Below are 576,716 nucleotides of genomic sequence, written 5' to 3'. Positions count from 1 at the left end.
CAGAGCTGAACACGTTTCAGGAGAGAATGGAATTCTCACCCTCAGGCAATAAGCTTTCAAGGACTTACTGTGTTGACAAGTTAAAGCCAGACATAAAATACTTACTCCATGAGACACAGCACCTGGTAAGCCCTCAGTGAGGAAGTTCCTCCTCTGGGCTTCATTTTCTGTGTGTGATAATCTGGCGGGGCTCTAATATACAGAGTATGCTGTAATACTGCTATGCTTTATAGTAGTAAATACTACTGTAGACTTAGAGTGTCATGGTTCTTTCTAGTCCTTAAACTTTTCTTTTATTGCCTGTCATGCCAGCGTCGGCCATCTGCACGTACACCACATGCACTGATAAAGGCAGCTGGAGACCAGGCATTTCTCAGACGGCAGTAAGAAGGCATCAACACAGCCTCACGCGCAGGAAGACAGCGACCACAGCACCCCCTTGTGGTTGGCATGGAGCACTGCATGTATCAGAACCCAGATAAGCACAAGCATCTGCACATCAACACACTTGAGCACAAGCATCTGCAATTCATCAGTTTCCCCTCCGTGCGCTTTCCCTTCCTTCTGCAGCGCTATCCAGGGGTATAAGAGTCAGAACATGCTGAGGAACAAGCACGTGAATCATTCTACCTCTCTTGGGACTTGCCTGCCTGAGAAGAGTAACTAACAGGTAAAGGACCCAGCCCCCCAACAGATAGTGACCATTCAGGTTCACATAGGTCCAAAAGGCCCTGTTCCACTGAATCTGAAGGACTACACAGAGCAGGGTCATTTGTACATGTCCCCAGACTGCTGGGTCTAGCAGGCTTTTTGAGGCCATATAAAATTACAAAGGCAAGCGTGCTGCACCCACACAAAGGCTCAGCTGACAGCTGGAAGATGACTCTCAAAGGCACTTTCTCTGCAGCTAGCGCCCTAAGTACACACATCCTTTTGGCTTTGACTTTCTGAGAATAAAAGGATGTCACTGGGACTGTCCAAGCAGCTTTACCTTCTGGAAAGGCATTGTAGTCGTTCAGTTCCAGGGGGCAGTACACACTGGGAAACTGGCCTTCACACGTGGCGTTCCAATCAATGAAACTGCTACAGAAAACAAGGGGTCTAGTTTCAGAAACAGGATGTCGACAGATCAAGGAAAGAAAGAGAAAAAGCATCTTACTGTCCAGCATCCTCATCACTGCGAGTTCTTCCGTTTGGGAAAATAAAAGAAGTACTTTATCGTCACAGAATCAAAGACCAACTCCAGGCTCACCACCAACAATACAGTGCGGCAGGAGGGACGGCTGGGACCGGACAGCCCCTCCCTTCCTTCTCTTATTGGATTACAGCTGCTTTACGTCATGTGAGTTTCTGCTGTGCGATGACCTGAACCTCCGTGCACATACACGTACCCCCTCCCTCGGGGGCCTCCCCTGACACCCCAGCCCACCCTCTAGGTCACCACAGAGCACCGAGCTGAGCTACCACGGCTACACAACAGGGTCTTTCTACCTATTTTTTCATGGTAGTGTATATGCATCAGGGCTACGCTCTTACCTTGTCCCCCCCTCCTTCCCTTGCTGAGTCCACAGGTCTGTTCTCTACATCTGTGTCTCGAGTCCTGCCCCGCAAATAGATTCATCTGTACTATTTTTCTAGATTCTATATATATGCGTTAATATATATGTTTTTCTCTGACCTACTTCATTCTGTATGACAGACTCTAGGTCCACCCCCACTTCCTTCAAAGGGGACGTAATTAATGTACAGCATAGCAAACATAGTCAGTAACGCTGTAACACTCTGGTGACAGAGACGGAGGTAAGTCTCTATGTGATGACCATTTTGTAACTATAAAAATATCAAATCACCATGCTGTACACGTTGATCTTAATTCCAAAGAAAGTCAGAGGTGGAGTTTGATCTCTTGAGTCCAGTGAGTATTTGGGTGAAAGGGGGGCAGGGGAGCTCTTTTTAAATGAAGCAAAACAAATAAATTCTGCATGGATAGGGGAATGGATCAAAACCTGGCTTTCAGTTTGCCAGAGAAGTACTTCCACTCAGACTGCAAAAACTTCTCACCCCTGGTTAGGTGTACAGCCATGTAAGCAGGACTAATATTTGACAGAAAACTGCTCTCCCTTCTAATAGCTATCATATTCTAAAAAAAAAAAAACAACCCCAGCCAGGTTTGTGAGGTGAAACCAGAGGCAGGATCCACGGCTGTGGCTCTGTCTGCAGCAGGAGAGCTGGATGCCGCTGGGGGTTCGGGCACCCGCTCTGGGACTCTCTCACACCCGCGCTAACGACCACCTCTGCTGGCCAGGCTGGCACTCAGCTCACGTGAACCGCGCCATACAGAATGGGATTCTCGGTAGATGCTTTGATCCCGATTGCAATCTGGATCTTCATTACAGAAACAAGAAAGCAACAACTTTGTAATAAGCTGGAGCCCCTAAAAAACCTCAAATGGATTCTGATAAAACACAGATATTAACATTTTCTCAAGTGTTCATCATTAAATGATAAATCCAATGGCAAGTCTAAGACGCGGCCATTGTGTAACTATTTTTCAATACACAAACTATTCGATCTTTAAAAGCTTTAAATGTGTTCAAGATTAATGCTGTGGAAAACAGAAATTCCTGTTCTGTTAGCGAGGAGGAATTATGACGGGCTGTTTTTGTTTTTTTCAGTTGTTCCTTTCATCTTTTCCATTTAAAAAGGAAAGCACTGATGTGGTCACTGGCTTCCTTCCGGGCTTCCCTCAATTTCTGGCTTATAATTTCTCAGACATCACAACTCAAGTCCGAAAGGCAGATGGCAACACCCCGCCGAGGGGCTGCGGAGGAAGCCGGGTTGGACTGCGGTTAGGACAGGCTCCCAGCCCCGCGTGCGGGGCCCCCAGGCCACGGCAGCACGTACCTGCTGGGCACCGCAGCGCGTGAGGGCAGCGTGGCTGGCCGGCCGCTCTCCAGGGCGCACCCAGGCTGCCGTGAGGACCGGCTCCCAGCCCCGCGTGCGGGGCCCCCAGGCCACGGCAGCACGTACCTGCTGGGCACGGCGGCGGGCGGGGGCAGCGTGGCCGGCCCGCCGTTCTCCAGGGCGCAGCCGAAGCCGCCGGTCACACACACGGGCTGCGCGGGCCACAGGTCCCCCGGAGCACAGAGACCTGTGGGAGAGAGCAGCCCTCTCAGGCCCCCTTCCTGCAGGGCAGCGCACCTCCTCGCCCCCAGACAGCACCCCCACGTCCCCCACGGGCCTGCCACGCCCAGCACCGCGGATAACGAGGTCACGGGAGTGACTCCTCAGCATGGAGGGCCTGCTTCCTGCAAAGCTCCGTCAGGGTTCCAGGACACGGCCATGAACAGGCTGACGTTCAGGTGAGCAGAGGCACAACAAGCAGGAAGAAGAAGCTGGGGCAAGGGCGCCGTGACAAGAAACACATAATTCCGTGGCAGAGGAGGGGCAGCGGCCTCGGCCCCAGGAGGCTCAGGGCGCGGGGGCGGACATGAGTGAGCCCCGCTTTCCAGAGCCGCCCCCACGCCTTCCTGGGAGGTACCTATCCCGGCTCCCCCTGCTGTGGAAGGCCTGCCTGCGGGGTCAGCTGACACCCGCCACGCGGTTCTGAACCGACTCCTAAAGCTGCCCCGGGGACCCGGGCCTCTGCTCCTCCCAGCCAGCACCTGCCAGGACTTACACGGGCCTCCACCTTCACCACCACAGGGGCTGCCCAGCCATCTGTGGGATGCACGGAGAGCTGGACGGACAGACACACGCCACTGGTTGGTGGCAGAGATTAGAGACAAGCTGGCCATCTGCACACAGGCCAGGCGTCCACAAGGAAAGACTAGACTCAGCTGTTGGAAATGCACTCGGGACCGAAAGATTCACCAGCCAGCCAGCCACATGGGGACACTGCCTGCCTGTACTCCTAGAGGAGGCAGGTCCACCGTAGGGGCCCAAAATGTGGACACAGCACTCACTTTCCAGGCAGCCTATGAGCCCTCGGGCAGCTGGTGGTAATCACCTGCCTGCAGACCTGGAGACGTGCAGCTCAAGATGGTCACAGTGACCCTCCAGCATTTAAAGAAACACCACCGGAGACCACGTAGCTACCACAGCAGTGGGGGGGTCCCTCAAAGATGAGGCCTGCCTCCTAGGACCACCCTGGTGCTTTAGGGCTGGCTCAGCGGCTGGGCCCAGACCCTGTGCTCAGTCCTGAAGGGCAATGCATCCTGTCCTGAGTCCTGGTGAGAGCCGCTGGTACCAGAGGCTGGATGAGCTGATGAAGAGATCTGGTTCCCGTTCTGTCAGTCAAATCCACCAAGAATTGCTTCTAGAGTCACGTGCTCACGAGCAAACGGACCAGAGGCCAGGACCACACAGAGACGAGGGGCGTGCGTGCTGCTGTGAGACTGTCTCTGGGGGTCTCAGGCGTCTCCACGCCCCCGAGAGGGTACTCTGGCTGCCCACATTCTGACCTGTCTTTCCAAGGACAGCCACTGAACAAGGTCTCAGGAGATGTGGGGAAGGTCTCAGTGTACAGCAAGGGGCAAGTCTGCTTTGTCCAACGTGATAAAGATGTCATCTCCTACCTATTATTAAAAACCAAAACACGTAGGTTTCCTAAGCGTGGGGCTCCCTTCCTGTAACGCAACCACAGAGCACTGCAGGCGCAGGGGGGCCCTGGGCGCCCCACATCACCCCTCAAAGTCTGGGACCTGCAGAAGTGTGCTTATGAGGCTCTCAGGCCGCTCGTTGTGCTAAGCATCCTGTGCCTCTGACCCAAGCCTCCTGTCCTCTGGTAGCATCCACAGAATCACGGCAGGCAGACCTGAGCTCAGGTGAGCACAGCAGACCCCTCACCGGTCTCCACAGTGACGCGATCCGATTCAGACCCAACACCACCCTCTGGCTGCAGTACTCAAAACAGATGGTGAGGTGGCAATGCATGTTAACTAGGCTCACTGTGGTGACTGTTTTGTAAAATGTACGTATATTGAAACCTGGAGGTGGGCACGGCAACCCACTCCACTATTCTTGCCTGGAGAATCCCATGGACATGACTGAAGTGACTTAGCATGCGTGCACACACATACATTGAATCACTGTATTACTTATATGCCAGAAACTAATAAAATGCATGTATCAATTGTACCTCAAAAGAAAAAACAAAAGATGAGACAGTGAGGGGAGGTGAGAGCAGAAGCAGAGACTTGTCAGGAGATTGTGGTGATTACCTACATGAGAAATAACGGTGGCTGAGAGGAGATGTGCTCAGACACTGGGTCTATGTGAAAGGCAGAGGCTGAGAGGTCAAGGATGAGCCCCAGACCTCTGCCTGAGCAACAAGCGCGAGCGGGAGGCTGTGTGAGGAGCAGGCTGAGGAGGGAAGTGTTCAATCTGGGACGCCCACACAGCCCCAAGAACAGACGGCAGTTGGTGGTGCGGAGTCCAGGCCAACAGAGCAGAGGTGGGGGCCGTCAGGGGGCTAGAGGGGGACAGCCCCCCAGGGTAGCGTGACCCAGACGAACAGGAGAGCTGGGGGAGTGGAGGGGGACTGCACCAGGACCCCCAGGTCACAGCCCAAGCAGAAGGGGCAGGGTGGGTGTGGAGACTGAGGACAGAGCGGGGCTCACAAACACAGAGGCGGCGGGGCCCCAGACACACAGGCATCACCGCACAGCCAGCCCCGCAGCCTCAAGGCGGACGGGAGGCTTGTCAACAGGCAGATGCTGCTCTGAGCGGCTCCGCAGAGACTGCCAGGCCCAGGAGGCCAAGGGAGAGAGGCTGCTGCTGCACTCAGGCCAGGCCGGCGGGGAGGCTCCCAGCGCTTCTGCTGTGCAGAGGGCGCTGCCCGCTTGGAGAGAGCCCGGCAGCAGCACTGTGACACATGGGCTGCAGCAGAGGGTGGAGGACAGGGCGGGCGGAGCTTCTGCAGGCCTCCACCAGCTCCTCTCTGCCCCAGGCCATCAGGAGGCCTCGGCAGAGAAGACGGGGCAGAGGTGCTGAGTGTGGGAGTGGGGAGGGTGGGGTCCACAGTGGGCCGGCCAGTCGTGTGCGCTGCTCTCCACTCTCTCAGCCACAGGCAAAGGAGCCGGAAAACTTGGGCAAAAGCACGCCTGTGGCTGTGGAGGTGCGTGCAGTACAGGAGAGAAGGCTCAGCAGGGATGTGATAGCGGGGCAGAGGGCAGAGGCTGGCATGGGGGCTGAGGGGTGGGGCGGAAGAAGAGGCTTGAGATAGGCCCTGTGGACAAGGACTGTGAATAAGGACAGTTTCTGCAGGAACTAAAGGGCCTACATAGGGATTTTAACAGGTCACCAAAAAGTAAAGTAAGCAAACTTAATTCAACATTCAAAAAACTAAGATCATGGCACCTGGTCCCATCACTTCACGGCAAACAGATGGGGAAAAATGGAAACAGTGACAGGTTTTATTTTTTGGGGCTCCAAAGTCACTGAAGATGATGACTACAGCCATGAAATTAAAAGATGCTTGCTCCTTGGAAGAAAAGTTATGAGAAACCTAGACAGCATATTAAAAAGCAGACACGTTACTTTGCCAACAAAGGTCTGTGTAGTCAAAGCTGTGGTTTTTCCAGTAGTCGTGTATGAATGTGAGAGTTGGACCACAAAGAAGGCTGGGTTGAAGAACTGATGCTTTCAAACTGTGCTGGAGAAGACTCTTGAGAGTAGCAAGAGACTCTTGAGAGAAAGGAGATCAAACCAGTCAATCCTAAAGGAAATCAACCCTAAATATTCACTGGAAGGACTGATGCTGAAGCTGAAGCTCCAATACTTTGGCCACCTGATGCAAAGAACTGACTCATTGGAAAAGACCCTGATATGGGGAAAGATTGAAGGCAGGAGGAGAAGGGGACGACAGAGGATGAGATGGTTGGGTGGCATCACCGACTCAATGGACATAAGTTTGAGCAAGTTCCAGGAGATGGTGATGGACAGGGAGGCCTGGCATACTGCAGTCCATGGGGTCACAAAGAGTCAGACACGACTGAGCAACTAAACAACAAAAGTAAACTGCAGACTGTTAACAAAAGACAAGGCAAAAACGCACTTGAAACACATACACACAACAGGCAGATGAGAAAAGATTCTCCAACTGACAGAAACACACAGGAGAAAGTGGTAGGCGTGCCTGCTTTGACGCAGGCTTTCTTTTTCCTCATCATGAGCTAAGTCCTCTCTCCCCTCTATCACCTCAAAGAAAAAAGGGGTACCTCCTAAACCTTTCCAAATCTTGTCTCAGCGAACTACTGAATTTAACAGTATTTTTTTCATAGAAAACACTTATTTTTATTGGACTCACAAATAACTTATTTCTGGTGATAATCGGACAGCACTCCAAAACCTAAGCATAAAGCCTCACGGAGCCTCCTCTTGTGTTCAAAGTTGACGCGCTCCACTGTGCCGAGCAGCCTTTAACTTGCACCGGGGACGTGAGCAAAAGCAAGAGCCAGACGATGCCCCTGAGGGTGACCAGCAGGCGTAGCCTGCGCCTGGCAAGGCAGGACGGAGGCCCAAGGAGAAAACAGGAGACGTGAGACAAGGGCACGAGAAGGGATGGGAAGGAGAGGGGAGGAGGAAGAGAGGGGAGGCCTCTGGGACAGACCCTGGGCGGAGCGGCTTTCCTTCCCACCAGCCCCAGGTCCACGCCCCGGCCACTGTCCCCACCCGTCCCCACTGTCCCTGCTCAGAGGGACCGCGGAGCTCAGCACGTGGCCTCGGCTCATGCAGGGAAAGACGTGGGTATGGTCGACGTGGCTAATGGAGGCACTGGACCCTAGGTCTGCTCCCTGCTTTTCCGCCCTCTCAGATGAGAAGGGGAACCAAAGGCAGCGGCAGACCCCGTCGAGGGGCCCCCACCCCCGCTCTGGGGCCACAGGCCGCCTGCGCCTTCCCTCTCAGGAAGGAGGTCAGGGTCCTAGCAGAAGGGGCCCCAGGAATGCCAGGGTGGAGGGCAGGGATGCTCAGGAGCCCGAGGCGGGGGCCTTGCCCCACCCTCACCCTCAGGCCGACTCCGTTCCCCCTCAAGCTCCCTGGCCAGCAGGGTGGCGTGGACACCTGAGCAGGAGCAGGAGCCACGGGCCTCACCTTGATCTTCAGCAGCAGCAGGCCCAGCGGGGAGGCTGGGGCAGGGAGCGTCCACAGGCACGGGGAGGCCGCTCACATCACTGGGGGAGAGCAAAGAGAAGAGGAGCCGCTGAGTGTCTGCAAACAAGTCTGACTGGGGCTCGACATAAATCGTTCCCCCCACCAAAACAGATAGATACTACAGACGTGAAGGCATACACCCAAAAAAGGGCTGAAGAATATTAGATTCCTAAGACCCAGCCAAGTCTTGTTTTAATAAACAGCAACTGCACAACTTTAACTAAAGTAGCTCAGATGCTCTGCAGTTTCCAGTCGGCCTCCCTGCAGCCGGCAGCAACCTTCCACCCCGTGTTCATTCTCTATCCCGAACAGAAAGAGCTGGCGCAGAGCTTTCCTCATCCAATTTCATTTTTGTGACATCCCCCTGTCCCATGGCACCTAAAACCTAACTGCCCCCTCACTCTAAAGCTCAATGCACCTTACATACCCCACCCCCTCAGCACGCTCAGTAAGTGGGCTTGTTCATGCTGTCTGAGGCTGTGGAAGCCACCACGCAGTGACGCTGTAAACATGTGGCGGTCTATAAACATGTGGTGGCCTACTAGGCCCTCTCACATTTCTAGGAGCCATCAGCGCTGTTCTATTTCAAGCCCCAGCAGAGTGCCCGGCGCCCACTCTTGTCATAACTACTGCTCTTCCTACTTTCAGGACACAGGAGTTTTCTAACACAGCCGTATCACTGAAAGGACCGGGGATACCAGGGATGCTCCTGCATGAATGTGTTATCTTGGAAGGAATATATGTTTTAAATTATTAATAAGATCAATTCTACTCTCTCATATCATTAAAAGGTTTTCCTATTTTTATCCTGCAGAACTGAAAACAAAGAAGAAACACACAAAATAAAAAAAAACAAAAAAGCGGTACTTGAAACATATTTATAAAAGCTGGAAAACCAAACACTTACGTGAGATTGCAGATGTTACGAGAAAGATTCAAGGAGATGGGAGCTTCAGAAGAAAAGTCATTTTGTGAAACACTGTCTCCTGCATAAAAACAAAAAGATGATCAGAACTTTTTAAAAGCATAATTTAACTGTATCTATTCTGCATTTAAGATGCAGATTGCTAACATTATTAGCCTCCTTGAGTGACTTGTTTTTCACTATTCACACATTCAGTAATTTTTAAATTAAAAAACCTTTAATGTATAAGTATATATAAAATTGGGATCATACTTTAAAAACACTTTCTGCTTTTGGTCTTTTACATGATTATTATATTGGGGACATTTTCCTGATATTTATTATGCAACCTCCAAACACAACGAGACTGCATCTAATGCCCTGTGTCACAGTAAGGCATCAATCAATCACCATTCTCTTTCTTACTGTTGGCCGCATCCCACAGGCAAGAGCTGCTCTTCTGTTCTTGTTCATGTTAAGCACCAATTTAAAAACACCCCCACTAACATCAACAGCCAAACTGCCTTCAATGGCCAAGAACACCAAGCCCACCACCAAACAACATGCTGCAATCCGCCCTGCACCCAAGGCTGCACGCACTCCCCACGCGGGGGGTGTCATGCCTGCTCAGGAGCGGGCTGGAGAACAGCTGATGACTTATGTGTAAGGCACGGGACAGTCACAGAGAGATGTCTGCTGTATGCAGGTGGCACTGAAATTTTATGGGGGTCACTAGGCAAGCAGTGTCTAAAAAGATGCCTGCAGAAGGAGCCAAAACAAGAAAAAGGCTGAGAAGAAAGACGGAAATCACAAGTGGGTGGCCGTCTCGGTTTTTATGGGATCAGGGTCCTGGTCCCCAGGACAAGAGCTTCTGTTTAGGTATCACTGTTGGCAGGAGAGAGCACAGAGGTCACTGTGAGGAGCAGAAGGCTGGGAAAGGGGCTGGGCTCTGGGGAAGCCATGAGTTTCTGGGTGTCCAACAAGCCACGTGACCTCTCGGGGCCAGACACTTCGGGGCCAGGGAGCCAGCCCCCACTCGTGACCATGCACACACACAGTGAGTGCCCCCAGGATGAACCCGTCTCCCCGCCTGTCCTGGTAAGAGCTCAACCTGTGCCATGCTGACTGTAACAATGGAAAGAAGTGGATTAAATCTTCACACAGACACAGAGCTAGAGCTAACCACGCCAAGTGAGAAGGTAACAACGCAGCATGCTCCCTGAAGCACGGTCTCCTTTACGTACGTTAAAGACCATTCTCTACTTTGTTGATGGATGTATGAATGTAAAATAAAACACAGCGGACAGTGAGTCTCTCAAGGAGGGGGAAGCGGAACAGACTATGACATATTACTTTAAAAAAATGAGGGTAAATATGACAAAATTAAGAGTTATTCATTCTAGGTGATAAAAATATAGGTGCTTCGTTGACATTTCCTGTATCTGTAAATTTTTCAAAAATAAGGGAGGACCACTGTTCATGGCAACATTAGTAGAGTACTCAAACGATAGAAAAATCCAGGTGTCCATCAAGAGAGGAACAGCCAGATAAACTGTGCTATGAAAACACAATGAATAGTAACTCAGCCTTAAAACGAAGGAAACCCTGGTCCATCACAATGGGGATGAATCCTGAAGACATCACACTAGATGAAATAAGCCAGTTACAGAATGCCAGGTATGGTATGACTTGACTTACCAGATACTAGAGTATTCAAATTCACAGACAGAAAGCAGAGAAGAAGTTCACAGGGTTGCAGGGCATGGGGAAGGGAGAGCTGTGGATTTATAGGTACCGAGCCTCTGCTTGGGAAGGGGAAAAGGTCTGGAAACGGCTGGTGGCAATGACTGTACAATAATGCGAATGTACTTAATGCCCCTGAACCGCACACGTACAAATGGTTAAAATGGTAAATTTGGGGTTGCATGTATTTTACCACAATAAAAACACGTACAAGTGAAAAAATAAACATGGAAGTTCTCTGAGCTGTTTTCAAGATACAGACTTAAAATAATGATAATAGAGGGAGGGAGGGAGGAAGAAAGCACAGGGCTTCCCTGGTGGTTCAGGGGTCAAGAATCCGCCTGCCAGTGCAGGAGACACAGGTTCCATCCCGCCTCTGGGAAGACCCCACCTACTACAAGGCAATTAAGCCCGCGGGCCACAACTTCTGAGCCTGTGGTCTGGAGCCCAGCAGCCGCATCTACTGAAGCCCCGGCACCCTAGAGCCTGTGCTCTGCAGGGAGAGAAGACGCCAGGAAGAGGAGCCCGTGCACCGCAGTTAGGGAGCACCCCCCACCGGCCCGACTACAGAAAAGCTTGTGCAGCGAGGAAGACACAGCACAGCCAAAATAGGTGAAATGGATAACAAACATTAAAGCAAAAGCAGAGCAAAGCAAACACTGGACGCACAGCCTTCTGTGCCTGGGCGGGCCCTGCGCGGGGCGGGTGGGGCCCCTGGCGCGGCCACAGACTTACCGGGCAGCAGGCAGCGTGGAGGGCCCACGGCCGGCTTCCTGTCCCCATCCGAGCTGCTGGCACTGCTCCAGCTGCCCCAACTGCCCCGGCTGGCACGCACGCTGCCCGAGGAGCTGCCACAGTCTGAGCCGGAGTCTGAGCAGGACTTCTCTGCGCCCTTCTTCCCCGGTTTCTGAAAGTAACCCTCTGCGGGAAGCGAGAGAGGAGCTGGGCCACTTCCAGGAAGAGGAGAGTGCCCGGGTGGGGAGGAAGGCGGGGCTCGGCTTCAGGCCGTGCTCCCTCTGCCCCTCCGGCGGGAAGAAGACACTCCCTGAGCCTGAGCACTGGCCTGAGCCAGCCGCTGCTGACCACGTGCCCCCACACTCCACGGGTGATGCACGCCATCGGGGTGAGGCCGCCAGCAGCCGGGGTGACGTCAGCCTAACAATGGTTCTGGAACAGCAAGGATTTGTCTCCAGAAAATCAAGACTACTCTCCTTGGACTGGAGACATGGAGGTCATTTCTTCTATTCAAATGTCTAAATAAAACTGAATCATGTTGCTGTACATCTGAAACTTGACACAACACTGCAAATTGACTATACTCTAATAAAAATATTTTAAAAAATGTTCACCTCACATTTCAGAATATGAAATAACTTCAGGGTGGGAAGAACCTCCAGGAAGACCAGAAAGACCCAGGTCTGGGCAGACCCAGGTGTGCAGGGCAGGAAGGAGAAGCCCATCAGGTCTGTGTCCTGGGTGCAGCCCGGTGGGCACATGGCTGGGAACGCAGGTGTTGGTAGGATGATCGTGACTGCCCGCTCTACATCCCACCCTGGTGCTGCCACATCCACAGCCATTCCTCTCCCGCTCTCTGCCCTCCCTAGACGGGCCCTGGCACCTCCACCGCCCACTCCTGGGGGCACTGCCCGCTCCTCTGCAGACGGCAGCCGGCTCTGCAGGAGGTGCCTGCCCCCTGGGGCAGGGGCAGGGGCAGGAGAACAGCCACTGTTCCCCCCTGGCTCTCCCCGGCTCCCCTCTATCCAAGGGGGTCCTGTCTCTAGCAAGCACCCACTCTTCCTCCGGCCGTCTACATGACACCATCGAAAATGGCCAGATTTCAGGGGCGTGGAGGTCAGAGGGGCAATGCGAGGCCTCAGGAGAGCCTCAGCCTCCTGTCCCATCCAACAGCTCTCCATTCAGGCGTGACGACACTCTGCCTGGGAAGTGATAACCTCTCACCCCGGTACTTCCCTGCGGAAACAAGCCCAGCAGAAGTGTGGTTCGTAGCTCAATGCGGTTCCGTACCTGCCTCTCCCTGCGTGGCAGGTAAGCTGCTTCCAGAGCTGGCACCTGCTTTGCATGCTTCCCCAGGGTTTTCCTGGATACGCCAGTTCCTTACGTTGATGTCACTGCTCAGCTCAGACCTTTCAAACTCACTGCACACCAGCTTTAACTCGCTCTGGTCGGAAGGCCTGGAAGAGCCACAGAAAATCCCGTCTGCACAGTATCCTGCACACACACATACCTGCTCTCCTTGAGACTGAGCAGAGGTGAGAGTGTGAATCTGTGACAACTCAAGCCCTCTTCTCTCTAGGGGTGATGATGAGTAGGGCACAGAGATCAGGAAAGACAAGACTTTGCCATTTTAGAACCAGAACTAAGGTGGAGTTCATTTACTCGCTTTGCATTTTACAGTGAGCGGAGGGGAACGGCACAGGTTAAATGAGTCACCCAAGGCCAATAGCTAAGTGGCAGGTGCAGGTCTAAAACCCACAATTCTCGGCGTTTCTTCCTTGGATTTGGTGTAAAATGACTCTGGGTGGATGACCCTGCTTCTTGGTGTCTGGGGGAAGGTCTCTGTGTTAACTGTTATCTTTTCTCATTCATTCATTTAGCAAACGTTTATGCAGTGACCACTACGAATCATGTATTGTTAGGAAAGGTGCAGTATCTACAAAGAAGAATGTTTTTTCCCCAAGGAATTCACTGTCCAACACTTACATCTCTCTAACTAGACCATGAACTTGAGGGAAGACCTGAAATACAAGTCTTATAAATGGAGACACAGAACTGTGCTGAGAACACTACAGGAAGGCCTAGGTGCCTGTTTCACACAGTCCGACTTCTGCACCTCATGTCAGGTACGACTGCAGGATCTGAGTGTGAGACAGAGTCGGTGGTCTCCCTGGTTTCTGAGCACTCAGGGCAAAGAGTACAGAGAAAGAAGCAGGAGCCACGGGGGCAGAACGGCCAAGAACCGTCAGCTACATAAGCATCACGTGCTCATGTGATCATCTATAAGATACTTCACAGTTATTCTGTAATAACTTAAATTTCTTTCGCATGTCAGAAATCTTCTTTCAAAAATATATCTTAACATTCAATTGATGAAACTCCACCCTAACGTTTTATCTTTCTGTGTGTCCATATCAAGCAAATACACCACTTTAAAGGAACCACATAAGTCCATCAACTTTTTATGAGAATATAAGGGATGACTTTCCTTTCTATAGGAGACCACATTGCAGCTTTCATATAATGTAGCCTAAGAATAATTACCCATGAAAATAGTATTTAACAATTTAATAGATCAATAATTACCCATCAATAATCTAACAGTGGGTACCTGCCTTTTTTTTCCTATTTGCATGCTGCTGATTGCAGGGCACAGAACCAGAGTTTAAAGGCCCCCTTGGGGATGGGGAGGGGACTACCCTTAGTGGTCCAGGGGCTAAGACTCCAAGCTCCCAAGGCAGGGGGTCCAGGTTCGGCCCCTAGTCAGGGAGCTAGGTCTCACATACCTCAACTAAAGATCTCGTGTGCTGTAGCTAAGACCCAGTGCAGCCAAATAAATAAGTAGCTTAAAAAAAAAAAAGGCCCCCTGGGATCATTTGGCCCTCCTCTCCGTAAAGCATGACACACAGGGGCGGTGAGGGGCGGGGGGCATGTCACAGGGCTGCATCCCAAGGGTCCAAACAAAGGATAGATGCTGTGAGCAACATCTAGGTGCCCCCACCCAGGGGTCCTGGCCACCAAAGGGGCTGTTTTGCCAGATTTCCCTTCCAACTGTGAGAGCAACCACCACAGCGACACGGACTCTTCTCCACACAAACGTGGAGCTGCCAGAGAACAATGGGACAGACACGCATGTAACCACCTAGCTGAGCTCACAAGAAAGAGGAACCTCAGAAGCCACTGCCCAACAGAAGACAAGCCAGAGGGCAGAGGGCCAGCACGGGAAAGCAGGCTCTGAGGCCCACCCGGACAGGGGTCGGGGAGCCCGTCAGCAAAGGGCAGCTCAGCAGGCGCCCTGGGGACCGGTGGAAGGCGGGGTCCACAGGAGGGCCAGCGCGGGAGAGCAGGCTCTGAGCCTGGACAGGAGTCGGGGAGCCTGTCAGCACGGGGCCGCTCAGCAGGTGCCCCGGGGACAGGTGGAGGGCGGGGTCTGCGGGAGGGCCAGCAAGGGACAGCAGGCTCTGAGGCCCACCTGGACAAGGGTCAGGGAGCCCGTCAGCGAAGGGCAGCTCAGTAGGCACCCCGGGGACTGGTGGAGGGCGGGGTCCACGGGAGGGCCAGCTCGGGAGAGCAGGCTGAGGCCCACCCAGACAGGGGTCGGGGAGCCCGTCAGCGCAGGGTGGCTCAGCAGGCGCCCCGGGGACCAGGCAGAGGGCAGGAGGCGCTCCACACGCAGAGTCACGATGGACACACTATTGATCTAGTGGGAAAAACCCTCGAGCTGTGGAACTGATGCAAAATTAGGTTTAGAGAGCCACTTGTGGAAACTCAGACAAACGGGATTCCCACAAATCCTGGCGGAACCTGCATTTGGCAGATAAGCAAGGTTTACCAACAAAAGTGTCTGACTGCCTGGGGTCACATCTGGCTCTGGGTGCAGCCCAACCTCGTAGTATCTGTACCTCACTTCCTGCAATGGAAGAACAGTGCCCAAGATCCAGTGCCTGGGGCTGTTCCGTTTCATTATCAGGACCCCAGGCAGCCCAGGCAGCTCAGGGTCAGGCTGGGAAGATGAGCCCAGGGCTTTCTCTACCACCTGCTCCCTGTCACTTCACAGGCAGAAGAACAAAGGCCCTGGCGAGGTGGAATGGCGAGGCTTTTCCCCTAAAACTTTCCATGGCTTTTTGCATTTTACCAAATAAATTTTAAAAATTTGTTCATTTTAAGGGGCTTCAACAAAAGTAACCAGAAGATATGTTAATTTTAAGAATATTAATTTTAACAATATATTTTCCTCTCAAAACACAAATATCTACATTCTCACATTATTGTATCCAACTCAACAAAAATAAGACTGAAAGGTAACAGCTAAATGTAAAATTACAAAGTAAATGATAGTTGAAAATTTAAAGGGACTGTAAAAATTACACACCTCAAGACCTGGGCAGCACCCCTTTTTTTGTTTTTTCTGCACATTCGATTTTTATTCCAATTTAAATTTTGTACATTTCCTTCTTTCTTCTCCTGAAGCGCCTTCTTCCTATAAGGATCTTCTTGCTAAAGAGGAAAAAAAGAAAATGTTAGTAAAGGCTTCACCTTTCTAACACACAGAAAAACCTCTGTGTGATTTTAACTTTTGAAGATTAACCCCATCTGAATTCAGAACATTCCAGAACTAGTGAACACCGAGGACATATATTTCTAAATCTCTAGTCTGTTTTCATTTCCTTTCTTTTTCTACCTCCTTCAACCTCTGCAAAAAGAAGGAAAAAAAAAACAAAAAACAAAACACAAACTGTTGCCTATAAAATTTCTCAGGGGCTAAAAAGGAAAAACATCTGTTAGCAATTTATGGTCAGCTTGCTGTTAACCTCAACAGCAATAAATCCTCCGACCTTCACCTGTTTATTTGGTATGTGCAATTCACATGAATTACTACTGAAGAAAAGTGATGTAAAAACTCAACTTAGAGGAGTAATTTGTGTATTTATGTTTTTATTTGTTTATAAATGAACTTTAGGAGAACAGCCAAAACTCCAGAGAATACTCCAAACTAGTTTAAGCTTTTCAAGTAAATAAAACCAAGAGTATGTTTGATGTTTTTAAATGTGGTTCTGAAAAACTTAAATTTAGCATGAGACATACATTTATTATATAATATGTATCAATTTTTAAATTTTGGGTTTTTTTCCTCTTTCAAATGTTGAAGGGCATGCGTGCTCAGTCGTGTCCGACTCTGTGACCCCGTGGGCTGCAGCCCACCAGGCTCCTCTGTCCGTGGGATTCTCCAGGAAGGAGTACTGGAGTGAGCTGTCATTTCCTCCTCCAGGGGATCTTCTCCACCCAGGGACCAAACCCATGTTTCCTGAGGCTCCTGCACTGGCAGGCAGATTCTTTACCACTGAGCCACCTGAGAAGTCCTTTAAACGTGAGGCATGGTCATATTTTTCTAACAGGCCCAAGGGGAGGAGAGGTCCACTTGCCCTTTAAATAAGTAGCTCATCTCTTTAATGTCCTCTAAAACTTTTTCCTTTCTTCTACCATGCTGCCCCTTTAAAGCAGAAGAAAAATAAAAGGTTTCAGATGCCTGAGTGTTACATGTCTGGGGCAGTGAAAGCCTCATGTATCTATCAAAGAAATATGATAGATATCACTACCATAAAGGAACACTAGAAATAAAACGATACTTTTAAACTGTATATGTGGTGGGATTACGGTATTTTTGCTATCTTTAACCTTTATTTTCCCCCCCAAATAAGTATTAACTTTTTCCTGATTCTGAGGAATCAGGAAATATGGTTAATTATTAACCATATTGCCATTAAATTACGGCAAGCCAAACAAAGTCCTATCCTATAGGACTTCGTGCTGAAAAGTTTGAAACTAAATAGACACACTAAAGATGTGTGGTCAGAGAAGATGAGATTTTAAACATCAAATACAAACCACTTTTATTTGAGTATTGCTCTCTTTCTAACTTGTGGTGGGGTAGGGGAAAAGCCGGCTCCTCCCCACCTCACTCTCCCCCTACCCCACCACAAGTTGGAAATACACAACACAGCGGGGATCTGAGCCTTTCTGTCCCAGGGTCACCCACAAGTGAAGGGCCAGCTTCTAATGGAGCCAGAAGGGCAGGCTGGGCCGGAGCCACTCTGCTCCATGGCTGCCTTCTCCATGCAACCTGGGGAGCGGCGTCGTGGCTCACAAGAGGGGAGCGCCGGAGGACTACCCCAGAGGGAGGGCTGCCTGTGGGCTTCAGGAGAGTGAGCCTCAGGAGAGTGGGGGACATGCTGGCCAAGGCGTCCCCAGCACACACAGGAGCGGCAGGGGAAAGGGTGCGTGTGTGTCTGTCTGTGTGTATGGTGTCAAAGAGAAGCATCAGGTGGTGCAGAGACAGGTGGCCAGGGTTAGCTAGGGGAGGACAGGCCAGCAGTTGAGGCCGCAGGTGGAGCTGAGGGGAACCAAAGCTACAGACTGTCGGGAAGCGGGAGGAAGACAGGGTCAGTGGGTCTTTGGTTTTTGGTGGTGAGGAGGCAGGGCTAAGCAGGGTCTGAAGGGTCCATGCAGATCTAAGGCTGAACCGCCTGACCTGAACCCCACTCTGTGTGACACGCTCAGTCATCTTGGGCAAGTAGCTTCACCTCCCTCTGCCTCAGATGGCCAAGTCTTCCAAAAGGCTGTTGTGAGGCTTCAAGTACGTGACACAAAGTAAGTAGCGTCCATAAGACTGAGCTACTATCATCATCATTGTTGAATTACCTGATCTTCCTGAATGAGGGACAACTTAACTGACCACAGGGTGGGGAAATAAGATTTCCTAAGCTTTAATAATAAAAGCAAGGGAAGAAATAAAAAAGAAATCACAGACTGCACAAAGGCCTTCTTAAAGCTACTGTACATAAGTCAAATAAAAGGAGGGAAGGGCAAACTAAGGGAAAAAATTGTTTTACTATTTGACCAAGAGTTAACACCTTCACCTGTGTTCTCAAAGAAAACAAGGGGGTGGGGGGGAAACACATTCAACAGAGAAGTGGACAAAGGACATGAAATGCAAGTGCACAAAACAGAGAAGGCCAAAAACACGAAGGGTTCCTCCAAAATATTTAATAATAAAGCATGTCTTTAGAAAAGACAAATTATAGACCAACTTGTATCTCATCTTTCCATTTTGGCTTTAAAAACACAAGTTTACACTGCGTGTTTATGCCTGCAAAGACAGGGACAGGCCAGGGGTGGGGCAGAGCGCGTGTCTCTCAGCAGGGCGAGCAAAACTGGCTTGGACATTCACATCTTAACTTAGAAAAAATACAAATTTTAAAAAACATCAGTGGTAGGATCTTGGATAATGATATCTTGTGTTTTTCAGAATTTTACAAAAAGAATGAAGGAAAATCCTTACTTTTCTCTAGTAAGAGATGCAAACTGAAATGAAAAAACGCAATTGTTTACCTATCCCACTGACCAAGATTTTGCCAAAGAACCGTGCTGCTGAGACCAGACTAATATGACCATTGTCATGCACCCTGCATGAAGGGAGACAGGCACCACCTTTCTGAGAGCAAGTTGGAGGTACACGCGAGGGACCCTGACAGCTGATACTCTTTAATTCTATTTCTAGAAATCTATAGCAAGGATATACCAGGTATACAGGCCAGACTTAGTTCACCATCCTGTTATTTATGAAAATAAAAAGCTGCAAACAACTCTAATGTTCAACTGCAGGGAAGTGGTTTGGATTACAGCACAATTAAGTGATGGAATGTTATATAACCATTGAAAACCAAGTTCCTCATTAATTTCTAACACGAGAAAATTCAAAATTATGACATTATAACAAAGCTCTGTATACACAATAATATAATTATCCCGAGTTTTTCAATACTTGCACAGAGAGGCAAGAGAATACAGAAAAATGCAAAAAGTGATCCATGCTGGACACATCTTTTCCTCCCTTCTTTATGCTTCTATAATAGTCATGAATTTCTTTTCTAAGCGGGGGGCGGGTGGAGATCTGCTTACAAGAAAATAAACAGCCAGGGCTGGGACTAAAATTTGGTTTGTGGCTCCCAAATCTGGGCTTCAACCTCCTTCGCCAATAAATCTGGAGGAATGCTCCCCATGTGCTACAGACAGATTTATACAGTCTTCTAAGCTGCAAAGTTAGGCCCCAAGAATGCACAGGAAAAACAAACGCTGAGCACTGCACTTGGGAATGTGTTTATTGAGAATGATTTTCTCCAAATGAAAAATGAAATGGAAAGTACACTCAAGGGGTTGTAAAGAAGAGGCTACGAAACGGAGAGCAGGCCCCAGAGCCAGCAGAGAGGACCGCCCACAGCCCACCCCAACCTGGCTGCTCCGGAAAGCCACTCAGGGACTGTGAGGAGCCTCGGACGCCCGAGCACAGCCTGAGCCCCCAGACTCTTGGCCCCAGCGCGGCCCCCGCAGAGCCCGCTGCCTGCACGGAGCAAGGAGGGGAGGAGGAGCTGACACGAGCCCTGGACCAGAGTCCAGCGAGCGTCCGGGCTCCGTGCACGCAGGCACCGATGCAGAGGGCGAGTCTGGACAGGAGCCGGGGAAGCTCTGTGGCTGGGGGCATGGGGGGGTGGGCACGGCGCCCCCCACGCGCAGACAGGGCCACACCTCCAGCCTGGCGGCCCTGCCCTGAGGACCCTGCCAGTATCGACTCCCCACTCCCCTCCCAGGACGCATGGCCAGGGGGCAGCGGGGTCGGCAGCCCTTGGAGTCAGCCTCCACTTCGCCGCAGGGCAGCACGGCATCCTGTTCCCAGCTGCATTCAGTCCCTTCTCCCCCAGGTCCACGGACTTGACTTCTGCTCTTGACGGCGCGTCCTGTCCCTGCGGCCCGGCCGGCTCGCCTGCTGTCTGTCCCACTCGCCCCGTCAAGCAGACTCAGGCCGCTGGCCTCGGTGTCCGCGTCAGAGAGCTGACATCACCCTTCAATGCTAACCTCCATAGGGACGCTCCCGGGTCCCGGGCCCTGGGCCTGCCTCGCAACAGCAGCTCCAGTTCCGCATCTCCCACCCACTGGGCGCTCCCGTGCCCGTCTGGCCTCCCCTCTGTTGGCAGTGATCACGGTCACACCTGTCACCTCCTTGCTTCTAACTACTGGGCAGTGCGTCCCAAGGGCTGCCGTCCCAAGCACTTATCACAGTCACTCCTCCAATCCTCGAGACCCTAAGAGGTAGGAACACCATCACTACTCTCATGTTTCACATGAGGAGACCCATGTTGAGTAACTCACCCAACACTAAGGAGTAAGAGGGGCTGGATTCACACCAGCTGCAAAAAAACAAAAACAAAAAACCATGCCGCTGACCACTAGGCAACACTGCCCTGAAATGAACAGGAACGCATCACTGGGGAAGTCCCGATTCCCCAGACTCTAGTTCCCCAGACTTCAAACCCTGGGGCTGTTTTTGCAAATGGCTCCTCTCCTTCAAGCACTGAGGTCCTCACAAGTCCTGAGGTCTCTCTTCTACACTGTCCCATCCTGTACCCCCGGCTCCTGCCAAGCCCGGCCTTGATTACATCACACCGCCCAGCAGAGGAACACCGTCCTGGTGAGAAGACAGCTGGTACCCATCCCTGCCGCCCCCAACCCAGCCTTCAAAACACCCAGACTGGTCCTGCTGAAATGCCCTATTCACACATTCATTCGAGCACGTGCTAAACCGCCACACTGGCTCTTCATCACAGGCACTTCGCCAACTTTATGAAACTGAATTTAAAGATCCTCAATCACGACCTTCATGAAGACGGCAACCTGCAGGTTGTTTTCCATTTGTCATCCTGCCTCACCAGCCCCCGACCCTGCCCAGGGCAGAACCCTTCAACACCAGGGCAGAACTCTTCAACAGCTCTCATGATTCGCAGCAGGGTCCCCAAACAGGCCACCCTCAGGCCAAATCCTCCAAAGAGACTTTTTGTTTGGGCCAGAGTGCTTTTAACAATTTGATCCTGGAATTCCTGAGCAGGCAAGCATCCCTTCCTAGGGCCTGTGCTCACTTACTTCATTGTCTCCAACTGAGATTCAGGGACTAAAATCTACACTTTGAGTCGGCCTGAAAGGCCTTGGCAAGCTGGCTGGACTCTGACTCTGCCTCCCCCACTTCCTCTCCTGATTGAGCTGCTTCTCGGTCAGACGATTCCCTCGCTGTGGCTCCGACCACGCTTCAGGGTCCCGTGTGCCGGGTGCCCATCTGCCCTCCCCAGGCTCTCCAAACACCCCCTGCACAAGCTCCTTACTGCTCAGGGCTTCCACGGCCCTGCAGGCTAAGCCGACGTTCCCACCTCTGCAACCCCTGCGACAACACGCTGACCTGAGCACTTGACTACATGGAAATATCTTGTCTTTCTTGACAGACCACAAATTCCTGGTTTGGAATGTCTGTGATTTTCTTATTTGGTATCACACTCATTTACTTCAGTGAAAAATTCATGGTTTTTATAAACAAAAACAGAATAGTATAAAGGAAAAAAAGAAATCATGCAAAATCCCACCACTGAGAAATAACCCAGTTCTCCCATTGATTATTTAGCAAACCTTATTTTTTAACATGACTTTTCAAAACCTATACGTACATAAGGGTGGCAGGACAGATGATGGGAATAATTTAGAAAACTAACACCATGCATTGTTTTTTTTTTCCTTCGGTGATTTTATTTTATTTTTTAATTTATTTTAATTGGAGGCTAATTACTTTACCATATTGTATTGGTTTTAAATAAAAACTTAAGGCTCAATTTTATTTGAACCTAACAGAAGAAAATCAAGTAGAACCAAAGGAATGCAACTTTCAATACGTTTCTTTTCCACGTGAGGCATTAATTCCCCAAGGATGTCTCTAAGGTTAAGAGGAAGATGGTGAAGCACATTTTGTAGGTTCTCACCCTTTCAAACTACATGCTTCAGTTTTGTACAAAACTGGCTCACTACCAAGAAAGAGAAAATTAAAACTTACTTTACACTCATCTTTCAATCCCACCTCCTGTTTTTGCTGATTTTAATTCTATTTCTGCTTCATTAAAGTTTTAATATTTGAATTCTGTTCTGCAACCATAATTGACAACTGTTCAGCCTTAGTTCTGGATATAAAATGGAAAGAAACCTCAAAAGATCTTTAACACTGCTTCCTCGATCCTGAGTCTATCTTTATTTTTATCTTGGGTGCCTAAATTTCACTAACCTTGTTTTTCAAGCAAGGCTGCCAAGTTCATTTGCGTTTACAGATGTGTGTTTACTGCCTTTGAGCCTGAGTGCAATCTTCCCTGGACATAACGTTCCTGTTCACATTTTCACTGTCTCAAGGAGAGAGCTCTTCTGCTCTCAGATGTTAGATGCTTCTACAAAGTCGGAGGCAAACCTTGGTGTGTGTTTGATTTTTCCTGCCTTTTCTTTAAAATTTTTTATTTTTAATCGGAGAATGATTGCTTTACAATATTGTATTGGTTTCTGCCATATATCAACATGAATCGGCCATAGACATACGTATATTTATTTCCTGTCTTCTCTGCACAATTCTTTAAGTTCAACACCTTAACCAGGATGTGCCTACGTTTATTATCACGGATCAGCATTTCTGGTGTACAGACACAGTGTGTCTCTGAATCTTTAAATTCAGTTTTACCGTCACATTAGGAAATTTTTCTTCTATTACATCACTGAATACTTTTCTGATCCATTGTTGGGCCACTTACTGAGACAATCATTCTTTTACATTGGACTATTTTTGTCTTTGTCCCCCTGGTGGCTCAGCAGTTAAAGCGTCTGCCTGGAATGCAGGAGACCCAGGTTCAATCCCTGAGTCAGGAAGATCCCCTGGAGAAGGAAATGGCACCCCACTCTAGTATTCTTGCCTGGAGAATCCCATGGAGGGAGGAGCCTGGTAGGCTACAGTTCATGGGGCCGCAAAGAGTCGGACACGATTGAGCGACTTCACTACACTTCACTCCCCCCTATCTATTATCATCTTTTCCCTAAAATCTTCAATCTCTTAAAATTTTTCCTCCATATTCACTCTGGTTATCTCTAAGCCTTTCCTTTGGCTCAATAAGTAATTTTCAGCCACTGCCATACACCTCTTCCAACTACATCCTCACCTATTAATTTGCCTTTAAGAGCTTGTGTTTTACTGAATTCAGTCTACTGTGTGAGGTGTTCTCAAAGTTCCCTTCATGTCTCTGGATAGGTTTTCTGGATTGGAACCTTGGTCTGTTTCTGGTACATTCTGTTCCTTTTCTTCATTTTTCCTACAGTATATCTGCATAGTTGCAATTCTATTTTTTCCACTGTGCCTGTGCTAATACATAGCTCTGTTCTGAGGTAAAGCAGATAAATCCTCCTAAATCCCTTTCCCACCTTTATCTGGGAACTTTGGTTCCTATCAGATCCAAGGCTGGGTTCTGCTTTTTAGATGCTTTGCAGTGGTCTACACTGTGGGACAGTACCCAAGCTTTGCTCTCTCTCCTGGGAGTCTATCCTGCCAGGGCCCACATACTGAAGCTAGATGGACATCCCTCTCCTGTGGGACACTGGCTTATGCTTCTAATCAGCAAGACTCTGCCCTTAAAAAGGATGTTGGGTAACAATTAGAGAGAAGATATGTGTGACCTGGTTCTACTCTACCAATTTTACCCAGGAGTTAACCCATTTTGCTTAAGAACAGCTTCTCTCGCAAATAAAAGCTATCTGATGTCATCAAAAATTATTTTAGTATCTCCTATAGAATTCGAAGATAAATTTTCTGAACACATCAACCTCACCAATTATCCATGTGAAGTCAAAATATATAACAATCCTCTTTGAAAAGTATGAAAAAGTATGAAATACAAATGTAGAGTTATTACACAGATACTTGCAACTTAAAGCCCTAAAACTGGGTTTTGTTCTAAAAGGCAAGAAAAAAACGGATACAGACCTCGATTGCAGGTATGTCCTGTTTCTCAGAACATCCGTCTTCTTTAGCTGCTTTGTGAATCTTCTTCTCTGAAGAAGACTTTGTGTCAACCTTTTTCAAAGTTTCACAATTGTCTACTTCATTCTTGACAGGCACTTGCTGGTTATTCCCTTGAATAAATAAAAATGATTCAATTTCTAGCTAATTATTTCCATTCACATTCCCCAAAGTTAAATTTCATTCCAACACCACGCAATCTCATTTGATTTAATGAGGCTTAGACTTAAGGGCTGTTTCTGACATCCACAATGAACGCTCTAAAAATTTATCTTGTTTACAGGTGAAAATGCACTTATATCGAGTTCTCCAAACAGTCATTGAGAGAGGTCATGGGAAGAAAGAGGAGGGACATACCACTATTCACTGCAGCATTATTCATAAAAGCGCAAAGGTAGAAACAACACAAATTTGAGCACAGACAAATGGATGGATAAAGATAATGTGGTAAATAGCATGGAACACCATTAGCTTTAAACAGGAATGATTCATCACACTACAATACGAATATAATTAGCACTGCTAAACATACAAACAAAAACGGTTAAGGAAGGGGAAAAAGGAATGAAGTTCCAACATATGACACAACATGGGAACACTGAAGACATTATCAAGTCAAAGTGTTGGTCGCTCAGCCGTGGCTGACTCTTTGCAATCCCATGGACTGTAGCCCACGAGGCTCCTCTGTCCATGGAATTTTCCAGGCAAGAATACTAGAGTGGGTTGCCATTTCCTTCTTCAGGGGATCTTCCTGACCCAGGGATCAAACTTGGGTCTCCTGCATTGCAGGCAGATTCTTCACCATCTGAGCCACCAAGGAAGCCACACACTGTACTGAGTGAAATAAGCCAGTCACAGGACAAATACTGTGTGATCCTACTTGTCTGAGGGACCTAGAGATGTCAAATTCATGAGATAAGGAGGAGAATGGTGGCTGCGGGACTGGAGGGGACAAAGCTCGGTGGTCACTGCTTGATGGCTTTATTGGGAGGAAAAAAAGGCCCTGGAAACGAATGGTTTCCAGTGACAGCTGTACAATGATGTGAATGGACTTCACGTCACTGGGCTTCATAATTTAAAATGGTAACTTTCAGCTTATTTATTTTACCAAAGCTTTTGTCTGGCTGCATCATGTGGCTTGTGGGATCTTAGTTCCTCAACCAGGATCTAACATGCAATTTTTTTTTAAGTTGGAGGAGGAGGTAAACTCCTGGGTTATGAACGTGATTCAGACACTGATCAGTTTTATGACGGAGAAGGCAATGGCACCCCACTCCAGTACTCTTGCCTGGAAAATCCCATGGATGGAGGAGCCTGGTGGGCTGCAGTCCATAGGGTCGCTAGGAGTCGGACACGACTGAGCGACTTCACTTTCACTTTTCAGTTTCATGCATTGCAGAAGGAGATGGCGACCCACTCCAGTGTTCTTGCCTGGAGAATCCCAGGGACGGGGGAGCCTGGTGGGCTGCTGTCTATGGGGTCGCACAGAGTCGGACACGACTGAAGTGACTTGGCAGCAGCAGCAGCAGTTTTATGATCAGAAGTAAGTCTCTTAAACTGTCTAAGCTACAGTTTTCTTAAATATGAAATGAAACACACCTTATCCACCTGCCCTGAGTGACTGTTATAAAGGTGCAACCAGAAAAGACAAAAATATTAAGGGTCACACGGACAGACACACGAACGACGGGAGGACAGGGTGTCTTCCTGCAGGAGGTGCCCTTCTGCCAGGGGAATAGCACCCTCGGGTGAGAACTGGGCTCGAGCCACTCACGAGGCAAGGTCGGCATCAGCAGGAAAGTGAAGTTACTCAGTCATGTCCGACTCTTTGCGACCCCATGGACTATAGCCTACGAGGCTCCTCCGCCCATGGGATTTTCCAGGCAAGAATACTGGAGTGGGTTGCCATTTCCTTCTCCAGGAGATCTTCCCGACTCAGGGATCAAACCCGCCATCTGAAAATGTGACCTCTCCGTTGTTCTTCCAAGTAACTTCATTCCTAAGTGTGTTTCTTCTTCTATCCTTGACTTCAAACTAAGGTAAATCAACCTCAGCCCCATGATAACTGGCCTCAAGACCCTAATATGAGTCCAAAAGGATTTCATACCTTCCCCTTTCTTCTTTAAGGAAGAGTCCCTCATAACACCTTGGCCACCTGGGGAAGTGTAGATGCCTGCCTGCAAACACATTGCAGCAGAGCAGGCTACAGGCTGTCATCTGCTCGCTGAGGGGCCCAGGGCAGCGCGGGGCCCTCAACACAGACACAGAGAGCAGTCAAATGCCCTCCAGATTCTGCGACCTTGAAGCTGCACGTCAAGCCCACTCAAGGCAAGAGGCACCCACTGTATCAGTAACACTTACAAGGTAAGTGCTCTTTTATCTTGTTAATGGAAAATTACGTAAATATTATGTGGCTATAAACATGCGGGGAACACGAAATCCTCTGCAACACAGATCAGGTGTGAGACCCCCACCGGTGAAATATCCAGCACCTCTGGGACAACCCAGAGGGATGGGGTGGGGAGGCAGGTGGGAGGCAGGGTTCAGGATCGGGGGACACATGTATACCCGTGGCTGATTCACGTCCATGTGTGGAAAAAACCACCACAATACTGTAAAGTAATTAGCCTCCAATTAAAATTAATTAAAAAAAAAATATCTAGCACCACGAAGGAGTTGAGAAAGAGCCTAGAGCAAGGGAGACAGGGTTGAAACAGAAAATAATGTCACAAAGACATCACTTTGGGTTCCTGAAGCCATCCATGTGACCAGATACAGTTATTCTCTAAAAATGTGCCGTGAATTTCCTAGAACCTTAATTCACGAGAAAATTATTTTCCTCAAGTTTTCTTCAGGCCAAGAACAGTACTAAAAGTATCAGACATCAAAGTTTCTTAGAAAGGACCCAAACTTAATATCTAACACTAAACTACCCCTTAAAAGGGATAAAGCACAGACTCAGAAAATTGCTAATACCTACTGTGGGGGTTAAGAATCAGGCAGCTTAAGTCACTTCAGTTGTGTCTGACTCTTTGTGACCCTTTGGAGAGTATCAGGACCAACAATAAAACGAATTCAAATTTGGTCTTCCAGAAACTCTAACATGGCAATACTCAAGAATTCAGAAATAACCGTGAGCATATACTTGGCTCTAAAAATGGAGCCACCCCCGGGCAGGCTACTGAGCGTGCAGGCCCACAGGGTCACACGCTCTTCTGCCACAGCAGGAGTGTCTGAGCCACAGAGATAAAAAACAAAAGAAGATAAAAAGCAAGATAAAAAATAAAAAACAATCGAAGAATAGAAACAAGGAATGGGCCAGAATCCTGCTCAGAGTTTTGAAGCTATGAAGAACATAGCTTCAGTCTTGTGAGCTGAACTCAGCCCCCCAGGAGCCTCTTGGGAACGGAGGTACCACTCTGCTGAAACCAGTCAGCATCTGGGCCGTGTTCTCGCCGTTCCTCCCAAAGCACCTAGACGTTCTTAGAAACACGCCTAGTGACAAGACAGCCTTTGGGAAGAGGGTCTGGGGAGGTGGCCTGTTTGCCGAGAGCACCGAAAGTGGGGTCCTGAGCCCGGTGGGACTCCGGAGCGCCTGAGCGCCGTGCCTTCTCACTCTGAGGCAGTGCTTTTTCTGAGCTGTATCAAATCTAATTGTATGCTGTATTTTGAGTAAACCACTAGATTTTCATTTCTAGTTCTTGGTATCTGTAAGTATTAAATAAATGAAATTATTTTTTTAATTTCTGAAAATACTGGTATTGCACAAATTTTGTAAGTATCTGTCCAATTCATTAAAGACTTCCGAGCACTGTTAATTTCAAGGCTTTAGGGTATTAAATTTAAAAGTTCATTATCCCTTACATTATTACAAGCAGAGACAACAAAAAATTTGCCAAATATTCCTCTTTCATCACGCTGAGGCCAGGAGCAATTGGTCTCCAGCTTTATATCTACATTATTTTGATCATATAATGAAAAAATAATAGTTATAAACATTTGAAAAGAGATATATTTCAAAAGATCACTTATTTACACTACACATAAAGCCCTGCTCCTGTCAGACTGTCAAGAGACTCTGGACCACATAACACACACTTCGAGGGTGTCACTGTTTCACAGCTGTTTGACAGGCTGATGGCCGTAGACAAGTGTGTCAAACACAGCCCTGAGGAATCTGTTGGCAGACTGCAGGTCTATCACGAATTTTAATTTATTATTTACTACGGGCCTCTCACAAGGAAGCAGAAGAAAGAGCATGAAAGGGATGACACATTTTCTGTTACTCAGAAAACACTGTTTCTCCAGAATAATGGTGAGCACGTAGCCATTCACACACAGCTCAGAAGACTGTTCTCATACAGCAGGCTACGCTCAGAAAAAGCACTGCCTCAGAGTGAGAAGGCACGGCGCTCAGGCGCTCCGGAGTCCCACCGGGCTGAGGACCCCACTTTCGGCGCTCTCGGCAAACAGGCCACCTCCCCAGACCCTCTTCCCAAAGGCTGTCTTGTCACTAGGCGTGTTTCTAAGAACGTCTAGGTGCTTTGGGAGGAACGGCGAGAACACGGGCCAGATGCTGACTGGTTTCAGCAGAGTGGTACCTCCATTCCCAAGAGGCTCCTGGGGGGCTGAGTTCAGCTCACAAGACTGAAGCTATGTTCTTCAGATTCTAGAAAGGATCTTAAGATGGAAACACAAAGTGAAATCCTTTTCAAGATAGAAAAAAAACTGATGCTCCCAAGTTGGAAGTGAAAACTCAGAAGGGTTTAACACTTTTGGTTTTCTCATTCTTGAGTGTTCTTTATACATGACGACTCCCCGCCTGTCACCATCTGCCAGCTTATCACAATGGCATCCTTTAATATCTGACAAGAGAACCCTGAATCCTCAGTATTACCATACACCCCAATCCTATTTTTAAACTACAATTTTCTTGCCCTTGATTTCTCAGTCCTTTCTTACTTTTAAAATTCTCAATTCTTTAAAATGCTTAAATCACAAATTAATGGTAGGCCATTTGTTTCTTTATTAACCTCTTTGATATTTTCCTACAATGGTGATGTAAAGAGAAGACAGAACCAAATACATGTCAGTGAATGGGTTTCCCTGTGAGGAGCCTCTTGCTGACAGATTAATTCTGGGGAGAAATACAGGCCTGTGAATTAGCACCTTTGAATCTGCTGGTACAAACATGGTGAAAAGCCATAGATCTTTCATCAACCCTGATCTGATCTGACCCACAATCACCCTGACACTGCTTAACAGGCTGACAAGTCAGCCAAAGAGCAGTTTCTAAAAAATTCTTGAAGTGAGAGATTTGTTTCCATTTAAAGCATCCTAAACATACCAGTCATTTGCACAGGGCAGGAAGGTTTGGGGACGGCGGGGAGTAGCCATCTACAATCTATAAGGATACAAAAGCAAATTCTATATTTGTGGGCTCCTCTATTTAATTTATTCACTCTTCCTGAGTGCTATTAGATATTACATGGTCATCTAGGCTCTATTACAGGAACTGAACAGCAAGAAGTAGACAAGGATCCAGGAGCATGGATCTGAATCCTCTGACCCTCCTGGCACTTCCTCATTTGAAAGTCCACACCCTTCAAAGTGCTCTGACGCAGCAGAAGGTCCATCCATCCACCTGCAAGACCAAGCCCTTGCACGCAGCAGGCACATTTACACAGACGTCTGACAGATGCAACGGACCACAGAAGACACACTTGTGGAGCGACAATTCCCTCAAACAAGTCTGATTTAAGTTTGTGTAAAGTCAGTCTATGTCAAATACTGTTCTCAGGCCTATGTAATGCATGAAATGAGAAATACTCAGCTAGACTCACCCCAAAATTTCACCCTTTTCACAAGAGTTTTGTAGTCTGAGCTGCAGAGAACATCTGGGACAGAAATGGAAGAACAGGCACCCACAGCCCCACCATCGGCATCCTCAGACAAGCAACACTGTGCCTTGATGAAGATGTGGTTGAGCGCGTCATTCGAGGGCGCCCTCGCATGCAGGGAGAGGCCACGGGGACAGGAGTCCTCAAGCAGACACTGCTGCACGGAGCCAATGCCAGCAGGGCGGACAAGGGGCACCAGGAATGACGCAAAGTGGCCCAAACCATGTCCTCCTCAGAGCACCCCGGCTTCCTTTCAAATTAGAAATGTCCTTTGAGGGAACATTTAAAATTCAGCTTGGTGTTTTTGTCCCCCTGTTAAATGCATAAAGCTCGTTAGCATCACCCAATATATGACTTCCTCTATAATATCAAGGAGTGAAAAATATGAAGTTATTTATATTCTGCTGTTTCAAGTAAGATCAGAGGTAACGAATTCTTCAAGATTAAAAAGTGTCAAAAATCCGACTGCTGAATGGAACAGAAATGTGATTATTAAAATGGTCAAGATGGATACACAAAAACAAGCACACAAGTAGAGAAGAACCAAGGATGAGCGGCATGCTGTGGGGGCAGCTATTAAGCCCAGCAAGTTAGCAAGTTTCATTCTATCAGAAGCACAGGTTGATTGATCTTTGCAAACAGTCTGAAAGGCCAAGATAAAAGATACTTAGGAATAGGTGTCCAGCAATAAAACATGATATCTGCATCATCCCAACGAATGTACTAAAAAAGTAAACTTAACCGCAAAGCTCTAAAAACTTGGTGTCCCACCCTACACTTTCCATCGAGCAGACAGCATTTCAATGTTTACACCTGTGCCAATAAAACTTAGGGCATGAACTAAAAATTCAACAGCCACAATTCAAACTAAAGTCACAGGGGGAAACGAATTCCACCAAGAACGCACTGGAGACAGACAGAGAGAAGAATCACCAAGGAGGAGGAGGAAAAGATTACCATTATTTTTCCTGGAAATGTCTGGCAAGTCTGACTGGCACTGAGGTGAACTTCTCGGTAAATGATTTTCAGGTAGTTTCTTAGGGGTCTTCATCGGACAGACCTCTCGCTCCTTGAGCTCAGCTACGCTTTCTGAAATCTGAAAGTCCGTTTCCTTAGGAAACATACACGTCTGTGCTCCCTCCTTCACGTGGCACTCGGAAGAAGGGCTACTGGCAGCAACTGCGCTTTTCAGGGTGTTTTCGTCTTTACCCAGGAAGCTCCTGGGGAGCGCTAAGCTCTTCTGCAGGTTGGCACTCAGGCCCCCGGCACACCTGAGGCCCACCCAGGCCTCGCCCGCCCCTGCAGGGCACCCGCCCCCCTTGGCCGGGGCTGGCCTGTCCTCCGAGGGGGCGCCGGCGCTGCTTGCCACGGCCGCGCCGCCTCTGTGCCGCCCGTAGTAGACCGAGCACTTGTGCTTCTTCTGGGAATGGCCGCAGGTGGCCGGGCTCCTCTTCGTCGCATTCTGGGTCCTGCTCTGCGGGCTGCTGACCGGAAGGCAGCTTTTCCCTCGGCCTTTGTCAGAGGGGGCGTAGGTATCGAGAAAGTTCTTGCAGTTGCTTCTGAATTTAAGAAGAAAAACATTTAACATGAGGCAAGCTGAATAAACCTCTCCTCTAACTGCAGGAGAAAGACGGCGCAGTCAGTATGGTGGGGGCGGGGGTGTACTAAGGGCTTCTCACCTTTCATTCAAGCTCCACGAGGTATAAACTGAGCCCTTACATGAAGCCTAGCATATACTAGAAGGGATGGCTTAGCTGCCACACAGTGACTTGAGGAAAACTGTACAGATTCTAAAGGTGTATCACCTTAGCATAAAATCAGAAGTAAAATCAAAGGCGAGACCTGCCACCGTCTCCCCCACCCACGACAAGAGCGCTTACTTGTGAGAGTGAGGGCTGATCGCGTCCACCGGGCCAGCGCTTTGCTGCGAAGCGGAGCTGGCATTTTGTCTCTGTCTCGTTTTCACGAACTCCATCAGAATGTACTGTGCTTGCTGGAAGGCGATCAAAATCACACCCAGCAGGGACAGACTGAGGACAAAAACAACACGTTCATTCCTGCCTGGTCTGAGTAGCAATAAAAAGACAAGCTCTACAAGAAGGGAATGAGTGGTGGGAGACGTCTAAAGAGACACTACTCAGATTCTATAAGACGTACGACATTAAAATTTCCGATGTCTCAAAATTTCTAAACAGGTGAATAGTTATCATTCTGACATTTCAATTCAATTTTTATAGATTTTTCCAGGATAAAAATCACATCTGAAAGAGTCATTCTAGTCTTGTAATCTCAAACTGCCATGGCCCTAAGCTAATAACACCATATACAATAGGTGATGTTCATATATCTTAAATGTTATACACGACATCTATATCTTCCCCTGGGACTGCCAATGAACATACTTGGACTGCAACTGTCTGTTACACTCTCAGATCCTCGAGCTCTCCTACACTTAGTTCTCTGTTCTCTTAAAGCTCACCAGGAACCACTTCGCCTACTTCATGACTGCCAGGGTTCTCAAAGCAACGTAATCCACTCAATCCCTATGCTTTGATTCTGCCAGGCAACGTGCGTTCCCGTGCAGCCCGGCCGGATGGCGTCTCCCTTGGTGAGGAGGCACAGCGGAGCAGGGGTGGCCTACCTAACGAAGAAGACGGTGAGCCTCCAAAACGACTCCTCCCAGCTGGGTCCCGGGACCACGTCTGCACACAGCGGCAGTAGGTGATGAGGCAGGGTCACGTTGAGAGTGAAGCGGAACTCCAGGTCTGCCGCCGTGACCAGAGTCAGCTCGCGGATGACCCAGGAAGACGTGAAGTCCGGAGTAAACCTGACGACAAGAGGCATCGTTATGAACTTCTGATGGTTTTCACTTTAGGCACAAAACGAAATAATCCTAATGACGGCGGAATTTTTACCTCTACAAGACAATTGTTTACATGAAAACAACTTAAGACAATCTTACCAGTGACAGAGGTTTTTCCCCACAATATAGTGAATGCACCCCCGAACTGAAGTCGAAACCCAGTGCTTACACGATGCTGATGTCGCGGGACGTGTTGGGACCCAAGGAAAACTCATGACAGTCCAGCACTTCGAACCCATAACCTTGGCAGTTATAGCCATTAATTTTCAGAGATGCCACAGTTATAGGCAGTGCTCCAATATTCTCAACCTTAAAGTTCTTCGTAATTGATAAAATTTGCTTGCTGTCTTTCAGTTCTAGGGAGGATGAAAATGGAGATTTTAGTACAGATGAACTGCAAAATTTAGTTAAAATAATTTACTGAATCAACATTTACAGAATTAACAAAGCATGATCTACATGACTAAAATGCAGAAAAATTCAATATAACCTCAAAGCATGATTCCTAACTAATTTCTAGAACAGTTCTGCTGCTGCTGCTGCTAAGTCACGTCAGTCGTGTCCGACTCTGTGCGAACAGTTCTAGATGCTGCTATATTACCAAGATATGATAAAAATACTTAACTCCTTAAGATTTTTCTTAAGTGACCTGCCTAGGTACCAAAAGTAACCAAAACCTCTTCTTTGTTCTTTTACTTATTAAAGGTGAAGGTGGAAGATTTCATTCTTCTCAGAAGCCTCCTAGTTTGCATTTACCAAGAGCTACCAGGCACCAAGGATCCTTTCAAACCCAACAGGGCCAGTCAGGAGGGTGTGTGCTCTTCTGCGTAAACACACCACAGACATGAGAAATATGGTTCAAACTCTCATTACATGAAGGGAGGAAGCAGCAAAATCTTTGCAAATAAATGAGAGCACATTTTATACTGGGCATTTAAAAAGGGAGGAAGTATCAATTTGTAAAATATTCCTATATATTCATAATTCACAATCTATTCCATATTAGGACTAACATTTTATCTGGTTCCACAGTTTTTATATTCCTCCATAATTCTAGCTTTTAAGGTCAACTCTAAACTATTCAATGAGTAAGTGAAGGAATGATTTAAAGAACACTGATGAAGATTTTGAATGCAAAATGGCTAATCTTTTCAGACAGTGCTCATTTGGCACAGTTTTCTTATAAAAAAAAATTCAATCAGGCATTAAAATAGTTCTACAAGTTATCCAAAGGTTTCACCAGTTTTCTCCATGGGAAATATACTGTTACTCTAAAATACTTTCAGTGTGTCCTGAAATTAAAAATAGTAGTAGGAAAACAAGACAGAATTTACCAAAAACATTTTATATATACAGTTTGACTTTTGTCTCAGTTCCTGAGGAAGTTCTTAAAACTAATGTAAGCACTTTGGAAGCATTTAATTTAAATTCATGCAAAATTTAGAAATTTCTAATGGAACACTTAAATAAATTTCTAAATCTGCATAGCCTGATATAGTTGCCACTGGACACATAGGGCCACTTTAAATAGACTTGAACACTGAGTTTCTCAGTCACACGAGCTCTGTTTTAAGCACCCATCATCCATGTGTGGCACGTGGTTGCCGCACTAGATGACATACATAAACGTAGAGCATCTCCATCACTGCAAAACGTGCGCGGTGCTGCTGGGCAGCTCTCCCCTAAGCCCCTCTCCACCGACATTTGGTGTGAGTTTCCATGATTAGGTAACAGATAACCAAATTAACAGTTTCATACGACTGGTCTTATATTTTAACACTATTGGGAACTTAACATTATACTCCCCCCCACTACCATCTATTATTTTAGTTGGGTTACACACCTAAACTGTTGTTTCCTAACCAAGTGGTACCAGACTACATACGCTCAAATGCCTGCCTGATCGAATTACTTGCATCCGTACAATGAATTACTGTAAACTGTTAAAGACTTTGATAACCGCCTTTTGCCCTTGGCTTCAGCTCCCAGCCCCTGGCCCGACCGCCCTTGGCTTCAGCACCCAGTCCCCCGCCTGAGCTCCCTTGGCTTCAGTACCTAGCCCCCTGCCTGAGGGCTCTTGGCTTCAGCACCCAGCCCCTGGCCCGACCACCCTTGGCTTCAGCACCCAGCCCCCTGCCCGAGCTCCCTTGGCTTCAGCACCCAGCCCCCCGCCTGAGCGCCGTGCACAGACAACGCGCAGACTCACGTCGCCGGCAGTCCATCAGCGTGGACTCGGGCACCTTAAACCGCAGTGAGCCCCCGGTGCCAGGCAGTCTTCCACCCACTTTCAGTAGCTCTCTCGCCCCAAATCCTTCCACACCAATCATGTCGATCACAGTCAAGTTATTCCTAGAGAGAGAGCAGATGCAAACAAAAAGCAATGCAACAGAGTTACAGCATACAATGCCCTTGAATTTAAATATTCCCAATTAGCCAAAAAGCATTTCTAAAGTTTTGGGGAAAAATCAACTTAAATAGTATGGCATCTTCTGCCATCTCGGAGCAGGGAAGCTGCTAAACGCACCAGAGTCAAGGCAAGCCAATTGGGCAAAAACGAGCAAATGACCGTGATCACTCTCCAATTTCCACCCAAGAATGGAAACCCGCGTTTTTCTAACCAGGCACCAGGACGGTGATCAGACATTCAAGTTGACAAAGGTGAGTAAACTAGGAGCCACAGAAAAATACTAATAAATGTAGACAAATTGATAAAACTGTTTACAGGGTGAATTAAGGAGTTTCCACAGTAATTGTTGACTATAAGCAATTCTTCCTTAGGGGTATTTCTAGAAATGAAATCCTACCCTATATTTTGAACCAAAGATTTAAAATAGCGGCCCTCAAATAGCAAGTATGTACTCAAGTTCTTATTAATCAAACAGTAATGCAGATTAGCTTTTGCCTTTTCATTAACTGAAATCATAATTCTGAGGATGGAGAAGTGGTAATGATGTTTAAATGATGCACTGAAAGGCAGTTATCATTAATGTAAACGGAAGAAGCAGACAGAGAATTCATTCCTAGTTACACAGAACAGAGATAGCTTTCCATCTGCATCTAAAGGACTAAAGCCTTTACTGAACCATTTAAAAGCCTTTAAGTGATGTTAGATGATTGATATTATTTACAGAAAAATACTGTGTCTCTCAATACAGAAACTACCAAGAATAAATTAGCAACTATAAAAAGCCGAGACTTTCAAGTCTGGGATAGTTGAAGCTGGGATAAGGTAAAGTTTAACTCTAGACTTCCCATGACCTTAGTTCATCAACAGAGAGTGAGTTTAAAGTGAAGCACCTGTCAGCAGAGCACTAACATGTTTATTAGAACATTAGTTACCGGTTCTACTCAGCTTTAGTTGAGTGAAAGTGAAAGTCGCTCAGTCGTGTCCAACTCTTTGCAACCCCATGGACTGTACGGTCCATGGAATTCTCCAGGCCAGAATACTGGAGTGGGTAGCCTTTCCCTTCTCCAGGGGATCTTCCCAACCCAGAGATCAACCCATATCTTCTGCATTGCAGGCAGATTCTTTACCAGCTGAGCCACAAGGGAAGCCCAAGAACACCAGAGTGGGTAGCCTATCCCTTCTTCAGCGGATCTTTCCATCCCAAGAATCGAACTGGGGACTTGCGTTGCAGGTGAATTCTTTACCAACTGAGCTATCAGGGGAGCCCTAAGCATCAGTTAAAATGCTTAACAAAACAGACTCTTTTAAGAACTTTATTTTAGTGTACTTTCTTTTTAGTAGCATTCACTTGCAGAAGAATAAACTCATATAGTATATCAAAGGAAGTCAAGAATAAGAAAGTTTTTGCCAGCTGTTCTGAAACTAGAGATTAAAAAAAAACAAAAAAACAACTAAGGTTGGGACTCCACGCTTCCACTGCAGGGGCGGGGCACAGGCTGAACCCCTGATCAGGGAACTAAGATCCCCCATGCTGCATGGTGTAGCCAAAATAAAACATAAAATCAAAAAATATCTAAAACATCATTAATGAAAAATTAAATTTGTGTTAGACATCTCACCAATGCAGAGAGAGGTAAATTTTTGAAACAAGACTCTCAATAAATTTAAGAATGAAAAACATTTAGCTGCTTAAATCAGTTGGCAAGTAAAAAGAGCCAGTGGGCTCAACTAAGCACTTTTTTCATTATCCTCTGGTGCTACCAAGAAGTACAGAAGCAAGACAGACAAGTATGAGACTGGTATAAACCCAAACACTGAGGAATGAAAATGTATACAGCAGTGCTCCAATTATTCTTCTGAGCTAAGGACAGAAAAGTGCGGACGTGTGTGTGTTCATGTGTTCGTATGTGTTCATGTGTGTTCGTGTGTGTGTGTATGTGTTTGTGTGTGTTCGTGTTTGTGTTTGTGTGTGTGTTCGTGTTCGTGTGTGTGTGTGTTCGTGTATGTGTGTTCATGTTCGTGTGTGTTCGTGTGTTTGCATGTGTTCGTGTTCATGTTCGTGTGTGTGTTCATGTGTGTTCATGTGTGTTCGTGTTCATGTGTGTGTGTTCGTTTGTGTGTTGTGTGTTCATGTGTTCGATCATATGTGTGTTCCTGTGTGTGTGTTCGTGTGTGTCCATGTGTGTGTTTGCGTGTGTGCTCGTGTGTATGTTCGCATGTGTGTTCATGTGTGTGTGTGTGTGTGTATGTGTTTGTGTTCGTGTGTGTGTGTGTGTGTGTGTGTGTTCGTGTATGTGTGTTCATGTTCGTGTGTGTGTGTTTGCATGTGTTCGTGTTCGTGTGTGTGTTCATGTGTGTGTTCGTGTTCATGTGTGTTCGTGTGTGTGTGTGTTCGTGTGTGTTCATGTGTGTGTGTTCGTGTTTGTGTGTTCGTGTGTGTATTCATGTTCGTGTGTGTGTGTTCATGTGTTTGTGTGTTCGTGTTCATGTGTGTTCGTTTGTGTGTTGTGTGTTCATGTGTTCGATCATATGTGTGTTCCTGTGTGTGTGTTCGTGTGTGTGTCCATGTGTGTGTGTCCGTGTGTGTGTGTGTGTGTGTGCTCGTGTGTATGTTCGCATGTGTGTTCGTGTGTATGTGTGTGTGTGTGTTCTGCCCTCTGTGATGGTGGATGAGGCACCGCGTGAAGGGAGCACACACGTTCTGCCTGTACCAGGGAGGAGCCTGACACCCAGGGAGATTAAATGTGGAGCTTCGGGAAGCTGCTCTCCTCAGCCACTGCCTTTCCAGTCCTGCGACATAGCTCATCACTGGGGGCTGAGGAAATCTCTTTTAGCTAAAGAGATTATGTCTTCTTGAGACAAAGAGTCAGTCAACAAGAAAGCAAGAGAGACACACCTACCGGATTAGGATGAGGGAGCTGACTTTTCCGTAGTCAGCTGGAGTGAACACTACACCAACCCTTTTCCTTTCCAAAGGCTGCAAATGTAAGTGGAGGATGCCAAACCTGGATTCCTCAGACTGCACGCCCTGCAAGTTACCAATAAACGCAATTAACTTCTGGAGAGCAAGACTCCATCCTCATTAAATGCATAAATGTGACTGCTGTTCCTTTAACATGGGGATCTGACCATCCAAATCAACCCGTGGAACTTGTTCATCACGACAGTTCACGCCCATTGACAGTTGCTGAGCCCAGCTGAGAAGCAGAGGCAGAGGCTGCAGGACAGTCCAGTGTGGACACTGGAAAGGGGCTGGGCCTCCTGGATCGGCTGGGAGCTGGGCTACAGGCCTTATCAGCAAGCTCACCTGAATGAAAAACGTCATCGAGAAAACAGACCACCAGCCTCTGCCTGAATGCTACAGGGATCTGACCAAAGCACTTTCCACTGCTGGACAGCCCTAAATTCTCTGCATTATTGTTTAAAAAGAAGCCATCTTTATTACATTTAGTCTCTCCGTTCAGGAGAACGACCTATTTATTCACACCCTCCTTTTATTCTCCCCAAGATTTCTAACTTTCTCTGAATAAATTGCATTCTAACTTTAACATTCAAGATTTAGCTCTTCATTATTGTGATAGACTTCCCCTCTTTCCATTGTTTTTTCCTAGCTCTTTCTCACTAAAAGTAATTTATTAATTTTCAGAGCTATAACCATGTAATCTGCCTAATATCTCTCTTCTGTATTTTCAGTTTTTGCATTTGTTTTATCCCTCAGTTATTACTAGCATTTCCCGTACTATCTGAAAGAAGAAACAGTAGTGGCGTTTGATTCATTTTCATTAAAATTATAAACTTCATGAAGGAATTCTGCTTTAATACACATATGAATACTGAAAAAAGCTTCCAATTTAAGTACTAAAAGTATAAGAACAATGCACTAATTATTAAGTAATTCTTATATGCCAGGCACTGGACTATAATTAGGTATATAAAATACTAAGCATTCTATAAAACCATGAAATTTTCAAACATCATTATAAGTAAGAAAGAGGAGACTTGGAGAGGCTAAATTATTTACCCAGGACCACATGGAGGAACCTGGATCTGGAACTTTGAATGTCCAATTCCACATGCTCTTAACCAAAGGAGCTACATTTCTAAAAGCAAACCAACAAAAGAAAAATGCAGGCCTTTCTTAAACGACAAGTGATTATATTAAATATTTTAAGTTAAACTTGTGTGTCAAAAGCACTGATATTGCTAAGGAGGGAGGGGATATATGTATACTTATCACTGAGTCACACTGTTGTATGGCAGAAACCAACACAACATTGTAAAACAATTATCCTCCAATTAAAATTTTTTAAAGAAAGGAACATTGATACTATCGCTTTTTGTAAATGTAATAAATTAACAATGGGGATAACCTCCTTTGTCATAAAAAATGTAATAATCTATGGAAAATCCTCAATCACAGATTAAAGACCTTTTCCAAGTGAGTTGCACCATTTGCTCAAGCCTGAATAGAATACTAACGTGCAAAAGAAACAGGCATCATTTTTGGAATTTCAAATTACATATGATTAAATGGTCATGGGGTGAAATTATCTGTTAGCATAGAGGACTTGCTATACCTCCCAGCACTCCTGGGAAGCTGCCTGGCTGGAGGGGCCAAAAGCAGGACCAGCCCAATAGCACAGGACTCTGCTGCCTGGACCACTGACAAAGGGAAGGAGCACTACTGCTTGTGTCTCTTACTGCAGTAAGTCTCTGCTAAAAATCCATTAAAAACTTTGTTTTGATTCATTCTGTTTGAACTCAAACTGGAGGTTATCTGTGGCCTCCCTTTTTCAAGTTTCTAGAGCCAACAGTGTATCTTTGGAGGGTTATGAGCAGAGAAAGAAGAAAACATCTATGACATTTAAATATGTGTGTGCATTAAAAATACAGTGATATGCATAAGTATGTCCACATGTGTTTGTATTTCTTTAGGAGATGCTTCATCTTTTAATTAATCTCAAGCACAGAATGCTGTGCTGTGCTGCTTAGTTGCTCAGTCATGTCCGACTCTTTGCGACCCCAAGGACTGTAGCCCGCCAGGCTCCTTTGTCCATGGGGATTCTCCAGGCAGGAATACTGGAGTGGGTTGTTTTGCCCTTCCCCAGGGGATCTTCCAGACCCGGGATCGAACCAGGGTCTCCTGCATTGCAGGTGGATTCTTTACCAGCTGAGCTAGCAGGGAAACCCCAAGCACAGAATACCCGTAAGTAAAATACTCAGCTACACCAGGGACCCACAGAAGGAATGAGTGAAAACTCAGTTTCTAGTCAAGTGACGTCCTCGCCACATGACATGCTTATTACTCCCTCTCCAGAGTACTTATGCGAGACTTCATCAGGGCCCAGAGGTGCAAGAATTTCAGAGAAATCCTTTTATATAGGTAAGGTCAGTATCACAGAAATTGGGTAATCTGCTAAAAACATGAAGCCAGCTTAGTAAGACTTAAAAAAAAAAAAGTGTTTGCTTTCACTTTATCTTACCCCAAAAAGAATTTGATGGGGCTGAGTAATTTTAACAGAATTATAAATTCTGGGGTCTCAAGTTTTACAGTTTTCTACAGAGGTCTGATTCAATTGTTATTTCTTCACTCACATGAACCTAAATAATTAAAATGATTTACAGGCTCACATGAACCCCAGGCTCCTGCTGCATTAGTTAACTGGAAAAAGCTGCTATGTATACTTAACTGCTAGAATAGAAAAATAGAGAGCCACATATATATGAAAAGACACTGGAAACATAAATCAGTGAGGCCCATATGCTATAAGTCTAATTTGTCAGCATTCTTTTTTCTGTTTAAAGATGACATCCTACCAGGTAAGGGCAAGCTTTGGTAAGCTGGAATTCACTGGTTGTGAAATTAATCATTTGCATATCGGTGCCAAACCTATAAAGAAAAAAAAAAAATTTAAAATAGCATTCAGATCACCAAGAAAGAACATATGTGTGCATATATACACACAAATAAACATATGTGTGTGTTTTCACACATGTCCAGTTCACCCTGACCTCTCATTCCTGTGCCCAGCTCCCCACACAGCACCTGGCACGCTGCAAGAGCACAGTGAATACTATGGGATGAGTAGTGTTGGCAGCGCAGGATGTAAAGACTCCTTTGGTGACAAAAGCTCCAAATCTGAAGCAATTCTTTTCTCCAAACGGTTCAAAGCTGTGGAAGCTGACAGGAGGTGACTCTCAACCAAGGACAATGCTATCTCCCAGCGGCCCTCTGGCCACATCTGGAGACACTTTTATTGCCCGGCTGGTGAAGTCCTACCAGAATCTACTGGGTGGAAGCTAGGGATGCTGCCAAACAACCTCCAAAGCACTGAGCACATCTCCTCTCTCATCAGAGTCAGGGTCCAAAACACCAGCAGCGCTGAAGCTGAGACATGGGGGGTGAGGTGTCACTAAGCCAGAAGAGGAAATGTTCTAAGTGAAACCATGACTGTTGTACAAAGATAAGATTAACAGATACAAATTCTGATCTTACCTTGTATCACAACACTAGGCTAAAATATACTAAACCGCCACTAAACTCACTGCTTGCATTGCCCAGCGCTCACTGGTTTCAATTCTAAATTTTAGGAGTATATGCGAAAAATCATGGCAGGAAAGCTTCCCTGATAAGAATGCTGTTGGGCCCTGAACTTGACACAGTACCACTGAAGAGCCACACGATGCACGGGACTGGCACGTGCCATGGGGTCTGCACATAGGGGCGGGGTGGATGTCACAGGCTGAGCCCATGTACATCCATGCACAGAACCGGGGGAAATGCAAAGGACGCTGAACAGTTGCGGGTCTTAACAGGACAGGCCCTCAACTCCTCCTAGCAACCGCCCCCGCCCCGTGAGAGGTCTTCACGCGCTGGGCGTTACCATTTGTGCAGCAGGCGCGCAGCGGCCTCAGGCTTCGGGTACAAAGAGACGGGCAGGAGCTGCAGGGAGACTGGCCACGAGGAGGGGTTCTTCACCACGAAGTACTTCACCTAGACGTGAGGGAAGGAGAGTCAGTTCCGGAGACAGCACCACCCCTGAGAGGCAGCTGCAGAGACTCATCACCTGCATCTCACCAGGAACCGTCACCTAGGCAATTCCAGGAACGGTCTAGAGAATCAACGGTCTGCGTGTATCACAACAGCCGCACAACGTGAGGTGGAGGAGCTGCGGAAGACGGAAGGAGACGCAGGCCACCGGGCCAGGCAAGGACAGGCCCTGGGCTGGATGCTGTAAAGTACGCACGTGAGTGGGATAAGTGGAAACCCTTGTACGGAGACTGCAGATCAGGCATAACTGTTGTGCTTAATGCTTACATTTTCTGATTTTGATAGTTAGACTCTGATATGCAAGATGATGTCTAGTTCTTAAGAAATTCACATGGAAGTGGAGTCGGGGCATCATGTCCAACCCTCTCACACGGCTCATAAAAACACGTGTGTGGAAAGAGAGGGGAAACATCAAGCCAAGTACGGCAAATGTTAAAAATAGATGAATCTGCATGAAGGGCAACTGGGAGTTCTTGGTACTGCTCTTGAAACTCTTCAAGTTGAACTTTTTCAAAATAGAATGCTTTAAAAAAGCAGTCTTGGGATGTCTTCCCTAAGCAGCTCAATGAGTACCTGAGGACATATAAATTATTACAAGGACCACAGTGACCTGGGTCTCAAGTAAGGAGACTTTCCAGATAAAACCTCAAGGCTGCTGTCACTGCCTTCGCTCTGCCCTCCTCCGCCATCAGCTCAGGAGAAGCTTGCACACAGGAAGGGAGCCGAGGATGCAAGCAAGTGACAGAGGATGCTCCCTTCTGAGCTGCAAACTCACCCGCTTCTGCTGAGCCTGTGTCAGCCACGACCTCCTCCGTGGCTACAGCTGAGTACTGTCTTAGCTGGTGGATTCTGAGCTGAATACAGACTTCATAACATGTATCCGCTTAAGGCATTTCAGTCTATTCCTGAGTTTATTGCTTATTTTGTTCTTCCGACACCTCCCTCCTAAAAGCGCTGAATAGCATACATGTGTCACTTAAATGTGAACTAACTTTGATTCTGGAACAGTACCTCAAGGTGGAAATACTTGGTTAATGTAACAACTCAAGAGCCGAGGTGTCGCAGATGAAGAAATGAGAAGGCGTGGGAGCCTCACCGTGCTGTCCCTCAGGGCAGTGGCACTGAAGTGCAACACGAGGCCGGGCTCAGGCACCAAGCGAGGCAGGGAGGCAGCAAAAGGCTCCGGCTCCTTGGACTTCTCTGAATGGGCAAACCGAGTCACTCCTAAAACAGTCCTTCTGTGAAATTCGTAAAGAACGAAATTACAGGAAATAATTTTGACATATAAAAAAGAAATCACTAAATATCACTCCAACTAAAAGGAACAAGAGTCTCTTGGGAAAAAATGGGTATTATTCAGGGTATGCGTGTGCTCAGTCACTTCAGTTGTGTCCAACTCTTTGTGACCCCATGGACTGTAGCCTGCCAGGGTTCTCTGTCCATGGGTTTTCCCAGGCAAGAATATTGGAGTGGGTTGCCATGCCCTCCTCCAGAGGATCTTCCAGACCCAGGGATCAAAACTGCCTCTCCTGTATTGCAGGTAGATTCTTTACCACCGAGCCACCTGGGAAGTCTATTCAGGGTATGGGGAAGACAAAGTACAAGATGATCTTGGAACATCCCGTCTTACTAGAAAGCAAGGAAGTGCTCAAAGAATGACGGGTACACACCAAAGACCCAAAAGCTCGCCTCAACGGGCTCCCATCAGCCTAATCTGGGACAAATCAACATCAAAAATGATAATGATGCTAATGATGGTAATGACCAAAGAATTCATAGTGATGCTCAAGAGTGTAGAATGAATAAAATAATTAGCAATATCACCATTTTTGCAGCCATCAATTCAATAACTGATCTCAGGCAATGATTATCAATGGGTGCCAAAATGCTACAGCGAAACATTCTCAGGGAACAGGAAATGTGTACAGACTCCAACTATCATAGCACATATTATTTATTAATTGCAAAAGGAAAAACATAGTCTACAATGGAGAGAGTCAAATGATTCAACCAAACAATGTCAATAATGGGACAAATTGATATTTATATCCCTCCTCAGGTGACGCAATGATAAGCACACAAGAGCAACCAAGTAATTAGTACTCTTCCCCAAAATGTTTAACAGGAATGTAAACCTGAAGAAGCAATCCCAAAAAATCCAGAGTGTTGAATGCTCCCTAAGACAGCTGGCTATGACGCTTTAAAACATCACACTATGAAAGATGAGGAAAGGTGGGGGCACTAAAGAAAATTAAGGAACCATGATGACTAAATACAATGCACGCTCCTTGAATGCATCCTGGATTTTAAAAAAAGAAAAAGACAGCTATAATGGATATTTTGGGGTCAACTAGGGGCTTTCCTGGGTTCAGATGGTAAACACATGCAATGTGGGAGACCTGGGTTCAATCCCTGGGTTGGGAAGATCGCTTGGAGAAAGGAAGAGCTGTCCACTCCAGTATTCTTGTGGAGAATTCCATGGACCGAGGAACTTGGCAAGCTACAGTCCACGGGGTCGCAGCGTCGGACCCGACTAAGCGACTGCACTTTCACTTTCACACTAGGGAAAGGTGAATCCGGACTGTTTATCAGTTCATAGAACCGCATCAGTGTTAAGTTTCTTGGGTATGTAATGACAGTGAAGTTATATGCAGGAGAATGTTCCTTAGGAAAGAGTCTTTCCTAATAAAGTACTAAGGGCTGAAGTGTCATGGTATCTACAGCTTACTTTCAAATGACTCAGCAGAAACGAAGTGTGTGTGTACGTGTGCATATAGACACAGGTGGAGAGAGAGAAAAAAACAGCAGAAGTGGTAAGATGTAAACATCTGGTTGAGTCCAAATTAGGAATATTTGAGTACTCATCATATTATACTTTTCAACTCTTCTGAGGTTTGAAATTTGTCAAAATAAAGGCTGGATATTAAAAATTCACCATTGAAATGTCAACAAAGATTATGTTAAAGTGTCCCCCCAGTGCTGAATAAAAGAAACAAAGAGAGGTGAAAACATACTTGCAGACATCACCATGTTTTAACTTCTTCCATCTTTCATATAATGTATTTGCAAGTTCGGAATCCACATCCCAGGTAGACCGATCCAGAGAAAGGCTCCCTTCCCAGTTAGGATTTTCTACAAGTTAGATCAGACTTACTGTTTAGATGCACAGCAAACATAATTCACTTAGTCAATAATGCCAAGGGTTGAGGGCTAAAACTTCTCAAACCCAGAGGACAGTAAAGTGATCAGTGACTCCTGTCCGCTGATTGCTTTACTACAAGTCCCTCTAACTCAATGGCAAATGAGATATCAAATCAAAGGAACATGTATAAAACAAAACTAAATCGAATTATGGGAAGGTAATAACATAAAAGACACATGGCTCATGAATACAGCCTGAAACAAGGTAAAAATCATACTCAGACCATGTTCAACAGCTTTAAATCTAAAAGGCTAAAAACTGCGTCATGTACGTGCTAGTCGTCTCTGCACTGGGTTACCGGGAAGAAGGCCAACGCGCCAACAGGCGGCAATCCTCAGAAACGAGGGCTGCGAGCAGGACTCAGCCTAAAGACGCGTGTTTACACTCATAAACGGGTCCCTGTCTGCTGGTCTGCCCTGCCTTGTCTGTGCTAGAAGACAAGGGTGGGAAAGTGGGAGTCATGCAAAGGAAACCCCTGTGCTAGAACTCTCTCCTTAGGCTATATATTTTAATAAGTCAACAGGCAGGAAGGAAACTCGGAACAGCTTTCTCTATCGACACCTTGGCCTCCAGTCTCACACAACAACGAGTGCTCCCTATAAGATGCTTATACTCTCTTCAAAGACAATTCCAAATTATTATTATTATTTTTTTTTTTTTTACTAACTTCTAGTCAGCCCTTTTATAAAAGAATCAGAGTCCAACTGTTCCTGGCGACAAGGTTGCTATTATGATCAAACATCGTGTTTGAAAAAGTCCCTTACAGAAGTGCAGGTTAAGACGTAAGGAGGTGTTAATTACACAGGCACCTCAGATGGTTCTGGAGGATTCTTAATAATTTCAAGTCATTCGGTTAATGATCATGCTCTTAAAGAATAGAATATGATGCAATGATGTTAAAGGACTAATCATTCCATCTACTAATGTGAATCTTCCTCACTACTTCCCACCCCACCCAACACTAGAGGTCTACAGAAAGCCTAAGGGCAGAATACTTACCTGCTTTTGATTTTCCCATGAAATAATGCATGCCACAATGTGCTATCACTTCAAAACCCAGACTCCCTTCCTAGATTGAAAAGTAATATATGAATAACTTAAAACACAACACTAAACACAAAAATCCTAATGCACTCAAACGCACAGCACACATGGGCCTCCACCTCTGCGAACGTCCCTTTAACCAGAAGCCAAACAACTAGGAAGTGATTTCTTGGTCTTCTTTCTCCTTGATTGAGAGCTCTGACTGTCTCTCACAGCAGGGTCACTACAGTGGATTCTGGGCAATAATCAACACCCACAGTGACACCCCCAGGGCCCTACAGACACCAAGCTGCCTTCTAAATTAAAGATTAAATTAGTCTCAGGATATTCTCAGTAGGGTTTCTAAAACACTGCATTCTAATCCATCGTAACTCCTAAACTATTCAGGACATTTAAATGAATGTCCCACTTCCTAAATTGGGAAAGCATAGATCGCCTCTTCCACACATTTCCTGCAGCCTGCCTGCTCCCTCCCAGTCACTCTTCTCATATGCAGCCCTTGATGGAAAAAGGAAATATCTAAGAAACCTCCCCTGCTCAAAATATGGATTAATAAAATTAACCTTACATTTTGTTTAGCATACTTTTAGAAGCCCTATCTTTAAGTTTTTAGCAAAACCTGAGGCACTTCTATCTATGAAACACCAACGCTAATAAGTGAGAAAAATCATAAAGATGGTTGTATGAATGTCTCATAGTGAAAAATCAGAACCCAGCATTATACAGAAGAGCTTGGATCAAAAGAAGCAATAACAGTAACTAAATGAAAAGAAATAAACATTAAGAAAAAATGAGACATGTTCAAGGTAAGATCTAAATTAAATACAATATACAAAGACTTTAGAAAGTATTTGCTTAATCGCGAATCCTTTCAGGCTTTAGATTATGGCCCACTAGGAAATTCAAGGATTATGAGCAGCTGAGAGTCACTTACCAGAGGTCTAAATAAAGCATTTAACAATTTAGTTTATTTGAAATCGCTGCAAATATGTACTAACGGCACAAATGTGTTTACTATAGCAAGCACATATTCCTTGCTCATTTTGGAAGTAAGTGAAAATGAGATCTATCGGTTTGTAATGCCTTATTTCACTTGAAAATTACTTCATGTATTACTTTACGAAAAAGAGAAGCTGTTTTCAAATAGATTTCCATACTAAACAATTTATCATCTAAGACTGGCCTGGTAATATCCATTAATTTCTTTAAGACAGCCTTAGAAAATATAAGGTCAAGTCCATCAACAAAATCCAAGCACCATAAGGTAAGCTAATAAGAAGAAAGAGTAATTATTACAAAAGTTATAACACACATGCAGTGTGTAAACAATACCTTGGTGGGCGCTGAGTAAATCTGAAGAGGTATTGCAAAAAGAGCACCTATGTTTGTAGTCAAAAATACATGGGTGAATACATTTATGGCAATGTCTCTAACAGCAAGTTTCAAAGAAAATATTTTCCAACAGCCTGGAGGTAGAAATAAAGGGCCAGTGAAATTCAGAATCTAAAAAGAAAAGAAGTAAGAGAAATTACTTTCCTAACTAATGCTAATTATGATTAAAATCATCGTACTGTGCGATACTAAAGTTCTTCTATACTTTGAGAAATAAAATGTTACTTAATTATTTCCAGGTCAAATACCGACATATTTTTCTATAAATAATAGGTTTCATTTAATATTTAACATGCACTTGTTTTTAAATTTCACAAAATAATCTTGACATGTTCGTAGCCGGTATTTTACCAAAACCTACTATTTTATCATGAACGAGGCTTATTTTTACTAAATGTAATCTTCTTAGGATAAATTGTAATTTACAATATTTTTAAATAATGGTAGTAACAAATATCTCTAATGGGATATATCCTGGTCCCTTTGAGCTCTTTGAACAATAGTTTGAAAAAATAAAGAGAGCCTAAAAGTAATTCTGAAAATGTTAAAAGAAACATACTTGCTTTAAAATTTGTAAGTGAAAGATTTTATAAATAATTAATTTCATAGTATTTGACCTTAAACAAAGCTTAAAATAGGCTAAAACTTAAATAAAAATACCATATGTACCTTTAAAATGTGCTTGGTCTCCTTGGAAACAAACACATCATTTAATACAACACCATGGTCAAAATGGTTGAGGTACCACATTGACCAAAGCCCTGAAGTATTCTCGTGATTCTCTATGTGAAACTGGGTTGCAGAAGGGTCCATTCGAAAATACCTGTGAACACAGGACAGTCATGACATCAGTCCCGTGTATACAGACGGGCGAGAATGAGCCTCTAACCGCAACAGAAGGGTCACATATAACCCTAACCTAACCTAAAAAAAAATACATCGTTGCATAAAAGCATCACAGAATGAATGTCAGCACCTTCTTCAGCCTTCCTGCCCACAAGCGGAGCATCCAAAGGCCCAAGGGTGTAGTGTGGCCAGCCCCAGACAGCCCACAGAGGCCAAGGCAGAAACCAGGCCCCGAATGTAGCTCAAAAATGTGGCGGGAGTATGCTTTCCTCCTGCCACACACAGCTGCCTGGCCCGCATCCCTCCATCTCCCTCCCACCTCCATCATTCAGCTTCCCCTTTCCCATCCTGCAGACCACCCTTGCACAGCCTGCTAGCATTGCTAACTCTGGAAGGCGGACTCCAGAGAGAGAATCACACAAGTTATCACTGCCTTGATAAATCACCTCCGGGCTACGGCGGGGTGGGGAACCGAACAATTTCAGGGAAAGAGGAGTGAAACCCACCCTTGAACCACAGGGGAGGAGAGGCATGCTTTTAGTGTCGGGGTATCTCTTTTCTTTCCGTCTTCTCTCGCCCCACTCTCACAGGACGGAGCTGTTGGGAGGCAGAAGGAAATAAATGTGAAGAATCAGTATCTTTTCTTTTGTTTGCCCAAATGAAAATAACTGTTTTATTTATAACATTTTAATTACTTCACATTTTTGTCTCCATTAAAATCACGCATGAGATATAAATGGTAAAATCCTTTCTTGAACACTATCTTTCCTCCTTACTGGCTGGTTGTCAGTTACCCAGAACATGGTACTACCCTCCTCTTTGCTAAACCAACCTCTCATTTCTTCTTTTGGAGGAAAAGAGAGAGTCAACGCTTTGTGGCTCTCCTTTTGTAAAGATCTTAAGAGGCAAAACTGAAGGCAGGAGGAGAAGGGGACAACAGAGGATGAGCTGGCTGGATGGCATCACCAACTCAATGGACATGAGTCTGAGTAAACTCCAGGAGTTGGTGATGGACAGGGAGGCCTGGCGTGCTGCAGTCCATGGGGTCGCAAAGAGTCGGACACAACTGAGCGACTGAACTGAACTAATAGGTAAGTCCTTGGGTCTGCAGAGACGACAAAAGTGAACAGTCAAGCCCACTAGGGTGGGTGAAGAGGTGCGTGTGGAGGTGTAAGCCAGAAATGAACAGGTGAACCCAAGATCACGGAGGAGCCTCACAGCCAAAGTGAGACCTCGCTGCCAAAACACTGCTGAATCATCAATCACTCATATGTGTTCCTTGAGCCAGGTCAGGACACCATCACACTGGGACTAAATTCTTAACTCTGATACTAATACCTGACTTTTTTTTAGCTGTATGTTAATATATGTTCCCCTCCTAAAATTCAAACACTAACAAAAAGATGTGAAAATAAACGTCTACCTTTTCCTAGACAAGAGAAACAACTGGCAGCAGACTCCCGAGCATCCTTCCAGTGCTCTAACACATGCAAACACACAGGGACCCTTAGAGAACCACCCTGCCGACACTGCAGACTCCCGAGCATCCTTCCAGTGCTCTAACACATGCAACACACAGGGACCCTTAGAGAACCACCCTGCCGACACTGCAGACTCCTGAGCATCCTTCCAGTGCTCTAACACATGCAACACACAGGGAGCCTTAGAGAACCACCCTGCCGACACTGCACGTCTGTGTATGACTCTTATACCTAAAAAGGCCTAGGCCCCACCCCCATGCAGATGAATTACAATTTAACCAATCTCCTGTTCTGTTGCCACAAACAATGCATATTTCTGTTATTACAATTCTGAATATATACAAGTGTATCTCTCATAAAGATACACTCCCAGGATAAGCTCGGAGAAGTAGAATTCAGGATCAGAGAGCATATATGCACATCTTAAGTTTTCAGAGAAATTGCCAATTTTCCTTCCTAAATAGCATGTATCAATTCATACTCATGTCAAAAAAATCCGTGTTGTTTTCTTTCTAGTCATTACTAACACAGAATACTAACAATCTTTTTAATCTTCACAGACCTAAGTCCCAAGTTATATCTCACTCACTGCTTTAAATTAACATTTCTTTCAATGTAAGTGAGTCGGGTCTTGTTTTCATATATTTAAAATGCATTTCATTCCTTTGTAGAAACCTTCTGAACTATAAATAAGACCGAGGAGAGGACTGGGTTGACACTCACTAGATATCCTGCACTGCATTCCACACAAAGAAACCAAACTGGGGATGCACAACCCTACCTGTAAAAGCAGTACATCCATCACACATGTACAACCTGGTGTTTCAAACCACCAACTGAGTTACGATCTATAAACTCAAAATCCTGCTCACGTGGCGTACTGCAGCGGCACACCACTAGCTCTTCCCTCAGGTTACCTCTCAGAACTGTCAAGGCTGCGGAACTGAAAGGAAGCCCACCCGCCTCAAGAGCCTCGCCTAGGCGGCAGCTGAGTCATCACAGAAAGAACTAGTGTCATAGCGACTGAACGACGAACACAAAAAGACAGCCTCCAGCATTTAAAAGTCTGTACCTTTGCAAGTAAAAGAAGCAATTTTTGTAAAGTTCGTTGTGGAAGTAGGTAGGAGTACCGGTTCAAACTGCAGAGACAGGACATCTCTCTGGGAGAAATGACGTACATCCTGTAACAAAAACAATCCACAATGCTGCTCTTAGTGGGGTGGAGGCTGATCCAGGTTGAATCAACCCTGTTAAAACGGCTGAGTAGCTCAGACTGGCATAGAGAGCAACTGTTCAGTAGAGGGGTAATGACACGTGCTATTCTGTAATAGCACGAAGGGGTGCTGACAACCTTCATCCAAATATGGGCTCAAGCAAGGGAAAACGGGTTTCAATGGAAGCAAAAGATAACAGAGACAAGTGTTCTCTCAAAAATCCTCATGTTCTGTAATGAAATATACACTTGTAAGTTTAAACTATACTTTACACAAGTATTTAAAATTACCTGTATCCATATAAGGCTGTTTCCTGAATGTAATATATACATATTCACTGCTGAATCGTCTGTTCAAAAGAATCAAAGTAATGAGATTAAAACAAAGGGCCATCTCATTCTCACATTTTCATACTGAAGTTAAAGCATCACATAACACATTTCTATTAAAAAATGCAATTCATCTTCCAACACTAAAATTGAAATGAGGAGCTGTTTTCTGGTGGGTATTCTTCGAAGTCACAAGACAAAGGACTCTGGCAAAAAGACAGACCTGTCAACACAGCCTCTCTAATGATGAACTGCTAGTAGAAAAAGTCTGAGTGTAGGGTCACACTCCTGCTCCCTAGATGAAACTAACCAACTGGACAGCTTCCAATAAAGCTGAGGTCTCCTACTGATCAGACAGCCCCTCGCTTCCTTACTTGACAACCACACTTGGAAAAAATAAAACCCTGGATCTCAGGATGCAGGCTTCCCTTTAATCCTCACCAGCAGAAACGCTGCCATGCTGTAGGAGTGATGCCCACCTGGCCACCCTGGGAACTGACAGAAACTCAGAACCCCAGGATAAGAAAGCTCTCCTGCTGACCCATGACTGCTGTAATCAATTCTGAAGAGGGGAAAGTAAACCATGTTTGACCAACAATTAAGACGGCCAATGTAAAACTGTATTTCGGTACCAGAACAGTATTGATAACCAATGGCAAAGCTGACATGGTAAAATTCATGGATCCTATGTCCTCTACAAAATCTCTTAGAAACTTAAACTGATAAACAAGGTTATTCTTGGCAAGTAGGACGCACAATTTCAAAGGTAAAATTCATAGACAGGAACACTGAAATTCACACTACTCTAACTTGTCAGGCATCTAGGATCAAGCCATACCAGGAACACACCATCAACTATGAAAAATACAAACACCGTGACTTGGTCAACTGAGCTTCTGCAAATCATAAAACAGAACCAAGACACAAGACGTAAAATACTGTGTAAATATTCATATTAGACTGTAGTGCCCATTTAATTTGTTCACCATTTTCAAAATGTCAAGAAAATTATTCCTCGGGAAAACACAGAATAATACATGCTTACTAGCAGATGCAGACTTAAAACTAGTTACTACTGCAGTGTATTAATAATGAAAGCAAAATCTCTTTGTCTTGGATTGCAACAATGCAACCTGCAATCTCTAAGTAAATGATACAGAAAGATGATGCAGGTGAACCAAAATATATTTTAACAGAAAAGTTTAAAGATTCTGCCATACCTGAGCTCTCAGATTTATCTGTAGCTACATAAATAATAGAGAGATGATCTAACAAATCTTGTGTGTTTTCTTCAAATTCTTTTGAGGTGTTTTCCATTGTTACAATTATGCTCATCTGTAGCCGTAAAACGTCATCCGATTCCACATAACAACTCTGAGATCGGAGGGATGGAAAAAAAGGAAAAACTCGAAAAATCAACTGAATTTTTTTATTTCAAATTTTAGGGGTGAAAAGCACTTAGGGGAAAAGCATATGCAATTCTGCAAATAAACATGCTGTTTTATTTTTTATTTCTAAACAAAGAGGCAGGAAGGCAGGCAGGAAGAAAACACTAAATTTTTAATTTTACCTTTAGTCGCTGACACACTTTATTATGTAAACTGCATTCCAGTTGCACCTGCAAGAGGCTAGAATTAGTGGTTTCCGCCTAAAAGAAGAAAAAGGAGGGAAAGAAATTACAAGGAAGCAAAAGTCTCAATCTACTATCAATAGTAAACAATCTATCACTTAATCAGAAATTAGATTTCTTCATTCATTTTATTCATTCAACATGTATTTGAGCCTCTGCTAAATGTTAGGCAAAATTCTATTTGCTGGGAATACAATAATGAATAAAACAGAAAAATCTCTTCTGTCACTGAGCTTACATCTAATGGAAATCACAAGCTCTTCCATGGGCAACATGAAAATTCCTGTTATGGCAATAAGCAGGTAAGTATGTTCTAAATATACACAGGAACACTGTCGCTTGGCATTTCTTATATTTTTTGAACATTCTGCTCCAACACAGGAGCCTGCCCTTATTTGAAAGTAGGTTCACTCAGCTCAGTCGCTTAGTCGTGTCCGACTCTTTGCAACCCCAGGGACTGCAGCATGCCAGGCTTCCCTGTCCATCACCAACTCCCAGAGCCTACTCAAACTCATGTCCATCAAGTCGGTGATGCCATCCAATCATCTCATCTTCTGTTGTCCCCTTCTCCTCCCACCTTCAATCTTTCCCAGCATCACGGTCTTTTCAAATGAGTCAGTTCTTCGCATCAGGTGGCCAAAGTATTGGAGCTTCAGCATCAGTCCTTCCAATGTACATGCAGGACTGATTTCTTTTAGGATTGACTGGCTGGATCTCCTTGCAGTCCAAGAGAGTCTTTTCCAACACCACAGTTCAAAAGCATCAATTCTTTGGTGCTCAGCTTTCTTTATAGTCCAACTCTCACATCCATACTACTGGGAAAACCACAGCTTTGACTAGACAGATCTTTGTTGGTAAAGTAATGTTTCTGCTTTTTAATATGCTGTCTAGGTTGGTCATAGCTTTTCTTTCAAGGGGCAAGCATCTTTTAATTTCATGGCTGCAGTCACCATCTGCAGAGCCAATTAATGGTTCTGATGCCTGGCTCTCATCAGTAGAGTGAACTTAGATGCCGCGACAAAACCATAGGAGAAGCTCCACCATTCAACTGGCTGTCATTTTTAATAGGTGGAAGAGAGGTGGATGGAAGAAACAAAAGTATGTGAAAAGATTGCAGAATGTCATAAAGTTCAAAGATCTTAACACATGGGATGATACCGAGGAAATGCAAAGTCAATCCAGGCACATGGCCATTCGGGTGGGAGGGAGGGGAAAGCAACAGCGAGCACATAGCAACATCAGGCAGTGCAGCACGTCCATCTCAAGGACTCCCTCTTTTGTTGAGTCTGACACGTCTGGCATAGTAATCATAAAGGTGGCACGTGGCTTGGCAGTCTCAGTCAGAACACTAGAAAATCTCAGCAAGGCATGAAGGTATTCCCCACATCCTTGGCTGACTCACCTGTGGGTACATGTCAATTCACTCCAGGAGGATTTCATTTTAAGCAGAATCACCACAATTATGTTTAATTTGTTAGATTTATAAGAATATCTAAGTATATTATATAAAAATACATCTTTAACTACCTCAACTGTCATTCAGCAATTAATGTACAGAACAAGAATAAAATACAGCTAGCTGATCCTCAGTTCCGTGGAAGCAGACTGGAAGGAACTTCAGCATTCTTGGGAGTGTGGTCCCTGGGGGGTTCCTGGATCCCACCCCCTGCAGACGCTGAGGAACCACGGCATATTACACTTTAAAGTGTGGTAAAAATAGTTAAGGGGTTTAACCAAGCTGGGCTTCCCTTGTGGCTCAGCTGGTAAAGAATCCACCTGCAATGCAGAAGACCTGGGTTCAATCCCTGGGTTGGGAAGATCCCCTGGAGAAGGGAAAGGCTACCCACTCCAGTATTCTGGCCTGGAGAATTCCATAGACTGTATCTACGGGGTCCACTGTAGTCCACGGGGTCGCAAAGACTTGGACACGACTGAGCGGCTTTCACTTTCACTTAACCAAGGTTGTAAATCGGACCAAACGTTTAGCCAAGGCTCTTTTAAAAAGTAATTGCTCAAGAGAAACACCAATACAGTATGTTAACACATATATATGGAATTTAGAAAGATGGTAACAATGACCCTATATAAAGAGACACAGATGTAAAGAACAGACTTTTGGATTATGTGGGAGAAGGCGAGGGTGGGATGATCTGAGAGAATAGCACTGAAACATGTATATTACCGTATGGGAAACAGATGACCAGTGCAAGTTCCATGCATGAAACTGGGCACTCAAAGCCGGTGCTCTGGGACAACCCAGAGGGATGGGGTGGGGAGGGAGGTGGGAGGGGGTTCAGGATGGGGGACACATGTGCACCTGTGGCTGATTCATGTCGGTGTACGGCGAAAACCACAATATTGTAAAGTAATTAGCCCCCGATTAAAATAAATTAATTTTTAAAAAGTACCTGCTCATATTAGTTAGATTTAAACAGTAATATCATCTGTAAACTGAACCTCAAATCTCAAGGAAGAGCTAGATTTTTAATTCTGTGAGCCAAGTCTCACATCAAAAACATAAACAAAGAAAGCCCACCTACTCCTTGAACTGTTAGTCAAGCTACAAGTGACCCCGTGTATCCCAACCCAATAGAAACCCCTCTCCTGCCCGACTCTGCTCCCCAGCTGGCCGTCTCCTGGTGTCTCTCATCCTCTCTGGCGCGTCCGCTGGCTCTGCTGCCTCCAGCACAGACGTTACAGTCACTGCAGACTCCATCTGTCCCCTGCTCTCTCGCCCGACAAGAGGGGTGACCCTGCCCTCTCGCCCGACACGCCAAAGCCACCCACGCTTATCTCATTGGTGCAGGCGTCCCTGCTCACACACAGTGCAGCCAGTGTCTGGGTGCCCCCTGCACCTCACACACAGCCCCTGCCGGGGGCCGCGTCTGCACACCACTCCTCATAGCACTGTTTAAGCCAGAAACCTGGAAAGCAACCTCCCCGTGCCTTCTCACTCAGCCTCCCCCAACAACCCAGACCCAGGCGTACTGAGCGGCTGTCTTCTGCAGCCCCTGGATGTGTTCACTTCCCTTCATTCCTAACAAACACCCTAAGGATCAGGTCAGCACACTGTGCTCATGGGCCAAAGCCAGCCTGTGTGCAGATAAAGTCCTGCTGGAATATGGCCATGCTGTCTCTTTTGCAAACTGCCTATGGCTGCCTTCAGGCAAAGACGGCACAGTAGAGTCAACAGCCTACAAAACCAAAACGAACACCTCTCTGGGCCTTTACAGAAAAAGCTGACGGACCTCTGCCCTGGTGGGAGGAAGAAGGAGGGGGCAGCAGGCTGGCATAGCAACTCCCTCCCCGTCTCCGCGTGTCTACCCGTTCTCTCCTCTGCACTGTCCACAATGCATCAGGAATGAGTTTACTAACACACAAACAGGTCACATCACTACCTGCTCAGAACCCAGCCAGGACTGCCTGCTCAGCCAAAGCCCCAAGTCCTTTACTGCACCACAAACCCGGGCGTCTGCCTCTTCTCTACCTCCGTGTTTATGCTTCAGCTTCATCTACCTTCTGCTCCATTTTGCCGTCAACCTCTGAACGTGCTGTTTCTCTGCCTTGAACTCTCATTCCCAATCCATCCTCCGCTCCACCTAACTGAATCCGATTCATCCTTCACGTCCCAGCAGAAACACTACTCTTAGGGAGGTGGTCCTTGACAGCACCACGGGGGTAAACGCCAGCACTCATACTCAGGCCATAGGTCATGAGGCCACAGCAACCTGTTCAAGGTCTGCCTTCCCCAGCAGACCGCAAGCACCCCGTCTGATGCTTTTACCACAGCATCTACCACTTAATCAGCACTCAGTAGAGAGCTGATGTTGGAAGAGAAGTGTCACAGATGCTTGCTTGAAAGGTGCAAGCCTGCTAGAGGTAAGAAACTAAAGATAAACAATGGCTCTAAAATAGAAGTGTGCATCAGAACCTGACATTTGGCACGTGCTTCTGATCTGAAACTTTCCCCAAAAAAAGTTTAAAGAGAAACCCATATCAACACATTTACGACTAGGTTGGGTTTTGTTTAATTAACCTACAACGTTTTAACTACAGGTCTTAATCTGACAAGGCAATTTTCTTGCCTAAAATATTTCTTCACAGGTTGAAATAAAGTTAAAAGTCCAAAATTATGACTTTGAACATGATTAAAAATCCTACCTGCACAGTGATTTGATGTGATTTTAGAGCCCACTATTTTGTCATTCTTGGTACATTTTTGGATGAATGAATTTATAATTTACCGTGTTAAATAAGATTCTTCTATCAGTTGGAAACAACAAAAATAAATTATGTCGTTTTATTTGCTGCACAACATATTCCAGAACTCCACAAGGGGGAGTGCCAGCACCTCCAATCTGCCCTTGAAGATGCAGACTTTTCTCAAAGAGAAATTTAAATATTCGCGTCTCTTTCCCAAAAGAACAAAAGTACTGCACTCTTGACTTAAAAAGGGAAAGTACAACCAAAACATGCGCCACGTGAGGCAGCCACTGGCACACTGGGATAATAAATTCTCCCTGAAAGAACCCCAGCTGAGCACATTTGTTTGGACCGCTTACGCAGAAGTGTGCCTGGGCAGGTTATAAAAGAAAAACAAAAGCCTACTTTTCTTTTGAAACCTCCCACATTACTTTAACAAATTAGTTCATAAATTTGACAGCTAAAAGAAACAATAACTCCTCAGCAGTTTTCACATAAGTGTATGGTGGGAAAAGATGCAGTCTGCAGGGCTTAAATGACTTATCAAAGGTCCCCATAGGTTAGCTAGTGGAAAAACGGGGGGGAAAATAAAAGCAGTTCTTTTATTAAGTCATCAGTATTTTTTCCACGTAAATCTGAACAGGTCATGTTTATTTCTCAGGTACTTGCAAGCCTAAAAATTCTTCAACATGAAAACATGTCTTAGAAAACCATACCAAGAAAGAATGTAACTGTCAAGAAAACAGCCCAGAAAGATGCCTTTTGTATGGCATGTATTTCTAAGGTTTTGTGGAGGAGAAGTCTAAACTTATGTAATGAGATGAAAGAGAAAAAAATTACCTCCCTCTACTTGCTTAAAAAACTGGTCTTTGTGTACCAGGCCAGGGGCACAGGGTGATTCTGGGGGGCTGTGTGCAATCAAACAGGAAAGAAAACGATGGGCTGAAAGTTCTAAGTCATTTGAGATGATTTTCACTGACAAGAACAAACCATATCCTGACAAAAGTATAGGAGAGTCTATAATGCATTAACTCAGAATGAACAAGAGACTTGAAATTATGATGTTTCCATTAATGATCACACATGAAAACTTCTCATTTAAAGAATATAATGCATGAAATATAAAAGAATTACTTAGATGAACCCCAATTACTTGGATAGATTCCCTTTCACGGTTTTTCTCACACGTGCTGACTCTCTTTAAACACGTTTACTTTGGTTGCGCCCTGTCTCAGTGGCACCACGCAGGATCTTCATTTGCAGCGCATGAACACTTGGTTGCGGCATGTGGGACCTAGCTCCCTGATCGGGGATCAAACCTGGGTGCCCTGCACTGAGGGCCCACAGCTTTAGCCACTGGACGACCAGGGAAGTCCCCCTTTCACAATTCTGAATGCTAAACCCTAGAGGTCTTATCCAGGTAAATCTCTTCTGCCCACATGTGTCTTTGGAACACAGAGCCCACGTAAGTCATGTGACTGACCGTTCCAGCCAGTGGCCCACCCATACGGTGCTACGTGAAACACATTCCATACAGGAAATGATTTTGTATAAAATGAGTACTTTCCTGGTCCCTTCTACACAGCACTCACACTCTTTAACCGAAGTCCTAAGTTAGTGTCTCCTATGCAGCAGACAGGCTCAGCTCACCAACAGGTGCTGAGGGTTAACTTACCCTGATATTAACCAGCCCTCACCACTACCACTAACCTGGTTTTCACATATGTAACCACTGAGACAGAATTTACTTATGTTGCCAGGCCCACTCACTAAAATATCTGTAAAATCCTAAGAACTGGCTAAAATGAGTTTGTTTATTTATTTTAAGGGAAAAGGGTTCAGCACACGTATCATATTTTCCCTTACCCACATTGTTTTAGAAAAGGCAGTGCGGCCAAGTGACTTTGCAGTCAACACAGATTCAGGATGAAACCCCAGACATGAAACCTTGGGGATGTTCTCTACAAGCCTTTTCCAGGACTCAGCTTTCTCTTGCATAAAGCAGAGGTAATGGGCTCATGGCCGTGTCAGCAGCGTTAAATGAGACACATGTCAGTCACAGCACACCAAACAGACCCTCAAAAGGGAGCATTTGCTTGTTTATTCACAATTAATGCATTCAATTAATGAAATCCCACAAGTAACTTAAATGCTTCTAGAAAGTATTTTCTGCACATCCAAGTTGTTAGAAGCGGGGACTTCCCTGGTGGTCCAGTGGTTAAGAACCCACCTTACAACGCAGGGGACGCATGCTCGATTCCACAAGCCTCAGGGCATCTAAGCCTGTCAGCTGCAACCAAGACCCAGTGAAGCCAAATAAATGATTTTTTTTTTTTAAGTTGTTAGAAAAGAAACTCCTCTCCCCCAAACCTTTGGTTTCCAAGAGAAGGGACTTTTTTTTCCCCCCTTAAACGCTTCAAATTCTTCTTGTCTTACGTCACAATTGGTTCAGAACTCAAGAAAAGAGAGAGAAGTTATTCACTGCACTCCACCTCCCACTCCCCCGACCCCTGAAATGTGCCAGGAATCATGAAAGACTAAACACAGTGTGGAGAGCAAGCTAACACTGACTATGAACACGTCCAGTGGGACCAAGTGGCAGCAGCCTGCCCTGTGCAACGTTGCTGGCCTCTAGAGCCGGCAGCTGGCACAAGCTACCACAGCCGGGCTGGCAGCTTCAGGGCCGCACTGGGCTTCCACTGCAGTGGGTCATGGTGGCGCAACCCGACGTGAAGCAGCTACTTTATACAACTGGCTGATGCCGGGCCTTAAGCAAAGGCAGGTGAAGGTGAAGGTGAAATCGCTCAGTCGTGTCCAACTCTTTGTGACCCCGTGGACTGTAGCCTACCAGGCTTCTCCGTCCATGGGATTCTCCAGGCAAGAATACTGGAGTGGGTTACCATTTCCTTCTCCAGTGGATCTTCCCGACCCAGGGATCAAACCTGGGTCTCCCGCATTGGAGACAGACGCTTTAACCTTAAGTAAAGGCAAGGGAGCCCTGAAGGCCTGGCCCATCCTTGAGCGGGGGCCCCGGCCCTGCACGAGTTCAGGAGCAACACCACATGGGTCTGACCCAAGTAGGCACGGCACAGAGGGGCTGTGAACGAAAGGGCATCTCCGTGGGAGACGGTACAGTGGTTCCTCAAAAAAGTAAACGCGGAACCACAGCATGGTCCAGCGGATCCACTCCTGGGTTCACGCCCAGAAGTGATGGCAGGCGCCCCAACAGGTATTTCTACACCTAGACTCACAGCAGCATTATCCACAGTAGCCAGATGGAGACAGCCCAAAGCCCACAGACAGCTGAAAGAATAAACACGGAATATGCACAGAAGGGAGTACTATTCAGTCAACAGGGGAGGGAATTCTGACACCTGCTACCACATGGCTAATCCTTGAAGACACCTGTACTAAATGAAAAAGGCCAGTCACAAAAGGACAACCTTTTAAAACAACTCTTACGTATATTTTATTACAATTTAAAATCCTTTTTTGGGGGGGCTGCACCACACGACATTAAGGATCACAGCTGCCTGAACAGGGATCGAACCTGCACCCCCGTGCAATGGAGTGCAGAGTTCAACCACTAACCTCCAGGGAAATCCCCGAAAGGACAAATGCTGTACGAGTCCACGTATGCAGGGACACAGGACAGTCAAATTCGGGACAGAAAGTAGAATAATGTTTACAAGGACTAAGGAGGAATGGCTGCTTAATGGGGGCAGGGTTTCAGTTTGGGTGGACAAAGAAGTTCTGGGTGTGGATGGGGGTGATAGCCACACAGCAATGTGAGTGTAATTCATGCCACTGAACTGTACACTTAAAAACGGCTAAAATGGTAAACAAATCGGGGGTTACCACAGGAAAAGAGGCGGGGGAAACAAAACAAAAAGGTATCCCAGAGTCAGGGCTCTCGTCAAGATAGAAAGAGCTTCCAGAACATGAAGGGAGCTGCGCTGAGTCCAACGCCAGGCAGGCAGTATGGACAGGCCGCTCCAAATTCTGTTCCTTTTTATGCATTATCTTCAGGCCAGGAGTCAGAACTGTGAAAGGGTCTGTTTACTTTCATGCGGTTGGTCCGCAGACTCAAGAATGCCTCTCTAACTCACTGGCCCCACAGCTGACAACCGTCTAAATGCCAACTGCCACTTCCGATTTTCAAGATCCAAAGATGTAGATTTATCCAGGGGTAGCAGCACTTATACCTAGAGAAGCAATAAGGGTATTCTTATTAAAGAGACATGCTGTCATCTGGGCTGAGGCAGAGAAGCAACGTAATAAAAGCACTGCATGCGTGAAGAAGGCAACCACTAAAGGCTGTCCTTGGAACGATCAGACTCACTCCAGAAATCAGAGCGGTTAGAGAAACATTCTCATTTTCCCATCAGGACAAGAGCAACTAAAACAAAACAATAAAAAAGGGAAGGCAGACTGATGAAGCAGGAGGAAGAGAGGGCTGCCCTCTGGAGAAAGGCTGACACCTTTGGGAATAACTAGACAAAGGTACAACAGAAAAGGAGATCACGCTGCCCGGACGGGCAGCCGGAGACAGCCTGGAGTCGAACTCAAGTGACAGAGCTGCATCTTTGCGCTTGCTTGAGCTTTAAAAAAAACCACCAAAACTCTCCTACTAAAGGAAGACAAGCAAGATGTCAGAGGACTGGAACTGCTCCTTCAAAAGGCAACAGACTCACTTCTAGGAGCTATGGGGAAACATACTTCTAAAGCCAGGTACAGATCTGCAGTGAGACAACTGAGGACCCACGTGCATCTCTAAAGACGGAGACAGCTTGGCCGAGGACTACTCAAACCGGGAAGGCAGCAAGGCAGGGAGTGGCCTGTGCCCTGAGGGAACACGCTTCCAAAGTTTATGGAATCAGGGCTCAGTCTGAGAGAAGGCACAGCATCGAGCAGACCCATTCAAGGGGAGCCAGGGAGAACCAGGCAGACTGACCCCAGCCCTGTCTGTAATCGACATTGGTCTCCTACTGGGAGAGCATCACCAACAGACGAGCACCCAGTGTGGGGAAGAGACACAAACTCAGCAGACCCAGAACCCAGCAACTGTACCTCTCATGCTTTGGGAGAACTCACAAGAAAATATCTAGAGGAACATCTCGAGGAAAAACTACTTCTAGACCAAACAAGAAGGAAAAGTTTAAAAGGGGGCAGTGGGGTTGCACCAATTATGGCACCTTACAAGGGGTAGGGACAAGGCACCAGCAAAAGCAGCTGGTTAAACAGAAACTCATCCGAGCCTCCCTGACGGAAGAGGGGACAGGAATAAACCAGCACAGCCTGAGGGCAAAGAACGGCAGGCGCACAAGCCAGAGGAGGCGGCATGGGACTGGGGCCCAGGTGCCAACCCCCCACTGGGCCCCCAGCCCCCAGAATGTCAACCACAGTTCCCCGTCAGGAGTCTGCTGCAAAGAAGCTCCACCCGAAACCAGCAGGATGAAAAGCAAACACCTTCCCACAGAGCAGATTCCAGGACTCTCTGTGAGAGGCGGGGAAACCACATCCCACATAAGGCACAGGTCTCAAAGTACTCCCCACCCGCCACTCCATCCCGAAACAGAGCAGGGGCTCCACTCTGCAGAGGAATGCCTGCAACACGGGCTCCCTGCAGGAGGGAGGGGACAGACGCACGGCCACTGCAAGCCTCTCGGAGTCGCTTCCCAAGAGAGGAGGTGGCAGGCGCAGGCGGCTCCACCTCTGATTCCCCTCTGGACAGGCAACCTCTGCCCGTGGAGCTTAGGTCCAGTGGTGAGGGCACCACCTTTTAATGCAGGGGGTGCAGGTTCAATCCCTGGTCAGAGTTTTTTGCCTCATGGCCAAAAAACCAAAACATAAAAAAGACAGAAGCATTACTGTAACATATTCAATCAAGACTTTATTTTTTAAAAAAAGGGCACAGGTCTTAGGCTCAGAACAACTGGCACACACCGAAACTGAAACCACAGGTGCTCTCTCTCGGCCCTCCACCCCTCTCTCTGGCAAGTGATGAAATACTGGGGCCAGCTCTGCTCAGAATGCATGCTCTGAGGGCTGGGGGACATGCTTTCCAAGTTTGGTGGATGTAAGGTTGATAATGTAATACTCCTACGTGTCAGAATTCTAGATCAAGAGAGATTTGGTGTTGAACTATATGCCTCCTGAAGCCCCGGGGAAGCACGCACATCCTCGCGGGGAGGGCTGGGGGCCAGGCTGGGGCTGCTGGAGCTCCCCTGCTGCACACAGGCACGGAGCACCTCTCTAAGACAAAAGACAAAATAAGGAATCAGGGAGGACTTCAAATTCTCTGCATGTTAACTCACAGCCCAACAAAATCTGATATGGGACTAGAGCCTCCAACTTTCATGTTGTGTGAATCTCTGAATTTTAAATTTCTCCCTGAGAGTTTTCATAGTAGGAGAGAGTTGATACACAAAAACTTTTTAAAGTGATACATACATTTCAGCTATGTGCCAGAAACTAGGTTCTAAGCTTTTTACATGTATCAATTTATTCAACAGCTACAGCACTCCTAAGAGGTAGCACTATTATCTGTATTATAAACTGAGACATAAAAAGATTAGGTAATCTGGCCAAGATTACTCAGAACCAAGACTTTAATCCAAGTGGGTTTTAGAATCCACTGTATTTACTACACTATACAGCTCCAGGATGGGGCATTTGTACAAGGCTGGAGTTTTTTTAATTGGAATTTCTTAATTCTGCTCTTTGAGCCTCTTTCAAAGCTCTGGGGAGCTATATTGGATACTCAGAAAGAACCTGGGATGGGAACCATGAGGACATGCACTTCAGGCTCAGAGCACAGAGCGGCTTTGGAGCAGACCACTGATGGGTTACTATGGTGCAACTGAGAGCTTCCCAGGGCAAACCCAACGGCGCACCCCCGTAGTCCCCCAAACGAGGGCTGGTAAACCAAAAGGAGAAGGAACAGGCTCGGAAAGGAAGGTGTATGGCCACAAGCAGTCAGCTCACCTCCGTGTCAGGGGTGGGGGGCAGGGGGGAGGCTTAACCACAGGTAAGTCCAATATGTCAGAGGTACAAAACCAAGGAGCCAATGGAATAAGGAAATTAAACAGGGATACTCCGGCCCCTCTGCCCCAGCCTGCCTTCCCCTCAAGGCAGAGGCAGTCACCTATGAATGGGCCAGACAATGAGCCTGTACTGCAAGCAGGGTGACAGGGTGGGGACTATCGGAGGAGCTGGTTTCTTTCCTCCTCCTCTCTACACCCTGGGGAAGGGTGCTTGTCCTGGATTCAAACATCCCTTCCACAAGAGGAAATGCGGATGGCCAACAGGTACATGAACGGATCACTGCTAGTCATCAGGGGAAAGCAAATCAAAACCACATGAGGTATCACCTCACACCTGTCAGAACAGCTGTCCTCAAAAAGACCACAAGTTACAAGTGCTGGTGAGGATGCAGAGAAGAGGGAACCCTTGTACACTCTAGGTGGGAATGTAAATTGGTGCAGCCACTCTGGAAAACCAGGGCTTCCCTGGTGGTTGAGACGGTAAAAAAATCCACCTGCAGTGTTCGATCCCTGGGTTGGGAAGATCCCCTGAAGGAGGGCACAGGAAACCACTCCAGTATTCTAGCCTGGAGAATCTCCACGGACAAAAAAGCCTTGTAGGCCACAGTCCATGGGGTTGCAAAGCATCAGACACAACTGAGTGACTATCACACACAGCATGGAAAACAGTCTGGAGGTTTCTCAAAGAACGAAAAATAGAATTACCATACGATCCAGCAATTCCACACCTGGGTATACATCTAAAGAATACAAAAACACTCATTTAAAAAGATACATGCATCCCAATGTTCCTAGCAGCATTATTTACAACTGTCAAGATATGGAAGCAACGACAGATAAATGGATAAAGGTGGAATATATATATACAATGGAATACTACTCAGCCATGGAAAAGAATGAGATTTTGCCATTTGCAACAACGTGGATGGACTTAGAGATTATTATGCTAAGTGGAGTAAGTCAGACAAATATGGTATGGCATCACGTACATGTAGAATCTAAAAACTACAACTAAGTTGTGAATCAGACAAAAAAGCAGCAGACTCACAGACATAAAGATCAAACCAGTGGTTACCAGTGGGGAGACGGAAGGAGGGTGGGGTAAGACAGAGGGAGGAGATTGAGAGAGATAAACCATTCTGTCACATAAACTAAGGCACAAGGGTACACTGTACAACGCAGCAAATATAGGCACTATTTTACAACTAGAAATGAAGTGTAATCTTTAAAACTGTGAATCCCTATGTTTAGTGTACACTTGTAACTTACATAACACTACACATCAACCTTTCCTCAACTTTTAAAAAAAGTCCCTTCCAATGGGCCACACCAAGGTCTACCCTTGGGGACAGGGAGTTAGCACCTCTGACTCAAAATTGTCAGCGGACACAGGAGAACGCAGCTTATCAGTAATATAAAGGAGGCATTTTAGTATTCCAGCTTCTGATTCTTATCCACCAGTCAGAACTCAAGGGGAAAAGTGCTGTTTATTAGACATGTTCAAATCTTCTCTAACAAAAGCTTCTAGAATATTCGAACACAGTTAATGCTGGCAGGACAACAAAAAAGATTCATGAATCTCCCTGGTGACGCAGTACTAAAGCGTCTGCCTGCCAACGCAGGGACACAGGCTCAATCCGTGGTCCAGGAAGACCCTGCGTGCCTCAGGGCAGCTAAGCCTGCGTACCACAACTACCGAGCCAGTGCTCTGGAGTACACGCTCGGCAACAAGAGAAGCCAGCACCACAAGCAGCCCACTGGCCGCAACCGAAGAGCAGCCTGCGCGCAGCGACGAAGACCCAGCACAGCCCAAAGGAAAGTAGCTAACTAATTAAAAAAAGACTCCTTTCATAACTTTGTCAATAGCTGAAATTGTACCTTCTTGCTTTTTAAGGTGATTTATTCAGTCCTTAGGGAGGCCTGGCACACTGCAGTTCACGACTGAACAAAAACAATTCAATCCTCAAGCATTTATTTACTACACGTTATCTGATGAGGCTGAGGCTCTGTGCCAGGTGATAGAACACGAGTGCTGCTCCTACAGTGCTCATAATCTTGGTGAAGGAAAACACACGCCAAAAACCTTCCAGCACATTATTCTTGCTACGACCGGGGTCTCGCACGTTTTTCAGTAAGGAGCTAATCAATTTTCCCAGGAGGCAAAAAAGGGACCAAGCAAATGCTGAGTTAATAGAGGGACCAGGAAACTGTTCTAGAATGCTGTTGTGCTCTGCCGAGACAACAGAGACTTCAGAGCTGCAGGGGCTGACGGGTGGGGCTGGGGGGAAGAACGCCCCTGGCTGGGGTCGGGGTTATACCACACCCACACCTCTGGAGATCTTCCTGGGCTCCACCAGGATCCCTCCTGGCTGCTACTTGCCAATCCTCTATCTCTTCCAAACTCCCATCCCACTGAATCATTTTCACTGGAGGCTCCAATGAAAAAAAAATTTTTTTTAATAAAGCAGTTTCTTTGCTTTAAAAGCTGTATTCTGAGATAGGTAGGTAATGCAATATATTTTCCTAACATACAGTAATAACTCTCCAGACTTGGACAGCCTAATGTTCTTATGTTAAAAAAAAAAGATAACTTTTATCAGGCAAATTAGTGTCATTAAAAACATTATGATTCTACCCAGACTGTTAGGAATTCTTAACTATCACACACAGAAAAGCTGTGTATTTCATTTAATTATGTAAGATCTCAGGAAAACACGGCAGCTACTGAGCCCTTTAACCTTTCCCTGTTTTTATTTTCCAGCTCCAGATCCTCGTTCAGACCTTTGCAACTGGTGAGTGACAAACCCGCCCCTTTCCACTTCTCCGTCAAACTAAGGCTGGAGCCTTCCTCCCAGCAGAGTTTACAGCTTCCCTTGCGCACGGCCACCCTCACTTGACAGGGATCAGCACCTCGGGGCGGCGGCGGCGGCGAGGCGCAGGACAGCACTTGGGGCGCCCCCCCAGCCTGGCCCCGCGGCCCAGCCCACACCTGTCCTGCCGGGGGGGCGGGGGGGTGGGCCAGGCCCGGGCCTGGCAGCGCGCCCAAGCCAGCCTGCGCCAGGCTTAAACGGGCAGGAACGCCAGGGCCGAGGTACATTAGATACCACCCAGAAGCTCCAGAAATAATCTCCGCTTTACACAATCTAGTAACAGGACGCTGTGCCAGGGAGGACGGCTCCCACCACTCACACAGGAGAGCTCAGCAAGGAGGTGAGGACACGTGCCCCTTGCTCCCTGTGCTGAGGCCCTGGTGCCCAGCTCTAAGGTTTCACTCCTCTGGTTTCCTGCGCTTTCTTAAAATTACGTTGTAATTTATCATCATCACAATCTCCCTTTGAGAGAATTCAATACTATGATACCATCTTAGGACACACATATAAAGAAAAAGCACTTTTACTCGGTGGGAACTGTGTGTCATTGGTTTCCCTTTGAAGCCTCTCTGTTTCCCATACTGCCTAATAATTCCATCTTTAACAATAAGTATTATTTTACAGTGATTCCAATAATAATTATTTAACTCTGAGACAACGTCATTGTTATAGGGGCCTTATATGCCAGATTCTAAGAGAATGCTAATTTTAAATTCTTTTTTGCCCAAATAAATCACTGAAATGTTTCTCAAATCTCAATGGCTTGGATCCAAAACAACACTAAAGAAAAATGGTAAAAAAAACAGAACTTCTTGGGACTCTCCTGGTGGTCCAGTGGTTCAGACTCTGTGCTTTGACTGCAGGGGCACAAGTGTAATCCGTGGTCCGGGAACCAAGATCCCACACGCCGCATGGCACAGCCAAAAACTAAATGAATAAAAACAGAACTTCCTGCTTTTTCGTGAGCCTAACACAACTCTATTTACATGTTACATCCCACTATATACTTTCTAGTTATAATCACAGAATGCAGTCTAGCTTATAGTCTACCATTTGCTGGCAGACATCTCTACACAGCATTATAACTGTAATTTGGAACAACGACAATATTGCACTATGCTGACACACGTAAATTTATCACACCCTTTCCCCACGTTTGAGCCTTTAAGCTGTTTCTACTGTTTTTGCCATTATACAAATGCTGCAAAAAAAATTTTATCCGCATTTATCTTTCCTGGAATATCAATTACGAAGTCAACAATATGAAAATCATTACCTGGGGAAAAATTGAAAGCGAACTCAGCCGGGACTGCCAATCCTAGCTGTGTCCTCAACCTCCACCAAGTAACCTAAACTCTAAGACCATTCTACAGTTTCTAAAATAAGAATTTTAATACCACCTGCCCTGGTAGTAAATCTGTAGAAGGTCATCTGGTTGATGTGGTGAAAAGGTGAACTTAACAAATCTTAGATATTATGTCGAGGTGATGTGCTATTTGGGGCTCTTAACTCGGATGCCCACTGACTCATCTACCTATTAAAAACTCTGGGGGCTGCCTTCAATGTACTAACCGCTGAGCTGATGCTGAGATTACAAAAACGAAGGAGAGACAGGCCTGGGCCCAGAGAGCCTCGTGGTAGAGCAGGGGAAGGAGGCAGCCCAGGAACCTCAATGTTGAAGCAGGCTTGAACCACATGTCGAGGGACCAGAGCAGACATTAGCCCGGGGATCTGACAAGGAAGGGGTGGCTGAACTGGGTCTCAAAGGATGGAAATAGAAGGATAACTGGAGTCAGAATGGGAAAAAAGCTTGTGAATGGGGAGACTGCCTGGAGAGAGGGATGACAAGGCCTGCAAGCAAGAGCGGTTTGTGAGGCCAAAGCTGAGAAAAGCAGGGGTATCTCTGAGGATGGAGAAGACGCTGGACCTGGGGGATGAAGGGCCCCAGATGCCAAGCCAGGATGCTTGTGCTGGGTCCTGCAAACAACGGGGACCCAGCGATGCAGTGAGCAGGGAGAAGAGCTCTGTTTAAGGAGGCATCACCAGCCTGTGTGGTGGGTGCACTGGAGGCAGGAAAGCCTGACCGCGGAATGATCCAGGTGCCAAACGCGGACAAGACTGCAATGAAGCGGAGCGGCCTGGGAATCTCACTTAAACCCACTCACAGTGACACCTTGTCCACCAGGAATGCTCGCTCAATAAAGGTCAAAACAAATAAAAGAGGAGGACCAAAGGAAAAGGAAACTCAGCTCCCTGTGTCGGCCGCCTTTCTTCCCCCAGAGAGCTGCAATGTGCACCCTCCTGTGCCCTGAACTCAGCCACTGCTAGAGAACTCCCGGCCAGCACCAATTTAGACAGAAGACCGATCACACAAACACTCTTGGCTTCAGCATTAGAGAGTGAGCAATTTAATCCAATTTGACTGAGCAGGAAAAATGCAAAAGTCAGATATGAATGGACACACACAAAAAGGGCCAGAATGAGCTCAATACTACAAGAAAAAATTAGATAACCTAACAATTTTTCATGGGCACCCTAGTTTATTCCACAGGATGAACACATTTTTTTTTGTTATTCCAGAAAATAAACAGATCTTAAACTCAGGATTCATATTAACAGGGCAGAACCAATTATAATCTACATGACATTATACATATTCACACTATTTTCCCCCCATTCAAAGAAATAAGATCATCAGTTCAGTTGCTCAGTTGTTGTGTCCAAGTGTTTGCCACTCCATGGACTGCAGCATGCCAGGCCTCTCCGTCTATCACCAACTCCTGGAGCTTGATCAAACTCACGTCCCTCAAGTGGGTGATGCCATCCAACCATCTCATCCTCTGTCATCCCCTTCTCCTCCTGCCTTCAATCTGTCCCAGCATCAGGGTCTTTTTCAATGAGTCAGCTCTTCGCATCAGGTGGCCAAAGTATTGGAGTTTCAGCTTCAGCATCAGTCCTTCCAATGAATATTCAGGACTGATTTCCTTTAGGATGGACTGGTTGTATCTCCTTGCAGTCCAAAGGACTCTCAAAAGAGTCTTCTCCAACACCTTTTTTGAACACCACAGTTCAAAAGCATCAATTCTTTGGCGCTCAGCTTCCTTTATGGTCCAACTCTCACATCCATACATGACTACTGGAAAAACTATAGCTTTGACTAGACAGACCTTTGTTGGCAAAGTAATGTCTCTGCTTCTTAATATGCTGTCTAGGTTGGTCTAGCTTTTCTTCCAAAGGGCAAGCATCTTTTAATTTCATGATTGCAGTCACCATCTGCAGTGATTTTGGAGTCCAAGAAAATAAAGTCAATCACTGTTTCCACTGTTTCCCCATCTATTTGCCGTGAAGTGATGGGACCAGACCACCTTACCTGCCTCCTGAGAAATCTGTACGCACCTCAAGAGGTAACAGTTAGAACTAGGCATGGAACAACAGAGTAGCTCCAAATTGCGACAGAAGTACGTCAACTGTATACTGTCACCCTGCTTATTTAACTTATATACAGAGGACATCATGCAAAATGCTGGGCTGCATGAAGCACAAGCTGGAATCGAGATTGCTGAGAAAAATATCAATAACCTTAGATATGCAGATGACACCACCTTTATGGCAGAAAGCAAAGAACTAAAGAGCCTCTTGATGAAAGAGGATGGAAAAGCTGGCTTAAAGCCCAACATTCAAATAAGATCATATGGACGTATTTTATTTGACCATTTTCCCTAAATGCACGCTCTTTTAAGAAAGGAGGACGGAATATGAAACAAAACCCTTTTCAGGGTACTTAATTATACTCTGTGAGCTGAGGTTGGGCTCTGTCCTGGGGTTTTACAAATGCTCATTTTACAATCCAGCAAGATAAAGTGGACTCAGTGGAAAGCTCACTGGAAAGCTCAGCTTTCAGGCCTGGAAGCAGACTGAGGAAGATCAGCTTCTGCTTTCAAGGATGTAGTTAATTTTTCCTCCAGTTTTAATCTGTAAAATAAATCCTTTTTTTTTTTTTTTTAAATTTCCCTGGTTGTCCAGTGTATAAGAATCGGCCTGGGGACACGAGTTTGTCACGAGTTTGATCCCTGATCCGGGAAGATTCCACATGCCTTGGGGCGACTAAGCCTGCTCACCACAACGGCTGGGCCCAGGTGATGAGACTCCTGAAGCCCATGCACCTAGCGCCCACGTTCCCCAAGCAGAGAGGCCACAAAAATGAGACGCCCGCGTGCCAAACAGACAGCATCCCCTCCTCACTGCAACCAGAGAAAGCCCGAGTGAGGCAGCAAAGACCCAGCACAGACGGAAAGTAATGTTCATTTTAAAAGTCAAATGAATCCATGATTTTTAAAGTAGCATGATGTAAACTTGATTTTGCAATAGCTGACCACATCTTTTAGAAGCTTGGCAGATACGACCAAGTACCGCCAGTCCCTCCAAGTGAGGCAGCGAGCGGTAAGCTACGAGGAAAAGCGAGCCGACGTGTTCTGACTGCAGAAACTTCTAGCTGCTGCCTTAGGAAGCAAGTTTAAGTGTGAGCAAAGACCCTATCTAAAAGATCCAGGACATATTCCTTTCTGCCTAAACCTTGCTCTTTAGCTTCTTTCCACCAGATACGCTTTCCCACTCCATGCTGAAGAAGATGCAATCGTGAGCAATCCCTCCCACAAGTCCTAGCCCTCTGAGAGAAATGACTTCCCCAACTAGGCACCCACCCCAGATGATGGGTTCTGGACAACAGGAAGGAAGGAGACAAGAACAGGGGACAGAAACAACATCAAAATAAAGACACTCCTTTCTGAGAACGGACAGCTGGCAACCATCCATTCATTTAAAACAATACAAAGACATTTTATGTCTGTGGTTCAAATGCAAAAATATTGTAATCAGGACTTTTTCTGAGGAATGCCATAATTATTTAAGTCTAAATTTTGTAGGCCTTTTTGTTTCCAGGTGTACGTAGTAAGCCTTAAAAAAAGACTAAAATTTCTTTTTCTGAACCACCATAAAAATGAAAGAAGTTTAGTAACTGATTTTTAAGAGAATTTTTTTTATATTTAGATCTCTGAATACTGGGCTCTAACAGAAGATCAGAACAAAAAAACTGAGCTTTATCTACAAACTCTTGAAATGTATTCTACATTGTCACATCACAAGAGCAGGGTCACTGTGCTGTGTTCACTGCTCTAACATTTCCTGGAACGTTCGAGAGTGGTATCTAACAACTGTCTGCTGACTGATGGAGCAGCCTCAGAAAGTGACTTGACTAAACTCACAGATCCCAGTACAGATGAAAAGGAAGGAGAGACTCTACTGCTGAGAATGGAGTCGAAGCTGACAGATGCAAGGAGGAACCCAGACAACCCAAGGCGGGCAGAACGGTCTGTTCACCAGAGGTACTGGACCACTGGAAATGCACGTGAAGAGAATGAACTCGGAACCCAAGCTCACGGTCCACACTAAAACGAAGTCAAAACGGGCCACAGACCTAACTGGAAGAGATGAACTTTAAACTCTCCGAAGAAAACATAGGAGTAAATCTTCAAAACCCTGAGCCTCCCTAGATATGACACTAAAAGCATAAACAACTAAATAAAAAATAAGTAAACTGGAGTTCATAAAAATTAAAAATAAAAAGACAACCTACAGAATAGAAGAAAATATTTACAAATTGTGTCCCCGATGGAAGTCCAATATCTAGAATATATGAAGAACACTTACAACTCAACAATAAAAACAAAAACCCAATTTAAAACCGGGCAAAGGATTTGAATACACATGTCTCCAAAGAAGATATACACATCACCAAAAAGCACATGAAAAGATGCTCAACATCATTAGTCATTGAGGAAATGCAAATAAAAACCACATGAGATACCACTTCACGCCCACTAGGATAGCTATAAAAAAAAACAAAACAAAAAACAGTAAAAAAAAAAAAAAAAAAAACCAAGCCTTGGCAAAGCTGCAGAGAAACTGGAATCCTCGTATATTGTGGTGACATTATAAAACAACGGAACCACTCTGAAAACAGTCTGATGATTCCTCAAAATGTTAGACACGGAATTATCATGTAAGCCAGCAAAGGTTTACGTCTACATATACACCAAGGGAGTAGAAGACATACGTCCACACAAACTTGTCTGTGAATGTTCACCGAAACATTATTCAAAATAGCCAAAATAATGAAAACGAATTAAATGTCCACCAATTGATAATGTTTAAACAAACTGTCTATACAATAATATAGTATTTGGCAATAAAAAGGAAGGAAAGATTGATGCCATGAATGAAAGTTGAAAACATTTTGCTAAATGAAAGAAGCTGGTCACAAAAGACCACACAATCACTTGCACGACATGTCCAATACAGACAAATCTATACAGACAGAAAGCACAGCAGTGGTTGCCAGGGACTAAGGCAGCGAAAACGTTCTAAAATTGGATTGTGACATCGGGGTGATGGTTGCACAATTCCGTGAGGAATTGGGGGGCACTTTAAGTGGCTGAATTTTGTGGGATGTGAATTATATCTTAATATGAGCTACTAAATATAAACAAAAAGGGAAAAAAGAAACAAAGAAAAGTTTCACACCAGCTAGAGCAGAAACACAAACCAAGAAAGGCCACTGCTGTGCTGGGCCGCAGGGCAGGGAGCAACAGCCACTGCTCCTGATCGTGAGGTGCGGAACCTGCAGCGCCTTCCTGGGCCCCTCTGAGAGCAGGCTCAGGCTGGGCCGGGGACAGGCAGAAAGCCAAGTCAGGGGGCCCCGTCTTCATGGGGCTTCAATTCCACAGAGGGAAGGAGGGACTGGGTATGGAATCATCTCATGGGATATGAGTCCTAACGGGAAAGAACACAGCTGTCCTGGAGTCTGACCAAGGTCCAAACAGAATGGGAGGCAGCAAGGTCCCTGGAGCGTTCAGGTAAGAAAGGAGGGGGCACGCCGGGGAGGGATGTCTAGGCACGCGGCAGGACCAGCGGCGGGAGAGGCCGTGAGAGCAGAGGCGGGGGGAGGCCCACGCGGGCGGGGAGGACAGCACCAGGCTTCCCAGACACAGCCCCTGCCGCTCGGGAAGGGGACTGGAAAGGCCCAAGCAGGCACTGGGGACCAGGGAAGGGGCGGCTGTGATGCCCAGATGAGGAAGGCCCGGATGTGGGGAAGGGCAGAGGGCGTCAAAGCAAGGACGGGCTCTGCCAGGCACAGCGGATGACAGGCAAGCTCTCACTGAACCAAGGCCTCTCTCCGAGGTCCCTAATACCATGTATCCTTAAATCAACTCCATTAACTGAGGAAATCTGAACACCCGCCTTGCTTTTAATGCTTTTATCAGCACTAGCACGGCACCAGGCATTCAGAGCTCTCACTCGCAGTCAGCAGAGAAACCTGGCCCGTCTCAGCTCCCCCGTCTCCCGCCACCAAAGGACGGCCCCAAGATGAGGCCGAAAGTGCTCACAGGAAAAGCCCTCGCTGTCAGCACATGCAAACTGAACTTTCTCTAGGCCTCCCAAGCCCTTAACAGAACGCAGGTCAGATCAGCGCAGTTTCTGGCCTAAAACTTTTCAGTACAGTCCACTGGTTTGGGGACTTCCAGCAAATCCAAATTTGCAAATTAAATCTTCCTTACAGTTCTGAGGAAGGGCTATTTCATTTTCTAAAAAATGAAAATAGTAGTAATATTTTAAATCCCTAAGAATAACATATTTGGTGGCAAACTGCCCAGACATTACAAGTAAATTTTTTTTGTTTTTTTGTCTCCCCACTGGAACGAGAACTCCATTGAGACAGAAGTGCCAGACCATTACCTGGCCGAGAGCAGAGGCTCGGTGAGGCAGATGGTGAAGGAAAGCCTGGATACAGAGACCTACACAAGTGCAGGCAGTGGGCTGTATTTACTCACCAGAAGAGAGGGCAGTGTAGTAGCAAGCAGTAGTAGCAGTAAGAGAGTAGTAGTAAGTAGTATATAAGGAGTAACTTATATTCATAATATGTTGAGTCAAGAGCTTTTGGAATGTCAACAGTTGTCCACACAAAGAAATATAAATAATCAAAGGGAAAAATGGACAACCCTATAAGCTATTCATGAAATGTACATTAAAAGAATTTTAAGGTACCATTACATATACCTACTAAGACATGGGAAACCTTTCTTTCTGGTGAGCTACACCCAGGCAGGACTGGAGGCAGGTGGGGAGGGAAGATATCTGCAGGAATGTCATTAGTGGGGACCAGGGAGGGTCTGGTTTCCTGAAGAGCACTCTGGCAAGATTAACAAGCTGTAGAGAACAGTGCATGGTCTTTTAACTACAGAATCCTTTTTACAAAATACACCCCAACAAAACAGGTAGGCCAAAAGAAAAACAAAGAAAGCTGTAAAATATGTACATCTGCTAATGACCATAATGAAAACCGGGACCCACTGCAGATGACCAACAGGACTGAGTAAACTATGAAACATCAGCACCATGAACTACACAGCCATTACAAAGGAGTACACGGACTCCTCTGACACTTTACACACGTATGTTATTTCCCTCTGTACCAGGATTTTTCCCAAAAGCAAAACACGTTAAAAATCCCAATTCTGACTATGTAAAAAGGGCTGTTTGTCCTCTTCATCAGACACCAAAATGTAGAGGCTACAAAGTTGGGTGTTTACCAGCATTCAAAATAAAGGTACTATGAAAATCACCTGTGTTTGAGAAAGCTGAACAGTCTGGACCTGTGGAAGCAGAAAGTAAGCATTCGGAAGCTGCTCTGCAGACCCTTTTGCAGAAATTATGCGAGTACCAAATCCAGATACCTGCAGAAAAAGAAAAAAAAAAAAAAAAAATACTGAGTTTCAAAACACATTTGACACAACACTGAAATACTTTTCCAAAGGAAATTTGTGTTCCTCAACTTGGCCTTCAAGACTATTTATCCAATTATTACACTTATCTTTGTCTACTTAAAAAATTGCAACAAAAGTTGCTGTATTTAAGCTGAGTCTTTCTCACTGTAGCAAATCTTTACAGAAATAGACAGCTTTTCTGATATGGGACAAAAGTTTAATGGAATTTAGTTAGACTTAGCCACAAAAATGCTAGATCTTGGCACTTAAATGAAAGATGTCACAGATACCACTTAAGATAAAGATTTCTGACTGTTATACTGAACAAAAAGGCTCCTGTCCCTCGCCCCGCGCCCCCGCCACCTCCCCTACCCGGGCTTTGCTAGAACAGGGAGCCCCTGAGGACCGGCCTCCAAGCCCACAACCCTTGCCCAACAAGCAGAAACAATCCTGAGCCCAGCAGAGGAGGGGGCAAAATTTCCAGAAGCACTCACAGCCCCCAGCCCTGGACTGCTTGAGGTGGAGGGCGTGAGCTTTGAAACCCCACTATATTTCACACTAGAAAACTGTGCAGCGCATTTCTCTGTTTTGTTCCATCACCTCTCAAGATCCAAGGTGCGTTCCAGCCCTGCACTCTGCAGGATGGACGGCGGCCCGTGCCAGTGGAAGGAGGCAGGCTGCTGAGCTGAACACCAACTAAGCAGCCTTACATTCGAATGACACAAACCAGGGGGCAACATTTCCAAAAGGCTTTTTTTCCTTTAATATCCAAACACCCTCATTAAATCAGCAGCCAAATTATGTGACCAAAAGAAAAAGCTACTTACATGATAAGAGAGGACTCCGTGTGAGGAGGTATTAATAAATAAAGAACTTTCAATGCTTCCTTCTTCAGTGGGTAAGAAAATAATTCTGAAGGAAGTTTTCCCCATTGCTGGAATTACCTGAAAGAAAGGCACTTCATTAGCCACTTGGAATGGCCCTTCTTTGACAAATTATCTTTCACAGATTTTTTTTTTTTTTTTACAATTCCAGATATTGGCATATTCTTGCACCCTTGATTTATACATATCATGGATCCTTGAGAACATCCAAACAGATCAACAAAAATCTAACAGAAAATATCAGAAACACCCTGAACTTAGGGCAAGACCACTCTCAACCAGCTGGAGTCACGTGTCCCACATCTTTCCTCTTCCCTCCTCTTCCTCATCCTCATGTTCAAGGGCCAGTATCTACACGGTTCTTTTTCTACTTAAGTAAACAGGACCACCAGTGTACAAACACGCTGCTGCTTAATAAAAGCCAGGGACGGCACTCATCTGGACAGAGTGCGATGAACAAGATACCAGGCTCCCCCTTACACCACTTCCTGAGTCCCAGTATTGTTTTTAAGAAGCGGGTATCACATAGACATAGTAAGGAAAATAAACTCTACTAGTAACCTGGATTTTCATTAAAAATTAAAGGTAAATTGAATTACTAAAATTAAAACTACTGGAAGACTAGGGTTTGGAGCTCTGTGTTGATGCAAATGGGCTTCACAAGGAACCACACACCCTCTCTTAGTCCTGTACTAAGAAAACAGTCTAGTAGGCTGGCCGGGTAAAAAGATCACCACTATACACTTGATAGTTACTACATGCTTCAGCATGTGTAGCCATCATGAGACAAGCAATATTAAGTTTCTTTAACTACGCAAAAGTCATACTGAATATACATGCTTTTCCTTCCACATGAGTATCAACAGCCACAAAATTATGAAGTCTGAACAACTGAAAAAATAAATGCTAAAGCAAACACACAGAAGGAAAGAGCTTGGGTAGCAGAAAACGGAGAGACAGGCAGCAGAAAGTAAAAAAAACTGCAGGCCAAAGAAAGCAAGAAAAGCTGGCAGCCTGCCACAGCGCAGCTTCCAGGAGCTGGTCCACACTCACCCTGCAGTGAACAGGGGGCACATGGAAGTGTCTCGCGGCCGTGAACACGGAATTCACTACAACCTCACTCTCCCTGCTTGGGTTATAAGCATAGAGAATCTTTGCTGCAGGCTGTCCCAGGAACCTAGGAGGGGGGGGAGAAGAAAATGCAAGGGATTGTATGGTTATACACAAAATATCTATCCATTCACCCACCCATCAATACACATATACATACATATACACACTCTAACACAGAAAGCTGTTGATCTTCATTACAAAGTTAAAAACAATCCTATTGCTAATAGAATAATCCTATTGCTAATTCTATCCACAAAGAGCCCAAAAAACTTTTTAAATTCTTTCTTTTGTAAGAGCTTTATATGCCAACCCACAGCAGCACCCCACTGATTTTTGTTTTGGAAGAATTCAACCCTCTAGGCCATTAAACAGCCTTCCCAGGTGGCGCTAGTGGTAAAAAACCTGCCTTCCAATGCAGGAGACTTAAGAGACTGGGGTTCGATCCCTGGGTCAGGAAGTTCCCCTGGAGGCGAGCAGAGCAACCCACTCCAGTATGCTTGCTTGGAAAATCCCACAGAGAAGCCTGGCCGGCTACAGTCCAAAGTCGCAGAGAGTCAGACACAACTGAAGCGACTTAGCACGCACAGGCTGTTAAATGCTTGCAAAAACCACCTAGAGGGATCTAGGTACCTGTCTGACATGGGTCTCTAATTTGAATGAAAATGCATTTAGAAAAGAAACTGTACTCATAGAAAAATCCAATCTTCTTAGGGTTCATTTACTGAGTAATAAATTTAAATAGACTTTTGCAGGGAATGGATTTTAACTAGCAAAGAGACTTTATTAAGTCTTATAAAAGGAAACTTAATCATTAAACACCATTCTTCTGAGAAAAATGAAAACTCTGCAGCACTTTCTAGCTTTGGCTCTTATCCATTTAAATCATGAGTCTTTCAAAAAACTCTAATGAAAGCTTTGGCTCCTCCATCCAAAATATGCACACAAAAGTTTTATATATACTTTCAAAACTTTCCATTACCCTCACAGTAAGAGTTTCTGTTCTTCAGCAAATACCCTAATCAGGAGACCCTGATGCCAAATCTTTTCAGCAAGGATCTCTGTCTACAAGGCGGGCTCTCACAAAGAACTGCAAGAGGAAAGGGACTGGTTTCTGGCCCACCTACCTGGAGCTACCTCCAACGTTTCCTGGAATAATTTACTCTGATCCCTACCACCCAATACCAAATTCACTCTAGTTAAGTGTTGTGATAAACAGATAGCCAGAAAAAACTTCACTGAAGTCATCTCTCTAGTTTTAACACCCTCAGTGGCAGAGACCCAAATAGACAGTTCTCATCAGTATGGCCCAGAAATAAAACTATATTTCTAAATTCAGCAAAAAATCATCTCCACTATATTTGTGTTTCTCTGATTTCGTTCCAATTTCTCTGACATTAAAAATGTATGCTTTAGGAAAAATTAAATGCATACTCTTTCTCTTACAAACAATGGGGTTTTCAAAATACTGTATTTGCCATCAATTCCTTGAAGTTTTTCTTTCAACTTTTCCTCCTACTTTTCATCACAAGTCTTAACAGAAGGCTTAATATGTCCAATATGTATTTTAAAAGTCCTTAACAACCAGTAACAAATAAAATACATATCAGTGTGATTAAAACTTTGATTTTTTTAGAGTGTTCTTAAATAATACAACTAAAAATTTTCTATACTATCATATATAGCAGGTCACCTCAGAAAGCCCTAGCTCAGGAGTACTGGGCTCATAGCTGCCTTTTTTTCCTCAAATAAATTAAGTAAAAACTTCCATGATTTTAGGTTTTTCAGTCAATAATATGAATCAATCAGCAAAGTTACTAATACTTATCTCATTCACATTGTTGCAATACAAGATTTTTAGTTTCAAAAGACACAAATGTCTCCCAGAGCAACACAAAACTGCCACGTTGCAGAGTCCAGTAGCTATGTCCCCCAGAAGCCTCACCAGACCTAAAAGAAAATGCTGGCCAAATCCTAGTTACCACTGTGCTATTTTTATCCTATTTTTTTTTAAACTCTATTTTTAAAAGTGTCATGAGGATAAGAATTTCCTTCACAAGTGACAACTGGAAGATACTCTATTAATTTAATACTACAAAAGAATGATTAAAATTTCTTATGAATGATTAGCACTTTTAATTTCAGGACCAGAAGAATATTAACCCTTAAAATAAACCCTAAGAAGCAGGCAGAGGGTAACAGAATAACATGATCCTGATTCTGTATCCTAGAGAGAAGAGAAACTAGAGCTGTGAGAAGGGATGAGGTTTGCTCAAGGTCAATGTCAAAATAAACAATAGCAAAACTTGACCTAGGGCAGAGAAGAAATGAGGAGAACGTGCTGGTTAAAGTGTGTCTAATGCCTATAATTGGAGAAGGCAATGGCACCCCACTCCAGTACTCTTGCCCGGAAAATCCCATGGACGGAGGAGCCCGGTAGGCTGCGGTCCATGGGGTCGCTAAGAGTCAGACCCGACTGAGCGACTTCACTTTCACTTTTCACTTTCATGCATTGGAGGAGGAAATGGCAACCCACTCCAGTGTTCTTGCCTGGACAGTCCCATGGACAGAGGAGCCTGGTGGGCTGCCGTCTATGGGGTTGCACAGAGTCAGACACGACTGAAGCAACTTAGCAGCAGCAGCAGCAATGCCTATAAACTGGGCCATTTATTAGAAGTAAGATAAAACCTGACTAATTTTGGGGGCTGTATTTTGTTATCACTGAATGACTGTTTTAAACTTTAGCAAAAAATAATGTTCCCATAACCATATCCTAGATCTCAGTTATGAGAAAAATAGCAGAGAGCATACTGGCTTAGAAATCAAGGTTTACTGCCACTTCTAGGGAAATAACCAACAACCTTGGGGAAAAATGCATTATTTCTCAGCCCAAATATATGAGCATCTATAGTACATGCTCAAATATAGAGATATTTGGAAATAATTCTCTCTCTTTCAGATAACACCTATCTCCACTATCCTCAGTTCAGTTCAGTTCAGTTCAGTCGTTCAGTCGTGTCCGACTCTTTGCGACCCCATGAATCGCAGCACGCCAGGCCTCCCTGTCCATCACCAACTCCTGGAGTTCACTCAGACTCACGTCCATCAAGTCAGTGATGCCATCCAGCCATCTCATCCTCTGTCGTCCCCTTCTCCTCCTGCCCCCAATCCCTCCCAGCATCAGAGTCTTTTCCAATGAGTCAACTCTTCGCATGAGGTGGCCAAAGTACTGGAGTTTCAGCTTCAGCATCATTCCCTCCAAAGAAATCCCAGGGCTGATCTCCTTCAGAATGGACTGGTTGGATCTCCTTGCAGTCCAAGGGACTCTCAAGAGTCTTCTCCAACACCACAGTTCAAAAGCATCAATTCTTCTCCACTACCTACCAGGATTGACATAAGACCCAACTCACAAGAGATAAGATTGCCTTTTAGAACTGTAAACTACTACATAAACAAAACTGAATCATCCAAAGGTGATTCAAGTCTAAAACTTATTAACCTTTTCACACCAAAAACTTTAAACATTTCTTTTCAACATGACTTACAGCTATCAGAACCAGAAACTGATGTGCAGCGCTAAGTAACACATGCAGACAATGCATACACCCATCCATGGGCACCGACTGCAGGATTTTTATATTGACAGAGTAAATATACTACAGACAGCCAGTGTCCCATGAACTGGAATTGCTATCACAGTCTAACTGTATTTACTGCTATCCCTCTTATGATATCTACCAATGTATAATACGCAAGTAGGTCCTGCATTAAGCGTTCTCTTAACCTTACTTTTGACAGAAGTACAATAATCTCTTGGAAATTGAAACTGATGAGGTTTTATTATAAAAACCTCATTCTTTACTTAAGAGTAAAAATATAAAAATTCAAAAACAAAAAAGCAGATGCCTAGAATCTTGTAAATACAGCAAGTTCCCTTTGCACTTTTATCGTGTCTTCCTTTTATACACTCTCCTTAAAAAGTTCAACAATGTACTTCTAAATTTAAAATTCAGTAATCTTCACTGCAGCTTTGATCTTCTGACGATCAGAAGGAAACCGGACGAAAGAAGGAGGACAGGCCAGGTGAGCGCCACTAACTCACCCCAGATGCTCTCCAGCACCACGGTTATTTCATTCACATAACTTTTTTTGCAACTCAAAAAAGTTCTTCATAAAACTGATGTTGCAGGATGCTAAAACAAGCAGAGTTTTTAATCCTGAAACACTCTTTTACTTCCACCTTGAAACTCTATTAACATGAAACTGAATCTATTCAGTACAGCAAAATTCTACATCCAGTGAGTCGAACACTTCACATCTTAAACTTCACTACAACCAGCACGAGTCCTGAAGTTCCCTCCTGAGAACAACTTCATCCTCCTCTTCCTTAATTTCTGAGTTTCCAAATCAGTCCCTCACCTGACACTCAGATCACCCCCTTCATCTCATGGCTCTCAACAAGAGGTACTGTAAGGAATTACAGCTTCCACTCTGCTTTCCCCACCTGTTCCCAAAACCCCAATCACAATAACTAACGCATGTAGTTTTGAATCCCAAAGCACAAGGAGTAGTAAAAACAAGTGAATAAGTGAACCTAATTTTAAAAATTCAGAAACCATTGATATGTAGAGTTTTTTATTAAAAAACAGCCTGCTTTGTTTCAGAAAAACAAAGATATAATACCACAGACTTAAATTATAACACATATTTATTAAAAACTAAAGAAAGGACTAAAACAACGCTCATACTCTCCTTTTCACAGAAAAGTTCCTTTCAACAAGTTCTAGGAACGGTATCTCTTGATATTATCTATTTAAAATATATTTAGTATCATACATATATAAAAAATATCCTAAGCAAACAGTGTAAGTAATAAATTGCTAAAAATTATAAGGAGAAAATACTTACTGAACCCCAAAATCTAGAACTGATGGCTGAAAATGTAGGCCTTTTCCACTAAATAGCTTGTCTGAGAAGCTAAAAAGAAAAGAAAACACAGATTAACTTTGGTTTGTTGTATGCTTTTGTTGAATGCCAAGTTAAGAGGCTATATACTTAGGCTGATAGCTCTCATGAGATATAATTTTACTCCCTAAAACATGAGTTTGAGCTAGATCTTAAATGGTAAAATGTTAATAGTTAAATTATTTGAAGTCTAATATAATTCTACAGCTGGAAAAATTTAAGTCGCCAACGTGTGTCTGACTCTCTTGCTACTCCATAGACTATAGCCCACCAGGCTCCTCTGTCCATGGAATTTTCCAGCAAGAATACTGAAGTGGGTTGCCATTTCCTTCTCCAGGGGATCTTCCCAATCAACCAGTCTCCTGCTGCATTGGCAGGCGGATGCTACTGATACTACTGAGCCACCAGGGAAGCCCAAGATACTCTTAGATTATGGTTAATACACAGCTTTTATAAGCATTCAGATAAAAAATGGAGATAGATTTAATTCTGAATGGGCTTCATGTCTGGATGAACTCAAGACACATATCTATTTTCACAAGCCCCAAATCAACAAAAAAACACAGGGATGGGAGTTGAGGGTAGGGGGCTGGAGAGGGAAGGAGCTCTGCCCTCTACTTTCATTATACAAGTTATAACAGGAAAAGGACTGGGAGAAAGGGTTGCCCCTTCAGACTGAAACCATCACCAAGTCTGTATCTTTAAGATTAACAAATCAAATAAAATATCACACAACATGTCATATTTTCAGGAGTTGTCAATCATTATTATGATTTCATTTTCCTTCAGAATCAAAAACCAGAAATTAATATACCCCAAAAGACACACTAAAAATAAGCCATAACGATATATATGAATAAATACATAAAATATAAAAACTACATATGAATATATAGCATATATAATATAAAATATATGTGTATCAAGAAACTATTAACTGTCATGTAACTTTTTAAGTAATTTTTTAATCCATTTTAAATCTAGCAGTGTGTACATGTTAATCCCAAACTCCCAATCTATCCCTGCCCACAACCTTCCCCTCTGGTATCCATAACTGTGCTCTGTGAGTCTGCTTCTGTTTCATAAATATTATAAGTCCGTTTGTATCATTTTTTTAAGATACCCCATATATCATATATTTGTGTTTCTCTAACTTACTTCAGAGTCATACAAGATCTTAAAATCCATGTATTCCAAAAATACTCAGAGAAGCTCCTAAATGTAGCATACATAGCTGTTTTCAAAGAGACAAGTTTTCCCAAATAACAATCTTTCCATTTTCTCCTCCCACAAGTAGCCCTGCACCGAGCACGATCCAGAGGCTGGAGGAGTGGACATTTGAGCTCCACACCTGCCGGCCCACGGAACTGCCGTGACCCGCAGCAGCCCGGCTCCCGACTGTCCCGAAGGCGCAACAGCGCAGAGCCCGGAGACCCCGTCCAAACCCTCACCTCACATGAAGAATCCCGACTGCAGCCTCTCCTCCCTCCGCTTTTCTGACTGCAAGTAAGCTTCCCTTCCTCCATCCTCTCTCCTTAGAATCCCATCTCTGTTCTCTTATGTGTATCTCCTTTATTCTACATCCAGCATCATCTTTATTAATAATAAAGATGACACTTCAGTCTCCCATCTGCCAACTTCTTTCCTTGTGTCCATGTCGGGCAGGTAAGAGGTATGCTATTTACTGGGCGTTCTCAAACCCTAAAAGGCCAGGACTAACTCCACGATGTGCTTGCAAAAACAGGCCACAAACACACCCAGCTGCCTCCAGAAATGTTTTGAAAAGCCACAGGAGGCCAATGGCCACAAAGAGCTGCCAACGTCAGAGGCACCAGTCACCCCTACAGACCGAGCGGCCAGGGCTCAGCGTTCCAGAAAGAAAGGAGAACAGGCCACTTCACACGCCAAAAATTACCTTAGAAAAGTCAGGCTAATGTATTAGTAAAAAGTAAAAGAGTCAATGACAGTCTACATCATGCCTTGTACACTGAAGGCGAATTTATCGTCAAGATTTCACACACAACTTCTGAATGAAGACGAGCTTTGGAGGATTTAAGTAATTCACCCAAGATCACATAGCTACTAAGAGGAAGAGCCAAAACTCCAATGCAGATCTGTCTGGGTCAGAAACATGAACCCTGTACAGAGTTCAAGTCTATCCAAGTTCTTGTGACCTACCCAAGGAGCCACGGTAGTCTCGCCTGCCAGGAGAGGCAGAGGCTCTGGAGCCGTCACTGTTTAGTACTGAACGAACTGGTCACTTAGTACCTGCAATACGCAAACGACGACAGGATCTGCTTACAGCTTTCAGGAGGTTAAAATGAAAGGATGATGTCTTTGCGTCATGCCTGGCACAGAACGCAATACCTATGAGATCGTGTTACCAAGAGGATGACTCTCGTCTAACAGAAAAAGCAATGGCGACAGATGCAGAGGCCAGCTGAGCTTGGGGCAGAGCTGACCCTGGGATTTAGAAGTCCCAAATGGAGCAGCAGTGATTACCTGTGAATAGAACAAGCGAAACAGAAACCTGGGCTGTCTTACATCACAACAGAGTTCACTAAAGCGCACAATCAGGAAGTTCTTCATACCCAGTGAAAGTAAGACATTTAAGGGCCAACCTAAAGCAAAAGGGTGGAAATAGCCATACTTTCTCTAGCTTCAAAGAAGTAAGAGATCTTAGAATGGAGAAATAAAACCATGTCAGTATTTCTTCTAAAAGTCACAGAACAGATACATCTTTCTCCTTTGGTCAGTTTTAGCTCAACTGACTTTTACAATCTGGAAACTGGATTAAGTTACACAAGCCGAGTGTGTAGCAGGAGAGCCAACTTTGCACCTACAGCAGGGACAGGCATGGGGCCAAAACAGGACAGTGACAGCAACCCGAGGCAAGGCTTGGGGTGTAGGGACCCCTTTGTCCACCCCCACTTTTTCTGCAGATGTCCACCTGCAAACAGCCATGCCTTCCTCAGCTGCAGGACATGTGGACAACGAATTCCACACATGCTTTTTTGAAAGAGTATCTTTGCCTAAGAGTATCTGACTTTATCATCTCTTTTTTTTTTTTTTTTAAACTTTGGCCATCATTTATCTCTGTATATAAAATAAACACAGTTCCAAAAAGTGGCTATGAGAAGAAAAAATTTCCCTGGAAATGAGAAGTGAAATAAGAAGGTCCCAGCCAAGAACTCCTATGTGAAACAAGCCTTGGTCTCCTCTTCAAGGGGGGATGGGATGGATGTGCCAAGATCCTTAGAAAAGGGCTCAGATGTAAATTACATCGAGGAAAATTATATCCATCTGCCAATATCAGGCACACCCTTTAAAAAATTCAGCCCAGTAACAGGTATAAAAATGAATTAACTCTAAGCAACTGTTCTGGCCATTCACAGGTGTTATCTAACCAAGGCGCCCATCTTGGGAATAAGCGTCAGGGCTCAGGGGCTGGTTCCAGTCTAGCAGACCCCTGAGTTCAGAGCACAGGGCTGCAAGGGGTGGGGGGCGCAGCCAGCTCAGGGAAGCTTCCCCTCCAGATCATGATGCAGAAGGCCAGGCTCACTTGACAACAGGCAAAACTCACAGATCAAGCAGTGCAAAGAGAGGGAAGGAGAAACTTCCTGCAAGAGTCACAAAGAGCTTCCGGGCTGGGGCTCCACAGACAGCTACCCTGGTGGTGCCCCCAGCCAGGCCAACAACTTGAAGAAGCACAGATCACTCTGAAGAACGCCATCTGAGCATCTAGTGGCGCCAAGCAAGCGGCAGAGTGCAGAGACAGGAGGGTGTGTGAGCAGGGAGGAAGGGGCGGGCGGATGGGGGCAGCCCTGAGACAGCTCCTGGACCCCGAGCGTGGGCGCAGCACGTGAGGTCTGCAGGGCCTGCGCCGGACCTTCTCCTCCAGGTCTCACTGGTCTCTGGGAAAATTGCAGCAGTCCACAAGCCTGTGGGGGCTGCCATCCTCCCCAACCAGGGAGGAAGGAACCTCACGTTCCAGCAGGGATCTTAGAAACAGCAGTGACTACCGAAGGGAGGGTGGGACTGCCTGGTGGTCCACATTCCTAAATGGACCGGTTTTCATCTGCCTCTCGAAGTCCCGCCTACAGCCAGCTGCCTTCTATAGCCAAACTGTTTCAATGGAGGGGCGGAGAGAAAGAGCACATTTTTTTTCAAGGTCAACCACGACAATGGCTTTGGTGTGCTGCGATTCATGGGGTCGCAAAGAGTCGGACACGACCGAGCGACTGAACTGAACTGAACTGACAACAACGGCTTTAGGCACTGGAGAAGGATGAAAAGGTTGCAGCGGTCCAGATGCTGAGGTGTTGAGGAAAAACAGGTTATGCTAATGAGCTCCTTAATGAGCCACTTACTGGGCTGTTTTCTTCTTAAGAAGCTGAGCACCTATTCAGATCCCAGAGCTGGGAAACCTCTCGGAAGGTAGGGATTCCTGCACTATTAATCCCCCTGGGCCCTGAGCAGGAAATAGGGATTTCTGAGAGTCAGCTGCCATTCCCAGGGGTCCTAGAGGAATTCAGTTCTGGCCTTCTATGCAGCGGCCTGGCACCCACCCTGTAGGGATATAGGAAGCCCCAGCCTTCTGCAGCCCCCAGTCAGATGGGCAGCCTCAGGGCAAGACCTGCAGCCCCCACCAGCAGCAATGCCCGCCGTGAGGACTCCTGGGACCCACCCGTACCTGTCTGAGGGCCTTCCGTGGAAACACAAATGCCCAGGCAGCATGACTGATGAAATGAGTTCTGTAACTACATGAGTTATACCATTATAATCATGGTGCTACCAGTTGCTTTCTGCTTTAAATTAAAAAAATACTTCTCCCCAGAAGTTTACTGAAAGGAAAAAATATGAAATACACAGGCATGTCTACTTAAGTTAGAAATGTCATTCTTCCTGGTAAATTAACTTGCAAGCAACCACTTAAAAATAGAGGCAGAAATCCACATTCTTCCCCATTAAGTTCCCACGGAGAAAAAGTCATTTGGTAGGACACAATTTTCCTAGCTTCTTCTTTTTTAAAATATTATTTATTTGGCCACGCCAGGTCTGAGTTGCGGTATGTGGGATCTAGTTCCCTGACCAGGGATCGAACCGGGCCCCTGCAGCGGGAGCACAAAGTCTTAGCCATTGCACCACCAAGGAAGTCCCCTAGTTTCTTCCACTAAAAGAAGGCCTGGGCTTCAAGGTCAAAGCCAAGGGAAGTTCTTGGAGCAGCACCAATAGTGGTGTATGGGAGGCGCCCTCAGTGACAAGGCTTCCCTGGTGGCTCAGACAGTTAAGAATCTGCCTGCCATGAGGGGGACCTAGATTCAATCCCCAGGTCAGGAAGATCCCCTGGAGAAAGGAATGGCAACCCACTCAAGGATTCTCGTCTGGAGAATTCCAAGGACAGAGCAGACTGGTGGGCTACATACAGTCCACGGGGTTGCAAAGAGTCGAACATGACTGGGCAACTAACACTTTCCCTGACAAGAGATCTGGGGTTTTAAGCCACCTGGCTGGTTGGTGGTCAAGCCCTCCAAGGCCAGGACCAAAGTCCTCCACGTCATTCTGTACCGTGAGTTGCTGATGACCTTTTCCAGCCACAGAGGAGGTGCTCCTCTCTCAAGGACGACCCCCCACCTCCCAGCCCCATCCTGCCCTGCCCGCCCCAGGGCTTTCACCATCTCCTTACCCGCACCTCCTCCTCCACTTACACATGAAACTCATGCCCCCTCACCTGAGCAGACACCCTGATGCTGTACACCTGCTCCAATCCCTCTTCTGCCCTTTGCAGTCAAACTGCCAGTGAACGTACCACTGGCAGCACGCACATTTATTGAACACTTAGAGCATACAGGATGCTGTGCCAAGCACCTGATTATCCCATGGATACTGGAGCACCGGTGGACATTTTCATGCATACGGACACAGATGTGCTGAGTGTTTAAACAACCTGCCAAGGCCCACTCGGTGGCTGAAGGGGCCTGTGAGCATGTGCCCAGAGCCCGCCCCCATCTGCCCCCCACCCCACTTCTCTCCCACAGCCCAGCCCTCCCTAACTGAGGCTGCTCATGCCGAGGTCGCCAAGAGTAACAACCTGGGACCTGAGTGCTGAGCTGGCTTACCCCCTCCGCCAGCTCCTCCTTCCTGAACTGCCCTTCCGTGGTTCCCAGAAATCTCACCCAGCCTTCCTCCCACCCCTGTGGCTGCTCCCGCTCGGCTCCCCTCCAGGCCCTCTTCCCCTGCTCACCTCTCCCAGGCCACCCTTTCCTCGGCCCTCACCCCCAGGCTCACCCATCACCAACAGTGTGATGCTTCCCACAGAGTCATCTGGGTTCTTCTGACTGTTCAGCATCATCAAGCTTCCTTACCCCATTCCCAGATTTCACCCCTTCTGGGCTGTTGGCGAAAGGGCCAGTCATGGGTGACCCTGGCACAACAGTGGGATACACAGTCACAAGTCTGCGTGTAACTTTACAGCTGGTCCTGGGGATCTGCTCCATATTCTTGGTTCTGCACCAGAGTCAACCAAGCGTGGCTCATCGAGTCCACATTTATAGAAAGCAAGCACGTTTAAGTGGACTTGCGCAGCTCAAACTCGAGTTGTTCAAGGGCCAGGCGTCCTAGTTTCAGTGGCCCTGCTTGCAGCCAGTGGGCCAGCATACAACCCAGACTTGGGCAGATTCACCTGCGGGGCAGCGGGCGGTGGGAGGAAGGCGGTCCCGGGGGAATGAGCACCACGGCCACGGGGCAGGCCGGGGGTCCTGGGAGAAGGAGCACCACGGCCACGCGGTGGGCCTAGGGTCCCAGGGGAACGAGCACCACGGCTACGGGGCAGGCCGGGGGTCCCGGGGGAACAAGCACCATGGCCAGCGGTGGGCCAGGGGTCCTGGGGGAACAAGCACCACAGCTACGGGGCAGGCCGGCGGTCCCAGGGGAACAAGCACCACGGCCACGGGGCGGGCCGGGGGTCCCGGAGGAACGAGCACCACGGCCAGCGGTGGCCCAGGGGTCCCGGGGGAACAAGCACCACGGCCACGGGGCAGGCCAGGGGTCCCGGGGGAGCGAGCACCACGGCCAGCGGTGGGCCGGGGTCCCGGAGGAACGAGCACCACGGCCAGCGGTGGTCCGGGGGTCCCGGGGGAACAAGCACCACGGCCACGGGGCAGGCCAGGGGTCCCGGGGGAGCGAGCACCATGGCCAGCGGTGGGCTGGGGTCCCGGAGGAACGAGCACCATGGCCAGCGGTGGTCCGGGGGTCCCGGGGGAACAAGCACCACGGCCACGGGGCAGGCCAGGGGTCCCGGGGGAGCAAGCACCATGGCCAGTGGTGGGCCAGGGAGTGCCGGGCAGTCTCCCTCCAGGACACACTCTGGCTGTGGTTCGAGCTACTAAGTCCCCTTTCTGCTTGTTTGTTTTCTGAGCCAGGTTCTTAAGCCTTCCTCGAGATTCTGTCAGCTGCCCAACATCTCTTCAATAAATTCCTTTTCTGCTTAAATCAGCCAGAGTCGGTTTCTGTGGTCTGACTGATTCATTTCCCAAGCCTGTGCATCTGTGGCCTGGACTCCTCTGCTGAGCTTCTGACTCTTGTTTCCATCTGAGGCAATGCTATCCTGCAGATGCCCCCACCCCTGGCACCCCCAACTGCAACTCAGGACGGAGCTCAGCATCTGCCTTGGTCTCCCCAGCGGTTCACAGCACGGTCTGCCCCTCCTGGTGAGCAACAGCCAACCCGCCCAGCCCGGAACCCCGCAGCAACTGCGACATGTCCCAGCTTTCTAACTCCACACATAGCCAACACTGACAGGTACCCTGGGACCCACACGCTGACACCATGCAAAGCGGTTCCCTCCTTCTAGTCTCACTAGCAGGACCTTACATTCAAAAGTCATTTCATTTGCACATTAAAGAATTTTAAAATCCATAACTGGATTTACACGTTTAATCATATCACAGTCCACATGCTATAAAGAACTTTAGTCAAGTGTTTAAATAGCCTTGCAAAAACCTATAAAAGAAAAGGCTGGTAATTAAGCTCATGTTTCCTATCCCTGGTCCAACTTTTTCTTTACAGCAAAGCATGGCTTCTCATCTATGAGTTGAAGATTTCACATCTTTTCCCAGGCTACTATATGTTAAAATACTTAAACATGATTTTTAAACCTGTAAAATACAAAATACATTTTGCACTCTCTTTCAGCTCTAAGACAAGTTAGCATGAAAAAGTAATTCAGTCCTAGACGTCTCCAGCAATAAGAGTCTTGACCAAATGCTACACATGAGCCAAAGCAGAAATTCACACAGACAATAAGTGAACTGGAGACTGGGAATGAAGGTCTTATTCTTGACCACAGGTGGACCAAGCACGTTTATGCAACACAGTAGCTATTCTCCAAAAAACAACTGTGACTTCTCAAAGTGCCCAGATGAATTTAGATATTAGTAATCTGAACAAGAAAAAGCTGTTTTTTTTTTAATTGAACTATTCTTGACTTACAATATTGTTAGCTTTAGATGTAGAGCAAGGTTATTCTCATATATATATATACATATATATATATACACACACACACACATATATACACACACACACACACATTCTTTTTCAGATTCTTTTCCATTATAGATTACTACAAGATACTGAGTATAGTTTCCTGTGCTATTCTATAAATTTTTGTTGTTCATCTCTTTTATATATAGCAGTGTGTATCTGTTAATTTCATACTCCTGATTTATTCCCTGCCCTTTCCCCTTTGGTAACCCTAACAGAAACAGACACATAGACATACGGAACAAGCTGTTTTCTAAAGCTTTTCTGTGAACTAAAATGGACAGGAATGGGCAAATTTAATTCAGGTGACCATCATATCTGCTATTGTGGGCAGGAATCCCTTGGAAGGAATGCAGCAGCCTTCACAGTCAACTCAAGGGTCAGAATGCAGTGCTTGAGTAGGACCTCAAAAACGACAGGATGATCTCAGTTCATTCCCAAGGCAAACCATTCAACATCATAGTAACCCAGGTCTATGCCCCAACCTACAAGACCTTCTAGAACTAACACACACACACACACACACACACACAAAGTCCTTTTCATCACAGGGAATTGGAATGCAAAAGCAGGAAGTCAAAGGATAGCCAGAATAACAGCCAAGTTCGGCCTTCGAGTACAGAATGAAGCAGAGCAAAGGCTACACAGTTTTGTGAAGAGAACACACTGGTCATAGCAAACAGCCTCCTCCAACAACACAAGAGACAACACATGGACGCTGCCGGACAGTCAATACTGAAATCAGACTGATTATATTCTTTGCAGCCAAAGATGGAGAAGCTCTACATAGTCAGTAAAATAGGACCTGGAACTGACTGTGGCTCAGACCATGAACTCCTTATTGCAAAAATTCAGGCTTAAAGTGAAGAAAGGGAAAACCACTAGACCATTCAGGTATGACCTAAATCAACTGCCTTATAATTATACAGTGGAAGTGACAAATAGATCCAAGGGGTTAGATCTGGTGGACAGAGTGCCTGAAGTGCTATGGATAGAGGTTACTAACACTGTACAGGAGGCAGTGATCAAGACCATCCTCAAGAAAAAGGCAAAGTAGTTCTCTGAGGAGACTTTACAAATAGCTGAAGAATGAAGAGATGTGAAATCAAGAGAGAAAGGGAAAGATATACCCAACTGAATGCAGAGTTACAGAGAATAGCAAGGAGAGATTAGAAGGCCTTCTTAACTGAACAATGCAAAGAAATAGAGGAAAATTGAATGAGAAAGACTAGAGATCTCTTCAAGAAAACTAGATATCAAGGGGGCATTTCATGCAAGGATGGGCACGATAAAGGACAGAAAGGCCAGAACCTAACAGAAGCAGAAGAGATTAAGAAGAGATGAACACATAGAAGAACTCTACAAAAAAGGTCTTAATAAACTGGATGACCATCATGGTATGCTCACTCACCTACACCAGACATCCTGGAGTATGAGGGCAAGTGGGTCTTAGGAAGCATTACTACTAACAAAGCTAATGGAGGTGACAGAATTCCAGCTGAGCTATTTCAAATCCTAAAGGATGATGCTGTTGAAGTGCTGCACTCAATGTGTCAGCAAATTTGGAAAACTCAGCAGTGGCCAGAAGACTGGAAAATGTCAGTCCTCATTCCAATCCTAAAGAAGGGCAACGCCAAAGAATGTTCAAACTACCATACAATTGCGCTCATTTCACATGCAAGCAAGGTTTTGCTCAAAATCCCTCAAGCTAGACTTTGGCAGTACATTGAACTGAGAACTTCCAGATGTACAAGTTGGGTTTCAAAGAGGCAGAGGAATCAGAGCTTAAATTTCCAACATTCACTGGATCATGCAGCAAGCAAGGGAATTAAAAAAAAAATCTACTTTATTTCACTGACTGCATTAAAGTCTTTGTGTGGACCACAACAAACTGGAAAGTTCTTAAAAAAGACAGGAATATCAGACCACCTTACCTGTCTCCTAAGAAGTCTGTATGCGGGTCAAGAAATAACAGAACAGAACATGGAACAATGGGTTCAAAATTGGGAAAGCAGTACAACAAGGCTGTATATTGTCACCCTGCTTATTTAACTTATATGCAGAGTACATCATGAGAAATGCTGGGCTGGAGGAAGCACAAGCGGGAATCAAGTCTGCTGGGAGAAATATCAACAACCTCAAATATGCAGATGATGCCACCCTTATGGCAGAAAGTGAAGAACTAAAGAGCCTCTTGATGAAACTCAAAGAGGAGAGTGAAAAAGTTGGCTTAAAGCTCAACATTCAAAAAACAAAGATCATGGCATCCAGTCCCATCACTTTATGGTCAATAGAAGTGGAAGAAGTGGAAGCAGTGACAGATTTTCTTTTCTTGGGCTCCAAAATCACTGCAGACGGTTACTGCATGAAATTAAAAGACACCTGCTCGTTGGAAGGAAAGCTATGACAAACCTAGACAGTGTATGTATTAAAAAGCAGAGACATCACTTTGGTGACAAAGGTCTACATAGTCCATGCTACGGTTTTCCAGTAGTCATGTACAGATGTGAGGCCATAAAGAAGGCTGAGCGCCAAAGAACTGATGCATTCTAACTGTGGTGCTGGAGAAGACTCTTAAGGGTTCCCTGGACACCAGGAGATCAGAACAGTCACTCCTAAAGGAAATCAGCCCTGAATATTCATTGGACAGACTGATCCTGAGGCTGAAGCTCCAATACTTTGGCCACCTGATGCAAAGAGCTGATTCACTGGAAAAGACCCTGATGCTGGCAATTAACGAATAAAGGGAAAAGGAGGAGAGAGAGGCAGATAATGAGATGGTTAGACACCATCACCGACTCAATGGACATTAATTTGAACAAACTCCGCACGACAGTGGAGGACAGAGGAGCCTGGTGTGCTGCAGTCCACGGGGTCACAAAGAGTCAGACATGACTGAGCGACTGAACAACCATAAGGACCTTGGTATATAAACATCATTGTTTTAAACAGAATAATTTTCTTTCCTAACACATGGTGAAACACGGATGTTCAATGTACATGTATCTTACATATTTATTCACAGATGACTTCCAAAATACAACCGCCTTGATATTTAAGCGGAATTAAATGTTACCTTAGTTGACGTGGAAATGCTTTTGGACAGAGAGCAGTGTGAACATACTGGATTGGTCACAGCAAAATTTGATTAATTAGATTGGTTCTATAAATTTAAAGCTTAAAAAGCTACTACTTTCACATATAACGCTTTCAGGCAAACAGGATGTAGCACTTTCAGCTTGTATTCCAGAGGAACTTCCTTAGTTTTTCTGGTGATGGAACCACCATCACCAGAAAAAAAGCAGCGGGGTCAAATCCCACCCCACCAATTCCTTCACTTGAGCTGCACTAGCTGTTACACCTCAGCCAAGGCAGTTTGACCCAAGAAGTCAAACAAGAATAAAAGGCCTCCTAACTCCCATGGCTTACAGTCTCACATCTCACACAGGGGAACACAGCCCATACGCGGGAAAGATGCTGCAAAGCAAGTTCAGAAAAGCTTTCTGGAAGAGGCGACATTTCAGTGGGGCTGAGAAGGCTGGATATGTTGTGTTCAGTTGAACAGGGAGGAAGGAGTTTTTGACTAAGGGAAAAGCAAAGATGAAGGCAACGCAGACTTCAGGGAGGCTGGTAACACAAAAACAGATGTACCTAAGGCGATCTTTCAGAGTTTCTTTGTACAATGAAAGAATAATCCTATGTAACTTCATGATCCAAAATTTTAATTCAAACACAATAAACTGATTTTTTTTTTTTTTAATCCCCATGGGAGCAAGTATACCAAAACAATCTTCAGGCAACTACAAGGATATGAGCAATATATGGGGGAAATCTACGAGAAAAGCTTCACCTTTCTGACTGTCCTGTGCAGGGCCCGCCCCCCGGCCACAGCACGAGCACACCAGGGAGAGCAAGGGCGCAAGTGCCGGGCGTTCCAGCCCCTCCGACCAGCTGGACAACGTGCACTAGCCGACAATCTCAGGGCTCTCCCTTGCAAAGAAAAGAACAAAACAAAATCCAACCTCGGAATGCAAACCTTTTTTGAAAACAGGAACAGAGAAAAAACTCTTTTAATTGGTCTGTCACAGTGTCCCTGTAACACACTGGCACAGACCCCATGCTTGCCTGCAGAGTGTAACTCACCACCACCAAGCTCCTGGCTTGCTGCTGCTGCCGTTTAGACACTAAGCCATGTCTGACTCTTGGCGACCACACGGACTGCAGCCCGCCAGGCTCCTCTGTCCATGGGATTTCCCAGAATCCCATTGGAGTGGGTTGCCATTTCCTTCTTCACAGTTCATGGCTTATATGATATAATCGCACCACCAGAATGGCTTCAACGCTGAGCTTTCTCATGCGAAGCCCAAGGCTTACTGACACCGGAGAAACCGTCTGAATGTGCCCAGAAAAAGGACTCCTGAACACAAGCCACAGGGGCTAGGGTTTTCTCTTAGGGGGTGGAGCAGTGGTCATTTTGGGATGTGCTACATCAAAAGCATTTGCTCTTGGGAAATAATGGTCCTGGTTTCACAGCTTCTTCCCCAGAGCTGTCAGGCTCTCCTGCAGCTGGGTACGGCCATGGAACCAGGCTCCAGCAAATGGGGAGCAAGTTTCTGACACGAACCCTCTGGCCCTTCCTCCACCCTTTCTTCCACCGGCTGCCATGCACAGACGCCACCACCTCACATCCTGAGTACCAGGCTGGTACATCCTGGGGAGGGGGGATCTGGAGGGGCAGGGCTCCCTGAAGATTGTCTGGAACCAGATGTGGCGCAAAGCACGAGAGAGGAAAAACTATCTTGTTTTAAATTGCTGGTGTTTTGTAACTGAGTTACCTTAAAGCTTAAGTCTAATTGAAACAGCTCTGACCAGAACGGCCAGTGGTCACTGCTCAACAGAACTCACACTGTCCAACAGCCCTACCCTCCAAGCTGCTGCTTGCCCTGGGGAGGCAGGTTCCCACAGTGCCAGCCTTTCATGTGGCCCAGAACCAGAGCTTCCTGACAGATGAGAAGGTGAAATGGCTACAGCAGTAAAAGGAACCCAAACCTGACAGCAAAACAAAGACAATTCTCAGACAGTCCCTGCTGCCCCACGCTGAGAAAAGCCACCGATGATGGTGGGGGCCCGTGGTGGCTTTGGCCACACGCTGGTGCCAACTGACAAACGCCTGCACAAGAGCTGCGCCGAGGACAAGGGGCCCAGAAACTGCCTTCTAGTTCGGAACCTACTGTTCTGCCTCGTAACTGCACGTGCAGGGACAGGTCCCATCCCGTGCAGGGACTGCCAGGACCTCTGTCAGACACTGCAGGGAACCCAGAGCTCAGTCCAACACCAAATACACTGCAGGGAGGAAAAGGAGCAAAATTACCCTCCTCTTGCAAGACTGCTTGGAAGTTCCTCAGTTACGGATACATGGCTCCTTCCCAGGATTGACTGAAGGAACCCTACAATGGGACACAGCCATCTTCCTGCCCTGCTCAGAGCCCTTCAACACGGTGCCCGAGTGCAGAGCTCTTGCAGAACCAGAAGAGGGGTATTTTCTCTCCGTCATGCTTTGCGCTGCCTCTAGTTTCAGACCGTGTCCTGCTTCCTAGTCGGTGCAAAAAGGTTACAGCAGTGGAAGAAAGAAATCTGCGAAATTCCCAGGGCCTAGAGTCACTGGGACCCCAGCTGAGATCAACCCTCAAAAGGTGGAAGTGACTAGCTAGATGAGCACACGAGATCATCTTAACAGTCACGTGACCAGAATTTACGTTTCTACTACTATAAACTTAAGATAACACTCCGAAGTCCACTGTGAGGATTAAAACACAGCTACAGAGCTGTGCAAAGTGCCTGGGGAGGTAGGGAGAGGATGGGGGTGTCAGCTCTAAAGTCAGCAGAAATGGCCAAGATTCATGTTCTGATTTCCATGGACTCTCCAGAAGCAAATCAGGGCAAGACCAAACAAGCTCCAGAATTGTGTGTATTGAGGAGGGGGGTGGCAGCGGAGGCTGAGCTGCTTCCAACCATCCCAGGGAGCTGACAGCTCCAGGCTGTTAGCAGCAGTCGCCTCCCTTTCAGTTCAGCCCAGGGAACTTAATTGTTCTTAATTATACAGATGCCACTCATATGCAAATAGTGCATGAAGGGCTTTCCTTTTAAATTGTAATTTTTCTTTCTTTTCTTGAGGCACTGAAGTGTTACTGCTGAAGACATTACAGAAGAAAGAATGGCCCAGAAGGGCCGGGCCCAGAAGGCAGGCCCTGGGCACAGGCCGCCCTCCCTTTGTGCGGCCCTTGGGCTGGGTCCCCTCTCACGGGCCGGCCTGCCAGGGTCTTGTCTCTTCTCTAACTCTTTCCCCTCTCCTCGCAGCATTCTCCAGCCCAGACCAAGCACCAAGTGAAGCCCACAGAGGTCCCAGAGTCCAGTGGAGAGGAGGGGAAGTCAAGATCAGCAGGCCACAAGGTACCTTCAGCCAGTCAATCCTCCTATCAATGACTACCGACTGCAAAAGGAGATCGCGCCAGTAAAAACTGTTCTTAAGATAATAATAGCAACATGGGGGGGCGGGGAGGGGGAGGAAGCTGACAACAAGTAAATAAAAGGAAACACAACTGTCCTGTGCAATATGATTACAATGAAAGACTTACAAAGGAAAATGAGCAGGCAATTACTCAAATACTAACCGGGCACGTTAGGATGGGGGAAGGTCAGCAACGTTTCCCTCACCCCACCCCATATTCCAAATTTGTTACATGGAGCAATGTCTTTGAGAATATTAACAATTTTCAGTTATGTGCTTTTAGAAAACTCAAGAGCAACAGGAAGGTACATTCTTATTAAAAACAATTTGAAATTACTTTTCTATCAAGTAACATATTTTCATGTTCACAAGCTACTGAAAAGCTAACAAAAGCTTCAACTCCCAGTGTCCTGTTACTCTGCTCCACTTCCCTGTCTCTCAAGGCTCTGCCTCCTCCACCACCTCTTTCAGAGCCCCCCAAGCTTCAGCTACCAGCTTTCTTCGCCATCTCCAGCCACCCACTGGCTGATCTGATGCAGTCCCCAAGCTGTGTCACCTGGAAGTCCCATCTCCAGCGCAGCCCTCCTCCCTCCAATCCCAGCTTTCCAGCTGCCCCACACACAGGTCTACCACTAGCAGCACAGTTCAGCAACTAAGTCAAGTCACCCTCTTGCAACCCCATGCCAGGCTCCTCTGTCCACAGGATGTCCCAGGCAAGAACACTGGAGCGGGTTGCCATTTCCTTCTGTAGGGGATCTCCCTGACCCGGGGATCGAACCTGGGTCTCCTGCACTACGGGGCGATTCTTTACCACCTGAGCCACCAGGGAAGCCCAACGGTCTTCTGAGAATTCTCAAAGACATTAAAAAACAAAACCCTCCACTGCTGCATCGACAGCCATCCCGGCTCAGCTATTCCAGCCAAGAATCTTGAAATGATCTTTGACTGCTCTCTCTGCCCTACACTCCACATCGATCTATTGGAAATCCTGTGAGCTCTGGTGCAGAACAAATCCAGAACCACACCACCTTCCCACCTCCACCAGGCCTGGACACTTGACCACCGACTGCAACCAAGTGACCTCAAGTGGCCTCCCCACAGTGCAGCTCAACGCCAGCCAGGACGGCCGTTCAGAACCGAACTCAGAGTCTCACGGCTCTGCTCAAAGGCCCAGTGACTCCGCATTCACTGCTTTCGTGAAGTAAGTCCACAGAGCCATCACCCTGTGCTGCTGCTGCTGCTAAGTCACGTCAGTCGTGTCCGACTCTGTGAGACCTCAGAGACGGCAGCCCACCAGGCTCCCCCGTCCCTGGGATTCTCCAGGCAAGAACACTGGAGTGGGTTGCCATTTCCTTCTCCAACACGTGAAAGTGAAGTCGCTCAGTCGTGTCCGACTCTTCGCGACCCCGTGGACTGCAGCGACTCACCTTCAATCCGCTCCCTCTTTGGTACGCTCTGCTATAGCCCACGGTCTTCTGTCTGCCCTGGGACCACTCCAGGCGCAAATGCCCATCTTAAAAGGCCTGTACGCTGGCCATTCTGTCTGGAACATTCTTTTCCCAAGTAGCCTCATGGGAATCTCCTTCACCTCCTCCAAATCTTTGGAAAATCTCACCTGTTTAATAAGCCCAGACACTCTGTTTATAATGACAGCCCCCACCCTTCCTCTTTTTTTTTTTGCCCCATTTTTTCCACTTTCTCCACACTACGTATCACCTTCCAAAAGCCACACAATTCAGCTGTTCCTTGCATCCAGGTTCTCTGCCTCTTTCCCACACCCAGACTGCAAGCACCACCAGGACAGGGCTTTTGGTCTGTTTTGTGCGGAATTGAACGTTCTTAGGCATTGCCTTTGAGATTGGAATGAAAACTGACCAAAAAATGCTTAAACTACAGCATAATTGCACTCATCTCACATGCTAGCAAAGTAATGATCAAAATTCTCCAAGTCAGGCTTCGATAGTACGTGAACCAATAACTTCCAGATGTTCAAGATGGATTTAGAAAAGACAGAGGAACCAGAGATCAAATTGCCAACATCTGTTGGATCATAGAAAAAGCAAGAGTTCCAGAAAAACATCTAGTTCTGCTTCACTGACTACACTAAAGGCTTTGACTGTGTGAATCACAAGAAACTGTGGCAAATTCTTCAAAAGATGGGAATACCAGACCACATTACCTGCCTCCTGAGAAATCTGTATGCAGGTCAAGAAGCAACAATTAGAACTGGACATGGAACAATGGACCGGTTCCATATTGGGAAAGGAGTATGCCAAGGCTGTATACTGTCACCCTGCTTATTTAACTTACATGGAGAGTACATTATGCAAAATGCCAGGCTGGATGAAGCACAAGATGGAATCAAGATTGCCAGGAGAAATATCAACAACTTCATACATGCAGATAACACCACCTTTATGGCAGAAAGCAAAGAGGAACTAAAGAGCATCTTGACGAAAAGTTAAAGACGAGAGTGAGAAAGCTGGCTTAAAACTCAACATTCAAAAAACAAAGATCATGGCATCCAGTCCCATCACTTCATGGCAAATAAATGGAGAAACAATGGAAACAGTAACAGACTTTATTTTCCTGGACTCCAAAATCACTGCAGATGGTGACTGCAGCCATGAAATTAAAAGACGTTTGCTCCTTGGAAGAAAAGCTATGACCAACCTAGACAGCATATTAAAAACCAGAGATATCAGTTTGCTGACAAAGGTCCATCTAGTCAAAGCTATGGTTTTTCCGTAGTCATGTACAGTATAGTCCAGAGAGTTGGACCATAAAGAAAGTTGAGTGCCGAAGAATCGATGCTTTTGAACTGTGGTGTTGGAGAAGACTCTTGAGAGTCCCTTGCACTGCAAGATCAAACCAGTCAATCCTAAAGGAAATCAGTCCTGAATATTATTTGAAAGGACTGATGTTAAAGCTGAAACTCCAATACTTTGGCCACCTGATGTGAAGAACTGATTCATTAGAAAAGACCCTGATGCTGGGAAACATTGAAGGCAGGAGGAGAAGGGGACGACAGAGGATGAGATGGTTCGACAGCATCACCAACTCAATAGACATGAATTTGAGCAAGCTCCAGGAGTTGGTAATGAACAGGGAAGCCTATGCTGCAGTCCATAGGGTCGCAGAGTCGGACACAACTGAGCAACTGAACTGAACTTGTACAGAACTGTGTCTCAAGAATTTACAGAAGAGTTGGTCCATAGCATTTATTACACAGGTGAAATGTGTAATGGATCTTTAAAACCACAATCCAAGCCTCAGAATATCTGTTTAATTATCCAGTTAAAGTTAGCCTCACCAAAATATACCAGAGACCACAGGAAATGTCAGAAAAAAGGTTTCTCAAATTTCAATGTAAGGCTTGACCATATCAAATTTTAAATGTGTCAAAGAGAGGGGGAGAAAAACTATGTATAGAACAGTTTTAAAAACCAATGTCAGGTAAGTTATTTTTTTATTCACCTTAGAAAAAAAATTCAGATCTAATCAAGCCAAGGGTATACAAATTACAGTGACTTACTAAATTACAAATGCTATACTTGTTAATAAAACGCTGAGACAACTAAGACATTTTTTTAAAAAGAAAGGATCTTGAGTCTATTGAGAAAAATAAGGCGCTGCAATGTGGAGAGATTAAGTCAGGACTGTACGAGATCCCATCTGTTAACCCCTGGTTGGGAAGGATCTCTGGGAAGCAGCATCCCAGGCCTGGGCCTGTTAAAATTGTCTGACTAAGGCCCCAAAGCAGCAAGAGGCCTGAGACGGCAATTCTGGTTCCACTGTTTGAATGAGTGGATTCAGAATCCCAGAATGAAGATATAAACCAAAACCTACAGTGTTTAGGGACTTCCCTGGTAGTCCAATGGCTACGACTCCACACTCCTAATGCAGGGGGCCTGGGTTCGATCCCTGGTCAGGGAAGTAGATTCCGCAAGCCCCAACTAAAGAGCTCGCGTGCCCCAACTAAAAGTAACAAACCAAACAAAAAAGGCATTCCCCAAATGCAGCAACTAAGACCTGGCACAGCCAAATTAAAACAAAAAACCTACGTACTTATAGACAGCAGGTGCGCAAGCACACAGGCATGCTGACGTGAGCTCAGCACCATGTTCTCGGCCGCGCGTCTGCTACCTCAGGTGCAGCCCACGTTCAGGCCGAGTGCAGAGACGTGTCCCCCACAGCCACACCCAGTCCCCCAGCTACCATGGGGCAACGTGGCCAACATGGGGATTAAAGACCTGAAGGATGGAGAGAAAGTCCCTGACTCTGCTTATCCCAGAAGCCATCATCTGTCCTTCTTTAGGCTATGAGAACTAACAAATTCTTTTTAGTTGGAATCTGTCACTTGAGACTAAAAAGACCCCCCAGCTAATCATTAGATAAGCCCAGGAACTAAAATCTAATTTATGAGACTGGGTCCAAAAATAAGGACTGCAGGTAACCTCTGAAACATTAAAATACATTTTATTGCTATTTATGAAAACAAATGCTTCTTGAGAAACAAGGTGACTGTGCAAAAGGTCTAAAAAAAACTGCATTTCGGCCCAAAAAAAGTGTCCCTTAAACATTTTCTTTATAAAAGCACCACAGCTTCTTTTGAGAGAGAAAGACTGCAAAATTAGATTGTGGTGGTGGCTACCTAACCCTGTGGATGTACTAGAATAGCTGCACATTCTAGGTGGGTGAATTGTAGGCTGTGTGTATTGTATCTCAATAAAGCGGTTTCAGGGGGGAAAAAGGCAAGTACACACATTAGGAGGCAAGGCCAGCCTCCTAATTCCACCTTTCTGTCAGGATTCAACGTAGGAAGGGAGGGAGGCCATTTCTGCAGACGCATCTTCTCAAACACGGAAGCCCCACAACACAAGTTCATTTCCTCTCTGTGCACACAGATGCCTCCTATACAAAATGAAAATGCCATATGCAGATGCCTTTGATTAGCACGTCCACGTTTCCCATTGTTATGCAGCACTCTGTAACAAGCTGCAGTTAATGCCTGCCTATTATCCAAGTGCAAAATCATTCTGCCTAATTTCAAGCAGTCTGACAGCTGCAGGGGAAGAACAGCCTTGCCCTTCTGTGGAGGCCATCTGACATACAACCCCTGCCGCTGCAAGGACCCCAATTATCTAGGGCTCATCAACTGCAATCAAGCAGGCACTCTCAGACTTCATTTGTTGTCACGGGCCTTCCAAATGCCAGCATGAGAAGATGAAGAGAAAGGCAGAAATTAGGACTGGAGCAGTTTGGGGGCGGAGGGGTTGTTTTTGGTGGCCCTTTTTTTTTTTTTTTTTTTTTGGCACGGGGGCGGGTAGGATGCACAGGTGGTGATGAAATCTAACAAGAGCAGAACAAGCGCTTCCACAGAGAAACGACGTCCCCTGCTGTGTCCACCCCCATTCTCATCTTCACAGGCCTGGGAGCCGGGACCTTCCGCGGCCTGGCCTCCAGGGCCCAGTGAACTCCAGTGCTACTCAATGACTCTCAATTTGCCAGTTTTCCAAATAATCCTATGACCTCTCCTCTGAGGAGGCATTTCCGTATTGCAAATAGTGTCCATTGTGGTTTTCCTCTAACTATAAACAGAGATAAGAAAGCACACTAGCAGCGCTCGACACAAGGAAGCGGGGGCTTATGCTGCGCCACGCCACAGCCGCTGCGATGACCACGCTGCACATCAAGGAGCGCACGCTAACTCTCGCGACAACTCCATCTCCATTCTGTGTCCAGGAACGCTCTTTTCCAAAATCCCTATTTCCTTACTTTCCTAGTAACAAAAGAAGGAAATCCTGGATATTCCACACTAGAAATACTGCCACATTCTGGCATTAGTTACAGAATTAATCCCTTTGAATCCAAGAAAAGGTAAATCCCCTGCAGTGGAATTTTAAAATGTGTAGCTCCTGAACACGTCCTCCCTTTTAAAAAGAATCATCGTGAGCACCAGATCATGGAGTCAAGAAATTATTTAGTCCACTGGAATTCAACCTGGCCACCTCTCAGGATAACCAGGAACAGCTCTTTAAAATATGGATTCCAGAAACTTCCCGAATGGACCAGCTGTTAGCTAGCTGCCTGATCCGGAAGCTAAGATCCCACATACCTCGTGGCCAAAAAGCCAGAACTTTAACAACTGAAACCATATTGTACAAATTCAATAAAGACTTTAAGAATGGTCCAAATTCAAAAAAAAAAAATTTTTTTTTTTTTTTTTTTAATAAAATAAAATACAAATTCCAGGAATCCACTACTTCCTCCTGAATCAGAATCTCTGGGGAAAGAGCCTGGCAATCTGTTTTGGGAATAACACCCCCAAGCAATCCACTGCCCTTGCACCAAGTAGGAGAGCAAGAGTCACGCATCTGGAAACCACAAATCCACTCATCCATCTGTCTGTGGCTTATTCCAGAATCCACTCAGTGTACTTCTGTTTCCAATGCAGTTTATTCCCGTTATGTTGATAAAATATTTCCATCTCAGCAAAAGTCAGGTTGCAGGAAACAAGCTAGCTGTTTTATGCAGAAAGGGATTTTAACGTAGGGAATTAAGTGCTCATGAGATCACTTAAAGGTTCAAGAGGGAAGGCTCGAGGCTGGGCTTCCAGAAAGGAGCCCCAGAGTAACAGGGAACCGCCCTGCCATGGGCACTGGCCTCTGTCCCACAGGGAAGGTGGAGCCCCCCTCTAGGGAGGCCGTCCTGGAACCACTGAGTCAGGAGCACCCCAGGACTTGACCACCACAAGCTGTCCTACAGCTGACGGCCACTGAGTCGGAATGTGGGAAGAAGCACTCACTCGAATGCTCCAGAGGTTGGACTCACATGAGTTGGACACAATTGCACTCTGGGGTCCCCAGAATTGCAGCCAGCAAGCCAGCCCACTCTGAGCAGAGGCCCTCACCTCTAACACACAGCACTCACCACCAAGCAGTCTCCCTCCCCTTTGCAACCTCCGCAGGCCTCTCTCCTTTCCATTTCTCCCTCCTGTGGGGCCAATCCTCACTCCACTACTGTACCTAATGATACCTTTTGAATTTCTTCTATGATTCAGCTCATAATGCAGTCAGTCTAGATCTTTGAGGGTTCTGATTTTTATCATTCAATAAGCTGACTCTTTGTCGCCAAATTCTGTCATGCAACAAATTAATGATATAACATCGAAGAGATAGAATTAATTTTTAAAACATACTAACTTCTACTAAACATACATACTAATTTCACTGGGAAATTGTAATAATCGCATTATCAATATCTGCCCAAATTCAACCAGCCTTTTGTACACGGTATTTTCTGGACCATATGTCCAAAAGAGTATGAGATGCTACAAATGCATAAAAGCCCCCGACCACAAACAAGGAGTTGCTATTCTTACAGGAGTGGCAGAGACTTGAGAAAAAAGAAGAGCAGAAACAGCAAGAATTTTAAGTGCTGCAAACAGAACATCTGACTCCAATGTGAACCATGAACTACTGGGACTTGAAATGATGATGGTGGTTCTCTTTGTAAAGCGTGGTTTCCTGAAATGAACATATGGTAACATCCTGTGTAACAGCCCACAGAGTCCATTTCTGCAATCGGATCTTACTTAATTCAATACACCATGTGGATTCAAAACGTGGGCATATGTCAAATTTGAAAACTCTCCCCCAGTTACCTGGATGGGGTGAGGAGGCAAGGGAGGTCTCCTGAGCAAATGAAATCATTCCTAACTCGGGCAGCAAGCGTGAGTCATGTGTGTGTTAAATTCTAATCTGTCTTCTCTAATGAGTAAGATTAATTTGGTACCTTATTTTGACCCACATGAAGACTTCCCCCCCGAGGATTCAGCCTTCTCTTCTCACTGGTTTTTCACTTCTTTCAACCCACTCCCTTCCAAAGCAGCAGCCTGTTTCTAAATGAGTCCACACAGATCTCTTACTTTACATACTTATTTCCGTTAAGTGGAAACACTCACACCGAGTGAGTTCTCTTCAAGGTGTGACTGAAGAGGAGGAAGGCCCACACCCACAAACGTTTGCTAATTTAAGTGGAAATTTTACTTTCATTTCTTTTGTAAATGGATTCCATCCCACCTACCACAGTTTAGAAGTACGCTGTATGCAATGTCCTTAAATAGAAAATTCAAAGTAATCAATCATTTCTTTTACTACTGGCAAGTAGCACCAACTCTATGTGGAACATTTCCATTTTATATAGATGAAAGTCAAAGTTCACAGATGCTAAATTCAGTGTAATTTCTCAGAAGCAGCAAGATAAAATTAATCACAAAATATCCCGGAAATCGGGATTCCCAGGTGTCGCAGTGGTAAAGAACTCATCCACCAATGCAGGAGATGGAAGAGACACAGCTTCAATCCCTGGGTTGCAAAGATCCCCTGGAGTAGGAAATGGCAAGCCACTCCAGGATTCTTGCCTGGAGAATCCCATGGACAGAGGAGCCTGGCGGGCTACAGTCCACGGCACCAGAAAGGGTCAGACACGAGTGAGCAACTGAGCACACACACATCCCAGAAATCACGAATGATCACGTAAGAGGCCACAGTGGTGTCCGAGCCCTCTGGACAGTCGGGGCAAGGGCACGCCTCCTCACCTCCCAGGCCACACTGAACAGTCTGCCCGCAGAAAGAGCAAAAGTGCAGCACCTCCCGTGACCCACACCACACACTTCAGATAAGAAAGCGTGCTGCGCTTCTACAGGATCCAGCCCGTCTCGGCCGCACTCTCCCAGGAGGGCTGGCTCCCCCCACCCCCACATCCCTCCCCCTCAGTCCCCTCCACCCCCAGCCCAGCAAGCCCTCTCCTCCCTGCGCTCTACTGGGCTCAGAAACTCTAGACCTGAGGCCTATGCTGTAATCGAACTTTGATACCAACACACTATGAGACAGGCCTAGGAAGGGAGCCAAGAGACAAGACCAGTGTTTTCAAAGAAGAAAGAGGGGGACCACAGGAGAAAATGGGCACGAGAAAGCTATTTCCTCGCGCTCTGAAGTCAGTCTTCCCCTCCGCTACCTGCTTTTAAGCTGATACTTGCTCTCACTGGTGATGGCCCTGTTGTTTCTCCACCCAGAGGCTTCCCCTACCCCTCCACAGGTGGATGGTGGATCAGCAACCAGTCTGCACGCTGTTTTTAAAACCAGTCCTCTTTTCTCAATATTTTAAAACAGCTTCATGGTTTTCTCCAATCCCTGGAAAAGGATACACTAAATATAAAACTTAGGGTTTTCAACCCACGCAAATCTACCAAAGCCAAGTGCTAGGAGCCCAAGTCCTGACTTACTCTCAGTTCTGTTTTCACAGCCTAGGTTCTTTCAATAAATTTTCATATTTACAACTAAATAATATACTCTTTGAAGAGGCAAGCTCCAACCTGTTTTACATTATCTAAGGCCAAAATCTGAAAGTGAGCGAGGCTTACTTACTTCACCCCCAGTTCTAAAAACCCACAGGCACCACACTGCTGTCCCTCTCACAGACAGAGCTCGTGGGAAGGGCCGTCCCGGGCACGCAGGCGGCGGCCACGAGGACCAAGGACATCCAGGACAGACCCCAGGGCAGACCAGGGACACCCAGCACAGACCCCAGGGCAGACCAGGGACACCCAGCACAGACCCCAGGGCAGACCAGGGACACCCAGGACAGACCGCAGCGCAGACCAGGGACACCCAGGACAGACCCCAGGGCAGACCAGGGACACCCAGGACAGACCGCAGGGCAGACCAGGGACACCCAGGACAGACCACAGGGCAGACCAAGGACACCCAGCACAGACCCCAGGGCAGACCAGGGACACCCAGGACAGACTGCAAGGCAGACCAGGGACACCCAGGACAGACTCAGGACAGACCAGGGACACCCAGGACAGACCCCAGGGCAGACCAGGGACACCCAGGACAGACCGCAGGGCAGACCAGGGACACCCAGGACAGACCCCAGGGCAGACCAGGGACACCCAGGACAGACCGCAGGGCAGACCAGGGACACCCAGGACAGACCGCAGGGCAGACCAGGGACACCCAGGACAGACCCCAGGGCAGACCAGGGACACCCAGGACAGACCGCAGGGCAGACCAGGGACACCCAGGACAGACCCCAGGGCAGACCAGGGACACCCAGGACAGACCGCAGGGCAGACCAGGGACACCCAGGACAGACCCCAGGGCAGACCAGGGACACCCAGGACAGACCCCAGGGCAGACCAGGGACACCCAGGACAGACTGCAGGGCAGACCAAGGACACTCAGGACAGACCGCAGGGCAGACCAGCCGCTCACGCAGCGGTTCAGCAAACGCTTGAAACACATGGGACCAAAATTCAAAGAAGCCTCTCAAGTTGCAAAAACATGGTGCCAAAGAGATGAAGCTAAAGAGCAATAACTGCAGGATGTCCGTGAAGGCAGGAAAAGCTAATGCAGGGAGAGCGGTGGGTGCCGTCCATGCAGGGACCCTGTGCCAGTCCCCCAGGCAGCCCACGGAGGGCGGGCACATCCCGGTCAGCGGGTCTTAACAAGGGCCACCCTCCACGGGGACAGTCCCTGCCTCCCCTATGGCACAAGCCCAGAAACCCAGAGGAACACAAAGCCAATCACATCTCCCCACAGGAAACGGCACAAAGAGTCACAGCCTGGCAAAGGCACCGAATACACACGCACGGCAGGGCTGCACAAAATCTTCAACACAGCCACAAAGCCTCTACACAACACGCAGCGATGAAAATCAAGCCCCTGAAATTCTGTGTCAGAGTGACTTGACACACCCCAGGGTCTGAATCTCTCCTTTGCCAGGCCAGGAAATGGACACCCAGAGGGTCACTTGCCCACAGTCAGGAATCCAGTCAAAAGCCAACCTGGAAACAAACCCTATGCCTCTTGCACGCCCGTCATGCGCGACCAGACAAGCTTCTCTTTACAAAAGTCCCTGGAGACAGGCAACACACACACACACACACACACACACACACACACACACACACCGTGATTACTTATGCTAGGACACACATAAATAAAAACATAATTCCTGCATAACACATTTTCCCTGCCAACCGTGTCAGCCATTACAAATTACGTATCTGTGCGCTTGTTATTAGCTACCGCTTCTTCTTTGGCAGTTTTTTTAAAGTTACAGAGTATTGGGAGAAGGCACATGTGGAGCAGCCCTGGCTTCTGGCCATTTCTCCTGCCGGGGAGAGGTGTGTCCTCCCCAGGACCTGCATGTGACCCGAGGCAGGTCCAGCAGAGCCCTCTGTGGGACCACGAGCACTGGGAGGGAATTCTCGGGATGTGAAGCTTTACCTGGCACAGCCAGCGGCCAAGCTCCCCACCAGACTTTCTGAGGGAGAGCCTGAAAAAGTCAAGCAGAGGTGAAGCATATGGAGAGAAAAACAGTTCCACACCTGGAGTAAGGTGTGCAGTTAAGGTAGCGCTAGTGAGGAGAGTGAAGAGGACAATTTCTATCCCTGTGGTTCTCTTCTGAATTACCTATTCCTGTTACAACAGACATGACTTCTGTAATGAGAAATGCAGGGAGAACGCTCCGTCATGAAGTAAGGGCAGGGCTGACACTTGACGGGGCTGGCCTCTCCTTCCTGATTGCCTAAGACCTCCTCTGATTGGCTGGAACCCAGGGTCTCTCAAGGGGTAAAAAATGAAACTTTCCGCATAATGTTGGCTGCAGGACCCGGGCGACAGCTTCTTTGCCGGGTGTGGCGCCCATTCAGACATAAATTTTAATGTTAACACTAGCTGACTGCAGACCTCTTGCCACAGCACTATTGGTAATAGTATGTTAACTAATGATCACCTGGAAATTCAACTATAAAACTTGAGGGTAATTACAAGCATGCAACCAACCTCCTTTCTGACTGCTCTTCCCACAGCACCCTTCAGAGCAGGGAGCCAACTGACTCTGCAAAGGTCGGACTTCGCATTTCTAAACCTCAGTTCCTCTTCCTCAATGACTTCCCCTTCTTTTTACACCAAATCTTACCTTTGGACTTGCATCAGACCTGGTTTCCTCCTACACAAGGAAGGGATGCTTTCCCTTCAAATTTTGAATTTTTTGCTTACTATCACGCCTCTCTCCCAGCTCATTCCTGAGGTTACTGTGCCCTTCTCCAGCCTTAGGCAAACCGCCTAACCTCACGCCTTACAGAAGGAGTCCCATTCAACACACAGCCATGGAGACAAACGGAGGAAATCCCCAAATTCCACCAATATGTCTACTCAGGCAGCAACATTGTGCTGGCGGCTTTAACCAAAGTAGTTTGCCAACAATTGACATAGTATTTGGGAATCACATTCGCAGGAAACTACTTCAGGTCTTACTTTGACATGAAACGCTAAAGAGAACAAATGTCCAAGGCAAAAAACACAGGTAATGCCACAGTCACACAGTCTTCATTTTTTTTTTTTAAGACCAAAGAAAACACAGTACCTCAGAAATATTACACAATGGTTAAGTCAACAGACAAAGCCACAAAAACCTACTCAATCCTTCAGTCCTGTAAAGTGTAACCACCAAGTACCAGAGGGGGCTAAGGGGAAACCCAGAGCCCAGAGCCCTGGCAGAGGCCTCGGGGCTTTCCTCTGATTTTTCTAAACCACCAAAAGGTAACTAGATGCAGGGCCTCAGGCAAACACAGGGCAGAAAGGGGTCCATGGGAAGCAGGAGTGACAGGACCGGGGAGGCCCCTTGGCGGGGGAGTAGGGAACACGCTGATGAGAAAGGGGAAGCTGCTCACCACACACCGGGCCTTCAACCCACATGCGGGGCCCCAAGCCAGCCAAAGCCCTGCCTGGGACTCGGACCCAGTTAAAACCCACAGTACCTGGTGTCAGGACCCAACGAAGCCATCACAGAAAGAATTCAGGGGGAGACAAAATGATAGGTAAGAAGCAAATATATTCAGATTCAGAGAGAAGCACACTCCACAGACAGAGTGTGAGCGATCGCAGAAGGCGAGTGCAGCACCTGCGAAACGTGGCAGTGGTTAGTTTTTATAGGCTGGGTGATTTCATACTCTAATGAGTGGGAAAGTTCCAAAAAAGAGAGTTCCAGAAAAACATCTATTTCTGCTTTATTGACTATGCCAAAGCCTTTGATCTGTGTGGATCACAATAAACTGTAGAGAATTCTGAAAGAGATGGGAATACCAGACCATCTGACCTGCCCCTTGAGAAACCTATATGCAGGTCAGGAAGCAACAGTTCGAACTGGACGTGGAACAACAGACTGGTTCCAAATAGGAAAAGGAGTACGTCAAGGCTGTATATTGTCACCCTGCCTATTTAACTTCTATGCAGAATACATCATGAGAAACGCTGGACTAGAAGAAGCACAAGCTGGAATCAAGATTTCCGGGAGAAATATCAATAACCTCAGATATGCAGATGACAGCACCCTTATGGCAGAAAGTGAAGAGGAACTCAAAAGCCTCTTGATGAAAGTGAAAGAGGAGAGTGAAAAAGTTGGCTTAAAGCTCAACATTCAGAAAACAAAGATCATGGCATCAAGTCCCATCACTTCATGGGAAATAGATGGAGAAACAGTGGAAACAGTGGCTGACCTTATTTTGGGGGGGCTCCAAAATCACTGCAGATGGTGACTGCGGCCATGAAATTAAAAGATGCATACTCCTTGGAAGGAAAGTTATGACCAACCTAGACAGCATATTAAAAAACAGAGACATTATTTTGCCAACAAAGGTCCATCTAGTCAAGGCTATGGTTTTTCCAGTGGTCATGTATGGATGTGAGAGTTGGACTGTGAAGAAAGCTGAGCGCCGAAGAATTGATGTTCTTGAACTGTGGTGTTGGAGAAGACTCTTGAGAGACCCTTGGACTGCAAGGAGATCAACCAGTCCATCCGAAAGGAGATCAGTCCTGGGTGTTCATTGCAAGGACTGATGTTGAAGCTGAAACTCCAATACTTTGGCCACCTGATGCGAAGAGCTGACTCATTTGAAAAGACCCTGATGCTGGGAAAGATTGAGGGCAGGAGGAGAAGGGGATGACAGAGGATGAGATGGTTGGATGGCATCACTGACTCTATGGACATGGGTTTGGGTGGACTCTGGGAGTTGGTGATGGACAGAGAGGCCTGGTGTGCTGCGGTTCATGGGGTCACAAAGAGTTGGACAAGACTGAGCAACCTAACTGAACTAATGAGTGGGAGGACTATTCTATTTTAGGGAAGGGATGGAGATTTCCAGGATCTGGGCCACCACTCACTCCTTGGTCTTTTAACAGTGCCTTGGAACTGCCATGGCACCTCTGGGTGGGTCATTTTACTTGCTGATTGAGGATCAAGGTCTAATCTTGCCTGCCATTGGTCCCATTTGATTCTAACTGGTTTATGCTGTGTCCTTGGGCTATGTCATTCTTTCAGAAGTTGTGCCCTGCCCCTTTCTCTCCTGTTACAAAGGGTGGAGGAACAGAAGTGGGCGTGGTGTTAACCAGGAAACCTGGGACCAACCATCTGGGGAGGCTCTCCTATCACTGAAAAAACATCTGTTAAAGGCACTCAGAGAGGGGCTGAGGATACAAAAATTTTAAAGTAACAGAAGGATCTTGCTGTGAAAAGACCTTCATCGAGTGGGTGGAGACAAGCCAGAGACTGAGACTGGGGCAGGCGGAAGGCAGAATGTTCTAGCAGGAGTCAGGGGCTGGGGGAGGCCACCCCCAGGCCCCAGGGAGTAGCCTTCTTGGCACCGCATCCCCTCGTCATCCCGGGCCCCTTCCTCACCCTGGGGTCCAGCACAAGGTCTCCCTCCCAGCCCGCCCCCACTTCTGAGGCCTCCTAAGACTCACACACAGTGAAAGCCGGTGCATCTCTTTACTACAAACTCAGGAACTTCGGAAGTTGAAATTAAAGGGCACAAAACAGGAACTCAAAAGCCACAAGCTGAAGCTTCAAAGGTGAGAATGTCCCACTTCATACAAGGCGGTTGAGGGTTCCCACTCCTCGGCTCCATGTTCTCCCCCGCCGCCGACAGACACTCGACTCCCCCTGTCCCCACGACTGGAGAGCCCCCGTTCCCTCACGGCCCCCCATCTGACAGGGAGCAGGGCCCCCGGGACGTGCACGAGGCGACTCAGCCGCTCCGCTCTGAGACAGCCTCAGCGGAAGCGCACACGCCGACAGTCAGGCTGGGAGGACAGTTATGGTATTGTTGAAAAACTGAAGTAAACCTGCGTTTCTTCTGTAATAAAAGTAAGAAAGAACAAAAGGAGACCAAGACCAAAACAAAGCACACAGGCCTCAACGCGGATGAACCCTGAGGAGAGAAACCAGGCCCGAACGGATAAACACTGCCAACTCCATGTAACCCGCGGCGCTTGGCGTGGTCACACTCATCGCGATGCACAGCACAGGGGTGGCCGTCAGGGCTGGGGTCGGGGAATGGGGAGCCAGTGTGTATAAAGCAGAGCTGCAGGTCTGCAAGAAGCAACGAGTCCCGTGGATGGGTGGTGGTGACGGCCGCTCAACAGTGGGAACGGGCTTAATGCCACTGAATGATCACAATGGCGAACTTTATAGGACATATTAAATATATTGTACCACTACTAAATAAATTTTGTAAAGGAACAAGCTTCAGGAATTTATTGTATCTGAAGTAGAGTCCATCTGAATTTAATATATTTTTCGAGTAATGCACAATGCTTCTAGCAGTTATCAAGGAGACTACCTAATTCCTAACCAGAATGTCAAGGGTGGACGTGTGTACTGAGAGAGACCTGCCTGAAAGGCCAGGACCCAGACTCTTCCCTGAAGCAGCAGCCAGCCCCTTCCCCGCAAGGACACCGGGACCATCACCCTCAACTCGGCCGCCACCACCATCTGCTGAATCCCCAGTACACAGGAGCCTGATCCACCTTCTCGCCACACCCAAGATCAGCGAGAAGAGCGGACACGACCCCCAGACTGCACATGAAGAAACGAGGCCTGAGGCGACACGGCCAAGAGAGCCTGCAGCCTGGGTACTGCCCACCTGGGGCCAGCGGCTTCCCAGCGTGGACCCCCCATCACCCCCGTCACCCCTGAGTCACATACACAGAACTGGCTTCCCAGGGTGGACTGCAAGGCTCTCCACCCCTTCCTCCCACTGAAACTGCTCTACACCTGCAGGAAGCTGTGGACATGCTGGATCTAAAGACTTCAAGAGAAAAAGCAGAAGCCACAACCAGCCCCAGAAGGTTCCGCAGGGCTTCCCATTAACTAATTCCAGGGCAAAGGGAAGGGAGAGGTCTGCGCAGGGTTGAGCCCTTCTCCGCTCCCACCAGTGCTCCTTCCACCTGCCCTCAGCTTCCAACAGAGAACACTCAACTCCAGGAGCCTGAGGCCTCCAAGGTCTCCTGCCTTAAATGTGAGAACTAATTAAAGGCTAGTTGTCTATTTTTAAAATGGGTGAAAACTAAGCATTCCATCTTTAGGGTTCATTTTAAGATTAAAAAAAAAAAAAACTCCCTTCCAAATCTTAAGTAAAATCAGCAGCTAGAAAGACGGACCAAGGATGATGCCTAAAGCCTCCAGAGAGCCCCCACCCCCAAGTCAGCCCAGAGAGGAGGAAGCTGATCCGGCTGTCCAGCAAAGGGGGCGCCCCTGCCTGGCCTGACAGGAGCCCTGGGCCGGTGCTGCTGCCGGCCTCATCCGTGTGACCTACGCGCACCGGGCTTTTTACCCCACTGGTTCTGTTTTCACATGCATCAGTGTAAACTCCCCGTGGTCAAGGGCTGTCAAACCTCCCTATTCACCCCCGGCCTTGAATCCTGTGTCCTACCCAGAAGAGGCATTTGGCAGTGCCAGTTCTTCAGAAGGCCTTGTATGAAAGGCCAGTGTGGTAGGAACCAACAGGCTGCCTTCCTGGAGACTCAGGGAGTGTCTGTCTCTAAGCCTGATGAGCCGCTCGGCTCTGATGGGGACCAAGGAAGATGCACCCCCACCAGAGAGGAGGGCCCTTCTCCCTGCATCCCTGCTGCTAAACTGGCCAGATCACATACGCACTGCATTCATGTATCTGATTTTTTTTGAGATTCAGTTCAGTCGCTCAGTCGCGTCTGACTCTTTGCAACCCATGGACTGCAGCACACCAGGCCTCCCTGTCCATCACCAACTCCCGGACTTGCTCAAACTCAAGTCCATCGAGTCAGTGATGCCATCCAACCATCTCATCTTCTGTTGTCCCCTTCTCCTCCAAGCTTCAGTCTTTCCCAACATCGGGGTCTTTTCCAATGAGGGAGTTCTTCACATCAGGTGGCCAAAGTATTGGAGTTTCAACTTGAGCATCAGTCCTTCCAATGAATATTCAGGACTGATTTCCTTTAGGATTGACTGGTTTGATTTTTTTTTTTTTTTTTTTTGAGATATTATTTACTTTTGGCTGCGCTGGGTCTTTCTCCAGTTGTGGTCACGGGCCTCTCCCATTGTGGAGTGTGGGCTCTAGGGCTAGAGGACTCAGAAGGTGTGGTACATGGGCCCTGTGGCTCCTTGGCACGTGGCATCCTCCTGGAGCAGGGATGGAACCAGCAGGTGAACACTCAAACACCGGACCACCAGGGAAGTCCACGTATCTGCTTTAAAATTACATTTGCCTGTCGTTTCCCTCCTATGCACACCCAAGAATTAAAGTTTCAAATTTCTCATTTTCCATACTATAAATGTGTTCACTAGTAGGTAAAGATGGCCAATTTAAAGTGTCTACTCCCAGCTTTTCTCCTTCTATGGTGTCAATGTCACCTGAAGTTTAAGTAAAACTTCAAATTTCTGTGGCATGAGTAAGAAGTGATTGGATTTGGGTACAAAGTCTTCAGATTCAAAAATCTGTATACGAGGCCACCAACATTAATTTTCTATCACAGCTTTGTCACTTCAGCAACTTTCACTGAAAGCTCGGCCCCAAGCAAGCGACTCAGAAAGACAATATTTACACAAGACCTCAGAACAAGTGTTGATGTAATCCCAGAGAACTTTCTCTACCAAATCTCTAAGCAAAGAGCAGCAGCACCGTACACCTCTCCCCTATCTCTCCAGCAGGCCAGCACACCCAGGATGCCCCCTGCGGCTGCTGGCTCACACCACCGCTGCAAAAGGCTCCTCACACACACACCCATGCCGCCCCACCCTCCCCCGCCGCAGCAGGGCCAGGAGAAAAGCTCTGCACGTGAAGACTACACGCTGAGCACAGGGCATGTAAGTGGTTGGTGATCAAGAGTTGAAAACATAGCAAATAAACCACTGGCTCAAGTCTCTCAAAGTCTGTAAGGCCCCAACAAGTAGGATGTCCAAGACAGTCCCTGTCCTGACGGTGGGCAGAGACAGAAGAGGAGGCCCCGCTGGCAAACAGCTAAATGACAGCATGTGTGTCACATCAAAAAGCCGAAAACTAGGTCTGATCCATCTTCGGGGGGTGATGGGGAGACTTCAGAGAGAGCCTGGGCATGAAGTTAGGACATCGGGTTTTAGAGTAAACGTGCTTAGTCGTTCAATCATATCCAACTCTTTGCAGCCCCATGGACTGTAGCCCACCAGGTTCCTCTGTCCATGGGGATTCTCCAGGCAAGAATACTGGAGTACATTGCCATGACCTCCTCCAGGGATCTGCCTGACTCAGGGATCGAACCCAGGTCTTCTACATTGCAGGTGGACTCCTTACCGACTGAGCCCATAGTAAACACATACTAACATATACCAAAGCCTGTCATTCTTTTCTGAAACTGTCACACATGATTTAATCAATGGGACATTTCTCAATGCCTTACCAAATTATCCCTTTGCATACTAGACTCATACTAGAGTCTCACCAGTCTTTCCCCTTTCCCTGAAACAGCACACGCACACACACAGACCTTCTCTCCAGGGTGAGTTAATGCTGAGACAAAAACTCAGTTATTCACTGTTTTCAGCTTTTCTATTCCATTAACAGTTTCTCAGCTAATTATGCCTGCTTCTTATTTTCAGAGACCTTGACATTGGGCTCAGTCCCTTCTGATTCTGTTTTCTCTTTGGGTCTGCTCTGGGGTATCCTGCCTCAGCCCTGGCCGACACAGCTTTCTCTTAGACCAAAAACACCGCCTTCTGAACTACCCAGCAGCATCCAGCAGTGCTCACCGGAGATGAAGCTGCTCAGGAGACGAGGAGGCATGTTTGCGGTGAGGGCTCAATCCAACAACCACAGTGCAGACACGTCCGGAGGAACTGGCAAGAAGCCAAACCCCCACTGACCTGCCTCAGCTCCAAACCCGGACCTGGTGGGGGTCAAATTACCGCCCTCCATGTGCACCCCTTTCTCCACGCAGGTCTTGGCGCCCACTGTTTGTTGGGTTCTTCTCACGCGGTTAGAAACCCACACAAAGTAAGTTTAGGAAAATATGGAAAACTAGTGATAAACAAATCACCTTGGAACACCACCACTCAAGTTGGGCAAATTCCCAAGATAAAAATAGGGTTCCACAAGACTCCTACTCCATGCAAAAGGCAAAAGAGGTGACTCACAGAGAGAGTTTAAAAAGAGGCTAGAAGGGCAGTGAGTAATGCGACCCGGTTATCACAGGAAATCAGCAATGGGCCGAAATAGATTTTCAGCTTCTGGCTAAGAGAGTCTGGGAACACACGACTGCATAAATACACACACTGCACACAGAATTATCTTAACCGCTGAAAACCTTCGGAGAGTGCTTCTTTCACTGCTACCACGAACCTACCAGGAACCAAGCCTCGGACAAACAAAAGGTTCCTTACCTAAATGCTAAAAAAGCAAACGGGTTCAATTCAATTCAGCTCTGTGTTGAACATCAGATGGGTCTCAGGCAAGGGCAGAACTGCTTTCATGGGGCCTGAACTTACTGCTTGGAAGGTGGGAAGGGTGTTGTTTAATGGGAAAAAATACAGAATGTATTTTACTTTTGAAAATTTAATAAAAAAGCGTAACCATGTGAACACATTCCTAGGCTCCTCCCACGGTCTTAGAAAGGACTCTTGAATGGAGAATGAGTGTGTGTGTGTGTGCACGCGCGCGAGTGCAGGTGGGGGGAGGGGCAGGAAAGGCTTCCTAGACGAGGGGGTGTCCAGGGAGAAATCAACCTGGAGGAGGTACAGGAGACCTCCAGGCTCAGGGAACAAGTCCAATGGTGGGAATGAAAAAAAAAAAAAAAAAAAAACTTCAACTACTCTCATTAACAAATGAATGCAAATGAGAAGTATATAATACCAATTAGGGGTTCTTAGATTAAAATTAAAATGTGCTTCCATGGTGGCTCAGTTGGTAAAGAATCCACCTGCAATGTAGGAGACCCCATTGGATCCCTGGGTCTGGAAGACCCTCAGGAGAAGGAAATGGCAGTCCACTCCAGGATTCTTGCCTGGAAAATCCCAGAGAAGCCTAGTGGGCTACAGTCCATGGCGTTGCAAGAGTTGGACACAACTTAGCGACTAAACCACAACCACAGATTAAAATTACAAAGATTAAGAAAATATTGGTGGGCTTTCCCTGGTGGTTCCATGGCTAAGACTCCACAGATGCAAGGGGCCCAAGTTTGATACTCGGTCAGGGAACTAGATCCCACATGCCGCAATTAAAGAGTTCATATGGGGCAACTAAAAAACCCATGTCACACAACTAAGACCTATGGAGCCATACAAATAAATATGCATTTTAAAAAAATAAAGGGTTGTTCAAAGACGCAGATGCAGTGTGGCAGATACAGTGTGGTTGAGTTTTTTTTTTTTTTCCCCTCTTAAATAAATCTCTTATACAAAGTATTAGATTTTAAATTATGGAACATTCATACAATGTACTACAAAGCAGTCATTAGAAACAATATCAAGCTGAAAAATCAAGCTGCTGCTGCTGCTGCTGCTAAGTCGCATCAGCTGTGTCCAACTCTGTGCGACCCCAGAGACAGCAGCCCACCAGGCTCCCCCGTCCCTGGGATTCTCCAGGCAAGAACACTGGAGTGGGTTGTCATTGCCTTCTCCAATGCATGAAAGTGAAAAGTGAAAGTGAAGTCGCTCAGTTGTGTCCGACTCTTTAGGACCCCATGGACGGCAGCCTACCAGGCTCCTCCATCCATGGGATTTTCCAGGCAAGATAACTGGAGCAGGGTGCCAGTGCCGTCTCCAAGAAATCAAGCTACATTAACTCAAAAGATATCTGTACCCTATGTTCACAGCAGCATTATTCAATAGCCAAAAACTGAAACAGCCTAAGTGTCCACCAATGAATGAATAAAGAAGTCATGGTGCATATAAACAATGGAATATTACTCACCCATAAAAAATAAGGAAATCCTGCCATTTGCATCAGCATGGACAGACCCTGAGGGCATCATGCTAAGTGAAATAAGTCAGACAGAGAAAGGCAAATACTGTATCATCTCACTTGTATGTGGAATCTTTAAAAAAAAAAAAAAACTCATAGGAAAAAAGATCAGACAGGTGGTTACCAGAAGGAGGGGCTTAGGGAAGGGGGACCTGAAGGAAGGTGGTCAAAAGGTACGAGCTTCCAGGGACCTCCCTAGTGGTCCGGGGGTTAGGAATCCACCTTCCAATTAGGGAGCTAAGACCTCACATGCCACAGGGCAACTACTGAGCCCAACTACCGTGCCACAACCAGAGAGAAGCCTGCGAGCCACAGTGACGATCCCACATGCTGCAACTAAGACCCAACCCAGCCAAATAAATAAAATCTTTTTAAAGAGGCACAAGCTTCCAGTTATGAGACATGTAAATACTCTGCATATATGTACAACGTGATGACCACTGTTAACACTGCTGTAGGATACATAGGAAAGCTGTTAGGAGAATAAACCCTGAGTTCTCATCACAAAGAAAAGAATTTTTTTCATTTTTTGCTTTTTCTCTTTATAGCATGTAAATGAGATGATGGATGCTAACTAAATTTACTGTGGTAAGCATTTCACAGTAAGTCAAATCGCTACGTTGCACATCTTAAACTTACACAGTGATATCTCAGTAAAACTAGCAAAAAGGGGAAAAGTCAGGTTACAAAATTGTGTGTCAAATAATCCCATTAAAAAAATATGTAATAAAAATATACAACAAAAAAACTCAAAAAAGTGCTTTATTAATAGAAAAGCGTTCTGGCAGGATACATTAAAACATTAAAATACACAATTCAACAACAGAGACACGAAGAATCCAATTAAAAAATGGGCACAGGATTTGAGCAGGCATTTCTCCAAAGAATATAAACAAATGGCCAATAAGGGCGTGAAAAGATGCTCAATATGATTCGTCTTTACTGAATACAAATCCCAACCGCAAGATGCCAGTCCACAGCCACCAGCACAGCTCTAATCAGAAAGTCAGCTCAGAAGCGCCGGTGAAGATGCAGAGAAATCAGAACCCTTGTTCACTACTGGAAGGAATGTAAAACGAGGCAGACGCTTTGGAAAACAGCAGCTCAGCAGCTCCTCAAGATGTTACACATAGAGTTACCATAGGAACTAGCAAATCCACTCTTATATACTTAACAGAATTAAAAACATATGTCCACACAAAAACCTGTACACCAATGTTCACAGCAGCACTATTCATAAGAGTCAAGAGCTTGAAATATCCGAATGTACGCCGACTGATGAATGAACGGACAAAAGACGGTGCCTCCACATAAAGGCTCATTATTTGGTACCACAAAGGAGAGAAGTCCTGACAGATGCCACAACCTGGGAAAGCTGGAGAACATCGCGCTGAACGGAGGAAGCCGCTCACAAGACTGACCGGATAGGACACGATTCCATTCATGTGAAATATTCAGAACACAAGTCTACAGAGACAGAAAGCAGACCAGTGAGCGGTCGTCAGGAGCTGGAGTGGAAGGATGGGAAGTGACGGGAAATGGGTGTGAGGTTTCTTTTCAGGGTGATGAGGATGTTCTAAAATTAGATAGTGGCGCGAACTGCACACTGTTAATAGTCTAAAAACCACTGAACTGTACACCTTAACAGGCGGCATTTACCAGGCATTGTGTGAACCATGTCTCAATAAAGCCACTTTTTAAAACATGTTACTTCAAATTTATTTTTTTATTGAAGTATAGCTGAATTATGTGTTAATTACTGCTATACAGCAAAGTGACTCAGTTACACGCATACGTGTATTTACATATATATATATATATTCTTTTTCATATCCTTTCCCATTCTGGCTTATCACAGGAAATTGAATATAGTTCCCTGTGCTATACAGTAGGACCTTGTTATTTATCTGTATCTACATACGCCACTTAGTATCTGCTAATCCCAGCTCCCAACCATTATAAAATTGATTTTCAGTGTTGTGTTAGTTTCTGGTGTACAGCAAAGTCATTCAGTACATATATATTTTATATATGTACATACATATATTCAGATATCTCTCTCTATATATATATATATATAGTTGCTATTTTTAAAAATACAGTAGTTATTTCCATACTTTACATAGCTGTAATTTTCTTTATATTTCATAATATTTTCTAAGAAAAAATTAACACCAGCTGGGCAAACTTGAGTTAGTAAATAGTACTAACTTTAACTTTGGTTTCCTGTTATTAAATGAGGATAGCAGCAGAACCCATTTTAACAGCATCTAACTTATAGCTTTTTCAAAGCAGTAAATGAGATTCCAAATGTAACGGGGTTGCTTCCCAGGTGGCACAGTTGTAAAGAATCTGCCTGCCAATGCAGGAGACACAGGTTCAATTCCTGGGGAGGGAAGATCTCCTGGAGAAGGAAATGGTAACCCACTCCAGTCTTCTTGCCTGGAGAATTCCATGGACAGAAGAGCCTGGACAGCTACAGTCCATGGGGTCACAAAGAGTTGGACACGACTGAGCGACTAAGAACGGGCGCTTGCACAAACACACCATGAAGTAAGCACTTAAAAATTAGCTATTGACTCAATGGACATGGGTCTGGGTAGACTCTGGGAGCTGGTCATGGACAGGGAGGCCTGGCGTGCTGCAGGCCATGGGGTCGCAAAGAGTCGGACACGACTGAGCGACTGAACTGAACTGAACTGAACTGAATGAAGTGAAGTGAAAGTCACTCAGCTGTGTCTGACTCTTTGTGACCCCCATGGACTATACAGTCCATGGAATTCTCCAGGCCAGAAAACTGGAATGGGTAGCCTTTCCGTTCTCTAGGGGCTCTTCCCAACCCAGGGACTGAACCCAGGTCTCCCGCATTGCAGGTGGATTTTTTACCAGCTGAGCCACCAGGGAAGCCCAGCTATTATTATAACCTTTAAAATTAAAAATGATTTCTATTTTGAAAACAGAAACATGGCCTCCTACTGACGTCATGATTGCCGGGAGAAATATCAATAACCTCAGACACGCAGATAACACCACCCTTATAGCAGAAAGTGAAGCGCTAAAGAGTCTCTTGATGAGAGTGAAAGAGGAGAGTGAAGAAGTTGGCTTAAAGTTCAACATTCAGAAAACTAAGATCATGGCATCTGGTCCCATCACCTCATGGCAAATAGAAGGAGAAACAATGGAAACAGTGAGAGACTTCATTTTCCAGGGCTCCAAGATCACTGCAGATGGTGACTGCAGCCATGAAATTAAAAGACGCTTGCTCCTTGGAAGAAAAGCTATGACCAACCTAGACAGCATATTAAAAAGCAAAACATTACTTTACCAACAAAGGTCCATCTAGTCAAAGCTATGGTTTTTCCAGGAGTCATGTGTGGATGTGAGAGTTGGACTATAAAGAAAGCCGAGCGCCGAAGAATTAACGCTTTTAAACTGTGATGTTGGAGAAGACTCTTGAGAGTCCCTTGGACTGCAAGGAGATCCAGTCAATCCTACAGGAAATCAGTCCTGAATATTCCTTGAATATTCACTGATGCTAAAGCTGAAACGCCAGTACTCTGGCCACCTGATGTGAAGAACCAACTCAATGGAAAGGACCCTGATGCTGGGAAAGACTGAAAGCAAGAGAAGTGGACGACAGAGGATGAGATGGTTGGATGGCATCACCGACTCGGTGGATGTGAGTCTGAGTAGGCTCCAGGAGTTGGTGATGGACAGGGAAGGCTGGCATGCTGCAGTCCACATGTGTGGACACGACTGAGCGACTGAACTGAACTGACATCACTACATGTTCTTGACTCGTTTCTCATCATTTAAGAAACAGGGATCGCGTCAGCTGAGACAAATGCCAAGCGCAAAGTAAACCAGGTGCAGGAGTACCAGAGCCCCTTCCTGACGACAGCCTCCAGCTGAGTGCCCTGTATGCAGTCTGCATTCCCAGCACGCTCTGGGAAAGGTTTCAGTAGGCCCTTTTAAAAGAAGGAAATCAAAGCTTGCAGGGGTTTATTTGACCAAGGTTGCCCAAGGTAAGGCGCTAAACCAGGATTCAAACCTAGGTTTACACTTCCAAAGCTTATACTTTGCCATATCCAAGGGGCAACTGGTACCTGGAAAAAAAAAAAAAAACTCAAAGGAATCTATTTCAAGTCCACAAAAGTGAGAGAGAGAGAAAAAAAAAAAAAAAAAACAGACTTATCTGGGACTTTAACCTTCAAAACACTAAGCTATAAAAATAAATGTTTTATATTTAATAAATTCTGTTATAATTCTAACCATGCCCTAAATCTCAGTAGAAACAAAGTCAGAAGTTGAGAATTTTTAGTGTAATTCCTGACAAATACTAGCACAATATGACAGAAGTAATTTTTGCTAAAACATTTAAGGGCTGTATTAATTTTCATTAAACATTAAATATTATTTTCACTAAACATAATTTTAATTAAATATTAAGGGCATGTCTTAATGCTCTGACATTTAAACCACCCTCTTCTGAAGCATCAAACATATCATCTATGTCAATTTTCTCTTCTTCAGTTGTGAACTCAAAGACACTGGCTACCAGTCAGAAGGGAACTTGATGGAACAGAAGCTAGTATTAAGCAGGAAGGCATGTTTGAATGCAGACCAACTTTACAAGTGTTACATTTATCATTAAATATTTTACATTATGACAGCTTCCGCAATACTATGCAAACTCAGTACTGAAAGTCAGAGAATAAGCAAGAAAACGGGCTTCCCTGGTGGCTTAGACGGTAAAGCGTCTGCCTGCAATGCGCGAGACCCGGATTCAATCCCTGGGTCGGGAAGATCCCCTGGAGAAGGAAACAGCAACCCACTCCAGTACTCTTGCCTGGAGAATCCCATGGACACAGGAGCCTGGTGGGCTACAGTCCATGGGGTCACAAAGAGTCGGACACGACTGAGCGACTTCCCATGGTCATGGTCAAGAATACCTATGCTGTTTTCCCAATACCGGATCTGCTCACATAATGTAACCAAATGCGTTCTGTCCTTTTTCAATCTTCAATTTACTTTTTCATTAAGTATATTTTGATTATAGTACCTTTTCAAATTATCAAACAACTCAAAAAAGATAGAGATCCAATCCTACCTACTCTAGACCTAGAACCAAAAGAATTAGCATCTGGTAGTCAAATCTCTCTCTAATGAGCACACAAATGTGCTCAGGTAATGGTGTCAGGAAAAGGCACACACCGATTCCCCCTCACGTTACCATGACACAGAATATCTGTACACGCAAACAGCTTGCAGCAGGAGGTCCCAGAGTACCCTGACTTTCTCCAGGGCCACATCTGCTGTTTCAGGCATTCCCAAGCTGTCTTGATAATCAGAACCAGCAGATAAAAATGAAAATTAGCAAAAGATAAAGGCATACCTGAGCGTGACAAACTGGTGAGTTAAAACCGCAGCAATATCTGCTGATAAATGCAAAGCGCCTGCATATCTAAACTGGAAGACATTCTCTGAGCAGGAAGGCAGATGACAGGGAGATATCAGGAATGTTATCGACAGAGGCTCAGAGAAGACTGGGCCTGGAAAAGTTAAGCGATCTTTAAAAACAAAGAAGAGCGAGCATTTTTGGATACCATATTAATATTTGGCAACTATCCTTTTTTGTTAAAATACTCCTGACACACTTAAAAATACAGGATTGTGTCATCTTTCCAGGTATTTTACCTAAAGAAAAAGTAAGTAAATAAATGACATCTGTCTTCCTCCTCATCCTCGCCCCTGTGATGGGCCTTCATGTTTTTGTTTGCATAATCCCAAAAAGGATTTGGAAAAGCTGTGTACTCCACACATTTTGAAGTTAACATTTAAAATTTCACATTGTCATTTTAAGTGGATGCAGAGAAGATAATTTCTTACTTATTGTGAATATTGTTTTAAATAAAACCATTATATCACTTTTAAATATATCTCTTCCAGTCTAAATTCTATCGTCTTCTACTAAGATATATCTAAAAAGTAAACAATCAACTAAGAATTGGCAACTGTACATAATTTTCCTTTCTCCTTGAGTTCATCTTCCCATTCCACTCTCCCCAGACTACTGAATCTCAATACCCTTTTATGCGTTAAAGTCCCTCACACTTCAAAAACCTGTAAATAATTTGAGATTTACATATCTAACCATAAAAATCAGTCTTAAAAGTTTCTTCTAAACTGAGGTAAATACAATTAACATTGTAAGGACAAAACTGACCAAAGAAATATCACAAATTATTCTAAGTAAAATTTTATTGGAAATGTACATCTGAACGACATGGATGGTATTCCCCTCCCGTTAGTTTATTCCATGTAGAAGATTATTACTTATTACTGGAATAAGACAAGATACTGCATGCAATTTAAGATTGTTTAGTTCTTACAGATGCACGCACTGAGAAAATGAGTGCACACAAACGGGCAGATGGAAATGGAAAAAATTTTTTCTAGCAAAGCAAAATACTACGCATCCATGGCAGTGGTACTCAAAGTTTCTCAGCTGACCACTCAGTCAGCCTCCTTTCAATTTTACTGAAAGTAAAGAAAGGGGAATTTGTTTGCAGAGGACCTTCCACCCAGTGCTTAGAGTCATTCACTTTCAGCAGTCACACCAGTTTTTTAATCATCCCTTTGCTGGGCATCAGATGGTGAGAGGTAGGTGAGAGGTGGTAATTCTGTAAGGAGCAGGCCACCTGGGCCACAGGCATTTTCTCAGGCAGGTCAATTTTAAGGCTGGTCACACTCAAGCCTGAAGAATCTGAAATGGATTCCCTTTAAATGACAGGTGCCAGTATATCCGGGGGAAAAGGCTTCACCAGGCGTGTATCCTCCTGGCTCTGAAGGCCGCAGCTCTAAGAAGCACAGGATGGAGATTAAGAAAAAATTACCCCAAATCTGATTCTAATCTGGGCTGTTTCATACACATATTCTTTGATAAAGGAGAGTCGGGTATCAAAATTACAATGTAAGGCTGAGTGTTTTCATATCCTCTCACATCATCAGACATGCCGCCAACTTTAAATGAAAATGTAGACTTCTACAACATCAACATGTGGCCCTTTCCTGACAGATCATATTCCAGTGAGCAAGAGGAGAGCAAGGGCACCATGAAGGCAGCCGCCGGTCTGCTACAAAAGCGATCCTGGGCAGCAGTTTCGACTCTGGCTGCCCACATCCTGGTTCAGGTAATGTACCGTGTGGCCAGGAGCATCAGTAGTTTTTTTCTTTAAACTCCGCAGGTGATTCTAAAGTGTGGTCAGGATTGAGAACCACTAAACTAGTTAATACCTAAATATCAAAATTTGTTTATTGTGGAAGTGTGATGTGTATTCTTGATTTATAGATGAACCCAAAAATTAACTTGTAGATTAATTCAAACATTCATACATCATAAATTTTAATTGTTATGATGTATTATTAATAATTTTAAAAGCATGATAGAGTTCTATACAAAGTTTTTAAGTTATTTAAAAGAGGCCATTTAAAGTAAACATTAAATCAAATCTTTAATTCAAGGAAACCTATAGGAGACATCTTTAATCAGTGTGTGCTGGGAATGTATTTAGTGAATAATATTATCTTCAATATAGAGGTGAGAAGAAAGTATTAAATGAGAAGACATTTACAAAACTTAGCACATCGTTTGATGCACAGGGGAAACTCAGTAACTGTGCTTCACAAGTTCTGAATCTAAGATTCAAATGGGAGGCACATCGATATAATTTTCTAACTATACAATTCAGTCTTCATTGCCTTCTTTCATTTGACTTCTCAGATTAAAAAACATGTTAACATAACATGCTCAAAGAGAGGTATAATACACAGATCAAAATTTGATACTTTCACACCCCAACTTCTCTAATCCTTCCAGCTCAAACCTCAGAGCTCTCTTTGTTAAAATTATGAAAATACTGTAAGCAAACAGTCAACACAACCCATGGCGGGGTAAAAGCTGAAAACTGTGTCTGCCTCCCTGTTACTTCCATACACCCAAACATCCCCATCACACCCAAATCCAATCCAGAGAGGCGATGCTGAATGCTATCTGATTTTTTCCCATCAATTTCTTATCTAACCATCATTAAATGTGACTCACTGCTTCTTTTTATACTCTCTCAAACCCACTCAGTTTCTACCAAGTCCCTCCTAGGCCAGGCCTTTACCAGTTTCCCTGGACTGCGCTCAGTGTCTTTTGGCTGACCCCCTGCCCCACGCCGGCTTCCCCACAATCCACTGTGTGTGTGTGTCAGGTTCTTAGCCGTCAATCACAGAATCCATTCTACATGTTTAAAGGCATTTCTGCAGCGGAGGACGAAGCTGTCACCCCAGGCCTAGGATCCAGGCTGAACCACATTACAGGCTCGGTCCTGTAAGGGAGCCAGAAACACCCAGCTCTACTGAGATCAGAAGCCACCTCTGAAGCCACACCAGCATCAAATGGGCATTTCCAGCCCCACCAGCATTTTTCACACTTCAGTTTCAAATCCAAGTCTTGCCAGGGGCTCACACTCTAGCTGGCAGCACTCAGGTCAAATGTCTGCAGCCTAACAGCAAGAGAGGTTGGTAATACAGTGCGAGGGGCTCTTCGGTTTGGGGGTTTTGTTGTGCATCCTCTGGGGAAAGTCAGAATTCACAATACAGAGAGATACCCAGATATGAAGAGGATATTCAAAAGATGCAGGGAAACCACGAAAGAACAGGGGTCGATGGCAAAGAAAGGAAATTCATCTTTCTAAATGATCACTTTGACCACAGTTTTCTACGAAAGAAAAGGATGGTGGGCATGGAGATGCTCAACCAGAGGGCGGTGGGCAGACAGTCTCCAGGGCCTACAGGGTCTGCCTGGACCACCCATCAAAAACACGCCATTCAAAGGGCAGGCCATACCCACTGACTGATGGAGATGGGGGACAAGGGCCCAATTATTTCAGCCCAAGCCTGGACCACTCTGATGGGCCATAAACACTCTGAAGCTCCCTGGAGTGCTGGCCAAGACTCTGAAGACCCACTGGGCAGCTGGCTCCTCCCTCTGTCCCACCCTGCTTCTGCCCCCTCCCTTCCACAGGCGTTAATCCTTCATAAATATCCCTCACACCAAACTGAGCTCAGCATCTGCTCCTGGGAACCCACAGGGAGACAGAAACCATGGCCAAGAGCTTCCAGTTACAGTTATGGGGATGGCTTTTACTCTCCCATCCTGTCTCCTCCTCCATTTCAGTCTTAAATCTGCAAATACAATACAAAACACTCACCCTCAATCATCTTACTAAAGCTTCCCCAGACACTTCTTGGTTAAATGAAGTTCATTCTCTCACAAACTCCTCCACAAGGGCATAAAGATGCAGAACTTCCTGAGGTTGTGTATGTTTAAAACTGGTTTTCTAGCTTTGATACTTGAAGGACAGCCTGTCTGGATATAAATCCATGATTATCATTTTAAGATCTTTTGCAAATGCTGCTCCACCGTGGCCTTGCTCTTGATGTGTCATTTTGAGGAATGAGATGATGAGCAAATCCTTATTGCCCTTGTGCCTTATTCAATCTTTTTGCAAGGAGTCCTTGAGAATTTTTTTTTTCTCTTTTCTTTGAAGTCTAATACTTTTTCTTTAGAATATATCTCCAATTTGATCTTTTTGGGTTAATTTCCCCAGGTACTTGACAGGCTCTTCCAATTCACAAATTCAAGTCTTGTTTTATTTTTTAAAGTTTTCCTGGATTTTAAATATTAGCACCACCAAACAACTTTGTTTTTCTCCTTCACGGTCCAATCATACATGTTTCTTCGCTATCATCTTCTACTTCACTTTTTCTCTGATCCTTTTTGCTTCATGAAAAAGTTTTAATTCCTCACACAAGAATTCAACCTGCCCTGGTGGCTCAGTGGTAAAGAATCTGCCTGCCAAGACAGGAGACATAGGTTCGATCCCTGATCCATGAAGATCCTGCAGGTCTCGAAGCAACTAAGCCTGTGCGCCATTAACTACCGAGCCTGCGCTCCAGAGCCCTGAAGCCACAGCTTCCGAGGCTGCAAGCACTGAAGCCCGGGCAGCCGAGCCCATGCTCCACAACAGAAGTCACCACGACGAGAAGCCTGCACGCCGCGGCTAGAGAAGAGCTGCCACAGCCAGGGAAAAGCCCGCAGCAACGAAGACCCCAGCACAGCCAAAATAAGTAAGGGCTTAAGCCATCAAAACCTGGTATAACACACCCACGTGACTTACGTTTGCCACACGAATAAAACCCCTCTGCTCTGGCCGGAGGTGCCCTGGCAGAATTCTGGGTCTTGCTTCCAATTTGATGCCCAAATTGATTTGATTCCTCTCAAGTCCTCTCCTGCTCACTGATGAGTCTCTCTCTTACCTCCATTTTTCTGAATCCTTATTATTTTATTGTTCACTTCATTTTAGTGGCATGAGATATATTAGTGGGAAATAAACATATCAGATCAGATCAGCCGCTCAGTCGTGTCCGACTCTTTGCGACCCCGTGAATCGCAGCACGCCAGGCCTCCCTGTCCATCACCGACTCCCAGAGTTCACTCAGACTCACGTCCATCGAGTCAGTGATGCCATCCAGCCATCTCATCCTCTGTCGTCCCCTTCTCCTCTTGCCCCCAATCCCTCCCAGCATCAGAGTCTTTTCCAATGAGTCAACTCTTCGCATGAGGTGGTCAAAGTACTGGAGTGTCAGCTTTAGCATCATTCCTTCCAAAGAAATCCCAGGGCTGATCTCCTTCAGAATGGACTGGTTGGAGCTCCTTGCAGTCCAAGGGACTCTCAAGAGTCTTCTCCAACACCACAGTTCAAAAGCATCAATTCTTCGGTGCTCAGCCTTCTTCACAGCACTCTCTATACCACTGATGTGTCATGAGGCTTACAACTCATTTTTACAAACAGAATGAGAGCCTGAATACAGAGAATCATGACTTAACATTTTTCTTTTCCTTTTCAGTACATGCTTTCAAATTCTAATTCAAGTGATACACAAATGTGTGTACACTCACATTTTCTGAATCCTTATTATTTTATTGTTCACTTCATTTTAGTGGCATGAGATATATTAGTGGGAAATAAACTTATAGTACTCTTATACCACTGATGTGTCATGAGGCTTACAACTCATTTTTCCAAACAGAATGAATTATAAAGAATTTAATTCTTTATAATTAAAGACTGAGTTTAGAGTTTGGCAGTTGAATACAGACAGGTATTGCTACTGCTGCTGCTGTTGCTTCAGTCGTGTCCGATTCTGTGAGACCCAATGGACAGCAGCCCACCAGGCTCCCCGTTCCCTGAGATTCTCCAGGCAAGAACACTGGAGTGGGTTGCCATTTCCTTCTCCAATGCATGAAAGTGAAAAGTGAAAGGGAAGTCGCTCAGTCGTGTCCGACCCTCAGTGACCCCATGGACTGCAGGCTTCCGGGCTCCTCCATCCATGGGATATTCCAGGCAAGAGTACTGGAGTGGGGTGCCATTGCCTTCTCCGATAGACAGGTATTACTTGCAACTATTTATGGACAAAAATACACGTAGGTTGTGCCGATCCCCTCTCCAAGGTCTCTGGACACCTGCTCTCACACTACAATGCACTCCTGGTCAGCCCCAGCTCCCCTCTCACAGGCCCCCTGGAACCCCAAGCTCTGCCACTGCTCAGCAACGCTGCTCACTCTGGAAAACAAGCTAAGATTTAAGTGAGCACATCTATCCTTGACAAAGGCATCTTGTCGGGCTGAAGTGATGAAGAGGCTCAGAGTCAACAATTCTGTTTTTCATATACCCTAAATTTCATTCATTTGTAGGAAAAAGCCTTTTGACAGGAGAAAATCTGGTAACTTTGTTTAAAGAATTTTTTGCTAGTTCATGGAATGAATGAAAACACAAAAAAATCATCACTTATAAGCTAGTATTACAACTCAGATTAACCAAGCCACAAAATAATTATTCTAAAAAGTCAATATTTTCCTTGCTTAGGATAAAATACAACCAACCAATGCATTTAGCTTTCATTATTCACTTAAAAGCAAAGACTTGATATATATATATATATATCACTGAAAAGCAGTGAGTTTTCTGTTTCCTCTTCCTTATTAAAGATTTGCTTCTAGTCTCAGCTGTGATTCTTCCATTAACATAACCTGATACTCATGACCCTCAATCATTTTCAAAGCACGTCCATAACCAGCGCAGTATTAAATTCTTACAGTGAGGCTGCCAAGGTACACAATTAGCCTTATTTTGCTTGTGGTGAAGTAAACTCATCAGTCAAATGACTTGCCCCAAGTCACATCACTAGCAAGGGGCAGGACCCAGGTTCCCTTGATCCTTGTCCTGGCTCTGGCCACGAAACTGAATTAAAGCATGAATTTAATACACACCTAACGCTTTTTCTTAACTATTTAGTATTTAGGTTTATCCCATATATATCCTAACAATTCTTTCAAAGCTATATCCTAGTACTTGCTTTAAATAGAACTTAGAATAAATAATGACTGAATTTGAAAACAACAGTCACTGAGACAGAATCTACTCATATCGCCGTGTTTTAAATAGCCATCCATTTGCGCCACTTAGCCTAGTCCATCGGAGAAGGCAATGGCACCCCACTCCAGTATTTTTGCCTGGAAAATCCCATGGGTGGAGGAGCCTGGTAGGCTGCAATCCATGGGGTCACTAAGAGCCGGACATGACTGAGCGACTTTGCTTTCACTTTTCACTTTCATGCATTGGAGAAGGCAATGGCAACCCACTCCAGTGTTCTTGCCTGGAGAATCCCAGGGACGGGGGAGCCTGGTGGCTGCCGTCTATGGGGTCACACAGAGTCAGACACGACTGAAGTGACTTAGCATAGCATAGCATAGACTAGTCCATTCTACCCTACTTAATATGGTTAGTCCTGTCCCGGCTTATGTTTAAAAGCTATGTTTTGCTCCAAGGGCAAGAAGGAATAATAACCAAAATCCCTGAAATGTGAAAATTCTCTTGCATTCTAAAAAGCTGTAAGGGAAAAAGTGAACTGAACAAGAAAGTTATAGCAATGGAAAACATCACATGAACATTTGCTAAGTGTTAACAGTTCTTGAGAAATTTCCTAAGTGCAAGTACTCTTCGAGTTAAAGTGTAAGAAAATGAAATTAGGTCTTTAGCTTCAATTTACAGTGTTTACAGTGTATATAGTTTAAGATTAACCTTGAGGCATCTCTGAGTTTTTCCAACTAAAAATAAATCTCAAGCATTTGGGTCAAGAGAAATAAACATAGCCAGGAAGGCTGGGGGGTGGGGGGCGGGGGGAGACCATCCTACAAGATGAGACTTTATAGTAACTGGCTTTCTAGAAATTTCATCTCTAGGAACAGGGTCATGGACCCCATGCTCATCCTCCTAACACATGGGAACAATGTGAAAAATCTAAGATGCGGATTTCCCAGGAGTGATGATGGAGACTCAAAGCACTCCCAGGGCAGAGGGATCAAATCACAAGAAGTTAACAGTGACCACTGTAAGCAGTCAGTCCAAGCAATCTGTACAAACTGTCTCCATACCAGGACAGCATAATTGATATCCGCTTCACAAGACCATCTCAGTCATTTCCAATGTGCTCCTTATCAGCAGCTCCCTTCAAAAGCAATGCTCAAATGAACTTTTTCAGTGGAGCTCTTATTAAATGAATTTCAGCCATATTAAAAGCTTCTGTGGTTTAATGCCTGGTTTAACACGTAACTCATAAATCAACCAACTTATAAGTTAATATGTCAATGAACCTTTGTGTGACATCCCAAAGAGGTGAAACCAATCTTATACTCCAGAAATTTGGGATCTGGTTCAGTTCAGTCGCTCAGTCGTGTCCGACTCTTTGCGACCCCATGAATCACAGCACACCAGTCCATCACCAACTCCCGGAGTTCACTCAAACTCATGTCTATTGAGTCAGTGATGCCATCCAGCCATCTCATCCTCTGTCGTCCCCTTCTCCTCCTGCCCCCAATCCCTCCCAGCATCAGAGTCTTTTCCAATGAGTCAACTCTTCGCATGAGGTGGCCAAAGTACTGGAGTTTCAGCTTCAGCATCAGTCCTTCCAATGAACACCTAGGACTGATCTCCTTTAGGATGGACTGGTTGGATCTCCTTCAGTCCAAGGGACTCTCAAGAGTCTTCTCCAGCACCACAGTTCAAAGGCATCAATTCTTCGGCGCTCAGCTTTCTTCACAGTCCAACTCTCACATCCATACATGAGCACTGGAAAAACCATAGCCTTGACTAGACAGACCTTTGTTGGCAAAGTAATATCTGTGCTTTTCAATATGCTATCTAGGTTGGTCATAACTTTCCTTCCAAGGAGTAAGCGTCTTTTAATTTCATGGCTGCAATCACCATCTGCAGTGATTTTGGAGCCCAAAAAATAAAGTCTGACACTGTTTCCACTGTTTACCCATCTACTTCCCATGAAGTGATGGGACCAGATGCCATGATCTTAGTTTTCTGAATGTTGACCTTTAAGCCAACTTTTTCACTCTCCTCTTTCACTTTCATCAAGAGGCTTTTTAGTTCCTCTTCACTTTCTGCCATAAGGGTGGGGTCATTTGCATATCTGAGGTGATTGATTATTTCTCTCGGCAATCTTGATTCCAGCTTGTGCCTCTTCCAGCCCCAGCATTTCTCATGATGCATATACTTTAAATAAGCAGGGTGACAATATACAACCTTGATGTACTCCTTTTCCTATTTGGAACCAGTCTGTTGTTCCATGTCCAGTTCTAACTGTTGCTTCCTGACCTGCATATAGGTTTCTCAGGAGGCAGGTCAGGTGGTCTGGTATTCCCATCTCTTTCAGAATTTTCCACAGTTTATTGTGATTCACACAGTCAAAGGCTTTGGCATAGTCAATAAGGCAGAAATAGACGTTTTTCTGGAACTCTCTTGCTTTTACTAACAAGTAAAATTTGACAACAAGGAAGATGCTGGCTACCAACAGCTGTTTTTTCCTTCCTCCTTAAAAGAAATGCTTAACTAGGCATATGGCTGTAGAAGACTCCTTTCCCCAGCCTGTCCTGCAACCGAGAGGCAGTCATGTGACTAAGTTCTGGAAATGAGATGTGTGTTGAAATTTGGGGACTACCTCCAGGAAGTGACCTGGGTGGGGGCGGGGTAGCCAAAAGCTACTGCAGCGCCTTCCTCCTCCATGGGGCAGACACAAACGGGGCCCCCAACACGGAACCATCACATCAGCCCTGACCTGCCCGCTGGGCTCTCAGATAAACAGCCTCAAGGGGAACGTCTGTCCTGTTTACCCCACTGCTACGCTGTTTATAGCACTGAGTTTGTCTCATGAAGCTGATCCTGGCCCTAATACGCTACTTCCCTAGGGAGCAAAGCAGACGCAGCAATAGTAAGAACAGCAGTGACATCTGCACATACCTGGACAGCACTCACCACGCCCCAGGAAAATACAGTGGGCATTCTGCACACACTACTGAACACTTTCCACAGCCTTGTGAGGTGGGCGTTCTAAGTCCCACGCCCTCATTAGCCATCCTGCACGGGTTGACCAGGAGTCCCCCCGTGGTGTCTTCACTAGTGACCCAACCTGTTCCCCACCAGTCTCAATGCCTCCCAAGAGAAGCCTTCAAGAACCATTCTTTTCTCCTTACTGGTCTGAAGACCCACAGTATACTTTGCGGATCCCTTCAGAGCCAGGTTGTAGGCTTTCCTTGGTCTCCTTCATCAGTCACCATCTTCATCTATTTTCAATCTTCCAGGATTTTTTAGAAATTCCTTATCAACTGGTAACTCCTCCCCCAAACACTTGTATACTGTGGGCTTTTTCTACCTTTTAAATTTCTATCCTGTCATACTAAATGAGGTCTGGGGAGAGAGAGGAGACTAAGTCACATGGTCATTTGGGACTCAATTTTCACAACTAGGGGGAAAAAGTGCCTCATGTGTGTGTGTGTGTAATTTTCTTTTGGCTCAAAAGGCTAGTGAGTGAAGTAAAGTTGCTCCATTGTGTCCAACTCTTTGGGACCCCATGGACTGTAGCCCACCAGGCTTCTCCATCCATGGGATTCTCCAGGCAAGGATACTGGAGTGGGTTGCCATTTCCTTCTCCAGGGGATCTTCCCGACCCAGGGATCAAACTCGGGTCTCCCACATTGGAGGCAGACGCTTTAATCTCTGCGCCACCAGGCTAATACAGGTCTAAATCAACAGAATGAAACCTTATAAGACCCAATGTAAATACTTACATTTAAAGTGTTATTTTTTTAAAGAGGGCAGTTGACTACCTGAGTATATATTAAGAAAGAGAACTGGCAAAAAGAAGAAAAAGGATACAAGAAAAAGAAAGGCTTAAAGGCTTTTGTTTTGTTTTGCATTTGTTCCTGTTTTCATCTGGCCATAAGATCAACACAGTCTAAGCAGGAAGGGACTGTGCAGATGTCCTCATGGAATTCTTAGGCTTCATTAAAACAAAGAGAGTCCAGACAGAAATGAGTTCTCTCCATGTGGCACCGTTCAGATCTCAACTGAATTCTTTATCCCGGACTGGCCAAACTCTCAAAAAAGTTCTGATCAAGTTAACATCAGAGCTGAAAAACAATGAGGAATAATTTAGCCTGGAGATGTTCAATCAAGAGATGAGATTTGACAACTATCTCTCAAACCTGTGAAGAACTCTGTCCTCCAGTAGACAGGGCTGCCTCGTTCTGCGTGGCTTCAGGCTGCGTGGACGCAGCTGGTGGAGGCCAAGCCAGTGGACGGGAACCCAGCTCAGGACAGCCCAGCAACGAGACCATCAACCACGGGAAGCCAGCCTCGGAGGAGGCACGCTCCTCATCACCAGGAGAGGTCAAGCCGAGGCTGAATAACCAATCAAGCATAGAGGACGCTATAGCAGGACTGACTTCTTCACTGGCAGGCGGTCAGACGACTCCCAGCAGGCCTGAGGCTCCAGAGGACATGCCTGGGCCTGGTAGTAGGACCTGAGGGGACGGCAGGCGTTGGTGGCTGCCACACCTCCAGGGGCCTGCAGGGACTCCAGCGTCTGCATCTCTGCATCACCAACCCTGGGAAAGGGACCAGCGCTCACAAGGCATAAGGCGTAGTCTCAGAGCCATAAAACAGTGCATTTAGGCCTGGCCCAGCCCTCAATATCAATACTCACAGAAGAAAAAAAATGCCTAAGATAAGCCAGATAAAGGTTTTGGAAAGTCAGAGGCAGCCCAAGTTCTCTACTAAAACTGCATTCCACGAGAAAGACAACAGGAACAGGCTGCCACACTACAAGGCAGACCCGGCCGGGCTGTGCGGGACTGGGACATTTCTCTCAACTCCAGAGAGCTTTTTTTTTTTCCAAGAAGGGCTGGCAAAAGCTCCAAGCTGATACAACTGCAAAGTTTGGAAAGACCCTCTCGCATATGCTGTGTAAACTTCCAAATGGCAACTTCTTGATTTCCAGCTTCTAACTATTAGTTTCCAAAATGATTGAAAGAGGAAAGCATGAGGGCAAGTGGCAGCCCCAGCCTCCCCCAGAAGGACTGAGTGAGAAGATCCTAGGGTCCCAGCGGACCACGGAATTTCAACTCTTCCTTGTTTGCACTCTGCATACATACTAAGGCAGGAAATAATTTGCATCTTGTGAAGAGAGAGTTTAAAAGAACTGTATTCACCCTCTACCTCCTCACCCACCCCAAAAATACACACACGCTTCTCTCTCACACATAGTGCAATCCCCATGTATGCTGTGCAATACCCGTACTAAAGAATGGGCAGCCTCTCTTCCAGAATCCTGCAAAAAACATTTTTATGAACCAATTCACTCACACACATGTTCCAAGATTTCAAATGAACCAGCGAGCCGGAAACGAGAGAGAGGGGCGGGAGAGCTGGCCTGGGCCCGGCTCTGCGGCTGCAACCTTGCTTCTCTGTCTAGAGTGGACTTTGAGGAACAGTTTCTAGCAGGGCAGGGCCCCTCACCATCTCCCTCACCCTCTTTGGGCAAAAGATGATAAAGGGCTGGAGGGAAAGGGCTTCCTGCACAGGCGCCTGGGGACCCCGTCTCTGCCCAGAACCCACTGGGCAGGGCGTGTGGAGAAAGCAAAATGCTCTCCCTCCGGCCTCCACTCTCCTCTCCGAGCCACCCCCTCAAACTTACACAGACTCAGAGAACGGCAGGCAGACAGAAAAGGAGCTTTGCCTTAAATCTGAAAATGTGAAAAGGCAGGGAAGGCAACACAGTGTTTTTCTTAATTTAGCCAGCAACTTCGAAATGCTTAAACACTGGCCTCTGCTACCAATAGCTTTAAGGATGACAACAGAAGCTGCATCTTGGAAAAATGGCGTTCAGTGTCCATTCTACAATGTTTACACGTTTCCTTTACGTTTGAAAAGTGTCAAGAGAAGAAATTTCTGCATTTTGAGAGGCATCTCTGGGAACACAGATGAACTGGTAAAAAGTGGGAAAGAGCAGTCTTTGATAGCGATCCAGGCGCTGATGTTTGCCAGCACTTTCTAATTTCAGGGCTTCCCTGGTGGCTCAGAGGATAAAGCATCTGCCTACAACGTGGGAGACCCGGGTTTGATCCTTGGGTCGGGAAGATCCCCTGGAGAAGGCAATGGCAACCCACTCCAGTACTCTTGCCTGGAAAATCCCATGGACTGAGAAGCTTGGTAGGCTGCAGTCCATGGGGTCGCAAAGAGTCAGACACGACTGAACAACTTCACTTTCAGGACTTCCCTGGTGGCTCAGATGGTAAAGCGTCTGTCTATCAATGCAGGAGACCTGGGTTTGATCCCTGGGTCGGGAAGATTCCCTGGAGAAGGAAATGGCAACCCACTCCACTCTTACCTAGAAAATCCCATGGACGGAGGAGTCTGGTGCAGGCTACTGTCCATGGGGTCGCAAAGAGTCGGACACAAAGGCTGTGAGTTCAAAGCCCAAGTTAACTTTCTTTTATAGAACAGGATACAGTGGCACCAGTAGACATGTTTCAACTATGGCGTGGAAAATGCTCTGAGATGCAGACTTCATAAATACATCTTTAAATATACAGATAACAAAATATAAGGCCTAATTTAATCAAATTAACTCTCTAGGCAGACGATTCTACTGAGCAAAAAGTTTCAAACTGGGAGAGAGTCTCGGGTTTGTGATCTGTTTATCTCAGGGGCTGGAGACGAGACGCCTAGAACACAGGTGTAACAGGATGTTTTCAGCTTCAAGCAGCACGAAGCTGAACTTGAAACAAGGTAAACAGGAGCGTTTCTCTCACATGACTCATAAGACCCACCGTCCCGGAGCACACAGTCCCTGGCAGTCTGTCCGGTTCAGCAGCTCGGGGACATCGCGGGACTCGTGCAATCTTTCTGCCCAGCATCACAGCCTCAGCAGTGCTCCAGGGACATGGGGAGGATGCTCCTCCTAGTCCCCAAAAGTGTTCCCTTCAAAACCGTCCTCATAACGTCCAGTCTTAAATCAGTCCCGGGCAAAAGTGAGGGCCAACTGTGACACGGCCGTGGTCCCTGCACACACATCCTTGCAGATGGGACTGACTCAGGCTGACTGCACGCTGCCTCGGGGGCTAGGGGAGGGGTGGCCGTGAGAGGCGCCCCAGCTAAATGATGACATGGGGGGGGGTCTTGAAAGAAAAATACCCCTCTGTCTCCGGGAACCTCCCCAACCCCGGGGGAACAAGGCAGCCTGTGTCTATCATTTGTCTACCTGACTTCTACAGAAAATTCTGCTTAGGTAAAGCATTCAGTGATTTAAATGTTTTCTAAGTGATTTACAGTTTTTTAAAACTGTTCTTTAGGCTCAGCTTCTAGCCAAGGATTATTTGGTACCATTCTAAAGAATTCCTGTCCATTAAAGCCAAAGCCCGATCTATGTTGACACCCTGACTCCAAATGGTCTTCTCTCCAACCCACACTTTCTGACCCCAGCTACCCCACCCCAGAGCCCCGGGCCCCACTGGTCCTCAAGGGAAGGGATTCAGCTTCAAGCTTCTTCTCTGGCCAGGGCGGGCCACTCCCTAACCTAAGGCACAGCCACATCCTTTAACAGGCCGAAGCATGTCACACTTGTCTGATAAAGAGCTACTATGCCTACCCTGGTGCCCCTCACACCTCCCCAGGATGGAGCAAGGAAAGGGTAGACAGCTGGCAGAGCCCTGTCAGACCAGAGCCAGGGTTCAGAACACTGCCCTCCCTTGAGGCCACGAGCTCTCTCCCACCCCTCTGAAATCCAGCTCCAGGTAACCAAACAGCTCTGCAGGTGACCGGCCTCAAGCAAGGTCTACTACTGGAGGGAATCACCTTCGGGGAGGGATTAGGGAACGTGGTTAGCTACTCTCAGTCTATTTCCTCTCTTCACTGTGAGTTTCCCTAAGCCAAGGTGCCTTATTTTTTAATGTACCTTACGGTATAATATGCAAAACCAGAAATAACATTTCACCACCAAATGAAAACACTATAACAACTCCAGACTACACAAGTGCTTCTGTGCAGCGTCACACAGGTAGTTCCGCCTTTGGGGCAGCAGGCCCGGGAGCTGTCAGAAGAACAAAACAGAGTAACACACAAGGAAGCTTATCACAGTACCTGGCACAGACCCACCGAGCCAAGAGCACCCTCTAAGACAAATGACTCCATTATTGAAGTACAACTGACATACGACATTATTATTAGTCTCATGTGTACAAACATACTGACTTGATATTTGTATAGGCTGCAAAATAAGCAGCACAATAAGTCTAGTTAACATCCATCTGTAATTTTTTTCTATTAAAAATTCACTATCATGAGCCTCTTTCTCTTGCAAACATTTCACTGCCACCTATATGAATGTACTGTGGGACACATGCACTGTTCCTAATTCTTTCCCCATAGAAATTAGGTTGTTTCTAATTTTTTCTCACCATAGAAAGATGAATATCACTTTAAGTAAGTCTTTGTAAAACAGTCTGCTGTTTATTAAGACACAGAGTAAAATGTCTTTAAAGCATGTACACACTCTGATACGTGCTGCATATTCCATGCTGAAGAGGTTCTTTTACACATAACCCCTTTAACCCTCACTTGATCCCGTGACTGTCCCAGTTTCACAGATGAGAAAACTGAGGCTCTAGATCTCACAGCTGGTAAAGCCACACAAACAGGGTTCAAACTCTGAGCCTGGGGCCTTGGCTGCTCTAGGGCTGACTTCTCAAATGCAACCATTCGTTTAAAAAGCATGCTCCCCTGGAGAAGGGGCGGGTGCAGCCAGAGCAGGGCCCCTTGATACCAGAGGCAGCCACAGCTGAGACAAGGACGACCTTCTCCACCTCGGAGCAGGTGAGACTGGAGCTCCTACATGTGCGGGACTATTCCAAATACCACACAGTACTTATTTCTTACAACAAACTCCGCAGGAGGTATTATTCATAACACCTATTTGAGAGAAGAGGAAAGGCCCCTCCACTCCCATCCACAACTCCTCAACCTCCCCACGTCACACTTTCTCTGTTCCTCCCCCACCAGCCCCAATTCAACGTCATAGGAAGCCCAGGGAAGATGTAAATAAAAAGAACTAAGCTGACAACCCAGGGCATAAACACACATTAATCCAGGTGTCGTCAAAGTCACGCATTCCTTCCCTTAAAATGATGCACAATCCTTGAGAGCAGATCCTGCGTTCATAATGTCCTAGTTTAACCAGCACACTTCAGGGCTTTCCAGAAATATGAAATACCAGCTTCCTATTACTGGTATGTTATCTTTTAACCACTGAGTACAGCAGAAGTCATTTTCCCCAGGTAAAATGTAGGAAATTTGAGCTATTTTATGGGTAACCTTAAAACTCAAACAATGATTTAAGCAAAGTTTGAGCACATCTATTAATGTCTAACCTTAAAACTCAAACAATGATTTAAGCAAAGTTTGAGCATATCTATTAATGTCTATTCAGTTCAGTCGCTCAGTCGAGTCCGACTCTCTGCGACCTCATGAATCGCAGCACGCCAGGCCTCCCTGTCCATCACCAACTCCCGGAGTTCACTCAGACTCATGTCCATCGAGTAGGTGATGCCATCCACCCATCTCATCCTCTAATCCTCTGTCGTCCCCTTCTCTTCCTGCCCCCAATCCCTCCCAGCATCAGGGTCTTTTCCAGTGAGTCAACTCTTCGCATCAGGTGGCCAAAGTACTGGAGTTTCAGCTTCAGCATCAGTCCTTCCAATGAACACCCAGAACTGATCTCCTTTAGGATGGACTGGCTGGTCATTTATTAAGTATTATTAATCTTGTTAATAGTCATTTATTAATGACTATTCAAAATAGTCGTTGAAAACATCTCCAGCTGAAACATCATTAAAATTTGTAACATGTAAAGACCTGAATAAGGGTGGATGAAAACACAGATCTTCAGCAAGCTCCCTCTATTTTTAATCCAGGGTGAACTCAAGAGAAAAATAATACTACACATTTAATTATTAAGAATTACCTACAATCCAACCAACAGGCTAATTTGTAAGTCACCATCACAGTGGATATTAGATCATTTCCCTTGGGCTAAATTATGTATTTTTTCACTGTTCTTTTAATCTTTAGGTCAAAGATCCCATAACTCAATGCTACATTTTCCAGCTTACATGGATTAACAACATTTCAATACATGTAAACAAATGGCACTATTCCATCTTGTTTTTCTTGTTCTACTCATCTTAGAATAAAAGGAAACTATAGCAGGAAGACAGAAATGAGAGCAAGTGAGAATTTTCTAATTCTTCTATTAATCATTGACATCACACCTATAGATGGGAGAAACCCAAAGTCTGGTGGTTTGACAGCTGGACTCCCATCTCAGCTCCACTCCCCTCGGCTGTGGGAGAACTCAGGCCTCTAGAGACACAGCCTCCGAGTCACAGCAGAATGGAGAAGATCTTGAAAATACTTCCTCTTCAGATACTTCAGATACTTCCTCTTGGCCTATGAATTAAACAAGCTGATACTATGAAAACCACTAGAAATGTTCAATGTTCAACAAATGTCAGTTCTCTACACACAGAATCTTGGTGTCCTTACCCCATTTTCCAGATGGGATCTCCTTTACAAGGTCATATGGATCAAATGAGAACACAAAGCTATGTGCTTTACACTGAAAAGTGCAACAGGTTAGCAAGTGCACAGGAAAACCAGTATGCTAAAGCATGCTTAAAGAATTAACGTTTTAATTAATATCTAAGTGGATTTTTAAGGCTACAAAAGGAATAATGCTCAGTATAATAAAAACTGTAGCAAGCAGAGCCAAGTTCAGGACGTGCCCATGTGGTGCTTTTGTACAAACTTGAATGAGACACCCCCTCTGGAGGACACAGCTCCAAGGGCAGCGGGCCAATCTGACAACCCCATGTGCGGTGGCATACACAACGTCAAATGGTCATGTCAACCTCCCCTCCTAGCCCTCCTCCCTGAAGACCAGAACTGACTTGACTTTTCAGGTCTTTTCATAAGAAATAAAAGCTAAATATTTACTTACTATAGTAAGCATGCTAAAGTCTCACTCAGGTTTCTATTTTACAGTAGAAGTAACATGCACTGAGTGTCACCAAACACATCCAGAACTAGACATTACAGGAAAAATACTCCAAAAGCTATATACGTTTAGAAAACTTACATACTGTAATAGCCTAGGTAAGTTTCAGATACTGAGAATCTTTATTTGGGAAACCAAAAAGAAACCTTAAAAAAAAAAAAAAAAAAAACTACTCTATAGAAGTACAGAAGTTCAATTCACCATGAGGTTACATCCAGACAAACTCACCGTAAGTTAAAAATGCATTTAATACACCTAACCCACCAAACACCAGAGATTGCTTAGCCCAGCCTACTTTAAAGGTGCTCAGAACACTTACGTTAGCCCACAGTTAAGCAAAGTCATGTAACAACAAAGCCTGTTTGATAATAAAGTACTGAGTATCTCATATAATTGATGGAACACTGTACTAAAAGTGGGGAGCAGAATGGCTGTCAGTGTATCAGCTACTTCCCCTCGTGATGGCGGAGCTGATGGGAGCTATGGCCACCCCACCCAGCATCATGAGATCGGATCCCACCTCCTATCACTAGCCTAGGAAAAGACAAAAACTCAAAACTCCAAATACAACTCCTACTAAATGTGTATCACTTTCGCGACACTATAAAGTGGAAAAATTGTAAACTGAACTATCCTAAGTCAGAGACCATCTGTCCTACTAAAAAGCAACACAGAGATAAACTATATTAAATGTGTATGGAGAGCTTTTACTATGTTTAAAAAAAAATGCAAACCATACAAATTGGAAGAAAATGACTAGTGTGACAACATATTTAAAGTTGTTGCTAAACAGGAATAAAGTGATTTTTACCAACCACCTGAAGGATTTTACATATAGAGGGACAGAAAACTGACATAGGTCACTAAGAAAACAATACAAAAGACTGGAGATTTAATTAACACCTTAACCACCAACACCTATAACCACCATCTACCTGATCAAAATTCCAAGTTGCAAGGAAGGCACAGACCCCCAAATGCACACAATCCAGACCCTCTATCTAGCTGGGTTTTTTTTTTTCTTGTCCCAGTTTCTTATTCCATTTACTTCCCCCTTCCCTCCTTTTATTAGTCAGTATTACAGGTGTGCAGGTCTCCTGAAGCATCTCTCTCCTTCTCCAGTTTCCCCTTTAACCCCCAATTCAAAAGCAGAAATAAAAAGAAAAGGTAAATAGTGTGCATTTAAGTGAGAGATGCTCCTTAAACTCAGCAAGAGACCAGGTTACTTCATAGGTGTGTGTCCATGAACTCTACACCACATGCCACAAACATACTTCCAAACTGGGTTCTGTTTTTGTCATGCCTGTTTCCTTTGGTTGTCAGCTCACTTTAACCTGGAATTTCGGTTTCCAACAGGGAGCAACACATTTTTAATGGATTCTTGCTGTACCCACGGTAACTTTAAGGAGTTTAGGCAATTAGGAATAACCTCCGTCCCTTAATTATGGTCTAAATGTGGTGAATTAATGAAACCTCTTCAAGCTACCTAAATATATTTCAAATTAACACGAAGTCTGAATTTACAAACCAGGTTAAATGGATTAAAAGATTAAGGGATAGAGCACAAGAGCTTTCTCCACCTCATTCTCACATTTCAACCTCAAATTACCCCGGCCCTCTAATGACTAGAGGAGTCACTGCGAAGGCACCTAATTACCCATGAATTATGCCAACCGTAACCAATTTCAAGATCACAGATCAGATGTTCCCAAAGCATTAATCTACTAATTAAAGTTACATGAAAGTCAAACCAACAGGCAATTTGAATGGAACATCCATCCACCTGAAAGGAGACTGCTAGATGAAGTATTAAAATCTACGGTACCAGCACCAATGCCTCACTGTTGGCACTCTCAGACACCCGGGTAACCGCAGTCCAAGTACATGAAGCAGAAAAAGACTCATACTGATTCAAGCATTTCCAGGGAACAACAAAAGGATTCTCCCTTCAAACTGATGAATGGCTCACAAGGATCTACTTCAGCATGTGGGTCAACCCACACAGATTCACTTGCTGGGTTTAAACTGGGAATGAAACCTGTTTAAGATACGTCCACACACCCCAACACAGCACACACCGCCCGGCAGCAGTTTCAGTAATTGTGTTTTTCTGAATTCTAACCTAAGGACTGTGGTTTGATTGCAAGGCTTTGCCTATGTGCTAAGCTTCGGTGTATACTGAAATATTCTTCCACCTTCCCACTTTTTCCACCGAGTTAAAAAAAAATCATAAAAAAATACTTGTACCTGGTGTCCACAATTTGGTGTAAAAAAAAAAAAAAGAATTCCCATGGATGTGCTCTTACAGATACAGCTGCATAACTATAAGTGCAGCTCTCAGAATGCAAACGCCCAGCCCAACACCAGTTACTTCCTAGAAGCCCCAGAGTCAGGGGAGGGCACGGGAAGTGGGTGAGGAGACCCTCGAAAGGCTCACAAATGAGCCTCTGTACATAACAGGTTGAACTGTGTCCCCCTAAGATGACACGCTGACGTCCTAGCCGCCAGGACCTCAGAATGAGACCTTAGGGGAAACAGGGTGGCTGAAATGACTAGTTAAGATCAGGTCATCCTGGGGTAGGGTGGCCTCCTGACTCAGTATGCTGCTGTTCTGAGAGCCATGTGCAGATACCGAGACAGCACAGGGAGCCGGAGGAATGCAGCTGCAAGCCGGAGTGGCGAAGGTCATGGCCCAAGAAGCAGAAGCTAAGAGGGGGAAGGAGGGAGTCCCTGCGGGTTCCGGAGGCAGAGGGGCTCTGCTCTGACTCCTGGTCTCCAGGACTGAGAATAAACTTCTGTTGTTTCAAGCTACTGGTAAGTCCTTTGCTATGGCCGCCCTAGGAAACGAACACAGCATGCTTCAGCTTGGGCTTCCGCCTCCTGCCCCTTCCGGGGGCAAACGCCCCCACTGCGCCACGAGAGCCCCGGGAAATCCCTGTCTGGTCTGGCTGGCGGAGGCCTCCCCCTTCCCAAGGCTCCGCCGCCCCAGGCCCCGGCCCCAACCATCGCCCTTCTCTCCAGCTCCCCCCACCCGAGGGTCCCATCCCGGCTCCTGCACCCAGGCCAGCCCCATGACGGGGCTGGGGTGTGAGGCGGGATGGCCAGGTGCCCCCCAGAGTGGGCGGCGCCCCTGCCGCTCCCCCCGACCCCAGGTCCTCACAGAGTATTTAGAACATTTCTCTCAGTTTTTACTTAATATCCTCCTGCCCCAACAAACCCCCTACAGACTCGTGCTCGCTCGCTCGCTCTCTCTCTCTCCTTCTCTCTCTCTCTCTCACACACACACACACACACACACACACACACACACACACAGAGCCACGTGCCTAGAGGGAGCTGGGCCAGGGACAGATCCGCGCTCACACACACCCTGTACCGCCCGTGGCCACTCCCCTCCCATAACTGAGACTTTCTGTTACTGGGCCAAGGTTTTCTGCCAGACTCACTTCCCTTATAATGAATGAATTATCCCCGAGAAAGTTCCTCCCTCCTCCCAGGAAGCCGACCTCGACGGCCTGCGGGGACACGGTGGGCCCGGGTGGGGGACCCGCCCGGCCCATCACCAGGACAGAGCTCGTTGAGGAGAAACGCACCCGCGCGCGCGCATGAAGGGCGTGCAGGTACCCGAGGTTTGCGCCCAGCCCGGGGCGGCCCGTGCGCGCGCTGAGCGCAGGCGGCCTCCCGGCTTCACCTCCGAGACCGCCTCCCCCGCCCATCATTGCACCTTCGACCCAAGGTGTGTCTTGAAATGTGCCGTCTCGGAGGCCTCGGCTGGACCTCCCGCGCCAGAATCACCCGGAGGGCTGTGAAAACAGCTCGCAGATCCCGCCCCGGAGCTTCTGATTCAGAAGCCGGGCTGGGTGGGGCCTGGGAGCCGGCCTAACAGGTTCCCAGGTGGTGCTGATTCTGCTGGTTCCAGGACTGCACGTCCAGAAACGCTGCCCGGGCCTCTCACTCTGCATTGGGCGCAAGTGACGAGCTGCTGGCACCCCTGCAGCCAGCCTGCCCTCCCTCCCCTTTCACCCACCCACCTCAAAGACAAAGCCTGCGCCAGGCAGGGAGCACCTCTTCCAGGCCTAGCAGCCCCACCATGACCGAGGCCCGGGAGGGGTTCAGGCTGAGATGGACCTATTTTGAAGTGTGAGGCGTAAGGGGAAGTCGCTGAGGAGTGCTCCTGAGAAAGGGGCCCAGGAGGAAGGTTCTTCACCTGCCCACGGATGCTCACCCAGGCAGTGAGCACCACCCGGGCGCGGTGGGACGCAGCAGCGAGGACAAGTGGTAAGGGCTGCCGCGGCCAACGCCCACTGCTCAGCAAATCCAACCAGCACCACCCTGCCTCCTGGTTTCTTTTTAGGTGACATAACTCCTTCATTGTTTGAGCTTGTTGAGTCAGGACTTTCTGTTACTTGAAGCTGAAAATCGCAAAGCAAGCTAACAGGATAACACGTCCATCCAGGACAGAGGGCAACCTCTGAGCATGTATTACACAGGCATGTGTTCCACCAAGTACTAAAATTCCAGATGTGCACTTTCCAGACTATTCCAAAAGCTACGGAGCTGACAGTCAGTGGGTGAGCAGCACCTAGAAACAATGTAAACTGACGAAGCTATCTGCTGCTGCTGCTGCTAAGTTGCTTCAGTCGTGTCCGACTCTGTGCGACCCCAGAAGACAGCAGCCCACCAGGCTGCCCCGTCCCTAGGATTCCCCAGGCAAGAACACTGGAGTGGGTTGCCATTGCCTTCTCCAGTGCATGAAAATGAAAAGTGAAAGTGAAGTCACTCAGTCGTGTCCAACTCTTAGTGACCCCATGGACTGCAGCCTACCAGGCTCCTCCGCCCATGGGATTTTCCAGGCAAGAGTACTGGAGTGGGGTGCCACTGCCTTCTCCGGAAGAAGCTATCTAGCAGCCCGTGAAGGCTGACTGAAGACCCAGCTCTGGGTCTGTCTTACAAGTGCCATGCTCCTTTGTTTCAGGGGGTTTGCCAGGTACGCTACACTACCAAAGCTTGCTAGAGAGTTGGACTGCTTTCACCCATCAATCCCGGGCACCAGTACATCTAACTGGGAGAAGAGTCATCTAACCGATTCCTCTCTAGAGACGAGAGAGACAGGTATATCTACAAAGAGGACACTTCCACTTTTGGGCCTGCCACCACACAGCTCTGTGATCTTCAACTGCTGGGCTTTATGAACTCGTTCCTCAGCTATAATATGGGAAAACCAGCACACATCCACCTGGTTTTCTAAGAACAATGCATGAGAAAGGGCTCTGCAAACTGCAAGTACAAGGGCAATGACTTAAATCTGATTTTGAACGGATTAACTGGATTGACATGATTTTAAGAGAGAAAGATGAATCATGTTCCCAGAAGAATTACTCCACCAAAAATTCACAGCATGTACACACACACCTGCTGTAACTTATCACTTGGAACACTGCTGCATTGTTATTCAAACTGGACTTCACCTATTATCAACAATTTAGTGGCAGCTAAATAAAGGCATGAACATTCACAGGGTAGCACAATCCTGAAAGTCACTGTTGTACCAGGCATGACATCAACATGAATTAATGTGCACATTTTCACAAAGGTCAACTTGGGAGGTCACACACTGTGCCTTTGCTGTTCCCTAAGAACTACTTCAAGCACAGCAGTGGGCACTTCCGGACATTCCACAAATGGCAAATCATCTTTCCTACTGGAGAAGTGTAGTTTTAGCCCAACAGCCACATGCTCTGAAGGCAGAGCTGTGTTTACTTGAACAAACGGGTAGAAACAACAGGACTTGGAGTAAGGGGTAAAAGCAGGAATGGCACTAAACCCACGCTTCTCAGACTGGGGTAAGCATCTGTGTAGCAGAGAAGAGATAATGCCAGAAAGTACACAGGCTATCTGTGTTCCTGAAACATGGATTTTATTAAAAGATTTCGGAAGGAAAAAAAAAAAGGAATAATCAGTGAGTAATTTTTAAATGACTGAAAATTCTCAATAAGTTGTTTAATTTTAAAGAATTTTCATACCCACAGAAGACTTTTCAAAACTACATCCCCACTACTTTGGGGGAAAACATTGGGAAGGACTACAGTTCACAAATGAGACTTTTTCTCACATCATTTACAAAGTAGATGCAACGGTAAATCCTAAAGCAATGGTTCCAAAAACATCTTTATTGAGCACCTCTATGAAACACTGTCCAGACTACTGCAGTAATTATTTGTAAAGTGGCAATGTTCTTTTGTCACATTTACTGGGGAGGAGGGATCACTATTACTCTGGAGTCCTATTTCCTATGTGCAAGACTCTAACAACAAACTAATAATTTGATGACAATTCATTTAAAAGTAACAAGCTCCCAGGAGACCCCATTATCTCATTACTGGTGTTCCCAGACAGAGAATACTGCCTTGGGAAATTATATTTCTTTGAAGCTTGAAACCCCAGGCTCTGCCACCTTAAGCAGTAAGAGGCTTGGTGTCACAGCACGTCTCCAACATCTTTACAGAACTTTACAGAAACGTAGTAAGTAACCAGGCAGGCCACGCGACGGCCTAGGGAAGGACGCTGGTGAGGCTGGGCCTTCAGTACCGAGTTAAACCACTTCTCCTAAAGGCGACCCGATCAAGTCTAAGTTAATGGACACAGAGGTTCTTATGAAACACACCCAACCTCTCCAATTCCCCTTTTCTGTTTTGGGATCTCCACGTCCCCTTTTTTATTTCGGGAATATCAACATTAAGGACACGTTTTGTCTGTTCTAAACTAACCCTTCAAAATACACCTGGAACCATTAAAGCTGACTCAAATATCCTGTTTAATTAAAGATACAAATTAGCACAAGTCTAATCACGCCAGTGTCATATCTTTTTGCCTTTTCATACTGTTCATGGGGTGCAAGAAGATACAACCAGTCCATCCTAAAGGAAATCAGTCCTGAATATTCATTGGAAGGACTGATGCTGAAGCTGAAGCTCCAATACTTTGGCCACCTGATGTGAAGAGCTGACTCACTGGAAAAGACCCTGATGCTGGGAAAGATTGGAGGCAGGAGGAGAAGGGGATGACAGAGGATGAGATGGTTGGATGGCATCACTGACTCAATGGACATGAGTTTGAGCAAGCTCTGGGAGACAGTGAAGGACAGGAAAGCCTGGTGTGCTGCAGTCCACGGGGTTGCAAAGAGTCAGACACGACTGAGGGACTGAACCGAACTGAATCACACCAGAGTGTATGAAAAATATATATTCAAGAAAAGCAAAACTTTCCGTGAAAATCAGTTTAAGATTCTGATCTTATTATACCATTTTCCTAAGTGATTTCAGTTGAGGCCTAAAAATTATATAAGTGTCAAAAAAGCTTTGCTAGAAATTTCACCACCTAAAACAGCTGAAAAGGATTTTGTGGCTTAACAAATTTAATGTGTACAAAGAACCCTGTTTAAAAGCTTGTAATCCTAAGGCCAACACCCAAATTATGAGCCCTATTCCAGTCTAAGGAAATTCACTTCACACTGTCACGGCCACGAAAACCATGACTGGACACGTTCACTCCGCACCCCTCAGGCCCCACAACCCTGCAGAAGGCACCGCAGGGCACAGGGACAGAGCTAACAACCCATTCTCACTAAAAACACACCAACTGCAACAATCCAATTTAAAAACCACAACCCCTAGTAGGAATACCAGTACCGTGGTTTCGGCGACAAATATGGTTTGTGTGCTTGGATAGGAAAGGCACATGAAGTATGACAAGCGATCAATTTCAGAGACTTAAAGATAGGAGGGTTTGTCCCTTCATTTAGCAGATCCTCTCCTAGGTGTTAGCCAGTGGTTAGGTGCTGGGGGATCCACTGACTGAGACTCAAGACAGATAGGTGACTTTAAACACAGGCGTAAGCACCGGAGCCGGCAGAAGTGCCCTGGTCCCTGCAGAGCAGGACCGACAGAGTTGGGTTAGGGCCTTGCCGGGGAAGAGACAAGTGTTCCTGCAAAGGGAAAGGGGCCACGTGCATGAGAGGAAGCAAGAAGGGTAGGGGGGTAAAGTGTGCAGAGGAAAGCGGAATCACAAAAGGCCTCTGGGCCAGGCTCAGAAGGCAAGGGGTCCCCGAAAGGCCGCTTGTAAGAGGAAAGGCAGGCAAGGACGCGCCCAAGTTTTAGATACATGACTTGGGTAGGGACGTGGAGAACAGGCTAGGGTAGCTGTAAAACCCAGGCAGCAGACCGTGTGAAAAAGATGCAGCCAGACGTAGCGACCCCCTGGGGACAAGGAGCAGACAGGAGGCGAGGGAAACGCTGTTTCTGGCTTATAGATGACCACGGGGCGCCGGTCAGCGGAGGGGGCGGCTCCCGGGGGCGGAGGCGTGCTCCTCCAGGACTGCGTGGTGCCACCCGGGGCAGGAGGTACCACCGGGTTCAAGTCCCTCCTCCATGAAAACCCGGGAGAGGAGGCAGAGGCAAGCTCAGGTTAAAAATGCACGACCCTATCAACAGACAAGGAACTCCAGGGCTGAAAACAAATAAGACTGCAAAGTTGTTCCGTTCCCCGTGGGGGCTCTGAGACCGAGTCATTGCCAAAAGGAAGCTTCCCTGAAGATTAAGCCATTACTGTCTGCAATTACATCTTTCAGAATGTTGCTGAAAGGTTAACGAGATTTTCTTCATGTTCTGACTCTTAGGATCGGCCTCTAAGTGATGGAGACGGTTTCAGGAGAACACATGTTGCCGCTGCTACCAGACAAAAGTACATTAAAAACAACAACCACCTTCCCCCGACACCCCAGAGCCAGTCAGTATGGATAAGTTTTACATAACCATTTAAAAGAGGAAATAACATACTATTTATACTTTGCCAACGCTTAAATTTTTCACATTCTAACAAACTGACCCCAAAAAGGCTTTTCAGAGATGCATCCAGAGAGCAGCCAGTTCTAAGAAGGGCTGAAGCCAGCCAGCTCCCCTTTGCTCCCGCCACTGAATCCCCAACAGCAATCCTTCTCAGCAGAGCAGCAGATTACTGCTGATATCTGAGAACACCCAGGAGAAAAATGGGGATGGAGAAGAGCGAGGGGAGAAAGTTTTTCAAATATTGCTTTTCTGGCTTTCAACCAAGTACAATTACATAGCATTCACAGAAGATGAAGTCAAGATAATATAAACAAAATCTTCAATGAGGCCAATTACCCTAAAAGCTTTCCCAAACTCTGTCTGAGATCACAGGCAAGCTGCTCTAGAAACCCCACACCCCAGAATCTACAGTCGTCAGCGAGGACCCCGCCCTGGCTAGTCTGGAGGGAGACACAGAGCCCCCTTCTCTGTCTGCACTCTCTCCAGTGCCAGAGGTCAGGGCCACTGCCACTTTTCCGAGAACGTACTGAGGCTGTTTTGTGGTCAAATCTATTGCCCAAGTTAGCAGCTGTTCCTCTACACAGGTTCTCTGAGAGCCAGAGCCTTCACTCTGGGGAATGCATATGTGCCGCCTGCACTGACTTCCAGTTCACCTCGATGTCATTAACACTGGCACAGCAGGGTAGTAATTAAAATGAAAATCACAAAAATGTTTGAAAAATGTGTAAGGACATACTAATGACTTTATAAATAAGATTAAGAATAAAGGGTGTTAAAATAGCAGGGCAGGGCTTCCCTGGTGGCTCAGTGGTAAAGAATCTGCCTACCGATGCAGAAGACACAGGTTCGATCCCTGATATGGAAAGATCCCACACGCCACAGAGCAACTAAGCCCATGCACCACAATTACTAAGCCTGTGCTCTAGAGCCCAGGAGCCAAATACTGAGCTCGCGTGCCGCAACTATTGAAGCCTGAGCACACTAGGGCCCTTGCTCTACAGCAAGAGCAGCGGCCACAGCACACCGAGAGGGTGGCCCCCAGTCACTGCGGCTAGAGAAATGCCCGAGCGGCAATGAAGACTCGGCACAGCCAAAAATAAATAAAATAAAAAGTCAAAATAGCAGCACAACCCTACTACCGGACTATCATCCAAAGTATAAAATAAACATCCATGACATAAATAAATGACTGAATAAATCAATAAGAGAGAACAGACAAATCTCCCATATGGAGGAATTCTAAACAATTTATGTAAGTGGAGCTTATTCTACTTAATGACTTGCCTCCAAAGAGGGCAGTGTGGAAAGAGGTAAGCAAAGAAGTTTCCAGTCGACAGAGCTGACAAACAGTACCTCTGCCAGGTGGTCAAGGTCACAAACTGAAGGGGTATCCCGTTGACAGCCAACACCTTTGCTGTATGACAAGAACGGCAGTTTGTAACTGAGGTCTTCCTCCCCCATAACCTCAATCTAACCACGAGGAAAAACCTCAGACAACCCCAAATTGAAGGATGAACTCCTCAAAACTGCCATGGTTTCGAAAACAAGGGAACTCTGACCGACTGTCACAACGAAAAGGACCTTAAGACACGACAGCTAAAAGTCATGTGGGTTCCTGGATAGGATCCTAGGACACAGAACGTTAGGGGAAAACCAGGGAAATCCGAATCAAGCGTGGAGCTGAGTTCACAGTCACATACCCACACTGGTTTCTGAGTTGTGATCAATGGACCACGGTAACATAAGGGATTACCACTGGGGTAAACTGCGCCAAGGGCAGATAGGAACTCTGTACCATCTTTACAGCTTGCCCATAAACCTGCATCTATTCTAAAGCAAAAGGCTTAATTTAAAAGTAGCAAGAGGGACTTCTCTGGTAGTCCAGTGGTTAAGACTCTGTGCTTCCATGGCATGGGGACACAGGTTCCATCCCTGGTTGGGGAACTAAGATCCCTCATACTGCATGATGCAGCCAAAACAAACTTGTTTAATTTAAAAAAAAAAAAAAGGAGCAAGAGAATCTACAAGCTTTGAAAGTACTAAAAATCTTCATTTAAAAAAAAGTTCCAACTGCACAGTAGAAGGTAAACGAACAGTAAGTTACTTAGGTAACTGACCCATCCCAGGATGTAAGACTTACAGAGAATTCATGGTGAAAACTCCAGAAGCAACATTTTCAGAAAATGGACACAGAGAAGGTTTTCTGGTTGCAGCATCCAACCTTCATCATGATCTTGCCTTTACACAAAAGGAAAAAAAGTCAACAACAACAACAGAAAAACCCAAGAGGCTTGGAAGTCCAGCTAAAAGGAAAGCAATGAGGGATAAAGTAACAGCAAAACGCTGGAATCCTGGTCCTTGAGAAGATTAAAACATCCAAATCAGGGTTGAGCCAACAGTGAGTCATGAGGAAGGAGTTCTGCAGTCAGTTCGGCAGTGGCAGCCGGTGTTTTTTCAATGAAAGAGAATGAAACAAGCTCTGTGGTGCTGAGAGCTGCACGACAGTGTGAATGTACTCAACACCACAGAAGTGCACACTTCAGACTGGCTAAAGTGGTGGGGTTCCACGGATTTTGCCACAATTTTTTAAAATGGAGAAGAAAACAGAGTACACCACAGGTAGCACAGGTTAAGTGCTATTTTACAAATAAATAAGCAGGAGTACAGAGTCATACACCCCCATTAACTGCCTGTGGGTAGTAAGTAATCACAGTGTAAAAGGTCTCCCGCTGAGCTGCTGTCCGTCTGAAAGCCACTGACTCAACGCCCCCCACACCCGCAAGCCAATTATCCACGTCAAAAGAGGAAGAAGGGCAAAATCGACTCCATATCTTTACGTGTGGTGGGAAACTGGTGAGAATAAACTAGTTCTTAGTAATAAGAAGGAAGCATCTGTGAAAGCAGAAATCCAGGGCAAAGGTACAAAGGACAAGGCCCCTGAAGACGCAGGCTGGCCTCCCTAGCCCACACCCTAGCTCACACTCACCCCCCAGCTCCCAGCAGCTCACACTCACTCCCGAGCCCACACTGCCTCCTGTCTCATCAAGTCTGAGATTCCTAGGAGGCAGCCAAGCAGAGTTCCCGCCTGCCCTGCGCCAGACCTTTCCCATCACATCATCGCTGCTCCAGGCTTCTCTCCATCTCCACAACTGAGTCAACCAAAGCTCACCACAGAACTGCCCATGTCTTCCGTCCCCACCACTGCCAGCCAAGCTGGAACCACCATCGGCACGCAGCTGTTCTTGCTCCAAGACCCTCAAACTGGACCATGACAAACTTCAAGCTTTGACCCATATATTTAAGTAATCTCAAACAGCTAAAATGTTATATATACTGTGAATCTCAATGTTTGCAAAAAATGTAATTTCTGACATATTGTAAATACTGGCAATTTTAATCAGACTCACACTTTTAAAATTATATTCAAAGAAATCTAAATACCACTGCAATAACTTTCATCATCAAAATATACAGATGGACTTTCCTGTATTGCTGGATATTCTCTCAAAAGGATTTTAACCTAAAATAGCTTTATGTTCAAAACCTCTTTCAACAAAACTATGGGCTCGCATTGAGATTTCAGGATTTTTTAAAATATCTTATGACCACAGGATCTAAGTGTTCATTTTTTTCTTCTGAATTATCATTATAATTTTATTAGCACACAACTGATCAAACCAAGAAATTTTACAAATTTTCATAGGTAATTGAACATAATTTTATTGAAACTGCATCCTTTAATGAGATGAATAAACTGTCTTTTCCCTCCTAATTGATTTATGTGAATATTACTGTTAGAATGAGACAAGTGTAATTAGCATCAATTTGTTCTTATTTTCCTTGTCCTTTTTTTTTTAATGTAAGCACTGAGAAAGTTTGTTCATATAGGTGTGAATGGAAGAACAACCTTTGTTACAGCACTGTCCCTACATGCTCTAATCTCCCTCAGGATTTTAGCCAAAAGTCTATCATTAAAAATAACTTTTAGGAGAAAATATTTGCAAACAAAACACCTGACAAGGGATTAATCTCCAAAATATACAAACAGTTCATGCAGCTCAATATTGAAAAAACAAAAACCCCAATCAAAATATGGGTGAAAGATCTAAACAGACAGTTCTCCAAAGCACACATACAGACGGCCAACGAACATGTGAAAATATGCTCAACATCACTAATTATTAGAGAAATGCAAATCAAAGTTATAAGGAGGCATCACCTCAAATCGGTCAGAATGGCCATTATCAAAAAAATCTACAAACAATAAATGCTAGAGAGGGTGTGGAGAAAATGAAACTCACACTGTTGGTGGGAATGTAAAATAGTACAGTCATTGTGGAGAACAGTAACAGTTTTAGTTTTAAAAAACTAAAAATAGAACTACCATATGACCCAGCAATCCCACTCCTGGGCATACATCCAGAGAAAACCATAATTCAGAAAGATACATGCACCCCAATATCCACTGCAGTGCTGTTTACAATAGACAGGACATGGAAGCAACCCAAATGTCCATCAACAGAAGAATGGATAAAGAAGATGTGGTATACACACATACCATGGAATATTACTCAGCCACAAAAAGACATGACACTGTGCAATTTGCAGACAGGTGGATGGACACAGAGACTGGCATACAGAGCAAAGGAGTTAGAAAGAGAAAAGCATTGTATAGTATGGTTAATGTGGAAGCTAGAAAAATGCTACAGATGAGCTTATCCGCAAAGCAGACACAGAGACACAGACACACAGATCGTATGGATACCAGGGAAAGAAGGGGGAACAGGAAGAACCGAGAGATTGGGGTTGACATATATATACTACTGTGCATACAAATCTGGAGGAGGGCACGGCAACCCACTCCAGTATTCCTGCCTAGAGAATCCCATGGACAGAGGAGCCCAGCGGGCTACAGTCCACAGTGCAGCACAGAGTTGGATACGACTGAAGGGACTTAGCATGCATGCGTGCATGTATCAAACCGGTAACTAATGAGGACCAAACTCAGAGCACAGGCAACCCTACTCAATGCTCTGTGGTGACCTACATGGGAAGGAAACCCAAAAAAGGGGGCATGTATGTATATGCTTAGCTGATTCACTTTGCTATACATTGTACAGCAATGTTCTGTACAGTGTTCTAACACAACATTATAAAGCAACTATACACCAGCAAAAATTAAGAAAAAGAAAAAGAACTTTTGATAGTCTAAACAACTGCCCATTTGATTGGGTCCTCCTTCAATTTTATAGAAAGTAAAGACGGGAAAACCACTAGAGTTACCAATGACCCTGTGATCCAATCAGAGTTCAATCATTTTCTCCTAACCAGTAACAGTATTTTAAACTGTCTCTTTGCCCAAGGTGAAGCACAAAGGAAGATGAGGCTCCGGTCAAAGGCATGCCTTTCTTCGGCAAAGCAGAGGAGTGAGGTTGTGAGAGAAGAGGTGGGAAACGATGACTTGCGATCTCAGATCAGTTTCAGGACAGTACATGGATGCTGGGAATCCAGAAGCTGATTCTCTGAAACATATCCCCTTGCCCAGGCACCACTTAGAGAGTACTGAGGTCCTTCCAAGGCACCAGATATCCCAGATTGACAACAGTGAACCAAGGGAGCCCTGGGACCAAAGCATTCTCTTAAAAAATGGAATTTACGTCTTTTGATTTGCCAGCCACTTTTAACCACTCACCTCAAGCTTACAAAAATAAAGCTGCATCTCGTCACTGTGGTCTCCTCTCAGGTCCCGCCTCACCCGTTATCCTACAGAACCCTACTGGCCGTCTCCAGGCCCCTGCACCGCCTCCAGTGCCTCCCACCACGGGCCCTGGCACCCTCCCTTCCTTCCGCCTGGCACGTGGCTGCCCCCACGCATTCCCACACTTCAGCTCCAGCGTCACCTCTGACCACGTGTCCACGTGACCCACCGCACTCATCTCTCCCACAGCAGTTGAATTACTGATAGTTCTTATTATAAACATAACTATTTTGCTTTATTTACAGTAATGTCTGGCTTCCCTACTGCACACAAGCAGGTCTCAGTCAAAGTGTTGTGTTCGGCTCCCAGCACCGTGATGACCAACAGGTGTGTGTAGACAGAACCGAGCGTGTACAGCACGGAGCGTGCAAGGACATCACAGGAGCGTGAAGCTGGGACGGGGGATGTCTCCAGAGCTTTCCGTGCAACTTCATTTTAAAACAAAACCGTATTATTAGAGAGTCCAGATACCCCAAATGTCAAACAGAAACGTTTCTCACAGGTATTATTAAATGCATAAACACATATTCCAAGACGTGAGACAGCATCCAAAGTGGGCAGGGAGCTTTACCCGGACTCACTCCCATCCTTTCCTTACCTCTGTTCTTGAGACTGCTCCTCTGTGTCGTCTTCAGAATCACCCTATTGAGAAAGAACATGCTTTAGCAGCTGTTTCAGAGAAACACACCATCTCCCAAAAAACAAAAATAAAACCTTCTTCAAATCCCGCATGGGTGATGAACTGCCTGCCTCACAGCACACACTCAGTAAACACTTACTGGGAAGAACGACACTGCAACGGGGCACAGGCAGCGGAGCCCGCCAGGCGCTCCCTCAGATGCGCCCTGCAAGCAGGCGGCCCACCTGTTTAAGACTGCCAGCAAAGCACCGTCTCAAACCACTCTCCTTTCCAAGAGCCTTTTTCTGACGTTCAAGTTTAATCACACAAGACAAAGTTTAATGATAATTAAAATCCCCAAATACAAAAACTGTACTGAATAGCTCAGAATCCCCTATACGAACACCCGATATATGTCGACTCCAACATAAAAAAGCTGACCATGCTATGAATGGCTCCAATCCACTTCCAAAATCTCCGCGACCTACCATGCCACGCTGTGGCCAGGAGACACACACCAAGAGGGTGAAAAGACAAGGCACTTGCAACAGGAGCAAAAGGGCAGGTCCAGTTCAGCGCTGCGTGGGTGCGTGTGGGCACTCACGCCCTTGGCTTCTGTCCTCTCCCGAAGCCACACTGTGGGCGGCTTTCTACCCAGCCCTCCTCCTCCTCCGCACCCCAGCCCCAGCGCCCCGCCCTCCCGGCCGCCCTGCCTCCTGAGCCCAGACCTCCATGCACTAACTCCCTCTGACTGTTAACCTGTGCCTGGAGCCACAGGGCCCAAATCCCTTTCTGTAGCCCCAACCTCTCACTCAAACACGTTTAGATCAATGCCCACCTTCCTATGAAAGCTGAGGCTCAAACAAGCTAGGTCAGATCCCACAGGACAGGCAGGACCAATTAACTTAGCTGCAGCCCCACCACCAAACAGCTCCAGGGTCTGCACACCATCTCCCCAGAAACAGCCACACCAGACTCGCAATGTCAGGGGTCCCTGCCAAGGGCCCACTCATGTCCAGGAGGCCATCACACCCCCTGACCCCTGGGAAAACCTGTCACCCCCAAGCAGAGGATCTGTCCCCTCAGCAGACCTGTCCTTCTCCACCCCTTCTACCTGCAAATGAGCCCGAGCCATCAGCGCCCAGGCCTACACGACCACTGCGACAGGCTTTCCAGGCTATGGAAGGCTGCTGCCTTTCCTGGACGTGGAGAAAAGGAAACCCCCTCTACTGCTGGTGGGAATGGGGGTTACAGAGAGTATTACAGAGGTTTCTCAAAAAACTAAAAACAGAACTACCATATACCCAGCAGTTCCACTCGAGTATATATGTGAGAAAAACAAAAACACTGATTCGAAAAAGATACATGCACCCCAGTGTTCACAGCACCTCTATTCCCAAGAGCTAAGATATGGACACAGCCCAGATGCCCATCAAGAGATGAACGGATGAAGATGTCACACACACACACACACACACACACACACACACACACACACACAAACGGAATACTACTCAGCCATAAAAAATGAAAATAAGACAGAGAAAGACAAATACTGTATGACATCACTTGCATGTAAAATCTAAAAAAATTACAACTAGGGAATACAAAAAAAACACACTGATACAGAGAAGAAACTAGGAGTCGGCGTGGGAGAGGGACAAGATGGGGGCAGAAGAATCACTTCAATTTATCTAACACTGACATCAGTTATACCTCAACAAAAAAAAATGTAAAGATTGCCACTGAGTCTGCATACAAAATCAGACAGAAGGAGAAAAGATATCTATGTTAACACATATACGTGGGATCTAAAACAATGGTTTAGATGAACCAAGTAAGCAGAGAAGGAACAGAGATGCAGAAATAGAAAACAGACATGTGGCCACGTGGGGTGGGGAGGAGAGGAGGTGGGAGGAATCGGGAAATTAGGGCTGACAAATCTGTATACTACCACGAGTAAATCCGATTGCTAGTGGGAAGCTGCTATATACGCAGGAAGCTCAGCTCGGTGCTCTGAGATGACCTAGAGAGGTGGGAGGCTGGGAGGCTCAAGAGGGAAGGGATGCGTGAATACGTATAGCTGACTCTTCACCACTGGAGACATGGGTTCAATCCCTGGATCAAGAAGATCCCCTGGAATAGGAAATGGCAACTGGCTCCAGAGGAGGCTGGAGGGCTACAGTCCATGGGGTTGCAGAGAGTCAGACATGACTGAGCAACTGAGTACACACACACACACACACACACAGCTGATTCACTTCATTGTACAGTAGAAACTAATGCAGTATTGTAAAGCAATTATACTCCAATAAAAAAATAATAATAAAATTTTAACAAATAAAAAGACTGCTGCATTCAACCCATCCTGTGTGTCAGTCCCTGTGTGGCCCATCTTCCTCAACATCAGTCATTACTTACAGACCCAGCAGTCAAGGTCACCATGTTAATCTCTGCTCAAGAACCTGGCTCCAAGCTCCTGAACTGGGAATTGAGCAACCGACACTTGACTTTGACACACTCACCCCAATCTCTACAGCCACACTTCAGCAGGGATCTGGCTCCCATTCAAAACACAAGCATAAAACATGCCCCCCTGTGACAGCGTGTTAATGCAGGACTCTAAGTGGACCACAGCAAAGAAATAGAGGAAAACAACAGAATGGGAAAGACCAGAGATCTCAAGAAAATTACAGATACCAATGGAACATTTCACACAAAGATGGGCACAATAAAGGGCAGAAACAGCAGAAGAGATTAAGAAGAGGTGATAAGAATACACAGAACTATACAAAAAAGGTCTTATGATCTAGATAATCAAAATGGTGTGGTCACTCACCTAGAGCCAGACATACCAGAGTATGAAGTCAAGTGGGCCTTAGGAAGCATCACTACAAAGTTACTGGAGGTGATGGAATTCCAGCTGAGCTATTTCAAATCCTAAAAGATGATGCTGTGAAAGTGCTGCCCTCAATATGCCAGCAAATTTGGAAAACTCAGCAGTGGCCACAGGACTGGGAAAGGTCAGTTTTCACTTCAATATCAAAGAAAGGCAACGCCAAAGAATGCTCAAACTACAGCATAATTGCATTCATCTCACACGCTAGCACAGAGAAGGCAATGGCACCCCACTCCAGTACTCTTGCCTGGAAACTCCCATGGATGGAGGAGCCTGGTAGGCTGTAGGCCATGGGGTCGCTAAGAGTCGGACATGACTGAGTGACTTCACTTTCACTTTTCACTTGCATGCATTGGAGAAGGAAATGGCAACCCACTCCAGTGTTCTTGCCTAGAGAATCCAAGGGACAGGGGAGCCTGGTGTGGTGCCGTCTATGGGGTCGCACAGAGTCGGACACAACTGAAGCAACTTAGCAATAGCAGCACACGCTACCAAAGTAATGCTCAAAATTCTCCAAGCCAAGCTTCAACAGTACGTCAACAGTGAACTTCCAGATGTTCACGCTGGATTCAGAAAAGGCAGAGGAACCAGAGATCAAATTGCCAACATCTACTGGATCACAGAAAAAGACAGACAGTTCTTGCTTTTTGTTAGTCTCCTGCTTTATTGACTACACCAAAGCCTTTAACTGTGTGGATCATAACAGACTATGGAAAATTCTTCAAGAGATGGGAATACCAGACCACCTGACCTGCCTCCTGAGAAATGTGTATGCAGGTTAAGTAGCAACAGTTAGAACTGGACATGGAACAGACTGGTTCCAAATCAGGAAAGAAGTACCTCAAGGCTGCACACTATCACCCTGCTTATTTAACTTATACGCAGAGTACATCACGCAAGATATGGACTGGATGAAGCATAAGCCGGAATCAAGATTGCCAGGAGAAATATCAATAACCTCAGATATGCAGATGACACCACCCTTATGGCAGGAAGTGAAGAACTAAAGAGCATCTTGATTTCTGAAAGTAAAAAGAGGAAAGTGAAAAAGTTGGCTTAAAACCCAACATTCAGAAAATTAAGATCATGGCATCCAGTCCCATCACTGCATGGCAAACAGATAAGGAAACAATGACAGACTTTATTTTTTGGGGCTCCAAAATCATAGCAGATGGTGACAGCAGCCATGAAATTAAAGGACGCTGCTCCTTGGAAGAAAAGCTATGATCAACCTAGACAGCATATTAAAAAGCAGAGACATCACTTTGCCAACAAAGGTCCATCTAGTCGCAAAGCTATGGTTTTTCCAGTAGTCATGTATGGATGTGAGAGTTGGACTATAAAGAAAGCTGAGTGCCGAAGAATAGATGCATTTGAACTGTTATGTTGGAGAAGACTCTTGAGAGTCCTTTGGACTGTAAGGAGATCCAACCAGTCCATTCTAAAGGAGGTCAGTCCTGATTATTTATTAGAAGGACTGACGCTGAAGATGAAACTCCAGTAATTTGGCCACCTAATGCGAAGAACTGACTCACTAGAAAAGACCCTGATGTTGAGAAAGATTGAAGGTGGGAGGAGAAAGGGACAACAGAGGATGAGATGGTTGGATGGCTCACCAACGTGGTGGACATGAGTTTGAGTAAGCTCCAGGAGTTGGTGATGGACAGGGAAGCCTGGCATGCTGCAGTCCATGGGGTCACAAAGAGCATGACTGAGCAAGTGAACTGAAATGACATGTCCATCCCAAGCTCCCTAACTATCCCTTCCCCTCATCCTCCCCCCTGGCAACCCTAAGTTCATTCTCTGAGTCTGTAAATCCCTGTTTTGTAAAGAACTTAATTTTATCATTTCTTTCTAGATGCTACATATAAAGGATATCATACGATGTATCTTCTCTAACTTCACTCAATGACAATTTCCAGGTCCATGCATGTTGCTGCACATGGCACTGTTTCATTCTTTTTAATGCTGAGAAACAGTACATTGCATACATGTAGCACATCTTCCTGATTCGTTCCTCGGCTGATGGACATTGAGGCTGCGTCCATGTGTTGGCTATTGTAAACAGTGCTGCAAGGAACACTGGGGCACACGTATCCTTTTAGATCACGTTTTTCTCTTGATACTCGCCCAGGCGTGGGACTGCAGAGTCATATGCCTACCTTGACCTCTTAAATTAAAACTGTAATTCCTACTGTCCAAATCTTCCTCCAGTCTGCCACCACATTATCACTGATGCCCTTCTAACAGAGTACATAACTTACAATTTTGTCTACTTCTCATTTATCACCCATATGCCTCCATTAAACAGGCAGCTCAGTGCGGGCAGTGGTTTTCTTTCCTTGTTCCCCGTGACAGCCCCAGCACGTCAAACAGTGCTCAGCCCACAGTATGTGTGCCATAAATGTCTGCAGGGCTAAGCACAGTCTGTTTCCTAAATACTAGTGAGTACTGCCCCATACCTGTCAGAAAGCTATTATCAAAAAGACAGAAGATCACAAAGGTTGGAGAAGATGTGGAAAAAAGGGAACCCTCGGGCACTGCCGGTGGGATGTACTGTGGCGCAGCCGCTATGGAAACAGTATGGAGGTTTCGCAAAAAATTAAAACCAGAACTACCATACGATCCAGCAATTCCATGTCTGAGTATTCATCCAGAGAAACTAAAACACTAACTTGAAAATATATATAGTAGATAGATATATATACATATCTAAGCTCACTGCAGCATTATTTACAGTACCAACACAAAGATGCAACCTAAGTTGTAATCTAAGTGTCCACTGATGGATGGATGGATAAAGAACATGTGGTATGAAAACACACTGGAATATTACTCAGCCATATTAAAAAAATGAAATCTTGCCATTTGTAACAACATGAACAGACTATGAGGGCATCATGCAAGGTGAAATAAGTCGAAGACCAAATTCCATATGATCTCGCCTATTTGTGGAATCTTTAACAAAACAAAACAAAAAAACAGAACACCAAGTTCACAGATCCAAGGAACAGATTGGTGGTTCCCAGGGGCAGGGGGACGGGGGTTGGGCAAAATGAATGAAGGATGTCAAAAGGTGCGGACTTCATTTATAAAATGAGTAATTTGTCACAAGGATATAATGTAGAGCCTGGTGACCACAGTAAATAATATTGTACAGCATATGTGAAATTGGCTGAGAGAGTAAATCTTAAAAGTTCTCATCACAAGAAAAAAATGTTTGTTACTAGGTATGGTAATAGATCTTAACTAGACTTATTGAGACTTCCCTGGTGGGCCAGGCTTCCAATACAGGGGGTGCGGGTTCAATCCCTAGTTGGTGAAGTAAGATTCATATGGCATGGCCAAAAACTAAAAAATAAATAAAAGTTAACTAGACTGACTGTGGTGATCATTTTTCAGCAGCTCCAAGTATAGAATCATTATGGTGTAAACCTAAAACTCATGGAACATTTTATGTCAATTATAGCTCAATAAAAATTTTTTCCAATTAAAAATGTTAATAGCAGTAGATATAACTATTTTTTAAAACTCAATTAAGCAAGTTTTTAAAATTTGAAACTGAACATCCATTTATTTCTCTCAGACGTGGGCACTTTATCAGCACCACGGTATTTTTCTGGTCAGACGGCATTAAAACTCACACAGGAGCAAGGGGGCCAAAAGCCCGATCTCATGCTGAACATCTCCAGGGTTCAAATTCCATGACTGCTGCGTGCTTATCACCTTGGACAAGTTACTTACCCACTGTGGGGTCTCAATTTCCTCATCTGAAATCAGCTCTCAACACTTCATAGCTTCTGGAGTCTTAGCATGAGTTAACATCCGAGGGTGTTATAGAATGGGAAAGACTAGAGATCTCTTCAAGAAAATTACAGAGACACCAAGGGAACATTTCATGCAAAGATGGGCACAATAAAAGACAGAAATGGTATGGACCTAACAGAAGCAGAAGATATTAAGAAGAGGTGGCAAGAATACACAGAAGAACTGTACAAAAAAGATCTTCATGAGCCAGATAATCACGATGGTGTGATCACTCTCCTGGAGCCAAACATCCTGGAATGTGAAGTCAAGTGGGCCTTAGGAAGCATCACTACGAACAAAGCTAGTGGAGGTGATGGAATTCCAGTTGAGCTATTTCAAATCCTAAAAGATGATGCTGTGAAAGTGCTGCACTCAATATGCCAGCAAATTTGGAAAACTCAGCAGTGGCCACAGGACTGGAAAAGGTCAGTTTTCACTTCAATCCCAAAGAAAGGCAATGCCAAAGAATGCTCAAACTACCACACAATTGCACTCATCTCACATGCTAGCAAAGTAATGCTCAAAATTCTCTAAGCCAAGCTTCAACAGTACGTCAACTGTGAACTTCCAGATGTTCAAGCTGGATTTAGAAAAGGCAGAGGAACCAGAGATCAGATTGCCAACATCCACTGGATCACAGAAAAATTCAGACAGTTCTTTTTGTTAGTCTCCTGCTTTATTGACTACACCAAAGCCTTTGACAGTGTGAATCACAACAAACTATGGAAAATTCTTAAGAGAGATGGGAATACCAGACCACCTGACCTGCCTCCTGAGAAATCTGCATGCAGGTCAAGAAGCAACGTTAGAAACAGACATGGAACAACGGACGGGTTCCAAATAGGGAAAGGAGTACATCAAGGCTGTATATTGTCACCCTGCTTATTTAATTTATATGCAGAGTACATCGTGTGAAATGCCGGGCTGGATGAAGCACAAACTAGAACCAAGAAGGCTGGGAAAAATATCAATAACCTCAGATATTCAGATGATACCACCCTTATGGCAGAAAGTGAAGAAGAACTAAAAAGATTCTTAATGAAAGTAAAAGAGGAGAGTAAAAAAGCTGGCTTAAAACTCAACATTCAAAAACCTAAGACCATGGCATCCAGTTTCATCATGGCAAACAGATGGGGAAACAATGACAGACTTTATTTTCCTAGACTCCAAAATCACTGCAGATGGTGACTGCAGCCATAAAATTGAAAGACGCTTGCCCCTTTGAAGAAAAGCTATGACAAACCTAGTCAGTATATTAAAAAGCAGAGACATTACTTTGCCTACAATGATCTGTCTAATCAAAGCTATGGTTTTTCCAGTGGTCATGTATGGATGTGAGAGTTGGACCATAAAGAAAGCTGAGCACAAAAGAACTGATGCTTTTGAACTGTGGTGTTGGAGAAGACTCCTGAGAGTCCCTTGGACTGCCAAGAGATCCAACCAGTCCATCCTAAAGGATATCAGTCCTGAATGTTCATTGGAAGGACTGATGCTGAAGCTGAAACTCCCGTACTTGGGCCACCTGATGCAAAGAGCTGACTCATATGAAAAGACCCTGATGCAGGGAAAGAGTGAAGGTGGGAAGAGAAGGGGACAACAGAGGATGAGATGGTTGGATGGCATCACCAACTCAATGGACATGAGTTTGAGCAAGCTCCGGGAGTTGGTGATGGACAAGGAGGCCTGGCGTGCTGCGGTCCATGGGGTCACAAAGAGTCAGACACGACGGAGTGACTGAACTGAACAACTCGAGGGCTTTTAAACAATGCCAGCAGTATTCATCCCATGTTAGTATTTTTTTACGTTAACAGTGGAATCTGATGCAACCAAAAATAAACCTCTATGACAAAAAGCTTTCCAAATAGGAGGCGGTGCTTCCTGGCCTGGAGCAAGAGGCTATTTCCTTAGTACCTGAGATACTCTGCCATTTCCTGTTTCACTTTCCACTGATTTCCGTTATCTACATGCTCAGGCTTGAGAGGGTAAAATAAACAAGCTGTGGGATTTTTAAAGGCAAAAACATTTCTTATTCAACACTGTACTATCTGAACCCAGGTCAGCTCTTTGCTAGATGGACCAACCAGGCCAGAAGAGCGTGGCCTCCGCATCCCATCCCACGCCATCCCAGACCAACACGCTTCTGGACCAGGTAACAGCTGCTCCTCCTCAGCAGCCATGTTCACGGCTCAGACCCTTAGGGGTGAGGCTTCTCACCCCAGCAAAGGCTGAAGAGACTAAATTAATAAATTCTAGATTGCCCTTCTTGCGCCTAGAACTAATAGAAATGTGATTATTAATAATAAGAACTCAATGTCTAAGATAGTCCATCGGCCATCTTTGAGAAAGACTAACCTCCTAAACAGGGAACTAGACAAGACACTGACCACTGCTCCTCTTTCAGCAGGAAGAACCCCTGAATGCCCCACAATGGGGCCACCAAGCGTAGATGCCCAAACTCTCTTAAGGGAAACCCAATTAGGGCAACAAGGCATACACAAGAGAAAGAAAACAAATCCATACACTCAAAGAACTCAAAGAGGTAAGAGAAATGTAGACAGTGCCAATGCCAAGATAGGGGTCAGGAAGGACTGGTCTTGGATAAACGGCAAGGCAATAGAATTCATGCTTCCATTCAACAGACCCGTGTTGGGCCTGGCTAGCCAAGGGGCAGACGAGTGTCCTGGAGGAATGAGCAAGGCCATGGACAAGGTCAGATCACAAAAGGCCTCAGGCCCAGAGTAGGTCAAACGGTTCACAGGGAATCCCAGAAGTTTCTGATCTTGGAGGAAGAGTAAGAAGGGGCACACAGCAGTGTCTTGCACACACGCAACTACTTCTTGACAATAAAATATTTGACAAAAGCATTTGCTTGGGAGTTGGCATGGTGAAAGCCTGGATGAAGCACAATCAGAGGAGAGGGAAAATTCTGTAAATCTAACTGTAAAATAACATGTTTTCTTCTCCCTTCTTGTTATCAACACAGATCAAGTTTTAATGTCCTTAGACCAAAATATTTTACAAAACAAGAGTATATAACAAAAAGATATGAATAATATAACTTATCTATGCAATTGCTGGGCACATAATAAGTGTGAGTTGCTCAGTTGTGTCTGCCTCTTCAACCTCATGGACTGTAACCTGCCAGGCTCCTCCATCCATGGGATTCTCCAGGCAAGAATACTGGAGTGGGTTGCCATTCCCTTCTCCAGGGGATCTTCCTGACCCAGGGATCGAAGCCGGGTCTCCTGCATTGCAGGCAGACTCTTGCAACAGTCTGAGCCACTATGCAATTGCTAGGCACATACTACTGCTCAGTTATCTGCACGGGCTCAGCCCCTTCAAAGCAGGAAAGCTGTTCCACACTCTCCAGTGACCAAATATAGGGGTCAGATGAGAATACTGCCACAATAATAGGAAACCTGCATTAAGCACTCACTAAGTTCAAGGCACTTAATCGGCACAAAATCCTGAGATCAGTACCACTATTAACCCCATTTTGCAGATGAAGAAACAGAGAGGACAGAGAGGCGGGAAGAATGGAGCTCCGAGTCAAACCCTGGAGGTCTGGCAGCTTATAACAACTCAGTTATATCTGGTTTTACTAATGATGCATTATTCAAGTTCTTGGTCCGTTAAGAGAGCCATTAGAAAAAGAAAAAAAGCCCAATCGACAAAAAAACATTTCCAAAAGAGAGAACTGTGCAAATAACAAGTGTCGGCCAGTGTTAGTATTCAATTTTGTAACACCACATCTTCGGACACTCCTATTTTACCAACCACTGACAAATCTTAGCTTCCGAAGCCATCTTTAAGTCTTCCTGAAAGCAACCCAACTTACAAATTCATTAAACAGAAAACCTTCAAATTTAAATAACACCTATAAATAGTCTACTTTGAATTGACTCCATAACACATATGAGAGAACTTTTTCTGAAAAAATTCAAACTACTTTGAAAAGAATTCCCTAAAAATAACTCTCTTCAGAATTCTCTGCAGTTTACACCACACTCACACACACACACACACACACACACACACACACACGCCATTTAGACAGACATGCAGCTTAGATAGATAAATACAAATAGACCCACATCTATCCCTACCCCTACCCAGGTACATGCACAGTAAAACAATTTCAAAAAAATACACATACACACAGAGATGAAATATTTAGAAAATGATTTTGAACATCAGTTTCACTTTCATTACAGCTTTGATTAAAATAGCCTAGGTATAAACGCTTCTATAGTGAACATGCCAGAGGGACAGCTTCTAAAATTCTAACACTATTTTACCAAAACAAACTATATTATACATATAAACAAAACCAGAAATTAAGAATTAAATAAAATCACTTTTGAGCCTATAAATAAAATCCTTCATCATATCAGAGACTGACATTTCCACCTCTGAGGACAGTGACTGGGCCTTCAACTACTGCTATAACAAATGAAAGTCTATAATTTACTTTCCTTTCAGTCTGGGTTGGCTTTCAACACTAACCAGTTAAGAAGAGGTAGAGGGTACGATTGAGTAAAAATGCAAATATGTATAGATATACACCAGTGCTTCTCAACCCAGGCAATTCTGCTCCCGAGAGACATTTGGCGACGTCTGGAGACATTTTTAGCTGTCACAAATTGGGGGGGGGGGGAGGGACAAGGGGGAGAGAGAAGTAGGAGCCACTGGCATCCAGTGGGTAGGGGCAGATGCTCTAACGGCGCGACAGCACGCCAGCCCCCACAATAAAGAATTCTCCAGCCCCAAATGTTACTAACACCTCTGTGGAAAACTCTGATATACACAAATATGACCATACTTTATTTGTTAAAAGTAAATATGTCAAATGTTAAGTATGGTTCTCTCATCAGGAACTGAATGATTTCTATTTTGTTCTTTTTATCTTATTGCATTTTTTAACACTACACATTTGCCATTTACAATGGGGGTGGGGGGTGGGGGGAGGGATCCATTTAGGAATAAACTTTTAAGAGAAGGACAAACTGTTTGATCCCTATCCCGACAGGAGTTTTTCTCCAAGGACTGGTCTTATGCAGCACCCTGGCCTTCAGCGAAGGGTCAGGAAATTTTTCCTCTAAAAAAATTACCTCTCCACCTTGAAGTTGTTATTCATTAGCCCTGTATTAAAACGAATATTCCAAATATCTAGCAGCACTCCGAAATGTAAAACTGCACAGCATCACCAATTTCCAGCTACACATCCTGTTTTCTAAACAGCCACAAGAGACAACATAGAATTAAGTGCTACCACCAATGGAGAAAGTAATGAACATCCTCAAAACTACAGCACACAAACTGACTATTCCCTGAGGAGTCAAAGCACTCCCCCACCTACCCAAAACATGCATCTCCCATGCTGTGCATGCATACTGTCGCTGCTCAAAGACACTCAACAATATTATATTTAAATATGTACATCTGCAGTCAATGAAAATTTCTCCTAAAGTTAAAAAACCTTAAACACAAAGGTTTTGCTGTACTCTATGGCAGTGGTAAACCCTGGATGATGCCAAATGTCCAACCAATCTTGACCAACGATTTTTCCACATGCCATCATTATATCGCATGGGGTGGGAGTGGGGGCCTTAAATCCGAGTTTTTAGCAAGAGGCTGTATTTTAACACAAATTAAAGGCACTTGGAAAAGATCCAAGATCACCATCCTTTAAAGTCCCATCTTCATCCAAACAAAGCTACTTAAGGCCAATGGCAAGGACCGCTCGCTAACATTTCTGCAATCAACACTGCATCTTCCGGTGGTCCTCAGGCACACAGCACGGCTCACCGAGAGATCAGGGCATGGGCCCCTCGCCCACCCTGGACCACAGCCGGCCGAGGGGCCCGCCCTGTCCCTGGGCACCAGCGCCGCGGGCCGCGGCCCTGCTGAGGTGGCCTCGGCTCCCACCTCCTGAACTTGGGGCCGGCGTGACTCACGCCCTGTCACATGGCGCGGGAGGAGGCCGCGCAGGCCACCGTGGCCAGGTGTTCAGGCTCGGCCCGACCGTTTATTTGTCTTGCAAAGTGGCCCGAGCGCCCGCGCCGCGGGGGGGCCGCGGCCTCGGAGCCTCTCCCCCTCCCCCCGCCCCGCTCCCCGGCAGCCGCCCTGTCACCTCGGCCGTCCTCACCTGAGTGGGCAGCAGGAGTTCCCCTTCCTCCGCCTGCCACAGCTCCACCACGTTCGGCATGGGCTCGATCGCTGCACCAACACCAAAAAACATAACGCGGTTTTAATGCACGGAAAAGAAACGCTTCCTGTTTCCCGATCGTCTCCTCCGTGCACCCGCCTCACCAAAACAAGCCTCCCTTCCCTTCCAGAAGCGGAGGCCACCCGAGGAACCAGCCGCAGATCGGAACACAATGCACCCGGTGCGAGCCGGCAGCCCCTCGGACTGTGAGGCGACTGCGTGCGGACTCGCGAGTTCTCGCGCTTGGGGGGAAGGCAGGCCACCCCGCGGGACCCCGCGCTCCGCATCCCGCAGCAGCTGCAGCGGGCGAGTGCGGGACGCGGCCCTGGCGGCCGGGCTCCGGGAACAAAGCTGCAGGAAACCGGGCCGCGGCGGGGCCCCAGCGCGCGCCACACAAAGCGGGGGCTGCGCCCGGGGCGCCCGGGGCCCGCGCACAAAGGCTCCGGGGCGCGCGCGGCTAGCGGTCCGCGCCGCGGTCCCCGAGCCCCGCGACTGCCCAGCTTTCGGGTGGCCGGGGGCGCTGGAGCGGACGCCGCGGGGAGCGGAGGGCACCAGCCCGGAATTGCAGCCGCTCTCCTTCCCCCTTTCCCGTTCCTCCCCTCGCCCTCTTACAGATCTCAGCGGTTCCCCCAAAAGAAAGAGAGGGGGGGCGGGGTGGAGAGAGGAGCCCGCGGAGCGGCGCCAGGCTGACCTTGTCCCTGAGCCCCTCCCGGGCGGCCGCAGGGCAGAAGAACGTGGAAGACGCCCAGCAGGAGGTTCACGGCCGCGGCGGTGCGGCGGTAGCAGCCGGGCTGCGGGCGTCGGGGCCCCGCCATGCTGCTGCTCGCGCTCCTCTCGGCTGGTCGCCGCGCTCACCGCCCGCTCGCTGGCGCCCCGGCCGCCTCGCCCGGGCCCGCCCCCGCGCCGCCCGCTCGCCTAGCTCCGCCCCGCCCCGCGCCGCCGCGCCGCCCCCGCCCCGCCGCCGCCGCCGCCGCCGCCGCCGCAGCTGCTGCCGGCCCGCCTCGGGCGCGCCGCTCGCTTCGCGCGTGTGCGCCACAGATAGGGAGGGACAGAACGCCGAGGGGCGCGGGGAACGTGGACAATGCGAACGCCGCGGCCGCCGCCCCGCCCCGCGCGGAATGCACGGCCGCGGGCCCGGCTCGAGGCCCCTTGGCGGCCGCCTTCCCCGAGGCGGGGGCTCCAGGCATTTTCCGCGACCGTGACAGGGGCTCTGAGAGCCGGCGGGAGGGATCCCGGGCCACTGTCGCCAGGAACTTTGAGGTGGTTTCCGCTTGGTTTGGGCACGCGGGCCACGATCGCGTTATGACCCACGGGGACGCCGGGTGGTGGTGGGTGGTGGGATGAGGAGTCGCCCAGCGGGAGGCCCTGGGCAGGCTATTAGTGGAAATAATGCACTGGTTGTCCGGAAAGGCGAGTGCAGCCACATGGCTACTGCCAGTCTGCAGCGAGGGTATCCGGTGGCTGCGAAGTCTGTAATTTAACATAAAAAGAGCTCCCCCCAAGACCCGAGAGGCTGACCTCAGCGCCGCGTGGCGGTGGCGCGCCCGGCACCCTCGGTGGAGACCGTCCAGTTGTAACAGGTGGGGAAGCCTCTTCGGAGAGGATTTACAGTTTCAAAGACCCTGCACACACTCCTTTTCGGATTCCTATTGCAAAATTTAGCCAGCCTCTTCTGAAATCTGGCTGCGGTCTGGGACGTGGTCAGTTGCCTGTCTCTAACATTCCCGCGGAAATATAAGTGATCCTCGGAAATGTGTTTTCTGGCTCCATTTTTTGATGCCTAGAACCAAAAAGTACACATAAGATCGGAGATTTCTTTTAAGTTAATGCCGTGCCAACGGGATCAACAGCAAGGGTTTATTCAGGAAGCCATTTACACAAGCTGGAAATATTGGCAGTCTTAAGATATTTTTAGTTAATTTGCTGCTTCCAGAGTAGCTTGTATGAAATTCAGAAAATAAGAGCAATATAAAGAAGGGAAGTGACCGGGGCACACCTGTCTGCTTACATTGATCCTCTGTTTAATTGCTTCTGGTGCCTTAGAGTCTAGACAATGGCAAAGCAGTGGTCGAATAGCAGGACAGATGCAGAGGGAACTAAGTCAATTATGGATCCTCTCTTTCCCAAGGACATAATACAGTACTATGAACCCAGCCTCACACTGTCTGGGCATAACTCTAAACAAGGTTAAATAGCCTAATTGCTTGGCCAGAACTTAACATTTAAGAAGATTAGCATAAATATAAAACCTCCATGTTAAAAATAAAAAGCATGTTGCATTATCTATACTCTGGTATCCTCCCATCCCTTGCCTTTTTCCCACTTGCCTGCCAGCATCTACCTTTCCCTAGCAATAATCTCCAGTCCCAAACCAGCATGTCCCTTTTTTCTCTTCATTTCACTTCTCTAGGTTTGCTTTTGCCCCTTTGGCTCTGAAGGTCTATCTTCTCCTGTGTTAAGGAGGCCTCTTTAGACAAGAATACTTGCCTAGTCCACTTAGGTAGTAACTGCACCTTCGAAGTATGTTTTTACATGAAAGTTCCCTCATTGACCTGTTTATTTACAATATGTATTTTTTCTAAGATTTTTTTTGAAGTAAATCATTTTTAAAGCCTTTTTTGAATTTGTTACAGTATTGCTTCTGTTTTATGTTTTTTTGGGTTTTGGCCAAGAAGCATGTGGGATCTACCTGACCAGGGATCAAACTTCCACCCTCTACATTGGAAAATGATATCTTAACCACTGGACTGCCAGGCAAGTCCCTACAATGTGTATTTATATGTCTTCTGGCCATACGACTTAGGAAGAAAAGCAAGCAAACATCGGTAACCTAACAGGTTTTATTAAATAGTTTAATAAACAGTCACAGGCAAAAACTTTTTTTTTTTACTAATTTTTAAACTGTTTTACTTTTTGCTGAAACTTTTCCACACCAGCCAATACCATAGAATCAATGAAAATGGCTTAACAGATAGAAGAAAATGGCTATAGACAGTATATAAATACAGCTCTATTTTATATTTCTACTGAAGCTTTTTAAAGGTCAGCTTAATTTTTCAAGTTGTGGTCTTGTGGACTTTACAGAGTTGGTAATGCTATTTGACTGTTGTTCAAAAGCCAGAAGTATGTCTGCAGTGCCATGGGGTTGGAGAGGGATACAGGATTACACAGCTGTCTTCTTAGATAAATCTGACCTACTTAGCCTTCTCTGGAGGTATTTTTCATGCTGACTCATGAACAACAGGAAAGTTATGGCCCATTAAGTAGCATCCCTGTTTTGAAGTAAACTTCTTCTCCAGAAAAGACTCCTGTGTCATTCATGCTATATTTCTATTATTCCCCTGTGATAATAGGTATTCTATTAGAGCTAGAAAAACTTTGCTATTAAATAATAGCCTAACTGCCTCATTTTACAGAAGAAACTGAAGCCCAGAAAAGATGAGAAATATCCACGTTACAGTGGCAGAGTTATGGAGAAGTATGTATGAAATAATGTTAGCTGAAAAAAATTAATGTAAACATGATTTAACTTGATATGCAAATTATATACAGAAGATTAAAGCATGGAAGAGACATAGAAGGTAAAAAAAGAGACATTTTACCAGAGTATATCAGTTTTAAATTAGATCTATACGTTTTTTTTTTAAACCACGTCTAAGAGCAACTAAATCTACCTTTACTTTAAACATGCAAGATACTGACCATGCTTTTGACTTACTTTACCCTTGTTCTTTTTTTTTACCAAGTACAGATGAAAACCAAGCAAGTTTATAAATATGAGTTATATCTCATCATATCCTACAGAAAATTGACAGGGAAGGGTCAAGCCCAAATCATTTATCTCTAATCCAGAGAAGATTCAACACACCAGGTTACAAGGTGGTTGTGAAGATTAAATGAGAGACTGTAGGGTAAGCATCCAGTAGGTGGGCTCACTAAATGCTTGTACTGGTATTACCATATGCCCACCCTGTGGGGATGTGCCAGACTTTCATGTATATGGTAAGTTTGATACTGACGTTCAGTTACTTGTATTACCTATTCATTGCCATTCACTGTCATCTCTTATCACTCAGACATGCTGGAAATGGGAATGATTAATGAAAATGTACACGTAACAGCTGTTTTCTAGTTCATTTATTCATTTACATTCATAGCCTCACCCCAGTGGAGACAACAAAACTAAGTCTCCTATCAGATCATCACGGCAGTCACTGCTGGGACACAAGCCTCTTCCTTGCCTGGGAAGAAAAGCACAGAAGGGATGGGATGGTTCTTGAGCTTAGCAGAAACCTAGGGATTATGGTCAAGAACTCTTGAGATGCAGCCTGCCCCCATGACTCAGGAGGACCCTTCTCACTCTTTATTCCACTTGATCTCATTGCTGGAATTCTCCAGGCCAGAATACGGGAGTGGATAGCCTTTAGCTTCTCCAGGAGATCTTCCCAACCCAGAGATTGAACCCAGGTCTCCCGCATTGCAGGCAGATTCTTTACCAGCTGAGCCTCAAAGGAAGACCTTATCTCATCTCAGGAAGCATCAATTAAGTATTCACACCTTTTTCCAACTACACATTTTGTTGAATAACTGTCCTTTCCCACTGTTGGACCATCAGGCAATTTGGCAGGAGCAGCAGTAGCCACAGTTAAAAACTCATCTTTTCTGTGTTTTTTAAAAATTCATAAAACCATGCAATAAAAAACGTACATTTTACAGTATAAAAATTAACTGATTAAATTTTATTAGATAGCTTCCAATAAAATTAAAGTAAAAAACTTTAAAGAGAAGCTAGAATGTGATTTACACAGGATGCCTTGAGTGTGGTCCTGCTACATGTTTAGTTATGATTAAATGAATAAGAAATGAATAAAAAAAAAGTAATCACCTTCCCAGCCTCCTTTGCAACTTGGCATGGCTATTTGGCCAATTTCTGGTCAATGTGATGTAAGCAGACTTCTACTGGCATGGCTTCAAGAAAAGTTATTGTTTTCCTGATGAAGAGGAATAGACTCAGCTAGTACAAGAGTTTTGCTCCGTGTTCTTCTTCCTGCTGGAATATAGATGTGATGCCCTGAGGTTTGGCAGCCTTCAGATAAGCCTGAGGAAGCAAACCCCTGCTGAGGATGGTGCATTGGAAAGGTGAAGTGTTGATCCTAGAGGATTTCTAGAATTGCTGGATTATCTACCTTTCAACATCTTGTTTGTAAGCAGAAATAACCCCTTCTTATTGTAGTCAAATTTTCTGTTACTTCCAATCAAAAAAAATCCCAAGTGAAGGAAAGAAAAAAATCAATACAAAAATGGAAGTGAACCATAATCATTTACAAGAACCAGTCTCAAAGATATTAACAGAATGCTCATATAACAAGAGAAAACAGCAAAGTAATACTTGGTTTGTTTTACAAGTGCAAATTAAAAGAACTATCATATCATTTTATATCAACTAAATTAGCAAAGTAAATAAAAGCAACAAAAATAAATACTGATTGATAGCTGCAGAGAAACAGTTTTATTACTTAGTAAACTAGTTTATTCTCCAGAGAAGAGCCTGTCCCCCCAGGGCCGTCCCTGTAAGTCTGTGGGAACTACACACCCAGCCCCTGTGGCAGACAGCTCTATACCGTCCAGGAGGTTGTCCTCACCTCCTCAATCTACTTTGCAGCCATTACCTCCTAAGCCCAACCTTTGAAAGTAAGAGGACCCAGGTCTTGGTCCTGTATTCTTTCTCTCTCTCTAGATCCAGCCCTGTGCCTTTAAATATTATTTATAAGCTAAAAGTCTCAAGTTTAGAATTTTAGCCTAAACCTAAGGTTCCACACTTACATATCCAACTGCCTGCTTGCCATATCCATTTGAATGGCTAATAAGTGTCTCAAACTGAACATGTCCAAACTCTTGACTGCACCCATCCAAACCTGTTACATCCCTACTCTTCTTAACCTCCCGCCCATGGCAGTGCCATCTACCTGTGCATGCGTGCCTGACTATTTGTGATCCCATAGACCATAGCCCACCAGGCTCCTCTGTCCACAGGATTTCCCAGGTAAGAGTACTGGAGTGGGTTGCCATTTCCTCCTCCAGGGGATCTTCCCGACCCAGGGATCAAATCTGAGTCTCCTGTATCTCCTGCATCGTAGGCAGATTTTTTTACCCGCTGAGCCATCAGGGAAGCCATCTACCCAGTTGCTGAAACCAAAAGTCAAGGAGTCATTTTTTTTAATTAGTCTTTTTTTTTTTTAATTGTATAGTTGTTTCACAGTGTTGTGTTGGTCTCTGCTGTACAACAAAGGGAATCAGCTATATGTGTATGTATATCCCCTCCGTCTTGGGCTTCTCTCCCACTCCACCGGCCCTGTCTTCCCACCCCTCTAGGTCATCAGTGAGCATTGAGCTGAGCTCCCTGTGCTATACAGCAGGTTCTTACCCGCTATCTGTTTTACACATGGTAGCGTGTATATGCAATCCTAATCTCCCAATTCATTCCACATGCCCTTCTCCACTGCGTCCACATATCCATTCTCTATGTCTGCATCTCTACTCCTGCCCTGCACAAGTAGGTTCATCACTACCATTTTTCTCGATTTCATATGTGTGTTAATATGCGATATTTGTTTTTCTCTTTCTGATTTACTTCACTCCATATGCAGACTCTAGGTCCATCCATGTCTCTACAAATGACCCAGATTCGTTCCTCTTTATGGCTGTAATATGCAAGGTGAAAGTGAAAGTCGCTCAGTTGTGTCAGACTCTTTGCAACCTCATGGACTGTATGCAAGGAGTCTATTTAATTCCACTTTCCTTTATAGCCTCTAACTCTCTGAGCAAGTCCTGAAGCACTCCCCTCTCCTTTATTCCTCAGCCACTAGCCCGACATCTGAATCTTGGGACGTCAGCACCCTGTCGCTCATGGAGACACCCAAGGTTACCTTTTACTGGTCCCTCTGCTTCCACGCTCATCACATATCTTGGCTGGACTGTGGCCAAAATGATCTTTGTAACATAGATTTCATATCATCTATAAAACCCTTTGGTGGTTTCCCATATAATTAGGATAAAATCTAAACTCCTGTCCTCGTCCTTTCAAGGAACTGAGCAGTCTGGCCTTGCCTGCCTTTCTGGCCTCATCTTCCACAGGCTTCCCCTTGACAACTGCTCTTCAGCCCGGGGGCTGTGTGTTCCCCAAGCTCACCAGGCCTGATCCCCATCCCAGGGCCTTTGTACTTGCTGTGTTCTCTTCTCAGAAATCCCTCTGTCCTTACAAGCACACGTCTGGCTCCTCCTCATCACAGACACCGGGCTGCTGCTGTGCATGCTCATGTCTGGGGAGCCCGGGGACTGGACTCCAGCTCGAACGCTCCAAGCCAGACCCTGGCTCCAGGGTTCCTGCAGTGAGAGGAGCTGCCTTCTGAGTCCGCAGGGGCACTGACAGCCCGAACCACAGACCCAGGACACTGCGTGCTTCCATCCTCCGGGAAGAGGCAGCTTTTTCTAATCAAAATATTCTTTTTTTTTATTGAAGTATAGTTGATTTACAATGTTGTGTTCATTTCTGCTGTACATCAAAGTGACTCAGATACATATATGTGTATATATAAACTCCCTTTTTCATATTCTTTCCCATGATGGTTTATCACAGGATATTGAATGTAGTTCCTACGCTGTATAGCAGGACTTTGTTGTTTATCCATCCTATATACAATAGTTTGCCTCTGCTAATCCCAAACTCCCACTCCATCCTTCCCTCACCAGCCCTTTGGCAAACCCAGTGTGTTCTGTGTGTCTGTAAGTCTGTTTCTGTTTCGTACTTGAGTTCATTTGTGTCACGTGGCTCAGATGATAAAGAATCCACCTACAGTGCCGGAGACCCAGGTTGGACCCCTGGGTCAGAAAGATCCCCCGGAGAAGGGAATGGCTACCCACTCCAGTATTCCTGTCTGGAGAATTCCATGGACAGAGAAGCCTGGCGGGCTACAGTCCATGTGTCCACCAAGAGTCTGACTCGACTGAGCAACTAACACTTTCACTTTAGATTCCACATATAAGTGATAACATAATGTATTTGTCTTTCTCTGTCTGACTTACTTCACTCGGTATGATAATCTCTAGGCCCATCCATGTTGCTGCAAATGGAATTATTTCATTCTTTTTCATTGCTGTGTATTATTCCATTGTATGTATGTACCACATCTTTATCCATTCATTTGTCGATGGACATTTAGGTTGTCTCCATGTCTTGGCTATTGTGAATAGTGCTGCTATGGATATAGGGGTACGTGTATCTTTTATTATTATAGTTCTGTCTGGATCTATGCCCAGGAGTGGGGTTGCTGGATCATATATCAACTCTATCTTTAGTTTTCTGAGGAACCTCCATACTGTTTTCCACAGTGGCCACCAGTGTAGGAGGGTTCCCTTTTTGCACACCCACTACAGCACAAAATATTATTTCTTACGTCTAAAGAGAGAGGAGGGGCTTCCCCGATGGTTCGGTGGTAAAGAATCAACCTTGCAATGCAAGGGACGCCGGTTCAATCGCGGGTCTAGGAAGATGCCACACGCCGCCAGGCAGCTGAGCCTGTGAGTGACAACTAGAGAACTCACACGCCGCGACTACGGAAGCCCGTGAGCCTCGAGGCCACACTCCCCAGCAAGAGAAGCCGCCACGTGAGAAGCCTGTGCACCGAAACTAGAGGGCGGCCCCCACTCACTGCAGCTGGGGAAAACCCACACGCAGCAGCAAAGACCCAGCATGGCCAAAAAGTAAGTAAATCTTGGAAAAGTACAAAAGAGAAGCGAGAACTGTCACTGGGCACTCACTTTATATGCATCTCTTACATAAACCTTGCAAAAATGCGGTGGGATTAGCCTTATTGTCCTTATTTCACTTGCTACAAACCGAAACTGACTGTAAACTGTTGCTCTGGAGTTAAAGTTGGACTCCAGTTCTACTGCGTCATATAGTCTCCAAAGATAAAAGGAGAACTTACTTGGAAACATCCATTCCACCACCACCCCGCCCCCCGCCCATGTTTTAATTCTACTTATTTTAGGATGCTTGTAGGAAGGTTTAGAAAAGTCTATGAAGGCCCAGCTATAGTCAATAAGAATGAGTTACTATTGCATGTATAGCTACAAAACATACCCCATCTATGCACCTGCCAGGTGATAAATTAAGGTCAAGATGAAATTCAGTAAAAATCTCATTTTTCTTTGGAGCCACAACACTTTTGGACTTACCGATCTCGTCCCTTTACTGACCTTTGTACATACTAGCTTACAGTCTATTTGAGAAGGCTATTTGTGTAAACCTCTAAAATAGTGACTGCGTTAACTTATTTGTTTATATGTGCTATTAAAATGTTCTACTTGGGAACTCAAAATGTAGAACAAAGAATAGAATTTATTTTTCTCTTCCTTTTTTTCTTATTTGTTATTGGAAAAGATATAGATAGAGATTTCATTTAAAAGGTTGGCAAGAATTCCAATTCTCAGTAGTGGGATTGCTGGATCATAAGGCAGTTCTATTTCCAGTTTTTTAAGGAATCTCCACACTGTTCTCCATAGGGGCTGTACTAGTTTGCATTTCCACCAACAGTGTAAGAGGGTTCCCTTTTCTCCACACCCTCTCCAGCATTTATTGCTTGTAGACTTTTGGATAGCAGCCATTCTGACTGGCGTGAAATGGTACCTTATTGTGGTTTTGATTTTCATTTCTCTGATAATAAGTGATGTTGAGCATCTTTTCATGTGTTTGTTAGCCATCTGTATGTCTTCTTTGGAGAACTGTCTGTTTAGTTCTTTGGCCCATTTTTTGATTGGGTCGTTTATTTTTCTGGCATTGAGCTACAGGAGTTGCTTGTATATTTTTGAGATTAGTTCTTTGTCGGTTGCTTCATTTGCTATTATTTTCTCCCATTCTGAAGGCTGTCTTTTCACCTTGCTTATAGTTTCATCACAACACTGTTTACAATAGCCAGGACATGGAAGCAACCTAGATGTCCATCAGCAGATGAATGGATAAGAAAGCTGTGGTACATATACACAATGGAGTATTACTCAGCCATTAAAAAGAATACATTTGAATCAGTTCTAATGAGGTGGATGAAACTGGAGCCTATTATACAGAGTGAAGTAAGCCAGAAAGAAAAACACCAATACAGTATACTAACGCATATATATGGAATTTAGAAAGATGGTAACGATAACCCTGTATGCGAGACAGCAAAAGAGACACAGATGTATAGAACAATCTTTTGGACTCTGTGGGAGAGGGAGAGAGTGGGACAATTTGGGAGAATGGCATTGAAACATGTATAATATCATATATGAAACGAATCGCCAGTCCAGGTTCGATGCATGATACAGGATGCTTGGGGCTGGTGCACTGGGATGACCCAGAGGGATGGTACGGGGAGGGAGGGCGGAGAGGGTTCAGGATGGGGAACACGTGTACACCCGTGGCGGATTCATGTTGATGTATGGCAAAACCAATACAATATTGTAAAGTAAAAAAAAAAAAAAGAATTCCAATTCTGTAAATTGAATCAATTTCTTAGAAGATGATCTTGGAAAAACTATTTTTTTAAGGTCTGACTTAAGCTGTAATAAAACAAGGCCCAGCCTTCATCTGGGAAGCAGAAATAGTACTTTTTCAGCTCCATTTAACAGTCTGAAGTGATTCCATTATAATTCAGCTTCCTCTTCTAGAAATAATGATGACCTTCATACGGTGCTTATGCTAAGCCCTATCCTAAAAGTGTTGCTTATACTAAGTCACTTAATCCTGCCATCAACCCTATGGGGTATAGGTACTATTGTTGTCCCTATTTTACCAATGGAAAAATTGAGGCACAGATAGGCGAGGTGGGACTAACAAAGAACTGACTCGTTGGAAAAGACCCTGATGCTGGGAAAGATTGCATGCAGGAGGAGAAGGGAACAACAGAGGATGAGATGGTTGGATGGCATCACCGACTCGATGGACATGAGTTTGAGCAAACTCCGGTAGTTGGTGATGGACAGGGAGGCCTGGCGTGCTGCAGTCCATGGGGTCCCAAGGACTTGGACACAACCGAGCAACTGAACTCAACTCAACTCAACTAGCCCAAGGTCACAAAGCAATAAGGTGCAAACCTAGGCTGATCTGGAAACCACATTTTTCACCATCAGAGAAAAACCACCTTTATCCTCATGTGAATGGAAAGTGAAGGAATGGTAATCATTAGAAATGTATGCAAAGCACACAGGAATTGGAAACACTGATTAAAGGCCATAATGGCACTAAGAAGACTAACAAATTGTCTTTGAGAGGATGTTGATACTGTGCAACCAATTTCTGGATGTTCAATGTGTCATGGTTCCAGAAAGAATGGCATGCTTAGTGTTGAAAATGGATCTATGTGAGGTAATATTGATATAGGATATGAAATAAGCCGTATGAACCCATGTTGCTATAGGAACTCCCCGAACTAATGCCATGAGTTCCTTAACTAGATAGCATCCTAATAGTAGCATTTCAGCAACGCTTAGCTGACTTACCCATCTAAACAATCTAATTGCAATTCATGACCTTGAACAAGGCACTTCAGATCCCTGAGCTTTTCTTTCTTGACTTTAAATGAAGCCATAAAATATGACCTCTAATGTCCACATGTTATGTAAAGAATGTTGAATGATTTTCTGTCCAGACTTGATGACTTGAGAGCAGGAAGCCTGCTTTTTTTATTATTATTATTCATCATTTCTTACTATTCCAAAATCCACTGAGTAAAGCAACTTCACAGCTTCCTGAATCTGCGTGCTTTCAGATTACAATCATGTTAAGTTTGGCACATCAAATTCAAATAAAAAACTGCCAGGTCAGCAGCAGGGAGCCAGATGTTATGGTTCTGAGATAAGGGGGACTCTTCTTTCTGCAGCTTCAGACCTGCTGCCAGGCTTGGGCCACTGGCTAAGAGCACAGCCAGCCGAGTCCAGGGTCCTAGCTGGGGAGTCCAGGCCAGTTACCTCGCTTCTCTGCACCTCAGTTTCTCACCTGTAAAATGGAGATAATCGTCTACCTTGTAAGTTGCAGCAGAAAACTGAGCTCCTATATATAAGCCTGTAGAAGAGCGCCTGGCACGTTGGTTGGTTGTTATTTCCTGTATTAAGAAAAAACGGGAGCTTGAAGGAGGTCGGGTGGAAGCGTGGGTAGGATCACAGCAGGAGAGTTGCTCAGGGGATGGCCTTGAAGGTGCTTCTACCAGTCACCTTTAGTGCCAGTGTGAGCCGAGTGCCCTTATGTTGTGAAAGGGCCCCGCTTCGGTTATTTTATTGTGACTTGTGTTTCAATTCCCAGGCGCCCAAGCCAATATAGGACTTCCTTATTTTTCCTTCAACTGCAAAGTAAATCTACCCACCCACTGGAAAAGGAACATCTCCATTAAGATCTGATCTGGATTATCGAACCGTTCCCGCTCAGGGTGCACAAGGACTCCACATCCTGCTAAACCCAGAGCTCCCACACCCCTCCCTAGGGAAAGGAACTGCAGACTCGCAACCAGGGAGGGCCTTCACTGTGCACAAAATCGGTTCCCTGCACCTGGCCGTTCTCGGGATCCCCTGACTGCCCACAGCGCGGGAGAGCAAGCCCTAGAAACCAAGCAGCAGGCAGACAAAAGGCAGGGAACACAACCTTGAGTAAGCCTGCCGCCAACAACAGCTTGTGGTGAGAGCAGGAGTATCCCGAACTGGGGCTCAGCTCTTCCAGCGCAGCGAGAGGCCAAGGGCAGAATCACACACAGCAGCAAGTGAGCCTTGCACAGGGGCTGTGGCGCCTACAGCTGAAGGGCTGGAGGGAGAGCCTCCAACATCAGCCGGCAGCTTTTCTGAGGCATCTGGATTCTCAGAAAGTGGTGAGAAGCGCAAGATGCAGGAGAAAGCTCGGTAAACAGGCTGTGCCCCTGACCCTTCCCTCACCCTATTTCCTCTGTGAGCTCTTTAAACTGGTGGTGGTGGTTCGTGCCTAAGTCATGTCCGACTCTTTGCGACCCCATGGACCGTAGCCCGCCAGGCTTCTCTGTCCATAGGATTCTCCAGGCAAGAATACTGGAGTGGGTAGCCATCCTCTTCTCTAGGGGATCTTCCCAACCAAGGAATCCAACCCAGGTCTCCTGCACTGCAGGCAGATTCTTTACCAACTAAGCCATAAACCAGAGCTGTGGGTAAAGGACTGGGAGAGTAGAAGGTTGGTGAATTTGTTGAGACTTTGGCAGTCACCCGTGAGGAGAGAAGACTCTAGACCAGAGTGGTAGTGGCAATTTTGGCTAAACAGCCATCAAGAGTTTCTCCCTGCCAGCGTGTAGGCAAATTCTTCAGAGTCAGCCTGATAAATTTGAAAACGTGACCCACTCCCACTCCACTTGGAAGTTACTTTTGCTCTACGTTAAATTATTATTTTGCTCTACATTTCAGTCTTGACATTTTTTTATTGACAGGTCAGCCTCACTTAGAATTGAAATAAGTTCACAGTGGCGTTTCATAATGGTTAAATGAATGACAACAACAAAGCAAATTATTATAAAACCCAGGGTTGGGAGGAATTCAAAGAAGCCCACTCTAAACAGTGCCAAGGGTAGGACAAACGGATATTTCTTGAGGGTAACCTGAATACAGAACAAGAGCTGTGAAAATGACCATACCATTTGACATAGTAATATTCTTGGAAGCTTGTTTTGAGGAAATAATTTTAAATGAAAGATATTTATGGCCATGTTACTTGTAAATAGCTCCAAAGTGGAAATACCCAAAATAAATCCACTAACTCAGAAATGGCAAAGATAACTATGATAGATTCTGTGAAAAGCTACTCAGAACAATGACAATATATAAAAGATTTTTACAAAGAAAAAAACTGCACTGTGTAGTTGGAGCAAAAGGGACTTGTGGCAACAAAGCCGGGAGAGGGTGGAGAATGGTGTTTCATTTGGGCAGAACGTGGGGCTTGTGAAAGGGGAAGGGACATGCAACTCCACTTGGAAGGCTGTGAGTGCCAGGATCAACAACGACGAGGCATGTGGATTTAAACACAAACCACGGGATTTCTCTGGTGGCCCAGTGGGTAAGACTCCATGTTCCCAATGCAGGGGCCCGGGCTCTATCCCTGGTCAGGGAACTAGATCCCGCACGCTGCAACTAAGAGTTCATATGCCTCAGCTGAGACCCGGCACGGCCAAATAAGTAAATAAATGTTTAAAAAACAAACAGAAACCAAGACCTGAAAACTCAGGAGGTCGTGATGTGAAGTGAAATTCTACCAGTCGTGTCCGAGTCTTTGCAACCCCATGGATTATACAGTCCATGGAATTCTCCAGGCCAGAATACTGGAGTGGATAGCCTTTCACATCTCCAGGGGATCTTCCCAACCCAGGGATCAAACCCAGGTCTCCCACATTGCAGGTGGATTCTTTACCGGCTGAGCCCCAAGAGAAGCCCAAGAATATGGAGTGGGTAGCCTATCCCTTCTCTAGGGGATCTTCCCGGCCCAGGACTTGAACTGGGGTGTCTTGCATTGCAGGGAGATTCTTTACCAACTGAGCCATCAGGGAAGCCCAGGAGGTCATAGTCATAAACAATTGGAAGACTGCAGAAGAGGAGGTGGTGAGGAATGCGGTTGATCACCTCAGTGGGCATGGGCTCAGTGGCCAGTCCTCTCTCTGCCCCTCCAGTGAGTGGCTAATGAAAGGCAGCCCTGAAGCCGGAAGCCAGTGTGCAGGTCAGTGGCTTAGAGCAGGCAGGACTCTGAACAGGAAATGGCTAAGACAGCCTTTCTAGCTGTCAAAGGAAGTTGACGTAATGAAGACAGGGCTCTGGGAAGATGTTGCTCAATTAGTAAGACCTAACACTTCAGATCATCTCTGAAAAAGAAGCCCAGGTGGTAACTTAAAAAGGTAAGACGCAGGTCGAGAGGATTAGATAAAACAATATAGCTGAAGCCCTGTGCCAACTGGGAAAGGCTTTATAGATACTTTTCTCTGGAGACTAGGGAGTCACTCTATGAAAAAGGCTGCAAAGTTAGCTGGTTCGTTCTTAATTCTAACCCTACGTGGATAGGTGGCTTTATAAATTCTTTCAGTTCTAGTTTTGAACAAGTAGTGGCAAAATTGTATGCTTGTATCTTTGACTCTTTTTCAAGAGATTTCTCGTGATCTTTAAGCCAGCCTATTTAAATGAATCAATTGAATTAGAGAAACAGTTTAAAACACCAAATCAGCCATGACTGGCTCCATGAGGTTTGTATTCTGAGTATTTTAATTGCACAACCACTCCATTCATCATTCGTGCATTCAGGGCAATCTGGAGAGGAGTACGTAGGGTAAAGTGTAAAGAAACAGGTACAGAACGCTACAGATGACAGAAATAGAGAAATATGAAAGTAGGGACACGTTATACAGATTGTCCTTCCTGCTGACCACAATGAGTAAATAACTCGCCTCGTTGCAAAGAACGTTTGATCTTTCTTGTCTAAGCGTATCACGTGGCTCCATGAGGCCGGTACATTCTGCTCGCTGCGTTCTTGCACTTACATGTCTCCTTACCGTTTGGCTTGCCAGCCAGGACTCTGCTTCTGCTTCATGCTTCAGAGAGATCAAGTTTCACTTCCCATTGTTTGACTCTTCTGTACCTCCCCGCAACGCACCCACCTTCTGTGTCTTATAAAAATGAACACTTTCTTTTGATTTTCTTCTTGTAAACACTGGTCTAAGGCTGTTTTCTCTTCCTGCTGCTGTGAACCATCACGTGTGGTATTAAGCCCAGTTGTCTGAAGAGATAGAGCAGGACTTCTAGCTGAGAAAGGTAGTCATCTTGACTTGATACCAGTTTATCCTTGTGATGAAAGTACCATTTCATTTTTGATGGCCTTAATTTAGCATTTATCCTGGGGGCTGGGTTTTGTGTTGCCTTTATAAACACGCGCACACACAGAGCCTAGTTCTTTTTAGGCACTTCTCCAGCTGTGAGTTTAGCAAGCCTTTCTGGTAATGGGGAGACAGACAGAATTACTGCTCCAAACATTCCCCTGCCACTGATCCAGAACATGTGTTATCATATCACACGCTGTAAATTGATTCCGAATTCTTGCCAACGGGGCAGAGTCTGCATTCCAAATACCTAAGACCCTGGGACAGGGAGTTGTAAAAGAGAAATATGCCATGCTTCCTTCTTTAGTTTGAAGTGAGCACAAGTAAGTTTGCTAAACATATTTGAGTCTCAGAGTATGTTTTTTTTTTTTTTTCTGAAAACATAGAACAAGCCCGTGAAATCTCTATACCTCAGTGAAAATAGACTTTATCCTGAAAGCTCCCAGGTCCCCTGATTGTTAATGTCACTTCCAATCTCTTGGTGAAGGGTGGTTGACAGAAAGGAGGGCAAGATGGAGGGGGGTTCACATTTAAGATGATAAAGTGACTCTCGTTCAGCTGGTGAGAGACGTAAATAGTCTGACCGTGATGGTCTCCTGGGAGTAGAGGTCTAGGATTTCAAATGGTATATAAACAGTTGCAGAATCTCTGAAATTACTCTGGAAATTAACTCCTAGCCCAGATGGTAACGTGAGGAATAAACATCTATTTTCAGTCCTGTGCTGTCCTGTATGAATGCCCTGAGCTACCGTCAATTTATTTCTTGTTCATAATAATTGTAGATTATGGAACAAATATCTCCAAAACATCTCTTTGTTTTTGTAGCTCTTGAGGACTGAAGGTGGGAACTGGGAGAAGAGAGTAAGTGTCACTAGGAACTTGGCATTGGGAACAGCCCGGGGATAAGCAGGCAGGCTGATCTCCTCAGAAGTTCAAAGTCCCAACTTGGTTACCATGGTGATACCATTCCACTCCATAATTTCACCTGACAAGGTCTCCATTGTGTCTTCACTCCTGAAGACTAGCCCATCCCACTCTTCTTTGATCCAGGTCTTCTCATTAGATCCTAAGAAACAGTCATAAATGCACACATAGGCACCGGGAATTAACACTTGTAACAAATGAGTTAACGCCACCAGTGGGTGAATTGCCAGATCAGTTACTCAAACTTTATAGCCGTGGCATATTCTCAGATCGCACTGTATGTGGAAGAGTGGTGGTGTCGTGGTGCATGGCTTGGTTTTCCCCGAGTGTAACAGCTACTGCTAACTAATGAAATCTGGCTAGCTGCATAATTACCCCAGTTGATTTTCAGGTTGGTCTGGTATAATAACGACATTATCTGCCAGCCTTGGGGAGGCCTGGCTTCCAGAACCAGTTTGTGGTCAGCGAGCTGAGTGATTTCTACTCACACTCTCGAGGGCTCTAGTTCTTTAACAGTAAGGTGGAGGAGTCAAGCTGGTATTGCAGCCTGAAGTTGTCCCATAGATCTCAAGTCCAATGATTCCTTTCCTTATTGTTTCTTTCTTCTCTGAGATTAATGCTTTTACTGTACATTTCTAGGCTGATTTGTTTGATCTTGCCAATTTTAAACCTTTAGGAAATGAAAACAATAATGTTTGAAGGAGGAAGTGTATATTCTCAAAATAAAGGCATTTGAACCTTATTATACAATTTTTAAAGGTGTAATTATGTTTGTTTGGGAGAGGCAATATATAAGATTATAATAGAAAAGAATGATTCAAGTCTGTTTAAGTATAATAGGTGTTTACATTTCCTGAGAATCAAGCTGTGAATCATGTTTATAAAACTAGATTTAAGTCTGTAGCAACGTAAGTGGATTCTTCTTAGGTCAAGACATGTCTATATATTAGAAGTCTCTCTTGAGGAATGTTCTCCTATGTTTATTTCTTTGCATCTTGATACAGGGCTTCCCTTGTGGCTCAGCAGTAAAGAATCTGCCTGCTGATGTAGGAGACGTAAAAGACTTGGGTTCAATCCTTGACTGGGGAAGATCCCCTGGAGGAGGGCATGGCAACCCACTCCAGAATTCTTGCCTTTAGAATCCCATGGAGAGAAGAGGCTGGCGGGCTACAGTCCATGGAGTTGCAAAGGGTCAGACACCACCGAAGTGACTTAGCACACACGCATACACACCCTGTTACAACGTATGTCATGGTCAGCATTTTGCTATAAAAGCCACTCACTGTAAGTACTTGGATTCGTTGACCTGGGTCCCATCATAGAATGTTGGAAGGAAGGAGGTCTGCTCTAGCTGGTTGTGAGATGAGAATATTTAAGAAGTATTTGTAAAAAGGGCTGGAGGAAATTCTCCTGTGTAACTTGGAGGAGGAGATGATTGTTGGTGGTGTAGTGGCATGCAGGAATGGGTCATTTTTAGTAGGGAGTGAAGGTAGGACTCCTTTAAAAGATGACATTTGAACAGAGTTAACTTGGCAACTATCTGGGGGAAGAGCATTTTGGGCAGAGTATGGGCCAGGGCCGGGGCAGGGGCCTGTGGGAGGCCAGAGTGATGAGAGAGAGAGAGAGAGTTTGGAAGATGAGCTCAGAGGCTGAAGAGTTGGGCGGAGTGAGCCTGGCCTCCTGGGCTTTTGCTTTGCAAAGAGAGCAGAGTGGCCTGATCTGATGGGCATTTTGGGGGTCCTCCTGGCGGCAGCGTTGAGGGTAGATGGTCCGAGGTCAAGGGTCAGACAGCCCGTGTGAGGTCCCAGTTGAGCTGGCCATCTAGCTTAGAGGTATTACTGACTTGGAGCAGGTGTGAGCAGGAGGGACTCGGAGATAGTCAGATGCCAGATTTTAAAAGAAGAGTTTGTGGGATGTGACTTTTAAAAGTGAAGCCAAGAATGATTCCAAGCAACCCAAAAAGTGGAGTTGCCCTCACCTAAGATGGTGATAAAATAAAACTTCCAACTCCCCCCAACAAATCTGTATTTTCCTATTTTGAAAACGGTCAGGGGACCTTCCCTGGTGGTCCACTGGTTAGGAATCTGCCCAACAATGCAGGAGACACAGGTTCAACCCCTGGTCCAGAAACTAGGATCTCCCATGCCACGGGTCAGCTGAGCCCTGTACGCCGACTGTGGAAGCCCGCGTACCCTGGAGCCTGTGCTCCGCAGCAAGAGAAGCCCCCACAGGGAGAAGCCTGCGCACCACGACCAGAGAGGAGGCCCTGCCGGCTGCAACTAGAGAAAGCCCTCACAGCAACAAGGACCCAGCGCAGTCAAAAATAAATAAACAAAATTTAAAAATAATTTGTTGTTTTTTCAGTCGCTCAGTCGTCTCTGACTCTTTGTGACCCCATGGACTGCAGCACGCCAGGCTTCCCTGTCCTTCACCATCTCCCAGGGCCTGCTCAAACTCATGTCCATTGAGTGGGTGATGCCATCCAACCATCTCATCCTCTGTTGTCCCCTTCTCCTGCCCTGAATCTTTCCCAGCATCAGGGTCTTTTCCAATGAGTCAACTGTTTGCATCAGGTGGCCAAAGTATTGGAGTTTCAGCTTCAACATCAGTCCTTCCAATGAACACCCAGGACTGATCTCCTTTAGGATGGACTGGTTAGATCTCAGGTTGCTGAAATAGCCACTTTCATTTCAATTATCACTTCAGTTTGTTCACAAGCTTATCTCTTTTTTCACACCATTCTGTGTGAGAACACATCTCTTCCCTTCTCTCTCTGCGTGCCCCTAAAGGGCTAGTTCAAGTTCCACATCCTGGAGAACACCTCCCCTGACTACATCCCCAGCAAGATATTTCTGCTGATCTCTTCAACGTGCTTATCTGTCAAGGCTTATTGTAATCAAGTAATAATATTCATGGGATGACTGTTGAGTTTGTTTCCTCAACAGCTATTTCTCCCTCCAGTTTTTAGTCATCCGCTTCTCACCCCACCCCCCCGCGACTCCCTCCATTTATTGAGATACAATTGACATGAACGAAAGCGGGTTAGACATAAGAGACTCATGTTTGATCCCTGGGTGGGGAAGATCCCCTAGAGGAGGGCATGGCAACCCTCTCCAGTATTCTTGCCTGGAGAATCCCATGGACAGAGGAGCCTGGCGGGCTACAGCCCACGGGGTTTCACAGAGTTGGACACGACTGAGCGACGTAGCACGCACAGAGTATTAGTCTTGGGCTTCCCTGGTGGCTCAGATGGCAAAGAATCCGTCTGCACTGCAGGAGACCAGGGTTCAGTTCCCAGGTCGGGAGGATGCCCTGGAGAAGGAAATGGTTACCCACTCCAGTACTTTTGCCTGGAGAATCTCATGGTCTCCTGTCTGCCAGGTATAGTCCATAGTGTACCGAAGAGTGGACATGACTGAGCGACTAAGCACGCTCACAGTATCAGTTCTAGGCGCACTATACAGTGACTTCATGTGTGTGTACATCGTGAAATAAGTTTAGCCACGGTAAGTATAGCTAACACTCACCGCCTCACATCGTCACGCTTTTTTGTGTGTGATGAGACCTTTAAGACCCACTCTTAGCCACTTTCAAGCGTGTAATATGTTGCTCAGTAGTGCTGTGCATTACAGTCCCAAGACTTACTCATCTTATGACAGGAGTTTCTAATTACTAACTCTCTTCACCTGCTTCACTCACTCACCATCCCCAACGTCTGGCAGGCACCCGTTTTCCTGTCCATTCTTCAACTTTTTTTTTTTTAACATTTAAAATTTTATTTATTTACTCGGCCATGTTGGTCTTGGTTGCGTCCTGTAGGATCTTTTGTTGTGGCTCAAGGATGCAGTAGTTGCTCTGAGGCATGTGGGATTTTAGCTCCCCAACAGGGATCAAACTCGAGTCCTTTGCATTGCAAGGCAGATTCTTCGCCACTGGCCCGCTGGGAAGTCCCGTTCTTCAACGCCTCCTTTTACTCCTCTTCCTCACTGAGAAGTCACTCAGCAGTGACTGCCGCAGTCTGCGTTCCCTCAGACTTGGTCACTGTCGTGCCCCAGGCCTGTGCTGCGCCTTCAAGCCTGACCTCCTGCATCCCGCCCGGGGTCTCTTCCTTCAGTCACCCCTGGAAACCACTGGGACGGCTTGTCATCATGACGTCTTCATACGTTTCGAGACAGTTAGTGACGAGAGCCCTGCTGACTCGCTGCTCGGGCTCCTGGCACGGGGCTTGGGGCGGAGGCGTTTCGGGGCTGTGCGTGTTGCACAGGGGTGAGCAGATTCCACACAAGAGCCTGCCTCACTGAGTCCACACAGCACTCAGCTCCCAGAGAAACATCACCTGTCGCAGTGCAGGAGGTAAAGAACTCTGGGGAAAATGCTGGTGTCATTTCCACTCACTTTCCCTGCTGTTTAGGTATCTGTATCACAGGGACCAAGGCAGTGAACTTTACAAAGGGGGCAGGGAATCTCCATTTCCCAGGCTCACTGTTTCTCTCCCTCCAAGTAAAGGTTCTGGGCTCCCCATCGGAGCACATGCTTCTGACTCCCACCCCGGACTGTGTCTCTGGGCCCAGCTCCTCTTCTGAGCATCATACTACTGACCACAAACCCATGGCTGTCCCTGGAAATGTGTAGGCTCCTCAGACTCCAAGTATTCAGAATCGAATGAGTAATCTCTCCTTCCCCGGCTGCTTCTCTTCTTCGATTACGTCTCTTGGTTTTTGGCTCAGTGTCAAACTAAACTAGAAACTTGATGTCATTTTCAACTCTTTCTATTCTCTTAATACTGGTTGTAGTGCTACTCCGACTTTTCCCATTAATGTCTGGCCCTCTATTCCCCACTCACACAAGGGCTGATGTGTGTTCCCTGAAATGCCCACCTTGATGTTGCCACCAGGGATCCCTCTAAGGCACAGACTTGATCATTTCCCTGCTTTAAGACTTTGAATGGGCTCCTCCTGCCTATGCGATCATGTCCACCTTCTTAGCAGAGCCTGCCAGGCTGTCCTCCCTGAAGCCTGGCCACACTTCAGCACTTCTTTACTCCCTCCCCTCCCCTACTCACCCCAAGTTTGCATTTCCGGTCTCACTGAATTTCCCAGTTCTCTGTTTTTCTCTATTGTGCTCTTTTCACACAGAGTAACTTAGCCCTTTCTTTCTTTCTTTGGCTGCACCATGCAGCCTGTGGGATCTTAGTTCCCCAACCAGGAATTGAACCCGTGCCCCCTCCCATGGAAGAGTGGATTCTCAACCACTTAACTGCCAGGGAGGTCCCATCTACTCACCTTTCAAGATGAAACGATGAAAATCTGTAATTTTGAAAATAAATATAGCAGAGATCACCCTATGCCTAGTAGTGTACAAAGCTACACCCTAAAATCTGTCACAAGCACCCCTGCCCTCAAGGAGCAGCAGAGTGGTGGAGCCAGGTAGATGGACAGTGGCTTTTGTAACCACACAGAATGACCAGTGCTGGTGGTCCAGTCCTCGTCACCTGGGGGTGTCTCTCTCAGGAGGGCTGGCACCTCTCTCGCCCATAGAGGCAGAGCTCTTCACCATCTCCTCTCTGTTCGCCTCAAGTATACTTGATCACCCTTTTTTTATTTTACTGATCTTTGGACCCCTAGCCCCGGTACATCTTCTATGTCTGTTTCAGAACCCATGGCGGTATCCTCAGAAACACTGACCAGAGTCCCCCGTGTCCTCCACTAGACTCGATCCAAACGGCAGCGAGCATGGGGATGGCAGCCGTAGACGTCCCCTCCCAGCGTCCTCCGACAGGTCTAGAATGAATACCATTCCTCTAGCAAACTTTCTAAATCTTTTTTAAACCTCTGACCCATTTTTATCATGTCTTTCCCCTACAGAATCTATAGCGGCTTCCTGTGGCTGAACACAGGACTATAACCCGGTTACCAAGTCACTGATTCCTTCGATTCCACCCTGATGGTGGGGAAAGGAGAACGTTGCCCAGAACTGGCGCAGAAGGGCTCAGATTCATCCCATTGGTTACATTCACTGAGGTTAAGAGTCCTCTTCTGAGACACAAATGTGTCTATCTGGTGTTCAGACTCAGAGCACAGTATTTCAACCAAGTAATTTCAAGTATGTATTGACTTCCCTGGTGGCTCAGACGGTAAAGCGTCTGTCTACAATGCGGGAGACCTGGGTTCTATCCCTGGGTCGGGAAGATCCGCTGGAGAAGAAAATGGCGACCCACTCCAGTAACTATTGCCTGGAAAATCCCATGGACAGAGGAGCCTGGTAGGCTACACAGTCCATGGGGTCGCAAAGAGTCGGACACGACTGAGCAACTTCACTTCACTATTGACTTTGAAGCACGCGGTGACCATGGCTTACATGTGTGTAGGGAAGGTGATCTGATGCTTTTCCAGTTCTGAGGAATTGGAATCTTTACTGGAAGGGCATACCTAAGACAAAGTGCGACTTGAAGAATATTCTTGTTCTGGGTGTGGTTGTGTTGGTGTGAAGGGCCAGGGCTCCTGGAGGACACTGAACAATCAGGATTGTGCCCACGGAGGGTGACAAGCAGGGAAAGTTCAGGGAAAAGAGAACTAATTAATAAATTCTTCTCTCCCTTTAATTATTTAATTCTTATTTAGGATTCTGACGGTATACATTCTTTGCAAACCAGTTGTACATCTTTTGGGGTGGTCACAACCTAAAGGGCACAGGTCAAATTCAAACTCATTCAGAACTTCCGCTTCCCCACTTGAACCACATCCTCACCTTAGGTCACAAGCTACCTGCACTCTAACTTGCCATAGCTGCCCTTACTTCTGATTTTGGACTGCTGTGCTTACCCAGGGCTAGAATGTTACCTAAGACCTACCACCTCTCATTCATTTACTCAGTCAACAAATATTCACTGAGGGCCCATGTTTGTGGGATGACACTGGGAGGGGCCACGAGCACCCGTGTGCATCAAGCAGGTCTCCACGGCAACCTTGCTCTTGTTTGGGTGCTTTTTCCTCCATTAAAATTTTAATACTCCAGCCAATGTTCCTTTCTATTTTTTTAAAGTTTTTTTTTCATGCGGACCATTTTTAAAGTCTTTATTGAGTTTGTTACAATATTGCTTCTGTTTTTATGTTCTGTTTTCTGGCCAAGAGGCATGTGGGATCTTAGCTCTTTGACCAGGGATTGAAACCGTACCTCTGCATTGGAAGGGGAAGTCTCACCCCCTGGATAGCCAGGGAAATCTCTGAGCCTATATTTTCTGAACCAAAAAACAAGTAAAACACCTGCCATGAGGTATGATGATGGATCAGGATATATGAAATCCAGTCTGCTCTGGAAAGTGTAGGGCTTCCAAGGTGGTGCTATTGGTAAAGAACCAGCCTGCCAATGCAGGAGACCTAAGAGACACGGGTTCGATCCCTGAGTGGGGAATATCCTCTGAAGGAGGACATGGCAACCCACTCCAGTGTTCTTGCCTGGAGAATCCCATTGACAGAGGAGCCTGGCGGACTATGGTCTGTAGGGTCACAAAGAGTTGGACACGACTGAAGTGACATAGCGTGCACCACGCTGCTCTGGAAAGCATAACCAGCATGCTCCTTTCTGTGCGTACAGACGTACTGTCTCCACTAAGAGCGGGAACTAAGGAAAGAAACATTTTTCTATTAGTAGACAAAGAAATGGAAGTTGCCTAGCTTGGGGGACAGCAGGTTTAGGATAAACTTAATCATGATCTTTAGTGGATAAAAGACTACAGAGGAGCAATTATGAAAAAGACACAATCTTCTAGCCTCTCCATTTTAGAATCTGTGTTTTTAGAAAGGGATGATGGTGATGGTTTAGTCGCTAAGTCGTGTACGACTATACAGTCCATGCGACCCCATGGACTGCAGTCCACCAGACTCCTCTGTCCATGGGATTTTCCAGGAAAGGCTATGGAGTGGGTTGCCTTTCTTTCTCCAGGGGATCTTGCCGACCCAGAGATCAAACCCGGGTCTCCCACATTGCAGGTGGTTTCCTGCATTTCAGGTAGATTCTTTATCAACTGAGTCACCAGGGAAGCCCCAAAAAGGAGTGATAGAAAACTCATAATTTTGTGAAGTTGAAAAATGAAAGGTCCCTGAACACTGTTCAGGGTGTGATCCATACAAAATAGGAAGGAGCCTCTGCATTCAGAGGAGTAAAGGGTTTTTAAAATAGCCATCAAATGTACTTAATGCCTCTGAACGGTACCCCTAAAAATGGTCAAAATGGTAAATTTATGTTAGATATATTTTAAACACACACACACACGTATCCATGAAAGAAGGCTAGAGCTAACACACTTGCAATTGTTAAGTATGTCCCTTTTAAGAAAACTATTTCATAGCACTCAAAATATACCCCGGTAGCTTGGTTGTTAAAGAATCCACCTTTAATGCAGGAGACCCCGGGTTGATTCCTGGGTTAGGAAGATCCACTGGAGAGGGGATAGGCTACCCACTCCAGTATTCTTGGGCTTCTCTGGTGGCTCAGATGGTAAATAATCCACCTGCAATGTAGGAGACCTGGGTTTGGTCCCTGGGTCGGGAAAATCCCCTGGAGAAGGGAATAGCTGCCTACTCCAGTATTCTGGCCTGGAGAATTCCATGGACTGTATAGTCCAGGGGGTCACAAAGAGTCGGACACAACTGAGTGACTTTCACTTCACTTTAAAATATATCAACTCCCCAATATTTCTAAGGCTCATATAATATCCTCAGTTTTCCTGCAAAAGCAGAGCACTCTTAAAAGGAGAAACACAAACTGTTAGCCCATAGCCTTCTGGCTTGAATCTAGATGCAGAATGATTGGATATCGTGGTCAAAGCATTGTCTCTTTAACTTTGTCTGTGCAGAATTTCAGTCAAGGCTGGGGAAGAGTACACCTATGAGGCTGGCTGGGTTGGACAATATTTTTTACATCAGATAAAAACATCTAAGAACTGAGTGGAGAAATATGCATTCTTGGGCGCTCTTCATTCTTGACTTTTCCCCTTCCAGATCCTCTTTCCTCCACTCCTGAAGTTAGAAGTCCCTTCCACTTTGTTCATGGAACAATCAGGAGCCTAACTTGTAAACTGAAACTACAGTGGTTACACCATTTTGTCTTCCAGCTGTCTTGAGAAGAACACTGACTTTCTTGTCCTGCTTGAAAAGAGAAATCTTTTCTAGTTTCAACCTTCCAGAAAATGATGTCAAATTAAAACAGCTCAGGAGGAGACCTCCCTGATGGTCCATTGGTTAAGACGCCGAGCTTCTCATGCAGGAGGCATGGGTCTGATCCCTGGTCAGACAGCTAAGATCCTGCAGGCCTGCCGCCTCAGTAGGGTGAAAGAAAAATAAAAAGACTTAAAAAAAAAAACTATGAAAACAAAACAAAAAACACCAACTCAGGATGACTTGTAAGAAACACAAAAGTGTTCCCTCAAAAGAAAATCTTATCTAAATCTTTAAGAATCTATCTAAATGGATATATCTGTATATCTAAAAATCTTTTATATATATATATATATTTTTTTTGTTCTTCAATTTTATTTTATTTTTAAACTTTACATAATTGTATTAGTTTTGCCAAATATCAAAATGAATCCGCCACAGGTATACATGTGCTCCCCATCCTGAACCCTCCTCCCTCCTCCCTCCCCATACCATCCCTCTGGGTCGTCCCAGTGCACCAGCCCCAAGCATCCAGTATCGTGCATCGAACCTGGACTGGCAACTCGTTTCATACATGATATTTTACATGTTTCAATGCCATTCTCCCAAATCTTCCCACCCTCTCCCTCTCCCACAGAGTCCATAAGACTGTTCTATACATCAGTGTCTCTTTTGCTGTCTCGTACACAGGGTTATTGTTACCATCTTTCTAAATTCCATATAAAAGGTCAAAAAACTGGTGTCTCCCATCCCCCTATTGTAGTTCTTTGAATTATTTCCATGGGTACTGTGTCTGTGCCCTGACTCCTGTGAATGCTCCTGTTTTTTCAGGCTTCTGCTCTGAGTGTGATGAGATGGGCTGGTGGGTTACTGACAAGCCCTGCCTCATTTCACAACAGAGACTCCAGAGTCCACTGAGTTTGGGAGATGATTTTCAGAGCCAGCTGGTCATTTCAAAACACAAAGTTGGACTCAGCTTGCCATTACTGCAGGCGCCCTACCTACAGTGACTTAAAGGACTTTTTGATTTGGAGGGAATAAGGTCAAAAGCCACTTCAAAAGCATCTTTAGAGCTGGTAGTTCAGTTCAGTCCAGTCGCTCAGTCATGTCACTCTTTGTGATCCCGTGGACTGCAGCACGCCAGGCTTCTCTGTTCATCACCAGTTCCCGGAGCTTGCTCAAACTCATGTCCATCGAGTTAGTGATGTCATCCAACCATCTGATCCTCTGCCATCCCCTTCTCCTCCTGCCTTCAATCTTTCCCAGCATCAGGGTCTTTTCTAATGAGCCAGTTTTTCACAGTTTTTAGAGCTGGTTAAGGCGAGTCTTATTTCAGTAAAAAGCATAAATTTTTGAAATTAAGGTTAGAGCTGAGAGGAGAAAAGTTACAAATTTCTTTAGTTCATTTGCTTTAAAAACCAGAACCCAGCTCGAAAATCAAACTGTCCAAAATCTGGGTCCAAGAAAGGTATTCCTGTGTCAGGATTCTACTTGAAAGATCAGAGGTACGCCTTGTCCCTTTTTTTTTGCTCCCATATGTTATACTCTTATAGGGGCTCTGGGGCAAACAGAGAGTGGTGGGGCAGGAGTCAAGGGAACTGAGGCTTAAGCTCAGTGCTCAGTCTCATCCGTTAACGGATGGCCTCTTGTCTGTGAGATTAAAAAGAACCTATCCCAGGAACTAAGAGCCCTTGAACAAGGCCTTTAAAGTCCAGCCTCTTTTGCAGCCAAATAAATGCTTTAAAATGTATTTGCTGCTGCAGCAGTTTTTAAAAAGTGATATAGGTATATCACTTTTTTTTTTTAAAAAGAAAAGAAGACTTTGCATCATGACTTCCACTTAAAACATACAAGTCCATTCAGCTTTCAACCGGCAGCAGTTCTGGTCCACAGCGCACCGGGAACAGTGTGTGCTCAGTCACTCGGTTGTGTCCGACTCTGGGAGACCCTAGGGACTATAGCCCTCCAGGCTGCTCTGTCCTTGCGATTTTCCAGGCAAGAATACTGGAGTGGGTTGCCATGTCCTTCTCTAAGCATGTACAGTATGCTAAATTAAATAAGCCAGTCACAAAAGAATGCTGATTCCACTTATGTGAAGGATCTAGAAGAGTCAATTCATAGGATGTATTCAGTAGAGTTGTGAGGTTGCGAGGGGCTGGGGAAGGGGAAATGTGTTATTGTTTAATAGGTACAGAGTCTCAGTTTGGGAAGATAATGTTCTGGACACGGATGGTGGTGATGGCGGCACAATAATGTGAAGCACTTAATAGAACCAAGCTCCACACTGAAAAATAGTTAAAATGGTAAATTTGATGTTGTATCTGATTCACCACAATGTAAAACATTAAGTGTAGGCCCTCCTCTGGTAACAGGTATCTTTCCTAGTTATTTTAAGGTGGTGTTATCTACATCTGGTTCCCAAAGCATACTGCAAGGCTGGTAAATTTAGTTTCTCTCTTAGAAAATACTTCTCTGGTGGCTCAGTGGAACAGAATCTGCCTGTTGGTGCAGGAGACACAGGTTCGATCCCTGCCTCAGGGATGCCACATGCCTCAGAGCAACTAAGCACGGCTGTTAAGCCCACGGGCTGCAGCTACGGAAGCCCGTGCTCCCCAGAGCCTGTGCTCTGCGACGAGAGAAGCCACCACCACGAGAAGCGCCGTAACCATAGAGAATGGCCCCTGCTGCACCCCACTAGAGACAGCCTGAGCATCATCGAAGACCCAACCTGCCAGAAATAAATACATAAATACAATTACTAAAAACTGTATATTTGAATGTTGCCAAGGGAGTAGATCTTAAAAGTTCCCACCACAAGAAAAAAAATGTATGTGAGGTGACCAATGTGAACAATGTGGCTATCAATTCACAAAATAAATATACAAATATCCAATCATTTTGTTGTACACCTTAAACTTATAGAATGTTATATATCAATCCTACCTCAATAAAACTGGAAAACGGGTCTCTTGTTAAATTCTTGTGATGTATTTAAGGGCTCTGTTAGTTAGGTTTCAACATAGTATATGAATAAAGAAATGTTACATTAATGTTTTATTAGGAACTCAACCCACTCCAGTGTTCTTGCCTGGAGAATCCCAGGGAAGGGGGAGCCTGGTGGGCTGCGGTCTATGGGGTCGCACAGAGTCGGACACGACCGAAGTGACTTAGCAGTAGCAGCAGCATCAGATCTGAATGATTCGTGCTCATAAATTTGGTTCAGCTCTTAGGAAATATGTTTTGAATCACAACTGGGCACTTGGTGACTCTCAGATCGCACTTACTGTCTGCCTGCAGCGGGGGAGGTACACAGCTCTTTTCATAATTAGCCTCGAGCAAGAGTTGATGAAACCCTTGATAAAATACCTTCTTGGAAGATGCTGCTTTCCTCCTTCTTTCCCACCCCTCTTTCCCTCTTTCCTTCCCACGTGAATACCACACAAAAATTATAGTTTGTAATTCTTTTTCCTTTCCTTCGTTTTTTTTTTTTTAAGTATTAGCGTCAGTGTTGGATGAGAACGTCATTTCTTTCTAAATGTCCACGTTCTGGTCTGGGACCACGTCTGATTCCTCCCCAGCCTAGGCAGTGACCTTTTAAAGAGCTGGCAGATCACCCACCATCAAATCAGAACCTTCGGTGCAAAGGACACTGCCTGGGTGTCTTTCCCCCAGTGTGGTTGCTTCTCCGGGGGAGGTGGGCGGGGAGCGCGCTGGGAAATGCAGCCCTCTGGTCCCTGAGTTCCTCTTTCTATTTCTGCAGTTCTCACTTCCCTTCCCATCAGAACCCCCTGGTGGTGGGAGCGCTCTCTCCTCTCCTTTCCCCGTCATGTCCCTGTCTTGTCTTCCTCGACACCTCTTCTGGCCTGCTCCCTGCGGCCCTGCCATAGCTGCTTTCTCTGTCTTCACACCTTGAGTTCCATTTCCCCCAAGGTACTGGCGGCGGTTCCTACAGTAAACTCAACTCCACTTTCAAGATCTGCTTCACATGTGCAATCCCGCTGGGACATTCCCAGCTCTTCTGCCCTGCAGACACTGGGGAAGAGAGTCCTGCCTTCAGGGTCCTGTCACTAGCTAGCCTACACCAGCCGCCTGGGGTGAAAGCAAGGTAGCTTGTGTATAGGTCCCTGATGCCCCCCGGAGGGTCAGAGAGAGATTTTAGGGAAGTCTTTACCTCCTGCTGTTTCTGGGCGCTACAGGTCCCCATTTTACTGTAACGGTGTCTTCTGGAAAAATAGAAATGAAATAATATATTGGGTAAGCTGCCTCTGAGGGCTTCCCTGGTGGCTCAGATGGTAAAGAATCCACCTGCAATGCAGGAGACCCAGGTTCAATTCCTGGGTCAGGAAGATCCCCTGGAAAAGGGAATGGCTACCCACTTTCTGCCTGGAGAACCCCACGGACAGAGAAGCCCGGCGGGCTACAGTCCATGAGGTCGTAGAGAGTCGTACTCTACTGAGCGACTTTCACACCTGTCACACACACACACAAGCTGCCTCTGAAGCGTAAAATCTCATGAGGGCCTTTGCAACTGGGCAGAAATTCCAGTCCTGTACAAGCGTCTAAATTCCGTCTTGGCTGACTCTGCTTAAAGGATTCCTGCTTGAAAACTGTGCATCTTTTCATTCTACCGTGCTGGCTTGGTTAAGCCCCGCTCATCCATGTACTGCTATTCTGGGATGTGTACAATTGCCTAGACATGCTCAACTGGTCTATTTCTGCATTTTATACAAAAAAAAAAAAAAGAGTCTGCCCTTGGTACTGGTTATATTACACATCAGTCCACAAATGCATTTTTGCAAGAATATAATTTTGTGTTCTACCTCAACTTCTTTTCCATTTCCTGCCCTGTCCTGCAGTGTGGCAGAGTTGATCTCTGCCCTTCCTGAGGTTCTCCTGGCTCTGATCCCGAGATTATGCTGCAGGTCTGGGGTCTCACCCGGCGTGGGGCCCAGCAGCCGGCCTCTGCACACAGAAGCTCCCTGCCACAGCACCGTTCGCCCTGGCCCGGCAGCTCTCAGCTGCTGCGGTGCTGTGTCTGGGACGTGGGGCTCCTTGCCCATCGACATGCTTCTTCCCCTTAGGAGTGCAGCTAAGCAACAGCGTCCAGCTCCCCTCAACTCCAGGACCCCCAGCTTTCCCCTTCTTTCCTCTTCTTCCCAGCAGCAGGAATTTCTAGTAGCAGGTAAGTCTTCCCTTTGTGTTTCTGGCCAAGGTGCTTTCACTACACCCTCTAATCCTCTCTCCCTCTTGCCTTTAAACCAACAGTTTCCTCTAACTAGGAATCCACTCCCTTCTCTAGGGCTCAAGCCTTTGGGGAAAGAAAAAAACACAATAAAGCCAGTATTTCTGCTTTCCAGCGTGGCCCCCTAAACGGCAAGCAGGAGGCCCCAGCTGAACAGTAAAGGGAACCCCAACTCTCATTTCAAGTCACACTTTCAGCAGGAGATTCTGAACATGAGCATGAAGGATTTTATTTATTTATTTAGGGGTGATTAAAATATATATTGAAGGGCTACTAGGAGCACAAATTTATAGGCATACAAAAAGGTATTCTCAGTTCTCAATGCATGCTCAGCTGTGTCCAGCTCTTTGCAGCCCCATAGACGGTAGCCCTGCCAGGCTCCTCTGTCCATGGGATTCTCCAGGCAAGAATACTGGAGTGGGTTGCCATTTGCTACTCCAGGGGATCTTCCTGATTCAGGGACTGAACCCGGGTCTCCTGTGTATCCTGCTCTGCAGGTGGATTCTTTACACAAAAATGTGTAATCACCCCCAATTTCCAGGAATTTATTTTTTACATCAATTTTTAAAAATTTAAGTATAGTTGATTAACACAGTGTTGTGTTAATCTCTGCTGTACAGGGTCTTCCCTGTTGGTCCAGTGGCTATAATGCAAGGGGCCTGGGGTTCGATCCCTGGTCAGAGAACTAGATCCCATGTGCCACAGCTAGGGGTATGCAAGCCACAACTAAAGATCCTTGATGCTGCAGCGAAGACTGAAGATCCCATGTGCCTCGACTAAGACTCAGCTCAGCCAAAAAAAAAAAAAAAAAATTCTACTGTACAGAAAAGTGGTTCAGTTACACATACATACATTCTTTTCTTAATTATATATTCTCTTCCATTATGGTTTATCGTAGGATATTGAATATAGCTTTCTGTGTTATACGTAGGACTTTGTTGTTTATTCATTTTGTATATAAAAGCTTACATCTCCCCAACCAAGAATTTTTAGGTCTCTAATTAAGGAATACCCTTCTTTCCGAAGTTGTTGTCTAGTCTTTATATAAACATGTGTGCATACATTAAAAAGTTGCACGTCTCAAAAATTAGTTCATGAGTTATTCAAACTCTCTTTTCTGGAGAAAATAAGCAAGGCATTTCTAGGTTTTTGAATAATATTCCCCCTATACTTTAAGATGGCCAAACAGGCCCACACCTCTGGCTTGTCTACTCATTTTTATAAGTAAGAACGTGAAAAGTAATTACAAACAACTCACAGGTATAGAAAATCTATTTTCACTCCGTGCACGTCTAGGAGAAGCACCCTGCTTCCAGCCTAAACGTCGTTCCAAACTCGGCCTCATTCAGCAGACTTTTAATTATGGCGCAGGGCTGGTCAGGATGCTTTCCCCATTTCATTTAACGATTGGTTCAGTTCCCACACAAGCAGCTACTTCACGAGCACTTTAAAATAATTTCGTTTTCAGGATATTAATGGATATTTGTATATGAACCTACAGTTTACAGAATACTCTAGATCTATTATTTTTTGGCTCCTCATAATCACTGTGAGTAGTTGTGGGTTTTTTTGAAGGACTTTTAAAATAGCATCTGCAGCTGACATTTGCCTACAGATAAGTGCTGAGGATGGGCTTACTTAATGAGGGGATTCCCAGCCAGCTCTCTGGGGATGTACAGAAGATGCCTGCCTTTGACATATTAGCATAACCATAACTCCTCCCATCTTTGTCATTTTTGTGGAAATCTGTGAATAGCTTTACTTTGAATATACTACACACTGAAATACTCAAGTGGTTCTGAAAGTGTACTAAGAAAAGGGTTATAAAATAAGATCAGTGGGGAAAAGAGTTTTAATTTATACAAGCGTGTGTGCATGCTAAGTTGCTTCAGTCATGTCCAACTCTTTGCAACTCCATGGACTGTAGCCCACCAGTCTCCTCTGTCCATGGGATTCTCCAGGCAAGAATACTAGAGTGGGTTGCCATGCCCTCTTGCAGAGGATCTTCCCTACCCAGGGATCAAACCCAAGTCTCTTATGCCTCTTGCATTGGCAGGGGGGTTCTTTACCACTAATGCCAGCTGGGAAGCCCGAATTTATACACACACACACATATATATAATTTTATATGTAATTTACATATAATTTAAATATGGGAAACCCTAGTGGCTCAGCAATAAAGAATTCACCTGCAATACAGGAGATGCTGGTTCGATCCCTGGGCCGGGAAGATCCCCTGGAAAAGGAAATGGCAACCCACACCAGTATTCTTGCCTGGGAGATCCCATGCACAGGGGAGCCTGGTGAGCTTCGGTCCATTGGGTCACAAAGAGCTGGAAACGACTTAGCAACTAGACAACAAGAGCAACACAATTTAAATATATATGTCACAATCAAAACTGCAAATAAGTTTTACAACCCAGAAGGTATTCAGTCCTAGAGAGTGAGAGAGAGAGAGAGAGAGAGAGACAAAAAAAGAGAGAGAGAGAAATCTTGCCTTTCTCTTAATAAGATTTCTAAATCTTGGAACTTCCTCTCCTTAGAAACCTAAAGGGTAAGAACACAAAACGTGCGAGTTAGAGGCAATCTTTCTTACAAAAATAAACATTTACTCTCTCACACACACACACACCCCCGCTAAAACGACAGGAAGAGTTCCTCATTTCTTTTTTGTCTCCAAAATGTAAATGGCAGGCTTCTTTTATCCAGCTGTATTTCGAGGGCGAGTTGACATGGTCACTTGAGACGTTACTGGAGCCAGAGACTAGAAGTCGCCTTCGAGTCCGCTCCCTTCCCCTCCCCCAACCCACCCCAGCCGACCAGACCTTCAGTGTCCTCTGCCCATCCTGGAAGGTACCTTTACGGTCTGTGGACGTCTCTTCCTCCTCGCCCTAATCCAAGCCTCCACCGCTCTGAGCCGAATTATCACACAACCCGTCTCCCCGTCGCCCCGCACAGTCTCCCCCGCACACCAGGAGCCTCCCAAACGGACCTGCCGCTGCAGAGCCGTGAAAGAGGCTGTGGACCGTGGGACGAAATGCTTAGAACTTCAACTTCTCCCATCCTTTAAAATGACTATTCTTCTGTATTCTATAATCCACATATGATTTAAGGATAAACTTGCCTATATTGGTGTGCAGGTTGTAACATTTATTGATGCTGTTGCTGCTGCTGCTAAGTCGCTTCAGTCGTGTCCGACTCTGTGCGATCCCATAGACGGCAGCCCACCAGGCTCCCCCTTCCCAGGGATTCTCCAGGCAAGAACACTGGAGTGGGTTGCCATTGCCTTCACCAATGCATGAAAGTGAAAATGAAAGTGAAGTTGCTCAATCGTGTCCTACTCTTACTGACCCCATGGACTGCAGCCCACCAGGCTCCTCCATCCATGGGATTTTCCAGGCAAGAGTACTGGAGTGGGGTGCCATTGCCTTCTCCGAACTTTTATTGATAGCTGTGTACTATTTAAAAAGTTCGGTGGCCACTACTCTGCACGGCAGTCAGAGTGAATTTTAAAAATGCAGATCAGATCTTGTTAATTCTTTAGCTTAAACTGCTCAATGGCTTCCCATCATCCACAGAGTCCAAAACCTGTGGCAGCTCCTAGAAACCTGGAAACACATGCCTCGTCTCTGACCCTGCAACCCTGCCCCTGCCCTAGGCGTGCGGCTCTGTGCCCCCTGCCTCTCGGCTCCTCCTCTGAAGCCAGGTTTTTCCCCACGGGAAAGCACACACACCCTGCCCTCTGCCTCTATGAAGCTTTGTGTGTGTGTTTGTTAGTCGCTCAGTTGTGTCCAACTCTTTGTGACCCCATGGACTGCAAACCGCCAGGCTCCTCTGTCCACGGGATTAAGTCTCAGGTGTAATATCTCTTCCCTGACAACCCCTGCCCTGCACACTGTCCTCTCTCTCCTATACCAAGTGTCCCTGCGTTCAACTCTCTTAGCACCCTGCATGCTCCATCATGGAACTTAGCAGGGTTGCTATTATACATGTATAGTGTTTTGTTCAATGCCTTCCACACGAGGCCATAATCTTCATGAGAACCTCTTAACCACTGTAACTCCCAGCACCTAATAAGGGCACAAAAGAAGAACAAAAGAATGAATTCAAGTAACAACTCCTACACTCACACTTGATTCCTGAGAGTGAGAGGGCCTGGGAGGGTCCGCAGAGCATCACCTCAGGAACCTCTGGCATTTCTGGGGTTCATCTGCCCTGCTCCAGACAACTTAATTCTGGGTCCCAATGAGCCATCTGTTTCTCTATGAGGCCTTTTGAGAGGCCCATGAACAATCCCTCCCTAGCATCCTCTGGAAAGCTTTATCCCATCACTTAGGGATAAGTGAAAAGAGAAAGCCGCTCAGTTGTGTCTGACTATTTGTGACCCCATGGACTATACAGTCCATGGAAGTCTCCAAGCCAGCATACTAGAGTGGGTAGCCTATCCCTTCTCCAGGGGATCTTCCCAACCCAGGAATTGAACCAGGGTCTCCTGCATTGCAGGCGGCGTCTTTACCAGCCGAGCTATCAGGGAACCACCTCCTTTCCCTTCTGTTTCTGCACCAAGATTGACTGTCTTCAGGACTTGGAGCTTATCATTTATCTCTGGGACTGGTGTAAAGGAGGCATTTCATAAGTGACTGGAGAGCTCTGGTATTATAGGTCCTTTTATTAAAAAAGAAAAAGAAATGTTTCAACTTGTTTAATTTCCAGAATTATCAAAAAGTTCAATTTATTCCTTAGACAAGGCAAATGCATTGGGAGGGGTATCTTTATTTTCAAAAATTTCATTGAAGTAAGGTTGATTTACAATGCTGTGTGTTAATTTCTGCTGTAGAGCACAGTGATTTAGTTATACATGCATGTATTCTCTTCCATGATGGCTTATCACAGGATGTTTAATACAGTCCCCTGTGCTCTACAGCAGGACTTCGTTGTTTATTCATCCTATATATACTAGTTGGCATCTGCAAACTAGAAAGATGTAGGAAGGGGGGGATATAAAATGTAGTGTTTCACAGACAGCACATTTAGAAAATGCTAAATCTAAGGAAAATCAGTGGCCCATAAGTAGGGTGACCATACAGCCGGTCTGCCTGTCACAGTCTTGATTCACACCCGTCACTCTGGCTCCATTAGAATCAGCCCTCATGTTCACTCTCAAGAGGGTCCCAACTGGAATGCCAAACCATACGGTCACCTCCAGTGCACAAATCCCAGTCCCACTACCCCACCTGCTCCCTCTTTGTTCTCTATGTCCATGAGTCTGTTCCTGTTTTGTAGATATGTTCCTTTGTGTCATATTTTATATTTCACATATAAGTGATATCATATGGTATTTGTATTTCTCTGACTTAACTTCGCTTAGTATGATAATCTCTAGGCCCATTCATGTTGCTGTAAATGGAATCATTTCACTCTTTTTATGGCTAAGTAATATTCCATTGACTTCCCTGGTGGCTCAGATGGTAAAGCGTAATATTCCATTGTGTAAATATGCCGTATCTTCTTTATCCATTCATCTGTGGATGGACATTCAGATTGCTTCTGCGTCTTGGCTATTTATTTACTTTTGGCCGTGCCAGGTCTTCATTGCTTGCCTGGACTGTGTCTAGTCACGGAGAGTGGGGGCTCCTCTCTTGCTGGGGTGCAGGCCTCTCACTGCGGTGCCTTCCCTTGTTGAGAGCACAGGCTCTAGGGCGCCCGGGCTTCAGTAGTTGTGGCTCGTGGGCTCAGTGGCTGGTCTCGCAGGCCCTAGAGCGTGCTCTCAGTGGTTGTGGCACTGAGGCATGTGGAATTTTCCCAGACCAGGGATCGAACTGGTGTCCCTGCGGGTGGATTCTTATCTACTGCGCCACCAGGGGAGTCCTTGGCTATTTTAAGTAGTGAACATAGGGGTGTGTGTCTCTTTTCAAATGATAGTTTTGCCTGGGTGCACGTCCAGGAGTGGGGCCGCTGGGTCATACGGCAACTCTATTTTTAATTTTTTAGGGAATCGTCATACTGTTTCCCATAATGGCTGTACCAATTTCCACTCCTGGTGGAATATAAGACTTGCTTTGATATATTAAATGCTTCTTTTACCCTTCTTAAGAACTGGCTTTGTTGAGGGGGTGGAATAAGAGAATTAACAGTCTGCCTGGTTCTGCTTTTTTCTTCTCCCTCTCAGAGAAACTAACTTAAAAGGGAGGATGACTCAAGAACCGAGCGTAAGCCTGGAATAAACAGAGAGTACATGGACGTTGCTTTTGCCACATCCATAGGCCATAAGAAAGAAAAGGAAGGAAAAGACATTCTTGATGCTCTTTGCGGTAATTACACAACATGGAAACATTAGGTAGTTAGAAAAATGCTTTCTTGGAACTTAGAATGAATTTAAAACACAACAAGTAATTGTTTCTGTTTTTATGACACCAACCTCATACAGATCACTTATATTCATATCTAATAGCTTGGTCCCAAACCAAACGTATTTGATTCATGTAGTATCTACCAGATTTTACTCACAGGAGATTCTTAATCTTAGCCCCTGAGCTGTTTAACTTTTAAGCTTGGATCCTAATAAGGGTTCAACTTGCTTGCTTCAGTACCAAGAACTGCGGTGGAACAGTTACCATACAAGGGCAGGAAGGCTTCCAGGGGGGACGGGGGCGGGGGCGCGGCTCGGGCACAGTGTTATGTAACCGCAAGGGGAGTGCTGCGAAGGGAAAAGCTCCCTCTGTCTTCCTTCAAAATATTAAATGCTAAAAATGTCTCAAAGACATCTAACAAGCACATCTGAGTTGCTGGAGTTAGCAGCTCAAATATAATTAGACCCAGAAAATCAGTTCAAGCGGATGGGTTTATGGACTGCTATTTCAGATAACTTTAGATACTTGGTGTCCCCAAGAGACAGTTGTAAAAATGTATGTACAGTATGTTTCAGTAAGAAAAATGTCATTTCCTTTTTCATTGACAATGAGTTATGCAAGTTGACCTACAGACCATCTCCAAACGAGCTGCATTCCAACAGCTCCCTCCTAAGTCAGTGGCTGGGCTGGAACATAGTTTCCCATGGAAACAATTTTAGATATGGTGGTTCAGATGGCCAGATATGGCCAAGAAGCCCATTAACCTAATTTTGCTACAAACTCTGACCACCATGTATGACAGACAATGCTTTTCTGTACGAAAATGTTTCCTAACTTCTCAGCTGGGATTCCTGTAACTCACCTTTCCTGGCTGGCAGGAGTGGGGAACGCCCTGAACGCAGAGGCTGTTGGGGTGGGCGGTGGAGGCTGGCCCGGGGTGAGGTGGGCTCCTCCACAGCAGCAGCAGGGCCCCCGAGGTGACCCGAGGCCTGGGGGTGCGAGGCCCTGGAGGCCAGTGTACCTGTGAAGGAAACCGCCATTACTGTGTTGGCAGTATTTTATTTCCTTTTGGCAAGAACCTCCTAAATGCTCAGAAGGGTGTGACCACCTTCCGCTGAGCACGTACTCTGCGCTAGAGCACAGCGTTCACTGCTGTGTCCACATCATTTCGCTGGATTTTCCAAGCAAAGTCAAGATCTTTGAGGCCAGGTGTTTCATCCAGATTTAAGAAACAGGCGGAGTGAGAGGGGGAGGAAGGGCCACAGATGGGCTGGGGAGTGGGCTGTGTGTGCTCCATCACATCTGACTGCTTACGACCCATGGACTGTATGCAGCCCGGCAGGCTGCTCTGTCCATGGGATTCTCCAGGCAGGAATACTGGAGTGGGTAGCCAGGCCCTCCTCCAGGGGATCTTCCTGATCCAGGGATTGAACTCACGTCTCCCGCGTCGGCAGGCGGATTCTTTACCTACTGAGTCACCTGGGAAGCAGGGTAGCCCTGGGGAGTGGGGAGCGAGGCACAAACTATTGGGGGTACGGTAGGCTCAGGCCTATTGTGCAACACAGGGAACACAGCCAATATTTTGCAATAACTGTAAATGTCAAGTAACTTTTAAAAATTGTATAAAATTTTTTAAAAAAGAAAAAAAGGGGCAGGAAAGCATAGGGATATTAACTTGCCTAAATTCAGAGTGAGAGCCAGTATGTGAACTCAAGGTTGTTTGATCCAAATCCGTATTGTTTCCCAGGGACTTAGGGAACACTTCCAACAGCTCATTTTCATTCAGTGGTTTTCATTAGGACAGTAATTATCCCCCTCAGCAAGTGGATAGGATTAACTGATTCAAGAAATACTAAGAGCTTTATATGTGGATGATGCAAGGCTGTATGAGCTGGGAATTGAGTGGATATAGGACGTCCAAACACGAACGTTACTTAGGTGGCGTTACAGAGCAGCTGGGCAGTGCGGCACGAGCGGACGTGCCTTGCATAGAGCCGTGGCTCACAGGAGGTTTCTGTGACGGAAGGCCTGGCACAGAAGGCCTCGTGAAGAATGCTGGACTCGAGCTGCTCTCTGAAGAAACAGAGTCTAGATGGAAGATACGCTTGATGAAGGGCTCAGATGAGCAAAACTTGCTTGCTAATGATTCTTCGATTAAGAGAGAAGACTACCTTGATTTGTTTCATGCTGCAGAGAAGTGCAAAGTAAAGACTGAGAAGTTGGGGCCAGATGGTGCAGAGACCTCTGGGAGTTATTTGTTGTAATTCAACTTCCGGAACAAACAATACACAAAAATATTTGAACCGGCAACATTCAATATGGCAAAACCAATACAATATTGTAAAGTTAAAAAATAAAAGTAAAAAAAATAAAATAAAATTTATAGAAAGGAGAAGAGGGAGAATTCCTCCCTTTCACACAGACAACCACTAAGTCTCCTGTGCCTCCTTTCAGTGTGTGTGTGTGTGTGTGTGGACATGAGCAATCACAAACACATGTGTTATTTTCCCCCTTTACTTATTTTTTTGACCACACGGGAGTGAAAGCACCAAGTTCTAACCCCTGGACCTTCAGGGGACTTCCTTTCCCCTTTTATTAAAAGGTAGCATATGCTCTGTAGAAACTTTGGATAGCAGTAATTTACTCATGTACATATTTTTTCTTACTATTTAAAATGATTGTTTCCTTGTTAAAATATAATGGCGTTTCCCACTGTGGATTTATAAAACGAACACCAAGAACTGGGATCCAGAAGAGGGACAGTGATATCCTGAGGTGGACCCACCCAGCGCCAGCTTTGTATCTGTGGATCTAAATCCTAGGAAGCAGGACTGTGGGTTGATGCGGCGGTCTTCCCTGTCCACACCCCCTGACACCTGTACACTCCTTGCCTGTGCTCTCTTCAGTGTTATAATTCCCTGCTTGTGCATCTGCCTCATTTACTTAGTTGGAATCCTTTGAGGCGAGGACTATAGCACTCATTTATCTTTGGATCAACTTCTAATGTAATGCCTGGCAAACATGAGATTATTAAATGAGTGTTCAAATGATTTCATAAATGGAGAAGTGACTGTAATGTTCAAAAATGACTTAAACAATTTAGCTGAATCCTAGGTTCCTGGTGGCTCAGACGGTAAAGCGTCTGCCTGCAATGTGGGAGACCCGGGTTCAATTCCTGGGTGGGGAAGATCCCCTGGAGAAGGAAATGGCAACCCGCTCCAGTACTCTTGTCTGGAGAATCCCATGGACAGAGGAGCCTGGTGGGCTACAGAGTCGGACACGACTGAGCGACTTCACCTCACTTTAGGTTATTAGAATAAAAGGAGAAGAAATGGTATCTCCTCCTATCTGGCAATGTGTTCCGATACAACAGTGTGGAGGTGTGTTAAGACCAGGCAGTAGAAAGGAAGAGTGAGGGAGGAGGGAGGTAAAGAGGACAAAAATGAAGCAAAGCAAGGCCTCGGAGCTACCAGGAGGGAGCTGGGGCGTGGACAGCAGTGGAGGCCCAGTCTAGGCAGAAGGATGGCTGCGGCAGCAGCTGGAAGAGGGGCTGTTAGGGAGCTGCGATCATGCTTGAAGAGCTCAAGCTTAAATAGAAAACTTTTTTTTTTAAATAGAGAAAATTGAGGAAAGTAGAATTGAGTAGAGAGGCCTGAGTGGGAAATGTCTGAAATAGTTTTAGGGACTGAGAGGAAAAGCTGACTGAAAGTCACAGCTGCTTTATAGTCTTTCTGGAGTAAGGCCAGTTATAGTTGAAGTAAAAGTGTTGGTAAGCGATGATGAGAGTCTATTCGAAGCAGGAGATGATGAAATTGTCATTCTTTTGTGTCAAATACTACATGAGGTGCTCTGGGCCTAAAGAGATGAAAAACCAACATGCCCTCAAAGAGCTTTTGTCTAGTAGGGAAAAAACTATCTTCCAAATATACTGAGTTCCAACGCTACTGCCTTACTTTTAAATGGTCTTCTTATACCATAGTTAACACTGCACTATAATATGGCTTCTTCATACTCTGTCCACATATGAGAAAAGCAAAGCTCTTAGGCCCTTTCAGTTATGGTTACGCAGAATAATTTTGGTATACAGGTATGTTATTTCCTGAAGCTGTGCTATATCAAATGTTGACACCATTCCAAAAAAGAAGTTATCTTTCTGGATCTACTAAGAAAATTGTTGTCATTAAAGTATATTTTTAGTCGGTTAAAAACAAACAGGTCATTTCAGTCTCCATAAATACAAACTGATTCTATTAGGGTCCTTAAAAGCAAAGTATTTGTTCCGGTTGACCTCAGAATCAAACCAAATCTGCTCTGACGGAAACTTGCTAATGAGAAAGTTAAAGTCAGTCAGGTGTGGGTCCCCAGAGCTCACACAACACAGGAAACGCATGTAAGCCAGAAGTACGGTGACTTAAGCATGTAACCGCCACAACTGGACACAAAAAATTACATATCTGTTCAGTGTAAATGTGCAAAAAGTTCCCATAGTTACTTTTCCAAATGTCAGGATAAACATGATGCCTTCCAAGTTAGGGCTTGCAAAGTAACTCGCCCTTTCTGCATCAAACCCAAACTCCAAATCGGCAAGGTACATTTTAGAGAGGTTTTCAGAAAGCATTTGGCATTTAGCCTTTAAAAGCTAATCTTTAACCTAAAGACACCTGAACATTAATTACACATTTTTTTTCTAATTAATAAATTTCGGCTAAAAGGCAGTAATTTTTACAAATCTGTTTTTGATAATAGAGTCCCAGCAGAGTTTTTTACAAATTGTTTCAATAAAAAATTACCTAGAATTCACTTCTGAAAACCTATTGAAAAAGCAATTTAAAAAGTCCTCAAAGCCATTAATTACCCTTCCCCTTCTTTTCTATAAAACTCAGCTCTATCTTGTATTACTTATAGTCTTTGTAGAGGATCAGTTCTTCATGAATAGTCTTATTGAGTAAAAAACAAACTCAAAAGAGCTTCTTTTTTTCTCTTGTCAAGAACTCCCATGAATGCACAAACAGATGTTTGGAAATGTTCTATGAAAATACCATCTGAACTAGCATGCCGCTGAAAACAAACCAAATGTCTATAAATCTTAGTACATCTTTATGAAGAAACAATATATAGCAAGTAAAACAAATTTTTTGAACAAAATTTTCAAACTCTTAAGTGAAAAGCAAAATAGCACTGATTCATATGTTCAGAATGATCCAATTTTTGGTTTTGTTGTTGAAAATTATAGTTGAATATCTTTAGAAGCCAGGAAATCCCAGTGTTACATAAATTGTTTCAGAGCAGATGAAACAAAACTTGCAAATCCTTTTTAAGAAGGATTAACAGTAGTATAACACTGATATCCAAACCTGTAGAGATAGCACAAAAAGAAAAAATTATAGACCAGTATCACTTATGAATATTGGTGCAAAAACTCTAAACTATTAATATCTATATAACTATTAATATCTATATAATATCTAACTCTAATATCACATTAAGAAAATAATTCACCATGGCTAAGTAGGTTTTATGCCAGGAATGTACAGATAGATGAGTGTGAAAAATTTATTAATATCATTCACCTTATTAATAGGTTTTAAAAGAAAGATCCTATGCTTATCTCCATAGATGGGGAAAACAACAAATTTAACAAGTATTCCTGATACAAATCCTTGAGAAGACAGGATATTTCCTTAACATTACCAAATTAAAGGCCAGCATTTTACTTAATGCAGAATTATAAGGCGTTCCTACTGAAGTCAGAAATAAGACAGATGTTCCTACCTCTATTACAGTTTTATGAGTGGTATTAGCTGATATAATCAGGTAAGAGAAAACAATGAGGAAAGAAGAATTAAAACTATGCCTATTTGAATATGATAGGATAGGATAGGATATCTGGAAAACTTCGGAGAACTAATTACAAAACAAACTCAAAAAAGAATTTAGCAAGATGGCAGGATGCAAAATTAATATGCAAAACATAAATAATAACCAGTTAGAAAAACCTCCATTTAAAATGGGAATAAAAGATAAAATACTTAGGAATACAGTTAAGAAATGTAAAAATTTTATATGAAGAAAACTATAAAACCACTGGAAAAACTAAGTGTGTGTGTTAGTTGCTTAGTCGTGTCTGACTCTTTGGGACCCCATGGACTGTGGTCCACCAAGCTCCTCTGTCCATGGGGATTCTCCAGGCAACAATACTGGAGTGGGTTACCATGCCCTTCCCCAAGGGATCTTCCCAACCCAGGGATTGAATGCAGGTCTCCCACAACGCAGGCAGATTGTTTACTGTCTGAGTCACCAGGGAAGCCCATCTACAGAACTACAGGAAAAACTAAAAGCATGTTTGAGCATATGGAAAGACATCGCTTGTTTGTGCATAGAATGTTTCATCATCAAGATGTCAGTTCTATGTTAGTTTCAACATTTAATACAAAAAAATGGCACCCGGATTTTTCTTCTGGGATTTGAAAAGTTGAAACTAAAGTTTGATCTCAAATCAGTTTGTCACCTTGGAACAGAAGAGTGACTTCAGGAAGAAAGCTGTACTCGGCATTCCTCTAAGAGATGAACTCGCCACCCCTGAGTCAGTCCCTCACCTCCAGCAGAGGTGCTGCCATGGGGGTTGCTCAATCATTCAGCTTTCAGAAGAAGCTCGAGATGCCCGTGACATTTCACATGTGGCTGTGTTGACAACCAGTTTAAATGAAAAGTAAAATACAGGTTAGGCAAAACATGCCTTGCATGTCTATCTAGACCACAGGCTGTCAGCTTTTGATCTTTTCAAAGTTGACAAACTTTTTCTGTAAAGGTTCAGCTGGTAAATATTTCAGGTTTTGTAGGCTACATACCACCTCTGTTGCTTATTCCTATGTCTACATCATTTTAAAAGCGTAAAAAGGCATTCTTAGCTCCAGGGCTGTAAAAAACGGGCCTTGAAGTTGGCTCTTGGGATGGTAGTTTGCCATTCTTGGTTAATAGAAATCATTAGCCTCACCTGACCTCTTATCTCTTAAAAATAATTTTTTAAAAATCAAGCTGGTGTAAGTATAATATAAATTCACTGCAGTGGGACAGTTCATAATGCAGCACATTTTCCTCCTAGCATACAGACAGCATTCGGGAAGCACGCCCTGAAAGGGGATTTATGTATAATTTTGAGACACCCTCCCATCAGCTGTCCCATTGAAACTGCTCTCACAATGATGGCATATTAGCAGGAAAATGTTTTCTATTTTACTCCAATCGTGTTCTTAAACCAACAAAAACCCAAAAAACAGTATTATCGGGTTTACAATTTAGATTTTTCTGATCAAGAATTATTAGGGTGGTTCTTGTTTCTTGGCTGTACTTGCCTTTTCTAATCCCTTCAAATCATGTTTGATAAAGTTTAGGATAATAGCATCAATTTCTGAGACAGGCCAAGAACTTCCTAATCCTATTAGACTAATGATCCTTATGGATTTCTTTGGTCCTGGCCCAACCTCAGAAGTGACATTTGAGCGATCTGATCTGGCCCGGAAAATGGAAACTCATTAGGAGACTATAAAATTTTTCCTAGGGTTCTTTAAAAGATAGGTAGTGAGATTTTTATAATAACTACACGTGAAGAAGGATGTTAAGATGGAAATCATCTCTCAAATGCCTTTTAAACTTCACAATTCATTGAAAGGACATTGGGAATTTCAATCATACAATACTGAATCAGATTTGATCCTGTATCACTAGCAATTTGACTCTAGGTCTACCGAAGTTGTCCTCAGTCTTCCGGTCAATTACAAAACCGACCCAGGACTAAGGATTACCTAGAATTTTGCTGGACCAGTGCCCCTGGGCTTCTTAATCAGTATCTCCAATTTCAGGGACGAGCAAACTCAAAAGCAGCTCTTCAAGATTAAGAAGAGTGATGTGCCGCAGTAGGCAAGCCAACAGTCAAGGAACGGTGGGCCAGCTGTTACTACCGCCATCTCCATGATGAAACCACAGAAACTACGCATTCAAAACAGTAGTACTAAAACAAACAACTCATCGCTCCCTCATTACTTCGCATTTTACCCTTATCTATGCTCTAGAGGGTTTACATCTACCGTATCTGCACGGAAGAAATACCACCTGACACCCAGCATCTTTCTCTACCTGGCACTGTCGTCATGCTGGTAATCTGAGACTCTCTACGCTGGGTGTATGTACATCACACAAATAGGCACATTCTATAAACCAGGCCCCAACTCACTTTCCAAAGACTCAGTTTAGTTAAACATCTACTGGACCACTGCTGGCTTAGGAGGGTACCACAGTCTCGGGGGGGCTCATGAACAGACTCTGTCTCAATCCTTCTCAGGCTGTGTGCTCAGTCGCTCAGTCGTGTCCAACTCTGAGACCCCATGGACTGTCACCAGGTTCCTCTGTGCATGGAATTTTTCAGGCAAGAATACTGGAGTGGGTTGTCATTTTTTATTCCCCTTCCCAACCCAGAGAGCAAACCTCCATCTCTTGTGTCTCCTGTACTGGCAGGCAGATTCTTCACCACTGTGCCACCTGAGAAGCCTCCATACTACACTTGATCTTAGGCAAATACTAAGAAGTGATTCTCAGGCTAGCCCCATAAGATAGTAAAAAAAAAATATGTTGAAGCTATCTAAATATTTATGAAATAGAATCCTTTAAGCCATTAGAAATGGCTTTCTTTTTGAACATATATACCTTCTAAAGAGGAAAGTACCTTTTAATTTTTTTAATTAAAAAAATTTTTTTGGCCATGCCATGCAGTTTGTGGGATCTTTGTTCCCTTAGTTTGACCAGGGATCAAGCCTGGGCCCTCAGCAGGAAAAGCACAGTCTCCTAAGCACTGGCATGCAGTGATGCGAAATCGCTTCAGTCGTGTCCGAGTCTTTGTGACCCTGTGGACTGTAGCTGCCAGGCTCCTCCGTCCCTGGGATTCTCCAGGCAATACTGGAGTGGGTTGCCACGCCTCCAGGACATCTTCCTGAGGCAGGGATGGAACCCGTACTTCTTATGTCTTCTACGTTGGCAGGTGGGTTCTTTACCACTAGCACCACCAGGGAAACCTCAACCACTGGACTGCCAGGGAATTCTCAGAAGCATCTTTTCCAAGAAACAGCAAATGAGGTCTGAGAAATTTGGAATTCCCATTAGTGTATTAGGGAAAGGCTTACGATGGGTTATTTTTATTTTTTTGTCCTTTGTCTTTTACATCAAATACTTTCTCCTGTGAGAAGAGCTACTGCCCTAAGGCAACATAAACTGGCTTTGAGAACAAAGTTGGACCAGTAAGCTCCGGCCCACATCCAGGAAGTGATTAAGTAGGCCCCTGGCAACTCCACACAATTCAAAGACCAGATTCACTAACAAATGGTGTGGATACCATCTGGGTCACTTCAAACATATGGAGCGCCTCATTCAAGTTACTTAAAAGAATATCAAAATTGGACTGTGTGAAGAAAAATTAAGGCATGTATGGAAAGGGCATTACACACACTAGTCTTGATTTTTCTTTTCTTTAAGTTTGTCCTGCAAATACCCTAAATGCCAAAGTTGAACTGGAAAAAGATATACACACAAGATGTACATTATTTTTAACCTATTCTTTTTTGAAGGTAGATGGAAAGGAAAAAAATCCCTGAACTCAGCTGAGTATGCGTGCTATACTAACACCACTATGTCATCTTACAAGTGTATAAATTAGGACAAAGGGCATGTTTTGTTCTTTACAGCAGAAAGGCATCAAACATTAAAAAAAAAAGTAGCTTTCATGTTTGAGGAATTACTATCTAACGCTAAATTTAAGGAACATCAACTTTCTGTATTTTTTCCTGTGGGAAATTTTCAAATATGATGCAATATACTGAGACTCAATCAGACACATTTTCCACTAAATACTGAGAAATATTAATAGTAAAGCAGCCATTAGTTTTGAAAGTTATTTCCAAGCATGTATAATACAGTCTTCAGAGGTACTTTTAGTTCTTAATATTTGAATAAAACTAAAAAATGTTATGTCATGATGGCTTTGATCTATTACAAAAAAAATTATTGGTAAGCCTAACAGACTTGCATTCTCCTAATTCTGATGAGCACTGAGGATAATCAAAAAGAGTGAAAACATCCACACTCTGTACTTTAAACTTTAATAAAACAATAAAGACAGTTACAGGTAAATGACAATTCAGCCCATTTAGCTGGATAATGTAAAAATTTACATATTCATGAGCACATAGCTCCTTCACCATCAACAACATGGAACGTTTTAGTCTATGTAGTCAAAGTCTTCTGGAATTCCAAAATTTTTATCTATTTTATTTTCTTCAAATCCAAACTTTCTTTTGGCCCAAGATTTTATGGCAAATATGTTATCTATAAAGAAAATTGAGAAATATTTTTGAGAACTGGAAACACAATCACAGAAGTTCAAATATAATTATACTCATTTTTTTAAAAAAAACTTCTATTATTTTAGAAGTATCAAAATAAGGAATTTTCTGTATTTTCAAGAGTTGTTGTTTAGTTGCTAAGTCGTGTCCAACTCTTGTGACCCCATGGACTACAGACCGCCAGGCTCCTCTGTCCATGGGATCTCCTGGGAAAGAATACTGGCGTAGGTTGCCGTTTCCTTCTCCAGGGGATATACCTGACCCAAGGATCGAACCCACATCTCCTGCACTGCAGGTGGGTTCTTTACCACTAAGCCACCAGGGAAACCCATTTAAAAGTAACGACAATTAACTTTCAGAATAAAGAAAATATTAGTGATTGTCTTGAATAAACAGATTTCATATTCAAAAAATTCAGTAAATCAGTTGCCACTGAAGAATACCTGACTTAAAGAATAATCCAAAGACAGGGAGAGGCTGATGGCACCTCTTTAACATCTCCAGAGCAAAGGCAGGGTTCTGTTACCTCAGGAATTAGAGCTGCTCCTGTCCCAGAGGGCACCCCTTTCCTTCCCTCCCCCAGGCACAGAAGTGGCTTCTAGACAGCCAGGCTAGGGAGAAGGGGTGGAGAGGAGAGAAGGGGTCACTGAAGGCTAAAAGGAGCAGATACAGCCCTAATGTCTTCTAGGGAATTTAAGTGCATCTTACCACTGAAAAAAGTGTTACATCTATCTAAGGGGACTCGAAGGAAATAAACCGTGTACAAAGATTTATGATCAAATCTTCATCCCAAGGTAACAAAAGAAAAAAATACAAGTAATCTAAATGTCCAATCACCCAGAAGGGTGTCTATGCAAGGCAGTACCAGTGTGCTCCTATGTCAGCACTTAGAGAGAACAGGAATGACAGTGAGTTTTCTTTTTGTAATTTTAAATATTCTGTTTAATGTACATATACCATCTTTATAATGAATATGCACTAAGACTATAAATATAGAAAAACCATGGTACACAACTTTCTGGTTCATAGTGCTCTATAAACGTTAAGCACTGTTAGTTGTGATAATGAAATGAAGGGTTAAAATAGGTTCTTTTGGAGTGTTATTGGCTGAATTAGTACCTCCCCCAAATTCATATGTTTTAGACCTAAATTCCGCTCCTTCAGAATGTGACTGTATTTGGAAACTGGGTCTTTAGAGGTGATTAAATTAAAATGAGCCCACTGGGGTGGACCCTGATCCAGTTTAACTGGTGGTATTGCAAGAAGAGGAAGGTGGACACACTGAGGTGCCAGGGGCAGGCGCTGGAGAGGCTGTAAGGACGCGGAAGAAGGCGGCCACCTACAAGCCACGGGGAGGCACACTCAGGAAACCACACCTGCCAACCGTGCTTCTGGACGCTCAGCCTCCAGAACTGTGAGAAAACCAATTTCTTCATTTAAGTCACCTGGTCTGAAGCATACCGTTATACTGCATGGTATCATTAGGAAGTTATTATATGGAGTTTGATCACTTTTAAGAACACTGTTTTAGGAAGTTGAATTCCAAGTATCAAGTAATCATAATTAAATGGTTTGAATAAAGTTAACTGCTGAGGTGAATACTGCTATATCAAATAGAATGTTAATAAAATAGTCTCATTTCTTTGTTATAGAATATCAACAGATACTAAAACAAATCTTTATGTTAACAATCTAAACCAAATCTCTACTTTCCCTAAGAACCTAAGTGAGAAAACTAATAGCAAGAGGTACTCTAGAATTGTCTGTTTAATTTGGTTAATGTCTGCATAACCTATGCATTCTTGAGAGTCACAACAAATACTGCTACATAAGACAGTTATTAAGTATATTACAGGTCTTGCAGAACATAGCCCATGCCTTCAAACTGACACAAGAAAGAGAAAAATTAACGCTAAACAATTCCAAAGTGATATGTATGCTAGAGATAAAAGATCAAGTGTTATATGTACTGTTTCCAGACTCTGTGAGACTCTAAGAATACAGAAAGATTTGCAGAAAATAAGAGGACAAGTGCGACACTGCAGGAACCTGGAGGGATGGACTTCCAGCCGGGATCAGGAGAGAAGGAAACGAGACACTAGAGTGAGGCTGGAGCCTCTGCAGGAAGGAATACTGGTTCACATGACGGCAAGAAAGCATTCTATAGGCCTTCAAAGACTAAGAAGAAACAAACAAACAAAAAGCCTCTCTACACAATTCTTAATGAATCAATTAAAAGTGACTGATTCAATATGTCCTTGGGCCACTGGATGTCTGCCTTTAAGACAGTGTTATCTGCAATTTTGACAGTTCGTACCTGTCAATTTTTCTGTTGTGTGGTAACGTTTATAAATGGATTAAAAACTTTTTATTTTTTATTGAAGGATAATTGTTTTATAGAATTTTATTTTCTGTCAAACCTCAACATGAATCAGCCATAGGTATACATATATCCCCTCCCTTTTGAACTTCCCTCCCATGTCCCGCCCCATTCCATCCTCTGGGCTGATACAGAGCCCCTTTTTGAGTTTCCTGTAAGCAAATTCCCATTGGCTATGGATTCTACATATGGTAATGTAAGTTCCCATGTTACTCTTTCCATACATCTCACCCTCTCCCATGTCCATAAGTCTATTCTCTATGTTTGTTTCTCCATTGCTGCCCTGCAAATAAATTCTTTATTTTTCTAGATTCCATACATGTGCATTAGAATACGTATTTCTCTTTCTGACTCACTTCACTCTGTAAAATAGGTTCTAGGTTCATCTACCTCATCAGAACTGACTCAAATGCATTCCTTTTAATGGCTGAGTACTATTCCATTGTGTATATGTAGCACAACTTCTTTATCCATTCATCTGTCGATGGACATCTAGGTTGCTTCCATATTCTAGCTATTGTAAACAGTGCTTCAAAGAACAGTGGGATACATGTGTCTTTTTCTCTTTTGGTTTTCTCATGGTATATGCCTAGGAGTAGGATTGCTGGATCATATGGTGGCTTTATCCCTAGTTTTTAAAGGAATCTCCATATGTCTTCCATAGTGGCTGTATCAATTTACATTCCCACCAACAGTGCAAGAGCATTCCCTTTTCTCCACACCCTCTCCAGCATTTACTGTAGACTTTTTGATGATGGCCATTCTGACCGATGTGAGGTGATATCTCATTGTGATTTTGATTTGCATTTCTCTAATAATGAGTGATGCTGACCATCTTCTCATGTGTTTGTTAGCCATCTGTGTGTCTTTTTTGGAGAAATGTCTGTTTAGGTCTCTTTTCCACTTTTTGATTGGGTTGTTTGTTTTCCTGGTATTATATTGTATGAGCTGCTTCTATATTTTGGAAATTAATCCTTTGTCAGTCGTTTCATTTGCTATTATTTTCTCCCATTCTGAGGGTTGTCTTTTCACCTCGCTTATAGTTTCCTTTGCTGTGCAAAAGCTTTTAAGTTTAATCAGGTCCCACTTGTTTACTTTGGAAAAACTTTATTTTTTTTTTTTTTTAAAGAAACAGTTTTAAGAGGGGTAGAATTCGTATTAGTCTATATGATGGCAAACCCAGGATAAATGCAGGACTAGGATGGGCAGTATCACACACATGGGTCTACACCAGGACGTCACAACACCTATCCCCCTCACTCACCAAGAAGTCTCTCATAAAAAGTCATAAAAACTCCACCATCTTCGTTATCAGGCAAGGTTTTCTATAATTTCATAAATCACATTTAAAGTTACTTAATGTCACAAAACACTATTTATACCTTGATTTCTCATACTGCAAAACTGAAATACTGAAAAGTAAATATGCTCAATTTTACACACATTTTAGGAATCTCTTTCATATGAAGAAACCAAATCTTAATAATTACTTAACAATCTTTAGTTATAAATAGTACTGATGTTTTCTTTATGTTTGTTTTGAAAACAGGAAGGTTTTCTGAGGTGTAATGTAACTCCATGATTTTTTCATAACACTTTTATGTTGGAAGGAGCAAGTCATAAACTCAAATGGAAATATGGTTCTTAACAGCTGTTTCTGCTCTTCTAAAAATATCATCCTTCCTACATGATTTTAAAAGTTTTAGGTTCTTTCTCAGCTAGTAACACAATGGAAAAAGAAGTTGTTCACATTTTTTTAATTATAATTTTTGAAGTTTACGATCAATCGGAAAACATAAAAGGATTTTTTTAAAAGAGGGAAAATGGAAGTATTTGTTTATCAATGTGTCTAATGGTGTGCTAAAGGGCTTATAAACTGTTTTATTGAATCCTCCTGAAATGTTGAGGCAAATATTATCCACACTGAACAGATGAAGAAGCAAGCTCAGAGAGGATCAATGAGTCACACAGCAAATAATGAGCACAACAGGATTCCTTTCAAGTCAAGTTCCTCTCTCACCATATACACAGGCCTCCTGTTCCTACTGCTTGTTAACTGCGGGAAATCACTTTGTAACTCTTGATTTATTTTTAACGTAAAAAATCCATTTGCCTTTTTCCACTCAAAATTTTCTCAAACCTATATGGTATCACTGTATTTATTGGTTATATATACTTTATTGGGCACACATTTCACGGTCCCTTTTATTTAATATTACTTGGCTGTTTTTACCCTCTCTGCTCTTATCAGTAAAGCATTATACTATTTAGGAAATAACTTTGTAATAAGTAAGACTGCAATTTTACAGGAGCCAAAGGCCATTTATATTGATTTTAATTCTAAAACAGACAAGGAAAAATGACTCTTAGCTTTCTGTGAAGCACAGAAGCCTGAATATGGAATCAGGGAAATCTGGCATAAGGCCCTGTTCTTCCAGTGACTAATCACCTTGGACTTTAGTAAGGCAGCTACTTCAAGCTTTCTGCATCTCGGCGTCAATGCGATCTTATCCATACGCTCCCAGAGAAACAGAACCAGGATGAGTAACACACATAACGGCACTGAAGACTCTTGCCAGGATGGGAAAGCCCAATTACCATTATTTTATAATTAAATACTGGAGAAGCATCAGTGTAACTTCCAGATAGGTTTTAAAAATAGTAATCATACTGGTATATAATTCACAACAATCACTATTTATTAATTTTCTTCTAAACTTTAAGACACATAAATAATACCCTATAAATTACCATCTCTTAGAATATCCCTGGCATACACCAGAGGGTGTATCCATTGGCACATGGATTAATGAGGCATTTACATGAAAGCAGGTACACAGAGAAGACTATCCTGTGTAGGGGGTGAGAGCCTGGACTCTGAAATCTAATTCTTGTTCCAATGCTTAGCACCTGTGTGACTGTGGGATCCCAGTGGCCTCAGTTTCACCTCTAAAATTAGGGATAATAATCCTATCTACCTCACAAGATTGCTATGGCAATAAAATGAGAATGTGCCATAGACAGGCTTTACAATGCCTAGCCCACAGTCAGTCCTCAACAAATTAATATTATGAACAAGAAGACAAATCTTTCACATTCCACAAAGCTCTTAAAAGTTGTATCTTGCATTAATATATATGAAGGTTAAGTGATTAGTCTAAGTGATTTATTGGGAAAAAGCTATATAAAAATTAAACTGAAAGCAATCACTTGTTTTACAAAAATGTCTCCTACTTTACAAAATAACTCAGAGTAAGACTTTTTTAAATGATTTAAGATATATAAACTTGATTAATACATACACTTCCAGAAATGTCTTTTCTTAAACAAAACTAGGCACAATAGCTTCTGCATTTCACATCCTAGAAAGTGCACAAGAGTTTGACTAGTTTACCAGTAGTAACACACTGGTATATATTACCATTTAATACATACCAGTCCATCTGTTAGCAGCTTCTTTGGCCACTTGATTTGCTTGACCTGAAAAATATATATATAATATATTTTTTTTTTCCCATCATTTTTTTGGGAAAAAAAAAAAGCTCAATAAGTGACAATGTATTTCACAAACCTGCTCAACTTCCCAAAGAAATTTTAGATAGCTGCAGTTATATAAGTCATGAACACAAAGTCAACTTGACTAGTATCTTCTTCCTAAATGTCCCCTACTATTATTGTACTTGCTCTTTAAAAACAAAATGTTTAACTGAGATGTTTCTAAAATAATTTACACCACCAGAAGAGGATAAAATAAGTTTAATGATAAACACTTTAGTATATACATATTTGTTGTTGTTTAGTAGCTAAGTCATGTCCAACTCCCTCAAGATCCTATGGATGCAGCCCACCAGGCTCCTCTGTCCATGGGATTTCCCAGGCAAGAATACTGGAGTGGGTTGCTATTTCCTTTTCCAGGGGATCTTCCGGATTTAGGGATTGAACCCGTGTCTCCTGCAGGTGGATTGGGAGGTGGATTGTTTACCACTGAGCCACCAGGGAAGCCCTTATACATATTAGATCACAATAAACCTGACAATAAAATTTTAATGGTCACACAGTAGTAGCCCTGAAGGAGGAAATATTTACTTTATATTTAATTATATATCTTGCTATTAAATGTATCTGTATCTATATTATGTTGTTCAAGTTAATCTACACAGCACATAACAATGCCATGATCAAATAGGTATAAACATTAGTCATAATGAGAGCATTTATTTATTGAAATAAGATTTATATACCACAGAACTCACCATATTAAAGCATCCAATTCAGTGATTTTTAGTATATTTACAAGGTTGTACAACCATCACCCCTGCCTATCTTCAGACCTCTCATCACCCGAAAGGAAATCCCATGTCTATTAGGAGTCACTCCACAGTCCTACTGCCTTTAGTCTCTGGAGACCACTCTCTACTTTCTGTCTCTATGGCTTTGCCTGTGCTGGACATTTCATATAAATGAAACCATGTGTCTGGCTTCTTTTCACTTGGCACAATGTTTTCAAGGTTGGGCAACTGTGGTATGTATCAGAACTTCATTCCTTTTCATTATCAAATCATTGTATAGATATCCCACCGTTTGTTTAGTGGCTCATCAGTTGATGGACATTTGGGCTGTTATGACTAATATGAGTAACAATTTTTGTGTGAACATGTTTTCAATTCTTTTTGGTATATATACCTGGGAGTGGAATTGCTGGCTCTAATGGTAACTGTATGTACATTTTGGGGAACAGATAACTTGTTTTCCAAAGTGGCTGCATCATTTTCACAACCCCACCAGCAACCTAAGAGTTCCAACTTTTCCACCACCTCACCGACAATTATTTTGCCTTCCTTTTATCACAGCCATCCTAAAGAGTATCTCCTTGTGTTGTGATCTGCATTTCCCTAACGGCCAATGATGCTGAGTTTCTTTGCATATGCTCATTGGCCATTTGTATATTTTCCTTGGAAAAATGTATTCAAATATTTTGTGTGTGTTAGTTGCTCAGTTGTGTCCAACTCTTTGTGACCCCATGGACTATAGCCCGTCAGGCTCTTCTGTCCATAGAATTTTCCAGGTAACAGCACTGGAGTGGGTAGCCATTCCCTTCTCCAGGCGATCTTCCCGACCCAGGGCTCCTGCATTGCGGGCAGATTCTTTACCATCCGAGCCACCAGGGAAGACCATCTGCCTGTGTTTAAATTTTTTATTGTTGAATCATAAGAGTTCTTTTCAGATACAGGATTTGAAACTAGTTTTTCCTACTCTGTGGGTTTTCTTTTCACTTTCGTGACAATGTACTTTGACATAAAAAAGTTGTCAATTTCAATGAAGTCAAATTTATCTACTTTTTATATGACTGCTTGACCTTTTGATGTCATATCTAAAACAAGGGTACAGACACAGATAGCTATGTTTTTTCCCCTAAGAGTTCAATAGTTTTAGCTCTTGCATTTAAGTCTCTGCTCCACTTGAGTTAATGTTTGTATACGGTGTGAAGTGGGAGGCCAGGACGATTCATTTACATGTGGATAACCAGTGGTGCCCAAGTGTCATTCGGTGTCTTGGTACCCTTGCTCAAAACTTTGTTTACTTCTGGACTCTCAAGTCTATTTCATTAACCTATACGTTTATTCATTTACTAGTACCAAATCACCTTGATTACTCTAGTTTTTTTAAAAATTAATTAATTTTTTTTAATTTTTAACTTTTTGGCTGCACCCCACAGTATGTGGGATCTTAGTTCCCTAATCAGGATTGAACCCACACCCACACTATATTGGAAGGCATAGTCTTAACCACTGGACCGCCAGGCAAGTCCCCAAACTTTTTATTTTGTACTGGAGTATAGCCAGCTAACAATGTTGTGATAATTTCAGGTGGACAGCAAAGGGACTCAGCCATATATATACAGGTATCCATTCTCCCCCTAACTCCCCTCCCATCAAGGCTGCCACATAACATTGAGCAGAGCTCCCTGGGCTATATAGTAGGTCCTTGTTGGTTATCCATTTTAATAGCAAGTGTATCCCTGTCCATCCCAAACTCCCTAATTATCCCTTCCTCTCATCCTTCCCCCTGGCAACCCTAAGTTTGTTCTCTGTGAGTCTATTTTGGAAGTAAGTTCATTTGTATCATTTCTTTTTAGACTCTGCATATAAGGGATGTTATAAGATGTTTCTGCTTCTCTGTTTGACTTACTCACTCAGTATGACAATCTCTAGGTCCACCCATGTTGCTGCAAATGACATTATTTTTTTTGCTGCCTGAGTTGATTACTCGAGTTTTGTAATAAGTTTTGAAACTGGGAAATTTGAGTCTTCCAACTCTTTTTCTCCAAGATTCTTTTGGCTGTTTTGGGTCTCTTGCATTTTCATATGAATTTTAGAACCAACAACAATTTCTGCAAAAAAGAAATTGGAATTTTGGAAATTTGAGTTAATCTTTAGATTGACTGGAGGAGTATTTCCACCCTAAAAATACAGATCTTTAACTTCATTAAAAGTTTAGTTTTCAGTACAAATCTTGTACTTCTTCAATTAATTTTACTCTTAAGCATTTTATTCATTTTGATGCTATTATAAGTGGAATTTTTTCTCAATTTCATTTTCAGGCTGTCTATTGAGGGTTTATAAAATACAAGTATTTTTTACATATTGATTTTCTATTTTGCCATCAGCTGAACTCACTTGTGAACTCTAATAGTTGTATTCTGTTGTTGTTTTATGGATTGTTTAGGGCTAAGATCATGTCAACTGCAAACAGCTTTGCTTTTTTCTTTTTAATACGGATGCTTTTTATTTCTCTTTCTTGCCTAGTCGCCCTGGCTTGCATTTCCAGTACAATAATGAATAGATGTGGTAAGAGTGGACATCCTTGGAGAAAGCATAGAATCTTTCACCACTCATTATGTTAGCTGTGCATTTTTTACAGACACCCTTTTATTAGATTGAGGAAGTTCACTTCTATTCCCAGTTTGAGTGTTTTTATCATGAAAGGGTGTTGGATTTTATCAAATACTTTGTCTATTGACACAATCTTGTGGCGTTCCCCCACCTTTATTCTACCAATATGTTGCATTACATTGATTTTTCTATGTTGGGTCAACCTTTCATTCCTGACAAATGTTACTTAATCAGGATGTATAATCTTTTTTTACGTACTGCTGGATTTGATTTACTAGTACTTTGTCAAGAATTTTTACATTTGTAAACGATACTTAACTACAGTTTTGTTTTTTTTTTTCCTTATGATGTCTTTGGTTTGGGTATCAGAGTAACATTGATGTCAAAAAATAAGTTAGGAAGTGTTTTCTCTTTTCTAGGTTGTTTTTTTTTTTTTTTCATTGAAGAGTTACTTCTTTAAACTGATAGAATTCACCAGTATAGACTTAGTTTTTCATTGTAAGAACTTATTAATCCCCAGATCAATCTCTTAACATGTTACACATCTATTTGTTGTTGCTCAGTCGGATCTCTTTTGTGACCCCATGGACTGTAGCCCACCAGGCTCCTCTGTCCATGGGATTTCTCAGGCAAGGATACTGGAGTGGGTTCCATCTCCTTTTCCAAGGGATCTTCCTGACCCAGGGATGGAACTCACATCTCTTGCATTGGCAGGCAGCCTCTTTATCACTGAGTCACTAGGCAAGCCCATACATCTATTTGCAGAGCTCATTTCTACTTGAGATGGTTTTGGTACTTTGTGTCCTTTTAGAAACTTGTTCACTTCATATACCTTGTCAAATTTATTGACATATAAACATCGCTCATAGTATTCCTTTACAATCCTTTTCATATCTATGAGGTCAATAATGATCTTTCTCTTTCATTCCTGATTTTAGTAATTTACATCTTCCTTCTTTCTTGAACAGCCAAAGGTTTGTCAAGTCTGTTGATCTGATAAAAGGACCACCTTTTGGCTTCACTGACTTTCTCTTGTTTTTTTGATTCTCCATTTCTCTTATTGCTGTTCTAGTCATTTTATTTCCTTCCTTATATTTGCTTGGGTTCAATTTGCTCTTCTTTTTCTAGAATAAGATAGAAGGCTAGACTTTTGAGAGCTGTCCCTATTTTTAACACAATCATTACAATATTAATATAAGTTTTCCACTGAACAATGCCTTCATTGCATCCAGTAAGGTTTTTTTATGTTTTCATTTTCACTATCTCACAGTATTTCCCAATTTCCCTTGTGATTTTGTTTGAGCCATCCCTCTTATGAATGTGTTGATTTATTTCAACATATTTGTAAATTTCTCAAATTTCCTTCTGTTAATTATCTTTTACATTCCACTATTATCAGAAAGCATACTTTGTATTATCAACCCATTTAAATTTATCGAGATGTAAGCTTAACATATGATCTATCTTTAAGAATATTTCATGTGTACTTGAGAAGAATAAAGCTTCCCTGTTGGCTCAACTGGTAAAGAATCCACCTGCCAAGGCAGGAGATGCAAGAGACACGGGTTAGGTCCCTGGGTCTTCCCTGGGAAGATCCCCTGGGGAAGGAAATGACAGCCACTCCAGTATTCTTGCTTGGGAAATCTCATGGACAGAGGAGCCTGGTGGGCTACAGTCCCTGGGGTCCATACAGTCCATCGGGTCGCAGAGAGTGAGACACAACTGAGCGACTAGGCACATGAGAAGCATAAGTCGTCTGGTGTTGCGGAGTGTCCCGTAGAGATGCAGTTGGTCTGCAGCTTTAGCCTTCTAATTTCTTGGTTAAGTTCCATCTTTTTGTTCCATTCTTTATTCAAAATGGAGAAATGAAATTTTAAACTATTACTGTTGAATTGTCTATCCCCTCAATAATTTGGGGTTTTAAGTATTTCAGTTCTCTATTGTTTGCTGTATATGTGTTTATAATTGTCATATCATCTTGAAGAGTTGACCCTTTATCATTATAAACTGTACTTCTTTGTCTTCAGCAACAATTTTTGTTTTAAAGTCTATTTTCTTTGGTATTGGTTTAGCCACTCTAGCTTGCTTTTGGTTACTGTTTTCATGTAATATCTTTTTCCAGCTTTTACTTTTACCATATTTGTGTCTTTGAGTCAAATGTGAGTCTTTTGTAGACAATATTTCAATCTATCATGCTGATTCTCGCCTTTGAATTAGAGATTTTAATCTACTTACATTTAATGTAATTGCTGATAAAGTAGGATTTTGAGTGAATTCCGGGAGCTGGTGATGGACAGGGAGGCCTGGCGTGCTGCAATTCACGGGGTCGCAAAGAGTCAGACACGACTGAGTGACTGAACTGAACTGAAGGATTTTCATTTGCCAATTGCTATTTATTTTCTATAAGTCCTATAAATTTTTCTTCCTCAGTTCCTCCACAATTGCTTCATTTTATGTTAAATGGTAATTCTTAGTGTATCATTTTAATTCCTTTATTTCTTTTACCAACTATTTTTGGGTCATTTTCTTAGTGATTGCGGTAGGGATGACTAGTAACATTTTAACTAGAATTGCCGCCAGTGTGGACAGTATACAAGCCTCGCCCCTGTACAGCTCCACTTTCTCCCCACTTTTACGCTGTTACTGTCACAAATGCATTTTATACACTGCATGCCCTGAAACATCTTTATCAGTATTGCTTTATGCAGCTTTATTTAAATTGGATAGGAGAATGTAAGAGATACGAACAAAAATACACAACACTGTCCTTTAGATTTACTCATATAAATCTACTTTATTTCTTCATGTTGATCAAGTTACTGTCTACTGTTCTTTCACTCCAACCAGAAGGAATTCTATATTTTTTTTAGTGACAAACTCTTTCAATTATTTACCTGAGAATATCTTAGCCTGGTTTTCATTTTTGAAGAAAAATATTTCCAGATATAGAATTCTTGGTTGACAGCTTTTCATCATTTTGAATATGTCATTTTAATATGTCTGGCATCTATGGCTTCTAAGAATCTGATTGAAGATCCATTAAATATGCTGAGTTACTTTTTTTATTGCTTTCAATTGACAATTTGACCATTATGAGTTTATGTATGGATCCCTTTGAGGCTGTCTTAACTGGAGTTTGTTAAGCCTTTTCGATGTGTAAATTAATGTTTTTCATCAGATTTGGGACATTTTCAGCTTTTATTCCCTTGGCAGCTTTCTCTCTGATCTCCTTCTGGGACAGCCATTATGGGAATTTTGGCATTTCTGATACCATACCATAGGTTTGTGAGACTCTGTTAATGTTTTTTCATTCTTTCTAATTTCTGTTTCTCAGATTGGATTATATCAACAGAACTATCTTCAAGTTACTGAAGATAACTTTCTTTTGCCTGCTCAAATCTGCTGTTAATCCTTCCAGTGAATGTTTCAGCTAGTTACTATAGTTTTCAGCTCCAGAATTTCTACTTGGTTCCTTCTTTATTCTACCTCTTTATTTATATTCTCTATAGTAAATGCCTTTCATATGAACCTTCAAACATGCAAACGTGTGTTCACATGTCCACTCATGTAAGTCAGTTCACGTGTCTAGTGCAGACTGTCACATGCATGCGTCCTCTACAGGTGGCTGTGTTTCTGTGTACTTTACTGTACAGCAGTGTATGGAGTACAGTAGAACAATATCTTTATTTCAAGTCCAGGATGTCCAAGAGCAAGCACAAAAGCAGTGGTAATGCAGCTGGTGCTGCTAAGAAGCACCAAGTGATAATGATGGAAACAAAAGTGAAAATAATTGAGAGTGGAGCGAGGCAAAAAAATGGAACAGGAGATCCAGAGAAAGAACAGAGACAGACAAGAAGGACTAGCTGAGGAAATTTTCGATGCAGGAAATGGCAAGGTAGAAGGATACACAGAAGCTGCAGCAGCTCTTCAGATGCAACCCAATGCTGCCACGTCATCATCTATGATGAGAAAACAAGAGCTGCTACCCAGGCGTCACTGGGTCTTTTTTCAAGAAAGTAGATAGAACTGAAGCTAGCAAGGAGGCATGAGCGAAGCTGCAGCTTGCCCTCCATCTCCTACGGCTGACAATACTTCAACTCTACCATCTCCCGCCTCCTCTCCAGTCGGTAACTCGTCTTGCCTGTTCACTGGATGCCAGTTCCTAATATGTCAGCTGCTGTACTACACTATTGTACTTTTCAAGGTACTGTATAGTTAAGATTAAAAATGTTTTATTTTTTGTGTTTTTTTAAATGTATTATTTGTGTGAAAAGTATTATAGCCTGTTGCAGTATATAGTATAGTACTATATAGCCAATTGTGTTGCTTGGTACCTAGACTAACTGTTCGACTTACGAATGTGCTCTTGGAATGGAACTCATTTGTATGTAGGGGATTACTGTATTTGATGAGATATCATTTACAGATTTTCCTTTAGTTCAGTTCAGTTCAGTTGCTCAGTCATGTCCGACTCTTTGTGACCCCATGGACTGCAGCACGTCAGGCTTCCCTGTCCATTATCAACTCCCAGAGCTTGCTCAAACTTGTGCCCATTGAGTTGGTGATACCATCCAATCATCTCATCCTCTGTTGTCCCCTTCTCTTCCCATCTTCAATCTTTCCGAGGATCAGGGTCTTTTCAAACGAGTCAGTTCTTCACATCAGGTAGCCAAAGTACGAGAGTTTCAACTTCAGCATCAGTCCTTCCCATGAATATTCAGGACTGATTTCCTTTAGGATGGACTGGTTGGATCTCCTTGCAGTCCAAGGGACTCTCAAGAGTCTTCTCCACCACCACAGTTCAAAAGCATCAATTTGGCACTCAGTGTTCTTTATAGTCCAACTCTTATATCCATACGTGACTACTGGAAAAACCATAGCTTTGACTAGACAGGACTTTGCTGGCAAAGTATTGTCTCTGCTTTTTAATATGCTGTCTACGTTGATCAGAGCTTTTCTTCCAAGGAGCAACCGTCTTTTAGTTTCATGACTGCAGTCACCATCTGCAGTGATTTTGGAGCCCCCCAAAATAAAATGTCACTGTTTCCATTGTTTCCCCATCTATTTGCCATGAAGTGAGGGGACCAGATGCCATGATCTTAGTTTTCTGAGTGTTGAGTTATAAGCCACCTTTTTCACTCTCCTCTTTCACTTTCATCAAGAGGTTCTTTAGTTCCTCTTCACTTTCTGCCATAAGGGTTGTGTCATCTGCGTATCTGAGGTTATTGATATTTCTCCCAGCAATCTTGATTGCAGCTTATGTGGCATTTCTCATGATGTACTCTGCTTTAGACAGATCATTTTTTATTTTAAAAAATGTATGTATTTTTGGTTGTACTGGGTCTTCATTGCTGTGTGAGGGCTTTCTCTAGCTGCAGCGTACAGGGGCTCCTCTTTGCCGCGGTGGCGGTGCACTGCAGTGCGCGTCACTGTGTGGTCTCTCTCGCTGCAGAGCACAGGCTCTAGGCACATGGGCTTCAGCGGTGCCTAGTGGGCTTGCAGGCTTAGTTGCTCCACAACATGTGGACTCTTCCTGGACTGGGGATTGAACCCGTGTCCCCAGCATTGGCAGGTGGATTTGTATCTACTGTACCACCAGGGAAGTCCAACATATTTTTCTTTAGCTCTTTTAACATATTTAAACAGCTGATTTAAAGTTCAAAATCATGCATGAGGTATATTTTCTAATTTCTTTGCATGTCTTGTAATTTTTCAGTGGAAATTGGACATTTACAATAATATAATGCTTCAACTTTGGAAATCTGATTCTTCCCAGGGTTGCTGTTGCGGCTACTAGTTATTGTTTAGCTAGTGATTTCTCTGAACTAATTCTGTTAAGTCTGTATTTTTTGTTATGTATGGCTACTGAAGTCTCCAGTTTGCTTACTGGTCAGCCAATGACTGAATACGGATTTCCTTAAACACCTGGACTAAATCTTCACATCTCTGCTGAGAGGCTGCATGTGTGTGCTTGAGCACGTTCCAACAATATTCAGTTAGGTGATTTACAACTCTGCTCTAGCCTCCACCTCTACACAGAGCGTCAAGGTCAGCAGGCAGTGGGAGGCTAGGACCGCTTCAGGTCTTTATGAGAATGAGCATAGCCCAACGTGTGTATGGGCATTTAGATTTCTAGGAATATGTTGATTTCAAGGTATGTAAGAACATCTCTTTTGGCTTCTCCTTTAAAATTTTTTGGTTAGCCCACTGTTTTTGTTAACTTATTCATCACCCAAGAGAGCTGTGAAGTTAAAATTCTTGCCTGTAACAGTTTTAGACAAACACTTCCGAGGGATGCTCCCCTGTTAGTGATGGGCATATTCCAAGTCAGGTCAAAAAAAGGCAATACTTTCTATTGGTAGCTTGTAGGGGAGCATCAGAGATAGCAAATAATGACAACAGTTCTTTGGCATGAGGGTCTTAAAGAGCTCCAGGTCCATTCTACTCCCTCTGATACTAAGAATGCAGGGCTGATATTTCTCAAGGTTACTGTTGAGCTGGAGAGCAGGAGATGAGAGTAGGGCAAGTTGAACATCACAAAGTTTGCTCTTCTTACAGAGATTTGGCCATTTTTCTTGACTAGGTTAGTCTTTGGTTAATCTCTAGAGTTCTGGAAAAGCTGTTAATAATTTTTTCCAGTTTTCATGGAAGGGTACATTTTCAAAGGTCCTTACTCCACCATTTTCATTGTCATCTGGCCATTTATTTCTAAGAGAAATCTCTTAAGTACTTATAAGATTTACTTTCCAAACCTTTTACTGTGAGAATTCATTTTTACTACAATTTATTTTATCTGTTCTCACTTTAATTCAATTAGCATGATGAAATATAAATATTTCCTACAGGGATTATTGAGAAATAAAAGATAATACATAGCTGTATCTACATGGACATATGGGTTATACCTATTACTCACAGAAAAATTGTTTCAAAATAAGCCATTATAAACTTAGAGACAAGCCTGATTGTTATAATTTGGGTGCTATAGCCATGCTATTAAGAACAAAATCCTATTAAAATCAATTTGTGAAACTCATAATCCTTTAATCTGTTCCGCAATAATATGATAGCTAAATCCTGGGAAGTCCCTCATTACCAAAAAGCACATTTTAAAAACAATAATCTCATTGAGGAAAGAGGATTTCTGGTCAGTCAAGTTAAAGCCTAAAAAACGTTCTCTAGATTTAGTGATAAGAAAATGACTGCCATTTACTACCTACATATTTAAATTTCTTGAATCTGTGGGTTTACAGTTTTAATCAAATTTGAAAAAAATTTAGCCTTTATTTCCTCAGATACTTTTCTGACCTGAAACGTCCTTACCGTGCCCCCATCCCCAATATACACTCCTTCTGGGACTCCAATTACACATATATTAGGGTCACTGAAGTTGTCTTATGTTTCACAGATGTTATTTTCATTAAAAGTTTTTCTTTTCCTCTGAGTTTCATTTTGGATCATATTCATTGCCATAGTCTTTAAATACACTAATCCTGCAAGTTTAATCTGCTATTAATCCAATCCAGTGCATTTTTCTTTTCAGACACTGTAGTGTTCATCTCCAGAAGTTTGACTTGGATCTTTTTTATGTCTTCAATGCTTCTACTTACTTTTTGGTCATATAGAATACATTTAGAATCTGCCTGCAATGCAGGAAACTTGGGTTCAATCCCTGGGTTGGGAAGATCCCCTGGAGAAGAGAGAGGCTATCCACTTCAATATTCTGGCCTAGAGAATTCCATGGACTGTATAGTCCATGAGGTTGCAAAGAGTCAGACATGACAGAGCAACTTTCATTTACATTTATGGTCTTCTAATTCCATTATCTGTGTGAATTCTGGATCAGTTTTGATTGAAAGAGTATTCTCACTAATGAACATATTTTTCCTACTTCTTTGTATATGCCTGGTAATCTTTCATTGTATGCCAGACATTATGAATTTTACACGGCTGGGTGCTGGGTATTTTTGTGTATTACTGAGCTTTGTCTGGAATGCATTTAAGTTATTTTGCAATAATTTGATGCTTTCAAGACTTGCTCTTACGGTTTGTGAGCTGGGTTGAGAGTAGAGCTCAGTCCATCTTGGATACTCTACTCAGTGCCTCGTGAATTACAAATGCTTCTAATCCGGCTGCTGAGAACAGACTCTATTCCTGGTCCTCTCGGACTGCCTGGCACTGGTTTCCTCCTGGCCCTCTGCGATCATTCTTTCCTCAGCTTTGGGTAGTCGCCTCATAAGCGTGCACAGAATACCTGAGAGGAGCTCTCTCTAGACACCAGGGCTCTCTGTCTGTGTCACTCTCTGCTCTCCAGTATGCTGTCCTGTGAACTCTATCCTCGCTGGTCTCCCTGACTCTCAGTTTCATCCTGACTCAGGAAGTCTGCAGGGCTCTTCCAAGGTTCTCCTTCCTTGTGCTGCAGCCAGGAAATTCCCTCAAAAAAAATACGTTGGGATAATTGTAAGGCTTACTTTGTCTGTTTCCTTTTTCTAGGAATCACTTTTCTTTGCCATCTAATTTCAAGTATCTTGGAAACCATTATTTCGCATTTTTTTGTTTTTATGTGTGCATGAATTCAGTACATTACTACTTTATCTTGGCTGAAAGTCAAAGTGCCACATTTGAATAAACTTTTGTGAGCTGTTCTGAATTTTAAAAGCAGAGGACTAGGCATTTCTCTATAAAAGTATGAACTAAAGTTAGCCTAAAAATTCTTTCTATAGGTATATAGGCTCTGATAGCTTTTTTTTTTTTCGTTCTGATTGTAGTTCTATAGTTTCTATAGGAAGAAATACTCTACTTCACATCTAAAATATATTTTTGAAATAACGTAATTATCCTAGATATCTACTGTCTAGTTAATATTCAATTTTCTATAATTATATATTTTATAAAAGTAGATGATTTTTTTAATGGAATGAAAAATAGCAAAAAGCCAGGAAAGACTCTTATCCTCTCATTCTATTAAGGTAAAAAATGTACAATGTGAAAATGTCAAAAGTTCATATATGTGTAATAGATTCATGATTATAAATTCTATAGGACCCAAATACAGATTCACCTTATATGGTTGCATAAATAAATACTAAAAGATAATCTAGGTGTGATGTTGATGAAGAGAGATAAAATCTATTAACTTACTGTAAACCAGAAAATTTTTCTTCTCGTTGACTTAGCCCTCCTACCCTGCTTAAAACTCATTCACATTGGCATATTTCCTTGGGTTGAGAAATAAATTACCAAACTGTTAAATTTAAAGGTTAAGATGGAGAGCAGAATTCAGGCAACTAGTACAAAATTACAGTTGCAACTTCTATCTCAACTATGCTAGACTCAACTCAACTCTCCAGAAAATTCATCACCTTTAATATACCTGAAACTTCTCCCTTCAAGTTTTATCACCTTTCTAAGAAGTGATGTACTTGCCAAAATTGCTCCCTGGTTCAGAGGTACAAGGAATGTCAAATCTGAAGTTACATGCTCGAAATAAGTTTTCCCACTTCATGAATTAGTCTGGCACAAAATCCCTACTGATTTTCTGCACTATGAGATCTACTGGCTTAGGATCACCATCAGTGAGGGTCAGAGTGATTCTGAAAGCCTAAGTAAGAGTTTTTAGTCATTCCTGAGTGGACAGATACAATCTAACTGTGGAAAGGTGTGTAAAAACGGGAGGTTGCAAGTGCAGGTGGTACTAGTCACAGTCATCTGCCCAGGGAAAGAGCTGTGGCAACACAGCAGGGACCACACAGTGAGAAGCAGAAGCCGTGGCTGGGGGTGGCTACGAGCTGTGGGTCCCGAGACAGAAAAGAGAATGAGGCAGGTGAGCGAAGAGTTGACACTTCAAGAAAAAAGTCCAAGAATTAGACAAAACTAAAATCAGGAAGGCAGATCCAAGTGAAAGTAATAGGCAAAAGATCATATTTGGTTCCTGAAACAGAATTTTCATGATCAACTGCCAGAGGGAATAGGCAGGCTGATCCTGAAAATAAGCCACCAGAAGTATTACAAATCCGGGTAAGAAAACTGTTCTTAAAAGCGCTCTTTGACGAGACGCCGCTCCGGGCAGGATACACAATACTTGCTGTCCCTTTAACAAGCAGTCTGTGTTTCCCCTTACAGGAGGCCACGGCGAGGCCTCGCTTCCTAGTCGTGAGCGCCTAGCCTGTCTCCTGCTGCTCTGATGTGCCTGTGTACACTGAGGGTCACTTGACATTAGTTAAAACTTTAATACAACAGATTAGAGTGGTTAATTCTGAGGCAGATTTGGTTAGTATCAACAGTTTCTTCTGTAGGAAGATGATACACGAAACGAAACCATGGCAGCATGAAAGAGTCAATGTTATCTCCTCAAATAATTAACAGAAAACGACTGGCAGAGGGTTCTTTCAAAGTCTCCACTTTGCTTTGAAAATCACCCTGGGTAATCAGCTGAATCAGGGCTAATATATATTATCTAGGCTGTGTACTACATATATTTGAATGGCACCTCTTGGAGTTGTGCAAAGTGGAATCAATCTCTAAAATTAATTTAAACTTTAGATTACACTAACTGAACTGCTTAACATTTTTTTAGTTATATATAACACCATCAAACTTAACTGTAATCGAACTGTCCTCAGGTTAATTTAAAAACACTAAATATTTTCAATTTTCTCTCAAAGCCTTCAATCACATTTTTCTAAATGTTTCACTTGATAATTTCCTAAATGAAAAGACAATCTAAGACAGAAAAATATGAAAAAAGTTATGCATATTTTTCTAAACAATTAAGTATAATATCTTTCATTTCCTCAAATATTCAAAATTCTATCTTTACATAAATGTACAAAAAAATATTGAAAATGAAGCTTTGGGGACGCTGGTTTAAAAGGAAGGAAAAACATCACTGGAATATTCAAACGGAAAATCAACACACGGATTAATTTTCTGCAACTTGTAAACTCAAATCTTTTGGTATTCTTTTCCTATAACAGTGTATTTCTTTCTGGATACAAGGTACTTGAGGTCAACTTAGCTCCTTCTCTGACTCCTCAGTTTCCTAAGCTTACCTTATCCTTACCTTTATCCTACCCCACCAGCTCTCCTTATTCTTGAAATGCTCAGTTTTGACTGTTCAGTGCTTTAACATTAAGACTCCTTAATGGAAATATTAATGCAATAGTAATAGCATTAAGGGCTTTATTTTCTCATATACATGGAGAATGGTTACAAGGCAACTAGAAGTATAAAGTATCTTTCATTAGCAAAGTTAAGAACTCTCAGGGAGTAACACAAACTTACGTATTTCTTCCACAACTTGTGGGTCACATTCTCTGTATTTTTCTACTTCAGCCTTTAGCTGTTCCCTTTGGTCTCGAAGTGAAGAAAGCTCTTTTGCTAGCATAGTTCGCTCTTCCTGCATTCAAAATAACGTTATGTCCAATAAGACAAACAAAATGCATGTTATAAGATTATACATTTTACAAACATTTTTATCTTATTTCTCATAACTGATATGAATTGGGCTTTTGACAACATTAATATTAGTATATACACACACATACATATATTCACAGTATAAGAACAAACTCAATTCTCATTTTTCTCTGCAATCTCCAATTATTTTATGTATATGTTAACTGAATGGAAACTCAAAGATGATTGTTATTACATAATAGTTGTCATTTGTCATTACATGACAAATGGTAATTTTTTGGAGAGTTTCTCAAGATTGTGTATATACACATACACACACACACACACACACACACACACACACACACTATATATATGTATGTAAATTTTATGGCAACATCAGACAGTATAAAGTTTTCATTTAAAAAAAAAAGTGTTCTAGATAATTTTCTAGTCTTCAAGAATGATTAACTTTAAAAAATATTTAAAGATATCAGAAACAATAGAACTGTGACCTCCCATCACTTTCCTTTAAAGGTAAACCAAAATAAAACTCTGAAACAAACAATGATCCAATAAACAGTATTTGACATTTCTAGCCACAGTTTTCGTTAACCGGTAGAAGTCACAGTGCTGTTGGTATTCAGTTTATGTGTGTGAAAAATAAGCCCAAACCAAAATCAAAGACTGGAAAAGGTTATGGTATAGAATTATAGGATAACTGTTACTCGCTCAGTCGTGCCCGACTCTTTGCGACCCCATGTACTATAGCCGACCAGGCTCCTCCGTCCATGAGATTTTCAGGGCAAGGATACTGGAGTGGGTTGCCATTTCCTTCTCCAATTATAGGATAAGTTTGAGGCAAAACCAAATAGAGTTCAAGGTCTCTAATGGGACTCGTTTAAGGTTCCTTGCTAGCTTGTATTTTTGTACTTGTATTTTTCTACTTTTGCCTTCAGTTGCTCTCTTTGGCTCCTTTTCCTAGCATCGATGCAACAGAATGCATGTATAGAGCTATGATGTAGCAGAGTCCAACAGAACTCTGCAATAATAGAAATGTTCTAGATCTGTGTTCTCCAGTGCAGGAAACATTAACCACATGGGGCTACTAAGTACATGAAATGTGACTCTTATTACTGAGAAACCAAATTTAATTGTATTTAATTTTAACTGTTTAGCTGTTCAAAAGTAAACAGCTATATATGATTAAGGTAGGCCATATTAGCACAGTTCAGGAGTGATTTAAAATAATCACAAAATATGATGATCATTATTTGCTATCAATGCCCAAATCATACATAATCCTCAATGAAAAATGAGAGGAGAAAAAGCCAAGGAAGCCAGGTGAAGCCGAGTGCTGAGTGTCTGTGTGAATACAGGGACAGCTCTCGGATATCCTGAACTGGGAGCCATCCCAGACTAGTTATTACCAACAAGACCTTTGCCACATTACTTAACCTTTCTGTGCTCAGTTCCTCAAATGTAAAAATGAAGACGGTAATAGAGGCCACCTCCTTGGACTATTGGCAAAATTCAATACAGAAAATGCCTTTGGAACAGTACCTGCCTGGCTCACAGTAAGCAGAATACATATGACCGCGATGTCTTCCTCACTGTCAGCAGCAGCAGCACCAGGAATACTATCTAATAGGCAGAAAAGGCTTTCAGCTATTTCTGAAAACTCCTGACTAGCGAACTCAGGATGAACATAAGAGTTCCTCTTTCTCAGGAGTCACTCTGAACTCTCATTACTATAATCTGATAGCTGTAGGCACCAACTAGGTTTGCTAGTGCTTTTTTCCCCTAGTTTCAGTGGTTAAAGTGGACTGGGTAATCTTCAGCAGACTGACTATTATGGGGCATGAATATGTCACCATTAGTTGAAGGTGCTTCTATAGGTTATTGCCAAATCAAAGGAAAAAAACCACGACTGAATTTTAAAAAGTGGCACTTGTTACCAAATGAAGAAATACAAGTTTCAGGTTGTGCCCAGAACTCACCTTCCCTTAAATATTCTTTAGCAATTACCATTCTCCAATTCCTATCCGTGGCCGTGCTGACTACTCACATGAAAGAATATATGTAAAATAACTTTGAAAAGCATAAAGCCATGTAAATCTGTGATGTATCTTCTGTGCAATGTGACAAGTTTTTGAGTCTCTTTCACAACAAGTGGTACAGAGGCTGCTATGAAGGGCTTAGGGGTTCATGTTGATCTTCAACATTTTTTCAAGTCATAAGTTCAAACTTGAGATAATGATAAAACTAAAAAGTAAAGTGATTTTTAAAAACCCCTAATACTTTATTTTTTTTTAATTTAAATTTATTTAATTAGAGGCTAATTACTTTACAATATTGTATTGGTTTTGCCACACATCAACATGGAAAAAAACCCTAATATAATACTTTAGAGAACACTGTACTTTAAAAAACAATACAGGTCAATATTCATTTAAATAATTTAAAAATATTACAAGACCACAAAGACCCTATATTGACAGTTTTCAATTGGTTCTGTGCCAAGACTTTTAAAAATCCCAACTCTTAAAAATTTACATAAACATTTATACAGGGCTTACTTTGTGCCAGGCTCTAAGTGCTTTGCAAATATTAGCTAGCTTAATCAAACAATAACTCAATGAAGTAGATTTTATTATTCCCCATTTTACAACTGAGAAAACGGAGGAGAGAGAGTTTAGGAGACGAAAACCCAGGCAGTCTGGCTCCGGGGTTTGTGTTTCTTTGCTACACTGCCGTATACAATACAATAATAATAAATCTAGGTTCACAGTCAGCGGATCAGGTCAAATGTTCACAGCCCTTGCTGGGACTTGCTTCTTTTCTAGTAGGAACAGCATCCTCCTCACAGGAAGCACTATTGCTTCCATTACACTTAGAACCGACATTATTAAAGAACGTACAGATACACACTTACCGTTTCATGTCTGCCAACTTTAGCTTTCTCGATGCTTTTCTGTAGGTTTGCATACTTTTGGTTTCCCTCAGATAACTATAAAATTGAAACAAAGAAAATGGCTTGCTAAGATAAACTGGCTTAACATAAAGTTTATGAATCAAGAAGACAAAATAAGATTTGCCTTCAGCCCAAGTCAGCATAACAAAAAATGTCAAAGACTACTTTGGGAACTGACTTCTCTAACTTGAAGAAAAGCAAGTACCATGAATCACTAGGGCAGACTGAAAAAGTTTAAAATATTTCTTCTTATCCTATCCAAAAAAAATGAATATGTTATCAATCTTTTCAGTCTTCATTCATCAGATTCCCTGCCTCCATCACAAACAACCTGAAGTATATTATTTAAAATTTTAATTTGAAAGTTCAAAAAAATCTTGTTTTATATAAATTCTCTCTTCAAATTTCATTTCACTTCAGACTAAAGTCTTTTTGAAACACTCTGTTTCTTATAGACTGGTAGTACTGTGACCTGTTTCACTAACAGAGAGTCAAAAATGAAATTATTCTTAATTATTCTTCTTAAATAAGGTACTTTATGAGGAATTATACACTAAGTTCTGAGACAAGAAAAAATCGATCAGACAAACGTACTGCCAATTTGGGCTTCCCTGGTAGCTCATTTGGTGAAGAATAGACTGCAATGCAGGAGACCCTGGTTTGATCCCTGGGTCAGGAAGATCCCCTGGAGAAGGGATAGGCTACACACTCCAGTATTCATGGGCTTCCTTGGTGGCTCAGATGGTAAAGAATCCATCTGCAATGCGGGAGACCTGGGTTCAATCCATGGGTTGGGAAGATCCCCGGGACGAAGGTATGGCAACCCGCTCCAGTACTCTTGCCTAGAGAATTCCCATTGACAGAGGAGCCTGGCAGGCTATGGTCCATGGAGTCACAAAGAGCTGAACATGACTAAGCACAGCACAGCATTGCCAATATTACACGTTTTAGATATCTTAAAAGTAACCAGTTTAAACATACAAGCTTAGAAAGTAGTAAGTTATATTGAAAATGGATTAAATAACACAAGCATAAAGAGACCTTAGACACAGAATATTCATTAGCATGTGGTTGAGCCCACACCGAAAGGGATTGGTTAATTTCAGAACATTGCTTCCCGTCTCAATTTTATTAATCTCACCTGGGCCCCAAACTAAATAAATAATCATGGGAAATTCTCTACCACATCTTTTGCTGTAAACTAGTTAGAAATCTTAGACTCATTGATTGGGTGAAAGTGCAAGTTGCTCAGTTGTGTCTGACTCTTTGCGACCCCTTGGACTCTACAGTCCATGGAATTCTCTAGGCCAGAATACTGAAGTGGGTAGCCTTTCCCTTCTCCAGGGGATCTTCCCAACCCAGGGATTGAACTCTGGTCTCCCACACTGCAGGCCGATTCTTTACCAGCTGAGCCACAAGGGAAGCCCCTTGGGTAAGGGCTTTCTTAAAATATATTCTACTCTTCATTCACTCTTAAGTTAGAAACATTTGGAAAATAATTAACAAATGGATGAGTAATTTCTTTTGGCTGATTGTAAAAAAAAACTGATCTTTCACAATATGACTTCGTTATATGTAGAGAGGGTGAATTATACTTAGATACCCTTTTTTGCTTAAAAATCACAAACAGTGATTTTTAAGCAAACAGTGAAGATACAAACAGTATCTTCAAAAAGTTGGTAGCTTTACCCTGACTTTAAGAAATCTTCCACTTCTCAATATGTACAAAGGGAATATTGTTAGTATTCATTTGGCTGTCTAGTCCCTGATTCTAATCCATAGCATGAGCAAGATCCATCTGTGATGACAAGAGGACATCACCACCAAATCAGTTATACCTCTTCTAGAGAGTCATTATCTTCCTAAGTTGAAATACAAAAATCTGCTGTAGAGTTAAGAGCCAAAATAAGCTTTAAAGCCCTAAATTTAGCAAGACCTTGTTCTTTAAAACAAGAGTTCTCATTTATAAAATAACACCATGTTTAAAATGTTAATATTCCACCCTGAAGGACCCACCTGAAATAATTTAATAAATGCATGTAATATATACATTTAGGAGTATTTTCCAATGAAAAAATACATGTAGGTATTAGCACAACATTTTTATATTACAAATGTTTAAAAACTAACCAGATAGGTAGATGTTACTCCCTAAATGAAGAACTATGTAAAAATAAGCCAATAATTAATGGACATATTAATATATGTTGATTAATTATATTCATTGTAATTAATGAATTATATATGTTCATTAATTAATTATATTAATGAAATGTCTCCCAGATATTGTATGTCTGCTTGTAATTATTTACAACTTAAAAGCTTTTGAAAGAGAGCTAATTCAGGAATTTCTTAACTCTGAAAATAATCTTACGTATTTTAGATGTGATTTCATGATTTGTCACTTTAACTATCTCTGTTAAATGATGGTAATGAGAAGCTTCTGCTAATTATCCTAAGCACTGAAACAGTTTGGTTCAACTTAGCAGGGAAGGAAACTTGGCTCTATGTTTATTTCCTAAAATCTCAATTGCTCGAAACAATGAAAGCAACTTCTGTGCGGCAGCCCATGCTATCCATTTCTCATCTACACACCTCTTAGAAGCAATATTGCCATAGTTCCTAACACATACCTTGGAATTAAACCAAATCTAGGCCTTCAGTGATTAAGAGCCGAGATTTCAGCCACTGCAGATATTATCTAAACCAGTGGTCCTAAACATGAGTGCACATGAGGGTCACCTGAAGGACGTGTTAAAGCCCAGGCTGCTGGGCGCCCCCTCTCGCTTTGAACAGAAGAGGTCTAGGGCAGAGCCTAACAATGTGCATTTCTAACATGCTCCCAGGCGATGGATGCTGATGCTTCTGATTAAGGGCATCACACTTTTGAGAACTACTAACTACTATAGAAATCTGTTTTTTTTTGCAGTAACAAACCCAACTAAAATACACAAGATATTAATATATGGGAGAATATTACCTAGTTCAAAGGCAACAATGAATTAATGCTAAGCACTGTAGTCTAAACCAGAAACAAAATATCTCAGTATTTGTCACTGAGAGAAACACACAAGTCCACATTCACAAAATTAGAAAAAGAAGTGCTATTCTATAATGAGAAAAAATATTCACCATAGGACTCCTTTAAAGAGCAAACTCTCTTGACATATTTCTGTAAAATAAAACAAGAACCAACTACATACTATAACAACCTACTTCCAACTTTCACTAAAGCAAATAACTTCTAAAACCGAAGTAACTCAGAAAAAAACAGCAGCAGCAGCAACAACAAAAATGGCTTATAATTAGTAAGAACAGGATTTCATCTTTAGACTTGAGGAAGGATCTGACAATGCTTCTGTTTAACGCATTCCAGTCCACCTATACAGACTCTGAGGCTTCAGAGACATAATGCCAATGTTTTCTAAAGGGCTAATTCACTGCCTGGAGGAACAGAAAGATTGATTCAAGCTGGCTGCATTGGAATTCTGATTTGCTCCTTTTTAGAAATAAAATTTCAAAGCTTTTGAAAGAAATACAGAAGTCCTCATAGGTGGGAAATAATGTCAAGGAAAGGAGGTTGGGGAAAAAAGGTAACAGTGAAAGAAACCAGGTAAGTCTACTGCTTTATCAAAACTCATGCACAATACGGTATGGAAAAAAGAGGTTCTATGTCTTGTTTCTCCTCAAAAAAAAAAAAAAAAAAAAAAAAAGAGCGCCAGTATAATTTAAGATTTTATATATTTAAAAAGTCTCATTAGTATATCTGGGGCTCCTCAGGTGGCGTCGGTGGTAAAGAACCCGCCTGCCAATGCAGGAGATATGAGAGACTCAGGTTCAATCCCTGGGTCGGAGAGATACCCTGGAGGAGGGCATGGCAACCCACTCCAGTATTCTTGGCTGGAGAATCCGAGAAGCCTTGCAGGCTACAGTAAATAGAGTTGCAGAGTCAGATACAACTGAAGCGACTTAGCACACACACATATGGTGTATCTACAATTTTAAAATTAAGATGATATTCCATTTAGGAATCAATCATAACAAAATACTGAGTACTATAAAAATGAATTTATATATAAAGAAGGGGGTTATGTAATTGTCTTAACAATAGAGAAATGTTAAGCTGCTATTTCATGGTACTGATGTGTCACAATTATGTAGCCAAAGTAAACATTTTAGAAGAACTTTTAATGACACCAATATAGAGTTTTTAAAAAGCTGGAAACACTAATACAATTATGTAAAGTTTAAAAATAAAATAAAATTAATTACAAAAAAAAAAAGCTGGAAACAAAACTGTCAATACATTTGAGAGACTGTGTGCTGCGCTTAGTCGCTCAGTTATGTCGGACTCTGTGACCCCATGGACTAGCCTGCCAGGCACCTCTGTCCTTGGGGATTCTCCAGCTAAGAATACTGGAGTGAGTTGCCATGATCTTCCCAACCCAGGTCTCCCACATTGCAGGCAGATTCTTTACTGTTTGAGACACCAGGGAAGCCCTTTCAGAGACTATGTATGATCAAAAAACCAACCCCCCAGAATAAAAACCTGAAAGAAAATGCACAAAACTTGAAAATGTTATCTTTGTACCGTGAAACATAAAATTTTCTATATTGTGATCATATTTAACTATTATTTTAGAAATCCTTTTCCTGGGTAAGGGGGTAGGAGAAGAAAGGAATAGGTGAGGGAGATTAAGAGGTACAAACTTCCAGTTGCAAAATAAATGACTCATGGGTATGAAATGTACACTGTGTGGAATGCAGTCAGTCACTGTACTATCTCTGTAAGGTGACATATCCTGACTATACTTACCATGGTGATCAGTTTGAAATGTACAGAAATATAGAATCACAATGTGTGTAACAGGAACCAACAAAGTATCAGTTCAGTTCAGTCGCTCAGTCGTGTCCAACTCTTTGTGACCCCATGAATCGCAGCACGCCAGGCCTCCCTGTCCATCACCAACTCCCGGAGTTCACTCAGACTCACGTCCATCGAGGCAGTGATGCCATCCAGCCATCTCATCCTCTGTCATCCCCTTCTCCTCCTGCCCCCAATCCCTCCCAGCATCAGAGTCTTTTCCAATGAGTCAACTCTTCACATGAGGTGGCCAAAGTACTGGAGTTTCAGCTTTAGCATCATTCCTTCCCAAGAAATCCCAGGGCTGATCTCCTTCAGAATGGACTGGTTGGATCTCCTTGCAGTCCAAGGGACCCTCAAGAGTCTTCTCCAACATCACAGTTCAAAAGCATCAATTCTTCGGCACTCAGCCTTCTTCACAGTCCAACTCTCACATCCATACATGACCACAGGAAAAAACCATAGCCTTGACTAGACGGACCTTTGTTGGCCAAGTAATGTCTCTGCTTTTGAATATGCTATCTAGGTTGGTCATAACTTTCCTTCTAAGGAGTAAGCGTCTTTTTCATGTCTGCAGTCACCATCTGCAGTGATTCTGGAGCCCCCCCAGAAAAAGTCTGACACTGTTTCCACTGTTTCCCCATCTATTTCCCATGAAGTGATGGGACCGGATGCCATGATCTTAGTTTTCTGAATGTTGAGCTTTAAGCCAACTTTTTCACTTTCCACTTTCACTTTCATCAAGAGGCTTTTTTCCTTTTCACTTTCTGCCATAAGGGTGGTGTCATCTGCATATCTGAGGTTATTGATATTTCTCCCGGCAATCTTGATTCCAGCTTGTGTTTCTTCCAGTGCAGCATTTCTCAACAAAGTATAGTGACTCATAGAAAAAGATCAAATTTGTGGTTACCAGAGATGGGGGTATGTGGGGGGAATTGGTTGAGGGCAGTCAAAAGTATGCACTTTTAAAAAAATTCATTCATTTATTTTAATTGGAGACTAATTACTTTACAATATTGTGGTGGTTTTTGCCTTACATCTACATGAATCAGCCACGGGTGCACGTGTCTCCCCATCCTGAACCCTCCAGTCTGTTCCCTACGTCTGAAAAGATACACACTTCTAGTTATTACTCATACCAGGGATATAATGCACAACATGATAAATAAAATTAGCACTGTGTATGTTATATATGAAAGTTAAGACAGTAAATCCTAGGAATTCTCATCCAAAAAAAATTTTTTTCTATTTCTTTGGTATCTATAGGAGACAATGAATATTCACTAAATTTATTGTGGTAATCACTGCATGATGTATGTTAATCAAATCATTATGCTGTATACTTTAAATTTATATAGTTATGCCAACCATATCTCAATAAAACTAGAAGAAAAATTACTTTCCTATTACAAGCAACATATGAATATATTTTCAAGATATTAAAATGAGTTTTTTTTAAAAAAGACTCAAACATTGTAGTACTCAACGAAGTCAATAGGCTGCTTCTTACAAAACTTTAATCATATGATCCAGCAACAGCATTCCTTGAGATTTACCCAAGAATTTCATTCCTTTTAAAGACTAAATATTCCACTTTTGTACATACCACATTTTGTTTATCGATTCACCTGGTGATTAACCTTTGGGTTGTTTCCACCTTTTCACTACTGTGAATAACACTGCTCTGAACACTGTTACACCCGAGACCTCTTCCTGTTTTTAGTTCTTTGGGGGTATACACTTTGAAGTGGAACTGCTGGGTCATATGGTAATTCTGTTTAACTTTCTGGGGAAACACCATACTGTTTTCCATGACGACTTCACCATTTTACATTCCCATCATCAATGCACAAGGTTCAATTTCTCCAACACTTACCATTTTTTCTTTTTCATCACGGCTATCCTAATGGGTGTGACATGAATGCTGAACGTTTGTTCATTTTCGTCCTTCACCAACTGTATAAAACAAGTTTACTCTCTGTGGGTTTCCCCAAAATGGATACTGGCAATAGCTTAAAAGAATGATAATCTGATGGCTGAAAAATGACATTCCATTATTGTTTAAATTTTTATGTCTTTGATTTTCAAGATTTAGCATCTCTTCATATGTCTAGTCAGAGAAGGCAATGGCACCCCACTCCAGTACTCTTGCCTGGAAAACCCCATGGATGGAGGAGCCTGGTAGGCTGTAATCCATGGGGTCGCTAAGAGTCGGACACAACTGAGCGACTTCCTTTTCACTTTTCACTTTCATGCATTGGAGAAGGAAATGGCAACCCACTCCAGTGTTCTTGCCTGGAGAATCCCAAGGACGGGGGAGCCTGGTGGGCTTCCGTCTCTGGGGTCACACAGAGTCGGACACGACTGAAGCGACTTAGCAGCATATGCCTAGTGATTATGTAAATATATTTCTTCACTGACTTCGTTAATAATGTCCTACGACCATTATTTCATTGCATCGTTTACCCTTTTCTCATGTATTTTTAGGGACTGTCTATATGTAGAAGATGGTAATTACTTGGTTAGAAATGCTTAACTTTTAATGTTATGTTCCAATATGCAAATTTTAATTATCTGTGCAAATGCATCAACTTTTTGGCTTTTAGATTCTGCGTCTTGCTTTGAAAAGCCTCTCAAACTAATACTATACAAATACTTTCCTCCTATTATTATATTCTTTTGATCTTTCACTCTTTAAAAGGCCTCTGGTTTATTCTGGAAAAGGGCTGGGGTAGGGCTCTAACTTTAATTCATTTCAATGGATACCCAATTATCCCTACACCTTACTGAACAGTCTGGCCTTTTCCCTCAGAATTGATAAAGATGTATTGCATCTTTATCATCAAGTAGACAGGTATAAAAAAGCCTGCTTATAGCTTCTTTGTATGGCTATACTTTTCTGTCTATTCTTACACAGTAAGAAGTTTTAAAAAATATTTATTTGCCTGTGTCGAGGTTTAGTCGCGGCACGCGAGATCTTTTGTTATAGGCTCTCCAGTTGTGATGCAAGGACTCCAAAGCTGCAGCATGCACAGGCTTGGTTTCTCCACGGCTTGTGGGATCTTAGTTTCCTGCCCAGGGATGGGACCCTCATCGCCCACTGTGAGATGGACCCTTAACCACTGGACCACCAGGGAAGTCTTGCAAGTTTTAGTTACTATAGTATTATATACTGACATCTGATAGGGAAAATCCTACCCCATTGTTCTTCCCTTCTAAAATACTTTCTTGGTCCTTCTTCTTAATATTTACTTACATATTTATTTGGCTGTGCCAGGTCTTGGCTGCGGCACACAGGATTCTAGTCTTCATTGCGGCATAAGGGATCTTTTCAGTTGTACAAACTCTCAGTTGTGCATGTGGGCTATAGTTCTCTGAGCAGGGAGTGAACCGGGCCCCCAGTATTGGGAGCGTGGAGCCCAAGCCACTGGACCACCAGGGGACTCCCTCTCAGTCCTTCTTGCAGTTTCTTTACTATATGAATATGAGAATTAGCCACAAAAATCTAGTAGGATTCTGGCTACTGTAACATATAAATGATATATAATAAATTGACATTTTTATAGCTGAGTTTAGTCGTTCATGAATATGCTGCTCCTTTAGTCAAGAGTTCTTTCCTGTCCTTCAGTAGAGTTCTGCAATCTTCTTCACGACTGTCTTGCCCATTTCTGGCTAGGGTTTAATACTGGTTTTGGTGCTGAGGGACAGGCAATTACCCCAGGCCTAAGCCTACCATTGTAAGGAATGTTCTTTGCCACCGTGGTTGATTTCAAGTGTTAAATTTGGATAAGATCAGAGTCTTGTTCAATGATTGTGGGGAACAATTTTCTCCTGCCCTCTGGATTGTAATCCGCTAGCTACAAGGAAGCAAACGGTCCACATCACTGCTGGCAGCCCTCTTGTAACCATGAAGAAAGCCAGTGCGAGGAAAAAGGCATTATACAAGAGGCCAAACCAAGAGAAACAGAGTCAGACTCCAGGTAAGTACGTTTACGTATGTTCTACCTTTGAAATATTTTAATTTAAATGAGACATAGCATCAAAAGTGCCATTACTGCTCATACCAAGTCAACCCGGGATTCCTACCTTCACTACAGTACACATTTTAACTATTACAGTAGATAGTGCTTTAGCAATAGCCTGTTTCATATAGTGCTGGCCAGCTATGAGAGCTGTGCAATATTCTGGAAGACACCAAACATCACCATTCTTCTTCCTCTGTGCTGGGAATACATGCTGGGACTATGAGTGGAATAAAGCAATGCATGCCAGGAAGGCTCCTCAGTCAATACGCATTTATGAAGTGCTCACTGTGCGTATGCTCACAGTGCTATTGGCTCAAGCCTTCCCCCTGAATACAGTGACAAATGAGGAGGAGCACTGCACGTTGAATATTTTTGAAATATTTTCTTTATGCTACAAGACAATTCTCATTAAAAGGTAACACTCTCTGAAGCTAGTAAAAATACAGCAGATTAATATTCCACTTAACCAAGAGATCAAACTTCCAGCAGTGCAACCCTGTGGAACACACTTCAGAACCTGAGAAAAGTATAGTAGGAATCTTAAATAATGGACACAGAAAAAACATGGGAATACCATCAGGAAAGCAACATAAGGGGAAAGTGAAGCCACTCAGTAAGTACACGCTTGAGAACTCTGACACTCACACATGACACCTGGTGAAGATGAGATCACGGTAAACATTACAGTGTAAAAAAACAAACTGTGGGAGCAGTGCACAGCAAACGGGATTAGCATTCCTTCAAGGAGAAATATCAGGAATCTGTTCAGTCAGCCAGAGGACTAAAGAAATTACAAGGAAAAAAAGGTAAGATGACTTGAAAACTACTGCAAATGAACTATTTTTAAATTCTAGAGCCTTTGTGTGGATCACAATAAACTGTGGAAAATTCTGAAAGAGATGGGAATACCAGACCACCTGACCTGCCTCTTGAGAAACCTCTATGCAGGTCAGGAAGCAACAGTTAGAACTGGACATGGAACAAGAGACTATTTCCAAATAGGAAAAGGAGTACGTCAAGGCTGTATATTGTCACCCCGCTTATTTAACTTATATGCAGAGTACATCATGAGAAACTCTGGACTGGAAGAAACACAAGCTGGAATCAAGATTGCCAGGAGAAAAATCAATTACCTCAGATATGCAGATGACACCACCCTTATGGCAGAAAGTGAAGAGGAACTAAAAAGCCTCTTGATGAAAGTGAAAGAGGAGAGTGAAAAAGTTGGCTTAAAGCTCAACATTCAGAAAACAAAGATCATGGCATCCAGTCCCATCACTTCATGGCAAAAAGATGGGGAAACAGTGCAAACAGTGGCAGACTTTATTTTGGGGGGCTCCAAAATCACTGCAGATGGTGACTGCAGCCATGAAATTAAAAGACGCTTACTCCTTGGAAGGAAAGTTATGACCAACCTAGATAGCATATTCAAAAGCAGAGACACTACTTTGCCAACAAAGGTCCGTCTAGTCAAGGCTATGGTTTTTCCTGTGGTCATGTATGGATGTGAGAGTTGGATTGTGAAGAAGGCTGAGCGCCGAAGAATTGATGCTTTTGAACTGTGGTATTGGAGAAGACTCTTGAGAGTCCCTTGGACTGCAAGGAGATCCAACCAGTCCATTCTGAAGGAGATCAGCCCTGGGATTTCTTTGGAAGGAATGATGCTAAAGCTGAAACTCCAGTACTTTGGCCACCTCATGCGAAGAGTCGATTCATTGGAAAAGATTCTGATGCTGGGAGGGATTGGGGGCAGGAGGAGAAGGGGACGACAGAGGATGAGATGGCTGGATGGCATCACTGACTCGATGGACATGAGTCTGAGTGAACTCTGGGAGTTGGTGATGGACAGGGAGGCCTGGCATGCTGCGATTCATGGGGTCACAAAGAGTCGGACACGAATGAGCGACTGAACTGAACTGAGGAAGCAATAAAAATATAAAGAAGTAGTTAAGAGAAACAGATGATAAGGAGGTCCAACGAAGCCTTAAGTCATGAGAGTTAAGTCAGAAATTGTGACTACAGTCAAAGCCTTATACAGAATCCAACTGGAAGTCAGTCAGATATTTTGAAATCCAAAGACATGCAAAATCCAACTGATACTGAGAGGGAAATTAGATACAGTTATGGAGGATTATAGACTCTTTAAACATGAGAACTGGGCTCTAATATGACAAACACAGAACTGAGGGCTAAGTATGAGGGCTACTAATTGTCTACCAACTCCCATTATTTATTAGTAATAGGACCTCAGACAATAGTGAAAATAAATAAGGAATTATTGTCTGTCAGTGCCATCAGCAAGAATATGTCCTAGATAGAGAGTCTCTGTTAAGAAATCCATCTTAAGGCTTCCCTGGTGGCTCAGTGGTGAAGAATCCACCTGCCAATGCAGGAGACACAGGTCTGATCCCTGACCTGAGAGGATCCCACACATCAGGGCAGCTAAGCCCGTGTGCCACAACTGTTAAGCCAGTGCTCTAGAGCTCAGGAGCGGCAACTACTGAGCCCATGCACCCTAGAGCCTGTGCACCGCAACAACAGGAGCCACTGCGTGAGAAGCCGCACCCCACAAGTAAAGGGTAGCCCCCACTCTCTGCAATTAGAGAAAAGCCCGCTCAGCAGGGAAGACCCAGCACAACCAAAAATAAACATTTAGATTGGTGCAAAAGTAACTGCCGTTTTGCATTGTTGAAGTTTGCTGTTTGATACTGAAATACATTCTTAAATAAATGTGGTTATGTTATATATCATTTTAATGAGCATTTCTTGCTTTATATTTTTACGCTAATGACTTACTACTTCCTGTTTACTTCATATTTATTGTAGACTAGAGAAATGATGTTAAGGCAAAAGGCAAATTTGAGTGATTTTCTTATCGCATTTTCTTATTGTAGTTCAAGAAGTTTTGCAGAGGAGACGAGAGCCTTGAAGACGAGAAGCACAGTGGCCGGCCACTGGAAGCTGACAATGACCAACTGAGAGGATCATCAAAGCTGACCCTCCTACAAGTACGTAAGAAGTCGCCGAAGAAGTCAGCGTCAACCATTCTATGGTCGTTTGGCATTTGAAGCAAATTGGAAAGGTGAGAAAGTTCAGTAAGTGGGTGCCTCATGAACTGACTGCAAATCAAAAAAATCATTGTTTAGAAGTGTCTTCTCTTATGCTATGCAACAACAACGAACCATTTCTCAATTGGATTGTGACATGCGATGAAAAAAGATTTTATACGACAACCACTGACAACCAGCTTGAAGCTCCAAAGCACTTTCCAGAGCCAAACTTGCACCAAAAAAAGGTCATGGCCACTGTTTGGTGGTCTGCTACCTGTCTGATCCACTATCGCTTTCTGAATCCCAGCAAAACCATTACATCTGAGAAGTATGCTCAGCAAATTGATGAGGATGTATCAAAAACCACAACGCCTGCAGCCAGCACTGGTCAACAGAAAGCGCGAACTCTTCTCTAAAACAACGCCCGATCACACGTCATACAGCCAATGCTTCAAAAACCGAATGAATTTGGCTACGAAGTTTTGCCTCACCTGGCACATTTACCTGACCTCTCGCCAACTGACTACCACTTCTTAAAGCATCTCAACAACTTTTGCAAGGAAAATGCTTTCACAACCAGCAGGAGGGAGAAAATGCTTCCCAAGAGTTTTTTGAATCCCGAGACACAGATTTTTATGCTACAGGAATAACAAACTTAATCTCATTGGCAAAAATGTACTGATTGTAATGGTTCTTATTTTGATGATTTAAAATTCACGGTCTGGGGACTCCCCTGGTGGTCCAGTGGCTAAGACTCTGAGCTCTCAATGCTGAGGCCCTCGGTTTGATCCCTGGTGGGGGAACTAGATTCCACATGCCACAAAAGACCCTGTGCAGCCAAATAAATAAATAAATAATATTCAAAAAATAAATAAATAAATAAAATTCACGGTCTGAAATTGCAATGACTTTTTCACCAACCTAAATAAATAAATAAAATAAAAAGGATGTTTAAAAAAAAAAATCCATTTGCGAAGAAAACTCAAAATCTACTTGGAAGGCCAACCCTTTAATTATCTGGAATGACAGAACTGTTTAACAAGTAAATTTTTTAAATCAAGGGGAGATTTTAAATTAATTATAAAGATGAGTAGATTTGTAGTATTAATATTTTTGTGTTAAGAAATAACCTATACATATTTTGCACTGCATTTTGCATAACCTGGCTTGATTTAGCCAGTAAAGAATCAGCCTGCAATGCAGGAGACCTGGGTTCGATCTGTGGGTCAGGTCAATCTCCTGGAGAAGGGAATGGAAACCCACTCCATTATTCTTGCCTGGAGAATCTCATAGACAGAGGGGCTGTGCAGGCTACAGTCCATGGGGTTGCAAAGGGTTGGACATGACTGGGCATGCATGGATTTTGCACTATACTCATAGGGTAAAACTACAGATGCAACTTAATTCCTCCCCACAACTGCTAATACTTCAGGGAGTGAAGTGCTTCTTTTGCCACTAAACGAAGAATTGAGAGTCCCATGAATTTTTGATCACTCTTAATCAAGATCTACAATTTTTTTAAGTTGGCAAACAAAGCCTTAATTCAGAAATGAGAATGTCTAACATAACAATCAACACTTCAACTCTTGATTTAAAGCTAAGACTTCTTTTCAGCAACCACAGGCTGCCAGTGGGTTTTACCAGAAAGGGTGCATTGTCCTTCTCTCTCTCCTAGTCTAGAGTTTCTGTCCTCCCTTCAGTCCAGTGACTGCAGTTTCTGCCTCCTGTCCTCCACCTCTACCCAGCCTGGAGAAGGGGAGAGAGAACAGAACAGGTAAAGGGAACTAGAAATACCATATTTAGGTAGCAGTAAGATGCCTCGGTGCTCTTGGGCCTGACATGTCTGCTAGGTCCTTGCGTGGCTGTGCTGCTGGGTTCTTTGCCAGCTTCTCTGCTGGCTTTCCCTATCTGTAACTTCCATGATGCAGGAGACACACTCCAGGGAGACTGGACAACATTCCCCCTTCACCGACCCCCTTCTCTAGCTTGCCTTGCACTCCCTTCCAGCTTGATTTTTGGATTCATTACACACACACACACACACACACACACACACACACAGTCTCTCTCTCTCTCTCTCTCTCCATGGAGGGTATCAATGCCCTCTGGAACAGAATGTAATGTGCCTCCCAATGGGCTCCTGATCTCTCACTTTTGAGAATCGGTTCAAATAGAGTCCATGGGGACACTCATGTATGCAACAAGCTCCAGAATTGCTGGCCCATATTTTTATATATTATAATAACTGACAGAATCTACCAATAGATCTACATAGATGCTAAAATCAGCAAAATTACTTTTATATAAGGAATAACTTATTTTCCTAGTTTTTCAAGAGTATTGGGAAATGATATGCTCACATTTCAGTTCTAACATTTATGAATTCCTCTTGTGAGAATTAAGACTGTCCACTATTCAAATTGCTAATAAAAATGTTACTTAAATACTATTTAAAATGTTTTGATCCAGTAAGTTTTTCAGTGTAAGTAATTTAATTTCATTAGAACCTACCCTTCAAAAATATAACATGTTACCTGCTTAGAAGCACTAAAGTGCTTAAGTTCAAGTTTCTATTAACTTAAATATAATTAACAAATTTAAAGTTTTAAATTTCTTTCTAGGCCAGGTTATAATAAACTTCACATAAAACTTATAAAGCCAAAGAAAAAGTCATAAGGAGACAACACTGTTGAGAAATAGTGAGGAGAACGTAGCTGCCCATAAAGGCTTTTCTCTTCTGAAAAGAAAGATGCTCTTTTCTTTCTATTTCTGCCTTGTATACTGGAAAGATTTAAGAGAACTTGGATTTTAAAGGGCTAAAAAAGCAAATGAAAGCTGCTTCTTCCATAGTCTAAGCAGTTCCAGCAGAATGAAGAGGGCAACCTAACACATTTGGATGGCAGCCTAACTCAAGAGCCGAGAGCAGTCAACCACACTAAGATTTGTGGCAAGTTTAAGTGTTAGAAATTTTTGAAAAAGTAGAAGGTATTTAACTTTAAAAATTATAATAATTAAAAAAAATTTAAATTGAGGTTTGTTTTTTTTTTGCATCCAATCTAAATTTTTACCAAAGTTATAGACTAGGAAATTTATGGTTATAATTAAACATAAATACTACGGAACCCAAACAAAGCCCTATATTTGAATCTGATGAAATGCAAGCCTGGAAGTTTGAACCCATGCCCTTTGGTCAAGTAAGAACCATACTTTAAACAAAAAAAGCACCCCACTGATAGAGCTATTTTTGTGAAACTTCCACATACATAAAACAGCCAGAAACATTATAAATGTTGAAATACTAAAATGTACAAAACACTGATGTAGTTTCTGAAGGCAAAACAAGACAGATAAAATCAGGGCTACCCCAGGAAGCTAAGGATCCACATGTCTTTGACACTGCCACCGCCTGGTGGCACGACATCGAAAGTGCAGCTCCAGTTTTTTGTGGAATAAACCTTTTCCAGGTTGGTTGATTTGGGGAGAAAACAGTTATGAATGAGAATGGCTGTTCCAGACCTGCAATTCAGATGAAGCACAGAAGAATGTTTGGGGTATGGTACAGGGAATTCTATAGCTCTGGAGTCAGGCTTCTCAACCCATCCAGCAAGTAGCTCCAACAGCCAAGGAGAATAATTAGCGGGGACAGTTCAGAAGCTAGCTGCTTGGAAGCCACCAGCCCAGAGCTGTCTGCTACAAAGGGGTACAACAGCACTAAAACTAGGCGATGCTGTCTTGATTTATGCATTCATTCAAGGTTTGTCTCTCTGCATCTCAGTAACTGCATTTACATGCTAGGGATAAAATATGGTTAAGATATTCCTGCTCTCAGAATGTCTGCCATGGTAACAGAGCACATAAAGACTTGGTTCTACCAAAGAAATGTATGTAAGACAGTCAAAGCACAAAGGAGTAATCAACTCAGCTGAGGAGGGGATAAAAACTTCCCAGAAGAAAAGATTTCTGACGTAGGTCTTAAATATCTCTGGTTAATGGACAGCTTGAAGTTTGTTGGCAGACAAGCAAAAAGAGCTAGTCAGGTGCAGCGTGTGAAAACACAAGATATGAAATGAGCAGAGTTGTAAACAATTAGGTTAGCTGGCGTGTAGGGTTGGAGAAGGCAAACAGCAGGTTATTAGGCTGGCCAGCGGCAGGAGCCAGATTATAGAGAGCCTTAAAGTCAGGCTGTGGAATCTAGACTTGTTATTTAGACACAGGAAACTATCCAAAGGGCATTTAAAACACTACTATAGCACATAAATGAAAGTAAAGACTAGTAACAGGGAGACCAGTAAAGACTACAGCAGGTCTCTGGTTTGGATGACTAAGTAGACTGTAGTTTCAGAATCTACAAGACACAGAGGGACAAGTTTGGCTAAAGAAGTGAGTCTTGAACGTACTGAATGTGGGCTGCCGATTAGCCACTCAAGCAGAGATGTCTAGTAAGTAGCCAAACACATACACAGGTGTGGAGTTCAGTGCAGAGGCATAGTCAGGAGATAAAAACCAGGGACTCAAAAGTATACAGGAGGCAACGGAGGCCACAAGAGTAGAGGAGGCCTCCCAGGAGAGCGTGAAGAGCGAGGGACCGGAACTGAGGACGAAAGGCTGGGGCCCAGTCTGGCGGTCCTTAGTATGTCAACAGTGGTGGCCTGGATTTGAGGTTTTCCCCTCACGTCAAAAAATTGTACAGGAAACATGTACTTACTTAAGATGTGGCTACAAAAGCTAGCTAAAATCTCATGAATGATACTTCTAAATAGTAATTCTTAAAAAATGAGACTCTAATGGAAAGAATAATCCTTTGTTATAATTAGGGAGATCAGAGTATTATTTTTAAAACCTAGATTTATATCAACTAAAGTAAGTTAGTACTAGTTATTTCACATCAGTTTTGAAAAGCTCTTATTGGTGTCGTAGAGACTTCCCTGGCTCAGACGGCAAAGCGTCTGCCTACAGTGCAGGAGGCCTGAGTTCAATCCCTGGGTCAGGAAGATCCTCTGGAGCAGGAAATGGCAACCCACTCCAGTACTCTTACCTGGAAAATGGATGGAGGAGTGCTGTAGGCTACAGTCCATGCAGTTGCAAAGAGTTGGACACAACTGAGCGACTTCACTTATTGGTGTCATATAAATCTCCAGTTAAAAAAAATGGGGAAAAATAATTCAAAATGCAATGAGGAACAGAAATAAATAAAACAGAGACAAATCAATAAAACTGAGAGCTGGTGCACTGAAGAGATAAACAAAACTGATAAACCTTTAGCCAGACTCATCAAGAAGAGATGACTCAAATTCAGAAATGAAAAAGAAGTTACAGCTGAAACCACAGAGATACAAAAGATCCTAAGAGATTACTATGAATAATTATATGCCAGTAATAGCATACTGGCATATATCTAGAAACATATTATCTACAAACATAAAATCTCCCAAGACTGAATCAGGGAAAAATAGAAAACATATAGAGATCATTTACCAGTACTAAAATTAAATCAGTTTAAAAGAAAAGGAAAATTTCCAACAAGCAAAAGTTCAGGCTTCATTGGGGAATTCAATCAAGTAAAGAATAATTAATGCCTATATCTCTCAAACTATGCTAACGAGGAAGGAACACTTCTGAACTCATTCTGTGAAGTTAGCAATACCCTTTATACCAAAACCAAAGACCACACACACAAAAAATTACAGGACAATATCACAGATGAACATAGATGCAAAAATCCTCATCAAAATATTAGCAAATAGAATTTGAATTTGACAATACATTAACAGGATCATATACCATGATCAAGTAGGAGTTATTCTAGGAATGCAAGGATGGTTCAATATATACAACTCAGTCAATGTGATATACAATCTTAACAACCTGAAGAATAAAAATCATATGATTACCTCAGCATGTACAAAAAAAGCTTTTGGCAAAATTTGACATTCATTTATGATTATAAAAACTCTCAAAAAAGTGGATATAGAGGAAATATACCTCAACATAATATTGGCCATTAATGACAAACCTACAGATAACATCACACTTAATGGTGATAAGTTGAAAGCATTTCCTTCACTTCCACAACTTTTACTCAACACAATATTGGAAGTACTAGCCCAGCAGTCAGTCAAGAAAAAGAATCCAAATTGGAAAGAAGTAACACTGTCACTGCAGTAGACATGACACAATATAAAAAAAAATCTCAAAAACTACCAAAAACTGTTAGAATAAAATAACTCACTAAAGCTGCAGGATACAAAATCAGCATAAAGATTCTATGGTGTTTCTATGTTGCTGGTATTGTTTAGTCACTAAGTTGTGTCTGACTCTTTTGCCACCCCATGGACTGTGGCCCACCAGGGTCCTCTGTCCATAGCCACTTCCCTGGCAAGAATGCTTGAGTGGGTTGCCATTTCCTTCTCCAGGGAATCTTACTGACCTAGGGATTGAATATGCATCTCCTGCATTGCCGATGAATTCCTTACCACTGAGCCACTGGGGAAGCCCTTTTTTTCTATACACTAACAATAAACTATCAGAAAGAGAAATTAAGAAAACATTACTACTTACAGTTGCATCAAAAAATGTAAATCAGCTAGGAATAAGTCTAACTAAGGAAGTAAAGACTTGTATTATGAAAACTGTAAGACACAAATGAAAGAAACTGGACAAAATACATACCATGCTCATGGACTGGAAGAATGTTAAAATGAGCATGCTCCTAGAGGCAATCTACAGATTCAATGCAACAAATATCAAAATACCATTGGAAATTTTCAGAACTAGAACAAATAATTCCAAAATTTGTAAAAACAACAACAACAAAACATGAAAGGCCCAAATAGTTAAAACAATCTTAAGAAAGAAGAATAAAATTAGAGGTACCATGATTTCAAACTACACTACAAAGCTACAGTAATCAAAACAGTATGCCACAAAAAACAGACTCAGATCAATGGAACAGAATGTGTGTGTGCTTAGTTGTGTTCAACTTCTGGTGACTCCACAGACTGTGGCCCAGCAGGCTCCTCTGTCCACACGATTTTCCAGGCAAGAACGCTGGAGTGGGCTGCCATTTCCTCCTCCAGATGGAACAGAACAGACAGACCAGAAATGAACCCATGCAATTACGGTCAATTAATCTATGACATGGAGAAGACAACGGCAACCCACTCCAGTACTCTTGCCTGGAGACTCCCAGGGACGGAGGAGCCTGGTGGGCTGCAGTCCATGGGGTCGCTGAGAGTCAGACACGACTGAGCGACTTCACTTTCACTTTTCACTTACATGCATTGGAGAAGGAGATGACAACCCACTCCAGTGTTCTTGCCTGGAGAATCCCAGGGATGGAGAAGCCTGGTGGGCTGCCGTCTATGGGGTTGCACAGAATTGGACACGACTGAAGTGACTTAGCAGTAGCAGCAATCTATGACAAAAGAGGCAAGAATACACAATGTGGAAAAGACAAATCTCTTTGCTAAGTGGTGCTCAGAAAACTGGATAGCTAGATATACAAGAATCAAACTAAAACTCTCATACCATATAAACAGAAAGACTTAAGATGTAAAACATGAACCCATACAACTATTAGAAGAAAACATGAGCAATATGCTCTGTGACATCAATCTTAGAAAGATTTTTGGGGAGGATATGTCTCCTTAGGCAAGGGAAACAAAAGCAAAAATAAACAAATGGGACTACATCAAACTAAAAAGCTTTTGCACAGTGCAGGACACTAGCAACAAAACAAAAAGGGTACCTACTAAATGCGAAAAGATATTTGCAAATGATACATCCAACAGTGGTGGTTTAGTCACTAAGTCATGTCCAATTCATGCAACTCCACGGACTGTAGCCTGTGAGGCTCCTCTGTCCATGGGATTCTCTAGGCGGCAATACTGGAGTGGGTTGCCATTTCCCTCTCCAGAGGATCTTCCTGACCCAGGAATCGAACCTAGGTCTCCTGAAATGCAGGCAGATTCTTTACTGACTGAGCTATGGATATATTCAACAAAGGGTTACTATCCAAAATATACCAAAAACTCATATAGTAGTGTTAGTCACTCAGTCATGTCCAACTCTTTGGGACCCCATGGCCTGTAACCCACCAGGCTCCTCTGTACATGGGATTCTCCAGGCAAGAATACTGGAGTGAACTGCCATTTCCTTTTCCAGAGGATCTTCCCAACCCACAGATCAAACCTGGGTCTCCTGCATTACAGGCAGATTTTTACTGTCTGAGCTACAGGGAAGATTCTAAGAATTCATATAACCCGATATTAAAAAACAAATAACTCAATGAGCAGAGTATCTGAATAGATAATTTTCCAAAGAAGATATACAAATGGCCAACAGACAAATGAAAAGATGCTAAAAATCACTAATCAATAAAGAAATGCAAATCAAAACCACAGTGAGGGCTTCCCTGGTGGCTCAGTGGTAAAGAGTCTGCATGCCAACCCAAGGTCACAGGTTCAATCCCTGGTCCAAGAAGATCCCACATGCTGTGGAGTAACTAAGCCCCTGCACCACAGCTACTGAGCCTGTGCGCCCCTGCTCGACACAACTGGAGAAGGCCCACATGCAGCAACAAAAACCCAGAGCAGCCATTAAAAAACAAAAGACAACATCACCTCACACCTGTCAAAATAGTATCATTGAAAATACAAGAAAGAAGTGTTGGTGAGGATGATGAGAAATGCTGGACTTGATGAAGCACAAGCTGGAATCAAGATTACTGGGAGAAATATCAATAACCTCAGATATGCAGATGACACCACCCTTCTGGCAGAAAGTGAAGAACTAAAGAGCCTCTTCATGAAAGTGAAAGAGGAGAATGAAAAACCTGGCTTAAAACTCAACATTCAGAAAACTAAGATTATGGCATCCAGTCCCATCACTTCATGGCAAATAGATGGGGAAACAGTGGCAGACTTTATTTTGGGGGGCTCCAAAATCACTGCAGATGGTGATTGCAGCCATGAAATTAAAAGATGCTTGCTCCTTGAAAGAAAAGTTATGACCAACCTAGACAGCTTATTAAAAAGCAGAGACATTACTTTGCCAACAAAGGTCCGTCTAGTCAAAGCGATGGTTTTACCAGTACTCATGTATGGATGTGAGAGTTGGACTATAAAGAAAGCTGAACGCCAAAGAATTGATGTTTTTGAACCGTGGTGTTGGAGAAGACTCTTGAGAGTGCCTTGTACTGCAAGGAGATCCAACCAGTCCATCCTAAAGGAAATCAGTCCTGAATATTCATTGGAAGGGCTAATGCTGAAGCGGAAACCCAATACTTTGGCCACCTGATGTGAAGAACTGACTCATTTGAAAAGACCCTGATGCTGGGAAAGACTGAAGGCGGGAGGAGAAGGGGACGACAGAAGTTGAGATGGTTGGATGGCATCACCGACTCGATGGACATGAGTTTGAGTAGGCTCTGGGAGTTGGTTATGGACAGGGAGGCCTGATGTGCATGGTGTCGCAAAGAGTCGGACACGACTGAGCAGCTGAACTGAACTGAGGACATGGAGAAAAGAGAACCCTAGTGCACTGTGGTGGAAATGTAAACTGGAATTGCTACTATTGGAAAATGGTATGGAGTTTCCTCAAAAAATTAAAACTAGAGCTACCATACATACCTAGCAATTCCACTTCTGGGTATTTCTCCAAAGAAACCAAATTACTAATCAAAAAGATACATGCACCTCTATGTTTGTTGCAGCAATAGTCACAATAGCCAAGATACGGGAGCAACGTAAGTCCTCATCCATGGAAAACACACAGACTCGCCATAAGGTATGACAAGCACAGGTGGCCTTGGTGAAGAAAGACAGTAGGTTTAAAAATATCCATATGAAAAGCTTGAAAAGCTAAGACCTAATGCTCTTAATCCTGTCCATCAAGAAGGCGGCAATATCAAAATTCCTAAAAGAACTGGCAATCTTACTTAAGAACTACAAATAGTAAGTAGCTTTGTAATTTAGCTTATTAAAGAGGAGAAATGAAAAGTTGCCAACTTTTTTTTTTAATTTGTGAACTTAAAGGTATCAAATGCCACAAAAATAAAAAGTTCTTTCTTATTTTTTGAAAGAGATACCAAAAGTTGTAAATCAAAAATGGAATCATTAAAATGTCTAGTGGTGACTTTTAATCCTTATTAAAAATTACCTGAAAAGGTTATAGCCCAATACAATCAAAATAGAAAGAACTTCCACTGAGAAAAACTGGCATGATTTGATATATTACTTCTCCTAGTTTTATTGGCTAAGAAAAGCCCATTTTGGAACACAGGTTAAATATAGTTAGGAAATTTATAATGTGATTATGCCATTAGGTGATGACTCTCTGGCTTACCATTGCAAAACAATGGAATTCTCCCATTAACAAAGGTATATGGGGCCAGTAAGCCAGATATAAATATAAAACTTTTTTTTTTAAGAGAGAGAAAGTTGAACTATCTTCTACAAAATAAACACTTTAATAAACTGAAAATAACTTGATAATCCTAACTAAAGCAGCAAGTAATTTCACTTCAAAAAAGTTTTGTCACATTCTTCATTTTCTCTTCCCTCCTTCAAGTAAATGAAAACAATGATGAGCAACAAACTACAAATTCGACAAGCCATACAGTTTCTGCGTACTCTCCATCGTCAGCAGTCACTTATCTGTTATAACAGCTACCACTGAGTGCCTCCAGAGAACCAGGCCTGTAGAGGATGCAGCACATACATGACCTCATCGGAAGTTTTAATACTGCCATTTTACAGATTAAGAAACTGAGATCCAGAGAGACTAGGTAATTTGACCAGGTAGTAAATGGCAATGCTGCTAGTTTAATCCAGGTCATCTGGATATCAAAGGCTATGTTTTTCACTGAGAATCCTGTCCCTCTGGGCACTATACTAACACATTAAATTTGTCAACATTCTAAATAAACAACGTCCAGAACAATTTCAAGTGAGGCAACTATAAGAAAAAAAAAAAAAACTTATATGCTGGACTTCCCTGGTGGTGCAATGGTTAACAATCCACCTGCCAATGCAGAGGACATAAGTTCTATCCCTGATCTGGGAAGAATCCATGTTGTGGGGCAACTAAGCCCATGCGTCCTAACTATTGAGCCTGTGCATCGCGACTACAGAAGCCCGCACGCTCTAGAGCCTGCGCTCCACAAGGGAAGCCACCACAATGAGAAGCCCGTGCACCGCAAATAGAGAGCAGCCCCAGTTCAGTCGCTCAGTCATGTCCGACTCTTCGAGACCCCATGGACTGCAGCACGCCAGGCCTCCTTGTCCATCACCAACTCCTGGAGTTTGCTCAAACTCAAGTCCGTCGAGTCAGTGATGTCATCCAACCATCTCATCCTCTGTCGTCCCCTTCTCCTCACGACTTCAATCTTTCCCAGCATCAGGGTCTTTTCAAATGAGTCAGTTCTTCACATCAGGTGGACGAAGAACTGGAGTTTCAGCTTTAGCATCAGTTCTTCCAATGAACACCCAGGACTGATCTCCTTCAGAAGGGACTGGTTGGATCTATTTGCAGTCCAAGGGACTCTCAAGAGTCTTCTCCAACACCACAGGTCAAAAGCATCAATTCTTCGGCGCTCAGCCTTCTTCAAAATCCAACTCTCACATCCATACATGACCACAGGAAAAACCATAGCCTTGACTAGATGGATCTTTGTTGGCAAAGTAATGTCTCTGCTTTTGAATATGCTATCTAGGTTGGACATAACTTTCCTTCCAAGGAGTAAGTGTCTTTTAATTTCATGGCTGCAGTCACCATCTGCAGTGATTTTGGAGCCCAGAAAAATAAAGTCTGACACTGTTTCCACTGTAAGTGATGGGACCGGATGCCATGATCTTAGTTTTCTGAATGTTGAGCTTTAAGCCAACTTTTTCACTCTCCACTTAAACTTTCATCAAGAGGCTTTTTAGTTCCTCTTCACTTTCTGCTATAAGGGTGGTGTCATCTGCATATCTGATGTTATTGATATTTCTCCTGGCAATCTTGATTCCAGCTTGTGTTTCTTCCAGTCCAGCGTTTCTCATGAGGTACTCTGCATGTAAGTTAAATAAGCAGGGTGCCAATATACAGCCTTGACGTACTCCTTTTCCTATTTGGAACCAGTCTGTTGTTCCATGTCCAGTTTTAACTGTTGCTTCCTGACCTGCATAGAGGTTTCTCAAGAGGCAGGTCAGGTGGTCTGGTATTCCCATCTCTTTCAGAATTTCCCACAGTTTATTGTGATCCACAGTCAAAGGCTTTGGTATAGTCAATAAAGCAGAAATAGACGTTTTTCTGGAACTCTCTTGCTTTTTTGATGATCCAGCAGATGTTGGCAATTTGATCTCTGGTTCCTCTGCCTTTTCTAAAACCAGCTTGAACATCAGGAAGTTCACGGTTCACGTATTGCTGAAGCCTGGCCTGGAGAATTTTGAGCATTACTTTACTAGCATGTGAGATGAGTGCAATTGTGTGGTAGTTTGAGCATTCTTTGGCATTGCCTTTGGGATTGGAATGAAAACTGATCTTTCCCAGTCCTGTGGCCACTGCTGAGTTTTCCAAATTTGCCGGCATATTGAGTGCAACACTTTCACAGCATCATCTTTCAGGATTTGAAACAGCTCAACTGGAATTCCATCATCTCCACTAGCTTTGTTCGTAGTGATGCTTTCTAAGGCCCACTTGACTTCACATTCCAGGATGTCTGACTCTAGGTCAGTGATCACACCATCGTGATTATCTGGGTCATGAAGATCTTTTTTGTACAGTTCTTCTGGGTATTCTTGCCACCTCTTCTTAATATCTTCTGCTTCTGTTAGGTCCATACCATTTCTGTCCTTTATTGAGCCCATCTTTGCATGAAATGTCCCCTTGGTATCTCTAATTTTCTTGAAGAGATCTCTAGTCTTTCCCATTCTGTTGTTTTCCTCTATTTCTTTGCATTGATCACTGAGGAAGGCTTTCTTATCTCTTCTTGCTATTCTTTGGAACTCTGCATTCAGATGCTTACATCTTTCCTTTTTTCCTTTGCTTTTTGCTTCTCTTCTTTTCACAGCTATTTGTAAGGCCTCCCCTGACAGCCATTTTGCTTTTTTGCATTTCTTTTCCATGGGGTTGGTCTTGATCCCTGTCTCCTGTACAATGTCACGAACCTCATTCCATTGTTCATCAGGCACTCTATCTATCAGATCTAGGCCCTTAAATCTATCTCTCACTTCCACTGTATAGTCATAAGGGATTTGATTTAGGTCATACCTGAATGGTCTAGTGGTTTTCCCTACTTTCTTCAATTTCAGTCTGAATTTGGTAATAAGGAGTTCATGATCTGAGCCACAGTCAGCTCCTGGTCTTGTTTTTGTTGACTGTATAGAGCTTCTCCATCTTTGGCTGCGAAGAATATAATCAATCTAATTTCGGTGTTGACCATCTTGCTATGAAACAAAGATGCGAATAAATGGTATTTTTGATAAAGAAAAACCTTTCAATGAAGAAACTAAAATTTCTAAAACAAATAAGAGTTTCTGATATTTTTTTAAAAGAAAAATCTCAGTAGACAAAATGTGAAGACATATCAACAAAAATGTATTTGTACAGCTTCCCGAGTGGCTCAGACAGTAAAGAATCTGCCTGCAATGCGGAAGACCTGGGTTCGATCCCTGGTTTGGGAAGATCCCCTGGAGAAGGAATGGCTTTCCACTCCAGTATTCTTGCCAGGAGAATTCCATGGACAGAGGAGCTTGGCAGGCCCCAGTACATTGGGTCGCAAAGAGTCAGGACACGACTGAGCGACTTTCACTTTCACATCAAAAATAGCAAAAAAAGGGATTATCTATACAAGTAAGAAATTGGCCAAGTATTTCTCTATTGAAAGGAAACGTCAAAATACAAATATTATTTTGTTGATGCCCTGAATCACCCCTGCAACCAGAGGGAAAGAAGTCAATGATAGAGCAGAATGTTTTCTATACAGCTCATGTATTCACTGAGAACAGACTACATTACCATTAAACACTACTATCAACTGTGCTGCAGTTACAGAACTTTACACTCTCATAAAACAGCACCCTATTTATAACACTATGCCTACAATCCTTTTGGTTGACTGACTCATCTAAGCCATTCCCAACCTCCTTCCTTCCTTACCCACTTCCACGCCTAGTTTCCTCTACAGAGAGGAAACTACAGTGTTTAGAGAGACACTGTTTCAGTTTACAGATTTAAGCCAAAGTCTGTTGGAGAGGTCTGAGAAAGTTCTCTTTCGTATTCCTGTTAAGAGACAACATTCCTGTAACTTCCCTCTCCCCTCTGCCATACCATTCTTCAGCTATGACAAGAGTAGCTGTGCTGGCCATCTCATAACCATAACGGGCCCCACAGATGCTGACGGATACACTGAGACACTGATCAACATTAACAGATACCTACCTTTTGACTTAATGTGAGAAAGATAAACTTCCATTTATTTAAGCCTCTGTTAGTCAGACATTCCATTTATTTCTAAACAAACGCATTCTTATCAAATATTTTTACTAAACATCAACTTACAGGCTGATAAGATGGTTTAGAAGCTGGTTAGTTGTGTGATGTGTTCATTCACTCATTTAAGTTTACATGATTAAATGCCTACTTAGGATTAGTATTAGGTTTGGGGGAGAGAACATTGAAGACATGGCTTTTATCTTATGTTTGAGACACATACCTAATACAAGAGAGAGGTCTGTAAATATGACAAGAGTAATAAATGCTCTAGCCGAGCCTGAACAAACTTCAGTGACAGCACACAGCGGAACCATGAGATTTTTTTTTTGTTCTTTCAAAAGTCAAAGTCTAGGTTTACGCCAGAAAAATATCAGACCAGCCTGATAACAGAACCAGTCCTGTTCTGTCCTCTTCAAACGACAAATTGAAGACAGAAGACGCAGGAGAGTCTAGGAGGAAAGGAAGAACATTAGACACTGTTGAGTTTCTGAGAAGGGCCCTGATTTACCCTCTCTGGTACTGTAAGATTAGCTACAACTACAGAAAGAGGAGTGCAACTACAGAGCCCCTAGAAAACCTGGGGGGTAAAGGAATAGAGAGAATCTATCACTTTCGATCTAGAACCCCAGGAAGAAGCAGCCCCACAGGTACCATCCATACCATCATGGCACAGGAGGTGCAAAGAAGCCCTTTTATCTGGAGCAGAGTGGGCCTGGGACAGCCACTAGCTGGGTAATTTCACAGTGCACACCCCTACATGGCCTCCATACTGCCAAGAGGAGCATCTTTCTTAAATAAGGCTCTGATCATTTCACTTCCCTACTCAAAATCCTTCAGCTTCATACACAGAGCCCTTCATTATCAGGCTTCCTTGGTGGGTCAGTGGTAAAGAATCTGCCAATGTAGGAGGTGCAAATTTGATCCCTAGGTCAGGAAGATCCCCTGGAAAAGGAAATGGCCAACCCACTCCAGTATTCTTGCTTGGGAAATCACAAGGACAGTGGATCCCAGCGAGCTTAAGTCCATGGGGTTGCAAGAGTTGGACATGACTTAGCGGCTGAACAATAACAGCATTCACCCCTCACATTCAACTGAGCAGTACAAAACAACTCAAGATTTTCCCATATATTATGCAGTTCTATACATGTCTATCCAGTCCTGGCATATAATAACAAGTTAAAGCACTTACTATGGATTAGTCATTGTTGTAGGCAGTTATACACAACACATTTAATTGTCACAAGCAACCTGTGAAGTAGGAAATATTAGGACCACTTAACAGAGAAAACAGAGACACAAGATGTTTCTAGCAAATGGAAGAAGTAGGATTTGAGTCTGGAGTCTGGGTTTAGAGTCCACTCTTGTAAGCCACTGTGCTCCACTACTTTAACATACGGGTCTCTGTACCCAGAATGTCCTTCACCCTCAACTCCCTTCTGGACTCACACATCTTCCCAGAACAAACCTAAACGTCTCCTTCCTTAACTGTAAAGCCTTTCCTCAGCAGAATGTTCACCCTCTACCATCCTCCCCCACACTGTACATTATCCCACCATGTGGCAGGGGTCTGTTGACCGGGTCTCTTCTCACCAGGCTGTGAGGTCCTGGAGGACCAGAGCTACCTCATTCACCATTACCCCTCTCAGTCACAATGCCTGCCACAGCAAGCATTCAGTATACATTTACTGAACTGAATGAATTTCAATAGAGGTAACGCCTAATTTTATTCAAAAACATTTCAAGTTGTCCACACAGCTCGAGTGGACCTATTCTTTACCCGCTCAGTTTTAGCAATAAATGATTTTACTTACTGATGGTTCCCAACTTATGATGGTTTGACTGAACAATTTTACAACTTTATGATGGTGCAAAAGCAGTCCACATTCAGTAGAAACCATATTTGGAACTTGGAGTTCGGTTCTCGCCCTGGTCTAGTGACAGGCAGCACACACGCCCCGAGACGCTGCACGCTGGACACAGGCGGTGAGCCACGGCGCCCGTCCAGCTGCGCCACCGCCAGGTGCGCAAGCAGCGCACTGACAACCACTGTACCCAGACGACACTTCCGTTTTTCACTTTCGGTATTCAATAAATTATATAAGATAGTCAACACTTTATTATAAAAGTCTTTGTGACAGATGATTTTGCCCAACCGTAGGCTAATGTTTAAATGTACTGAGCCCTTATAAGATAGGCTTGGCTAAACTATGATGCTTGGTGGGTTAGGTGTATTAAATGCATTTTTTTGACTTAAAACAGTTTTAACTTCCCATGGGGTTGACAGCATAACCCCACTGTAAGAAGTAGAGGAAGATCTGTATTCATTTCTAAAAACTGGTAAAATTAAAAAAAAAAAAATTTATCCTGAGAATCTCTTAGTGTCTCCCCAAACCCATACCCTGGGTCTGAAATCCAATTTAGAAATGAAATGCTGGTGATAAATCAAAAACCTGACCCCCAAACTACCTTCCACTAGAAATAAATGGGTTGCAAATCAGAACTTGGATGAAGAACTGAGGAAGGTCTCAGCAGAGCACGAAAACAAAAGAAAGAGCATGATTTCCACAGTTCTGACCCTTTCAACAAGGAAACACCAGTTTAAACCCCACACAGAGTTGCAGCAGCACCAGTGAAACCGCGCCAGCGGGCTGCTCTCATTCAGACAACCTCACACCTTCGTTTCTTCTAACTTTCATTCACTTCCAGCCTCCGGAACCATGAGAAACAAATTTCTGTTGTTTATAAGCTACCAAATCTGTAGTATTTTGTTACAGCAGCCTGAATGGACTAAGACAAACTCTTAAAACTCCCTGGCTGACTGCTCAGTAAAGTCTGGCTATCATCATCAAGAGCATCAGTGGCTCCCGCTGTCCCCCTCAGTATCTCCTCCATCCATCTACACTGAGGCAACTTTCAGCTCAAAAAACCATTTCTAAGAAGTCTCCCTTAACTATATAGACTTCTTTTTCATAAAAGTTAATTAACAATGTCTTTTCATTACAAGTTAATTAACTGTATATTTATCTTGCCTTACCAAGTAAATATAAATTATCTCAACACGAAACACACATTTTATCATTTTTTATATTGCTCAAAGAACTCAGTACCGCACATATACAGAGAAGGCACAGTTTCTGTAGAAGCAGTTAATGCAATCCACACGCAATTGATAGCTTCTTTGCTATCTTAGAAAATGTTAAAGAGAAACATAAATTATAACCATGAGGCTTTTTTAGACTGTCTTTAACAGTGATCAACACATACAACCTAAAGGCAAGAGAGAAAAATGTTTCCTGATTTTCAGACTTGCAAAAAAACGCCCATTCTCAAGAGACAAGTACATTCCTGTACTTAATTGGAATCACTGGCGGAACCAAAGCAGAACAGAATGATGGGGGTGATGGGGGGAAACGAAGAGCTCCCCCTCTCTAATCTGGAAGTAATTAACAAGAAACTCAAAAGAAGTTAACATTTTACTTTGGCAATATGTTGAACAAACTGATCTTTCAGTGCAACCTTGAATTTGGAATCTGCTTCAATTCAACATTAACAGTGGCTTCTATATATAAATCCCATGACCTCTTGCAACGCTTTTAATCTCTATCACTCGTTTGGCAGTCAGCCACTTAATACTTTTCACTCTCCATTTCAGTCTTTCACTTGTATGTATCTTATCTTCAGCACAGGTTACAGGTTCTTTCTTAGTAAAGCATGTAAAGATACTGATTTCTACTTTTTTGAATTACCTCCAGTGTCTGGTAAAATGTTTTGCACATAGTAGACCCTCAAATATTTTTTTTGATTGAACAAATAAACTTAGAGTATATACTCCTGGATAAGCACTAATTTAGTCAAACCTCCAGCCACCTTACACAGTGCCTATGCACACTGGCACTTGACATATACTACTTAATCCACACAACCCTTTGAAGTAAGTATAATCTCTCTCTCTCTCTCTTTTTTTTTTTTTTTAACAAATTTGGGAAACTTTAAGGCTTTAAAAGCTTAAGAAACTTTTCCAAGATCCTTACAACTAGCAAAAAGTTAAAACTGTGATTTCAATCCATCTTTGATTTCTAACTACTTCTCTTCCCATTAAGCTTTACTGCTTCTCTAAAATTATAAGCTCTCTTCAGAACCATAGTTGAGGGGCATAGTATGATACTGGCATTCCTTCTCAAATTTCAGTGAAAAAATAAAGTAGGTTTAGGTCAGTGAAATGGTACTGAGTGCTTGTTTCTTAAAAAAACGTATTTACTGCAAATGCCAAATGCTATCAATCTCTGATGAATGACATATCAAAATCTCACTCTGCAGAGCTGAGAACAGAAGGTATTGGACCTACTACTTATGTAGTGGCCTCTGACTTGAACTGTGACTCCTGCAGGAAGTGTGTGAGATTAAGCTTTGATCTCCAGCTTGTAAATGGGGCATCGGGAACAGGAGTATGTCACAAAAAACACTGGATCCCAACTTTCAAACCAGTAGGGAGAGGAAAATATTGACAGAAACTAATTAGAACATCCTATCTATATAGAATAAATATATATATATACCATTTATTATATAATATTATATATTTATTATATTTATATATAAATATATTTATATATAGAATAAATAATATTAAGTTCACTTATTAAAAATAGATTCACTATACTAGCAAGAATCTCTTGCTTACTTTTTTTGCAGAACTCCTTCACCTGCTAAATAGAATTACGCTAAATCCAGAGGCAAAGAAATAAAAAGCATACATTGCTCCAGATTATCTCTGGTTTACAAAGTCAAAAAAGAAATGCTTAATTAGCACTTGTTAGGCCTAATTTCTGGAGAAGGAAATGGCAACCCACTCCAGTGTTCTTGCCTGGAGAATCCCAGGGACAAGGAGCCTGGTGGGCTACCGTCTATGGGGTCGCACAGAGTCGGACACGACTGAAGTGACTTAGCAGCAGCAGCAGGCCTAATTTCAGGCATGAGTAACTGTCTGGAAGAAGGTAAGATAACAACACCAGAAACACTAACCATAAAGAAACAAGTTGATAGATAAACTGCTGCTGCTGCTGCTGCTGCGTCGCTTCAGTCGTGTCCGACACTGTGCGACCCACCAGACGGCAGCCCACCAGGCTTCCCCGTCCCTGGGATTCTCCAGGCAAGAACACTGGAGTGGGCTGCCATTTCCTTCTCCAATGCATGAAAGTGAAAAGTGAAAGAAGTTGCTCAGTCATGCCCGGCTCTTCGCGACCCCATGGACTGCAGCCCACCAGGCTCCTCTATCCATGGGATTTTCCAGGCAAGAGTACTGGAGTGGGGTGCCATCACCTTCTCCGGATAGATAAACTGGACTTCCCCAAAACTTAAAATATTGGCTCTTCTAAACACAGTTAAGTAAACGAAAAGACAACCAAAGACTGGGAGAAAACATTTGGAAAGCATTTATCTGATAAAGGATTTGTATCTAGAATGTGCAAAGAATTAACCTGGAGAAATGGAAATTACAAGATATCACTACACACTTACTAGAAGGGGTGTCATCCCAAGCATCAGTGAGCACATGGAGAGACCAGAACACACACACTGCTGGTAGGAATGGAAAGTGGTGCAGACACTTTGAACACCCTCTGGCAACCTCTTAGAAAGCTAATCATACCCCTACCATATGATCCAGCCATTCTGTTCCTAGGTATTTACCCAATATAAATGAAAATGTATTTCCATACAAAGACATATATACATATTCATAGAGGCTTTATTTCTAATAACCCAAAACTAAAACAAACAAAACCCCTAATGTCTATCAACAGGCTGTTGTAAATCTACACAACGAAATACCACTTAACAATAAAAATGTATGAGTAATATATACAGCAACATGGATACATCTTAGTTATGCTGAGTAAAAGAAGGCAGGAAGAGTATGTACTGCATGATCCACTGATACAAAATTCTAGGAAATATAAACTAATGTATAATGACAGAAAGTAAATCAGCAGTTGCCTGAGGTACGGGGCAGGGGAAGCAGTGTGTGTCAGGGATTGGGGCTAGGCAGGAGAGAGAGAACGGGAATGAAGAAATTCTAGGGGTGATGGGTATGCTCCTTAGCTTGATTATGGTGATATTTCCCCGGATGTACACATATGTCAAAACTTAACAGTTTATAAACTTTAAATATGGTTTTGGTATGTCAGTTATTCCTCAATAAAGCTTTAAAAAAAAAAAGATTTATACATTTGAGAAGTTAGAACAATGAAAAATCTGTGGTCTGTATCCTTTAAGATGGTCCCAATGATCCTTGTCTCTTGGTATTTATGCCCATGTATAATCTCTCCCTCAGTGTGAACTGAATTTAATGATCTGTGTCTAGGGAACAGAATGAGGCAGAGGTGAGTCACTCCCAAGATTAAGTCACAACAACCCCTGTGGCTTCTGTCTGGCATTCTCCACGCACATCTGCTGTGAGGGAAGGCCGCTGCCTCATGTGAGCTGTCCTATGGAGAAACCATAATTCGAGGAGGCAGGGAGGGAGGTGCTAAATGTTACCAAGGAATCCAGGCCACCAGCCCAACAGACTTCCAGGAACTGAAGATCTCAGCCCAGCAGCCAGCAAGGAACTAAATCCAATAACCATTAAGACTGAGTTCAGAAGTAAATCTCCCAGACGTGCCTTCTGATGAGAATAAAGCCCTGGTCAACAGTTTGATTACAGCCTCATGTGAGACTTTTTTTTTAATATGTATTTCTTTGGCTTTGTCAGGCCTTAGCTGTGGCACACATGACCTCTGTGGCATCAGCGGGGTCTTTCTTGCACTGCACTGACTCTCTTGTGGCACAGGCTTAGTTGCTCCACAGCATGTGCGATCTTCCCAGACCAGGGACTGAACCTGTGTCCCCTGCACTGTAAGACGGATTCTTAACCACTGGACTACCAGGGAAGTCCCCTCACATGAGCTTTGAGTCTGACTAAACCATGCCTGGATTCCTGACCTACAGAAATGGTGATACACTAATGTTTGTTTCTTTAAGTCAGGAAGTTTTGGGGCATGCAGTTCTGTTCCACGGCAATAGATAATACAAGAGCTAAGTCACATTTAAATTAAAAAGAAATTTAAAGCAAATTTATCCACTTAGAATACATCCTTTTAGAATATAAAGAGAGTATTTGACTAAAACTAGATGAAAGTGAAGTGAAAGTGAAGTCGCTCAGTCGTGTCCGACTGTTTGCGACCCCGTGGACTGTAGCCCACCAGAAGCAGGGGCTTAATTTTCTTATGCAACGTGAAGTCCAGAGGTGAGGCAGTCCAAGGCTCATGCAGCATGTCAAAACGCCACCGGGGACCTGAGCCCTGTCAGTTCAGGCCCGGCCATCCCGAGGAACATTGGCACAGTACGATCTCAGGGCCATATCATGGAAAAGAGGAAGAAAGGGTTCTGCCTTTACCATGAAAGTGACCATTTTCCCAGAAACCGCAAAGCCTCTCTTCACTTACATCTCATTCATCAAATCTGTTTCCCACTGCCATTCACAGATGCAAGGAAATCTGGGAAGGTTAATGTTTTCTGCTCCTTCAACATAGCAATGAAAAAGGGGACAATGTTTATTGGACAGCCAGAAATATTTGCCAAAGCTGTACATTTTATTTATGGTAAGACCAAAAATACTACAGGAGTTTAGAGAAGGGCAAGAACATAGTAAGCTAAGGGAGCTTGAGAAAGCTTCTGAGAACAGACGTTTAGAACTAAGTAGAAAGGAAAGACAAGGGAATTTTCAAAGGGGATAACAAGAAAAACCATGAAGACAGGAAAATGTAATAAGGACTAAAAAGAAATCACCTTACATAAAGTTTTTAATTGCATAAGTTAAGAAAACCGCTGAGTGATGAATACGTATGTTATTTCCTAGCAAGGAAAAAATGCAGCATCTTAAACAACAAGGTCCTACTGTGTAATAAACTGTAGGGGAAAAGAATCTGAAAAAGAATCAACGCACACACATACGTATAAACCTGAGGTTATCTTCTGAGGTCAGCAATGCCCAGTTGGGTGCAATGTTTGAAGCAGCAGTATCCTCACCAGAAAGGCTTCATGGTGTGTGCTGGTAGGAGTTTGGCTGTGTAACTTCCCTCAGTTCCTGCCTACTTTTAGACCCGTGTCCATCCTTCCCAGTGACTCTGCAAGTCCATCTTACATCTTTTAATAAATTTCTTTTCTGCTAATGTCAACCAGAGTTAGTTTGTGTTGCTTGTAATTAAGAACACTGACTTTATGGTTCCCCACAAAGTTGAACACAGGAGCATCATTTTAAAAAGTGGTGTTTCAGGACGATTTTCCTGTGAATAAACACAATCTCACACAATCTCCAGAGAGAAATTAATTTACTATTGTTAATTAACTTTTCCTGTTAGTGTTACCTTCCAGAAAATCAGGACTCTTCCTCCCTTCCCAAAAAAGTCCACAGTACTTTCCCTAAAATTTCACCCCTTGCCTATATAGTTAGAGTCCCCTTTTATCTGTGGTTTCAGTTCCCATGGTTTCAGTCACCTGTGGTCAAGTATAGTGTGAAAATATCGGATGGAAAATTCCAGAAATAAACAGTTCAGAAGTTTTAAGTTGTGTGCTATTCTGAGTAGCGTGATGAAACCTTGCCCCGTCCGGCTCCATCCCACACGGGACATGAGTCATTCCTCTGTGCAGTGTATCTTGCCTGTTACTCACTCAGCAGTCATGCTGGCTATGGGGTTACTGTCATGGTGCCACGGTGCCTGTGCTCATGTGACCGTTATTCTACTTGATAATGGCTCCAAATCACAAGAGTGCTGATGCACGCAACTCAGATATGCTAAAGAGAAGCTGCAAAGAACTTCCTTTAAGTGGAAAGGTGAAAGTTCTTAATAAGGAAAGAAAAAAATCATATGCTAAGCTTGCAAAGACTGTGAGAATGAATCTTCTCTCCATGAAACTGTGAAGAAGGCAAAAGAAATTTGGGCTAGTTCTGCTGTTGCACCTCAAACTGCAAAAGATACAGCCTCAGGGCATGACAAATGCTTCATTAAGACGGAAAGGGCACTAAATCTGCACAATAAGATGTTTTGAGAGAGAGACCACATTCACATTGTTACTGGTACAGCTGTTCTATTTCACGACTAGTTGTTGTTCATATCTTACTGTGCCTAATTTCTAAGTTAAACTGTATCACAGGTATGTATACATAAGAAAAAACGTAGCATGTATAGGATTCAGGACTTTCCATGGTTTCAGGCATCCACTGGGGGTCTTGGCAAGTATTTCCTCAGATAAGGGGGGGACCACTGCATCCTAAGTTCTACATGATAATTCATGCCATCAGTCTTGTAAAGGATACAAAAAAGCTCATCAAAATGTGATGGAATCTTGAACTACACTTTTGGAAACAACCAAGAGCTCCTTTAATAGCTGAATGAGTAAACAAACTGTGGTACACACAATGGGATGGAATATTATTCATCAGTCAAAAGAAATGAGCTACCAAGCCACCAAAAGACATGGAGGAAACTTAAAATGCACACTACTAAGTGAAAAAAGCCAGTCTTCTTTCTTCTGAAAAGCCTGCAGACTATGATTCCAACCAGATGACATTCTGGAAAAAGCAAAACTTTAGAGACCTTAAAAATATCAGTTGTTGAGAGGGGCTAGAGGAGAGGAAAGGACGGAGGAATAAGTAAAGCAAAGGAGACTTTTAGGGCAGTGAACTACGCTGCATGATACTATAATGTTGGATACATGACGTTTATAGATTTGTCAAAACTCACAATGCACAAGACATTGTGAGAATGAGCCTCTAATGTCAACTATGGACTTCAGTGAATAATAAGGTATCAACATTGGCTCGTCAACTGTGGCAACTGTATCACACTAATACTAGATGTGAATAATAAGGGAAACTGTGTATTTGGTTGCAGGGGGCATGGGTGTATTTGGGAACTCTCTGTACCCACCCATAAATTTTTCTGTAAACCTAAAAAGAACTAAAATACTAGAAAACAATATCATGGCATGTGAGATGAGAGTTAGAACATTCTACGGTCTTTGCTCCACTTGGAAAAAACGAGATTTTGATTATCTTTAGACTGAGTCAAATAATGCACATTAAAAATATAACAGAAACCACTAAATAGGAAGAAGATTAAATAAAACAAATTTCTTTCTTAAAAAACAAATCTATTATTTTAAATTGTGGTGGCCTACCTGAGAATCCAGAACCTCCAACTTACGTTTCCTGGCATGAAGAGCTTTACTTGGAAAAGCCCAATAATAATTAGATGTTCCAATTCTCTCACAGTCAACCATACCATCATCAACCAAGCTTTGAAGGACTTCTTTTACTGACATAGCAGCTAAGAGAGATAATTTTTAAAGACTTCATATTAAGACATATCATAAATCAAATTAAAGGCTAGTAACTGGGGAAACACTTGCAATAAATATTATAGACTGAGTTAATAAGTTAATAAATAAGGAGCTTTTAAAAATAATTACATAAAAGGCAAATACTCCAAGAGAAAAACAAAATACATCAATAAGCATCTATAAAACACGCATGGGCAATAAACAAGAAAAGTGGTCAAACCGGCTAATAATCGAAGAAATGTAAAATAAAGCATGAGACAGGATTTTTTGACTACTTAAAACACTAAAAATTATAATAAAGGATTCAGAGATGTAAGTACTCCTCAACATGGTAGAAAAATATAGCAAAAACAGATTTATGCATAACTCTTACAAAGAAATTCCACTTTTACAAATTTAGCTAAAGAAAATAATGCTTAAGGATGCTCATTAAATCACTGTTTTTCATAGCAAAACCCTGGAAATTAGTACAATAACTGGACTCTTAAAATTCTGGATAAATATACTATGCATTCATTAAATTTACTTTATAAAATATTTAATGGCTTGGATATATGTACATCCAAAACATATTGTATAGAAAACTAAGTTAGAAGACAGTATTCAGTAATGTGACAGTAGTTATGCAGAATGTAAGGTTAAGAGGGAAATTTTTATTTCCTTCTTTTTGCTCATTTTTCTTATTTTTTTCCAATAATAAACATGCATTACCTTATTTGCTAAGGAAACTAAAAGAAAACTACTATGAAAAATTAAGCAATAAAGAAATAAACTGGATGTTATAGTCAGGGGTAAGATTGAAAATCAGAAAAGAGTTTTAAAAATACCATGTAAAAATACAAAGTCATATTTCACAAATGTTTGAAATTCATAGACCATTCTTATTTTTTTTTTAAGTGTTTACTTGGCTGCATTCATTGGGCTGGTCATGTGGGTGCCCCTAGGCATGTAGGACCTTACTTCCCCAACCAGGGATTGAACCCTAGTCCCCTGCATTGCAAGGCAGATTCTTAACCACTGAACCATCAGGGAAGTCCCCATTCTTACTTTTTATTAATAGAACTATACCAAGAAATTATCCATAGAGTCCGTTTTAATTTTTCCTAGAGCAGACTCCCAAATTTAATAAAATCCATTAAAAACTTGAAAAGATTTAATAAAAAAAAATAAAATCTCCACCAAATGCAAAACATTCAACCTCATTTATAAAAAAGTACAAGCTGAAATGTCAAAGACTTCTAAAAATGGTAACAGTTCTGAGAAATGAATTTGAGTATAATAGCCTTTCCTGAAGGCAATTTAAGAATCCATCTAAAAAGCCTAAAACTATACAGTCTCTTTCTACTCTATTTCTAGGGACATTTCCTAATGAAGTAATATGTGGAAAAAAGTTTTCGGCAAGGGGAAAGGAAGGGATGAATAGGTGGAAGAGCACACAGGATTTTTAGGGAAGGGAAAATACTCTATGTGATATCATAATGGTGGATCCGTGTGTACAAACCCACAGAATGCACAACACTGAGAGTGATTAGTAATGTATATTACGGATTCAGTGTGTTTATGACGTGTCTATGCAGGTTATCAATTGTAACAAATGCATGATGGTGAGTGGTGTTGATAACAGGGGAAGCTGTGTATGTGTGGGGGGCAGGAAGTACATGAGAAACACTGTACCTTCCTCTCAGTTTGGCTGTGAACCTAAAAATACTCTAAAAAATAAGTCATTTAGAAAAAAATTTAAGAATGGCATGCTAATTATCTTAACTTTAGCAAGAAAATTTGGGAACACGTCTAGATGGGCAACAATAGCTAATGGGCTAAGCAAATTATGGCACAATGGGTGGTCACAGAAAAAATATTAGAAAATACAGATGCTGTAAATCATTTTTTTTAAAGCAAATGACATAGGTAGACGATACAATGTTATATGAAAAAAATACATCAACACAAAACAGTATTTGCAGCATGGCTTCCTCTCTGAGAAATGGACAGATATATAACACAAACACAGATAAACAGAAGCTAAGAATAAGACATCAAAATATACCATGTTACCATTTATACAATGGAATCTTACCCAGCCATTAAAAAAATGAGATCATGCCATTTGCAGCAACATGGATGGACCTAGAGACTGTTATACTGAGTGAAGTAAGTCAGACAGAAGGAGAAATACCCTGTGACATCGCTTATTTATGGAGTCTAAAAAGAACTTTTCTGATACAAATGAACTTACAAAACAGAAAGATACAGAGGCAGAGAATGAACTGACGTTTCCATTTGTGTTCTACAGCTGCTGTAACAAATTACCGTAACTTGGTGGCTCAGCACAACGGAGCTTTTATTCCCTCACAGTCCTGGAGGCCAGAAACCTGAAGTCGAGGTGTCAGTGGGGTACTGACATTTTAAATGAACTGTTCCATTTAAAACGGACAATCAACAAGAACCCAGCGCGGAGCACACGGACTCTCCCAGTGCTGCGTGGCAGCCTGGAGGCGCAGGGGTCTGCAGGGAGAGCAGACACATGTATGTAGACACGGCTGAGTCCCTCTGCTGTCCACCTGAAACTACCACCACACTGCTAACTGCCTGTACGCCGACACAAAATGAAAAGCTTAAAAAAAAGTGGTAATCTCAGTAGAGGGATTATGAACAACTGTATTTTCATTATATTCTTCATATAACTTCCAAATCTGTTAAACATGTATAGCTTATACAATCAAAAAGTAAGGTTTAAAAAATATATATATCATATATAATGGGCTTAAGAGTTAGTCCTCAAAAGATAAACCCCAGAACCTCTGAATGCAACCTTAATTTGGAAAGGGTCTATACAGATGTAATTAAGGGTCTCATGATAAAATTATCCTGGATTTAGGGTGGGTCCCAAATGATAAGACACAGAAGGGGAGGACAAAAAAGGGGAGGCCACGTGAAGGCAGAGGCAAAGATGAGAAGGACGCGTCTAGAAGCCAAGCACTGCTGGTGACTCCAGAAGCCAGCAGAGAAGCGAGAAGAGGAAACTCCCTCGGAGCCTCCGGAAGGAACCAGCCCCGCCGACACCTCGACTTCAGGTTTCTGGCCTCCAGGACTGTGAGGGAATAAAAGCTCCATTGTGCTAAGCCACCAAGTTACAGTAATTTGTTTCAGCAGCTGTAGAACACTAACACACCAGGCAAATCCCATTAACAAATACCAGAACATACATGGACAGCTTTACTTCTTTTGAAGTCAATTACACACATAGATGGGCTTGTGTATAACCACGTGTATGTATACATGTGTGTGTGTGCATACAGGCATGCATGTATATTTCACCTTAGTTTTCCTAGAGCAGATACTCTGAACACAAGAATCATGGTCATGGCCCAGAAACCTTATATAAGGACTTTAACAAACATTCATCATCTCTAGAAATTTATGCTTCCATGAAGTGAAAGATTTGCAGGAAAGATGACCAGTATTCATCAAAACATTCTGGCACATCTTTGATACTTACTAATGCCTTTTTCTTTGGGAGCAATCTTCTCCATGTCTTTTAGTTGAAATACATCTTTCTGTTTAAAAGAGTTAAAAAAAGATGAAAAACATCTATTTACTTTCTACTATATATTTATAGTCATCATAATTATGTTTATAAAATATTGTATTAGAAAACTATGCCTGGAAAAGAACTGTGTAATAGAATCAAGAATTGTAGAGCTAGAAAAAATTGTAATTATCTTGTTCAATACCTTCAACAGAACTTAAAATGGACAGATTTTGCATGAACATACAATCCCGTAAAGTAACTGGAGGGCAGAACATAAAGAACATCTTCCCAATGAAGCATAAAATCTAGTTATGATGAATCATTTGTTAACATGAGATAACTGGCTTCTCTGACACTTTGATTTACAGAAAATACAAATAGTGCTTTGCTTAGTATATACCATACATCACAGATTTAGCAGCTCTAACTAAGACAGACAGCTGTCAAGGTTTGTTTACACTTAAGGTTTCATGGAAGAGCTACACCTAAATAAGAAAATCAGGCAATTCATGGCTGCCTATCCATCATTAACCTATACATGCTACATGGCCACCAAATGCAGTGCAAAACCTTGTGGGGAAGGTACACACATAGAATATTCAATCCTACGGCTGGAAAAACAAATCTATGCAGAACACTCCTTTCTTCCTATAATAAGCTTTGGTTGAACCGGTCAAAAGAACTTGGATAATAGAAGTGAAACATTTGAAAAGACTTAAAGTGAAAGTGAAAGTGAAGTCGTGTCCAACTCTTTGCAACCCCATGGACTGTAGCCTACCAGGCTCCTCTGTCCATGGGATTTTCCAGGCAATAGTACTGGAGTGGATTGCCATTTCCTTCTCCAGGGGATCTTCCCGACCCAGGGATCGAACCCGGGTCTCCCGCACTGTAGACAGATGCTTTACCGTCTGAGCCACCAGGGAAGCCCCCTTAACAGAGGCGGGGAAGACTTAAGTATTCAGTAATTAGAATTATTGTGATTACTGTTATGGAAATCTGGGATCTATTTCTCCCAATATAAACTTGAACTGATAACTTCAATAGGATGCAAATTTGGCATCATAAAAATTTAAAACATGATCATTCAAGGGCACTATAAGAAACTGAAAAGACCAGAAGAAAATATTCACAAAACATACCCGACAAAAGAACAGTACCCCAGAAATACAACCCCCGCAAAAAAACATGAACTGATAGATGGATAAAGGAATGGACAGATGAATATATATGATAAAGCAAGTAGAGTATAAAATGTTAATGGTGGAAACTAGAGTGGGCATACAGGTATTCACTGTGAAATTCTTTCATCTTCAATTATAAAATGTTGGAAAAAGTAACTTCATCTCAGTACACTTAAGATTTAGTAAATTCAAAAAAAAAAAAAGGATTTAGTAAATTCAAGAAAATACTGTCATTGGTCCTGTTAATAGATTGTGAAACAAAATTTTGCACACCTGGGATCAACTATTTAAAGAAAGTTCTGTAGAGTCTCAGAGAACATGCAATAACTTACTAACTTTAGGCCTTTTATGCATTAAAAAAATCAATTAATCAAACCTATTTGCAAATACCTTAGATTCTCTGGAAAAAGAACATGAATGCATTGAGACATCTGCCTACATGTGGTCATCAAGGAACAGCCCCAGACATACCAACTGCCCCACTGGGGTTGCTGTGTGAAGAAATAGGCTTGCAAAGAACTAGCCTCAGAACTGAAGTGTGGTCATTTAAGAGAACAAAGAAAAAGGTCCCAAGTAAATATTGGTTCTCCCCTACATTACACAGAGATAATAAAGAAAAGAACACAATGGTTCTAACCTTCAAAATCAAAACTATGAATAAAGATACCACTGAAGACACACAGTTATAATACTAAATTAACTTCTAATTAAGCACTTATGACCCGGGCATCGTAATGTTTCACAGATGATTTCATTTAATCCCTATACCAACTCTGTGAAGCAGGTACAAGTTATTATTAGCCTTTTGCTTCTTCAGTCAAATAACTTGTTTAAAGCCACAAAGCTATTAGGTGAGACAGACTTCGGGTACCGTCCTCTGTCTCTGAGCTGTGCTGCTGCCATCGTCTTCCTAAGAGTAACAGGCAAAGAATTCTTTTTCTATTACATTAGCAACTTCAAATAAATCTATATATGTATTCATGTGAATGAACAGGAATATATGAACATATAATGTATGTATTCATATGAACAATGAGACCAAACCAGTCATTCCTAAAGGAAATCAACCCTGAATCTGGAAGGACTTCTGCTGAAGCTGAAGCGCCAATACTTTGGCCACCTGATGCAAAGAGCTGACTCACTGCAAAAGACAGGGATGCTGGGAAAGACTGAGGGCAGGAGCAGAAGGGGGCAACAGAGGATGAGATGGTTGGAATGGCATCACTGACTCAATGGACATGAGTTCGAGCAAACTCAGGGAGATAGTGAAGGACAGGGAAGCCCAGCCTGCTGCCATTCATGGGGTCACAAAGACATGGACACAATTTAGCGACCAAACAACAGCAGCAACAATTCATATGAATGAAAATGTATAGGAATATATGAACTGGAATCAGTCAATTAATACAATAAATTCTATCTTTACATAAAAACTAATTATTGAACTTCTTTAACCTTCTAATACTTGTTACAGTCACAGCATCTTAGTCATCAGTGTCTTAATGTTATAGAAAGCAGAGTTGAAAAATGTTTAATCAGAAACAGCAATTTTGGTATTTGAGAAAATTAACAATATCATAAAGGACAAAATAATCTCCCCAGCCTTCCACTGCCTGGTAGGAATTAAATATACTTTTCTGGCTCTGAGACCATAAGAAAAATATTTCAACTCAGCAGAATAAATAGTCATAATTATGAGGCTCTGTTCTGGATTGCCAATGACTTTTATTAAGTCATTAAATGTAAGAAAGATTTGTAAGATTTCATTTAGAGGGCAAACAGGTAAAAAAAACTCACAATATTTCATTTGTTTCACTGAGAGTCTGCATTACCAAAATGAAAGTATTATCATTATTTTAAAGTTCATATTTTATTTTGCCATTTCCCCACCTACTTCGTATTTGTAAATAATGAAAACAGCCAGTAGACTGGGCCAAGCTAGACTTTGAAGATCCTGCCAAGACATAAAACATAGGAAATTAATATTTTTGTAGGTCAAAAGTTTGGATTTTAACCTGAAAATGAAGCCACCATGTAGCAACATGGTGAAGAAAAGTCTCTGGAGCCAGGAGACAGGGTTTGAATCCTGGCTTTGCCACACAGGAGCAGAAACCTCAAACGTACTTCCTGTCAGTGGCAGGCACAAACGCCTGGAATAAAGGAAGGAGGTCCAGGGAGCATCACATCACGTGTTACACCAGCAGCTCTCAGCCTTTTGACACCAGAGACCAGCTTCATGGAAGACAATCATTCCACAGACGGGGTTTAGGACGTAACACGGGCGATGCAGAGCAAGGGGGAGGGTTAGACGAGGCTGCAGAAGAAGCTTCACTTGCTTCAGCTCCTGCTGTGGCCCAGCTCCGAGGCTGGGGAACCCTATGTTATACCACACCCAGGCTGACAAATGTAAAGAGGCTGTATTTAGCACTGTCTTTATAATCACATGATCCTCCCTGGGTTTTTATCCTATCCTATCCTATCCTAGTTTTTTCTGACAGAACATGGTCCACTGGAGAAGGGAATGGCAAACCACTTCAGTATTCTTGCCTTGAGAACCCCATGAGCACTATGAAAAGGCAAAATGATAGGATACTGAAAGAGGAACTCCCCAGGTCAGTAGGTGCCCAGTAGCTACTGGAGATCAGTGGAGAAATAACTCCAGAAAGAATGAAGGGATGGAGCCAAAGCAAAAAGAATACCCAGCTGTGGATGTGACTGGTGATAGAAGCAAGGTCTGATGCTGTAAAGAGCAATATTGCACAGGAACCTGGAATGTCAGGTCCACGAATCAAAGCAAATTGGAAGTGGTCAAACAAGAGATGGCAAGAGTGAATGTCGACATTCTAGGAACCAGCGAACTGAAATGGACTGGAATGGGTGAATTTAACTCAGATGACCATTATATCTACTACTGCAGGCAGGAATCCCTCAGAAGAAATGGAGTAGCCATCATGGTCAACAAAAGAGTCCGAAATGCAGTACTTGGATGCAATCTCAAAAATGACAGAACGATCTCTGTTCGTTTCCAAGGCAAACCATTCAATATCACAGTAATCCAAGTCTATGCCCCAACCCGTAACGCTGAAGAAGCTGAAGCTGAACGGTTCTATGAAGACCTACAAGGCCTTTTAGAACTAACACCCAAAAAAGATGTCCTTTTCATTATAGGGGACTGGAATGCAAAAGTAGGAAGTCAAGAAACACCTGGAGTAACAGGCAAATTTGGCCTTGGAATATGGAATGAAGCAGGGCAAAGGCTAATAGAGTTTTGCCAAGAAAATGCACTGGTCATAACAAACACCCTCTTCCAACAACACAAGAGAAGACTCTACACATGGACATCACCAGATGGCCAACACCGAAATCAGATTGATTCTATTCTTTGCAGCTGAAGATGGAGAAGCTCTATACAGTCAGCAAAAACAAGACCAGGAGCTGACTATGGCTCAGACCATGAACTCCTTATTGCCAAATTCAGACTGAAATTGAAGAAAGTAGGGAAAACCACTAGACCATTCAGGTATGACCTAAATCAAATCCCTTATGATTATACAGTGGAAGTGAGAAATAGATTTAAGGGACTAGATCTGATAGATAGAGTGCCTGATGAACTATGGAATGAGGTTCGTGACATTGTACAGGAGACAGGGATCAAGACCATCCCCATGGAAAAGAAATGCAAAAAAGCAAAATGGCTGTCAGGGGAGGCCTTACAAATAGCTGTGAAAAGAAGAGAAGCGAAAAGCAAAGGAGAAAAGGAAAGATATAAACATCTGAATGCAGAGTTCCAAAGGATAGCAAGAAGAGATAAGAAAGCTTTCTTCAGCAACCAATGCAAAGAAATAGAGGAAAACAACAGAATGGGAAAGACTAGAGATCTCTTCAAGAAAATCAGAGATACCAAAGGAACATTTCATATAAAGACGGGCTCGATAAAGGACAGAAATGGTATGGACCTAACAGAAGCAAAAGATATTAAGAAGAGGTAGCAAGAATAAACAGAAGAACTGTACAAAAAAGATCTTCACGACCCAGATAATCACAATGGTGTGATCACTGACCTAGAGCCAGACTTTATTTTTCTGGGCTCCAAAATCACTGCAGATGGTGACTGTAGCCATAAAGTTAAAAGACGCTTACTCCTTGGAAGGAAAGTTATGACCAACCTAGATAGCCTATTCAAAAGCAGAGACATTACTTTGCCCACAAAGGTCTGTCTAGTCAAGGCTAGGGTTTTTCCTGTGGTCACATATGGATGTGAGAGTTGGACTGTGAAGAAGACTGAGCGCCGAAGACTTGATGCTTTTGAACTGTGGTGTTGGAGAAGACTCTTACGAGTCCCTTGGACTGCAAGGAGATCCAACCAGTCCATTCTGAAGGAGATCAGCCCTGGGATTTCTTTGGAAGGAATGATGCTAAAGCTGAAACTCCAGTACTTTGGCCACCTCATGCGAAGAGTTGACTCATTGGAAAAGACTTTGAAGCTGGGAGGGATTGGGGGCAGGAGGAGAAGGGGATGACAGAGGATGAGATGGCTGGATGGCATCACTGACTTGATGGACGTGAGTCTCAGTGAACTCTGGGAATTGGTGATGGACAGGGAGGCCTGGCGTGCTGCGATTCATGGGGTCGCAGAGTCGGACACGACTGAGCGACTGAACTGATCTGATCTGATCCTAGTTTTATTACTGTCACTTCTTTATCTGAGATGTCTTCTTTTTTTGAGCCACAGGGCTGGTATTTTATGCTGTTATCTCAGAAGTCCAGGTCTATAGAATGAGGATAACAATAGTAGTGATTTCAGAGGGTTAAAAATGATAAAATCAGATAAATACACCAAGTGCTTAGAACAGTGGTGTGCACCCAGGAAGAGCTCAATATTATCATTATTTTTTTCAGGCAAAAGTGGACACAATTAAATATATACTTCAGAAAGATAATTATGCCATAATGGAAAACAGCATGGAGGTTCCCTAAAAAACTAAGATAGAACTACCATATGATCCAGCAATCCCACTCCTGGGCATACATCCAGAGAAAAACATCGCCCAAAAGGATACATGCACCCCAATATTCATTACAGTACTGTTTACGATAGCCAAGAAGACATGGAAGCAACCTAAATGTCCACCGAGAGATGAATGGATAAAGAAGATGTAGTACATATATACAACAGAATATTACTCGGCCATTAAAAAGAATGAAATACTGTCATTTGCAGCAACATGGATGGACCTAGAGATAATCATACTAAATGAAACAGGTCTGACAAAGAAAGACAAATGTCATAGGTATCATATGATGCTGCTTATAGGGGGAATCTAAAAAAAAAGATTCAAATGAACTTATTTACAAAACGGAAACAGACTCACAGACTTAGAAAACAAACTTATGGTTACTGGGGGGAAGGGTGGAGAGGAGGGGCAGACTGGAGTTTGGGACTGACATGTACACACTACTATATTTAAAAGAGATAACAACAAGAAGTAACTGTACAGCATAAGGAACTCTGCTCAATATTCTGTAATAACCTAAATGGAAAAAGAATTTGAAAAAGAGCAGAGACCTGTACAGTAGTAGTAGCGTTAGTCACTTAGTCATGGCTGACTCTGCAACTCCACGGACTGTAGCTCGCCAGGCTCCTCTGTCCATGGAGTTTTCCAGGCAAGAATACTGAGGTAGATTGTCATTTTCTTCTCCAGGGGATCTTCCTGACCCAGGGATTGAACCCAGGTCGCCTGCACTACAAGCAGATTCTTTACTGTCTGATTATAGGGAAGCCCCAATGGCACCCCACTCCAGTACTCTTGCCTGGAGAATCCCATGGACAGAGGAGCGTGGTGGGCTGCAGTCCATGGGGTCATGAAGAGTCGGACACGACTGAAGCGACTTAGTAGTAGTAGTAGTATAGGGAAGCCCCAACATTACACGAACATATCATAAAAAAATAAAAACATAATCAAATGGCTAACCAGCTATGTGCATTGGAGGTGAATATTTATATATTAATGTCTGAGAACTACTGTTGAATTATTTACCCCAGACCTAAAAAAATTTCAATAAAGTTCATAAATGTATACATAAACAGTTATGTTTACATAAACACACACAGACACTACCAAAACCACAAGAGAAATTTTTATTAATCTAACCTTAGATTTACTTAAAAAAAACCTACTATAATTATTTTACCTTTTACCCATTATAGGAATAAAGCACTATATATGCAAGTAACGAGATGTGCTGCATTGAGAACTCCTTGTAAAACGAAATAAGAATGTCATTGGATTTACCACAAATGGTAAGGCCTTTCTGATATTACTCCTATAGAAAAACATATCACATTAAAAAAAAATCATACACTATAGCTATCATTATTTGCATCTACCATAATTATACCTACCATTATTTAACTGATTTATATGTGTGACATTAACTTATGCAAGCTTCCACAACAAGTCAGGGATAGGGTCAAGAACTCTAAATCTGAGTCAGGTACAATCCAGGAAGAAATCACTATGGTGAGCCTGATATTAAAGACTAAAGTTTTCTGGCAAGAACATGAAAAATGAAATAGTATGGCATCATATTTAATCTTTCAGAGCCTCAAGATAATATTCTATACTGGATACTACCCAGCAGTATTTGAAAACTTGCAGATTATACTATCTTTCAATTAAGTTACCAACATAACGCTATCAAGTGAGGCAGAGTGTGTGCATACGTATTAATATGTATGTGTATGGAGGCATCCTTATATACATATGGAGAAACCAGAACACAAATAAATGATCACCAACCGACGTGCAAATGAGAAGTACACAACTGAAGAAAGGAGTCTGGTGACACACTCCACACTGAGGCAGACCGAACGTGATGCCCACGTGCGCACCTGTGCTCAGTCGTGTCCAGCTCTTTCTGACCCTATGGACTGGAGCCTGCCATGGGATCTCCCAGGCAAGAATCCTGGAGTGGGCTGCCATTTCCTCCTCCAGGGATCTTCCTGACCCAGGGATTGAACCTGGGTCTCTTGCATTAGCAGGTGATTTCTTTACCACTGAGCCACCTGGGAAGACCCTGCTATCCACCCTGAGTTGGAAATCTAAGGGCCACTGAAATGTTAAATGATAAAAACAGTATGTTTTTTTCTATTTTGTTCAATAATGTATTTAGAACTATGCCTGGAAATTAATAGATGCTTATTTGCTGAATGGATTAATTAATCCATGTTTCTGATTTTGATACATGACCATGGAAAGGGGACAATAAGATAAGTCTTTCAGAGACAGAAAAGCATCCGTGTCCTCCTTAAGGGAAGGCCTTTGCTGCCTTATTTATCTTTGTTACATTAGCATCACACGGAAGATGTACATGATATGCATTAGCAGAATTAAAATTAATTCAATGGTGTATTCTGTGGAAAACTAAGAAAATACAAAAAGTGGCTGACGTGCTCCTTCCTCCTTTCAAGTATCCAGTCTGCTAGTATCAGTTGCATTTAATCACTGAAGAAAAATAATACATAAGCTCTGAACTATCATCACGCTATATGGAGCTGCCCGTAACTGGGTTAATAAAATGTAGGCATTAATTTATATAATGTATGCTTTAAAGCATTTAAATATGAATGTAGTCAAGAGACTTAAGGCTTAGGTTATGTCGACATTTCAAAGAATACTCCATTTTTCATATGTGGATGATAGCTATACAACTCAAAGGTCTATAGTTAGTGCCACAATTTTGAAGAAAGCTGTGCTCCTGACTGAAACCTTCTGAAGTTTAGAAGGGTAATACGGGACACATAGAGTGTATGGCAGAACACTTCCAGTGTATCACATATGAACATTTCTGCAGCAAAACATACAAATATTCAGATAAACAATAAGTGTGACCATCTTATGTTAGGCAGGGTTAGGTTTGGCTAGCTTGTTAAAGCACTTTTTAGTTTTCAGGGCTTACTGGACTCTTGTTCTGTAGACAAGGGACTGTGGATTTATTTCATACTTGTTTATCCAGCCAGAAGCTTTGTAACAAGTTTATCTGTAGCATATTTTTCGTCTGTCTCCCATACTCCAAGTCTTAAGTTAGTTTCTATAAAACACGATCTACAAGTTTATAGGTTAGACCTATGATGCTAAAATTACTGAACTATTTGTCCAGATTGTTACCAACAAAAGGGTAACAATCCATGGCAGTTATTTTTATGCTGTAGTTGTAGATTTACAAATCATGTTATAATTTTCTTTGCATCAATATTTGACAACTAAGGCACAAAATACTTTGACATCACTTGATGACAAAAACATCTAGAAAGCACGGTTATCAGTAATTAGATATTAAGGTCATAATAAATTGTGAAAAAAATATGAATTGTGTTCTAAAATGTAGGATTATATGGCAAAAGTTAACCCTTGAAACCATTCCCTCCACAAATCCTTGCCCAGGTCAGTAGTGCACCACAGCGTTTAACGATGCTGTAGCTAGACACCCAGGTTGGAATCTTAGCTCCATCATCTACTGGCTCTAGGGCAAATAAACTAAACTTCCTACACCTCTGGATTCTGTATCTATAAAATAGGGACAATATAATGCAACCCTAGTCAAGGCTATGGTTTTTCCTGTGGTCATGTACGGATGTGAGAGTTAGACTGTGAAGAAGACTGAGCACCGAAGAATTGATGCTTTTGAAGTGTGGTGTTGGAGAAGACTCTTGAGAGGCCCTTGAACTGCAAGGAGATCCAACCAGTCCATTATGAAGGAGATCAGCCCCGTGATTTCTTGGGAAGGAATGATGCTAAAGCTGAAACTCCAGTACTTTGGCCACCTCATGCGAAGAGTTGACTCATTGGAAAAGACTCTGATGCTGGGAGGGATTGGGGGCAAGAGGAGAAGGGGACGACAGAGGATGAGATGGCTGGATGGCATCACGGACTCGATGGACGTGAGTCTCAGTGAACTCCGGGAGTTGGTGATGGACAGGGAGGCCTGGCGTGCTGCGATTCATGGGGTCGCAAAGAGTCGGACACGACTGAGTGACTGATCTGATCTGATAATGCAGTCTGTTCCTTCCTGAGGTAATTGTAAGGATTAAATGAGCTCATATATGGAAAGTACTTAGAACAGTGTCTTCCTTGCATCCCGTTAGACTCTATTACACTGTTACCCTGTTTCAGGAACATCAAAACATTAGCATTACTTTTCTGCTTCCCTGAATTAGAATCGAAGCTCCATGAGGGCATGGCCTTTGTCCATCTACTTCATTGTTATGTCTACAGATTCTAGAAAACTTTCCAACTTTGTTCTAAGTCCTTAATACATATTTTGGGGCTGTTATTACTATTAATAAATCTCATATCCAGATATAAGTGAACAATATACAGCAGCATAATTAATGTGAAAAAAACAAGATGTGAGACCAAGCAGTAACACAAGTTTCTTCTGTCCACAACTTCTCTGATCATCTGCTTAGCAAACAACACCCTTCCCATTTTAAAGGTGCTGTGAAGCCTTTCCTGAGCCATTGCATTGAGATTCATGCTCCTGCAGTGTTTGGCACAGGAGTCCATTTAAGCAATTGTCCCTCTATACTGTACGGGAGATCCCTGTATATGTATAAACAAATCACTCTGCTGTACCTGAAACTAACATAACTCTGTTAGTCAACTATGCTCCAATATAAAGATAAAAAAAAATCATGGTGCCAGAGGGTAGGGCAGTCTGCATAGAAAAGTGAAAGTCGCTCAGTCGTGTCTGACTCTTTGCGAGTCCATGGACTGTCGAGTCCATGGAATTCTCCAGGCCAGAATACTGGAGTGGGTAGCCGTTCCTTTCTCCATGGGATCTTCTCAACCCAGGGATTGAACCCAGGTCTCCCGCCTTGCAGGCGGATTCTTTACCAGCTGAGCCACAAGGGAAGACCAAGAATACTGGAGTGGGTAGCCTATTCCTTCTCCAGGGGGTCTTCCCAACCCAGGAATCGAACCCGGGTCTCCTGCATTGCAGGCAGATTCTTTACCAACTGAGCTATCAGGGAAGCCCCTGAATAGAAGAGACTCTACAAACACTGGGATAGGGTTCTTTCAAGCTCCACAGCCCACAGGAACCACAAATGTTGGTTGAATTTTACTCATTCTTCAGGAAATTGGTCGGTATTGATTTCTAGTGAAAAGGTACAGTTAACACTGGATGACATATGCTTACAGAGAAAACTGCACAAAGTACTAAAAATCTTAAGGGAAACAACTTACCGTCTCATAAAATATTTCCATCATGCGGGTTCTCTTTTCCTCTGCACTTAGTCCTTTTTTCTTCGACTAAAGCACAAAAGTTAGGCATAAAAGTTAAAAAGTAAACTGCTTTAAAAACAAAAACCAAAAACCAATGCTTTTTAAGACAACTTGGTTCGAAACATTATTAGAAATAATGCGCGACCTCGTCTGAGACAAGAGGGTTAATAAATCTCATAGCCAGGCCTCGTGGTGGGTGCTGCCGCTATAACAACTCCTGCGGCTGAGACAGTCTGGCATTTTGTAGAAATTCATTATGTATCAAGTGATCAATAAATCACTGTATCTACCTTCCAAAGAGTTCATTTCTCAAAGAAAATAAACAGCCATAAAATGCTTCTCATTGATGAACAGGTACATGCATAAATTGCTACCCAAGACAGAATGAATTAATTCTACCCAGGAAAGAGAGAAGGGTTAGCTCGGGAGGCAAGAGATGAGCGGGATTTTGGCAAGTTGAGAAACAGTGAGGAGGGTATCCTGCACAGACCACACACAGGCACAGGGTTATGAAAGTTCACGGAATGCTCCAGAGAGACAAACACTTAGGGACGCTTATCAAACGAATGAGGGTGTACAGGGAGCGGCAGATGAGATGAGAGAGGTTGTCTGGGGCCAGATTACGGCAGGCTGACTGTCCAGGCAACTGAGGAGCGACAGGGCAATTTCTAAAACAGGGAGTCAGAGTAACGTAGCATTGTGGAGGGCAGGCTGGAGGAAGGAAAACATAATGCAAGTGGAAAATAAAAGCCTACTTCAGGCGATTATTATCCTACCCTTTAGCCAATCTGAAGTTAAGAAAGGAATTTGGAATTGTCGTTGTGAATGCATTCCAGAATATACGGCCTAGAAACGCACACACTCATTTTCACAGCAAATTATCCAGTGTTCCTTGATGATTGTATAGGTAAAATAAGTAGCCTCAAAGTTAATATTTCTCTCTTTTTCCTCTGTCCATTCTCAAACACTGCAGTTTCCCAGGTTCTTTCTCTATTGATCCCCTCATATTCTTTCTTTGATCTTACCTGTTTTCATGCTAAGACCTCAAACCTTTACATCCCTGGGCTAGATGGGGGCCTGAACTCCAATCACATTTAACTACCTGCCTGCTGAACAGCCTCAAACTTGGGAGGTCTAAACTGACCTCTTCCTCTCCCATACCTCCTTCCAAACCTGCTCTTCTGGATCCTGAGTTCAGTTCAACACCACTTGTTACCCAAGCCAGAGGCCTGGCCGTCACCCTAGATTCCTTCATCTCCATTTCACATCCAACCAGTTACCAAGTCCTGCCAATCTCCGTGCTAAGCTGTTTCTCAAATCTATCCTGTCTGCTCCACCCCTCATGCCTCCACCTAAGCTCAGGCCTACTTGAGATCTGCAGTCTGCTCACCACACTCTGTCCCTCCAAGGCCACATTCCATGCTGTCAAAAGGCAAATCTAACCATGCCTCTCCCTTGCTTAAAACTTTTCAGTGGCTCCCAAGTATCCAGGAGAATCCAGTCACCCTCGAATGACAGACAAGGCTCTCTACCATCTGTCCCCAACCTACCTCTCACAGGTCCACTCCCCACCTCAAGTTTACCATAACATGAAGAGCTAAGCAAGTTAAGCTGTAATACAAAAATCACTTGTAGTTCTCCACCTGCAGCACGCTCTTTCCCATTTCTGTGCCTTTTTTGGTCCCATGCCACAAGGTGCAGCTTGTGTGACCTGGGATTGAACCTGGGCCCTCTGCAGTGAAAGTACAGAGTCCCAACCACTGGACCACCAGGGAATTCCCTCTGTGCCTTTTACAAAATGCTGTTCTACCTAAAACACTTTCCTCTCATGCAAATCAAAACCACAGTGAGATGCTCACCACACCTGTCAGAACGGCCATTATCAAAAAGACCGCAAATAACAAATGCTGGTGAGGATGTGGGGAAAAGGGAACCCTCGTATACTTCGGTGGGAATGTATACCGGTGCAAAAACTGTGGAAAACAGTACAGAGCTTTCTCAAAAAACTAAAAATATAATCCAGCAATTCCACTCCTGTGTGTATATTTCCCAAAGAAGCACAAATTCAAAAAGATACACACTCCCCAATGTTCATCGTAGCATTATTTACATTTGCCAAGATATGGAAGTAACCTGTGTCCATCAAGGGTGAATGGATAAAGATGTGGTGTACACACACACACACACACACACACACACAGATTCTTATGACTCGATCATAAAAAAGCAGCAACATGGAGCTACTTGGAAGGCTAAGTGAAATGTCAGAGAAAGACAAACAATGTATGATAACACTTAAATGTGGAATCTAGAAAATACAACAAACTAGTCAAGGAAACAAAAAAGCAGCAGACTCCCAGATAAAGAGAACAAACTAGCAGCTGCCACTGGGGAGGAGGAGGGAAGGGCACACAGGGGTAGGGGGAAACGGGTTATTATGGGATTATATGTGCCCCAGGATTGAGAAAATGGTTTTTCTCAGCCTAGAATCTGGAGGTTAAGTTAGGGGCACTGCAGGGCTCCTAGGGCTTCAGTCTGTGGCTGCATCACTGGAAAAAGATCTAATGCTTTAGAAAAGGCTCCTAACACGTTGGTGTTATAAACTGTTCCTTGAGAGAGCCTAGGCTCCACAAGAATTTGCCATGCAGAGGCAGGCAATGGGGAGAACCTAACGCAGAGGCAGGCAATGGGGAGAACCTAACGTCCTGAGGGCAGTTTGAGGAAAGCGCTTATCACTCAGCCCAGCAGCTTATGAAAGTGACTCAGGAAACATGGAGGAGCTCCCCAGGTGGCACTAGTGGAAAAGATGCTGCCTGCCAACGCAGGAAACACAGGACACGCAGCTTTGTTCCCTGGGTCGGGAAATCCCCGGAGGAGGACATGGCAACCCACTCCAGTATTCTTGCCTGGAGAATCCCACGGACAGAGGAGCCTGGCGGGCTACGACACATGGGGTCACAAAGAGTCAGACACAACTGAAGCGACTTAGCACGCACACACATTATCATCCGTTAACACTGGTTTCAGGCTAATTTATTCATCACTCTCCTCAACCACTACAAAGAATGTTTATTACTAACCATGGTAGGAGAGTATCATGGCCAGAGTTAAAATAACTAATGTAAAAGGATGCCACATTACTTCATATTCAGAAATTTCTCCAAAAAAATCAACAAGGGCTCACGTAAAATTTAAGATGAAGGGAAATCTCCTGAAAGTGTAAGTTAGAGATTCACTCAACACTTGACTTTAGGAAAATGAAAGGAATCTTCTCTTATTATAAGTTAAAAAAATCCTAAAGTCAGGAATTCCCTGGAGGGCCAGTGATTTGGGACCCAGCGCTTCCACTGCAGGAGGCAGTTTCGATCCCTTGTCAGGGAGTTAAGATCCTACATGCTGTGCAGTCCAAAAAAAAAAGAAATCCTAAAGTCAGCCCTGTTGCCCTGTTGATCACTAGTAAAATTTTGAAAAATTAAAAGTAGATGCTAGCTGCTGCCCTCATAAGTGGCAGACCACACCACGTATCTCTAATTTCAAAAACATGCTTGGACTTAAAACAATTGTCTACCTAGCAAGTATAACCACACTGAAGCAACCAGCAATTAATTAACAATCAGGAAAGAGAAGAAAGGTTATCTTTGTATAACACTAAACATTTCTTAATGATACATGAAAAGTGGGAAATATGTCTCTTACAAAAAATTTTGTTTCATGTTTCTCCATTACCAGAGGTAAACATCAGAAAAGAGCTAAAGGCAAATTAAACCATTTACTATTAGAAGGTGATGCAGGTGTAGAGTCAGTCGGTAAAAAGACAAAAACAAAAGAAGTTAATGCAGTAGTCAGTTGTATCTGGCTAGTAACTATAAACAGAAATATACGAGGGTGCACTGGTACCAGACTTAAGTGGGTGCTTGTTTGGCTTCCTACATCATTGTATGCCCAGGTGGCTGGGCTGTTAGTCTAACCACAAAGAAGCCGTTATCAGTTATGATTACATCTGGACAATTACCTTCAAATAAACACTGAACAACCTAGATCCCCATCCACCACTAGCTTGGCAAAATAACGGCCACTTAACTTAAATACGAAAGTAAAATCTTTGATCCATTTCATTAGACGTTGATTCTCTGCCAACAGAAAGGGGGGGGGGGGAGCAGCGAGAGTAGAAACTCTGAAGGTTTATGAAAATGATTTGATGAGCACAAAGACATTAAACTCGCAAAAACAAAGAGATGGTTTGGAACCTAACCAAGACAGAACTCACTGGGCCACACAAGACCACGTCTGACCAAGTCAGTGCCGTTTCATGAGCGTGCTCAGCCGTGTCAGACTGTCACCCATGTACTGCGGCCCGCCAGGCTCCTCTGTCCATGGAATTCTCCAGGCAAGAACACTGGAGTGGGTTGCCCTTCTCTTCTCTGGGGGTGGGGTGTGTCTTTCCCACTCAGGGGTCCAACCCGGGTCTCCTGCATTGTAGGCAGATTCTTGCCAGTCTGAGCCACCGGGGAAGCCCGGGTGCTTCCCTAATACAGCAACTTTAGAACTGAGTCCTGCCCTTCAGTAAAAAAGGAGCATTTTCACAGAAATCCTCTAACTGGCATTAAGAGTGGGGATTCTTTAGATCACTTTAGAAATTGTGAGAAATTCTGATATGTGCTCTACAGGCTACAATGCACAAAACCAATCATCGTCAGGGATCAAGTGAAGCCCTTGGGCCCTCAATGCCGCTTTCCCCAAGATTCTCAGGCGGGGGCGGCGCCTTCTGGAGGCCGGGGGCGGGGAGCCCGGACACGGCTTCTGAAGCGGCTCTTGGCCTTGCTGACAGACTGCTGAGCCTGTGAGACACTCGGGGCACGTTCTCGAACGCTCCGCGTTTAATCTAACCCGCCCGGGAGGGCGTGGGGGGCATAAAGCGGGGGTCCCGGAGCTGCATGCCTGCATGGACTGGGGCAGCGGCAGCCGGAAAGCGCGGGGCGGACGTGGCGTTTGACCCGGCTGGGGAGCCGGCCCCTGCAGCCGCCCCAGGAGCCCAGAGCCAGCCAGGCCGGGGTCCCACACGGCCGGAGGATTAAGCGGCCGGACCGCGGGGAGGAAGGGGACCGGGAAACGCGCCTCCGACTCTTACCATGGCGCGGGCAGCTCGTCTTCCGGCGGCGGGACCGGCACGCGGCGAGGGGCGGGGCCGGCTCGGGCGGGTTTGATTTTGGCGCCTACACTGCCCCGCGGGCGGAGCAGCGAGGAGGAGGGGAAGAAAGACTAGCCCTCGCTCCTGGGGCGCGCAGCGACCCCTGGCGGCGGCGTCGAGCGGCCGGTGGGGGTGGGCGGGGCCTATCCTGGGGGCGGGGCCTGCTTGGTCCCGCCCGTCCGCGCTCCAGAGGCCGGCCGACAGGCTCTCACAGCTGCTTCCGTCTTTTCCGTCCTCCGTGCTGCTTGTAATCCCCCCTTTTTTTTTTTCGAGGAAGTCTTGAGCCCTCGCCTTTGACGTCATTCTTCACTCAGCGGAAACCGCCCCAAGTTTGCCTTAAGAAACTGATGCCTTTTGGCCGCTGGGCAGGAAATACTGCCTCCGTCCATCCGGATTTGCCTGGTCTGGGGCGTATTTTCTTTCCTCTTTTAATTTTATGCTCCAGCTTTTACTGCTATGCACTGCTTTTGCAGATTTTAAAAATCCCCTTGTTTAGATGTTTGCCTTTCTTGTAGGTTTTTTTTTTTAATACAAGAGAATGAATTTCAAATCAAAAGTCAAAAATATGCTTCCTCATTATTTGACAAGGTTCTAGAAAATTAACAGATTTTTCACTTATTCTGAAAATTGTATTATCTTGAACCATTTTAAAGTATAATGATTTCACTAGAAATTTGCATTATAATAGGGACGAACCTTTGAATCTTATTATAAATTGATAACTAAAGGGATGTTGCCTATAAGCTCAACTGGGTATAATGACTCATCTCTGGGAAACTTGCTTCCCAGGTAATGAGCATTAAACTAAAATACCAATGTTAAACTCACTGGAAACCTCCTAACCAGATCCACCTGTGAATGACTGCAAGAAGGAAGAAATTAACACACCCCTGGTGACTCTGCTTGAAGTGCAGGAGACTCAGGTTGGGTCCCTGGGTCAGGCATATCCCCTAGCTGCTGCTGCTGCTAAGTCGCTTCAGTCGTGTCCGACTCTGTGCGACCCCAGAGACGGCAGCCCACCAGGCTCCCCCGTCCCTGGGATTCTCCAGGCAAGAACACTGGAGTGGGTTGCCATTTCCTTCTCCAGTGCATGAAAGTGAAAAGTAAAAGTGAAGTCGCTCAGTCGTGTCCGACTCTAGTGACCCCATGGACTGCAGCCTAGCAGGCTCCTCCGTCCATGGGATTTTCTAGGCAAAAGTACTGGAGTGGGGTGCCATTGCCTTCTCCAATATCTCCTAGAGAAGGGAATGAATGGCAACCCATCCAGGATTCTTGCCTGGAGAAGTCCACGGACAGAGGAGCCTGTGAACTCCAGTTCGTGGGATCACAAAGAGTCAGACATGACTGAGAGACTTCCACACTTTCCAGAGGCTGATGGAAACCACGAAGTGTTTGACTTTACTCCCTCTCCTTTTAGTAGAAAAGTGAAGTCGCTTAGTTGTGTCCGACTCTTTGCGACCCTGTGGACTGTAGCCCACCAGGCTCCGTCCATGGGATTCTCCAGGCAAGAATACTGGAGTGGGTTGCCATTTACTTCTCCAGGGTATCTTCTCGACCCAGGGATCGAACCCAGGTCTCCCGCATTGCTGGCAGACGCTTTAACCTCTGAGCCACCAGGGAAACCCTTTAGTAGAAAAGGAACCTGAATTCTAACTCAGGCACGATTGGTCCTTGGGGCACAAGCCCACCATCTTCTCGGTTTGCTGGCTTTTTGAATAAAGTCATTTTATTGAATAAAGCCAATTTCTCGCCCCAACACATTGTCTCTTGATTACTGGCACGTTGTGCAGTGAGCAGTATGAGCTTAGACTCAGTAACAGCATCTCCTGTTGCTTCTGACAGAAGCAGGATAAGGATATATTGAATTACTTCGAGTTCCATTAATTTGGGTTTTCCTAGAGTTCAGTATAATTCTGTTGATGGTATGTAAGATGATTTTAAAATAATAAAAGGCTATCCATTTAATGTTTTAATATTAGTACTAGAAAATGTATAATTAATGCACTATACCCTAGATTTTTCAAGGGGCTTCCTAGGTGGTACAGTGATAAAGAATCCACCCACCAATGCAGGAGACACAAGAGATGCAGTTTCGATCCCTGGGTGGAGAAGATCCCCTGGAGGAGGAAATGGCAACCCGCTCCAGTATTCTTGCCTGGAAAATCCCATGGACAGAGGAGCATGGTGGGCTACAGTCCATGGGGTCACAAAGAGTTGGCTACGACTGAGCACACGTGCATGCACAATGACCCTAGATTTCTCATGCATTGCTCAAGATACAGTGGAAATAAGTATGTCAGTAAAAAATTAAAGTGATATTTAAGACAAATATTAAACAACTATACTGGTGTTTATATGAAGTTGTCAGAATAAAGGTGGCATTTGTGGGAAGATTTAACCATATTAAAAAGCAGAGACATTTCTTTGCCAACAAAGGCCCATGTTATCAAAGCTATGGTTTTTCCAGTAGTCATGTATGGATCTGAGAGTTGGACTATGAAGAAAGCTGAGCGCTGAAGAATTGATGCTTTTGAACTGTGGTGTGGGAGAAGACTCTTGAGAGTCCCTTGGACTGCAAGGAGATCCAACCAGTCCATTCTAAAGGAGATCAGTCCTGGTGGTGTTCATTGGAAGGACTGATGTTGAAGCTGAAACTCCAGTACTTTGGCCACCTAATGCGAAGAGCTGACTCATTTGAGAAGACCCTGATGCTGGGAAAGATTGAAGGTGAGAGAAGGGGACAGAGGATGAGATGGTTGGATGGCATCACTGACTCAATGGACATGAGTTTGAGTAAACTCTGGGAGTTGGTGATGGACACGGAGGCCTGGCATGCTGCAGTTCATGGGGTCCCAGAGAGTCTGACACGACTGAGTGGCTGAACTGAACTGAACTTACCTTATCTGCTCTCAGACTGCCATACCTTCTGCTCCATCAAGAACAGCCTTTCTTGGGAAATCCTCTTTGGTCCAGTAAGATTAGGACTTAGCGCTTTCACTGCCATGGTCTGGGTTCAATCCCTGGTCAGGGATGTAAGTTCCCACAAGCCATTCCCATTCTTCCATCCTTTAAATGCTCAGGTAGGCCTCCGAGTCTTTTTCTCTCTGCTTCCTCACATTTCCCCACAAGATAGGATCTCTGTACAGTTTTATCACAGCACCCCGATTCACTTTGTAATTATTTACTTGGACAGCTTCCCTCTAATATCAAACTCTTTCTGTGGCAAAAACTGAGCCAACCATTTGGTATCACCAAGGCTTAATAAAGTGCCTGACACATGATGGACATTCAATAAATGTATATTAAATAAATTACCAGGCTTCCAAGAACATCACCTAGTCATTGGCTTAGGGATAACTAGATATGGCTTTCAGGTGAAAAAACAAAGGATATTTTATTTGGAAAAATCTATATATTTGCATCGAGTAGTGCTTTCCCATTTACTATTTTCACCAATAGAGTTCCAAAACTATCTGATAGACCATTCAGATGTCTTGAGATGCTCCAAGTTTTGCAATATTATGGGGCAGGCTGCTGCTAAGTCACTTCAGTCGTGTCCAACTCTGTGCGACCCCAGAGATGGCAGCCCACCAGGCTCCGCCGTCCCTGGCGTTCTCCAGGCAAGAACACTGGAGTGGGTTGCCATTTCCTTCTCCAGTGCATGAAAGTGAAAAGTGAAAGTGAAGTCGCTCAGTCGTGTCTGACTCCTAGCAACCCCATGGACTGCAGCCCATCAGGCTCCTCCGTCCACGGGATTCTCCAGGCAGAGGTAGTATATAAGTTGAGTATGAAAGCAAATACATATTTGTAGCATCATGAATTTGGATCAAGTATCCACCACCTAGCATTTGTTATAGTACTCAAATGGCATTGGTTTATTAAACAGATTGGTGTTTTACAAAACCCTTAAGTACACATTAATTTCATTTTTAAAAATTTGAATATCTGCTGCCTGCAGAGTATGTGAGGATGAACCAGACACCTTTGAGGATGAACCACTCCTTTCAGTGTGGCCTTTATGTTCCAGTCAGTGCTGCCCTTCCATCTGGGTGACTGCCACTTGCCCTAGACCTTACTCTGTAGAGGGGCATGTTAGCCCCACTCCAGCCACATCACTCCCCATAGCCAAGGTGTGCAGGCCCAAAGGGACATGCCCATCTGTTACCCACAACTTTTCTTCTAGACCAGGAATCTGATGGTGGTTTAGTCACTAAGTCATGTCCGACTCTTGTGACCCCACGGATTGTAGTCTACCAGGCCCCTCTGTTGGTGGAATTTCCCAGGCAAGAATACTGGAGTGGGTTGGTATTTCCTTCTCCAGGGGACCTTCCCAACTCAGGTATCAAACCCAGGTCTCCTGCATTGCAGGCAGATTCTTTACCGACTGAGCTACCAGGGAATCCCTACAGGAATCTGGGGAACTCAGTATTCCTTGCCCGTCTAGGTTTGAGTTCCTGGAAGAACAAAGCCTGTGGCAGAGATGTGTTGAAACAGGCACACCTCTTTATTATGCTTTGCTTTCTTGCACGTAGCAGACACTGTGTTTTGTACACATTGAACGTTTGTGTCAACTCTGTCGAGCAAGTCTATTAGCACCATTTTCCCAACGGCATTTGGTCATTTTGTGTCCCTATTGCACATTTGGGTAATTCTTCCAATATTTCAAACTTTTTAATCATTATTATATGTTATGGTGACCTGTAATCATTGATGCTACTATTGTTAATTGTTTTAGGACGCTATGAACCATGCCCATTTAAGACAGAGGACTTAACTGATGTGTGTTGTGTGTGTTCTGATTGCTCCACCGACCAACCGGCCATTTCCCCATCTTTCTGTCTCCCCTTAGGGCTTCCTATTCCCTCAGACAAAACAATAGTGAAGCTAGGCCAGTTGCTAACCTTAAAATGGCTTCTAAGGGTTCAAATGAAAGCAAGAGTCACGTGTCTCTCACTTTAAATCAAAAGCTAGAAATGATTAAGCTTAGTGAGGAAGGCATGTCGGAAGCAGAGACAGGCTGAAACTAAGTTCTCCTTCACCAAACAGCCAAGTTGTGGGTACAAAGAAAAACTTCTTGACGAAAATGAAAAGTGCTGCTCCAGTGAACATGTGAACGATGAGGAAGTGGAACAGCCTTCTTGCTGATGTGGAGAAAGTCTGAGGGATCCGGAGAGACAACCAAAGCAGCCACATTCCCTAAAGCCAAAGCCTAGTCTATGGCAAGATTGTAAACCTCTTCAATTCCCTGAAGGCTGAGAGAGGTGAGGAAGCTGCAGAAGAAAAGTTTGAAGCTGGCCGAGGTTGGTTCATGAGGCCTGGCTTCAAAGGACAGGCTGACACTCTTATTAGGGGCTAATGTAGCTGGTGACTTTAAGTCAAAGCCAGTGCTCAGCCACCATTCTGAAAATTCTAGGGCCCTGAAGAATCATGCTCGATCTGCTCTGCCTCTGCTCTATAAATGGAAGAACAAAGCCTGGATAACAGCACATCTGTTTGCAACATGGTTTAACTGAATATTTTAAACCCACTGTTGAGACCTACTGCTCAGAAAAAATATTATTTCAAGATATTGCAGCTCATTGACAATGTACCTGGTCACCCAAGAACTCTGATAGAGATGTACAATGAGATTAATGTTTTAATGCCTGCTAACACAACATCCATTCTGCAGTCCATGGATCAAAGAGTAGTTTCTATAATACTTTCAAGCATTATTAAGAAATACATTTTGTAAGGCCATAGTTGCCATAGGCAGTGATTTCTGTGGTGTATCTGGGCAAAGTCAATTGAAAACCTTCTGGAAAGGATTCACCATTCTAGATGCCACTAAGAGCGTGTGTGGTTTATGGGAAGAGGTCAAAATATCAACAATAAGAGGAGTTTGAGAAAAGTTGATTCCAACTCTCTTGTATGACTTTGAGGGGTTTAAACCTTCAGTGGAGGAAGGAACTGCAAATGTACTGGAAACAGCAAGAGAGCTAGAATTCAAAGTGGAGCCTGAAGATGTGACGGAATTGCTGCAATCTCATGATAAAATTTGAATGAATGAGGAGTTGCTTCTTATGGATAAGTAAAAAAAGTAGTTTCTTGAGATGGAATCTACTCCTGGTGAAGATGCTGTGAAGACTGCTGAAATGACAACAAAGGATTTAGAACATTACATAAACTTAGTTGATCAAGCAGTGGCAGAGTTTGAGAGGACTGGCTCCAATTTTGAAAGGAGTTTTCTGTGAGTAAAATGCTATCAAACAGCACCACATGCCACAGAGAAATCATTCATGAAAGAATCAATGCAGCAGACTTCACTGTCTTATTTCAAGATACTACCCTGATCAGTCAGCAGCCACCACCCTGGAGGCAAGATCTTCCACCAGCAACAAGATTACAACTCGTTGAAGGCTCAGGTGATGGCTAGCATTTTTTCTAAAAAATTTATTACAGTATTTTTTAGTGGTGTTTTAAAATTATGGTATGTATATTGTTTTTTAAGACATAATTCTACTTCACATTTAAGAGGCTACAGTATAGTGTAAACGTAACTTTTCTCAGCACTGGAAAACCAAAAATTTCATGTGACTTTATGATTCATTTGGGAGTGAGGAAGCAGTGAAGATGAGACAGGAGAGGAGGAAAGGTGTGTATATTTCCACTAAAGGTACGTACATTTCTCTGGCATTTAAAAATCTTTATAAACTCATCTTTTGTGTGTGCCCAAAAGAATGGAAGTTTGTGGAAGTCTCAGGTGAACACAGAGGAGACAGCTTGTCCCCACCCAACATGTGAAAACCTGGACTTTCCATCATGGTTATTGACATTTCTTTTATGACACCTACCTTAATTTGTTTTGTACTATAGGTATTAATGCTCTTTGAATCTTTCCATGTGGGATATAAACTCCTTGAAAACAGGGACACTAACTCTTTCTGCTAACCCTGCCTCGTCTCTCATCGTTTCTTCTCGAGCATTGTCTAGCCTCATGATACTGAACTATTAGTTCTCCCCTGGAGAGCTTGCTCTTGCCCTCTTTTAGCAAGCCTGGGTTGGCGGTCCCCACTAACACCTCTCTGCCTTCCCCCTGGGTGAGTTAACAGCTGCTAGCATCCTTGGCCCCTCTCAACAGCCCATCATCCTCCATTCTCAGGGGGGTGATGACTGGGCACGTGGAGCAGGTCTGAGTCATGGTGGGAGCCTCAGGTGTATGTGAGCGTCCTCACGCACCAGGTGAACATCCCTCTGCCCCAGGGACTGTGACGTTACGTAGCAAATAAACACCACCACAGGCTGAAACAGACACCGCAGAAAGAAGGGAAAAGTCTTTCCATTCTTTTGAATGAGGGATCCTGCATTTTCATTTTGTGCCAGGCATCATAAATTATGTAGCCAGCTCTGTACATATTCATTTAAGTCTCATTCCAGTAGGATAAAGCTCCATGGGAACTGGGACCTTTTTTTTTTTTTGGTTTTCTGCTATTCCCTAGTAGCTAAAATGGGACCCTAGACTCAGTAAATATTTGCTAATGAAGGTATATAAAAGCAGTTCATAGTGTTGTAATTACCTGGTCTAGTTCAACAACCATACTGTAAGCTCTTAGAGACTACAGGTCTTATTGTTTGTCCTAACAGCCCTTACACACAGCCCAAAGCCTAGTATCCACAGGTGCATGGGCATCTGTTCAGACCACAGCAGCAAAGCAGAGGCAGGAGGTGGGCTGAGGGCAGACTGCCACTGCCTGTCCTCTTACCCTCTTATCCCGTGATAACAAATCGCCTTTAACTGAGACTTTGTCTGCTCTGGAAAGTGGCGTCTCTGGCTTTACATGAACCGAGGTTATGGGTATAATCTGAGATGTACTAAAGCCTGGGCAAGTGCCTCACTCACCTCCAAAGAGCCCACAACCACAACCTCCTCCTTGCTTAAATGGAAAGAATAAGTGAAAAACAGAATTAGGTGTCAATAATACTAATTTCACAATTACTAGTTAGCACTGTCACGTTTGGTCTTTTTCTCATTTTTATTGTTTCATCTCTCCTTCCCAGACTAACTCAGGTCACCTCTTTCAGACTTTCCATCTGTTATGGAAATGTAACCCTCCAAGAAGTAAAACAAAGAAGTTTTTGTAGTGTTCCTCTATTTTTAACAAAGGCCACTCTAATCATAACAACTTTTAGTGTTCATCTCATCACACAAAATATAAATCATGGACTTAATGAAAAACCAAAAAGCCTATAAATAAATCAGGAAAAATGCTCTATGCATATGTTTAAACCAATGACTTGTTTATAATCAATGAAGAAAGACGAGTCCTTCATAAGAGAACAAATGAATAAGCATCAAGTTCATACACTACTCAAGACTGAGAGCTTACCTATTCTCAGGCCTTGTGGGGCACCAAAGGTCAGATGGGATGGAGTTCCCAAGATGGGGCAGAAAGACCTTGAGTTTACCTCCTCTCAAGGGCGCACCAAAATCACAACTCTGTAAGCACTAAGCACTATTGCTTGAAAAGACCGAAACCCACCAGAAAAGATCCTCTATAACTGAAGAAATAAAGAAGGAACTAAGGGAACTGTGAGACAGGCAGGAGGCGCAGAGCTGCAATACAGTCGAGACTCCTACCCCTGGCTGGGTGACCTCCACACAAGAGAGTTATGGTTGCAGAGCTTCTCTCAAAGGAGAGAGCTTCTCTCAAAGGTCCAAGCCCTAGCTTGAGTTTCCCAGCCCAGGGGTCCTGCACTGGGGAGACAACCCCTCAGTATTTGGCCTTAAAGGCCAGTAGGGCTTACTTTTGGGAGACCCAGAGGACTGAGGGAAATAGAGATTCCACTCTTAAAGGGTACACACAAAATCTCACATGCTTCAGGACCCACAGAAGAAGGTTAGACCCACCTGCTAATCTTGGAGAGTCTCTTTAGAGACGCAGGAGGCAGCTGGAGCTCACTCTGGACTCACAGACACTGGCGGCAGCCTTTTGGAAAACTCAGTCTACCACAAAGACACTGGAGCTGGCAAGCGCCATTTTGGAGTCCTTCTTCAGCCTGTTGGCCTCAAGACCCACTCCGCAACCACTGACCAGCCTGGAGGCACCACTGCTGAGGCACATAAGGTGAAGCGACTAACTGGGCAGGGACACAGCCCCATCCAACAGCAGAGAGGCAGCCTTAAGAATCCCTGAGCCCACAGCCATCCCTGGACATGGCCTTGCCCACCAGAAGGCTGAAGACCCAGCATCACATACCAGGACACGGACATTAGACCTGGAACCCCCAGGGCCCTGCAGCCAGAGAATCCTAGGACCAAGCTCTGCCCACCAGCAGGCAGGTGCCAGTCCCACAGTCTGCTGGGCCCTGGGTCCACCTATTAGTAAGCTGCTCCAGCCTTCGGACCAGCCTCACCCACCACAGGGGGAACACCAGCCCCGGGACGACGGCAGTCCTGCGGCCTGCCATGACAGGCCCCAGTCAACATGTCAGCACCAAACCTGGGCCTGGGGGAGGGGGGCTGTCTTGCCCACCAGCAGGTCAACACAAACTCTGGAACACCCCAGACCCCATAGTCAGTTGTGGCAAGAACTGGCCCCACCTACTAGTTACATAACACCAGCTCTGGGACCCGTGCGTCCTGCAGCCAGACCCCAGGACCAAGCTCGCTCACAGACCAATTACCATTACCAAAATGAATCAGTTAAAAAAAAAAACCCCAACCTCCCCAAACCTCCCAACAATCAAAAGTCCAGGACCAGATGGCTTTACAGGTGAATTCTATGAAAAATTTAGAGAATGTTCTGAAATTATTCCAAAATATTGCAGAGGAAGAAAAGCTTTCTGAACTCATGCTACAAGGCCAGCAGCATACTGAAACCAAAACCAGAGAAAGATTTCACAAAACAAGAAAATTATAGGCCAATCCCACTACCCACCCCAGTATTCTTGCCTGGAGAATTCCATGGACAGAGGAGCCTGGTGGGCTACAGTCCACGGGGTTGCAATGAGTCGGACACAACTAAAGCGACTTAACGTGTATGCATTACTGAGGAACACAGGTGCAAAAATCCTCAACAAAGTATTAGCAAGCTGAATTTAACCATACATTGAAAGAACCATACACCATGATCAAATGGGATTTATCCCAAGGCTGCAAGGATGGTTCAACATCCACAAATCAAGAACAGAAATTATATAATGATCTCAACAGGTGCAGACAGCTTTTGACAAAAATCAGCATCAATTTATAATAAAAACTCTCAACAAAATGGGTATAGAGGGGCTATACCGTTAAGCCCACAGCTAACATTATACATAATATGCTCCACAGTGAAAAGCTGAAAGCATTACCTCAAAGATCAGGAAAAAAACCAAGGATGACTGCTCTGATCACTTTTATTCAACATGGTATTGGGTAGCCACAGCAGTCAGACCAGAAAAAGGAATAAAAGGAATCCAAACTGGAAAGAAGTAATTAAAAGCATCACTGTTTGCAGACCACATGATGCCAGAACACAGAACATCTTCAAGATGCCACCACAAAGGTACCAGCATGAACAACTGAATTCAGTAAAGCTGCGGGGCACAAAACTAACATACAGAAATCTGCTGCATTTCTAGATACCAACAACAGATTATCAGAAAGAGAACCTAAGAAAACACTCCCATTAACTAAACCTTTTCTCACTCGTATGAACAGTTTGATTAAGGTATTGATATCTTCCACGTGTTCTACAAAGTGTCTTCACTTTCCTTCACTGAGAGAGAGAACGGCAGGTTAAATAAATGAACGTTCAGCCTAGAAATGGAGAAAACAAGCTTTATTATAATGGTTTGAGATTTTGTGCATGGTAAAGATATACACACGAATCTTGTTTCTCCTATGTTTCAAGACAGAATTAATTTAAAGATTTATTGTAGACTAAAGCATCCAAAATACTGTGGTACGTATGTAGCTACGAACATACAAACACTTTGATGCACGGCGTTTATTCTCTTCTTTAAATAGGCAGTCAGCATTTTGATTCATAAAAGAACAATGATGAGAATATATCAGTACCAATGTCAAAGAGCGCAAGATTTAGTGTTCTATACACAAAATATATGAAACAGACCTATAAAGATGGAATGTACAAAATTTTAAAAGAAAAAAAAAAAAGGAAACAAAAATCCCTCATACTCATACATAGGATTGAAAGGCTATAGAATTGAAAATGACATAAAGAATTCTAAGAATATACTCTTTTGATGACCGAACATTCCCATGTCATAAAGCAAAAACATTTTAAGGCTGTGTTGCTTTCAAAAGTTATTGGAAGTGCTGTACATTCATTGGAACAACATAGCCAATTTATTCATCTATCTTAGAATATTAATAGCTTCCATACATTCTCCACAAACAGACTATACAATCACTGCCACACAATTCATCTTCAGAAAGTTTAAGATTAACATCATGATTTGTAGCTTACTGTCATTTAAAACAAAACAAAAAATTATTTATTTATACCAAACAAATCTTTAATGGGCACTTAGTTTCCTTTATGGCAATGCTAGATTCCTAGTTATCAAAAATATTAAAATAATTGTAAGTTTAAAACCCTGTAACATTTACAGAATGCAACAATATCACGACTTTCCATTTTAAGCAAAATGAAACAATGTTTGCAGCAAATACCTTCAATTTTATCTTACCTGGAAATGTCTTACTTGTAAATTATTAAACTAAAAATATTCCTCCCTTTTTCAGAAGCTGGTGAATAAGGAGGATACCATACAGTTCAAATGTACATAAAGATTTTTTCCATCTGAAGTAATCTGCAGATTACCTGATGTTTATTTGCTGTTTCCTCCAATTAACTTAGTATTACCAAAGCATTTATGTGACCCCTTTAGTGTTAAGGATCCATAGACACTTGCTAGCATACTGCTATTCCAGTTAACTCCCTTAGTACATACCCTGTATATTTAGTAGTAGAAGCAAGTGTATTCTAGGTGCATGGACCTGTTAGCATTTATTTGCCTCAAATCTAGTCAAAGAGTAAATTAAAAGAAGGTAACCTGGGGACTTTAGTTACTGGAGACTAAAGTTTGATCAAGATACTAAGAACCATTTTTTTTTTTAATGGCTAAGCATCATAAAGGCTTTTTATTCATCTAAGTGGTCAAGTGACTCCACCCACCTCCCCATGTCCAGCAGGGGAGGTCTGTATCAGAGATACAGTTACTAATATCTGTAACTGGGGAGGGACTGCATCGTCACCGACCATTACATTCTAACCGGCAGCGTTTTGCCGTAAGTGCCCAGGGGAAATTTGAATGGGTAGTACTTCAGTGCTACTTATCATGAATGTATGACAGGTTCTGTACACATGACAAACAGAAATCAAACAATAATGGTAGAACAAAAACAAAAAGTCACTTATTTTATATCCTTCTCAGTTTACTAGAAACCACTTAGAATGTGACAAAACTCCATTTAAATCTTGTCTATTCATCTTAGCAGCAGCACTTTTCCCCCTAAAATATGCTTACCAAGAAATACAGTAAATGCACATATGTATCCAAATTTGAAATGTTATTTATATTTTAACATATAGGATTATATATATTTTGGGGAAATATAGTGTTTCCTGGAGTGCCCATAGCATGTGTTTTAGGGACAGGTAGTGGGACAGGTCTGAATCAAAGTATCTCTTCTTTTATTCCAGTTTCGTTCCAATATTGACATGTAAAAAAATTAGTTCTGTGTTCCTTCTATTAAGATACCCAGTCTAATACGTTATGATGGCTGGCTAATTTCTAAATTGACAAGAATAATTTGAATGTGCAAAAAACCCCTTTAAGTAAACGAGCCTTAAGATCCATGGCCTATGACAGAGTCTACAGAGGAAGCTACTTTCACTGGTGAAAATAAACTGAAATTAATTTAACTAGTTTAAAACCTTTCCTTTTAAACATTTCAGGAATTATCAAGTCTAGCTTATCTTTTATGCAGAAGGTTAGTTAATGGTAAAATGACATTCCTGCCCTACAGTGTAAGCTTCAAAGGGGCAGGGGGCTTTGTTTGTTTTATCCGTGACTTTATACCCAGTGCCTTGAATAGTCTCTGGCACCCAGGAAGTGCTCGTTAAACATCAATGTTTAAATTCAAAGACTCATTTCACCACTGACATTAGGAAAAAAGAAACATCACATTCACATAGTTATACATGTGGGAAATGTTTTTTTATAGTACAGTTTTAAGGTGCTTTCAGTGAAAAAGGTCCCCAAGTCATTATCGAAAATGCCAAACATGACATCCTATTTGGTAGAACTGAGTAGAAAATCAAACAGTGGAAATACACCACATCTTATTTTACAGAATCAGATTTGACTAAATTATTCTTACCATGTCTCAAAATGCGTTTATACTTAAATGTAACTCAAGTTCAACTTTGTTTCTTTCGACCTGTTTTTCGTTTTGTTTTTGAAAGCACAGAAGGCCATTTTCTGACTAGAAGTCAACCAATACCAGCATTCCTGGAAAATGGCAAAAATGAAACCTGCTTTAGGGCTTGCTCTATGAGGACGGCTTTAAACGGTGCAGTTGAGGAATGTGCTGAAGCTGCTTCTGTCTTTCAGAGTGCTGCCTACTTCAATACACCAAAGGTTCAGCTAAATATATATATATATGATACATTCTACCTTACCCTAATCATGTATACATAGTCCTTTAATGCCTCTACTAGTCATTAGACAATGATAAATAACCATAACATGCCCTTACCTGTAATGCCTTCGCGATAACACGACTTTGGTAACACTTGCTTTCTAAGGGGAGACCACTGATCAATCACATGCCTTTGGTTGACACCATCCGTCCTCCAAAGGGCTGCTTATGGCTCTCTGTCCTAGGATACTGGTGTCCTACTACATGTGCTGACATTTTGCAAGAGGTAAAGCTTTCGCATTCGTGAAGTGGGAGAGGAGAGACACGTGTGAGCACACGGCACAGAGAATGTGACTGACTTTGCCTTGGTTACATTCCAGTGCATTAACCTGGAGTTAACGGGGCCCGCTGGTTTACCAAAAGGTAGAATTACTGTCGTAAAATGCCTTTCAAAGTATCAGGAATTTCAGGTTTCCCTGAAAATGAACTTTGTTTTTAGATACAAGGTGAGCAGGAGAGAGGTGCAAAGAAACACATGAAGAAGATCTTTGATCAAACTCAGAAAGGGTGGGAGATTTGCATTGATTTTTTAAGTGCTCAACTCAAGAGGCTTGCTAATCCCAGGTGGGAGGATTTTGTAAGACAGCTTTCGTTTTTTCCCAAAGTAATGTTATATGTAGTTACTGATAAACAAAAAATGTCACAAGACTAATCTCTACTGTAAAAGTGAGGTTAGAAGATCCCCTGGGTCTTGTGACCAAAGTTAAATAAAGTATATAACTATAACAGATTTTGTTTTCATCTTGTTTTTGGAAGCTCTGCACAAAAGCTATCACTCACAGGATTAACAAATGCCTTTAAATATTCTAGTTTTTTTTTAATGCTTGTTTGATTTGCAAAATTAGTTAAACTACATAAATCCCTGTCCTATATGACATAGTTCACAGGTGTAAAACTTTGCAGTTTTTATAGATTCAGTAGAAGAGATTTTTTTTTTAACTCTAAACGTGGATTATGGAAATCAGATATGCAGTTTTTAAGGAAACTGTTACATTCAGAAATAACCTTGGAAAGTTCACCGATGATTCCTTCTAGCAAGAAAAGTCTAGTATCATCTGGTCCTGCGTCAGGAGAGCCATTCCAGTCTATGGTGTGAGATCTTTGTAAGGGGGTGTCCAGTCGCCCACTGTCACTGTAAGTACCGGTAGACCTTGAAACAGTGGTTTCCAGAGTCTGCAACCACCACGTGGCCGTCTGAGGTTAGGGCCAGGCCCTGGGGGCCATAGAGTGGATCAGCAGACGTGTTAATGTAGGACAAAAACGACCCACTTCCATCAAACACCTGTAAACATAAAGTCAGAGTGTGACAGGAGAAGTTAGAGTAACACAAAGAAGCCGGGGTTAGGAAACCTCTGATGCTGACGTTTCTCACCTGGAAACACGCGTGCAGCCCCCAGGCTTGTTTAGGCCGCACTCACCCACAGCCCCTCCCTCCACTCACCGTGTCTGCTCCCCCCTCACTCTCTGTGCCCTGTGTGAGCTGACACGCTCACAGAGGTCCCATGTGAGGGGAACGGCTCTGGATGGGGCCCGAAGAACAAACCACGCTTCTGTCTCACTCTGAGCTTTCACTTCTCCCCTTCCAGCCTCACTATCTTCTTTTAGTCCCAAGCACAAGAGGGAAAAATTGGCAACTAGACCACAGAAGAATGTCCTGAGTCAACATGCAACAAGAAAAGCGTACATTTGGACAGAAAGTGGTCTTTTTTGGTCAGTAAGCTTCTGCTCTGATGCAATAAAAAGAACTCTTGCCCTTCCCAGGCCCAGACTGGTTTCTTCTGGCCATTCTGTTTGGCTTATAGGGTGTTTCCAAAGGCAGGTGTGATGAGGGCCACGGCACAAACAGCCGAGCATCTGTGGCCCTATACAGCACTGCCCCCTGACTGTAGCCCCCTGTCTGCTTCTGGCTTCCCATCAGATACAGAACACCTTTTTCAAAAGTAGATGTCCACTGGGATAATTAAGCAAGATAAATACCCTGGAGAAATTAAAGTATGCAGTGTTACATTTAAAGTCTTGACCCCTTTCCTGAGAAGAGGACATCCATCATCAGATTCAACTGCCGAACACTGCTGTTCTCAGAGAGACTTGGGAATGCTCCTTGATTTGCCCAGAGCACCCTGGGTTGACTTGTTTCTATTCCACCTTCCTTAGTTTGGCACTTCTGGTTAGACTATTTACAGCCTAATCACCTAACCAAGGAACAAATGGAAAACATTCCAGGTTGGGGGACTTCACTTTCAACAAACAGCGATCACTCTAAACAAATAAATCCGTCTACCTGGATCCTGCTGTTCCCCCAGTCGGCTACGATGATGTTTCCATTTGAATCCACCGCTACGCCCGTGGGAGCATTAAACTGCCCGTTTCCTTCTCCATTTGAGCCAAACTTCAACATGAATTCGCCTTCCTGATTAAACACCTGTACGAGATATTTTTAAATTATTTTAAACTAAGATAGTTAAGCAAACATTCTGGTTTTTAAAAAATATCTGAGCAGATTATTTAAGACATTCTTCAAAAAGGGGGAGTTTACAAACTAGACCCCACATATCACTTGTGGTTCCCAAATTTACTATCTAAATCGGATTTACTATTTGTTAAACCACTTCTTTCTCTAGCTTATATCCGGTTGTATTACTATGTGAAAAATACTTCTGTTATAAATTATCAAAAATATACAAATATAAGGTACTATGAGTAAGTAGAGATGTAATTTCCAAACACATTATTCTTTTTGCATTTAAATAAATATCTAATTTCAAGAACAGAAATTGTATTTCTAACAGGATGGACAATTGCTCAAAGTTGAATCAGAAAGAGCTTTTTGTTAGGCCAGATATTCAGAATTTACTACGATTTTACTAAGTCAACATAACAAGAAATGTGGCTGGACCACACATTTATAGCAAGGAAAATCCAAGTGAGTATGTGCGTGCGTGTGTGTGTGTGTGTGATGGCAGCAACTGAGGAATAAGAAAATGGCTTTTTAAAATAGATTTTCTCAGAATATTTTAGTTAGAATAGATAGCCATAAGCTTTGATGAATACAGCCCATGAAGGAGGATGATGGAAGAGGGAGCTAAACGAAACTGCAGAATTCTCAAATTCTCTAATATCTGATAACGGCCAAGCACTGGACTATTGTGGTTAATTAAATATTCTTATTAATAGAGTGTTACAGTATATGTACCAATTGTAGATTACTCAGATTACTAACCTTGAGAGAATTAGCATTTTAATATGTGTTTAATGATAAGACTAGTAAGCATAACTTTATCTTGAAGATCTGGTTTTGAAACACGTTCAGGATGTTCTCTTATGCCTTCATTATCATGCAACACATGTAGAAAAACTCACTGACAAATCAGAAAGTGTTATATGCAAGGCACCCATGAGAGTGAGGTTTCTAAAACGAGGACCCGAGAGAGGTCACTAAGCCTGAGCACAGATCTAATCTGAAGGTGCTTTCAGAACCTTTTCGAGATTCTCTTACTGCCATCTCCATGATCATGAAAGAGTAAAATGATGCTATTTCTTTTAGTTTCTTATGATGGGGAAGTGAGACGCTTCCAACTCTAAAGCCTAAATTTTCTTTAAGGTAAAATGAAAAAGTTGTGACTGCTTTCTGAATTAGTTACATGCTTGCCAAGTAAATAAGCTACCTCTTTGGTTCTTTGAAAGGACAGAGACAAGAATCAACTTTTACTAAGACGCCGTGTCTTTAAAATCTTTTCTGATTCTTTTTATCTCCTTCACATAATTTTGGGATTAACATGTACCACTACTATATACAAAACAGATAATCAACAAGGATCTAATGCAGCACAGGGAATGCTACTCAATATTCTGTAATAAACTAAATGGGAAAAGAATCTGAAAAAGAAAAGATGTGTATGTATAAAAGATGTATGTATATGTATAACCGAATAACCTTGCTGTACACCTGACGCTCATACAATGTTGTAAATCCAATGTTGTTGTGGTTTAGCCGCTAAGTCACGTCTGAACTTTGTGACCCCGTGGACTATAGCCCACCGGGCTCCTTTGTCCGTGGGATTTCCCAGGCAAGATTACTGGAGTGGGATTTCCTTTTTCAGGGGATCTTCCTGACCCAGAGATCAAACCTGTGTCTGGCTGGACAGGGGGATTCTTTACCATTGGGTCCTATACTCCAATATAAAATAAAAAAAATAAAAAAATAAAGCTATACAAAGCTATACAAATAATCATTTTGTTTGCTTATCTCTCTAAGTCAGTATGTTTTCCTTGACATAATTCAAACAGTTTACATGCTTCTGCTCCATTCTGAAATTATGAAGGCTAATTTAATCTTGTTTTGCAATGAGGAAAATGTATATCGTGAAGGTAGCTAAAGAACTAATTAGCCCACTTGTTACCCTTGACCTATAGTTCAGGTTTTTATGTTTACCAACAGAGAAGTGACTTAAATCAAGAATTCTTGTTAACTGCCCATGTTATATCAAGAAAAAAAGCCCAACTATTTCATAAAAGCTACATGGCAACAATTGTCAAAGAGAAGAGAAAAATCAAAATGACTGGGTTTTTTCCCTCTAAATGAGAGAAAAGTTGAGTTTAAATAGCTGCCTCTACAGTACTGAAAACCTGAAATGTTTTCACAATTTTAATGACTTTAAATTTCTCATATTTTCTATTTTTCCCACCTAAAATATCATTTAATTATTTATAACTTATTCAGATGAAAGCATACTAAGAGGCAGAAGTATGAGTTGAAATCATTTTTATAGTTTTCTTTTTTGATAAATTTTTACTGTAAGTTTTTATAATTTTGATGACAGTCCTTTTCTGATTTCAAAATTCTGTTCACCTCAATACCACCTCCACTTGGAAGTCTTCCCTGATAGTCTTAATTATGGAAATCTTCTCTTTTTTTTTCTGGATATTTAGAGAACTTTACGTGTACCTATTCTTTCTGTATTTTTTGGCCATGCATCTTTTTTGGCTGTTCAGTCCCGACCAGGGATTGAACTCATGCCCCTGCACTGGAAGCAGAGTCTTAACCACTGGACCACCAGGGGAGTCCCTATACGTACCCCTTCTTAAAAAAGGCATTTGTTGCTCTCTGCCTTGCATTTTGGCTACTTACATATGTTTTCCTTCCTCCTACAATGTTAGGACTGGTAAATAGGAATCCTCCCACTCACCGAGGCCAGCTGGCTCACACAGTTGCCTCGAGCAAAGGGAAAGGAGAGGCTCTGAGCCCCAGCTATGCTCAGTGGAAAAGGGCAGCCTGGCCACTGTCACGCTTCTGCTGGGGGTGGTGGCACCTAGGCCAGGCCTCACTGGCCCGGGCACCACTGAGACCTATATGGGTTTCCTTCTTGTTCAATGCACACGGTTAAATGAAGGGCCGCTCTATAAACAGAGTGGAGAGGAGGGAGCGTCATGATGGCCCATGTGGTCCTTTTCTAGTTATGCTCGTCCACAGGCCTGGGACAGCCCCCTGGGAGAACGGCCGCAGGCCGAGGCTCTGCTGTCACTTTGCTGTGTGCATCCCTCATTCTCAAAAGACCTTCCCACTGTCCTCTTCCTCTTACCAAGCCTGGGCGGGTGTGTGTATGTGGAGAGGGGCATGGACGGAGCCCTGCCACTCAGGCAGCAACTCTGGAGAGACCCATGGCAGGACGCGGCCTTTCAAGGAAGCAGCAACGGTGGGCATCCTTCCCCTCAGCTTGCCCCAGCACCACGGCCCACTGTGCTCCCCTCTCTGCACAGGGACTTGGCCCCATCTCCAAAGCACGAGGCCTTTCCGTTTATCTACCCAGCTTCAAGACACCTTCTTCCAGGAAGAGCTGGGGAAAAGCAGCAGTGAAGAGCGTTCCTTTGGTGTCAGAATCCTATCCCTATTTAGCTCTTCCAGTCATCCACGCTGGCAGACTGATGTTTAGATTTGAGTGCTCAATGGTTGTCTCTAAGCGCAAACTTTACTCACTGGCGTCCCCTATGCTGTCTTCTCACCCTCCCTCACATTTGCAACGCCTGACTTTAAAACATTTAAGTGAGCTTACTTACACTTCTAGGATCAGTGCAAACCTGTATCACTTGATGTAAACAGAAGGTAACCCTAAAAACAGATGAAGAACTCTGAAAGGAAAAGTATCTGCCAGGGCACTGCCCAGGCCACCCGACACTGCCTTCAAGTGGAGCACACGTTACACTCGGATAAGCTTGGTCTAGAATGCTAGCAAGCGTTTTCTCGTTCCAGTAAGTGAGAAACTGGTTTTGAACCACTCTATTTTCTCCTGATTTGCTCATAATAGAGGTCAAATCTTTCTCCCCACTCTACCTACTAAGAAAGATGTACTACAGTGTTTGGGGGAGGGGTGGGGAGCACCAAGTGTGTGAAGGATGTATGAAGGACACTCTATGAATGGATGCCAGGGCTATTTCCCTCCCCAAATCTGTTGTGGCAGCAGAATTCTAATATCTACTTTTGTTTGTAAGGCCCTAGGTGCATAAAACTGAAAAAAGTCATCTGTTTTAATTTATCAAATAGCCACAAAACATTAAGCTTCAGAAACTTCTGCCTCTCTGAGTTCAAGCAATTGCTTTTTAAAATTTAATTTTCAAGTCATCTCCATTTACACCAGTTTCAAATTAAGAAACATATTGGCACAATATTTTGTTCACTTTTCTGACTCTGCAAAGTCTGTGTGTCCAAATTAAAACCTGCATCTTTTAGGAGAAGCAAAGATCTGCTCTTTTAGGTTACATCCCCTAGGTCCTGTGTGTATAGGTGAGTCTCATGTTTTCTCCCAGACTGATTCCTGTATTAAAGCAGTTAAAAGTTAACAACAATTGATGTGTTTATGGTACCTTGACAGAATGATTATGGAAATCTGTAACAATAATCTCATTATTGCTATTTACAGCTGCGAAATGGGGACCTGAAATAAAAATAAGAAAAAAACATGTGATAGCCATAACAACGGAAATGATTACAACAACACAGTAGTTACAGAACTTCATATATTAACTTAGTTATTTAAGAAAAAACAAAGAACTATAGACTCGGTTCTTAACAGGTCATTCAGCCAGACCTCTGGCTTCAGATAACACAGATTCGATAGCATTCTCCACTTGTGGCTGTCTGCTCTGCCTTCTTCCAAATCAAGCTGACAGTTCCAGCAGCCCTCATGGAGTGGAATGAGCAGCAAGCATCGGAATTCCTTCTCCACACCACCATCTGAAAGTCACCTCTGCCAGCTTCCCCGACAGTCACACATCCCACCAAAGAGAGACATGGTAACTCTTGGGAGCACCAAGGGGAAAATATCCAGCGTGTAATAATTTTTTTTCAAGTAGCTCAGAAACCCACACTTTATAATTTTGGGTGACATTCAGAATTGGGCAGAACTGGAGACAAAGCATAAAGAAAGATTATGCAAATTAATGTGAACCGCCAAAAGCATCCTTCTCAAAAGAAAGTAATCAACTGTTTTCAGCCTCTTGCAGATGCAAAAAAAAAAACGAGGTAAGCCTGTGACTGCAAAGTGGCACACCAAAGAGAAAAGTAAAAGAAACCACCTTCCCTGTGCTATTCTACACTCCTGCTCTCGTATAACCACTTAGGTGAAAAATATTCTCATTCAGAAACTTTTAAATAAAGCAACAGTCAGGTGGAAACAGGAGGCTCTCCATGGTTCCTCAAACATTTTCATTTAAAAACTATTTTATTCAATGTTAATATCTGAAGATTAGACTTCTGAGTTGCCATCAGTAAAAGCCCACACAGGCTGCAGTAGCCCTTACTGCGGGTAAAGTCCCTGAGAAGCATCTAACCATGCTCTCGCTTCGAGTCCATCCCCAGTGTCTTTCCCAAAGCTGGCAAACACACTGGGGATGCGGCGTCCTCAACATGCCCCAACATCATGCAACTGTGAGCAGAAGAAGCATAAAAAAGGGGGTTTACATATTACCATCGAGTGTACCTGCAAACTGCCTGTCCCCATTGCCTCGGCTACCAAACCTGGTGACTATTTTCCCGTTTGGCTGGAAGATGAAGACGCAGCACGCCTTGTTATCCACCACGATGATGTGCCCGTTGCGGTCCACAGACACTCCTTTGGGCCCCATCAACTTTCCTGATCCGATTTTTGTCTGTTAGAAACAAGTGCGGAAATGAAGGTGAAAGCACTGCAGAGCATGAAGACGGATGAGGGTGTCAGCAAACGCTGACCTGGCTGTTCAAACAGGCGCATAGCTACTCATGGGCCACAATTATCTGTCTTGAAAATTGTCTTTTTCACATCCATTACCTATTACTGATATTTATATGAAATCATTTTTTTAAGGAATCACCACCAAAAATGTTCTAGAATCCCCTTAACTGGAGTCACAATTCCTCTGTAAGGAGGCAGTTTGGTGGAGCAAGGGACCACTGGATTAGGAGTGGGAAGGCAGTCTCATGCTTGTCACTCACTGTGTCCATTTTGCTATAGCATCTGCCATAGCACACATTAATTTTTTTCCTTAAGTTTTAGATTCTTAAGTATTATAAATGTCAAAAAGTGACCTTAATCACTTCCACTGCTACTTGTGGAATATGTATAAAGTAAAATAGAGTAAGTAAAGCATTTAGAGTACAGTACATATTAAGCAGTCTTTAAAAGGAAGCACTTTCTTTATTAAATATCGTAATTAATATCAAAGTGGCCAGGCATCTGCCATTGGACTAGAGCTCCACACAGGTGGATATCATGTCTGTTTCACCCAGCACTGTGTACTCAGAGCCTAGCACACTTCCTGGTGCCTGACAAGTACTCAACAAATATTCACTCAATATATTAACTTGAAAAGTCTAGCATTATTGCAGGGTAACTCAGGATGATTAAATGGTTCCAGTCTTTGCAGTATTTTAAAATGGGATAAAAGCATTAGATTTCTATAAAACATATACCATATGCATTTAAGACCTTACTCTTCTGAGTATAGTGTGTGTATCAATGCCTGTTTGTTGTAAGATGCATGTCTTATATCTTCACTTAAATAATTTTGTTTCCTAGAGTACTTATAAAGACGGGCTTTATTCATTTGCCCATTTATTTATTAATTCCACAAACGCTGATCGAGACCCAGTGTGTGCCATGTGGTAGAGGTAGAAACAGCACCTACCCTCAGCGACACCTCAGCTGCACTGTCTACTGTGCCCTTCTGAAAGTGCCTAGTGTCAAGGGTTAATTTTGGTAGATTTGCGAGAATTCAATAGGCCATTTCAGAAGCCACGTGGAACAATACCCCAGTGATACAGGTCACACACAAAGGAGCAGAAGGCGCATCCGAGGTGAGGGAGCAGTGGGAAAGGGTTTGGGAGGTGACAGGGAGGCAAAAACCACAGTCCTCCCCGGCACCAGGCTGGGAAAATGTCAGCTGAAGCAGAGCTCTCTGTGCTTCAATGAAAACCTCCAGATACTGAAAAAGGCAAGGTACAGAACAGTACCCCACCTGTATTAAATGTGTTTACATGCATATACATTCCTGGAAGAGAAATTAAGAAACCACATAGTGTCTATATGATACAAAGTGGTATTAATGGTGGCAGGAAAAACTCTTTTCATTTTATACTCTCCTCTGTAGACTTATTTGAAAAATCTATTTGCATATATTACATGTTAACTTAAAAACTTAAACTTTGAAAAACATTACATTCTCAAAGGTTCTGTTTTAGACCCCTTATTTTCCCTTTCTCTGTTAGTGCTGTTCTGATAGGAACATAACATAAGCTTCTCATGTAACTTAAAGTTTGCTAGTAGCCACATCAAAAAGAAAAAAGAAACAGGGAAAATTCATTTTAATTATGTATTTATTTAACCTAATATACAGTAAGTCCCCTACATATGAACAAGTTCCATTCCAAGAGCGCATTCATATATCCGACAAAGTTAGCCGAGGTACCCAACTAATACAATCGGCCATATTGTACTGAAATAAAATTGGATGTATTGTAATAGGTTTATAGTACTTTTCACACAAATAATACATTAAAAAAATAAAGAAAACATTTCTAATCTTACAGTATAGTACCTTGAAAAGTATAGGAGTACAGTAAAGAGCTGGTGCTTCTTAGCAATACCAACCACGTCGCCATTGCTTTCATGCCTAGTTCTGACATCCTGGGCTTGAAATAAAGATACTGTACTACTGTACTCCATAAAGTACACAGAAGCACAACCTGCAGAGCATGCGCACGGGCAACAATGCGCACCAGACATGCTGGGAACACACGTTCGCACCTGTGGAAGTCTGCAACTTGAAGGTTCATACGTAGAGGACTTACTATGTCCAGAACTTACCATTTAAATAAGTGATCAATATAAAAGTTATTAATGAACTAGTTTACATTCTTTGGGGGGATTAAATCTTTGAAATCCAGTGTATACTTTACACTCATGGTACAACTCAATTCAGACCAGTCCCCTTTCAAGAAGAACTCTGTATTCACAAGTGGCTTGTAGCTACTATATTGGACAGCTCAACTCGACACACTTCTAAAATCTCATTTATGCTATGGCATCAGCTTTCACTGCCATGTGTAAGATTCTCAAATCTGTTATCTTTAGCCATGGCTGATTTTATCTCAAACTCAACCAACATCAAACCATTTAAAAAAACAAAAAGAGATTAAAAAAAAAAACACCCCAAACTAGCATCTCTGAATTTCCTAATTTCTTTCATGACACCACAGTTTGTCCAGTCACCTAGGATCAAAATTTCAGAGCAAAGTTCATTCTGTCACCATTCTGAACCTCAGTTTCCTCATCTACAAAAGGGCAGCGATGACATTTGCCTCCTGGGTCGTGCAGATTCTGGAGGATAAAGGAGTGTCAGACACTCCCTCTCTCCCACTCTCTTCAGTTGATATTATACCTGACGGGCAGGATTATCTTCTGTCCCCACAGAGACATGCAGATACATGCAGAGAGAAGTGGAGAGAGGGAGGCGGGCCCCCCCCCCCCCACAGTGGAGCTTCAGGCTCAGCGCTGTGCTCTAAGTTGCTTCCGTCATGATCAGCTCAGACCCCATGGACTGTAAAGGAGCACGGGATTCTCCAGGCAAGAATACTGGAGTGGGTTGCCACATAGGATTTTTCATTCTTTTAAGTTCATAAATTACTGAGATTCAGATCTGATCTCTTTAGAACAAAGAGATACAGTTACTCAGAAAGGAAATACTGGCATTCTTGCAAGGGAATCTGTTGGTTAATTTAATTCTGATATTTGCAATCTAGCTCAAAGACTAGAGCTTGCAAAAAAAAACTTATATACTTTCATGTGTGAATGGAAGTTATAGCAGTAGAGATCAAAGGTAAAAGAGGGAACTCAGATGCTTAATAAGAACATCATCATTACCTAATACTAACAACGGTTGTTACTTAGAATGACTCAGTCATATAATACCAAGTGGATGATAATTATGTAGCATAAAAACAGAAAATAAGGGATAACAGCCATTTGAGAACTAGCACATGTCTAAAAGAAAACAATGCAAATGTTGAACCAAAACCTCTTTTTCCTTCCACTTCCGTTCATCACTCCCAATTAGCTGCACTAGATTCTCCTAAGTGAAATAAGAATTACTGACAATGTGTCCCCCATTTAAACAGAATACTAAGCAAAGATATTTTAGACCCTGGCTTTGGAAAAGTTAAACGAAAATATTTAACTCGAGAAATGTGTCCTTAAACTGAAAGAAGAGATGAGGTATTTTAGAATATGGTGGCCAGGGGTCTCTTTATCTGTTCTGAGGTCACAAAAGGTTCCCAGATGGACTGGAAGATGTAAGTCAGGAGGGAAGATGGAAAGGAAAAACTTAAGAGGCAGAGAGGAATAAAATTAGGCCTAAGAAGTTGGTGAGTAAAACAAAGAAAAGGAGATAAGAAACTATATCCTTAGAACTATTAGGAATAAATACAGAGAATCTAAATGTGTGTTAAGAGTTTGTTTTCCTGAGCATCTGTTTAATTTTACTGAATTCCACCAAAGAAGAAAATAAATATCTCTCTGTTTATGGTCATGGGCATCACACTTGGATAAAATCTCATTAAAGTACAAATGTTTTTTCACTTGATAACCTTTTAGTCTTTGGATTTTGATTAAAAAAAAAAAAAAAAGGAGTATGTTGCAACTATACCATATCCATTCCCCCAAACCTCTAGGGGGCATAAGTGTTCCTTCATGTTTATTCCAATTATTACCAACAGTCTTCCCACTATCAGAATCTAGTTCTTCCAAGAAGAAAGCCTATTACATACAGAATACTGAATGAGAAATGTTTGATACAGGAAACCTTGCTTTCTTAAATATAAAACTACTGTTTCAAGTTGTTTTAATATAATAGATATAAAATATTTCAGATATAAAACTTTCAATAACTATTTTAGTGTTAGTTTTTAAATTTGAAACAACAGGTCATGGTTTTGCTAGAGTATTAAACTAGAATAAATGGGTTATCTCCAAATTAGAAGGGTATTTTCAAGAGGTCACCGAAGAGTGTTCATTCTAGTAATGATAAAGCTGTCATATTTGGGTAAGCCTTACCACAAATACAACTATGAAAACAAGAGGACGAAGTTAGAGACACAGCAAGACAAGACAACTTCCTGTGCATATTGCCATGATACAGTCATTAAATTAGCAGTGGAACAAAAAAATAAAGGAAGACTGGTATGCAATATGGTAGAATTAGAGTTGATAGCTTTTTATTCTCCCAGTCTGAACAAATGCTGCCCCACGAAAACAGAGGCTCCAACCTGAGGGTTAATAAGTACATAACTTTTTAAAATAAAACTGCTGGGTGACTATTGTGATCTAACAAACACACAAAGGAAAATACAAATTCTTCCAATAAGAGACTAAGTGAATTTCACGCATCTTTAGGATTTCAGAATAGATTATGAAGAGCATCATCCCCGTGTAAGTCTGGACAAAGAAGGAATGAGCACCAGGAGTCAGTATGAGGTCATGAAGCCAGAATCGTAACTCATCCAACAGACAGAATGCTTTGGACAGGCACTGGAAAAGAACACTTCCTGGATGCCTATTTCATACCAGGCACATGTAAAATCCAGAAATAATATCTCATGTAATCCTTATCCAAATCCTGTAAGTCAGATTTTTTTTAAATCCAAATTTGCAATACGAGGCCATCAAGGCTTAAGAAAGTCATGCAATTTGCCAAAAGTCAAACAGTTAATAAGCCGCAGAACTGGTGTTCCAATGAGTTAAAGTTCATGTTGTCCACTGACAGAGAAGCCTGGACCAGCAGGGGCGGGACGGGGACAATACTGCACACGGTCTTCAAACACTGCTCTTGACAAAGTGTTGCATCATCTTGGGAACAAATGTAGAAAATGGGTTGGATGATGATCTGTTTGGAAAAGAGATTTCTGTTGTCATCAAACAGCTCTCTATTCCTCAGTGATTGGCGGAAGAAACAGATGATGATGCTGGGAGTGACAACAAGTACACTGAACGATGGGTTCCCTGCAAGTCGCAGCTCAGCTCACATTTTCTCTTTGGAGACAGCCCCCGTTCTCTTTTCCTTTCAGTTCTTGCATTATGAACCATAACACTATGGTTCAAAATTGTACCAAACAATTTATGACTGACTAAAGGCTGACATGGTATGGACCTGACAGAAGCAGAAGATATTAAGAAGAGGTGGCAGGAATACACAGAAGAACTGTACAAAAAAGAGCTTCATGACCCAGATAATCACGATGGTGTGATCACTGACCTAGAGCCAGACATCCTGGACTGTGAAGTCAAGTGGGACTTAGAAAGCATCACTACGAACAAAGCTAGTGGAGGTGATGGAATTCCAGTTGAGCTATTCCAAATCCTGAAAGATGATGCTGTGAAAGTGCTGCACTCAATATGCCAGCAAATTTGGAAAACTCAGCAGTGGCCACAGGACTGGAAAAGGTCGGTTTTCATTCCAATCCCAAAGAAAGGCAAAGAATGCTCAAACTACCGCACAATTGCACTCATCTCACACACTATCAAAGTAATGCTCAAAATTCTCCAAGCCAGGCTTCAGCAATACGTGAACCGTGAACTTCCTGATGTTCAAGCTGGTTTTAGAAAAGACAGAGGAACCAGAGATCAAATTGCCAACATCTGCTGGATCATGGAAAAAGCAAGAGAGTTCCAGAAAAACATCTATTTCTGCTTTATTGACTATGCCAAAACCTTTGACTGTGTGGATCACAATAAACTGCGGAAAATTCTGAAAGAGATGGGAATACCAGACCACCTGACCTGCCTCTTGAGAAATCTGTATGCAGGTCAGGAAGCAACAGTTAGAACTGGACATGGAACAACAGACTGGTTCCAAATAGGAAAAGGAGTACGTCAAGGCTGTATATTGTCACCCTGCTTATTTAACTTATATGCAGAGTACATGATGAGAAACACTGGACTGGAAGAAACACAACCTGGAATCAAGATTGCCTGGAGAAATATCAATAACCTCAGATATGCAGATGACACCACCTTTATGGCAGAAAGTGAAGAAGAACTAAAAAGCCTCTTGATGAAAGAGAAAGAGGAAAGTGAAAAAGTTGGCTTAAAGCTTAACATTCAGAAAACTAAGATCATGGCATGCAGTCCCATCACTTCATGGGAAATAGATGGGGAAACAGTGGAAACAGTGACAGACTTTATTTTGGGGGCTCCAAAATCACTGCAGATGGTGACTGCAGCCATGAAATTAAAAGACGCTTACTCCTTGGAAGGAAAGTTATGACCAACCTAGATAGCATGTTCAAAAGCAGAGACACTACTTTGCCAACAAAGGTCTGTCTAGTCAAGGCTATGGTTTTTCCAGTAGTCATGTATGGATGTGAGAGTTGAACTATAAAGAAAACTGAGTGCCGAAGAATTGATGCTTTTGAACTGTGGTGTTGGAGAAGACTCTTGAGAATCCCTTGGACTGCAAGGAGATCCAACCAGTCCATCCTAAAGGAGATCAGTCCTGAGTCTTCATTGGAAGGACTGATGTTGAAGCTGAAAGTCCAATACTTTGGTCACCTGATGCGAAGAACTGACTCATTGGAAAAGACCCTGATGTTGGGAATGACTGAAGGTGGGAGGAGAAGGGGATGACAGAGGATAAGATGGTTGGATGGCATCACCAACTCAATGGGCATGAGTTTGAGTAAGCTCCGGGAGTTGGTGATGGACAGGGAGGCCTGGAGTGCTGCAGTCCCTGGGGTCACAAAGAGTCGGACAGGACTGAGCGACTGAACTGAACGGAAAGGCTGACGTGAATTGTTTTCTATCATTTCCATGTATCTGTCTTTTTTCCTCAAAAGCCTTCTATATTTTTAAAGAGTAGGGACAATGTGTTAATAATTCTGTTTCTCCCATATCATCATCTATCACAGGCCTGAAGGAACGTCATAAATGACAATCTGTAGGCTAATTTGGGAAATATAAATTGCCTCCATAACCTTTTATAAAAATTGTTGTTTTTTTGAATTGAGGTAAACCTGATGATATTAAAAAAAGAAAAAAAAAAAAAAAAGAAGCAGTACCCATGACATTTTTCCCAGAACTAGAACAGATAATCCAAAACTTATATGGAACTATAGAAGACCCAGAATTGCCAAAGCAATCCTGTGGAAAAAAACAAAGCAGGAGGCATAACTCTCCCAAACTTTAGACAAGACTACAAAGCTACAGTGTTCAAAACAGTGGTTTTGGTACAAAAGCAGACAGATGGATCAATGGCACAGAACAGCCAGCCCAGGAATAAACCCGTACACAAAGGTGGTGGTGGTGGTTTAGTCGCTGAGTCCTTTCCAACCCTTGCGACCCCATACTACAGTCCACCAGGCTCCTCTGTCCATGGGATTTCCCAGGCAAGAATACTGGAGTGGGTTGCCATTTCCTCCTTCAGGATCCTGACCCAGGGACTGAACCCACATCTCCTGCACTGCAGGCAGATTTCTTATTGCTGAGCCACCAGGGAAGCTCAGGCACAAAACAGGCAAGAATATAAAACTGGAAAAAAGACAGTCTCTTCAGGAAGTGGTGCTGGGAAAGTTGGACAGCTGCACATAAATCAATGAAGTTAGAACACATCCTCATACTATGCACAAAAATAAACTCAAAATGGCTTAAAGACTTAAACACAAGACATGACACCATAAAACTCCTAGAAGACAGCATAGGCAGAACATTCTCCAACATAAATTGTACCAATGTTTTTCTTAGGTCAGTCCCCCAAGGCAACAGAAATAAAAACAAAAATAAATAAATGGGACCTAATCAAACTTACAAGCTTCTGCACAGCAAAGGAAACCATAAAAAACACAGATACACACAAACAAAAGGACAGTCTACAGAATGGGAGAACATATTTGCAAATGAGACGACTAACAAGGACTTAATCTCCAAAATATACAAATAGCTCATACAACTCAACCACCAGATAAAACCCAATCGAAAAACAGGCAGAAGATATTAACAGACCTTTCTCCAAACAAGACCTACAGATGGCCAGTGGGTACATGAAAAGATGCTCAACATCATTAATAATTAGAGAAATGCAAATCAAGACTACAACGAGGTGCCACCTCACACCAGTCAGAGCGGCCGCCATTAAAATGTCTACAAACAACAGATGCTGGAGAGGATGTGGAGAAAAGGGCACCCTCCTTCACTGCTGGTGCGAGTATAAATTGTGCAGCCACTATGGGGAACAGTATGGAGGGTCCTCAAAAAACTAAAAATAGAGCTACCACATGATCCAGCAATCACACTCCTGGGCACATACCCAGACAAATCTAGAATTCAAAAAGATACACGCAACCCTGTATTTGTGTGTGAGTGCTTAGTTGCTTCATTTTTATCCAGCTATTTGTGACTCCATGGACTGTAATCCACCAGGCTCCTCTGTCCATGGGATTTTCCCAGCAAGAATAGTGGAGTGGGTTGCCGTGCCCTCCTCCAGGGGATCTTCCCGACCCAGGGATCGAACCTGGGTCTCCTGCATCTCCTGCACTGCAGGCAGATTCTTTACTGCTGAACTACTGGAGAAGCCCACCCTAGGCTCATAGCAGCACTGTTTACAAGAGCCAAGACATGGAAACCACCTAAATATCCATGAACAGATGATGGATAAAGAAAAGGTGAGTGAAGTGAGTGAGTGAAGTTGCTCAGTCGTGTCTGACTATTTGCGACCCTATGGACTGTAGCCTACCACGCTCCTCCATCCATGGGATTTTCCAGGCAAGAATACTGGAGTGGGTTGCCATTTCCTTCTCCAAAGAAAAGGTAGTACATATAAACAATAGAATACTAGTCATAAAAAGAATGAAATAATGCCATCTGCAGCAACATGGATACAACTGGAGATTATCATACTAAATGAAGTCAGAAAGGGAAAGACAAATACCACGTGATATCACTTATATGTGGAATCTAAAACACAGCACAAATGAAGCTACCTACAAATCAGAAACAGATTCATGAACACAGAGAACAGACTTCCGGTTGCGAAAGTGGAGAAGGACCGGACTGCAGTTTGGAGAAAGTAGACGCAAACTACTACATTTAGCACGAATACATGGAGTTAGAACATGCAAACTATCTCATTTAACATGAATACACCACCAGGTCCTACTCTCTAGTACAGGGAACTACATCCAACCCCCCGGGATAAACTATAATGAAAAAGAGTATTTAAAAAGAATGTAATTTAAAAGAGTAACAGAGCAAACTAACTGCTTTATAAAACAAAGCCATATTTAGGATATACATGAGTAGATTTATAACAATATCACTGTGACGCTCGCTTCATTAAACTTAGATGTGACAAAGTCAAGATGTTCAGTGTATGAAAAACTGTTGAACATTTTATTGGATCTGTGAGACCCCCCAAAATAGACAATTTTATCTCGTATTTCTTATTCCTTCTCTCAACTGCTCAGTTGTAGTTAATCTCACCTTAAACTTGCCATCTGATGAGAAGATGCTAACCCATTTGTTATCATAATCAGCAATGATTATGTCCCCACTGGGATGCACGGCTACTCCTGTGGGACGCTGCAGCTGCCCAGGAGAGCGTCCTCGTATGCCAAAACGACTTTTGAACTGTCCATCATTGGAAAATATCTGAAAAACAAAGTACATTCATTGCAATGTGAGCTAGCACAGAAATCATCAGGGCAAAAACAGGGAAGGATATTTGTCGTAAGGACTACAGGGCAGAACATACAAGCCCTGTTTGAAGTAAAGCCTACACACACAAGATTAGCTTCCCTTTCTTTTCTTGCATCTTAGGCCTTAAGTTGGAGAAGGTGATGGCACTCCACTCCAGTCCTCTTGCCTGGAAAATCCCATGGACGAAGGAGCCTGGTAGGCTGTAGTCCATGGGGTCGCAAAGAATCGACTGAGTGACTTCGCTTTCACTTTTCACTTTCATGCATTGGAGAAGGCAATGGCAACCCACTCCAGTGTTCTTGCCTGGAGAATCCCAGGGACGGGGGAGCCTGGTGGGCTGCCGTCTATGGGGTCGCACAGAGTTGGACACGAATGAAGCGACTTAGCAGCAGCAGCAGGCCTTAAGTGGGAAACTGCACCTGTATCTATGTTATCAATATAAGTTGTTAAAGGTATACAATTAGGAGCCATACCTGCACACACTGGTTGTTACTGTCAGCAATCAGTATCTTTCCACTTGTAGATGCCGCTACCCCTTGAAGATTTGTGAATTCCCCTTTATTTCTTCCTTTGGTACCTAAAAATAAATGACAAAACCATAGAAAATTAGGAATTTCCTTGGTGGTCCACTGGTTAAGACTCCGTGCTTCCATTGCAGGGGGCACAGGTTTGATCCCTGGCTGGGGGACTAAGGTCCTACGTGACACATGGAGTAGCCAAAAAAACAAACAAACAAATACCACAGAAAATTAAACAATAGAGAGTTAGATTTCTCAGCTATAGCAAGAAAATTATTCAGTCCTCTATAAGTAGCCTGAGAATGCAATGTTTTTTAAATTACACTTAAAAAAAAACAGGAACCCTTCCCGCTGACCTAATCCATATTCTACTAAACTTGTCTTCCGGACCAATAAAGTCTTTGCAACATCACATTATGGGGGGGACAAACACCAATCATTTCTTATTAAACTGTGGCTGCAGACTAATATGATTAAAATATATTTAGATTCCATGAAGACATGATTATAAAAACTAATATTACAGTATTGAGGATATTTAGTAGCAGAGGCTCTTATTTTGGGGTTGTGCCAAAATTCCTTCTCCAATTCAGCATCTGTTAGAAACCTGGACCCTTGACTTCCAGCACTTTTAACTAACCACAAGGTCACAGGTGTTAGAAAACCAGCAGGCTGATATTCAACCACTGGAGTTATCTATGAACTATTTTCAAAGACTCAGTGAGTGTCTCATTAAGCTTATCTCTCCTGTAAAAGATATCCTAACGTGCTTTCTAGATTAAATAACTAAGAAAGGCAAAAGAAAATTAATCAATGTAAGTAACAGCCCCTCATCCTTCTTAGAGTTTTTTACTGAAGAGATGAAGAGGGAAAAAAAGCTTAAAGATGTCTACGGTTAACAGATGTTTGTTTTTATTTCAAAGGAAGTATTTATAACTTATTTTAATAGGACCATGTAAATATTAACAGATGGAAATAAAAGGAACTTTGCTCAGAAATGACCGGGAAGCAGGTTTAAATTTTCACAGTTGGAGAGCGAGAGCTATGCCTCAGTTTTACAATTTCATTTACATTCAAAAGAGGAACTTGATATTTGTTTTTAGACGTCAATGCAATTCCCCAGGAGAGCAAAAACAGGCTGCCAGTGGCCAATGTCAAGGCCCTATTGAGGTGCTTAAGAACAGGGAGACTCTTCAGAAACTGGCTTCTGCATTTAGGAAGTGAAACTGTGGCAGAATTAAACTTAGAACAAAATCAACCAGCAGAATCGTTGGATGAATCATCTGATCAGCTACTGCTAACTGCTAAGTCACTTCAGTCGTGTCCGACTCTGTGCGACCCCATAGACAGCAGCCCACCAGGCTCCCCCGTCCCTGGGATTCTCCAGGCAAGAACACTGGAGTGGGTTGCCATTTCCTTCTCCAATGCATGAAAGTGAAAAGTGAAAGTGAAGTCGCTCAGTCATGTCTGACTCTTCACGACCCCATGGACTGCAGCCCACCAGGCTCCTCCAACCATGGGATTTTCCAGGCAAGAACACTGGAGTGGGGTGCCATTGCCTTCTCCGGTCAGCTGGTTCTTATCAAATCCACAAGATAGTTGTTTTATTGAGATCCTGGGCCCTAACACGATGACTCATGATCTCTGTCTCTTTTTATAACATGAACTAAAAATCCGATCCTCAAAAGAGCGTCTCGCACGCTGTAGGACAAACGGTTCTATTTAACTTCAGATGTTTCAGAAAAGACGATCTTTATACTTGATCTGCACAAGATCCCTTGAATATGAAGGTCCATGGGATCAGCTAATACTTTAAAAATGGTATGTTGATATCTGTTTGTGTTGGGGGGAGGGGCAGGAAAAGAGGTACGTGCCAACATGGTATTAGCTTTGGGGCATTGAAGTCTGAATAACAGCTGATTAACAGGTACAGCAAAACAAAAGGATGGACTAAAAGCAACAATTCTTCTAAAATGCTCAGTTTGTACTTTTTAAAAGGCAGTGGGGGCAAGGCCAGGGTCTCCAGAGAATAAAAGGTTAATTTATCAAGAACGCTGATAAACAAAAGCATGGAAGTTATTAGCAAGATAAGGAACTGAGGACCAAATAAAGAAACATAATAAAAGAGTCCTACCAGTGGACTGGAAAAGAAGTGACTGTAAAGAAAACCCAGGCTGTTTTGTAAAACTGGAAGTTTACCCATGGCCCAGAGGGCATGCAGGCAGAGGAAAGAAATACTGAAAACAGGACGGGAGTAAGAAGCACCTGGACAGAGTAGACGAGCACTGGTTTGCTGTTTAAACCTGCCTGTTGTCCTCTTTTATTTAACTTTTGGCCCATGCTGCTAACAATGTGTGAGTCTCTCAGTCCTGTCCGATTCTTTGCAACCCCCTGGACTATACTGTCCATGGAATTCTCTAGGCCAGAATACTGGAGTGGGTATCCTTCCCTTCTCCAGGGGATCTTCCCAACCCAGGGACTGAACCCAGGCCTTCCGCATTGCAGGCGGATTCTTTACCAGCCGAGCCACAAGGGAAGCCCCATTCTGCTAAGACAAAGCCTGTTCTATTCAGAGAAGGCTCTGCAGGCAGCAGCAGTTGAGGTTTGAAAGGAAGGAAAAAATAGAGACTAGTGCTTCCGTAGATGTTCAGCAGTTCCTCTGTCAAAAAGATTTAATTGTCCTTCTGAAAAAACAGAGGTGATGCAGAAGGAGGGAATATCTGAGCAAAAAAAATATGGACACCTTTTTTTGCTCTGCAGAAATAAACACACATTTTTGAGGGTCAGTAGAAATGGGAAACTACTGTATGGGGGACCATAATTTTAAAATTCGGTCAGACATATAATTGGCCTCTGTATCAATATCGTTTGGAACAAGGGGGAAGAAGCCTCTGCCAGTCTGAAATGGATGCGTGATGCTCCGTACAGGCTCTGAGAGGAAAGCCTCTACAATACAGAGGCCCACCCTGCTGGGGCAGGTCCTCCCTCCCACCTCGCCCCAGGCTTATGTGCTGGTCCAGCTGTCACTCTTGGTCTCAAGTTAACGAGAGAGCTTGAGTCCGCTGCCCCACATGTCAATAAAATCCCAGGGCTGGAGGCACATCTGTTAGATGGCTTATATATTTTTTAAAAAAATTAGATGGAACAGGCATTGCCATTTCCTGAGGATTAAAGGAAATCCAGCAACATACTTGAGGGACAACTCATGTTGACTATTTTTACAAGGAAAATCTTAATGGTGAGTAGTGATATGCACAGAATCATTATGCTGAAATGCCCAAAGTCCAAGTGTTTAAAAGTGTCTTGGGTCCAAAGGAAACAGAAATTCCAGAAATTAGAAATAATTTGGAGTGATGCGTTCCTCTTCAATATAGTAAATAGTATTTAGTCCATAGAAAAATTTCTAGCCCGCCACAAAGTATTCTAAATAAATAAGGAAAACCAGTTCTTTCATAACAAATGTAAGTGAAGCATAAAACATATATAGTCATCATAAAATCTTTCCCTGTCTAATGGCTACATTTGGGCTAGAAAATGAGTAATGTGAGTTTTTAAAGTAATTATAAACAATTTGGTAACAATTCCATAAGATAATTATATTTGTTTAATTATAATTATATTTGGTAACAATTCCATAAGATTTTAAACTAGCCTATGAAGCACAGAATGACTTTTTAACAGCTTCTTATCCATGCTCCTGCCCATGCCTCTAGGAAGATTACAGAAGTAAGGTAATAAGTTCCTGGGCTGAAATAGGTGATCACAACTGCAAACTTCTTCCCACTCCCACTCCAACCTAGTAAGAAAATTAACGCTAAATAAACCTAGATACTTAAGAGTCAGATAACGCTAAAGGACGAAACAGCCAGACACAGGGTTTAACACAGGATCTTCAACCAAGTAGGTGCTTAGCATACATTTGCTGAATGAATGGGTCTCTAAATGAATTATGAATGACTGAGTAAACGACAACCCACATTACGTCATGGGAAAAGGAAGTGTTCAGTAATATTGGCAGCACTTTGATATACGTTCTCGGATGCACTCCCTGTAACAAGCCCAAGAGTCATCAGCAGGATAAATATTATCATTCCATTTTAAAGATGAGGAATTGAAGCTAGACATATCACAGAGTTAGCAAAGAGACAGAGCAATGACTAAAACCTGGTTCTCCTAACCCTTTACAAAATACATATTTTTAATACATACATTGCTTCTCTCTAATTGGGTACCAGGTTTCTAAAGTGAGGACAATTATTCTTTGGGTTCACATGAGCCATGCTTGCGCCATAAAAATCTTTGAGGAAATTCTGTGTTAACTGGTTCACTGTCTCCCTCACTAAACTATGAGCTCCCCAGGGGAAGCTGCAACATCTGTCCTGTTCTCTGGCGCAGCTTACAATACAGCGCACTGCCTGGTACTTGGTAAACAGCAGTGGCATCTTTCCACATGTGAAACGCAAGAGACGTTCCCAAGGATGAGTTTCTCAAAGAGTAGGTCAGGGTTCCTATAAAAACCTCAGATGACAAATTAGCACACTCTCCTTCCTCAGGGATTTTAGAGAGGGAAGATGATGCCTTGCAGAAATGAGGCAGGGAAGAGGGGTATAAATTACCATATCTTCCTGTAAAGCCTCTGAACTCATGCTAAGTGATTTTATACAGCCATCTGCTATCACAAGAAAGCACACTGATCTAGAGAACAAATGAATGGTTCATTCACCACTTCCCAAGGACTCATTAAGGTATGGTGGATGAATTGCATAATTTGAAACAATTCATCTGTAATTCTTTCATTCCCTCCCACCTCTTCAGCTTCCCCTTTGTTCAATGCTTTTCTTAAATAGCTCACAAAACCAGCTCATGGCTTTTAGTCAGCAAACTCTGACAGTGCAGGGAAAAACAATCTCTTGATGTTTTAAGGCTTTATCAACAGATGCACTAAGCCACTCCCCTGTACTCCTTCAGGTTTGTTTTGCAATTTAGCATTCGGTTCAGTTCAGTTCAGTTCAATCGCTCAGTCGTGTCTGACTATTTGCGACCCCATGAATTGCAGCACGCCAGGCCTCCCTGTCCATCACCAACTCCCGGAGTTCACTCAGACTCACATCCATCGAGTCAGTGATGCCATCCAGCCATCTCATCCTCTGTCGTCCCCTTCTCCTCCAGTCCCCAATCCCTCCCAGCATCAGAGTCTTTTCCAATGAGTCAACTCTTCGCATCAGGTGGCCAAAGTACTGGAGTTTCAGCTTTAGCATCATTCCTTCCAAAGGAATCCCAGGGCTGATCTCCTTCAGAATGGACTGGTTGGATCTCCCTGCAGTCCAAGGAACTCTAAAGAGTCTCCAACACCACACTTCAAAAGCATCAATTCTTCGGTGCTCAGCCTTCTTCACAGTCCAACTCTCACATCCATACATGACCACAGGAAAAACCATAGCCTTGACTAGACGGACCTTTGCTGGCAAAGTAATGTCTCTGCTTTTGAATATGCTATCTAGGTTGGTCATAACTTTCCTTCCAAGGAGTAAGCGTCTTTTCATTTCATGGCTGCAGTCACCATCTGCAGTCATTTTGGAGCACAAAAAAATAAAGTCTGACATTGTTTCCACTGTTTCCCCATCTATTTCCCATGAAGTGATGGGACCAGACGCCATGATCTTCATTTTCTGAATGTTGAGCTTTTAAGCCAACTTTTTCACTCTCCTCTTTCACTTTCATCAAGAGGCTTTTTAGTTGCTCTTCACTTTCTGCCATAAGGGTGGTGTCATCTGCATATCTGAGGTTATTGATATTTCTCCCGGCAATCTTGATTCCAGCTTGTGCTTCTTCCAGCCCAGCATTTCTCCTGATGTACTCTGCATATAAGTTAAATAAGCAGGGTGACAATATATAGCCTTGATGTACCCTTTTCCTATTTGGAACCAGTCTGTTGTTCCATGTCCAGGTCTAACTGTTGCTTCCGGACCTGCATACAAATTTCTCAAGAGGCAGATCAGGTGGTCTGGTATTCCCATCTCTTTCAGAATTTTCCACAGTTCATTGTGATCCACAAAGTCAAAGGCTTTGGCCTAGTCAATAAAGCAGAAATAGATGTTTTTCTGGAACTCTCTTGCTTTTTCCATGATCCAGCGGATGTTGACAATTTGATCTCTGGTTCCTCTGCCTTTTCTAAAACCAGCTTGAACATCAGGAAGAGTAAGACTATAATTCACTCACTGTGGGCATATGTTATGTTTTCATGTGTGGGAGGTGTCAAGTATCTCAACTTTGGAAAACTGCGGAAGTTGAAGGACATTTCAGATGAAGAGCAACTGCTGTGCAATTAAAAAGGCAGGGGCCTCAGAGTCACAGGTGACTTCGTTCCTACTCGGGCTCTCCCGAGCCTCCATTCCTTCAAAGCTAAGGATGATTATATGTTGTCCTGGTAATTTGCTTCATTAGGGTCAAGAGCTGTAGGGTTGGGGAGAAGTTCTGATTTCTACCACTAGCCCTTTCTACTGTTTAACAGCTCCCCTTATGGCTGATATCAATGAAATCAGTAAAGCTGCAGATACAAAATTAACATACAAAATTCAGTAGCGTTTCCATACATTAACAATGAATTTTCTGAAAAAGAAACAAAGAACTTGATTCCACTGATAATAGCATCAAAAACAATAAAGTACTTAAAAATAAATTTAACTAAGGAGCTGAAAGATTTCTTATCTGAAATCTACAAGATATTAATGAAAGAAATTGAAAAAGACACAAAGTGGAAAGATATTCCATATTCATGGATTGGAAGAATTAATATAATTAAAATGTCAATACTACCAAACGACATCTATAGATTCAATGCAATCCCCATCAAGAGTCCGATGGTATTTTTTACAGATGTCAAAAAAACACTCCTAAAATTTATATGGAACCACAAAAGACCCTGAGTAGTCAAAGAAATTCTGAGGAAGAGGAAAAAAACAGGAGGCCTCACATCCCCTGATTTCAAGCTATAATATAAAGCTATTGAAATCAAAATAGTATGGTAGTGGCATTAAAAACCAATAGACCAGAACAGAATTGAGCCCAGGAAAAATACCCAAATATACACAGTCAACTAATATTTTGACAAAGGAGCCAAGAAAAGACAGTGGCTTCAACAAATGGTGCCAGGATAATTGAATGCTCACATAAAAGAATGAAACTGGACCTCTGTCTTCCATCATAGACAAAAGTTAACTAGAAAGGGATTAAAGATTTAAATATAAGTCCTGAAATCAGGTCTTATTTCTTCCTAGAAGAAATAAGGAATAAAGGAATAAACACAGGAATAACACTCCCTGACATGAGCCTTGGTGAAGATTTTTTGGATAGGATACCTAAGGCATAAGCCAAGAATGCAAAAATAAACAAGCAGGACCATATCAAACTAAAAAGCTTTTGTTAGCAAGCAAAAGAAACCATCAGCAATGTGAAAAAAAACAAAAAATGGAATGGGAAAAAATATTTCAAACTATGTATCTAATAAGGGGTTAATATCCAAAATATATAAAGAACTTACACAATTCAACGGCAAAAACCCAAATAACCCAATTAAAAACTGGGGGAAAGGCCTGAATAGATATTTTTCCAAAGCACAGTCACAAAGGTCACATGAAAAGAAGCTCAAGATCACAGCTATCAGGGAAATGCAAACTAAAACCACAATAAGATGCCCCTCATGCCTGTTAAAATGGTCACCATCAAAAAGACAAGAGACGAAACATGGTGGCACGCTCAGCTAAAGACCCCTCACGCTGCAGTGGAGAGCTGGCCCAGTCAAATTAAACAAACGGTGGCATGGATGCGGACTGCTGGTCCTCGAGCCCTCTTGGTAAATTGGTAAAGCCACTATGGAAAAACTGGATAAAGGAGCTTTGAAAAGTAAAAATAGAACTACCATATGATCCAGCTTTTCCACTTCTGGGTATGTTCCATGTCTGGTTGAATAGTGTGACTACTATTCAGTCATAAAAGACAGAAAATCCTACCATTTGCAACAACATGGGCGGACCTTGAATGCATTATGCTAACTGAAGTCAGTCAGTGAGACAAAGATAAATACTGTATGATCTCACTTACACGTGAAATCTAAAGCAAAACAAAACAGGGCTTCCCTGGTGGTACAGTGGTAAGAATCCTCCTGCCAATACAGGGACAGAGGTTCGATCTCCAGTCTGGGAAGATCCCACACGCTGCCGGGCAACTAAGGCCGGGACCCACAGCTCCTGAGCCCACGCTCTGGGGCCTGAGTGCGGCAACTCCTGAGCCCACGTCCCTAGAGCCTGTGCTCTGCAACAAGGGAAACCACAGCAATGAGAAGCTTGTGCACCACACCTAGGGAGCGGTGTCTGCTTGTCACGACTAGAGAAACCCCTTGAGCAGCAATGAAGACCCAGTGCAGCCAAAAATAATAAATATATAAAATGAAAACAAAACAGAACTCACAAAAAGAGATCAGACTTGTGGTTACCAGAGGCAGGAGGGTAGGGGAGAGGCCACTGGAGATGAAGGAACTTCCCTGGTTGTGTGGTTGTGGAAGTGGCACTGCTGGGGCTGGAACCGGGGCCATCCAGCCTCCGCGCCCACAGCCTTGACCATTCACTCTTCAAGCCCGCATCCCTGCATCACTGGAGTCAAACAGCCGGAAGCTCAGCTGGGTCCTCAAGTCCTGCCTGCTCCCTCCTAAGGATGTTGCTGCTGCTAAGTCGCTTCAGTCGTGTCCGACTCTTTGCGACCCCATGGACTGCAGCCTACCAGGCTCCTCCATCCATGGGATTTTCCAGGCAAGAGTACTGGAGTGGGGTGCCATTGCCTTCTCTGCCTAAGGATGTTAGGAGTCTGCATTTCCTCTCCACTCGCCGCATCACTCGATCCTAGCACTTGTAAGCGCTCCCGTGACTGCTGCAGCAAGAAGCAGCCCCTGCCTCCGGGGGACACTGCCAGTGTCCCTAGGCTCTCTGGAAATCAGTATCTCAGGAAGTCACCACATCACACCACACTGTTCAGCGCCCTCCCCTTCATCCACACCGTGACGGTTCTCAAACCTCAGTGCTCAAACCTCAGTGTGTAGACGGGTTGTGGAGCTGGAGGCATGCAGATTCCTGGTCCCTTTCCCAGAGATTCTGATTCTGTAAATGCAGCTTGGAATCCAGCAATTCTCATTTTTGCCAAGCACCCCAAGGAACTCAAGTGGTTTATGGGAAGCACAGGTATACAGATCAAAGTTTCTGCTTAGCAAGGAAACAGAACTTTGCTCTCTTCACTTTATTTCATGCTTCAGAAATGGAATCATTTTGGTTCCTCGAACTACTCAGTGTCTGATCTTCTTCCCCTTCGCCTAAATCTCCCCGTTCTTCCTCCTAACTGGCAGACTCTTTGTCCTTCAAAACCAGCTTAGGTTTAGGTGTCATCTCTAGAACCTTCCTTAACTCCCTGCTACCTGTCAGCCTCCCCATCCCGCCTGCCTCCGAAGGTGCTCCTTCTGAAGGCACCACATCCGTCATGTCTGTCCCCTTCTAGACTGTGGCCTCCCCCAGGTCAGGCTCTGATCCCTCTCTCTACATCGCCGCGCAGCCATGTGTCGGGCACACAGCAGAAGCTCAAACAGCAGAGTCCCATTTAACTAGGGGCTGGGTGACGAGGGACGAGAGGGAAAATGTAAGTCAAAACTACCCTGGAAGACCTTTTCTATTATCCAGAAAGTAATAGTTCACCTTGACAAATACACACGGGTGTTCAGGCATGTACACAGCATATCTATCATGTATCTGCCCTTACGTATCTGTTATAAACTGAACTGTATCTCCACAAAATTCATATGCTAAAGTCCAGTCTCAACCTCCAGTGCCTCAGAATGGAACTGCTTTTGGAGTTAAGATCTTTAGAGGTGATTAACTTAAAGCAAGGCCCTAATCCAGTATGACTTATGACTTATCCTTATGAGAAGAGGGAGAAACACCAGGAGTGTGTGAGCACAGGGGGATCCTTCAGAGGGCAAAGCGGCGAGCAGGCAGAGAGGCCTCCGGGGAAACCGAGCCCGCCGCCTCCTTCAGCCTGGGCTTTCAGCCTCCAGAACTGGGAGAAAATCAGTCTCCTCCGGTTTGCCACCCAGTCTGTGGTATTGTTATGGCGGCCCTAGCAAACTTAGACATCACCTTTACTTCATTAACAAACTTAGTGGACTTAGTGCTATATGCCAGGGACTGTACTAAGTGCCTCACAAATGTCTAAACATTTAAACACCAGCGCCAGTGTCCAAGGGTGCGTGTCTCAATGGGTAGGAGGGGAGAAGAGGGGATCCCCTTCCCCTGGGGCGGGGCTGGGCATTCAGAATATAACTGGGGGAAAAACCCCTAAGAGATATGTCTCTTTCCTCGGGTGAGACTCACAGGTGGAATGGTGACGATTGAAAATAGTAAAAGGACGGCCATCTTTAACTCAGCAGTTATTGCACATAGGCAAATGCCAGCCCTAAGAATTCCTGCTTGTTTCACCCCCGCGGCAACCTTAAGAATTAGGTAAGATTTCATTCCCTTTATGTTACCGGAGGAAACTGGGTTAAGAAGGGAGAATCAGGCCCAGATCCGGCCCTCTCGTCACTCTGCACACTGCCTGGGAAGCGGACCCAGGAACTTGGCTGGGGGAGGGGAGATTCCAAATGCAAGACTGAGTTTGCTCTTGATGCAGATCAATGGGGAGCAGCAAGGTCAATTGTTTTAGAAGAAAAGGCAGCAGGGAACATCTAACAGCCTTAATAACAGCTCAAGCAAAACAATGGCTGTGGATGATTTAGCTCTTCCAACACGCCAGGCATTAAGCTTGGAACTTTGAACAGTTCTGAGAAGCAGATATTTTTATCTTTTCTTTTTATGGACATGGAAACTGAAGCCCAGGGAAGCTGGGAGACCTGCCCAAAGTTGAAGCAAGTGGCAGAACCGGAGTGGCAGGCTTGGGTGGCTCCAATCCTATGCCACCCAGCCCACCCCCTCTGCTTTGGCAAGTGTCTCAACAGCCTCTGCACCCAACTGCGCAAATGGCCAGTAAATGGACCAGGGCCTCCACACGCTGAGAAGGCAGCCTGTTTGCTACATCACAGTCTTTACCAAGACTTATCCTAAAGAATAGTAAGCAATATAGAGTGTTAAATAATAAAGAGAAATGAATAATAAGTAGAGCAGCTCTTGCCCAAGAATGTTCCAAGGAGCCTTATTTTCCCAAGATGTCCACAGGAGAAGTGCTATGGTCAGAAGAGCTTGGAAGTGCTGCCTATTATCCCTCCACTGCCTGTGAGACTTGCAGTGCACGTCAGCAGATTCTGAAGGTACTTCGGCCAAAAAAAATCTGTTTCCCTCACTTAAGCTAAGCTTTCCCCAATCTGTCTGAACCACAGAACTGTTTTTCTACCTGTGTCGGTGGCCATAGCTTGAAGACCTTTTTAGAGACACTGCAGTGGAGGACTGAAGAGGCAGAAAGAGAAGCAAGTGGGAGCCACTTTTGGATACAGTAGCTAACATACAGACTTTTTTTTTCTTAAGAATTATCAAATTGTGAGGACTTCCCTGGCTGTCCAATGCTTAAGACTCCATGCTATCAATGCAGGGGGCCTGGGTTGGATACCTGGTCAGGTAACTAGATCTCACATGCCACGTGGCATGACACAAAATAAAAAAGAAAATTTTAATATATAATAAAAGAATTAGTAAAGTGGTGGTTGTTTACATTTAGTTTGTTTAGAAAATAAACACTTTAAAAAAAATCGGAGGCAATAAAGCTGACAAGGGAAGGACAATTTGCATTCCCAAATCTCTTGGCTCATTCTAAGCCTTCTTGCTTCCATCCCAACCCCATTCTATTCTCCAGGTCTCCACCCACCCTCTCCTCTTGAGGCTGCTCTCCAGCTACACGCAAATGGACATAACCACAGCTTGCAATGCACCATGCCCCTTGTCCCCAGGTCTTACAATGTGGAAGCAGTGACAAGCATCAGACCCTCTGCCCACAGTTACCTCCTGCGCTGGCACATTCCAGAGAAACCATGAAGTTATCTGATAGAAGCATATCTCTGCCTTTGGGTTAGGCAGAAGAACTCTAAAGACATTATTCCCAAGGTGGGGGAAAGATTGCCAACATTTCCTTTAAAATGTGAAGATTATGTACACACTGTTATATTTAAAATGGATAACCAAAAAGGACCTACAGTATAGCAAAGGGAACTGTGTTCAGTATTATGTAACAAAAGAATCTGAAAAGAATAGATAGATACATGTATATATGTAACTGAATCACTTTGCTGTACACCCAAAACTAACATTGTTAATCACCTACATTCAAATATGAAATAAAAAGCTAAAAAAAGAAAAAAAAAAACTGCTACCAAAAAAAAAGTCCAGATTATGAGTGCTGTATTTTTCTAACTCTGTTTTTGCTTATTTTCAGCTTCTGATTTTCCATAATAAATAGCAGCGCTGGCGTGGTGAAGGGGAGGAGAAGGAGGGGAAGAAAGAGGGAGGGGAGGGAGGAAGAGAGAGCAGGGAAGGAGGAGGGAAGAGGGAGCAGGAGGAAGGAAGAGAAGGACACAAACATTCTCCGGAGAAGTAGCCTGCATGAGCTCACCTAATAAAATACACCAGTTTATCTCCCACACAATCAGCCCGAGCTGCGACCTACCAAGTTGCAAGTCGACACTTCCCCAGTCCCGCCTTGAGCCAAGCAAAATCCCGCATGCGGCCGCCACGCCGCCCGCCCCTTACCCACTCGGAAGATCAGGTCGTCTTCGATGGGGTTCTCTTTTCGCTTCCCGGTGCTGTACATGCTGGCGGGCCTCTTGACAGCTTTCTGCTTCACATGGCCGCTGCCAGGAGACTTCACGCGCCGCTTCACACCCTCGGTGGTGGGGGACACATCCGCCGAGCGGATCACCTTCAGCTTGAACGGGCTGCCGCGGATGTGCTGGTCGTAGAGCCGCAGCGACAGCGTGAAGTCGCCCTCCTTCTGCACGGTGTACAGGAACTCGTACGTGCCGTTCTTGTTGTCCAGGATCTCCCCATCGGCCACGCTGCCGTCGGGCGTGCTCAGCTCCGCCGTGAGGTAGGCGTTGCCCGTTTTGCACAGCTCGCCGTCTTTGTCCTTGGTTGTTATGGTAACAGACATGGGCTGCCCAATGATGGTCTGCCGCAGCCCCTCGCCCGTTGCCACCGTCTCGGAGGCGACGGCGTTGGTGGTTAGAATCGTCCCGAGGTTGTGGATGGACTTCTTGAGCCCCTCGGTCTCCACGATGAAGTCCAGTTGGTCGTTTTCTCGCGGGTGCAGCGGGAAATCTTGGTCCGCCAGTTCATTGAGCTTCTCGCTCATCTGCTTCTTCACCAGCAGCACCTCCGTCTCCGTGCCGTGGTTCAGGGCCTGTGCCGTGAAGTTGCTGCAGCTCTTGATGCTCTCCTGCCCCTCGAGCAGGGTGTCCAGCTGCGACTGGAGGACCTGCGGGGAAAGCGAGCCGCTGAGCGCCGCCCACGGCGTGCCCCGCGGCGAGGTTCCGTTTAACCCAGTGAACCCGGCTGTAATGCTAAATCCTAAATCGCCTTCCCAGCCCCTTCTCTTTCCTGTCCTCCTCGCCTCATCTCTCCCACACACATATTTCTGGGATCATGTGTCTGGGGTGAGCTGAAACGTCACCCAGAGCGTGGCGACAGAGTGCTATGCCTGACATCTGAAGTATTCATTACTCAGTCTCTTTCCTTAATGTTCAAAGTTCTCCTGTCATCAGCTCAAGGAACAGAAACCAGACAAATGAAAGCTCCGCATCTGAATATCAGAAGCTTTTATCCCTGGTTTTGTGATGGGACGTGCAGAGTTAAACAGAGGCTGCAGTCAGGGTTCACTCTGAAGTTGACTAACAGGTTGGTGTGGGTGAGAGAGTCATCAAGAGACTATTAGACATTATAATTAAGGAAGGAAAACAATCCAGTTTAACCCTAAATCCTGAAAGTATTACTTTATATTCAACCTTGTCTTTTATGTAGTCAAGTTATAAAGTAGTACTTAAAGCCACAGAATCAGTTTTGGTGAAAACAGGAAGGAAAACATAGCTGGAAACAGGAAAAAATATGCTCTTAAGTAAAAGCTGCTGCTGCTGCTAAGTCGCTTCAGTCATGTCTGACTGTGCGACCCCATAGACGGCAGCCCACCAGGCTCCCCCGTCCCTGGGATTCTCCAGGCAAGAACACTGGAGTGGGTTGCCATTTCCTTCTCCAATGCATGAAAGTGAAAAGTGAAAGTGAAGTCGCTCAGTCCTGTCCAACTCTTAGCAACCCCATGGACTGCAGCCCACCAGGCTCCTCCGTCCGTGGGATTTTCCAGGCAAGAGTACTGGAGTGGGGTGCCATTGCCTTCTCCAAGTAAAAGCTACTCTTTACCAAACAACAGTGACACTCAAGAACCCATCTGAGTCCCCTCTGCTGCTGGTGGAACAGTAAGCTGGCGTCAGGGAGGCCCAGGATCAAGCCTCCTATGGGATGTCCTAAGAATGGCTGGAGTCTTACTTTGTGTTTGAGGCCATAGTTGACTTCCAGCTCCATGAGCAGCACACTCTTGCGCACGTTTAAAGTCTTCTGGAGTTCATCAAAGGTAGAATGGATGTCGTCCACAATACTGGCCTTCTGGTTGGTTAACTGATGGATGATTTCCGAGATGAACTGAAGAGCTGAATCTATTTCTGGGAGCCTGGAGGACAGTTGTCAGAGGTCGTTATTCTAGTAACATCCACAGGGAAATAGTAAAACAAAAACAAAACTATCCAAACACTATATTTTGTCAAGAAACATTTTCTTTGCCTTTCATCATCTTTAAAAAGTAAAAACTGAAGAACAGAATCATAAGACATGCCATAATCACTGCCTTTGAGAAAAGAGATTTTGAGGATCCATGTCTTATTTCAATCTACCTCAGTCATTTATTTATAATTGATGGTACAAAACCTCAAAGCTCTCAGAACCCCTCGGATTTTTCTCCCACTCTAAATCAGGCATACTCTACAGTGGACAAGCACAAGGTCCCACTGTATTGCACAAAGAGCTCTATTCAAAATCCTATGATACAGCAAAATGGAAAAGATTATTATGTATTACAGGATGCTTAACAGCATCCTTTCCTCTACTCCTCCCCCACACACAGTTGTGACACCAAATTGTCTCCAGACATTGCCAGTGTCCCCTAGGGGATATCATGGCCCATGCCCGAGGACCACTGTTCTAAATAGACAGCTATATCTTTTTCCCCCATCACATGAAAAACTGACCCAAACTCAGAGTTTCCTGTGAACTTCTTGCAAGTTTCCAAATTCTTTTAATTAGTACAGAACAGCCACACTTTTCTCACTTCAACTATTGGTAAAGATTTATTTTCAGCTGGCTCTTTATTTCCTCCCTTTGATCTTTCTCATATCACACAGCTACCCTGTTCCTTCATCTCCTTGCCAAATAAAGAGCCTGGAGGCAAGGAAGCAGAAGGAACACTGAGCAATCGCTGCTGAGACCTTTTTGCTGGGCTCAAGCAGAGAGGAGCCAGTCACAGCTGGCATAATGGCCTGTAAGTGAGTCAAGAACAGTAGCTAAGAAAGGCTCTTCAGAAAGCCTGGTTTCAGGCACCAATTTCAGAGATCTGAGAGCATTTTCCTCGAGTATATTTTGTTCATTTAATCATACAAAGGTGCTGAAAGAAAAGCCTACTTATAACAAGGGGATTGGAATTTTACCAAAGGGCAGGGGATCACCCTTATCGCTCACTAGTTTATGACCACAGAGCTGTGATCAAAGGAGAATTTACTTAGGTGACATGAACCTTCTATCCCACTGGGACATGAAACCCGGAGGCCGCAGGCGGCCGGCCGTGAGCGCGGAGGGGGTGTGCACACCTTCTGTTGGCGGCGTCCAGCTGCACCTGGAGCGAAGCCTTGTGCTGCTCCACCACGTCCTTGAGGGGGACGGTGGGGTGCTCCGCGTGCTCCCCCTCTGTGCACTCCCGACACATGGCGGTCTCACAGGACTGGCAGTAGAAGTCCATCACCTGCGGGCGACACAAGAGCGGCTCCCGTTCTCGGCCATGGACTGAGCTCTGACCAGGCGCTGGGTCTTCCCCAGCACGCACTCAGTAATTCCCACAGCCTCCCTGGGATCCAGCATCACAGGAGAAAAGGGAAGATAAACTTTTGTGTGCCAGGTCTCAAACAGAGGTGGATGGGATTCCAGAGCAGCTGCTACAGGCACAAACTCAGCTGTTCTTGGCCACTGCCCCAAGGCAGAACAGCGCAGTGCTGTGGTTCTCAGGTATTTGAGTCTCAGGACTCCTTTGCACGCTTTATAAATGACTGAGAGCTCGAAATGCTTTTTGTTTATGTGAGTTATATCTACAGCTGCTTGTATTAAAAGTGGAAACTGAGAAACATTCCAGATATTAATTCATCAAAAGCAAAACTAAGCCCCATTAAATATGAACATAAATAATATGATTTATGCAAAGTATATTTTGCAAAACAGAAAATCCTGTGAGAAGAATGGCACTGCTTTTCATATTTGAAAATCTCTTCAGGGTCTGGCTTCACAAAAGACAGCTGGATTCTCGTATCTGTTTGTGTTCAGTCTGTCTTGAAAGCACATGCCATACAGTCTCTGGAAAATGCCACTGTATACTCTTGAGACATTGGGAGTGAAAAAGGTAAATAATGCTTAGTATTATCATACAGTTGTGATCTTGTGGATCCCCTGAAGCGGTCTGGGGACCCATGAGAGTTCCTGGGTGGCACCTTGAGAACTGCTGCTGTTTGGATAAGAGATGAGCGGGACAGAACACTTTGCATCCTGGCTCCGCCACTTCCCATGACCTCACCGTGTCTCAATTTTCCCTCTGTCAAATGGAGACAATTGTGCAACCTACTAACCTATTTCACAGGGCTGCTATGAGGGTTCAGGGAGTAATTTGCACAAAGAACTCAGACGATGCCTGGCACTGACAAACAGTAAGTTCCTAAGCAGTAGCAGCGATGATAATGATGATGATATCATTTGCTTACTTGAAAATAAAACCACTTTATCCTGATTAAAGATGAACTCTTGGTAATAATATAACATAAAGCCTGAAAGTTTCTTTGTGAAAGCATTCCCCTTATTCTCTCAGCTGGAAATAACTTTTTCCAATATTGAATTCCCAAAGCACTTTGAAGGGGGGGATTTTTTTCTTGAAGTATAACACACACACACAAAAATGGCATAAATCCTAACACAGATTGATTGATTTTTTCATAAAGTGAATGCACTCACTAAAGCAATTTTATTCATATCCCTTTTATGAAATATTTATAAGATTTTAAGTTACTGAGCACTGAAACAACTCAGAGCCTAGGTAATTCCTTACACATAGTAGGTATAATAATACTGCTGAATGTATGAACTGTATGCTGTTTATAAGAGATTCACTTTAGGTTAGAAAGTAAAAAGATGGAAAAAGATATTCCATGAAAATAGTAACCAAAAGAGAGCTGGAGCAGCTATTCTAATATTAGACAAAATGGACTGTAAGACAAAAGTTGTTATAACAGACAGAAAGAAAGAAAGAAAAGAAAGAAGAAAAAGTGAAGTTGCTCAGTCATGTCCGACTCTTTGCGACCCCATGGACACCAGGCTCCTCCATCCATGGGATTTTCTAGGCAAGAGTACTGGAGTGGGTTGCCATTTCCTTTTCCAGGGATATAACAGACAGAAAAGGACTATCAACTATACTTAAATTAAATAAGGACATTAATAATGACAAAATGGTCAATCTGTCAAGAAGAGATGACAATTATTAACAAAGCAAAAACTGATAGAACTGAAGGGGGAAATGGACAGTTCAATAATAATGGCTGAAGATTTCAATATTGAACTTTCAGTAATGATAGAACTATTAGATGGAAGATCAGTAAAGAAATAGAGAATTTGAAAAACATTATAAGCCAACTTGATTTAACATCTACATATAGAACATTCTGTTCAATAACAATGCATTTTTGCCAGGTACACGTGGAACATTTTCCACAATAAACCATATACAAAAGTCTCAATAAATTTTAAATGACTGAAATCATATAAAGTATCTTCTCTGGCTATAATGGAATGAAATTAGAAATCAGTAACAGAAGGAAATCTGGAAAATTAACAAATATGTGGAAATTAAATAACATACACTTAAATAATGAGTCAAAGAAAAATTACAAAGGAAATTAAAAAATAGCTTGAGATTTTTTTATTTAAAAATAACAACATGCCAAAATTTGAGAGACAGTACTCAGAGCAAATTTTATAGCTGTAAATGTCTACAATGAAAAAGAAGATCTCAAATCAATAAACCTAAGCTTCCACCCGAAGGAACTAGAAAAAGAAGAACTAAACCCAAAGCAAGCAGAAGAAAGGAAACAAAGATCAGAGTGGAGAATAGAAAACCAATCGCAAAATCAATGAAACCAAAAGTTGGTTCTTTGTAAAGATCAACAAAATTGACATAATACTATGGACTGTTGTAGGTCAATAGATTAAATAACCTAGATAAAATGGATAAATTCCTAGAAACACAGAATCTACCAAAACTAACTCCAAGAAGAAATAGAACATATGAATAGACCTATAGTAAGTAAAGAGACGAATCAATATTCAAAAAACCTCCAACAAAGAAAAGTCCGGGCCAAGATGGCTTCACGGGTGATTTCTACCAAACATTTAAGAATAATTAACACCAATCCTCAAAGTCTTCAAAAAGTAGAAGAAAAGGGAACATTTATTCATTCTAATAGGCCGGTAATATACTGACATCAAAGCCAAAAACATCATGGAAAAAGAAAATTATAGACTAATATTGCCTATGAAAATAGGTGCAAAAATCCTTTACAAAATACTGGTAAACTTAATCCAGCTGCATATTAAAAGGACTAAACACATGACCAAGTGGAATTTATTTCCGAAATGCAAGGGTGGCCCACATACAATCATCAATATATGTAATACACCATGGTAAGAGGATGAAGGGAAGAAAACCCATATGATCATATTAGCAAATGCAAAAAAAAGTACTGACAATACCAACATCCTTTCATGATAAAAAACACGCTTATCAAATTAGAAGGAAAATTCCTCAACTTGAAAAAGGGAATTTACAAAAACCCACAGCTTCTTTAATGGTAATTCCCTAAAATCAGAAATAAGAAAAGGATGTCCACTTTTGCCGCTTCTTTTTTTTTCACTTTGTCACTTCTTTAACAATGTACTGGAAATTTTAACCGGAGCATATAGGCAAGAAAAAATAAATAAAATGCATCCAAATTGGAAAAGAAGTAAAAATTTCTCTTTTCAGAGATGACTTATATATGGAAAATCCCCAAGAATACACACATGCACACACATACATACAATACAATATTAGATCTAACAAGTTAATTCAGTAAAGTTTTAGGATACAAGATCAAACAAACAAGAATCAGTTGTATTTCTATCCACTAACAACAAAAAATCAAAAAATGAATATAAGAAAATTCCATTATAATAGCATCCAAAAGAATATAAAATATTTAAAGAATAAATTTAACCAAGATAGTGTAAGACTTATACACTGAGAACTACAGAATATTGTTGAAAAAAATTAAAAAATAATGGAAATAAATGGAGAGATATCTTATGCTTATGACTTCGAACACAATATTGTTAAGAGCACAGTATTCCCCAAACTGATCTACAAATTCAATGAAACAGCTATCAAAAGTCTAACTTCTTTTTTCACAGAAGTGAACAAGCTGTTCCTAAACTAATACAGATTGCACTGGGACCCTGAATCGCCAAAACAATCTTAAAAAAGAGTTTGAAGAGCAAAATTGGAAGGCTTATATTTCTAAATTTTGAAACTATGAAGCTAGCGTAATTAAAATTGTGTGTTACCAGCATAAGAACAGGCATATAGATCAATGGAATAGAATTGAGAGTTCAGAAGTAAAACAATACATTTATGGTCAATTGATTGTTGACAAGGATGCCAAGACCACTCAATGAGGGAAACAGTTTTTTCAAGAAATAATGTCAAAGCCACTGGATATCGACATGTAAAAGAATGAAGCTGAAACCTTACTTCACTGCATATATAAAAATTAACCCAAAATAGATTAACAACCTAAATGTAAGGGCTAAAACTATAAAAATCCTGGGAAAAAACCCATAGGGTTAACTCTTCATGACCTTGGACTTGGCAACATATTCCTGGATATGACACAAAAGCACAAGCCAAAATAAAAAAGATAAATTGGACTTCATCAAATAAAAAACCTGTGTATCAAAGGGCAGTAACAGAAACATAAAAGGAATGGGGAAAATATTTCCTAGTTATACATCTGATAAGGATGCAGTATCCAGAACATATTTAAAAACCCTGTAACTCAAGAACCCAATTCAAAAATTGTCAAAGGAATTAAATAGACATTTCTTCAAAGAAGCTAAATGAATGGCCTATTTTCACAGGAAAATACTTTCAACATCATTAGTCACTAAAAAAATGCAAATCAAAAACCACAATGAGACATCACAGCACCTAGGAGGGCTAGACTCAAAAAATCAGGTAATAACAAGTGTTGGTAAGATTATGGAAAATCAGAACTCTCACGCTTTGCTGGTGTTCAACTCTACCATATGACCCAGCAATCCATACGTGAATGTGCTGTAAAGCAGCTTTATTCATAACAGCTCAAAGTGGAAAGTGGAAACAACCCAAATATCCATCAACTCATGAACAGATAAATGAATTGTGGTAAATTATTTAGCCATAAAGAAACGAATAATGTTCTAATATTCACTACAATATAGATGAACCTTGAAAACATTATGCTAAATGACAGAAGCTGGACTCAAAAGGCCACATATTGTAGGACTGCATTTATATCAAATGTCCATAATGGACAGATGCTTAGAGACAGAAAGCAGGTGGCGGGTGCCAAGGGTTGGGGTGGGGGGAAGGGATGAAGAATGACTGCTTAACAGGTACACAGTTTCTCTGGAGGATATAATGAAAAACTTCTGGAATTAGATAGTAGTGATGTTTGCACAACGTTTTTAATATACTAAGAAGGACTTCAGTGGTGGTTCAGTGGTAAAGAATCCAGCTGCCAACGCAGGAGATGTGGGTTTGATCCCACGTGCTGTGGGTCAGCTGAGCCCACGTGCTGCAGTTACTGCTCCACAAGAGAAGCACCGCAATGAGAAGCCCACACACCACAGTGAAGAGGAGCCCCCGCTCGCCACAGCGAAGATCCAGTGCAGCCAAAATAAAAAGTGATGAAAACAGGGACTTTGCTGGCGGTACAACGGTCAGCCCTTCCAATGCAGAGGGTACAGGTCAGGGAGTTAAGATTCCACATGCCTCTTGGCCAAAAAGACAAATCATAAAACACAGTATTGTAACAAATTCAGTAAAGACTTTTTAAAAAGATCCACATCAAGTAAAAATCTAAAAAATTAATAAAGTAGTTAGAAAGTTGAATTTTATGTTAAGTGATTTTTACCTCAATTAAAAAATATTGTATCTTTGAAGAGACAGCAGCAGACCTGCGTAACTGTCCCTGGTACCGAGTCCTAGTTGTTTCCTGGGAAGCAAAGGCCCTGAAATCATTTTGAAACATCAACAACTAGTTATTCTCTAATGCTTGTCGTTGTTTCTGTCAGCTTTGACTCAAGCTGAGACCTCATTGTAGGAGTGAGCGACCCAGCGGAGCTCATCCATCTTGGGTGAGATAACCCTGGTGCTCCCAGTGCTGGGTGGCCTGGATGAACTTGTGGCTACTGACAGGTAGTCAACGTTTGGGTTCATTAGAAGAGAGGATGGCAGGACTATATGCATAATAGCCAGCTGTAAAGGATGGTCAGGGCCTTGCAGCCAATTTGGAAGTGGGGGCTGATTCTTGGCAAGACATTCTTCATGAGGATCTCTCCTTCACACCTCTTAACATCCTCCTTAGTAAGGCACCAAAGCCAGCAACAACAGGGCTTAAGGATTATTTGTGCTTTGGGACTTTAAGACATGAGCTCAACTGTCTGGTTTAAGTGCAAGGAACCTCTTAAATCACTGACCATTATTCCCATTTTTCTTTGTATCTGAACAATGCAGTTGTGGCAGTTTAATTAGGAGAGTCACAGCACTTCAAGTAAACGACAGGCTTTCATCCACATGTGCTAACCAGCACCAGGCAGTTTATGTCGGCAACATCCTGCTTCATTGTTAATTACCTGCTTTTATTAACCTTCAGATGCTTGAATTGTTTTTAAAGATTTGCCCATGGCAATTAACCGCAGCCAATTATCTGTGATATTGCATGCATTTGGCTTGAATATGCAATGAGAACCCCTGTTTCAAAGCAGCGGCAGTGAACTCCTAGGATCCATGATGGAACAATAGAATGATTAAAGAAGCACAGTTCATTTTCCAAGGCCTCTTGCTGGTTTACACATCTTACGATTCCAAAGAATCATAATGACTCAGCATGGAGAAAGTGCTCAAAACACCTCCAGGAGGATCTGACTCTTCAGAGTTAATTTTCAATGTGATGTGATGTGATATTTTTGGTAGAGAAACAAGGGAAAGTTTCACCCAAAGGCTTCTTTACCTTTGCTGGAATTAGCATCTTTGAGAGTGTTTCTTCTTAGCAGTCTGTGACATCCAAGGGTCTCTATTGCTTAGGCATGATCAGAAAACAATCTTGAAGAATTATTTGTGACACTTAACATTTATTTCCTCCTACGATTATCAAATGTTCATATCTCTTCTGACTTTCTTAAAGTTCTGTGCTCATTTTCTGATACTCATATTTTTCTTAATAAGTGCTCTTACATGGTAAAAGTTTGCTGGAGTATTTAAATAAGAATTGTACAGCTACTTTCATAAACTTAGTGACTCAAAGTTTTCTTATGTCTTCACTAGATTTTGGTGTCAAGAGTTATGAGTATATCATAGGTGAATTTGGGAGCTCCCTACCTTTTTTATGGTTCAGAAGTATACATACTTTGAATCAGAATCATGTCTGATTTATACAAGTTTGAAGGCATTCAGTGTTTGTTTGCTTTTTTTTAATATTTTTACTTACTTGGCTGCACTGGGTCTTAGTTGTTGCCTGTGGGATCTAGTTGCCCCATCAGGGACCGGATCTGCCCCACCCCAACTCCCGCACTGCCCCCCACCTCCATCTGTGAGGGCAGGAAAGTCCCGAAAGCATTCAGTTTCAAATTAACTTTCACCGGTTTCTTTTTTTTTTTTTTTGAAGTTTTAGGTCACCTTGGGTTTTTTTGATCATTTTTAGTTTCCTAGGTAATGATCTATTTCATTCAGGCTTTCAATATCTTAGTCTTTAGCAGAGAATTCACTTGCTAATTTTAAAATCTTTTAATCTCTTTATTAGTCTCAATTAATTTATATTTACCATTTGGTGCTCTATCAACTTATTTAATTAATAAAAAAGAATTCAGCTCTTGGATTTATTCATCAATACAATTGTTTCAAGATTTTCAAACTCTCCAAGGTTGTCTTTATTATTTTCATTTCTTTTGTGTTCCATATATTTATTTTATTGTTCTTTTCCTAACTTCTTGAAATGGAATATTTTTAAATAAAATAAAATACTTAAACCTATACAATTTTCTGAGTATAGACATGACTTTATCTTATACATTTAACAAAGTTTCCACTTTCAATATTTTGTAAAGAGCCTAATTTTTCTGTTTTCTTTGGTTAAATAATTATAAGCTTTTTAAAAAGATTTGAAGTCTCTTTGTAACATGTTACTAATGTAATTTTAGTTCATTGTGGTGTAGGAACTTGGTCTATACAATGAGAAAATAAAATAATTTTTTTAAGTGACTTATATGATCAATTTGAATTGCTCAAATTCTCACCATCTTAATAGCTTAGTTCAACAGATTTTAGTATATGCCTTTTTATTTGTGGGGGGTAGATTCTAAAGGGGCTTCCCAGGTAGCGCCAAAGGTAAAGAACCCACCTGCCAATGCAGGAGACAAAAAGACATGAGTTTGATCCCTGGGTATGGGAGATCCCTTGGAGTAGGAAATGGCAACCCACTCCAATATTCTTGCCTGGAAAATTCCATGGACGGAGGAGCCTGGCGGGCTACAGTCCATGGGGACTCAAAGAGTCAGACACGACTGAGCACAAACACACACAGAGATGATCAAGTAAAAGACTACTCTTTTCTCCGAAATTCATCCTTCATTCTCCAAATCCACTAATGCCCTTCTTGTTCTGTTATCATCTCTCATTTGGACAACTGAGTACCAAACAGAACTGGTGTTGCAGCCTCCAATCTCTGCTTCTGTGTTCCTCCACAATGCCACATACCCATCTCCTGTTTAAAAGGTTTGAATGCTTCCTCACTGCCCATGGAGTGTAGGTCAGACCTTTCCTTGGTGACACCCCCAGCCCATCACAATTTCTCTCCAGGCTCAGCCCTGTATTCTGTGGCCCACCAGTGTTCCACCTCACGGGCGCATCGCCGTGCTCCAGCTGTGCTGGGCCGGGAGCTCGTTCCTGAATTCCACGACACACCTGGCGTTCCTTAGTGATGTAATCTTTTTAGCTACCATTATTTATCATTCCACATGGTTGTCTTTTGCACCCCATTTTGGACCCAGGTCTACAGCAGTCTCCTAATGTTTCTAAAATGGTGCTTCTCTATCAAGTCAGATCCGCAGAAAGTTCCTTGCCTGGACTACACTTTAAAGAAATTCTTGTATGTGATAGAGACACCTTATCAGCCTAGTATTTAGATTGTGGGCCCCAGGAGGAGACAGTCTTAGCATTCACTAACAGCTGTGGTTATAAGAAGGCGCCCTTCAAGTTCCCTTTACAAAACTTACATGGTAACACTCCCTTGGAGTACAGTGCACAGAAAACCTATAGTTATTGAGAGCCTGGTATGGTTGCCATTTCTTTCTCCAGGGGATCTTCCCTGACCCAGGGATCAAACCCGGGTCTCCTGCACTGCAGGCAGATTCTTAACCAACTGAGCTACAAAGGAAGTCCATGCTTTCAATTACATAATTAAAAATGTAACACACAATGTCTTTCTTGTTTTGGCTACCAAAAAACTCAGGATGCTATTTCCTCTCATCTAGCATTTATGATGTGTCAACTAGCTGTGTGACTTAAACTGGTCAATTCTCAGTTTCTTTATCTATAAAATGAAAGTAACCAATACCTACTTTACACAAAGAAATGTGTGATAAGCCAAGCATGGTGTCTGGTCACTTGTTCAAAAATACATACTCTTGGCTTCTGAGAAACTGAACACTACAATGCACAGTGGTTGGACCATGTAAAAACAGAATTCTGACCACAATCTGCCCATGAAACCAAGCGCTGTATCTCCAAGGAAACAACCCACACCAACCAGTATCCTCAAGGAAACAACCCACACCAACCTCTGTATCCACAAGGAAACAACCCACACCAACCCCTGTATCCACAAGGAAACAACCCACACCAACCCCTGTATCCACAAGGAAACAACCCACACCAACCTCTGTATCCTCAAGGAAACAACCCACACCAACCCCTGTATCCACAATGAAACAACACACACCAACCTCTGTATCCTCAAGGAAACAACCCACACCAACTCCTGTATCCACAAGTAAACAACCCACACAACCCCTGTATCCTCAAGGAAACAACCCACACCAACCTCTGTGTCCTCAAGGAAACAACCCACACCAACCCCTGTATCCACAATGAAACAACACATACAACCCCTGTATCCTCAAGGAAACAACCCACACCAACCCCTGTATCCACAAGGCAACAACCCACACCAACCCCTGTATCCACAAGGAAACAACACACACCAACCCCTGTATCCACAAGGCAACAACCCACACCAACCCCTGTATCCACAAGGAAACAACACACACCAACCCCTGTATCCACAAGGCAACAAACCACACCAACCCCTGTATCCACAAGGAAACACCTCAGACCAACCCCTGTATCCACAAGGAAACAACCCACACCAACCTCTGTATCCACAGGAAACAACCCACACCAACCCCTGTATCCACAAGGAAACAACCCACACCAACCTCTGTATCCTCAAGGAAACACCTCAGACCAACGCCTGTATCCACAAGGCAACAACCCACACCAACCCCTGTATCCACAAGGAAACAACCCACACCAACCCCTGTATCCACAAGGAAACACCTCAGACCAACCCCTTTATCCACAAGGCAACAACCCACACCAACCCCTGTATCCACAGGAAACAACCCACACCAACCCCTGTATCCACAAGGAAACAACCCACACCAACCCCTGTATCCACAAGGAAACACCTCAGACCAACACCTGTATCCACAAGGCAACAACCCACACCAACCCCTGTATCCACAAGCAAACAACCCACACCAACCCCTGTATGCACAAGGAAACACCTCAGACCAACTCCTGTATCCACAAGGCAACAACCCACACCAACCCCTGTATCCAAAGGAAACAACCCACACCAACCCCTGTATCCACAAGGCAACAACCCACACCAACTCCTGTATCCACAAGTAAACAACCCACACAACCCCTGTATCCTCAAGGAAACAACCCACACCAACCTCTGTGTCCTCAAGGAAACAACCCACACCAACCCCTGTATCGACAATGAAACAACACATACAACCCCTGTATCCTCAAGGAAACAACCCACACCAACCCCTGTATCCACAAGGCAACAACCCACACCAACCCCTGTATCCACAAGGAAACAACCCACACCAACCTCTGTATCCACAAGGAAACACCTCAGACCAACCCCTGTATCCACAAGGCAACAACCCACACCAACCCCTGTATCCACAGGAAACACCTCAGACCAACCCCTGTATCCACAAGGCAAAAACCCACACCAACCCCTGTATCCACAAGGAAACAACCAACACCAACCCCTGTATCCACAGGAAACAACCCACACCAAACCCTGTATCCACAAGGAAACAACCCACACCAACCCCTGTATCCACAAGGAAACAACCCACACCAACCCCTGTATCCACAAGGAAACAACCCACACCAACCCCTGTATCCACAAGGAAACAACACACACCAACCCCTGTATCCACAGGAAACACCTCAGACCAACCCCTTTATCCACAAGGCAACAACCCACACCAACCCTGTATCCACAAGGAAACAACCCACACCAACCCCTGTATCCACAAGGAAACACCTCAGACCAACCCCTGTATCCACAAGGAAACAACCCACACCAACCCCTGTATCCACAAGGAAGCAACCCACACCAACCTCTGTATCCACAAGGAAACAACCCACACCAACCACTGTATCCACAAGGAAACAACCCACACCAACCCCTGTATCCACAAGGAAACACCTCAGACCAACCCCTGTATCCACAAGGAAACAACCCACACCAACCCCTGTATCCACAGGAAACACCTCAGACCAACCCCTTTATCCACAAGGCAACAACCCACACCAACCCCTGTATCCACAAGGAAACAACACACACCAACCCCTGTATCCACAAGGAAACAACACACACCAACCCCTGTATCACAAGGAAACAACCCACACCAACCCCTGTATCCACAAGGAAACACCTCAGACCAACGCCTGTATCCACAAGGAAGCAACCCACACCAACCTCTGTATCCACAGGAAACAACCCACACCAACCCCTGTATCCACAAGGAAACAACCCACACCAACCTCTGTATCCACAAGGAAACACCTCAGACCAACCCCTGTATCCACAAGGAAACAACCCACACCAACCCCTGTATCCACAGAAAACACCTCAGACCAACCCCTGTATCCACAAGGAACACCTCAGACAAACCCCTGTATCCACAAGGCAACAACCCACACCAACCCCTGTATCCACAGGAAACAACCCACACCAACCCCTGTATCCACAAGGAAACAACACACACCAACCCCTGTATCCACAAGGAAACAACCCACACCAACCCCTGTATCCACAAGGAAACAACCCACACCAACCCCTGTATCCACAAGGAAACAACCCACACCAACCCCTGTATCCACAAGGAAACACCTCAGACCAACCCCTCCATCCACAAGGCAACAACCCACACCAACCCCTGTATCCACAAGGAAACAACCCACACCAACCTCTGTATCCACAAGGAAACACCTCAGACCAACCCCTGTATCCACAAGGCAACAACCCACACCAACCCCTGTATCCACAGGAAACACCTCAGACCAACCCCTGTATCCACAAGGAAACAACCCACACCAACCCCTGTATCCACAAGGAAACAACCCACACCAACCCCTGTATCCACAGGAAACAACCCACACCAACCCCTGTATCCACAAGGAAACAACCCACACCAACCCCTGTATCCACAAGGAAACAACCCACACCAACCCCTGTATCCACAAGGAAACAACCCACACCAACCCCTGTATCCACAGGAAACAACCCACACCAACCCCTGTATCCACAAGGAAACAACCCACACCAACCCCTGTATCCACAAGGAAACAACCCACACCAAATCTGTATCCTTAAGGAAACACCTCGAACCAACCCTTGTATCCACAAGGAAACAATCCACACCAACCCCTGTATCCACAGGGAAACAACCCACACCAACCCCTGTATCCTCAAGAAAACAACCCAGGAAGCCAGGCTTCCGTAAGTCACACTGCTTCTCTGGCAATAATCCCCAAAGGTAAATGATAACTTCTGCAACAACTGGCCCCCAAAAGCTAGGAGTTATAACTGACAGCTTCTGTAATTTTTGTCTCTGCCTTCAACTTAGGACCAAGCGGAGAAAGTCAGATCTGCACCGGAGCAGTCACATAGAGTGCCCCCTTCTCATTAGTCCTCCTCCCGCCTCCCCGGCTAGCCACTCCCCATCAGGGCACACCTGAAGCCTCCTCCTTTTTCCAGAGAGAGCTTCCCCACTCGTCTGCCTGACTCTGACAGAACACAGGTGATGGTCCTGCTCTTTGTTTCAGCAAGTGCTGAGTAAGTAGCCTTTGCTTTTCCTCATCTGGCTGGTCTCTTTTGATATGTACACTTCCATGCGTAAGGCACTGTGCTGAGTGCCAGCGGTATGATGAGCAACACGGCCTCTCCCTCTGGGAGCTCACTCTCGAAGGAGAGCCAGCAAATACACAGATGGAGGCAGGCAGAACACTGTGAATGTCATGAAGGAAACCAAGACAGTGGTGAGCAGCGGGTAGCTGGCAGTCAGAGGTGGTCTGCCTCAGATGGTGGGCTAGACAGGACTGCTCTGTGGCGGAGAGCTGTGAGCTGAGGCACAGAGGGTGAGAATAAGCTGGCCACACAAACGGAGCAAAGAGCATTCCAGGCGTAAAGGACCAGAGAACAGTAAGGGCCCAAGGTGGGAAACCACTCGGCAGGTTCTAGGAGGCGAGTGAGACTGAGGCACGGCGGGAAAAGAGTAAACGAACAATTATTAGCTATGGCTCATAGTTGTTGCTTTGCTAACAACCTCTGTTGCCTCAGTTCAGCTTGAAAACACTCTGAAGACAACTTATCCATCTATCTATTCATGCGTTTGGCTGCCCCAGGTCTTAGCTGCGGCACTTGGGAGCGCCATCTCTCTTGCAGCGTGTGCAATCTCGTTTTTCAGCTGTAGCATGTGCCCTCCGCATTGGGCACTCACAGTCTTAGCCGTTTGACCGCCATGGAAGTCCCAGTTTCACACACTTTTGAAGTGGTCAGTATGTTTTTGAAAAGAGAAATAAGTCATTGTGTATGTGTGTTAGTTGCTCAGTGGTGTCTCTGACTCTTTGTGACCCCATGGACTGTAGCCTGCCAGACTCCTCTGGCCGTGCAATTTTCCAGGCCAGAATACTGGAGTGGGTTGCCATTCCCTTCTCCAGGGGATCTTCCCAACTCAGGGATTGAATCCACATCTGCTACATCTTTACCCTTTACTGTCTGAGTCACCAGGGAAGCCATCATTAATTAGAAACAATTTTAACAGCTAATATTTATCAAGAGCTTACTGTATTTTCTAGGACTTAAATATTTAATTCTCTACTTAATCCTGTATGGTAGACTACTATTACTTTCTTTCTACTGATGAGGAAGTGGAACAGAGAGTTTAGTAAATCTGTCAAAGCTTTGCCAAAGCTGACATAGGAAATGAGTTGCAGAGCAGGATTTGAATCAGCTGGCCGTCAGCTGCTGTGCAATGCTGCCTCTTCAGGCTACACAGCTCCTGTGACTCCTCTTTTGATGAACACACAGGTCCTCCTGAATATGTAACAGTTACTATGCTTGCTGATAGCAGGACACAGTCTGGACTCCAGTCTATAATCTCTTATCAGGGATTCACATAACTTCAGATTATTTATGATTAAGTAACAGGATCTACGGAGAAGGCGATGGCACCCCACTCCAGTACTCTTGCCTGGAACATCCCATGGATGGAGGAGCCTGGAAGGCTGCAGTCCATGGGGTTGCTAAGAGTCAGACACGACTGAGTGACTTCACTTTCACTTTTCACTTTCATGCATTGGAGAAGGAAATGGCAACCCACTCCAGGGTTCTTGCCTGGAGAATCCCAGGGATGGGGGAGCCTGGTGGGCTGCCATCTATGGGTCACACAGAGTTGGACAAGACTGAAGCGACTTAGCAGCAGCAGCAGCAACAGGATCTAATGGAGCATGAGAAAAATTTCCCTCACAAGAAAAATAAAACACTGTAACATTCTAATAATCATTCTCAGTTTGCAGAACTTATCTACTATTTAATCTCTATCCATAATTTATAACACAGATGTTTCTATGGGTCAAAGTATGCCCAGCTGGCAAATAGTTGTGAGTTTGCCCTCCTGGGGAAACCAACAATTAGTGCAGAGTGAACACAATGAAAATTGATTTTATTATTCACATAAATTTGGTCAGAGAAAGGAAGCAGGCAAAATAATCTGAGGATGGTAAAGGCATTGTTAACCACTCCTTTTCCAGGTAGAGTCCTGTTTCAGAGTTGATACCCTCTGATTGCCCCCAGCCTCCCCCGTCAAGCAGCCCCTCAGTCAGGATTGACCCGCAGGGCCTCACTTACATTCCCATCGTGGTTTGGGCATGACAGAGGCTTCCCTGCAGCCACGGCGGTGACGGTCTCCAGAATGGAGGACTCCTCAGCGCTGCTGCCTGGAGATCGCTGCAGCACGTCCATCAGGTTTGTGATGAAGAAGTTGTTCTGGAGCGCGGCCACCCCCTTCTCGGGCAGGATGGAGGTCTGGCGGCACACCGGGCAGGAGAGGGTTAAGCTGTGGGCGGGAATGTAGTTCTGCAGGCACCTGTCCAGGAGCAGAAGCGGGGCTGTTAGTAGGGCTCCTGCGGTAGGTACAAAGCTGCTCTGCATAAACTTTTGTTGTGGTCTCCTTCGCTAGAAAAAGTGCTTTTCTGAAGTCAACAGGTCACATTACATTGGACTGGTCAGCCATCTGGACAAGTGATGCTCAAGGAAAATCTCATTGATTCCAGTACTCTTTCCTGGGAAACCCCATAGACAGAGGAGCCTGGTAGGCTACAGTCCAAGGGGTCACAAAGAGTTGGACATGACTGAGCAACTTCAGTTTAGTTTAGTTTGGTACTGTTTCAAAGAGCTTTGCCACACAAGCAAAGTATGGTCCATGGTGAGCATCATTGGCCTCACCAGGGAGCTTGGAAAAAATGCAGACTCCAACTCACAGGGCCCACTCCAGGTCTGATGAATCAGACTCCCAAGCAATCTGTATGCCCATTTGAGGTTAAGAAGCATTGGCCTAGAGTGGCTGGTATGGCATTCACGAATTTGTGGAATTTTACACAAATTGGGGGAAACATGTCACTTTTTGTTCTTGTTAGCATTGACACTCTGTACACACAAGATCATAAGCAGACTTCAGATATTAAAAACACATCGAAGTGGAAATGCTTTGTTTGAAATGGGGATGGGACATATCATCTCTTCTTACCTCTCCTTAAGAGCCATCAATTTCTTTCACCTAATCAGCAAAGAAAGAGAGAGAGCGCCAAGTGGTGTCCAACTCTTGTGATCCCATGAACCTGCCAGGAGTCCGCCAGGCTCCTCCGTCCATGGGATTCTCCAGGCAAGAATACTGGAGTGGGTTGCCATTCCCTTCTCCAGGGGAACTTCCCCACCCAGGAATGAAACCAGGTCTCCCGCAATGCAGGCAGAAGCTTTACTGACTGAGCTACGCCACATTAATAATGATGGACCCACACACTTGTCACTAAATATAAAGTATAGTGGGCCCTTGCACAATGTGGGAGTTAGGGGAGCTGACCCCCGGTGCAGTGGAAAATCCAAAAATCCACCCATGACTCAGAGCCAGCCCTTCAATTAGCCAGTTCCTACACATCCAGGGTTTACACCTACAGATTCAACCATCCACAGATCTTGTCATTCTGTAGTATTGACTACTGAAAACAATATGCAAATGATAAACTCATGAGGTTCATGTGTTTGAGGGTCAACTGTACTTCCAACGATCCTGGGAACACTTTTAAATGTATGAAGAAACACAGGCAGAGAGAGGGTAGCCTACTTGCCCAAGGGACTTAGATGTCCAAACCCAGGCGGTCTGGCCCCAGAGTCTAAGCTTGCCATAACTACAATGTTTCGCAGCTTCTATGACAAACAGAATTTGAAAACCTCTTATTTCTCCCCATTTCTCTTATTTTGCAGATAGGAAAACTGACATCAAGGAGGTTAACTGACTTTCCCAATTTCACACAGGGATTCCCAGGAGGCCCAAATAATAAAGAACCTGCCTGCCAATAAGACATAAGGATGTGGCTTTGATATCTGGATTGGGAAGATCCCCTGGAGGAGGAAACGGCAACCCACTCCAGTATTCTTGCCTGGAGAATCCCATGGACTGAAGAGCCTGGAGAGCTACAGTCTGTGAGGTTGCAGAGTCGGATACGACTGAAGTGACTTAGCACGCACGCACACATGTCACACAAGTAGATAGCACTGAATCAGTATCAGAGATGAAGTAACTTCTGCTGAGGTCACCAGCAACACTGAAATCTAACACACGTTTTTCAATGCTGTCGTTCATCAAGCTTGTCCACTCCCCCGCTCCCCACTCCTTTTTTATCTTTCCTTGCCTTATGATACCACACTCACCTGGCTCTCCTTCTGCCTGCTCTCTCTCTCCTACTGAGAGTCAGTATACTCTGGACTTCATCAAGGCTTATCGTAAGCCCTCTTCTCTCCCTGGGGTATTATACTACATAACAATAAGCGTAACGCTCTCATATGTACGTTTCCTCCCATGGATGCCTCCTCTGAGCCCCATACCTGTACACCAACTGCTCTCTTGCATTTCTTCTTAGAGATCTCACAGGTCCTAAAACTCCACGTGTCCAAAACCAAACCCATGATCTTCCCACACTCTTTGTCCTCCTTCTTAGCAGTAAACTGCATCTCCATCCTTTCATCTAAGCAAACCCCCCAAACCAGGAGTGGTTCTTAAAACAGCAAGAATTCCCTTATTGGTCTTCAATGTTCATATCCAACCCATCACCGAAGCCCAAAAGTATCTGTCCAGGCTGCCCAGGTCTCTTCATCTGTATCACAGCAGCCTTGCTTAGGTTTCTGCAGTCACCTGTCATCTACCTTGTATCCCCCTCATCCTTCTCCGTATTCTAACCAGAGTGGTCTTCCCCAAATGTAAGTTTAACCTCCTCCCCTCATATCTAAGATGAAAGCCTTCCGTGGCTTCCACCGTTCTTACAACCAAGACAAGAAGCCACACGTGAGGATGTGGATTGTGCACCTATCTGATCTGGCATCTGCATTTTTCTGTCTTCCTCTAATTTGCTGCACATCTGTCACCCGAGGCTTATTTAAGTTCTTCCAAAGGTGTCATGGTCCCTCTCACTCTATACCTCTTCAGCATACCTGAAATTCTTTTCTTCTGCTTACTCTGCTTTGCTAAACTAATTTTTCTTCATCCTTGGGATTTCTGCCTAATCATCGCTTCTGCAGGGAAGCTTTCTGCATTAGAGCCACATTTCCTATTATACGGTTGCCTGTGTGCTTCAGGTACGTGGCCGTTGTGACTGGTTTAATTTCCTATTAATCTGAGTGAATAGGTGGCTAATGACTGGCTGCTTCTCTTGGCTGGAAGCTTCATAAAGCCAGGGACTGTGTCTGCATCCTCCAAGCCCCACTGATGGCATTCTGGAAGAAATGAGAGGAAGAGAGTGGCTGTCCACTGAGCAGCCAGTGTCTGTGCCCAGCAAGAGGTGGAGACAATGGTCCTGCGTCTTCCTCTCCTCTGGCAGTGAGACAAGCCGTGAATTTCTGTCTCTACGTAAAATGTTCTCATTAAAGAAAGTTGCCAACACCTTGCAAAGGAAATCAGTTCAGTGCACATGATGCTCGAACAACTTTCACGTGGCATTCCCTAGGGACTTGCTTTGCTGGCTCTTGAAAACCTCCAGCACTAACTATTGGATGTGGAGTGGAAGTGGCCTGGGCTAGACCTAAGAGACAGCGCAAGAGGGACAGCCAGGGCAGTCTGGAAGTGCTGCTTCTCCCCAGTCAGAGCAAGGGAATGGGAACCAGACACCAGCCTGAGCAGGCACCGAACCCCGGCGGCTCTGCCAGGCTCAAGCCAAGTGGCTCTCAGCAGTGAGCATAAGAGTGCCCAGCTGTACTGATTCCTGACTATCACATATGACCTTCCCATGTGAGTCCAGGGGCATGTGCACAGTTAGCTGGTAGTCATATTTTAGCCATGTCCATTGAGTCAGGGAGAAAAATCACTCTCCTTGTTGCCATTTTAGAATATGAATTACAAAGTACTCAGTACTTGTAATTATGTTCATAATTATAAAATTATGAATAAAGTACAAAGTATCAGTGCCCTATATACCACCGCTTAAAACAAACAAAAAACTGTACATGCACTTGTGTGCATGCATGCACACACACACACACACACACAAAACAACCCAAAACAAAGAAAGCAAAACATAATACCACAACCACCAGTAACAAATCCACTTTCTCATCCATCTGTCACCACCAAGGGTGTGGCTATCCTATTGTAATTGAGACCTTCCAAAGGAAATCAACTCAAAGCATGTTCGGGGAGACAACAAGTGTACATTAAACTGGATGGCAAATGTAATTAGCATTGATTTGAAGTCACTGAAAACACCAATTTTCTGTTCTATCATAGGAGGTAGAAAATTTTAATTATGTGTATTAAATAATAAAATGCTATATTTGCTGTATTACTAAATGCTATAACACATAATTAACATTTGTTAAGAAAAATATGCCAACTTACTAGGGAAATACTAAAATTAGATCACAGATAAGCTAATTACCAACAATATTTTTTATGCCTAATTGCTGATGGGGTAAGCTGAACATGAGGGTAAAAATATATTGTGAAAACTGGTTAACTCAGTGGAAAAAACTATTCAAGAAAGAATATTCAGGTAATTTACAGTTATTTCACACATACACACACACACACACACACACACACACATATATATATAGATTTTTCTTCATCTGAAATATCATCATGTTCAAATACACCATTAGTATGTGTCTTCTGAAGTATCTCTGGAAGAAAACTCCCTCCTTTCAACTAACCCCTCATATACGCATGTATATTATCTGATTTGTTATGCTGGAGAAAATGATACATATTTAATTATGTAAATATAAACTCTTCACTCAGTTGTGTCTGACTCTTTGCGACCCCCATGGACTGTAGCCCACCAGGCTCCTCTGTCCATGGAATTCTCCAGCAAGAATACTGGAGAGCATTGCCATTCCCTTCTCTAGGGGATCTTCCCAACTAAGGGATCAAACCCAGGTTTCCCCTGAACTATGGGCAGATTCTTTACCATCTGAGCACCTGGGAAGACTTTTAATTGGCCCTCATCAAAGATTCTCTATGAGGGCAAAAATGGTTTCACAAAGAACAAAGGGAGAAGTTTAAAAACCTGAATCTTAAAATATGTAATGCTCCATCTCCCGTGGAAATAAATCAGTAGCTACTGGATTGCTTCCGCCCACTTGTAGCTCCTTGAAAGTAAATTCTTTGCAACTCATGATTACGTTTCTAGATGTCTATCGGAAGCACAAAAGACTTATCATCTCCCATAGGTAACTGAAGAATTCTGGACAGCACCCTTTGGCAGGTAGTAGAAAGTCAGTCTGTGAAACCCCTTCTCCGAGCACAGAGGCTTACCTCTCGCAGAAAGTGTGCAGACAGGGGAGAACCTTGGGATTCTTGTACCTTTCCAGGCATATACTGCAAATCAGAAACTGCTTGTCAATCTGGCGCACCACAGGACTGGGGATGTTGGTGGCTTCACTGGCCATCCTAGACCACTGACATGGGGGGCCGGCTGTCTTTGACCCTGCACGCTGCTGCTGTCAGACAGAAAAACCAAAACGGAGACACATGTAATAATCTGCAAATACAAATCAGTCATTGCTTCATTTGCTAGGGGCACTGTGCTCTGAATATGGGTAGGATTCCATGTTGTGACCCCGGCATGACCAACTGGCAGTGTTACAGAGGGTGTACAGTGAGGGGCCCGTTTTGTAAATCAATAAAATAATCATATGTCCACCAGGCAAACAAAAAAAATTAGAATAAAGTAGCTTGCTGGGAGACTCACGGATATGGAGAACAAACCAGTGGTTACCAGTGAGGGGAGAGGCTGGGGGACATACTGATACAGCGATGGGGGAGTGGAGGGTACAAACTATTGGGGGAAAGACAGGCTCAAGGATGTATTGTACAACATGGGAAATGCAGCCAGCATTTTGTAATCACTGTACATGGAAAGTAACCTTTAAAAATTGTATTAAAAATTAAATTGCTACAAGAAAAAAAAAGAGCTATCTTGCTGGATTGCAAAGCAGGGGCAGCTGAAGGAATAGATACATAGCTCTGCCTGTTCACGCCTTCAGCCTCGACTATATCCGAATATATATTTATAGTCTTATTAAAATATAGCCTATTATAGTCTATATTAAACAGAATAGTCTTATTAGGATAGAATGTGTTTTCTCAATTATTATACTTGAAGGGGGTCAAAATATGCCATCTCCAAATAAGCCATTTTGACATCAGGATTATTGTGAGCTGGAGTCAATTGAGAAATAGCAGATGAAGAAGAGCTCTCTCCCTCTGCCATCTGTCTACAAAGGCAGGGCACCCATTCCCATTTGTAAAGGTGCCAGGTATCTTCAATACCAGGAAGAGAAGAAGACTCTTAGTCACCAGAGTGGAGTCTGCACAACAGACTTGACTAAACAACCCTTATCCACCATATACATCCTGGTCACCTTCCCACAATTTACTGTCCCTAGGAGTCCAAACTTTTCCTTTATTTAGTCAATTCTCTACAATTTGTGGTCCTTTGCTGAAATAGTATATAAGCTCTTGGGTCTAACTGCCTCTTCTATTCTGTGAAGCTCCTATCAATGTAAAATTTTAAATATTAAATTGAGAAAGTTCAACAAAACAAATTTTATCTTGAAAAAAAGAAATATCAATAAAATGTGTATATCTTTTTCTTCTGATATCTGTCTTTTGCTACTTTAATTCACAGGCTTCAGGTATGAACTTAAGTGTATAGAAGAAAAATGGTTCCTTCCCTATATACTATTAATATGCAGGAATGGAATAATTAGAAGTTTTCAATAAAAACTTTGTATGTAGTTCAAAGCATTTTCTTTACAACTAAAGGTTTATAGGCTTCATACTAATATGTATTTGTCATGAAGCAGGGACAAAGGCTAGAGGCAATCTCTATTATTTTAAACAGTGTCTGTTGGTGTTCGTGTGGGGGTATCTGAGGGACTGGTGAAGTGAATTAATCCAGAGTAGGTTTCAAAATGTGACAGTTCAGGTCAGCAAAAGAGAATTGGAAGAGGGTAACAAAGAAAGCAGAGGGTTATGAAAGAATAGGGGAGGGTAACATTATAACATAAAACACAACTCCATTTATCACCTTAAAGAATTTCTGGCTTCTGTCCCACAGGGGTGAACCAAGGCTGGGCTAAAATTCACTTACTAATTGTCTAATATTTGCCAAGGTGTCCACAGCTCCCACCCCAAATCCCAACAGAAATGCTCTATTCAAAAAAAAAGTATGACCCTAGGTGGGAAGTAGGGAAGTACTTATGGACTGTTTAAACTGAGGGTCAGTTAGGAAGTCTGCCAGAATGCCAAACCCATGACCTTTTCACCCTTTAAACCACTATACGTCTCCTAGACTTGGGTTTTCAGAAGGCTGTGCTATGGAAGCTTGGTTTACATACATTTTAACTTGATCCAGGACCTGTGTTCACAGAATCAACAATTTCACACTTTCTAAAAGAAACGTTATTTTCCAAGTACAAATGGTGTTTCTTCTTTCTCTCCACTAAATCATCAACTTTTAAAAAGGTATGTCAACTTCCCTGCAGAAATCTATTGGAGAATGGATACAGACACGCCACACCCATTTTCTAGCTCTGTGCCTTCTGGGTAAGCTCTCTGAAGAGCATGATTAATAAATAGATGGGGCTCGTAAAAGCGCCTGCTGTACAAGGGGCACGCTCCAATGGAACTCACTGCATCAGGTAAACGGCGTAGGTGTGACAGATCTAATTAGCCAGCATTATCTGCTAGACTTTCATAGAATGAAAGTACCAGAGTAGAGAGTGATACCCACTGACTGAATTAAATGCAGCTCTTTTCTCAGGAGCTCAAAGTGTTAGCACATCATCTACTTTTCTTTGACTGCATCCCTAAGATATCCCCAAGAACAGTGAAGGGATGCATTTGTCTGGCCTTAAGATAAGGAACGGAGAAGGCAATGGCACCCCATTCCAGTACTCATGCCTGGAAAATCCATGGGCGGAGGAGCCTGGTGGGCTGCAGTCCGTGGGGTCGCCAAGAGTCGGACACGACTGAGCGACTTCACTTTCACTTTTCTCTTTCATGCATTGGAGAAGGAAATGGCAACCCACTCCAGTGTTCTTGCCTGGAGAATCCCAGGGACAGCGGGGCCTGGTGGGCTGCCGTCCATGGGGTCGCACACAGTCGGACACAACTGAAGCGACTTAGCAGCAGCAGCAGCAGCAAGATAAGGAAACCAAAGCCGGGGGGTTAAATGACTTGTCTAAGGTCATCCAGTAAAATCAGTGAATCAGAAAGTTCGGATTGCAAGCTTTCTGCCTTCTGATAAGTTCATGTTACCTAGTCGTAAGCAAGTTTAACACTTTACTGGGGTGTGTGTGTGTGTGTGTGGCTTATAAAGATGATAGACTTCTCTTTTCAGCAGCACTTACACTGGAACAATACAGAAGACTGGTTTAGACCCTGAGCAAGCATGACACACCAAGCGTTCCATATATATACATTTTAAATCATACTATATGGCTGATTCATGTTGAGGTTTGACAGGAAACAACAAAATTCTGTAAAGCAATTACCCTTCAATTAAATACGGCTTCCCTGCCAGTCCAAGGGTTAAATTTTACGCTCCCAATGCAGTGGGCCCCGGTTCAACCCTTGGTCAGGAAACTAGATCCCACATGCCGCAACTGAAGATTCCACGTGTGACAACTAAGACTCAATGTAGCCAAATAAATTTAAAAGTTTTTTAAATAAATAATAAAAATAAATTAGTAAAATTTTAAAAATCATACTAAACTTTTCAGTTAAAATCAGTTAAAAAGAATTTTACTTTGAATAGCTTTTGGAAATGTTCACGCTGAAACGGAGCAGGATCAAATGGTCCTTGCCCCCATCATGTCCTGTGCCTGCCTTTTGCCTGCGGAAAACTTTAGTCAAAGAATAAGTTCAATCAGAGAAGTGAGACATGCTGGAACAAAGGGAAACAGTCAAAGGAGACTAAATAATAATAATGTCATTCAGCACAGTCAAGCCAAAGAGCATATTCTTTGAAAGAATCAGTCATGTTGAGTACTGAAGTAAGCAGAAAGAAAACATCAAACTGGATTTTACTCTTTTTTTAACCTTAAACTTGCAATTTTGGCAAGAAAAAAACATTTGTTCTAATCAAATGATCTATGCTGACTAAATGAAGTTTCCTGAGCAGACATTTATATTCTCCAAAGAGGAAATAAAAAACATTTCATTCTAATTTTCACTCTAATTCCATGATAATTATTGTAGTGGGTGAGAGGGAGTCTTTGTTAGTATTGTTAATTTGTATGGTAAATTAAGTTTATTCATTAACAGTAATTTAAAATCATGACAACGTCACAATCAGTCACAAGTGAGCTGTTGAAGACTTCTGGATTTTCAGGACTCCCAGAATCAACACAAAAGGTTTCCAACCCCCAAAGAGCTCCAAACCAAAACTTTGCCAAGATAATGATCATTCCCTGAATATAACTGGATAGCCACAGTAGAAAGAAATTTGACTGCTCCTGGAGGGAGAATGTGCTTAGAAAAATGGAGGCACAAAATGCACTCGTTAAGCACTGTGGGAAGCTTCCAACCATCTGAATATGCCACAAGGAGTATCCACGAAACATCTGACGGCCTTTCTCCATCAAAGCATCTGGGCATAACTGCAGATTCTGGTCTCCTTGGATTAGAAAAGCTGTAAATACTTACTGGGTTTCCCTGGTGGCTCAGGGGTAAAGAATCTGCCTGCAATGCAGGAGCCATGGGAGACAAGGGTTCGATCCGTGGGTCAGGAAGATCCCCTGGAGGAGGGCATGACAACTCACTCCAGTATTCTTGCCTGAAAAATCCCATGGACAGAGGAGCCTGGCGGGCTACAGTCCATAGCGTCCCAAAGAGTTGGAGATAACTGAAGTGACTTAGCACGCACGCATGTAAATACTTATCTAGATTCTCAGCTACTGTCCTTTCCCCTTCTTGGTTTCTGAACTGTCTGAGATCCTTCTTACACACATAACCAGCAGAAATTAAGAGCATGGTAATAAAAATCAGAATACAGAACTACTCTTTAGCTGGGGATCTGCAAGACACACATGAACACACCTGGCTGTGCTCTGTCTCTGCAGGAGCCAGCATGCTTCAGGATGCAGGAACCAGCAGCATCTGTTCACAGGAGGCCGACAGAGAGGAACTGATAGGGACGCCAGGGCAGAGAGAGCCTTTTTAAAACCACACCAACAGCCAACATCAGTGTAGTACCGACACGAGCCAGCTGTGAGAGCTCTTGTGTGGGGAGACTAGCTGAGGGTCCTTGCTGGTGGAAAACCAACAGTGCTGCTTACAGCGGGGCTCGCTCCCCACTCACATCTTTGCTTTAATGTCCCCATCTCAGTCTGCCCACTCTTTTTAAAATTGATACCTGCCCCAGTCTCCTAGCACTTAGCACCCCCGTCCTTGCTCCGTTTTTCTCCCTAGCCCCCTGGTCCCTTTCCAATAAGGGTGCGATGTATTTATTGCGAATATTGCCTCCTGCCCACCCCACCCCCACACTACAACATAAGATTCACAAAGGCAGGGATTTTTATCTGATTGCTCTGCAGTAGTCTCGGCACCCAGAACTGTGCTTGGTACATAGTACACACATTTTAAAAAAACTTTTTAGTTTGTATTGGGGCATAGCCAATTAAGATGTGACAGTTTCAGGTGGACAGCAAAGGGACTCAGCTATCCATATACATGTATGCATCACTCCCATGCAGGCTGCCACATAACACTGAGTAGAGGTCCATGTGCTAAACAGTAGGTTCTTGCTGGTTATCCATTTTAAATACAGCTTCTCCATTTTAATATGGAGAAGGAAATGGCAACCCACTCCAGTATTCTTGCCTGGAGAATCCCAGGGATGGAGGAGCCTGGTTGGCTTCTATCTATGGGGTCGCACAGAGTCGGACATGAAGCGACTTAGCAGCAGCAGCAGCAGCACCAGTGTGTACATGTCCATCCCAAACTTCCTAACTAACCTTTCTCCCCATCCTTCCCCCAGAAAGTTAGTTCTCTAAGTCTACGAGTCTCCTGACACATTTTTGTAAGTGGACTGAATGAAAGTGTAACACGGGAATAGACTCAGTCCCAGCAGAAAAGAGCAGCACTTGCTAAATTACAAGATGAAGAGCATGGTTATTACCGGGCACTTGAACATTTTCACCCGAAATCAGACGTTACCTGCCTTCCCATATAAGTCTAATGATTAGCAACATAAACCATGATCCAGAAGCTAAATATTTAGTGACACATTTGAACACTCTTACAAATGCAGGAAAAGAAATTGAGAACTACTAAAGACACATATGCATGGAAATAAAAAAAATCTAAGAAGGTTGACACATAAATTCCATGTTAGTGGGGACTTGCCAACTAAACACAGCTTGTGTGGGTAAAAACAACGTAACCATCAGATAATGAAATCCCTGGGCATAGAAAAATCCTGCCCCAGCATTTCCTTCCCCACATCATCTCTGGTATTTTGCCTGATTCACTTTCTCAAATCTACAACTTGGTGGAAATTACAACCAAATGGAAAAGAAGAATTTGATAGGAGGAGATGAAATGAAAGAAAAATGCCTGCACCCACAATTCCACAGTTGAAACCATATCTCCCACTCCAAATTATACCACTGAGATCGGAAAACTATCCAAACCCTTTATTTCTGACGGTAGAGTGATGAAGAGTAGGGAGAGAGGATAGAAGAGAAAAACAGACTGAAAACGTCTTCTGGAGAAAGGGAGATTGGTGAAAGCTTGTGTGGCTGGTCTAAGAAACATGGTTGGGAAACAGGTCAAGAATCCTTTGCAAAATCAAATTTTAACATGTGATTTGTGGGTAAGCGGCAGCATATTTGATTATATGTCATCCTAAAGGCACTAGACTCCATTTCCATTGTTTAATTTTATGGCATTCCTGGATTATGGCTTCTCTTTGTGGAATTTAACTGAATTTATTAATATAGCTACTTTTTTTTTTTAATTTTTCTTGGACCAACAACAATGGTGCAGATGGGCTTAAATCAACTTCCCAAGAAGTTAAAAGCCTTCTTTTACATTTATAGGAAGGAGCTCTTGAACCACTGGGATTACCTATAAACTTACAGTAAACTACCTTTTACCTGCCAGAGCAGGTGGTACCTGGAGCTCAATGTACAAATTAAAATACAATTCAAAAAACAAGGTACTTTTAATTTTTCAAATTTATGAGCATATTATTATCCACTTGCAATGAAATCTGCATTGTTACTGAGGACTCAACTGGAGGAAAGAAAAGAGGACAATCTTCAGTGAAATTAAAACAGGGTGACCTATTTCCAGTTCAATCAAGCCTCTATCCCAAATGGGCCATTTTGTAAATTAGAAAAGCCAGATGCAGTATCTTTCTTGATGGGAGGAATGTGAGTGTGCGCGGAGGCGGGGCAGGGGCCTCAGGAAGCCATCGGCTTTAACTTCTGTCTCCAGGGAGGCGTGTGCCCAAGCTTTCCAAGGGTTCTCCTTCCCAGGGTCAGATGTATGACAGCTCCCCCAGACTGCTGAGCTTGACCATATGGAAGCTGATTTTTAAGTCAAGCCCCCAACTTGTGATATGACAGTTTATGCCTGTTTCCTCTACCTCTTTCTTTAGTTTGCCAACATTTGCCATTGCCTTCTTCCTGAAAGTACTCACCTTCCGTAGTCAGTTCTTAAGATCTGCTTTGGGTTTTCTAAGTTCCAGAAGGCTAGGTCTGTGTGATGGGGAGTGTTAAGTCGTCAGGCTAATTGACATTCATCTGACAGTGCCCTGGGACAGGTCAGGGTGAGTTGGGTCTCCTCTCCCCACATCCATCACCTTGCCAAGTCTCTTCCCTTGCTTTCCTTGGGGACTACACAAAGAGGCTGAATATTCTGGGGAAAGGCAGAGGGCAGCCAGGGCCCTAAGCCCCAGGAGGTGGGTGAGATTAGCGAGAAAGGGGAAGAGAAATCTATTCTACATCGGAACTTCAAAAGACACAGGCATATATAGCAGCAATACGTTTTTCCCCCGGAAGCATATTATTTAAATCTGTTGTTGATTAGAATAAATGTTTACTTAAACTAGTAAGTTTCTAATAATAATAATAAAAGCACTTAGAAGAATGGAATCCTCAATAGAGAATATGAAGGCAGAGTGGGTAAAGTAGAAAAGGGGAGACTGACATGTAAAAAGCAGGAATGAATATCTCCTCCAATGATGTTATTTGAATAATTACATTTGGTTTCTTTTTCCTCAGTATTTGGTCTAATCTGAACCTGCAAATTCTTCGAGGAAGCCTGATCTGGTCAATTCTGATAAACTGCATAATAATGATATTCAAAGAATCCTAATAGCAGATCCTATAAATCTACACTAAAATTCTTATATAAGTAATAAAGGGACACAGATGGTATTAGATTTTTTTTTTGAAAAGTAATCACGGGTGTGTACAAATGAGAATTTTACCACAATTAGAAGTAACTTGGTCACATTTTTTAAAAGAAAAAAAAATGACTGTAAAAAATTTGTGGCAATTTTTTAAGTTTGGAAGTATTTCTCTCCTATACATCTCAATAATACACATAAATATTTGGCTGAAGTCTTAGTTTTATCAGAGAGGTAATGAAAAAAAAGCACAAGGGAGTCTTAAAAATTAAGCTTAGTTAAATAAATAGCTACATGTTTAGGATTTTTTTCTACTTAATAAGGATAGATAAAAGAAAGTCCTGAGTTTAGAGAAATTAATGTCCAAAGAAATCCAAGTGAAGGACATTTTTACTTTAGTAAGACAAAGAATGAGTATTTTTTTTACCATATTTCACAAGCAACAAAATCACTCAACTTTTGTTATCATATAAATAAAAAATTAAGTCATCCCAGGATTATAACATTAACTATGGTGAAAATATGTATGGATTTTATTCTCCATTTTAAAATGTGTGGGTTATATATATATGCTGTGTTCTTGTTTCTTGAAACAGCACATTCTACCAGAGAACATTTTTACATTCAGCAGTGTTTTAACCTTTCCAGTGCCAACCCCTCGTGTCTTTCTAGGAGAAAACTGGAAAGAAACACTTGGAGGTTTAGGAAAGGCCACTGTTCACATCTCTGCAACAGAGATGCTTTCTCCACCACTGCACACACGAAACTTCTCATTGTGTGCTCACTCTGGAGGGGCGTGCATTATTTAACAACACAGTGGGTTAGGAAGGATGCTGCTAAAGCATCTGTCCAAAAATACTGAAAGGCTCCAGGAAACAGGTTCACAGTGGACAGGAGTGAATCCTAATACTTAGGAAATCGATTCAAGAATCTGGGCAAACAAATGGCTTTCCTTACACAGTCTGATTAAAACAAAGCCGAGAACAAAAAACCACTCACAATTTACTCATGAGGAATAAAACTACTGTAAGATGATCTAAACCAAAGAATTGAACTAATAATGTTTAAAATGCCTTGTTCTGAATCTATGGACCTGTTCCTTAAAGCTGATAGTGAAACCATCTTTTCTTAAGACAGAAATATCATTTTACCTTTGGGTTCAGAAATCTACTAATTAACATTCAATTTTTAATTTAAAATAATAGCCTTCCTACTTGCTCTCCTAATCCCCTGCCCCACACCCCAATAAGGAATAATGGCAGGGTGGGGCATCGTTGCACAAACAGCTCTTGGATACAAAAATGATGCCTACTGCTTCAGGAAGCAAACCTAAGGTCCAACCCAAGATCTTTTTTTCCCCCTTTCTATGTAGTGCTGCCATTGAACTCCACCCAGATTTGAGTCTATTTCAAAGGCAGCAAAAAAAAAAAAAAAAAAAAGTCAGAAAAGGCCCCAAATGTTCTCCTGCACATTTTCTGATCATCAATGGCATTCAGAATTCAGAGGGTCGAGTCATGCATTATGAATGACTGGGTTTCCAATGGTAACTGGGAACTGTGGCACTCAACCCCAGGGTTCCCTAACAGAGGACTCAGTGGGGGAGGGTCGAATCACACAGTCTCCTCTACCCTGGGGTACTGAGGAAGGAATCCTGCAAATTAAACATTTCATCCCCATTTTTGTACCCAACAGCAAGATGCACAGGGAAAAAAATCTTATATTTAAAATAGGCCTATATACACATTAAAATAAAACTAGTAAAAATAAAGATCCAGTTAGATCACATTAGAAACTTGATAAGAAAAATCTGGCATGATGATCGCCCTATTCTTGCTAATTTGATGCTTTTGTTTAAGCAGAGTGGGTCTCCCTCTGTCTGATAGTTACAGAGCATACTACATCACCATTAGAGAGAAGAGAGGGGTAAACGCCAGAACAGAGGCAGCAGGATGAATTAGTTATTCCCCTGGCCTAAGACTAAGCAGCATGAACACCGAGGACCTACCCATTTCTGCAGACAGACTAATGAACGACATCTTCCCCCACCTGGCGCTGCAGCCCGCAGCCACCCAAAAGAACAATGCGCATTTCTGCTCTCTCTCGAGTCTGGAAGCACCATGCAAAGAGACTGGTTAAAATTCCCTACCATGCAATGCAGCCATCATCAGCAGCCCAGCATATCTTCTGCTCTATGGAGTGATGTGCCAGCTCATGAACAGAAGAGAGGAAGAGAAAAATGGAGGAGACAAGAGAAGGCTCAGGAAAGTCGGCAGGGACGTTTCTGGGTCATTAACAAGTGGGAGACCCCTTTCGGTATTCAAACCAATCAACCTTTATCTCCCAGGACATCTTTTTCTCACTCAGCGTCTGTTGAAAAGACTGCAGCAGACCAAGCAAGGGATTATGGGATCGGGATGCAGCAGCGAGCTGCAATGAGATTCGTGGGTGGCTTGCGCTCCCCTCTGAGTCAGCAGTCAGCTGTTTCCACGCTCCTGTGCTGGGCCGCGGCACCATCACCAGAACCGGGCTGCACTGTTACCAGGGGGAGGACTGTGCATAGCTCCCTGCGCCCGCAGCCGACAGGCTTACCAACCAACTGGAAAGAGGGTGTGCCGCTAAGTAAGCGAAAGGGGATGCAGTGGCGAAAGATCCCAGGAAGAAATTAGGCACGCGGGAGCTCAGTAGGAAAAGTTCGAATTTAGAAGGCTGTTTGGGTGGAGCTGGAGAGCACAAACTCACTTCCCTTAGTAAGGAAAAAAAAAAAATCTATTTCCTTAGATTTTTTAACTAGCTTGAAACACCAATGCAAATTTTTTTAAAAATGCAAAACAGCCCAGTTCAATAAGGCTCTACTTTTTCCCTTCTTGGTCTTACCCAGGAAAGGGTCTATAAAATACAGTTCCTCAAAGTCAAATCATGCAAATGATATTTCTCTGTTTTTTGTCATTCTAACCATTCAGAAAAAAATCATGTAAGTCAATATTTCAGGGGGCCAACAGAACCTTTTGTTTTTCTGATGACGCCAAAGTTCTCAAAGGTTAGAAACTTGTCAAACTTGTCAAAATATTAACATAACTCCTCTATCAGGTCATTTAACTGATCCTGAAAAGGCTTTGGTAACAAAAATGACCAGCAAGAAGCCACATAAAAAGTTAGGTCTTCATATTACAAACAATACTTTAGAATATAAAAATCCTATATATCAGAATGGACTCCATAATCATTCCCTTTCTATAGCAATGGAGCAGGGAAATGCATTGCTTTCTATTCCTTTGTTAGTTACTAGTTTAAAAGTAGACACTAATTATTTTATTTAAATGATAAAAACTGAATTTGCATGTTTAATAACATTAATATTCATTAAATCCTTTCCATGTAATCAGGCATTGCAGCAAGCCCGGTGAAGGGGCACTCAGCTCTGCAGAGGGGCAGGAGGGGAAGGTCACAAAGAATTTGGTGGACTTGACAAATTCAGAAAAATGCAGAGACATGCCCAAATTGACATAGTACACAGTTCTCAAAAGCCCAGGTTAACACCTGCTTTAGAAGTTTTGTTTTTTAACAGCTTTATTGAGATATAATTCACATACTACACAATTCACCCACTTCAAGTGTACAGTTTTCATCATTTAAAAGTCTACAAACAATAAATGCAAGAGAGGGAGTAAAGAAAAAGCAACTCTCCAGCACTGCTGCTGAGAATGCAAACTGGTATAGCCACTATGGAGAACAGTATGGATACTCCTTAAAAAACTACAAATAGTGCTGCCATATGATTCTGCAATCCTGCTTTTGAGCATTGATCTGGAGAAAACTCTAGTTTGAAAAGATACATGCATCCCAATGTTCACAGCGGCCCTGCTGACAACAGCCAAGGCGTGGAAACAGCCTAAACGCCCATCGACAGGCAAATGGGTAAAGATGTGGTAACTATATACACATACATGCACCACAGAACACTACTCAGCTATGAAAAGAAGGAAATAATGTCCTTTGCAGCAACATGGATGGACCTAGAGATGATCATACTAAGTGAAATAAACCAGATAAAGTCAAGTATCATGTGATATTGTTAGGGGAAGCACACTGATTGAAACTGCCCACCCTGGCCAGGTACCATAGTAACCATTTGCATGAGTTGTTTTATGACAGGAGATCCTGATAAGGAATACGGAACTAATAAGCCACCACCAACTGGAAGAGTTCGGGAAAGGTCGAAAGGAGACACCGAGTGTCCGTCCACTTCCCAGAATCCCCCTCGCCAGCATCCATCTTGGCTGAGTGATGCGAGCGCCACCAGGGAAGACTCTGAATTAGAATGATTGGCCAAAGACCACCCGGAAACTAATCCCATCACCATAAAACCTGACATTGAGAGCCATGTGGCAGAGCAGTTCTCCTGGGTTCCCTTACCCTACTGCTCTCCACCCGGGCGCCCTTTCCCAATAAAATCTCTTGCTTTGTCAGCACATGTGTCTCCTCGGACAATTCATTTCCGAGCGTTAGACAAGAGCCCAGAGCCCAGTTTCCAGCCCTGTAAGGGGTCCCTTTCCTGCAACAATATCACTTATACATAGAATGTAAAAAACATGATACAAATAAACTTATTCACAAAACAGAAAGAGACTCACAGACACAGGAAACAAACTTATGGGTATCAAAGGAGAGATAATTTAGGACTCTGAGATTAGCAGATACACATACGATTTTATATATTAGCAGATAGAAAATAGTTAAACAACAAGGTCCTACTGTATCGCATAGCAACTATATTCAACATCTTACAATGAAGTATAATGGAAAAGAATCTGAAAAAAGTATAATTGAATCACTTTGCAGTACACTGGAAACTAACACACTATAAATCAACTATACCTCAATTTAAAAAAAGTTTTTTAAAGCTGTTCCCTTTAGCTATTACTCCCTACTTTCCCATCCCCCACAGTCCTAAGCAGCCACTAATCTACTTTTTGTCTCTATCTGTTCAGTTCAGTCACTCAATCGTGTGCGACTCTTTGTGACCCCATGGACTGCAGCACACCAGGCTTCCTTGTCCATCACCAACTCCCAGAGCTTGCTCAAATTCATGTCCATTGAGTTGGTCATGCCGTCCAACTAAATCGTCCTCTGTAGTCCCCTTCTCCTGCCTTCAGTCTTTTGTCCCTACAGATTTCCCTATTCTGGCCTGTTACACAAATGGGATCATATAATAAATATATGGGGAAACAATGGAAACAGTGTCAGACTTTATTTTTCTGGGCTCCAAAATCACTACAGATGGTGACTGCAGCCATGAAATTAAAAGACGCTTACTCCTTGGAAGGAACGTTATGACCAACCTAGATAGCATATTCAAAAGCAGAGACATTACTTTGCCAACAAAGGTTCATCTAGTCAAGGCTATGGTTTTTCCTGTGGTCATGTATGGATGTGAGAGTTGGACTGTGAAGAAGGCTGAGCGCTGAAGAATTGATGCTTTTGAACTGTGGTGTTGGAGAAGACTCTTGAGAGTCCCTTGGACTGCAAGGAGATCCAACCAGTCCATTCTGAAGGAGATCAGCCCTGGGATTTCTTGGGAAGGAATGATGCTAAAGCTGAAGCTCCAGTACTTGGGCCACCTGATGCGAAGAGTTGACTCATTGGAAAAGACTCTGATGCTCGGAGGGATTGGGGGCAGGAGGAGAAGGGGACGACAGAGGATGAGATAGCTGGATGGCATCACTCACTCGATGGATGTGAGTCTGAGTGAAATCCGGGAGTTGGTGATGGACAGGGAGGCCTGGCGTGCTGCGATTCATGGGGTCGCAAAGAGTAGGACATGACTGAGCGACTGATCTGATCTGATCTGAATAATGTTGATCTAGGGGTCTGGCTTACTTCACTTACAGAACAGTTCCAAGGTTCATCCATGTGGCTTGTATCAGCACTTCATTCTTTTATATGGCTGAAAAATATTCCATTGTACAGATAAGCAGATGGATATTTTGTTTATGGACATTTGGGTTGTTTCAACTTTTTGGCTGTTATAAATAATGCTGCTATAAACATTCATATATGCTGCTGCTGCTGCTAAGTCGCTTCAGTCGTGTCCGACTCTGTGCGACCCCATAGACGGCAGCCCACCAGGCTCCCCCATCCCTGGGATTCTCCAGGCAAGAACACTGGAGTGGGTTGCCATTTCCTTCTCCAATGCATGACAGTGAAAAGTGAAAGTGAAGTTGCTGAGTCGTGTCAGACTCCTAGCAACCCCATGGACTGCAGCCTACCAGGCTCCTCCATCCATGGGATGTTCCAGGCAAGAGTACTGGAGTGGGTTGCCATTGCCTTCTCCGATAAACATTCATATATAGGTGTTTGCTAGAAGTTTACAATTTAATGAGAATCCACTCTGGGAACTAAAGGCAGGCACATCCCACGCCAAGCTACAACGTCTTTTTCCTAAGACAGGCTATCACAACAGTCCCTGACTTCTTAAGACAGGACTCTCCTCTCTTGTGTTTCTGATGAAATTTACTGACCATGATGAATCCAGTAGCCAAATTCATCGAAATCTAGTCCTCCCCTCTAACATCATTTCTTCTGACCCCTCCACTCAACCCAAACTATGGGGCATACACTTGGAGTGAGTCTCTGTTCTCACAGGATGGTGAAAAAGTGGGAGGGATCCTTGGTCTTGTTGCCCGGCTTGCAGTCAGAGAAGCTTCACCTACTCACTCAATCACTGAATGTCTAGCATGTGCCAGGCATTGAGCAGGCTCTGAGGATAAAGAGACAAACAGAACGGTGGCTCAGCCTTCAGGAAGATCACCGTTCAGAGTGGGAGATGCATGAGTAAGCAGACAATTGCAGTTGGGAATGGTTAAGTCCTTGACTAGTGGTTTCTAAAGAAACCACTAGTTTCTTTAACTATAGATTCTTTCTGGGTTGGAGTTGCATTGAGACCTTCTGCAGCCAGAGGGTAAAGCCCCAAGAGCAGAGATGAGCCCAAGATCCTTGAGTCTGCTGCGTGCCGTGCAGACTTCGTGGTGCTGTCGGGTCCCCCGCCCAGTGTTTCCCTCCAGTTGGATAGATGTTAGAGAGCTAACTGTCCTCAGCCAGTTGGACTGTGGTCACTCAGGAAGTATACAGACAGTGCACACGTGTAAGAACACGAGAGGTGCTAATAGAACTGGGCTTGGCAGGACCCTGGGAGATAGAGAACTGAAATTTACTGATGTATTACGTGTCAGGTTCAATTCAAAGTCCTTTGTGTACAGTCTACTTATCTCCAATCAAGGACATCTCTGCTAGAACATAAACCTCTTAGGATGGCATTTAGGGCCATTTATGATCTGCCCTCTGCCTTCCTCATTTTTTTTTCCATGTTGTAGCCTCCCCAGTCACACTCTGGTTCCTAAGTCATGCCACCATGCGTTTTTAAGCAGAATTTCTCAACCAGGGAAGGGCACCGATCCCCCTGATGGAGCCGTGGGGTACGCATTCAGGAATGGGAAGGGGCATTTTTGACTGTCCTACTGATTATGTGTCTGGGGGCTGGGGGTGGGGAGATACTACTGAGGTTTAGTGCCTGAGGCAGGATGCCTGCCATCCCCCAGCACACGGGAGGGTCTCCTACAAATATCTCTGTCCCCTCACTCTGCTGAAACCAATGTAGGAAACATACCGCTTGTTCTGAGAGGAACACGCAAGCTCTTCTGACTCCTCTCCCGGGTTAACTCCTTCAAGTCCTCCAGAACTCCACAAAGACAGCCGCATTTTAGGAAGGATTCCCTGTGGCTCCTTCCATCCCAGACCCTCCCATCCCCATGTGGACTGGGTGTCTGCTCATGAGCTCCACAGCATCCCTTGCTGGAAACTACTGCCAGCTCCATCTCTTACCTCTAACCCCACAGCCCCTATGCAGTGCCTGTCACATAGCAAGCAGCCAGGAAGCAGATGTGCAGTGACAGAGCCCTACAAATGGATCAGCGATACAACATCATGGAAAGGTTCTGCTCATCTCAGAGCTGGAAAATAGTTGGATCAGACACCATTATGGAAAGGCAATTCTTCGTACCTGCTTTGTGGTTTAGAATTTAGAAAGCACCTTCATAATACAAAGCAAAGCAAACCCAGAGACAGAATTTAACAGGGAAGGACAAATCTGACTCCATATTGGATCTGTTTCTTTTGCTTTAACTTTTGTATTCTATTGCCTTTGCTCTAAGTTAAGAAGGCTGTCTACAGCCTGAAATATACAGGATGGCCCTCTCTCAAGGCTCTGGCCTTTAAAAGTATAACACTTTTCCATTCATATAAGAAAAAAAGTTGCAGAACAGAGAATAATGTCTTTTAGGAGGTTTACAGGAACATTTTGACTGGATAGCTGCGAGAACAAAGGATTCTGGTACCAAAAGGTTTGCTGCAACCAACCATACCCCTTCCCTTTTTAGTAGAAAAGAAGCCTGGGGAATTCCCTGGGCACCAAGTGGTTAAGACTCTGCACTTTCACTGCTGTGGGCCTGGGTTTGATCCCGTCAGGAAACTGAGGTCCCTCAGTCTTGTCCGATTCTTTGCAACCCCATGGACTATAGCCCACCAGGCTCCTCTGTCCATGGAATTTTCCAGGCAAGAATACTGGAGTGGGTTGCCATTTTCTCCTCCACGGGATCTTCTTAACCCAGGGATTGAACCTGGGTCTCCTGTGTCTGCTGCATTGGCAGACAGATTCTTTACCACTGAGCCACCTGGGAAGCTGGAATGGTATAACCAAAAAGTAGATAAATAAAACAAAATAATGACTCTGTTGAAACAAAAAAAAAAGCCTGAATTCTAACTTGGGGAAGATGGTTGTGTGGGGCACTAGTCCATCATCTTGACCTGCTGGCTTTCTGAATACAGTTGCTGCTCCTTGCCCCAACAACTTGCCTTACTTATCGGCCTGTCATGCTGTGGGCAGTAACAAGAGCAGGTATCTTATTACTTTAGTGGAAACCGAGGTTCAGAAGGTTTACAAGACCAGCCCAGAGTGCAGCGGCCATTGGGCAGTGAGCTGAACTAGAGTTCGGGCCTTGTGGCTGGCATAGCTCTTCTCTCACGGTGCCACAATGCCCCTCAAGGATGGGCAAAGGCCGGGACAGGGGTCAGCAAATCCCACAGTGCAACAAAGCCAGCTGGCTAGAGAGGGGATGTCTTTGAGGGAAAGGTAAACGCAACCAACTAGGAGGAGGCAGCCTAAAAACCGGGAGCCTATAGAGTCGACCTAATAAAATCGTCATTTAGTTGTTGTTTTATTTTATAATCTTTGTTTTCAAAAGCCTTTCTGAATATTGTTGCCAAATGGTCTTCTGAAAGAAGATGGTAAGGAATGATTATTTCCAGTCCAGGGTTGAGTGACTGGAGAGGAGATATTGTTAGGATGGATTTTACAGATCAGTGCCCCACAAGTGACCCCTCAGAACCAGGCTCTTCCTGTCAGTCCAGACTCTTTGCAACTGACTTGGGTGAATGGTTTGGCTTGGACTCCAGGAGGCAGTCCTCTCCTCTCCTTTGGCAGGGGCAGCACAGACCACTCACCCTGGAGTCTAGGAGTCATTCTTCAGTGGGGTGGAGAGGTCCTATACCAAAGGGGACTATTTGAAAATAATGGTTGATGAAGCAGAAACGATCTTCCCTATAAAAGTGTCCTTGCAAAGAGAGATGGCCCAAGTTGGCTTTAACCTAGTGGGGTTCTGTGGATGAAGACAGAACCAGCTGACCCAGTTACAGCCCAGGAACTCACACCAGAACATATCTTGGAATTACCATTTAATTTTTTGGGGGGGAGGGAGAGTGGGGGTTACCATTTAATGTCATACATTTTACATATAATTATTTGCCAGGTGGTGTACTAGGCAGTGATGACCCAAAAATACATGAGACATGAGCAGAACTTCTCAAAATCACTCCTGGGGACAGAGTTTCCTGCCTCCAAGTCACAGGCATGTTGATTGGGTCCCAGGTGTCAGGACAGCCCTTCCTAGACAGGCCACACCCAAAGGTAGTGGGGTTTGCAACTTGAACATATCTTTTTGAGGGATGTAATTCAACCCCTAGCCTCTACTATGGGTGAAAGGCTACCACAAGGCCTGGGCTGATGCAGACCCACCTGAGAAGGGCCTGGCTTTCCCGCAGCAGCGTTCTCTCATGAACCGAGTTGATATACATGGAGAATGTTACATCTGCCTCATTCTGGTGTCCATGAGTGGAACTCCGAGGTGGCTGCACAACTGGAATGACGTAAAAGGCGGGTGGGAAAAGGGGGCTACGACTTGTGCTCTCCTCCGCGGGCTTTTATCTCTGGTACACATTCCAAGTAGGGGAGCGGGGTAAGAAGCTCTGAGCCTCGCAACATGGTGAAGCTGCTATGCCGCCTGCTTTGCCTCCTGTGCCGATGATTACTAACCATACTATTACATTAAAATCTCTGTGTCTTGTGGGTCTGGTTGGCAGCTTGAACCCACAACCATGCTGTGTTGCTGGCCTTTCCTTATCTGAGTTTCTTCTTCTTGCCCTCAGAAGCCCCTTCTCAGCCCAAAGATGTCCTTCACACAAAAGACTGAAGCAGAACACGATTCTGCAATCCATCAGACATCCCAGCAGCATGCTAACCCTTCCTTATTCTTTGTCTTGCTCTGACTATGACAAAAATAACAAGCAAAAGCAAGCGAACAAAATGCTCTTTTGTTTTACTGTTCTTTGGCCTCAGTAAGTTTAAGTCGACCATCTGTCCTGAGCATCCCTGGAAGAGAAGCTCCCAGTCCTAACTCTGGGTCCCTAATTACTGATGTCCATACTGATGAGCACATCAAGACCGAGGGTTGTTTTTCCCTCAGCCAGTTTCACAATCACACTTTTCATTTGGACAATTAAACCCAAGGCAGCGCCGAGCTCCGGCTTGCCTCGGCGGTTTACCTTGTTGAAGTAATCACCGCAGTGGCTCTGACTACCAGGTTGGGATTTAGAGTCCGGGATTCTAGGCGGCAAACTTCCCCCGGTGACTGCCCTGCCAAGGCCGGGGCCGAGGCCCAGCCAAGCCCTGAGCTGGGAGGGCCACAGCCCTGACCTGAAGGTCCCGGGGCGGCTGCGTTGCTGGTAACGCCTTGCTGGACCCTGACTCCCTCTTCCCCGCGTTCGGGTCCCATAAAAAGGATTATTTTTTAACCAAGATATAATTCAGAGAGAACCTTACAAAAGTTCATGTCTGTTGACCAAGTATTTCTGCTTCCAGAACTCTAGTCTAAGGAAATAATCCCAGGTGGCGGCCAATCTCCCAGAGCCTGGTTTCCAAGGCCAGGCGGTGCCCGGAAACAGCCATCGGTCCAGACGCAGCCCGGGCGCGGTTCCTATGGCAACAGGCTCCGCCCCGAGGCGGCCGGCTCTGTAGAAGCATCCACCGCTCTGCTTGCACTCTGAATCTTTCTTTCTCTCCCTGGAGGCGTCCTTTTCTAACCTTATTTCTCACCAGGAGGCAAGATCACTGTATGAAATAACTGATTCATGTGGTGGTGATGGCAGCGCCGAGGAGGGCGGGGAGACTCAGGCTTTTTATTGCGGCGACAGCAATCAACGCTGTGACAGGGACCACCGAGGCCTGCCCCTCCCGCAATGCAGGTGCGCCCACTGCGGCTCTTTCCCATCCCCTGGGCTGCGCCTCGCCTCTCCTGCCTTCCAGGCCGGCAGGCTTCTGCATCTGAGCTATCTTAACCAAGGTGCCACCGGGTCAGGGTGGGGTTTTCTCCGTTCACAGGCCTGAGTTTCCTGAGGATGTCTAGAGCTCAGTGCCCTAGCGAAGGGTGGTACTCAAGGAGGAAGCTGGAAACCTTGGCAGAGGGAATAATCTGAGGATGGTGAAACTTGGCACCACCCGCAGGAGGCTGCCTCCCCCAGCACCTGTAACCAAGGGAGAGCATTTTCCTAAGCAGCCTGTGAGGCACACGCCGCACTGGTCACCTTATTAGAATCATACTGCCAAAGTCAGCGTGCAGCTGTGATTTAGGCACTGACTCTGGAGGCACATCTGTATTTGCTCTGTGTTCAGGCTGCTCATTGCCTCTGTAAGCGCCTTTGTGAACTGTCACTTCATAAGGCTGTCGTGATGATTCAATGAGCATGGAGGGGCCCGAGCGCCAAGCTCAGGGCACAACATGCTCAGCCCTCAAGTCATTGCGACCAGGGCAGTGGCGGGGAGTGTGGGCTGCAGTGCCAGGATGGGTTTGAGCCCCCACTCTGCCACTGATGAGTTTGAGCAAGTCCCTGAGCCTCTCTATGCCTCAGTTTCCTCATCCATACAATGGGCACAATAACGTGGCTCATTGGGTTTGTGTGGGAACCGAATGGTTTAGTCTATGAAGAGAACCCAGCCCAGTGCCTGACGCACAGCAAGGAGTCTGTTCATGTACTAGGAGAGCAGAGGCACTGGCAGTATCGCCTCTCCTAGGCTTGAGCTCCTTTAGGAATGACTAGTGACTCTCTTGTATTCCGAGAGCCTGGCTCATGTAGGGGCTCAATAAACATTGATTTTTTGGATGAAAAGTTAATTCTCTTCTTATGTCAACTAAAACAAGTCAGGAAACGAGAGTGGGCAGAATCATGGAAAATCAGAAACGATGTATGTGTCCACTTTTATCATCCTGGAAGGACACAGCCTCCCTCAGCCTCAGCCACTTAGCAGTGGTGTCTCCCACCTCTCACACATTTGAGGAAGAGGCTACAGCGCTACTTTGTTGCTCTGGGTGAGTCCTCACACTAACTCTTAAAGGTAGGCCAGCCCAGCAAGGAAGAAGGTCTCTGCTCCCGTCCCTCTGGCTTGTTCTTGTGAGAAAGAGCCCTGGTACTTTCTGCTGGTCAGCGGCCAGTGGACATGAGTCCTCACCGGTCAGCTGCTCGCCTTCAGACCCAGTAGCCTTCTTGGAAAGATAAGAAGAAAAAGGATTCCTTTTGGCACCTTTCCAGAGTCAACATTTCCCCTTTGAGGAAAGCCATCCTCTCTAGATGTGAGAATTGGGGGCCCTCACTTCATGTCCTCCACTGAATGGACCTGCTCTAAACACGGACTCATCCAGCTTTCTCCCTCAGCAGTTAGCAGCGTGTCTGGGCTGGGTGCCAGGAAACCACAGAGCAACCAGAGGTGAGGGGAGCAGGGGCAGGAGAGGAGCAGCCAGACCATAGCAGAGGGGGGTGTATGCATGGGTCAGGTCAGGCCTGGCAAGTCCAGGGCACCCTGTATCTGGTGCTGTGGGCGTCAGCTTGGTGCCAGGTGGAGCCATCCACAGCCCGATGGCCAATGCCAGGGGCATCCCCACTCTTCCTCAATAATGTCTTTCCTCTTCCTGTTTCTCTTCTCCCCCTGTTCTCCTGCCTTCTCCCCACTGCCCACCCACTTCCTTTACTCCACTAGCTTTTAATTTCCCTCCACTATGTCCTGGGTGCTGCGCTGGGGTCCACATTCAGTCATCATCCTTAAGGGACTTGTGCACTCTTATGTGATGCAAACATAAAGTCTCAATTAAACATAAATTAATGAAAATAAAAATAAATTTGATCTCAAACAACTTTTATCTATGGCCTCCACCTCAGACCCAGCAAGGATGCTCATGGGTGTCCAACTGACTGGGATGGCATTCTGCACTGGATGATGTTCCAGACTCTGGAGTCAGACATGCTGCTGCTGCTGCTGCTGCTAAGTCGCTTCAATCGTGTCCGACTCTGTGCGACCCCATGGACGGCAGCCCACCAGTCTCCCCCATCCCTGGGATTCTCCAGGCAGGAACACTGGAGTGGGTTGCCATTTCCTTCTCCAATGAGTGAAAGTGAAAAGGAAAGTGAAGTCACTCAGTTGTGTCTGACTCCTCGTAACCCCATGGACTGCAGCCTACCAGGCTCCTCCGTCCATGGGATTCTCCAGGCAAGAGTACTGGAGTGGGTTGCCAAGACATATATGTGTGCAAATCCAGCTCTGACACGGGCCAGGGATGTGATGTGGGGGAAATTACACAACTTCTCTGACCCTCCTTCTCCTTCTCTGTAAAATAGTGATAGAAGAGTTACACCTGTAGGGTTGTTATGAGAATAAGTGGATGCCTGAAAGATGCTGAGCATGGTGCCTGGCACATAGTCAGACTCAAAAGACATCACTATGGTGGTGGTTTTAATTACTGAAGTCCAGGGGTCAGAAAGCTTTCTATGGAAACATTTTAGACTCTGTGGGCCACACAGTTCCGTGTTCTCTGTTACAACTACTCAACCCTGCTGTAGAGTGAAGCAGCCACAGACAGAATGTGAAGGGCCATAGCTGTGTTCCAGTCAAACCACCTTTATAAACACTGATAACATCTGTAAATTTCACACACGCAGAAATTTACTTTTCTTCTGACTTTTCTTCGCGAACCATTACAGCACAGTGGCTGGATGTGGCCTGCAGGCCTTAGTTTGGGCACCCGGGAGCAAGCCTAACGAAAGGGTTGGCACTTCCTTTCACCTATTTTGCCTCAAAGGGAAATCTAGTTGGTAGGTCCGTAATACCCATAGACAGTGTCTACTTCAATCCCGGCTAACTTTAACAAAGGCACAGACCAACCCAGAGACAGGGAAAACCTCATAAAGGAAAAACAATACCTACCTTTATTTGTGCACAAGCAAAGACAAGTAAACAACACCTTCAATTTACTAGTGCCCAAGATCAAAGATCGGAGAAGGCAATGGCACCCCACTCCAGTACTCTTGCCTAGAAACTCCCATGGGTGGAGGAGCCTGTGGGCTGAAGTCCATGGGGTCGCTAAGAGTCGGGCACGACTGAGCAACTTCACTTTCACTCTTCCCTTTCATGCATTGGAGAAGGAAATGGCAACCCACTCCAGTGTCCTTGCCTGGAGAATCCCAGGGATGGGGGAGCCTGGTGGGCTGCCGTCTATGGGGTCGCAAAGAGTCGGACACAATGAAGCGACTTAGTAGCAGTGGCAGCAAGATCAAAGACAGAAAAGACAATTCTCTCCTTAGGCACACAATCGCCCTGTGTTTTGTGGACAAAGGCAAGCTGTTTCCACAGGAGCGAGAACTGGCCCTGTGCATACTTCACTTCTCAAGGCTGGGTGCGGAGACACCAGCTGTAGGAAATGTCACAGAGGGTCACAACACCCCTAAATTTTACACGGAGAGGATGAAAGACTACAGAATGGACGATGAGTGAAGAAGGCTGGGGAAAATGAGGGCAGGCAGGAGGGACCCGCAGGAAAACAGGCCCAGTCCCAAGCCCCCTGCAGATAAAAATGCAGATGATCCACTTGTAGCAGTCAGAGGCCCCAGTCGTGCTGGGCAATTCCTAGTCCCTGGCTCTCCCGCCTCCTCCCGAACTTCCTCAGTGTCTAAGGATGGAAACAGGAATTTGTGCTTCACTCTCCACTGCGATCTAGGATGGAGTTTATTCTCTAGTTCATATCAAATTCCTCGCAGGCCAGACAATCTTTCTCGATGCTGTAAAAAAACCATATTCCAGGTATACTGCAATTAACAGTTAAACTTGCTTCCCTTGCTCCAGAGGAAATGCAAAGGCTTTCTTATAAAGCCATTCCAAGAATCCAATCTGTTCTTGTACATCTTTTAAAAACTATACACACTAATGTACTCAGTGCCACTGAACTGTACAGTTAAATATGGTTAAAATAGTATATTTTATATGATGTGACTTTTACTACAATAAAAAAATTTTAAACTATACACACTCCTATATATAAAAAAGAGATAACCGACAGAACATACTGTATAGCACAGGGAATGCTACTCAACAATATTTTTTAATAACCTATAAAGGAAAAGAATCTGAAAAAAACATATTCGTGTATAACTGAATGACTGTGCTGTACACCGGAAACTAACACAACATTGTAAATTAACTATACCTCAATAAAAAATAAACTTCAAAAGCATGACTGTGTTATTTATGTTCTGGTCTCATTACTGGATGAAGAACCTACTAACCCTGACCCACGGAAGTGCTGACACGCCCTCAAGGTCGGATGTCATGCTAACACCCTCTAGCTGGCAGGGACTCTCTAGCTGGCAGGGACTCTCCTTGGGAGGAGCACGGCCCAGCCACAGACACATATATAGTTCAAGTCATCCCTAACCTGCTGGCTCCCTGCAGAACTGCCTCTTTAACTGCTCTCTAATGTGGAAAGCAAGCAAGGCTTCTTTAGAAAGAAAAAACTGAGAAGCTGGGCTTTGGGAAGGAACGTTGGCCAAGACTGCACCAATATCCCTCCCCTCCCCACCCGTGAGCACAAGCCCGAGGTCAGAGAACCTGGCCTTTTCCTTCACCTCTCCCTACCACAGGGCGTGGCACAGGTTCTCTCTACAGGGACGTAAGCCATCCCTCTGTCATATAGATCGTCACATGACCCAGATCAAGGGCAGAAACTGTTACTTTCTAGTCCCACTGGGGGCTCAGGTCATCAGCCCAGCTCTTGGCCTGAATCCTGGTCCACTTTCCGTCTTGCCCTGGCAGAGCATCTCCACCAGTGACTGGAAGCAGGAAGGCACAAGACTCTCATCCTTTCATAGAATCAGAGGTATTTAAAGTTGGAAAGGAGGGCTCCCCTGGTGGTCCAGTGATAAAGAATCCATCTGCAAATGCAGAAGACACAGGTTCGATCCCCAATCTGGGAAGATCCTACCTGCCGCAGAGTAACTAAGCCCATGCACCGCAACTAGTGAGCCTGTGCTCTAGAGCCCGGGGGCTGCAACTCCTGAGCTCACACGCTGCAGCTACTGGGGCCTGCATGCCCTGGTGCCCATGCTCTGCCGCAAGAGAAGCCACTGCAACGAGCAGGCCATCCACTGCAACTACGGCGCCCCCTGCACAAATAGAGCCCGCACAGCAACAAAGACCCAGCACCGCCAAAGGTAAATAAATGAAATTGTATACATGTATATAAAACAGTAGGAAAGGACCAGAGAGATGACACAGTCCCATAGTTGGAAAGCAGCAAATACTTTCTCTAAAGACCTGGTCCTGATCTTAGGGACCCTGCCAACATGCTTGCCTCGCACTTTGCTGGGTCCCTGACTCCTCTGTTTGGGTCAGGGACCTGGAGCTCTGTGGTCCCTACAGCAAGGCAATATCCACTCCAGATCATCATCATGTAGACAAAGAAACAGGCCTGGGGAGGTGACGAAACTCCCCCCAGGCCATACAGTTGGCGCGGCAAAGCCTGACCCTGGGCATGCCTCTGTCTCTCCAGCTGCCCCCTGCCCTCTCCGCACAGGCAGACCTGCGGAGCCATTTTGCAGGCTGGCCGGGTTTGATTATGATCCCACCAGGTTTCATCATGATTCTGTTAGTTTTCTGGAGGCTGATCCCAACAGAGATGACTGGAAATACAAGCACAGGTGTATTTCTTGGCAAGTGAAAATAGAAAACTATACCGAGCAATAACAAACAGCTCTCATACTACAGCTGGCCTGCTTGAAGAGTCAAAGGTTCAGAATTTATGAATATGCAAACCCTGCAGTCAAACAGCAGGAGTCCCCAAGACAGCAGAGAAACAGGAAGCTGCCTCAAAGGATGAGAGTACTAAAAGGTTAAAACGCTGGCCGTCCACTTGGCAAAGGGCAGGGACAAAATAAACCACAACATCCTGTTGGAACGGGATTCACAGAGGAGGCAGGCTCCTGGGAATAGAAAGGAAAAAAAAAAGATAGAAGACATAATAGAGGATTATCGACCAACTTTGCACAGCTAGGAAGGTGTGTATCTTCAGGATGACCTTGACCATAAAAATCTGACACTAAAATAAACACAGAAGAGTGGAAGTTAAATCGTTAGCTGCTGTGTAGACTGCTCAGGAAGCCCTGTAAGCTAGTCAAATTTGAGAGGAGCATAAAGTGGTAAAAGCATACGCAGATTTACTTAAGAGAGTGCGGTTGGCATCAGATGGCCAGTGTGTTCCGACCCTTCTCTCTTCTGTTCCCTGATGGCCCCAGTAGAATTTCCATTCTATTTTAAAAAGCCATTAACTCATGCTTGCTTGCCCCCAGAAATGGAAGAACCTAGTCTTAATTTAGTCTTGCCCATAAAGCTGATTCGTGATAAAAACAGGTTTCATTTCTTTCTTTTAACAGTCAGGGCTCTCCTAGCAGCATTCTAGGACCTTTCTTCCCATGCCATCAGGTTTCTGCTCGTCCCTGCATCATTCTCTCTCTATGATTTCTGGCTTTTCAAGAGCCAGCGAATTCATCACCTCATGTCCAAATTTTGAGATTTCAAGGCCAGAGGAAGAGGCTGCTTTTCGTTGGTAAATGGCAAAATGGGTCTTCAGGAGGGAAGAGTAAGCTCCCTTCAGGGCATGCTGAGCCCACTGCCCTACTGCTTGGGGCCCCCACCCCCAGATGCAAGCTTGTCCCTGCACCCTTGGCTCTCTGCCCAAATGATGCCTCCTCGCTGGGGCCTCCCCGACCCTCTCATCATAAGTGGGTATCCCCCACCCTTTGTTTTTTAGCACTTTACTGGGTTGGAATGACATAATTATTTGCACACTTGCTTAGAGCCACCTTCCCCACCAACCTGTAAACTCCATGGGGACAGGGTCCTACCGCAACGATGGACAGGGTCCTACCGCAACGATGGACAGGGTCCTACCGCAACGATGGACAGGGTCCTACCCCAACGATGGACAGGGTCCTACCGCAACAATGGACAGGGTCCTACCCCAACGATGGACAGGGTCCTACCGCAACGATGGACAGGGTCCTACCCCAACGATGGACAGGGTCCTATCGCAACGATGGACAGGGTCCTACCACAACGATGGACAGGGTCCTACCCCAACGATGCCACAGTGCACGCGCAGTCCTGACATGTAGCTTCCAAAACCACAGGCTGAAGACCGACCAAGAGTCAGCCTGCCCACAAGTTCCCCGGCTGGACCAGCGTGCCTCGGAGAATAGTCTCGCTGGCCTGGTTCTCCTGTAAAATGCCTTCAGAAATACTTGTTATGACTGAACCTCCGCTAAAGATACATTTGATATAGCTGATTCACTTCGTTGTACAGCAGAACAAACATAACATTGTAAAGCAATTATACTCCAATTAAAAAAAATAAATAAAGATACCTTTGAGCTTTATTTGTAGAAGAGATCTGCCAGGGAAATGGTGTGAGCAAGACAGATGATCAGGACAGCCTAACCTGCTTAAGAGTTTACTTACTTACTTTCCAGGAAAAGAGTTTCATATCACTTACTGAAAATGTTTTCACCTGATCCTTAAGGTATGTGGGACTTCTCTGGTGGTCCAGTGGTTAAGAATCCTTGCTTCCACTGTAGGGGCACAGCTTCTATCCCTGGTCTAGAAACTAAGACTCCCCATGCCACAGGATCCAGCCGAAAAATAAATACATAAATAAACAAATCCCAAAAAAGTATGCTTTATAACACATTTACACAATTACTGAATTTTGATAAATGTGATAGTGTTAGTTGCTCAGTCGTGTCTGACTCTTTGTGACCCCATCATCTGCCAGGCTCCTCTGTCCATGGAATTCTCCAGGCAAGAAACGGGGATGGGTCGCCATTCCCTTATCCAAGGGATCTTCCCACCCAGAGAACAAACCCAAGTCTCCTGCTCTACAGGTGAAATCTGTACCATCCGAGCCACCAGGGAAGACCTACATGATTACCAGATAAATGTAAATACTAGGAGTAATAAAAGCATACAGGTTTTTTGATACTCTGTAACTCACTCTTGCTTTTTCATGTATTCTGAATTAGTGAGCCCTCTCAACACACACAGACCCAGAAGCAGCAGAGGAAAAGACACCACTGATCCCAGACTAAGTCCTTTCACAGTGGGTGAAGGTAGCCTAATTATTAAAAGTTGTTAATATTTGATTTTGCTTTTTTAAGTAAGAGGAAAATACTTACTGCTTAGGCAAATACATCACTTTGAAAGAGTTGTTCAAACTACAGTGTAAAACCTCTTTCTTTAAACAGGGAGCCAGAAACATGTTGGAAAGAAAACACGATCAAGTAAGATGTCGTGCCTCGTTGTTTTTATTGCGAGCCCTTAAGTGTTTGTAATCTTATCCTTTTCAAAAATAGCCTTGCAATCCTTATGCACAGTCTGGCAGTAATAATCTTTTATATTTAGGCCAAATGAGGAAATACGGATGTGAAATTCAGCTTTTATTTAGTGATCCTATCATGGCAGGAGGTTCAGATGCATTTCACGCTGCTCTAAAACTTTGCTTCGGGACTTCCCTTGTGGTCCACTGGTTAAGGATCTGCCTTCCAGTGCAGGAAGCTAAAATCCCACACACCACGGGCAACTGAGCTCAGTGCCGCAACTATAGAGAGGCCCACTCGCTGCATAGAGGACTCAGCACAGCCAAAAGCAAAGCATCATAATAATAAGGGTAAAATCAAACTGCTTCCGATTAAGCTAAAGATGAACGAGGGAGCTATTACTTGATAACAGTCATGTTTTTGTTGAAAAGAGGAAAGTAAAGAGAACAGGAAGAAAATAAAAAAAAAAAAAGAGAACAGGAGAAGGGAGCACGGCAGGCCACTGAGACATGACGGCCACCGATCCCTTCCCTCCCTGCACGTTCATGCAGCAATGACGTCATCTACCAGGCACAAGGGGCTTCTACACAGAAGAGGATGCAAAACATCATGATGGGGATTCTTTGACCAGTACAAATGAGCAAGTAACTTTTTCTATAGATTAGAAGGGACTAGAGAGAGATTAAGAAAACAGAAAGGCAAAGGAAGAAAAGACCTACCTTTAAGAGGCATGCATGTTGTATGCTAAGTCACATCAGTCATGTCCAATTCTTTGCAACCCTAGAGACTGGAGCCCCCCAGGCCCCTCTGTCCATGGGATTTTCCAGGCAAGAACACTGGAGTGGGGTGCCATGACCTCCTCCAGGGCATCTTCCCGACTCAGGGATCAAACACACATCTCTTATGTCTCCTGCATTGGCAGGTGGGTTCTTTACCACCAGCACCACCTGGGAAGCCCATCTTGAAAACAATTCCATGAAAGTCAGTTATTTTCTAACTGGAAGATTGAGCACCAATCTCACCATGAGGGCCCCACCCTCATGACCCATCTATCCTAAGGACTTCCCAAAAGTCCCATCTATGACTGAGTACCAGCATATTAGAGGGTCACAGCTTCCAAATATGAATTTTGGGGAGATCAAACATTCAGTCCATTACAGGGGCCCTAAGATTTTGTACAAGAGGGTCTGGACCTCTTCGGCCTCTGCATCCGACCACCCCTGTGGTGACTAAAGCATCCCAACCGCTTCAGGTCACTGGACACATTAAAGCCCACGACCAACTGCATGACATCTACGTGGAGCAGCTGCAGCGCGAGTAACTGGGGTTGGATTTGCTACACTTGGAGATTCCAGGCTTGCCTCTAACAAGTGCTCTATAAAGGATTGTAACTGCGCTCCCTCTAGGCCTCCAGAGCCTCCCTGTGTCTTTTAAACCTTCGAATGCTTTCCCTCTGCCTGGAATCCTTTTCTTCTCTTGCTAGACATTCAATTGATGCGTCATTGCTGTACCGAAAACTCCCTGATAGCCCCTTCACTCAGGCAAGGTACTCAGCCCTCCTTGTATGTATTCAGGACGTCTATCGCTGGACTTATCACTCTCTGCAGCAATCACTGGTTTAGATGTCTGTGTCTCCTACTAGAGAGTGAGCTCCTGGCCTGAGTCTTACTCATCTTTTTATCCCTGAATATAGCAGGGTCTAGATATAAGTAAGTCCTCAGTAAATAGCAGTCATTCAATGAATATTACTTTTCCCTTATATATATTCTGGTTCATGGTATGTGAAGAGCAAGGGAACTCACATTTATTTAGCACCTACTATGTACAAGGTTCTATGTTAAACACCCAATTTTATTCTTAAGATGTATTTTTAAGACAGGAATTTCTGGTCTGATAAAACGGAGATTAAAGAACCATCTTATTAGAAATAAGAGTATTCAAAATGCCTAGGGACCGATTTGATTTATTTTGGATTAATATTTCTGGAGCTTAGTTAAAATGTTAGTCACTCCATTGTGTCTGACTCTTTGCAACCCCATGGACTGTAGCCCACCAGGCTTTTCTGTCCATTGGATTCTCCAGGCAAGAATACTGGAGTGGGTTACCATGCCCTTCTCCAGGGGATCTTCCTGACCAGGAATTGAATCCAGGTTTCCTGCATTGCAGGCAGATTCTTTAGCACTGAGCCACCAGAGAAGCACTTAGTTATCTCAACTCCAAAAGAGCAGTGACTGAAAATGGGGCCTTACAATCTCACTCCTAGGCATATATCCAGACAAAGCTATAATTACAAAAGATACATGTACCCCTATGTTCATTGCAGCACTATTTATAGACGAGACATGGAAACAATCTAAAAGTCCATGGACAGAGAAACAGATAAAGAAGATGTGGAGTGTGTGTGTGTATGAATACTACTCAGCCATAAAATGAATGAAATAAACTCATTTTAACATCATGGATGGACCTAGAGATTATCGCACTAAGTGAAATAAGTCAGAAAGAAAAAGGCAAGTACTATATATGATATGATTTACATGTAGGCTTTAAATATGACACAGGGACTTCCCTCGTAGGGAATCCGCCCGCCAGTGAGAGGGAAGCAGGTTTAATCTCTGGTTGGGTAACCGGGACCCCACATGCCAAGGGGCAAATTAGTCTGCATGCCTTAATTAAGATCTGACACAGCCAAGAATGAATACGTAAATACATTAATTAACATTAAAAACTATGACACCAATAACCTATCCATGAAACAGAAACAGACTCCCAGATAGAGGAAACAGATTTGTGGCTGTGAAAGGCAGGGGAGAGGGAAGGACTGGGAGTTTGACTAGCAGATGCAAACTATTGTATACAGGATGAATGAACAAGGCCCTGTGTACAGCACAGGGAACTATATTCAGTATCCTGTGTCAAACCACAGTAGAAAAGAATATGAGAAGAACACACACACACACAAAACTGAATCACTTTGCAGTACAGCAGAAATTAACACAACAAATTTTTAAATGGTGCTTTAACAAGTAACATGTGTGTACGAATGACTGAAATGTAACACTTAGCATAGCTTGGACCTACCAAGACACGTAAATGACCGAGAACCACCTTGGCACTGACAGTTAAGGCTGCCTTGTTGTCAGTGGAGTGGTCTACCATGAGCCAGTCTACCCTGCAATCAGAGGATCGTGTTGTTACAACACCACCCATTTGTCTTTGGAAGCTGGTGGATCACAGCGTCCCCTCTCATATTGTGCCTTAGTGCAAATGTTCTTCAATTATCACACTGGCACAATTTTAAAAACTGATGAAAAACTTCTTTAAAAATAATTCCACTGTTTGGATGCTCCTGGTGTTCAGATGCCCAGATAAATAATCCGTTATTGTCCTGATTTTGTGGTCTCCCAGAACAAACATCAAAAGTACAGAGAGGTTGTTTTTTGGTTATCACCAACTTTTCCACATGTCTCTGGTGGCTCCGTCTAGTCAAGGCTATGGTTTTTCCAGTGGTCATGTATGGATGTGAGAGTTGGACTATAACGAGAGCTGAGTACCGAAGAATTGATGCTTTTGAACTGTGGTATTGGAGAAGACTCTTGAGAGTCCCTTGGACTGCAAGGAGATCCAACCAGTCCATCCTAAAAGAGACCAGTCCTGGGTGTTCATTGGAAGGACTGATGTTGAAGCTGAAACTCCAATACTTTGGCCACCTGATGCGAAGAGCTGACTCATTTGAAAAGACCCTGATGCTGGGAAAGATTGAGGGCAGGAGGAGAACGGGATGACAGAGGATGAGATGGTTGGATGGCATCACAGACTCAATGGACATGGGTTTGGGTGGACTCCAGGAGTTGTTGATGGACAGGGACCCCATGAACCTGCTGTGGTTCATAGGGTCGCAAAGAGTCGGACACGACTGAGCGACTGAACTGAATTGAACTGGTGGCTCAGCCGGTAAAGAATCTGCCTGCAGTGCCGGAGACCTGGGTTCAATCTGTGGGTTGGGAAGATCCCTTGGAGAAGGGAATGGCAACCCACTCCAGTATTCTTGCCCAGAGAATCCCATGGACAGAAGAACCTGGAAAGCTACAGAGTCAGACACGACTAAGCAACTAACACAACACAACAACTCCTGTCCTTAAGGGCAGATGCGATATTTCACAATCTGCTTGGGTATAAACTGTGAAATGTGTTATGCCACACAGCATGCCTTAATAATTTTGGAAGTTAGGACTCATCAAAACATATACGCGACTTAGAACTGGCAAACTTTCCTTAAGAATTATGTGTTAATTTGGTTTGTAGATTTGGTTAATTTGCTTGTAAACTTGTTCCTGAGTCTTGTTTGGACTCAGACACACAAAAGCTATAGCCACCACCACCTTAAGGCTCACCGTTACTCAGGGGTTAGATGGAAAGAGGGGCAGAAAGACAAACAAATGAGAGGATCCAACTGTCTGGCCCTTTTGCTTTGAGGAAGGAGGTTCAGTTTCTTGTGGATTAAAGAAACTGAGCTTCAGACCATCTGCATCCAGACCAGCTCTGAAGGTCATTCCCCTGCCACATTCAATATGGCAGATCACCCATCACACCTCAAGCTTCACACAACCAGGAAGCTGTAGATCACAGGGGGATGGAATTGGAGAACAAACTACCAGTGGACCTTCTGGTCTTTGAAAAAGAAAAGAAAAATTAGGTTTCAATGTTGGTAAGCCACTCATAGCCTGTCCTGATCCTCCAGCTTTTTGCTGGATAATGTAGAGGATGCGTGCGTGTGTGCTCAGTTATATCAGACCCTTTGCAACCTCACGGACAATAGCCCACAAGGCTCCTCTGTCCACAGAACTCTCCAGGCAAGAATATTGGAGTAGGTTGCCATGCCCTCCTCCCGGGGATCTTCCCGACCCAGGGACTGAACCCACATCTCTTATGTCTCCTCTATTGGCAGGCAGGTTCTTTACCACTGAGCCACATGGGAAACCCAATATAGAGTATATACATGTGTATAAGCATATACTATTATCACCCCCCAATGTATGTGTGTATTAACAGCGTCACACTTCATATACTTTGACTCTTACTCTGTTTTATTAGTACGTATGCTCCTAAGTCACTAAGGCCCATGAACAGTAGACTTGAAGGTATATTAGTTCTAAAAGCAACCAAACCACCAATTAATCATTAATTCATCAAACATGTTTATTGACACTTGGTACAATGTGGTTATAACATGGTGCCAATGTACAGCTAGATGAATTATATTTAAGAGTCCAAAGGCAAGAGTTAAACTCTAATCTCTCCTACCCCAACCCCCAAAGACAAAGCAGCAAGCAGGCAGAGGGCCCAGTCTGGCTGATTCTCATTTCTGATCATTCCCTCAAACAAGAGAAATGATAAGCAACTTGATGTTCCACACGCTGTAAAGTTTACACAGAAGTTTAAGACCCAATTCTTGGGCTCAATAAACTTGCTGTGAAAATCAAATATGCAGATAAGCTGCTGAATAGAGGACAATCGACAACCTTCTCCAGGAGACAGTTTGCAAACCACCGAGATAGTCAAGGGTGCAAAAGAAGATGGAGCAGATTCACTTTTGTTTATTTAAAAAAATGGATCAGAGGGACTTTCTGGTCACACAGTGGATAGGAATCTGCCTGCTAACACAGAGGATCCAAGTTTGATCCCCGGTCCCAGAAGATCCCACATGCTGCAGAACAAGTAAGCCCCTGCTCCACACCCACCGGGGCCGTGCGCCCAGGGCCAGAGGAGCCCGAAGCCCCTGCTCCACACCCACCGGGGCCGTGCACCCAGGGCCAGAGGAGCCTGAAGTCCCTGCTCCACACCCACCGGGGCCGTGCACCCAGGGCCAGAGGAGCCTGAAGTCCCTGCTCCACACCCACCAGGGCCGTGCGCCCAGGGCCAGAGGAGCCTGAAGTCCCTGCTCCACACCCACCAGGGCCGTGCGCCCAGGGCCAGAGGAGCCCGAAGCCCCTGCTCCATACCCACCGGGGCCGCGCGCCCAGGGCCAGAGGAGCCTGCTCGCTGCAAGGAGAGAAAACCCTGCGCACAGCGACGAAGACGCAGCACCACCCACACAGAAAAAAAGGAATAAAATTTTTTTTAAAAAATGGATCAGAGGAGGTTCTAGGATTGTCATGCAGTAAAACCGAAGGAGGCTTCACAGGGTTTGTGGGATGGTGAGAGGTAAAGATGAGGGGACGAAAAGTCGGCAGCTAAGGTGTTCGGTGTTTGCAGGCAGCAAGAGCCAGCATGCGTAAGCACACAGGCAGTGCAAGCAGCCTGGTTTTCCATAGCATAAGGTGGAGAAAAAAAAAAGAAAAGTCTGGAACACTAAACAGAAGCTGTCTCGGGGGTGGTCCTAACTGCTAATGTTAGCAGAGTACAGTGACTGGAGAAATGTGAGAAGCACAGGTAAATGACGGAACTCTAAGAGAACTAATCTAGTTGCAGTTAACAGAATGAGTTTCCTGAAAGAGAGATGGCAGGAACACCAGTCAGGAAGTAATTACATCCATTCAGTCGTCAAGGATACATTTACGAATCATTAATATATTGTCAGGTATCTGCAAGTACTGAGGGACAGTTGCAGGAAGAAGAATGGGAAGGGTAATTGGTCAGAAGGAGCAGCTGGCGCAGACATTAATCGGACAACCAGACACGTTCGGGTCTGCGAGAAGCTCTGCTCCAAAGGAGGTAAACCGAATTTTAATTAAAAATTTATATTAAATAAACAATTATATTGTTATATAATTATAATGATAATTATATTAAATAAACAGTGAACAGCCATTAATTCATTAAGCACTTAGTACGTGCCAGGCATTGTTTTTTATACATAATCATTCATTTAATTCTCACAACTCTATGAGGGAGACATTGCTATTCCCATTTTACAGATACATAAATTGACTTCAAGTGCCTCAGAAGTTTGCTTCTCAGAATCACACAGCTATTGGGATTAACATATACACTATTATATATACAAACAATAATCAAAAATAACCTACTGTACAGCACAGGGAGCTCTGCTCAACATTCTGTAACAACCTATATGGAAAAAGAACCTGAAAAAGAATACATATAAATATATGTATTCATATATAAATCACTTTGCTGTACACATGAAACACAGTGTTTTAAATCAACTATATTGCATATAAAATGGGCTTCCTGGTGGCTGAGATGGTAAAGAATTTGCCTGCAATGCATGAGACCTGGGTTTGATGTCTGGCTTGGGAAGATCCCCTGGAGAAGGGAATGGCAACCCACTCCAGTATTCTTGCCTGGAGCATCCCATGGACAGAGAAGCCTGGTGGGCTACGGTCTGTGGAGTCGAAAAGAGTCGAACATGACAGAGTGACTTAACACTTTCACTTTCCAATTTAAAAAAAAAATAATAATAAAGCAACCAAAACAAATGAAAAACAAAATAAAAATTTTTAGTACTTAAAAAAATCACACAGCTGTTAACTATTGACTAGGGGATTCAAACCTAAGTCTTTCTCTGTTGAAAACCAACCTTGAGCCCAAATGACAAGTCAAAGTGGTAGAATAGAAAGGTGGAGCAAGCATTCTAGGCACAAGAAACCTCAAGGCATGCATGCAGGCATGGGCAGAAGAAGCTCACCAGGCAGGCTGTGTGAAGCCCGAGGCTGAGTGGGAGAGATGAGGGTAGGGAGAGATGAGGTCCAGGCCCTAGTGGACCTCACTTTGAATGCTGAGCGGTGTGAACACTAACTTGGAATCCACGAGAGCCACTGAAGACATATAGACAGGACAGCCTGGAAGGGACAGTGGATACACAAGAGGCAAAGTGTGGTGAGCAGGGCAAGACTATGGGCAGACACTCACTAACCCAGCGAGGGTTGATGGGGACCTGCGCATAGAATTCTGCTGCTGGAAGAACGAGTAAGATGATGCTCAGACAGCCCGAGAGGGCAGTGATGGACCCTCTCGTAGAAGAGTGGATTCCAGAGCAGAGGAACCTGTGTGTTTGGGGGCAGGGGCAATGGGGCAGTTGGGGGAGGGGGTGGCTTGGAGAGAGAAGGTGCTGATGAGTTTAAGTTTAGACTGTTGGGTTCATAGTTCCAGTCTCAGAAGAAAGGTCTGGGTAGGAAACAAAGGTCTGGGCTACAGATCTAGGTAGAAAAAGAAAGTATCATAATTGTGGACTGTTAACCAGGAGCAGTCCATAATGCTTTGCACGCATTTTCTCTTTAATCTTTTCAACAATCATATGAAACAGATATTGTTATTACTAACATGCCCATTTTATAGACTACGGCTCCAACTAAGCCACAAAGACATTAGGTGACCTGCCAAGGGCCACACTATTGCTAAGTCGCTTCAGTCGTGTCCGACTCTGTGCGACCCCATAGACGGCAGCCCACCAGGCTCCCCCGTCCCTGGGATTCTCCAGGCAAGAACACTGGAGTGGGTTGCCATTTCCTTCTCCAATGCATGAAAGTGAAAAGTGAAAGAGAAGTCGTGCACAGACACATATTTTTCACTAAAACAAGTTTCATGATATCACACTTAGTTCCCTGCTGTCTTCCACCCTGTTTCTTTTTTTAAGTAGGCTGCCTGCAACCCACAACTTGGTTCGCAACCTGCTCATGAAACCTACAGTTTGAGAACAGCTGTTCAACACCCACTGTCTCCCGCACCTGAATCAGGCGGCCGAGGTGGGACCACAAAGGTGAGGAGCAGTGTCGGCCACACCCCAGACCACAGGAGAGAATCGACTGCAGGGTGATTCTGAGCCAAAAGCATAACACGATGAGACGTGACTCTCTTGCGCCAAATTACACCCCGAGGACATGTCTGTGGCAGCCAGCCCTTCAGCAGTGAGTCATCCACTGGCTGCAATACACGTTTATGGGGATGGAGGCTTTTTTTGGCTGCCAAGTGTTTCCACTGCATGGGACAGGAAAAGATGCTGAGGCCTTGACTTTGGAGAACGATGAAGTTGTTAGCTCTAAAGTTGCTACAGTATTCAGTGGCAGCAGACTGCGGGCACCCAGCCCACAGCGAACCAGCCCTGTGCCTGCCCTTCACTTTGATGTAATTCTTGCAGACAGTAATTGCAATAGGAAATCATACCTCCAAGGGGGAAGTTATGGAATATGACATTTAACATCTTGCTCAGCAGGAAATGATTCTGCTGGCAGGACTGTAAGAATCCACTCCCCAGATATATCACAGAACCTGAATGTACATACTCTTCCTGCTGCTCCATAGGAAGACAGGAGTATTCCTTTTCAGTATAATTAAACCTTTCTGAGTAGCTCCAGGGTCTCATTCTCTCAGTTAAGCCTACATTCCTCTTTACTGCCATCATTTTCTCCTTTAACATAATTTCCCTCCCTTCTGAGTTCAAACAAACCCTGTTGTTGTTGAGTTGCCAAGTCATATCCGCCTGTCCATGACCCCATGCAGCATGCCAGGCTTCCTTGTCCATCACCATCTCCCAGAGTTTGCCTGAGTTCACGTCCATCGAATCAGTGATGCCATCCAACCATCTCATTTCTTCTGTCACCCCCTTCTCCTCCTGCCCTCAATTTTCCCCAGCATAAGGGTCTTTTCCATTGAGTCGGCTATTCCCATCAGGTGGCCAAAGTATTGGAGCTTCAGCTTCAGCTTCAGTCCTTCCAGTGAGTATTCAGGGTTGATTTACTTAAGATTGATTGGCTTCACCTCCTTGCTGGCCAAGGGACCCTCAAGAGTCTTCTCCAGCACCAAATATGGAGAGCAACCATTCTTTATGGTCCAACTCTCACATCTCTACATGACTACTGGAAAAACCACAGCTTTGACTATATGGACCCCGGTTTCCTCTCAGAAAGTCCCTCAGCAGGACAGAATGTTAGGGGAGCAGAACCTGTTCTGTATCTTGATTGTGGTGCTTTGGGTGGTGGTGGTGGTTTCTATTCATAATCAGTATCTTAAAAAAATTTGACTTCAAAATAAAACCCCCAACCGTTTTCTGAACCCTACTGCCCTGTGGCTACCGTCTTCTTTCTTTCCATCTTTTCCTTGACACTAGCTCTCTCCAATGAATTTACCAACCCTGTATATTCATCGGAAGGACTGATGCTGAAGCTGAAACTCCAATACTTTGGCCACCTGATTCGAAGAGCTGACTTGTTGGAAAAGACCCTGATGCTGGGAGGGATTGGGGGCAGGAGGAGAAGGGGACGACAGAGAATGAGATGGCTAGATGGCATCACCGACTCGATGGACATGGGTTTGAGCAAGCTCCAGGAGATGGTGAAGGACAAGGAAGCCCGGCGTGTTGCAGTTCATGGGGTCTCAAGAGTCGGACATGACTAAGCAACTGAAGAACAACAAAAATCCAAGTCTTCCCCAGGTTGACCCCCTAGTCAACTCTTCCCCAGTTCCTTTCTTGCCCTCTACAGTGTGTGGTGCTGCAAATTTCTCTTCAGAACCTTGCTGTCTCTCCTCTACCTGTTTACTTGCTGCTGCTTTTCATGAGCAATGCCAGAATTCCCAGCCCACCAAGCTCCCCTTGTGTCCGTTCCCTCAGGTATCTCACCCTGTCTCCCGGGTCAGAGGCCAGCGTGCGTGCACCTGACGTCCAAATCCACATCGAGAGAGAGGACAGCTGGCTTGGTCCCCCGTGACCCGCAGGTGCCTCCGCCCAGTCACTGCCTCACATTTGGCACACGCAGCTGCCCTCACCGGTGCGGATGGCTTCCCCGCTGGTCCTCCTCCCAGGTCAGAGTCCTGGGATTCCAGACACGCTCATCAAGATCCATGCATGTAGCACAGCAGAAAGGCTCTGTAAACTGCCATGTTCTAAAATGATTATCGGGAGAAGGCAGTGGCACCCCACTCCAGTACTCTTGCCTGGAAAATCCCATGGACAGAGGAGCCTGGTAGGCTGCAGTCCATGAGGTCGCTAAGAGTCAGACATGACTGAGCGACTTCCCTTTCACTTTTCACTTTCATGCATTGGAGAAGGAAATGGCAACCCACTCCAGTGTTCTTGCCTGGAGAATCCCAGGGACGGGGGAGCCTGGTGGGCTGCCGTCTGTGGGGTCGCACAGAGTCGGACACGACTGAAGCGACTTAGCAGCAGCAGCAGCAGCACCTCAGAATATGACCTTATTTGGAAACAGATCTTCACAGAGGTGACAAAGTGAAAATGAAGCTGTCAAGTGGATGCTAATGCAGTATGTCTGGTGTGTGTGTGTTCAGTCGCTTCAGTGGTGTCTGACTCTTTGCAACCCCATGGACTGTAGCCCGTCAGGCTCCTCTGTCCATGGGATTCTCCAGGCAAGAATACTGGAGAAGGTAGCCATTCCCTTCTCCAAAGGATCTTCCCAACCCAGGGATTGAACCCAGGTCTCCTGCATTGTAGGTGGATTCTTACCAGCTGAGCTACCACGGAAGCCCCTAATATGTCTGATGTCCTTATAAAATTAAAAAACAAAAAAGGCAGTTTGGACACAGAGAAGGAGGACAAAGTGAAGACACAGGGAGAGCCCCATCCATAAGCCAAGGAAGGCCTGCGGCTGCTGGGAGCCAGAGACGCACTCCCACTCCCCAGAAGGGGCCAGCCCTGCCCACACATTTGCTGCCATGTCTCTGTTTGGCCTTAATATCTTTAATTCGACCCCTCCCTCTCCATTCAACCTTTATTCCCACAAGTTCCCTACTTCAGCCTTCGGGTCAGTCTCCGCACCAATCAGACGTGTCTCCCGCTAGTCCTTATCTGGAAATGGCTCTCCGCCTTTGCTTGCGATGTCCCCCACCTGCTTCTCTCTGCCATCAAAACCTCGCACATCCTTCAGCCTCCAACATCAGTCCTCTTCCACCGTTACAGTGTCACCAATCTTGCGGCCGATTGCCTTTTCGCCTTTCTCTAAACTGTCGTCAAGTCATCTGTATCTTACACACGGACACCCAATCACACCTTGTTCACACAGTTCCCTAATGGTTTCTTTTGTGATGCTCTCAGGTCTTAAATCTCACATTTACTCAAATGTGAGATTAAATCATTATTACCATTAATATTTGAGTTAAATTTTAAGTCCCTATTGGAAACCACTTTTCCAGACACCTCCCTAGATTTGTTTACTCAATAAAACATCTTTTTGACCAGAGCGTCCCACAGTTCTTCTATTATTTTATTACATAACATCTGATCGGACATTACTGAGCATTTGGGTCAATGAGGAACATCAAAGCTGTGAGTCCAAACTCTTCCTTTCCTCGAAAACTCACTGGACTTCCTTACCTCTAAAATGTTACTTCTCAGAGTCCTTGTAAAGATAAGATGGAACAATTTACATGAAAGTGAGTTTTAAAAGGTGAAGATTTGCTCAAATGTGAGATTAAATCATTATTATCACAGTGCCAGGTTAGCTCAGCTAGTTAGCTGCCCTGCTGAGGAAATTATGGGCTTGGCCAAGTGAGCTGGCTCTTCTAGACCTGTGCCACAGCGGGCAATGAACTCCACAACTAACAGAGCGGGAGGAAGGATGGGACAAACCACAAAGCACATCAGGGGGTCAGCAGGGTCATCTTCATAAAGAAAAGACAGATGGTGTGCAGTCACCTCGGTCCCCCTGAGGGCATGCAGTACCCCAGGCTCTCCCTGACACACAGCTCTGGTGCAATAAATCCACAGGTAATGCGTCATCCCCAAGTCAAGAGGTTTAACGCTGCATTCTGGTTTTATTTGGTCACTTAGTTCTACTGGTTTTATGAAAGCTAATCAAGAATTGCCAAAAATGCTGAAATACCAAACGAAGGTTGAGGACTTCCCTGGTGGTCCAGTGGCTAAGACTCCAAGCTCCCAGATCAGGGGGCATGGGTTCTATCCCAAGGCAGGGACCTAGATCCCACATGCCACAACTAAGACCCGGCAGAGTCAAATAAATAAATACTAAAAAAAAAAAAAAAAAAAGCAAGTCGACCTCTGTCAATTTAGAATCTCAATATGGTCCATTCCATGAGCATATCAAAAGAGCCAAAGTCCAGTTTCCAAAGAAGACGCACTGTGGTGTTACATGGAGTCGATGCATTTGGTGAGTATTCATGTTCCCAGACCAGCAATCTTTCCCCAGCCATATGAATTTAGACTTGTTTTTCTTAATTTAATGTTTCTTTTTTAAAGGGATTCAATTAACTTTCCTTCTTTCACTTCACCTTTGGTATTTGTTTCACAAACTTTAAACTTGGCCAACAATTTTGCGTGGTCAGTCTGATGTTCCAGATGCCAAATACAGACTGCATGTTAGTAAGTATTGCAGCTGTTTTTTAAGTGTAAAATTCAGAAAACTGGGCTCTGGGTCTCTACAGCCTGGAAAATAGATCTAGGAGACAAGTAGGAGGTCTGAGTGTCTCCACTGGGAGTGACGCCATCTCTCTGGTCTGTTGGTGACCTCCTGTCCCTACTGACCACCTATCAACAGGTCCCCGCTGAATGGCTGAATAATGCAGACTGAAAACTAAAAAACTCAGACCTGGCAGCGTTTTGGTGAATGCCTTTATCCAAGGGACTTGATGGAGAGGAAATGGTTTCGGAAAAATATCTAAGAAAAGAAATCTATTTAGTTCTACTTAGATTTAGTTCCAGCATGGAGCATCCTGTGTGGAATGAGCCCCAAACATGCCAAGAATATCTTGTACTATGTTACAAATGAAAACCAGCTCCCATGCAGACGGAATTCAGAATTTCATAACTCAACATATCTGGCCCTCTCCCACTACAGAAACTGCTTTGAACTAGTCAAAGCAAATTCTTAATTATTTCCCATTCTTGACAAGCAAAGGCTTTTTAGAAAGTAGTATGAATTTGATCTGTAATAGATGCTTATTAAAAATTCAGAAATTTTGTTTAAGCAGTTAGGTGGACTACAAGTAAAAGCCTTATAGAGGAAATCCCAGAAAGATACAACTGATTTTTTTCTTTCAATGAGATCATTTTAAAAATGAATAAAACATACCTTCCCCTGTGGGGTCTGGAGCTGAAGCAGAGACATTAGAGTAAACGTCAAGGGGGGGAAAAAGGAATACTTTGCACAGACTCCCTCCCTCCACCACCCTCCCACTTCTTCCTGTTTCAAGCTCTTAGATCTTCTCCTGTTGTCTGGGCGGGGGATGGGGCTTGGCAGCTTCCAGTGGGTGGGAGCCTTTAGGCATCAATTACTTTGTACTTCAGATTTCTGGACTGAGATGTTTGGGGAGGAAGGTGAGGAAGGACACTTGAAGGGTAATTGCTACTTGATGGCTGAAAATAGGCAAAAACATCAAAGAAGACCCCCCACCCCACCCCGTTAGCCTCTGCTCATCCTTTTTCTAAGCATATGGCACCCAGTCACATCACTGCCTTGTACAGCAGGACTGTGTGACTTCTGTGTGATCTGGGACGAAAGAAAGTATCTGTCATCTCAGGCTCGTTTGTTCTAGGGTGTGTGGCACAACAGGCTGATGGGCCCTGCTTCTCTAAAATGGAAATAACTTAGTGAAAAAAGACTTCTTCGTGGCACCAGGTATCTGGAGGCTACATTCTGTAGCTATTTGTTAAGTTTGCCCTTGATCAGTGGTTTCATCGTTGGCTATGATTTACCAGAGAAAGACATGTAATTTTTGCCACCTCTGTTCTGCTGCTATCAAGACACAAACATTCAGCCTATTTGAGTATCTTTTTATCCACTTCCCGTGGGTAACTTCTGACTGGTTATGCTAAAAGAAGGGGATATCCCGGCTTGCGCTCACATTCCTTAAGAGGTTCACTTTTATTATCTCCTTCTTTGACTAATCTGGCAATTATTTTGCTTTTCATAAGCAGAATCCAAGGCAGAAAGATCTAAATAGACATTTCTCCAAAGAAGACAAACAGATGGTCAAAAAGCATATTTAAAGAAGCTCAGTATCGCTAATTAGTAGAGAAATGCAAATCAAAATGAGGTATCACTTCACACTGGTCAGAATGGCCATCATCAAAACGTCTACAAACAATAAATGCTGGTGGGACTGTAAATTACACAACTATTATGGAGACTAGTACGGAGGTTTCTTAAAAACTAAAAACAGAACTACTATATGATCCAGCAATTCCACTCTTGGGCATACATCCAGAGAAAACCATAATTCTAAATGATACATACATCCCAATGTTCATCTCAGCACTATTTACAATAGCCCAGACATGGAAATAACCTAGGTGTCCATGGACAGGAATGGATAAAGATGTGGCACGTATACACCATGGAATATTACTCAGCCATAAGAAGAACGGAATAATGCCGCTTGCAGCAACATGGATGATCATCCTAAGCCAAGTAAGGCAAAGGCAAACGCCATATGCTATCCCTGACATGTGAAATCTTAAAAAAAAGATACACATGAACTTACTTACAAAATAGAAACAGACTCACACAATATGGCTACAAAGGGGAAACACGGGGGAGGGATAAACTAGGAGTTTGGGATTAACATATATAATAAGTCCCCTACCTACAAACTGTCAAGTTGCGAACTTTCAAAGATGTGATCACGCATTCCAACAATGTCAGGCATGAGACTGCAGCTTGCCCTTCATCTCCTGTTGTTGATGGTCCTTCAGCTCTACCATCGCCCACCCTCCTTTGCCTCCTCCAATCAGTAACTCCTTGCCTGTTTACTCGATGTCAGACTCTATATGCCGGCTGTTGTACTGTACAACTGAACATTTCAAGGTACTGTACTGTAAGATTTAAAAATTTTTTGCATTTTTATGTATTATTTGTGTGAAAATTATTATAAAACTATTACCGTACAGTACTATATAGCCCACTGTGTTGCTTGGGTACCCAGGCTAACTTTGTTGGACTTAACAAAACCAACTGGACTTGCAAATGTGCTCTCAAAATGGAACTTGATATGTAGGGGACTTACTGTTCACACTAGTATATATAAAATAGATAATAGATAAACAGCAGGGACCTACTGTATAGCACAGGGAACTCTACTCAATATTCTATAATAACCTATAGGAGAATATAATATGAAAAAGAATGTATATATGTATATGCATAAATGAGTCACTTTGCTGTACACCTGAAATTAACACAATATTGTAAATTAACTATATTCCATTATAAAATAAAAATTAAATTAAAAAAAAATAATCAATGCAGGAGGTAGGCAGAGGGAGCCCTGGACACATGCTGAACAATGCCAGGGTGCCAGTGGCCCCAAGCTCCCCCAGGAGGCAATTCACTCACCAATACGAGGGAGACGATGCACACCGAGACAGCCCGTGCTGCCACTAAAGCAAGCTGTGCTGCAGGAAAAGATGCTCAGCATCCCTAATCACCAGAGAAATGCAAATAAAAACCACAATGAGGTATCACCTCACACCCGTCAGAATGGCCATCATCAAAAAGTCTACAGAGAATTCCCTGGTAGTCAGGGAGGAAGGGTTTAGCCCCTGGTTGGAGAACTAAGATCCCATAAGCTGTGAGGCACAGCCAGAAAAATAAAAATAATTAAAAATAAATAAAAAGTCTACAAATAAATGCTGGAGAGGATGTGGAGAAAAGAAAACCCTTCTACATTGCTGGGAATGTTAAGTTGGTGCAGCCACTATGGAAAGCAGCATGCAAGTTCCCCAGAAAAGTAAAAATAGAATTCCATATGATCCAACAAACCCACCCCTGGGCTCTGCTAAGTCACTTCAGTCATGTCCGACTCTGTGCGACCCCATAGACGGCAGCCCACCAGGCTCCCCTGTCCGTGGGATTCTCCAGGCAAGAACACTGGAGTGGGTTGCCATTGCCTTCTCCAATGCATGAAAGTGAAAGTGAAGTCGCTCAGTTGTGTCCGACCCTCAGCGACCCCATGGACTGCAGCCTTCCAGGCTCCTCCATCCATGGGATTTTCCAGGCAAAAGTACTGGAGTGGGGTGCCATTGCCTTCTCCGATCCCTGGGCATATATCCAGACAAAACTGTAATTCAAAAAGATACATGCACCCCATCCATGGTCATAGCAGAAAATTCTCAATAGTCAAGACATGGAAACAACCTACATGTCCATCAACAGATGAATGGAAAGGAAGACAAGGCACATATATGCAATGGACTCAGCCACAAAAAGAATAAAATAAGGCCATCTGCAACAACCTGGATGGACCTCGAGACCACCACACTGAGGAAGTCAGAAAGACAAATACCATGTCACTTACATGTGGAATCAAAATACAAATAACCTATGAAGCAGAAACATAATCATGGACTTGTGGCTGCCAAGGGGGCGGGGTTTGGAAGAAGGATGGAGTGGGAGATTGGAATTAGCAGAGGTAAGCTGTTATATGTAGAATGGATAGACAAGGTCCTACTCTATAGCACAGAGAACTACATTCGCTATCCTATGATAAACCATAATGGAAAAGAATATTAAAAAAGAATGTACATATATGTACGCATATGCAAAACTAAATCACTTTGCTGTACAGCAGAAATGAACACAACACTGCAAATCAACTATACTTGAATTAAAAACATATTAAAACTAAAGGAAACTGCGTTAACCTTGAACTACACAAAAAGGGAGGGGTCAGAACTGACCCCAAGCTTCCCTTCTTTTGAGTCCTGCAGGTTCCTGCCCTTTCCCATCCCCTCCTGTGCCTCCAGTTCACTATCTTCACTCCCAGCAGAATTCTAACTGAGGCAGGCTGCCCAGCTACAAAGACAGCGAGGTGCCCTGCCATTGTGCTCAACAGGGAGGACATCCAGGCAAGCTAACAGGATGCAAATCCCCTGCGATGTGGCTAATGCCTTTTTTTTTTCTAATCCCTCAGTGAAGGCCTAGAAAACTCATTCTTTCAGATGGGTTTATACTATAGCCTTGACACCATGGTCGAATGTTTAACACTAATTTAAATAAATTGCATGTGGTCAGCAAAAAGAGAACATTCTGTCTTTGTTTAGTCTGAGAGGTTGTTTTCAAGATGAAAGAGACCTGATCCTGTCCTCTAAATTAAGGCAAATCTCAAGGATAGCTATGCCCCTATTATGGGTTATTTTGATATTAATGAACTGTTTGATGGCTGGGGAAGGAATATCACAGGAATGGAGCCATGTACTGAATTGGGGATCGACAGAAAGTGTCACTTTATCCAGGTCGTGTTGAAGGGCCAAGAACACAACTTTTGCTGCCAAAGGAATCAACTCGCAGGCATCTGAGCTGAATTATAGAGGGGGCTCCTAGCCCAGCCCTAGACCTGGTTACCCAGGTAAGGAAATCAGTGAACAGCTGGGAGAAGGATGCTCATTGATGTCTAATGGCACCACCAAAGCTTGAAAATTCCTTCAAGGCTCATGCTCTGCCTTTTACACTATTGTACCTCTTAGATCATAAAGCAGTGGGTTTGAAACATAATATTTGTTCAACAAATCCTGTTGGTTGACAGATGGGGCTTGAAAAACAGCTTTCCTTTCTTCTACCTGATTGGACAGAATATTCTAAAACAAAACTGGGTGTAATCTTTCACATTTTTGGTCTTGTGTCAGATCTCTCTTTTCAGGAGTCTTAACCTGAGAGCCTTCCCATGTTATTTGTTTCCTGGTCCTTAAAATCGGCATCCTTGAAGGTGGGCAATGAAAGTTCCAAAACGCCAGTCCTGAGCCTAGAGGGGGACAAGCAGGTCGGCCAGACTTTATGCCTCTCTAGATATTTTGGTTTAGAACAACTGAAACCAAAAAAGACATTGCTCAAACAGCAGACGTTCTGAAACCTGAAAAACATTTCCCATAAAGATATACTGATTTAAATGGCTAATCAACTTCTAGAACTCCAACTGCCTCCAGCATATTTGTGCAAATTGCTCTGGTGCCAGAAGTCTGCATGTTGATCATTTTACTGCAGGTAGGGCGGAAGCGAACCAGTTCCACAGCTTCTATCTGAGACCTTCCACACTGTCATAAATGAATAAAGATGCTGACCGACACAGTGTTTTTGTTTGACTCAAGTACACATCCTAATCTTTCTGGCCAGCTCTTCTGCCTAAATAAATGTCATCCAGACATCCAGTATGTTATGAAAAAAAAGAAAGTATCGTAAATTCTAGGGAGAGGATATTTCAGTTCTAGAATCAAGATGAGATTCAAAGAGAGGACATGCAAAACTAACAGTTTTACATAGCAAGGAGCCAGTATCTGTATTTGCCAACGAGCTCTCTTTCTGAGGTGGAATTACCACTCCACTCTTCAAAAATACATAAAAGCTGAGTGGCTGGTAAACAATTCGCTCAGTGTCATTAGATTTCCTCCCCTTCATTTCCTCTCTAGCTACTTATCTCGAAGGCTGCATTTACCAATTCTTCTAACTCTAGGAACAAATACTAGCCATATCAAAGACTTACCATTTTCTTGCAGAGAAAATAAACTAAACTCTTAGATAACTGGCACTGACTTTTTTAGACCTGTCAACAGGCAGGCCAGTCTTAAGGTCTGATATCTAAAAGAATAAGAAATAATGCTGGTGATGGAAAATGACAGAGCCTCAGCCCTGATGCAAAATATTTAAGATAACAGTCTCAGAGAGGCCTCGCAAACAGATATCCACGAAGGTATTTTCTCATGAAACCCCAAAGGAAAACCATCACCGTTTCTATCTGCCTCATTAGCAGCAGCATCAAAAAGCACCCGGCCAACACCTGCCAGCATCAACCTTCAGAACCTGTGCAAATCAAACTAAGGTCGTCTTTGGCGGATTTACAATCCAAGATGGATTTACTGCAAACCAAGCAGTGTCATTTTCAGTAATAAGAGAAGGAGAAGGTTCTGATCATGTTATCTTCCCAGGTTTTAGGATTTCAGGATGGCACTTTGAAAGTGCCAATTACCAGACTGGTTTATCTCCGTTGAGTAGGCCAAATTCTCATCAAGCAATAGCTGGAGTGGTGATGAGTTACTGCTGCTCAGACAAGGCCAAATAAACATATCACGCCTGAGCCCCAAGGTAAATATCCAGCCTCTTTCTAAAGCAAGCAGTGGACAGAAATTCCAAGGACAGAATTCAACCCAAGGACAAACCAAATAAAAGGTCAGTGTGTATGCTCTGTTCAGTGTGAAGAAATGTGAGAAGAAACGTGAGAAGTTCTTTCCATTTGTGTTTCAATATGAAGCAGGAACAAAAAGCTGACCAGGCAATCAGGAAACCATGCAAGTCAACATTAAAATGATGATGCAAGAAAAATAATTCAAGATCTATGGCACATACGGCTTCCCTGGTTGCTCAGATGGTAAAGAATTTGCGGGCAACGCAGGAGACACTGGTTCAATCCCTGGGTCAGGTTTACTTTTGAAAGATACAATGGAATTTCCAATGGAGGATTTGATAAAGAGTTTTCCAGGAAAACATATGCAGGATTTGGGGGAAATGTTCTAATACTGATAAGGGGACACAGTCAGCTAAACAAACTTGCCTCTAAAAGGTACATATGCTAGATTCCATGAGCCAAAATAGAGTCATGGTATGTACCTAAATAAGATAGTATAAAATATGGTAGGAAGAAAAAGGTAGGGTCCACAGAAAAGAATGTACAAATGTGGGCGTGAGTGAGACTGGTGCAGTCCTATTCTCCCCAGCCCAAAATATGAATTATCTCCACCATGAAGACACTTCCTTAGTGTAAGCGGCCATGCCCCACTCAACCAAATCTGGGTTTACCCTAAGGGAGGAAGGAGGTAGTTTTTCTTTTAAAATTGTTGTTGTTTGTTGTTCAGCAGCTAGGTTGTGTCTGACTCTGGGACTCCATGGACTGCAGCATGCGGGCTCCTCTGCCCTCCACTACCTCCTGGAGTCTGCTCAAATTCACATCCATTATTGACTCTTACTTGCTAGATATATTTGAAGAGGAAGGAAACAAGGTAATGTGCGTCATAAAGAATTCAATCAAATCCTTCGCATCTTTGGTTCAGGTTGTGGTGGCCCAAGGGTTCTGAGTCATTTCTGCTCTTTTGTTCCTTTCAATCCAAAGGCAACTAAATTTGCCAGGGATGAAATCACGTGGCCATCTGAGACCGGAGGTCAAGAGAACGACAGGTAGTGAACCCAGCATGCACGGTCCATCTTCAAATCCCTGACAAAGGACCCGGAAACACCAACGAGTCGCGCAACAAACCCACCCTATATCCTATGGATTGATGCAAAAGTTACTCTCAATTTTTATAAGAAAATAGGCTAAAAACTATTTAACGGAGGAAAAAAAGCATTGGTGAGCGTTGTTCCTATGACAGTAGTCCCTCCCACCCGAGGGGCTCACCTACTCTTGGATGTCTAGGTGCTTAAAATTAACCACTTAAAAAGCATTTGAATCTAAAGCTGTCTCTGCTCTTAAGGTTGGTGAATCCTGAGGGGAGGGGAAGGGTGGAGAGAGAACTAGCTTCCTGTGGGATTGGATTACAGGTGGAAACTAATTTAAGGTTCACAGAAACATGGGATCTGACAGGCGCTTTATGAGACCAGCCTTCCTCCCCACTCCCACTCTTACCTAATTTGTCCGCAGCATGCGGTTTTCAACATGGTACATGTATTTTCCGAAGGTCTCAATCCCCAAAAGCCCTGAAAACCCTCAAAAATCAACATCTCTCTCCTCCAAGAAGCCAGACTTGCAGTATCAACTTGGGCAGAGGATCAGAGTGGAAGCTAATTAGGAAGGAACCCGGTTTCAGGAGTTGGTTGGAGGAAAACAACCGAAATGTAACGAGGCAGAGAGAAGGAAATCCATCTTTTCGACAGTTATTAAATCGCGCGCTGTAAGGTTACAGAATATCTTTTTCTCTCAGTTGCAAAATGACGAGTAAAGCGAGCTGGGCTCGCCCCTTTCCGGACTGGCGGAGGGTCCCGGCCCCCGGAGAGCGGGGCAGGCGCGGGGCGGGCGGCGGGTTCCCGGCTCCCCCAGCACCAGCCCCCGCCCCGGCCCGCGGACCAGGGCCCGGAAGCCGAGTCTCCGCCGGTTCCGCGCACCGCGATCTCCGAGCCGGCGCCCGGAGGGGCGGCTCCGAGTGACGCGGCCCAGCCCACGGGCGCAGCCGCCCACGCGCAGCGCGGGCCGCCGTCCAGCAACCACGACTTACCGCGCGACGGCGACGCGCTCGGCGACTGGAGCGGCGTGCGCGGCCCGCGGCGGCTAAAGCCGCGCACCCGCCGGCGATTTCGGGCTCTAGGCTAAAGCTGCGAAAGCGGACGAGCCGAGGGAGCGCCGCCTCTCCGCTGGATCCCCGAGGGCCTGGACTCGGCGTCCTCGCTTCCAACAGGCTCTCGGGTCGGTCACTTCCATCCCGTGCTCAGGCCCGGGGCTGAGACATCTGTTTTCCATCAACCGCGCGGCCCCAGCAAATCCTGGATTACGCGCCGCCCGGCGCCCGCCGCTTTCCCGGCCCCGGCGCGGCGCTAATCCCAGCACAAAAGGCAGGCGAAGCGCACACAGTGCGGCGCCCCTATACAGACAGCTTCCCCCGCGCGCAGACTGCGGGCTCGGCGGCCGGCTCCCGGGGGAGGGCCGATCGCAGTCCTGGGGCAGGGGAAGGGTGGGCGCGGTCCTCGGGGCTGCTCCCGCGCACGCTTCCTCCCCCAGCTCTGTAAACACGCTGCAAAGTCTGTCCCTACGGGGGAATGACTTCAGTTTGACGCGGCTGTAAAATGCCAGCCTCCAGAACAGAATGGCTCATTATTCAAAGCGATCACAACCCCCAAAAGGAGAGAGGGGAAAAAAAAAATCTCTGCGTTTACTTTAAGTAAATTCTGACAATGAGCACGGAAAACGAGGAGAAATTACTGTGTCTCAAGGTCTTCCATTTTATTCTGTAAATTAGATCGAGGTAGGGAATCTCCCCGCTCCGTCCCCTCCCCTTCCTTCCGCCTAGAAACATTTGTGTGCCTCCTCTGTGCCAGGCACGAGGCTGGGGAAACACTGACGGAAAAAGCCTGAGGTCTCTACTCGAAAGTGCCTAACTAGTAGCAGGGCAGGGAGAGAGAAGGGGAGTGGAAACCAATGATTTCAGCGGTTGTGAAACTGCTGTAATAGTCCATGTCCAGAGGGTTACAGGAACACTGAAATGGGTTTTGAATCATGCTGGAAATCAAGACAGGCTTCCCCAGAGGAGGCTGCCATTGAGTTCTGAAGACTGAACGGGCATCAGGTGGAATGAAGAGGAAGAAGATCTGAACATCTGAATGACTGCAGAAAGCAGGTGAGAGGTGCAATGGTGAGAGACGGGATTATGCAGGACAGCAAGGAGTCAGATCATCAAGATCTTATTGGCTCATTTCTGACCTTTGCACGCGGCGAGGCCTCTCTGAAGAATTTTAAAGCAGATAAGTGACTTGATTTGATTTGCGTTTCAGAGAGATCGGTTGTGGAAGGCATCTAGAAGGAAGACAGTCTAGGAAAGGAGTGGAGGTGGGGCTGGGATGGATGAGAAGCACTCCAAAGACGTGCCACAGGTGGAGCCTTTAGGATTTGTTGCCAAGACACAAGGGGGAGCAGAGCTGTAGGCAGGCACTCAGGCTTCTGACGTGGCCAGCGGGGTAGATGGAGGGTGCCCCTCACCGAGAGACAAATGAAGACGAGGAAACAAGTGGTTTCTGGTTTCTGTGGGCTATCTAACTGCAAATGTTGCAGCAGGCAAGGCTGCCACATGGACCTATGCAGTATTTGGGGTATTACAGGCTAAAAATATAAATTAGACCATTTTCCATTTATAAGAGGGCTTCCCAGGTGGCTCAGTGGTAAAAGAACCCGCCTGCCAATGCAGGTGGCGCAAGGAGACGCTGGTTCAATTCCTGGGTCCGGAAGATCCCCTGGAGGAAGAGATGGCAACCCACTCCAGTATTCTTGCCTGGAGAAGCCCATCGTCAGAGGAGCCTGGTGGGCCCTAGTCTATAGGGTCACAAAGAGTTGGACACAACTGAGCAACTGAACATGCAAACACACACCACTTAGAAGAAGAAGGTAAGTACAGAAGTAAAGGAAATACACAACATTTGTTAGAGCTTCCATACCACCAACGGAATGGCTTAAACAACAGAAATTTATTATCTCACAGTTCTAGAGGCTAAAGATCCAAGTTCAGTGGGTGAACCGAGCCATGCTCCCTTGAGGGCCCCAGGGAAGGATCTGTGCCAGGACTCTCCCCTGGCTTCTGATAGTTTCCTGACTTGTGGCAGGATAACTTCAATCACAGGACCTTCTCCCTGTGTGAGGGTCTGCCTCCAATTGTCCCCTTTCTATAAAAACACCAGTGATACTGGATTGGGGCTTCCCAGGTGGTGCTAGTTGTAAAGAGCCTGCCTGCCAATGCAAGAGATGAGACTTAAGCGACGCAGGTTTGATCCCTGGGGAGGGAAGATCCCTTAGAAGAGGGCAACCCACTGCAGTATTCCTTTCCTGGTGAATCCCATGGACAACTGAGCCTAATGGGCTACAGTCCATAGTGTTGCACAGACTTAGACACGACTGAAGGGACTCAGCACGCACCCTGGAGACTGGATTAGAGGTCACCCCACTCCAGTATCGGAGAAGGCAATGGCACCCCACTCCAGTACTCTTGCCTGGAAAATCCCATGGATGGAGGAGCCTAGAAGGCTGCAGTCCATGGGGTCGCTGAGGGTCGGACACAACTGAGCGACTTCACTTTCACTTTTCACTTTTATGCGTTGGAGAAGGAAATGGCAACCCACTCCAGTGTTCTTGCCTGGAGAATCCCAGGGACGGGGGAGCCTGGTGGGCTGCATGACTTAGCAGTAGCAGCCACTCCAGTATGAACTCATTGTAACCAGTTACATCTGCCCTTATTTCTATCTATTTTGAAATTGTATTTGCATATAAAGTCACATTCTGAGGTACTGGCTGTGAGGATTTCAACAGAGGGATTTTAGTGGGACACAATTCAACCCATAACATTGACAGTGCAAATTAAGTTATCGAGTGGGATTCAATACGGAGTTGTAGAGAAAAACCAGTTTGAAGTGGCTAAAAGAGCAGCTCTGGGTGGAAAGTGAGAAAAAGACGATTAGAAGGTACAAGAAGGATGACACAATGAAGAGACGTGTTGAGAGGGGTCATCAACATCGCCAAGTGCTTCCCAAGTCGGCCAGACAGAGCTAGAAATTGCCATTGCCTCTGGCAGTGTGCTAGGCATTGGACCAAATGGTCGGAACACATGAGCTTCAAATACTTTGCTCCAATATTTTGTGATTTTTAAATCATTGCCCAGGGAATTCCCTGGAGGTCCAGTGGTTAGGACTCAGTGGTGTCACTGCTGGGGCCTGGATTTGATCCCTGGTTGGGAAGCTAAGGTCCTGCAAGCCACACAGGACCTCAAAAAATAAAAAATAAATCTAAAAAAAAAAATCATTATCCAGCAAACTCCCTGAGGGAACTGGGGGGTAGTGGACATTAGTTTGACTTGTCCCCACACCCAGCCTGCTTTCTCAGCCTCCTTTACAGCTGGGGCTTGAAACCGTAACCTAGGCTCTGGCAGTCAGGTGGATAGTTGCTAAGGCTTCAGTCTGGATGAAAGCCATATGGGAAAGCAGACTCTAAGGACGCTGCTTTCTGTGAGGTGGTGGAATCTGCTGGAAAGATATGGAGGCCCAGGGCCAGCAGGGGTGAAGGTCCGAGACGCGCATGCCCAGAGGAACAGTGCTGGGCTCAAACCGGAACCTTCCTGTGACACAATTTAGGCATCGTTCTCAGTGGGGTAACCTCCAAGTCTAATTCTCTGGATTTCTCGGAGATTCTCTGAGCCATGTAATAGTCTTAAAAAAGAAAAAAAAAATAACTGCTTTATTGAGATATAATTCACACACTATAAAATTCATCCAGTAATCCATATATATATGATAGATAACCAACAAGATATATATATGTATGTGTATGTGTGTATATGACTGAATCTCTTTGCTAGACACTGGAAGTAATGCAACACTGTAAATCAACTATACTTCAATTTTTAAAAAATGAATCTTCAAAAAAAAAGTGTACAACCCAGTGGCTTTTAGTATGTTCACAAGGTTGTGCAAGCATCTAAGTCCACTATCTACATCCAGGACGTTTTCATCACCCTGAAGAGAAAGCGCACGTGCGCCTATGATCACTCCCCATTTCCCCCTCCTCCCAGCCCTGAGCCACCACTCATCTACTTTGTGTCTCTAGGGATTTGCCTGTTCTGGGCATTTCACATGAATGGAGGCATATACCATGTGGTCTTTTTGGTTCTGCCTTCTTTCACTGGTGAAAAAATTTTAAAGATTTATCCATATTGTAGGACATATCAGCGCATCATTCTTTGTATTGCCAAATAATATTTCATTGTCTGGATATACTACATTTCGTTTATTGGTTCATCAGTGAATTGTTTTCACTTTTTGGCTAGTATGAATAATGCTGTTTAAACATTTGTGTGCAAGTTTTTGTATGAACATATATTTTCATTTCTCTTGGGTATATATCTAGGAGAAGAATTACTGGGTCATATGATAATTCTATGTTGAAAATTTTGAGGAACTGCCAGACTGTTTTCTAAAGCAGTTACATCATGTTACACTATCACTAGAAATACATTAGGGTTCTAATTTGCTAGTGGGCATAAAGTAGTATCTCATTGTGGTTTTGATTGGCATTTTCATAATGACTAATAATGCTGAATATCTTTTCATGTGCTTCTTGACCATTTGTGTATCATCTCTGAAAGAATGTCTATTAAAATCCTTTACGTGTTAGGGGAACTGTCCCAAACCACCTGACCTAGCCAGGCACCATAGTAACCACCTGCACGAGTCATCCTGCAACAGGAGCTTCTGGTAAAGAACTTGAAACAAAGAGGCTGCCCCCAGCCAGACGAATTCAGAACAGGTCCAAAGGACAGAGGAGATGCCAGTTCATATGTCCGGCCAAGCTCCCAGAATCCTTCTCGCTAGGATCCATCCTGAGTGATGCTTGTTCCCCTCGGAAGAGCCCTGAGTCAGAATGACCGGCACCTAACCTCCTCACCACAAAACCTGAGACTGAGCCACGTGGAGCGCAGTCCTTCCGGGTCCCCTCGCCCTCTTGCTCTCTGCCTGCGCATGCCTTTTCCGATAAATGCTCTTGCTTTGTCAGCACGAGGGTCTCTCTGAACAATTCATTTCCGAGTGTTAGGCAAGAGCCAATCCTCAGGCCCTGGAAGGGGTCCCCCTTTCCGCACCATACCCATTCGAATTTTGTAAATTTACTAAAATAAATCCATAAAAGTGAGCACTTTAATCATTTTTAAGTGCACAGTTCAGTGATATTAAGTACATTTATTCACATTGTTGTGCAATCATCATTCTTCGCCCATTCTTAATTGTCTTTTTAAATTTATCTTTCAGTGTTTAATTTTTATATCCTGGAAACAAGTCTCTTAATGGAAAATGATTTGAGAATATTTCCTCTCATCCTGTAGGTTGTTCTTTCACTGTCTTGAGGGTGTTTTAATAAAATTCTTTAATAAATTCCCTTCATGCTCTAACTAACTAGAGTGGTGTTGTCAGTAGCTAAGAACATTGACAGATGCACTGGGTTGGGTTAAATACCATTTTTCCCATTCCCCCCCCCCCCAAAACAACCTGTCTCATATCACATCTTATATCCATTACTGACTTAGAACTTTGGGTTTTGTTATTTTTCCTAAAGCCTTTCCTATTGTATCTGAATCCCACTCTATGATATTGTGATTTATAATAAAAAGTACACATTCGGTCTTCGTTCCATTTCTGGCACAGAGCTTCCTAAAACCCTTGAACTTTCCTGAGTGATAAGACCCATAAATGTGTCTTGTTATGTTAATGAGGTGACTTCTGGATCACACCAGAAGGATAGAGGCTGGCTGGAATGCTCAGTCCCACACCCTGACTTCTAGGGAGGAGAGAAAGGCTGGAGGTTGATCAGTTTCCACTGACCTGTGATTTAACCAATCATGCCTATGCAACGAAGCCTCCACAAAAACTCAGAAGGACATAGTTCTGAGAGCCAGGCTGGGGAACACACAGAGATTCAGGGAGAGGAGTGTCCCTGGAGAGGCCCCAAGGCTCCTCACCCTTCCCCCGCCCTGCCCTGTGTCTCTCTCCACCCATCTCTTCCTGAGTTATATCCTTCCATAATACTGGTGATCTAGTAAGTAAAGCGTTTCTCTGAGTGCTGTGAGCTGCTCTAGCAAGTGAATTGACCCTAAGGAGGGGGTCATTTAAACCCCCATCTATAGCCAGTGGACCAGAAGCACAGGTGCCAACCTGGACTTGTGACTGGCTTCAGAAGGGAGTGGGGGTAGGTGGGGGAGTGGAGGGTGCAGTCTTGTGAGACCAAACCCTTGACCTGTGGGCTCTGATGCGCTCGCTGTCCAGTGATCAGTGTCAGAACTGAATTGAACTGTAGGACACTCTGCTGGTGTTGCAGAAAATTGCTTGGTGGTGGTGGTGGGAACTGCTGCCCACCACCCACCCCCGTACAAATGTAGCAAATTGTGCTCAGGACCCGCGTGTGTGACTCTTTTGCAACCCAGTGGACTGTAGCCCACCAGCTCTTTTGTCCATAGGATTCCCCAGGCAAGAAAGAATACTGGAGTGGGTTGCCAGTGCCCTCCTCCAGGGATCTACCCAACCCAGGGATTGAATCCAAGTCTCTTGTGTCTCCACCACCCAATTATTTCTCACCTCTCTCTGGTCCCACCCCAGACGCCTGCAGTCCTGTGTGGTACCCCTCCCCTCCCCCACCAAACACACATATGCCTCCACCCCTCTCCAGTCCTTCCCTTCCTGCTATAGGGCTGCAGTCTCTCAGGATCTAATGAATGAGATCGATGTCCTATATAATCTTTGGATCATCCTCAGCGCCCAAGACAAGGCTTTGTGAAAACTTGCAGCACAGTAAACACATGTTCAAAGGAACTTAATCTTATGCCTTATTTCCTTACTCTCTTTGTTTTATTCTAAAATTATATTTATGCAGTCCTTGATTTTAATCTTTTCTCTAAATGAACACCTCTGGGGGATCTGAAATGGGTTGCAGGGCAAATCTATGGTGTTCAATTTATGATTGGAGAAATGGGATTCTTTGGGGAATTAATTAATCTCTACAAGTTTGTGAAACAGTGAAAGAAGGTAAAACTTTACAGATAAAGTTCTCAGGACCCAGAGAGGAGGTAAAGAGTAGTAGTTGACGCATCATGTGTCTAAGGTGAAGGTATTCCCTGGCAGATTCTTGTGGAGGGCTAGGCTTCCTGACTGCCACTGCCCAGTGCTTTGGGACATCTCTAACCTCGCCTTCTGCTCCTCGGCCTGTAGGGCAGTCTTCAGCTCCTCAGAGCAGGCACTGACTGCTGGGTACTATTGGAAACAGCTGGAAAGAGCCCATGTTCATTCAGTTATAGGTCCATACACAGAAATCTGTCACATTTCTATACACTAACAACAAAAGATCAGAAAGAGAAATAAAGGAAATAATCCCATTTACCATCACATCAAAAATAAAATACATGGACACTTACATTACCATATGTAAAATAGATAGCCAATGGGAATTTGCTTTATGACTCAGGGAACTCAAACAGGGGCTCTGTATCAACCTAGAGGGGTGGGATGGGGAGGGCTATGGGAGGGAGGTGACATATGTATACCTATTGATTCATGCTGATGTTTGACAGAAAACAACAAAATTCTGTAAAGCAATTATCCTTCAATTAAAATAAAATGCCTAGGAATAAACCTACCTAAGGAGGCAAAAGACCTGTACTTCAAAACTTATAAGACATTGATGAAAGAAATTGAAGCTGACACAGAGATGGAAAGATACATCATATTCTTGGACTAGAAGAATCAACATTGTCAAAAGACTATACTATTCAAGGCAATCTACAGATTCAATGCAGTGCTTTCAAATTACCAATGGCATTTTTCACAGAACTAGGACAATAAAATTGTTCATTTCTATGGAAACACAAAAGACACTGCAGATTACCACAGCAATCACACAAGAGGAAATTGGAGCTGGAGGAATCAAGCTCCCTGACTTCAGACTATAGTGTAAAGCTACAGTCATCAAAACAGTAGGGTACTGACACGAAGACAGACACAGACCAATGCAGCAGGATAGAAAGCTCAGAAATGGATCCTTGTGCGTATGGTCAATTCATCTATGACAAACAAGGTAAGAATACGCAGTGGAAAAAAGACAGTCTCTTCAATAAATGGTGCAGGGAAAACTGGACAGCTAAATGTAAAAGAATGAAAGTAGAACATTCTCTAACACCATACACATGTAGACACAGGTCCAACTGTCTACTGAGCACACACATTGTACAAGGCACTGCTCTGGGCACACAGAGGAACAAGATTTGTTTCCCAATATCAGGAGTTGGATGACAAATACAAAGTCAAGACAAACACAATTAACTATCATCCAAAGCAGAATGGGCCTCCAATAGAAGAGGCACAAAAAACTGTTTTGAAAACTCAAGGGAAGAAGAAATCACCCACTTTTTCAAGTAGCAGGAAAGGCTTTATGGAAGGTGGGGAAGGAGAACTAGGCTTTTGCTCAGAAACTCAGGACCTCTAAGCCATAATCCCTGTTCTCTGCTAGCTCCCAAACCAGTCGGGATGAATGTCATACATACAGCAGCTGCAATTCAAGACCATATATGTTAACACCAGTACAAAAGAATCACAGAAAAGCTAGAGATTGTTTCCTATTAGTCCAGGAAATACTTTATGAAAGGGTGGACTTGGGCCCTAAAAGATGAAACAGGTTTTATTAAAATGCTATTTTTGAATAAAAAGCAATTAAATGATCTAAAAATTTGGAAAACCCAGTAAGGTATAAAGAATAAAATAGAAATCATTTATAGGGCCACTACCTACAGATAAATACATTGCCATACATATAATATGCATAACAAATATTTTTAATATAAATAAATATAATTTTTTTTATTTTTTCCTCAAGTATATTTTTATTACATACATGATTTTGAGACTTGCTTTTAAAAAACATATATTATGCAAGCTTATCAGTAAAATTATTTGAAAACACATTTTTAAACAGCTGAAGAGTATTCCATTAATTTATAAATAATTTATGCAACCAGTTTTCAAAATGTTCACATTTAGATTGCTTCTAAATTTCCAATTATTATAAATTAAACTTCAACGGAATTCTTAAACACATACCTTTGTCGACACCTCTGTATTATCAGCATAGATTCCTGTAAGTGGGATTACCAAATCAAGGTATATTAACATTTCTGGGGCACTCGACAGAGCAAAACACTGCACAGTTACTTTCTAGAAAGGCTGTACCAGTTTACATTCTCATTAGTTAGGTGTGCCATGAGACACACTCCTTCACCAGCAGTATTATTTTAAGATGTTTGCTAATCTGATAAGGAGAAAATAGTAATTCAATGATTTTAAATTTTGTATTTACTTGATCATTAGTGATGGGGACATTTTAAATATGCTCCTTTCCGTGAATATTTCCTTTGTGTTGCCAGTTCATATATTTATATCAAGTGTTGTAAGTGAAATACATATTTAGAGGAGGAAACTTGGAAAGAATCTACTGTTCTCTCAGTCTTGGTGCTCTGTGACTCCTTTGGGTGAGTACCCTGCCATGGTCAGTGTGATCTTATTTTTCAAAGATGCACTCCCATCCATTCATTTTTCTCTCTCTCCCTCTCTCCGTCCCCTCTTTCTTTCCCTTCCTCCGTTTTTTTCTCTCTCTCCCACAACACAGCCAGCTACACACTTCATCTGGTGCTCAGTCAGAGAAACTGGTCTGTTGTAACACTGGAGGAAAAACTACTGGTATTAGGATTATTGAGACAAAATGTCCAGACTGCCGAGGGCAAATTACTCAGTGACTCTTTTTAAGTGCTGATTTCAGAATTAACCTCCTCTTATAAGATTGCCAGGAGAAATATCAATAACCTCAGATATGAGATGACACCACCCTTATGGCAGAAAGTGAAGAGGAACTAAAAAGCTTCTTGATGAAAGTAAAAGAAGAAAGTGAAAAAGTTGGCTTAAAGCTCAACATTCAGAAAACGAAGATCATGGCATCCGGTCCCACCACTTCATGGGAAATAGATGGGGAAACAGTGGAAACAGTGTCAGACTTTATTTTTGGAGGCTCCAAAAACACTGCAGATGGTGACTGCAGCCATGAAATTAAAAGACGCTTACTCCTTGGAAGGAAAGTTATGACCAACCTAGATAGCATATTCAAAAGCAGAGACATTACTTTGCCAACAAAGGTCTGTCTAGTCAAGGCTATGGTTTTTCCTGTGGTCATGTATGGATGTGAGAGTTGGACTGTGAAGAAAGCTGAGCGCTGAAGAATTGATGCTTTTGAACTGTGGTGTTGGAGAAGACTCTTGAGAGTCCCTTGGACTGCAAGGAGATCCAACCAGTCCATTCTAAAGGAGATCAGTCCTGGGTGTTCTTTGGAAGGAATGATGCTAAAGCTGAAACTCCAGTACTTTGGCCACCTCATGCAAAGATTTGACTCATTGGAAAAGACTCTGATGCTAGGAGGGATTGGGGGCAGGAGGAGAAGGGGACAATAGAGGATGAGATGGCTGGATGGCATCACCAACTCAATGGACCTGAATTTGAGTGAACTCCAGGAGTTGGTGATGGACAGGGAGGCCTGGTGTGCTGCGATTCATGGGGTCACAAAGAGTCGGACATGACTGAGCAACTGAACTGAACTGAACTGAACTACACTGTAAGAGCAGACTCCACAGTGTTCCCTCCTGACTCCTCAGTCTTAACTGAACTGCACTTCCCTGCCTCCATGGTGTCCGCTGAGCCTGGTGTGGTCTTGTCCACACCTTCCCCAGTCCACAGCCTGCCTGTCCCTGATTGTGAAGCTCAGGTGTTGGCCTTTGGAGGAAGATAACCTTTTCCTCTGAATTCCATAGCACACTGCATTTTATTTAAAGTATCTCCAGTCTCCAAGGTATTCTGGTTCTTTGTGCATGCAATTCATCTCTTTCATTACTTTATAGACTCCTGGAGGCATCTACTTGAGGAGCATCTGTGTCTTCTTTATGTCTGGATTCCCTTAGTACAGTCAGCAGAAACTCAAAAATGTTTTACAAAAGTTTAATTTAAAAAATGTTACTTTGAAAAGGAAAACAAAGCTTTGTTTGTTTGTTTGTTCTTGGCTATACTGTCTGGCTTGCTGGACCCTGTTCCCCGATGAGGACTTAAGCTGAGCCTAGCAGTGAAAGTCCTAACCACTGGATCTCCAGGGAAGTCCCTGAAACAAAGCTTAATTTTAATTGTAGTGACTCTGATATGGAGAAGGAAATGGCAACCCACTCCAGTGTTATTGCCTGGAGAATCCCGTGGACAGAGGAGCCTGGTGGGCCGCTGTCCATGGGGTGGCACAGAGTCAGATACGGCTGAAGCGACTTAGCATGCATGCATGCATTGGAGAAGGAAATGGCAACCCACTCCAGTGTTCTTGCCTGGAGAATCCCATGGACAGAGGAGCCTGGTGGGCTGCCGTCTATGGGGTCGCACAGAGTTGGACACAACTGAAGCAACTTAGCAATGACTCTGGTAAGGCTATGGACTGAGCTGTGCCCTCCCATAAATTCATATTTTGAAGCCCTTACCCCAGTTATTGCAGGGGTATTTGGACATAGGGCCTTTTAGGGAAGTAATTAGGTTAAATGAGGTCATAGGTGAGGTCCTAATCCAATAGGATTAGTGTCCTTATAGGAAGAGGAAGGGACACCGGAGCTTTCTCTCTCTCCAGAGCAAAAAGGCCATGTAAAGACAGTGAGCAGGCTGCTTCTGCTAAACAGGAAGAGGGCTCTCATCAGAACCTGCTCCTGGAGACACCTTGATCTTGAACTTCCAGTTTCAGAACTGAGAGAAAATTCATTTCTGTTACTTAAGCCACCCAGCCTGTGGTGTTTTGCAACAGCAGCCTAACACAGAGGTAATGTGAGATATTAGGTAGAAATGGAAGAAAGTCAGCTCAAATAAAGGAATACTGGTAACTCAATCAAAGAACTCAAAGAATCTCATGTTGAGACACTGAGGGGTTAGAAACTAAAGGAAGAATTGGGAAATATGGTTTCTTTTGTCTCTTCAGGAAAGGCCCTCATCCTGAAGCCACTTTGGTCCTCTGTGGCAGAGGAATAAAAACTGATGAAAATTACAACTAGAGTCCAGGAACTAAGAAATTGAATGGGGTTAAACAATTAATTTTATATCAAACATAAAGTCATCAGAGGGAAATAAGCACTAAAATGATGTTTTAAAACAATTGGAAACTTAAGGAAATTGCTACTGGCTTTCAAGCTGGTTTTAGAAAAGGCAGAGGAACCAGAGATCAAATTGCCAACATCCGCTGGATCATCGAAAAAGCAAGAGAGTTCCAGAAAAACATCTATTTCTGCTTTATTGACTATGCCAAAGCCTTTGACTGTGTGGATCACAATAAACTGTGGAAAATTCTGAAAGAGATGGGAACACCAGACCACCTGATCTGCCTCTTGAGAAATCTGTATGCAGGTCAGGAAGCAACAGTTAGAACTGGACATGGAACAACAGACTGGTTCCATATAGGAAAAGGAGTTCGTCAAGGCTGTATATTGTCACCCTGTTTATTTAACTTATATGCAGAGTACATCATGAGAAACGCTGGACTGGAAGAAACACAGACTGGAATCAAGATTGCCGGGAGAAATATCAATAACCTCAGATATGAGATGACACCACCCTTATGGCAGAAAGTGAAGAGGAACTAAAAAGCCTCTTGATGAAAGTGAAAGTGGAGAGTGAAAAAGCTGGCTTAAAGCTCAACATTCAGAAAACGAAGATCATGGCATCCGGTCCCACCACTTCATGGGAAATAGATGGGGAAACAGTGGAAACAGTGTCAGACTTTATTTTTCTGGGCTCCAAAATCACTACAGATGGTGACTGCAGCCATGAAATTAAAAGACGCTTACTCCTTGGAAGGAAAGTTATAACCAACCTAGATAGCATATTCAAAAGCAGAGACATTACTTTGCCAACAAAGGTTCGTCTAGTCAAGGCTATGGTTTTTCCTGTGGTCATGTATGGATGTGAGAGTTGGACTGTGAAGAAGGCTGAGTGCCGAAGAATTGATGCTTTTGAACTGTGGTGCTGGAGAAGACTCTTGAGAGTCCCTTGGACTGCAAGGAGATCCAACCAGTCCATTCTGAAGGAGATCAGCCCTGGGATTTCTTTGGAAGGAATGATGCTAAAGCTGAAACTCCAGTACTTTGGCCACCTGATGCGAAGAGTTGACTCATTGGAAAAGACTCTGATGCTGGGAGGGATTGGGGGCAGGAGGAGAAGGGAAAGACAGAGGATGAGATGGCTGGATGGCATCACTGACTCGATGGATGTAAGTCTCAGTGAACTCCAGGAGTTGGTGATGGACAGGGAGGCCTGGCGTGCTTCGATTCGTGGGGTCGCAAAGAGTCAGACATGACTGAGTATCTGATTTGATCTGATCTGATCCATTAGAGTAAGAACGTACTTCCTTAGAAAGTTTTCTTGAAAGGATGATATATTGATCTTCTTGGGCTGGATCCATTAGCCATGGAAAGATGTACCTGAGTCTTTAGGGACATTACTGAATGCATCAGGCCATATCACAGAACCCACCACCTCAAAACCAAATATTAAAGAAGAACTTATTAGAAAAACAAGATAGAGCACAACTCTCTCTAGGACTGTAATCATTGTTCTCAAGTCCTTGCCAAACCTCATTCATCATAACCTTGCATACCTTAAATATGTGTCATACTTTGGAAGTTTCAAACAGAAAAACTTTCTTGGAGAAAACAAAGACAAAAAAGGGACTTTTTCTGAACTGCATTTCTTAGTACTATTGTGGTTTAATGTCTAATTCTTGCATTAGAAGTGGAAAGAAAGAAGGAATCATGAAACTTTGTTTTTAAATCTCCTTTTAGCCAACATGTGGAGAAAATATGATGGCAACTGAGTCATTTTCCTGTTCTTTACAATGGATTCCAAAATGTTCTATCTCCTAACTTCCAAAAGGTTATATTTGACAGTTTGTTTAAAAATAAACTTTTATGGGTGGAACACATGTACACCATGTGTGAACCCTGTACACCCATGGCTGATTCATGTGAATCTATGGCAAAAATTACCACAATATTGTAAAGTAATTAGCCACCAATTAAAATAAATAAAAAAATAAATAAAAACAAAAAGAATTTAGGCTTCAATCAGAGGCCTAAGAGGGGGGAGGGGGACTTTTAGTAAGTATAAATTACAAACAGAAAAGTACACAAGTTCTAAGGCAATAGCTTGATGAATTATTACAAGAAACCACAAAGGCTAAGCACGATCCCAACCAAGAAACAGAACATTGCCAGCACCCCAGATGCTTGCTTGAAAATGGAGTTTTGAGCCAGACATGCATTTTATTTTCTTAGAAATAATATTAATGATAGTTAATGCCCAGATTAACTGATACAAGTCCAAAAGGTACATAGACACATTGCTCAGGGGCTCATCCAACTTTTAGATTCCTTAGTCAATTGGACAGCATTCATGTGAACACAAATTAGCTAACTATCCTTGGCTTTTGAAAAATAATTCTGTGATATGTATACAGATCCTTCCGGAGAAGGCAATGGCACCCCACTCCAGCACTCTTGCCTGGAAAATCCCATGGACAGAGGAGCCTGGTGGGCTGCAGTCTATGGGGCCGCGAAAGTCGGACACGACTGAGCGACTTCCCTTCCACTTTTCACTTTCCTGCATTGGAGAAGGAAATAGCAACCCACTCCAGTGTTCTTGCCTGGAGAATCCCAGGGACGGTGGAGCCTGGTGACCTGCCGTCTATGGGGTCGCACAGAGTCGGACACGACTGAAGTGACTTAGCAGCAGCAGTAGCAGCAGCATACAGATCCTTCAAAATATTTCTATCTTCTGCTCTAGTAATTCCAGCTTCAAAATGTCTCCTGAAGCAGTATCAGAGATATGGTCACAGATAAATGTACAGACAGCATCGTAAGAACAAAAGCTTTGAGATAACTCTGCCACTTCCTAATCGTGCCACCTGGGACAAAACATTTAACCAACTGCTCTGGCCTCAGTTTCCTCATTGGTTCCATGGTACTAATAGCAGTCACAAACACTGAGTTAGTTACAATGCATCAAGAACTTGAAACAGTGTCTGCCACCGTTAGCAGTGCAATAAATGTGAAGAATTATTAGCTATTATTACAGAAACACTCATCATTACATTGTTAACAATAGGGAAAATTTTGAAAGAAGTTAAATAATCAGAAGTAGGAGTCCGAATACACACAAAATAAAGAATATAACGCACCCCTCGCCCCCGGGTATCACGTAGTGGTTAAAAATGCAGCTTCTGGAACCAGAATGCCAGTCTGCCCCAGACCAGCTGTGTAATCTTGGACAATTTTCTTAATTCTCCGAGCCTCAGTTGCCCCATCTGAAAACAAAGAATACCTCCCTTGTAAGGTTAACCGGTTCATATTCATAAAGCACTTAGAGCAGTCCCTAACAGCTGGTGCTTAATCAGCGTTAGTCCCTCCGTTTCAAGTGCTGCGGCGCGACTGCCCGGCGATCTAGCGCACACACACAGTTTCCAGGTCCAGGTCTGGGAATGGACGTGCTGAGGGTTGGAGGAGATGAGAACAAAACCCACGTTCCCCTGGAGTTAACAGAAGGAATCAGAGGCTTAGGCCTCCGCCTGGGTCTACTAACTGGAGAGAGCCGTTCCGCGGGCAGCACGGGAACGGATTGCTTTTATTCAAAGGAAGAAAGGCCCCCAAACAGAAACTCCCACCGCAGCCACAGAGCAGCCCGGGCCAGAGGAAGGAGCTGGAAGGCTTTCCTCCCCTCCAGCCCCGCCGCCTCCATCTCTTTTCCTCTCCCACCCCCGTCCCCCTGCCCAGCCCCTGTCTTGGGGCTTTTTAGGAGAAGGCAATGGCACCCCACTCCAGTACTCTTGCCTGGAAAATCCCATGGACGGAAGGGCCTGGTGGGCTGCAGTCCATGGGGTCGCTAAGAGTCAGACACGACTGAGCGACTTCACTTTATTTTTTCACTTTCCTGCATTGGAGAAGGAAATGGCAACCCACTCCAGTGTTCTTGCCTGGAGAATCCCAGAGACGGGGGAGCCTGGTGGGCTGCCGTCTAGGGGGTCGCACAGAGTCGGACACGACTGAAGCGACTTAGCAGCAGCAGCAGAGACTCAAGAGCAGGGATGAGAAGAGAGGTTCGCGTCCTCCTGGGGGAGGGGGTGTGCAGTGACAGCGTCCATGGAAAGGACTGAGAGCGGCTCTGACGGGACCCCCTTCCCCACCCGGCTCCTAGAGCCCTCAGCGGTGTGGACAGGCGGACGTGGTCTCCATTCTACAGGAGCGGATTTAGCACCAGCCTTGGAAACCCGAAAGGTACTGAGGCGTTTCTCTGAGCTCAGTTCGTGGCAAGGTCAAGGATCCGCGGCCCCAGTCCTTGCTTCCACCCGGTCCTGTTCCGCGCTGAGCCCAGGTCTCCTCCCTAGCAGCAGCTTCCCTCACCCCCGCCCCCGGGGTCCCTGCCCCTCGACATGCGCACCAGGTCTGTGTGCAGACATCAACAGGGGAACCTCGACGGGCAAGGAGGCCGGCGTTCCCTGAATGTCCGGGCCCACCTGGATGGGGGGAGCTGGGCCCGGCCCAGGCCCCCTCCGGCGCTGGTCCAGTGCCTGGGCTGAGAATGGGAAGATCACTGCTTTCCTCGGGCTGCCCCTGCCTTTCCTTGCCACAGTTCCAGCACGGCCTTGGGGGCTTTTTAGGGTCACTGCTGCCGTCTATAGGGTCACACCGAGTCAGACACGACTGACGTGACTTAGCAGCAGCAGCAACCTTCCAAGAGTCTTTCCATTTTCTTTTCCTAATGGTCCAGTATTAATTAAGATTTATGCTTTACCCCCTGCGTTTTCAGGTCACAGAGACTATCAGAAGACAATGGCTAGCCTCCCTGAGGGTATCCTGAAATGGGCCACATTTCTACGAAATCACTGATGGCTGCTATTTTCTGTTAAAAAATGCTCTTAAGATATGGGGAGGGAGGGTCAGGATAGGGGACACATGTACACCCATGGCTGATTCATGTGAATGTATGGCAAAAACCACCACAATATTGTAAAGTATTAGCCTCCAATTAAAATTTTTTAAAAAAACCATTGCAGTAATATCATGTACTTTTGCCACAGAATAATGCTGGTATGAGAAATAAATCGGATATGTCAAGTTCTAAAAAAAAAAAAATGCTCTTAAGATAATAGAATCATCCAGCAGTGATGAGCATGGGGCAAGACTCCTGTATTCCGGAGCCCTGGTTCTTGTCCCTTGGTCCACAGTGGAAGAACCTGTGTGTCAGTGACACAGCAAAGGGATTCAACCCTGCTGGGCATTCCCGGAAATGCAGAGATGGTCCTGGTGTGCCTGGAACCCTCCAGGACCCTGGAAGGAGCTGCCTTGTACATTTCACAGGACTTGTGCGGACAGAGGCTCCTCAGCAAGAGTCTGCTTAAAGCTCCTGTTGTTAAAATGAAATCACCCGGTGCTGCAACCAAGGAAACTATACTGACTTGAAATGACCTTGGTAAACACATGAGTAGGACTTCCCTGGTGGCTCAGATGGTAAAGTGTCTGTCTACAATGCGGGAGACCTGGGTTTGATCCCTGGGTCGGGAAGATTCCCTGGAGAAGGAAATGGCGACCTACTCCAGTACTCTTGCCTAGAAAATCCCATGGACGGAGGAGCCTGGTGCAGGCTACTGCCCATGGGGTCACAAAGAGTCAGACATGACTGAGTGACTTCACTTCAAACACATGAGTGCTCCTCATGGCACGTAGTTCTGAGGCCAATTTACTGCTTCAAAGTTCAGCATCTACTCAGTTTTACCCCTCTGGAGCAGGAGAAGTCGGAGTGGGGCAAAAGCATGCAGCGAGAACTCTGTCTTTGGAGGGCCCCTGGAGGAATCTCAGCGAGGATAGACTTAGCTGCCTGACACCTCAAAAAATGCACACTGGATATGGCCTGCCCTGGACAGGTTTATACCAAGGCTTTGAGGATGCTGCAGACTTAAATATCTTCCTCCTACACACCCATTAAGGATGGACAGCACTTGTCACCTTAGTTACAGAGGCTGGTGTCAAGAAGCATCTCTGGTGTTTGTGAAGTCAGAGGTTGGCCCTCTGGCTTCTTGCGGTTTCTGTAGAGTCCACAGTTCGAGGGACTTTCTATTCTGCACAACCGCTGCGAAACGTGACATGTGCTGTTCCCTCAGAGTCAACTCCTCAGGAACAGTACCAGAACACACCTGGTTGCTAAACACTTACATACCAGGAAACGCTGTCCTTGAAAGGAGACTGCCAGTATGATAAGGGGTTGTGTTCCCAGGTGTGGCTTGAGATGAGATGATGCTTATCTAAATGGCTCCCAGGGGCTCCCCAGGGGATGAAATCTCAGTCTACTGTTCTGATTCCCTTTCCCTCTCTCTCCTTGGGACACTTTAATATCCAGGATGACCAAACCACATGCTCATTAAGCGTGAGTGATGGTGGGAGTGGCATCTCACTTAAAAATTTAGACAGAAACTACATGAAATGCAAGGGCTTATAAACTCAAATCAAATGGGGCTCCATGCTTTAGGTAGGGAGGCCTTGGACAGCCAAGGTCATGGGGTTTCCTGTTCTTCAGCCACCTGCAGAGCTAACTTTCCTAAACTCACATGTCTGTGGTGTGGATGTTTCTCAGGCCACTCACCTAGCCCCAGACTTGCTTCCAGCTCGGACCTTGCCTCGCATGTTCTTGCTTCTGTAACGTTCAGGCTATTTTGAGGTTCTCTGTTTGGAACTCTCTACAGCATCATCTAGAAACCTCAGTCAGAATGGATGAGTGGGAAAAGGGATGATTCCATGGCATTCTATGGAGGGATGTCTGTATGGTCTATCTTTTCAATCCCCACAACAGCCCAGTGAGGTGGACGGTATTACTCCCATTTTCAGATGAGGAGAAGGAGAACTAGAGAGGTCCAGTGACTCGGCAAGGTCTCCAGTAGTCACCACACAGCAGGAGACCTGGATCAAGTTCTGCTCTGTTTGAGCTATGTTCTGGTCTTGGTGCATCTATGGGCTAGCCTCCTTTTTACAGAAGTTATTAGCAAAAATGTAAACAAACACAGAAGTAGATGATGGATCCCCACACATCCACCATCCTGATAAAACAGTTGTCAAGATCTTGCTGCTTACGGAACAGTTTTCTTTGGCTTCATTTTCTATCAGCTTTGTCTCATCCGGGACCACTTGTTCACTCACACGCCAGGTTTCAACCAGACTGAACAAGCTGTTTAGTTATTCTCTGACTCTGGGCCTTTGCACATGTTGATCCCTTTGACTCGGTTGCTTCCAACCCTGGTACACAGCTGCCCACAAGACCCACCACTGACCGACCACGTCAGAAACTGCTGGCACTAGGCACCCTTCCCTCCACGCCCGCTTGACCCACTCTTCTCATTCTTCAAGACTTCCTTCTAGAATCCCCCCTCTCTACAAAGCCTTCACCGATGTCCCCAGTCTGGCTAAAGGTGCTTCTTCCAATCTCCACTGGGCCTCACACATGTTTCTATCACAGGCTGGAACCAGGGGTGTCTGACTCAGCTGTGTTCTTTGGCTCCTCTGCTGTGTCATTCCTCGAAGGGTCCAGTGCCTCACAGCACAGGCCCACTGTGGCGCACAGGCCCACCGTGGCGGGGCAGGGCCAGGCCCAAGGGCCCCCAGCGCCACGGCTGGCCCTCCCTGGCACTTGGCTCGCTGGACAAGGCTGCTGTTCTTTGGTGCTCTCACTCATTTAAAGGAAGTGGTTCTTGGCTTTCTTTCCCAGCCACCAATTACGTTACCACAGGAGGTCACATTTTGGTTGCGGAGATGGATTCTTGAAAAACTGTGAATATGAATGCCAACTCTATTCCACAGAAACTCCTCACTTCATAACACAAGATGATGTGCTGTGTACCTTCCGAATGATTCACATTTCAGGTCACTAATAAGCTGTGTGACTTTGGGCCAGTTACTTAACCTCTCTGTGCCCCAGTTTCTTTCTTCGTAAAATGAGAACTGTACTTCAAAGGGATTAGGGAGGACTGAGTGAGATAATGCGCGGAAAGGCCTGGCACATAGTAAGTGCTCAACAAATGATAGGTACTATTTCTGTTAGACTTTGTCATCGTCAGAGTATTTCATCCACACAGGCTTGTTTCTTTGGTTTCATAATAGCCCTCAGTATTGAAAAGCTCTAAAAGGCTTCCCTGATGGCTCAGATGATAACGAATCTGCCTGCAATGCAGGGGACTCAGGTTTGATCCCTGGGTCAGCAAGATTCCCTGGAGAAGGGAATGGCTACCCAGTCCAGTATTCTTGCCTGAAGAATTCCAGGGACAGAGGAGCCTGACGGGCTACAGTCTATGGCGTTGCAAAGAGTCGGACACGACTTGAGCGACTAACACACACACACAGAGGAATACTACTCTGTATTGTAAATCTTCTATTTTTATCATGAGCATAAATTCTGTACCTAAAAATGATGCTGTGTCTGAGATTTCCAGAGTCTGGCGTGCCCACCATTCTGATAAAAGAAGGCAGGCAGAGGCTGCCTTTGTTTACTGGGATCTCCTGGAATTCACGCCGGGCTGTCACCACCTCCTCCTGGTTCTTCCTCTCACCATCCCCTGGGGGTGCTTGTGGGGTAGAAACAGGAGAATAAGATGACCTGAAGGAAGCCAGGATTTGGGAGGCCTGAGGCAGAAGGACAGGGTGATTCATACCTGTGAACCCCACTTCTCTGGGGCAGCACTGGCAGGGCCAGTGCTCTGTTGCTGGACGAGAGCACCCACGGGGCAACTCGCCCCCTTCCTCAGGCACCCAGACCACGGAAGGAGAGCCTGGGCATTGGGAAATCACCAGGTGTCTTCACACACTGTGCTGAAACACTCATGATGCTCTGGGTCAACTTCATTAAAAAAAAGTTTGCGTCTGATTTAAGTCTTTCAGGAGCCCTACATCATGTTGGTTTTAAACATGCTGTGTCTGGATAATAAGTACTGAGGCCGGGGATTAGGTGAGGTGGGGAGATTTATAAACCACTAGATGCATTAAAGCCCCATAATTCACCCTTTGTTTTGTCTAAAAATTGAGCCATACCCCTTCCCCTTTTCAGGCTCCTGTCCATATCAAGCAGAGACTGGGTTCACTGACTTTGCACCGTGAGGCTCCTGTGAAAGGCAAAGAGACAAAAGCCTCCCATCAAAGCTGCCATAGTGAGTTTCTGTTCAAAAGGAGGCGGGAATTCTTGAAGCAATTCCCAGGGCTTTAGACGGCCCGGCCCCTCGCCCCTGCCTGCAGCCCAGTAACTGCGCACCTCCTCCCTGCTTGCCCCTTGTGGTCCTCTGCCCCAGGCGAGGTGCCTTGCTCCACCTAAGTGGGGCGGGGGGCATCCACGATGCTGTAATCTGGGACCAGAGGCGGATGCCTGAACGGTTCTCCGCCCTCCCTCACTCACGCAGAAACCAGACAGAACCCCAGGAGGGCCGGCGCAGCCCCTTTCAGGGCTCGCTCCCGCCTCTCACGTGAGGTCCTCAGGCCCCCCCCGGGTTTCTCTCTCGGCTAGTCACGGACAAATTCTCTCATCGCCCCAGGCTTTCCCTCATTCCCGAGCCCCACTGCAGCCGGCCTTAGTACCCTCTGAACACCTTTATGGGGCAGTAAAAACTTTACAGCCTGCAGCTCTAAACCGTTCTCACGTTTCTGTATAGAAGTATTTATGGCACACAAGATTACTACGGTTCGCCCTTTGAAAACCCCAGCAGATCCCAGACGCATTCAAAGGGGGCTGACCGAGTTACACTGGCCAACAGCTGGCTTACAGAAATCCACAGTGGCAGGGCTAAATTCTGGCTGCGAACAGCTAAGTCAGAAGAGAAAACAGCCTTGAGTCTCACGGCATCACCGAGGCAGCCCTGCGCTTTGCCTCTTCCGTGTGGCTTTGGTGTCAAACCCGCTTGCGTGCGTCTCTCCCTGGATTTTTGCTTCCCTGCTCGGTTCTTGCCTGGGTCCACAGGGATCCCTGTGAGCTTCGTCAGCAAATCCAGAGATCCAATCTGTTCCTTCCGTCTTGAGCAGGCAGAAAATTAAAACCAGGAAAAAGCTAGCAACTCGATCACGACTCGTTTCTCCAAACAGTACCCAGGAGCCACCTGTGAGCCCAAAAAAGGCATCCCCGCGCCCTTAGAAGCGCCCTTACCGGTATTCCATATCCGCCTCTCCGGTGCATCAGAGACGGGCCCCAGCCTCCTTGGATGTGGGGCCTCAGCGCTCTGCAGCCCACAGACAATCGGGCCCATTATAGTCATCAGGCCGCCGAGTTAAAGGGTGGCCCTTAGAAAAATATAAACAGCTTGTCAGCGCCAGCCAAGGGGGCGGGGCTGCAGCATCAGGGGACAATGGGCGCCAATGACCAGCCTCTCTGGGCTCTGTTGGCTGAGGATATCGTGTTTCATTTTGAAGAAGGGGAGACAGAGAGCGAGGAACGCCGAATAAGAAGGGCCAGCCCCGCTGCATGAAAGGGGTCTGGGTTGAAAAGTTTAATCACTGCTCACAGAAGATCATTTTCAAGGAGGAGTTTGATGCCTCACACAAAATAATGCAAATTTTTAGAAGTCACAGACGTTCGTGTTGCATTAACCATCTCTGGTATCCCGGGCTTAATAAATATAGTATTCACTGGGGTAGAAAGGACTTTTTCAATCAAACAACAAAGGAAAGGAATAAAGTCCAAGGAAGATGCTTTTATTACATGTTTATCTTATTAAATAGAATATCAGATAAGTACTTACTACATTTACAGAAAAAATGCTTGATTTGATTGGTTTGTCTTCAGAACTCAGAGAAGTGGGCATATTTTATTCCCCAAATATAAATGCCTCATGTTAAAAAAAATGCTCACAATCTGATCATACCTGCACACAGAAAACAGGAGTTAACTCAGTGTATAGGGGAGAAGGCAAAGGCAATGTCTTTTTTCTCTCTTCTGAACTTAACTAAATCCTACTTGCAAAGCTACTAGGCCAGCTTAAACTGTCAAAACCCTATGATAATAACCAAGAACCAGAAAATAAACTATGGCTTTTTAAAATAAAATTTCTAAATAATACACTGAAGTAAGAAGGTTAAGAGCTATTTGGCTGATTTGTGGTATTGTGTAAATTACAGGCATAAAATCTTTGAGAAAAGCACAGTCATTAAAATTGGGAATAGTTCCCTTATTTATAAAGGAAGCACAACAGCTATCAAAATTCACTAGCAGAGAAACGGAAAAATATTGAAATATAAGCATTTCCACAAATTTTGCATCGGGCTTTTCTGATTTTGATTATAAAAAGAATAATCCAAAGACACTGTCCTTTCTGATCTATGGTAGTTTAAAAATATTTATGATTCTGCCACTGATGTTTAATTTATATTAAAGTCAGACTCCTCTGGTGCGTGCATGCGTGCTAAATCGCTCAGTCCTGTCTGACTCTTTCGACCCCATGGACTGTAGACTGCCAGGCTCCTCTGTCCATGGGATTCTCTAGGCAAGAATACTGGAACGGATTGCCATTTCCTTCTCCAGGGGGATCTTCCCAACCCAGGGATCCAACCTGTGTGTCCTGCATTGCAGGCAGGTTCCTTACCACTAGCGTCACCTGGGAAGTGAGACTCCTTAAACTGAAGTGCGACTCACTTAAAGTGAGACTCCCCTGCTAAGTCATTTAAGTCGTGTCCAACTCTGTGCGACCCCATAGACGGCAGCCCACCAGGCTCCCCCGTCCCTGAGATTCTCCAGGCAAGAACACTGGAGTAGGTTGCCATTTCCTTCTCCAATGCATGAAAGTGAAAAGTGAAAGTGAAGTCGCTCAGTCGTGTCTGACCCTCAGCGACCCCATGGACTGCAGCCTTCCAGGCTCCTCCATCCATGGGATTTTCCAGGCAAGAGTACTGGAGTGGGGTGCCATTGCCTTCTCCGGAGACTCCCCTGATACTCATCTAAGTAGTGCTTTGAGGCTGCTTTGGGTCCTTCTGTTCTTCCACTGATTATAAAGGAGCTTCTTATATCTCTATTTGCATGGCTCTGGATTTTAAAGTAAAGGTTACCTTCTGGAAAAGATCTAGTTTTCCTTTAATACTAATCAAGACCCTGTCATAAAAACAGCAAAAGTATGAAAAACTTCAGAACACCAAAAGTATGAAAAAAAAGAAAAAATAGATAAATTTGACTTCATCAATATTAAAAAACCTCTGTGCATCAATTCTATCATCAAGAAAGTAAAAAGATAACCCACAGGAGAAATATATCAACATCATATATCTGATAAGGTCTAGTATGCAGAATATATAATGAACTCCTATAATTAAACAACAAAAATAGAAATAACCCGATTTAAAAATGAGCAAAGTTCTTGTATAGAGATTTCTCCAAAAATGATATACCAATGGCCAACCAGCACATGAAAGATGCTTAACATCATTAGTCATTAGGGAAATTCAAATCAAAACAAAAAGAGGTACCACTTCACAACCATTCAGTTCAGTTCAGTTCAGTCGCTCAGTTGTGTCCAATTCCTTGCGACCCCATGAATCGCAGCACGCCAGGCCTCCCTGTCCATCACCAACTCCTGGAGTTCACTCAAACTCATGTCCATCGAGTTGGTGATGCCATCCAGCCATCTCATCCTCTGTCGTCCCCTTCTCCTCCGGCCCCCAATTCCTCCCAGCATCAGAGTCTTTTCCAATGAGTCAACTCTTCGCATGAGGTGGCCAAAGTATTGGAGTTTCAGCTTCAGCATCAGTCCTTCCAAAGAACACCCAGGACTGATCTCCTTTAGAATGAACTGGTTGGATCTCCTTGCAGTCCAAGGGACTCTCAAGAGTCTTCTCCAACACCACAGTTCAAAAGCATCAATTCTTCGCTCTCAGCTTTCTTCACAGTCCAACTCTCACATCCATACATGGCCACTGGAAAAACCATAGCCTTGACTAGACGAACCTTTGTTGGCAAAGTAATGTCTCTGCTCTTTAATATGCTATCTAGGTTGGTCATAACTTTCCTTCCAAGGAGTAAGTGTCTTTTCATTTCATGGCTGCAGTCACCATCTGCAGTGATTTTGGAGCCCAGAAAAATAAAGTCTGACACTGTTTCCACTGTTTCCCCATCTAATTCTCATGAAGTAATGGGACCAGATGCCATGATCTTCGTTTTCTGAATGTTGAGCTTTAAGCCAACTTTTTCACTCTCATCTTTCACTTTCATCAAGAGGCTTTTTAGTTCCTCGTCACTTTCTGCCATAAGGGTGGTTTCATCTGCATATCTGAGGTTATTGATATTTCTCCCGGCAATCTTGATTCCAGCTTGTGCTTCATCCAGCCCAGCATTTCTCATGATGTACTTTGCATATAAGTTAAATAAGCAGGGTGACAATATACAGCCTTGACGTACTCCTTTTCCTATTTGGAACCAGTCTGTTGTTCCATGTCCAGTTCTAACTATTGCTTCCTGGCCTGCATATAGGTTTCTCAAGAGGCATGTTAGCTGGTATTCCCATCTCTTTCAGAATTTTCCACAGTTTATTGTGATCCACACAGTCAAAAGCTTTGGCATAGTCAATAAAGCAGAAATAGATGTTTTTCTGGAACTCTCTTGCTTTTTCCATGATCTAGCGGGTGTTGGCAATTTGATCTCTGGTTCCTCTGCCTTTTCTAAAACCAGTTTAAACATCTGGAAGTTCACGGTTCACGTACTGCTGAAGCCTGGCTTGGCGAATTTTGAGCATTACTTTGCTAGCATGTGAGATGAATGCAATTGTGCAGTAGTTTGAGCATTCTTTGGCATTGCCTTTCTTTAGGATTGTAATGAAAACTGACCTTTTCCAGTCCTGTGGCCACTGCTGAGTTTTCCAAATTTGCTGGCATATTGAGGGCAGCACGTTCACAGCATCATCTTTCAGGATTTGAAATAGCTCAACTGGAATTCCATCACCTCCTCTAGCTTTGTTCGTAGTGATGCTTCCTAAGGCCCACTTGACTTCACATTCCAGGATATCTGGCTCTAGGTGAGTGATCACACCATCGTGATTATCTGGGTTGTGAAGCTCTTTTTTGTACAGTTCTTCTGTGTATTCTTGCCACCTTTTCTTAATATCTTCTGCTTCTGTTAGGTCCATACCATTTCTGTCCTTTATTGAGCCCATCTTTGCATGAAATGTTCCCTTGGAATCTCTAATTTTCTTGAAGAGATCTCTAGTCTTTCCCATTCTGTTGTTTTCCTCTATTTCTTTGCATTGATCACTGAGGAAGGCTTTCTTATCTCTCCTTGCTATTCTTTGGAACTCTGCATTCAGATCCATATATCTTTCCTTTTCTCCTCTGCATTTCACTTCTCATCTTTTCACAGCTATTTGTAAGGCCTCCTCAGACAGCCATTTTGCTTTTTTGCATTTCTTTTCCATGGGGATGGTCTTGATCCCTGTCTGCTGTACAATGTCACGAACCTCCGTCCATAGTTCATCAGGGACTCTATCTATCAGATCTAGCCCCTTAAATCTATTTCTTACTTCCACTGTATAATCATAAGGGATTTTATTCACAACCATTAGGATGGCTATTAAAAAAAAAGCAAAAACAAGTGTGGAGGAGGATAAAGAGAAACTGGAACCTTTGCACACTGCTATGGGAATGTTGGGATTTTCCAGGCAAGAGTACTGGAGTGGGGTGCCATTTCCTTCTCCAATGCATGAAAGTGAAAAGTGAAAGGGAAATCGTTCAGTCGTGTCCGACTCTGTGCGACCCCATAGATGGCAGCCCACCAGGCTCCCCCGTCCCTGGGATTCTCCAGGCAAGAACACTGGAGTGGGTCACCATTTCCTTCTCCAATGCATGAAAGTAAAAGTGAAAGTGAAGTCACTCAGTCATGTCCGATTCTTAGCCTGGTGGGCTGCAGTCCATCGGGTCGCTAAGAGTCGGATACAACTGAATGTCTTCACTTTGACTTTTCACTTTCTGCATTGGAGAAGGAAATGGCAACCTACTCCAGTGTTCTTGCCTGGAGAATCCCAGGGACGGGGGAGCCTGGTAGGCTGCCGTCTATGGGGTCGCACAGAGTCGGACACAACTGAAGCGACTAAACAGCAGCAAGCAGTGGGAATGTAAAATGGCTCAGCTACTGTGGAAAACAGGCCTACAGTTCTTCAAAACGTCAAACATAAAACTACCATGTGACCTGGCAATTCCACTCCTGGATATATAGCCAAGAGAACCGAAAACAGGTACTCAAACAAATACGTGTATACTTATGTTCATAGCAACATTATTCACAGGTAGTTGCAAGGCAATGGCACCCCACTCCAGTACTCTTGCCTGGAAAATCCCATGGTTGGAGGAGACTGGAAGGCTGCAGTCCATGGCGTCGCTGAGGGTCGGACACGTCTGAGTGACTTCACTTTCACTTTTCACTTTCATGCATTGGAGAAGGAAATGGCAACCCACTCCAGTGTTCTTGCCTGGAGAATGCCAGGGACGGGGCATCCTGGTGGGCTGCTGTCTATGGGGTCGCACAGAGTCGGACACGACTGAAGTGACTCAGCAGCAGCAGCAGCAGTTCCAAGGTAGACACAACCTACACGCCCGTGTGTGTGTGTGTGTGTGTGTGTGCGTGTGTGTGTTGTCACTTCAGCTGTGTCCGACTGAAACTGTATGGACTGTAGTCCACCAGTCTCCTCTGTCGATAGACTTCTCCAGGCAAGAACACTGGAGTGGGTTGCCATTTCCCTCTACAAAAGCAACTATAGAAAGAAAGTGAAGTCGCTCAGTCGTGCCTGACTGTTTGTGACCCCGTGGACTGTAGCCCACCAGGCTCCTCCATCCATGGAATTCTCCAGGCCAGAGCACTGGAGTGGGGTGCCATTTCCTTCTCCCAGATAGAGATAGTAGTTATATAACTGCAAATGTATTATATGCCACTAAACTGTTCACTTTAGATGGCTAATTTTATGTTTCATTTTACTTTTTATAGTTTCTTCTGGGTTCAACAGGAGGCTTCCTTAAAAAGTCATCCCATGAGTATACTGAAGATTTTTTTTTAAGATTTATTCAATTTATTCAATCATTATTTGTGCATTGTTCAGTATCTGTTAAGCACTGGATACTGTGGGGCAGTGAGTGCCAGGAGACCAATTTGCACCTTCTCTATTAAAGCTGAGAAAGAGCAGGATCATCCAGTAGGGAAAGGAACATGGCAGGCAGGCTGAGAGAAGGAATATTGTGTAAACGGTGGCGACCTGCCAGGTCACCTCTCGCTTGATCTCATTTACTCCTCAGAACCACCGGGAGTGGAGGTGGTAGGAACGATTATTTCCATATTATGGAGACAGAAACTGAGAATCAGAGTTAACTGCCTTCCCAAAGTCACCCCGCCCGTAGGCACTGGAGCAGGTTCTTCCTCTTCTGCCAGCTGCTCCCTGAGCAGAGGTAAGGAGCAGAATCCATTCGCAACGCAGAAGGAAAAATATATAAACGACTTAAATTTACTAAGAAGCATTTTAGACATTAAAAAAAAAAGCAGGGTGGCTCTCTTTCTAGTGGGATAAGGACACAAACCAGGGAAAGAAATAAAATTGTCAAAGACTTATTCAGAAAGTTTCATTTTCAGAAAACAACCACATAACTTTAGACAGAGAGGGATTTTCTAAGTAATCTGATCAGATACCCTTATTTTTCTGATGGGAAATCTGATGCCCTGCAAAATTAAGTGACGTGCTCAGTTACGTAGCAAAATAGCAGCAAAACCAGGGCTAGGAGTCAAGTTTCTTAACTCCTAGTCCAGCGTTCCTTCTACTATGCCACACACGCAAAATTAAGAAACCAGTCCCAGTTTAACCTTTACTGAGCAGATCTCAAATTCTCTCTCTATATATAAATTAACAGACATAACAATTCCTACTCGCTGTAAACTCGAAGTGTAATGATCTAGAGCACGTATACAACATTCTCCAAGAGTCTACTATTTCTTTCTTCATATAGTTTGTTAAACACCAATAAAGAAGACGGCAATTCACAAGTTATAATTTGGGAAGGACTATATTCAGACTCAGTTGTTTTTAACACAGGTAAGCCTCTTGGAACAGGAAATGAACTGAGAACAAGGAGAAGCACTAGGCTCTGACAACCTAGAAAGAAAATTTTGCCAGGAATTTCATCCAAGAAAACACAACCACACAGGACTGAAGACCCTTGAGCACACGGCCCCACGCCCCACTGAGGCCTGGTCTTTCCTGACCCCCACACCCCTTGGCACTGGCCTACTGCTGTTATTAAACACAAAATAATTACAGGGAGAGATGTATGTTCTTTCAAAAGAGGGGGAGATGGCTGCACTACTTTCTACATTTCAAATCCCTCGATTATGCAATTCAGAAAATTGCCATATACCCTTTGAGAACGCTCATCATCCAATCAAAACTTTACCCTTGATCCAAAACAGCTGCCGCTTAGTCATCCGCCTCCTGGCAACCTGAAGCTCCAATTACGCACAAGCAGAGAGCGCGTCGCCCAAGCCTCCGAAGAGCTGAAGCCCCACATCACTGGCTTAGTTCAACATCGCCCAGCGCCCTCCTTATCAAGCTCCTGAGTTGCCAAAAAGCACTGTACTGAGGGAAAGCTACTCAACGGTCTACTGATTTTCATTTTCTTGACTGTTCCACATGGCATGTAGAACGTCTCCCACCAGGGATGGGGCAGGGTGGGGCAGGGTGGGGCGGGGCGGGGGGAAGCACAGAGTCTCAATCACTGGACCACCTAGGAAGTCCTGATATATATTTTTTTAATGCGCACATAATATTAGATTCTCATGTTAGGACAGCATATAATTAATGGAACTGAGTAGTCAAAACAGAGATCCTTTGGATAAAATATGGATGAATGGTCAGATCCCTTAAGTCTTCTCAGAAGATTCTGGAAATTATAAACTTCTAAGACTAAATCCTTTATTTTTTATGGAAATAAAGTGGTGAATAGGTATTAATAACATGGCTTAATAAAGAGGAGAAGCTGAAGGTCTACCCATCACTGACACTGAAGGACTTTGCAGACAGAAGGAAAGAGAGTTAAAATCATGACTTGACAAGGCTTTTGATTTTGTTCTGCTTAGCTGTTCCTCAATGCATTGTCAATTACGGACAAAAATCATTCATTCTTTGGTCTGCCCACAACCTGTCAAAGAGGTAAAAATTCTAAACACATTTCACTAAACTTTCATCATCCTCAGATACATTTGTTCTTTGCAGATGAAGCAGTTTATGACTAATATGTAGATATTCCATATTTATTATTGTATATGAATTATTTGTATTTCTCTGAGAAAGACAGTAATTGTAAGGATTAAAGTCAGTTCATATGAAGTTAGGCCATTAAGAGGGCCCTGCTGACGACACATCAACATGAATGAACTTTATTTTTCCTATCATGCTGGTAGATTGTTACAAGCCTCCTACAGTCTTTTGCTCTGTCCCCAAACGTCAAATGGCTCACATTTGCAAAATAATGCATGAAGTTAGACTCTAGCAGTGGAAATGACCAGTAAATCAACTTATATGGTGTACCCAGCAATGGCATGGGGCCATTTCCCATCACCCAGTCCACTGAGCTAAATCATGGCAACTTTTGACACCACAAAGGTGAAGATCATGAGGGGACTCACTAAAAACCTAGCTCAGAGTTAATCCCAGGGCCCATAAGGAAAGGTCCTTCTAAGAACAGTGCAGTGTTTTCACCAATAACCCACATAATGGAGGCAAATGTATCATTAATTTTAAGGAAACTACAAGCTGACCCACCCCTTTGGAAGCAGGAACAGAGGGTGGGCCAGTGACTAAGACTCTGTGCGCCCAGTTCAGGGTCCTGGGTTCGTTCCCCAGTCAGGGAACTAGATCTCATATGTTGCAACTAAGAGATCCTGCAGGCCACAGCTAAGACCTGGTGTAGACAAAGCATGTGTTAAAAAATAGGAGCAGAACTTCATAATGAGGAACAGTATGCGCACAGCATCTGCTGTATGCCAGGTGCTGTTACAGGAACATACATATGCATTAACTCATTCAGTCCTCCCAGCCAGCCCCAGGCAGCAGGAACTCACAGTCATTTCCCAGACAAGGAAACTGAAGGTTAGAGAGGTTAATGAATAACTCTCTAGTACAAGCAGCCAAATGCTAAAAAAAATAAAGTTCTAACAGGACTAATTCAGAGAAGGAAAAACAAACAGCAGAAATAAGATATGGGTGGGAGGGAGGGTAGTTCCCTGGCAGTCTGGTGATTAGGACTTGGTGCCCTGGCGCCATAATCCCTGATGGGGAACTAAGATCCCACAAGCTGCGCAGCACAGGCCAAAAAAAAAAAAAAAAAAAAAACCCACCAAAAGAGAGAAATAAGATATAGGGTTAGAACTAAACTAAGGATAGTAAGGAATAAAAATACCTAGGGGCTTTGCACTAACATGCTAGGGCTGTTATAATACATTTCTATAAGTGTAAAACAACACAAATATATTATTTTACAGTTCTGGAGGCCTGAAGTCCAAAACCAAGGTGTTGACAGTGTTGGTTTCTTCTGGAGGCTTGGTGAGAATCTGTACCTCTCCCCCTTGCGGTGGGTGCCAGCAGCTCTTGGCTTGCAGCCACGTCACTCTGATCTCTGCCTCTGTCTTCACACTGCCTTCCCCTCGCCTGTGTCTCCTTCTTTGATGTCTTTTTAAGACCACGTGTTATTGGATTTAGGGTGGGCCCTAATCCACAGTGATTGCATTTTGATATCTTTACCTTAATTGTAGCTACAAAGACCCTTATTCCAAATAAGGTCATATTAAAATATTTATGTATGTATTTATATACTTTTACATTTATTTGGCTGTGCCAGGTCTTAGCTGTGGCACACAGGGTCTAGTTCCCTAACCAGGGATGGAACCCCAGCCCTCTCCACTGGGAGCATGAAGTCTTAGCCACTGGATCACCAGGGAAATTCCAAAGTCATATTTGAGGTTCCAAGTGAATATATCTCCAGGGTCAGGGAGGGTTCCTCATATCAGAAAGGGATTCAGGGGCAAGTGTCGTCAACCCTCTACAAGGGGAAACGTACTGCGCAAAGATGTTTCTGTGGGCGTGTGTGCACGTGTGCTAAGTACTTCAGTCATGTCTGACTCTTTGCGACCCCATGGACTGTAGCCCACTAGGCTCTTCTGTCCATGAGATTCTCCAGGCAAGAATACTGGAGTGGGTTGCCATGCCCTCCTCCAGGGAGTCTTCTCCACACAGGGATCGAACTATGTCTCTCAAATCCCCTGCACTGCGGGCAGATTCTTTACCTCTGGTGCCCCCTGGGAAGCTCAACGTTGTTTCTAACACTTAAATCCAAAACTAAAAAACAAAAACAAAAAAAAAGAAGAAAAGAAATCATTTATTGAATCTTAGGAAAAGCCTTCAGAAAACAACCCCAAATAACAGATTTATAGGTTTGAACACCCCCAGTTTCTTGTGTCTATTTTGATAGTTTTGACATAAATGTGCACCTGTGAAATCGTTACCGCAATCAAGATAGGAAGATTTCCATTGCCTCCAAAAGCTTCCATAATCCATCTTCCTGCCCCTTCCTGCACCCCAGCCCCAGCCCCAACTAACCATGGATCTACTTTCTGTTACTATTGGTTTATTTGCTTATCTGCAGCAGCCATCATACAGACCATACTTTTCTGTTTGGCTTCTGTGTTAGTCCTCTCAGGATGCTGGAACACAATACCACAGACTGAGTGGCTTATAAACAACAGACTTTTATTTCCCTCAGTTCTGGAGGCTGGAAGTCCAAGATCAGAAAGGCAGCACCGTTGAGTGAGGGCCCTCTTCCTGGTCATAGAGGTCTAGTTGTACCCTTATGGGGTGGAAGCGGGTATGAAAGTCTGAGGGGACTCTTTTATACCAGCACTAATCCACTCTCATGACTTAATCACCCCGCAAAGTCTCAACCCTAACATCATCATCACATTGGGCATTAGGATTTCAACATATGAATTGGGTAGGGGAGAAGACATTCAGATCACAGAAGTTTCTTCTTCTTCTTCTTTTTAATTTAAATTTATTTATTTTAATTGGAGGCTAATTACTTTACAATATTGTATTGGTTTTGCCATACATCAACATGAATCCGCCACTTTTGTTCCGCATTTTTCTGAGGTTCGTCTGGGTTGTTGGGAGTATCAATAGTTGTTCAGTCGCTCATTTGTGTGACACCATGGACTGCAACACGTTAGGCTTCCCTGTCCTTCACTATCTCCTGGAACTTGCTCAAACTCATGTCCATTGAGTCAGTGATGCTATCTAACCTTATCATCCTCTGCCACCTTCTCCTTTTGCCCTAAATCTTTCCCAGCATCAGAGTGTCTTCCAATCAGTTGGTTCTTCACATCAGGTAGCCAAAGTATTGGAGCTTCAGCTTCAGCATCAATCTTTCCAGTGAATAGTCAGGGTTGATTTCTTTTAGGATTGACTGGTTTGATCTCCTTGCAGTCCAAGGGACTCTCAAGAGTCTTCACTAGCACCACACTTGAAAACATCAATTCTTCAATGCTCAGCATTTTTTATGGCCCATCTCTCACATCTGTACATGACTACTGGAAAAACCATAGCTTTGACTATAGGGACCTATGTCAGCAAAGTGATATCTCTGCTTTTTAATATGCTGTCTAGGTTTAACCAGTACTCTTGCCTGGAAAATCCCATGGATGGAGGAGCCTGGTAGGCTGCAGTCTATGGGGTCGAGAAGAGTCGGACATGACTGAGTGACTTCACTTTCACTTTTCACTTTCATGCATTGGAGAAGGAAATGGCAACCCACTCCAGTGTTCTTGCCTGGAGAATCCCAGGGACAGGGGAGCCTGGTGGGCTGCCATCTACAGGGTCCCACAGAGTCGGACATGACTGAAGTGACTTAGTAGCAGCAGCAGCAGCAGGTTTATCATAACTTTCCTTCTAAGGACCAAGTGTCTTTTAATTTCATGGCTGCAGTCACTGTCTGTAGTGATTTTGGAGCCCAGAAAATAAAGTCTGTCCCTGCTTCCACTTTCCCCTCCTTCTATTTGCTGTGAAGTGATTGGACTGGATGCCATGGTCTTAGTTTTTTGTTTTTAATTTACGTATTTTAATTGGAAGATAATTGCTTTACAATATTGTGGTGTTTTTTTGCCATACATCGACATGAATCAACCACGGGTGTACATGTGTCCCCCATCCTGAACTCCTCTCCCACCTCCCTCCCCACCCCATCCCTCTGCGTTGTCCCAGAGAACCAGTTTTGAGTGCCCCGCTTTATGCATCGAACTTGCACTGGTGATCTACTTTACATATGGTAATATACATGTTTCAATGCTATTCTCTCAAATCATCCCACCCTCACCTCCTCCCACAGAGTCCAGAAGTCTATTCTTTACATCTGTGTCTCTTTTGGTGCCTTGCATATAGGATCACTGAGATCTTAGTTTTTTTAAATGTTGAGTTGTAAGCCAGATTTTTCACTCTCCTCTTTTACCCTCATCAAGAGGCTCTTTAGTTCCTCTTCACTTTCTGCCATTTGAGCGGTATCATCTGCATATATGAGGTTATTTATATTTCTCCCAGTAATCTTGATTCCAGCTTGTGATTCATCCAGCCCAGCATTTCATATGATGTACTCTGCATAGAAATTAAATAAGCAGGATGACAATAAGCAGGAATCTCATCACCTCCACTCACTTTGTTAGTAGTAATGCCTAAGGCCCACTTGACTTCACACTCCAGGATGTCTGGCTGTAGGTAAGTGATCACACTATTGTGGTTATCTGGGTCATTAAGACTTTTTTGGTATAGCTCTGTGTATTCCTGCCATCTCTTCTTAATCTCTTCTGCTTCTGTTAGGTATCAATAGTTCACACTTTTTTTTATTGCTGTGTTGTCCTATTATATGAACACAGCACAGTTTGTTTATTCACTTCTTAAAAGATTTTCAGTTAATGAATTAATCTGATATTGCAAGATTGGAGGAGAGATGAGGGAACATGAAGGGTAATTTCTCAGCTCTGATCTGGGTTTTCTCTTTCTTTCCTCCCTCTCTCTCCCTGCCTAACCTCTGGGTTACTCTCACATGCTCAGGCCATGCCCACACTTCTTTCCCAGCCCTCATTGCTTCAGCCATTGGCCCAATGCTGGCCATTTGCTGCAGATTCCAAACTGGAGCAAAGGGTCCCGGTTAGGCAGCAGTTGAAACCTAATTTAGATGCTTCTCAGATGCTTCTCATCAGCCTCTACTAAGGCCTGCCCTTCTCCCCATGTCTGCCTGGGTCCCCCACATCCCTGCTCTCACTTGCATAGCCCTCCTTCCTTCTATTTTCCTCTTCTGAGTTGCCTACGTCAACTCGCCAGCACTTGGATGTGGTCCACTGCCTCTTCTCCAGCATCCATGCTCAATAGCCTTGCCCAGAAAGGACCCTATTGCTGGCCCCAGCCCACATCCACGCAGTCTGGGGCTTCTGCTGGATATATCTCAGTCACTTAGTTAAGAGAGGCAGCATGGTGGTGTTCGAGAGTGCCGAACCTGGGGTAGGCCACCGTGTCCCAGCTGTGGGCGCGGGGCACCTGTCTCCTCATTAACAGGCTGGGGACGGTGATAGTCTTACTTCATACGGCCATCATGAAGAGCTGAGATTTATTTGTGAATAACTTAGAACAGTATTTAGCACTTAATAAGTACTGCTGACAAAGGTCCATGTAGTCAAAGCGAATTTTTCCAGAAGTCATGTACAAATGTGAGAGCTGGACCATAAAGAAGGCTAAGCACTGAAGAACTGATGCTTTCAAATTGTGCTGGAGAAGAATCTTGAGAGTCCCTTAGCATGGAAATCAAACCGGTCAATCCTAAAAGAAATCAATCCTGAATATTCATTGGAAGGACTGATGCAGGAGCTGAAATTCCAATACTATATTGGCTACCTGATGTGAAGAGTGGAGTCATTAGAAAAGACCCTGATGCTGGGAAAGACTAAGCACAGGAGGAGAAGGGGACACCAGAGGATGAGACGGTTGGGTGGTATCACCAACTCAATGGACATGAGTTTGGGTAAACTCCAGGAGTTGGTGATGGACAGGGAGGCCTGGTGTGCTGCAGTCCATGGGGTCACTAAGAGTTGGACAAGACTGAGCGACTGAACCACAACAAAGCATTATATATGTTTTCCATAAAATAAAGATAAATGCTCAAGTAGTCTTTCTCACCACAAATAATTCTATTTGTATTCACAGATTTATTCATCCAAAGATTATTTATTGAGAGTCTCTCTGTGCCAGGAACTCTTCTAAGAGCTGGGGAATAAAGCAATGAACACAACGTAACACAAACTACTTTCTACTAGGGAAGACAAACACACGAATTGACAACTAAAAATACAGACCATGTCTGTTAAGTGCTACGAGGAAATATATAGTAGTCTAAGAGGAGGACTTGGAATTCCCAAGGGTGGGTTGGAGTGGACTGGGCTGAACAAGAGGGCTACAGTTAGGTCAATCGGGAGGGGTCTTGCTGGGAAGGCACTCTCTGAGGGAAGACCCGAATGTGCTCAGGGAGGGTGCCATGGGCTGTCTTTGTAAAGTGCATCCTTGGCAGTGGAAATAACAGGGACAGAGGCCCAGAGGCCCTGGCACCTAGCGGTTTGGGGCCACTGTGGTTTGGCTGACTGTGGAGGGGTACAGTTTGCTGACTTTTCATTTCATATGTTCTACGTGCTGTTGGAACTGCTTGACCTTGATGTTTACATTTAAAAATGTCTTTTGACATTCTGCACCCTAAATGTTTAGACATCGAGACTTTGATGGAATTTAGAGCCTCCACACTTTTCAGCATACAGATACAGTGCTGGACACGGTGCCCTAGAAATGCAGTGAGCCGACACCGCCACCGCGATGCTGGGACGCCTGGGGGGCAGGGCCGCTAGGAATGATGCTCTTATCCCCAGGGCCTCACTAGATGACTGACTGCATCCAAAGAGGAATTTGGAGATAGTTGAGGAGCTTGGCAGAGAGTAACTAAGATAATAAAAGAATTGGAAAATAAATTCAGAGGGGACATTTTAGGAGCCGAGCATGCAATTACTTAGCTGAAAGCAGAGATGCTTATGTGTTCTTATCCATTTCCACTGAGAACAAATCGGAAGAAAATTGGTTTAACTTGCAGCAAGATGACTTTAAGGATATTTGTAAAACCACCACCAAACAAAAACAAAACAAAACAAAAACACTGCAGACTGTTTGTCTCCCAGTCTCTAAAATTACTGAAGGGAGGCTAAGTCACTTCAGCTGTCTCTGTCTGCGACCCTATGGACTGCAGCATGTCAGGCTACCCTGTCCTTCGCCATCTCCCAGAGCTTGCTCAAACTCACGTCCATTGAGGTTAATGACACCATCCAACCATCTCATCCTCTGCAACCCTCTTCTCTTTTGCCTTCAATCTTTCAAGCATCAAAGTCTTTTCTAATATATATACATTCCCCTTCCTTTCAATACACACACACACATATTTTTATCCGTAATTTTTAACCTTGTTATCAGATTATTTCTAGAGCTATGTATTATAAAGCAAATCAGTCATTTAAAAACTACAAAAAGTAGGAAGCTTAGCTAACATCTCCCTAGAATTCTGCCTAATAGCAGAAAATCTGAGTACATTTCTCCAAGTATAGCTTATTGGCGTTCCACTGAACCTCTGTGGTACACTGAATCAGTTATACACTATGCAATTCTAATTAAAAAAAATTTAAGCTTAAAGATACCCATGTTCCTCATTATTGTGTTTTAGACATCCACTTGGTGGTAGCTGCCCAATTCATAGTCATTTCTCCCTCTCTGGAATGGCCTGTGGCACAGCGGTGGCCCCCGAGGGAGCTGGTCTTTCCCGGGCTTTGGCTGGGCTCGCTGGCAGATCTTCGGTAGCTTTGTCAGTCACAAGCAAGCAACTGAACGCTCTGACGATAGTCCATGTTCACAGAGGCCCTACTGTGCGTCACGCAGTTCTGAGATCCCTAAAGCTTATTCCCTTCTGCCTCACAACTTTATGAAATAGTGTTAGAAATGTAACATTGTACAGGTAAAACTTTAAAATACATGTGGTTGATTCATGTCGCCGTATGGCAAAACCCATCACAATACTCGATGCATGACACAGGGTGCTCAGGGCTGGTGCACTGGGATGACCCTGAGGGATGGGGAGGGAGGTGGTGGGGGGTTTCAGGATGGGAACACATGTACACCCATGGCTGACTAATGTGAATGCACGGCAAAAACCACTACAATACTGTAAAGTAATTAGCTTCCAATTAAAATAAATTAATTAACAAAAAAAAGAAATGGAAAGGGAGAAAATATAACCCATGTTTGTTAATCCAATCTTTCAAAAGAACACAGAGTGCACTGAAAATCAGAGCTAGATCATTCATAAAAGTCTTCTGTAAGAAGCAACAAAGAAAGAAGTATAATAATTAAATTAACTTAGGAAAAACCAAAAAAGAGTAGAGAAATCAAAGAAGAATTAAATGTAAAAGTGTAGTTGTAAATACAACTAAATTTGAAATGAAAAATACATATGTATATGGATTTTTCCAAAAAGTTAAAAATATAAATATAAAAAATAAATAGGCAAAGGTTTGCTGAGCATTTTTAATACCAGGAAAATCTCATTCAGTAATTTGAATGCCTTATAAAGCAAAAAGCAAAAACAATAACAGGGAAAAACTGATAAATAGAACTGTATCAAAATTTAAAAACAACTGGTCTTCTGGGGAATTCTGAGGTTGTCCAGTGGTTAGGACTCTGTATTTTCACTGCTGTGGCCCAAGTTCAATCTCTGATCACGGAACTAAGATCCCCTGCAAGCCGTGAAGAGTGGCCAAAAAAGAAAATCTAGTCTCTAAAAGACACCATTAAGAAAATTAAAAGGCAAACACAGACTGGAAGAAAATATTAGCAACTCTATCTGACAAAGAACTTGTATCCAGACCATATAAAGACTCTTACAGCCCAATAATCAGAAAACAAATAACTCAATAAAAAAATTGGACAAAAAATTTGAACAGGCACTAGCAACAGAAAGTGTTGAATGGTCAATAAGCACATAACAGGACTTCCCCGGTGTCCCAGTGGTTAGGAACCTGCCTTCCAACCCAGGGGACATGGGTTTGATCCCTGGTCAGAGAACTAAGGGGCTTCCCTTGTAGCTCAGTCCGTGAAGAATCTGCCTGCAATGCAGAACACTAGGGTTTGATTCCTAGGTCGGGAAGATCCCCTGGAGAAGGGAATGGCAACCCATTTCAGTATTCTTGCCTGGAGAATCCCATGAATAGAGGAGTCTGGCGGGCTACAGCCCATGGGGGTCTCAAGAGCTGGGCATGACTTAGCGACCAAACCACCACCACCAGGGAACTAAGACCCTACACGCCTTGGGGCAAATAAAGCAGCCTGCTGCAACTATGGTCCCATGAACCCGCAGCTAGAGAGAAGCCCGAGTGCTGTAACGGAGACCCTGCGTGCCACAACTAGGGCCCGACTCAGCCAAGGATAAATAAACAATATTAAAAAGTAAGCACATAAGATGCTCAACACCATTAGCCATCTGGAAGATGGAAATTGAAACTACAATGAGAGATACCACTATATAACCACTAGAATAGCTAAAATTAGAAAGTTTAATATTGACATTACCAAAAGTTGTCAAAGATGTGGAGCTGGAATTCTTATACACTGTTTGTAGGAATAGAAAATAACACAACCACTACAGGAAAATATTTTGATGATTTGTTATACAGGTGAACACATCATACAACCCAACAATTTCCGCTCCTAGGTAATTACCCAGAAGAAATAAAGTCTTGTCTAATAAAGATTTGTAACAGAATGTTCATAGCCCATGTCTGGAAAAAAACCCAGATGTCCATCCATAAAAGGACATTATGGAAACTAGACTATGGTCTATCCTTGCAATAGAGCACTATCCAGCAATAAAGAGGAAGAAACTGCTGACACGCACAACATAGATAAATCTCAAAAATATTACACTGAGTGAATGAAGCCAGACACAGAAGAGTACAAACTGTATGAATCCACTTGTATGAATGCCAATTAACCTGCAGTGGCAGAAGGGAGAAGACCAGTGCTTACCCGGGGCTGGGGGAGGATGCAGAATGGCAGTCAAGGGGCACAGGCGACTTTGGGGGATGGTGGAAGTACTGTGTGTGTTGATGGTGTGGTGGGTACGCAGGTGTAGACAGGTGGACAAAGAATGCCACCTGCTCTAGGAGTAAACGAAGGATGTGACAGCCATCAAGCCACCAGCCACTGTGGCCACCCTCATCTGGGCATCCTGAGGGGTCTGGGATGGAGAAATTAGGATACTGGCTCGAGATGGCTAAGGTCCTTCTCCAAGAAATGACCTCAACTAAGCCCAGATTCTTGCATCTTCCCATATATAGAAAAGCGCTAAGTTCATTAACTTGAGATGTCTGTTTTTCTTTAATCAACAGTAATTTTTTTGATGGTCCAACTACCTGGTTTATTGTTGCAAAAACTAGACATCCCAACCCACTCCAGTATTCTTGCCTGGAGAATCCCATGGGCAGAGGAGCCTGGTGGGCTATGATCCATGGGGCCATGGAAGAGTTGGACACAACTTAGTAACTAAACAACAACAAATAGAAACAAACTGTCAGCCTGGTGTGTAATCTTCCAACATTTTTTAAAGTGAAAGACTCTTCACTGTGCAATACCATACACAAACACACACTCCTAAAATTGCCTTTTCATTCTTATTTTGGAGACCTTTCTATGTTACCAGGGATACATTTGCCTCATTCTTTTTTTTTTCTTGCACTGAATTTTATTATATTTTCAGCTGTTACTTGCTTTTAATGTTGAACAGAGTAACAGTCTTATGAAATACAGTCAGAGATGTGATTGGGGCCTTATTTTAAAAAGACTTAGCGGATTGGTGACATACTTATGTAAACACAAGCATGATTGAAGGTGTTTGATCTGGGTTATGGAAAGATGAATAAAATATTTTAAGATTAAAAAAAAAAACCAAAACTAGGCATCCTGGCTCCTCCCTTCCCTTTTCCGAACAGTCTCTCAGAGCTACCTGAGGGGCTGGCTCCCAGACTTAGGTCCTCAGCTGCTGCTGCTAAGTCGCTTCAGTCGTGTCCAACTCTGTGCGACCCCATGGACTGCAGCCTACCAGGGTCCTCCGTCCATGGGATTTTCCAGGCAGTCTACCAAGCAAAACATAATCCTCCACTTTTAGGCTGTACTTTTCTTTTTTCAGTCGACATACACTTGTCAAAGCTCAGTGATCTACGCACCAAAAACAGGTGCAGTTTATTGTAAGTTAGACCTCTTAACAGAGGCCATTTCACCTCTTCCAGTATGATGACAAGCACTCTGACTCCTTGCTTTACTTAGGGCTTCTCCTTCCCTGGTTCCTTTACGCTTTCATCCTGGAAACCTGAGTGGAGCTATGAGGAAAGACTGAATTTTTTCTTCTTCTAGATTGTACTTCCTTCTCCCAGTGCTTGTGAGGTTTCTGACCTTCTAGAATTACCCCAAGGAGGGAGAATTGGGGAAAGATGATCACAGTCTTTTGGTACAGACAGAATAGGACACTGGTACCCTAGGGGCCTGGCAGAGGCAGGGGCCTGAGGGTTGCTGGGTTGGGAGCCCCGGTTGGAATCCCCATGGTGTGGCTGCTGCTGAGCATCAGGGCCGCGTCACTCAGGGTCAGCCTCACGCAGACTCTCCCTTTGTCAAGGCCCGACCCCTCTTCCTCTCCCAATCATCCTCTCCGGAGCCAGGGCCTCTTGACATGGCTCCCACGGACCCTCAGGGGAGAGGGGCTGGACCCGCGGCTGGAGGGCAGCAGGACCCCCGATGTCACCGTCTCCCTCTCCCTCTGCTCTCACGCCAGTCCTTACGCTCCTAGAGCATTTGGGATGAGCGTCAAATTCAGACGGGTCCCCTCGATTTTCCCTTTGTCACGTGGTAGCACTCTTGCCTGGAAAATCCCATGGATGGAGGAGCCTGGTGGGCTGCAGTCCATGGGGTCACAAAGAGTCGGACATGACTGAACGACTTCACTTTCACTTTCCACTTTTATTCATTGGAGAAGGAAATGGCAACCCACTCCAGTGTTCTTGCCTGGAGAATCCCAGGGACGGGGTAGCTGGGTGGGCTGCCGTCTATGGGGTCACACAGAGTCAGACACGACTGAAGCGACTTAGCAGTAGTAGCAGCAGCATAAGGTGAGCAGGAAGCACCCCGGCCCTCTGCCGTGAGTGGGGCTGGACAGGGAGGCTCACACGCTGATGACCGATCCAAAGAGCCAAAGAAGGCCTCGTGGTGGGTGACAGGCTGAGGGCCACAAGACAGGCAATTCCCCACCTTCATACGTCCATCCCAGAGAGCTTACTTTGCTTTTGCTCCTGAGTGTGGGTAGCATCTACTGATTTTTTCTTGATGTTTGGAGCCTCTAATCTCACTGACACAGAAAGCATTCTGTGTTGGCATTTTAGTTACATCCATAAGATTGGTGACTGTAAATATCTACAAACAAATCCTGGTACTTCCATGAAAATGCTACTCCAACACTCTGAAATTCAAATGGATCATCTTTATGACATGGTAACAGATCCTTTAGAGTTATCATCACATAGAATTTTCTCTTTGTAAACAGCATGTTTTACAAGCATGATTTGAATTTTTAATATTGGAAACTTTTTTTTTTTACAGTATAAGAACAGTTCAGTTCAGTTGCTCAGTTGTGTCCGACTCTTTGCAACCCTATGAACTGCAGCACGCCAGGCCTCCCTGTCCATCACCAACTCCTGGAGTCCACTCAAACCCATGTCCATTGAGTCGGTGATGCCATCCAACCATCTCATCCTCTGTCATCCCCTTTTCCTCCTGCCCTCAATCTTTCCCAGCATCACGGTCTTTGCAAATGAGTCAGCTCTTCGCATCAGATGGCCAAAGTATTGGAGTTTCAGCTTCAACATCAGTCCCTCCAATGAACATCCAGGACTGATTTCCTTTAGGATGAACTGGTTGGATCTCCTGGCAGTCCAAGGGACTCTCAAGAGTCTTCTCCAACACCACAGTTCAAAATCATCAATTGTTCTGCGCTCAGCTTTCTTTATAGTCCAACTCTCATATCCATACATGACCACTGGAAAAACCATAGCCTTGACTAGACAGACCTTTGTTGGCAAAGTAATGTCTCTGCTTTTGAATATGCTGTCTAGGTTGATCATAACTTTCCTTCCAAGGAGCAAGCATCTTTTAATTTCATGGCTGCAATCACCATCCGCAGTGATTTTGGAGCCAGAAAAATAAAGTCAGCCACCGTTTCCACTGTTTCCCCATCTATTTGCCATGAAGAGATGGGACTGGATGCCATGATCTTAGTACAAGAACAGCCTTCACTATAACTTTTTGTGCCAAGGGAATTTTCTTAGAATCAATTGCTTTTTCTGAAAAGTACCCATAATGTAATACCATCAATTTATTTGGGCAACTCTGACAATTCATGTATTCTTTAGACCAGCTTCTCCATATAGGCAAATCTTATTTTCTCATTCTTTCTCTTCTGGTTGTTTCTTAGGGTCTGGAAGAGCGGGCTCCTTTAGATAGGAAGAGAGACGCGTGGCAGACAGGGAGTGGCTCTAATTCAGTCAGAACTCAGGGAAGAAAGGCCCTGGCTCTGGAGAGCTGTGCTCCCTTCCATTGCCTTGGCAGCTGGGGCAGCACTTGAAAAGCCGCCTTCAGCGGCACTGGCGGCATCTTAGATTCTGTGTAACTTTAGAAGAATCTGTCGCGGGCTGTCCCCCGAGCCCTAACAAGAGCTCCTTCCACAGTGACAAAGCATGAGAATGAGGCTCTTCCAGTGCCTCTTACAGGTTTTATAAAGAGGATATGCTTCAAGTTTTTATAGATTTGCCTGAGGTTGAAGCACTGTTTCCTTAACCCTCCACATTTCTTCTGCTTCAAAACCAGGAAATGGTAAAGATATCACATCCCATCTTTAATCTCCAGTTCAAGTCAGCCTCCCTGCATCACAGACTGTCAGAGCCAAACGTAACCCTAGAGGCCCTTACGTCACAGATCAGGAGACCGTGACCCAGGGAGGCCCAGTGGCCCAGTTCCCACCGGTTGGATCAGACTGCAGACTCGCCAGGCTGTCCCCAGGGCTCCTGATACCTGCGCTGGAGAACTGAGCTGTGGGACCACCCTGTGCACTGCAGGATGTTTAGCAGCATCCCTGGCCTCTCCCCACCTCTTCCCCCTCCTCCATGGCAGCAGCCCCAAATGTCTCCAGACACTGCCTGATGCCCCACAGGGGTGCGGGAAGAACCGGCCCTGGCTGAGAACCACTGGTCTAGTGATTCTGTCGGCCCTCTGCCCATGGTGATAAGGGATGCCCAGTTTTAATGACAACAGTCATCATGTGACTTTCATGACGACTGGTGGCCGTCAGTGGCTAAGTGGCTTATTTAGCCAGTGGCTAAGTGGTCCAGTGGCTAAGACTCTATCCTCCCAATGCAGGGGGCCTGGGCTGCATCCCTGATCAGGGAACTAGATCCCACATGCCAAAACTCAGGATCCCACATGCTGCAACAAAGACCAGGCACAGTCAAATAAAGAAACAAATCTTTAAAAATAAATAAATAACAATGGTTCGGAGACAGGAATGGAAACCCACTCCAGTATTCTTGCCTGGATAATCCCATGGACAGAGGAGCCTGGCGGGATGCAGTCCATGGGGTCACAGAGCGTCGGACACGACCGAGTGGCTAACACACACACGACAATGGCTGCCTCCACAAGTGCCCCTTCCCACAGCCAACTGCTAACGGAACCCAGCCTTTCTCATCCAGCTGCACCTCAGTGAGAGGCAACCCTAGGTGGGTCAGAGGCCGGCGGGAGTCCGGTTTGCTCACATGGCCTCCTGTCTCTGTACAGCCTCCCTGACGCCTTTCTGAGCTCTGGGGAGTGGGGGTGTGCCCTCCCTGATGGTGTACCTCACCCCACGGCCGCCCCTACCGCCTTCAGGGCTAGGGACAAAGCAGAAACGCACCAAGGCCACTGGCTAAACAGCTCTTAGGGAGGCTCAGCTCTGTTCAAACACAAAGGCACGGCTGCTTGGATCACACTTGGATATCAGAGCGAAGGTGAAAGGATCACCCCCTAGAAAGGGACTGGAGGTCAGTCCGCTACGTCTCAAGACCCACAGAGCCATCCGGGACCCTGCGGGCCGTGCGCTCTGGGGCGGGGCAGGGGGAGCTGGGTGGGGATGGGTAAGGCCTCCAAGCCCGACATTCTCTTTTCACTTGATGTAAATGAGGCTGGAACTGAGTAAACCTCAGGTAAGAAGATCAATACAGCAAAAATGAAATCACTCCTGAGATTTCCAAGTGCACATGCCAAGTAAATAGCTGTACGGTGAGGAGTCTGTCACTTGAGGAATAACTATATTAGGTGTTCTTTCGGTCAGAAAGCTTGTATGGAACTCTGCTGTCAGGAGACTACAGCCAATGAAAGAAATGTTCATTCATTCACTTTTCCATTCACCCATTCATTTCGGAATTCATTGAATAAATACTCGGGAAGAATGTATGTGTAATTCCCTGGCTCACTGTGGAGCTGTGCTGCTGAGGCAACATCAGAATGCCCAGATGGGGAATTTATCTCGGAAAACGGTCACTGAAAATGGACACTACTTGACTCCCCAGACAAGGCACGCCATCTCCTCCACAGGGAAGATGATGACGGGGCAGATGGTGCTCGGCCTGGCGACGCGACACCGGATGTGAGGAGGGGCCTGTGCTTCTACTGAGGGTCTCGTGTCCGAGAGACTCCATACCACGTCCTGAGGACAGGGAAGAACAGCAGCACTGCTGGAAGCGTCCTGGATTCTAGAGCGCCCATCCTAGCCAAGCACATGGGGACTATCACTGTGAGGCCAGTCACTGAGCGCAGTGCTGGACCCAGCCATCCTCACACCCGGGATCCAGAGCCAATGCGGCCCCTCCAAGTGCCCAGGGGACCTCCTGCTCCTCAAGCTACTCCTTGTGCTCATGGTTGTGGAATATTTGTTTTCCCCTCCTCACTTCATACCTTGAAGCCCTACTTCCTGTATGGCCACATTTGAAGACGGACCCTCAAGGAAGTAATAAAAGCTGAAAGAGGTCATTAGGGTGGGTCCCTGATCTGACAGGATTAGTGTCCTCATAAGCAGAGACCTCTGCTTTCTCTCTCTCCACTGAGGACACAGCAAGAAGGTGCCCGTCTGCAAGCCAGGAAGAGAGAGATTTCTCCAGAACCCAGCCATGCTGGTACCCTGATCTCAGACATCCAAATCTGAGACTTGTGAGAAAATAAATTTCTGTTGCTTAAGCCACCCAGGCTGTGGTATTTTGTTATGGTAGTCCTAGAAAACAAATACAGTCCAGGCAGAACCCCTGCCCAAAGTAAAAGACCCTTGGTTGCCCCACTCCACTCCAGAAGCTCATCACCGTGCAGCCCAGAATTTACACTACTGAGTAGTCCTTCATGCTTTACCTTGATGCTCTACTGAATCTCTGTGAGGTTGGCAACTGTTATCCTCACTTTGCAGATGAGGAATATGAAGCTTAAAACAGTTAAGAAAGTTTCCCAAAATAAGACTGACCTGAGCTGGAATTACACAGAACACAGTTGTGAAAGCTCCTATGGTCATCTGACCCACACCTGCAAGACACTTCTGCTGGGATGTCTTTCTCACTGTGAATCTCTTGACTTTCTTGCTTATTCCTTCGTGGGGTGCCCTAGGCTCTCTCTCACCCACAGGCCAAGCCCCTGCATTCCTTGGCCTCTCTCCTAACTAAGCTTCCTACACACAGCTGCAGACTCGGATTGCACTTATCTGACCCCGATCCCGCACCATCCTCTCCCGTCCTCTCCAGCCCTTTGGACCATCCTGCCTTACCCCTTGGGTGTAGCCCAGGTTCACAGCACCTGCGTGCAGAGCTGCGGCCGAAGGTGTGGTCCCCATCCCTGTGTCGACCTTCATCACCTTCTCAGCGCAGCCCTCCTCCAGCTCTCACGGACGCCCTCAGCAGACATCTCTTTCTTCTACTTTGCACAATGCATACCCTCCGGGAACATTCATCATCCTGCTGGGGCCATAGGGCTTTGTCATGGGAATGGAAAATAACGCAGTGGTGGAACATGCAGACGAGTGTGAGTTGGGGAAGCAGCCCGTTCATCGTCTCCCAGGAATGGTCGAGACACAAAGACTGTGTGTTCAGAGAGGGGGTCGCAGTGCACCAGCACAGGCAGGACAGGTTCCGGAGCAAGTGGCTCTGAGACACCATCATGCGGTGGGGCCCACACTTCGGGGAAAGACATCCGTTCATTCATGCATCAGATCTTTATTATGCTCCAGGTCCTGTGCTGAGTGTTGGCTATGCAGCAGTGAACAAGCTCCCTGGGGAAGTCAGACAACAGTTCAGACTGTGTCTGGACTGCAGACTGGGACAAGGGCTCTGCAGGACTAACCAGGCTGATGTGATGGAGGGCCCAGGAGACAGGAGCGCATCAGGAGCAGCTGGGGGGAGGAGCAGGGCTCAAGTAGGAAAGCCCTTTTTCGAGCATGAGGAACACAAAGAAGCCGATGGTGCTGGAAGACAGTTTTTCTAATTTAACTCAAGAATTAAATTATTCTGAAACACCTAATGGGTTGAGGTGGAAATTCACAAAATCTATATGAACCATTCTATATTGTACTCACCCCAGATACTGAAAATGAAGTTTAAAAAATTTGATTGAAATATGGTTGATTTACAGTGTTGTGTGTCTCTGTGACTCATATACACATATAACCGAACTCCCACTCCACCCCTCCCCCAGCCCTCCATGGCAATCATGAGTCTGTGTCTGTGAGTCTGCTTCCATTTCTTATGTAAGTTCACTTGGGACATATTTTCAATTCTACTATAAGTGATATTATATGGTATTTGCCTTTGTCTGACTTACTTCACTTAGTATGATCATCTCTAGGTCCATTCATGTTCCTGCAAATGGCATGGTTCTGAGAATGAACTCTGGTTCATCCTCAGTAACGCTGACACTGTGTGAGTGCCTACTGCACAGCAGGCTCTGTGCTCTCTGCCTTCATCTTCATTTAATAGCTCTCGTAATACTAATAACAGCCCTATGTGGTGGGCCCTACTCACAGAGGAGAAAACTGAGTCACAGGCGCACACTGCCCAAGGTCACACGGCTGAGGAATGGCAGATGAGGCTCAAACCCGTGCCTGCACTCAGTCATCACACCACCTCTCGCATTTTCCTCTAAGGCCCTTGGAGAAGGGCAGTTACATCAAGAAGCGTGTCTGTACTCCAATCGCTTCACTATTTCCAAGTTCTATGATCTCAAAAAGTACTCAGTACAACGGTTCAGGCTACAGCCTCACCATCCTGGCGCCCCGCCGGTTCCACTTCTGATTCTGAACCAAAGGGTTTCTTCCTCACCTGCTGCCATTCATCATGTGTTTAAGGGTCTCAGTTTCACCTGTAAAATAGGCTGTGAGTCCCCAAGTGGGTAGGGAGCCTTCTTAGACCCTCCCCATCTCTCCCTTCTGACATCAGAAGGGGTCAAAGGCCCAGAGGAAGCAAGCTGCTCGTTAGGACCTAGTCACACCGTTTCCCAGAGAACGCCCATTTCCAAAAGCAGAGTGCTGCACTGCCAGACCCTCAGGGTGGGGAGCAGATGGCAGACAACTGTCTGGAGGGTGGAAACCCACGTCTCCCGTCTCCTGAGCAGCACCTCCCCTGGCACAGGCTGCCCGGCGTCATCTGGGGACAGGCAGGCAGTAGCCATGAGCTGGGCCCCAGAAGGGGCAGGGCGGCCACCAAGCATCTGACAGCCCCAACCAGCGGGCAGCCATGCGTCTGCCACCTCAGCCTTGGTCTGCGGGGGGCTGCGGACTTGTCACTGCCGCATCTCCACCTTTGGCATCCTGGCCCCGAGTTCTCTTTTTAATATATTTATTCATTTGGCCATGCCGGGCCTCAGTTGCAGCACGTGGGATCTTGGAGCTTCACTGTGGCATGTGGGCTCTTAGGTGCAGCATGTGGAATTTCATGGATCCTGGGGCCCCTGCGCTAGGAGCACGGAGTCTTACTGGCCTCTGCTGCTTACCCTCAGTGGATGAGGAAAGGTTGAAAACTGTCTTCAGACTGGCAGGCGGCAGGGTGTGGGGCCACAGCATCTGGAAGGTCTTTGTTTGGGGTTAGTCTGCCTGATGCGTCCTTGGGGAAACAAAGAGCAGTGAATCTTTTTCTAAAAAATATTTTTATTATTATTTATTTACTTGGCTGCACCAGGTCTTAGCTGTAGCATGTGGGATCTTTAGTTTTGGCATGCCAACTCTTCGCTGTGGCACTTGGGATCAAGTTTCCTGACCAGGGATTGAACCCAGGTCTTTTGCATTGGGAGCCTGGAGTCTTAGCCACTGGACCACAGGGGAAGTCCCTGGGCAGTGACCCTTCACCCTGCTCAGTGGCCTTCCCAATCTGACTCAGACCTTGGCCATCACACGGTTACTGCCTGTGTGCTGGAAACGCTGCCCTGGCCTGACACTTGTGATCGGAGCTCACAGGGCCTCCAGAACTGCCTCCTTCCCCTAGCCTGCCTCTTAAGGGCTTTCTGGAGAGGCAGTATGGTTGAGTGGTTAATGGGAACTGTTTAGATGAGATCCCATCTCTTCTGTGAGATCTGGGCAGGTCACTGAACCCCTGTGGGCCTCTATTTCCTCCTCTGTAAAGTGGATTTAGCCATGGGATCCACTTCAGAGAGCTGTGATGAGAACACACAAGTTGGTACTTAGAAGGGGCAAGGCTTGTTATATGATGGTTAGCTCTTGTTATGATTATTACAATCACAAATGTTCATTCTCCTGTGGTCCTCTTCCTCAACTCTTGTCACACTCTACACCCCCAGAGGACTTTATGGGACACTTGGGACACGTGACACGCACATCTCTGAGAGCTGGGCACCACTGGCACTCAGGACAATGCCTGGTACGGTGGGCACTTGGTATATATTTACTGAATGAATGAATGCAGATTTCTGCAGGATGCCTAGGATCTAGGAGGAGTAGGTACTCAGTATTTTTCCCAAGGGATTATTTTTCTTTTTTTTAATTTATAGGCAAGACTGAGCGCCTCAGGCTGCCTTTCAAAGGCTTTCTGCTCGCACAGCTAAGACTTGGGACCAGGAACCCTGCCTTTGCTTACTGCCATGTCCCAATTAGTGCCAGAGCCTGTCTCGAGCCTCATTTTCCTGAGAAGAAGAATGCCCAATCCTAGGTCAAAAAGAATGAGATGACACAGGAAATGTGCCATGAGCTTCACAAAAGAAAACCTTACTATAATTATTACCATAAAGCAACATTATTTAACATGTAACCCAAAACGCATTGAGTCAATGGGGCTGTTCATTTACTGAAGATCAAGGATTCCCTTGTTTAGTTCCCTTCCCAGAGGCAAGGGTACAGTGTTCATAGCTAGCTCTCTGAAGATAAAGCAAATCCACTTACTCACTGCAGCTTTCAAATGCAGGTTGAACAGACCTGTCCTCTTCTCCTCAGCAGCTTAAGTAAACCTTAGTATGTATTCTGAACACTGGACACGGTTTGGAAGAGATTCCAGGGCTTCCTTGCTTGTAGGGTTAACTATTAGAGATCTGGCGAGGAAAGTCTTACAGATAAGGCTGTCTTCCCCCCAGGCTGGCATCCCGCGCACAGGCGCGGCCATCCCCACTGCGGTCCCCAGAGGGTGTGCTGTGCACACCAGGTGCCCGGCCTTGCTGTACACTGCCACACACAGGTATCAATCTTCTGCACACTCCTTAGACACCACTGAAGTGTCAATCGACCCTGCCCACAGGACTGCAGCTTCTGTTTGCTTCCAAATTCAGCCATCTGAAAAAATCTTGTCATTATGCTTTAAAAGTGACTTATGCTTCATTTTCTGCACACTATGTACCATGAGAATCCAGAATCTTTGTACTAAGGTGAAGCTAACGGCAGTTTAGTAAGGGCTTCATGACTCAGTAGCATCCTTGATTTTCCAAGGTGGGCTCAATAGGACAGAAGCAAACAAGAGATAGCAGGAAAAACAAAAAGTTGGCAACAAGAAGGCTTGAAACAGGAGGGAAGGGGGCAGGGCACAACCTTTAAAAGAAGGACAGAGCTCGAGGACGAGACACAGGCTAGCCAGAACCAAACAGGCCCAAGATGGCGAACAAGCTGACTTCCACCAGAACTTGAGCCTCAGCATCTACACACTGGAACACATCGGTGAGATAGATGACACACCCACAGGCGCGACAATCCCACAGAGATCAAAAGGGGGCCGTGGCCCAATTCCTGGAAGTCCCCGGCCCTTCCCCAAATACCGAAGAACGGATGCTTTCAAACTGTGGTGCTGGAGAAGACTCTTGAGAGTCCCTTGGACTGCAAGGAGATCAAACCAGTCAATTCTAAAGGAAATCAACCCTGAATATTTATTGGAAGGACCGATGCTGAAGCTCCAATACTTTGGCCACCTGATGCGAAGAGCTGACTCACTGAAAAAGACCCTGATGCTGAGAAAGATTGAGAGCAGGAGGAGAAGGGGACAACCAAGGGTGAGATGGTTGGATAGCATTATGAAATCAATGGACATGTGTTTGAGCAAACTTGGGGAGATAGTGAAAGACAGGGAAGCCTGGTGTGCTGCCGTTCATGGGGCTGCAAAGGCTGACATGACTGAGTGACTGAACAACAACTCCTCCAAGTCATTAGCCTATGAAATTACGCACTCCTATAAAAACTGACCACCTCATACCTTGGTGCAGCTCTTGTCTTCTAAGATGGCCTATACTCTGTAAAGTGTGTTTCTCTCTAAATAAATCCACTTCTTACCTATCACACTGTCTCTCATTGAATTCTTTCTGTGATGAGACATCAAGAACCCAGGCTTCATTAAGTCCTGTGACCCGGTGTGATCTCAGTTAAAAGACTGTGGGCAAGTCCCAATCTGAGTTACACCATTTCAGGCTGGGGACTTCCTTACGGCAGAACTTCTCAGACCTTAGTGTATTATTATGTATTGTGACCCTCTAACAGAAGATTCGGAGAATGTGATAGCACCCCACTCCAGTACTCTTGCCTGGAAAATCCCATGGATGGAGGAGCCTGGTAGGCTGCAGTCCGTGGGGTCGTGAAGAGTTGCACACGATTGAGCGACTTCACTTTCACTTTTCAGTTTAATGCATTGGAGAAGGAAATGGCAACCCACTCCAGTGTTCTTGCCTGGAGAATCGCAGGGACAGGGAGCCTGGTGGGCTGCCGTCTATGGGGTCGCACAGAGTCGGACACGACTGAAGCGATTTAGCAGCAGCAGCAGCAGCAACAGAAGATTATAGAGTACACGATCCTTAAGTTTGTTTGACCAGAAATCATTTTTCATTCCCCTTGCCTCAAAGTCAATGTCTCAAGGAACTATAAAAACTGCCTATTAGCATAGCAAACTTTCCCACAAAATAGGCCTTTTCACCCTCTACGAACTACAAAATGAATATTACTCTCATTTCTTGTAAACAGCCAGAAAAATATTACTCTTCTGTCCCAAAAGTTTGGGAGGCAGCCAAGAGGCACTGAAACCTTTATTCTGACCCAAGAAATCCTCTTTAGTTGTTGTTTTTTAATAGTCTGTCCTCTTAGACCAAAGTCATTTCAGGGAAAAATCAGAGTAACAGGTCATTGGCAAGTGAGTCTCCTACACACACAGTTTGGCTGAGTGGGGTTGAGGGGTTGGTGGAGTGCTGTTTGAAGTGGCAGAGGATTGTGGCACCAAAAGCCTGCAAATATCACCCAGTGCCTTAGCTGAATTGTATCCGGGGGGCCTGCCTCACCCAGCTAGGCCCTTGGGCCACAAGCTCGTGGAGTTTGCTGGGCAGATGTTGTCTTTGTCTTTACCAGACCTCATCTGGTAAAGGCTGCTAATCGTTTGCCCACTGTCCACTGTCACTTTCTTTCAAATATTTGAAGCCCTGATTTTTAAATGGATCCGGGAATACCTATAATACAGGCTTCATGTCACACGTTCTCTTGCAGCGAGGTGTGGCCAGAGACTGTGTTTCCACCAGTGAGATGTACACAGAAAGACTGAGTGATGGCTTCCAGGAGATCTTGTTTTAGGACAGGTGATAAAGACCCTTTTGTTTCCCCATCTTTTACTTCAAGCCCTTCCCTTCCTCCTGGTTAGAATGTGGGAAATGGCTGGTACTCAAGCAGCCCTTTTGGTCCATGAGGTGGAAAACAGTCACCGAGGGTACCCAAGAAACATAGGCAGTGGAGCCCTAGACCCTGACAGTTTATGAACTGGACTGTTCACCTCTGGATTCCTTTTATCTGAGAGAAATACATATTTGCCTCTTGATTAAGCTATTGTGGGTTTTCTGTAACAGTTGAATTACATCTTAACTATACAGTAGATAGTGCCTAAAATATTTTTCATTGAGAAATAATTTTAAACTTACAGAAAAGTAGCATGCCTATTACAGTGAATTCTGGTATACATTTTACGCAGATTTACCAATTTGTTAATATTTTGTCACATCTCTTGGTCTCACTTTCTCTTCATAGACACACACACAATTTTTAACCATTTGAGAAGGAATCATGTACATCATGCTCCTTTTTTCTTAAATACTTCAGTGTGAACAAGGCTCCCATATAACCATACTCACCAAAGTCAGGAATTTTATTATTGGTAAAGTGCATGCATGCTAAGTCCCTTCAGGACTCTTTGTGACCCTATGAACTGTAGGGATTCTCCAGGCAAGAATACTGGAGTGGGTTGCCATGCCCTCCTCAGGGGATCTCCCTGATCCAGGGATCAAACCCACATCTCTTACGTCTCCTGCATTGGCCAGCGTGTTCTTTACCAGGAGGTCCATCTGGGAAGGGCTACTGGTACAGTACTATTATCTAATCTACAGTTCATATTCCAATTTTACCAACTGCCTCAATAATGTGTTTCCCAGTCCAAGATCCAATCAGAATCATATATTTATTAGTCACATCTCAGATAACCATTTTTAGAGGGAGTATTTCTCAAAAAAAAGAAAGAAAAAAGAAAAATCCAAATTAAAAAGCAATCAGATTACTTGCATATCCATTCAGCTTACTGCCACTACCACCTCTTTACTAATTCACAAATCTGCCATTCTCCCGTGTCAAGCTCGATTCTAGACCTCTGCTTTCTGCCATCTTTCCCTGTTGCTATAACAGTGGGCATGAATGTCCTGGCTAAAGCTCTCAAGAATACCAACAATGCTGAAAAGAGAGGCAATTGCCAGGTGCTTATCAGGCCACACTCCAAAGTCATCATCAGGTTTCCACCTGTGATGATGAGGCACGGTTCATTTAGGTTCAGTCACTCAGTTGTGTCTGACTCTTTGCGACCCCAAGGACCACAGCACGCCAGGCCTCCCTGTCCATCAGCAACTCCTGGAGCTTGCTCAAACTCATGTCCATCCATCCAGTCGGTGATACCATTCTAACCATCTCGTCCTCTCTTGTCCCCTTCTCCTTCCTTCAATGTTGCCCAGCATCAGGGTCTTTTCTAATGAGTCAGTTCTTTGCATCAGGTGGCCAAAGTATTGGAGTTTCAGCTTCAGCATCAGTCCTTCCAATGAATATTCAGGACTGATTTCCTTTGGATGGACTGGTTTGATCTTCTAGCTGTCCAAGGGACTTTCAAGAGTCTTCTTCAAAACCACAGTTCAAAAGCAGCAATTCTTTGGTACTCAGCTTTCTTTATAGTCCAACTCTCACATCCATACATGATTATTGGAAAAACCAGAGCTTTGACTAGACGGACCTGGGTCTGCTTTTTAATATGCTGTCTAGGTTGGTCATAACTTTACTTCCAAGGAGCAAGCATCTTTTAATTTCATGGCTGCAGTCACCATCTGCAGTGATTTTGGAGCAAAAAAAAAAAAAGTCTCTCACTGTTTCCATTGTTTCCCCATCTATTTGCCATGAAGTGATAGGACCGGATGCCATGATCTTAGTTTTCTGAATGTTGAGTTTTAAGCTAACTTTTTCAGTCTCCTCTTTCACTTTCAACAAGAGGATCTGTAGTTCTTTACTTTCTGCCATAAGGGCGGTGTCATCTGCATATCTGAGCTTATTGATATTTTTCCCAGCAATCTTGATTCCAGCTTGTGCTTCTTCCAGCCCAGCATTTCTCATGATGTACTCTGCATAGAAGTTAAATAAGCAGGGTGACAATATACAGCCTTGACGTACTCCTTTCCCTATTTGGAACCAGTCTGTTGTTCCATGTCCAGTTCTAACTGTTGCTTTTTGACCTGCATACAGAATTCTCAGGAGGCAGGTCAGGTGGTCTGGTGTTCCCATCGCTTTCAGAATTTTCCACAGTTTACTGTGATCTACACAGTCAAAGGCTTTGGCATAGTCTATAAAGGAGAAATAGGTGTTTCTCTGGAACTCTCTTGCTTTTTTGATAATTCAGTGGATGTTGGCAATTTGATCTCTGGTTCCTCTGCCTTTTCTAAATCCAGCTTGAACATCTGGAAGTTCATGGTTCACGTACTGCTGAAGCCTGGCTTGGAGAATTTTGAGCATTACTTTGCTAGCGTGTGAGATGAGTGCAATTGTGCAGTAGTTTGAACATTCTTTGGGATTGGAATGAAAACTGACCTTTTCCAGTCCTGTGGCCACTGCTGAGTTTTCCAAATTTGCTGGCATATTGAGTGCAGCACTTTCACAGCATCATCTTTCAAGATTGGAAATAGCTCAACTGGAATTCCATCACCTCTACTAGCTTTGTTCGTAGTGGTGCTTCCTAAGGCCCACTTGACTTCACACTCCAGGATGTCTGGCTCTAATCCAGTGTTCACACCATTGTGGTTATTTGGGTCATAAAGATCTTTTTTGTACAGTTCTTCTGTGTATTCTTGCCACATCTTCTTAATACTTCTGCTTCTGTTAGGTCCATATTATTTCTGTCCTTTATCGAGCCCATCTTTGCATGAAATGTTCCCTTGGAATCTCTAATTTTCTTGAAGGGATCTCTAGTCTTTCCCATTCTGTTGTTTTCCTCTATTTCTTTGCACTGATCACTGAGGAAGGCTTTCTTATCTCTCCTTGCTATTCTTTGGAACTCTGCATTCAGATGCTTATATCTTTCTTTTCTCCTTTGCCTTCAGCTTCTTTTCTTTTCTCAGCTATTTGTAAGGCTTCCTCAGACAACCATTTTGCCTTTTTGCATTTCTTTTTCTTGGGGATGGTTTTAATCTCTGTCTCCTGTACAATGTCATGAACCTCCATCCATAGTTCATCAGGTACTCTGTCTATCAGATCTAATCCCTTGAATCTATTTCTCACTTTCACTGTATAATTGTTAGGGATTTGATTTATGTCATACCTGAATGGTCTAGCGGTTTTTCCCTACTTTCTTCAATTTAAGTCTGAATTTGACAATAAGGAGTTCATGATCTGAGCCACAATCAGTTCCCAGTCTTGTTTTTGCTGACTTTATAGAGATTCTCCATCTTCAGCTGCAAAGAACATAATCAATCTGATTTTGGTATTGACCATTGGTGATGTCCACGTGTAGAGTTTTCTCTTGTGTTGTTGGAAGAGGGTGTTTGCTATGACCAGTGCGTTCTTTTGGCAAAACTCTGTTAGCCTTTGCCCTGCTTCATTCTGTACTCCAAGGCCAAATTTGCCTGTTACTCCAGTTATCTTTTGACTTCCTACTTTTGCATTGCAGTCCCCTATGATGGAAAGGACATCCTTTTTGGGTGTTAGTTCTAGAAGGTCTTGTAGGTCTTCATAGAACTGTTCAACTTCAGCTTCTTCAGCATTACTGGTTGGGGCACAGACTTGGATTACTGTGATATTGAATGGTTTGTCTTGGAAACAAACAGAGATCATTCTGTCATTTTTGAGACCGCACCCAAGTACTCCATTTCAGACTCTCTTGTTGATTATGAGGGCTACTCCATTTCTTTAAGGGATTCTTGCCCACAGTAGTAGAAATAATGGTCATCTAAGTTAAATTCGCCCATTCCAGTCCATTTTAGTTCACTGATTCCTAAAACGTTGATGTTTACTCTTGCCATCTTCTGTTTGACCACTTCCAATTTACCATGAATCATGGACCTAACATTCCTGGTTCCTATGTAATATGGTTCTTTACAGCATCGGACTTTCTTTCCATCACCTGCTGCTGCTGCTAAGTCAGATCAGTCATGTCCGACTCTGTACGACCCCATAGACAGCAGCCCACCAGGCTCCCCCGTCCCTGGGATTCCCCAGGCAAGAACACTAGAGTGGGTTGCCATTTCCTTCTCCAATGCATTAAACTGAAAAGTGAAAGTGAAGTCGCTCAGTTGTGTCCAACTCTTCGATATCCCATGGACTGTAGCCTACCAGGCTCCTCCGTCCATGGGATTTTCCAGGCAAGAGGACTGGAGTGGGGTGCCATTGCCTTCTCCACCTTCTATCACCAGTCACATCCAAAACTGGGCATTGTCTTTGCTTTGGCTCCATCTCTTCATTCTTTCTGGAGTTATTTCTCCACTGATCTCCAGTAGCATACTGGGCCTCTACTGACCTGGGGAGTTCATCTTTCAGTGTCCTCTCTTTTTGCCTTTTCATACTGTTTATGGGGTTCTCATGGTAAGAATACTGAAGTGGTTTGCCATTCCCTTCTCCAGTGGACCATGTTTTCTCAGGACTCTCCACCATGTTTCTGAGAACTCTCAGAAGCATCTTAGTATTGGCTAATTTGAAATCATTGATGATCACAGGGCTGGGAAAATTGCTGTGAATCTCACAAGCAGGCTAAGTAAATGTGGAGTGGTCAGCCCCAGATTTGATGTGCATCTCAAAGATCCAGGAAAATGGCCAAATAACCTTCTCCCATCCCGTCAGTTTGGTTTCATTGTACTAACAACCTCAACTGACATCATGGACCATGAAGAAGCAAGATGAAAACACACAGGAGGGAAAATCCTTGGATTCTTTTTCTAGGGACGTAACGCGTCCAAAGAAAATGACTCAGCAGACAAAAAAATATTATAAACCCCTAAATACAGCAGCACCCACTCACCCCCACCTCATCCCAATGTGATTCCCTAGATCTACCCACATCTCCTTCCCCCATTATTCCCATCCTGCTTCCAGGAGTTCTGCCCATCCAGGTCACAGCGAGGCCACGGTAATCGCAGTGTTAGAAATTCTCACAGACGGAGTGTCGAGAGAGGAGATTACCCCATTACGCACACCATTTCCAATAACCGCCTAATGGAAATAGTTGCAGAGGCGCTTGACAACGAGGTGGGCTCGGGGATCCTCTAAGCCTCCTGGACGTAACCGGCCATTAAACAGTTGTCTGAGCTTTGCTCAGATGTAGCAGCAATCAATATCTTGAATGTATTTGATGAGGTTGACTTAGGAGGTATGATTTATTAGTCCTTGAGGGTTTATTTCCACTGTATCTGTCTCTATAGCAAGAATCACACTTGCTGACATTTCATTGCTGATGTACAGCAGAGCTCTCTGCACCTTCACTGGGCTTATTCTTTAGGCACCAGTCAATTCCTTGCATTTTATATAAAGAAAATATAGGATTTTTTTTAATAGTGAAATTTACTAAAATGTATAGGTGGGTATATTACTAAAATAATCACCCTGTTCCCAGGAAACAGTTCCTGAGGAATCAGAGTGGTAGTGGCTGGCTACCACCTTGTAGGGAGGCTGGCAACCTGATAAATAGGCTGACAAGGACTCCCTCCCTCGGACACCCTGGAGGATCCTGCTGATGAGCCAGGGAAGCCCCACATCTAATGATAACCCAACAGGCCGAGGAGACACATAGGCACTGTCTGTCTCCATTGAACTTGGGTCTCAGGCTGAAGCTGGAAAAGACAGGAGTGGAGGGGGAGGGTCATTTTTCTGGCAAATGAAATGCACCGACTGAGCTTTCGGGAACACCACCATCTGCATAATCGCCGTCACATTTTCAAACTGCAGTTTCGTTGATTCAGAATCACCAGGTGGGTGAGCAGATGGTGAGCGCAAATGTCTCCCCTGAGAAGGAGGCCGTCTTACAGCAGTTTCTGCTGTAGCTGCAGAGAGTGCACCCAGGCTGGCTTTGAGGGGAGCAGGAATCTGGGCTGGAAGGTGGAGGAAAGAGGGGTGTCGGGCTGCTCACACCTGTGAGCTGGCACTTCCAGGTCTGTTTTTCCTGAGACCACCGTGAGAATGTGTCATCTGCATTCCTTTTTTAGGGCCCTGAACTTAATGATGGAGCCACGGGCGCTCTGCCTTCTGTCCCCGTCCAGCTGTAGCCCCACTGAGATGCTGCTGTGTCTCCCACATTGGATACAGGGCGGGCACATGGAAGCCCTCCAGTACACATCTGAGTGCTGGAGGAACAATTATGAGCTAGCCCAGAATCCCATCAACAGAGACACCGTCCCAGAGATACTGGGAGTGAAAAACTGACAACTGGGCACCATCAATACCCTCTAGGAAGTGTTTCCAGAGTCAGTTAAAAACCACTGAAATGAGTGGACTTTCCTGGCGGTCCAGTGGTTAAGAATCCACCTTCCAATGCAGGGGACATGGGTTCAATCCCTGGTTGGAGAACTAAGATCCCACATGCCTCGGCGCAACAAGGCCAGCGTGTCACAACTACTGAGCCCAGATGAGAGGAGCCATGCACCCCAAAGAAGAGCCTGGGCACCGCAGTGCAGACCCAACGCAGCCAAATAAATAAAAATCAAAAAACAAATGCCTGTTACTTTAAACAAAAACACTGGAATGAGACGAATTCCTTGGTGGTCCATTGGTTAAGACTCCACACTTTCACTGCGGAGGATGAGGCATGGGTTTGATCCATAGTCAGGAAACTAAAGTCTTGAATGTCACACAATATGGTAAAAAAAAGAGAAAGAAAATCACCGTAATGGGACAAATTCCCTGGTTTCTAAGGGAAAATAGAAAAGAAAAAGGGAAGGAAGGAGGGAAAGAAGGGGAAGGAGGAATGGGAGGAAGGAAAGAAGGAAAAAGGTAGAGAGGAAAAAAGAAAAAGTTACTAAAAATAGAGGCATGGGTGGGGGTATAAGAGAAAAAAATACAAGACAACCAAACGCAATATGCAGGTAAGTTCCATTCTGATTCCACAAACTAAGTATTAAAAAATGCTTTGGTGGACTTCCCTGGTGGTCTAGTGGATAAGAATCCGCTTGCCAGGGCAAGGGACATGGCTCCCATCCCTGGTCCAAGAAGATTCCACAAGCCAAAGGGTAACTTCAAAGCCTGTGAGCCACAACTCCTGAGACTGCATGCTGAACTACTGAAGCCCATGTACCTGGAGCTCGCGTTCTGCACAAGAGAAGCCACTGCAGAGAGAAGCCCACAGACCATGACTGGAGAGGAGCCTCTGCTCGCTGCAGCTGGAGAAAGCCCAAGCACAGAAACGAAGACCCGGCACAGCCAAAAACAGATAAATGCCTTTGTGACAACCAGTTTGAAGTATTAGATGATATGAAAATATTATTGTTAATGGGATTAGGTATGATAATTACATGGTAATTACGATGTTGTTATGTCTTTGCTATTTATACTGAGCATTTATAATTGAAATGACCTACCTGGGATTCACTTTAAAATATATCAGCAAAAACCAAAACTCAAACAGGGTCTCTGTATCCACCTAGAGGGGTAGGATGGGGAGGAAGATGGGAGAGAATTTTAAAAGGGAGGAGATATATGTATACTTATGGCTGATCCATGTTGAGGTTTGACAGAAAACAGCAAAATTCTGTAAAGCAATTATCCTTCCATAAAAATAAATTAATTTAAAAGATTTATCAGCAAAAACCAAAACAGCAAAAAGTTGGTAGGGAATGGACAAGGCTGGCAAAGTGCTGCTAATTATCGACACTGGGTTTGAATTCATGTAGGTTCATTATACTATTCTTTCTATGTTGTGTAGAAATTTACTTTTTACGTAACTTTGAAACCTTTCAAAAGAAAAACATTTTACAAGCAGAACTCACAATCTCCAACTCCTGAACCAAGATGTACCATCTTTTTTCTGTTAATTTAATGCATGTTTACTGAAACTCTGCTATGCAAAAAGCATTGAGGTAGGAGCTGTGAGGGATACAGAGCTATGTAAAACAAGATCAATATCAAATATGTACAGGGTAAATATCTCTGATGGTTTATATTTGACTACCTGGGCACAGAAAACCCTGACTCTTCCCAGAAGCTGGGTATGCTCATCTGTAGCCAGCAGCCTCCATTCTAAAGCTAGCCACACCCCTTACTAGCCAGGTCATCTTGGACAAGCCATTTACCTTTCCTAAGCCTCCGTTTCCTCATTGATAAAAAGCTATTAATGGTAGGGACCACTTCATGAGCTGGTTATGAGCATTAAGTAAGATAACAACAGGCTTAGCCAAGTGTCTGCTTAGGTTATTGATAAAGAGCCAGTGACAAGAGCTAGCATCATGAGCTGGTTAGAGCAGCCTGTTTTTGACCAGTAGCTCTTTGAGCCATCAGGAAAAAGTGCCCTTCTCTCAGGGCCATGAACAAGGGTGAAGGACTTGGCTGGTCTTAGCCCCTTGTGTGGAGAAGGCAATGGCACCCCACTCCAGTACTCTTGCCTGGAAAATCCCACGGACAGAGGAGCCCAGTGGGCTGCAGTCCATGGGGTCGCTAAGAGTCGCACATGACTGAGCAACTTCACTTTCACTTTTCACTTTCATGCATTGGAGAAAGAAATGGCAACCCACTCCAGTGTTCTTGCCTGGAGAATCCCAGGGATGGGGGAGCCTGGTGGGCTGCCGTCTATGGGGTCGCACAGAGCCGGACACGACTGAAGCGACTTAGCAGCAGCAGCAGCCCCTTGTGTAGGGCTCAATCTGTACCTCATATGTGGGGCCTCTGAAGATGTTTCCCAGACCCACCCTGATTCCCATCAAATTTCCCAGAAGGAAGGAAAAGCTCCAGAGCTTGCCTACAACTGAGCTTGTGGAAGAATGTGCTTAGCACTCAAAAAGCAGATGCTTGGCCAACTTGTGTTTGGTGGTTGTTGCAGCAGGATAACTGGGTTGAGAAAAAAACACCACCCGCAGATGCTTTACAACTAACTCCCCGCAAACCCACTCTTCTTCCACCACCAGCCTTCACCTCACTGAGCTGGGGTCCTGTTAAACATGCCATTGCTAGTGCTCAATCCTCCTAATGCATTTTAAAACTGTGTTTTCATTTCTCCTCATTGATGGTAACAGAAATAGTGACTAATGTAGATTAATGCTTTATGTAGATTAATTGCTTGTTTCACTGGGAATGAAAGTTACTTTATCACTGGTCCTGATTACACCTTGTTTTATCTCCTCTTTCTTCTCCTTCTTCTCCTTCCCCCCAATCCTTCCCCCGCCTCCACTTTAATTAAAAGGCAAACCGTGTTAGCACCACCAATCAAGCCATTCACTTCAGCACCTATTTTGCTACGTGGTGGATTGAAATGCACCAGCCACATCCCAGCTGCAGGCACCATCAATGCCTCCGCGGTCACACAAACGCGCATCTGTATTGGAGATGCAGATGAAGCTAGAGCCTGCCTGAGGGGATGCCTTTGTGAAGAGACACGTGCCTCATCCGTGCAAAGCACTGGGCTGCAGGGGAAATGTACATGGTTCACGTGCACCCTATCCAGGCATGGACAGACGCCACATGCAGACCTTTGGGAGTCAGAAATTCAAATCCATTACAGACTATCTGGAAGGCTGGAGGAATACTTCACAAGGTTGGTGCTTTTGTCACTGTTATGACCAAGGATTATAAGGAGCCTTCATTAATATTAACATCTTTATAAATACTATGAGTTAGGGCTATCTTTTCTAGTAAAATGCCCTATAAACAAATATACATTTGTATACATCATCAGTGGCACCCCACTCCAGTACTTTTGCCTAGAAAATCCCATGGACAGAGGAGCCTGGTAGGTTGCAGTCCATGGGGTCGCTAGAGTCGGACATGACTGAGCGACTTCCCTTTCACTTTTCATTTTCATGCATTGGAGAAGGAAATGGCAACCCACTCCAGTGTTCCTGCCTGGAGAATCCCAGGGACAGGAAGCCTGGTGGGCTGCCGTCTATGGGGTCGCACAGAGTTGGACATGACTGAAGCGACTTAGCAGCAGTAGCAGCAGCATACATCATCCAGTCCCATCACTTCATGGGAAATAGATGGGGAAACGGTGGAAACAGTGTCAGACTTTATTTTTTTGGGCTCCAAAATCACTGCAGATGGTGACTGCAGCCACGAAATTAAAAGACGCTTACTCCTTGGAAGGAAAGTTATGACCAACCTCGATAGCATATTCAAAAGCAGAGACATTACTTTGCCAACAAAGGTCCATCTAGTCAAGGCTATGGTTTTTCCTGTGGTCATGTATGGATGTGAGAGTTGAACTGTGAAGAAGGCTGAGCGCCGAAGAATTGTTGCTTTTGAACTGTGGTGTTAGAGAAGACTCTTGAGAGTCCCTTGGACTGCAAGGAGATCCAACCACTCCATTCTGAAGGAGATCAGCCCTGGGATTTCTTTGGAAGGAATGATGCTAAAGCTGAAACCCCAGTACTTTGGCCACCTCATGCGAAGAGTTGACTCATTGGAAAAGACTCTGATGCTGGGAGGGATTGGGGGCAGGAGGAGAAGGGGACGACAGAGGATGAGATGGCTGGATGGCATCACCGACTCGATGGACGTGAGTCTGGGTGAACTCGGGATTTGGTGACGGACAGGGAGGCCTGGCGTACTGCGATTCATGGGGCCGCAAAGAGTTGGACACAACTGAGCGACTGAACTGAACTGATGGAGCTTCCCTGGTGGCTCAGACAGTAAAGAATCTGCCTGCAATGCAGGAAACCTGGGTTTGATCCCTGGATTGGGAAGATCCCCTGGAGAAGGAAACAGCAACCCACTCCAGTATTCTTGCCTGGAGAATTCCATGGACAGAGGAGCCTGGTGGGCTATAGTCTGTGGGGTTGCAAAGAGCTGGGCGTGACTGAGCGACTAAGCATACACACACACACATACACATCTATAAATTTTGGATTACATCAGAAGGATGACAGATAAAAAATGCTTCCTCAAATAGTCAAATGAAAATAAATTCAAATTCATACACTAAGGTAGATCGTAATAGCACAGCATATTACACAGGGTTGTTTTTTTTTGGCCACTCTGAGAGGCATGTGGGATCTTAGCTCCCTGAGCAGGGATCAAACCCGCACCTCTTGCAGTGGAAGCACCGTCTTAACCACTGAGCCACCAGGGAAGTCCCACAGAGTTTTTCTTTGAGTAAATTACTAAGACTACTGCCTTCCAGATAACAAGTATAGGGATAATTTTAAACAGCAAACAAGAAACGTTAAATCTATATTATAGTGTGTGAGTTTGTTTTCTGAGGCATGCCACTCACAATGACACACTTCTAAGAATCTGCCTGAAATACTGGCTCTAACTATGTCAAAATAGCAACCTCTCCACCCTTCAGTGTGGATTGATTTCTCGAAGAGAACAAAGTGCTCGCAGTGCACAGAATTTATATCAAATGAAAATCTTTTAAAGAAGCTGAGTAAGAGCTAGATTAGAATTGGAAAAACCAATAATTTGGGAATACTGTTTAAAGACTTTTTTAACAATGCAATTGAATCAACCACTAGACTTTGTAATTTAAGAAACATTTTTATATCTTTAAGCCTATTAAACTGCTTTCATTTGAGAAAATGGAAAATGAACATTTTAAGTTCTTTCAAAGAAGTTCTCTATGGTTTTAATTTCAGTCAATCATGATTCTCCACTAAGTGTATATTAAGGTCATTTTCTTCTAATTTTGTGCTTACCACTGCCAGCCTTTGGTCACTTTTTAGCCATATACATTTTTTTCTAGTTTCAAAAGCAATAAATGTTCTTTGCAAAAATTCAACTATCATCTATCATCCTACCACAGAGAAATGATTACTAGACAATTTAGCATCACGTTATATGCTTTTCTAGTCAAACATACTATTAAAACAGTGCTTATTAAAACAACATAATTCACAGTAATTTATCATTTCTTTCACATCCTACCAATAACATGTCATGGATAACTTCCCTTATGGAACTGTTTGGTTCTATAAGCCCAATTTTCAGTGCATGGTTGCAGAGTATGCTGCTTTATGCATGTAGCATAACTTACTTAACCAACCCCCTAATGTGGGTAAAACAATATGATAAACAAATGGGAAAATATCCTTGTACAAACACCTTTTCAAAGTTCTCTTATTTAAAATGCTTTCTTTCACTCCAGTGTTGTTGCCTAGAGAATCCCAGGGACGGGGGAGCCTGGTGGGCTGCCGTCTACAGGGTCGCACAGAGTCGGACACGACCATAGTGCCTTAGCAGCAGCAGCAGCAGCTCACTATATTTTTGTGTTTTTTTAATCACCATAGATAAATCAAAAATTAAGTAAGTGACAACAAAATTGGCAAATGAGCCTTAGAAGGTACATGATTTCATATTTTAGATTTCATTCAAACCCTTCATATTTTCTGTGGTTCTGAGCCAGAAAATCTGCAGAAGAGAAATTCTAGGTCGAGGGGTTTAGGGCCACTTTCAGCACTCAGCCTAGGCTCGTTGCGGGACAGAACCCCAGGCCTGTCTCCTCCTCGGGTTGTGGTGTTAGGGGGTTTGGCCAGGATCTGCCTGCGTCTCTGCCCTCCTGCACTCTCTGGGGGCAGGTGCTCTGCTTTCATTTTTGCTGTGCTCCGTGTCAGGTTCTCCGCAGCCCACAGTCACACCTTTCCCAGAGGCAAAAGGAATTCAGCAGCTGAGGACTTGCCCACAATAATTCTAAGTACGGAGTGTAGTGGTGAACTGGAAACAAACGACTTGTTAAAAATACTGCATATGAAAAATGAGTAAGGTTTCAAAATCAATATTGTTTCCTTGCCATTTTGTTGGACTGCTTTTGATCCTTTTGTAACACAAAATTTTCATTCAGGGCTTCTTTCCATGTTGCAATTTGCCATTGCATCATCCTCGTGTCATGGTGTATTTCTCAATGGGCTATTTGTTTGGAGACTTTTTCCTTTTCTTTTTGCCAAATTCTGTGAACAATGATTTACTTCAGTGGGAAACTCCACACCATCTTTGCAGAAAGATCATGTGTGCAATTGTATTCCTTTGTGCTTTCATTGGTTTGGTTGTACAAGAGAAATCATTTTAAAAATATAAAGTCAATAATTCAGGTTAAAGAGAAATAAAATCTATTGCACTGTTCACCTTTAGCACAGAGTCATGAACTACAGGACTTAGGAAACTTGAGCAAGGTCACATAGCTGGTAACCATTGGAACCAAGATTTGAACCCAAACTTTCTGGCTACAGAGTCCAAATTCTTAATATTATTATATGGCTAGTTCCACTACACACACCCAGTCTTGCGGCTAGGGAAGAAGTTAAAAAATTATTATTCACAAGGAGTATTTAATCTGAGGTCACCAGACCAACTCCTGGGAGGTCAGAGCACACCAAACTGAAAGCTGAAGATTAAAATGAAGTCTGTATACTGAATGATAGGCATTCCAGATTCCATTCTCTTTCTTGCTCTCAGAATGGTGGAAATTAATTGTATCTATCCAAAGCAGAAGTATTCTTAGGAGATGTAGTCATAGAAGAAACCAAATATTCCCATTAAAGAAAAATCCTTCCCACACTGCCTTTAGGAGTCTCTCAAAGAAAAACTTGGCTCACTGCCAGATCATTCTTCAAAGAAGGTCTGCCAATTACCAAACCCATCACACAAAGCCTGCAATCAAAGGTCTTAGAGCCTCACTCTTAATGGTATGTGGACAGTCAAACTTCTCCAAACATGTGAGAACAGTCTGAAACAAACAAACAAATTGAAAAAATGGAACTCAGAGGCCACAGAAACAATACAGGGACGATAAAAAGATTTTAAAAATGCACTGTATTTAACATCTTCGGAGCCAAACAAGAAGAGACTGCACCCATGAAATGACTAGATATTTTCTTAACAATTAAACAAGAATGACATTTTGGAAACTAAAAATTTGAAAACAAAGATCTCAGTAGCAGGAAAGATAAGAAAATCAGAAGATCAATTTAAGTGGTGTATTGTTTAGCTAAGCAGAGTTCCAGAACAGAAAACAGGAGAAAATGAAACAGAAGGAATTAGTTAAGTGAAAATAAAATACTTTTTCTCAGAAATGAAAGGCATGAGTTTTCATATTAAAAATGGCCAAATAATCAAAATAATTGATGAAAAAACACTCAAATCATGGCAAATCACTGTGAAAGAGCAGAATGCATAGGAAGAAAAAACACTGAAAGAGATGGAGAAAGAGAACAACAAAGGACTTTTCAGTAGCAAGAAAGGGTAGTGGAGGAGTCTTCAAAATTCTGGGAAAAATTATTTTCAGATAGGGATTTTATACCCAGCCAGACTATGACATGCCTGGGGTAGAATAAAGACATTTTCAGAGATACAAGGATTCAAAATGTACCTTGCATGTACCCTTTCTTTAAAAATCCCTTGAGGAAAAAACAGAATTAAATCAAGAAAGAAAAAGATATTGGGGTCCAGAAAAAGAGAATCCAATGTGGGAGAACTGACGAAAGCAAGTCCCTAAACAACAGCTCACTGGGAGCGGAGAAAAAACAAGAGAAACAAAACAAAACAAAACCCAGTCCAAATTGGAGTAGAATACAGGCCATGTGACACATCTGCTGCAAAGTTGGGAAAAATATTAACAATAGGCTGATAGAAAATCTAAAGAAAAAACGAGGTGTTTATTAGCTCTGGGTAAAATGAAACGCAGTATATAAACTATGTGGCTTGGGAGTGACAACTTTTATACAGTCATTATAATATAAACAATGATTTAATGAGGACTTGTCCTGTAACTAAGATGTGGAGAAGGAAAGCAGAAAACAGAGTATGAGAGAGAAAGCTAAATTCCCATCTCCTGTGGCTGAGTCAACAGATGATACCCAAGTTGATCAGTAAACAGTCGTGCATGTGTGTGCAAGACGGTCTCAGGAAAAATATCTGAGGGGTGAGGGATGCTGGCTGCCTGCAGAGAGGGCATCAGAGAGATTCAGGAGCAGGGAAAGGAGACTCTTTATTGTTTTCACCCTTTTTCTTTTTCTTTTGAACTAGGTTGATATATTACCTTTGGGAATAAAGAAAAGAAATAATTAAAGGAGAAATAGCAGAAAGAGGATCATTTTTTAGAAACAGGAAACAATAGAAAAATGTGAGACTGTTCAAAGGGGTTGTTTTTAAGGAGGAGAACTGGGGGACAAGGTAAAAGGAAGATAAGAGACTGCTGTATGCATTATAGGTATAAGCTTTAAAAAATTCAATTTTATTTTTAAAATTAAGTGTACGTATTTATCTAAATAAAAAGTTAAAATAATTTTAGTATATGCGAACAACTATAGAAGTAAACTTGGTGAGGTGAAATAAAACTGGCTACAGTAGGAATTTATGCAGATGTCAACCCTGAGTGAGCAAAATGCTAATGTCCTTAATAAAACTTTTTCCTCTAATCACTTTTTGTCCAAAAAGGTGCAGTAGAAAGTGAATTTGTATGTGAATAACAAAAAGAAATACTACTTAAATCTCAAAGAAAGGATATGTTCCTCAGCTTCTTCACTTTGCAGCACATTTTTAACATCTGATCCCATGACATGAGTTATGATTTTAGAGAATACATAATCTACAAATTTCAGAGGTCTACAGTAACCACCAAATTGCATTAAAACAACTAAAGAAAGTAGTCTTAAATATGGCTATGTATACTTGGGCAACATAAAGGTTAATTTTTCCAGTAGGTCTTGGAAAAGCTGGGTTCTTAACATGCTTTATGATTCTGACTCCTAAAAAAATACTTACCCCTTAATTTGGAGAGCATGGGACCTGTATCAACCCCTTTAATTCACTTGATTCAGTGGTAACTGATCACTTGGGTCCACGGGGCCCAAAGAAGGTCCTCTCAGAACCTTGGCATCAGAATCTGAGGTCTGTTAGAGCTGCCCCACAGGAAGAAGAGCCCTTTTTATTAGCAAGATGTCATTTTAACTGAAGTCTGCAGTAAGAGACCGATGCTTGACATTCCACTCGCTTTACCACAGTCCAGAAACTGCGGCTTTTCATTCACTCATTGTGATGGTTAATTCTATGTGTCAACCTGGCCGGGCCAAGTGTGCCCAGATAGCTAGTTAAACATCATTCTGGGTGTTGCTACAACTGTGTTTTTGGATGAGATTAACATTTTAATTGATAGAGTAAAGCACATTGCCCTCCATACTGTCAGTGGGCCTCATCCCATCAGTTGAAGGACCGAATAGAACAAAAAGATGGACCCTCCTCCAAGTAAGAGAGAAATTTCTGGCAGACTGCCTTTGGACTTCATCTACAATATTGATGCTTCCTGCCTGGCTTTTAGCTGGAACATTGGCTCTCCCTGGGTCTCTAGCCTGCTTCCTCCCTGCAGATTGGACTTACTGACCTCCATAATCATGTGAGCCAATTCCAATCAATCAATCAATTTCTTATTGGTTGTGTTTCTCTGGAGAACCCTAATACACCCATTCAAACAAATGTTTACTTAGCATATACTGTGTGCCAAGCAACAAGCTAAGGGCCAGGATAAACAGGTAAAACAATCCTTGGATTGTTTATCCTTGGAAATTTAGGAATCTGACACTAATTATGACAATAAAAATCTCTCCTAACCAAGTGCCTCGGTGGTAAAGAAGCCACCTGCCAACGCAGGAGATGTGGGTTTGATCCCTGGGTTAGGAAGATCCCCTGGAGGAGGAAATGTCAACCCACTCCAGTAATCTAGTCCACGTGCTGCAACTACTGGACCCCCACACACTAAAATCCCACGGACATAGGAGCCTGGAGGGCTCCAATCCATGGGGTTGCAAAGACTCGGACATGACTGCCCAACAGTCAGTCATCCAGGAAACGTGTGGGACCTGCCTTGTAGTGGTTGGTTTATGAGAACTAGATGATTCAAAGAAAACCAGTACTGGTCTCGTCTGTGAGAGTTCTTTGAGTGTGAACCATTCACTCATTCAGTTCAGTTCAGTTCAGTTGCTCAGTTGTGTCCGACTCTTTGTGACCCCATGGACTGCAGCACACCAGGCTTCCCTGTGCATTACATTCCCTCATTAGAGAACTTAAATGAAAGCCAAACTGGGGAACAGAATATTCCAAAGGATTCTGCTCTGTATCTGCTGTATATAGAGTACACTAAAGTCAGGCAGGTCTGAGTCAAACCCCTGCACCTTCTTCTTGGTAGTTGGGAACCTTGGAGAGCTGATCCAACCTCTCTGACCTTCGAAGATGAGGACCACATACCTTCCTATAGGGTTCCTGTTAGGACTCAGTGGGATCACAGGTGCCTGGTGACAAGGAGAGTGTCTACTCTCGATCACACATGCTAACCCACAGTGGTTACCTTTCAACTTGCAGCGTTGGTGGATCTTTGATCCATCTCTGTGCTTGTAAAAGCAGCAGGGAGTGGTTATAAAAATCAGCTTGCAAAGTGTAGGATTACAGTTCTCATTTCAAAATTTTTTGTGTTGAGCTTTTTGAACAAAAGATCCATGTTAGTTCCAAGTACAACAAAACCTTTGCTACTCAGAAAACTAATGGGTGGGAAGTGGATGTCCAAAGAATCTGGTCAATGAAGAGTTAATTCACATTGGCAAGAAGATGGTGCCTGGTCTCTCTCTCCCTCCTGGAGAACCATAAATTTGAATGAAAGAAAAGAAAACAGATGCCTTTACTGTTTGTTAGGCAGAGAACTGGCCCCCAGCCCCCCTCCACCCTTTAAAAACAAAGCCTGGAATATAATCATCTTCTAGAAATCCCAATATTACCTCACAAAACTGATTTGTTTTCCTTTGGGGAAGCTAATGACATCAGTGGCTTTTTTCCCCTCCCTGGATTATCTCAGAAATGCTTATTTCTAGGACCTTGGTGAGCAGGGAGAGTCAGATAACACACTTTACTCCACTTCAAGATTATGTTTAACAAAGACAAACTCAAAGGAATTAGGGAAAGGAAGGAGGGGAGGAGTAGAAAGCAAAATTTCAGAGAAACATTCCACTCAGAAGAGTTATAAAAACACTTTCAAAACCACAGTGTGAAGATAGCAAGTGACTCACATTCTAAAAATTGCACCAAACAATTCTGGAAAATTGTAAAATAGAGATATGACAATGGAAACATATTGCTCATTGCCAAACCAAAAGCATAGTAGAGTTATAACTTTTACTTAAAAGAGCTAAAAAGGAAGGGAACTGGGAAAACATCCAAGAATAATCTACTAGTTGAAATTAGGCAATCCTATATATTTAATAAAACTTTTTGAATATTGAATTTTCACAAGGTTCACCTGTCAAAGAAGTAATTGACAGAGTTTATCACATCATTAAACTCAGAGCTACTGTTAGTTCTCCAGAAAGGCTGGAGGCCAATACGGCGATGCTCACCAGAGAGCAACAGGTTACTGACAAATTATCATGGATCAGAGTTTCTCAAAGATTTAGGGGAGTCTATTTACATTCTGGTTAATTTGTTCAAGTATTTTAAGTTTGAATCACAAACACAAAAAGGAAGGGAAAACAAATCCAAGCAGAGGTTCAAATGGTCATATAAGAATCTGTAATAATCTAGTGAGCTTTTTGTATAGTGGTACAAGAAAGCTTCTTTTTCCTAAAAGATTCTACAGCGGTGCCATATTGTTTTGGGAACAAGCTCAAAGTCTTCCTTCTGATACTGAAGTTAGGTAGAGTCTCATGTCTTTTTTGGTGACAATAATCCCTAAAGGTTAATTATCTGGGTGCCATGAACCATGCTGGACCCTTTATATCAGTTTATTCCTTAAGATACTGCAGTGGTTGTCCCCACTCCTAGACGAGGAAACTGAGACTGTGGGTTACGCAAAGTGCTCAAGGTCGTACATCTTTGGGATACAAATCCTGATGATCTGCCCCCAGAGAGAAGGCCTGTTTTCTTTCTCTCCATTAACCATCCAAAATGAACTGCCAAAGTGAAAAGATGCTCAACATCACCAATCACCAGGGAAATGCAAATCAAAGTATGAAATATCACCTCACAGCTGTCAGAATGGCCATCAGCCCCCACCCCACAAAAAAAAAGAAAACAAGAAAGAGAAAGAAAGAAAAAACTCCTTCCAATAATTATGAACTGTTTACCTTTTAAAAAAGAAAAGGAACACAACCAATTTTGGTTAAGGTGTGGAGAAAAGGTAACCCTCATGCACATAAATTGGTGCACGTAAACTGGTGCAGCCACTATGGAAAAATAGTACAGAGGTTTCTCAAAAACCTAAAAAAAATAACATATGACCCAGCAACTCCACTCCTGGGTATACAGCCAGAAAAAACCCAAAAACATTAACTCAAAAAGACAAATGCATCCCCCATAGCCACACTATATACAGTTAACCAAGATACGTAAGCAACCTCAGTGTCCACCAACAGATGAATGTATAAATAAGACGTGGTATATATAGATATGGGCTTCCCTGGTGGCTCAGAGGTTAAAGCGTCTGCCTCCAATGCGGGAGACCCGGGTTCGATCCCTGGGTCGGGAAGATCCCCTGGAGAAGGAAATGGTAACCCACTCCAGTATTCTTGCCTGGAGAATCCCATGGACAGAGAAGCCTGGTAGGCTACAGTCCACGGGGTCGCAAAGAGTCGGACATGACTGAGCGACTTCACTCACTATACTATATATAGATATATATGTTCATGTGCCTATATATACACAATGGAATATTGCTCTGCCATGAAAAAGAATGAAATTTTGCCACTTGCAGCAACATGGATGGACTTAGAGGACATCATGCTGAGTGAAATAAGTCAGGGAAAGACAAATAGTTTACGATATCACTTACATAGGGAATCTAAAAAGTACAACCAATGAGTGAATATAACAAAAAGGAAACACAGAAATAGAGAACAAACCAGTGGTTCCCAGCGGGAAGAGGGAAAGGCGGAGGGACACAGAAGTGGGGGAATAAGAGATACAAACTATTAGGTGTAAGATAAGCTACAGGGATACATCATAGGGACGTCCCTGGTGGCCCAGTGGCTAATCTTCTGTGCTTCCCCTGCAGGGGGTGTGGGTTCGCCCCGGGCGGGGAACTAAGATCCTGCATACTGTGGCACAGCCCTAAACAGAAACAATTTTTAAAAAGCAGATGCTGTACAACATGGGGAATATAGCCCATGTTTTATAATAATTATAAATGGAATATAACCTTTAAAACTTTTGAATATCTATACTCTACACCTGTAACTTACACAGTATTGTACGTGCAACTATACTTCAATATTTTAAAGAAGTAAGCCGCCAAGTCCATGACTTTTGAGCCATTGCTTAAGCTGTCCACCTTTACATGAAAAATATTTCCACCTTATCTGCTTACCTTTCCAGTTCTAGACCATTCCTCAAAGCCCTGGAGCCATCACAGAGTCCATGATTATAACCATAAACATCAGTGTCCCCCTTTCTAGTCTTGGCATAGAACAAACTGTCTCTGTCACTGGCTCCCACACTTGATTAGTCAGTCTAGCACTTCCTCTAACACTTTCTTCATTATACTGTTTGTCTGTTTTTGTGTGTGTAAATCTTTCTTCTGAAAAAGATGGAAAGAGCTAGTTTTTAAAGTTATCATATGCTTCCTTCTTTTTTCATACTTAGTGGGAGAAACAGGGCAACTATTTCATAGATTTAATTTAAAATTTTTTGCATTTTGGCAACACTTAGAGATTATCATACTAAGTGAAGTAAATTAGAAAGACAAACACCATATGATATCACTCATATGTGGACTCTAAAATATGACACAAGCGAACCTGTCTAGAAAATAGAGACAGACGCAGAGAACAGACCTATAGTTGCCAAAGGGGTGGGGAGGGAAGGATTGGGAGTCTGCGGTTAACAGATGTGAACTAGACTATGTAAGACGGGTAAATAGCAAGGTCCTACCGCACAGCACAGGGAACTATATTCAATGTCCTGTGATAAACCATAATGCAAACGAGTATGAAAAAGAATATGTGTATATATATATGTAACTGAATTGCTTTGCTGTATAGCAGAAATCAACACAACATTGTAAATCAATTATGTCAATAAAATTTAAAAAATAAAAAAATTTTCTGCATCTTTGATCACCTACTATATATAACTATAGTAAAAGTAAAAGTGTTGGTCCCTCAGTCATGGCCAGCTCTTTGTGACCCCATGGACTGTAGCCCGCCAGGCTCCTCTGTCCATGGGATTCTCCAGGTGAAAATATTGGAGTGGGTTGCCATTCCCTCCTCCAGGGGATCTTCCCAACCCAGGGATCAAACCCTGGTCTCCCGCATTGCAGGGTGATTCTTTACCATCTGAGCACTAGGGAAGACCCACATTAGGAGAATTTACTTTACGATATGAGAATATTGTGCTTTAAATTTTCCAATGGAACTGTTCTTTTTAAAACCCCTTATACTTCATATCGAATCTTCCCTGATGGCTCAGACGGTAAAAGCATCTGCCTACAATGCGGGAAACCCGGGTTCAATCCCTGGGTCAGGAAGATCTCCTGGAGAAGGAAATGGCAACCCATTCCAGTACCCTTGCCTGGAAAATCCGATGGACATAGAAGCCTGGTAGGCTACAGTCTATGGGGTCACAGAGTCGGAGACGACTGAGTGACTTCACTCAGCAACTCAACTCATAGTTCATATCATTGTATAACTGAACTTAGTACTAATATTATCATTAATCTCATATAACAAGAATATTTGATCATGCAAGACAGATGAATAGTCATGAATATACAGCTGCATTTTAACCAACAGTATCAAATTTCCCCTTAATCAATTTTTCTACCATCATCCTGAAGTTCCAAAAAAGTGGAATGGACACACCAGGGACCCTCTGTCCCTGGACACACTTAGAGATCTTCTGTGAAGAGTGAATTTACTAAAAAGAGCCAACAGGAAGTTTCTAGAATGGGAAAAAACTACCTGAAGGGAAAATACAAGCTGCTTGCATCACCCTGGTCAACAGCGTGCACGGGCCAGGCTGCTCCATAGGCAACCTGTCATTATCAAGCCAGAAATGGACGGGACTTGTTGTTCTGGCCGCTGGAGAGCAGGTGATTGGTATATATAACAGTCAGCCTGGGCTACGGCCGGAAGGAGGACAGACATTAAGGAAGGCTGATGCCAAAGTACACACTGCAGTTCGGTCCCAGGACTAAAAGGAACCTGAGTGGGAGCAGGCTTACCTACAGCCAATTGCTGGACCATAATTCTGGGATGCATGGTGGTGTGAGTCAGACCCTCAGAGGAACCTCACAGCACCCCGCCTTACATCCCACTCTTCTGAAGCTGGTCCCGGGCTAGTAGCAGAGACTGACAGTGGGGAATGTGTTCATATGGGATTCCAGGAGAGTCAACCACTTTTTCTTCATGCAGGCATTAGGGGCTTCCCAGGTGGCTCAGTAGTAAAGAAGCTGCCTGCCAATGCAAGAGACGTGGGTTTGATCCCTGGATCAGGAAGATCCCCTTGAGTAGGAAATGGCAACCCACTCCAGTACTCCGGCCTGGGAAATCCCATAGACAGAGGAGCCTGGGGGGCTACAATGCATGGGGTTGCAAAGAGTTGGACACGACTGAGTGCGAGCACATGCAGATTATACCAGGGCAGAGCATCTCTGCCGCAGCCTAAGGCCTTGGTGGCTTGATACGAGAGTTGATGTAGCTTCTGTCCCTCTACAAAACACATTTCTGGGTTCTGGCATCCAGAATCCAGCCAAGCACCTGGATCCTGTCTCCTTCCCCCTTTTCTGGGCCATTTCTACATTTTAACTTCAAATCTCTCTTTCGTTTTTCCTTGACAGTGAAATTTTTGATCATGGATGCTGCTTTTTAAAAATAATATTTTGGCTGTGCCACGTAGCATGTGAGATCTTAGTTACCCGACCAGGGATCAAACCTCTGCATTAGAAGCTTGGAGTCTTAGCCACTGGACCACCATGGAAGTCTCAGGTGTTGTTTCTATGACTGGAGAACCGAGAAGCTGGCAAAAGCACTGAAGACAGCATGGTCATGGCTCTGGGAGGGTTTTCACAGCCAGTAGAGTGGAGCCATGCATCTGTTCAATCACTCTGGTTTTGCCTGTTCTACAGAGCCTATGGGGAGGGAAAATGGCAGCTGCTAAAGAAAGCTTTTTCCATTTATGTACAGTGCCACCTGGCTTAACAAAGCTGTTTTGAACAAAGCTGGCATCTGTTCATTGCCCTGGGCTAAGTGGTCACCCCCTCTGTGCTGAATCCCTGCCACTGTGCACACCCAGGGCTCGGTGTTAGCCTGGAAGGCTGCCTCATTTCTGGGAAGGGAGGCACCACCCTGGTCTCAGCACTGCGGGGCAGGGAGGGGGAGGACAGCCAGAGAGAGGGCAGGTGTCCTGACTTCCCGTTACCTCACCTGCCCCTACATTCACACAAAATAACAGCAGTCCTAACCCAGAGAGAAGAGGCAGGGAGCATCCTGCCAAGTCACATTTTCAGGTCTTCTGCATTTCTCTACTTCTGGCTAGGTTCTCATCTGTGGAAAGTGGTTCTGAGTGCCTCCCCTTTGCTTGTGGAGACACACCCTTTTCTGTTGTTTGTGTAGCTTAGGGAAGGTGAGAGGGAAATTCAAAAGATGTATGAACTGGGAACTTTTGAAAATTATGTTTCAGCATCAGAGCTGCTTATATGCACAGACCATGCCCCTCCTAACCCAAGTGATGCCAAAAAGCAGCTTCAGGACAGTTGCCAGACCTCCCATAGAATGGAGCCAGCCTCCCAGTCGTCATTCTCCTTACCTTCATAATCAGCAGAGCCAGAAACTCTGAGTGGGAGATGTTGGGCAGAGAGGACGCTGGGGACCTCTTACCACAGGGGCCCATGATCACCATCCCAATCCCCAGCTCCCTTAACTTAGATCCAGGGGAAGCTTAGGGAACTAGAGGACATTTCTTCATTCAAATAATCAAGAGAGATCTATCAAAGTATACAAATAATAAATGCTGGAGAGGGTGTGGCAAAAAAGAAACCCTCCTACACTGTTTGTGGGAAGGAAAATTAATGCAGTCACTATGGAGAAGAGTAAGGAAGTTCCTTAAGAAACTAAAAATAAAGCTATCGTATGACCCAGCAATCCCATTCCTGGGCATGTATCTGGAGAAAGCAATAATACAAAAACATACACGCACCCCAATGTTCATATAGCCAAGACACGAAGGCAACCTACGTATCCATTAACAGATGAATGGATGAAGAAGATGTGGTACATATATATTAATACAGCAAAATATCAGTCAGCCATATAAAAGAATGAATTAATACCACTTGTAGAAACATGGATGGACCTAGAGATTATCATACTACAGAAATAAGTCAGACAAAGATAAATATCATATGCTATTGTTTATAAGTGGAATCTAAAAAAATGATACAAATGAACTTATATACAAAACAGAAATATATCCACAGACATAGAAAACAAACTCAGGGTTACCAAAGGGAAAGGGGAGGAGGGATAAATTAGGAGTTGGGGATTAGCATATACTCACTACTATATATAAAATGGGATTTCCCTGATGGCTCAGTTGGTGAAGAATCAACCTGCAATGCAGGAGACCTCCGTTCGACTCCTGGGTTGGGGAGATCCACTGGAGAAGGGATAGACTACCCACTCCAGTACTCTTGGGCTTCTCTTGTGGCTCAGCTGGTAAAGAATCCACTCGCAATTCGGGAGACCCAGGTTTGATACCTGGGTTGGGAAGATCCCCTGGAGAAGGGAAAGGCTGCCCACTCCAGTATTCTGGCCTGGAGAATTCCATGGACTGTATAGTCCATGGAGTTGCAAAGAGTCAGATAACCAGCAAGGCCCTACTGTATACCACAGGGAACTATACTCAATACCTTGTAATAATCTGTTAGGGAAAAGAATCTGAAATAGATACACACACACAAACACACACAAAACTGAATTATTTTGTTATACACCTGAAACTAACACTGTAACACAATTGTATTTCAGTTAAAAATAATTTTAAAAGAATAAACAAATTTACTACAGTAACAAAACAAAGCAAAACAACAGAACTCAAACTAGAAGAGGCCCCAGGACAGCCCCTAGTCCAGCCCGGCTCCTCCCTGAAGAGAAGGCAGATGTCTGCTGCTGAGGTTGCCTAATCTGGCATGGGGACCTGTTTCAGCAGATGTGTCTTGTTTGGCAAGCACAATACACTTTAAAATGTTTTACTCTTAATTAGTTGCAACCCTTAAAGATTTGAAGATTCCATATTTATCAGTAAACAACTGGATTTCCAGAAACCCTTGATGAAACAGGATGTGGCGAAGCTGGCTGACAGCCCGTGTGGGTCACAGCGGTCTTCTCTCCTGTGGCCCCGTCAGCTCCCTGCTGCTCCTGCAGCCATGGACTCTGCCCTCTTAGGCATGACCAAGGCTCTCCTACCTAATGTTTCACCTCAGGAGCTCTGACAAAATATCCACACTCATGTTCAGACCAGTTAAATCAGAATCTCAGCCTGGGGAGGAACTCGGGCCTTAGAAGGATTTTAAAGTCCCCACGTGATTCAAACAGGCAGCCAGGTTAGGGAGCGTTGGGGCTAGACCATGAAGGGCAGATGGGAAATTATTCTCTTTGAGAAGCTCCTCATTTTAATCTTTCACCATTTGAGAAGTTCATTCTGTTCTATCAAACCTGGTTTTCTCTACTCCATTCTTTTCAGAAACTCACCCAGCCTCAGGATTTTAAAAAAAATTGTTTTTAAGCTTCTCCTTTTTCTGCTTCATTAAGTTATTTTGGTTGCTCCATTCTGAACTCCTCCTCCAGTTTTTCCATATTCTTCTTAAAGTACAATGAACAAAATTAAAAACAACACCTAAAGCATTATTTTACTAAAGTAGAATTCAGTAGGCGTATTTATTTCCAGTTCTATCATATTATACTTAACATCTCAGAACCACATTAATTTCTTTTTTTTTTTTTTAAACTTAATTATCATCTGGTTTTTGTTAACGAGAAACTCATTTGCAGAAGCCCGAGAAACCACACTGCAGGATGGAAAACCAAGTCTGGGAGCAAAGAAAGCTTTATTTTCCTGTCAGATGTCAAACTTTCTTTAGGGTCACAACCTGATCATGTAAAACTAAAGAAGGCATATGGGGAGTTCCCTGGTGGCCTTGTGGTTAGGACTTTGGGCTTTCACTGCTATGGCCCAGGATCAATCCTGGTTGGCAAACAGGTCCTTCAAGCCCCACAGGTTGGCCAAAAAGAAATTCTAGAAATAAAGGGCTCATATGCGTGTCTATGACAGTTTTACTTCTTTACTTACAAATCAAGTAATTTACAACCAACAGGCTAGTCTGTTTTTAAGTTTTCTAAGCTAACTTGATAACCGCTTTTCTTAGGGCTATTTATGCGTTTTTCCATTTTGTAGGCTTTTCCTTTCCTTTCTTTTCTTTTTCATTAAGATAATCTCAACTATCAAGTTATAACAGAAAAGCTGTTTAGTGTGGTGAGATCTGAAGACCAGCACAAACCTTAGTGCATCTCTGTGTTACTTTGTCGTGCCCAGTTTATAGATTAGGAAACTGAGGCCTGGAAACTTTTAGCAGTTTGCCCACAGCTGACTGCCCACACACCTAACCTTCAAGGAGCCCTGGCTCTGGCAGACCCTGGGGAAGGTGACCCCTTCCATGGCCATCAGCTGCTGACACTCATGGCCAGACAACACAGCTAGAAGGCCAGCCACAGAGGCGGCAAGAGTGAGGCTTGAGATACTACCTCTCAGTATCCCACGTTCAGGCCTGAACCAGGTCGACATGGAAACGCACACGAAATCGTAAACATGATATTCTGGTGTCAACTGAGGCTGTTAGACACTCCTTGGAACCCCTAGGGGAAAGCCAAGGTTTTTAAAGAAATACACAGACGACCGAGAGATCCTGGTATGATGCCAGTTCTGTAATATGGGAAATCTTGTCCAGAAATATGTATGTAAATATATATATATATATATATATATATCCGATGCGAACTTCAAGATTCCCTCTAGCAATCGATAGTAAGGAAAAATACCACACCTCTTCACACTCATAACTTCGGGAAGAAAAGATGGAATTAAGGTCTCTTCGCCTTTCTAGGATCTTCGTAAAATGTCAGCCCAGTTAGAACACAGTGTTCGAGGAGGAAAAGGGAGGGAGCTCGCTCAGGGACTGGGGCCTGAGCCCCAAGAGGCTCTGAAATCCCCAAGGGATCCGGATGCACCGACCTCTGGAGGTGCGCGAAGCTCCCGGCGGCGCTGCCACACGGGGGTCCCCATGGGACTGGCCGAGATGCTCACCGCCAGCGCGCAAAGGTCCTCCGGGGCGGGGAAACACTGGCCTAACCTCATTGTTTCGAGCCAACCGTAAAATGCAGCTTCTCCTCTCTCTCAAAAAGGACCGGAGGTCCTGGGGCAGCACAGGACTGTCTACACCGGCTGCCTAGGCCCGACGTCTTTGTGCATCTGACTCCAAACCACAGGCCCAGATCCCAAAGCGTGCTCAAGACACCGGGCGCTCCAGCCTCCTCTCGCAGCCGCCCGGGCTGTAGCCTCCTCGTCGCGCCGGCGCGCACCACCTACAGACCAGGCGTGGCGGCGCGCGGCCCTCCCACAGCCCGTCCCCCGCGCGCCGGCCTCTCCTCTGCTGCCTCTGCGTCCCCGCCACCCGGCTAGAAGCCTTAGGAGCCGAGCCGCTGGCCCGCGGCGCGGAGCCACAAATACTCACGTTTCCCACTGTTTACGCCAAGTGCGTGCACTCTCAGTGGCCACTGCTAATAGAAGCCAGAGAAAGCGCTCTGAAACCCGCCTTTCAGGCAGCGAGAAGTGACACGCTGGTGCCCGGCTGAAAGCCCCTCATTTTCTGCAAGCTCACTCAAAATGCGCCTCGGTGCCGCCAACGCAGCTGCCAGGTTTAATAACTGTGTCAGACAGCCCCTCCCCTCCCTCCCCGAGAGACACAAAAGATGACGGGCTAGGGACCAAGAAGCGCACGTTCGGCCGCGGCTTTCACCCTGCCTCAGCTCAGGCGATGCCGCAGCCGGAATGACTGCGCAGGCAAGGACAGGAGAAGGGTCAAACGCCAGCCTTAACCTACGAACTGTCCAGAAACCTCAGTTCTTTCCTAATCGCTCTGAGCAGAGATCTGATACTCTTCCCAACGATACTTGTAAAACAAAACAAGAGGCTAGTGCCTTTCCAATTAACCTAACCTGCGTCACAGATGTAAAGAGGACTTACTTAGAGCAACACAGCAAACCTCAAATCTATTAATACTTGATTTTTCTGGGCACTGGTAGAATATCCTGGCACTATGCAAAGGGCAGGAAGCTCATCAACCTGGGTTTCCCTCATGTTCTGTCGCGCACACGAACTCTCCAGCCTCTCCTGGCCAGGATCCTGGCCCGCAGAATTATTGTTAGGGGAGGAGAGGGGAGGGCTCCTTTGCAGATCCTCCTCGATTTGGACCATCCCTAAAGCGCGGACAGCACCTCGAGAGCGACTGGGTTTGTATCGAGACGGAAGGAATTAGTGGTTCTGTTCTACCAGTGAAATAGCCCACCAAAGATAGTGCTTAATAAAATATGGTGCACATATAACCCATACCAGGCGCACGGGGCGGTCCTCCGCGCCCCGCCCCGAGGGCGCCTTGCAGCGCCGCCGGGCTGCGTCCGCCGCACCTGCTTCTTGCCGCCAGTGGTTTCCGTGGAAACTCCGGAGAGCCGGCTCTTCCTTCAGACACGCTGTTACCGGGACAACCGCGACCTAGCATGAGGCGGTCCGAGGGTGGCAATGGACGCCTGCTTTAAATCAAAGATTTAAAGAGATTTTCTAAGGCGGGAGGGCAGAAACAGGAGGGCAGTGAGCGATGTTTGGGAATGGAGGCGGAGCCGCGGGAGCCTGCGTGGGGGTGGAGTTAATGGACAACGCAGACTCCGCGGACCGCGTAGCTCCCCTATGCACCCCCACTGAGTTCATACTAGGTTTTAGAAGCAGGTCTATCATTCTCTGCAGCATGATTACTTGTCTTTATTCTGCTTAAGATACTATAAAGTTATTTTGCACAGACTGAGCACTAACCAGCTCTGGGTAGAAGGGAGGAGAGGCCCACAGAGATGAGTGACGCCAAGGGGAGACCTCTTGGGAATAATAATTGACTGCAGATGGTCTCTGTGAATAGTAGGTTACGATAAACACATGGTTACAAAATTAAACTATTTCAGGTGATGGTTTGGGTGGGGAAAAGGAGAAATGTGGATGAGACTATTCATATTTGTTCAAAGGTTCGTTCAGTGTTAGTACTCCATCTTGTTACTTTTGTGTATAGGCATTTTATACTCGTCAAACCATAAGTAGGTATTCAAAAGTAAACTGAAACAAGTTGATGTGCTTTGTGCAAGGCATTACAGGATTGCAGAAACAAACATACATACCCCATATTGGTTTCTCCTTACTCTAACTTCTATTTTTCAAATCTAAGTTTGAAATCAATGGTATATTTGAATTGATGAGATTTTACTACATAGATTGTAATAATATAATGATATTAATCAATCTCTGGGCTGAGACTGAAATACATATTTGTATATATACGTGTGTGTACACACAAACAATCTCTTTAAAAGTCATAAATGCATTTCTATTAAAAGTTCCACATGAGCCTAATTTTCATAAAGGAAGTGATATTTCTATATTCTAAGAAAACAGTTTATGTGAAAGAAAACATACAAGTCATTTTTGTCATAAAGCAAAGACTTTCATCAAGAATAACTATTTAATTTACATGTTTTGAAAATCCACATTTTGTATCCCAAATCTGCTTTGAAGCACATAATTTTGGAATTGTGTGATTGCAATGTTTATTTGCAAAAGATCTCGAAAACAAAAAATGTATAGTCAGCAATAGAATAGATATCCACTTCTCTCTCTTACTACATTTCAAGTTTGAGAAAATAAAAATATCAAGCAGATTATCTTCACATCTAACAAAAATTAACAGTGAATACTGTAGAATACAGAAGAGTAGGGATAAAGGTGTTAAAAAGGAGTATGTCGAGTCAGTATATTGTTACCCTGCTTATTTAACTTATATGTAGAGTATGTCATGGGAAATGCCAGGCTGGATAAATCACAAACTGTAACCAAGATTTCCAGGAGAAATAGCAACAACCTCAGATATTCAGCTGATACCACTCTAATGGCAGAAAGCGAAGAGGAACTAAGGAGCCTCTTGATCAGGGTGAAGAAGGAGAGTGAAAAGATGGTTTAACACTCAACATTCAAAAAGCTAAGATCATGACATCTGGTACCATCACTTCATGGCAAAAATGAGGAAAAAATGGAAACAGTGACAGACTTTATTTTCTTGGGCTCCAAAATCACTGCAGATGGTGACTGCAGCCGTGAAATTAAAAGACGCTTGCTCCTTGGAAGAAAAGCTATGACAAACCTAGAAAGTGTATTAAGAAGAATAGACATCACTTTGCTGACATTGGTCCGTCTAGTCAAAGCTATGGTTTTTCCAGTAGTCACGTTCAGATGTGAGAGTTGGACCATAATGAAAACTGAGCGCCGGAAAGCTGATGCCTTCAAATTGTGGTGCTGGAGACAACTCTTGAGAGTCCCTTGGACTGCAAGGAGATCAAACCAGTCAATCCTAAAGGAGATCAACCCTGAATATTCATTGGAAGGCCTGATTCTGAAGCTGAAGCTCCACTTGATGTGAAGAGCTAACTCATTGCAAAAAACTCTGATTCTGGGAAAGATTAAGGGCAGGAAGAGAAGCAGGTGACAAAGGATGAGATAGTCGATGACATCATCAACTCAATGGACATGAGTCTGAACAAACTCTGGGAGATGGTGAAGGACAGGGAAGCCTGGCATGCTGCAGTCCATGGAGTCTTAAAGAGTGGGACACAAATAAGCAACTGAACAATAAAAAGGTTAAAAAAACACTATACAATGAACCATTAAAAATTTTGCTCCAAAAATAAAGAGCAAGATGATTATATTTAAAATATTATATTACTTAGTAATATTAACTATAATGCAAAACAGTAGTTATGATCCCAATTTTTTCAAAGTTATGCATGTGTGTATTTGTGCATATGACAGTGATGATGCAGGGAAATTGTAGGCTTTACACTTGCCTATGTCACGTGTCTATATTTTCTTTACACTTGCCTATATTTTTCACAACAAATGTTACCAGTGAAAGCAGTGTGGTAGACTGCTTGAGAGAAGAGGCTCAGAATCAAAAGGACTTGGCTTAAGTCCCAGCTGATACTTCCTGGCTATATGTGTTTTCTCATTTGAATAATAGGCTAATAACACCACCTTCCTCGTAAGGTGGTTGGGGGGATTAAGTGATGTAAGACCTGAAGAATACATAGCACAGGGCCTGGCAGGTAGAAGAATATGTCCTTTACAGCAAATACATGAACCCCAATTGTTAGGTTATTTTTTCCCCATGATTTTAATTCTATATTGGATATTTTTGACACTTCAATTAGACATTGTTATTTTATATGTGCAATATTGTTTGTATATTTATCCATGAAAAGTGAAAGTGAAAGTTGCTCAGTTATGTCCGACTGTTTGCGACCCCATGGACTATACAGTCCATGGAATTCTCCAGGTCAGAATACTGGAGTGGGTAGCCTTTTCCTTTGCCAAGGTATCTTCCCAACCCAGGAATTGAACTGGGGTCTCCTGCATCGCAGGCAGATTCTTTACCAGCAGAGCTCTCAGGGAAGCCCCATATTTTCCCATAGTCTTTACCTGTATTCTCATCATTCCTTTTTGCCTCTCAGAACTCCCTTCTGGGATCATTCTTCCTTCTCTTAGAGTACATCCCTAAGAACATTCATAGTGAGGGGTTTTGTTACTGAAATCTCAGCTTGGCTTGATAATGTCTTTCTTTTGATTTTGTCCTTGAAATATGGTTTCATTTGACATATAATTTTAGGTTCATGGCTATTTTCAATCAGCACTTTGGAGATATTCCACTGTCTCCTGGCTTCACTGTTGGTACTGAGGAATCAGCAGTCATGTAATTTTCACTTTTTTCTATTAATAGGTTATCTGTCAATTTGGAATGTTTCATTCTTTGTTATGTTTTTATTTCATTATCTTATCTAATATTTAAAAATATTAAACACACTTATTTAATATTCTATGCCCAATCATCCAGAATTGCTAGTCTTTATAGGTTTGACACAGCAGTTTATTATCTCTTATGACTCTTATTTCCTTATTTGTGATTTTTATTTATTGTGAATTCATATACCTTGGAACTTTATCAGTGGGGTCCCTTTGAGTTCTGCGTTAGGTGGGCTGAGTGGGTGGGAGGTAGGTGGGCTGGGGAGGTAAGGAGCACTTTCAACTTGGGACAACTTCAAAATAAATTTTATGTTTAAAGTTTTCAAGTCCATGTAGGAGATGTAAATTTCAGGCTCAAACACTTTTGAGTAGAAGCTTAAGATTAGAAGTGCTTTGGACAGAGTTTTCTTCCAGTGCCAAGGCTGAGGTAGGTAACATCTCCTTAAGCAGGTAGGTTGTATTACCATTGTGTTATGTTTCAGGAATTCTGGCCTCCCACCCCACTTAAGCCCAAAGCTTTTTATTTTCTACCTCCTGGATGCGATCATTCAAACTGAGACTGAGGTTGGCAGAGACCCCGTCTCCTTCTCTCTCAACGAAGGCCTGCTTTCCCTTCACTTTCCCCTTGACAGTCAAGCTTTTTCATAGTTCTGCCTTCTCTTCCCTTCACTTTACCACCAAAGTACTACAGTACTTTGTAGTGCTCAAAATACTGTAGTACTTTGAAAGAGTAAGACACATTTTTTTCAATTTTTTAAAATGAGGGAAAAAATTAGACAGATATCTCACTGAAAAAGATATATAGATAACAAATAAGAACACGAAAAGATGTGAACATCATTAGTCATCACGGAAAAGCAAAATTTGAAATGCCATAATGAAATGGCACTGCACAAGAAGAGCTGAAAGACCGACAATATCAAGTATTGTCAAGAATGTGGGGCTACTGGAACTCTCAGACATTGCTGGTGGCCGCTTAAAATGGTGTAGCTATGTCGGGAATCAATTTAGCAGTTTCTTCAGTTAAACATGACACACTGAATGTACTAGCTTTTTATTGCTGTAACAAAACTAAAAATTTAGGGCCTTAAAACTACATTTCTTATTAGCTCGTTAGATTGTAAAGATTGGAAGTCTGGGACGGTATGGCTGGATTGTCTGCTCATGGTATCACAAGACTGAAGTCAGATATTCGCCAGTATGGGTCCTCTTTTGGAGGTTCCAGGATGAACTCTGCTTGCAAGCTCAGAGGTGTTGGCACAGTGCAGCTCCTTGTGCGTGCAGGACAGAGGCCCCTGCTTCTCTGTCCGCTGTCAGCTGACGGCTTCTCTTGGCTCCTTGAGGCTGTCCGTATTCCTTCAGTCTTCAAGTCAGTGAGGACACATTCAATCTCCCCTGTGCTTGCATCTCCCTGATTTTCTTTTCTGTCTAAAAGTTTTTAAAAGGTTCATATGATTAGATTAATCCCACTTGGATAATCTCCCTTTGCCATGCAAAGGAGGCAGTCATGGAGGCAATAGCTCATCATCGTCCCAGGTTCCACTGGCACTTAAAGGGGAGAGGATTACGCAAGGATGAGGCCACTGGGAGCCTGCCTTAGAATTCTGCTTATGATGCCATATGAGCCAACCATTCCAGTCCTAAATATTTACCCAAGAAAAGTGAAAATATATGTGTACTCAAAGACTTATAGGTGAATGTTTATATTCACTTATTCATAACAGCCAAAAACTAGAAAGAGCTCAAACATCAATCAACAGTTAAATTAATAAAACATTTTGTGGTATATCCATTCAGTGGAACGCTGCTTGCTCATTAGTAGAAAGGAGCAGACTCCTGACATGCACAACAGCATGGAGAAATCTCCAAAGTGTGGCACCGAGAGGAAGATTTCAAATACTGTGGATCTGCTTTATTCTGAAATCTGAAACTGGCTCCTGTGCGCAGAGGGCAGGGACAGACTGAAGAAAGAGGCAGACCACTTCAGATTGGTAGGTGGCAGGTTTAATCACCAAGGAAACGTACAAGGCTTCTCTGGGGCAGCCACAGACGAGTACATCTTCACACCTGTCTGCCAGATTCTTAACAATTTATATAGAGAGGCCTTAGCTGGGTTTGGTCACGTACACTCTCTCAGTGGGCTCAGCAGCACATCACTATCTCCAGGCTTGCATCCTGGGGCAGCTTCTAGAATGGGGAAGCAGGCAGAGCTCACGTTCCAAGGGCAGGGGAGCGGGTAGGGACCTTCAGCTGCTCAGGTCCTCTGGATGACCTCCTCTTACAAACACAAGAAACTACATACTGTATGACTTCATTTATATGATGTTCTAGAATAGGCAAAACTATAGTAACAGGATCAACGGTTGCCAGGGGTCTTAGGGGGAGGGGAAAGAACTGACTGTAGAGGTCATTTTGTGGGTTGATGGAAATGTACTATATCATGGTTGTGGTGCTGTTTATGTGACTCTATACATTTGTCAATATTCATCGAATTATTCAGTTAAAATCAGTGAATTTCACTATATGTAAATAATACCTGAACAAAACTGATGAAAAAGATTATAGTTTTTTGACATTTTATCCAGCATTTAAAAGTGTTCTATACTGAGAATTTTTCTAATCATTTCATCCACAAAATTCATCTAAGACTTTCTTGGCTGTGCCTAAATGTGCAATTTCACTGAAAATCCTTGCTCTCAGTGGAATTGCATGATCACTTGGCTATTGCTTACAGCTTCTGGGCTAGACCATAAACCCCATGTAGACTGGGTCATGTTCACCACTGTACCCCCAGACCAGCCCAGAGTGGGCCTGGGATAAATATTTGCTGGATGACAAAAATATTTGATGAATAAACGAATAGCCCCTTTCCCTGAGCAATTTGGAACACTGGAAAATCTGATTCCACATCTTTCTTCCAGTTGATCTCTTGTTACCTTCAATTCTATTACTAAAACCATGTGTAAACTGTAATTGAAAGTTGGGAGTTAGAAACCATTCATTTAGCCCCATTACGTTATAGAAACCACTTATCCTGGCTCCTTTTTTCCAGGCTGGAAGCCCGGGGTGCACTTGGAGTGGGGGGAAGTAGGCAGCTGAGACGGAGGCTTTGAGCTGCTCTGCCTGTGTGAGCGTCATGCCAACCCCTACTCCCATTTCCAGTCCTCTCTGGTCACAGCAGGCTAAGCACCGTCTTTAACTCCAATTGGGCCTTAAACTCTGTTTTCCTTTTAAGGTACACACGATCCATCTAAACATTAAAAATATATGTCTATTAGCATTAGACAGAGGACAATGTCATTTGAGATCGGGTGATCTCATTAACGTGAACAGAAGCCAAAGAACACAGAGCCCTTTGGGCTAGAGCCAACAGCACCCTCAGAGGGGAGCAGGGTCAGGAAGGCAGCAGACAGGTTTCTTTGTTTAGGGAAATCGTTAGGCCCTGCATTCATTTGACCTTGGCCTCTGGTTACTTATTTGTAAATGTCATGCTCACCTCCTCCCTTCCAGGACAGAGCCAAGGTACAACACTGCCAAGCACTAAAAGCCTTCCTGGTTATTGTAGTCTATCAAAAGGGCAAGTCAGCTGAGAAACACACATTTCCCTTGCCCTTGTTTTAATTAATTTATTTATTATTGTTATTCTTTTTGCCACGGGGCATGTAGGATCTTAGTTCCCCAACCAGGGATTGAACTCATGTCTCCTGCACGGGAAGCATGGCATCTTAACCATTGGACCACCAGGGAAGTCCCTTGCCTTTGATTTTAGTATACAAATCTGTAACCACAAATTGTGTGAACCCAGTGCTCCCTCTTGAAAATGCAATATAGTGCACACTGGTTATTTGCTCCCCAGCGTTTATTCCCCCAGCTTGGCAATAGATCCTTGAATTTCCAGAGGAAACTTGATTTGGGTGGGATCGAAACTAAATTCCAGAAGTGGGCCCTATAATCTTAAACCGTGACTTGGGGGCATACCACTCATGCCCCCAAGTCACCTGGATTGGCTCTAAGCTAATCACAGCCAGTGAGCCAGGAGAAGATATTGGCTGAGGCTTTGGGGGAAAATAAGCCTTTTTTGTTGTAGCAGTTCTGGGAGAAGAGACTATCTCTTTTACTGTGGATAGTATGGTATGAGAATGTGACCTTTGGAGCTGCTGTAGCTATTTTCCATTAAGGGAGACCTTGGAGCTGCCTTTGGGGCCTCCTCATGGAGCCTGCGGATAATGCCAGCACCATAGAAGGCAGAATGGGGAGGAGAGAAACCTGGCCTTAGGTGGCGTCTTTTGAGCTTCTGGACCAAACCTCCCCTGAAATCAGTATCTCTAGATTTCCAGTTACTACTGAATCAGTAAACTCCCTTTATCTTAGAAAGCAACCTGATTTCAGTTTTTTGTCATTTACAGCTTTAAAATGTGACACTTAGTTTAAAGATGCTCAGATTGAAACTAGAATATCATTTTGACTGTTCTTCAAAGTTCTATTTTGCCTAGATTTTTCATAGATCTCTCATGGAAGTTTTGCAACTGTTTTTCAAACTTTCAGAATTCAAATATGCAGACACCAGGTTGACTGCTGCCCATTGCCATGACTCTGAGTAATTCCCTGATCTTTGTAAGGCTTTTCTTGCTGTGATGCAGTGCAGAATGTATGTGCGAATTCTCAAAGCAAAAGCTTAGAAAAGGCCAAGGAGAAAAACTGGAGATACAAAGGAAAAGAGGCTTATTTTACTGCTTTTTCTGAACTACGTGAGAATATTGGACCCTCAAAATGTAAACTAATTCTGAAGAACATCAGTAGCATGAGCCAACCAGTCCATTCTGAAGGAGATCAGCCCTGGGGTGTTCTTTGGAAGGAATGATGCTAAAGCTGAAACTCCAGTACTTTGGCCACCTCATGCGAAGAGTTGACTCACTGGATAAGACTCTGATGCTGGGAGGGATTGGGGGCAGGAGGAGAAGGGGACAACAGAGTATGAGATGGCTGGATGGCATCACTGACTCGATGGATGTGAGTCTCAGTGAACTCTGGGAGTTGGTGATGGACAGGGAGGCCTGGCGTGCTGCAATTCATGGGGTCGCAGAGTCAGACATGACTGACTGAACTGAACTGAGCATGAAAAATGTATGGTATTATGATCAAAAACAGATCCTGATTTTGTTTTTACTTCTGACACCTTGTCACATCCTACGTCTGATTTGCTGTCTTTATTTTAAAACTTTCATGAGTGATTTGAGCATGAGGAAAATTACATTTATTGATCACCACTTACTGAACAAATAGTTCATGTTTTCTCTCTTATGCTTCTTAAATGATTATCAGATCAGATCAGTCAGTGATGCCATCCAGCCATCTCATCCTCTGTCGTCCCCTTCTCCTCCTGCCCCCAATCCCTCCCAGCATCAGAGTCTTTTCCAATGAGTCAACTCTTTGCATGAGGTGGCCAAAGTACTGGAGTTTCAGCTTTAGCATCATTCCTTCCAAAGAAATCCCAGGGCTGATCTCCTTCAGAATGGACTGGTTGGATCTCCTTGCAGTCCAAGGGACTCTCAAGAGTCTTCTCCAACACCACAGTTCAAAAGCATCAATTCTTTGGCATTCAGCCTTCTTCACAGTCCAACTCTCACATCCATACATGACCACTGGAAAAACCATAGCCTTGACTAGATGGACCTTTGTTGGCAAAGTAATGTCTCTGCTTTTGAATATGCTATCTAGGTTGGTCATAACTTTCCTTCCAAGGAGTAAGCGTCTTTTAATTTCATGGCTGCAGTCACCATCTGCGGTGATTTTGGAGCCCCCCAAAATAAAGTCTGACACTGTTTCCACCGTTTCCCCATCTATTTCCCATGAAGTGATGGGACCAGATGCCATGATCTTCATTTTCTGAATGTTGAGCTTTAAGCCAACTTTTTCACTCTCTTCTTTCACTTTCATCAAGAGGCTTTTTAGTTGCTCTTCACTTTCTGCCATAAGGGTGGTGTCATCTGCATATCTGAGGTGATTGATATTTCTCCCAGCAATCTTGATTCCAGCTTGTGCTTCTTCCAGCCCAGCATTTCTCATGATGTACTCTGCATAGAAGTTAAATAAACAGGGTGACAATATACAGCCTTGATGTACTCCTTTTCCTATTTGGAACCAGTCTGTTGTTCCATGTCCAGTTCTAACTGTTGCTTCCTGACCTGCATACAGGTTCCTCAAGAGACAGGTCGGGCGGTCTGGTATTCCCATCTCTTTCAGAATTTTCCACAGTTTATTGTGATCCACACAGTCAAAGGCTTTGGCATAGTCAAGAAAGCAGAAATAGATGTTTTTCTGAAACTCTCTTGCTTTTTCCATGATCCAGCGGATGTTGGCAATTTGATCTCTGGTTCCTCTGCCTTGTCTAAAACCAGCTTGAACATCAGGAAGTTCACGGTTCACGTATTGCTGAAGCCTGGCTTGGAGAATTTTGAGCATTACTTTACTAACGTGTGAGATGAGCGCAATTGTGCGGTAGTTTGAGCATTCTTTGGCATTGCCTTTCTTTGGGATTGGAATGAAATGACCTTTTCCAGTCCTGTGGCCACTGCTGAGTTTTCCAAATTTGCTGGCATATTGAGTGCAGCACTTTCACAGCATCATCTTTCAGGATTTGAAATAGCTCAACTGGAATTCCATCACCTCCACTAGCTTTGTTCGTAGTGGTGCTTCCTAAGGCCCACTTGACTTCACATTCCAGGACGTCTGACTCTAGGTCAGTGATCACACCATCGTGATTATCTGGGTCGTGAAGATCTTTTTTGTACAGTTCTTCTGTGTATTCTTGCCATCTCTTCTTAATATCTTCTGCTTCTGTTAGGTCCATACCATTTCTGTCCTTTATCGAGCTCATCTTTGCATGAAATGTTCCTTTGGTATCTCTGATTTTCTTGAAGAGATCCCTAGTCTTTCCCATTCTGTTGTTTTCCTCTATTTCTTTGCATTGATCGTTGAAGAAGGCTTTCTTATCTCTTCTTGCTATTCTTTGGAAATCTGCATTCAGATGTTTATATCTTTCCTTTTCTCCTTTGCTTTTCGCTTCTCTTCTTTTCACAGCTATTTGTAAGGCTTCCCCAGACAGCCATTTTGCTTTTTTTGCATTTCTTTTCTATGGGAATGGTCTTGATCCCTGTCTGCTGTACAATGTCACGAACCTCATTCCATAGTTCATCAGGCACTCCATCTACCAGATCTAGGCCCTTAAATCTATTTCTCACTTCCACTGTATAATCATAAGGGATTTGATTTAGGTCATACCTGAATGGTCTAGTGGTTTTCCCTACTTTCTTCAATTTCAGTCTGAATTTGGCAATAAGGAGTTCATGATCTGAGCCACAGTCAGCTCCTGGTCTTGTTTTTGCTGACTGTATAGAGCTTCTCCATCTTTGGCTGCAAAGAATATAATCAATCTGATTTTGGTGTTGACCATCTGGTGATGTCAATGTATATGATTATAGTTGAGATTTATCAAGCATTGACTGTATGTCAGACGCTGTCATATGCTTCATCTCATTTGATTCTCAAATAACCCTCTGAAGTTCAACTCCATTTTACAGATGAAGATACTGAGGTTCAGAGTGGCTAAGTGAGAGATCACACAGCACATGTGTGATCGAGCTGGGCCCAAGTCCTGTCCCTGTTCTTTTTTTTTTTAAACTTTACAATATTGTATTCGTTTTGCCAAACATCGAAATGAATCCGCCACAGGTATACCCGTGCTCCCCATCCTGAACCCTCCTCCCTCCTCCCTCCCCATACCCTCCCTCTGGGTCATCCCAGTGCACCAGCCCCAAGCTTCCAGAATCGTCCATCGAACCTGGACTGGTGACTCGTTTCATACATGATATTACACATGTTTCAATGCCATTCTCCCAAATCTCCCCACCCTCTCCCTCTCCCACAGAGTCCATAAGACTGATCTATCCATCAGTGTCTCTTTTGCTGTCTCATACCCGGGGTTATTGTTACCATCTTTCTAAATTCCATATATATGTGTTAGTATACTGTATTGGTGTTTTTCTTTCTGGCTTACTTCACTCTGTATAATAGGCTCCAGTTTCATCCACCTCATTAGAACTGATTCAAACGTATTCTTTTTAATGGCTGAGTAATATTCCATTGTGTATATGTACCACAGCTTTCTTATCCATTCATCTGCTGATGGACATCTAGGTTGCTTCCATGTCCTGGCTGTTATAAACAGTGCTGCGATGAACATTGGGGTACACGTGTCTCTTTCAATTCTGGTTTCCTCAGTGTGTATGCCCAGCAGTGGGATTGCTGGATCATAAGGCAGTTCTATTTCCAGTTTTTTAAGGAATCTCCACACTGTTCTCCATAGTGGCTGTACTAGTTTGCATTCCCACCAACAGTGTAAGAGGGTTCCCTTTTCTCCACACCCTCTCCAGCATTTATTGCTTGTAGACTTTTGGATCGCAGCCATTCTGACTGGTGTGAAATGGTACCTCATAGTGGTTTTGATTTGCATTTCTCTGATAATGAGTGATGTTGAGCATCTTTTCATGTGTTTGTTAGCCATCTGTATGTCTTCTTTGGAGAAATGTCTATTTAGTTCTTTGGCCCATTTTTTGATTGGGTCATTTATTTTTCTGGAGTTGAGCTGTAGGAGTTGCTTGTATATTTTTGAGATTAGTTGTTTGTCAGTTGCTTCATTTGCTATTATTTTCTCCCATTCTGAAGGCTGCCTTTTCACCTTGCTAATAGTTTCCTTTGTTGTGCAGAAGCTTTTAAGTTTAATTAGGTCCCATTTGTTTATTTTTGCTTTTATTTCCAATATTCTGGGAGGTGGGCCATAGAGGATCCTGCTGTGATGTATGTCGGAGAGTGTTTTGCCTATGTTCTCCTCTAGGAGTTTTATAGTTTCTGGTCTTACGTTTAGATCTTTAATCCATTTTGAGTTTATTTTTGTGTATGGTGTTAGAAAGTGTTCTAGTTTCATTCTTTTACAAGTGGTTGACCAGTTTTCCCAGCACCACTTGTTAAAGAGATTGTCTTTAATCCATTGTATATTCTTGCCTCCTTTTTGGGAGAATGGCATTGAAACATGTGTAATATCATGTATGAAACGAGTTGCCAGTCCAGGTTCGATGCACGATACTGGATGCTTGGGGCTGGTGCACTGGGACGACCTAGAGGGATGGTATGGGGAGGGAGGAGGGAGGAGGGTTCAGGATGGGGAGCACGGGTATACCTGTGGCGGATTCGTTTTGATGTTTGGCAAAACTAATACAGTGTTTGAGGTTTAAAAATAAAATAAAATTAAAAAAAAAAAGATAAGGTGTCCATATGTGCGTGGATTTATCTCTGGGCTTTCTATTTTGTTCCATTGATCAATATTTCTGTCTTTGTGCCAGTACCATACTGTCTTGATAACTGTGGCTTTGTAGTAGAGCCTGAAGTCAGGTAGGTTGATTCCCCCAGTTCCCTTCTTCTTTCTCAAGATAGCTTTGGCTATTCGAGGTTTTTTGTATTTCCATACAAATTGTGAAATTATTTGTTCTAGCTCTGTGAAGAGTACCGTTGGTAGCTTGATGGGGATTGCATTGAATCTATAAATTGCTTTGGGTAGTATACTCATTTTCACTATATTGATTCTTCCAATCCATGAACATGGTATATTTCTCCATCTATTAGTGTCCTCTTTGATTTCTTTCACCAGTGTTTTATAGTTTTCTATATATAGGTCTTTAGTTTCTTTAGGTAGATATATTCCTAAGTATTTTATTCTTTCCGTTGCAATGGTGAATGGAATTGTTTCCTTAATTTCTCTTTCTGTTTTCTCATTATTAGTGTATAGGAATGCAAGGGATTTCTGTGTGTTGATTTTATATCCTGCAACTTTACTATAGTCATTGATTAGTTCTAGTAATTTTCTGGTGGCATCTTTAGGGTTTTCTATGTAGAGGATCATGTCATCTGCAAATAGTGAGAGTTATACTTCTTCTTTTCCAATTTGGATTCCTTTATTTCTTTTTCTGCTCTGATTGCCGTGGCCAAAACTTCCAAAACTATGTTGAATAGTAATGGTGAAAGTGGGCACCCTTGTCTTGTTCCTGACTTTAGAGAAAATGCTTTCAATTTTTCACCATTGAGGATAATGTTTGCTGTGGGTTTGTCATATATAGCTTTTATTATGTTGAGGTATGTTCCTTCTATTCCTGCTTTCTGGAGAGTTTTTATCATAAATGGATGTTGAATTTTGTCAAAGGCTTTCTCTGCATCTATTGAGATAATCATATGGTTTTTATTTTTCAATTTGTTAATGTGGTGTATAACATTGACTGATTTGTGGATATTGAAGAATCCTTGCATCCCTGGGATAAAGCCCACTTGGTCATGGTGTATGATCTTTTTAATGTGTTGTTGGATTCTGATTGCTAGAATTTTGTTAAGGATTTTTGCATCTATGTTAATCAGTGATATTGGCCTGTAGTTTTCTTTTTTTGTGGGATCTTTGTCAGGTTTTGGTTTTAGGGTGATGGTGGCCTCATAGAATGAGTTTGGAAGTTTACCTTCCTCTGCAATTTTCTGGAAGAGTTTGAGCAGGATAGGTGTTAGCTCCTCTCTAAATTTTTGGTAGAATTCAGTTGTGAAGCCGTCTGGACCTGGGCTTTTGTTTGCTGGAAGATTTTTGATTACAGTTTCAATTTCCGTGCTTGTGATGGGTCTGTTAAGATTTTCTATTGCTTCCTGGTCGAGTTTTGGAAAGTTGTACTTTTCTAAGAATTTGTCCGTTTCTTCCACGTTGTCCATTTTATTGACATATAATTGTTGATAGTAGTCTCTTATGATCCTTTGTATTTCTGTGTTGTCTGTTGTGATCTCTCCATTTTCATTTCCAATTTTATTGATTTGATTTTTCTCCCTTTGTTTCTTGATGAGTCTGGCTAATGGTTTGTCAATTTTATTTATCCTTTCAAAGAACCAGCTTTTGGCTTTGTTGATTTTTGCTATGGTCTCTTTTGTTTCTTTTGCATTTATTTCTGCCCTAATTTTTAAGATTTCTTTCCTTCTACTAACCCTGGGGTTCTTCATTTCTTCCTTTTCTAGTTGCTTTAGGTGTAGGGTCAGGTTATTTATTTGACTTTTTTCTTGTTTCTTGAGGTGTGCCTGTATTGCTATGAACTTTCCCCTTAGGACTGCTTTTAAAGTGTCCCATAGGTTTTGGGTTGTTGTGTTTTCATTTTCATTAATTTCTATGCAAATTTTGATTTCTTTTTGATTTCTTCTGTGATTTGTTGGTTATTCAGCAGCATGTTGTTCAGCCTCCATATGTTTAAATTTTTAATAGTTTTTCTCCTGTAATTGAGATCTAATCTTACTGCATTGTGGTCAGAAAAGATGCTTGGAATGATTTCTATTTTTTTGAATTTACCAAGCCTAGATTTATGGCCCAGGATGTGATCTATCCTGGAGAAGGTTCCATGTGCACTTGAGAAAAAGGTGAAATTCATTGTTTTGGGATGAAATGTCCTATAGATATCAATTAGGTCTAACTGGTCTATTGTATCATTTAAAGTTTGTGTTTCCTTGTTAATTTTCTGTTTAGTTGATCTATCCATAGGTGTGAGTGGGGTATTAAAGTCTCCCACTATTATTGTGTTATTGTTAATTTCTTCTTTCATACTTGTTAGCATTTGTCTTACATACTGCGGTGCTCCCGTGTTGGGTGCATATATATTTATAATTGTTATATCTTCTTCTTGGATTGATCCTTTGATCATTATGTAGTGTCCTTCTTTGTCTCTTTTCACAGCCTTTGTTTTAAAGTCTATTTTGTCTGATATAAGTATTGCTACTCCTGCTTTCTTTTGGTCCCTATTTGCATGGAAAATCTTTTTCCAGCCCTTCACTTTCAGTCTGTATGTGTCCCCTGTTTTGAGGTGGGTCTCTTGTAGACAACATATGTAGGGGTCTTGTTTTTGTATCCATTCAGCCAGTCTTTGTCTTTTGGTTGGGGCATTCAACCTATTTAAGTTTAAGGTAATTACTGATAAGTATGATCCCGTTGCCATTTACTTTATTGTTTTGGGTTCGATTTTACACACCGTTTTTGTGTTTCCTGTCTAGAGAATATTCTTTAGTATTTGTTGGAGAGCTGGTTTGATGGTGCTGAATTCTCTCAGCTTTTGCTTGTCTGAAAAGCTTTTGATTTCTCCTTCATATTTGAATGAGATCCTTGCTGGGTACACTAATCTGGGCTGTAGGTTATTTTCTTTCATCACTTTAAGTATGTCTTGCCATTCCCTCCTGGCTTGAAGAGTTTCTATTGAAAGATCAGCTGTTATCCTTATGGGAATTCCCTTGTGTGTTATTTGTTGTTTTTCCCTTGCTGCTTTTAATATTTGTTCTTTGTGTTTAATCTTTGTTAATTTGATTAATATGTGTCTTGGGGTGTTTCGCCTTGGGTTTATCCTGTTTGGGACTCTCTGGGTTTCTTGGACTTGGGTGATTATTTCCTTCCCCATTTTAGGGAAGTTTTCAACTATTATCTCTTCAAGTATTTTCTCATGGTCTTTCTTTTTGTCTTCTTTTTCTGGGACCCCTATGATTCGAATGTTGTAGCATTTAATATTGTCCTGGAGGTCTCTGAGATTGTCCTCATTTCTTTCAATTCGTTTTTCTTTTATCCTCTCTGATTCATTTATTTCTACCATTCTATCTTCTAATTCACTAATCCTATCTTCCGCCTCTGTTATTCTACTATTTATTGCCTCCAGAGTGTTTTTAATTTCATTTATTGCATTATTCATTATATATTGACTCTCTTTTATTTCTTCTAGGTCCTTGTTAAACCTTTCTTGCATCTTCTCAATCTTTGTCTCCAGGCTATTTATCTGTGACTCCATTTTGATTTCAAGATTTTGGATCAATTTCACTATCATTATTCGGAATTCTTTATCAGGTAGATTCCCTATCTCTTCCTCTTTTGTTTGGTTTGGTGGGCATTTATCCTGTTCCTTTATCTGCTGGGTATTCCTCTGTCTCTTCATCTTGTTTAAATTGCTGAGTTTGGGGTGTCCTTTCTGTATTCTGGCAGTTTGTGGAGTTCTCTTTATTGTGGCATTTCCTTGCTCTGTGTGGGTTTGTACAGGTGGCTTGTCAAGGTTTCTTGGTTAGGGAAGCTTGTGTCGGTGTTCTGGTGGGTGGAGCTGTATTTCTTCTCTCTGGAGTGCAATGAAATGTCCAGTAATGAGTTATGGGATGTCTATGGTTTTGGGGTGACTTTGGGCTGCCTGTATCTTGAAGCTCAGGGCTGTGTTCCTTGTTGCTGGAGAATTTGCTTGGTATGTCTTGCCCTGAAACTTGTTGGCCCTTGTGTGGTGCTTGGTTTCAGCGCAGGTATGGAGGCATTTGACGAGCTCCTGTCAATTAATGTTCCTTGGAGTCAGGAGCTCCCTGGAGTCAGGGTTTGGACTTAAGCCTCCTGCTTCCAGTTATCAGTCTTATTTTTACAGTAGTTTCATAGCTTCTCCTTCTATACAGCACCATTGATAAAACATCTACGTTAAAGATGAAAAGTTTCTCTACCGTGAGGGTCACCCAGAGAGGTTCACAGCGTTATATGGAGAAGAGAAGAGGGAGGAGGAAGCTAGAGGTGACCCGAATGAGATGAGGTGGAATCAATAGAGGAGAGAGTGGGCTATCCAGTAATCTCTTCCTTATGTGCACTCCACAACTGGACCGCTCAGAGTTGTTCACGGAGTTATCTTGTCCCTGTTCTTATCCAGTACTCCGGATTCTTCTCAAGTCGACCCTCGTTCAGATCATTCCAACACTTCATCCAAATAGCAGTCAGTCATTGTCGCCTTTCCCTGCCACAGCCTGAGATCACCGAAGCACTCTCCTGGCTGTGAGTGAACCCCCCTCTTTTGCTAATCCTCTCTCAGGGCCAGACGCATAGGAGGAGAGGAGCCAACACGGTGCAGAGGTGGGTATCTTTGGGTTCTGAAGACCACACTTTGCTCTCCCATCCCATCTGCCCAAATTCTACACACTCTTCACCTACCATCTCCCTCTCACTCTGAAGGAAACAGCTCCCTCTGGGGAAGCTCGCAGCCTCCCCACCGCTTGTCGCTCGTAGCTGAGACTGTAGGCTTAGTGTGCGGCTGCACATCTACTGGGTGCTCTGCTCTGTGTGTATTTCTTTGCATACTTGTTCCATTTTTTTCTATGTTCCTTTTCTCGTTGTAGTTCAAAGAGTGCATAGCATTGGCCCAATGCATTGAGTCAGTAATTTTTTAATAGAAAGAAGAAAGAAAAAGAAAAAACGTGAATGGCAGCCTGCCACTGCATGGCTGATGGGTCAGCCAGGTGAGGAGGCGTGTCTGGAGCGCCTAGCCCAGGCGCTCAGTGCAGGTCTTGTATTTCAGCCTCCTGCACTCTGGGATGCAGGCCCTATTCCCACTTTATGGAGGGGGAAACAGACGTCTTGACCTCTGCCACCCAGGGAAGAGCCAGGGCTGTGGCCAGGGATGGCTGGGAGGGCGCTGTGAGAATGAGGAGGGCCATGGGTACCAGAGGCTTCCAGGCTTTACTCTGGAGCAGGAGGAGTGGCCGAGGGGACCACGTGCTGGAGTCGGGGCAAGAAGGGGGGCAAGGGACGCAGGGCACGACAAGGTGTCAGAAGCAAAAGCAAACTCATTTTCCCTCCATTCTGTCCAAAGTGACCACAGCCCTAGCGGAACAAAGTCAGCGGGAGCTGCTCGATGAGGAGTGCCTGCTGCAGAGGACCAGCAGTAGTCTGTTTCTTAGAGCTCAGCTGGCGGCTTGCTTCCCACTCAGCAGGACCTCCCTCCAATTCCTGTTAGACCTCGTTTCTCCTGGTTGTATGGACATGCGTTAAGTGTATTTACGACGTTTTGTTTAATAAAACTTCATCCTCGATTCCCTGTCTTCAACAACCTCAACAAAAATGTGCCTTTCCAGAGATGGATTGCACAGCAATATGAGTGGACGTGGGCCTGCACACCGAAAAATGGCTAAAATGGTAAATTATTCGTTATGCGTGTTTTATCATCATTTTAAAAAGCTGATTACCGATGCGTTTATCAAGACTCTTCACTGACTTCTGTCTAGGCCCTGTGATTTTATGGTTGCACCCAAGGAGTCTGGAGCTGGGCTTTTAGCTGTGCCCTCCTCCACATGCTCCCCGCCTCCCCCTAACCCCACGTCACCCCCACCCCCACTCCTGAAGCCCAGCCAGTCCCGAGGGGGCGGGTGCAGTAGGAGTTCGTTAGCCTTGGCTCTGCCCTGTGCCTCCTAGGAAAGCCTTGTTGCCCATGTCTGTGATTTTAGACATGACGCTCATCAAGGCTCATCAGTGCCTGGCCTGTGAATGCACAGTGCGTGTGCCGAGCTCCGGGCAACATGGGCACCGTGGGGGCAGACACTGGGCACAAATTACTTTCCTGTAGATGCTGGAAGCAAAGAATTTCCTGTGCTCCAGCAGCCCGTGGTAGCAAACAACCCTCAGGGTGAAAACAGAGGCTGCCTTTGTTTTATAGCATCTGGTTTCTTCCTTTAATTTGTCTTGTATAAGAAAGATCCCTGTTCATGTCTCCTAAACTCTGCATTCATTGGTTTGTAAAATTCAGAAATTGACTCAAAAGAGGCCAGAGTACTCACATGCTACAGATATGATTCTGTGTTACAGATGTATTCCCAAAGAGTGAGCAGTGGTTAAGCCTGATGATCACAGCTAACGTCTCTGGAGGGTTTCCCTGTACCAGGCACCCGGCTAGCCTTCTGCCCCTGCTTTGTCTCGGGCAGTCATCCCAGCAGCCCTCTGCTCAGAGCGCTCCTGAGGAAGTCTGGCACAAAGCGACCCTGTAGCTCACACCAGATCCCAGCGAGTACATGTGGCAGAGCCAGACATGAGCTCAGAGCCCTACCTGATGTCAGAGCTCTTTCTTGTCATCAAAGTACAAAGGGTCAGTGCCTCAGTCGTGTCTGACTCTGTGTGACCCCATCGACTGTAGCCCTCCAGGCTCCTCTGTCTATGGGGATTCTCCAGGAGTGGGTTGCCATGCATCCAGGGGATCTTCCCAACCCAGGGATCGAACCCATGTCTCTTTTGTCTCCTGCATTGTAGGCAGACTCTTTACCATCTGAGCCAGCACCAAGGAAACTTCTAAAAACCTATAAAAGGAGTTTTGATAAAAACCTTTCAGGGATAGGAGAAAGATTCAGCACTAAAGATGATTGGACCATATTCTTTTCATTCTGTATACGTTCAGACATTTTAAAATTTATCAGATAGTAAGTGTAGCATACTTTTTCATACAATTCACCTCAGATATTTTGTGGCACATTTAACATTTCATTGTCAAGACAATGGTCCCAATATGGTAATCCTTAGAACTTGGAAAGAGGAGCATGTATATCACCGTCTGTAGAAGATAAGAGAGAAACGAGCCTTTCTGCTACCAAATCCTTTTGTTGAAAAGAAGAGGCACTTAGCTGTCTGAGTCATAGAAGCCTTCTGTCCTTTTAGATAAGCTGCAAGCCACCGACCAACCAGAACCCAGGGGCCTGGGGCAGGCATCCGTGTTCAGATTAGGGCTGCACATTACCAGAGCAGGAAATGAAATAAAGCCTGAAAAGCAGTTCTGAGGGTGATGAGAAAGATGCTGATGCTGATGAGATTGTTCGGCACTTTCTCCCTTGCCACTGGCACCAGGCTTTCTCTGTATTCTTGGCTGGAACTGGACCCTGGGCTGTCCTCGAGGAGATGCTGCCAGTCCGTGGAGTGCAGGGCGGGACCCAGGGCTTCCTCTCTGAGGAGGCTCTGTTCGCCCTGGCACTGTGGGTTCAGGGCTTGCTCTCACCCTCATCACCCTCCTCCACACCTCCCCACCCACCACCAGCATTCTTCCAATCTCACTCCCCAGATGCTCCTTCCTAATAACTCAGCCTCAGGGTCTCTGATATTAAGCACTTGCTATGTATCTGTCACTGAATTCACTCTGGGGAGGGGAACACCTCTTAAAAATTCAATAAAGTAATGGAAGAAAGCCACCTCCTTTGAAAACTTCCCTTCCTTCCTTCTCCTGTTGAATCTGTTAGGTAGTTAGAATAGGAAAAAGGAGTCCAAAATGCTGGTGGCTAAAAGACAAAGAAAGAGAAAAGCCTGCAAAAATGGAACAAAGAAAAATCCACGGACTGGAGTGAGAACTTCAGGTGAAACAAACACGCCCCCTTCTTGGCCAGCCCAATTTGCATAGGGCAAGCTCAAGGTGGAGAGGAGACAATGTTTAAAAGGAGGAAGCCAAGCCGAATTGGGGCCTCTCCTTGGGGCTGGCCCACCCTCATGCCTCTAGGGTGTACTATCCTTTGTTTGCCGAATAAAGCTCTGAGCTGTAACACTGGTCTGCTGTTTCAAATCTTTGCTGTGGCAAGACAGAACTGAGGAAATTACACACTCCCTCCACAAATTACACACTCCTCCCACAAAACCTGGAGAAGGAAATGGCAACCCACTCCACTGTTCTTGCCTGGAGAATCCCAGGGACGGGGGAGCCTGGTGGGCTGCCGTCTATGGGGTTGCGCAGAGTCGGGCATGACTGAAGCAACTTAGCTTAGCAGCCCACAAAACCATTTTTACAAAACGTAAAAAGTTCCCTCAAGACATATTAAATAGAATTTGAGGAGAATTCCGTTTTTTAGACACAGCAATTCTGCATCTGTCATCTGGAAAGCGTGAGGCTGAGTAGACACTGTGCTCTCTGGCAGCCACCTGAGAATTCTGAGTCATCTGCAGTCCCTCATCTCGAAGTTTAGGGAGGGCCAGGGCATATGCCAGGAGAGCAGGGTTTGGAGAGTTTCAGACTCAGGAGGCTCCTAGAGTTTCATTTATGGTTTTCGGATGTAATCCAGCTAGGTAGTGAGGGAGTTCCCTGCAGCTCCTGGCGCTGCTCAGATGTAAGATTCTGTGTCCTGACACAGCTGGAAATGGGGGCAGGTAGTGGGAGTTAGGAGCCAGGCTTTAGGGTACTTTTGGTGATGCTACAAGGACCAGAGGCAGATATATCTGCTGATGCGCTGGCTGACAGTCTTCTGAGATTAAGTCCAAGATTAAGTAAATGTCTCTTTCTTTCTTACACAGCTCACACTCTTATTCTGTCTGCATGAAGAGGGCAAATGGCCCGCTTTCTCTGAAGCACAGCTTCACTTCCACCTGTGTTAAAATCCCACGCTCTACCCTATGCATGTGGTGCATCCTTGTCCTTGGTGGACTTCTGGGGCAGTTACGTCTATCATCTTCCTGCCCTCTGTGGCAAAGGGCCTGTGAATGGCCTACTGCTCCCCCACCGCCCATGTGAGTTGTTCCCTGCTGCTGCTGCTAAGTCCCTTCAGTCGTGTCCGACTCTGTGTGACCCCATAGATGGCAGCCCACCAGGCCCCCCCGTTCCTGGGGTTCTCCAGGCAAGAACACTGGAGTGGGTTGCCATTTCCTTCTCCAATGCATGAAAGTGAAAAGTGAAAGTGAAGTCGCTCAGTCGTGTCTGACTCTAGCAACCCCATGGACTGCAGCCTACGAGGCTCCTCCGTCCATGGGGTTTTCTAGGCAAGAGTGCTGGAGTGGGGTGCCATTGCCTTCTCCGGGCTGTTCCCTGGGTGTCTCTCAATTAGCAGAGATGCTCCTACCACTTGCTGAATGCCTCATTATGGTTCTGGAAACACCTGCTTGGCTTTTCCCTTCTTTAGTTTTTGCCTCAAAATGGTGTGTCTGGGATTTTTGCCACAATCATTTTCCTAGTCACTTTTTTCCTACTTCTTTTCTCTTTTGAAAATCATCATGCTGGTGACAGTTTGAAATCCCACACTAGCACATATGAGGAGGGAAAGTGAATAAAAATCCTCATGGTGTCTACTCTCTGTGCCAAGAGCTTTGCTTATGTGAAAATGCATCAGAAAACTAGTGAGGTGTCATATGTCTGCATGCATGCCAGTGTGTGTCTGTGTACTTATGTACAGAATAATGTCATTACTGAAAAGTAATTACAAAATAACCATTATCCTTCTGCTAATGTAAAAACTGTTTTTGTAGTTGAGCATTCCATTCTCACCTTTGCCAAATACATGCATTTTGTATGTTAAGTCATAGAAAACATACAGTTTTATTTCTGACATAGGAATTCCTACTGACAGAGGCTTCTTTCTTTGTACTGCCCCTCAAGTGTATCATATAATCCACGCTTCTATTCTAGCAATTTTTTCCCTACACCACAATTAATATTTGTGTATCATTCTCTCCTGTCCCTAGAGGGGAGAGAGCAGGACCCATTTATCTTTGCTTTCTGAGCGTTCAGCATGGTGGGTTTGCCTGGTGCATGCTTGGCACTTGATAAGTGCGTGTTGAGGGAGTGATTACAAGAACAGCATGATCTGAGTAGATTAGTCTAGACTGGGGCTATTCTTGCTCTACGGGCTGCAAGTTTGTGAATCCAGAGTTCATGGGATCCTAGACATTTAATATGTGGGATTAGAGGGGGCATGGAGAAGGCAATGGCACCCCACTCCAGAACTCGTGCCTGGAAAATCCCATGGATGGAGGAGCCTGGTAGGCTGCAGTCCATGGGATCGCTAAGAGTCAGACACAACTGAGCAACTTGACTTTCACTTGTCACTTTCATGCATTGGAGAAGGAAATGGCAACCCACTCCAGTGTTCTTGCCTGGAGAATCCCAGGGACGGGGGAGCCTGGTAGGCTGCCATCTCTGGGGTCACACAGAGTCGGACATGATTGAAGTGACTTATAAGCAGCAGCAGCAGCAGCAGCAACAGAGGGGGCATTCTGAAAGTTTCAAAAAGCATGCCCATAGTAAGTTTTCAGTAGATGTAATCTGCAAGATGCACAGTAGACATGCAAAGGGACCAGGAGAGATGAGCCACAGCTTGACCTGGTGCAGCTCGGCTCTTGATCAGAGGCCTTAGGTTGACTTGCTGCATCACTGGGGATGGCTGATTGCTGAAAGGGATTTGAAAGAACCCCGAGCTCCCATAGCATTCAGCCCTAATTAACCACAGTGAGGAAGAACATACACCATTGGAAGTAACTAATAATCCCCAATATGATTACCAGGCTTGACCTGAATCCATCTATGCAGATGAATCAAGTCAAAGCAAATAGCAAACTGAAAGGCAAATTAAACTTCATTGTGAAATGGTCTGAAAGGCAGTACGGTGATAGCATAGGTTTTTCATGACACCAAATTCCCCCATGAAAGCAGAAAGGGCAACTAAGTAGCAAAACCAAAAACCCACAAACAACCTTTACAGTGAAACTGGAACTCAAACCATTATGACAAACCCCAAACTACAGGAGGGCACAACACTGACAGACCTCTGAGCAGGAGAATCCCCAGAGCACCAGGTGTTCACTGATGGCACGATGGGCAGTCTGAGGGGCAGACGGAACCAGACGGGGTCCGTCAAGCCCGACCGTGGGTGGATCTAAGGGGGCCACTGTAAGCCCAGTCATGAATGACCAAACAGTCCAGCCAGAGCCCCCTTTAGACACAGGGCTCCACACGGAGGAGAAACTGTGCAGTCAAAGCAGAACAGGACGTGGACAACAAAGACAAGGAGTGATAACGTGCAGATGAAAGTAATGAAAAGGAACAGAGCCAAGAATTCTCAGAATGCAAGTCACACACACACACATTCCAAAAGCAGGAGGGAGTTCTGTGAAGATAGAAAGGCTACCCTACCTCCTTCTTAAGTTAAGAAAAATTAACTTTTTTCTAAAAATGAGCAACAGAAAAACAAAGTCAAATTCAATATGAAGTTTTTAAGGGGAAAGAAAAGAGCAAATTCAGAAGAACAATATACAAACATTGAAAGGGCGGCAGAAAAAGTTCACAGGGATGATCACAGTGATAACTGTCTCTTTAAAAATGAGCTAAAGGACATTAAGAGAATAATACTGAATAAACATTCCTCCAAAGAAAACACAGAAATAGTCAAGAAGCACATGAAAATATGATTAGACATCAGGGAAATGCAAAGCAAAACCTGAATGAAGAGTCGCTTCACAGTCATTGGGATGGCTATAATCAAAAGACAGATAATACCAATTGTTGGCCAGGATTTGGAGGAATTGGAAACTTCACACGCTGCTGCTGGCACCACCAAATGGGGGAGCCACTTTGGAAAATAGTTTAGCAGTTCCTCAAGAAGTTAAACATACAGTTACCATGTGACCCAGAATTTCTACTTTTAGGTGTTTACCCAAGAGAAATGAAAACATATGTCCACACAAAAACTTGAACATGAGTATTCCCATTAGCATTGTTGATAGGAGCCCAAAGGTGGAAACAACGGAAATAACAATCAACTGATGAATGGATAAACAAATTGTGGTATACCCACACAATGGAATATTATTTGGCCATAAAGAGGAATGAAGTGTTGATACTTGCTGCAACGTGGGTGAACATATGCTAAGTGATAAAGCCAGACACTAGAGACGACACAGTGAATGATTTCCACGGTATAAAATGCCCAGAACATGCAAATCTATAAAGCCAGAAAGTAGTATAGTTGTTGCCTCAGGAGCTGGAGGGAAGTGGGGAGTGCTTGATCATGGCTATAAAGTTTCTTTCTGGAACAATCAAGTGTTCTAAATTCTGATGGTTGCACATTTCTGTGAATATAGTAAAGCCAATAAAGTGTACACTTTAGATAAATAGATCATATGGTATGAAAATTTTATTTCACATAGTACTTAAAGGAAGAAAATTATGAAAGACATAAAAGAACAATATGAATCAGAATTCAACAAACTCAGAAATGAGGTGATAACTCTTTCTAATTTAGAAAGAGTTAGAAATAAAAGAAAAATATCATTTCAGAAGTGAGGAATAAACTACAAGAAACAACAAATTGAATAAAATCTATAGATAAGTCTTTATGAGATACAGATGATGAAAAGGAAGAAATTTTTTTAAATCAAAGGAAAATGAAACATTCAAAATATTCAAGAGAAAGTGACAAATAATGCAAATAAAGAAGATCCAACATATAGAGAACAGAAGTTTCTAAAGAAAAAATATCAAGAGAAGAGAACAAACACTGAAAATTATAATTCAAGAAAACTTTCCTGAAATAAAAAAAGATTTGAAATTATATACTGAAAGAGCAGAGCACATATCTTGAATATTGATAGAACAACTACACCAACATCCATTTTAGTAACATTACTGGACTTAAAAAAAAAGAAAGAAAAGAAAGCTATCCTATTTTTTTGTTGTTCATGCAAAACTAATAAGTGGCTTATAAAAGAAAAGAATTAGATTTTCACTGGAAGAAAATGGAATAATATATTTATATTAATAAATATATTTATTATTGTTTAACTAAATAATAAGATATTTACTCAGGGAAAGAAAATGTGCCCAAAGTTTATATCCAGCAAAACTGACTTTTGGGTAAAAGGTACAGACTGTTATCAACATCAGAAAATATTGTTCCCATGAGTTTTTCCTGAGGAACTGATTAGAGGAAGACTTTCAAAAATCCAGAATGATTAGAGATTCATTGATAAATGGACTGATGGGAAAAGATTAAACATACAGAACTAAAACTCAGAGAGGGTTTAAAAGGAAGAGTATAAAATATGTCATGGCTGAAAGTGTAAACAATCCACATATAGAACAAATATAAAAATAATAGAGGAGAATAGAGAGTATGTAAAATTTTAGACTATTCTCAATAATTTTATTGGTAATGGTAATAATGTTTCCAAGACTGTTATACATCTAATGTGGCCTAAAGCAAATGAATATTATGGGATACTAATTCTATCATCCCTTGAAAACCAGGATTGTTGTGTTTCAGTTCAGTTCAGTCACTCAGTTGTGTCCGACTCTTTGCAACCCCATGGACTGCAGCACGCCAGGCCTTCCTGTCCATCACCAACTCCCAGAGTTTACTCAAACTCATGCCCATTGAGTCGGTGATGCCATTCAACCATCTCATCCTCTGCTGTCCCCTTCTCCTCCTGTTCTCAATCTTTCCCAGCATCAGGGTCTTTTCAAATGAGTCAGCTCTTTGCATCAGGTGGCCAAAGGACTGCAGTTTCAGCTTCAACATCAGTTCTTCCAATGAACACCCAGGACTGATCTCTGTTAGGATGGACTGGTTGGATCTCCTTGCAGTCCAAGGGACTCTCAAGACCACAGTTCAAAAGCATCAATTCTTCTGCACTCAGCTTTCTTTATAGTCCAACTCTCACATCCATCCATGACCACTGGAAAAACCATAGCCTTGACTAGATGGACCTTTGTTGGCAAAATAATGTCTCTGCTTCTGAATATGCTGTCTAGGTTGGTCATAACTTTACTTCCAAAGAGTAAGCGTCTTTTAATTTCATGGCTGCAGTCACCATCTGCAGTGATTTTGGAGCCCCCCCAAAACAAAGTCTTTCACTGTTTCCACTGTTTCCCCATCTATTTGCCATGAAGTGATGGGACCAGATGTCATGATCTTAGTTTTCTGAATGTTGAGCTTTAAGCCAACTTTTTCACTCTCCTCTTTCACTTTCATCAAGAGACTCTTTAGTTCTTCTTCACTTCCTGCCATAAGGGTGGTGTCATCTGCATATCTGAGGAGATTGATATTTCTCCCGCAATCTTGATTCCAGCTGTGCTTCTTCCAGCCCAGCGTTTCTCATGATGTACTCTGCATAGAAGTTAAATAAGCAGGGTAACAATATACAGCCTTGATGGACTCCTTTTCCTATTTGGAACCAGTCTGTTGTTCCATGTCCAGTTCTAACTGTTGCTTCCTGATCAGCATACAGATTTCTCAAGAGGCAGGTCAGGTGGTCTGGTATTCCCATCTCTTTCAGAATTTTCCACAGTTTATTGTCATCCACACAGTCAAAGGTTTTGGCATAGTCAATAAAGCAGAAATAGATGTTTTTCTGGAACTTTCTTGCTTTTTCCATGATCCAGCGGATGTTGGCAATTTGGTCTCTGGTTCCTCTGCCTTTTCTAAATCCAGCTTGAACATCTGGAAGTTCACAGTTCTCATACTGTTGAAGCCTGGCTTGGAGAATTTTGAGCATTACTTTGTTAGCGTGTGAGATGAGTGCAATTGTGCGGTAGTTTGAGCATTCTTTGGCATTGCCTTCCTTTGAGATTGGAATGAAAACTGACCTTTTCCAGTCCTGTGGCCACTGCTGAGTTGTCTAAATTTGCTGGCATATTGAATGCAGCACTTTCACAGCATCATCTTTCAGGATTTGAAATAGCTCAACTGGAATTCTATCACCTCCACTAGCTTTGTTCGTAGTGATGTTTTCTAAGGTCAACTTTACTTCACATTCCAGGATGTCTGGCTCTAGGTGAGTGATCACACCATCGTGATTATCTGGGTCATGAAGATTTTTTTTGTATTCTTCTGTGTATTCTTGCCACCTCTTCTTAATATCTTCTGCTTCTGTTAGTTCCATACCATTTCTGTCCTTTATCGAGCCCATCTTTGCATGAAATGTTCCCTTGGTATCTCTAATTTCCTGAAGAGATCTCTAGTCTTTCCCATTCTATTGTTTTCCTCTATTTCTTTGCACTGATCGCTGAGGAAGGCATTCTTATCTCTCCTTGCTATTCTTTGGAACTCTGAATTCAAATGGGTATATCTTTCCTTTTCTCCTTAGCTTTTTGCTTCTCTTCTTTTGTTGTGTCTAAGGATATTTAATTATAACAGGTAAGAGATGATGTGAAAACCCTGAAATCTTGAATTGAATTGGAGATAGTATGAATTTATGAGATTTTTTTTCTCTATCAATCTATGTATCCATGTATGTATTGTATGTATGTAAAGGCAATGGCACCCCACTCCAGTACTCTTGTCTGGAAAATTCCATGGACGGAGGAGCCTGGTAGGCTGCAGACCATGGGGTTGCGAAGAGTCAGACACAACTGAGCGACTTCACTTTCACTTTTCCCTTTCATGCATTGGAGAAGGAAATGGCAACCCACTCCAGTGTTCTTGCCTGGAGAATCCCAGGGACGGGGGAGCCTGGTAGGCCGCCGTCTATGGGGTCGCACAGAGTCGGACACGACTGAAGCGACTTAGCAGCAGCAGCAGCATGTACCTATCTCCTGGAGGAGGGCACAGCAACCGACTCCAATATTCCTGCCTGAAGAATCCCCATGGACAGAGAAGCCTGGCAGGCTATGGTTCATACATAGTGTCACAAAGAGTCGGACACAACAGAAGCAACTTAGCATGCATGCATGGATATATCTATCCATCTCCAAACTCCGGGAGATGGTGAAGGACAGGGAAGCTAGGAGTGCTGCAGTCCATGGGATCACAGAGAGTCAGAAGGGACTTGAGCCACTGAGCAACAATAACAATGTATCTATTGAAAGAAATCTATAAACAATCAACCAATCCAGCTGCAGTAAACATTTCCAGTACCCAGACTGTGGCTTGAAATACTGTTTCCCAACTAAAGGAAATCAAAGTTTCCTGGGAAAATGTTTGAATAATGGTACAGTATTAGTTTGGACTCTTTTGTCATACAGAATATGAGTAAACTATCAAAGACCACTAGAGTCATGTCAAAAGGACTCAGAAAACCAAACTGAAGAGGTACCTTTGACCAAATAACGGATACTGGAATCAAGATTGCAGGAGAAATATCAATAACCTCAGATATGCAGATGACACCACCCTTATGGCAGAAAGTGAAGAGGAACTCAAAAGCCTCTTGATGAAAGTGAAAGAGGAGAGTGAAAAAGTTGGCTTAAAGCTCAACATTCAGAAAACTAAGATCATGGCATCTGGTCCCATCACTTCATGGGAAATAGATGGGGAAACAGTGGAAACAGTGAAAGACTTTGTTTTGGGGGCTCCAAAATCACTGCAGATGGTGACTGTAGGCATGAAATTAAAAGACGCTTACTCCTTGGAAGTAAAGTTATGACCAACCTAGATAGCATATTGAAAAGCAGAGACATTACTTTGCCAACAAAGGTCCGTCTAGTCGAGGCTATGGTTTTTCCAGTGGTCATGTGTGGATGTGAGAGTTGGACTATAAAGAAAGCTGAGCACAGAAGAACTGATGCTTTTGAACTGTGGTGTTGGAGAAGACTCTTGAGAGTCCCTTGGACTGCAAGGAGATCCAATCAGTCCATTCTAAAGGAGATCAGTCCTGGGTGTTCATTGGAAGGACTGAGGTTGAAGCTGAAACTCCAATCCTTTGGCCACCTGATGTGAAGAGCTGACTCATTTGAAAAGACTATGATGCTGGGAAAGATTGAGGGCAGGAGGAGAAGGGAATGACAGAGGATGAGATGGCTGGATGGCATCACCGACTCAATGGATATGGGTTTGAGTAAACTCCAGGAGTTGGTGATGGACAGGGAGGCCTGGCATGCTGCAGTTCATGGGGTCGCAAAGAGTCTGACATGACTGAGCGACTGAACTGAACTGAAAAATAAAATGAGGGCTTCCTAGGTGGCGCTACTGGCAAAGAACCTGCCTGCCAATGCAGGAAACATAAGAGAGGCGGATTTGGTCCCTGGGTTGGGAAGATCCCCTGGAGGAGGGCATGGCAACCCATTCCCGTATTCTTGGGCTTCTCTGGTGGCTCACAAGGTAAAGCATCTGCCTGTAAGGTAGAGACTTGGGTTCAATCCCTGGGTTGGGAAGATCCCCTGGAGAAAGAAATGGCTACCCACTCCAATATTCTTGCCTAGAGAATCCCATGGGCAGAGAAATCTGGCGGGCTACAGTGCGTGTGGTCACAGAGTCGGACACGACTAAGCAACTAATGCACACCAAAAAAATAAGAATAAAAAAGAATTTAAAAAGGCATAATAAATGCTATCAACTAAAATTATGAAATATTTTTAAACCCATGGGTTCATAAGGACATCAAAAATTTCCCACTGGCCACCCTCAGAGGGTGATAAGGAACTTTTCTGATTAACTATTGTGTATAACAAACTCCTCCCAAGACTTAGTAAAGTAAACAACAATTGTGTTATCTTGTGTAGTCTACACTTCAGTCTCCCTTCAACAGGGTCTGGGGGTATGGCTCCATGAAGCTTGGGACCGCATCTGTGAAAACGAAATGGCTGGGGCTGAAATTATCTGGAGGCTACTTTGCTTGTATGTCTGGGCCTGGGTTAAATTGAATCCAAGCCTGTGCTTAGCTGGGGTCATCCCGGAGAACCTGTAACACGGTCGTCTCAGAGTGGCTGCATTTGGTATAAAGCAGCTCAGGGCCCTGAGAGCACGCATTCTAAGAAACAAGGCAGAAATCGCATGATCTTATATGACTCAGTCATGGAAGTCACACCATGAAATTTCCATACTCTGTTTTTTGGAGTGGTCACATACCCTCCCAGATTCAATGGGAGGAGACACAGATCCTACGTGTTAAACTTGGAAGTGCCAGAGAATTCACAACCATGTTTTAAAACCATTCACCACTGGAAGAAATTCATTTTCTCAAAAACTGATGATTAAAGCAAAGAAAACTTAGTTTTTGCTATGTGAATGGTGCCACTGAGGAAGCAAACATAATATGAAGGGGAGCCACCCTTTACAAAAATATCCAACTAATAAATGAAAAATAAATGATGAAATTAGAATATCACCAATCTGCAGATCCCAGTGAATTAATGGAGCTAGACGTTGAGTAGCAGCAGCAAGTTACCCCATAAAAAGAGGGAAAACCCAGCCTTGTGAAGAAAGAAGACACCACCGTCTGGGGTCCCACATAAGGGAGTGAACGCCATCTGATCCAGCCTCCGACCGGGGACCAATGTGTAAGACGTCAGAAGGCAGGGATACTGAATTGTCCCATGAATCTAAGGTTGGGGAAATACAGACTCTGAGGGGCTCTGTAGGCCAAACACCCCAGGTTCATTAACAGATCAATTGAAAAGGAAAGAGAGAGACAGGCTGGGACCTGGGACCCTTTGCTGCAGTGCTTATACCTGGACAAACCTCTCCTTGAGCAACAAAATACAGAGAAACTTTAAGGGACTAGAAATAACCGCAGAGTTGGGATGACAAGATACAAAAAGACCGAAATACCCAGCTGCCGTGGGAACAAAAGCAGGGTATCGTGCAGCCCCCCGGAACACAACACTGAAGCAGTGGACGCACTCCCTAAGCCCCCGCTGCAGTCTGAGCCCTGGACCCACTCCCATCCTCACAGCATATAGGGTGCCACCGCGACTCCCCTCGGGCGGCCAGTGAGCGAGGGAGCCTGTTGCTTCTGTTCATTCCCTTTGGGCTGCAGCAGGCACACCAGTAAAGACTGGCCTGAATTTCTTGTCTGCCCTCTGATCAACTTCTATTGGTTAAGGAGACCAAGAACCCTGCTCAATAACAAAAGGAACAGAGGGGCGCTTGTAGATTAAACTCAAAAGATATAAAGTGGAAAAATAAGGAGGAAGGCATAGAGGCATAGGGGCACAGACGGAGGCACAGTGTGTCTGAGTATTTGGTTGATAAAACCATGAACAAGGAAGTGATTATAATAAAAGTCAGCATGGTGGTTACTTTCCAGGGAAGGGAGACCACTGAGGTCGGCACAGGGCCACAGAGAGGGGTCTGGGAGGTGAGTGCTTTTGGACACATGGGGTTCACCTTATGATGACTCATTAAAACTCTGCATTTATGTAAGGGGTTTCTATATGTTTGATTTTACATTAAAAATTGGAAAAAAGGGAAGCAGAGGAAGACAGAAGGAGTGATTCTGATGATGGGGTGCAATAATACTTACTGCACACTTACCGATTACGTGATGTGGTTGTTTAGTCGCTAAGTTATGTTTGACTCCTGTGATACCATGGACTAACCCATTAGGCTCCTCTGCTCACAGGATTTCCCAGGCAAGAATACTGGAGTGGGTTATCATTTCCACTTTCCCCAAGGGGATCTTTCCAACTCAGAGATCCTGCATTGGCAGACGAATTCTTTACCAGTAAACCACCAGGGAAGCCCACTGATTAGATAAAGAATATCTAATTTAATTCTCACTATCATCACCACTATTATTACCATTTTTCATATGGTGAAACTGAGTGTTTACAAAAGTTAAGTAACCTGAACAAGGTCTTAAGTTAGTGAGTGATAAGACACACAAACCAAATATTCCCACAAATAAAGTTAAGGGAAGAGCAAGACCATCTCCATGCTTTGTTCTCCTCTGTTGAGTGAAAAAAAAAAAAAATACAGAGTATTTACTCTCTGATATTCATTATGGAGAAATTGTGAAAGACACTCTTTCATTCTTGCCCAATAGCACTTTAGGGGAGTAAAGTTGTGCTAAGCATTTTGTGATAAGTGACTGGTACACAAGCCAATAATTCAATTTGAGATTTACAAAAACTTTTTTCTCCTCATATCATGGTTTTAAATATCCAGCTTTCTTTACTGAAAGCAAATATGCTCTATCCCCTTGCTATTCATCCTCTTTCTAATATTTAAAAGGGAAGAAGTTTTAAATCATATGCTTACAAATTTTATACAGAAAAAGAGAATGTCATTTGGTTTTTAAAATAAAATTTTGGCTATAACCTCTTATTTATTTATCTTCCAAGTTTTAAAAAATATTTTATTATGCATAAGAGATTATAGAAATTTCATGATATTTTAAAAAGGGTATTGGGGCTGACTTGGCTAAATCCCAGAAACCTAACGTGATAGGTTTCTTATGTGGGGCTTCCCTGGTGGCTTAGCGGTAAAGAATCTGCCTGCAATGCAGGAGACCTGGGTTTGATCCCTGGGTCAGGAAGATCCCCTGGAGAAGGAAATGGCAACCCACTCCAGTATTCTTGCCTGGAGAATCCCATGGACCGAGGAGCCTGGCGGGCTACAGTCCATGGGGTTGCAAAGAAACAACTTTGCACGCATACACATAGATTTCTTATACTTTGTGAGACTGAAACTCAACTATTTTTTAAAGATTTTAAAAATTTTAACTTTTTTATTTTTTGGCTGCACTGGGTCTTTTCTGCTGTCTGGGCTGTTCTCTAGCTGTGCCGAGCGGGGCTCCTCTCTAGCTGCGGTGCCCTGGCCTCTTGTTGCGTAGCTTCTCTCGTTGCAGAGCTCCGGCTCTAGAGCAAGGGCTCAGGCGTTGTGGTGCACAGGCTTGCAGATCCCACTGCTCCATGGCATGTGCGATCTTCCCATAGGAATCGAACCCGTGTCTCCTGTATTGGCACGAGGACTGTTTACCACTGAGGTACCAGGGAAGCCCCAAATACCCAAACTTTTAAGACAGCATCTCAATCAAAACAGAGAAAGCAAGCTTTGAAAGTGTATACAGTATCCACTTTCCCAAGCAGCTTAATTTTAAATCAGTGACCCATGCAGTGAAGTGAAGTGAAAGTCACTCGGTCATGTCCAACTCTTTGCTACCACGTGGACTGTAGCCTTCCAGGCTCCTCTGTCCATGGCATTCTCCAGGCAAGAATATTGCAGTGGGTAGCCTTTCCCTTCTGCAGGGAATCTTCCCAATCCAGGAATCAAACCCAGGTCTCCTGCATTATAGGTGGATTCTTTACCAACTGAGCTACCAGGGAAGCCCTAATTTTAAATCAGTGACCCATATTGATGCATACAATAAAACTTTTTTTTAAGTTAAAAAGGAGTATTTATTAGTGAATGAATAAAACTTGGCTGCACATTGCAATCACTTGGGACTGCAAGTGAGTACAAATGCCTAGGTTTCTCCCCAGAGGCACTGATGTAATTATTCCAGGGTGTGGCTTGGACATCAGGTTTGTAAACATTTTTGCTTTAATTTTAAAACTTCTAGTTTTCACTTATGGAAGTGCAGCTGTTTTGTATGTCTGTGAGTCTGTTTCTGTTTTGTAAATATGTTCATTTGTATAATTTTTTCTTATATTCCACATAGAAGCAATACATGACGTTTGTCTTCTTCTGACTTTCTTCACTTAGTATGATTATCTCTAGGTCCATCCATGTTGCTGTAAGTGGAATTATTTCATCCTTTTTTATGGCTGAGCAGTATTCCATAGTATATATGTATCACATCGTCTTTATCCAGTCTTCTGTTGATGGACATTTAGGCTGCTTCCTGGTCTTGGCTATTGTAAACAGTGCTGCTATGAACACTGGGGTGCGTGCATCTTTTACAATCAGAATTTTCATCTTTTCTGAATATATGCCCAGGAATGGGATTGCAGGATCACATGGTAGCTCTCGGAGAAGGCAATGGCACCGCACTCCAGTACTCTTGCCTGGAGAACCCATGGATGGAGGAGCCTGGTGGGCTGCAGTCCATGGGGTCGCTAGGAGTCGGACATGACTGAGTGACTTCACTTTCACTTTTCTCTTTCATGTATTGGAGAGGGAAATGGCAACCCACTCCAGTGTTCTTGCCTGGAGAATCCCAGGGATGGGGAGCCTGGTGGGCTGCCGTCTATGGGGTCGCACAGAGTCGGATACGACTGAAGCGACTTAGCAGCATGGTAGCTCTATTTTTAGTTTTTTGAGGAATGTCCATACTGTTCTCCACAGTGGCTGTACCAATTTACACTCTCACCAACAGGGTGCGAGGACTCCTTTTTCTCCGGACACTCTCCAGCATTTATCACTTACAGACTTTCGGATGATGGCCATTCTGCCCCGTGTGAGGTGATACCTCGTTGTAGTTTTGATTTGCATTTCTTTAATAATTAGTGATGTTGAGCTTCTTTTCATGTGCTTGTTGAGGTTATAACTTTTAAGGAAAAACTATTTAAGTAAGGTGCCTTCTTGTCTCTCAAAGTCACTTTGAAAATTACAAGGCAAGATGTCTTATCTTCTAGGATAAAACTAGACCCTTTGACTACACAGGACCTATTAAATTTCTTTTGTGTTCTCTACCAAATAAATTCAGAGTATGCCCTGTCCATGGATGGAGGAGCCTGGTAGGTTGCAGTCCAAGAGGTCGCAAAGTGTCGGACACGACTCGAGTCGGACACGACTGAACGACTTCACTTTCACTTTTCACTTTCATGCATTGGAGAAGGAAATGGCAACCCACTCCAGTGTTCTTTCCTGGAGAATCCCAGGGACGGAGAAGCCTGGTGGGCTGCCATCTATGGGGTCGCAGAGAGTCGGACACGACTGAAGTGACTTAGCAGCAGCAGGCCCTGTTTGCTCACCAGGCGGCTGCTTCCTGAATTTGCAATTAGTGGAATGTCCAGAAGAGGGCACTTGTTCCCCAGAACTCAAAGGAGCCACTCCAAGGACAAAAGGCCAGCAGCTATAAACAAAACAGACCCAATCCACCCAGAGGACTGAGAACAAAAGGAAACGTTTTTAAAAAACAAGAGAGCCTCAGTATTTAACGCTGCCTCCCCTGATCTCCATAAACAGCCTGGAACTAGGTCACAGCTTGTCGCAGACAGGCTGAATTCTGCAGCACAAAAAGTAAACTAGAAAATATCTGGTTTAAGAAAATGATATTGTTTGCTTAGTATAAAAAGTTCCATGCTCGTAATAGCTACGTATTCAACAGCCGATCTTGCCTGACTTGTGTTTTCCCAGAATGAGATGCACTCAGGCTTTGCTGAACCCAAAACCAATAAATTTAAACATGAATCATGCATTTGGTGGGATAGAACTCTAGGTGCTCTCTTTGGTAAGCTATTGGTCAGACACTTAGCCCTTCCCAGGAAAGCCCCGCGTTATCCCTGACTTTGTTCTGGCTTATCACCGAACACACATCCCATCCACATGAATAGCTTTGCGCAAATAATTATGCTCTTAAAAACTTAGAGCAACTTTCACGGTCTGTTTTTAAGAAAACAATAACCGTTCCTCAGCAAACACAAAGAGAGGAATATTTCAGAGCAAGCAACTCAAAGCAAACACACAAATGGAAAGCCAGCCCCTCATTTACTTACAGGTCTTTAAGCTTCTAATATTGACATTCGTTTCTGAGGTCTCCTGTGCATGTTCTCTTCTACAGCAAACAAGAGTGCTTGAATCTATAAAGAGGCAGATTTTGCTGCTCCAGAAAGATGGGTTATTTGTCCCCTCAAGGACAAAAGACAGTTTGGAAGAGCCTACGAGCTGACTTATTGGGAGCAATGGGCAAGTAGTCTCTGCTAGCCAAATAAGTTCCTTTGCATAAGCTATAGCGATACATTACAGAATCCAGGATAAAGACACAGAACCAGAGACGGACAATCGGAAGATTATAGTCTTTGAGGAGGATTCGGCTACAGCATTTTCTTAAGGTCTGTGTGAAAGAATTACCTTGAACTTCAGCTTGCCTCTCCAAAAGATATTTTTAGAAGCAATTAAGTTAAAAGCTTTGAGAGCCTTGGAGCTTTATCTAAACGGCTATCTCTTGGCCTAAGGGACCTTAAGGTATTGAATTAAGTGAGTTTACTCTTAAAAACAAGAGCTTCCAAAGCTAAAGACAGCAGCCACGCATGCAGCGCGCAAGCTGGGACATATCTGGAGAAGGCCAGGTGCATCTGGGGAGGAGGGGGGGTGTTACTGTTGGCAGTCTTTCCCTCATGCGATAAAAGATCAGGAGAGGGGCCTGTGCAGTCTTTTTATTTTTTAACTTTTATTTTATACTGGCGTATACTTGATTTACAAAGTTGTATTAGTCTCAGCTGTATAGCAAAGTGATTCAGTGGTACATGTGTCAGTTTAGTTCAGTTCAGTCGCTCAGTCGTGTCCGACTTTTTGCGACCCCATGAATCGCAGCACGCCAGGCCTCCCTGTCCATCACCAACTCCCGAGTTCACCCAGACTCCCGTCCATCGAGTCAGTGATGCCATCCAGCCATCTCATCCTCTGTCGTCCCCTTCACCTCCTGCCCCCAATCCCTCCCAGCATCAGAGTCTTTTCCAATGAGTCAACTCTTCACATGAGGTGGCCAAAGTACTGGAGTTTCAGCTTCAGCATCATTCCTTCCAAAGAAATCCTAGGGCTGATCTCCTTCAGAATGGACTGGTTGGATCTCCTTGCAGTCCAAGGGACTCTCAAGAGTCTTCTCCAACACCACAGTTCAAAGGCATCAATTCTTCGGCGCTCAGCTTTCTTCATAGTCCAACTCTCACATCCATACATGACCACAGGAAAAACCATAACCTTGACTAGACCAACCTTTGTTGGCAAAGTAATGTCTCTTCTTTTGAATATGCTATCTAGGTTGGTCATAACTTTCCTTCCAAGGAGTAAGCGTCTTTTAATTTCATGGCTGAAGTCACCATCTGTAGTGATTTTGGAGCCCAGAAAAATAAAGTCTGACACTGTTTCCACTGTTTCCCCATCTATTTCCCATGAAGTGATGGGATCAGATGTCATGATCTTCGTTTTCTGAATGTTGAGTTTTAAGCCAACTTTTTCACTCTCCTCTTTCACTTTCATCAAGAGGCTTTTTAGTTGCTCTTCACTTTCTGCCATAAGGGTGGTGTCATCTGCATATCTGAGGTTATTGATATTTCTCCCGGAAATCTTGATTCCAGCTTGTGCTTCTTCCAGCCCAGCATTTCTCATGACGTACTCTGCATAGAAGTTAAATAAGCAGGATGACAATATACAGCCTTGATGTACTCCTTTTCCTATTTGGAACCAGTCTGTTGTTCCATGTCCAAATCTAACTGTTGCTTCCTGACCTGCATACAGATTTCTCAAGAGGCAGGTCAGGTGGTCTGGTATTCCCATCTCTTTCAGAATTTTCCACAGTTTGTGGTGATCCACACAGTCAAAGGCTTTGGCAAAGTCAATAAAGCAGAAATAGATGTTTTTCTGGAACTCTCTTGCTTTTTCGATGATCCAGCGGATATTGGCAATTTGGTCTCTGGTTCCTCTGTCTTTTCTAAAACCAGCTTGAACAACTGGAAGTTCATGGTTCACATATTGCTGAAGCCTGGCTTGGAGAATTTTGAGCATTACTTTACTAGCATGTGAGATGAGCGCAATTGTGCGGTAATTTTTTGGCATTGCCTTTCTTTGGGATTGTGTACATGTATATTGACTATATATAAATACATACACACACACACACTCACACACACATATATGTGGCTGTTGTTTAGTTGCTCAGTGGTGTCCAACTCTTTTCAGATCCTATGGATCACCAGGCTTCTCCATCCAAAGTATTTTCCAGGCATGAATACTGGAGTGGGTTGCCATTTCCTTCTCCAGGGGAGCTTCCTGACCCAGGGATCAAATTCACGTCTCCTGCACTGAAGGCAGATTCTTACTGCTGAGCCATAGGGGAAGTCTAAATATGTGTTGGCTCCGATGACAAAGAAACTGCCTGCAGTGCCGGAGACCCAGGTTTGATCCCTGGGTTGGGAAGATCCCCTGGAGAAGGGAATGGCAACCCACTCCAGTATTCTTGTCTGGAGCATCCCATGGACAGAGAAGCCTGGTGGGCTACAGTCCATGGGTTCGCAAAGAGTCAGACATGAGTGAATGACTAACCTTCAAAAAAAAAAATCTCTCTTCTTTTTCAGATTCTTTTCCCATATAGGTTACTGCAGAATGTTGAGTAGAGCTCCCTGTGCTATCTAGTAGGTCCTTGTTGATTATGTGCAGACTGTAAAGGGTTCCCCACTTCCAGGAGTGTCTCTAGGAGAGCCAGGCGGCGCAGGAGAGCCCTCTGCAGCTTCCTTTCCTCGTCCTGCTCGATTCCCTCTCTGGAGGAACACAGACAGCCTGCTACCCTCACCTGCAGCCCCGAAGCGCACTCGGCCAGGGTCGCCCTTCCCTCTGGGCACATTCTCCATCTGTGCTGTTTTCAACTTCAGTGACTTCCTGGTCATTTGCTAGTGCAGGAGGTTTTTATCCTGGGGCCTTAAGGATGGATAGGGTCTGAGATATCTTGAAGTCATATTTGAGAGGTACGGTTACAAAAATGTCCACTGTCTAGTCAGAACAGCCAAGACATAGAAATGTCCCTTGACAGATGAATGGGTAAAGGAGATATGGTATATACAGACACAATGGAATACTACTCAGCCAGGAAAAAAAAAACCAGAATAATACCATTCGCAGCAACATGAATGGACCTGGAGGTTATCATATTAAGTGAAGTCAGAGAAAGACAAATACCATATGATATCACTGTATGTGGAATCTAAAATATGACACAAATGAACCTATCTATGACACAAAAATAGATTCACAGACATAGAGAAGAGACTTGTGGTTGCTGAGGGGGAGGGAGTTGGGGGGAGGTGTATTGGGAATTTGGGATTAGCAGAGGCAAACTATGTATATTGAATGGTTAAACAACAAGGTCCTGCTGTATAGCACAGGGAGCTATGCTCAGTATCCTGTGATAAAGCATAATGGAGAAGACTGTGAAAAAGAATATACATATGGGCTTTCCTGGTGGCTCAGATGGTAAAGAATCTGCCTGCATGAAGAAGCCCTGGGTTCATTTCATGGGTCAAGAAGATTCCGTGGAGGAGGGCATGGCAACCCACTCCAGTATTCTTGCCGGGAAAATCCCATGGACAAAAGAGCCTGGTGGGCTACAGTCCATAGGCTCTCAAAAGACTGGGGCACAAATGAATGACTGCTGCTGCTGCTGCTGCTAAGTCACTTCAGTCGGGTCTGACTCTGGGCGACCCCGTAGACGGCAGCCCACTAGGCTCCTCTGTCCCTGGGATTCTCCAGGCAAGAACACTGGAGTGGGTAGCCATTTCCTTCTCCAATGCATGAAAGTGAAAAGTGAAAGTGAATCGCTTAGTCGTGCCCGACTCTTAGTGACCCCAGGGACTGCAGCCTACCAGGCTCCTCCGTCCATGGGATTTTCCAGGCAAGAGTACTGGAGTGGGGTGCCGTTGCCTTCTCCGAATGAATGACTAACAACATGTATAACTGAGTCACTTTGCTGTACAGCAGAAATTAATACAACATTGGAAATCAGTTTTACGTAAAAGAAGTTAAAGAAATAAAAATGTGCATTGTTTTCTTCAGAGAATTAGCTTAAACTTTCATTGACTTCTCAGAGGGATTGACAGCTTCCAAAGGGCTACGGAAATCGCCCCAGATGGATTGTGGAGGAACTGAGGTTGGAGAAGCCACACTGCCTCGGGGACTTGATGGGCAGAAGAGCCCCAGGGAGCTGACAGAGCTGGTCAGGAGGTCTAGGCAACCAAGGGACCCCAGAGGTCCTTCCTTTCAAGTCGGTGATTTTACAAATAAGGAAACTGAGTCTCAGAGCCATGCAGTAGACCAGCACCTGGTCCCTAACTCTCCCCTGGGAGTTCCTTCCAGAATAGCACTCAGGACGATCAGGCTCTTCCAATTCTAATCCTGGAAGTTGAGGGGAGGGGAGGCAGGAGAGAGGGGACTTCCAGCATCATCAAGGTAGGTTCAGACTTCACAGGGTTTACATCAGCAGCTCATTGTTGGGGGTGTGGCTCTGGAGCACGGGTGTAGTCTTGACTCTGCCTCTTCTATGTGACTTTAGGAAGATCGTCTTCCTCCATGTGCCTCAGTTTTCGTCTCTGTGAAGTGGGAATGATAGTAGCACACACCAGGTAAGATTTTGTGGTGAGGATTAAATGAGCACATCTTTTTTAAAAAATATAAATTTATTTATTTTAATTGGAGGTAATTGCTTTACAATAGTGTATCGGTTTTGCCATACAGCAACATGAATCTGCCACAGGTGTACACGTGTTCCCCATCCTGAACCCCCCTCCCACCTCCCTCCCTGTACCATCCCCCTGGGTCATCCCAGTGCACCAGCCCCGAGCATCCTGTATCATGCATCGAACCTGGACTGGCAGTTCGTTTCATATATGATATTATACATGTTTCAATGCCATTCTCCCAAATCATCCCACTCTCGCCCTCTCCCACAGAGTCCAAAAGACTGTTCTATACATTTGTGTCTCTTTTGCTGTCTCGCATATAGGGTTATCGTTACCATCTTTCTAAATTCCATATATATGCGTTAGTATACTGTATTGGTGTTTTTCTTTCTGGCTTACTTCACTCTGTATAATAGCCTCCAGTTTCATCCACCTCATTAGAACTGATTCAAATGTATTCTTTTTAATGGCTGAGTAATACTCCATTGTGTATATGTACCACCACTTTCTTATCCACTCATCTGCTGATGGACAAAATGAGCACATCTTATGTGCACAGAACAGGGTCTGACATGTATTCAGCACTGGCTTCATCCTCATCTGTTATTGATATTTTACAAGCGTTTATTGAGCATTTCTTATATTCTGGCATTGTGCCAGACACTTAGGACAGTGATCAAGACAAATACCCAATTTATTTCCTTCAGCCAGGAGTTGTGGGGAAACCACAGTTCATTAAAACGTATTGTGACAAGTGGTTGGCCCGATGCCCTTGGTAATGGGGAGAGACACTAACATCCAGTGTGTTACATTTCTCCTGAGACTCAAAATGCAAACCTACACAGGGAAACCACAGTCTGTTCTGTGGATCTACCTACTGAGGGACCCTGGAGCGATGGGGCAGTGCCATATGCCAATGCAAACACTAGGGGCAGGGCTGACAGGTGCTCCAAGGGGCAGTTTGGGACTGGACACAGGAGCAGAGCTGGGGAGGAGGGCCACGGCTGGCGAGAACTGGGGTCAGGACCAGACACTGCACAAGCTGCCAGGGCACCCTGGGATCTGATTACACCCCAGAGTTTATGGGCCAGCAGGAGCTAAGACACAGAGAGGCAGCGCTGGGCTGACTTCCTCCCCAGTGACAGCGTATTCTTTGATCTTTTCTGAAGGCATGCAGCCAGGACCCCATGCCTACCAACCCCCTGAGTTAAGTGTGAAGCCCTCTGTATTAGATGGGGTTCTGCAGAGAAACAGAACCAACAGGATGTGTATATACAGAAGGAGATTCATTTTAAGAAATTGGCCGTCCCGCTGTGGACGCTGCATGTGTGCTGAGTCACTTTAGTTGTGTCCGACTCTTTGTGACCCCATGGACTGTAGCCTCCCAGGCTCCTCTGTCCATGGAATTCTCCAGGCAAGGATGCTGGAGAGGGTTGCCGTGCCAGGGGACCTTCCCAACCCTGGGATCAAACCTGCACCTCCTGCATTGGCAGGCGGGTTCTTCACCGTTAGCACCACCTGGGAAGTCTAGAATTGCAGAGCAGGTCAGCAGGCTGGACACTCAAATGGGAGCTGAGAATGCAGTCGTGAGTCTGAGGCAGAATTTCTTTTTATTAATGACTTAGTTTTAACTGGAGGACAATTGCTTTACGATTGGTTGGTGGCAGAATTTCTTTGCTGCCATCTGGAGGCAGCAGTCTGTCCTCTTCTGGAGACCTCAGTTTCTGCTTTGCTTTTTCCTTAAGGCCGTCAACTGATTATATGAGGCCCACCCATGTTGTGGAAGATAATCTGCTTTTCACCAAGTTAACTGACTTGAATGTTAATCACATCTAAAATAAATACCTTCACAGCAACATCCAGACTGGTGTTTGACCAAACAACTGGGCACCATTAGTTCCATGGCCTAGCCAAGTTGACGTAAAATGAACCATCACATCTGACTCCAACACTCACCATATGCCCTAAACCCACATGAAAACACAGGAAAAGAGAGCTTTTGGTTTAAAACCTTAACAAATCTGAACATTTTCTTGCAACTCTTCACCTCCTCTGCAAAGGTGCTCCCAGGCCCTAGGCCACGATCGTGTCCACATCCTCCAGGAACCAGCATCCATCGCCTGCCCTGCGACCCTGTCAGTTCTGGGCTGTAACCACGTTTATTCTCCTGACTCTGTATCTCATCCTTGGATCCTCAGGGCTCAGCTTTCACTGCACCTACTGCACACAGCAAGCGCCCAACAAATGTTTGTTCAGTGAGGAAGTTTCTGCTTCTGAAATTCCACCAGAGCCTCTAAGACCGAAGAAGAGAGGAATTCAGGTTCCCTGACAAACCCTTGACGCCCAGAGAGCCCAGCATCTAAGACGGCAGGAGCCTGTGTATCTGTGTTAAACATTGAATTTACCCAAGCCCACGTCATGCCACGGCAATGAGAACAACTCTTCTATATAATGTGCTAACAGAAACACACACTTGCCTTATTCACCATCAGATAGCAGCAATGAGTCACTTCCTTGGGAGTGGGAGTTCAAACCAAGTATCTTGATGTGGAAGGTTCCAGTTCTCTGGGCTTGTCTGTTGTTCATTCTTTCCTTTACCCTAAAAGCATTTCTTGGATGCTGACTGCACCAGGAGCATAATCCCAGTCCTCAAGGAATGTATGGCCTAGGGCTCGAGATTTCCCTTACATCTTCGTAAAGAAATGCCAGATTCACTTGCTATTTGGCCATAAGGAAATGCAGTGAATCTTGGGTCAAAATGTCATGCTTTTTCAGTGACTTCATCTGTAAACTTGACACAAAGTCAAAGCTTGGTGAGGCAGGGGCCACTTCAGATTTGTGCTATTTCTTCTTTATTAGAATGTGAGATGGGCTTCCCAGGAGGCGCAGTGGTAAAGAATCTGCCTGGCAATACAGGAGACACAAGAGACACAGGTTTGATCCCTGGGTCAGGAAGAACCCATGGAGTAGGAACTGGCAACCCACTCCAGTATTCTTGGAAAGTTCCATGGACAGAGGAGCCTGGTGGGCTGTGTCCATGGGGTCACAAAGAGTCGGAGATGACCGGACGTGCATACACACACCCTCACATAGTCTGCGAGATGTAATAGTGCCCTTATCAGGCTGTAAATTCTGACACTTTAACCACTTTAACTTGGAAAACCAAGTCAGGGAAGAAAAGTCCCTGCTCTTCTCCTTTCTCTTGCCCATGTTTCCAAGTTGAATTTGGAAAACCAAGGGGATATAGGGAAAAATTTCCTTTGTAATTATCACAAGATTAGCATACGGTGGAATTTTAGATTACAAACTAGAAAAGCGTATTTGTCCAGAGTGATGCTTTATAAAACCCAATATGTCTCAAAGTACAAAATACCCTTCAGATGTACCTTCTGTTACTGAGCCCATCTGTACAACGTCACCTCCAAGACCCCCGCCTTTCACTGGCCATGTGCTGACAGAACATGGGAGGTGAGGGTTTCTTGGCATTTAGCCATTCCATATGGTGGCCTGAGGACATTTACTAGAAGTTTCCATCTCCATTCTATTTTCATTCCCACATCTGGCTCAGGAGAATGCAGCTCAGGTAGTCCATATGGTATGAGCCACAAAGGAAAGAAACTCGATTTGAAATAGAGATTTCCCAAATAAAGTACGATATTTAAAATACCCACCTATTTAAAGTCTAAAGACTTACATTTGAGCTGTAGGAATTAGATTGATATGGAATTTTAAGTCAACAGAATCTGGAGAGCAGTTTTGACAGCATGGCAGACTGAGACAAGATGGCTTCTCCCCAGTAGTGTGCTAGAAAATGTTGAACAACCAGCTCTTCCAAAAATGCTGTGTGTGTATATAAGCTTATTACACATTTTCTTGATTTAAAGGATGTATGCCTGGGTGCTAAGTCCTTTCAGTAGTGTCCAACTCTTTGCAACCCTATGGGCTGTAGCCTGCCAGGCTCCTCTGTCCATGGGATTCTCCAGGTGAGAATACGGGAGTGGGTGGCCATGCCCTCCTCTGGGGGGGTCTTCCCAAATCAGGGATGGAACCTGAGTCTCTTATGTCTCCTGCATTGGCAGGTGGGTTCTTTACCATTAGCATCACCAGGGAAACCCCTTCGAGGATGTATATAACATATAATTTACAAATAACAGTTAAATATATAACACTCTTTGTGATAAGTTTCATATCACCTCCTGACTCTCTCAGAACTCGCTTGTTGAGTTTTACAGTCCAATCTCTGTTTGCCGTCCAACCATGATTTGACAAATTGAGTTGCATTTTAATCTGCTAACTCATTTCCTGATAGATTTATTGTTATAACATTTGGTACGTGACTCACTGTTGAACTATTTCTCTTGCTTATGCAGATTATGTTGATCAAAGTGAAACCTCTTTCAGGCTCAACACTAGATTTGACATATTTTTAAGTTTAATTTGCATTACTAACATTTTCTCATCACCTTCTTGGTTCTAGGGTTTCCCTGGTAGCTCAGATAGTAAAGAGTCTGCCTGCAATGCAGGAGACCCAACTTCCATCCCCAAGTCAGGAAGATCCCCTGCAGAAGGGAATGGCAACCCACTCTAGTATTCTTGCCTGGAGAATTCCATGGACAGACCATGTGGTTGCAAAGAGTTGGACACGACTGAGCAACTAGCACTCTTAGCTCTAGACCAGGGATTGACAGACTGTGGCCAGTGGGCCAAATCTGGCTTGAAGCCTGTTTTTTAAATAAAGTTTTATTGGAAAACAGCCACACACATTTGTTTCCATGGTAGCTTTTGCACTGCAAGAGCAGAGGTGAATAGTTACAACAGAAACTGTGTGGACCACAAAGCTGAAAATATTTGCTGTCTGGCCCTTTAGGGAACAAGTCTGTCAACCTTTGAACTAGATGGCTAACGAATGATACATCAAGCCCTGATTTGTGGTATTAGCAGGTTTGTATGATGTAATAGGTACTCCCACTGCAGCCAGTTTCAAGCCACCGCCGTGACATCACTGAATGCAGAACTGGGATTCTTCCAGTTACTACTAAGATGTTCCTCACACAGAAATCCGACACAAATGCAGCAAATGAAAATGACAGCAAGAGCATAGAGAACAGTGAAAGTGTGGTCCAGTCATTTGCGAGTGACAAGTTTTGAGTTTTTATCGCCTCTGTTTTATTATAATGTATTTAATTGTGGGTTTCTATAATTTAGTTTTTAATAATGGCTGTGTTTAGCAACTGGCTCATACAATTCCTAAAAATTTAGTCACTGGTTCTTATGAACTGATACAGGCCAACACTGGTACACCTCTGTCCCCCCTAAAACTAGAACTCATGGAAATGCTAGCTAAACTGTAACGTATCAACTATAACAGGTGCTAGAAATAAGAAGGGAACTTGGAGCTGGAGCTGGATTGGTGAGTGAGCTAGAAATAGGAGAGTGGGCCGAAGGGCCAGGGGATGTCAAACCCTCAGGTTGGAGGGCTTGATACTCAAACAGGGGTAAGAGCCACGTGTGGGTATGCACAAGATTACTGAGACTCAGCATTAAACGGGGGCCCTGGAGGGCAGCCTCTATATAGAGATTAGAAAAACAACCCAGCAGCCCTGGTAATGGCAAGGAACCATATCTGCCTGGGCAGATTTTTTTAACTTCGATTTTATTGGAGTATATTGGTTGACAGTGTTGTGTTAGTTCCAGGTGTTCAGCAAAATGTTTCATTACATACATACACATGTTCATTCTTTTTCAGGTTCTTTACTCATACAGGTTATCACGGGGCTTCCTTGGTGGCTCATTGGTAAAGAATCCTCCTGCAATGAGGAGACTCGCAATAGACGTGGGTCCGATCCCTGGGTCAGGAAGATCCTCTGGAGAAGGAAATGGCAACCCACTCCAGTATTCTTGCCTGGGAAATCCCATGGACAGGGGAGCCTGGCTGACTACAGTCCACAGGGTCACAAAAGAGTCAGACATGACTAAAGAGCAACAACATAAGTTATCTCAGACTACTGAGGAGAGTTCCCTGTTCTGTAAGTCAACCCTTATTGGTTGTCTGCTGCTGCTGCTGCTAAGTCGCTTCAGTCGTGTCCGGCTCTGTGCAACCCCATAGACAGCAGCCCACCAGGCTCCCCTGTCCCTGGGATTCTCCAGGCAGGAACACTGGAGTGGGTTGCCATTTCCTTCTCCAATGCATGAAAGTGAAAAAATAAAGTGAAGTCGCTCAGTCGTGTCCGACTCCTAGCGACCCCATGGATTGCAGCCCACCAGGCCCCTCCGTCCATGGGATTTTCCAGGCAAGAGTACTGGAGTGGGTTGCCATTGCCTTCTCTGATTGGTTGTCTATCTTATATTTAGTAGTGTGTGTATGTACGTTCATCCCAAATTTCCCCTTTGGTAACCTTAAGCTTGTTTTTGATATCTGTAAGGCTATTTCTGTTTTGTAAATAAGTTCATTTGTATCATTTTTTTTTTAGGTTAGATTCCAATATGAGTGATATGTGATATTTGTCTTTCCCTGTCTAACTTTATTTAGTATGATAATCTCTAGGTCCATCCATGTTACTAGAAATGGCATTATCTCATTCTCTTTATTCCATTGTATACATGCACCCCCAGTATCTTTACCCATTCCTCTGCTGATGGACACCAAGGCTGCTTCCATGTCTTGACTATTATAAGCAGCGCTACAGTGAACATAAGGGTGCTTACATCTTTTTGGATTATGTTTTCTCCAGATATAAAGGGAGATTTTTTAAAAGTCTCTTATGAGAAATCAGGCTTGTCTGGTGGCTCAGAGGTTAAAGCGTCTGCCTCCAATGCGGGAGACCCAGGTTCGATCCCTGGGTCGGAAAGATCCCCTGGAGAAGGAAATGGCAACCCACTCCAGTATTCTTGCCTGGAGAATCCCATGGACGGAGGAGCCTGGTGGGCCACAGTCCACGGGGTCGCAAAGAGTCAGACACAACTGAGTGACTTCACTTTCACTTATGAGAAATCAAAATCCCAAGCTTGTGTCCAGTGTAGATGTGAACCCAGTTTCACACTATCCGCAGGATGAGGGGATTTTAAGTTAAAAATTACTACAAAAATCATTCCTCGACCAACAGGATGCTAGGGCCCAGACAGAGGCTCACATTTTCCTCTGACAAACAGATTTCAAGTTCTAAGTCACAGACTGAGGAAAGGATGCAACCAGTGAAGCTTGAATCCAGAAAAACAAAGCATCTACAATTCAGTAAGAAATAGACAAGCAACTCAATGGAAAAATGAGCAAAGGGTGTAGAACGAACAATTTGCAGAAGAGGAAGTATTTATGGTCATTGGGGGAGAAGCTCTACCTCATCGGTAATGAAAAAAAAAACCCATAAATTAACATAAGAAGGCCCTAGCACTTCATACCCTATTGAATTTTCAAACATGTTAAAGACGTTAAAACCAAATGTTGGCAGGGGTGTGGGGAGGTCAGAAACCTCAGCCTGCACTGGTGAGAGTGTCAAAGACACCACTTGAGGCGTGAGCAGCTTGTTCTCATTGAAACAGCAGGAAGGGAAAATGGAAAACCTCAGTCCGTGGGGGTTGCTGGGTAAACTGTGGCCCTGTGCATACGCTGGAATGCTATCTATCAGATGCAATGAACAAAACAGACGTATTAGTGTAGATATATTTGGAAATACTAATGTGAAACAAAAAAAGGGTTCAAGAGGCTTTTGTACCTAAAAAGGAACAGATAGGACTTTCCCGAAATTCCAGTGGTTAAAACTTCGAGCTTCTACTACATGGGGCTCAGATTTAATCTTTGGTCAGGGAAATAAAATTCCACATGCCACATGGTGTGGCCAAAATAATTTAAATAAAGCTTGGAAAGAAAAAAGGACTAGAAACACCAAATAGTGTGGTATATAAATAAATACACCGAACAACAAAATATAGATATCAAAATCATAAAACCATAGGTGAAGGACACATACTAGTTTCAGAGTCCTAACTTCTGGGGAGGAAGGAAGGAAAGGAGATAAATGGGAGGCGGTGAGGACTCGAGTTGTGTTTATCAAAATTTCTTTCCTTCCAAAAATGTGTGAAGGAAATATTGCAAAATGTTAAAATGTGTGCAGTACTGATGTTTGGCATGTGGGTATCTGTTAAATTATTTTCTGTGACTTTTTGTGTGTGTGTGTCTGAAAACTTTTTTGAACAGTGTCTAGGAAGCATGCATGGCTAAATCCATCCACTTGATAAATGGTAAGAAATTGAAATAGAGGACTCTCCATCTCCATCTATCTGGCTCCCTTATTTTAGAAGACAGAAAAAACAACGAAGCTAATGCAGTTTTGAAATGAAGAATTATCTGACAATGTTCTGGCACAGATTTTGCCCATTATAGCTGAGGACCGGCTACTTGTGAAATAAATGGGAAATGCCCTCAGCGAGGGCTCCTTTGTTGTGCATCATTTTATCGTCAGTTAACCCGGAAGTGTATGGGCCCAGGCCCGAGACTTCCGGTCCTGTCCCACTGCTAGTCCGGGCGTGGCGTTCACGGGAGAGCGCACAACTGTCCTCTGAGAACTTACTAAAAATGCAGTTTCCTTGGCTCTGCTGCCAAAGACCCTCGTGGGTCGGGTGGGGGATGGGTGGGCATGGGGATGGGTTATTTCTACCGGCCACGACGTTGCTGGTGCTGTGGCCTCAGGACAACAGCTTCAGCCTTTTGGCCACATTTGCTAAGTACCTGCCTGCTTTCCTCTTCTTTGAAAACAAAAACAAAAACCACGTATTAAAAGGAGGCCTGGCTTACTACTGCTGAACATGAGACCTTAGAAACCAGGGCAAGGCTCATCATCCGGCCTGGTGGGAAAAAAAATACGGAATAGTTGCCAAAATGAAAGTAGATTATACACCTAGTTAGAAATGGAAGCGGCAAGTTTCCACTGTAAGTGCCAGGGTGGCGGTCATGTGGTAAGATAACGCTTGAAAGACTGGTCCCCGCCCCCTCTTCTTGATGGCCGGAGGGAGAACGCAGGAAGAACCTGGCTGAGAAAGCGCCTGCTGATTTCTTCTCAGCGGGGTACTGCCTTCTTATCCCTTATTCAGGTTTGCAAAGTGCTCTCAGCCTCTCGGATAAAAAAGGGACAGAATATTGGCACAATGTTCATTATTATTACATCGAAGGAGAGGCCCAGCATGACTGTGAAGAGGGCCACTGACACCCCAAAGGCAGAACTTGCCAGCAGGATGGATGGACAGACAGAGAGGACGGATGGGTGGCCAGAACCCCAAAATGACGTAAACTAAGCCTTACGTGACACATTCTCCACCCTCCGAGTCACACTCCCTCTCCAAAGACTCAGACGGGGGCTGTAACCAGCCGCTGTGGCCGGTGGCATCGGGCACCTTGGAGGTTGTTGGGTTTTGGGGGAGGCTGCTGAAATGACTGGTACGGGAAACCCAGCAACTGGGAAGCCAGGGCACAGGCAGCGACCCACGCTGAGCCAGGCAGATCCATCTGCCCGGGCTTGGACACCTGAGTTAGTGAAGCAAAGCACCAGGGGAGAGTGGCCTGCTTTTCGGGTAAGGACCGTGATGGCAGCGCTGTGGCCATGTCCAGAGGGTGCTTGGGCAGCATGGTCCCAGCCAGGTGCCAGGGCATGATGCTGACCGAGCTCTGCTGTGGGCCCCTGTGTTCCCACAGTTTCCATTCCTCTCCGTGGCTCTCCGTGAGCCACCCAGGGTCCTTTCAGTTCTTTTTTTTTTTTCCCCTATTTGAGTCAGCCGATTTGGTGTCCATCTTTCACATCTAAGAGCCCTAGTGAATTCAACCAATGCTTCAGAGACAGGAAGAGTTCCAGGTAAAGAAAAAGTGAAAAAGGGGAAAGTGTTAGTCGTCAGTCGTGTCTGACTCTTTATGACCCCATGGATTGTAGTCCGCCAGGCTCCACTGTCCATGGAATTCTCCAAGCAAGGATACTGGAGTGGGTAACCCAGCCAAGGAATTCAGGTCTCCTGCATTGCAGGCAGATTCTTCACCATCTGAGCCACCAGGGAAGCCCCCAGGTAAAGGAAACTGCTGCTGCTGCTGCGTCGCTTCAGTCGTGTCCGACTCTGTGCGACCCCATAGACGGCAGCCCACCAGGCTCCCACATCCCTGGGATTCTCCAGGCAAGAACACTGGAGTGGGTAGCCATTTCCTTCTCCAATGCATGAAAGTGAAAAGTGAAAGTGAAGTGGCTCAGTCGTGTCCGATTCTTAGTCACCCCATGGACTGCAGCCTACCAGGCTCCTCCGCCCATGGGATTTTCCAGGCAAGAGTACTGGAGTGGGCTGCCATTGCCTTCTCCAAAGGAAACTACCTATTTAAAAAACAATCACCATAACTCACCCCAGAGATGATAAAGTCAGGCGCTTCAAAGCCTCATTTGTTATTCATAATGAATACATGCCAAAGATCTCTACACATTTACGAAGTGCTGTAAAGACTTGGACTCAGTATTTCCTCTTCTCGGATCTAATCTCCAGAAACATTCCCACAAGGATGATGCTAGTTGTTGGGCCTGAGCTACACCAGCATGATGGTGGCACCATTATCTGGAGCCTGATGGAGGAGATAGGTTGGATAGATGGGTGGGAATTGAGGATATCATTTAGGAAATGTCAAGTTTGAGATGCCCCTGAAGTATCTGAAGGGGGTACTAAACTGGTATTTGGATGAGTGTAAGGGTCTGGACGTTAGGTGTATTCAACGAGGGAATAAATTTGGACGTTATCAGTAAATGGATGGGGTTTCAAGCTATGGATGAAAATATCTAGAAAAAGAAACAGACACGAATGAGAAGGTATATGTAGAGGTAAGGGAGAGAGTGACCAGGAGAAGGAGACTGATGAGAAGTGTCTGGTGGGATAGGAGCAAGCACTGAAGGCTACTGGATCAGGCCAACAAGAGATGGGGGGGGCTTCCCAGGTGGCATGAGTGGTAAAGAACCCGCCTGCCAATGCAGGAGACCTAAGAGATGCGGGATTGATCCCTGGGTAAAGAGGATCACTTGAAGAAGGGGATGGCAACCCACTCCAGTATTCTTGCCTGGAGAATCCCACGGACAGAGGAGCCTGGTGACCCTGGGGTCGCAAAGAGTTGGACATGACTGAAGTGACTTAGCACACAACAAGAGATGAGAGTGATTCAAGGAAAGGAAGAGGGCAGCTGTGTTTGTACCTCCCAGGATTGGTTATATTAGATGAAGTTGCATTTGACAACATGGAAATCACTGATGACCTTGATGAGAGGCGTTTCAAGGGAGTGATGGAGCCAGAATCCAGACTGAAGAGGACTGAAGACCTACCTACTCAATGGTCATGATGAAGCAGAGGTAACAGTATGTTGTAGACAACTTGGTGGGTAAGGTTTGCTATGAAGGGGAGCAGAGAAAGGGGGGAAAGCTGAGGGCTTGTGGAGTCAAGGAGAGTCCACATCTGCACGTTAGTGAGAACGAGCTAGTAGGGAAGAGATTGATGGAACAAGAGAGAGAGGGAACGCAGGAAGGATGACCCCCTTCATCCAGCAAGCATTTGGTGCTGCTGTGCGCTGGGCACTGTTCTGGGCGCAGGCCACAGAGCACTGGACTCTGAGTTTCCATTCTGAGGTGAGTTCAGGTGAAGGGGTGGCCTTTGACAGGTGGCAGACAGGTGTAGTTGTGGGTGCGTTTGCAGAGCTGGGGATGGGAGGAGAACTGGGCTCTATCTGAAGAACTGGGCTCTACCTGACAGCTAAGGATGAAGCAGGTCATGAGCTGACATTGAAGGTGGGGAAGGAGGGCATATGGGAGCCGTGGAGAGAGAGGAGAAGTGTGCTCCCAGCTCCTGGGGAAAGTGGACTCTACAAAAACTGACGAGGCAGCCAAGTCATGCCCACGCAAGGTGTGGGGTCATGAATTTACAGTGAAAACAGTCAGCTTGGTGGATTGTGTAATTGCTTTTCCTGTCAGGGTCAGTTGCTCAAGAGCAAGCAGGCTGTTGTTCAGTTGCTCAGTCGAGTCTGACTCGTTGCGACCCCATGGACTGCTGCACGCCAGGCTTCCCTGTCCTTCACCATCTCCTGGAGTTTGCTCAAACTCATGTCCATTGAGTTGGTGATGCCATCCACCTGTCTTATTCTCTGTCTTCCCCTTCTCCTCCTGCCCCCAATCCTTCCCAGCATCAGGGTCTTTTCTAGTGAAAAGGCAGGCAGGTTAAATCAGTCAGGGTTGGGCTTTTGCCACAAGAGAATGGCTTAGAGAAGAGATGAGCACAGAAGTGGAGGAGGTCTCCTGGCAAGAGGCCAGACTGATGGAGCCTGTCATCTGAGCCGGTAAGGAGGACACTGATGAAGGAGGCAGAGGATAAGACAAAGGTAGGGAATGTGGGGGTCCTCAGTGAGAACAAGCTCTTGGGGTGGGGTCCTCAGGCAGGTAGGAGAGCTGGGCAGATGGGAGTTGGGGGCTGGGGAGGAGGGTGCTTGAGACTGATGTCTTAGAGGTGGTGGCGTGCTCCTTGTGACAGGTTTATGGTGTGGCCGTGACACTGGAGGGGTGGAGTGGGAAGGGATGAGGGTAAATGGTAGCCCTCAGAAGACACTTCCCAGGTGGTGCTGGTGGTAAAGTACCTGCCTGCCAGTGCAGGAGACTTAAGAGATGTGGGCTTGATCCCTGGGCGGGGAAGATCCCCTGGATAAGGGCATGGCAACCCACTCCAGTATTCTTGCCTGGAGAATTCCATGAACAGAGAAGCTTGGTGGGCTACAGTCCATGAGGTCACAAAGAGTCAGACATGACTGAGCAACTAACACTCAGAAGATACGTTCATGCCCTGGAAACTGTGACTGTGACCTAATTTTGAAAGAGTCTCTGCAGATGGAACTTACTTAAGGATCCTGAATTATCCTAGTGGGCCCTGAACCCATGACATGTGCTGATACCAGAAAAAAAGAGGAGATGGATGTACAGGTGGAGCCATATGAAGAGACGGACGCATGGTTACAGCCACAGAACACAGGAGCTGCTGGAAGGGGAAGGAAGGTCCTCCCTAGAGCCCTTGGGGAGACTGTGGCCCTGTCCGTACCTTGATTTGGGACTCTGGTTTCTGGAACTGTGAGAGAATCAGTTTGTGTTTAACTCGTTACAATAGCCCCAGGAAACTAACAGAGGACTTAGCTGCCATGGTGCTGGTTGGCTCCTCAACGTGGTTGTAAAAGTCGATGAGGGTGAGGACAGGGTAAAAGCTGAGGGGCAGTTACTGAGTCAGGGCTGGAATTATTCATGAAGAGGGGGAATGTCAGAGGCCAGTAAAGACAGAAAGGAGGAGGGGCGGCCGTGATGCCCCAGCGTGTTGTTGCTGTTTAGTCACTCAGTCGTGTGTAGCCTGCCAGGCTCCTCTGTCCATGAAACCCTCCAGGCAAGAATACTGGGGTGGGTAGCCATTCCCTTCTTCTGGGGATCTTCCTGACTCATGGATCTAACCCGTGTCTCCTGCATTGGCAGTGGATGTTTTACTGTGGGGCCATCAGGGAAGCAACTGCATGACATACCTTGAAATAAATTGTGTTTTTTTAAAAAAAGAGAGAGAGAGGGAAATAGCTTGGAAATGACAATGGGGAAGGGCTCCCAGGGAGGCGGTGTCCTGGGGGACAGTCTGGTTTCAGTCCACACAGAGATGGTGGGAACACAGAGAGGAGGGTGTTATAGGTGTGGAATCTGCCAGTCACAGCAAAGCTGGGATGTGGTGAGAGGGGCAGTGGGTCCACTGAGGCGGCCATAGAGAGAGGACAGGGGACAAGTCGGGGCCCACTGCCCAGAGGCCTGGACTTCTCCCAGGACCTGTGGCTGGGGGCCAGAGGCTTGTGTGTCTGAGTACCTGCCTCTGGGCCCTCTCGAGCATGGAGCTGGCTCCATGGCTTCTCAGTCCATTCCTAAGGGCAAAGCTGAAGTGTTCGGGCTTGTTTGTCTAGATCAATGTGCAGATTATATGTCAAGATTTATATTGATGTATATCTGACAGTGAGAGGTCTGTTAAATAAATTATGGAAAGTTCTGTGGCCATTACAATGGAGTTGAAGAAAATAGAAGAAGACAGTAAGTAGTTAAGTGCAAAAATTGGGTCACAAAACAAACAATATGACCCCAGTTTGGCTAACAAACAAACAAACAAACAAAAGTTTATCTGCAAGCGTATATAGGCCTGGAAGGAGGCTCTCCACGGAAACAGTAACAGCAGTCTTCTGTGGATACAAGTGTGAGAGTCTTGATTCTCTCCCTACTTTGTTTTCCAAAACTCACAATGAATGTTTATCACTTTTGTGAGCCGAGGGATAAAAGAATGAACATTTGTCCTAATAGCATGTTCAAAAAAATTTTTTTTGCTCTCTCTTTGTCTGAGAGGAGTATTTTAGAAATTTTTCCAAAAAAAAAAAAAGTGTTCCTGGTTCCTTTGGCTCACAGTGAATGTGAGGCTTCTTCTGGTTGCAGCTACTCTCTCCCACCTCGTGCCCTTTCCACTGAACCTGCTTCCCTTCCACACGAATCAGGGGCTCCTTGAATTTGACCCTGAGCCAGCCCTCCAGCATGGGATCAGCGGGCCTGGAGTTGGGCTGGCCACGGTGTTCTGGATCTGTGGGCCCTTTCTACGGTGCTCCAGGTGAGTGGCCTCTCGGACACGACCTGTTCCCATCTGGATGTAACACCCACCACCTGTGCAGTCAATGCTTTTTCCTCTAAGACTTACCCTCCCTCAGCTGGTGGCTTTGAGGGAGGCAGGCCCCTCACCCTTCATACTCCTGATGGTAGCCCTGGCTGCTTCCGAGTTGGGGCAGTGACCATCCTGGGCTCCCCTCTGCCAGCTCCCCCCGTCCTGACCCTGGGCCTCAGAGGCCCTTTCTGGCACAGCTTCTGCCCATGGGACTCAGCCAGTGTTAACTCTTCTTGGGTTTGGGCTTAGCCTCTGACTCATTCTGCTTCACCCACCCCAAAAAGATGCTCCCACCTCCTTTGGACCCCTCGGGAGGATCCCTCTTGTCTCCTCCCTGGTTGGGTCTTTGAAATCAAGGAGAGGAGGAAGATCTGGACAGACCTCTTTCTTTGTGTTGCCATTAATTTGCATTTGGTTCAAACTGGCCCATCTGTTAAGAATTTTTATTTAATTCTGTTTCAAGCCCTTTACAAATACGGCTGCATGTTGTCTCTGCCCCTTTAAATAACATTGATGGGCTTGGTGAATGAGCTCAGAACAGAGGTGCAGGGCTCCAGAAAATTCCCACAGGACACAGTAAGAACCCATATGATATCAGTGACTTAGGCCTCATTTTTCTACAAGTGGACAAGGTCAAGGCTGAAAACCTTGCTGAAATCCCCGCAGAAAAACCTCAGCACTTCCCTGGTCTGCAGGCCATGGTTCTTCCTTAGTCTCTACGCTGCTGAAGAACGTGGAGCCTCACCCTTCCAGTCTATAGAGTAAGGAGGTGGTAATTCTGGTCTCAGGCTTCAGTGAAAGCGCTCCGTGGCTCCTGATTTACAAGTATCACCCGATGGTGGTGACTGACAGCTGAAACCTACTGAGACAAGGCTGACAGGCTGGCGTGACTTGTTTTTGGTGATCTGTGCCCCTCCCAGCAATCACGACTTCTAAATGCTCACAAAGCACCCACTGAATAATCTGTTCTAGGATGTTGCTAGGAATCTTTCTGTTTTAAATCATACTCAATGATCCATAGCTCATAAAAGAATCCTCTTCCCACTTTTGAACGTTGAAGTAAACCTGCATACCCTGATGTGTCACTGACATGGGAATGCTTTCCAGATAATGTACAGAACTCCAAAGAATCAGTAAGTAAAAGATAAAAACCCAACAGAAAAACTGGCCAAGGGCACAGAGGAACAATCGATAGAAGAGGAAACCTAAATACCAAAGATGCTCCACCTCACTTGCAAGCAGGGAAATGCAAATTAAAATCATGGTGAGAAACCATTTCTCATGCATTATGTCAGGACACGGAGGCTGGGAACTTCTCACACTGCAGTGCGGTGGGGTTGGGTGGCTCTGCAGAGCAGCTGGCCACATCTGGGAAACCTGGAGGGGTGCAGGCTCCCCGCCTCCCCCCTCCACCTTCCACCCAGCAAGACGGAGCCTCGGTGTAGACCCCAGGTCAGTTCTTGCTCACACGCCCGAGGAGACATGGACCCAAATGTTCACAGCAGCATTGTTTACTAGGAGAAAAAGTTCAAACAACTTAAATGTCTATCAATAAACTAGACTTTAAAATTGTGGTATATTGATACAGTGGAATTCTACACTGCAGTGAAAATGAACAAACACGTGAGGGTGTCCAAGGAAGGCATCTAAGCCCTGGGAATGTTACATATCTTTTTCAAGCTAAGTGATGGCTGTCTGTTGTTGCTGTTTAGTCACTAAGTTGTGTCTGAGTCTTTTGAGACCCCGTGGACTGTGCCCACCAGGCTTCTCTGTCCATGGGATTTCCCAGGCAAGGATACTGGAGTACATTGCCATTTTCTTCTGCAGGGGATCTTCCCAACCCAGGGGTTGATTGGCAGGCAGATTCTTTACCACTGAACCCCCATGGAAACCCAGTACAATCACTTTGTAAAAAATACCTTGAGCTGTACCTTTAAGATTTGTGAAAAAAAAGCATACCAAATATGAATGAGCATGAACGACACGTATCTGTGTAGACTGATCTGAAAAACAGTGCGAGAGAAACAGATATCACTGCAGGCCATATATAGGATCTAAAACTTGTGGACCAATGGGGTAAGTTGTTTATGGATACACACAGAGCTGGTGAAAGCATACAGAGACACAAACGCACGTTGGGGAGCAGAGGCTCAGGGGACAGGCTCAGAGGCACACATGCAACAACGCATCTGTAAACATTTGTCTCTTAGGCTCGGTGATGGGCACACAGGTATATTACTGTTACTTATATTTAATAACATTAATTATATTATTGTGGTTTATATGTTTGTATAAGTAAAATATTTTGTTTAAAACTTGTACTAAAAGTTAGGACACATATGTCTGTCTCCAGTTTTCTGGCTCCCTCCCTTTCTCCAGGATTCTCACAGGTGACCTCAAAAGCTGAGAGTCCTGTCTGCATGTTTTTCTCCTGCTGACGGGAGTCAGTGCTGAGAACTCTGGAACCAGGCCCCCTGGGCTCAAATCCCGGCTCTGCCATTTGCTGGCTGAGGGACCTTGAGCAAGTGATTTAACCTCCTGAGCCTAAGTTTACTTATCTGTAAAATGGGGATTATAACGGCACCCATCTAACAGGAGTACTGGTAGAGTAGCTTGAGCTAAAACGTTGAGAATTGGGCCAGACGATGGTCTGTGCTGTATGCGCTAGTTCTGCTGCACTTGCCAGGCCAGAGGGCTGCTAACCTCCACTCTCATTGTGCTGGCCCACCATTTCCAGCCCCCTCTTCATGGAAGGCTCTGTAATAAAATAAGGAGGGAGTTCCCACATTCTGACTGCTTTCTTTAGTCCCTCTCGGGTGAAGGCCGGTTCCTCCTCCTCTCACTTTCTTGGTCTGCCCTTCCTGCTAAACCCCATTACTTTCCCCTTAGCCATCTTCTCAAGCGTGAGGACTGTCTGGGCCTGCCTCCCCGACCCGCTGCTTCAGTGACCATTAATTATTGTGTTGGGTCCAGTCAACACGGTGGTGTAAAATATTTGAAACAGTTGCCTATGCTTATAAACAGGACCGCTCCCATTAATGTCTGGACCCCTAACTTCTGTTGAAAACTGGGGTGATCTAGCCACACTGGGCTTTCTCACGTCCCTGCGTGGTGATCACCAGTCTGGGCAGAGGGCCAGCCCAGCGAGCTGCACAGCCCTCTGACTGCCTTCCCCAGTGCCACCTGCAGAGGACAGGGGTGCCCCAGGCAGGGGGGCACGAGGGCCCTGAGCTGCACCCTGGCTCTGCCCAGCAGGCTGCGGCCCTGAGGAGGGGGTGCCTTCTCCAGAAGATGGGTCCCCTGTTCCTAAATGGCAGAGATATCATAGGGGCTTGAGAGCTCCCTGCTCAGGGAGAGGCAGGACAGAACTCCCCGCTCTGTGCCCTGGCTTGTTCTGGCCCGTTGAGTTGGCACGCGCCCCTGAGGCTAGCAATCCCAAGTCCTCCTTATGGGACCATTCTCTTCTGAGTTCCTGTGCTCGTCTTTAACATTTGAGTCCCCAGGAAAGTGTATCTACCCTTTGCAGTCCTGTTAGAAAGCACTCAGAGGTGACTTCTTTATGGAGAAAACATTTCACTGATGTTAAAGCATCCCCTGGAAGCATGGATTCTCTGTGACGAGTATAGGTTGGCACCCGTGCCTCACTTCTGCGTCCAGCACCTGGGTAGCCACTACTAACCAATCTTCGATCAGCCACCCTGGTGCCTGGAGGAGGGGGCGGGCTGTGGGTGCTGGGGGACAGAGGGGGCGATGCAGAAGGGCAGGGCATCAGTGTCCCTTGTGAGGGTGGCAGGGCTGAAGGCCCCTGAGATATTCGCAGCTTCTGGAATTTCTCCAGAATGGCATATGTCTGACCCTCATCATTTTTTTCTTTTTTTTGTTTGGTGATTTGCCAATAATAAGACATAAGCTTAAGGGAATAAATACAGATTTGTGGGAGCTACAAGACAAAAGTTTAACCTTAGGCTGTCTACTCAGCAAGTGATTTGGGGAGAGGGGAACCGGAAGGATGGAGTCCACAGCTCTGACAGCTGACAAGGAGGAGAAACTCGCCAGATCCCAGGGCTCCTGACAGCAGGGGAAGTGGGCCTGGGTCCCAGAGGAGGACCCTGGGGCAGAAACAGCAGGCCGGGGGGCTGCTCGAGACACTGGCTCTCTCTCCAACAATAGGTTCCTTCATACTTCTTTGCTTGGGAGCTTATTTCTGAGACATTCTCTTTTTCCCTTGACTTTTTTCAGAATCTCAGATCATGAAATCTGCCATTCTAAAGTCAGAAATCTTTACCCAACATATCAAGCAGACCCCCACTTGAGTGCTGCTGTGTTATTTATTCTAAGACCATGTCTGGGGTAGTAGGGCATCAAGGCAGCACCACCCCCTGCCATCCCTGCCAGAGTCATCAACGCTTTTCTCCTTTGGCCCAAATTAGGTGCAGAGCGGCGCTCTCTCCACGGTCTCTGGGAGTCACCAGCCCTCACTGTTCAGGTGAAAACAGTTTTAACTGGGACTCTGTAAATTGGAGGAGGAGGAGGAGATTGGGACATGACTTGTGAGCAGCTTGAGGTAGCAGACATCCTCAAGTCTTTTTTACTTTCAAGTTTCAGATTTAGTGTTTTTGTACCTTTCTTTCAAAGAAAGAGCTGCAAACCCAGTTATCAGATTTCTGCTCAGGACAGAATCCACACTAATGGGCGTGGAGGGGCGTGGAGGGGCGTGGAGGGGGGGTGGAGGGGCGTGGAGGGGCGTGGAGGGGGGTGGAGGGGCGTGGAGGGGGGTGGAGCAGCGGGCTGAGGGGAGCTGTTTAACTTCCACAGGGCTCTTTGCCCTGGTGTGGGTAAAGCCTGCAGCACGGGTCACTGCCTGCTGTTTCAGGAAGACATTAAAGAGAAAAAGTGCTCTTATTTCTTTCTTAAAAATTGGAATATCAGTGGAAGAAAAGTTGTTAATGTAGAAACTAAAGGCAAAGCAAGGCTAATGACATTTATTCTCCTTAGTGAACAGACACAAAACTTGGACGAAAAGCAGTTGTGAACTCTTACAGCCCAGACCTTGTTTCACACGAGGCCGTTCTAGAACAGAAAAGGAACACATTGAAGTTCTTTGTGTGCGGTGGATGGAGGTTCAGGTCCCCCAACAATCATGTTGAAGTGATACCCCTCGTATGATGGTGTCAGGCGGTGGAGTCTTTGGGAGGAGATTAGGATTAGATGAGGTTTAGGGTGGAGCCCCCATAAATGGGGTCAGTGCCCTTATGAGAGTCAGGGAGAGCCTCCCAAATAGAGTTGCTCCCACAGACCTGTACTGATTCCCATAGGGTTACAGCTTCCTTCTCTGCTTTCCAGCATGTGAGGATACAACAAGAAGTAAGCATAACTCAACCCATTCTGATTAATGTAGACAATTATACAGTTGCCCCTCAGTATCCACAGATGGATCTCCATGGATACCAAAACACGTGGGTGCTGGAGTTTGCTATGTGAAATGGCTGGAGCCCATGCAGCCATCCTGAAGCAATGAGGTGGAAGCTTCTTGTCGAGGGTGGTGGAGGAGCAATAAAGAAGTCTGGATCCCTGAAGCCTTCTCCTAGGCATAGACTGCCTACCTTTAGTCTTCCTTAGCTGAGACAACTGCTATTAAGGATTTTAGCCTAAACTGATAGACCCTTCTTTCCACAATTGTAATCAGTTTTGTTTGCATCTGAATCATCACAGAGCCTTTTCTCGACAAGACATTCTTTGCCTCCAAATGCACCTAAGTCAATCAACTTTGCTTTTCCCACTAAGAGAAAGCAAAGACGATGTATGTCAGGGGAATGTTCCGGTTCTGCCTTAAATTAGAACAGAACTGAAGTATTATACAAAAGCTGTTTTAGACACCTTGGAAGCCACGCCTGTGGTCTCTCTGTCGCCCACTTGGTGGCTCACTTGAACCGCCTTGTCGTGCTGTTCACTTTCCAAAGAGGGAAAGGCTGAAATCTGAGCACATTCAACGGCTGCTCCGAGGTGGTTGGCAATCATGTGTCCGCTGATCTTGTGTCCCAGCATCCTGCATTCCCAGCTACATGGTAATTGGAAGGGGACCTCATCTAAGGCATATTTTGCATGTGCTGGAATCCTTACAGCTGACATGGCATCTCTACTGTCTGCCTTGTACACAAATTTCTACTTGATGTCAGAGGGATGACATGGGCATCTGAGGTCTTCTTGGCAACACCAAGTCCCAGGAAAACTTGCTGGAGCAGCCCTGAGGGGTCAGCTGTCCCCGGATCTCAGCTCTGAAATGTTGTGGCTGCCTCTGCCCAGGTGCTGTTTAGTAGGGCACCGATGCAGGATGTTGGCAAAGGGGATCCTGGCTATTTTCATCAGATGACTTTAACATTCTCCTGTTGACTGATATGGAACAGCTAAAATGAAAACATGTTCCACAAACCGACTCAGCAGGCTTATCAGGTTTGTCAGTGACTGGCTCTGTGTCAGCCTCCTAAGTTCATACCTGTGTGTGGAGAGGGGACGTGGCCCCCGCTGGTAGAGAAGAACTTCTCTGGAACGAGCATTACCGCTCACACTGTCTCGGGAGCTTCCTCCAAGTGTCCTGAGACATCTCAGGTGGACTGGCTCCATTTGGGAGGCCTTCCCCCAACTGTAAGTTGTGAGACAGTTCAGATGGGCTGACCTCTGAAGTTGGAAGGTTTATTTCAGAAGCACTGATTTCATTTCTGTTCCAGTTATAAATAGGATTCCCTGGTGGCTCAAACAGTAAAGAATCTGCCAGCAATAGGGAGACACAGGTTCGATCCCTGAGTCGGGAAGATCCCCTGGGGAAGGAAATAGCAACTCACTCTAGTATTCTTGCCTGGATAATTTCATGGACAGAGGAGCTTGGTTGGCTACAGTCCATGGGGTCGCAAAGAATCAGACATGACTGAACGACCAACACTTTCACTTTTCTTTCCAGCTATAAATAGTAAGACTACAAGCATATAGCTGAGGATTCAGACAAGACATGTCTTTCAAAAACCTAACAATGAAATAGCTTAATGCAATACTAAATTTCTTAGCAGGATGTATAAAAAATGTAAAATCATTGAAGAAAAGCTGTAAGTAAGTTAGCATATAAATACTGTATGCATTTATTGAATTGTGTTTATGCCAGTAGATGGCTATTTTAATGCAATTCCAACACATTTTATGTAAGATAATCATCATAAAAGGCAACTGCAATATGGGGGCATTCAAAATGAGAAACTTTGCGTTTTTAAAGAATGAAGTTATTCTCCTTTAGGGGCCTTCAGAGAGAAAAGCAAATGTAGAAACATAGGAGCCTCCGCTCGAATAGCCAGCTGCTGAGTTAGAATTTGCAAGTCAAAACTTACTTGCATCTAGTTCTCAGAATAGAGAAGAATGTCATGGAAGATTGCTTAGAGGAGAAATTTTAACGTTCATTAGGAATTTCTTTGAGTAAACCAGGAGAAAGAAGGCAAAGTGAGGAAACAAAGTAAGCAGAACATAAATGTGCAGAGAAGGTCCGTTCAGTTCAGTCGCTCAGTCGGGTCCGACTCTTTGCAACCCCATCAACCGCAGCACGCCAGGCCTCCCTGTCCATCACCTACTCCCGGAGTCCACCCAAACCCTTGTCCATTGAGTCGGTGATGCCATCCAACCACCTCATCTTCTGTTGTCTCCTTCTCCTCCCGCCCTCAATCTTTCCCAGCATCATGGTCTTTTCAAATGAGTCAGCTCTTGTCATCAGGTGGCCAAAGTATTGGAGTTTCAGCTTCAACATCAGTCCTTCCAATGAACACCCAGGACTGATCTGATCTCCTTTAGGATGGACTGGTTGGATCTCCTTGCAGTCCAAGGGCCTCTCAAGAGTTTCCTCCAGCGCAAGTTGACCTTGGGAAATGTCTGCTTGCGTTTCTCAGCACCCCTCAGCCTCCATACCACGGCTGTTTTTGCATGGCGTTCACGGGGTGAGTGTCTCATCGGAACTCTGATGCCTTCCTGTTACCCATTCCTCCTCAGAGCCCTCCTACTCTGGGACCTGCCTTTTCTCTGAGCCTCCCCTCTAGAGCTTCCTACATGCTCTTGGTCTCAGTCTCTCAGAATCTACCCTTAACCCCAAATCCTGCTGCTTGTTATGCCTTTGAACAAGCTCTCCTCCTGCCAGCTGCGCCTCCCTCCCTCTGCTCCCACATCTACTAATCTCTTGGCCTCACACTTGGTTTCGAGGAGTCAACGAGATGCCTCCCTCACTTCTAAGCGCCCTCCCCCGGGTGCCCTCCATGCCCTGGATGCGTCTCGTTCAGGGTTTTTATCTTGCTCTGTGATTAATGGGGTGTCTGTCTCATAGGTGCCCATTACAGATACAGACTGTGAGGTCCCGGTAGGCAGGACTGTGCATCACTCACTGTATCTGGTGCAGTGCCTGGTACAAACTGTGTACCTGATAAATAATCATCGATTAAGTGAGTGGATCCATGAACCAACAAGCCAGAGCTGGTGTCTATTGCAAACCAAGACACTCTGATACCCTCTGCTTTTCCTTCTCGGAGAGTCTCCCATTTCACCCTCCATTCCTACCTTGCCCTCCCTGACTCTCTACAGGCACCAGCATTGTGAACAGGCCCCTGAGAACACCAAAGGCAGGGAAAGGGGCGGAACATTCTAGGAAGGTGCGCTGGTCTGTTTCACCATCCATTGCCAGTTAAGTTCTATCTCTGATCAGATCAAGTATGAGTGTGAGCAACAACAAGATTTGGAGCAGAAAGTGGAATAGACTGGGAAAGAAGAGGGAGGAAAAAAACCTGTTTTGGGGGTAGTACATACAGTGGACATACAGTCCCCATCAGATGAGGTTATAAAGAACCTCTTGAAATTGAAAGATGTACTGCTGAATATGGGCTTCCCAGGGGGTGCTCATGGTAAAGAACCCACCTGCCAATGCAGGAGACGTAAGAGACACATGCCCGAGCCCTGGGTCGGGAAGATCTCCTGGAGGAGGGCATGGCAACCCACTCCAGTATTCTTGCCTGGAGGATCCCATGGACAGAAGAGCCTGGTGGGCTACAGTCCATAGGGCTGCAAAGAGTCGGACACGACTGAAGTGACTTAGTATGTACACACTGCTGAATATATTGTTGTTCAGTTGTTCAGTCGTGTCTGACTCATTGCTACCCCATGGACTGCAGCACACCAGGCTTCCCTGTCCATCACTGTCTCCCAGAGTTTGGTCAAACTCATGTTCACTGAGTTGGTGATGCCATCCAACCATCTCATCCTCTGTTGCCTGCTTCTCCTCCTGCCTTCAATCTTTCCCACCATCAGGGTCTTTTCTAATGAGTTGGCTGTTTGCATCAGGGCCAAAGTATTGGAGCTTCAGCTTCAGCATCAGTCCTTCCAATGAATTTTCAGGGTTGATTTCCTTTAGGATTGACTTGTTTGATTTCTTTCCAGTCTAAGGGACTCTCAAGAGCACGGCAGTTCAATAGCATCAGTTCTTCGGTGCTCACCCTCTTTATGGTTCAACTCTCACATCTGTACGTGACTACTGAAAAAACCACAGCTTTGACTATACCGACCTCTGTCTGCGAAGTGATGTCTCTGCTTTTTAACATGCTGCCTAGGTTTGTCAGAGCTTTTCATCCAAGGAGCAAGTGTCTTTTAATTTCATGGCTACAGTCACTGTCCATAGTAATTTTGGAGCCCAAGAAAATAAAGTCTGTCACTGTTTCCATTTTTTATCCTCATCAATTTGCCATGAAGTGATGGGACCGGATGCCATGATCTTTGTTTTTTGAATGTTGAGTTTTAAGCCAGCTTTTTCACTCTCCTCTTTCACTTTCATCAAGAGGCTCTTCAGTTCTTCTTCGCTTTCTGCCATTAGGGTGGTGTCATCTGAGTATATACATAACAGAAAAAAGTAAACTTCCTATGCACGTAGAAGCCATTGACTGTGTGTGTTTTTGCTCCCTCAGGCGGGTTTCCTGCGCTGCTTGCCTTGGGAGGTGTATCCAGGCTGCACCCCGGGCCTCCCTGACGTGGATCAGACCCGCAGGAGACACCGTCAGTAGATCAGAGAGAAGGAGTAGGAGAGGGGGGTTTCCTCTCTCCCCTCCATCCACCTGGCTCACTTGCCCTGTTTTCAACAGAACTGCCAGAGCGGTCATGGAAAGGATTCAGGCTCCATACTTATTTCAAGAAGGTGGTACTGCAGCATTAAGTGAGCAAGCTTTGTAGATACCACCAGTAGAGGAACGAGGAGCTGGAGGAACGGTGGCTCTGGTGGTCCCAGCTCTGGGCCCCGGAGACACAGCGAACTGAAACTTTCTCTGTGTTCCTACTTCTACCGTCGGAGACAATAGGCGCCCCTGCTCCCAAGCTTCCCAAGCCCTGTGCTCAGGCCCCTTTCCCTCACTCCCTAACCCACGTTTAACCCTTGGTGATGAATTCGAGCCTCGGAAGCAGCTGAAGGTCACTCCTCCTCTCCTTTGGCTCAGTGACCAAAGTCAAACGTCCTGTCTGAAAGTCAAATATCTGTGGCTGCTTTCTTCAGTGATCTTTGAGATTCCTCATCTTCCTTCTTTCAGGTCAAGTAAGTTTTATTGATCATAGGGGAAATTATAAACAGACAAATCGCCGTAAGAGAGCATGCTCTGAAGACATCTCTCTCTCTGAGGTCGGGGCAGTGCTAAGCATTTCCACATGCACTGGCTAATGTCACCTTAACACCTGTGAGGTAGGGAGCATTGCTTCCCTCATTTCACGGATAAAAAACCTGATTACTGGAAAGTTACAAAACTAGCCCAAGGTTACCCTGGCTCCTGTCTGCCAAAGCTAGATGCAGACACGGAGATGCCAGAACGCTTGTTCTTAACCACCCGACTCTACTACTGTGAGAGCTCTGACAACCCTGCATCCCCTCTAAGCCTGCGAATCCCCCACTGAGAGTAAAGACGCAAGGTTAAGTCATTGAAAAAACTGTCCGGCTGCAAAATTTTCTCCTGAAGGGCTGCTTTGCCTCTGTTAACCACCAGGTGGCGCAAAGCCAACAATAGGATCTGGTTGCCGGGACTCCAGGGCCAAGACCTACTTGCGCCCTGAACCATCTCTGACTGTGGCGTGGGAATGGAGTGGAAACTTGTTCCCAGGAGCAATCTGCAAATCCACACAACATCCACGTGGCAGAGCTAAGAGTTTAACCAGTTTGTCTGACTCCGCTGGGCACATTTCCATCGGTTGCACTGCTGCTACTCTTAAGGGGACAGGCAAGAAGGGAGACTCGAGGGCCATGAGCTTGAGCAAACTCCAGGATATAGTGAACGACAGGGAAGCCTGGTGGGCCTCAGTCCTTGGGGTCACAAAGATTGGACACGACTTAGTGACTGAACAAGAAGGAAGATCACTTAGCTCTTTTGAAACAGTTTGAAGTTTTGTGCAGATGGTATGTTAGAATCAAAGTTCCAAATGAATAAAGGTTAAGAAGTTGATGCATGCCATACCAAAGTGGATGTTCTCAATCAATGAAAGAAGCTTGCTGCTAATAAAAAGAGAAGAGATTTAAAAGTTCAGTCCCTCAGTCATGTCCGACTCTTTGTGACCCCATAGACTTCAGCATGCTAGGCTTTCCTGTCCATCACCAACTCCTGGAGCTTGCTCAAACTCATGTCTGCCCAGTCGGCGATGCCATCCAATCATCTCATCCTCTGTCATCCCCTTCTCCTCCCGCCTTCAATCTTTCCTAGCCTCAGGGTCTTTTCTAATGAGTCAGTTCTTCGCATCAGGTGGCCAAAGCATTGGAGTTTCAGCTTCAGCATCAGTCCTTCCAATGAATACTCAGGACTGATTTCCCTTAGGATTGACTGGTTTGACCTCCTTGCAGTCCAAGGGACTCTCAAGAGTCTTCTCCAACACCACAATTCAAAAGCATCAATTCTTCAGCACTCAGCTTTCTTTACAGTCCAACTCTCACATCCATACCTGACTACTGGAAAAACCATAGCTTTGACTAGACAGACTTTTGTTGGCAAAATAATGTCTCTGCTTTTCAATATGCTGTCTAGATTGGTCATAGCGTTTTTTCCAAGGAGCAATTGTCTTTTAATTTCATGGCTGCAGTCACCATCTGCAGTGATTTTGGAGCAAAAAAAAAAAAAAAAAAGTCTGACACTGTTTCCCCATCTATTTGCCATGGAGTGATGGGACCAGATACCATGGTCTTAGTTTTCTGAATGTTGAGCTTTAAGCCAGCTTTTTCACTCTCCTCTTTCACTTTCATCAAGAGGCTCTTTAGTTCTTTGCTTTCTGCCATAAGGGTGGTGTCATCTGCATATCTGAAGTTATTGATATTTTTCCTGGCAATCTTGATTCCAGCTTGTGCTTCTTCCAGTCTGGCATTTCACATGATGTACTCTGCATATAAGTTAAATAAGCAGGGTGACAATATACAGCCTTGATGTACTCCTTTCCCGATTTGGAACCAGTCTGTTGTTCCATGTCCAGTTCTAACTGTTGCTTCTTGACCTGCATACAGATTTCTCAGGAGGAAGGTCAGGTGGTCTGATATTCCAGTCTCTTTCAGAATTTTCCACAATTTGTTGTGATCTACACAATCAAAAGCTTTGGCATAGTCAATAAAGCAGAAGTAGATGTTTCTCTGGAATTCTCTTGCTTTTTGTATGATCCAGCAGATGTTGGCAATTTGATCTTTGGTTTGATTCTGCCTTTTCTAAATCCAGCTTGAACATCTGGAAGTTCATGGTTCATGTACTGTTGAAGCCTGGCTTGGAGAATTCTGAGCATTACTTTGCTAGCATGTGAGATGAGTGCAATTGTGCGGTAGTTTGAGCATTCTTTGTCATTGCCCTTCTTTGGGACTGGAAGGAAAACTGACCTTTTCCAGTCCTGTGGCTACTGCTGAGTTTTCCAAATTTGCTGGCATATTGAGTGCAACACTTTTACAGCATCATATTTAAGGATTTGAAACAGCTCCATTGGAATTCTATCACCTCCACTAGCTTTGTTTGTAGAGATGCTTCCTAAGGCCTGCTTGACTTTGCATTCCAGGATGTCTGGCTCTAGGTGAGTGGTCACACAATCATGGTTATCTGGCTCATTGGGATCTTTTTTGTACAGTTCTTCTGTGTATTCTTAACACCTCTTCTTAATATCTTCTGCTTCTGTTAGGTCCATACCATTTGTGTCCTTTATTGTGCCTATCTTTGATGAAATATTCTCTTGGTATCTCCAATTTTCTTGAAGAGATCTTGCAGCTAATAACACACTCAGATCCATTCTCAGAGATCCCTGTGAGGCCCCTGTCCAGTACCCCCATGTGTGTGAGTGAATATAAAATAGACTGTACATGGTTGCCAAAGATGGAGACATGGTTTGTGGTAGAAGCACAGCCAGGAACTTGCTGCCCATGGACACAGATTTCAAGTGCACAGATGGCATCTTTTGCATCACAGAAGTGTGGATGGTCTGACCACGTTCCTCTCTGACAAATTCAGGCACTGAGAAGTCACAGGAATTGTCCTCTGTGTGTCAGCTCTTCCTGGCTGGCGGGGTACACGGCACCCTGGCTCGTCCAACTTTGGCCTGCATTGTCTCCGTGCTCTGAGATAAACTCTGGAGAATGGGGCATGGATACCTAGGGACTTGGGGAATGGGAGAAAATGGAGAGAAGGATTTTTCCTATCTTTATTGGCCATGCCATTAGGCATGCGGGATCTTCCCTGACCAGGATCAAACCCATGGCCCCTGCATTGGGAGTGTGGAGTCTTAGCCAGAGAAGTCTGGGGATTCTTCCTTGTTAATGCTCTGCCTGAGGTCCACGGGTGTGGTGGTGGTTGAGTCGCTCAGTCGTGTCTGACTCTTGCGACCCCATGGACTGTAGCCCACCAGGCTCTTCTTTGCATGGGATTCTCCAGGCAAGAATATTGGAGTGTGTTGCCATTTTCTTCTCCAGGGGATCTTCCCGACACAGGGATTGAACCTGGGTCTCCTGCATTGCGGGCAGATTCTTTACTGACTAAGCTATGAGGGAAGCCCGCCGTGGGTGTGCACGTGTACTAGTAAAACTGGCAGTGGCAGTCAGACACCAAACATTTTCAAGGAGAGGATACTTAGTTCAAGGGGGTGGACAGGGTCATTTCATGGGGGACAGGATCTCAAGTCCCAAAGTCATAATTACAGCACGTGTCCTCTCCAGATTCTGGAAGCATCTGTGGCAGATCTAGCAACTTAGAAAAGTTTGACCAGTTATCCCAACACACTGTGAAGTCTATGGGAAAAGCATAGCAATGTCCACTAAGGAGAAGAGAATGGTAAAGGTCACTATGCTCATTTAGAACTGAGTTTACCATGTGTATTCCCATTTTCTCTTCCTAGTGGAAAAGAAAAGTAATTTCAGTCTCCAGAGAGAATTTTTTAAAAATTAAATGTATTTGATTTATTTAGAAAGTCGGTGTGTTATGCAAAGATGGTTCCACACGAACAGAGTCTCCCTCCTCCTGAAGCTGGGTCACCCAGACACCCCAAGAGCAAGAAATCAGCTATGAATCCAGCGCCAACACGCTGGGTGGGAGCAATGAACCCTGAGTCAGGTCCCAGTGCATGCTGGGGCGGATAAGTCCTCAGTCGTTGCTCCCACCGTGTCAGGTCCCAGTGCATGCTGGGGCGGATAAGTCCTTAGTCGTTGCTCCCACCATATGGAGACGCATGCATTCCACTTCGCGCTCAGTCACTGACTGCGGCTCCCACATTTACGAGCTGGGAGTCTAGTCAGGCTGAACCAATAAAATCGTCCTTGTGGCTCTTTTGGGCCCAGGGTCTTCCCTGGATTGCTCTTCCCATGAAATGTCAGCTCTCATCAGAAAACAAAGGAAGCCGGAGTGTGAGCGGGAGGGGAACTAAGACACCATCTGGTGGCCGTTCAATATAAATCTTTGTGTCTGATGCAAACTTCTTGCACAAAGGAGCTCAGTCTTCTGATTTGTAGGCTGTCAGAAGGCAGTCTCTATTACCTGGAATACCCAACACAGCAGGGTAGGCCTCTTTTTGTTTTCCCAATTTTAAGTACTCAATTGTATAGCACAGGGAACAGTATTCAGTGTTTTGTTACAACCGATACTGGAAAAGAATCTGAAAAAGAATATATATTAATATATATCAGAATCACTTTGTTGTATTCTTGAAACTAACACATCATTGTAAATTAATTATGCTTCTATCAATCAATCAATCAATAAAGTACTTGATCCTAAGGTTTATAACAACATGTTGACCCCACAGCAGAAATGCCCTCTTTGGAGTCTTTCATGCCTTAAAAAAAAGAGAGTGTCGTTTGGGGTGTGAGGCTTTACCCTGTCAGTTGTGAGGTTCTTGAAAAAAATGCCTGAGAAATGCTGATTTTTTTCTTATGAATGTTCTGCAGTAAAATAGAAAAAAAAAAAAAGAGTATCAGATTCTGATCATTGAAAACTTCCTTCACTGACTAAAAATGATTTTTTTTCAAGACAAGTGAATTGCACACTTAAACTTCCCCAAGTCCACCTCCTTCCTTGGGCTCCCTGACCACTGGCTGGCTTTTGTCCTCTCTTTTGTAGACAGTGGTGATGAAAGTGCCTGGAACTTGACATTTATTGATGGGTAACCACAAAGCAAGGCTCCTCTGAGCGGAATCCCTCTCCAGCACGCCTTGCTCCCACTGAGCGGCGGCTCATTCTCTCCCCCTAACTCCCCACACAGCCCATCCTGACCGAAGGGGGAGTTTTGTGTCCCAGGTTTTTTTTTTTTGGCTGCACCATGCAGCATGTGGGACTTCCCTAAACAGGGATCAGACCCACATCCCCTGCAGTGGAAGCTTGAAGGGCAGAATCTTAACCACAGAACCACCAGGGAAATCCCATAATAATACTATTATTTTAAAATTTTTAATTTAGTTGCATGGTATGCATTATTCTAGTTCCCTGACCGAGGATCAAACATGCATCCCCTGCAGTGAAATCTCAGAGTCTTAACCACTGGACCACCAAGGAAGTCCTATGTCCCAGTCCTGAAGCCTTCCTTGCTAAGGTAAAATACTCTCAGAAAATATTTTCATTTTAGAAAGGTTTCACAAAACCTGCGTGAGCTGAGGGACAAATTTTCTAACAATGTAATTTTACATTTCCTAGTGTTATGGATGTAACAAGCTGGATGACAAGCTGGAATCAAGATTGCCGGGAGAAATATCAATAACCTCAGATATGCAGATGACACCACCCTTATGGCAGAAAGTGAAGAGCAACTAAAAAGCCTCTTGATGAAAGTGAAAGTGGAGAGTGAAAAAGCTGGCTTAAAGCTCAACATTCAGAAAACGAAGATCATGGCATCTGGTCTCATCACTTCATGGCAAATAGATGGGGAAACAGTGGAAACAGTGTCAGACTTTATTTTGGGGGGCTCCAAAATCACTGCAGATGGTGATTGCAGCCATGAAATTAAAAGACATTTGCTCCTTGGAAGAAAAGTTATGACCAACCTAGATAGCATATTGAAAAGCAGAGGCATTACTTTGCCAACAAAGGTTCGTCTAGTCAAGGCTATGGTTTTTCCAGTGGTCATGTATGGATGTGAGAGTTGGACTGTGAAGAAGGCTGAGCACCGAAGAATTGATGCTTTTGAACTGTGGTGTTGGAGAAGACTCTTGAGAGTCCCTGGGACTGCAAGGAGATCCAACCAGTCCATCCTAAAGGAGACCAGCCCTGCGATTTCTTTGGAAGGAATGATGCTAAAGCTGAAACTCCAGTACTTTGGCCACCTCATGCAAAGAGTTGACTCATTGGAAAAGACTCTGATGCTGGGAGGGATTGGGGGCAGGAGGAGAAGGGGACGACAGAGGATGAGATGGCTGGATGGCATCACTGACTCGATGGACGTGAGTCTGAGTGAACTCTGGGAGTTGGTGATGGACAGGGAGGCCTGGTGTGCTGCAATTCATGGGATCGAAGAGAGTCAGACACGACTGAGCGACTGAACTGAACTGAACTGAGTGTTACGGCGGTGCTGGGAAACCAAAAGCCACAGGGGCTCCCCGGGCGTGCTTCCTGGTTCCCCCCTTGCCCTGAGTCATTTCCAACGTGGCGAACGTGGCTGTGTGCAATGGGCTGTCCACCTCAGACAAGCCCCTGCCTTGTGTGTAAGGCTGGGCCTCCGCAGAGGATGTCTAAGATCCTGAACGTGGTGTCCGAAGAATGAACCCTCGGCTTCCCGCTGCCGGAGCCCAGGGCCTGTGGCTTCCATCCAGGGGCGCCCTGATCCTTCTCCCCTTCTCTCCCACTGTGCCTGGGAGGCCCATGTTGAGACTTGCCCATTCTGAGATAAACAGTGGGCACTGCTCAGAGGTGGGAACTCCACATTAATTAATAGGAAGAAGATGAAACAGGAGCCCAGCTGGGAAGGAGCTGGTTACCTCCTGGAGCAGGAGTAAGGACAGGGGCGGGACGGGGTGGCCTGCCCTAGGCTGTGCGTGTTCTCAGCATGGGCGGGGGGCCTGTCCCGGTCTGGGACTCGCAAGAGGACACATGAGGTGACTCTCCCAGCACTCATTTGTCGGATGCTAGCAAAGCCCAAGGTGGTCACCACCACATCCCTGTCTGCAAAGGTCAGAGGCTGGGATGAGCTGCCGGACGCAGACAGGGCCCCGCATGACGATTCTGTGCCTCTTAACTGGAGCATCCCTGGGACCCCAACAGACACTCCCGGGGCCACCTGCTCATCTGTGGCTCTCCCCTGGATGCCGAGGCCCCAGCCCCAGCAGCACAGAGCTGGGGGGAGCCGGGGGGAAGAGCCCACAACCTGGGTTCTCCAATGCAGGGGCCACACGAGACGCCTTCCCGCCTGGGGGGCCAGTGGCCCTGAGATCCTGAGAGAAGGAAAGCCCAGGCGCTTGATCTCACGCCTTGTCAGAGTTTAAGAACACCCTGTTAGCCATGGATGGGAGAATTTGTCAGAAGCATGTGAAAAGGTTGTGATAGAAACATTATGAGGTGTTAGTGCTGATGCACTCCCCTGAGAGCAGGGTCTAGGGAGCCAGGGTGCGGGGGCTTGAACACACTCCCCTCACAAACAGACGCAGGCTTCCTACCACGATGTGTCTCCAAATGTGACCCTATTTGGAAACAGAGGTTTCTAGAGGGGGTCAAATTAAAATGAGGTCAGTGAGACGGCCCTAGGGCCGTGATGACTGACGCCCTAGTACCAAGGGGACGTCTGGACACAGCCCACTCGGGGAGAACGCAGGGTGGCGGCGATGAAGACTTCCATTTACAAGCCAAGGAGAGACGCCAGAGCAGTCGCTCTCAGGCCCCTCATGAAGAGCTGACCCCGCTGACACCCGGAGTTTAGACTCCAGCCTTTAGCACTGGGGTTAGGCAAGACACATAGCCTGCGCCCCTCGCCCCAGCAGCCCTGGGCTGATCCCCGGGTGCTCTCTGCATGGCGCTCTCCTTTGGGAGGCCCCTCCGTTCCTCTGGGTGACTAGAAGGAGGCCGGTCACAGTCCAGATTTCTCCTACCCCCACCCACCCTGGCTCCTCTGCCTCGGGTCTATCACTCTGACACTCTGGCCTCTGGGCATCTAAGAACCAGTTACTAAAAAGTATCTAACCTAAAAATCTTTTCTTTCCCTTTTTTTTTCTTTTTTAATCGTTCAGTCATGGCTGACTCTTTGTGACCCCATGGACCATAGCCCACCAGTCTCTTCTGTCCATGGGATTCTCCAGTCAAGAATACTGGAGTGGGCTGCCATTCCCTTCTCCAGGAGATCCTCCTGACCTGGGGATTAAACCCAGGTGTCCTGCATTGCAAGCAGATTCTTTACCATCTGAGCCAACAGGGAAGCCCAACCTAAAAATACCCTAACCTAAAAAAGTTACTGGACCAGGACCCTGCTTTTGTGCAACAGGTCAGGATCGCCATGTTCCTAAGATGCAATTTGCTGGAACAGCGGTATCCAGAGCTGGGGGCGGAGTGGGGCCTAAAGCAATGTTTGAAGAGCGTCTACACAGCTAGGGACTTGAAGTACATTTTATGGGTAAATTGGTACACAGGTTACAGAGCTCTCTCCCTTCCACACAAGCCTCATCTTCTCCCACCTTGCCTGCCTTGAAGTTCAAGGCCTGTGATTCTTAGATGTCATTATTGGGGGTGGTGAGGAGGGCGCCCCCGCCTTTGAACCCACCTCGTTAACCACACTGGCTGTTCCTGCCTCTTTCCCACAGCTCCTACAGGGGGTTGCCTGGTCTCACAGGGGGATGTGTGTGTGCCGGGCGGGTTCTGAGTGTGTGCTGCAGGTGTGGACTTGTTGGGCAAAGAGAGGCAGGAGGGGTGGGTGTGGCAGGG

General features: G+C 44.2%; 3 protein-coding genes and 1 long non-coding RNA gene across 31 annotated transcripts in view; 1 reads left to right on the top strand and 3 right to left on the bottom strand.

Annotated features, from left to right (window-relative positions):
- Positions 1-172,675, bottom strand: part of TMEM131L (transmembrane 131 like) — a 173,869-nt gene extending 1,194 nt beyond the window's left edge. For 2 of the 13 annotated variants that reach the window (XM_025268211.2, XM_044930563.1), the window contains exons 1-33: positions 172,476-172,674; positions 171,725-171,795; positions 158,850-158,893; positions 83,652-83,720; positions 78,687-78,810; positions 77,577-77,693; positions 76,609-76,719; positions 53,752-53,829; positions 53,402-53,555; positions 52,143-52,201; positions 51,711-51,819; positions 49,664-49,754; positions 48,981-49,134; positions 48,252-48,422; positions 46,875-46,944; positions 45,688-45,805; positions 43,770-43,911; positions 42,507-42,616; positions 41,440-41,512; positions 38,523-38,650; positions 35,422-35,564; positions 33,385-33,571; positions 32,994-33,179; positions 32,233-32,382; positions 31,310-31,911; positions 24,417-24,565; positions 15,909-16,033; positions 12,827-12,993; positions 11,537-11,722; positions 9,062-9,140; positions 8,095-8,174; positions 3,031-3,151; positions 992-1,083 (exon numbers count right to left, since the gene is read on the bottom strand). In XM_025268211.2, coding sequence (XP_025123996.1) covers positions 992-1,083; positions 3,031-3,151; positions 8,095-8,174; positions 9,062-9,140; positions 11,537-11,722; positions 12,827-12,993; positions 15,909-16,033; positions 24,417-24,565; positions 31,310-31,911; positions 32,233-32,382; positions 32,994-33,179; positions 33,385-33,571; positions 35,422-35,564; positions 38,523-38,650; positions 41,440-41,512; positions 42,507-42,616; positions 43,770-43,911; positions 45,688-45,805; positions 46,875-46,944; positions 48,252-48,422; positions 48,981-49,134; positions 49,664-49,754; positions 51,711-51,819; positions 52,143-52,201; positions 53,402-53,555; positions 53,752-53,829; positions 76,609-76,719; positions 77,577-77,693; positions 78,687-78,810; positions 83,652-83,720; positions 158,850-158,893; positions 171,725-171,795; positions 172,476-172,599 — 4,384 coding nt within the window. In that variant the 5' untranslated portion in view covers positions 172,600-172,674. Of the gene's footprint in view, positions 1-991; positions 1,084-2,127; positions 2,386-3,030; positions 3,152-4,463; positions 4,578-7,015; positions 7,500-8,094; positions 8,175-9,061; positions 9,141-11,536; positions 11,723-12,826; positions 12,994-15,908; positions 16,034-24,416; positions 24,566-31,309; positions 31,912-32,232; positions 32,383-32,993; positions 33,180-33,384; positions 33,572-35,421; positions 35,565-38,522; positions 38,651-41,439; positions 41,513-42,506; positions 42,617-43,769; positions 43,912-45,687; positions 45,806-46,874; positions 46,945-48,251; positions 48,423-48,980; positions 49,135-49,663; positions 49,755-51,710; positions 51,820-52,142; positions 52,202-53,401; positions 53,556-53,751; positions 53,830-76,608; positions 76,720-77,576; positions 77,694-78,686; positions 78,811-83,651; positions 83,721-85,159; positions 85,507-158,849; positions 158,894-171,724; positions 171,796-172,475 lie in introns of those variants that run through there. The other 11 variants (XM_044930569.1, XM_044930570.1, XM_044930564.1 and 8 more) reach the window with 10 other exon arrangements.
- A 32,853-nt stretch (positions 172,676-205,528) lies between these two features.
- On the bottom strand, positions 205,529-301,324 carry MND1 (meiotic nuclear divisions 1). 7 transcript variants are annotated; one of them, XM_025268209.3, is made up of 9 exons: positions 300,308-301,262; positions 295,141-295,206; positions 283,680-283,737; positions 280,019-280,167; positions 243,348-243,422; positions 240,299-240,413; positions 225,558-225,602; positions 210,217-210,375; positions 205,529-205,551 (listed from the first exon to the last, which is right to left on the bottom strand). In XM_025268209.3, exons 1-9 carry the CDS (start codon positions 300,668-300,670, stop codon positions 205,544-205,546), a joined length of 1,038 nt encoding a protein of 345 aa, XP_025123994.3. In that variant the 5' UTR covers positions 300,671-301,262; the 3' UTR covers positions 205,529-205,543. The 7 variants fall into 7 exon arrangements, with proteins under 7 accessions (XP_025123994.3, XP_044786493.2, XP_044786497.2 ...); XM_044930561.1 differs by lacking the exons at positions 205,529-205,551; positions 210,217-210,375 and adding exons at positions 219,483-219,725; positions 223,387-223,447 and having other exon boundaries at positions 300,308-301,152; XM_044930558.2 differs by lacking the exon at positions 295,141-295,206 and having other exon boundaries at positions 300,308-301,277.
- A 9,830-nt stretch (positions 301,325-311,154) lies between these two features.
- TRIM2 (tripartite motif containing 2) lies at positions 311,155-500,787 on the bottom strand. Of its 10 annotated transcripts, none has more exons than XM_025268199.3 (12): positions 500,646-500,787; positions 369,123-369,304; positions 363,950-364,187; positions 348,713-348,864; positions 347,343-347,523; positions 345,558-346,281; positions 332,743-332,846; positions 332,054-332,221; positions 322,022-322,202; positions 320,919-320,989; positions 316,342-316,482; positions 311,155-315,342 (listed from the first exon to the last, which is right to left on the bottom strand). In XM_025268199.3, exons 2-12 carry the CDS (start codon positions 369,254-369,256, stop codon positions 315,190-315,192), a joined length of 2,247 nt encoding a protein of 748 aa, XP_025123984.1. In that variant the 5' UTR covers positions 369,257-369,304; positions 500,646-500,787; the 3' UTR covers positions 311,155-315,189. The 10 variants fall into 10 exon arrangements, with proteins under 10 accessions (XP_025123984.1, XP_025123981.1, XP_025123980.1 ...); XM_025268196.3 differs by lacking the exon at positions 500,646-500,787 and adding an exon at positions 441,708-441,850; XM_025268195.3 differs by lacking the exon at positions 500,646-500,787 and adding an exon at positions 441,708-441,846 and having other exon boundaries at positions 369,123-369,307.
- On the top strand, positions 421,239-424,840 carry LOC112579990. The gene is made up of 2 exons (XR_003104366.3): positions 421,239-421,299; positions 424,072-424,840. It is a non-coding gene; the product is annotated as an uncharacterized LOC112579990 (long non-coding RNA).
- Positions 500,788-576,716: the final 75,929 nt, after the last annotated feature.

Source organism: Bubalus bubalis, chromosome 17, assembly GCF_019923935.1.
Source record: "Bubalus bubalis isolate 160015118507 breed Murrah chromosome 17, NDDB_SH_1, whole genome shotgun sequence".
In the NCBI taxonomy this organism is placed as follows: Eukaryota; Metazoa; Chordata; class Mammalia; order Artiodactyla; family Bovidae; genus Bubalus; species Bubalus bubalis.
This window is presented reverse-complemented; position numbering and strand designations above follow the sequence as displayed.

Coding starts and splice junctions, on each gene's coding strand:
- MND1 (XM_025268209.3), bottom strand. CDS start 300,670: ATGACGTCAAAGGCGAGGGCTCAAGACTTCCTCGAAAAAAAAAAAGGG. Junction 283,738..295,140: donor TGGAAATATTTTATGAGACG/GTAAGTTGTTTC, acceptor TCTTTTAAACAG/AAAGATGTATTTCAACTAAA. Junction 243,423..280,018: donor TGGAGGTTCTGGATTCTCAG/GTAGGCCACCAC, acceptor TCAATTTTATAG/TTATCTGAGGGAAACCAAAA.
- TRIM2 (XM_025268195.3), bottom strand. CDS start 441,737: ATGCACCGGAGAGGCGGATATGGAATACCG. Junction 369,308..441,707: donor GAGGCGGATATGGAATACCG/GTAAGGGCGCTT, acceptor TCTGTCTGACAG/CAGCAGCGTGCAGGGTCAAA. Junction 320,990..322,021: donor GTTTGCAGGTACACTCGATG/GTAATATGTAAA, acceptor TTTTTATTTCAG/GTCCCCATTTCGCAGCTGTA.